Source organism: Osmerus mordax, chromosome 17, assembly GCF_038355195.1.
Source record: "Osmerus mordax isolate fOsmMor3 chromosome 17, fOsmMor3.pri, whole genome shotgun sequence".
Classification (NCBI taxonomy): Eukaryota; Metazoa; Chordata; class Actinopteri; order Osmeriformes; family Osmeridae; genus Osmerus; species Osmerus mordax.
Genome location: NC_090066.1, coordinates 11874503 through 12451218, shown reverse-complemented (window position 1 = coordinate 12451218; position 576716 = coordinate 11874503). Strand labels below are relative to the sequence as shown.

General features: G+C 42.3%; 9 protein-coding genes across 13 annotated transcripts; 4 read left to right on the top strand and 5 right to left on the bottom strand.

Annotated features, from left to right (window-relative positions):
* Window positions 1–83663: 83663 nt before the first annotated feature.
* chst11 (carbohydrate (chondroitin 4) sulfotransferase 11) lies at window positions 83664–162224 on the top strand. Of its 2 annotated transcripts, none has more exons than XM_067255047.1 (4): window positions 83664–83810; window positions 155217–155302; window positions 161226–161455; window positions 161600–162224. In XM_067255047.1, the coding sequence occupies exons 1-4, from the start codon at window positions 83708–83710 to the stop codon at window positions 162222–162224; spliced, it is 1044 nt and encodes a 347-aa protein (XP_067111148.1). In that variant the 5' UTR covers window positions 83664–83707. The 2 variants fall into 2 exon arrangements, with proteins under 2 accessions (XP_067111148.1, XP_067111147.1); XM_067255046.1 differs by having other exon boundaries at window positions 83664–83825.
* A 19011-nt stretch (window positions 162225–181235) lies between these two features.
* On the bottom strand, window positions 181236–214637 carry slc41a2b (solute carrier family 41 member 2b). Of its 3 annotated transcripts, none has more exons than XM_067254109.1 (12): window positions 214522–214632; window positions 213896–213948; window positions 213142–213744; window positions 212773–212880; window positions 206263–206334; window positions 205312–205456; window positions 205015–205161; window positions 198942–199089; window positions 198555–198634; window positions 190500–190631; window positions 190146–190294; window positions 181236–182237 (listed from the first exon to the last, which is right to left on the bottom strand). In XM_067254109.1, exons 3-12 carry the CDS (start codon window positions 213676–213678, stop codon window positions 182052–182054), a joined length of 1704 nt encoding a protein of 567 aa, XP_067110210.1. In that variant the 5' UTR covers window positions 213679–213744; window positions 213896–213948; window positions 214522–214632; the 3' UTR covers window positions 181236–182051. The 3 variants fall into 3 exon arrangements, with proteins under 3 accessions (XP_067110210.1, XP_067110211.1, XP_067110209.1); XM_067254110.1 differs by having other exon boundaries at window positions 213896–213928; window positions 214522–214616; XM_067254108.1 differs by lacking the exon at window positions 213896–213948 and having other exon boundaries at window positions 214522–214637.
* LOC136959891 (E3 ubiquitin-protein ligase TRIM21-like) lies at window positions 184773–186896 on the bottom strand. The gene has a single exon (XM_067254112.1). The coding sequence runs from the start codon at window positions 186894–186896 to the stop codon at window positions 185334–185336; it is 1563 nt and encodes a 520-aa protein (XP_067110213.1). The 3' UTR covers window positions 184773–185333.
* A 32871-nt stretch (window positions 214638–247508) lies between the features above and the next one.
* nopchap1 (NOP protein chaperone 1) lies at window positions 247509–249285 on the top strand. The gene is made up of 4 exons (XM_067254107.1): window positions 247509–247643; window positions 247832–247909; window positions 248066–248199; window positions 248413–249285. The coding sequence occupies exons 1-4, from the start codon at window positions 247544–247546 to the stop codon at window positions 248587–248589; spliced, it is 489 nt and encodes a 162-aa protein (XP_067110208.1). The 5' UTR covers window positions 247509–247543; the 3' UTR covers window positions 248590–249285.
* Window positions 249286–249885: 600 nt separating this feature from the next.
* On the bottom strand, window positions 249886–293776 carry aldh1l2 (aldehyde dehydrogenase 1 family, member L2). Its single transcript, XM_067254106.1, has 23 exons — window positions 293668–293776; window positions 292491–292635; window positions 291112–291346; window positions 290243–290408; window positions 289817–289918; window positions 287553–287642; window positions 285503–285637; window positions 285106–285231; window positions 266080–266171; window positions 264939–265086; window positions 264645–264764; window positions 264406–264533; window positions 263811–263961; window positions 263653–263723; window positions 263403–263508; window positions 252925–253012; window positions 252705–252798; window positions 252491–252590; window positions 252265–252363; window positions 251906–252071; window positions 251348–251453; window positions 250849–251048; window positions 249886–250754 (listed from the first exon to the last, which is right to left on the bottom strand). Exons 1-23 carry the CDS (start codon window positions 293713–293715, stop codon window positions 250699–250701), a joined length of 2772 nt encoding a protein of 923 aa, XP_067110207.1. The 5' UTR covers window positions 293716–293776; the 3' UTR covers window positions 249886–250698.
* Window positions 293777–295339: 1563 nt separating this feature from the next.
* On the bottom strand, window positions 295340–314143 carry samm50l (sorting and assembly machinery component 50 homolog, like). Its single transcript, XM_067254744.1, has 15 exons — window positions 313984–314143; window positions 313583–313696; window positions 313385–313486; window positions 313194–313281; window positions 312983–313089; window positions 312748–312878; window positions 307186–307273; window positions 306946–307074; window positions 306763–306834; window positions 306588–306674; window positions 297033–297103; window positions 296754–296821; window positions 296515–296661; window positions 296254–296395; window positions 295340–296105 (listed from the first exon to the last, which is right to left on the bottom strand). Exons 1-15 carry the CDS (start codon window positions 314002–314004, stop codon window positions 296060–296062), a joined length of 1413 nt encoding a protein of 470 aa, XP_067110845.1. The 5' UTR covers window positions 314005–314143; the 3' UTR covers window positions 295340–296059.
* Window positions 314144–314907: 764 nt separating this feature from the next.
* On the top strand, window positions 314908–460693 carry scube1 (signal peptide, CUB domain, EGF-like 1). 2 transcript variants are annotated; one of them, XM_067254643.1, is made up of 23 exons: window positions 314908–314995; window positions 316866–316988; window positions 351903–352028; window positions 366735–366869; window positions 418472–418597; window positions 420292–420408; window positions 425973–426062; window positions 439294–439410; window positions 449334–449456; window positions 450839–450955; window positions 451301–451423; window positions 451546–451665; window positions 452984–453082; window positions 453803–453919; window positions 454077–454235; window positions 454421–454624; window positions 454902–455063; window positions 455565–455732; window positions 455809–455970; window positions 456322–456519; window positions 456835–456987; window positions 457404–457483; window positions 457593–460693. In XM_067254643.1, exons 1-23 carry the CDS (start codon window positions 314908–314910, stop codon window positions 457743–457745), a joined length of 3060 nt encoding a protein of 1019 aa, XP_067110744.1. In that variant the 3' UTR covers window positions 457746–460693. The 2 variants fall into 2 exon arrangements, with proteins under 2 accessions (XP_067110744.1, XP_067110745.1); XM_067254644.1 differs by lacking the exon at window positions 425973–426062.
* Window positions 460694–465009: 4316 nt separating this feature from the next.
* On the top strand, window positions 465010–510526 carry mpped1 (metallophosphoesterase domain containing 1). The gene is made up of 6 exons (XM_067254649.1): window positions 465010–465182; window positions 465945–466126; window positions 487545–487770; window positions 505680–505795; window positions 507352–507465; window positions 510408–510526. Exons 1-6 carry the CDS (start codon window positions 465010–465012, stop codon window positions 510524–510526), a joined length of 930 nt encoding a protein of 309 aa, XP_067110750.1.
* A 42180-nt stretch (window positions 510527–552706) lies between these two features.
* LOC136960523 (piggyBac transposable element-derived protein 4-like) lies at window positions 552707–558586 on the bottom strand. The gene is given in 7 exon segments (XM_067255034.1): window positions 552707–553109; window positions 553189–553454; window positions 553607–553705; window positions 556968–557085; window positions 557087–557214; window positions 557314–558049; window positions 558051–558586. Coding segments are annotated over 7 exon segments (2286 nt in total).
* Window positions 558587–576716: the final 18130 nt, after the last annotated feature.

Genomic DNA, 576716 nt, shown 5'->3' with positions numbered 1-576716 from the left:
GGACAAAAGGATATTACGAGGCTATTTTTTATCTTTTGCAGATATCAGCATAAAGGATATGGAATAATCAAACAAACGATTAAATGGCTCGTAATAACATTTATGTTATATGGTTATTCCGTTATTCCAAAATAAAACAACGGATACCACGCATTTCCCCATCATCTGGTTCTGACTTCCGAAATGGACAAATCGATATTACGAGCCTATTTTTTTTCTTTTGCAGATATCAGCATAAAGGATATGGAATAATCAAAACAACGATTAATGGCTCGTTATACCATTTGTGTTATATGGTTATTTCATTATTCCCAAAAAAAACGAAACAACCAAAAACAAGCCGTTATACTTAAATGTGTGTTCGACTTACTAAAGTGACAAAACGATATTACGGCCCTATTTTGCGTTTGTCAACACGGGTTGCAAAATAGAAAAACCAATGGCCACAAGGTACACGGACCCAGTTACCACTCAATGAAGCCTGTTTGAGACAACAACTCTATCGGTGTTTTGGATGGTCCGTGTACCTTGTGGCCATTGGTTTTTCTATTTTGCAACCCGTGTTGACAAACGCAAAATAGGGCCGTAATATCGTTTTGTCACTTTAGTAAGTCGAACACACATTTAAGTATAACGGCTTGTTTTTGGTTGTTTCGTTTTTTTTGGGAATAATGAAATAACCATATAACACAAATGGTATAACGAGCCATTAATCGTTGTTTTGATTATTCCATATCCTTTATGCTGATATCTGCAAAAGAAAAAAAATAGGCTCGTAATATCGATTTGTCCATTTCGGAAGTCAGAACCAGATGATGGGGAAATGCGTGGTATCCGTTGTTTTATTTTGGAATAACGGAATAACCATATAACATAAATGTTATTACGAGCCATTTACTCGTTTGTTTGATTATTCCATATCCTTTATGCTGATATCTGCAAAAGATAAAAAATAGCCTCGTAATATCCTTTTGTCCATTTTGGATGTCAGAACCAGATTATGGGGAAAGGCTTGGTTTCCGTTGTTTTGTTTCATTTTGGAATTACGGAATATCCATAAAACACAAACGGTATAACGAGCCATTTACTCATTTGTTTGATCGGCCGTATTATGCATACTGGCACAAGTGAAAAAGAGAGAGAGGGGGAAAAATGTGAAACTATTGGGGGTGTTATTACTTGCGAACACCAGAGGACAGCAACGACTAGCTTTAAAAAAAATGTTCCTGTGATCTGCAGGCCTGCAATCTTGACGACATGGCAGCAGGTTCTTTAGTACATTTAGTCATTTAGCAGACGCTAGTAGAAGACACACACCAAACTGAAGGCACATGTTGACCGCGTTTGGTAGTTGCTACTTAGTTAATAAATCTTTGATGAACCCAAGTTTCTTTAATATATATTAAGTTTCTTTAATATATATTAGAAACATTACAAGACGGGGCTCCAGTGTGTGTTCAAACAAGGCCAAAAGTGCCAGACGGTATCAATCACACCCGTGCAAGTAACACTCCACGCCCCAACCCTCCCTCCCCCCACCTAAATGACGCTTTCAGCTCTGTTGTACGTCTTAATGAAGTGCATTGAGGCAATCATAGTAAGAAAGTTGAGTTCATGTGGGCTACCTTTGCAGTTTACATAGAAACACAACTGACAGATGCACTGTTGTGGATACTTTTTTCAAAGTTCTGATCATATTCCAAATTCAACTTCTTCAAAGTCCAAAAACAGCACGGAGCAGCAACGAGAGGGTTCCCAGGAAAATCTGATTTCCCTTTTGTCTGTGCTTCACCTTTTATATCCAACAAATTACACCCCTGAACTTTTAAAACAGATCTATTGGCCTACTACAATTGTAAATATCCTATGACTTCTGCTGCAATTGGGCCTTGATGCAATGCCATCGAATAGTTTCTGCTGTTTCTGCCACGTTTTTGGGGACTAACCAGGGACCAAACCAGTAACTTGTGCCCAGTTCCTCTATTCTGCCCTACTACATGTGTTTTCCAACACCAGTTGCAATCAACCCTGGGTTATAGCCCTTCACCATTGCATGGTGCCATTCATTCTTCACAGGTCACACCCATCAAGTCAAAGTGAAAAGTAACTGGTCCAACTCCATGTCCAAGCCCATGGTATCTGTGGAGGAATACAGTCATCACACTTGTCAAACCCTCCCCACACAAGTCCAATGACTTAATAACTTTCGTGTAGGCCCATACTATAGCAGTTTGCAGACATACAACACAGATGAGACTCAGGAGAGTGAATTAGAGATAATGGTAATGGGAGGGTGTTGCACTTTTCTGCTTCTCTTTTCTCCACTCACTTCTTTACCTTCTCACGCTTTCCAATTGTTTAAACAAGTCTCTATATTCTATTCTCTCTGTATCCTGCACAAAAGATGACTGTGTACTGTATATAAAACATTCAGGCAAAGAAATCCACGTATCTCCACACTCAGATCCTGTCACCCTTCCCCAGTCCGCTGCTGTTTTCAACTAGCCTAAATACTACAACAGCATAATACAATTGCTGAAATTCAGTTATGGCTTGTGATTTTGGAAAGCCACCCCAGGATTTCAGTGGCCCCATCTGGCCACTCCTATAAAACATTTCTGTGGGTGCCACTGCTTTTGCCTGTTAATGCCTGCACTGCAGTGAAGAAAACTATATGACAACAATAATGTTTAATGTAACTGGCCCCTCTAACAGAACCTCTGGCCCCAATGTAACTGCTGCCCCCCTCCCCTAAAGCTAGTATACTAACTTTAAGCACAGAAGTGTAGGCTGATATACAAATCGTCACAAGCAGAACAGAAATTTTCTTTCAAAGGACATTTTTAAATTGTGTGTCACAGGGTATGAATGCATTGATGTAGGCTAAAACGTGTTGTACATTGATGGATGTAAGGACAACAATTGTATTGTCCCTACAATGGCCTTTTACAAAATTGAATAGATTTAAATGTAATGTTTTGGGTCAAGTTAACTCTACATTTAATCCAAACTGAATAAAAGTTACATGAGAAAATAATATTATGTTTTTTTATAAATAAAAATGGAAGATTTGCTCAATGATTGCCTCGATGCACTTCATTAAAGTTCTTCATTAAGCTGTTTTGGGATTTTTAAGAAGTTGAATTTGGATATAGAATATGATCAGAACAGAAAAGTATCCACAACAGTGTCAGTTGTGTGTCTATGTAAACTGCAAAGGTATCCCACATGACCTCAACTTTCTTACTATGATTGCCTCAATGCACTTCATTAAGACGTACAACAGAACTGAAAGCGTAATTTAGGTGGGGGGAGGGAGGGTTGGGGCGTGGAGTGTTACTTGCACGGGTGTGATTGATACCGTCTGGCACTTTTGGCCTTGCTTGAACACACACTGGAGCCCCGTCTTGTAATGTTTCTAATATATATTAAAGAAACTTAATATATATTAAAGAAACTTGGGTTCATCAAAGATTTATTAACTAAGTAGCAACTAGCAAACGCGGTCAACATGTGCCTTCAGTTTGGTGTGTGTGTCTTCTACTAAAGAACCTGCTGCCATGTCGTCAAGATTGTAGGCCTGCAGATCACAGGAATTGTTTTTTAAAAGCTAGTCGTTGCTGCCCTCTGGTGTTCGCAAGTAATAACACCCTCAATAGTTTCACATTTCTCCCCTCTCTCTCTTTTTCACTTGTGCCAGTATGCATAATACGGCCGATCAAACAAATGAGTAAATGGCTCGTTATACCGTTTGTGTTATATGGATATTCCGTAATTCCAAATGAAACAAAACAACGGAAACCAAGCCTTTCCCCATAATCTGGTTCTGACATTCAAAATGGACAAAACGATATTACGAGGCTATTTTTCATATTTTGCAGATACCAGCATAAAGGATATGGAATAATCAAACAAACGAGTAAATGGCTCGTAATACCATTTGTGTTATATGGTTATTCCGTTATTCCAAAATAAAACAAATCAACCAAAAACAAGCCGTTATACTTAAATGTGTGTTCGACTTACTAAAGTGACAAAACGATATTACGGCCCTATTTTGCGTTTGTCAACACGGGTTGCAAAATAGAAAAAACCAATGGCCACAAGGCACACGGACCTTCAACAGAGACGCGTTGAAATCGACCGGAATTCTCCTTTAACGTCCCTGCTCATTTTACATACAGTTTAACAACAAAACAAGGGAGGAAACCTGAGGGAACCTAACTTTGTTTTCATGTTGGTTTTGAGCGGTATGCATTTTTTTTGAAGTATCCCAGTCCAGCACCAAGTTTGTGTTACTTGTGATTTCCTAAACTTCCACTCTTGTCATCTAGGCTTCAGAGGACCCTGATGCATACTTGAGCAAGCGACCCCTGTCTTGTCCAGTTATACTCGTCTGTGAGGAGAACTGCATGATCGCCATTGGAAACACACCAGTGACCACCTTTGACAGGAAGAAGTTGGATGAAGGCCTGCTCTACCTCTTGGGGTATTACTATTGCCTGCACCTCACTTATCCAAAGTTCATTTCCACCATGCTCTCAGTATTGCAAACTGAGGTTCTCCAGGACTCCCTGCATGAACAAGTTTCATGTATCCCATTAGACCACTCTAGCGCCACCAATGGGTCAAAGTTGGACTTGTGTTTATACACTCAACTTTTGAACCGTATGACTGAGGTACCATTGGATTCCCTGGATCAAGACGAGTTCAATGCACCCTATGACGTCACTTTCCGGTTATATAGATTTTACGCCATTTCCGGTTTTATCAAAAACCTTTGAAAGCCTACTCCTCCTACAATTTCTTTCCAATCTTCCCCAGAATGGTTCTGTCAACCATCATGGTCAGAGCAACCCTCACTCAGGTATTACTTTTCTATTTGATTTTCAAAACCGTTTGTCCGGTGCAGCCAATGAAAATCGGCAACAAAGCAACCAAACAGAACGTTTGGTCAAATCTCAGCAAATCTTTGAGATATCAACACCAAAATTGGTATGTCACGTGGAAGACACTACAACATGTTACCATGTGCAAAGGTAACTTCATACCTCTAAAAATGATTGATATAAAGCTAATCGAATTTATCGCTAACGCTAAAATAATGCTTTACACATCCGCCGGCCAAAAACTGATACTCTGATCCAATCACAAGTTCATATGAAGACTCTTGAGAATTTTTAGTATACAAATCTGAGAAAAAGTTGACTGTAAGATGAAAAGTCGATTTTTTGTGAATATTTGAAACATGCATGCTTGGCTAATTGCTAACGAAATTTCCAATGAAATGTCTCCCCTGCTCTTCAGCGCGCACGTGCTCCACATTCTCACACACTCAGCCTTTCCCTTGACACACGCGCGGACTTGGCGAGACGCATACACAACATTTCAGGCAATTGTGGGCTGACCAAGCCCCCACTCATTCCTTGGCTTGAAGTGAAGGCCCTTGTGGATCTTGATGGTAATGCATTTTAGAAAAAGTTCTCAAAACCTATTGTTATTGTTAGTTTTATTATTAGGATTCCTCCGTAAGGAGGAAACCTATTGTTATTGTTAGTTTTATTAGGATTCCTCTGTAAGGAGGAAACCTATTGTTATTGTTAGTTTTATTAGGATTCCTCCGTAAGGAGGAAACCTATTGTTATTGTTAGTTTTATTATTAGGATTCCTCCGTAAGGAGGAAACCTATTGTTATTGTTAGTTTTATTATTAGGATTCCTCCGTAAGGAGGAAAAATATTGTTATTGTTAGTTTTATTATTATTATTATTATTCTAGTTCCATGGGAGTCAATGGCAGCCCCTAGAACCCTTGGATAACTTTTTGTTAAATTTGGCATACTCATTAAGGACAGTTCCTTCTATACCTACACCAAGTTTCATGTATCCCATTAGACCACTCTAGCGCCACCAATGGGTCAAAGTTGGACTTGTGTTTATACACGCAACTTTTGAACCATATGACTGAGGTACCATTGGATTCCCTGGATCAAGACGAGTCATGACGTCACTTTCCGGTTATATAGATTTTCCGCCATTTCCGGTTTTATCAAAAACCTTTGAAAGCCTACTCCTCCTACAATTTCTTTCCAATCTTCCCCAGAATGGTTCTGTCAACCATCATGGTCAGAGCAACCCTCACTCAGGTATTACTTTTCTATTTGATTTTCAAAACCGTTTGTCCGGTACAGCCAATGAAAATCGGCAACAAAGCAACCAAACAGGACGTTTGGTCAAATCTCAGCAAATCTTTGAGATATCAACACCAAAATTGGTATGTCACGTGGAAGACACTACAACATGTTACCATGTGCAAAGGCAACTTCATACCTCTAAAAATGATTGATATAAAGCAAATCGAATTTATCGCTAACGCTAAAATAATGCTTTACACATCCGCCAGACAGAGTGTAATGTCTCCCTCTGCTCCTCAGCGCGCGTGCTCCACATTCTCACACACTCAGCCTTTCCCTTGACACACGCGCAAGCTTGGTGAGACACACACACAACATTTCAGGAAATTGTGGGCTGACCAAGCCCCCACTCACCCTCAGCGTGCGCTCCAAATTCTCACACACACATACTGGCCCTTGACACATGCACAACCTTAGGGAGACACACATTTACGGGTTTCTGTAAAGGATGGGCTGATTAAGCACCTGCCTTCATTTCGTGGCCTAGTAGCCATTATGGACTAGTAGCCATTCAGTGGGTAATTTTTTCTGTAGCTTAGTTCAAAGTTAGCAACTTTATCAGGCAATCTCTCAACTACCTAAACTCTCCAACCGACCAGAACTCGTGTATCATCTTGTTAGCTAATCAAATTGTTCGTAACAGGATCAGCTGATCGGAAAAACAACCTAAGTGACAATGTGTCAAGAAGCTAGCCTACAAGTTTCCGGCTCCGAAATAACAGTAATACAAGGCTTTGAAATAACAGTAAGGTGGTTGCTGAGCTTTAATTAAATATTGTCAAACCCTGTCAAAAGTAACACATAACATTTGAGTTAGAGGTAGTTTTTAAACATCTGATGGTATAATGTGTTCAAGTTGGAGAGTGTAAGCTGTCTTGTTTCTTCCGCTTGTTGAGTGTACTGTAGACTGAGCTGGCTGGAGATGGGAGACTGAGCTGGCTGGAGATAGTAGACTGATCTGACTGGGGATGGTAGACTGATTTGGGATGGGAGATTTAGCTGACTAGTCCCTGAAGCTACTGAAGTGGTACTTTGCCTCTGAAGCAACCCGATCCCTACCACAGATGTACAGTCAGAGGTTTTCATCCATTTGCCTCTCAGCAGCAACTAGCAACTTGCCAGCTATGTGTGTATCACACGCTATACATTTTTACTTAGTCTCTTTCTGCTAAATGTTCGTTTGGTGTATGTTTCCCCTTTGCATATAATGCAGTTTAATGGAATGGCTAGCTCACTGTGATATACCAACTCTGGTAAGGCTTGAATTGTAGTTGCTGATTCCTCAGGTATAGGTTCCTTTAGGGCTTGTACCTCTTTGTATTACAAGACAAAAAATAAGGAAAGAGAGTAGTTCTTTTAGATCAGATCATTTCTTGAATTATATATTTACTTATTATTAATAATATTCACATAAAATGCACTTCCAATGAACGGAACATGTTGAGTTGTGTGGTCGACTAGAGGGGCAGGGTAATGTGTATACAATTTGTTTAATCAAGACTACTTTCTCTCTCCTGCCACAGGCCTTCTTTGTCCTGCCCGTCCACTGCCCTGCCCGTCCTGTCTGTGCCCTTATTAAGCATACAATGTATGTAAACTGATTTTCTAATAAAATGTATGGTGCACATAGATTGTAACAGCAAAACGGATTCTGTAGTAAGTTATTTGTATACACTGACCCCACTGTACATTTTGCCATAACAAATACTGAATTTCATACACAACTTCTGTTTGGAAAAACCTTCTCCAGAGCTGCATTATCTATTATCTTGCATGCTCTAGATATTTTGTTTATGTGGGTTAAGGTAGCACTGTGTTTAAATTGAATCTTTCCACTGCTTTTTCTGCAAGAATGCTTTCCTTGCTATCAAGATGTTGCCATTGCAATGCACTCTGAACAAATTTGGACCAACTGGCTTCAGTAAATGGGTAAATTACATATTTTGGTTTGCTACCTACATGCATACAGCATTCCATGATTGTTACATGGATCTATGTGGCCTTGAATACACAGCTAGCAATGAAAATAATTATGCTAATAAGGTTCGTTTTCCAAATTTTCAAGTGTACAGAGATGTCAATATGTAGCTTACTGATAAGTATCACTGATGTGGTATACCTACTGTAGGCTGATTATAATTACGTATATAATTTATTCATGTAATTATTATAAGTTTAAGCGACACACAAAGTACGACACACACTTAAAACAATACTGTACCTACTGTACATTTATTTGAACGATGTTCTGCACATTTCATTATCACTCAACTGTTGTTCTGATGACTAATCGCAGCAGAATAATATAGTTTAACAAATATGCTCGTTCAAGTGTAATGTTGCAATGCTTCTTTACAGAATACCTGAATTACCCAATTGTTTGACTTGTTTTTATGCATTTGAAGGTCAGTCACCCACTGACAGTATTACCGGCTCACCAAAATGCCCATCGGGGTACACGATTGGTGGATATTATGAAGGTGTCATGTATATGAGCTCTGATTGGATGCGGACCGTAGTTGTCCGGAAAAATTGCCTGTGTCAATAAAAATAAACAAATTGTTCCTTGAAAAATATACAAGAACTGGACATGCAAACAAATTTTAAAAGGGCGGAAGAAAGATTTTAAAGCGATACAGAAAAATCCAGCTCCTTCATCGCCAGGGATCGTTCAAATGCACAATTTTGAGCTTCAACCCTTCACCTCCCAGACAAGAAGACCGTTTTATTTCATTGTTGAAGACGTGAAGACAACGACTCACTTCAACTGCAGCCCTTAAAAATTTGCCTTGTTACGCTATTTGACCGTGAGTAACCAGAGCTTACATATAACGACAGTAGCATACAAAACATGTATGTTAGCGTTTTTGTTTGTATGATAACTTGAAGACTATTTGATACTGTTATAAGGCGTGTGTTCTACAACATATTAGCTCATTTTAGCTAGGCTAGCTGACCTAAGGATTTCTCTTTTTACAGTATGTATTGCAGGCTTGCAAGCTATAATTTTTTTTACATGATTTGTGATGTTACGCTGTGGGACCCACATTCGAACGATTACATATATGTGACGCTACTCATTAACGGGTTACGTTCTACAGTACGTTTGTAACTTGTTTGATAAGATAGCTGTAGTGATAGCCGTAGCCTTGTGGTAATTGCTTTGAGAAACAGCAATGTGTCTACGTACCCCTTAATGCTATCAAAAAGGTCAAGGACTTGTACTAATGTAGCTAACACTTGATCTATATTTATAAATGTGTTTTTATAGTCTAGAATCTGCTTCTTTATGTTTACAGACTTAAATTCGAATGTACACTCGCTCTGGATAAGAGCGTCTGCTAAATGACTAAATGTACACAGTAGAAATATAATATAGGGAAATATTAGATGTGTAAAGTAAAAAAAAAAAAAAGGTTGGTGTTTTGAATCTTAACCATCTTAATGTTCTTAAAGGTCTATACTAGAACTGTTGAGGATGAAGATATAATAATGTAAGATTAGAAATAGTTGAGCAGTAGTGTGGTATGTGACATTTTATTGTTTTGATGCATTCTCTGTGTTTTTTAGATGCCACGTTCCAGGAAACGATCTACAGCAGCGAAGAAGAGATGGGCTGCTCCAGAGGACCAAGGGTCCACTTTTGAGGTTAGAAAAATGAATGTGAATGAGTGAATGAGGATTCTTGACAACATAACTGTTACAGACCCATGTTTTTAATTTTTGTAATTCAGTCTGTTTGTAGAGTTGTGGTTGTGTGTTTTCTTTTGTATTCTCCCCTCTTCCTTCCTATTTGCTGCATGCAGGTATGGTGTAGTCGGTGTTTGTTGACAGTTGACTATTCGTCTCCCTACCTCAAGACCGGCAATCAGCTGCTTATTTCCAATCAGCGGTCTAGTCGTCCACAGAAATTATTGGACTGGTTTGCTGTTTGAGATAGTTGTTTGTTTAGAGAAATCATTGTAAATGGTGTTAAGGTTTTGTTAGAATTGTTTGCTTCATTGTGCAGTCCCTTACTACACCAGTTATATTGTTCATGTTGATATATGGTATCATGTTTTATGTGTTTTTTCTTTTTTTCTTTTCACTCACACATGGCGCTTTGGATTTGGTAAGTGGTCTTCATAGGCATACAGTCCATCATGCACAGGGCAGGAAACCTCTGTTAAGACTAGGTTAAAACACTAGACAAGGAACGAGTGCACAAGTTTTTACTCTAGGGTAATTAATGTGTTTACTCGATTGGATACTTTATTGGTATTTGCTTTTCTTTAGCATTGTTAATCATTCCATTGTTTTTCTCTTGTGACAATTGTGTAATAAACATAACTTTTAGGTACAAAATTAACAATTAATGTTTCACACATTGCCATTCCCTGTGTGTTAGGCAAAGAGGGACATAAGTTACTGACTAATGTTTGCATTAAGGGTCAGGGTTAAAGATGTATTTTCTGAAGTGAACTGTAGTAGTAGTAGTAGCAGTAGCAGTAGCAGTAGCAGTAGTAGATCATTTAACAGTGAGCAGACACCTCATGTGATTTCCTTAACGCTTGTTTTTGTGAATGTTTAAATGCTAATTGATAGTGAAACTATTTTAATGTTGATGGCTATATACACTGTCTGAATCATTTATTAATAAATATGTCACTCATTTCATATGTCATGCTAATCAATTAAATTGTCCTTTAATGATATACTTGGAGGACTGTGTTCCTGTATTGACAAAATACAGACCATGACATTACATTGCCTTCCAAATGTTTTCCTGTTTTGTATTGTATAAAATGTAATTGTCTTAGGTTGCTGTCACTTATTTATGCACTACCATGTGTTTGAAAAGTTTTTACTTTTTTTCTGCCCCATATTAAATAGCCATGTATTTTTGATGCCCAATATAAAAATGTGCATGTTACTGCTAATAGCAGTAATGTACACTTGAGAAACATACCAATATAGCTTTATGAAGACTAATCCTGCAGATGTGTAGTTATTGTTCTTTAATATTGTTTTTCAGATGCGAAGGGAGAGCAGGCGGAAAGGTGATGCTGTTGCAGCATTACAGTCTGATTTTTCTCTATCCACTGATCCCCCTTCTACCCCTTGTGATATCCCATCTCCTTCTTCATCCCCCACCCCAAGCTTCACCTACTCTGATTTTCCTCCTCTTCCGACGTCTCAGTCATCTGTCTTTAGGCCCTGTGATTCTCTTTCACAGTCTGTGCCTCTTTCGAGATGTGAGACAGAGACCTCACATTCTCATTCACAGGCCAGTGATACCCAAACTGTTCCTCTTAAATCTGCAAGGTGTGCTCCACTACCACATTGTTCTGATGGTGACTCTCACCATGTAATAAACTTTGAACAGAATACTGAACAAATCTTTGAACTAAACTCTGACAAAAAGTCTGAAATAACCTTTGACAACAGAAAGTCTGATCTGAAGCCTGACAACAGAAAGTCTGAACTAAACTTTGAGAATCTTGAACCAATACCTTCTGCTGTGTTACTGAACACCATGTATCCAAACTGTAATAACAGATATGTACAAGGATCTTTTCATCAAGGACATGTGATGTTTGGAGAAAATGCAGGTGTACAATGTTTGCCAGTTTAACAGCAATTTTGATGAATGAATGAAAAGATGTGTGCACGTGGCAAAGTAGTGACGTTGATAATATTCTTGTGAATGGAAACAAGCTTTACACATTAGTGCAGAACTGCAATCAGGCAAACCATACTCATCTTTTGGTAAGTGATTTGCCAATGTCTCATGTGCTGCATCATGTTGATTTTACAATTAATCTTGGACAAGCATTCTGTGGCATAGTAGGACTCCATGACTATGATCCACAGTTGGCAGATATGTCACTAAGCCTTTATGAAGCACTGCAGAGAGTATTACTAGGAGATGACAGCTGTTTTTTGACAATGAATAAAAGTACTTGTGCCATTATTAAACACCCCAGTGGTTATGCAGTGTTTGATTCCCACTCACGCAGCTATGATGGCCTTGTTCATCCAACAGGAAAAAGTGTTGTGTTTCTATCAAACTTTTGAAGATATATACAGTCAGCACATTAACAGGCTTGCAAGATCAATGAATGCCTTTGGAAAACCTTTTGAGGTAACTGGAATCAGCGTAACAATGAGATGTGAAGACGGACCCAACGTCAACACTAAACCAAACAGGTCTAGTAGACGGAAACGCAAAGTCAATGCCTTGAAACCACAAGTAACAACAGAGGTATTTGTTGATGTGAATATTCATGTTCCCGAGAGCACTTTTGAAACACAGTGTGGTCATTCATTGCCATCACAAAATGAGAATGAGTTGTGTGAAAACAAAAGGCCTATCAATGCTACTAGTGATGAAATACTAAATAATAAAACAAAAAGTATTGATCTAACTGTAGACAAATACAATGAGTGTATTGATAACACACTGAATGTTATAGACTGTAGGGCTAGTGCAACAACAGAAACAGAAAATATGTGTACAGACAGAATAAAAAAATGTGACGAATGACACAACTTTGGACGATGTTGATGAACTGTGTAAAAATACTGATGATGTTGTAGTTGGTGATGTGACACTGCCAACGTGGACGTTTTCTCCCTTAACATTTATGCATCAAACTGCGTTATGTTCACAGTTAGATTTGCAGAATGTAAATGATAACCATGATTCAACCATAATTCAACAATGCACAGTATTACATTGTCCATGCGAATCAAAAGCTATCAGAAAAGATGGAAACTGCTTGTTCCGGTCACTGGCTATGGCAATTTGCGGCAATGAAAGCCCTCACATGAAAATACGAAAAAATGTGGTAAGACACTTAATGAAAAATGAGGAAACATTTCAAAGGTTTCTGAGAACTGAATACACCTCTGTAGAACACTACATAAAGTCTTCACGAATGATGTATGCAAACACATGGGGCACTGAATTGGAAATTATAAGTGCAGCAGATTTGTTCCGTACTGACATTTACACATTTAATTCTGATCGTTGGAACATCTACAGAAGTCTTTCAAGAACAAGTGACGATGCCATATATTTGAACCATGTCAATGGAAATCATTATGAATTGGTAACTTGTGTAACAGATACACATTGTGAAGGTGCATGCGCATCATTGTGCCAAGCAAAAGAAGCAATGCCAAAGTGTAATGTAAATTTGAGGAAAAGGTTATCAACAACTGGTAAAATACAACCAAGTCAAGATAAAGCTGCCATTAAGAAGCAAAAATATCAGAATAATATTCAATTCCGGCAATATTGCAAAATGTTGCAACAAAAAGTATATGCGACGGATGATCAATAGAGAAAAACTAAATTGCAGTCCAGCCAAGATCAGTACAGAACAGATGAAGACTTTCAAACTAAAGTTAAAGAATACAGTAAAAGGAAATACAAATGTGATGAAGACTTTCAAACTAAAGTTAAAGAATACAGTCAAAGGAAATACAAATGTGATGAAGACTTTCAAACTAAAGTTAAAGAATACAGTCAAAGGAAGTACAAGTGTGATGCAGATTTTAAAACGAAAGTTAAAACATTTTGCAAGAATAAATACAAATGTGATGCAGACTTTCAAAGCAGTGTAAAAACACAAGGCATGCAAACATATATTTATAAGAAAAATCAGACATATTCCATGGATTTTGTCATCGAATCTTTTAGAAAAAATGTCATAACAGGCCCTCAATTTGTTTGCTCAGTTTGTCATCGCCAGCTTTTTCGAAAGCAATTCATTGAATGTAAACATGATACGTACACAACCAGTCCAACTGTTGTTGCTTTGGCTAAAAAGTGCATTACAAAAACATATTTACAGACATGTAATGAAGAATGTGATGATAACTGCACTGCTCATATTCAATCATCTAAGTTGTGGATATGTCACACATGTCACCGGAAAATATGTGCTGGTAGAATGCCTGAACAAAGTGTACCCAATAATTTGCATTTGGAAGCCATTCCTTCTCAGCTACAGTGCTTAAATTCTCTTGAGCAACACTTAATAGCGAAACATATTCCTTTTATGAAACTTTTGGCATTACCAAAAGGTGGACAAAATGGTTGTGATGGACCTGTCGTGTGTGTTCCATCTAATGTCAATCAAGTAACAAACATGCTTCCAAGAAATGATGTAAATGATTTAATGTTACGAATTAAACTGAAACGCAAATTAACATACAAGGGGCATTATGAATATAAACATGTACATACAAACCATGTCTATAATGCCTTAGAGTACTTAAAGTTAAATAACAAATGGTATCATGACATTAGCATCAATAAATAATGGGTTAACCCTCTGGACAAAATAGACGATGTGCAAGTCAGTGATCATCAACAAAATGTCATCAGTGACACACTCCAAAATGCGGAAAATACTGATCATACACATATGGAAATTTGCAATAATAATAACACAACATCTCAAGTTGACACAACTGTTGGAGATGTAAATAAAAACAGTGAAATATGTATTACTGCTGTGCCAAAAGACATGGTTAGTGAACCAATGCAAACAACAAGCGTTGCTAATGAAAGAAAAAAGAACACAACGGAAAATGATTCAGAAAGTGATGCTCCTGAAGAAGAGTTGACATACACTGAACAAACACATGGAATGTTTCTAGACACATGTTTACAACCAGTAGATATTGCTCAAGAAGTGTTGGATCAACATTTTGACTCTGTGTTATCAGTTGCCCCTGCTGAGAATAATCATCCCATTAAACTGTTAGAAGATGCTACAAATGAAGGAAAATGTTTTCCTATGTTATATCCAACGGGAGCTCCTACTTTTCATGACCCTCGCAAAGAAAAATTAACCCTGGCAAAATATTTAAACACGCGTCTACTAAATGCTGATGGCAGATTTGCTAAAAACACAGACTTTATATTCTATGCGCAGTACATATCAGAGGTGCAACAAGTTTTGTCAAATGTATCAATTGCCATGCGCAAAGGTTTAGGCACTGAATTGCCATACAAAGAGCAACCCAATTTTCTAACTGATGCAGAATCTTTAAAACGAGTGTTAAAAAATGACGAAGGTTACAAGTTCTTACGACCTATACGTGGAACACCCCCCTTTTGGCAATCTGCACAAAAAGATCTGTTTGCTATGATACGCCAACTCGGAATCCCCACATGGTTTTGTTCATTTTCCTCAGCTGACATGCGCTGGCCTGAAATGATAACAACACTCAGTCATGAACAAAATAAAAATGTGCCTACAGATGAACTGACTTGGTCAGAGAAATGTGCCTTGTTGAAACAAAACCCAGTTACAGCTGCAAGAATGTTTGACCACAGATGGCACAGTTTCTTGAAAAATGTGATCATGTCTCCAGCTGCTCCTATTGGAAAAATATTGGACTACTTTTACCGTGTAGAATTTCAAAACAGAGGCTCCCCTCATTGTCATTGCTTGTTCTGGGTGGAATCAGCCCCTCAAATTGACAAAGACCCTGATGATAAGGTTGTAGACTTTATTGACAAATATGTATCTTGTGAACTGCCATCATCCGACGATGAAGAAATGTGTGAGATTGTCAACACAGTGCAAAAGCATAGCACTAAGCACTCAAAAACCTGTAGGAAGAAAACTGAATGTCGGTTTAACTTCCCACGACCCCCATCTTGTCGAACATTTATTGATCGTATTGTCAAACCTGCACAAAATCAATGCAATACAGAACAATCACATCAACCAATGACTGAAGAAGATGAATTGAGAAAACTGATGACACCAGACATGGCTGAAAAGATTTTGAAAATGGTTAGAACAACTTTACTAAATAGTGACCAAACATTTGAATCGACAGAGGAACTCTTTGAAAGCATCGGAATTTCACAATTGCTTTTTGAAATTGCAAATTCACAACTAACCAATAAAACCAACGTTGTTTTAAAAAGAAAGCCCGGTGACATTTGGATTAACCAATTTAACAAAGACCTGTTACGAGCTTGGAATGCCAATATGGATATTCAGTACATTGTGGATGCATATTCTTGTGTAGTGTACATTATTTCTTATATATCCAAAGCAGAGAGAGAGAAATGGAATTGTTACTAGATTGTGCACAAAAAGAAGGAAATAAAGGCAATCTGGATGCCAAAGCTGCATTCAAATCACTTGGCAGTGTTTACCTAATAGAGAAGTGTCTGCACAAGAAGCAGTATATAGACTGACTGGAATGCATTTAAAGGAATGCTCACGCAAAATCACTTTCATACCAACAGGAGAACACCCTATGCGCATGAGTTTACCTTTGAGTGTATTGCAAGACAGAAAACTAAATGACAACAATGAACAAAACACTATATGGATGACAAGTGTAATAGAGAGGTATAAACATAGACCACAATCACCACCGTTCCAATATATGTGCCTTGTCACGTTTTGCTCAGAATATCGAGTCTTGAGTCAAAGTGAAGTCCCAGCTAATCCAAGCGAATCTGTCATTCAACTTCAGGACAAATATGGTTACATTAAAAAAAGGTTGCGCACAGAACCAGCTGTTATTAGATATGCAAGACTGTCACTCACAAAAGATCCAGAAAAATACCATCATAGCCAGCTCCAATTGTTTTTGCCCCACTATGAAGACTGTCAATTGAAACCACATCCTTTTGTATCATTCGAAGAGTTTTACAATGTTGGAATTGTACGTGATTTCAGTGATAACATAGACACAGTTAAAGAAATTATTGAGAATAATCGGTCTTTGTATGAACAAAATTCTGACAAACTAGATGATGCTCAACTTGTCATGGAACAACAGGGTGATTTGGATGATGCATGGGCACATATTTGTCCGCAATCTGAAATGGAACGGCTTCAGTGTTTACAATCACAGGACATAATTCATGATGAAAATGATTTACAGCCCATTTCTGAAAATATTCCAGACTTGACAGAAACTGTGCCTATGACGGGTAACATAGAAGTTAGAAAAACATTTATTACTAAAGAAGCAGCATGGGACATAATGAGATCTTTAAATGATGAGCAAGCGCGCATATTTTACAAACTACGTCAGTGGAGTTTAGAAACAGTATGGGGACAAAAACCACAACCAATACACCTTTTTGTCACTGGTGGAGCAGGTACAGGAAAAAGCCATTTGATAAAAGCCATACATTATGAGTTGTCACGAATTCTAGTGCAAGTATGTACAAACCCTGATGACACTACAGTGCTATTAACAGCTCCTACAGGCGTTGCCGCATATAACATTAATGCTGCTACAATACACAATACTTTTTGTATTGGCACAGATGTGTGATTACCTTACCAGCCGTTAGGTGAGGAAAAGATCAACTCTTTACGAGCAAAACTTTCCAATTTGCAATTACTGATCATCGATGAAATATCAATGGTAGACACCAGACTGTTTGCATACATTCACGGAAGACTAAGACAAATAAAACAGTGCGGAGATCATTCTTTGTTTGGAAAAGTTAGCATTGTTGTGGTTGGAGATTTTTACCAGTTACCACCTGTTAAAGGGAAACCTCTGTACAGTGATATGCCATGACTAAACATTTGGAACGATCACTTTGAAATTGCAAATTTGACACAAGTTGTGAGACAAAAAGATTCTACTTTTGCTGAGCTGCTGAATCGCATACGTGTCCATGAAAAATCAACTCCTATGTTGCCTGCAGACGTTGAGATATTGAAACAATGCGAAACAGGAGAAGTCTTGAATGTATTGCACATTTTTGCAACAAATAAACAGGTTTGCTATTATAACTCTGAAATGCTCAATTCAATTTGCCCAAATGCTATAACTATTGAAGCACAAGACTTTGAGCGAAATCCAAAAACAGGACGTATGGAAAGAAAGAATGGCCACCACAGCAAAGTTTTTAATACCTGTCTTAAGCCAAGTGTCAATGTGGGAATACAAGCTCGCATCATGCTGACTAAAAACATTGATGTTTTAGATGGACTTGTTAATGGTGCTTTCGGGACAGTTTTCCAAATCGTGTTTGATACAGACAAATACTTTCCCTCTTTAATACATGTTGAATTTGATGATGGCAAAATTGGACAACTGCAAAGAGCTAAAATAACTACACCAAATAATACTCATCGAAACATCACAATCATTAAACCCGTAGAAGACAGAGTCTCAAACAATGGTGGAATACAGTGGCAGTACCCATTACAATTAGCCTGGGCTTGTACCTTACACAAAGTTCAAGGTTTAACAGTTAACAGTGCAGTGGTAAACTTGAAAAAAATATTTTCACCAGGACAAGCTTATGTCGCTTTAAGTCGTGTCTCTTCTCTGTCAGGCTTAGTAATTGAAGACTTGAAAGAGTCAAAGATTTATTGCAACAGTAATATCAAAGATGTTCTTGCAACAATGCCAACATTCATCTCCAAAAACTCACCTTCAACCACTCCATTATTCACAATTGCTTTTCATAACATTCAAAGTCTCAATGCACACTTTAAAAACATGCAAGCAAACAACAGTATTTTGAAATCACAATGCATTTGTGTTGCTGAAACATGGCTTCAACCAAATTTTCCAACTGAAAATTTACTTTTACCTAACTTCACGTTCTACAACAACACACGTTTCAATTGTTACAGTCCAATAAACAGTTTCACCAAGACTTTAAAACTTCAGGCAAATGGTGGTGTTGGAATATATTGTCAAACAGATCAGAACATTGAAGTCAACACACCATGTAATACTAATCTAGAATCATTAGTCTTCCACGTTCCACAATTTCAATTAATTGCTGCAGTTGTATACAGGCCCCAAACATACCAAGTTGATTTATTTAAAGAAAATGTATTATATCTTATTGCCGAAATAGACACTTTCTCAGGAGCGAAAATTGTTTTGGGGGATTTTAATGAAAATCTTCTTACTTCTAAAACAATACAAACAGTTTTCGAACAACATCATTACATTCAATTAGTTGACTTTTCGACCACTGATGCTAACACAATAATAGATCATGTATACACAAAATATGTCCAATTTCAAATATCGCTTGAATTGTTGTCAACATATTACAGTCATCATAATGCTATACTAATTCACATAAGGTAACTACACATTATCTGCTAAACAATGCATGTTAAAACAAAAGTCATAGCTTAAGTAAAGCAACGTAGTACACACATTAACTAATATATTTTCAAACACACTATTTGTACAGCAGGTGACACATCAATTATATAATGTTTAATAATGAATTTCCATATTTTGTCTGTTAACCCATGAAAAAACACTACGAGGACTTATATGACATTAACATCTAAACATTTAACAGGTAACTTATGCTTTGCAAATTTGTGCTTTGTATTTTATGAGCTTTATGTATTGTACAATGTTATGACAGTTTTTGTATGAAATTACTAGATGTTAAAGTGCTGTAACAACATTTTTTGTACTGTGTTGATATTTAAATATCATTCTGTAATTATCTCTCCCAGCCTTCTGGCAACACACCCGCCCCCCCCCCCCCCACACACACACACACACACACACAATGCTGTGCAATACTTTTCTCATCAGCACACTAATCCTTGTGCTTTAAAATGTTGGACTACATTCAACCACCCAACATCTGAAAACTCAAGTACCACATCAGGTAATGTAAATGACACATTTAATATGTTTTTACTGTAATAAAGCTTACGTTGTACACATCACACTCATTCAATTTTTGTTTTGCAGCAATCACCTCAAACCTTCAAACCATGTGGACCTATCACTGCTTCCATCATTCATCAATCTTGGTTTGGCAAGACTAAAAACAACTGCAATTACAAGGTAGGTATTTACAATTACACAATTATTCTCTCTGGGGCAGAAATGTATTTTCTTTCTACATTGTTGCACTGCATTAAAACATATATTTACGTATCACTAAAGGAGCCTTGTCCAGATACCAAACACAGCATTGAAATCTTCTTGCAGAATCCTTATGCTTTGAAATGGTGGATTTCATTCAACCAGCCAACTACTGAAAATTCTCCCACCACCACTACTACATCAGGTAACATTTATTACAAATATCCCATGCTTTTATTGTAATAAAGGTCACATTGTAAACATGATTCTCTTAAAATCTTAATGTTTTTCAGCTACCCACTTCAAGCACTTAAACCTTGTACACATCACACTTATCCAATTTTCATTTCTTGTTTTTCAGCAAGCACCTCAAACCTTCAAACCATGTAGACCTATCACTGCTTCCATCATTCATTAACCTTGGTTTGGCAAGACTAAACAAACTTCAATTACAAGGTAGGTACTTACAGTTACACAATTATTCTCTCTGGGGCAACAATGTCTTTTCTTTCTACATTTTTTCACTGCATTAAAACATACATTTACATATCACTAAAGGAGCCTTGTCCAGATATCAAACACAGCATTGAGATCTTCTCACTGAATACCCTGAGAAACTATTAGTACTATGCTGACAACTAAGATGCCTCCTGGACCCTGGTTGATATTACCCTACTCATTCCTACCTTGTGGTAAATATATCCATTGTTACTTTTGCTTAGTATTTCACAATCCATACACTGTACATGTAGTTACAACATAATAACACCTAGTAATCCCATACACAAAATATTGTACAACATGTACAACATATTTATTTCAACACACACATAATCAAATATGTGCTTAAAATAATTCACCTCTACACTGTTTACTGTCAATAAAATACTTGTACACATGCTATATCACAGTGCATCTTTAAATGTTACATTTTTTGAATCTGTTGTTTATATACGTATTTGTCTATTTTGTCTCCACACAGGCTAACCACAATGATCAAACATGTGCAGCATAGTAACTCACTGAAGACTCTGGACCACTGGATACAACATCAACAACTGGATGGACAGATATCAAAGAAGTGTGTGGCTGCCTGGCATTTCACAAGGATGTTGATAAACCATGTGTTTTAATACCACCCTACAAAACAACCTTCTAATCCATTGAAGTCCAAAGGTCACTTTTACACTTGTCCACCCTCAATTGCTTTAGACTCAACTCATGAGAATTGTATTGCACTCAATATTGTAAATTACACCAATGCAACATACATCACATTTTATTTTATATTGTGTCAGTAAAAAATATGAACAAAAACAACAAAAACACATTTCACAAATCTAACACTGCAAAAACTTTTCACAATCATTTCACAATTTTTCCCAGTTTTGTTCTTTTTTACATTTCATTATAATACATATATTAAATCTGCAGACACTGTACAATCATTTCAGTTATTTCAGTTTTATTCTTTTTACATTTCTTTATAATACATGTGTTACTTGCATTTGTATATACAAATTGTTACTTTACCTATATACACAAAAAGCTACTTTACAAAAAATGCCATATGTAATGTTTTTCATCTTTTAACATTGATACAAGTTTTCCACACAATATTTATTTGTTAATGTATCACATTTGTACCTTTACCAAATAAAATGCCTTTATTCTTACACAACTGCCTCTTTTACCCCACTTCAAAAGCAAATTCAATCACTGGACATGAAGCAAGGGGAAGCAGTTCACTCTGCATCACAGAAAGCTTTTTCCTTTATCTCCAACAGACTTTCAAAGGATTTTCCAACAAAACTAAAACCTAAAACACAGTCTAAACAATTTCTTTGTGTAGTTGTTCTCTTTTTACTTATCAGTGACATATAGATTTGCAAAGTTTATCTAACTTATTTAACTGTAATTTTAACAACTGATATTTCTGTATATTTTATATCAAAATGTGTTTTATTTATGAAGATTGCATAGATTTCAAATCATACATTTGTTGCTGCTCATTTACAATTCAAAACACAAAAAGTGAAGTGTAAATAGAAACGGTTGTCTTCTCAATTCCCCTGCAAGAGGAAATAATGATAAGCTATAGCAGCCTCAGTTGAAAAGTTGGATCAAACGAACATATTGGGCAATCCGGTGTAAAACGGTCCTAACCTGTATGACTTGTCACCTTAAGTTTTTCCCCTTCTAATGATATTTTCAAGCATTTAGCCTACTAATATTGCAGTAATTAACCCCCTTTGAAACAAGCTATAGTAACAATATTGTCACCGGCAGAATTATGGAATAGCGATTCCAACAGTACATCTGCTAACTGAAAATATGCCCCCCAAAACGTTAATAAGCTTGGCATTTATTTATGGGGAAATGGTTAATTCAAAAAAGGTTTGCTGGAAGCGATCATTGTCAGTAACAATGCCAAATGCGACCATTTGGTCTCAATCTAGAGCCCTGCGTGGAGAAGTTGACCCCAGTAAATTGTGCTACGACCAAGCTAGCCTAACTGCTGTTGCTAGCCAAACTTCACTGAGCAACACTTGTGCCAGCTGCCGCATTATTGGATACCAGTGGAAAGAAAATGGACGTTTCCTTATGTAGTTTCAGTTTGGTAACTACTTATTTACTCTGTTTTCTCTTTCTCTTTTTGTGCTCCGCTCGGGGAGTTCCATTTAACAAATTGGTTTTTGCATTCACTTCACTTTTCTGTCTCATATTAACCAAAGCCATCTTTTTCTATGGCTCTGAAATTAACCAACTGATAGGACGTGCTTTGCTGCACAGTTGCTGCAATCGATGGAATAGTCCACAGTAGTATGGAGTGGGAGGGGAAGCCTGCGTTGAAACACATAGAAAAAACGCTCTGTTGGTATTTTTTTGATACTTTAGGGGGAAGTTATGACTTTTAAACGATTTGTATTAGTATTATTATAGTTTTTTATTGATCATGTACTATTTTCTTTCAAAAAATCCCTGGCAGCTGGGACCCTCAGGCGGTTGCCTACTTTGCCTAATGGGTAAGTCCGCTCCTGGACCTAAAGAGTGTCCAAAATAAAGCTTATGATGATGATGTTACTGTATATTGTGTTATTGTTGGAAGGCTGCTTCAGCATTGCAAGTATTGTTCTTTGAATCTTTATTCAAGCATCTTCTTCTTCTTCTATTTCTTCGAAGACACCTTTCAGCGCCTTCAAATCTTCAGCTATTAAAACCGTTCAGCTATCAAATAATTCAGCAGTTTCAAGCCATGGGTGCTATGACTTTTCAGCTTTGTACCTCTTATGCTTGAATTAATATAAATCAATATTCATTTTATTTTTAACATGGGTTTCCAATGGAGTTTTCTTTCAAATACTCTCAAACTTCTTTAAACTTCTTCAACTTCCAAATCCTTCTTCTTCCTCAATCTTTCAGCTAGAGCCACCATTTAAACTTTAAAATGTTGACAAAACCCTAAACTATTTTTAAATAATTAAGATTTTTGATATCTATTCAACTTTTTTCAATATCACTGATTATGTTTCATGAGTTTTTCAAGCCGTTTCTGAGATTTACATGGGTGTTTACGTGAAACCCTAGAGTGCAGACTGAAACGCTTAGAGTGGAGGGCAGCTTCGGGTGTCGTTGAAAAAATATTTCTAGTTTGCCAGCATTGCCACAATTTTCGCTCTTAATGCTTCATTTTTGGATCAATAGATAGCTAATTTTGTGCTGGTCGTAGACAGTTGTCTGTTGAATCCAACAGACGTACACATTTGTTCAGAGCCCCACGAAAGCGAGACAAAGTCCAACTCTCGCCCCATAGAGACCAATGCAAATCTGGTGACAAAATCGTCAGAGAAAGCAAAAAGAACAAGATTTTGACACTGCCGATAGAGTCGTAATTCTGACCGCACAGAAATATAAAGGACATCTCTGGTTTCGGAAGAATCTTGGGTCTCGGAAAATATCCTTATTTTTTGGATTGGACGTATAGTTTTGCGTCTAGGTCAACTTGTTTGAGGTGTGGATGTTAGGTAAATTTTCGTTTTTCTCTCTGCCTAGCTCGTTAGCCATTAAAGAATATATTGTGCTTATTAAAGTTATGCATTGTGCTTATTAAAGTTATGAACTTAGAAGTGTGCTCAGGCTTAAACATTGGGTCTCACACTGGGTGTGGGAAGCAGGCTGTTCTTTGTGTCTCTATCTTTTCATTTTCAGAAACAACCTTGAATCTGGGTGGAGATGGCACCTGAGCAGGTGGGACGCGGAGGCAAGAACAACTCCCTGATGCACGAGAGAACAAGCTCAACCCTCTTTTCATCTTTCTGTTTTAATTGCACTGTATAAATATATGCTGGGGAGGGACAGATAGCCAGTTGGACTTCGTGAACCAGCCCAAACTCTGTTGCGGGTAGGGAAACGTAGACAACCCCAGAGCTCTGTACTTGTTGATTTCCAACTGCTGCATTAAAGCTGATATTATGGGACCTCTGCGACTCCAGACCACTCTTTCTAGAACACAGATTTGCGTCATTGAATACTATCATTACATATTGGAATAGACACATAGATTTAGAATCCTTCAACTGGTGACCCCGACGCTGAAAAGAGGGAGTCCAGAGGGTTCCGGCCCGACCCACGGATCAGGGGAGAGACCCATACACCGGTGCGAGGAGACAGACGTAATCGTCAGAGGCCTCAACATAAAAAAAGGTAAGCAGACACCTGTTAATTCAAAGTACTGCTATTCGGAACTGAGAACCAAATTTAGACGATTACTATGTTTCATCGTACCTAGTCAAACCAACAGTGGTGGGAAATCAACCGTTTTTGTGTTTTGTCCTTGTCCAAGGGGAGGTTAGAGTCCTCTCCAGGGGTTAGAGTCCCTAAATTCGTTGTCTTGTCCAAGGGGAGGTTAGAGTCCTCTCCAGGGGTTAGAGTCCCTAAATTCGTTGTCCTTGTCCAAGAGGAGGTTAGAGTCCTCTCCAGGGGTTAGAGTCCCTAAACTCGTTGTCTTGTCCAAGGGGAGGTTAGAGTCCTCTCCAGGGGTTAGAGTCCCTAAATTCGTTGTCTGGTCCAAGGGGAGGTTAGAGTCCTCTCCAGGGGTTAGAGTCCCTAAATTCGTTGTCCTTGTCCAAGGGGAGGTTAGAGTCCTCTCCAGGGGTTAGAGTCCCTAAACTCGTTGTCTTGTCCAAGGGGAGGTTAGAGTCCTCTCCAGGGGTTAGAGTCCCTAAACTCGTTGTCTTGTCCAAGGGGAGGTTAGAGTCCTCTCCAGGGGTTAGAGTCCCTAAACTCGTTGTCCTTGTCCAAGGGGAGGTTAGAGTCCTCTCCAGGGGTTAGAGTCCCTAAATTCGTTGTCTTGTCCAAGGGGAGGTTAGAGTCCTCTCCAGGGGTTAGAGTCCCTAAATTCGTTGTCCTTGTCCAAGGGGAGGTTAGAGTCCTCTCCAGGGGTTAGAGTCCCTAAACTCGTTGTCTTGTCCAAGGGGACGTTAGAGTCCTCTCCAGGGGTTAGAGTCCCTAAATTCGTTGTCTTGTCCAAGGGGAGGTTAGAGTCCTCTCCAGGGGTTAGAGTCCCTAAATTCGTTGTCCTTTTCCAAGGGGAGGTTAGAGTCCTCTCCAGGGGTTAGAGTCCCTAAACTCGTTGTCTTGTCCAAGGGGAGGTTAGAGTCCTCTCCAGGGGTTAGAGTCCCTAAACTCATTGTCCTTGTCCAAGGGGAGGTTAGAGTCCTCTCCAGGGGTTAGAGTCCCTAAATTCGTTGTCTTGTCCAAGGGGAGGTTAAAGTCCTCTCCAGGGGTTAGAGTCCCTAAATATGTTGTCCTTGTCCAAGGGGAGGTTAGAGTCCTCTCCAGGGGTTAGAGTCCCTAAATTCGTTGTCTTGTCCAAGGGGAGGTTAGAGTCCTCTCCAGGGGTTAGAGTCCCTAAATTCGTTGTCCTTTTCCAAGGGGAGGTTAGAGTCCTCTCCAGGGGTTAGAGTCCCTAAACTTGTTGTCCTTGTCCAAGGGGAGGTTAGAGTCCTCTCCAGGGGTTAGAGTCCCTAAAATCGTTGTCTTGTCCAAGGGGAGGTTAGAGTCCTCTCCAGGGGTTAGAGTCCCTAAACTCGTTGTCCTTGTCCAAGGGGAGGTTAGAGTCCTCTCCAGGGGTTAGAGTCCCTAAATTTGTTGTCTTGTCCAAGGGGAGGTTAGAGTCCTCTCCAAGGGTTAGAATCCCTGAACACTGTCTATTTGTGTGGAGTCAGATTGAGTTTAATAAAAATTGAGAGGAGTGTGGTGTGTTTTTTCCTTTGACCAAGAAGTTAAAGAAATCCCGAGGAGAGTTGGAGAAAGGTGGGGGCTAAAAGAGTCAGTTACGTTGAGATCTTACAAAGGTTATCCCAGAGGGTATACCCCTGGTTTATAAATAAGTTCTAATACAATTGGAAGAGTTATACTAGAGCAAAATTAAGTGAATAGACGGTAAACGCTAAACAGCTGTGTTGGTCAAAGAATGGTTTGAGGAAATGTATGTGAAAAATTATGAGGAAGCAATTGGAAAGTTACATAAAGGATTGGTTGAGAGAGGATCATGGAAGGTTATGAAATAAAACAAGAACGTTTTGTGGATGTGAAGAGATGATTGGTTTAAACACTGATGTTTTGAAGAGGAAACTATGAATATACTTTGAAGGTATATGGGATAACATTTTAAGTCAAAATAGTAAAATCTAGGGTTTTTAAGAGTTTTGATAAAGGTATTAGATATAATTTGGTTAAAAATGAGAAAGAGAAAATAACTAAATGTACTTTTATTTGGAGTTTAATTGTAATTTGGTTTTAAGTTTTATTTGAGAGTTTTATCAGAGCCTGGCATACTGTTTGGGATAAACAGTTAGGCTGTGATAATGTTGTATTATGAAGAGGGTTATTATAACATTCAGTTCTGAAATAATTTGGGAAGACTCATCAAGTCTGATAAATTGTGGTTATGATGGTTTGAGCTAATTGGCTCGTTTTGAACTGCAGCAAAACGAGCTATGAAGTTCTACCTATCTGACCTTTATAGAAAATATAGTTGGGAAAAATGTTTGGTTAATAGCTACATTAAGAACATGATTTGGTTTATATTTCATTTAAGAAGCATACAGATTCTGGTTTGGCATAATGAAAATTGCTTTGATCATATCTTTGATAAAAAGAGCTGTGATTTGTTAAAATAGAGAATCTAAAACAATATTGGTCTTAAACTTAACTGTTTTAAAAGACAGAAAAGGTTTTTTGGAGTGAAAGAAATTAGACTAACAGTTGATTTTCTAAAGAAGGGAACAAAGAAACAGATTGTCATTTCTAGGCATGACTAATAGGAGTTGACGATCAAATGATGATGTATGGTCTTATTAGATGCTGTTACATGTGTTTGCTCAACAATAAGAAAACTGAAGGGTCAATACTGCCTGGTAATTATAGATACAGTATGTTTACTATGTGAATTGAAGTCTTTCCCAGTCCTATACCAGATGCATAACACCATTTGAATTGATTTATTGGAGATCATATGTAATACCACAACTTAAACCTTTCACATAGCATGATGAAGAGGCGAATCAAATGGTTAACCAATTTTATAAAAAATGCTAACTGGAAAAGAGATGTCTTCTGCTAAATTCTGTTCCAGGTGAAGCAGTAAACCAAAGAGTGGAGGAGTCAAACGAGGAGATTGGGTATTGATTAAAGTTATCAATGAAAGGAGGGATCTTATGAAAACTTTAAAATATCCTGTCTACTTTCAGGTTTTTCTATTTGTTTCGAATTTATTTTATTTTATTACAATTCTAAAAGCTTGGCTAAAGTTGTATGTATGTGGTGAAGGGGGCCTGTGAGCATGTCCAGGTCTGCCGTGGATACATGGATGTCCACTCTGGAGTGACGGTGGGTTTTCCCCTATAACATCATTAGGGTTTTCCCACTGTGTCCAGTGTGTCCACACCACTTGGCCATAACGCTGCATAGTCTCATCATTATTGTTGATTTGTATGCCAACATTGTGTAATCAGTAATGGGATATTTTTTAATTTGTGTTTGTTGTCACACCCTAGAAGGGTGTGAAAGGAGGGATTTATTTGAACTTTAAAAATATCCACTTTAAATCCTCAAATGGGTTCTTGATTTCAATATCTGTGTTTAATCATTGGTGTTCGACTGTTCGCATCTCATTTGACTCAGTTACTGCTTGATCATGGGAGATAAGGTGATGCTGGGACTGTAACTCTTTTCTGCTTTAGGACGAGTCAGACCGGCGGGTCTGACTACCTAACCCCTGTTCTAAGGCCCCATTCCCCTGGAGACCCTGTCCCCCCCCCCCTTCTCACTGGATGATCTACCCCTTCCCCTTGGAGACCCTGCCCCTATGCCCCATCAGACCTAGGAGTGGTCTGCCCCCCCCCTTCCCCTTGAAGACCCTGCCCCACCTGCCCCAATACATCATCCGATGTTCGGAGAAGCCTGTTGTACATTTATGGACAGGACCATTCAAGGTCATCGAGAGAACCTTGCACGCCCTAAGGGTGCTGGGGAAAGGAAGTACGTGGTACCACTGGAGCATGTGTTGTGCTGCTCCAGAATCCAGTTGTACGTTGCAGGAGTTGGTGGAGAAGGGCCAGTGAACCTTTTGCTATTGCTACGAATATGAGAGTCCGGAAAAGAGGGTTACGACTAGGCCAAGAGTGATACTGCTTGACCACACTAGAATAGTACTGGACTAAGAAGGTTTCCGCTATTTTACTTAAGAGTGTGCTATATCAATATCAACATGACTGTTGCTGTATCCCATGTATCAGGTCCCTGTGTAACAGGATCATTGTCTCGGCTGAGGATAAGCCGACGAAGGGGTTCCAAATGCCGTTGCTGGGGCTGGCTGACCAGGACGAGGAGACGGTAGTTGGTCCGGGCTATGTTGATTGATCTCTGGTGTTTTCAGAGATCAAAAGAGGGATTAAAGAATATATTGTGCTTATTAAAGTTATGCATTGTGCTTATTAAAGTTATGAACTTAGAAGTGTGCTCAGGCTTAAACATTGGGTCTCACACTGGGTGTGGGAAGCAGGCTGTTCTTTGTGTCTCTATCTTTTCATTTTCAGAAACAACCTTGAATCTGGGTGGAGATGGCACCCGAGCAGGTGGAACGCGGAGGCAAGAACAACTCCCTGATGCACGAGAGAACAAGCTCAACCCTCTTTTCATCTTTCTGTTTTAATTGCACTGTATAAATATATGCTGGGGAGGGACAGATAGCCAGTTGGACTTCGTGAACCAGCCCAAACTCTGTTGCGGGTAGGGAAACGTAGACAACCCCAGAGCTCTGTACTTGTTGATTTCCAACTGCTGCATTAAAGCTGATATTATGGGACCTCTGCGACTCCAGACCACTCTTTCTAGAACACAGATTTGTGTCATTGAATACTATCATTACATATTGGAATAGACACATAGAGATTTAGAATCCTTCACCATCACAGCTGCGCCATCACCGTGGCAACCAAACAAACACGCACCAGGAAAGCAAAAGGAACACGTTTTCGAAACTGCAGATAGAGTTGTATTTCTGACTGCACAGACATATAAAGAATATCTCTGGTTTAGGCAGAGTCTTGGGTCTCGGAAAATATCCTTATGTTTTGAATTGGACGTATAGTTTTGCGTATAGGTTAACTTGTTTGAGGTGTGGATTCTAGCTACATTAGTTATTCTCTCTGCCCAGCTCGTTAGCGATCACAGCTGCTCCATCGCTCTGGCAACCAAACAAACACGCACCAGGAAAGCAGAAGGAACACGTTTTTGAAACTGCAGGTAGAGTCGTATTTCTGACTGCACAGACATATAAAGAATATCTCTGGTTTCGGCAGAGTCTTGGGTCTCGGAAAATATCCTTATTTTTGGGATTGGACGTACAGTTTTGCGTCTAGGTTAACTTGTTTGAGGTGTGGATTCTAGCTACATTTCTGTTATTCTCTGCCCTCAGCGCTTTAGCAATCATAGCTACACCATCACCGTGGCAACGACAGACACGCACCACTCAGTCTCTCACACAGGTGATTGGTGCGTTTACTTGACCATGAGAAACCCGATTACTAGCAATTGTCGGTTTATGCCAATAATACCATTACTCCGTTTACATGTGTAATTGGGTGTGCTTTGCCTTCGGCAAGGGCACAACCTTTGTTCTCTCACATATATATTATTATTTTTTTATTTCTTTTTGCCCCCCTACAACTCAGTCAATATTTGGCCTACATAGACAACGTAGGTGTCAAAAGTTTCGTCTTGGTAGCGATTGAGTTGCTTCTATTGGAATTTAAGTTCCGTTGCATGGTTTAGGCTTAAGTTAAGTTTTTGTGGCGAAAAGTGAAGCTAACGGTGGCTAATTTGCTAGCCACAGTCACTGACGTTACTAAAGTCACTGCCTCACTAACTTCACGAAAACACGCGTGACTACCTTTGGCAGAACATTTGTTTCGCATCTGTTAACTTGGGGGATAGCTAGGCTAACTATAGCTTTACTGCAAGGCAGCTGCAGAAATGCCACAAGAGGCCAGGGTGATAACTATTTACTCAATTTACTTTGTGATATGACACACAATTGTGATGTGTAATGTACAATATAAGCTGATATTATTAAGGAAGTACATCTACTTTTGGAAACAGTAGTCTACTATTTCACTGAAGTATTAGCATCATGACATTAGCCTGTGTTGCCCGGGCAACACATACTACAGTGGTCTATGATGTAGCGTTATCTGTTTTCAATCGTTAAAATAAACATTCCTCAGATATACATTTTCGTGGTAAAATTTATTCTGACATTAGAAAACGATTTGTTGGTGAAATTACCATTACCTGTGATTTCAAACCAGTGTAGCTCACTGCAACGCTGTAGCTTACGCGAGACACACTACAAATACATCTACACTACACAGCTGTTTAGGAAGTCAAACGGCGACAGAACATGTTCGGCACTCCCCTTACTTAAATCAAAAGTCTATCTAACTACTAACCTGAACTTCATTGCCACAGCCTAAACGTTGTCAATCTGTTCATGAAAATAATTAATTTCATCTTAAACCGTACAACGGAACGTTAAATCCAATTCAACCAACGCAATCGCTACCAAGACAAACACAGCAGTAGTCTAGTACCATCTGCTAACTGACAATATGCCCCCCAAAACGTAAATAAGCTTGACATTTATTTAGTGGAAAATCGCTCATTCATAAAAAGCTCACTGGTAGCGATCATTGTCAGTAACAACGCAAAATGCGATATAGCCCTGTGTGGAGAAGCTGCCCCGGTAAATTGTACAATTTACGATTTTGCGATTTTCCACTAAATAAATGTCAAGCTTATTTACGTTTTGGGGGGCATATTTTCAGTTAGCAGATGGTACTGTTTGAATCGCGATTCCATCTTCTACTACCGGGTAACGTCGTAGAATAATCTTCAAAGGGGGTTCTTTATTAATGAATGAATGCAATGAGTAGGCTAAATGCCTGAAAATATCATGAGAAGGGAAAAACTTAAAATGACGTTTAAGTCATAGAGATTAGGTCAATTTTTACACCGGTCTGCCAAATTTATTCGTTTTGATTCAACGATGAGGCTGCCTCTTGCAGGGCAAATGAGAAGACATCTATTCCATTCTACACTTCACTCGTATTTTCAGTTGTAAATGAGCAGCAAAAAAAAATGCTTTTAAATCTATGTAATCTTTATAAATAATAAGTATGCATTTTTATATAAAATATACAAAAATATCAGTTGTAAAAATGTCATTCAAAAATGGACCCCTGTGCAACCGGCACAAGCAAGCACACCCTACAATTTCCCCAGAAATTGTACCCTCTCTAGTTAGTTATGCGATTACTCAATAAACGCGTCTACATGATTCTTTTTATTAATCGTTGTATGCTCCACGGACAAAACTTGCACCATCATCCTTCTGCAACAAAGTGTCGCCGTGTCTTCCTGTATCGGCCCTACTACTGTATGTTTCATTCAAACAACACATTGAATCCTACTAAGAAAGCCGAGTAAACGCACTCAATGCACACATCTGCTACTGCTATTACTATCCCAACTATAATTTCAGCTGTTAAGACTATAATATTCTTTTTATGACTAGCTAGCCTAGGCCTACTTCTTCTTCTGTTTAACAGTTCAGCTTTCAGCTTCTCCCGCATTGTATTTCAGCTCTTAGCATTGTTAGATGATGCAGTTCAATTTCCACACTGCCTCTTTTGTGTGACTCACACATTTTTGACATTCATTTCACCTTGCGGGTATTTTCTCATTGCTGTATTTTCTGCAATTCAATTCAATTCTGGATTGTCTTGCTTTAATTTACAGTCTCACAAAGCAAATAATGTCTCTAGACAGCCTAAAATAAACACTACAGCTAAATTATTGCCATTGAAAGCCACCATCTCCAGAAAATGTTTATGTCTGTGCAATGCACCAATATTGCATTTTTGTCAATGTTTGATTTATGATTTACATTTAGTTATTTAGCAGACGCTCTTATCCAGAGCGACTTACAGTAAGTACAGGGACATTCCCCTGAGGCAAGTAAGGTGAAGTGCCTTGCCCAAGGACACAACGTCAGTTGGCATGAACGGGAATCGAACTGGCAACCTTCGGATTACTAGTCCAACTCCCTCACCGCTCAGTCACCTGACTCCCTTCATTTCATAATAACAATAATTATTTCTATAATATAAATGAGGCATTGCAGTACATTAGCTATATGGCAACATTAAAGGTGTGTTTGAGGAAAGCAGAGGATGTTTAAAAACAGATTCCCTATGTATGAATATGGATGTATAAGAAACAAAAGACAAGGATACCTGTAATTGCTATCGTCATCTTTAAAAAATATATGACATTGTAACAAGGCACAAACAAAAACCTTTCTCATCAAATTATTCTTTAGTAATTTTTCAGTTATCTCACCCAGTGAAAAACAATATTACACAGCATGACCAATGATTACAGCTACATTCCAACATGAAACATAGGTCTGAAATTGAAAAACATTAAATACAATTGAAAAAATTGTATAAAGAAAGTAAAACCCACACATTTAAACTACAGTATCATTTGTTACCTAATTTGTATTTAGTGTTTTTTGAGTTTTGTCAATCCGTGCAAACAATATTGAGCAGCATAACCAATGTTTTCAAATACATTCCAACATGAAACATATAAATTAAAAGGTTATAAGGCACAAATTAAACAACAGTATCATTAGTTGGCATATTATTGTGTAGTCGTCTCTCAGTTAGCCCACCTAGAAAAATGTTGCTGAGAAACATTGCTGTGAAATGCAGAATACAACATGCTGCATGATTTGTAAACATATAATGACAAAGGTCAGCATTTGAAATCTTGAAAATGTGACAAAAACTCAAACTAAAAAAAAAAAGTTAACATTAATTTACACATATTTATATATGGAAAAGAATGACATTGTTTAAACAAGTTTCCTTTCAAGGCTTTTAGTTTTGTTCAAAGAAGACATTTTGGTGTATAATCACAGTTTTCAGAAACCCTTCTACTTTTCACTTAAAGATCTTAAAGATTCCAACTGTCAGCACTATTTGGTGAGGGCATCATAGGAGAACCCATCGCCTGGTGTAGTTCACATACTTGTTGTGTTGTCTCCTTTTCTGCCTCAGTACTGGTACTTGGCTTTGGCTCATCGTCACAAAAGAATACAGCAATGGCACGTTTGCCTCGAGCTGTAATATCAATTTTGTCATGCTGCATGATGTTCTGCACAATGTGGTCACGTTGATTTAAAACATGGTTGTCAATTTGTACTAAGGAGCGAATCAATTTGTCGTCTAAGATGAATTCAACATGGTTTTTTTCTTCATCTTCCAAAATAATTGTCCCCCTCATCAAACTGGTCAATTTAGTGTTCTTGCAGTATTTACTGCACTTCTCACACCTTGTCATTAAGGTGGCAGTGTTGACATCAAGAAGAGCATGGCGCTGTGGACACAAGTAAGTGGATGCCACTTCCACCTGTACAATTTCTCCAACTGTATGTGTTGCGTAATTTTTTACCGCTGGTGATGCTTCCCCTGCATCTTCAACAATGTTGAAAGTGCTTTGTGGTCTGGTTGTCAGCAGGACTTTGCTATTGAAAAAACGGACAGACACATCTGTAAAAGTGTACCATTTGTCTATAACCAGCACATCATTTCCGCACACAGTGAGCATGATGGAGGCAGTCTTGTCAGACACAGCATACACTGTCTTGTCCATCACTTTGTGGGTCCTAGTCGTAATTTTCTCCTTTTCTCTCTGCTCCAAGACTTTAACCAGCACATTTACCTGCACACACAGGAAACATTTTAACAACATGTTATTTAAATCAACACACTGTAAAACACCTATGTAATCCAGATTACTGCAAGGTTTCATGTGAAATCTGTATAGGACATTAGTAGTGCCATTTAGAAAAAGTAAAATGGCAAGTTCCTTGGAATTATGTGCTATCATATGACACTGAAACAGATGCATAATTAAGATCTATAATAAAAGGATAGAACTCTTATGTTTTTAACATGGTAAATCATTCAAATGTACTCACTATTTGATGCTCCCTGGGATCAGAAAGGATGTCACTTATTGATCTGGTCTGCTGATCCTTTGGAGCCAACTCATCGAAACAGAAGCCCAAGTTCCGCACACATGTCAGCTGGGCTCGCTCATTTATCAAAATGTCATCCTCTCCTTGATTTTGCCGTGATGGAGTCAGCGTTATGTTTCCCACTTTGACTTGGCTCCTTCAAAGAAAAAGAGAAATAAGTTGAAAGTGTGAGTACAATAAAACAAACATGTTCAGCAACACCATACTTAGTCCAAAAATCAGTGTAATAGTTCATTTGGAATTGCATTTAGCAATACTAAAGTACTTGCCTGTCTTTTTCAGCACACACAAACCAATTGTGTTTCTGTGGGGTGAAGATGACCATTTTAGTGTTTTTGGTCGCTTCCTGAAGTACAGCAGTGAAGTATTTATTGTACTTTCCTTGTTTCACGTCAGAAACCAGGTGATAAACCCTTCTGCTTCGATTTTCATTTGCTTAGGTGACGTCATGATTGAATCTACAGACAAATTACACACAATTTGTTACAAATTGTATTGAAACTGATTAAGACATTGCAACAGGTAACATTCAAGACATTTGTGGATATGTATGTGTAAAAACGCAAAAGGCTATCTCAGTCAGCAGTTGAAAAATCTATGCCGTTGAACCAAAAACACAAACATACATGCCCGCAGAACTTATAGTTTTCGACACACATTTCAAAATTGAGATAGGTTAAAACACACGAAACTGAAGACAATGTCTCAATAATATGCCAACCGATCATCGCAATTTGACTAAATAATAACTACGGCTACATGTGTCCAACGTATTATATCACTTTATCAGCTTTAAAAACAGCATTTGCGGTACAATGGTTGCAAAAGAAATGGTCACTTAAGCTTAAGATCTTCTTTGTAAATTTGATTTCAAACTTACATCTTTAAACTGTACAAATAATGAATAAATGCCTTTCCCAAGTGGAGCTCTGTGTCTTCAAACGCTGCCTATGTATTTTGACCATATTAGCTCTAGCTATAATTTAAAAAACAAGCTTGAAAAGTCCATTATTAGCCGTAAAAGTAAACATTGACACAGTTGAACACATGCTTCAGGGCAAACCGAAGTGATACAGTTTTTTCCACCAAGAAAAAAAATGCATGTAGTAGCGGCCAGTTTTAGTACATTGGCTAATTAGTGGGGTCAAAAAAGAAAACGAATAGGCTAGTCCTTTTTAAAGCGTAGGCTAATCTACGTTTTTTTCAAGCTTATTGTAGCCTATGTTATAAACTGCAGCTACTCAAAAGTAGGCTATAACTAACTTGCACATTTTTATAGTGTTACCGTTAATTCAAACAATTGTTTAACTTTTAGTATAACTGCGGAAAATACACAAACACATTAAGATACACTTGAAAATCTACCTTTGAAAGTTCTTTGATGACCAGTAGTTTCTCTTGCAGTCGTGTCAATGAAATAACTATAACCTACTATACAAACGTGCACAGGTAAAGCCCAATTTATACTTAGGTCGCAGACACTTTTAACCGTCGCTTAGAAGTGTCGCCTACCAGGAGGAATTTCTACTGGCGCGGATGTCGTCACATAGTGAAAAATTAAAATGGTCAGTTTCTCCGATTGATCACCTAGGCTACAAAGCGTTAACAATGTAACCATAGCTATGAATGTAACGGTAAAATGATTCTGTTTACGTCACGCGAACCTTGAGCACAGGCGACTGTTTTCCGAAGTATAAATGCAGCAGCCTGAGCGACACTTTTTTTTTCTTCGTCGGCGACCATTTCAAAAGTGTCCGCGACCGAAGTATAAATTAAGCTTAAGGGCCATTGTTGCCCTGGCAACGCTTTCTTTGCCCTGATTGGCTGATCTGCCCTTCTGGAGAAAGAGTCCATAAACCTTTTTTGTTTGTTTTGTAGCTAGTTGCATCAATACGATAATCTAATAATTTGTCAAGTTAAATACAATTAAATTGCGATATCATCCAGTTCTGGAATAATTTATTTTGCAACTATAACGTCAGCGTTGCCCTGTGAATAATAAACCTACCTACGCTACCTTGCCTTGTATTGATGTTGCCTTTTAACCAAAGCTAAGTAGCTAATACCCTATGTAGAAGCAGCAAACTAACTCTAGCTGTACGTTATGTCCAGTCTCTTAAAATTATTGTGCACTCATTGAGATTGAGAAAGAATTGATGGACTTACAATGTAATATAACTGTCCTGTACAAAATAACGGTATAATTCCGTAAATAATAGGCCTATAGGAGTAAAACATGGGGGGGGGGGCCGTGTTTGAGCCCCTCCAACTGTCTTGCACGTCTCTGATAATTGCCTACATGCAGTGTGCCCTCACACCTCAACAAATAACCATTTCAAAGAAACAAAGGAATGGCGCCATGAAAACAAGTTACTTTGCATAACTTTTACCTGCAATTAAGAAGACAACGACAGGAAATGAAAAAAAGACACAGAAAGGGAATATATAAAAATTGACAATGATATAACTGTATTGTACCATATAGGCTACCTGAAATAATATTGTAAATACATTTAGGATAAAAAATGTTGAGCGCTTTTTTGGACTTGTATAAGAAAGAAAGTGACTGTGGAAGGGGGGGGCGCTTTTCCCATTGGTGAACAATAGCACCTCCAGTGTACCCTCACACCTCGATAAATAACCATTTCAAAGAAAACAAAAGAAAGGCGACAAGAAAACAAGTATCCACTTTGCATTCATGATTGGTAACCTTTCTGTCTAGCAAAGCTTAGCGTCGGCTCCAGATCGGCATTGACGGACAATGCTGTACCATTTTTGAGGGGAACATTTCCATAGTAGCTATATAAAAAAAAACGTGTGGGACCCAAATGCCCCCACCATCTGATTCATCCAGGAACCAAACCTCAAAACACCGCGGTGCAACAGTCTGCTATGAATAGCCTAGTTTTTACAAACTTTTTTCATTCATTTTCTATGGCTAGTCTTAACCTTATCGAATAGTACCATTCGTGGCCACTGTGAAGATTTCGGATGCGCTGTTTTGGCATTTTCTTATGCAATTGAGAGAACCATGGGGAATATAACCTAAATAATCGTTGCCGTTTTGGAACTGGCCCAGTGTCGGTCCGGATGTGAACCACATCCGTAAAACGGATTCGCGCCGGTATTGGCCCATTGTGCCGTTGGACACCGGCCCGAGTCCGTTTTACGGATCTGGCCCACACTTTATGGAGGCTCTGGGCCGGATCTGGTCCAGATGATTTTTGCTATCTGGGAAGCGTCTTTTTTATACACGTCTCTGCTATCAAGTAAAAATGTGCAGATCTGGATAGATCTTAAGCCCACTACCTAAATTATATAGGCTATAACATTTTACGAATTCATCACTGTGAAAACACAAAATTAAGCAAACTATGGCTTTTTTTTTCTTTCTTGTTTAATGTGTATAGTGTTCTGCTATTAAAACGATGTAAATGCAGACATTTACATTGAAAGTATGTACATGGAAGTGTTTTAAAGCTCTGCTAGACAAAAAGGTTACCAATCATGAATGCAAAGTAAATACTTGTTTTCAGGTCGCCTTTGTTTTCTTTGAAATGGTTATTTGTTGAAGTGTGCGGACACACTGCATGTAGGTAATTATCAAGCAACATGACCTCCCACCCCGCAGTCACTTTCTTTTTCATACAAGCTCCAAATAGCGATCAACATTTTTACTCCTATATTTATTTCAGTATTATAGGTACCACAGTTACTAAAATAACCTACTTCACAAAGTCATGTAAAAGTGGAAGTGTTTTCCCTAGGTCAACAGTGCACTGACGTAAAAATACAACAATGTTATGTACCTGGAGGCAGAGGGCAACGGTGATGTTAAAGTGGCAAAATAAATTATTCCAGAACTACATGATATTGCGATTACATTTTATTTAATTTAACTAATAATGGGCTTATAGTATTAATGCAGCCACAAAACAAACAACACAAGTTGATAGGCTCTTTCTTTCTCCATCAGCCAATCAGGGCAAACAAGCTGTTGCAAGGGCAACAATGACCATTACCTATGCACGTTTGTACAGTATCGTAATTTAATTCACACGACTGCAAGGGAAACTACAGGTCATCCAAGAACTTTAAGAGGTAGATTTTCAATTGTATCATCATCTAATATGGTTCTGTATTTTCCGATGTTATACTAAAGGTTAACCAATTGTTTTAATCAACGATAAACGTCAAAATGTACAAGCTAGCTATCATTTTGAGTAATAGCTTCTAGACGTAGCTATAGGTTAGCTTCAATTTAGCACAATACATTTGAAACAACGTAGATTACGCTTTTAAAAAGACGGTACTTTTATTCTATCTGGACCCCGCTAATATGCTTGTTTACTAAAACTATTCCGCTACTATATGCATTGTGTAACTCGGTGCAAAACACTATAACACTTCTGTTTTGCCCTGAACATGTCTTAAGCTGCAGTTTCAATGTTTACTTTTACGGCTAATGGACTGAAACTTGTTGTTAACTTATAGCTAATATGGTCAAAATACATAGGCAGTGTTTAAAGACAAAGAGCTCAACTTGGGAAATACATTTATTAATTTTTCGTACAGGTTAAAGATGTAGTTGCAATGTCAAATCAGTTTCAAATTTTAAACAAACTGTGTGTAATCTGTCGATAGATTCAATCATGACGTCACCTAATAAAAAGCACATAGAACAGAATATATATATATATATATATATTCACCAGGTTTCTGAGGTGAAACAAGGAACGTTTAAGACATACTTCACTGCTGTACTTCAGGAAGCCACCAAAACACAAAAATGGTCATCTTCACCCCACATAAACACAATTGGTTTGTGTGTGCTGAAAAAGATAGGCAAGTACTTTACTAATGTTAAATACAATTTCAAAGTATGCTGTTATTTAACATGTTTGTTTCATTGTACTCACACTTGTTTGTTTCAACTTCTTTCTCTTTTTCTTTGAAGGAACCCAGTCAAAGTTGGAGACATAATGCTGACCCCATCACGCCAAAATCAAGGACAGAATGATATTTTCATCAATGAGAAATCCCAGCTGACATGTGTGCAAAACTTGGCCTTTTGTTTCGATGTGTTGCTTACAAACAACCAGCAGACCAGGGGGGTGTTCCATTAACGTCGCTAACGCAAGTCGCGCTTACACGAATAAGTCTCACTTGGGTAAACGTCAACTTAGACTTAAGCCTCAAGCCGTTCCACTAACGTTCCGTTCCACTAACAATCAACGCTAACACAAACCAGACTTGCGTAATCTCAAACTGTGGACGCGCACGTAGTATTTAAGCAGCCCAGAACAGGCGATCGTCTAAAAGAAGAGAAATGGCGAAAAGAACGGCAAAGACAGTCCAAGCTGATGTTTTTTCCGTTGCGGAGCAGACATTTTTAATGCAACTGTATCAAGATTATCGAGACGTCATTGTCAAAAAGGGCAATACGGCTATTATTAATAAAGCAAGGGAGGTGGCTTGGCAAACCATTGCTGACCGACTAAATGCGTAAGTTGTAGGATTGTTTTATTCTAATTATTGTGGTGTGTAGACAAATTAATGCATTTACAGTTTTTAGCCAATTTTGATTAGGTGTTTAGACAGTAAGCCTAATTATTGGGCTATTCTCAACAGCAGCCACCTGAACACTCAAAAAAGGACTAGGCAGCAAGTCAAAACTAAATATAAGAACATTTTCCAGAGTGGTAAGTATAAGTAGCCTAGTAAATTAAAATGTTAGTGTAAAGTGTTCTGTAAAATTGCACACTTTATAGCCACTAAAAAGATGGGTGACACCATTGCCACTGGTGGGGGACCACCTCCAGAGAGCCTCACACCTGCGGAGGAGCTGGCCTTAACCCTTGTGTTATCTTCGGGTCATTCTGACCCATCAGTCATTGTGACCCACCGTCGTATTGCGACAACTTTACCGTATACAAAAACAAAGTGAAGCATTTTCTTTTAATCATCGGGCTGTCTCAGACCCCCACATTGCGAAGGTTAAAAGAAAATGCTATTTATTTGTTTTTGTATTGGGTAAAATTGGGTAAACACAACGATGGTTCGTTGTGAACCTTTGGGTCATGTGACACGAAGGCAGCACAAGGGTTAAGCCTCAACCGGGGGCGCCCTCTAGTAGAGGGAATAGAGGGTGGGACCTCTTCCGACGTCCTGCCCCAAGGTGTTCGGGAGATGTATGTTAAAGGTATTTTGACTGCTATACCTTTTCTCAAAAGGTATCAGTCTCTATGGTAAAATTAACAGGCCTATCTTTCAGTGACTGGAGATGAAATATCCCTTTTGGATCCCACTGAAGGGGCCCAAGGCCATTACATTGATCCCGTAAGTGGTCCTTTTATAAAGGCTGTGCATGATTAAATTATTATTTGCCTTTTTAACTGCTGTGCTCTATTTGCAGGGAGCAGATACTAGCATGTGTATGGCCCCTGATGAAGAGACCATTTCTGCCATGACAGAAATGCCCGAGGTAAGACCAAATAATGTTATTGGATGTCTGTTTTAAATTATGTTTAAATTATGTTTAACCATACACCTTGCTGCAGGAAATGGCAAGAACATCAGCAAGGAGGGAAGTAGGTAACTATTAATATTGCTATTGACTACATAATCGGCTACTCTGACAATCTTCTTTTTCACAGGATGTCCGGGCAATATACAAGAGGCATTTGCTTCTTGACGTTGAGAGCAAAAAAATCGACATGGACTACAGAAGATTAAAAATAGGGTGGGTAGGGTGTCAGCAGGTATGGCATACAGGCATAATCTCTGTCCCCAAGCAGAAGTCCATTAAACTCTCCTACAGAATGGAAGTGTTTTAATATACAAAATTGTTAAGGTGAAGTACATTATGTAAGCCCTATAGTAACAGCATGCTCTTGCCTTGTGCAAACCTCTGTGAAAGAGATGATGCTCGAAATATTCGGGAATCATGGACAGAGCCGGGCCATTTTGCCTCAATATTGGAGATCAGGCAACTTGCATTGCAGATCATCTGACAAGATAAGTGTGTTCAATTATGGGGCACTGCTTTAAAGAACGTTAATTTGAAATCGCTAGGCATGCCGATAGAAATATATAATTAGCTCTATTGTAGAAGGGCACATTTCATCCAATCTAATTAATAATTTTCCCCCCTCAAGTGTATGGACAGCTGTCCTCGGCTGGTACATACCTGTACATTTAGGCTATGGAAAGATTTGCGATTGACATAGTCTGCCTCCACAGGTCCAGATGGGGCTTGGATTCGCACATGGGTGCAGTCTATTGCCCCTATGACATTAGGGAAGCCTGAAGGAGAGGAGTCAATTAATGCTTGTCAACCTGCAGACTTCTTGAAAAATAATAGTGTCACATACCTGCAATTGAATAAAAAGTCTCTTTGACTCGTTGTAGCTCACGATGACCAGGAAAACAGACGTAGATATTCAGGTACCGCTTTAGAGCAAGGTATACCGTTCTTATTTCCCGGCATACCGTTGCCTTTGCAAGACCTTCTGCGTCCCCAACACTGTACAAGAATGTCCCACAAGCAAAGAAACGCAGAGCTATGCAGACGGACTGTACAGTGGTCAAAGCCTGGCTGCGGTGGGTTTTTTTCTTTATGTGCGGCTCCAGCAGACTACATAGGTAAACTATGATGGGCCTGCTGAACCGATACCTCTCCCAAAGATAATCGTCAGGGAAGCACAGCGAATTGTTTCTGTCTCTGAAGACCCGTGGGGCTGGTTGGGTTAACGCTCTTTGGATGATCTGTGCACCTTCGTCCACAGGGTTGTCGATGAATGGACACGCCATGATGGGTTATATTAATAAATTATCCTTTGACGCACTGCTTTTATAGTTTAGGCCTATGTCAATTATCCAATGACTTTTGAAAACGATTTAAGTGACATAATTTCAAAGTGGTTTATTTCGATCAGCCTAATAATTTATCATTATTTATTAAAAGATGAGAGAAACACAGCAATTAGCCTAATTCATACTGGGTCATTGTGAGAAAAAAAGGTTTACACTTATGTTTCCGAACACGGACGGAACAAAAATACTCGGAAGGCTGAAATTCCCTTGGCGGAACTATCTTTTGAGATTCTGTTTCCGCCTGTTTGAAATTATTTGCAACACATTTTAGTTTAGCTTGACTTTTAGCCTGACACGGATCAGGCTAGTTCCGAAGTATAAGTTACCTTGGTTACGTAGCTAGAACTAAAATAAGCCACCTTAATGGAACGGAACTCTCGCTAAAGTAAGTGAGACTTGGTGAGATAAGTCTAGCTTTTCCTTAATCGACGTTGATGGAACACCCCCCAGATCAATAACTGACATTGTTTATGATCCCAGAAAACATCGAATAGTGAGTCACTTTGAATGATTTACCATGTAAAAAAATAAGAGTGCTATCCTAATATTATACATATTAATAATGCATCTGTTTCAGTGTCATATAATAGCAAATAATGCCAAGGAACTTGCCATTTTACTTTTTGTAATAGCACTATTAATGTGCTATACAGATTTCACATGAAACCTTGCAGTAATCTGGATGTATATAGGTGTTTTACAGTGTGTTGATTTAATAACATGTTGTTTAAATGTTTCCTGTGTGTGCAGGTATATGTACTGGTAAAAGTCTTGGAGCAGAGAGAAAAGGAGAAAATCACGACTAGGACCCACAAAGTGATGGACAACACAGTGTATGCTGTGTCTGACAAGACTGCCTCCATCATGCTCACTGTGTGGGGAAATGATGTGCTGGTTATAGACAAATGGTACACTTTTACAGATGTGTCTGTCCGTTTTTTCAATTGCAAAGTCCTGCTGACAACCACACCACAAAGCACTTTCAACATTGCTGAAGATTCAGGAGCAGCATCACCAGCAGAACGAAACAAAAAACCTTAAAATGCTACATGTTCAAGCAATGTCATTGTTTTCCATTATCAATATGTCTACATTACTGTTTACTTTGTCGTTCTTTAATATTGAGTTTTGTGACATTTACACTTTACATGCTGACCTTTGTCATTATATGTTTCAGAATCATGCCGCATGTTGTATTGTGCACTTCACAGCAATGTTTCTTGTTAAAATTGTTATATATAACATATTACATTTTTCAAGGTGGCCTGAGAGACCACTACATAATGATATGCTAACCCATGATACTGTTTTCTAATTTGTGCCTATAACCTTTTATAACTTTGTATACAAATGTGCTATATGTTTCATGTTTAATTCATGTTTCATGTTGCAATGTAGCTGAAAACATTGGTTAACCTCCTCAATATTATTTTTCATTTGGTGACGTACCTCAAAAAACACAAAATACAAATTAGGTAACAAATGATACTATAGTTGAAATTTGTGGGTTAACTTTGTTTATACTATTTCTTAAATTTTACCCAATGTTTTCAATTACAAACCTATGTTTCATGTTAGAATGTAGCTGTAATCATTGGTCATGTTGTGTAATATAGTTTTTCACTCAGTGAGATAACTGAATGATTACTAAAGAATAATTTGTTGAGTTTTTGTTTGTGCCTTGTTATAATCGCAGTTACAGGTATCCTTGTCTTTTTTTCTTGCCTTTTGTTTTCTTATACATAATCCATACATTATACATATTCATACATAGTGAATCTGTTTTTAAACATCCTCTGCTTTACTTAAACACACTTTTACTGTTGCCATATAGCTAATGTCTATATGCCTCCTTAAAATTATAGAACAAATTATTGTTCTGATGAAATCATACATTGACAAAAGTGCATATTAGTGCATTGCACAGACATATACAATTTTCCAGAGACGATAGCTTTCAATTGCAATAATTTAGCTGTAGTGTTTATCTCAGGCTGTCAAGACACATATATTTTGCTTTGTGAGACAGTAAGTTAAAGCAAAACAATCCAGTTACTTGTCAGTGACAAAAGTATTTTCTTTGTTAATGTCTTGAGTTCTTGACTCTATCAATGAAAAATTGCTTAATAGGGAGTCAGGTGGCTGAGCGGTGGGGGAGTCGGGCTAGTAATCCGAAGGTTGCCAGTTCGATTCCCGGTCATGCCAACTGACGTTGTGTCCTTGGGCAAGACACTTCACCCTACTTGCCTCGGGGGAATGTCCCTGTACTTAATGTAAGTCGCTCTGGATAAGAGCGTCTGCTAAATGACTAAATGTAAATGTTAATACTTGAAGTGGGGACCAGGTTCATTTGACTGCAATAAAGGATACAAAAAATACATTGTAATTGCACTTTAAATTGAAATTCACGTTACAGTAATATTGACAGTCCCAATATATATACTATACTATATATACTAAACTAGTATGATACATTCCAGGAAATTGTGGGCTGACCAAGCACTCATTACTTGGCTTGAAACAAAGGCCCTTGTGGATCTTTATGGTATTGCATTTAAACTAGTTTCTCCCATTGGTATGTCTGCAGCATGGATTTTTCTATACATTGACAATTTGTGAAGAATATACATTTTTCAATGGTTCGCAATGTTTTGGAGGAATCCGCCATTGCTGCTTGCAGCTATATTTATTATTATTATTAGTGTGTTTGCTGCAAGCAAAAACACTATTGTTATTCTGCATACTTATTATTTTTTTGTGTGTTTGCTGCAAGCAAAAACACTATTGTTATTCTGCATACTTATTATTATTGTAAGAATGCTGTTAAGCACTATTGTTTTCCTGTTTCTCTTTATTATTATTGGGTGTGCTTTGCCTTCGGCAAGGGCACAACCTTTGTTCTCTCACATATATATTATTATTATTTTTATTATTTTTATTATTCTTTTTGCCCCCCTAAAACTCAGTCAATATTTGGCCTACATAGACAAAGTAGGTGTCAAAGTTTCGTCTTGGTAGCGATTGAGTTGCTTCTATTGGAATTTACGTTCCGTTTCATGGTTTAGGCTGAAGTTAAGTTTTTGTGGCGAAAAGTGAAGCTAACGGTGGCTAATTTGCTAGCCACAGTCACTGACGTTACTAACGTCACTGCGTCACTAACGTCACGAAAACACGCGTGACTACCTTGGGCAGAACATTCGTTTCGCATCTGTTAACTTGGGGGATAGCTAGGCTAACTATAGCTTTACTGCAAGGCAGCTGCAGAAACGCCACAAGAAAAGAGGCCAGGGTGATAACTATTTACTCATTTTACTTTGTGATATGACACACAATTGTGATGTGTAATGTACAATATAAGCTGATATTATTAAGGAAGTACATCTACTTTCGGAAACGGTAGTCTACTATTTCACTGAAGTATTAGCATCATGACATTAGCCTGTGTTGCCCGGGCAACACATACTACAGTGGTCTATGATGTAGCGTTATCTGTTTTCAATCGTTAAAATAAACATTCCTCACATATACATTTTCGTTGTAGGATTTATTCTGACATTAGAAAACGATTTGTTGGTGAAATTACCATTACCTGTCGTTTCAAACCAGTGTAGCTCACTGCAACGCTGTAGCTTACGCGAGACACACTACAAAAACATCTACACTACACATCTGTTTAGGAAGTCAAACAGCGACAGAACATGTTCGGCACTCTCCTTACTTAAATCAAAAGTCTATCTAACTACTAACCTGAACTTCATTGCCACAGCCTAAACGTTGTCAATCTGTTCATGAAAATAATTAATTTCAGCCTAAACCGTACAACGGAACGTTAAATACAATTCAACCAACGCAATCGCTACCAAGACGAACACAGCAGTAGTCTAGTACTGTACCGTAGTAGTACAATTTACCGGGGCAGCTTCTCCACACAGGGCTATATCTCATTTTGCGTTGTTACTGACAATGGTCGCTACCAGTGAGCTTTTTATGAATGAGCGATTTTCCACTAAATAAATGTGAAGCTTATTTACGTTTTGGGGGGCATATTTTCAGTTAGCAGATGGTACTGTTTGAATCGCGATTCTATCTTCTACTGCCGGTAACTTCGTAGAATAATCTTCAAAGGGGGTTCTTTATTCATGAATGAATGCAATATGAGTAGGCTAAATGCTTGAAAATATCAAGAGAAAGGAAAAATTTAAAAGGACGTTTAAGTCATAGAGATTAGGTCAATTTTAACACCGGTCTGCCAAATTTATTCGTTTTGATTCAACGATGAGACTGCGTCTTGCAGGGGAAATGAGAAGATATCTATTTCATTCTACACTTCACTCGTATTTTCAGTTGTAAATGAGCAGCAAAAAAAATATGCTTTTAAATCTATGTAATCTTTATAAATAATAAGTATGCATTTTTAGATAACATATACAGAAATATCAGTTGTAAAAATGTCATTCAAAAACGGACCCCTGTGCAACCGACGCAAGCAAGCACACCCTACAATTTCCCCAGAAATTGTACCCTCTCTAGTTGTGAGAATGCTGTTAAGCATTCTCACTATTGTTTTCCTGTTTCTCTTTATTATTATTATTATTATATCAACTTCTTAGTTCTTCCGCCGTTTTTTGGCCTTTAACTAGTTCTGCATACTTTCACCGATTCCTACAATTTTGGTATCAAAACGTTCAGCTCCTTCAGGAGATGTTGGCTATGACTATTGGTATTTCTCACTTTTATACTTTTTAAGACATTAAGGTTTTTGTGCAAATTATTCTCCCATTAAAAGTAATGGTAAATCCTTTCAAATCATTAAAAAGCTTCCTCCTTTTTCAAACGTAACTACTTCAGCATACTTTCAGCTAGAGACACCATTCAACCTTTAAAATGTTCACAAGACATTCAGCTATTCCCAAATGATTCAGCTTTTTCAAATATTCAGCCAATTTTGAATTATGACAGTTTGAAATACATTAAAATGTTTGCTCCTTCTTGATTTTTATGAATGAGCAGCCAGCAGAGTGGCACACTGCTGGCTGCTCTTTTTCTGATATTCAACTAAATTGTCAAACAAATTCCTCTAACGTTCATATAGTTTAACGTACAGAAACAAGTTATACCTTAAAATGTAGGAAGAATTGTCCTCTTTCAGCCAATGTAACTACTAAAGAGCTCACATTTACAGATTTTCAGCTATGGGCCTTGAAGCGAGAGCAGCCTTTCAAATTCTCTCACTAACTTCAATGGAGAGGTGGGTAAAATCCGTCAGAGAAAGCAGGAAGGAAGACGATTTCGAAACTGCCGGTAGAGACATATTTCTGACCGCACATACATATAAAGGACATCTCTAGTTTCGGCAGAGTCTTGGGTCTCGGAAAATATCCTCATTTTATTGATTGGACGTGTAGTTTTGCGTCTAGGTCAACTTGTTTGAGGTGTGGATGCTAGGTAAATGTTCGTTTTTCTCTCTGCCTAGCTCGTTAGCGATCACAGCTGCTCCATCGCCGTGGCAACCAAACAAACACGCACCAGGAAAGCAAAAGGAACACGTTTTTGAAACTGCAGGTAGAGTCGTATTTCTGACTGCACAGACATATAAAGAATATCTCTGGTTTCGGCAGAGTCTTGGGTCTCAGAAAATATCCTTATATTTTGGATTGGACGTACAGTTTTGCGTCTAGGTTATCTTGTTTGAGGTGTGGATTCTAGCTACATTTCTCTTATTCTCTGCCCTCAGCGCGTTAGCAATCATAGCTGCACCATCACCAACGACAGACACGCACCACTCAGTCTCTCACACAGGTGATTGGTACGTTTACTTGACCATGAGAAACCCGATTACTAGCAATTGTCGGTTTATACCAATAATACGATTACTCCTTTACATGTGTAATTAGTTATGCGATTACTCAATAAACGCGTCTACATGATTCTTTTTTATTAATCGTTGTATGCTCCACGGCCAAAACTTGCACCATCATCCTTCTGCAACAAAGTGTCGCCGTGTCTTCCTGTATCGGCTCTACTGCTGTATGTTCATCCACACATTGAATCCTACTAAGAAAGCCGAGTAAACACACTCAATGGTAGGCTAAATCTGCTACTGCTATTACTATCCCAACTATAATTTCATCTGTTAAAACGATAATATTCTTGTTACGACTAGCTAGCCTACTTCGTCTGTTTAACAGTTGAGCTTTCAGCTTCTCCCACATTGTAGGCTATTTTAGCTCTTAGCTTTGTTAAGATGATGCAGTTCAGATTCCACACTGCCTCTTGTGTGACTCACACATTTTTGAAATTAATTTCAGCTTTCAGCTTGCGGGTATTTTCTCATTTATCACTTTTATACTTTTTTAAATATTAAGGTTTTTGTGCAAATTATTCTGCCTTTAAAAGTAATGATACATCCTTTCAAATCATTGTTGGAATGCTGCTCCAGCCCCTTTCAAAAATACCTTTCGGTTGCTTTGAAGCTTCAGCTTATAACTTTCTACTAAAGTTTCACAATTTTCCGCTTTTTAGCATGGTCAGCTATCCCCATTCAGGTTTTCAGCATTCTCACTGCTGTTTCGCAGGAACAGCCGTTTCTAGTTGTGAGAATGCTGTTAAGCATTCTCACTATTGTTTTCCTGTTTCTCTTTATTATTGTGAGAATGCTGTTAAGCATCTTTTCCTGTTTCTCTTTATTATTATTATTATATCAACTTCTTAGTTCTTCCGCCGTTTTTTGGCCTTTAACTAGTTCTGCATACTTTCTCCGATTCCTACAATTTTTGTATCAAAACGTTCAGCTCCTTCAGGAGATGTTGGCTATGACTTTTGGTATTTCTCACTTTTATACTTTTTAAGACATTAAGGTTTTTGTGCAAATTATTCTCCCATTAAAAGTAATGGCAAATCCTTTCAAATCATTAAAAAGCTTCCTCCTCTTTCAAACGTAAATACTTCAGCATACTTTCAGCTAGAGACACCATTCAACCTTTAAAATGTTCACAAGACATTCAGCTATTCTCAAATGATTCAGCTTTTTCAAATATTAAGCCAATTTTGAATTATGACAGTTTGAAATACATTAAAATGTTTGCTCCTTCTTGATTTGTATGAATGAGCAGCCAGCAGAGTGGCACACTCTGCTGGCTGCTCTTTTTCTGATATTCAACTAAATTGTCAAACAAATTCCTCTAACGTTCATATAGTTTAACTTACAGAAACAAGTTATACCTTACAATGTAGGAAAAATTGTCCTCTTTTAGGCTATGTAACTACTAAAGAGCTCACATTTACAGATTTTCAGCTATGAGCCTTGAAGCGAGAGCAGCCTTTCAAATTCTCTCACTAACTTCAATGGAGAGGTGGGTAAAATCAGTCAGAGAAAGCAAGAAGGAACAAGATTTGTATAAGAGTCGTATTTCTGACCGCACAGACATATAAAGGACATCTCTAGTTTCGGCAGAGTCTTGGGTCTCGGAAAATATCCTTATTTTTTGGATTGGACGTATAGTTTTGGCTCTAGGTTAACTTGTTTGAGGTGTGGATTCTAGGTACATTTCTGTTACTCTCTCTTCCCAGCTCACAGCTGCGCCATCACCGTGGCAACAAAACAGACACGCACCAGGAAAGCAGAAGGATGCCCATGGTTCCCGCCTTAATATCTTTGCCGTCCAATCACCGATTTTATTTCTGAAAACTGCTATATATTCATGACAATTCAAGCTCAAAGCACATATAAATGTATCATCAGCAACGGTAGCCATTGTTTTCCGAGGCGGAGCCAGAGAGAATACCATGGGAGATTCCCTACAGTGTTAGATTGAAATCGGAGACGATATTATGAGTAAAGACAAGTTTCTTAATATGTGTTGTCAATATTGTCAATTAAAAGTCTTAACTTTTTACGTACGAAGAATGTGTTTGTGGGAGTGACGTGAGTTATTTCAGGAAATAATTACGTGTCTGGCTTGGCCGTTTGTAACAGGCAGCTATGACAGAAGTAGCACTGTTTAGCCTCGATTTTAGCAGATTTCTGTGAAACTTGGAAAAACAACATGAACTAGCTAGATTATGTAAACTTTAAGATAAATGTACATGCCTTGTTTGGCCAATACGGTCGATTTTGGAAGAACGTTTTTTAGTTATTTAGAGTATCCAGCCATAGCGCTAGCTACTTTTGGGGGAGAGGAATTCCAGTTTCCCCCACGTTTCCATTAATCACTAGAATGGTCATAACTTTTTAGCAAAATATGATATTTCTAATCTGTCTTCTGTTCTACATTGCCCACAGATTTGTGGATATTCCATCTACTCAAAGTATTCCTCCATCTTGTAATTAAAGTGGTTAAAAATTAAGTTGTCTGATGAGGTATGGTGGATGGAGAAGATTTTTGGCTTTAGAACAATGGCTGCCTGAAATCACCTTGATAAAGGATGATTTGGCTTAAGTAATAATATATTTATTCACACCGTAAAAAAAAACCTAGTTCTCTAATATGAACAGAGCAGGGCTATTGTGACACATACGTGCTTGTAAAATGAGTAATTTACATCTTGTAATGTGAAATTGTATTTCTCAATAAAAATGTTGGCATGATCCCAGCTAACAAGGGACGTCCTGGGGACGTTCCTATTTGGTCCCCTACAGGTTATACCGTGACGTTATCCTTAGGACGTCCTTAGGACCTAAGGATCCTAAGGATCATCATTCAAATGAAAGGGTCGTTATCCAGCTCTGCAGAAGCCTGCTTATGACCATTCATTTGAATCAGGTGTGTTGGAGCAGGGAAACATCTATAACAGGCAGGGTGCCCTGAGGACCAGGGTTGGGAACCACTGCCATAGATGGTTTGTTGTCAAGTGAATGTCCTTATGTAAAATATAATCCAATAAAAAAGTAATGTAGTATCACTGAAACTAAACATCTGCGCTGGATTCAGCCTATCCAAGCACCAGCTGCGTCTCTCGAAATGTTCCATACTAGCCTATTCCAGGACATCTCTCGCGGACCTGCCTGGTTACTTGGTTGGGTCCCTGTCAACGCTCGTGAACCGTGTTGTTGAGTGAAGACGTCGTTGAGAGAGACAGCAAAACTTTTTGATCCCGCATCCTTCCTTTTATATAATACCATTTGATAATCAATTTGTGTAAATATATCTAACTTAAGTTTTAGTGTTAATAGTATAGTTCTTTGTTATTGGGTTTTTAATAGTGTTTTTGTGTAGTTAGCTAGTTAGTTTAGACTGTAATTTAGCGCACTTTTGTGAAGGTGGGAAGGACAGACACCCGAAGGACAGAATTTGAGGTAAATATATTTTAATACAAACTTTAACTCTACTGTACCTGTATGTATGTAGAGCTATTTGTATGTTTATCCAACGTGAAATAGCTAGGGATATCGAAAATTAATGTATATTAATTTCTGGCCAGTACTGGTACTACAGTAGCTCCAACTGTGAAGGCGAAGTCGGCTAAATTGAGACGTCGTATCGTCTTAATTTGTATACAATAACAATGTTATCGATAGCACTAAATAGGAATGCCACACACTAGTCGTGTCGCCCCTTTAAGGATACAGAAAATACAAAACAGCTGAATTGGCTACTTTTGGACAGGTGAAGGCTACTGCTCTAGTCTAGCTCTACAGAAGCTACTTTTTGACAACTAGAGCTCAATGATATGCTACATCTGCTACTGCAATTACTATCCCAACTATAATTTCAGCTGTTAAAACGATAATATTCTTGTTACGACTAGCTAGCCTACTTCTTCTTCTGTTTAACAGTTCAGCTTTCAGCTTCTCCCGCATTGTAGGCTATTTGAGCTCTTAGCTTTGTTAGATGATGCAGTTCAGCTTCCACACTGCCTCTTTTGTGTGACTCACACATTTTTGAAATTCATTTCAGCTTTCAGCTTGCGGGTATTTTCTCATTTCTCACTTTTATACTTTTTAAAATATTAAGGTTTTTGTGCAAATTATTCTCCCTTTAAAAGAAATGGTAAATCCTTTCAAATCATTGTTGGAAAGCTGCTCCAGCCCCTTTCAAAAATACCTTTCGGTTGCTTTGAAGCTTCAGCTTATAACTTTCTACAAAATTTTCATAATTTTCCGCTTTTTTAGCATGGTCAGCTATCCCCATTCATGTTTTCAGCATTCTCACTGCTGTTTCGCAGGAACAGCCTTTTCTAGTTATTATTATATCAACTTCTTAGTTCTTCCACCGTTTTTTGGCCTTTAACTAGTTCTGCATACTTCCACCGATTCCTACAATTTTTGTATCAAAACATTCAGCTCCTTCAGGAGATGTTGGCTATGACTTTTGGTATTTCTCACTTTTATACTTTTTAAGGCATTAAGGTTTTTGTGCAAATTATTCTCTCATTAAAAGTAATGGCAAATCCTTTCAAATAATTAAAAAGCTTCCTCCTCTTTCAAACGTAACTACTTCAGCATACTTTCAGCTAGAGACACCATTCAACCTTTAAAATGTTCACAAGACATTCAGCTATTCCCAAATGATTCAGCTTTTTCAAATATTCAGCCAATTTTGAATTATGACAGTTTGAAATACATTAAAATGTTTGCTCCTTCTTGATTTTTATGAATGAGAAGCAAGCAGAGTGGCACACTGCTGGCTGCTCTTTTTCTGATATTCAACTAAATTGTCAAACAAATTCCTCTAACGTTCATATAGTTTAACTTACAGAAACAAGTTATACCTTAAAATGTAGGAAGAATTGTCCTCTTTCAGCCAATGTAACTACTAAAGAGCTCACATTGACAGATTTTCAGCTATGGGCCTTGAAGCGAGAGCAGCCTTTCAAATTCTCTCACTAACTTCAATGGAGAGGTGGGTAAAATCCGTCAGAGAAAGCAGGAAGGAAGACGATTTCGAAACTGCCGGTAGAGACATATTTCTGACCGCACATACATATAAAGGACATCTCTAGTTTCGGCAGAGTCTTGGGTCTCGGAAAATATCCTCATTTTATTGATTGGACGTGTAGTTTTGCGTCTAGGTCAACTTGTTTGAGGTGTGGATGCTAGGTAAATGTTCGTTTTTCTCTCTGCCTAGCTCGTTAGCGATCACAGCTGCTCCATCGCCGTGGCAACCAAACAAACACGCACCAGGAAAGCAAAAGGAACACGTTTTTGAAACTGCAGGTAGAGTCGTATTTCTGACTGCACAGACATATAAAGAATATCTCTGGTTTCGGCAGAGTCTTGGGTCTCGGAAAATATCCTTATATTTTGGATTGGACGTACAGTTTTGCGTCTAGGTTATCTTGTTTGAGGTGTGGATTCTAGCTACATTTCTCTTATTCTCTGCCCTCAGAGCGTTAGCAATCATAGCTGCACCATCACCGTAACGACAGACACGCACCACTCACTCTCTCACACAGGTGATTGGTACGTTTACTTGACCATGAGAAACCCGATTACTAGCAATTGTCGGTTTATACCAATAATACGATTACTCCCTTTACATGTGTTATTAGTTATGCGATTACTCAATAAACGCGTCTACATGATTCTTTTTTATTAATCGTTGTATGCTCCACGGCCAAAACTTGCACCATCATCCTTCTGCAACAAAGTGTCGCCGTGTCATCCTGTATCGGCTCTACTGCTGTAGTTTCATTCCATCAACACATTGAATCCTACTAAGAAAGCCGAGTAAACACACTCAATGGTAGGCTACATCTGCTACTGCTATTACTATCCCAACTATAATTTCAGCTGTTAAAACGTAATATTCTTGTTACGACTAGCTAGCCTACTTCTTCTGTTTAACAGTTCAGCTTTCAGCTTCTCCCGCATTGTAGGCTATTTTAGCTGTTAGCATTGTTAGATGATGCAGTTCAGATTCCACACTGCCTCTTTTGTGTGACTCACACATTTTTTAAATTAATTTCAGCTTGCGGGTATTTTCTCATTTATCACTTTTATACTTTTTTAAATATTAAGGTTTTTGTGCAAATTATTCTCCCTTTAAAAGTAATGGTAAATCCTTTCAAATCATTGTTGGAATGCTGCTCCAGCCCCTTTCAAAAATACCTTTCGGTTGCTTTGAAGCTTCAGCTTATAACTTTCTACAAAATGTTCATAATTTTCCGCTTTTTTAGCATGGTCAGCTATCCCCATTCATGTTTTCAGCATTCTCACTGCTGTTTCGCAGGAACAGCCGTTTCTAGTTTTTTTCAATTTTTTCAATTTTCCTCCCACTTTTTTCCGTGGCCTACTCCTTTCACACCGTTTAAGCTAGAAACACCGTTCAAACTTCATTTGATAAAGTCTGAACTGCTCTAGTGTGCTATTACTTTTCTCATTGATAACATTAAAGTTTAAAGTGCTAAAAAAATGAATGGGTTTCAATGGTTCAGAATGTTCAAGTCAAATTCAATTGTGACGTCATGCACTGACAGAACTGTTTCTCACCGCGTCAATTTTTGACACTTTAACAGTTTCCTGCCTGAATATGCAGACTTTTTCAAATAATATACCTGAACTGTTTATACCATTTTAAAGACAAGATTTAGGGCTTTCTAATGATGTAAATATTTATATGATCATGTTAGGCAAATCATCCTTTATCAAGACGATTTCACGGAGCCATTCTGACAAAAGTCTTCTCCGTCTGCATTACTTTTTTAGAAAACCTACTTTTTAACCACTTTCACTACAAGATAGAGGATACATTGAGCTTATGAAATGTGCGTACTTTTGTCGTGAATTCAGAACAGCAGACAGATTTAAGATAGACTATTTTGTTTAAAAGTTATGACCACTGAAGTGATGAGTGGGATAACGCAATTCCAAGCTAGCGCGATGGCTCTCCATAACTAAAAACGGTTCTACTTTTTTCCACAATCGACCTAATTGGCCAAACAAGGTATGTACATTGAATTTAAAGTGTACATAATCTAGCTAGATTATTTTTCTTTAAGAAAGTTTCACAGAAATCTGCACAAATCGAGGCTCAACACTGTCATAGCCGACTGTCACGAACAGTTAAACCGGGGTCACAAAAGGTTTACTGCAGCTGGCATTACTACGAACAAAAGCTTCGTAACTGAAAAGTTTTTACTTTTAGTTGACGATATTGAACACAGACGTTAAGAAACTTGTCTTTACTCTAAATATCTTCTCCGTTTTCAATTTGAAGCAGTACATCTAACACATTAGGAATTCTCCCACGACATCCGCTCGCTCTGCTTTGACAAATATGTTTTCTCAGTCCACCATACATTAGACGAGCTAATTTTCGAGCACTTTCAATACAAGATACAGGCCATGTTAGAGTTGATATATAAACATAAATTGTGTGGGCAATGGAGAACAGCAGACAGATTTGAAATATGATCTTTTGTTTTAAAGTTATGGCCATTCTAGTGACGAGTGCTTACAACGCTAGCTACGACTGTCATCATACAGTACTAGCTGCCATGGAACGGCGAAACTGGCTACGTCTATCGTTCGTTACCTAAAAACAAATGCTTCGTAACAGTATTTACTTTTTATCGGCGATATTGACAACAGAGGTTAAGGAACTTGTCTTTAATCAAAAGATCGTCTCTGTTTTCAATTTGAAGCAGTATCTACCTTACTGTAGGAAATCTCCCATTGCATCCTCTCTCTAGCTTCTTCGGCTAAAGATGGACGACAATGACGATGCATGCATTATTCACGCCTACGGTGTTAACACAGTCTAAAAATACCACTTTGACACACTTGCAAGAAATGATCCGCTGGCTAGATGTAGCATGATCTTATTTACCACCCACAATAGTTCTGCTTTTTTTGCAGCAGCATTCTGAGTTAGAGTAGCAAGCTTTTCCAGTTGCACAACAAAGTCACATAATTTGACGAGATTGAATTTAAAAAACTTACCAGGGACAACGACAACATCAGCAACCCTGCACTATGGATTATTATTTTGATGTCATCTTTAAATTAAGTGTCTGAACAGGACTGGTTGTGCAGGCACACATGATTAGTTTCTCCTTCATCTTGAACCTAAAACCTAAATTCTAGGTTAGAAATGTTGACAATGACCAACAGTTGCTACGTTACAAGAAACAAGGAACCAATCCGATTGGCCAACGCTCTTCACTGTTCCAATGTTCAAACTTTTTTCTGTTTCTACATCTTTCAATTATTAATACTTTTCAGAATGGGTTTTATTCGCCAAGAAACATCACACAGACAAGGAATTTACTGTGGCAGGAAGGTGCACAAATTAAACATATAAGAATCTTAAATAAGAAGTGTACAAGTCTAACTAATACTAAGGTTTAAAAATGTAAAAGGTTTAGAATTAAATAAAATGGCTCTAACATAACGCTTTAACATTTATGAAATTAAATAAGATACCCTTTCCATCACTCTTTTTTCTCCTTTTTCAACCGTGAGAAAATATTGCACTGCATAACAATGACAGATATACTTTTAACACTGTCTCACCATTTTGGTTTCAAAGCAACACTTTTTTTCACCTTCATACTGCTGACATACTTTTGTCTGCTATGATATTGATAACTGTTATGCAATATACTCTTCATCACTATATTTGCTAATTTTTCTAACTTCAAACTTTGTTCTGTTTCTCAATTTTTCATTCTTTAATACTTTTAACTAGTGGTGGGCCGTTATCGGCGTTAACGCGCTGCGTTAACGTGAGACTCTTTCGGGCGATAAAAAAATATCGCCATTAATCTATTCTCAAAGTTGGGTTGGGAGCTGGGTCTGTACTACGCAAGCTATAATGACTTTCACCTTGATATTTTAGCGCGGATGTATACCTAGCCGAATTGCACTGTAGAGGGCGAGAACGAGTCTTTGAACCTGTGTGTATGCCTTGTGTATGAAATTATCACATCAAATGTAACGTGCTAACATGGATGCAGCTATGAAGCCGCCTGGTTTGCTTCAGGGAAAATGTATTTTTAAGAAGCTTCCCAATGGAAACCTCGACAAGACTAAGGTTGTTTGCACCTTGTGCTATGCGGAATTAGTTTACTGTAGGAGTTCTTCCAGTCTCAAATACCACCTAAACGCAAAGCTTCCCTTAGCTAATGCGGAAGATGCCGGGCCAAGCACTGATGTAGCGCAGGGGAAGAGTCGTCGTCAAACTACTGTTTGAGTGCAACCGAGGCAAGCCCGTCAGCACAGCTCTATCAGCCAAGCTAATTAATCTAATAAACAGTTAATAAACACAAGTACATCTTATTGAACATAATTTATTTTCATCACCAATTATATAGAACAGCTTTCTCAAGCAGTTTGTGATGCATTTTGGAAACAGGAGATGAGCCCCTGGTCTAATGCGCCACCTGGCTTGAGAAACCCGTTCTCAAAGACTTACTTTTAGTCATTATTTGGGTAGCACACATATTCTGAATGCCTTCGGTGGAATTCAAATGAGCCATTTTAATCTAGATTAACGCCAAGATTACAGTGAGATTAATCTAGATTTAAAAAAAAATCTATGCCCACCACTACTTTTAACGATTAAAAATGTATGAAAGTCAATAAGATACTCTTTTCATCACTGTTTTTTCTCCATTTTCAACAGTAAGAAAATATCGCAATGCATAACAATGACAGATATACTTTGAACACTTTTTATCACCATTTTCTTTTTAAAGCACATACCTCTTCAAAAAATTTTGTAAAACCTTCTTCACTATTCAAGCCATCGAAACAATCGTTTCAACTGCTTTCAGCAAACACACACATTTTCTTCAGGAAATGTACCTTTCTAGTTATTATTCTAGTTCCATGGGAGTCAATGGCAGCCCCTTGGATAACGTTTTGTTAAATTTGGCACACTCATTAAGGACAGTTCCTTCTATACCTACACCAAGTTTCATGTATCCCATTAGACCACTCTAGCGCCACCAATGGGTCAAAGTTGGACTTGTGTTTACACACGCAACTTTTGAACCGTATGACTGATTTTCAAAAATGAGGAACTATTGGATTCCCTGGATCAAGACGAGTTCAACGCACCCTATGACGTCACTTTCCGGTTATATAGATTTTCCGACATTTCCGGTTTTATCAAAAACCTTTGAAAGCCTACTCCTCCTACAATTTTTTTCCAATCTTCCCCAGAATTGTCAACCATCATGGTCAGAGCAACCCTCACTCAGGTATTACTTTTCTATTTGATTTTCAAAACCGTTTGTCCGGTACAGCCAATCAAAACACAACAAAGCAACAAAGCAAACAGGGCGTTTGGTCAAATCTCAGCAGATATCAACACCAAACTTGGTATGTCACGTGGAAGACACTACAACATGTTACCATGTGCAAAGGCAACTTCATACCTCTAAAAATGATTGATATATAAAGCAAATCGTATTTATCGCTAACGCTAAAATAATGCTTTACACATCCGCCGGCCAAAAACTGATACTCTGATCCAATCACAAGTTCATATGAAGACTCTTGAGAATGTTTAGTATACAAATCTGAGAAAAAGTTGACTGTAAGATGGAAAGTCGATTTTTAGTGAATATTTGAAACCTGCATGCTTGGCTAATTGCTCCCCGCGTGTGCTCCAAATTCTCACACTCAGGCTCAGCCTTCCCTTGACACACACATGCTTTCTTGAAAATGTGTGCTGACCAAGCCCCCACCCTCGTTTTTTAGCCCCTGTTTCATTTCGCTTCCAATCGCAGCTCGCCGTTACGAATATAAATTCTTTTTCGGCGGCCATTGTTGTTTTCAACTGGAATCGGGTGATAGCCGTGTTGGAGGCAGCCACTTTCGGTAAATCCTATTTTTACACATTTTAAGCTAGAATTAATGATTGGGTTTGTGAAAGTACACTACTCATGAATTATGGTGAACGTTTTAGCACTTTTATACCTTTTAGATCGTGATTCTGAAGTGACGGAAAACCGAACTCGAAAAGTAGCTACTGTAGCTCTAGCTTTTTTCCTCTGTGTTTTTAATTAGTGAGTCATTTTGCATCTCGGCGAATTGTTCATCAAAAAGGTCGAGGAGAGCAGCCTTTTGGAGAAAAAGAAATCCCCCATGGACCTGTCGGCTCATAATTTTGATTTGGGGCGTGAAAGTCTTTGTAATAAGCCTATGCGGCAGGGAGACCGCATAGGCGCTTAGGCGGCAGCCATTCCTTGGGCGCGTCATGTTCATAAGTTCAACCTTTTTACAGTTACGTCTAAACGAAAAAGGTCGAGGAGGGAAGCCTTTAGGAGATGTGGGAATTGTGCTTTTAGCCAGATGCTCCGATTATTTTTGTGATTTGTGGACTTGCAATTGGAGTTATACTGCGTCCCGAGGGTACATTGTTTTGACGTTAGCCTCAGAGTCAGGATCGGCTCGCCCACTGGCAGTGTGTAAACAATTTTGTATTTCACTCAATTCTACTCCAAAAACGTCAGGGAGGACTGATTTTTGTAGACAAGGGTCTGCTAAAGATAGCCAGTATATCTGATTTTTCAAGGCGAGCCTGTTTCATTCGTCATATGCCCTGAGAAAGCGACCTACGTTAGCCAGGCTAGTTTTGCCAATTTCAGTAAGTCAGGCTATTTAAAGGTCTCTGACAGTCAGAATCACTGTTTACAGGCAAAGGTCGAGCTGGGGCCCGTTCTCCGTACGTCGCTTATTACATCCGAGATCAAATGACACATCCAAGATGACATCATCTTGCTTATCATGATCTGGCTAATTCGGTTCTTCGAACACACTTGTTGTTTATGATTAGTATAGCTGGATTGAGTTATACGTTGGTCTAAAAGGGGGTATGTATCGATAGTAGAAACCTTGATCAGCAACTCTGCTATTGGCTGCTCACATAAGTCTATTGGTGCTCACTGTGGCCAAAATGAGCACCCTGTTTTTTCCGCAACAGAGCCAACAGAGCAACAGCTTGCTCGAAGGTTACTCCGAATTTAAAGATTTTATCAGAACGTCAGGGAACACCTCAAAGTCTGCAAAATCCAAGAAAGAGGGCTGGCAAAAGTAGCAGACCAAATTAAATGTAGAGGAGTGACCACGCGTTTTATCGCTTATTACAGTAAGCTAGGCCTGTGTTTTTTTCATACTTTCATATTTTCATTTATCATCTTTAATGTCATATGATGTGGTTTCAACAAATGTATTATGTAAATGACACCCTCACAAAAAAAGATAGGCTATCCTCTCAAAAAGTATAGGCTAGCATATTGTATCGTGCTGTGCTTAAGGAGCCTATCTATCACGCAATGAGCAATTCATTCGGTTTCATGTTAAATTATGCTAATTATTCTTGCACCTTCTGCAACAGGTTCCTGTAGTAAAAACGGACAAGAGCTTCAAAGAACCGAACAATCCAAGATAATGAGAAATCGTCAACAATCAAATCCAGCTAACTGAGTTAGCGACGTACGGAGAACTGGCCCCTGGTCTTTTGTCAGATGTGTATATATTGACCAGTTTAGAGGTAAATACTCTTGCCAGAGCCTGGAATCGAACCCGTGTTTTGAGTGACTTTGCATGGGACATTTGACAACCTCAAGAAAAGGCTCTTGTCTTCATTTGCAATGCACCTAGACCATAAGAGGCAATGCTGGGGCCACTTGTAATGTTAGAAAGGCCAGTTACATTAAACATTATTGCTGTCATATACCATGTTCCTTTGATTAAACGCTGCAGCGTTTATTACACAATGATCATTTGTGGTGCAGCGTTTATTCGAGGGTGACGTTTATTCAAGGGCAACGTTTAATTAGTAAGAGAGATTCAGTGAATTGTAGCTGCAGTGCGGCCATAGACAAACACAGAATAGACAAGGAGGTCAAACAAAAGCCCAGTGTAAAATGTATGCCGCGCGTGTGTCTACTTTGTGTACAAATCTGACGCAGCATGCCGAAACATTCTTACACTTTAGCTTTTAAACAGAAAGCTGTGCAGAAAGCACTCACCACCAGCAACAGATCTGTAGCACGCAAACTTGGTGTTGATGAAATGCACATTCAGGAATGGTTAAGTCAGCTACCTCGCTATATTGTACACAATATGTTTAACTATATCTATAGGCCTGAATGCAATTGTCGCAATTGCATTACAATAATGTATAAAAAAAAATCAAGTAATGTCTTAATTTTGAATTATATAATTGTATTCAGTATTATTACGTGACTTTATTTTGAAGGCCTTTTGGGACGCTCATGAGTGAGAGAGTCGACAACCTGACAACCTAACAGCAAGCGAAGCACAGACAATTTAATGCTCTGATAAAAGTTTCAAGTTTATTATCATAAACTCATAAACATCATTTATAAGTAATGAAATTCTTTGTGCTCAATGTCCGTTCAACTTAGATAATAACACCAATATGGTGGTCCAGCTCAGGTCCTCGCTGAAGTTGATACCAAAAAATCTGAAACTTTTGACTCCACAGCTGTGCCATCGATGTGAATGGGTGCATGTTCTCCCTGCAGCCGCCTGTAGTCCACTATCAACTCCTTGGTTTTTGCTACATTAAGCAACAGGCTGTTATGCTGACACCAGGATGTCATTGTTGCCACCTCTGCTCTGTAGGCAGACTGATCACCATTCTTGATGCAGCCGATAATGGTGGTGTCATCAGCAAACTTAATGATGGTGTTGGAGCTGTTAGTGGCTGCACAATCATAGGTGAACAGAGAGTACAACAGTGGGCTTAACACACAACCCTGTGGGGCACCAGTGCTGAGTGTTAGACTGGTTGAGGTGATGTTACCTAGCCGTACTGCCTGTGGCCTGTCTGTCAGGAAGTTCAATATCCAGCTGCACATGGAAGGACTGATGTTCAGGTCCTGTAGTTTCATGATGAGCCTGGATGGTACTTTGGTGTTGAAGGCGGAGCTGAAGTCGATGAAGAGCATCCGCACATATATGTTGTTCTGATCCAGGTGAAAGAGAGCAGTGTTCAAGGCTAAAGCTACAGCATCATCTGTAGACCTGTTCGGCCTATATGCAAACTGGAGTAGGTCTAACGCAGGTGACAGGCAGTACGTATGTGTACACTACAGCATCCAGCAAACAAAGTATGTTGTTTTGTGTCTGTATTTTACTTTGGTGAACGTTATTTACATGCTGCACATGTCATTGTACATTCATATTAAGCTAATGTGGTCTTTATTTTCTCATTACAGTGTGAGTTTAGTTTTAACGTTGGATTTGGAGAAGAAGCTTCAAATAAACCTGCAAGTAAGACACTTGTGCCTGCCAGTGCTTCATGGGAATTATAGTACACTACACTTGTGAATTACTTGTGTAATAAATACTGTGTTTTAATTTAAACCAATTAAATAACCGTTTTCTGATTTTTGGGGGGAGGCGTTTAATCGAGGGTGCCATTTATTACATAATGTTCATTTTTGGTGCAGCGTTTATTCCAGGGCAACGTATAATCAAATAAAAACTGTAGTTTTCTTACCAGCATTGCAAACACTAACAGGCAAAAGCAGTGGTGCCCAGATATGTTTCATAGGACTGGCAAAAAAGAGAAGCACAAAGGTACAACATCCTCCCACTACCATTATCTCAAATTCACTCTCCTGAGTTTCCTCTATGTATATCCGTAACTGCTATAGTATGGGCCTATATGAAAGTTTCAAAGAAAAAGTGTAATAATGCAGAATACAGGAAATGGGAACAGTGTGCTGGTGTGGAAATTCCCCACAAACTGCAGAATGGCCAGAAAATATTAGATTTTACATTAGATTGTATCAAGGCCCAATTGCAAAAGAGGTCCAAAGGATATTTACAATTGTAGTAGGCCATTAATATGTTCAGGGGTGTAATTTGTTGGATAAGAAGCCCCACCCCCAACTCCAGAGTTGATGTTATCATTACATATAGATAGACATTAGCTCTACCGTGGTCCAGTTGCCCGCATGACTCTTGTCAGTTATCAAAGCCCATTACATGTTTTTTTAATTTTCGAAACCGTTTGCCCGGTACAGACAATCAAAATGTGCCGTTAAGCCAGCAAACAGGAAGTTGGGTCGTATCTCAGCAAATCTTTGATGGATTCACACCAAACTTGCTGCGTGTACTCTTTGCTCTCTTCTGAGGATGTCTAAAATGTTTTCTGGGTCATTTGACTGCTTGGCCACCTCATTGCTGCTTGCAGCTATATTTGGATTTGGTCAGATTTGGTATCCCATTGGTAAGTCTGCAGCATGGATTTTTCTATACAGTGACAATTTGTGAAGAATATACATTTTTCAATGGTTCGCAATGTTTTGGAGGAATCCGCCATTGCTGCTTGCAGCTATATTTATTATTCTAGTTCCATGGGAGTCAATGGCAGCCACTAGAACCCTTGGATAACTTTTTGTGAAATTTGGCACACTCATTAAGGAAAGTTCCTTTTATACCTACACCAAGTTTCATGTATCCCATTAGACCACTCTAGCGCCACCATTGGGTCAAAGTTGGACTTGTGTTTACACACGCAACTTTTGAACCGTATGACTGATTTTCAAAAATGAGGTACCATTGGATTCCCTGGATCAAGACGAGTTCAACACACCGTATGACGTCAATTTCCGGTTATATAGATTTTCCGCCATTTCCGGTTTTATCAAAAACCTTTGAAAGCCTACTCCAATTTTTTTCCAATCTTCCCCACAATTGGCATACATCATGGTCAGAGCAACCCTCACTCAGGTATTACTTTTCTATTTGATTTTCAAAACCGTTTGTCCGGTACAGCCAATCAAAATCGGCAACAAAGCAACCAAACAGGAATTTGGATCAAATCTCAGCACATCTTTGAGATGTCAACACCAAACCTTGGTATGATGACTCGGAACCCTCTTCTGAGAATGTCCACACAATTTGGTGTCATGTGATCACTGGGCGTGGCCGCAGCAAGCAAAAATGTGTTTTGGCCAATAACTATTGATTTGTTTGCCTTTATTAAGTGATTCCTTTGTCTCATGATATCTTGGGACATCCCGTGTGTGACTCAATAATTTGTGATAATAGCCGAATTGATGCGGCCGCCATTTTGAATTAATTGAAAAACCTTTATTTCTCTACTCCTCCTACACATGTTGTCCAATCTTCACCAAATTCAGCAGAGATTATCTTCAGACCAAGCCTCACAAAGCCCATTACATGTTGTTTTAATTTTCGAAACCGTTTGCCCGGTACAGACAATCAAAATGTGCAGTTTTGCCAGCAAACAGGAAGTTGGGTCGTATCTCAGCAAATCTTTGATGGATTCACACCAAACTTGCTGCGTGTACTCGTTGCTCTCTTCTGAGGATGTCTAAAATGTTTTCTGGGTCATTTGACTGCTTGGCCACCTCATTGCTGCTTGCAGCTATATTTGGATTTGGTCAGATTTGGTATCCCATTGGTAAGTCTGCAGCATGGATTTTTCTTTACAGTGACAATTTGTGAAGAATATACATTTTTCAATGGTTCGCAATGTTTTGGAGGAATCCGCCATTGCTGCTTGCAGCTATATTTATTTTAATTCTTGTACCATTGGAGTCAATGGCAGCCCCTAGAACCATATCGTAACTTTTTGTAAAATTTGGCACACATTAAGGACAGTCCCTTCTTTATTCACACCAAGTTTCATGTATCCCATTAGACCACTCTAGCGCCACCAATGGGTCAAAGTTGGACTTGTGTTTACACACGCAACTTTTTAACCTTACGCCCAAGCTGTTTTTTTACATGCATTTTTAATTTATCTTTGCTATTTGGGCTTATTGGAACCTAATTAGAATAAAAACTAAGTATCATCTTTTGATATGATGTACTTTTCGAGAAAAATGATGTCCACATATGTGGATTCATGGTCCGAATTTCCATTAAACACAATAAAGTCACCTTTGTGTAATAGAATGAAAAACTCTTTATTTCTGCTTTGAACACAGCAGTTTTTTCCTGACTTTTTTAATGTATTAATAACACATACACACATATTTCAACATGTTTTGACTATCAGAGTAAAAACAACATGGAAACATTGCATTTTTGTCCATTTTGGACAGTTAAAAATAGTGTTTGGTACATTTGATATGCTGCAAAACAGTTGCAGGATGACATTGTATGTCTGTAACAAAATATAAAACATTCAAAGCATTTTAAATAGTCACTCTTGCATTAGGCTACTAATGTGTTTCGAACATCATAGTGAAAAAAAGAAAAAAACATAGTAGGTGAGTAGCTCATGTGACATTTTGCATTGGTAATGTAAAAAAGGAAACATGTTAAAGGCTGCGATAACTGAGCACTGAAGGACCAGGCCTTCTTACAGAGGCTAGATGAGCAATCAGGTCGATTCAGAGACAAGCAGCCTCGCAGAATCCGATCCAGAAAAGGCCTCACCTTCCAGAATTTGTCCGACATTCTCAGGTCTTCTAGCACATCTTGATCAATAACCACTTTTATTGCTCCCCTCAGTTTGAAGAATCTGGCACGTGTGAATTTGTCAGTGATGGCAGTGATTTTCAAGGCTTTGGACCAGTACATCCTAATGGTTAGGTATCGGATGCAGGACATCAAAATACAGGCACCAAAAAAGTGGTAAACCTCATCTACTGTCATGTTAAGTGGCTCCCCACTCTTAGACAGTGACATAATATTAGAGCATTCTGCAATCGTCATCATCAAATCTCTATCTATGTACTGATCAAAATAGTCTAGTGGGGTCCAGCCACGTCTGTCTAGATCAGTTTCGTCCTGATGCTGATACTCTGCCAGGTTTGGCATCAATGGAGTAGCCTTCCAGCGTAGTCCACGTCCTGCACAACCAGAATCAGAATAAAAATAGTATTTATTGTAGGAAGTTACATTTTTACCCATGTAAGCAATTGAGGTGTATTGGTGCATAAAATACTTGAATCTGTGTGGAAGTTTATATGAAATTTGAAGATTTACCCTCAAGGTGTGAAGGCCAGAAATAATAACAATTACCTTGTTCAGAGTCTCCCTTTTTCTTTTTTTTGTTTGGCTTGGTCTTGGTGTTGGCTCTTCCAAGTCATCTTCTGAGCTATCAGCCTCAATCTCTTGACTTTGACGGCGACGTCTGAGAGTGCGGGATGAACCTGTGCCTGTCTCTGTCCCTGAACCTGTCAACAAGTTTTGTAAATAAGCATTTTGCTTCCAATCCTTCACATAGCCCTAAGGTCCTAACTGCATAAAATAAACAAATATCTACTGGGTCTTGGCTAACCATTATCTGCACTATGGAGATGTTTGCGTCCTCTGCTGTGGTCAGTGGGCTCAGGCATGGGGTCCTCATCATCACTACTGTCCTCACTGCTGCTTTCCTCCTGTGGTGATGGTTGGTAATTGCCATCCAGGATGGGATCATCGTTGTCAGACACGTCCAAATCTGAGTTGTCTCCATCAATTGACCCAAGTAGCTCCAATGCTCTTTGCAAAGAAAAACGCTCTGGAAATAAAAACATGATAAAATCAAATACAAATTAATTTAATTTATGTATGTAGGTTTGCATTATTTAATTGTTATTTATTCCAATGGGATAATATGCAAGCTAATTTACATGTGCACATTTTTACTAGCATATTACATTTTTACTAACATTTTCAACCCAACTAATTTAAGTATGTATGTATTTAGTGATTTAATTGATATTTATTTCATTGGGACCATGTACAGCTTTTTAGCTGCATCAGAGCTAGCTTTTTCCCATTTTACGTGTGTGCATATTAGCTTAGTTTCGAGGAGCATCAGTCCATAAGTACACTTACGTGTACTTCATGTTTAGCGACCTACAAAGTTGCTAGTTTTACACTTTGTTTTTCAAATTTGCATGTCATGACAAATATACAAGGCTTTTATAAATATCTAAATCAGAATAAGCCATGAAATATGACAGAACTTCTTACCTGGTCGACGTTTGTGTATGGAGCTAGCACTTGAATCTTCCCTTGTGTTCGCCGCCATTTTGAATTTTGACCGTAGTGTGTTATAAACTTCTGACACCACCAGATGGCAGTGTAAGTACCCCCATATGTGTCCATAACACCACCAATTCAGCAGTGAACACTATTGTGGACATAAGAGCTAAAAAGTGCTGTCCACGTATGTGTCCACTAAGCCTTAAGAGGGTATGGCCGATTTTCAAAAATGAGGTACCATTGGATTCCCTGGATCAAGACGAGTTCAACACACCATATGGCGTCAATTTCCGGTTATATAGCTTTTCTGCCATTTCCGGTCTTATCAAAAACCTTTGAAAGCCTACTCCTACAATTTTTGTCATATCTTCTTCACAATTACCAGAGATTATCTTCAGACCAAGCCTCACAAAAGTTATCCCATGGCGTTTTGATTTTCTAAACCGTTTGTACGGCACAGCCAATCAAAATCTGCAAAAAAGCAACCAAACAGGAAGTTGGGTCAAATCTCAGCAAATCTTTGAGATATCAACACCAAACTTGGTATGTCACAAGGAAGACACTACAACATGTTACCATGTGCAAAGGCTATTTCATATCTCAAAAAATGGTTGATATAAAGCAAATCGAATTTATCGCTAACGCTAAAATAATGCTTTACACATCCGCCGGTCAAAAACTGATACTTTGATTCGATCACAAGTTCATATGAAGACTCTTGAGAATGTTTAGTACACAAATTTGAAGAAAAGTTGACTGTAACATGAAAAGTCGATTTGTGGTGAATATTTGAAACATGCATGCTTGGCTAATTGGTAACGAAAATTCCAATGTAATGTCTCCCTCTGCTCCTCAGCGCGCGCGCTCCACATTCTCACACACTCAGCCTTTTCCTTGACACACGCGCAAGCTTGGCGAGACGCACACACAACATGTCAAGAAATTGTGGGCTGACCAAGCCCCCACTCATTCTTTGGCTTGAAACAAAGGCCCTTGTGGATCTTGATGGTATTGCATTTCAGATTTGGTATCCCATTGGTAAGTCTGCAACATGGATTTTTCTATACAGTGACAATTTGTGAAGAATATACATTTTTCAATGGTTCGCAATGTTAGGAGTAATCCGCCATTGCTGCTTGCAGCTATATTTATTCTTGTAATTTATCTCATGAACTCACAAGTAAAAAGTTTTGAAATTAGGTATATTGATACACCATGCCACAACTACCGCCCAAACACAGACTGGCCCACATCAGATCATAGGGGGCGCCACAGGCCACGCCCACATGTCCACTTTTCAGAGTGATGGCATTTCCACCCCATTGCTCCAATTCATCTGAAACTTGAAGTACATGCCTCATTTTTCATGAGGAACAAAAAAGCCTCAAGGACCCATAAGGTCCACCATGATGGATTTTCCTGTACAGTGATAATTTGGGAAAACCTTAAATCGATCTCCTCTTACTAAAAAGTTCAAATTGACCAGACATTTTGTACAGATATGTATCATTGACGTATTTAAAAACATTACTTAAGACATTGAATCCAATACAAAATGGCTGAAAGGGGTGTATTTATGTAAATGTCCACATTGCCTCAATATGTTTGTGTCACTAAATCAAATGTCATTTTGAATAATTGTTTTTCAAACCTAATAGGCTTTAAGGTGACACCCCCCCCTGAAGCACCCTGCAAAGTTTCACCTTGATATGTGAAAATATGACTGAATTACAGCTGTTTGAGCTTGGACCAAATCTGACAATGCTTGCCATTGGAGAAACGTCTTGTTTTATTATCCAGTTGCTGAACATGGCAAAGTCCAGATCTGGGTACGGCTCAATTGGATGAGATGTTGTGCTGGTAAACAAAGAGTTTTAGGTTCAAAACCAGTCAAAGGCAATTATTCCGGTCAATCCTCCAGTTGTAAAACATAGCAATTTATTTGAGCCCATTACAACACTCCGATCATCTTTTTAGCGAGACTGTGTAAACCACTGCAAAACAAGCCAGGGGCACCACAGTAGCTAGCTACTTGTAGTCTACGCATGGTAGTGTCAGATTCACAACCGAGTTAGCTGTAATGAAGTATATTGATTGTTCAGGTGGATCCCTTGCCTGTTGCGCAAATTAATTACAGTAACCTAAGCCAAGACAAATCGCCACTGATGCTAGGCATGATTTGAAATTCCCTTCCATGACAAGTTATGGCACCCCAAACAACCTTTTTAAATCACTACGAGTAACTTTTCTTTACAGCAGCAACCCAGTCATCTGGTTGTCACGTTTTTATGTCTAAACTACAGTTGTTTGAACTTTAACCAAATCTGACAATGCTTGCCATTGGAGAAATGTCTGATATAATTTTCTGATACTGTCAGAAATATTAATCTATCAAGCATTGCACAGTCAGTTGGTGAACGAAGTTAAGAACGCTTAATTGCTTGCGGCCGGCCCACAAGGAGATAAAAACATCACATGCCATTGTGCTACAAAGTTTGTCTGGTTCACAAGTCTTCAGGTAAGACCCTTTATTAGTGAGAAGTCTCCTCCCCTGCATATCAACTGTCAATATGATCGATCCCAGAGACAGAGTGCGCGTGCACGTGGAAACTTAGAGTTCTCCGACCCTAGGCTTGACCATATTTTTCACTCAACACAGATAAGGTTTATTGCACCTCTAGTATGATAATGGTCAACCTAGGTCAGTTTGTTTACGTAAGCCTAGTGTCATCTATAGGTCATGTGGGGAGAGGGCTCTCTATTGACAAGGGATGCTAAACACCAGTATTTTCAGAACATAACCTTACATTCTAAATTTCTCCGACAGCTCCCCCCTGAATATACTGAAACATACAGGTGATAACATGAAACCATGGTTAATAAAAAGTAGGTAGACATAGGTAAAATAAATAAAGTCATCCAGTCAAATGGCAAGAATGCATTCAGACATAATGGGTTTCACCCCATAGGGTTTTCCCGTTATCACTTAATCTAGTGGTCATTCGACGTCTATGCACCTCATGGCAGACCCGGACTTCATCTCAGATCTCCTTAACCACACAAAATCAAATATAAACAAAGATTGCAACAAGGAAGTCAATACAGAAATGATCAGGATACGAACATGCCTACTTCTTGTCTACATGGTCATGGTCATCTCTAAAACCATCAAACATTCAGTAAACTGTCAGTCAGGTTTTTCTAGACAGTACAGTGATAGTTGAACCCAGGCCCTGATGTCAAAGCTCCTCTCCAAGTCAGATGATAAGCATTTCTCTTCCAGGTCAGGGATTCATAAACCTCAGTTAATCAAACAAAAACCTGTTTAACCCTTAAGTCACCCCAGATTTTGTCTCCAGCTGTACTCCCCTGCAACTTATCTCCATTTTATAGATGGCAAAAGAAGCTCACCCTTCCCCGAAGGTGATCTCCTACAGAGCGGTTAGGACCTTAGGTCAACAGACATTTCTCTCCAGCCTGTTGCTAACTCTTTTACAACCTCTGCATGATAAGACACATCACTTTGGCACAAATCCTGAAATCTCATTACATGTTCTCAATTTCTGTTTCTTCTCAAATTAATATCAACTTTCAGTAATACAAACAGGTTTCTCAAAAACAAAACATTAAGCTTTAATGAAACTCCCAAATAATACATCACCTCTTCCGACCGTCTATAACTGTTCTCAAAACATTCAAACTTCTGCCCTGGAACATAACAAATCAACTGGAACATCTTTACGTAACTGGTAGAATGTATCATGATAGGAGTGTTTGTACCTACATTTTATTCCATGGAAAACGTTGTTTACTTTTATCAAGATTAAAGCTTCACTTCTGAATCTATTTACCATTTGCATTGTTACCAATGAAACAGTTAGGGCCCGCCCGCGGGACCGAAACACTGCCCCCTACTCCCCCTGTTACTACGCACTAAATGTTAATAAATATATTTTTTAGACTACTACACATGTTATACATCATTGGAAAGCTACGATTCTTGTGCTTGTAGATATGTAAACCATTTCAAGATCGAGTCACAACAACAAGTTTAGTCAACGTCTTTGTCCAGTCACCACTTTGGTGTTGTTTACAAAGCCAAACGTCTCTACTTACCCTCAAAGGTTCTGTGTCGTCCAGGGGGGTATTCGTCGTAGCTCGCTAAGCAGTTTAGCGAGCTAATTTTCAGGCTAAGATAAAAAACGCCCCTCTTTTTGGTTCGTGGAAGCAACTTTCGATAAATCACCATAGTAACATATCAATTAGCACTAACCTGCTCCAGAGCAGGCTAACGTAAGTGTAGCTGGATAAGCTTGCCACACCCCCGGAAAATAACATGGCAGCTCCCTTTTTGAGAGACCCAGTTGACCAAGGAGCTATATTTTAGTTCGATTAGCTTTCCATACCAATAGAGTTCTTCGCGATTGCCAAGATCGTTTATTTCACACGGATGAGTTCTTGTTTGAGCGATATCGATTCAGCTGACAAGAACTCATTTATTTGCAAGACCTTCTACATTGCCGTACATTGCAAATATCACACGCCGCAGCAAGCTTTATGCTTTATTATGAGCTTATGCTGCTGTATGTGAATATGTAACGCTATGTTTTACGAAATGTCTTGTCTTATCTGTTGTGCCTGTGCTTTTTATATGTTTCACTGTGGGAGAGTGGGAAACGTCATATCGATTCCTTTTTATGTCTTGACGTGAAGAAATTGACAATAAAGCTACTTGAAACTTTAACTGTTCTTCAGACTGCATAGCCTTGAGGTTTTTTGCGTCAGGTAGGCTATAGGCTAAATTTTTATACAGTATAGGCGATGCAGAAAACATTGGTAAAGCCGCAGCATGCGTTGCTGTAAGAAAAGTGTACTTGGCGCTTAACCAGATGATGAATCAATTCATCATATTCCCTGGCCATCTCCCAGTCAATTAAATCAAAGAGGGATTTACACATAGGCCTAAATGCACATATATAGTAGGCCTACATGATATAAGCGCAGTATATCCTCATAATTGTCTATGAATTCGTATCAATTAGATACTCTTTGGCCTTGTTTTTATCTAGCCTACTTATTCTGAAAGAGTTGAGATCATTATTTTCGCTAGCAAGATCTCATTCGATTATTAGTTTCCATTAAGCCTATACCAGCAGGCACATTTAAAGAAATGTGATCTGATTGATTGGGGTAATGAGGCACTTAAAATGAACGTATACATTTCCCCAAAACTTTCGCATTTAGCTTATTGGCAATTTTTTGCCAAGCTGCTTGTCTTGCTCTGGCAGCGGTGGCGGTGTTTGACTTAGCCATGATAATATATGCTTATTGTCTTATAGTGACTCATTATAATAGTTTTGCTCGGATGGCGAGAATAGCCTATCACCGCTCTCTCTTTCGTATTTTCCGCCATCATACCGTTAGAAAATCACGGTTTTGGTGATCGACCTTTCCTGCCTTTTGAAGTAGGACGTGCACGTGCAATTTCCCTGATAAGTTTAGCCTGATTGAAATTAACCACATGATTTGGATGCGGATCAGCCGTTGACGAACCGATATTTGCTATTCTCACTCATCTCGCTAATGTTAACGGGCTAAAGGGACAATTGATTAACTTAGCTTCAACCCTTACGACGAACGGGGCCCAGGTATGCAAACAACACATCAAAACTTGATCTGCGTACATTCCCAAGGGTTCAAAGTATCTAACCATGTAAAGTAATTCGTCCAAATACAATGTTTTACGTTCATGAATATCCATTATCCTTTGTTTCATTATGCAAGTTAGCCGACGGAAGAAACAACTTGTTCACATAAAAGTGTTCTTTTCTCCGGTTAGCAACGGAGTATTTACGATATGAAGGCATCAAAATGTCCGTTGAACCCTCCCCTTTTGATTGACACCTTGTTTGACCCAATAGGAGCTTCCATGCCCCGTTGACAGCCCTCTAAAGCCAACTAGGTCTGTGCGTCCTGCCCCGCCCCCGCCCCCCCCCCCCCCTGTGTCTGTGGAGCCGTCAAAATAAAAGTTGATTGCGCAATATGGTTGACAGAATCAGTTTTCTTTGTGCGCCAATCCTGGGAATCAGATAAAGCACTCCAATGTGTTCATGCTTCAATTTTTGTGTTTCAGTAATACTAATTAGGGATTTAGCTATTATATATGATAGTTCTAAGTACCACCTTTCATTAGAGATAACAATTATGACAAATAATACCTTTTATCCTGAGTATTTGACCTTGGTTACAAAGGGTCATTTTGGAGTCTCCAAAAGGCCCTTTTAGAAAATGAATGGATGTACTCTTATAAAAACATGTGTCAAATATGAATATATTGTGGTATTATGTTTGACTTTTGATTTGAATTGGTTAAGGCTTCAACCTGTGGTCCGATTTAGTCTTCCAGCTAATACCTACCACCTCTAGGCCTCTCCAGGCCTCTGTTTTCAAAACAAAATCTAGGCGGAAATATAAATTTTCACTTTCCTTGTGTTCAAGCTTCTATTACTCAACACTAGTAGGACTGACAGGGGTCCTGACAACAGGGGACATAACTTCAGAGTGTCAGCTTTCAAAAGAGATCATTTACATGCATGTACTCCAAATGGTTCAAGAACAGCTTCCAATTTACTTTGGGTATGCTGTTTAGGCGTTTTTAGGCAAATTTAACTGGATTTTGTTAAATCATTACATCCGTAGTTATAGCACCATTTAGTCCATACGTATTTCAACATACAAAATGAAACGTCATTCCCAAGACAATTCCCATTATTATCACAGTCCAATTTGCTGAAACGGATGCAATGATTATGTATGCATGGTGATCTTCTCATAAAAAATGTAGTCTAGTTGATTAAAACGGCAACCTCAACGCACTGTACTATAGGCACAGCGCGGAGTTTTCCTTGATTTGACGCAGAACACGCTTGCAATCTTGCAAGCGTGCAAATCTTTTTAGCCTATTTAGTCTACACCCTATGTCTCTTTCTTGGCCGTTCGGTTTCTTCACTGAGTTTGAGACGGGCCTTTCAATAAAAGAAAGACTCCGCTTTGTAGTCAGACTTGTGCCTCAAGAGACGGTGTTCGTAACTAATCTGACCCTTTATCTATGTCCCTTACTTTCTTACAGTGTGACAAGCGTCTGATAATGTCCCAAAGTATCTATTCAAAAAGGCTAATATCTTTCACGTCTTACCTGTGCACTGGCGCCAGCGTGTTGCCTTGGCGGAGCGGACGCCATGCCAACTGCCGAGTTTTGAATCTGAAAACAATAAATGTGAAACTGTGAAAATCTAAAAGTGAAAAATGAAAATTAATAATTTATTCAAAATAATTCCAGACTTTAATCAAAATTTTATTCAACTTGAAAAAAATATTGGTAAACGTATTTTTTCTTTGAATTCATGGTTTTATTTTTCACGTTTTTGACCAAAACTTACATTTTCAATGTCAAGTTTTAGTTTTTCAACATAAAAAAAAGAAACAACACAAAAAAAAATGTTTCTTTGTTCCCTCCTTTAGAAAATCAACTGTCTCATTTCTTTCACTCCAAAAAAACTTTTCTTTCTTTTAAAACAGTTAAGGTTAAGACCTATATTGTGTCTGATTCTCTATTTTACCAAATCACACCTCTTTTTGTCAAAGATATGATGAAAACCATTGTTTTTATCCCAAACCAGAATTTAATCTGTATGATTCTAAAATGAAATATAGATCACATAATGTTCTTAATGTAACTATTAACCAAACATTTTATGACTATATTTTCTATAAAGTTCAGATAGGTAGAACTTCATAACTTGCTTTGGTTGCAGTCCAAAACAAGCTAATTAGCACAAACCATCATAACCACAATTTATCAGACTTAATGATAAACAGTAAATTCCGTGTTTGTATAACATACATGGCGAATAAACCGAATTCTGATTCGGATTATTGAGTCTTCACAAATTATTTCAGAACAAAGGTTATAATAACCCTCTTTATACACTAATACCATCATTAAAACAACCCTCATCACAGAGTAACTGTTTATCCCAAACAGTATGCCAGGCTCTGATAAAACATCCAAATAAAACTTAAAATCTAATTGCAATCAAAATCCAAATAAAAATACATTTTTGTTATTTTCTCTTTCTCATTTCATAACCAAATTGCATCTAATACCTTTATCAAAACTCTTAAAAACCCTAAATTGTACTATTTTGACTTAAAATGTTAGCCCATATACCTTCAAAGTATATGCATAGTTCCTTTTTCAAAACATCAGTGTTTAAACCAATCATCTCTTCACATCCACAAAACGTTCTCTTGCTTCATTCCATAAACTTTCCATGATCCACTCTAAACCAATCTTTTATGTAACTTTCTAATCACTTCCTCAATCTTTCACGTACATTTCCTTAAAGCAAAATAAAATAACATTTGTGAAAAACACAGCTTCAAAATAACCCAATTGGAAAAGTGCCATCAATTGATTCCATGTCAATGGATATTTGATGTGCACGTGGTTATTAAAATCAGATGTAGATAGTAATAAAGTTACAATTTCAAATGAAATCAAACCCTTAAACAAAACACATTCCCTTTCTGTTCTGAACACAAAAACTTCCCATAAGTTCCCAAGGTTGCAAATATCGAATGAATCTCTTGATTTCAAAATTAGCATTTTACTAATTATCTGACCCACATTTTAATTTGTTTAAACTATCGTTATCATAACTTTGTTTCATGAAATCCGTGTTCGGACAGTTAAAACTGCTCCCAGACCTACGTCACTCATAATTCGTAACCACGTCAACCAAACATTGCCCTTAAGACAAAAGAAAATATAACTCAAAATGCTCCCTTTTTCTTTTTAAACCTGTAAGTTCACAATTTACCAAGTGTAACATAAGCCCGTAAACCACATTTTACACCCTTTAACTTCTCAGAAGTCTTATCAAAGCATCTAATACAGAATACTCCTTATATTATTAATATTCCTATATTATTCGCCAGCCATTACGCCCTCAGCATGTGTAATGCACGGACAATTCTTCAAATCTCCAATTTGCGGACCAAAAACCCAAAATGAAAATATTTAATTTGAATAATTTGTAGTTTGTATGATTTAGCCTACTGTAACAAATTTGCGGACCAAAAACCCAAAATGAAAATATTTAATTTGAATAATTTGTAGTTTGTATGATTTAGCCTACTGTAACACTCTTCTCACTTTCTCAATTACTCTTAGTTTTTACTCAATGAATCAAGTAAAATAAACCATGTCTATCAGCGCGCATTTCAAACTCGAATCAAACAAACAGCCTCTCAGCGTGTTGGGTCCGTGTACCTTGTGGCCATTGGTTTTTCTATTTTGCAACCCGTGTTGACAAACGCAAAATAGGACCGTAATATCGTTTTGTCACTTTAGTAAGTCGAACACACATTTAAGTATAACGGCTTGTTTTTGGTTGTTTTGTTTTATTTTGGAATAACGGAATAACCATATAACACAAATGGTATTACGAGCCATTTACTCGTTTGTTTGATTATTCCATATCCTTTATGCTGGTATCTGCAAAAAATGAAAAATAGCCTCGTACTATCGTTTTGTCCATTTTGGTTGTCAGAACCAGATTATGGGGAAAGGCTTGGTTTCCGTTGTTTTGTTTCATTTTGGAATTACGGAATATCCATATAACACAAACGGTATAACGAGCCATTTACTCATTTGTTTGATCGGCCGTATTATGCATACTGGCACAAGTGAAAAAGAGAGAGAGGGCGAGAAATGTGAAACTATTGGGGGTGTTATTACTTGCGAACACCAGAGGGCAGCAACGACCAGCTTTTAAAATGTTCCTGTGATCTGCAGGCCTACAATCTTGACGACATGGCAGCAGGTTCTTTAGTAGAAGACACACACACCAAACTGAAGGCACATGTTGACCGCGTTTGCTAGTTGCTACTTAGTTAATAAATCTTTGATGAACCCAAGTTTCTTTAATATATATTAAGTTTCTTTAATATATATTAGAAACATTACAAGACGGGGCTCCAGTGTGTGTTCAAACAAGGCCAAAAGTGCCAGACGGTATCAATCACACCCGTGCAAGTAACACTCCACGCCCCAACCCTCCCTCCCCCCACCTAAATTACGCTTTCAGTTCTGTTGTATGTCTTAATGAAGTGCATTGAGGCAATCATAGTAAGAAAGTTGAGGTCATGTGGGCTACCTTTGCAGTTTACATAGACACACAACTGACAGAGGCACTGTTGTGGATACTTTTTTCAAAGTTCTGATCATATTCCAAATTCAACTTCTTCAAAGTCCAAAAACAGTACGGAGCAGCAACGAGAGGGTTCCCAGGAAAATCTGATTTCCCTTTTGTCTGTGTGTGTCAAGTGTGATGACTGTATTCCTCCACAGATACCATGGGCTTGGACATGGAGTTGGACCAGTTACTTTTCACTTTGACTTGATGGGTGTGACCTGTGAAGAATGAATGGCACCATGCAATGGTGAAGGGCTATAACCCAGGGTTGATTGCAACTGGTGCTGGAAAACACATGTAGTAGGCCAGAATAGAGGAACTGGGCACAAGTTACTGGTTTGGTCCCTGGTTAGTCCCCAAAAACGTGGCAGAAACAGCAGAAACTATTCGATGGCATTGCATCAAGGCCCAATTGGAGCAGAAGTCGTAGGATATTTACAATTGTAGTAGGCCAATAGATCTGTTTTAAAAGTTCAGGGGTGTAATTTGTTGGATATAAAAGGTGAAGCACAGACAAAAGGGAAATCAGATTTTCCTGGGAACCCTCTCGTTGCTGCTCCGTGCTGTTTTTGGACTTTGAAGAAGTTGAATTTGGAATATGATCAGAACTTTGAAAAAAGTATCCACAACAGTGCCTCCGTCAGTTGTGTGTCTATGTAAACTGCAAAGGTAGCCCACATGACCTCAACTTTCTTATTATGATTGCCTCAATGCACTTCATTAAGACGTACAACGAACTGAACGCTTAATTTAGGTGGGGGGAGGGAGGGTTGGGGCGTGGAGTGTTACTTGCACGGGTGTGATTGATACCATCTGGCACTTTTGGCCTTGTTTGAACACACACTGGAGCCCCGTCTTGTAGTGTTTCTAATATATATTAAAGAAACTTAATATATATTAAAGAAACTTGGGTTCATCAAAGATTTATTAACTAAGTAGCAACTAGCAAACGCGGTCAACATGTGCCTTCAGTTTGGTGTGTGTGTCTTCTACTAAATAACCTGCTGCCATGTCGTCAAGATTGTAGGCCTGCAGATCACAGGAATTTTTTTTTAAAAGCTAGTCGTTGCTGCCCTCTGGTGTTCGCAAGTAATAACACCCCCAATAGTTTCACATTTCTCCCCCTCTCTCTCTTTTTCACTTGTGCCAGTATGCATAATACGGCCGATCGAACAAATGAGTAAATGGCTCGTTATACCGTTTGTGTTATATGGATATTCCGTAATTCCAAAATGAAACAAAACAACGGAAACCAAGCCTTTCCCCATAATCTGGTTCTGACATCCAAAATGGACAAAACGATATTACGAGGCTATTTTTCATTTTTTGTAGATACCAGCATAAAGGATATGGAATAATCAAACAAACGAGTAAATGGCTCGTAATACCATTTGTGTTATATGGGTATTCCGTTATTCCAAAATAAAACAAAACAACCAAAAACAAGCCGTTATACTTAAATGTGTGTTCGACTTACTAAAGTGACAAAACGATATTACGGCCCTATTTTGCGTTTGTCAACACGGGTTGCAAAATAGAAAAACCAATGGCCACAAGGTACACGGACCGTGTTGGAACTCAAGACAAACAGCAAAGCGCTCTGGGAAAAACCTTTTTTCTCTTTTTTCCTTTGATCAACACAGCTGGTTGGTGTTTACCTTCTATTCACTAGCGCTAAAGTATAACTTTTCCAATCCAATTAGAACCAATTTATAAACCAGGGGTTTAATTTCTGCATTTTTATTTAATACCGTCACACATCACAGATTTGCCGCTTATAAATACAAGTTCTGGTCGGAAAGGCTTCACCTCCCTGTTTGACTAGGAATTATAACAAATGTGGATCACGCATTTGTTAACCACCAAACTTCGAATTCATCCAAACGAACGCATAATTATGCAGAATTATACCCTCTTGGATCACCTTTGTAAGATCTCAACGTAACGTGACTCTATTTTAGCCCCTACCTTTCTCCATCTCTCCTCGGATTTTCTGTAACTCATATAAAATGTACTCAAACAACCAAAAACCTTGTTAGTAAATGTATCAGAATGCTCATCACGTAACATCTTTCAAAAGTAAACAAATTAGTATGTCAAATTCAATTCAAATTCGTCTATTCCTCAAAATTTGCGTCTTTACGGGGAGTCAGGTGGCTGAGCGGTTTGGGAGTCGGGCTAGTAATCCGAAGGTTGCCAGTTCGATTCCCGGTCATGCAAACTGACGTTGGGCAAGGCACTTCACCCTACTTGCCTCGGGGGAATGTCCCTGTACTTACTGTAAGTCGCTCTGGATAAGAGCGTCTGCTAAATGACTAAATGTAAATGTAATGTCTTTCTCAATTTCCGTCTGCGCATGTGTCATGCAGTTAGCTATCCTGGATCTCAAATGTCAAGCTGCAATTCCTTTACAAGCCTGTACCCGCCACCATCGCTGTTGAGTCTGTCTGTAAGTTTGTTAGCTACAATGTCGTTTCCATAGTTGCAAATCTAACTTCCTGGACTCATCTTTGTCTCAGGACAGAGCGGAATGCACTTCCTCCTCGTTTTCACCATTAGCTATTAGCTAACAAAGTCACAGCCTGGAGCTTTTCCTCTCAGATCCCAAAGCTATCCTAGCAACTTGTAAAAGACTGTCATGTCATCCTTCTGATTTCTTTCTAGGGACAATTCTACCTTCTTACAACATGTAAAACAATTACACAAATGGTTATATATACACTCAATAGAACCGCTATTTTAACAATTATACAATTAGTCCTCATCGACTAATTTAGTACTATCTTTTATGTGCGCACGGCAGGGGCGTGTGTAGAACATTTTGAACAGGGTGACCAGGCAGGGGCACAGCCTCAGGAGCAGGGTGGCCATCAACCACATATCGAAACACTGCGTGTTATATCTCAATAAGCTAAGCATTTTCTATTAACATTTTCCTCCTGTGTGTAGTTGTTAGTAAATGGTCACATCCTTAATCTAAATTGAGCATCCCACATATGGGATTTCCCCATTGCAAATTATGATTTATTCTAATGTATTTATAATGATTTTCAACAGTCTAGAAATTAGTCCACAGTTTATTCTACGGATTCCGTAAATTCTACCAGTCATACACGTCAAAAACATTCTAACTGCAAACTTGAAATGACAGATTTATTATTTGTAGGCCTACTCATACATTTAGAACCATTTATTCAGTAATTGTACTATTATTTATGGATTCCTTGATGAGCAGACACTGCATCAGGCACTGTTAAGGGCTCATTGCTGCCTGTGTCAGAGTCATTTCATTCAGGAGAGACCTGGGATGAGTGAAAGATGTTTATTACAGACTAATAAATGTACTATGGTGTTTGGAGCTTGAACCCCACAGGGAATTATATATATAGATCAACAGGCGCCTGCCCAACGCCCGAAGAAGAATCCCCCACGGAGTCCAGACACTGGTGGCGGTGGCGGCAGCCGACGACCAATCGAGCCGAAGACAGAGACAGGAACGGGGTGGCGACGGGGTGGTGGAGGGTCGCGCACTTGATAGCATGGACAAACTACACATGGAGAGAATCATATTTAAAGGCACGGATCATGTGACGCCATTAATTGATAGCGGGAGCGCTAATCGACCTGAACCCAAGTGACCGCCCGACCAGGGAACGGGGGAAGGTAGGGCGTTCTTAGCGGGGGGAGTGAGTAGTGTTCACTACGATTATGCCCGAGTGCAGGGATCGGTCTTGCCTGACTGAATTTCTTTGTTCTTCATAAAGTTCACATTGTTCAATAATATTATGTTCACCTCACGTCAGCCGTATGTAGAATTCCAAAGATTTTTCTTTTGTATTGTATGTGGAAGTAGGCCAGACATTATTGGAATAATCTGGTGTATTTTTGAGATTTTTTGACACAATTTTGAAAAAGTTAAGATTTGTGAGGATTAAGCTATTTTCAGAGATTAGTGATTTTCTATAATTTTGTTTGAAACTTAATTGAAAAAGTAAAGGCTGAGGACACCAGAAATTGTTAGAATACTCTGGTGTCCGTTTGAGGTTTTATATTCATAAAAATATTATAAGTCATCATTTTTCAAAATTGTATGGGTAGTTTTTACCCGGTCCCTAACGCGACGCTGCAAAGTAGAGTCTTCCGAATGTGAGACGAATGTCAAATGTCGAATATGAAACTAACTTCACCTCGGTCATCTTATTACTAAAGTAAGCCAGGATCATGATTTCCACTTAATATAGTAAGCTTGGCAGAATAACAATACAATGCATTGCGTTACTTATGTTAACTACACTACAAACAAATTATCATGTGAAACACTTACAGACAAACGGCATTGGTATTTAACATCTTATAAATAAAAGTCTCACATATCGTGAATGCTTGCTAGCTAGCATGCTATTTAGCAAAGCAAGCTACAGTCTGCAGAGACTTTACATCAGGCTATTTTTGGAATACAATACACCGAAAGTAAAGGGGCTGCATGGTGTTGAATAACGTCATACACATTTCTAGCTCATGTTTAGTTTCTGAATGTTTATATCCTTACGAATATCTCCCAGCACACATATGGAAAAATCAACGTTAGTATCATCAGTGTCTTCTCTCATCCTTCTCCAGTGTAGTTGTTGAACATGCCGCTCAGCCTGAACTCCCACCCCTCATATTTTAGTGTGTTTTTGAGTGTCCAGGGGTGGCCAGTGGACACGCCCCTGCCAGGACCTCAAGTGGGAACTGAACATTAGCTCCCCCATCAAGAAAACACAACAGAGGCTGTACTTCCTATGGCAGCTGAAGAAATTAAACCTGCCAAAGACAACCGCAGTCATCCGCAGTGCTGAGAAAGTGATCGGCTGCAATCTGCCTACCCTCGAGGACCTGCACACCTCGAGGACTCTGGGGCGAGTGAGGAAGATTGTGGCCGTCTCCTCCCACCCTGGACACACTCTGTTCCAGCTACTCCCCTCCGGCAGAAGGCTGCGGTCCATCAGGACCAAAACTTGGTCTGGCCTCTTCAACAAGGCCAAGGACTCGGAGGATATTACACTTTATTTATATTCATATTTATAAGTCCATAAGTTTATAAGTCCATCCACCACCTATTTGCACAAGGGGAGTCAGGTGGCTGAGCGGTTAGGGAATCGGGCTAGTAATCACAAGGTCGCTGGTTCGATTCCTGGCCGTGCCAAATGACGTTATGTCCTTGGGCAAGGCACTTCACCGTACTTGCCTCGGGGGAATGTCTCTGTACTTACTGTAAGTCGCTCTGGATAAGAGCGTCTGCTAAATGACTAAATGTAAGTCATTTTGCACTATGCTGCCCGATTTCATATATTTTGTAACTTTTTATATTTTATATATTACATTGTTTAGCTCTTTAGGATATTGTTTAGCTCTTAGTATTAGACTTTAAATTGTATTCATTCTACATTTTCTACTTAAAAAAAATTAAGATCTGTATGTTTATTGTTTGCATCTTCCTGCCACAGTAAATTCTTTGTTTGTGTTAACTTACATGGCAATAAAAACCTATTCTGATTCTGATGCAGCCTAAAATAATGCAATTCGACTATTGTGTGTAGCAACAATGAAACTAAATTTAAAACTGAAATAAAACTACAAGTCATCTATTATAAATCAAATCTATAAAAGCAAAATGTGAAAACTTTAACGTTATATTTGAGGGAATTCCCATGGTAGTCTTCCCCCCAAAATGGGGACATCAGCAGCATAGATACACGTTTTGGGTGCGCTCATTCTGCCCGGTGAGAGGGGGCAGAGCAGAGAAATGGGATCCTCCCCCTATAGTTCAGCAAGTGAAGTGGAATAGTACGTTCCAGACCGAATACATTGAGCTCGTTGAGCGGACAATTGCAGCGAGTATCCCCATCAGTACCACCGCTGCACGTCAAGCCCCGGCGCTTCGACCACACTGGCCTCTTCACAAAACAAACGGCATCATCCGTAGTCTCGTTAGCCATGAAACAGAACCTGCTCGAACTCATGAGGATGAGCAGAATATGCCGGATGGTCCTTGCCACTTGTTTGGGATCTTTTATTCTGGTCATCTTTTATTTCCAAAGTATGTTCCAGCCAGGTAGGTCCGATGTATGAAATCTTCTAGCGCTGTGCCCTCGTGTGTTGTTATGACACGTTGACATCGATTTATTTGCTGTTTATTAATGCAGATCAGAACCTAATCAATAATGAATAATTAACCTATCGTGTGGTCGAAATGGTTAAATATGTGCCAATGTGTGTTGAATTGACGATAACCCTATTGTAGGTGAGACACGTTCACACAGTTAAGCCATTGATTGTTTAGTTTAACCATTTGGGCAGTATTTTGGGAAAAGCACTCTGCTCTGTGTTTGGTGTCACTATAGCGGTTTAAATGTTTTCGCGTACCGAATATGACAAGCGGCTGTGGAAGTCGGGGCGTTCTCCCTTTCCCCCCTCTCCCTGTGGATGCTTTTTGTCTACAATCGGCGGCAGGAATGGACTGTGCCACGGCTCAGTGCGAGAGGTCTGGCTATACAGTGGACGCTCTGTACGTCTGAATCAAAGAGCCCTCGGTTTAGACACGCGATATTTCACTGTACAAACATCAATTTCCCAATATTGCCTTACAACAGGTTTACTGTAACACAAAATCATCTCTGCGCAGCTGTGTAGAGCTTAGAAATTATTCCAGTGACCTACTGGTTCATTAGTAGCTCAATGTCCAGATCAAAGAGCATGTAGGCTAAATAAAATAACCAGTTCAGCAATACAGAGGCCTAATGTAGGCTTATGTATGAAGAGAAACTGAAAAAAACACGCATTGTGTTGATCATATTGTCTAGAAGTCTGTCGAATTTCCCATTTTCGTTGTGTCAGTCACTGTCGTTGAACCCACTAGAGCAATGGAATGTATCATGCTCGGTGACTGGTCCGGGAGAGACAGTTTTTTTTTGGAAAAGCGGTTGAGTCTGACCTAGGTTGCATCAGATTGAGCGGATTTGCTTTGAGAATGTGAAAGGTGTAGGATTTTGCTAAATACAAAACATTGGCGTAGCCTATAGAGGTAGGGTCTGTTCCGGTGGTGTGGCGTCTGCGTGCAGTATCCTACGTTTGAATTTTTTTGCCGATGTTCAAATAAAAAGACCAGTCCACTGCACAAGCTCTTACAAAGTTAGGAAACACCCCTGTTGATATTTTATTGCACTTCGGTGTTTGTGTTCATGTATATTTAGTGTAGTTTTTTTTCTCACTTTTTCTTTCTTCTCCCTCCTGGTCGCAATCTCTCTCTCTCACCCCCTCACACACACACACACTTGCTCTCTCTTAAACACACGCAGTCCCATTACGCTGGGTTTGACATACACACTCAGTTATGGTCTTCCAGAGCACACACTCTTCATTCTCCATAGCCTCAGATACGGTTGAGGGAACAAACTCTTCAGTTGGTGTTTGTTAGTTGGGTTCTCCCTCTTCTTAGCTTCCATATGCTGTGCGTAGACGTCAAATGGAAGCTATTCAAGTCAAATAGGGAAGTGGTTTGCGGTTTTGGCAGATCAGGGTGTGCAACATTTGTGCTGTTGTGTTGTGTTGGTGTTTAGGTTTGTGCACAGGCCTCTCTTGGGGTGGTGATGGAGGTGGTGGGGGGTGGGGGAGGGGGCTTGCCCTGTTAACTCTTATTCTACTTGTCTGAGAACGATCCCACAGCCCAAGTTAAAGTTTAAAGGTTTTGTGCCAGTACTGTCTGCTTGGATCTGTCAGACTGGCTGCTCATTGCAAGGCCTTTAATGGAGGAATTTTGCTCTGGGATTACAGCAACAGTTAATATGTCAGGGTAAAGGTACAAGGTACAATACGTTTTGTCCCTTATAAACATGGTGTGTTAGCTAATGAGGCCCTCTGAGAGTTGGTTAGCAACAGATAGTTCAGTTTTTGGAGCTGCCCGCTACTTTCCATCCAATTATGTTCCAGCAATGCTTTTTCAGCCAATTGTGTTCAGCGAGGCGGGCCTTCCTCCTGGGCTTATTTTGTGAACCTACTCTCAATAAAACTTGAGCTGGAGGAAAGCAGGGAAGTTCAGACAAGAAGTGGGGGTGCCGTTTCTTAAATTTCAATTTGTTTTAGAACGTTATCTATTGCAGCTTTAATATTGTTTGTCTGAGAGATGCCTGGAGGGCTTAAGGAGATGGTGAGTGAATATGTGTGTGTGTGTGTGTGTGTGTGTGTGTGTGTATGCTCTTGCTGTGACTATTTTCAGCCAACCTCTTTTCACCTAGTCAGAAGACTGACCTATTTGTGCGCTCTGCCTTCAAAGTCACACACTCACATTTCACCTTCCTACAATGAACTTCTGCCCCCCATTCAGCTGACTGTGGCTGGTGACAGGCCCAACAGACCAGCCTACTGTGGAATACTATGAAATTATGTTGAGAAATATTACCACAATGATGGACGTCAGAGAAGAAAGGTAGAAGAAGGGGCTACGGTGAAACAGAGATTCACAGGTCTCAGGAAAAATTAGATGGCCAAGCATGGAATTTCTTTGAGAAGCTCGAAATTCCTCATGACTGCTAGTGTAAGTGCTATGTCAGAAAGAACTGATGCTCACTTAAAAGGGAACTGCTGAGTCACTGACTGTCAGCACCTCTTCTTGAACAAGAATGTCTACTTTGAGCGAGGAAAATACTTAGTTTCTTCTTTGTGTTTGGAGATGTTTGGGGGATGTTTTGATGTGGGACTTTTGAGTTTTTACCTCTTTCCTGCTCGTCTCTGTTCTCAAAACCACCCTTCTTTGTGTTTATCATCATTAAAAAAACAAATTAAACAGGCTTTCTAAACAAAAGATGACCTTAAGAGATTGAATGAGAACTGTTCCGTTTTCTCGCACTCGCCTCTCCCCTCTCAATTTCTCTCTCTGTCTTTTGCTTAACACTCCCCACTTTCCCAGCCCCATTGTCCCAATTCTCTTGTCACCATGTGATAGTGTGTGTGTGTGTGTGCTTCTGTGTGTTATGGGAACGTGTGTATCCCGGAAGTCCTATTTCGTATGATGTTACGGTTGATTGTTTTCCTCCACAGCTTGACTTACAAACCCAGGGGGGATGGGCTTCAAAAACACAAACACACACTTGTTCTATGCCACCATGTGTGTTTTAAATATGTGTATTTCTTACATATGTAGAATCCCTCTCCATTAGGCTCAGTTTTGAGTGTAGGGTTGGGTATCGGTTGGATTTTTACAATTCCGATGCCGAACCGGTAAACAATTTCGATTCCTAAATGATTCCTATTCCGATTCTTGAAAAACTTAAAAATGACATCAAAGAAAGGCTCTTTGATAGTTTTTTTTTAAATTGCATTTTTTGGGGAAATTGAAACAATATATTCACGTTTTAAAGTAGCCTACTTAAATATATAATAAGTAAACCTAAGTCACCTAACACACAACTACAATAATTTAACACACTGTAAAATAAAACATTGTAAAAAAAACAAAAAAACAGGAACAATCTGGCAGCTGGGACGCCAGATTAAACCCATCAGATTAAACCCATTAAATTACATGAATCAACCGTAAAAGAATTTTAATTTTCCTGTACCAAATTTACGATATACAGTTAGGTCCATAAATATTTGGACATTGACACAATTTTCATCATTTTGGCTCTGTATACCACCACAATGGATTTGAAATGAAACAATCAAGATGTGCTTTAAGTGCAGACTTTCAGCTTTAATTTCAGGGTATTTACATCCAAATCAGGTGAACGGTGTAGGAATTACAACACATTTGATATGTGGCCCCCCCCTTTTTAAGGGACCAAAAGTAATTGGACAATTGGCTGCTCAGCTGTTCCATGGCCAGGTGTATGTTATTCCCTCATGGGAGTTCGTTATTTCATTGACAAGGAGCAGATAAAAGGTCTAGAGTTCATTTCAAGTATGGTATTTGTGTTTGGAATCTGTTGCTGTCAACTCTCAATATGAAGTCCAAAGAGCTGTCACCATCAGTGAAGCAAGCCATCGTTAGGCTGTAAAATCAAAACAAACCTATCAGAGAGATAGCAAAAACATTAGGTGTGGCCAAATCAACTGTTTGGTACATTCTTAAAAAGAAAGACCCGGAAGACAACGGAAAACAACTGTGGTGGATGACAGTTGGCCAGATCAAGAACACTCTCCAGGAGGAAGACTTCACCAGAGTAAATACAGAGGGTTCACCACAAGATGTAAACCATTGGTGAGTCTCAAAAACAGGAAGACCAGATTAGAGTTTGCCAAAAAACATCTAAAAGAGCCTGTACAGTTCTGGAACAACATCCTATGGACAGATGAGACCAAGATCAACTTGTACCAGAATGATGGGAAGAGAAGAGTATGGAGAAGGGAAGGAACTGCTCATGATCCAAAGCATACCACCTCATCAGTGAAGCATGGTGGAGGTAGTGTTATGGCGTGGGCATGTATGGCTGCCAATGGAACTGGTTCCCTTGTATTTATCGATGATGTGACTGCTGACAAAAGCAGTAGGATGAATTCTGAAGTGTTTCGGGCAATATTATCTGCTCAGATTCAGCCAAATGCTTCAGAACTCATAGGACGGCGCTTCACAGTGCAGATGGACAATGACCCGAAGCATACTGCAAAAGCAACCAAAGAGTTTTTTAAGGCAAAGAAGTGGAATGTTCTGCAATGGCCAAGTCAATCACCTGACCTAAATCCAATTGAGCATGCATTTCACTTGCTAAAGACAAAACTAAAGGGAAAATGCCCCAAGAACAAGCAGGAACTGAAGACAGTTGCAGTAGAGGCCTGGCAGAGCATCACCAGGGACGAAACCCAGTGTCTGGTGATGTCTATGGGTTCCAGACTTCAGGCTGTCATTGACTGCAAAGGATTTGCAACCAAGTATTAAAAGTGACAATTAGATTTATGATTATGTTAGTTTGTCCAATTATTTTTGGTCCCTTAAAAAGGGGGGGCACATATAAAATGTGTTGTAATTCCTACACCGTTCACCTGATTTGGATGTAAATACCCTGAAATTAAAGCTGAAAGTCTGCACTTAAAGCACATCTTGATTGTGTCATTTCAAATCCATTGTGGTGGTATACAGAGCCAAAATGATAAAAATTGTGTCAATGTCCAAATATTTATGGACCTAACTGTATCTGTGATTACATTACAGGCTGTTCTTTGCTGGTAAATATGACTTTTGTTAATTGAACTTCTCTGTAAAGAAACTGCATATCTAATTTTAAATGTGTACTATTATCCTGAATAAACCAAATTTGCGGGGGAAAAACTATTTGTAATTGTACAAACATATGTACGTTGTGTATGTTCACATTATAAACCCATGTTGCGACACGTTTTTTTTTTACTTCAATGTAAAAATACAGCATTTTCAATAAATACAAATATTCAATAAAGCCAAAACAAGATATCATCAAACTAAGCTTAAACCTTTAACTCTGTAGCTTCTCAGCTTGCCGCGGGGCATTCTGGGTAACAGGAGTGTTGCCGCTACACAACTATCTAATCAACTTTCCTTCTTCCTACTCTGGAGTCTTTACATTTATTCATTTAGCAGACACTTTTATCCAAAGCAACTTCCAAGAGAGAGAGTTACTAAAACTGCATTGGTTAATGATCATAAACAACGAGATTGCCCCAAAAAGGCCTTTGCAGGCTATTGTAGTCTTTGATATTGACTGGTACATGCTGGGATTGCATGACGTCAACTACCCGAGCTCAGTTCACAATTCAAGGTTCCTATGTCTAAATCAAAGAAGTTATTAAGAAGTTAGTTGTCCGTGGGATGAAAGTAAATATCTGCAAAATAACTGTTAAAATAGCTTGTTTTGATAAAGTGAAATGATCTGTTTTAACAGAACATTTTGGTGAAAAAAACGAAATCTTAGTGTGTTTTTAAGTAACGATATTTTGCAGTAATTTTTATGTAAATATATGAAATTACATTTTGCCATTGTCTTTCTATCTGTATTTCCTGACATTCAGAAATACAGAAAAAGTACCCATGCGTGTACAATATTTTGAAGTTTAAAGGTGACATGACATGAAAACTTCACTTTAGGAGGTTATTTAACTGTAATATGATTTCCCCTAGCCTGCCTTTGGTCCCTCAGTGGCTAGAATTTTCGATAGGTGTAAACCAAGCCCTGGGTGTTCTTCTCCGCCTTTGAGAAAATGAAGGCTCAATTGCTCTGTTTGAAAATCTCCTCCTTGTGACGTCACAAGGTGTTTTTATCCTTGAGATTACATTTGCTCAGTTTGGATGTACAAAGGAAAACAAAAATCTTTTTACAGTTCCTTCATCCGAGCCTCTGAAGACCCAGTGTCTTAATTTTATTTTCTCTGGAAATGCGCCTACACAACTTCTGTTGTAGGCGCATTTGTTTTGTATGTCTGCGCCAAACACTTCAGCCACTACTGTTTCCTCAACTTGAGCTATTACAAAACTGGCATTGCTGAAATTAAATTCTGGATCAGTACTAACTCTCCTTCGTCCAGCTACTAAGCTCGGATAAGTAACTGATATAACTAATGCTATATCATTTTGTAGCTTTACTGTATATGGTTACCTAGCTTGCTACCCTTAGAATGTGGCTGTAACATTAGCTCTGCAGCTAACAGCTGAGTTATTGTCGCTAATGGAAAGGTAGATAGCATCAAGTATGTGTGTGAATACACATGTTGTAACGTGAGTGTTTTACACTTCTTTGTTATTTGGATAACACCGCTGTTGGTGTTATGGCGCGCGCAATATCCGCCTTTCCCCTCATTGAAATGACTGAGTGTGTACCTCTGCAAACCAGGGTTATCAGATGAGAATGGCCAAATTTGAGGCATCTTGCAGCAACGGGGCTACAGCCATTGCGATACATCCATTGTAAACATTAGCGCATGGTGCCGCCCCTCCGCTCCTCATTAGCATTTAAAGCTACAGACACCAAAACAGCGCGTTCTGAGGAAAGCTCCTTGTGGGACGGCTAGTAGTGGCTGTAATTCTGCACCAAGGCTGAATTTCGGGAAAGAGACTTCTGATACAGTATTAGGGGACCACTAAGGCCTATATAAAAGAATCCAAAAACAGCATGTCATGTCACCTTTAACTCCTTTATTAAGCAGTTACAGTGTGGCCACATATTCTGACACATGTGCTGCTCCATTAAATATTTAGTTATTTCTTTACAGTACAATATGATTATTTAAAGTTTTAAATGTAGGTCTAGTGCAGGGGTATACAATTAGAAACCCAAAAGGTCCACTCACCAAATTTCCATTCAGTCCAGGGTCCGGAACAGTGATGGTTTATTTTTCTGGCCCTAGGCTTACCTCAGAGTTCTGGGGGTAATTTTGTTCAAAGTGTCTATGCCTTGTGTCATAGTGACGTTTCACATTACCACTTTTGACAAGGGCAACCGTCTCATTGCAGATTAAACACATCGGTTTTGTGCTCCCCACCGGCAGCACAAATGCATACTTGAAATTTGCGATTTTCTGAATCCACTTTTCACTTTTTGTTGGGTTTAGAGCACGGCATGATTTTTGCTCAGGAAGAAACAGCAGAAAATTGATTAGCCTGCGTGGTTGCGAATGACACACACAACCTGCGTGACCCACAGAGGTCGCGGCCAACATTGAGTGAGTTGTCATGGTAATTACAATTATTACAGCTCCTGAACCGGACCTTTGGATTGGACACGGAAGATGGAAACCACATCTAGTAGGAACAAAATATAAGCTAGGCTATAGCGCGAAATCAAGAACCAATGAAAACTCGCTTGGATCATGACTAAATTAGAATGTTGATTTTGGCTTCAGTCCAAATTGTATTGCGTCTAGGTCCGGATCCAGACCGCGGTCCGCCTAATGAGAACCCCCGGTCTCGTGTAAGTTTTAGGTAGGTTATTACAAATCTACTACTAGCAAAGCAAGTGTAATATGTTTACTAGCGATCACGTACAGTAATTGGTTATATGCTTTTACGTCCGTTTTGGTGAGCCCAGTGGGAAAATCTGGCATTTTAAAAGTAGCCTACATTTACGGTAGCTAGCTAACGGTAGACTACAAAGAAAGTGTGATATTTTTACGTCCGTTTCGGAGCGACAGAGGGAAAATATTTCAGTCAACACATTAAGTGGAACTGAAATGAGGAACCGAAATTTGCGTTCTAATCCGGCCCGAATCCTACCGGTTGCATAGGAACCGGTTCCATAATGGAACCGGGTTTCGGTACCCACCCTATTTAAGTGGCCTTGTGTTTAAATTAACTTTTGTCCAGGCGGCAGCCTAGGGCAACATCAAAGGGGGCCTAATCGTCTAATGATAGCCATCTGCTTGATGGTCTGGACTCTATTAGTTGGGAGGCCTGGCTTTGACACCGGTGGCACTGACACATGGTGGCGCGCATGCATACACACATACGACATCCAGTTACAGCCATTGAGTCAGTAACAACTGTTGAAATTCCATCAAAGGAGGACAATAAACACAGACTTGTTTCTGTTAGTCACAATAAACAGATAAAGTCTTCTACTCTAGAAACAGAAAGTGAGCCTACTCCCCCCACCCTCCAGCCCAGCCCAGCCAATTTCCTGTGCCTCTCTGATGTCCTCTCATGGGCCTCGTCTGGTTAAGCCTTACTGCCTCAGGAGACAAAACAAATACATATACACACACTTACCTATGGTATTACACATGGTGGTAAAAATTTATCTTTTCTCTGATGGCTAGCGGTTCTCTTCAGAAAACCCCAGAAATGCCAGAGTTTAAAGAGATGGTTTCTGTCTTCTAATGAACCGAGACACATTCTCTCTCTGGTCCTGGTGTCTGACCCAACTTCATGGCCCTTAGTGTATGAAGTTATAGCAGAAGACAACTGGGACTTGATTTGAGATGTTCAGGTGTTTGTGTTGCTGATTTATGTTTTTGATTCCTTAGACAGCTGTTTTAAAAAGCATGTGAGTAATGGGAGCACATGTCCTGACACAAACACACACTGTAGATGTAATTGGGTGAGAGGTGGTGGAAGTTTGTGTGTGTCTCAGTACAGACTGCCCAGATAAAGGGATGCCAGATGTTCTGATGGAAAGGTGGCGGCGAGAGAAGGGTGTGGGATGGGTTCTGTCTGTCTGACCTAACCAATCATTACCTCCTCGTTTTCCTCTCTGATAGAGGTGGGAATGGAGGCAGGAACGTTAATGAAGGAAAATGTCAGCCCTAAGCGGTGTTTTCAACCCGTTCACATCTGCTCACTACAGGCTCGTAAAAACGCATTGCAGCTCAATCAAATCTCAGTCAGATCTCTGACTGAAAACATTTACTGTCTTGGCTGTGTTTAATGGTGGTTTGTGTTGCAAATTTACTCTTGTGGCAACACTACTTGACAGTTGTGTATGACCATAGATCATACTGTAACTTGGTTTGCAGGTATTCAATTGGAATAGGATCTCAATTGTATTGTTACAAATTAAGCTGCATGTTTGCAAGAGACTCACTATCTGTTCTAATGACACTCACTCATTCCTTTAAAAGGAAGAGGTATGTCTAGAAGAAGAATTGTTGCCACCTTTTCTGACTTCCATCTCACATCTGGCTGGTTTGTGGTTGTCTGTCAACATGTGTGTATTTGTCTGTGTCTGTTCCGTGTGTCTGTGAGTGTTTGTGGTTAACGTCTGTGTGTGTCAGTGGGGGTGTTTTGTATTTTGCCAGATTTTTCAGGCAGAGCAGTGAGTAGGTTGTCTCCGCACGTGCACGTGTGCAGACACACACCCCTCTCCAGATAGGAATGTTATCACTCGGCTGAAGCCAATAAATATTGATTTTATATTCTTGTCCCCAGAGCGGTGAGCTGGTCGCTAGAGCAGGAGCACTGGACAATGATGACTATTGAATGATAGTTTTAATGAAGTGGAGGAAGGCGTTTAGACTTGACCAGTGTTGGGGAGTAACGGGATACTTGTACCGGCATTGTATTCAGAACACAAATTATGAGTAACTGTTTTCCGTTACAGTTACAATTTAAATAGTTGGTATTTAGAATACAGTTACATTGTTGAAATCAATGGATTACATTACGATACTTATCTTATCTGAGTTTATTCATTCTCGAAATAAATTAAGGAAACTCCATGCATTTCCCAGAACTTCTATCTGGTGGTTTCTACAATGTAAGAACACAACTACATCTATTGCTTCCATGTCATTGCCTCTCGTTCTTTCCTTCTGCAATGCTATTGGCTAAGCCAATGCATAGCCACCACATGCACGGGGGATGCAAACTCACGTACCATGGTTGGCCAAAGCATGCCTCTCATCCACTCTCAAGTAGTTATTCAGAGACACGTACGAGAGTTCTCCTTACGAGCATGTTCAGGAGACGCACGTAAGAAATAACGATGGTTCGTTATTTTGCTCGTAGAGAACCCTTGTAACAACTAAGATCCATTGTTATCGGGAAACACAGTTTTTAGTAAGTAGGATTTGATGGCCGCATTCCTACAATTATAAAATGCAATTCAATGTGGAAGTCATCCAAGTCATCCAAGTATTCAGAATACTGTAACACTCACCCCAGTGCTGCAGCGTTGAATAAGGAGGCGATGACTGGCTTGCAACTTCTGTGCATTTATTTAGGGAACACAGCTCAACTCCGGTCACTGTTGGGTGGAACGGTAAACTGAATTCACGGTTTGGTTCATACCGCGGTTCAGACATCACGGTTCGGTACGAGTTCGGTATAACGGAGGGAAAAGCAAAACAAACCAGATTCCTCTATGAGTGAATACGGCGCATTGAAGATGACATGTAAATTCCGATTGCATCAGTAATTGTTTTGGCCCTATTTGTATGTGTATCTAATGGCTGGTTAAGCACTGTAAGGGGTGATGGCATTGGATATTTTTTGTCATTTAGCACACGCCAGATGCGTTATATGCGTTAGCATGTTAGATGTATTTCCCCTCACATACCCCACAATCAGTGATGTGCGGTGATGTCAGTAAGAGGCCAGGCACTTGAATGGGAAAATGTGTCCAAACTTTTGACTGGTACTGTACATGTTGAAGAATACAGGATCGAAGTGCGCAAGTGAGTTTTTTTTCTTGTTGTCCGCAGTGAACGGCCAGTAAAAGCACTGCTTATTCAAAAAAAGAATTTATTTGATTATGCGTAACTGCTACATTCGTCATCGTAACGTCTAAACAATTAGAATAACACACATATTGCATATATAAATCACAAGAATAAACAGTAAAAATACAAGTTTATTGAATAAAATGATTTAATAAAAAATTTACGTTTTAATTTTGGCAGGGTAGGCAGTGCCTACCTTGCCTACCCAGACTGCACGTCACTGCCCACAACTGCTGAACAACGCAGACACACAGTGCTTGTCTTATCCACCACTCTATTGCCTGTCCTACTGTAACTGAATGGGAAACCGAAGTTTTCCCAAACTTGCAATCTTAAAAAGGCCGACGGGTCCTCAATCTCTCGTGGGTCGCCACCACTCGCCCGTGCTGCTAGCTAGCCTATCTCTGACTCACGGCGGCGCCAAACAGAGCTTCAGAGCTACAGATTAGATGTCCCTAAAGAACACGAGTATCTAACAGTAGTTCCCGTTACATTAATTAATTTGCACGCATTTTTATTTATTTTTATACCGTGTATTCTCCGTGTAATTTCATGCACCGAACCGTGACGCCAGTACCGTACGGTTCGGTACGAATACATGTACCGTTCCACCCCTACTCGACTCTCTTTGGCTACTGGGAAAACATGTAAAACCTGCCTCTAGTAGGGCAGGCCTTCCACTATCTGTCTCTCACTCTTTCACAGTAGCCTTCATTAATTCCATTGTTTATTTCTATCTTTCTTTTTTTTCCTTATTCTCAGGAGAATGATCTTGACTCTCATTCAGTCTCGCCCTCCATGTTTTTCTTCTCCCTCTTGCTGGGATATTTGTTGAGCGTCTGTGTGCCTGGTTGTTCTGCCAGCGTCGCTGGCTCGGCGCTGCGTAGAGCTGGGTACTATCGCAAGTCTGTGAGCCCTGACTGTGGAGTTTTAGGGCAGATGCCCAGATGCCGCCCTGGATGGGAATTTTGGATCCCTCTGATCCCTCAGCGTACGGGTGTTGGACGGTGCACCCCGACGCAAATGTCTGAGGAACAAATAAACGCCTCCTGACTGAGAAAAAGGGTGTGAAGGGTACACAGATACACAGTACAGCTCAGATACACAGGGTGTAAACGCACACAGACACGCACACAGTCCAACCTTGTCTCATGACTGTTGTGTCTGTATTATGTCTGGACAGGTCACCTCAGGCCATGTGAGAGAGAGAGGAGACGGAGAAAGAGAGGAGGAGAGAGAGAGAAGGGAGAGAGATAAGATAACATAAAGGGAGAAGAGAGAGCAGAGAGGAGAGACAGAAGGGAAAGAGCAAAGAGAGAGGAAGGAGAAGGGAGAGAGAGAAGAGACAGAGAGGGAGAGAGAGCAAAGAGAAAAAGGAAAGAAAAGGTCGAGAGAGCAAAGAGAGAGAGGTGAGAAGAGAGAGAGAAGATGACAGGAAGGAGATTTGCTTGGTCAAGGACAACGTTAAGATATTCTTTCCCCTCCTCTGTCCCTCATGTCATCCCTCCGTCAATGTTTGAGATGTAGAGTATCAATGAGACCAGCTGTTAGCAAGCAGAAGAGCAAGGAGAGCCCTTGTCACCTTCTGTCGGCCTACAGAAGACATACCATCATTCTTGTGCGCATTCTCGTGTGTGTGTACGTGTGATGTTGATCTTTCCGTTACTGTCGGGTTCGATGAGTCCCCAAAGTTTCTGATTATAAGATATTTATGAGCATGGCTTGCTGGATCCAGGGGGGTGCAGGGGTGGGCTAGCTTTTATATTTTCGGTAAATATAAAAATATGAGTTCAACGTAATGTTTATGTTACATAAAGATAAAAAAAACTATTTTGCGCTCAAATTAATGCCAAAATGATTTGTTCGTCGCTGTGTGCGCTCGCATCAAGTGTGGAGGTCCCTATCTAGCATCACATTTAACCTAGACTACGTCCTAGGTTTGGGATAAGCCCCAAATGTTTACAACATCTGGCTCCATGCTTGATTAACACTTGGATCGTTAAGCAGTCTCAAATACGGTATCAATATAAAAAATAATAATGTCCCTTTCCGTAATCATGATACCCCCCAGAAATGTTCACTGCACCCCCAGTCAAAGCAGGCTGCATCCGGACCTGTTTTTGAGGAGTGTGTATCAGCTACCTGCAGACGGAGGGAGCGGGGGAAGTAAGTGGAAGAGAGGAGAGGGAGAGAAAACAAGTATCAAGGATGATGGATGGCCGAGGGTAGATGAGATGGTGATGGAAGTGAGGTGATGGAAGAGAAAGACAACACCTCCCACCGCAAGCATGCTGAACAGGCAGGGGTCCGTCCGTTCCTGTGGAAACAAAGGAAGGGTAGTAGGGGACAGTGATGTGGGGTGGGGGCATCTGGTAAGTACTTGTAGTCATATGCCATCAACACCATTCAAAAGCAATCGGAGTCTCTCACTCTCTCTCTGAATCGGTGACAGGGCGGAGAAAGCATCCCACCAGAGGGAAGTACACATAACTCTCATTCTGGGGCCAGTGTGTATCAATTTCCAACAAATCCCCTTCCAGTGTCACGGTCACAGATGCCATGGATCAAGGTGTGTGACATTAGAAATTCTTTAAAATCCTCTTCGTCTTTCTTCATGACCTCTTCTGAAGTTTCTTTCAGGGTTGACTGAAACACATAGTTAGGTCCATAAATATTTGGACATTGACACAATTTTCATCATTTTGGCTCTGTATACCACCACAATGGATTTGAAATGAAACAATCAAGATGTGCTTTAAGTGCAGACTTTCAGCTTTAATTTCAGGGTATTTACATCCAAATCAGGTGATCGGTGTAGGAATTACAACACATTTGATACGTATGTGGCCCCCCCCTTTTTAAGGGACCAAAAGTAATTGGACAATTGGCTGCTCAGCTGTTCCATGGCCAGGTGTATGTTATTCCCTCATAAAGGGAGTTTGTTATTTCATTGACAAGGAGCAGATAAAAGGTCTAGAGTTCATTTCAAGTATGGTATTTGTGTTTGGAATCTGTTGCTGTCAACTCTCAAGATGAAGTCCAAAGAGCTGTCACCATCAGTGAAGCAAGCCATCGTTACTGAAAAATCAAAACAAACCTATCAGAGAGATAGCAAAAACATTAGGTGTGGCCAAATCAACTGTTTGGTACATTCTTAAAAAGAAAGAACGCACTGGTGAGCTCAGCAACACCAAAAGACCCGGAAGACCACGGAAAACAACTGTGGTGGATGACAGAAGAATTCTTTCCCTGGTGAAGAAAAACCCCTTCACAACAGTTGGCCAGATCAAGAATACTCTCCAGGAGGTAGGCGTATCTGTGTCAAAGTCATCGTAAAGTCTAAACAATTAGAATAACACACATATTGCATATATAAATCACAAGTTATGGCGTGGGCATGTATGGCTGCCAATGTAACTGGTTCCCTTGTATTTATCGATGATGTGACTGCTGACAAAAGCAGTAGGATGAATTCTGAAGTGTTTCGGGCAATATTATCTGCTCAGATTCAGCCAAATGCTTCAGAACTCATAGGACGGCGCTTCACAGTGCAGATGGACAATGACCCGAAGCATACTGCGAAAGCAACCAAATAGTTTTTTAAGGCAAAGAAGTGGAATGTTCTGCAATGGCCAAGTCAATCACCTGACCTAAATCCAATTGAGCATGCATTTCACTTGCTAAAGACAAAACTGAAGGGAAAATGCCCCAAGAACAAGCAGGAACTGAAGACAGTTGCAGTAGAGGCCTGGCAGAGCATCACCAGGGACGAAACCCAGCGTCTGGTGATGTCTATGGGTTCCAGACTTCAGGCTGTCATTGACTGCAAAGGATTTGCAACCAAGTATTAAAAGTGACAATTAGATTTATGATTATGTTAGTTTGTCCAATTATTTTTGGTCCCTTAAAAAGGGGGGGGCCACATATAAAATGTGTTGTAATTCCTACACCGTTCACCTGATTTGGATGTAAATACCCTGAAATTAAAGCTGAAAGTCTGCACTTAAAGCACATCTTGATTGTTTCATTTCAAATCCATTGTGGTGGTATACAGAGCCGAAATGATGAAAATTGTGTCAATGTCCAAATATTTATGGACCTAACTGTATACACACACAGGGGGCTATAATTTACCCTTCTGTCTATTTTAGAACAACACAGTCTTTGGATGCACGCTATAATTTTGTGGTGCATGAGTTGTAGCACTGCAAGATATAGCATAATCAGAGGTATTTGAGCTGGCACAAAGGATGAAAATGCTGACCATAACAATACAAACAACCCCCTTGTTTGTGTCCCTCAAATGGTACAATCCAGATGTCAAGTTTAGGTCCTGGGATTTTCTGTGCTTGCATTTGAATGATGTCTTTTTAAGATAGTGTGTGTATATATAGACATATTCTAATTATATTCATGAGTCTTTGGGCTCGACATAAGTAAAACATAGGGAGTCAGTTGGCTGAGCGGTGAGGGAGTCGGGCTAGTAATCCGAAGGTTGCCAGTTCGATTCCCGGTCATGCCAACTGACGTTGTGTTCTTGGGCAAGGCACTTCACCCTACTTGCCTCGGGGGAATGTCCCTGTACTTACTGTAAGTCGCTCTGGATAAGAGCGTCTGCTAAATGTAAATGTAGCATCAACCCCATTCATACCTAATGGAGTTGTCCACAATGCTTCACTAGACTTCTTTGCATATTTGACAACCGGCCACTGTTTGGTCAATGGAGCAACTTTTGTCTCAGTTGAAATGTGGATGTGCCTGCCATGTGTTGTAATGTGTGTGTGTTTGTCGTGACCTGACGTTCTGGTGTTTTGGTTTGTTCGTTGAACCCCCTGTCTGCCCAGATGGAATGTAAGTTCCAAAGCATCAGGGGTAGTTTTCTGAGACAATTGCCAATCAGCAGGAATCTCATAAACACAGCATCATTATTGTGTGTTTCTCTTCTTTGTGTGTGTGTCAGAGACCAGGGTTTTTCCTGCATAGAGAATATTTTGGCGCGCCCCAAGCCGTTTTCCCGAGCACCAATGACAAATCCCGAGCGCCAAAGGCAAAAAAAAGTCTGCGATGAAAAAAAGAAGAAAAAAAATGTGTCTTTGGCAACGGTTGATTACGTTTTAGGTGCGGACAGGAAACAGGAGATGAAAACAATGACCCAACTGAATCCCGAAGACTTCCTGTTTAGACCAGGACAGGACCATGTGCCATTCTGTCATAGATGTATGTGTGCTGACTGGTTACGCATCCTCTCTGTGTGCCTGCACATTGCTTGGATTTTTGTATGTGAAGTACGGGCAGCTGAACATTATGGCTCAGACATGCTGGATATGGTCAAGCTAGGCTCTGGGTCAGAATAACTGCTGTGTTTTTTTAGCACTGACCTTGTGTTGATATGGGCTTGTCGGGATTCTTGGCAAACATTGCAAAGAGCACAGACGAAATAGAAGAAAAATGGTGACAGTGACGGAGAGAGGAAGGTCTGGGATGGTAAATTTAAGAATTCAAAGAGGAATTGAAAATGTAACAAAGAGGTGTAGGATTTAGTTGCTCAATTGCACACATTTTGGTGATAATTTGTTTAAATGTAAACAGAGAATGTAAGTAAGGCAGCAGACGCTCTATTGAGGCAGGCAGCATAAGAAACTAAAGGGAGTCAGATGGGTGAGCGGTTAGGGAATCGGTCTATTAATCAGAAGGTTGCTGGGTCGATTACCGGCCGCGCAAAATTATGTTGTGTCCTTGGGCTAGGCACTTCACCCTACTTACCTCGGGGGAATGTCCCTGTACTTACTGTAAGTAGCTCTGGATAAGAGTGTCTGCTAAATTACTACATGTAATGGACCAGTGAATGACTAGGCATTCTAATGTGACCAGTTTCTGACTAAGACAGCACATTTTGAATTGTACACATTTATTAACCAAAACAATATTAAAGTGTGTTGATAATCTCTTTGAAAGATACACACGTAGGCCTGCACACTGTCTATACAATTTAATGTGGCCCCAAGTAAAGTAAGAGGGTGGATAAGAGTGTGTGCTGACTGTAACCTAGCAGAAGTTGATGCTGTCAGAATCAACTTTATTCGCCAAGTAAGTTTGCACAAACAAGTAATTTACTATGGCAGGAAGGTGCATACGGTAAACATATAAGAGCTTTATGAAATGTATAAAATATAAAATGTTGAATATGAATATGAAATTTAGAAAATATAAAATTTAGAAAATGTACAACAATATCTAAATCATTCAAACCACTACTATACAATGTCTCTGGGCACCCATCTTCCCTTGTTCTGATGAAGGCTTTTATAATTACAGCTCATGCAATACCCAACATGTTCACGCATCAAAAAACAGTGCATAATTGGAGGAGCAACATAGCCAAAACATTATACTAACGTTATTCTAACGTCAGACATCCCAAGTCTCCCGGAAGGTCCGGGAGTCTCCCGCATTTCAATAGCGGGCTCCCTGACGGCCGCAAATTCTGTACAATCTCCCGGAAATCAGGGATTTTGTATTTCGAGCGAGCGAGAGACTGTCTAATGGTAATTTCTGGTAGAGATAGGTGCATATCGCGCGTCCTGATTGCGTCTGGGGGGGGGGGGTCATTTACCTCCCGGAAATGAGTCTCTGCAGGTTGGGATGTCTGTAACGTTATCCTATCATTTGTCTCTGTCTCGTTTGTTTTTTCGTGCCTAACCTGCATTTAAGTGTAAATCATCTCTGATTGAGCTAGACCGGTCATACACAAATCTGAGAAAAGCACGCCCTTACTAGTTAGCCTACTAGTTAACCATGCTGCCATGGTTTAGAGCTGGCTAGCCAGAACAACCAAACCCTATTATGTTAACCATGTTATTGTCATCGTTAGCAAGATTAGCGTCAATGCTCTCTTACTTGTCAATTAGCCTTTACTCACAGTTCACCCAACAATGATCCCTATATCGTTGTCTAGTGCTAACTGTACAACATGTGCCAGTATCAAAATCAATGCTATTTCAACATCATGCCTGTTGTATTGGACATGGAGCTTTCCCTTAGTTCCACCCGTTCAATTCCGGGTAGAACAAGTGAGGGGATATGGTGGGATAGCATTGACAATGACAGTTAACTACTGTAGAGGTGTTATAGACCCACACTAGACTCAGGGGTAGTTTACATGTTTGGCTAGAACTAGAAGGCTTGGGAGCTTATACAGTACAGCAGGACTGACATTGTAAATGTGCTTTGCAGACCTGCATTGACGACAGTTTAGTGTGAATCCCCCCAACCCCTGTCTAAATTCCTACCCTAACGGTTTCTTTTTTTTTTATTCTTTATTTATCTCTCCTAACATTTTCATCACATCTTTTTTCAACACGTGGCTTCATCTTTTATTAGGTTCCATGTCTGCACTGTTTCTCTTTCCCCTTTCTCTCTTTGCTCTCATTGTCTTTCCATATTTCCCCTTCTCCAGGGTGTGGCACACACAAATAGGGTTTTTTATTGGCTGTGTTGTGCCCCAGAGATGTGTGCTCTGAGCTGGGTGAGAGGCTAGCTCGATCCCCACGGAACCACAGCTGGCTCCTGGAGCTATATATAGACACTGTAACACAGACAGGCAGGACTAGTTTCCAGACTCAAAAACGGAGAAGTCAAAAGTAAGACAGGAGAGTGTGAAAGGCGATAACTTAAGGGAGAGAGGAAAGCAAGTCAACAGCCTATAAAGAGCAGAGAGAATAATTTTCTCCAAGTCCATATGTCAGTGTGAACACTGTTGAAATTACATTCAAGTGACATTGATCTTCAACAAGTTCCCAACAAGGGCATTTATTTTGTTGAAGCTCAAAGTAAAGGCAGAGCCTGGAGCTTTACCGCCTGTTATACACATACACAAATAATATTCTGCTGAGTTATTTTGTCTTGCCCCTCTGCACGTCACTTTCCTCCCACCTGCAAAAGCCTCATTGTATCACGCACAAGCAGCACTCACACAGTAATGTTGTTCCAGTTATTGTGTTTGCATGTTCAGCCTCTAATGGTGATGTTAACCGAAGGGAACGTTGATCCAACATCATTCACACCTTCACCTTAGGGTTTGCTCGGACTTGTCAGTCTATCAAGGAGACCATAGTTATGATTATGTTATGCATAGTTTTGGGGGGTCAGATGGCTCAGGTGGTTAGGGAATCGGGCTATTAATCTGAAGGTTGCCGGTTTGATTCCCGGCCGTGCAAATTACGTTGTGTTCTTGGGCAAGGAACTTCACCCTACTTGCCTCGGGAGAATGTCACTGTACTTACTGTAAGTCGCTCTGGATAAGAGCGTCTGCTAAAATGACTAAATGTAAATGTAGCATCAACCCCATTCATACCTAATGGAGTTGTCCACAATGCTTCACTAGACTTCTTTGCATATTTGACAACCGGCCACTGTTTGGTCAATGGAGCAACTTTTGTCTCAGTTGAAATGTGGATGTGCCTGCCATGTGTTGTAATGTGTGTGTGCTTGTCGTGACCTGACGTTCTGGTGTTTTGGTTTGTTCGTTGAACCCCCTGTCTGCCCAGATGGAATGTAAGTTCCAAAGCATCAGGGGTAGTTTTCTGAGACAATTGCCAATCAGCAGGAGTCTCATAAACACAGCATCATTATTGTGTGTTTCTCTTCTTTGTGTGTGTGTGTGTGTGTGTCAGAGACCAGGGTTTTTCCTGCATAGAGAATATTTTGGCGCGCCCCAAGACGTTTTCCCGAGCACCAATGACAAATCCCGAGCGTCAAAGGCAAAAAAATGTCTGCGATGAAGAAAAGAAGAAAAAAAACGCGTGCAAGGCATGTCAGCGAATGTTCTCAATAGTATGTTTCAAGTAGGCTACAGCCGAACCCTCATTCTGTTTTGATCAATAGTAATCGAGTTGATAAGCGTGTCTTCTTGTCTGATCAATACGCAACTTTGAGGTGCGCGAATGGACAGAGCGGCCAGTAAACTGTCGTTCCGCTGCAAGGGCCAGACCCGACGTGCACAAATACACCTGTACAAATGCAAATTAAATTTCCACTCAAAATGCTGACAAAGGTTTGATTCACGATTTCCAATGCAGCCTCCATTGGTATTCTTAACCTGGAATGATAATATATAGTGCAGTGTTTCCTCTGTGGCTAAATTTCTGCTGCCACGGTATCAGAAATAGGGCTGTACAAAATTTTAGGCCGTCTATCAGCAGTGACTGTTAGAGTGCATGTCGGAGAATTGCACGGACACGTTCGTCCTTGAGAACTGTAAGTCGTATAACTTATGTTGTCAGTTCATTTAAGCCTGTTATTGTATAAGTCTATACTTCTTGCAAATTTAAATCAAGTTAACTGGTGATTTTCGTTGTTTGTAGTCTTCCCCTGCTAGCTAAATTGTCTGTTGATTCGATAGCGATCGCTGCCCTACTCAGGTTTTATTTTAGGTGCATTATTATGCTTAAGTAGTTTTAATTAAAAAAATTGTTAATAAATAATTGTTATTATTTGCTACAGAATGCTTAGCCTATCACAATCAAATGAAGCAGGCAGTGTACATGCTTAAGAGTGGCCTACCTTAATCGATAGGCTAGACTACTGACCATTTACAATAAGTTGTTACGTCAATTATGCAGAAAAAAAAAAAAAAAAAAAAGAATATATATATACATATACAGTTAGGTCCATAAGTATTTGGACATTGACACAATTTTCATCATTTTGGCTCTGTATACCACCACAATGGATTTGAAATGAAACAATCAAGATGTGCTTTAAGTGCAGACTTTCAGCTTTAATTTCAGGGTATTTACATCCAAATCAGGTGAACGGTGTAGGAATTACAATACATTTTATATGTGGCCCCCCCCTTTTAGGGACCAAAAGTAATTGGACAATTGGCTGCTCAGCTGTTCCATGGCCAGGTGTATGTTATTCCCTCATAAACGGAGTTTGTTATTTCATTGACAAGGAGCAGATAAAAGGTCTAGAGTTCATTTCAAGTATGGTATTTGTGTTTGGAATCTGTTGCTGTCAACTCTCAAGATTAAGTCCAAAGAGCTGTCACCATCAGTGAAGCAAGCCATCGTTAGGCTGAAAAATCAAAACAAACCTATCAGAGAGATAGCAAAAACATTAGGTGTGGCCAAATCAACTGTTTGGTACATTCTTAAAAAGAAAGAACGCACTGGTGAGCTCAGCAACACCAAAAGACCCGGAAGACCACGGAAAACAACTGTGGTGGATGACAGAAGAATTCTTTCCCTGGTGAAGAAAAACCCCTTCACAACAGTTGGCCAGATCAAGAACACTCTCCAGGAGGAAGGCGTATCTGTGTCAAAGTCAACAATTAAGAGAAGACTTCACCAGAGTAAATACAGAGGGTTCACCACAAGATGTAAACCATTGGTGAGTCTCAAAACAGGAAGACTAGATTAGAGTTTGCCAAAAAACATCTAAAAGAGCCTGTACAGTTCTGGAACAACATCCTATGGACAGATGAGACCATGATCAACTTGTACCAGAATGATGGGAAGAGAAGAGTATGGAGAAGGGAAGGAACTGCTCATGATCCAAAGCATACCACCTCATCAGTGAAGCATGGTGGAGGTAGTGTTATGGCGTGGGCATGTATGGCTGCCAATGTAACTGGTTCCCTTGTATTTATCGATGATGTGACTGCTGACAAAAGCAGTAGGATGAATTCTGAAGTGTTTCGAGCAATATTATCTGCTCAGATTCAGCCAAATGCTTCAGAACTCATAGGACGGCGCTTCACAGTGCAGATGGACAATGACCCGAAGCATACTGCGAAAGCAACCAAAGAGTTTTTTAAGGCAAAGAACTGGAATGTTCTGCAATGGCCAAGTCAATCACCTGACCTAAATCCAATTGAGCATGCATTTCACTTGCTAAAGACAAAACTGAAGGGAAAATGCCCCAAGAACAAGCAGGAACTGAAGACAGTTGCAGTAGAGGCCTGGCAGAGCATCACCAGGGACGAAACCCAGCGTCTGGTGATGTCTATGGGTTCCAGACTTCAGGCTGTCATTGACTGCAAAGGATTTGCAACCAAGTATTAAAAGTGACAATTAGATTTATGATTATGTTAGTTTGTCCAATTATTTTTGGTCCCTTAAAAAGGGGGGTCCACATATAAAATGTGTTGTAATTCCTACACCGTTCACCTGATTTGGATGTAAATACCCTGAAATTAAAGCTGAAAGTCTGCACTTAAAGCACATCTTGATTGTTTCATTTCAAATCCATTGTGGTGGTATACAGAGCCAAAATGATGAAAATTGTGTCAATGTCCAAATACTTATGGACCTAACTGTATATATATATTTATTTATTTTTAGGCACCGAAGACTCATTTTGACCCAGGAAAAACCCTGGAGACCCCCCACGCCTTACAAAGTTCTAATCTCACAATTAAAGAAAGACAGGCAAGATTTTAGTTTTTTTACACCACACCACTTTTTTCTCACATGAGTCACATTTATTTATTTTGCACATTTCAAAACACCTCCTCCAGAGATACCAATCGCATGCTGGGGACAATGTCTGGGGACAATGTCTGAAGTGATGGACTATGGAGAGGTCTCCTCTCTGGAGGACCAAGACTGTCCATGGAGAAACACCTGAAGAGCCTGGTGAGAACATCCATGACCAGGAGGAGATGGACAAAGATCTCTGAACTACCTTAATCACATCCCTACAAATCAGGGCTGGACTGGGACAAAAAATCCTTCAAGAAGGGTCTCAAGACTTATCTGTTGATCTTACACTTAAATAATTAATTAATTCTTAGAGTTATTATTTGTATATTTATAGTATAAAAACATATATACATATTTATATTTGATATTGTATTGTTATTATTACTATTTTGCTTAATATTGGCTTAGCAACTTTTAAAACAGTTTACTGTTAATTTAAATTATTGTGAGATTCATATTTTGTGGCTTTGGACAAAAGTGTCTGCTAAATACAATACAGAAACACACACACAGCCTCCCTCCCTTCCTGAGTCCCTGTTAATTTGCCTACTCCTTACCACGTTGTGAAGTACTCTTTCTTCCATCTTTTCCTCACTCGCTCCCATGGCCCTGTTATGGTCACTCTCCTGCTCCTCTGCTTCCTCCCTGACCCTCTCAGTATGTTTCTGCCTCTCTGAGCCAGCTACCTCTACTCCTTCCTCTACAGGTGCTGATGTTGAAGCAGCTAAAGCCCCCCCAAACATGTTCGAACTTTTTGCACATTTTGTGGCATTCCTGGATTTGATTGGGTCAGGCCAGTGGCAATAAAGAAAATTAACCAATGGGACGCTGTCAATTCTCTATAGGCCGGTCCGACCAAAACAATATTTACCAATGGGCCGCTGTCAGTTCTTTATGGGCCGGCCTGACCAAAAAATAAAAAATAAAGCCTATAGCCTACATCATATCGGCGATTCGGCCCAAAAATGCGTCGGCCCAGCGGGCAAATGCCTGGTATGCCAGATGGCCAGTCCAGCCCTGCTACAAACCAATGCTTGCCTCTGTGTCGACACAGTTTTTTGTATGCCTTTAATAGAAGCTCAATAAATATATTTTAAATTCTTGAATATATTGTTTATATCCCGATAAGTGACCGGAGGATGTGAACATGGCATGGGCAGCAGGAACAGACAGGTCGGATGCGTATAATAATGAATCATCTGTATATAAAGACAGTTTGTGTACTTCCACTCTACCCAATCAAATGCTTTCTCTGCATCTAGGGATGTCATTGCCTCAGAGGCTTAGAGTGACAAAGAGATTATATGTAATATTATTTCATCATAAAAAGATTTAAGTATAAGTCTCTGTTTTTAATCAATCCTGTTTGGTCAGGCAAAATGATTGATGGGAGGACTGTTTCCAGACTTGTTGCCAGACGTTTGGCTAGGATTTTATAATCGTCATTGAACAGGCTGATTGGGAAAAAAATAATATAATGTCTAACAGAGGGTAGAGCAAGTTGAGTCACGTGGGACTGCTATTGGAGATGGTTGCCTAGAACTTGTCTTCCGATTGAACTTCTCCTATTTTCATGTACATTCGATAATTAAAGCCTATATTTTAAGATACAACAACGTGTAAAGTGTGTGCGAGTGTCTATTCCGCACCTTCTCCCTCCCCTCATGGCGAATACGTCGAAGAGTAGAACAGCTAAGCAAGGAATAAACTATGCTAGCATGGCTAGTGGCGCTACTTCCAACAAGACAGGGTCGATTCAGCAATGTTCCTAGTCTGGCAACGGATGCTATAGCCGGACTTCGGGCTACTTTGGAGAAAACAATGCATGAGATGGCTCAGGTTAGGGGTATATTTAAAGAGCTACAAGAGGATGTTTCCCAAGTTAAATAGTTGGTTTTGGACAAATTTTGTTTCAAGAGTACATTTTTCTCTTGTGTGACTCCCAACACGACTACTATTAATTATAAAATCATAATAGAAGTACATTACATTTAGCAGGCGCTCTTATCCAGAGCGACTTACAGTAAGTACAGGGACATTCCCCCTGAGGCAAGTAGGGTGAAGTGCTTTGCCCAAGGACACAATGTCATTTTGCACGGCCGGGAATCAAACTGGCAACCTTCAGATTACTAGCCCGATCCCTAACCGCTCAGCCACCTGACTCCCTGAGGTAACATCCGTACCTTAAACTGTCGCCAAAAAACAAACATGTTGGCCCGATGCTTGGCAAGCCTTACCAAATTTGGTCCTTTTGGAAATCTAATTGGGGAACCCTGCTCTAAAGTAACCTGTGTAGTGCACTTTCAGTTCATGAAGTATACTTCCTAAAGTACCTCAAAGTATACTTTGGAATACTTTCAAGTGCACTTTCAATTAATGGAAGTACTTAAAGAATTAACTTAATAAATGTCCATTTACTATGATTTACTAATATATTTAAATGTTTAGGAGCCCCTCAAACGCCACCAATCTTGCACCACTTGACGAGAACGGGGGCCCTCGCCAAGTGACACTGCAGATTATCAACTGAAAGAAGCTAATTACTGCGCATGCACTCACGTTGTAATAATCCAGCTCTTTTTATCAAACGTAACAGTCATTTAACTCATGGTTACAATGGTAAACCAGCACAACAATGACAATTACCACATAACAAAACACTGCATTCAACACTATTTACCGCCTTGCATCATGGGAATTGACAAGCCAATGAGCCAGGCTATCTTAATTTCTTCACGTCGTTATTTCGTTCTTCAGTCAGTTTGACAGTATAACCTTCACATGCATAATGCAACCCTTCTGTCTGCTTCTTTCTCAAGTAGCTTTTTCATTGTTCCCTTTATTACTCCAATTGATAATTATTAGTATAGTATAAGAGTATAGGGCTTCAAAATGTTTTGGCAGTAATTAAGGTTACAGCTTCAGTAACAAAAAAGATTCAATGTGCAATGCATTAATAGATTTTACTAGACATGAATAATTAGAATATACAAGATGGATCTAAAAAATGTAACTTGTAATGTACTTTTTAAAGTATTTTGACGTTTGATGTTTTTGCTGTATAATAAAAGAAAACGTTCATCCTACTCCAGAAGAAATGTATAGGGAGTCAGGTGGCTGAGCGGTTAGGGAATCGGGCTAGTAATCTGAAGGTTGCCAGTTCGATTCCTGGCCGTGAAAAATGACGTTGTGTCCTTGGGCAAGGCACTTCACCCTACTTGCCTCGGGGGAATGTCCCTGTACTTACTGTAAGTCGCTCTGGATGAGAGTCTGCTAAATGACTAAATGTAAATGTACACAATTTTCTGTTTCTAAGCATACTTCTTAAAAGTATATCAAAAGTGAGCTAAAAGTGTACTATCCATTTTTTAAGTATACTGTTGCCACAGTTACTTTGAAAAAGTTATCTGATTACTCCTTTAAAAAGTAATTTAGTTACTTTACAGATTACTTGATTTTAAAAGTAACTAAATTAGATTACAAGTTACTTTGTCAGTTACATTCAGCAGCTGCCGACAACACCCCCGCCGCCTCAACATAAAAATGACAAGCGGTTTTTCCAACACTCACTTTATTAGAAGTGCATTTTTAACAGTAACACAACAACAATGAATGTTTACAACATATCTTGATATTTCCATCTTTAGCTGACAAATACTCAAATAGTGATTGTATTTCCAACTCGAAAATGCGCATCTCTCTCTCTCCTCCTCCATTGTTGTTTGTGTCGCTGCGTGGTACTTCAATTGTCTTCAAACATCTCCACTGTAACTTAGCCAATGAGAGGCAAGACACAAGTGTAATGTTGATGTAGAGCCTTTTAACGACTCCTACACTTGGCCAATGAGGTGGGACCAGGGGAGAACTTGCCCTGGACGCGTGTTCTGCTTGCCAATAAACCAATGTCCACAATTTCTCTGCATTCTGCTGTTTACCCATTTATTGTCTTGACGGCAGCACCAGTAATACAGTCCATTTCATTAGATCTGGTTTGGTAAAAAGCTGTATGCATTTCCCCTAGCCACACACCTGTGTATCCCTGGCTGTTAATTACCTATATACCTTCCAAAAGGCAATGCTCCACCCAGTGCTCAAACATAAAACTACAGATTAATCAGCATCACAAATGTGGTGTGTACCCAAAACAAAACAAGGTGCGAAATGGCTCCAACACACCGGCCCCTAATTGTTAATGGCAGGAGGGCACAAACAATTCAATACAGATTTACATAATGGAGCCAAAGACAAAGAAATAAAAAGAAAACATAAATTAACACCTCACAAGTCAGAGATCACGCTGGCAGTATCCGTGCACCACAAGTTATATTGCAGCCTCCTGAAGAAGACATAGTTTGGTCACTGGCCTGTCCACAACGTTGGTTTTAGTTTGTACTTGCGCAGAACGCACCAGTCCCTTCTTGTCTGGATATGTCTGCAGAACTCTTCCAAGTAACCAGGAACTGCGCGGCGCTGCAGGATCTGCAATAAGCACAATGTCTCCAGACATAAGACTTCGCCTCTCCTTACTCCACCTTTGCCGCTCCTGTAGCAAAGGCAAGTATTCTCTTAGCCAGCGCTTCCAAAAAAGGTCAGATATGTACTGTACTTGTCTCCACCTCCTTTTAACGTAGAGATCTGTCTTTTCAAACACTCCAGGAGGCAACACTGGTTTCCTTTTCATCGTAAGCAGATGGTTGGGCGTGAGAGCCTCCAGATCATTGGGGTCCCCAGATAACTTGGTGATGGGGCGATCGTTTAGGATGGCCTCGACTTCACAAAGAACCGTATGGAATCCTTCATCATTCAGGGTCTGTTGACGTAAAACTGATGTCAGAATCCGTTGAACCATCCTTATGATGCGTTCCCACACACCTCCATGATGAGAAGCTGCCGGTGGGTTGAAGCTCCATTTTATCCCTTCTTGTAAGATCAACCCCCACATTGGTGAATGGGGGAAGATCCGGAATGATCCTCTCTTTGGGCAGGTCGGACATTTTCTGTTCACCCAACTTCCCTCTATGGCGCCTACAGAAGCCACAGTTGGACAGGATTTTTCTTGTTCCTGCATTAGCACTGGTAATCCAGTATTTGCACCGTAATCTGGAGAGCACATGGTTTCTTCCACCATGGCCCACCTGTTCGTGAATGCTTTTTAGTAGTAAGGAGGACACATGTTGGTCTTTGGATAGGATGACTGGATGTTTTGTCTCCTCAGGCATGGCAGCCCTACTCAATCTCCCTCCAACTCTAAGCAATCCACCCTCCAAAGTGGGGTCCAGTTTGTAGATTGTACTCTCCTTTTTCACTCCACATTTGCCAGATAATAATGCAGCAAACTCCTCTGAAAATCTTTCCTGTTGAGCAAAGCTAATGATAGATATTTCTGCTTCCTCAAGATCCTCTGGAGTCAAACTCGATCCTTGAAACGTGGTTTTAAGGTGTTGCATTTCCTGTTCTACCATGTTGTCATTGATGTTTGCATCCCTTTGGCTCAGTAGTTTCCTTTTTTGGCTCATTTCCTGTAGAGCCTTCCTGATTTTCAGGATCCACGCAACTGACCTCTTCAACCTTCCCCAATCAGAAAAGTAGATGATCAGCTGCCTAGTAGCATTTGGTGTGTCCTCAACAGTCACTGCATTAGCTGTGAGCTCCCTTTTTACCTCTGCATCATCCACAGGTATCTCGGAATCCAAGATGCTTACTGGCCACGCTTCCTCCGTTTGCCACAGAAAGTCAGGGCCTTCCATCCATCTTCGGTTTGTCAAAAAAGGATCTATTGTTAACCCCCTTGAAGCTTCGTCTGCAGGATTCTGGGTGGTATGAACGTACCTCCACTGAGAGACATCAGTTGATCTGTGGATCGTAGATATCCTGTTCACCACAAAGGTTTGAAATCTCCTGTTCTCATTCCTGATATACTTCAGAACTGAAGTACTATCGGTCCAAAAACATGATTTGCCAAGAGGAAGCTGTAATTCCGCTTTAAGCATCGTGTCCACACGAACGGCGAGAACAGCTGCAGTGAGTTCCAAGCGAGGAATCGTCACTTGTTTTAACGGTGCCACTCTGGCCTTTCCTATTATGAAAGAGACATGGAAACGGTTATGGTTGTTCTGCATTCTGAGATATGTCACAGTACCATATCCACTTTCACTGGCATCGGAAAAGTGATGTAATTGACTACGAGTGAGTTGTCCAAAACCTGATGGCTTGAGGCATCTATCCACCTGAAATGCAGTCACCTTGTCCAGGTCTCGTAACCATTTGATACATTGCTGTTGGAGAGCCTGGGGAATCTGGTCATCCCATCCATTGCTCTTTCTACACAGATCCTGTAGTATGAGCTTAGCCGGAAGTGTGAGTGGTGCAAGAAATCCTAAAGGATCATAAACTGAGCTGACTACCGACAAAATCCCACGCCTAGTATGGGGCTGTTCCTTGAGAGACATATTGAACTTGAAAGTGTCTGTTTCAACACACCAATGAAGGCCAAGGGCTCTCTCAACTGGCAATTGGTCTCTGTCCAAATCCAACTCGTGCAGAATCTTTGATCTCTGCTTTTCAGGAATGGATAGCAATACACCACGATAGTTGCTAACCCATTTTGTTAAACGGAAGCCTCCCCTTTGACAAACATCTGTCAGATCCTGAACCATTTTCACAGCCTCCTCCTCAGACGGCAAGCTTTTAAGACAGTCGTCCATGTAAAAGTTGAAGCTGACTGTTAAGAGAATGACCTCTGAACTCGGCTCCACAGTCAAACACAACACGAAGATTTCCTTTCTTTGGATGGTACACTCCATGGTGTGGAATGTACCATACTTTTCCTTCAGAACCTTCCAACTGACATTCAGGCACACGTTCAGCATACCCCTCTCTGATGACATCACTGAGAAAGTTGGTGTATTCCTGATGGTACTCCTCATTTCTTTCAAACCTCCTCTTCAATCCAAGAATGCGCTGCTTGGCAACACACCGATTGTTTGCCAGAGAGACATTTTCTTTCTTAAAGGGAAGTTTCAAGCTGTAATGTCCATTGTGAAGCTTAACCGAATCATTCATGAATTCCATGAACTTTACATCATCTCTCGACATCTCCTCTTTGTCTCCTGCTGTAGGTTCATTAAAATCATGGTTGTGGTAATTATTCAGTAACTCATCCAGCCTTGTTATGGAGATCCTGTTAACAGTAGCAATGTGGCCATTCTCACACCGCTCAACACTGCATCCTTGTATGGGGCCATTAATAACCCACCCCAATAGGGTCCTAACGGCGTAGGGTCCATTTCCATGGCTGTTTAAAACTTCCCAGGGTTCAAGCATTTTGGAGGCATTGGTGCCTATCAACAACTCCACACCTGCTTGGATGCGAGGAATATCAACACCATCCAAGTATGGCCAGTTAGCCAGTTCCTCTTCTTTGATGATGTTGTCTGTTCCTACAGGCATCCTCTTCTGGGTGTAGACCTCTGGTAGGTCGTAGAACTGTTTTCCAGTAAGACTTGCAATCTCCAAACCAGTCAACCTGTAACTGGAAACTGATGAACTTGAGCCCATGGTTCGTAGACTGATTTGAGTTTTCCTTCCATTCATGTTCAACTTCGTCATCAGGTTTTCTGAGCAAAATGTGGCTGTACTACCTGGGTCAAGAAATGCATATGTTTGTATGACTTTGTCTCCTTTGCTGGATTTTACCTTAACTGGTAGGATGGATAAAATTCCTTCACTAATCCCGGCCCCTGTATGACCACTTGTTTGCAAAGAGAGCAGTGCGCTGTTCACTGACGTTTCCTTGGGTTGTTTAGGATCTGTGTTGCTGGCTCTCATCTGATGGTTGATATGAAGGACGCTGGGATGGTTTTCGCTGCACATATTGCAAGTCAAGCGCTTATCGCAATCCCTGCTCATATGCCCAATGCAGAGGCAACCGAAGCAAACTCCCTTTTCCTTTAAGAAGTTTATCTTGTCCCTATGCGTTCTCTCCTTCAATCGTGGACACCGCTCCAATGGGTGACCTTGAGAGCAACATACACACTTATTGGTGTTCTTTGCAGATGAACCACCTTGACACTGAACCTGATTGTATTTTGTGGATTGTTCAGATGGAAATGCTTCAACAGTAGTAACAGTGGTTGCATAACTGTTTCCTTTAAACCTTGGCTTTGACTGTGCCGTCGTCCTGTTCACAGTTTTGTTCACTGTAACAAGCTGTGTGTTCTGGATGTCCCCAAAGATCGGGTCAGACACTATCTTGACTTCATGCTCAATGAATGCGACAAGATCCACGAATCTTGCCCTGCGCTCAAATTTATCCAGTATTTCACAAGCAGAACCTCTCCATTTTTCCTTTAGCTCGTACGGAAGCTTTAGCATAATTGCTCTCATATTTGCCGGCATGTCCAATTCTCTCATGTAGAGCACATCCTCCATTGCGTTACAACATTCTCGTAAAAACAGTGCATACGCTTGAAGAGACTTGACGTCCTCCTGTTTTACACCTGGCCAGCTGAGGACTTTCTCCATGTATGCTGCGGTGATCTTTTGTTAATTGCCAAAGTGTTCTTGTAGCAGATGTTTATCCATAGTATAACCCCTGTCTGGAGCCATATACTGACAGCTGCGAACCAGCTCTTTTGGATGTCCTCTTGTGTATTTATCCAGGAAATACAAACAATCCCCTTTGTTGCTGGCATTTCTCTCCACACAGTGCTCGAATGCTCTTATAAAGGTTTTGTACTCCAGAGGATTTCCATCAAACAAGGGTATTTCTCTTGGTGGTAGTAAATGAGCAGCTTGTTGTTGTACAAGCAACGTTGATATTTCATTTAGCCTTTGCAGTAAGTCGTACAGCGCTGAGGAAACATCCTTTCTTTGCAGCTGTGGTCCAGACTTACTGACACTGGGATTTGTTAATTGCACATGAGGGTCCAAACGAGGTTCACGTAATAGGTTTCCATGTTTTGCTGTTCCATGATAAACATCCTGACTGCGGTTCTGTGTTGCACTCCAATATGCACGTTGTTGCATGAGTGTAGGGGTTTGCTTATCCAGAAGGGTAGGGTTATATTCCTCCGCTTGTGTATTTGGGGTGGCGAACGTTCTCTTTAACCTTGCTCCCTTGTCATGAACTTGGAAAGTGGTGGAAGGGTCCTTTAACCTTGCTCCCTTTTCAAAGTAAGAGACCATCCCATTTGACTGCGTGTTTGAGCGAGCTTGGTGACTGGAGGCGGATAACACCGCTAATTTAGCAGCACAAGCGGCCATCTCCGTACGGAGCTCCAGCCTTTCCTTTCTCCTATTTAGCTCCTCTGTTTGCACTTCCAGAGTGTGCCTCTCCTTTAAGGCTGTGGCGCGAGCTTCGAGTGCAGCGCTTTCTGCTTTAGCTTGAATGCGCGCAGATGCAGTAGAAGATGAACTGCCTTTTGAGCTGGCGCGACTTTTATGGCAAGATGGTTGTACAGAAACATTCGTTCCAACATTAGAAATGCTGTCATCGGGTTTCACTTCCCACTCCTCCACACCTTCAGCAGATTGTGGAATACCTGCATTTGCCAACCACTCATTCACGTTTTCCATGAACTCATTAACACTCAGCATCTTTGCTTTGAACCATATATCATGTTTTTCCTTTTCTACAGGGGGTAAGAGTTGTAATAGAGACCTATGCGTTTCCTTTGCTTCATTGCACAGAGTTGTGTACTCGTCAAAAGTACAAAGCACCTCCGTCTCGCATTCCCTGTCCTGCATCAACTGTTTAATTGTTATTTGTAGAACAGATGCTTTGTTTAGTTTGGACTTTCTTGTTTTTTGTAGCGTTTCTAGTTTATTCCACAATGCCTTTTGTGTTAGTTTAACGGGACGTTTTCTAGCAGATTGTGTTTCCATTCCACCGCTGGCTGCGCCCTCACTGAGCTGCGCCCTCACTGAGCTGCGCGTCAGCCGTGGTGAACTCGTCAGCATTGCTGCACTCATTTTGTACCTCTGTTTCGAAATCCATAATCAACCAACACAATAGAAAACACTTTGAAACAAAAAATGCAATTCACAGATACTCCCACAGTTATGTAAATACCAGTTCGAACCAATGCATTGGATTTTCAGTCTTCGTTGAAATGGCCATAGGCCTAGTTTGTATCGCTGCGCATACCTCCGGTCCGGTTGCACAGCAAACTGTCCCAATGGTGATCCGAAGTTACCGTTCGGTTCCTTTCCTTGCTGCACGACTACAAGCTGTTGTGATTGTCCAACGACCCACCTCGAGGCCCAAAAATCCCCGATGGCGTTTCTCAATCCCTCGATCTGTTGTTACTTTGTCTCGTGAACGGCAATCCTGGCGAGCTCCTTAAGCCAAGCTTTTCACTTAAATGTAGAGCCTTTTAACGACTCCTACACCTGGCCAATGAGGTGGGACCAGGGGAGAACTTGCCCATGACGCGTGTTCTGCGTGCCAATAAACAAATGTCCACAATTTCTCTGCATTCTGCTGTTTACCCATTTATTGTCTTGACGGCAGCACCAGTAATACAGTCCATTTCATTAGATCTGGTTTGGTTTCGTTCCATTCATTTTTCTTTTGTATTGGATCAATTGACACAGACCTGACACGGTGAAAAGCTGTATGCATTTCCCCTAGCCACACACCTGTGTATCCCTGGCTGTTAATTACTTATATACCTTCCAAAAGGCAATGCTCCACCCAGTGCTCAAACATAAAACTACAGATTAATCAGCACCACAAACGTGGTGTGTACCCAAAACAAAACAAGGTGCGTAATGGCTCCAACAGTTGATTTATAGACAAGAGTTTCTTTTGAAATTTTGACCTAAGAACGCACTTGGAAAAACAACTCAAGTCGTAGGCCTACTTGGGAAAAAAAACAAAACATAAAAAACGCCCCGAGTACAGTAAATCTGAGATCATTTGCGAACCATTACTTTTACAAAAAACATGGACTTAGTTGAGGTTCGTTGCATTTGTTCATGTAATATTTATTAATCTTATTTGTCACATATAATCAAATCAAGATGGCACCGAAGCAAAAGGGCTTGAGGAAAGTGGCGACTCAGAGTCACTGGGAGGGAATGGTAGGTCAATGTATTTACACGTGACGTGTCCCTCATGCTGAAAACGTGACTTAATTGTCACATAGGCTACATGAATTCACTCCCAGAGACGCAAGAAGAAATCAAATATATATTTTACTATTAATGACAAAATAGTAACGCACAGTGACTTGGACAAGTAACTTTAATCTGATTACTGGTTTGGAAATAGTAACGGAAATAGTAATGGTCAGATTAGAGTAACGCGTAATTAACTATAAGCAGTGATGCCTGTAACGCGTATTAGTATACTTTCATATACTTCTTTTTTGTAAGGGATAACAAACGGGGAAATATAGATGCAAGCAGCAATGAGGTGGCCAAGCAGTCAAATTACCCAGAAAACATTTTAGACATCCTCAGAACAGGGTTCCGAGTGCATGCAGCAAGTTTGTTTTGAATCCATCAAAGATTTGCTGAGATACGACACAACTTCCTGTTTGGTGGCTTAGCTGCACATTTTGATTGGCGGTACTGGGCAAACGGTTTCGAAATTCTGAAAACCATGTGATAACTTTTGTGAAGCTTGGTCTGAAGATAATCTCTGCCAAATTTGGTGAAGATTGGATACACTTTGTAAGAGGAGTAGAGAAGAAACCTTTTTTCAGTATTTCAAAATGGCGGCCGCATCAATTCGGCTGTTATCACAATTTATCATGTGTCACACACGGGCTGTCCCGAGATATCATGAGACAAAGGAATTACTTAATCAAGGAAAACAAATCAACAGCTATTGGCCAAAACACATTTTTGCTTCCCGTGGCCACTCCAAGTGGTCACATGAACAAATTGTTTGGACATCCTCAGAAGAGGTTTCCGAGTTGAGATACCAAGTTTGGTGTTGATATCTCAAAGAGTTGCTGAGATATGAGCCAACTTCCTGTTTGGTTGCTTTGTTGATGATTTTGATTGGCTGTACCGGAAACAAACGGGTTTTGAAAATCAAAAATCCTTTGAAATTTTGAGTGAGGGATGCTCTGACGATGATGTGTGCCAATTCTGGGGAAGATTGGGAAAAAATTTAAGGAGGCATAGCAAAGAAAACGTTTTTTTTTTTATGGCAGAAAATATATATAATCAGAAATTGACGTCATAGGGTGTGTTGAACTCTTGATCCAGGGAATCCAACGGTACCTCATTTATGAAAATCGGTCACACGGTTCAAAAGTTACGCGTGGCGCTAAAGTGCTCAAATGGGAGACATGAAACTTGGTGAAAATAAAGAGGGTACTGTTCTTAATGAGTGGGCCAAATTTTCACACAGTTTTAGGGCTTGCCATAGACTCCAATGGGAGAAGGAGATGTGTAATAATAATAAGAAAAGGTAAAAACAGTTAAGTGGCTGCTTGGCCACCAATAATCATACAGCTTGCACCCGTCACCCGTGGATGTATTGTCTAAGGGATAATGTATAGAACGCCGGTTCTTCAGAGCGTAGCTACACCCCTCCGCTTCGCGTCGGGGTGCTGTTCGCCCTGTCGGGGCTTATTTTCGATAATGACCGGCGTTCTATACATTATCCCGCTTATTACACGGCTACTTGCCGAAAAAAAACTTTATTTGTTACAATTCGTAGTGTTGATCAGCAGAGAAATAGTTCGCCAAAGACATTGAACTTCATAGACGTTGAACATTCTTTAGGCTTCAAATCAGCTGACGTCGCTAAGCAACGGAGTACGCTGGGGTTGTAAAATTACCGGACTACTTGCGGAGTGCGACGAAAGATGTGAATCTGAGGCCAAAAGGCCACTTCCCTTGACAGCGGTCAATTATACATAGCAACAGTCAATTATCGAAAAATAATTGACCATAGAACGTTGGGAAGCCCCATTCAAGTGAATGGAGCATTCTACAGAATTAAGAACATCTGTGTAATAAAATGTATTAATGTTGTCACAGCCTCTGATGGGTCACAGCGTTCGGTGCACCACGTTTAGAATCAGAATCAGGTTTATTCGCCATGTATGTTATACAAACACGGAATTTACTGTGGCAGGGAGGTGCAAAACACTAAACATATACAGATCTTAAATTAAGTAAAAGTACAAAAGTTTAACTATTTCTAAGAACTAAACAATCTAAGAATACAACAATTTAAATATAAAATATATATAAAAATAAGAATAGAATGAGCAGCATGAATGGTCAACATAGTGCAATCGGATACTGAGATAAAGTGGCTTATGCATACTGAATTGCCATTAGATGTACTTATAATAGTTAAATAAGTGAATGAATGTCAATGGGAGTCCTTGGCCTTGTTGAAGAGTCCAGTAGCAGATGGAAAGAAACTGTTCTTATGGCGTGAGGTTTTGGTCCTGATGGACCGCAGCCTTCTGCCAGAGGGGAGTAGCTGGAACAGGGAGTGACCAGGGTCTGCACGCCTCAGGGTCCTCGAGGTGTGCAGGTCCTCGAGGGTAGGCAGATTGCAGCCGATCACCTTCTCAGCAGTGCGGATGATACGCTGCAGTCTGCTCTTGTCCTTGGCAGTGGCAGTGGCAGCAGCGTACCAGATGGTGATGGAAGAGGTGAGGATGGACTCAATGATGGCTGTGTAGAAGTGCACCATCATTGTCTTTGGCAGGTTGAATTTCTTCAGCTGCCGTAGGAAGTACATCCTCTGTTGTGCTTTTTTGGTGAGAGAGCTGATGTTCAGTTCCCACTTGAGGTCCTGGGAGAGGATGGTGCCCAGGAAGCGGAAGGACTCCACAGTGTTGACTGGGGAGTCGCACAGGGTGATGGAGGTGAGTGGGGCTGTATTCTTCCTGAAGTCCACAACCATCTCCACTGTTTTAAGAGCATTGAGCTCTAAGTTGTTCTGGCTACACCAGGTCACCAGGTTGTCAGCTTCCCACCTATAGTCAGACTTATCCCCGTCAGAGATGAGCCCAATGAAGGTGGTGTCGTCCGCAAACTTCAGAAGTTTGACAGACGGATGACTGGAGGTGCAGCTGTTGGTGTACAGGGAGAAGAGCAGAGGGGAAAGGACGCAGCCCTGAGGAGATCCGGTGCTGATGGACCGGGAGTCAGAGACTTGTGTTCCCAGCTTAACGCAATGCTTTCTGTCAGACAGGAAGTCTGTGATCCATCTGCAGGTGGAGTCAGGCACGTTCAGCTGGGAGAGCTTGACCTGAAGCAGGGCAGGGATGATGGTGTTGAAGGCAGAGCTGAAGTCCACAAACAGGATCCTGGCATAGGATGCTGGGGAGTCCAGGTGCTGTAGGGTGAAGTGGAGAGCCATGTTAACGGCGTCATCCACAGATCTGTTGGCTCTGTAGGCAAACTGCAGTGGGTCCAGGAAAGGGTCTGTGATGGCTTTGAGGTGTGCCAGCACAAGGCGCTCAAAAGACTTCATTACCACAGAGGTCAGGGCGACAGGTCTGTAGTCATTGAGTCCTGTTGGCCTTGGCTTTTTGGGCACAGGGATGATGGTGGAGGACTTGAGACAGGCTGGCACATGGCATGTCTCCAGGGAGGTGTTAAAGATGTAAGTGAACACCGGAGTCAGCTGGCGCAGTGCTTGAGGGTGGCAGGAGAGACAGAGTCCGGCCCAGCTGCTTTGCGGGGGTTCTGCCTCTTGAAAAGTCTGTTAACTTCACCCTCCTGAATGGAGAGAGTTGTCACTGTAGAGGGGGTGAGGGAGGAGGCCTCGTGGGTGGGAAGGGGTAGTTCAGGACAGTCCAATTGTCTTTCAAATCTACAGTAGAACTCATTCAGGTCGTTGGCCAGGTGGGAGTCGTTAGTGGAGTGGGGGGCTCTGGGCTTGTAGTTGGTAATCTGCCTGAGCCCTCTCCAGACAGAAGCAGAGTCGTTAGCAGAGAACTGACGCTTCAGTCTCTCTGAGTACAGTCGTTTAGCCTCTCTCACCGCCTTGCTAAACCTGTTCTTCGACTCCTTGAATCTGTCTCTATCCCCACTCCAAAATGCTTCCTCCTTCTCTGACCTCAACCTTCTGAGCTCTGCTGAGAACCAGGGCTTTTCGTTGTTGAAGTTCACCCTGGTGCGTGTTGGAATACAGCAGTCCTCACAGAAACTGATGTATGATGTCACAGCCTCTGTGAGTTCATCCAGACTATTGGTAGCAGTCGTGAACATATCCCAGTCAGTACAGTCCAAGCACGCCCGCAGATCCTCCATAGCCTCACTGGTCCACTATTTTGACGTCCTCACCACAGGTTTACAGAGCTTTAATTTCTGCCTGTATGCAGGAATCAGATGGACCATGATATGGTCAGAGTGACCCAGTGCTGCACGAGGGACGGCGTAGTAGGCTCTACTGACTGTAGTGTAGCAGTGATCCAGAGTGTTCTCTTCTCTGGTTGGGCATTTGATGAATTGTCTGTATTTAGGGAGTTCGTGGCTGAGATTACCTTTGTTGAAGTCGCCGAGTACGATAACAAGGGAATCCGGGTTTGCTCGCTCGGATTCCCTTGTTATCGTACTCGGCGACTTTACTAGATTTGCCTGCAAACTCCTCAGAGTTGCCGCTTGTAGCCTACTTTGTTAAGTTTCTCATGTAGACCAGTCACCAGCGCATAGTCCTCGAATTCATCCCTGAAGTTGTCCCAATTAGTATTCCAGTCCCCTGTGAGAACCATGGGATTTGGTGGCAGAATGTTCGCTGCCATAGCAATGGAATAGGAGATTTTCTTTCTTTCAGCCATCGACGTAGGTAGTGATGCTAGCTAGCCAGCTAACAACGATTTTATCAGTGAAACAGCGTGTGTTCGCATATGGAACGTAACTGCGCCCATACTATACTTACGTACAAAAATAACAAACGTGTGGCATTCGAGCCACTTCTGATACCATGTTTCGGTATGATGTTTTAGATGAATGAATAAAGACAGACACCAATGTCAAGTTCAATAGCCGTGTTCAAGCATTGTACAAATCCCTACCCACGGAGTCCGGGGAACAGTCCGGCTAGTCGATTACCTATCAACTAGTGATGTGTCGTTCGTGAACGATTCGTTCATTTTGAACAAATCCTTACAAGGACTCGGGAGTAACGAGTCCTCTCAAAGAGTGATTCGTTCATTTTCTCGTGGCCGCGTATCGGGACTGTTGCATAGGCCAAGTAAACAGAAATTATTCGTTCATTTCTCTACTCGGTCTTCGGGTACGAGTCTTTGGATAATTTTTCACGTGACCTGCATAGGCTCTGTACTGGTAGGTAGAGGAAACAAACGATTTGTTCATTTCCCGACTCGGTCTTTCTACGAGTCTTTGGATCATTTTGCACGTGACCTGCATAGGCTCTGTACTGGTAGCTAGAGGAAACAAACAATTTGTTTATTTCCCAACTCTGTCTTTCTACGAGTCTTTGGATCCTTTTTTCACGTGACCCGCATTTTACTTTTAAGCAGAGGAAACAGTTTCCTCATTCCCTTTCGCGTGGCCGCTGTTTTAGTAAGACGTGAAGGGATTCCAAAATCGTCCGGTATTTTGCCTCGTCGGATAGGCCTAGGTTTCTCTGGGTCTTTCACAAACTAGTTATTACGCCCTTACAAGTTTTGTGAAGGGTATCTCCCTTACGTTCCACCGTCTTGCGTGAGCTCTGACTGTAGAGAGAACTGTCATTGGTCGACCACCTTCTCAGTGTTGCCAGATGCACAATAATTATCCTCCAAATACGATCATTTTGAGCCTTTGGTACAATACTTCGCCATTTCCAATCTGGTAACACTGAGCACCTTGCCGCCTTTGTTATCATTATTGCTTAATATATTGAGGACCGAAAGTGTCTTAATTTTCTTATATTAATACTTCCTGCGGCCTGCTCTTGTAGACTCTATTTTTGTCAGAGTACACGTTATTACAAACTTACATTTCTCAGATATGATCTGAATTGATGAAAGGTCTCTTCAGACAGCTGGCCAAACAGAGATACAAACAAATGTGCAATATTATAAATATATACAGAGTCAAGATCAATAGGGAGTCCTACATGCTTGGCTTCCAAAAGCTCCCCCATTGTGGGGACTGTTGAGTGTTGGAAGTGGAGGGTACTACTAGACATGGGTATTCAATTAGGCTACCTACGACTCAGTGTCTAATAAGCCACACTGAGACTGACAGAAGAGGAAGGGAAGAGGTTTGTGTTTGAGCTCTGTGGTAATACAAATATTTGTTGGGACACCAGAGGCCTGTTCCATAAAGAGAGTTTACCGAATAAGCCAGACTTATGTCAGTTAGTCAGACTCATTTCTAGTTCATTCGGTTCCATAAAGCTTACTCAACGTAGTTCAAACTCGGTTACTATGGCAACTTAGGCTGCGAAACTAGTCTGGTCCGGGGCAGGCTAACTGTCAGGCTTAGCGTGACTTGGTGCTTAACCAGACCTTCCTGTAACACTGACCCAACGGGAAAACGATGATTTATTCTAATTTTCTTATTCTCATCAGTTCAATATGTTCAACATTGATAGAAAATCAACTTAAATAGCCTACATAGGCTACAACATTTAGCCTAATGCATTAAACGATTGTGCTTATGCACCAAATGGCAGTGCAGAGTTCCCACCCTTTTTCTCTGGGAGGGGTGCTGGAAAGCGCTCCTCCCGGATCTGAGGCCGAATGTCTTGGACACTCGGGTGAGGAGAGGGGCAGAGCTGTCAACTGATCACCACCTGGTGGTGAGTTGGCTACGATGGTGGGGGAAGACGCCGGTCAGGCCTGGCAGGCCCAAACGTAATGTGAGGGTCTGCTGGGAACAGCTGGCAGAATCCCCTGTCAGAAGGAGCTTCAACTCCCACCTCCAGGAGAGCTTCGATCATGTCTCGGGGGAGGCCGGGGACATTGAGTCCGAATGGGTCATGTTCCGGGCCTCCATTGTTGAGGTGGCTGACCGGAGCTGCGGACGCAAGGCGGTCGGTGCATGTCGCGGCGGCAACCCTCGGACCCGGTGGTGGTGTTTTGTTGTTGGACTTCTGTGCTAGACACGGCTTGTCCATAACGAACACCATGTTCAAGCATAAGGGTGTCCATATGTGCACTTGGCACCAGGACACCCGAGGTCTCAGTTCGATGATAGACTTTGTAGTCGTGTCGTCGGATCTGAGGCCGAATGTCTTGGACACTCGGGTGAGGAGGGGGGCGGAGCTGTCAACTGATCACCACCTGGTGGTGAGTTGGCTACGATGGTGGGGGAAGACGCCGGTCAGGCCTGGCAGGCCCAAACGTAATGTGAGGGTCTGCTGGGAACGGCTGGCAGAATCCCCTGTCAGAAGGAGCTTCAACTCCCACCTCCGGGAGAGCTTCGATCATGTCTCGGGGGAGGCCGGGGACATTGAGTCCGAATGGGTCATGTTCCGGGCCTCCATTGTTGACGTGGCTGACCGGAGCTGCGGACGCAAGGCGGTCGGTGCATGTCGCGGCGGCAACCCTCGGACCCGGTGGTGGACGCCGGAGGTGAGGGAAGCCGTCAAGCTGAAGAAGGAGGCCTATCGGACTTTGTTGGCTGGTAGGACTCCAGAGGCAGCTGATGTGTACCGGCAGGCCAAGCGGAATGCGGCTTTGGCGGTCGCGGAGGCAAAAACCCGGGCGTGGGAGGAGTTCGGCGAGGCCATGGAGAATGACTTCCGAACGGCTTCGAAAAGGTTCTGGACCACCATCCGGCGACTCAGGAGGGGGAAGCAGTGCACTGTCAACGCTGTATATGGTGGGGATGGTGCGCTGCTGACCTCGATGGGGGACGTCCTGGATCGGTGGAAGGAATACTTTGAAGACCTCCTTAATCCCACCAACACGCGTTCCGACGTGGAGGCAGAGTCTGGGGACATTGGGGGGGGCCCTTCTATCTCTGGGGCTGAGGTCGCCGAGGTGGTTGAAAAGCTCCACGGTGGCAAGGCCCCTGGGGTGGATGAGGTCCGCCCGGAGTTCCTTAAGGCTCTGGATGTTGTAGGGCTGTCTTGGTTGACACGACTCGCAACATCGCATGGACATCGGGGACAGTGCCTCTGGACTGGAAGACCGAGGTGGTGGTTCCCCTCTTTAAAAAGGGGGACCGGAGGGTGTGCTCCAACTTTAGGGGGATCACACTCCTCAGCCTCCCTGGGAAAGTCTATTCAGAGATGCTGGAGAGGAGGGTCCATCGGATTGTCGAACCTCGGATTCAGGAGGAGCAATGTGGTTTTCGTCCTGGCCGTGGAACTGTGGACCAGCTCTATACCCTCGGCAGGGTTCTGGAGGGTGCATGGGAGTTCGCCCAACCAGTCTACACAGGTTTTGTGGATTTGGAAAAGGCGTTCGACCGTGTCCCTCGGGGGCTCATGTGGGGGGTGCTCCGGGAGTACGGGGTACCGGACTTGCTTAGGTTGCTGCACCCGCGACCCGACCCCCGGACAAGCGGAAGATGATGGATGGATGATGGATGGATGGCATGAAACGATGATGAACAATGATTTGATACACGCCACGTTAAACGTAGCCTATGGCTAGCCTAGTTTGTGATTTCAAATGTTTAGGCATCCGGCATAGGCCTATCTCAATCTAAATTATGCGAGTATAATTATCGCTATATAGTTGTTAACAGTAGTCTACAATTGCAAAACAAACCTAAATCCATAGGCTACATCTATATCCTCCATTTTCCCGACACAACCATGTTAAAAAGTTAGGCTACTGGGTAATGTATTGATTAATAGTAGGCTATTTATTTTAAACAATGTCAAACAAGTAAATTTACATGTGTTTAGAGGGTGTCTGTTTTTTAATCAACGAAGTAACTAAAGGTCTAAAAAAGGACCTCGACCTACGTAGCCTATCGTTCACGTCAATCATGGCGTGTCGTTTCATTTTGATGAAGCGGTGGATGAGGAAGCTGTCATAGTAGGCTACAAGGCTTAAAGGGAACGTTCTTTCTGGAAGAAGTCACGTGGCCGTGTGCATTGCTTTTGCCGTGGTGGATTGTATGATCCATGTTTTACCTCTCGGGCTGCTTAAGAATAGGGTGCACGCGCAATTAACTTGACTACTTGAATTAGTAGGACTGCATGAGCGGAAATTGGCCTTTATGGTACCGCTTTAGCCCCACTTGACTTGTTAAGCTAATTCAAGTCTGGTTTGGGACTTTAAGTCCAACTTATTTGAGCGGCCTTTATGGAACAGGCCCCTGATGTAACTTTCACTGAGTCATGTCAGGGACAGTTTTGTGTCATCACAGTGTTGATGTCTGGTTGCCACGAGAACAAATCCACCCATCAACGTGAAACCCATCATTAGCTCCAGTAATGTTTGCAGTATGTTCGAAACAGTGCAGCAAGGATCCTGAAAAGAGTGCGGAAATACGACCACATCACACATCACACTCCATTCACTCCATTGGCTTCCCGTTTGTGCCAGGATAGAATTCAAGGTCCCCCTTCTCACCTATCAGTGCATCCATGGCAATGCTCCCCCCTACCTGAAAGAACTATTAACCCCTACAACCACAGCACGATCCCTCCGCTCAAATAATTCAAACCGCCTCCATCTCCCCAGTACTAAACTCAGCACCATGGGTGACCGGGCTTTCTGTTCCGCCGCCCCCCGGATCTGGAACGCCCCCTCCCCGACCATCTGAGGGCACCTCAAACCACTGAGAATTTAAAAAAAAGGACTAAAAACATTTCTTTTTACAGATCTTATGAGTTTTAATTATCTAATTGTATTTTATATTGATGTTTTACCTTGTTTTATAATCTTAACTGTAGCACCTTGAGATCTGTTCTCAGATGAAAGGTGCGTTAGAAATAAAATTTATTATTATTGGGTGTGCTCAAGCCTTCGGCGAGAGCACAACCTTTGTTCTCTCACATATATATTATTGGGTGTGCTCAAGCCTTCGGCGAGAGCACAACCTTTGTTCTCTCACATATTTATTTATTTATTATTTATTTTCGCCCCCCTAAGGATCAGTCAATATTTGGACTACATACACAACGGCGGTGTCAAAAGGTTCGTCTTGGTAGCGATTGCGTTGGTTGAATTTTTATTTACGTTCCGTTGCATGGTTTAAGTAGAAATTGCGTTTTTGTGGTGAAAAGTGAAGCTAACGGTGGCTAATTTGCTAGCCACAGTCACTGACGTTACTAACGTCACGAAAACACGCGTGACTACCTGTAGCAGAACATTCGTTTCACATCTGTTAACTTGGGGGATAGCTAGGCTAACTATAGCTTTACTGCAAGGCAGCTACAGGAACGCCACAAGCAAAGAGGCCAGGGTGATAACTATTTACTCATTTTACTTTGTGATGTGAAACACAATTATGAAATGTAATGTACAATATTAGCTAATATTATTAAGGAAGTAGGCCCACATCTACTTTTGGAAACGGTAGTCTACTATTTCACTGAAGCATTAGCATCATGACATTAGCCTCTGTTGCCCGGGCAACATATACTACAGTGGTCTATGATGCATCTGTTTTCAATCTTTAAAATAAACATTCCTCACAAATACATTTTCGTTGTAGGATTTATTATGACATTACATTACAAGTAAACGATTTGTGGGTGAAATTATCATTACCTGTGGTTTCAAACCAGTGTTGCTCACTGCAATGCTGTAGCCTACGCGAGACACTACAAAAACATCTACACAGCTGTAGGAAGTCAAACGGCGACAGAACATGTTCGGCACTCCCCTTACTTAATCAAAAGTCTATCTAACTACTAACCTGAACTTCATTGCCACAGCCTAAACGTTGCCAATCTGTTCATGAAAATAATTAATTTCAGCCTAAACCGTACAACGGAACGTTAAATCCAATTCAACCCACGCAATCGCTACCAAGACGAACACAGCCGTAGTCTACTAGTACTGTACCGTAGTAGTACAATTTACCGGGGCAGCTTCTCCACACAGGGCTATATCGCATTTTGCGTTGTTACTGACAATGATCGCTACCAGTGAGCTTTTTATGAATGAGTGATTTTCCTCTAAATAAACGTCAAGCTTATTTACGTTTTGGGGGGCATATTTTCAGTTAGCAGATGGGACTGTCTGAATCGCGATTCCATCTTCTACTGCCGGGTAACGTCGTAGAATAATCTTCAAAGGGGGTTCTTTATTAATGAATGAATGCAATGAGTAGGCTACATGCCTGAAAATATCACGAGAAGGGAAAAACTTAAAATGACGTTTAAGTCATAGAGATTAGGTCCATTTTTACACCGGTCTGCCAAATTTATTCGTTTTGATTCAACGATGAGGCTGCCTCTTGCAGGGGAAATGAGAAGACATCTATTTCATTCTACACTTCACTCGTATTTTCAGTTGTAACTGAGCAGCAAAAAAAAATGCCGTTAAATCTATTTAATCTTTATAAATAATAAGTATGCATTTTCATATAAAATATACATAAATCAGTTGTAAAAATTTCATTCAAAAACGGACCCCTGTGCAACCAACGCAAGCAAGCACACCCTACAATTTCCCCAGAAATTGTACCCTCTCTAGTTATTATTATTATTATTTTTATTTTGCCCCCCTAAAACTCAGTCAATATTTGGCCTACATAGACAACGTAGGTGTCAAAAGTAGCGATTGAGTTGCTTCTATTGGAATTTACGTTCCGTTGCATGGTTTAAGCTTAAGTTAAGTTTTTGTGGCGAAAAGTGAAGCTAACGGTGGCTAATTTGCTAGCCACAGTCACTGACGTTACTAACGTCACTGCGTCACGAAAACACGCGTGACTACCTTTGCCAGAACATTCGTTTAGCATCTGTTAACTTGGGGGATAGCTAGGCTAACTATAGCTTTACTGCAAGGCAGCTGCAGAAACGCCACAAGAAAAGAGGCCAGGGTGATAACTATTTACTCATTTTACTTTGTGATATGACACACAATTGTGATGTGTAATGTACAATATAAGCTGATATTATTAAGGAAGTACATCTACTTTCGGTAACAGTAGTCTACTATTTCACTGAAGTATTAGCCTGTGTTGCCCGGGCAACACATACTACAGTGGTCTATGATGTAGCGTTATCTGTTTTCAATCGTTAAAATAAACATTCCTCACATATACATTTTCGTTGTAGGATTTATTCTGACATTAGAAAACGATTTGTTGGTGAAATTACCATTACCTGTGGTTTCAAACCAGTGTAGCTCACTGCAACGCTGTAGCTTACGCGAGACACACTACTGTACAAAAACATCTACACTAAACAGCTGTTTAGGAAGTCAAACGGCGACAGAACATGTTCGGTACTCCCCTTACTTAAATCAAAAGTCTATCTAACTACTAGCCTGAACTTCATTGCCACAGCCTAAACGTTGTCAATCTGTTCATGAAAATAATTAATTTCAGCTTAAACCGTACAACGGAACGTTAAATCCAATTCAACCAAGGCAATCGCTACCAAGACTAACACAGCAGTAGTCTAGTACTGTACCGTAGTAGTACAATTTACCGGGGAAGCTTCTCCACACAGGGCTATATCGCATTTTGCGTTGTTACTGACAATGATCGCTACCACTGAGCTTTTTATGAATGAGCGATTTTCCACTAAATAAATGTCAAGCTTATTTACGTTTTGGGGGGCATATTTTCAGTTAGCAGATGGTACTGTTTGAATCGCGATTCCATCTTCTACTGCCGGGTAACGTCGTAGAATAATCTTCAAAGGGGGTTCTTTATTAATGAATGAATGCAATGAGTAGGCTAAATGCCTGAAAATATCATGAGAAGGGAAAAACTTAAAATGACGTTTAAGTCATAGAGATTAGGTCAATTTTTACACCGGTCTGCCCAATTTATTCGTTTTGTTTCAACGATGAGGCTGCCTCTTGCAGGGGAAATGAGAAGACATCTATTTCATTCTACACTTCACTCGTATTTTCAGTTGTAAATGAGCAGCAAAAAAAAAATGCTTTTAAATCTATGTCATCTTTATAAATAATAAGTATGCATTTTTACATAAAATATACAGAAATATAAGTTGTAAAAATGTCATTCAAAAACGGGCCCCTGTGCAACCGACGCAAGCAAGCACACCCTACAATTTCCCCAGAAATTGTACCCTCTCTAGTTATTAATGTTCTCTTTTTTCTTCTCTCACTTCACTCTCTCTTTCATACACTCCTTCTCTCTTCCACTTTTTTTGTCTCTTATCTCCATTTCTTTCTGTCTCTTGCTCTCTCTCTCTTTCCCTTTCGCTGTCTTTCTCCTTCCTGCTCAATCTGACTCTCTCTTTCTGTACTGATTCGACAAGCAACCTTTTGAATAGGTTCAATGTTTTTCTGTTTACTTTGAAGGTGTGTATGTGTCTGTGTGTGTTTCCTTGTTTGACAGTAACTTCCTGTAGTGTTTTATTCTGCCTGTTGATTAATGATAGTTGTATTTGTGAGAGAGACAGAGAGAAAGAAAGCCTGAATGTGTTTGTTGGCGCTTACTTTAGCAATGGTCCAAAAGACTCAAACAGCATTTTATGCAGCAATCAAACAGGAACAGAGATTTGAGCTCCTCCCCAAGCATTCAGTATCTTGAATCTGATAGACCTCACCAGGGCTGTGTGAGAATGACCCGACCCTGCCAGACTATGCCATGCCTGGATTATATGATTGTGAAGACATACGTTTGTGTGTGTGTGCACTGTGCAAGTGTTTCCTTTAGGATTTGTTTTAGCAGTGGGGGCAGGTCTGTCCGTGAGCAAGGGCGTTCAGCAAACGCTATCGAATCAACAGCCATGTGCAATTTTGCTAGCAGGTGAAGAATACAAACAACGAAAATCACCAGTTAACTTAATTTAAATTTGCAAGAACTATAGACTAATAACAGGCTTAAATGAACTGACAACATAAGTTATACGACCAGACGCGGCCTTACCTATGTTTCATCCGTTTCAATTGAAACGGGGAGGGCGGGGCCCCGCCCAACAGACCAGCAAAAATCCCATTCATTTTCTCAGTAGGATATTGATTGTCAGCCATAATGTCTAAACCATCCAAGGTAGACTGACCATGAGCTACGAGGTTGTTAAACGAAAGTTTCTGCTCCTATAAAAGCCACAAGTCCGTATGAAATCAACCTTATTATTTGCGATCTTGCGATCTTGCGATCTTGGTAACTCGTGGTTACCATGGCGACGTTTCCCGCCCCCGTGACCAAGGTTAAAATGTTAGTTGGAGCAGGAAAAGAAATGAAACGTACATATGCCAATGGTGCTAAAAAACTAAAGATATCAGACAACAAAAGAAAAGCTTTATTCAGTCTACCAAAAGTGACCTCTTTCTTTGGTCCAGCATCTGTAGAGCTAACCCTACCAGCGACAGCAGCGGTGCGCCCGGTGAGCTGCATCGTTTTATTTATGATAAGTTCGGTTCAGTGTGAGGCTCTTTTTCTTCTTTGCTTTTGTTAACCCTTGTGCTGCCTTCGGGTCACATGACCCAAAGGTTCATAACGAACCATCGTTGTGTTTACCCAATTTTCCCCAATAGAAAAACAAGTACAATTATTTTCTTTTAACCTTTGCAATGTGGGGGTTCTGAGACAGCCCAACAGTTAAAAGAAAATGCTTCACTTTGTTTTTGTATGCAGTAAATTTGTCCCAATACGACGGTGGGTCACTTGACACCTTTCAGCGCCTTCAAATCTTCAGCTATTAAAACCGTTCAGCTATCAAAGAATTCTGCAGTTTCAGGCTATGACTGCTATGACTTTTCAGCTTTCTACCTCTTATGCTTGAATTAATATAAATCAATATTCATAATATTTTTAACATTGTTTTCCAATTGAGGTTTTTTTTCAGTTTTTCAAACTTCTTAAAACTTCTTCAACTTCCAAATCCTTCTTTTTCCTCAATCTTTCAGCTTGAGCCACCATTTAAACTTTAAAATATTGAGAAAACCCTAAGCTATTTTTTTTTTTAATTCAGCTTTTTGATATCTATTCAACTTTTTTCAATATCACTGATTATGTTTCATGAGTTTTTGAAAACGTTTCTGAGATTTACATGGGTGTGTATGTGAGAGCTTAGAGTGCAGACCGAAACGCTTACAGTGAAGAGGAGCTTCGGATGTCGCTGAAAAAATATTTCTAGTTTGCCAGCATTGCCACAATTTTCGCTCTTCATGCTTCGTTTTTGGATCAATAGATAGCTAATTGTGTGCTGGTCGTAGACAGTTGTCTGTGGAATCAAACAGACTAACAGATTTGTTCCCACAAGACCGAGACAAAGTCCAATTCTTTCCCCATAGAGACCAATGCAAATCTGGTGACAAATTCGTCAGAGAAAGCAGAAGGTACAAGATTTTGAAACTGCCGGTAGAGTCGTATTTATGACCGCACAGACATATAAAGGACATCTCTGGTTTCGGAAAATATCCGTATTTTTTGGATTGGACGTATAGTTTTGCGTCTAGGTTAACTTGTTTGAGGTGTGGATTCTAGCTATATTTGTATTATTCTCTCTGCCCTCAGCGCGTTAGCAATCATAGCTGCACCATCACCGTGGCAACCAAACAGACACGCGCCACTCAGTCTCTTACACAGGTGATTGGTATTAGCTGATTAGTGGAGTCACAAGACAGCTATTCAGTCAACTCGTCTCATTAAAAGACTACACAACTACTACCACTACTAGTGCTGCTATTACTACTGCACCTGCTGCTATATCTTATGCCACTACTACAACTACTAATTATCTTTTACTACTATTGCTATTGGGACTGTTTTGTTCTACTACGCCACTGATACTACTGTATCTGCTACAGCTATTACTATCCCAACTATAATTTCAGCTACTAAAACGAATATTCTACTTCTTCTACTACTTCTACAGTTTAACAGTTCAGCTTTCAGCTTCTCCCGCATTGTATTTCAGCTCTTAACATTGTTAGATGATGCAGTTCAGCTTCCACACTGCCTCTTTTGTGTGACTCACACATTTTTGAAATTCATTTCAGCTTGCGGGTATTTTCTCATTTCTGTATTTTCAGCAATTAAAAAATAATAATTTCAGCTTTCAGCATTCCAACGCATTTTCTGCAGGAAATGCACTTTCTAGTTCAACTTCTTCATCTTATTCTATTTCTTCCATGACACCTTTCAGCTCCTTCAAATCTTCAGCTATTAAAACCGTTCAGATATTTAAAAATTCAGCAGTTTCAGGCTATGACTGCTATGACTTTTCAGCTTTGTACCTCTCATGTTTGAATTAATATAAATCAATATTCATAATATTTTTAACATGGTTTTCCAATTGAGTTTTTTTTTTTTTATCCTCTCAATCCTCTTAAACTTCTTCAACTATCAAATCCTTCTTCTTCCTCAATTCTTCCTCAACTGCGCTAATCAATTAAGCAGTGAAGTTTCCGTGCGTGAAAGGGCGAGGCTTATTCAAATGTAAAACGCTGTAGGTGGGCCCCTGCTGCCGAGTAGCAGTGTTGCATTAGCCTACTACCTGAATTGCAACAAAATCCTTATTTTCTCAGATAAAGTCAAATAATATACACATTTGATTTCATAGACCACACACACCCTGTCTGCACTAATAGATAATTACAAAATGTAATTTTATTCAGTGCACGTCAAGACACATTTGAGCTACCGTAACTAGGCCAGCTTCAGTCAGTGAAATTAAGCAAAATGAAGCGCACGTAGCCTATCCTAGCGGAGTTCAAAAATGAAAAAAGATAAAATAATCAAAAACTCAACAGGAAAGTTTGCAGAATCTCACTAGTTTCTTTAAGAGTAACAGTGCAAAGGAATCATCCGACGACGAGGAAGTAAGAAATGTTTGTCCTCCTCGTCATGCCACCACCTCTTGTTGCAGCAGCATCGTTATCACCGACCTACCGGATAACGTTAAAGTGACTAGCTCCGGTGACGTGCGGTGATGTCAGTAAGAGGCTAGGCACTATATAAGCCCAATTACCAAATTTATTGTTTAGGCTAATACGTCAAAACAGTAAACGTTACGCACAAGCGCAAACAGTCTGACTCGTTGAAAAAGCAGGCAGGGCATTACAGCCGCTGACTGTTAGCACAGCCACATAACCATGATATATAACGTAGATGATTACTTGCATAACATTTTTACGTGTCAAGTCACAGCAGAGTCAGAGAATGTATAATATCCTTAAACAGGCTCTGGCAGAGTTGTGCTTTTTGCCGTAGCCTACATGTTGAAGAATACAGGATCAAAGTGCGCATGCGAGTTTTCGATTGTTAGCAATGAATGGACAGTAAAAGCACTGCTTATTCTACAAATTTTTTTGTAGCCTATTTGATTATGCATAACTGCCTACATTTGTCATCGTAACGTCTAAAGAATTGGAATAACACATATTGCATATATAAATCACAAGAATAAACAGTAGCCTACAACAGTGTTGTGCATGAACGCGTTCATTGAACACGTTCATTTTTGAGAACAATGAACTGAACGCAACTTAATGACAAATAATGAATTTGAACAGTGAACAGGTTCAAATTATTTGATGTCTAGCTAAAACGTTATGGAATGTTTTCCTTCTTCTGAAGAGAGACGCTGTCTAAATCGAATGCTTGCACCATGTCGTTACACAGTGCCCGTAAAATTTTCGCTATGTAGCCTAACCTAAACCAACTAACTCGACTTCGCACTACGTTACCCATGATTCATCGCACACACGTAGACCAAACAAGCAACGTATTCCAAGACAACAGCTCTCCGTCTCATAAAAATTGCAAGTGAAAGCAGAGACGCAGACTCAGTGCCTACATCTGATCTGATGCACCTCATTATTTTTTTGCGGGATTTTTACACACAGTAAACACACACCTTAAAACTATGAAATGAACTGAACTATGAACTAGTTCAGAATGAACGTGAACAATTCATATTTACTTGTATGAACTGAACTTTGAACTAGTTCATGAGAAGTATGAACGTGCACAACACTGCAGTACAAATACAAGTTAATTAAATACAATTATTTAATAAACATTTTTATGTTAGAATTTTGGCAGGGCCAACTGCCTACCCAGACTGACTAGCTCAGAGGAAGCAGCTCCATCTGCCGCAGAACTTGCCGAGGCTTCACCCGAAGAGGCCCCTAAACTGAGCTTTGATTGGGGCCACAAAATTTACAAACCCCCTCTGTGTTTTATATGGGTAGGGCCCCACATTAGTTATTGAAACGGGCATCCAGATGCTTAAGGCCGCCGCTGTATACGACTTACAGTTCTCAAGGACGCACAGTGGTGCGTGTGCCCGCTCGCGGTGTGAAGCACGTGTCCGTGCTATTCTCCGACATGCACAATCACTGCTGATGGACGGCCTTTTGTACAGCCCTATTTCTGATACCGTGTATCAGTATATTTACCCCCCTTCACTTAAACGAGTGAAACGTATGAGCCATCTTACATTGCAAACTGTGTGGACAATACCATTGTCTTCTTCTTTGTGTGACAATGTCGAGAATGAGACAACGAGAGAAAGATTGAGCTGGTGAACTGTGTTTAACTGCATGTGTGCGTGCATCCGTGTGTGTCTTCATTCCAGTGCATTTATGATGAACCTTACTTGCGTGCAGACTGTCTCCCTGGGGCTGTCTGTCTGTTTACGACAGATCCCTCCCTCTCCCTGTCTCTCTCTCTGTTCCTCGTTCTCTTCTCTCTCTCCTGCTCTCTATCTCTTTCTCTCTGAAATTGTACTAATCAGAAGAATGGTTAAGTACTCAGGTGCAGGGTTAAGGTCTTTTGTTGTCAAGTCTCCCCTCTGTACACACGCATACACACACTCTGCAGGGGTAATGAGTCATTATACATACACTGCAGGGGTTAGTGAAAGGGCAGCTTTATCAGCAGTGTGTGTTGATATTTTTAAGTGTGTATGTGCGTGCGTGTGTCTCAGGGGGTGTCACAGATAAGTTCAGCGGGTTCATACCCACTGCTGCAACTTGCTGTCTTGTATCCAGACAGAAAGACACCGCCCATTCCCTCTCTCTCTCCTTCCCTCTGTTTTTTCCATCATCCTCTCCTCATCAACCTCTCCATATCTCTTTGTTGTTCCATCACTTTAACTTTTTCAAAATTGCTAGTTTATTCCCTTGGTGTGGAAAACAGACATTTGTCTCTTCTTATGACTGAGTGTCTGACTGAGCTTGACCGCTAACAACCTCATGATTTACTGCATTTGTCTCTCTGTTTGACTCAGGGACCAAGAAATCAGTTACAGAGTGTGTTGAGGGCTGCAGGTACTGTTTCTACTTTCTGTTACCCATAAGTCTGTGTGTTCCAATGGGTACACAGTGGAACAATCTCCTGTTACTGACTTTGTCAGCATCTAAACATGAGCAAAGATTGTGTGTGTGCTTGGTCATTTCCACTACATAATTTTGGTCATTTCCACTGTATCTTGACTCACTGTCTGCATCACCCATCGCCAAGGATTTCCGCAATGATGTGTTGCTTGGCAACAAACTACAAAATTAGATCTCCCAGGCACTATAGCATATGGTGGTTGAGATAGTGTAGGAGGTTAAACGACCATTTCTGAACCATCTGTGGTCATGTTCCTCATGGCAGGGTCAGGATGGGGATTCCATTCCTTTTTAGTGCTCTGGGAGTCAGAGAGAGCCAGGGCTATGGAGTCAGACAGATAGCCAGCTATGAAATGACTCAAGGGCCTTGGAGTGTGTGGATGTAGGTAATGTGTGGATGTAGGGGTGAGGGGAGAGAGAGGAAAAGAGAGAGGGAAAGAGAAGGGAGCATTCTCTTGCACCGGTGTCACCTTGCTTCCCTGCTTTGTAATATGAGTTGTTTACACAGGGGATAGTGGCTGGGTTTGGATGATTCAGATAGAGGCTCTCACATATCTATTATTCTACTTCTCTCTCCAATCCTCCTCCTCAAAGCCTCTTGTCCTCTTCTACCTCTCCATCGCCAACTGTTTTGGTTGGTAAGAACACACACACACATGCACACAATCTCAGCCTGAGGGCTGCCACAATTAAAACCGTTTTTATGTTTTCAACATGTTCATAATGATCATTCAATAATTATTAGACCCACAGCTAAATGAGGAGGAAACAAGCAGGCAATAACATCAACAGCTTTGATTTGGTTCAGCTGTGCTCTCCCCCTGGACACAAACGCACACAGGCACACGATCTTTCTAGCACTTGACAGGCTACCAAGGTATTTTTTAATAAAGTTGCACAAACAGGCTTAATTGTCTGTCTGGTCTCCTGTTTGATTACTGTTCAATTGAAAAATAATTAATCTTCAGCACTTCAGATCAGAACAAGACATATATCTCACACGCGCACACACACTCAGGAGCAGCAAGTTCAGAGTTCAGTTAGCAAAAAGACTAAATTAAACTTTTACAGAGTGCGTGTGTGTCTGACATGATGGGAAGGGGATTTTTGGCCGCTCACTGTGTGAAGGTAAGATTAGTGAAATAATCCCTTGGTATCCCATAAGCCTTTACTGATAGACTGCTGCAGATGTTGTGATTACATCCCAACTGAGCGTGTGTGCAGAAGGAACCTCTATTTATAGTGAAGAGCAAGGTATAATCAAGTGCACAGAGAATAGAACACCCCAAAAAAATATACTTCCCATCCACTGAGCATTACATATATAGCAGTATGTATTGTCAAGTTTAGCAGTGACATGCCATGCTTTTGAGTATATTTGTACGTGTGGCTCGATGTTTACAGTCATATTTCATGCTGGATTTGCGAAGTTCCATTTCTTGAATGCTAAACTAACAGAATCTGACTGGGGTGAGCATGTGGACTTGTAGTGGTGTTAAGATTTCTCTGTAAATTGAACGCAAAGGGAAGTGTAATCTGATGCGCCGTTCTCTTTGTATTGCCCAGCTCGTCTGTTACCCCTCACAGACAGAGTCCCCTGTGCTCATAAAGAGAAACAAATCAAATGCACGCCTCTGCAACCTCTGTCTTTTGAGCAGTGAAAAACAATGTTTCTTATATACTAGTATTATAATTAGAGACGTTTTCAAAAGTTAAAACATCCGTTTGTATACCTCCTGGGGGGTGTTCAATCAACGTCGCTAACGCAAGTCGCGCTTACACAAATAAGTCTCACTTGGGTAAACGTCAATTTAGACTTAAGCCTCAAGCCGTTCCACTAATGTTCCGTTCCACTAACAGGCAACGCTAATTCAAGCTAGACTTCAATAAGCTTAGACTGTGCAGCCCAGACCAGGCGATCGTCGAAAAGAGGAGTTATGTCGCAAAAAGCAAAGCGTAAACCAGCAGAGTGGTGTTATTTTCAGCAGCGTAAATTGATTTGAGTTTTTTTCTAGTTGTCCCCATAAAGGGCAATGTTACTGCAATTTACACGGCAAGGGAGATTTTTGTCAAACCATTACGACCGTTAAAATGCATAAATTGTAGGCCTACTAAATCTACTTAACATAACTTTATGCAGTTAGGCCTACTGATAATTAGTGTAATTTGATGAGCTGTCTGAAACCGTTCTGACAGTAGCCTATCAATATTCTCAACAGGAGATTGAGAATAATAGCCCCAAAAAGAACGTGGCAGCAATTGAAAATTGTAGGATAACATTCAAAACACTGAAGAAAGCCATGGTTAATTGCACTTGATGTGGGCTAATAATGTTTTTGTCTTAACATCTTGAACAAAATTAATAAATTACTTCAAAATAACTTTGCCACACACATTTATTAACTGATAGGCTAAATGCACACACACACTCAGGAGCAGCAAGTTCAGAGTTCAGTTAGCAAAAAGACTAAATTAAACTTTTACAGAGTGCGTGTGTGTCTGACACGATGGGAAGGGGATTTCTGGGCTAATAATGTTTTTGTCTTAACATCTTGAACAAAATTAATAAATTACTTCAAAATAACTTTGCCACACACATTTATTAACTGATAGGCTAAATGCTGAGCTTTAAGATAAAAGGGAAAGATAACCATGACTAAAATGGGGATTCACTGAAATAAGTATAATTGCACAGATCCAGCAGGAGGTCAGAAGGTGACCCAAACTGTAGCACACTTTGCTTGGCAGAACAGTCATTTAAAATTGCTCAGCATGACTAAGAATATATAATTATTGGTAACACTTTATAATAAGTCAACGCTTTTTGGCATTTACAAAGTGTTACCTAATAGTTAGTTAATCCTTTATAAAACATTTTGAAACATTAACAATACATTATTAAATAGTTAATAAGATTATTATTAAACACTATGTTGATCATTAATAAACACTGTTAAAAAATATGTATTTTATTCATAATACAATTCATAAGGTGTTTGATAACTGCATTATCATACTCTATAGACAGATTGTTAATATAGTTGCAAACCAGTAGTTTAAAAGGTGTTAATGGTACATGAGCTGGTATAGAAAGCATTAGCAAATGGTGAACAAACCATTTACATTACCTTTATAAAGCATGAGTAAATAACTAACAACATATTTACTTATGTCTTTAATTAATGTATGCCAAGTCGAATACAGGAGGTACACTATGCTTTGCAAATATCTTAACAACTATTTTATAAAGACTTACTAATGATGCAACTTCTGATTAGTAATGCAAGTTATTAAGCATTTACTAACTGTTAGTTAAGGCTTTTGCGTGACCTAATCTAAAGTGTGAACTATCTATGCCTTATTACGCATTTATAGAAAGACTATAGGCCTATAGATGTTGTGTTTTTGTTTTTTAGAAGAAATAGCTGTTAATTTATTTACCTGGGTAATAAAATAGTATTTTATTTCCATTAAGAAGCAATACAGTAGAATTGGTATAAAAGTTGGTTACCCAAAGCTGTATTTTATTTTCAAAAAATGGCTGTAATAAACTGCAAATGTTTAGCTACTCCTCGACAGGTCTGCAAACGCCTTTGAAAGCAGAGATTTGTTAAAACGTTTGTTAACCGAGACCTTAGGTGCGCGGCTGATACATATTCTTATTGCCCTCCGCTGATGTCATCTTCAAAATGAGCGAGATCCAGATGACAATGAAGACATCAACAGCGACGAGGAAATTCTTCACTTTCTAAAAGAGCAGAAAAGTGTGAACACAGAGAGATAAACGACAAGCGCTAGGCAGATTGCTAGGTTTGGTTGCTTAGATTTCAGATTGGTTGCTACAGTAGGTGCTAATACCTGAAACACACCGTGAGAAGACTTGAGTAGAGCTGAACAAAACGACATGTTTTAAATGAAAAGAGTTAAAAATGTATATATTAAACAACTTACTAACCTCGACCGTTCGGTCATGCCGGGAAATATCAAACTGAGGTTTTAACGTACCAACCGCTGTCACTCTCGGTTAGTAGAGCTAATTAGTTAGTAAGACACATGCCTGTCATTACTTCAATAAAATAGTAATCTTGTGTATCACATTGTGTTGTGTCTGTTTCCTTTTGAGAAACGTATGTTCAGCCTTGTGAATGTGAGGTTCGAGAATGGACAAGAATACCTTAATAAATAACTTATAAATGTTTAATAAGGCATAGATAGTTCACACTTTAGATTAGGTCACGCAAAAGCCTTAACTAACAGTTAGTAAATGCTTTATAACTTGCATTACTAATCAGAAGTTGCATCATTAGTAAGTCTTTATAAAATAGTTGTTAAGATATCTGCTAAGTATTAGTGTACATAATGTATTCGACTTGGCGTACATTAATTAAAGACATAAATAAATATGTTGTTAGTTATTTACTCATGCTTTGTAAAGGTAATGTAAATGGTTTGTTCACCATTTGCTAATGCTTTCTATACCAGCTCATGTACCACTAACACCTTTTAAACTACTGGTTTGCAACTATATTAACAAGCTGTCTATAAAGTATGATAATGCAGTTATCAAACACCCTATGAATTGTATTATGAATAAAATCCATAATATTTAAGTGTTTATTAATGATCAACATAGTGTTTAATAATAAGATTATTAACTATTTAATAATGTATTGTTAATGTTTCAAAATGTTTTATAAAGAATTAACTAACTATTAGTTAACACTTTGTAAATGCCAAAAAGCGTTGACTTATTATAAAGTGTTACCTAATTATTATATTACACGTGCATATTTAATCCGAATCCAATTATTACTATTCTGGCTGACAGTGTATGGACAGCTATAATCTGAGCACCTTCATCCGCAGGATTGTCAAAGAACGGATACACCATAATTGATTGTAACTTGTCTAGACGCTCTGCTTAGTTTCAAAGGCCTTATTTTATGTCAATTAACCAATGGCTTTTGAAAACAGTTAAAGTGATATTATTTTTTTACTTGTTTATTAAATTAATACATTCTTTGGAAATGAAGTAAACACGTAAATTCATTCATGTCTGCACTTCAAAAAGTCTGCACTTATGTTTCCGAACAAAGTGCTTTTCGCGCAGGAATTACTCGACGGAACTGGTTTTTGAAATTCTGTTTATGCCTGTTTGAAATTATTTGCAACACATCTTAGTTTAGCCAGAGCCCGTCTGTTTGGCCAAAGAGTATAGAAGAACTCAATATAAGTTCCGAAGTATAAAGGCCGATTTATACTACTCTGTTTTCACGGACACAGGGAATGCCCTCTCCGAGACCCTCGGAGCTAGCTAGCATCGCAGTGCAGCGCCACATACTCTTCTGGCGGTGAATTGTTTTCAGCACCCACAGCCTTCGGAGTACTATAAATTCAACGAATCCGTCCGACTCCGTCCGTCTGTCCGTAATGGAGTCGGAGTAGTATAATTCGGCCTTAAGCGGGACTTCGATGTTGATGGAACACCCCCCTGAAAATTTGCAGAGGTAAACAACCGTTTTTTACGGTTCCTTGGAGATGTAGCGATTGACCTTAACAACGTGGCACCTGCTCGGCAACAAAGTATATAGCTATAGCCTAAACAACCAAATATGTTTTTTGCACAGGCCGGCAAACCAATCGCTTCCCGTTTTAAAGGTCCCATGACATGAAAACTTCACTTTAAGAGGTTATTTAACATTAATATGAGTTCCCCTAGCCTGCCTTTGGTCCCCCAGTGGCTAGAAATTTTGATATGTGTAAACCAAGCCCTGGGTATTCTTCTCCACCTTTGAGAAAATGAAAGCTGAAGCTTTCGGGTTTGAAAATCCTTTCCTTATGTCGTCATAAGGAGGAAGGTTACCTCCCCTTTCTCTGCTTTGCCCGCACAGAGAATTTGGCCCACCAATGAGAAAATGAGCTACGACTGTGCGAGCGCGATATTGTTTTTTCCTCGAGACATCATGGCTTGCAAACGACCGAAGCATGGCAATTAGCCCCGCCTCTTTCTTCCTCATAGCATTTAAAGCTACAGCCACAGAAACGGCACGTCCTGAGGAAAGCTCATTGTGGGACTGCTCGTATTGGCTGTAATTCTGCACGGCTGAATTTCGGGAAAGAGACTTCTGATACAGTATTAGCAGGGATGTAGTGGGGGCTAAACGCACGTAAACGCCGTTTACACACCCCCCGAAATTGGGAAATAGTGTTTATCCACCTCTAAATAGCGTTTATGTACGTTTACGAACATTTAAGTTCCCTGCGCCTCGTATTCTGCCATTGGCATAATCCGAAATAAATTTGGTGTAACACCAAAAACTTCATATTTCATATTGTTGAACATACACTGTAGTCTGAATCATTTAATCTGCGCTGTATATGGTCTGTGACCCTCCATTCAATGCGTTGCGGCTGCGGCGGCAACACCAATCAGGATCCACAAAGTATGTAAACACCTACACGTTGTGGATTAGCCTACCTATTCGTAATGGATATATTACCATTAGTCTGGGTACAGCACATAGAACCTACATTGCTACATCATGGGTGTCCAGTGTGATTTACTACATGTGTGAAAACAATTTGACATTTGTGGAACGTGTTTTTTAAATTTGCGGAATGTGTTTCACATTTGTGGAATGTGTTTCACATTTGCGGAACCAGTTTTACATTTGTGGATCGTGTATTACATTTGTGGATCGTCATACGCATTCGCAATACTTTTGGCCCCGTTTTGACTCTAGCGTCAAATCGGGGCCAAAAGTCACGTGCGTCAAATCGGTGACAAAAGTCACATGATCTAAGTTCAGCTTTTTAATGCCCTATTTGCAAAGCTTTATGGCACCAATTTTACGCAATCCCCTTGAAAATGTCTTGCAAATATGTAGTTAGAAAAAAACTCAAAGGCAAATCAAAATGTGATTGTTTGTGGACAGTTAATCACATTTGTGGATCTTGATTTACATTTGTGTAAAGCAATTTACATTTGCGGAACATGTTTTACATTAGCGAAACCCGTTTTACATTTTCGGAACACGTTTTTGCATTTGTAGAACACGTTTTACATTTGTGGATTGTCCTATACGCATTTGCAATACTTTTGGCCCCGTTTTGAGCCCATAGTTATGGGCAACAACGACTCACCCTGTAAGAAATCGAAAGGACATAAGTACTCGTTCATTCAACTTTCGACCTATAATCCATGTTGAACATGCAAAAACTACAATCAAATCTGAGATTTCTCAACGACAATCAGGCGAAAGAGCCAAATGTAGCCATTTAGCTCCATAGACTCCCATTCATTTTGCACTGGACCGCTAGCCTCATTATTTTCAGTAACAAACTTACAAAGATTTTGCCAAAATTATTTTACAATTGGACAATGCCAGAATAAATGCACAACCGTTTCTTCACATTCATTACAAAAACTGCAAACAACATCAATGTCTTTCTTAATATAGCTTTATACTGGATAACATTTATGGATAAGTTTAAATGCAATTTCCTTCACTTTATTTGTGACTAAATATAAATTAGGTAAAAGCCAGACATTCTTCCAAACAATATCATTGACAAAACGATTCCAGTAAGGAATAACATAAGACACCGTAGTTTACATTTACATTTATTCATTTAGCAGACGCTTTTATCCAAAGCGACTTCCAAGAGAGAGCTTTACAAAGTGCATAGGTCACTGATCATAACAACAAGATAGCCAAAAAACATTGCGAGTAGCCAAAACATGAAGCACACATTGTGAACAACCAAAGTAAGTGCCAAAGGGAAGAACCATAAGAGCATGTAGTTAAACAAGTTACAATTAAACAACATGAACCGCTATAAGTGCAAGTGTACCTGTGGAAAAAAGCAAGCAACAGTAATAAAAACAATATATCCCAGCGAGAACAAAAATTTAAAACAATTCCCACTAACCACAAGAGCAACAAGTCTCTAAGCAAGAGTCATTGTGATCCTTCAGGAAACTGACATTGGGTCAAGCGAACCATTCCTAAGTACCGTTGTACTCCCGGAACAAGTGTGTCTTGAGCCTTTTCTTGAAGGTGGAGAGACAGTCAGTGTCTCTGATGGATGTGGGGAGTTGGTTCCACCACTGGGGGGCCAGACAGGAGAAGAGCTTGTGTTGGGACCGGGCGGTCTTGAGCGGTGGGATCACCAGGCGGTTGTCTGAAGAAGACCGTAGGTGACGGGTGGGGGTGTAATGCTGCAGGAGAGACTTGATGTAGACGGGTGCAGTCCCGTTCACTGCTCGGAAGGTCAATACCAGGGTCTTGAATCTGATACGTTATCTAATATGTTATATTATCTGATAGTTATATCTCTCTGAAACAAAGATCGAATAGATCTATTACTATTTCTACCAATATTGGAGAAATATTGATGATTGATAATCTTATGGGAATTTTGTCAATGTCATAGTGTTACGTACGATGTTAAAGGTAACAATGTTTGACTTTCAGTACTGTACCAGCTGAGAGTGTCAACGGTGTAGCCAGGCACAAACAATGCAGCGGGGTCATACGGGTTAGGTACTTTTATTAATACAGCTGTTAAATGTTTTTTAATGACAGGAGAAAAATTGGAATGACTTCTCTTATGTTGGTCTTTGGTAACTACAATACCCAAATACACAACTTAATTTTTAATTGGAATATTGTAAAGAGAAGAGGAAGTGCACTCCTTAATAGACATAAGTTCACACGTATTAACATTCAAATGTAGACCAGATGCCTCTGAAAATTCTTTAATTGCATTTATAGCGACAGTAATTTGAAACTGATTCTTCAGAAATAGTGTGGTATCGTCTGCCAGCTGCGTCAATAGTAATTTGTTGCCAAATAGAGAGATACCTTTCACAGCACTAGCTTTAATATGGTCAGCCAACAACTGAGCCACTAAAAGGAAGAGATAGGGGGAGGTAAGGCATCCCTGCCTTATACCTCTAGACACCTCGAATCTAGGGGATGTGCCACCCGTTAACTTAATAGAACTATTACTATGCATATGCAAAGTTTTAATAGCCGTAGAAAAGTAATTACCAAATCCAAACTTTCTCAAAGAATGCCAAATGAACTGATGCTCCACAGTATCGAAGGCCTTGTAAAAATCCCAAAACAAAATAAAGCCATTATCATCAATCTTATCAGAATAATCCAAAATGTCCAAAACTAGCCTAATGTTATTTGTAATATGTCTTTTTGCCATGAAACCAGATTGCGTTTCATCAATAATAGACGCCAACCCCATCTTGAGTCTTTTAGCCAAAAGTAATTCTAGAATTTTATAGTCATTGTTAAAGCAAGCAAATCGGTCGCCAATTGTCTATTAGTAGTTTGTCTTTGTTGGGCTTGGGTATTAAAACAGTCACCCCTTGAGTCATAGTAGTTGGGAGGCAATTTTTCTTTAAGCATTCTGTAAAGACCTCCAATAAAAACAAATTACAAAATGACAAAAAAATGCCACTGCGGGGATAATGTCCCAAAGTATCTATTCAAAAAGGCTAATATCTTTCACATGTCTTAACTGTGCGCTGGCGCCAGCCTGTTGCCTTGGCGGAGCGGACGCCATGCCAACAGCCGAGTCTTCTGCCTCTTTGTTAGGCTGTCACTCATAATTACCGCCTCTGAGTTGAAGCCACGCCCCCTACGCAAAATCGGGGCCAAAAGTCTGAAACTGAAAAAAAAAAAAAAGTTTAGAATCTGAAAACATGAAATGTGACACTATGTGAAAATATGAAAGTGAAAATTGAAAATTAATAACTTATTCAAAATTAATTAATTAATATTAATTAAATTCGACCAAAACTTAAATTTTCAATGTCAAGCTTTAGTTTTTTGACTAAAGATTATTTTTTTTTTACATATGTGGTGGGGGAGGGGGGGGGGCTCTCAGGCTTATTCTGCCGGGGTGCCTCATGTGTTTCCGTTACGGGCATGACCTCTTGCCTTCTGGTTATACAAGTCATCTAGTTTAGCTTGTAGCTTAACTAACTCAGCTTTTTCATCGTCTAATAAAATATTTGGGCTTTTATTTGACAAACAGGTAATCCTTGTTATTACCTGTAATTCTTCAGATCTTTGAGATTTGGACTTCATAGAGCCATATTTCCTACAAAAAATTTCCACCTCAAATTTAAATAGCTCCCAATTACTACTCAATCGTTTTTCTTCTGTTCTAACATAATTATCTTGTAATAGTGAGCAATTGAGTTTCCAGTACATTGACTGAGCAGTACCACTTTTTAAATCGGATAGCTTTATACAAAAACATATCGCCTTGTGATCAACAAGTCGTCTTGAGCCTTTTTTCAATAAAAGGCTCAAGACGCACTTGTTCCGGGAGTACAACGGCACTTAGGAATGCTTGGCTGGACCTGATGTTAGTTTCCTCCAGGATCACAATGACTCGTATTGAGAGACGTGTTGCTCTTGTTGGTTAGTTGTAACGGTTTCAAATTCTTGTACTCGCTGTGAAATATTTTACTGTTGATTGTTTTTTCTACAGGTACACTCTTGCACTCTTGTGGGGAGTTTCATGTTCAATTGTAACTTGTTTAACTGCATGCTCTTATGGTTCTTCCCTTTGGCACTTATTTGGTTTTCCACAATGTATGCTTCATGTTTGGGGCTATCTCGTTGTTATGATCAGTGACCTATGCTCTTTTGTAAAGCTCTCTCTTGGAAATCGCTTTGGAAAAAAGCGTCTGCTAAATGCATAAATGTAAATGATCTGTAAGAGGAGTTGGGCATATATCCCCTTAATAAATCCTGTTAAATTTGCCTGAAAACGCCTAAACAGCATACCCAAAGTCAATTGAAAGCTGTTCTTGAACCATTTGGAGTACATGCATGTAAATGTTCTCTTTTGAAAGCTGACACTCTGAAGTGATTTCCCCTGTTGTCAGGACCCCTGTCAGTCCTACTAGTGTTGAGTAATAGCAGCTTGAACACAAGGAAAGTGAAAGTTTCTATTTCCACCTAGATTTTGTTTTGAAAACAGAGGCCTGAAGAGGCCTAGAGGTGGTAGGTATTAGCTGGAAAACTAAATTGGACCACAGGTTGAAGCCGTACCCAATTCAAATCAAAAGTCAAACATAATACCACAATATATTCATATTTGACACATGTTTTTATAAGAGTACATCCAGGCGTTTTCTAAAAGGGCCTTTTGGAGACTCCAAAATGACCCTTTGTAACCAAGGTCAAATACTTAGGATAAAAAGGTATTATTTTTCATAATTGTTATCTCTAATGAAAGGTGGTACTTAGAACTATCATTTACAATAGCCAAATCCCTAATTAGTATTACTGAAACACAAAAACTGAAGCATGAACACATTGGAGTGCTTTATCTGATTCCCAGGATTGGCACACAAAGAACACTGATTCTGTCAACCATATTGCGCAATCAACTTTTTTTTTGAAGGCTCCACAGAGACATACAAATGAGGTATTAGCATTTTCAGCTAGCTCTCAGCTACAAGGCTAACGAGCTAATTTCAGAGTTTCAAGTTTTATTTATTTTTATACCGTGTATTCTCCGTGTAATTTCATGCACCGAACCAAGACGCCCGTACCGTACGGTTCGGTACGAATACATGTACCGTTCCACCCCTATAGTTTATGTCTATAGCATAATTTTGGAACCATTTACGAAACCTCTACCTCCCACGAAGTAGGCTGCTTTTCCATCTTCATGAGCCTTCTTTATCGCGGGCCACAGCTTTTGTCTATTCTCTCTGTCCTCCTTAGTCAAGTCCTCTGTGAACCGCAGTCCCTTGCTCTGCAGGAAGTTGTTATTCTTTGCAGCCTTCCAAATTGCATCCCTGTGTCTCCGGGAGATAAATCTGATAATGATACCCTGAGGCTTCGGGTCATCTTGTCGCTGTTTCCCTACACGATGTGCAACTTCAATGGCATAAGGAAGCTTCACCCTTTCCTCTGGTAGCACCTTTTGGCAGATATTGATCACCTCTGCCCGTACATTTTCCTTTTCCACTTCGGATACACCATAGAGCCTTAAATTCCACCGACAACCATAACGCTCCAATTCCGACACTCGGTTCACATATTTCGTCGTAGTCTCCTCACATCTCTCCACACTTTTTTCGATGGTGATAAACTTCTCATTCAGGTCCTTTATTTGACACAGATGGATTCAACCATTTTCTCAATTTTATCACTCCTGGAGTTGATGAGGTTAACCATGGTGCGAACGGCGTCGTCTGAGAGCACTGACCGATCCAACATGAGAGATGGTCGGTTTTTTAGCAATGGGTGGCTTACGTGGCGTCACCGGCAATGGAGGGAAATCTTCGCTAACCCCTTGCACGTTACACTCCATCCCATCGACATAGTCATGATCGCTAGCAGGTGTGCAACTTTTCGTTTCAATGCTAGGTGCACTCTGTCTTTTCTGTACCGGCTTAGGCATCTTTGCAAATGCAAAACCAACTAAACAATAAACTTTTGTCGAAATTGTAAAAAAAGTATACTTCTACACTTTTTTAACAGCTAAACTTTAGTTCCATACTATAAACAACAGTGCATACAATAAAAGTTAAGTGAGAGCTTGGAAAAAGTTGACTTGTCACGCCGCCATCTTGGCCCGCCTCGACAGGCTCTCCTTTAGACAGGCGCTGGGGCCTCATGTATAAACGTTGCGTACGCACAAAAAGCTTGCGTACGCTGGTTTTCACGCACACGGTGTGATGTATAATAATTAACTTGACGTGAGAATGTGCGCACCATCACAGAAACTTTTGAGCAGACGTCAGAATGTGCGGACCGTCCGCAAAGTCTTGTCTGGCTCTGTAACATGGCGAATTCTAACTGAAAAGGGCCGAAACTCAACAAACATTACAAAATAAAGTTTCCACTACAGTGTCTGTCATACGTAGGGCCCAGTGGCAATTTCTTTAAGACTGCAAGGGAAGCTCAGCTTCCCCTAACATTTCAAAAAATTCATGGTCAAATTTACTATTGTGTTAACATTTTAAATGTGTTAGAACACGTTCATATCGAAGACGAGTTCGTTCAGGATCAGCTACATATATTAGCAGGTCGACTGACTGATTTCCTTCTCATACATTCCCGTAGCGTCACAGTGCATTTCCCTGTTGAAGCTCAGCTTCCATGGACTTCAATGGGGCTGCGTTGAACAGTTTTTTTCAGTTCTTCGAAACTATACGGTCATTGGATAAATGCTGCGATTATGTCCCGCCCTGGACGCTCAGCGTCTCTGGGGTGAATGGAGGAGTGGGCTGGCCTGGATGCTGGGCTTCCGCGTGATGATAGGAGGGTCTGTCGAAAGACTGCATCTCCTTTTGATTGACAGCGATGTTGTACTATAAAAAGTCGCCGAAGCTATTCAAGCTCAGTGCCATCGCAGATTTTGAAACTGTAGTTGAAAGACAAATTGCTGCAACCTATTTCTTGGTATTTGCTTGGCGAAATTGCTAGCCAATTTTCATCATACATTTCATACAATTATACATCACATTCCTTGTTTCAGTTTAACCTAATTCCCACATTTCCTTCGGGTTTAACCCTTGTGTTATCTTCGGGTCATTCTGACCCATCAGTCATTGTGACCCACCGTCGTATTGCGACAACTTTACCGCCTACAAAAACAAAGTGAAGCATTTTCTTTTAACCGTTGGGCTGTCTCAGACCCCCCACATTGCGAAGGTTAAAAGAAAATTATTTTTATTTGTTTTTGTATTGGGTAAAATTGAGTAAACACAACGATGGTTCGTTATGAACCTTTGGGTCATGTGACCCGAAAGCAGCACAAGGGTTAAATATGCTTCCGTTCGATTGTTCGTTCATTCATTCATTCATACAGTAGGCTAGGCTAGTGTTGTAGGGGTGAACTAGCCAGTGAACTGAAAATGTATATGATGTAGGCCGAAAATTAGCTTCCCCTGTTTGAAAGACCAGCAGCCGCCACTGGTAGGGCCTAACAACGTTAGTTATTCATAAAACATAAAGGCTACATAAGGTAATAAAAGTTCAATCATTGATGTGGATGAATCACATCAAAATGCCAAAACCCAAACGGGAAATGTTATCAACTGTTTAATCCGCCACCACTTAATAACGTTTGTTAAACTTGAGGGCGTCAAAGGAACGATCCATGACGCACGGATCCACCTCCCAAGGATGAAACGCAGTGCAGGTGGGCTAAATCACTCACGTGTAATGCTCAATTGATCCCGTGGATTATGTGTAAATAAGTGAACAAGGTGTGGGAAATAAGGTGTAGCCTATAAAAGGTGTAAAAGATGATGATGGCCTACTTGATGTGCAATGGCTGCTCTGACACTGCTAGAAGATATTGCAAATAGGAGAATCCGAAGAGAGCGTGTATTCAGAGACCAAACTGATTTGCTGGCCCACGATGATGACTGGCTTATGAGTCGATTCAGGTTGCCAAGGGCTATTCTGTTGGAATTCTGTGCTGAGCTTGGGCCGGCTTTAGAACGTGAGACAGCAAGGAACCACGCGTTACCTGTCCCCTTGCAAGTTCTCACCACACATGGCTTCCTCGCAACAGGGGCTTTCCAGAGAGAGCTGGCTGATTGGTCCGGAATTTCACAACCATCCCTGAGCCGCGCCATGCCAGCTGTATGACCGGTTTTATACATGTGAATATTTCTGTGCGTAAGTATTTTTCTTCTTTTTTTTACATTTGTTTATTGAAACACATCATATCAAATAGCATAGATCTTTTACAATTAGCTGTGTGATCATATTTTTTATTTTTTGGAACAGACATGTAAAAAAATTAAAGCTCTTTGGTTGCTTTCGCAGTATGCTTCGGGTCATTGTCCATCTGCACTGTGAAGCGCCGTCCTATGAGTTCTGAAGCATTTGGCTGAATCTGAGCAGATAATATTGCCCGAAACACTTCAGAATTCATCCTACTGCTTTTGTCAGCAGTCACATCATCGATAAATACAAGGGAACCGGTTACATTGGCAGCCATACATGCTCACGCCATAACACTACCTCCACCATGCTTCACTGATGAGGTGGTATGCTTTGGATCATGAGCAGTTCCTTCCCTTCTCCATACTCTTCTCTTCCCATCATTCTGGTACAAGTTGATCTTGGTCTCATCTGTCCATAGGATGTTGTTCCAGAACTGTACAGGCTCTTTTAGATGTTTTTTGGCAAACTCTAATATGGTCTTCCTGTTTTTGAGACTCACCAATGGTTTACATCTTGTGGTGAACCCTCTGTATTTACTCTGGTGAAGTCTTCTCTTAATTGTTGACTTTGACACAGATACGCCTACCTCCTGGAGAGTGTTCTTGATCTGGCCAACTGTTGTGAAGGGGTTTTTCTTCACCAGGGAAAGAATTCTTCTGTCATCCACCACAGTTGTTTTCCGTGGTCTTCCGGGTCTTTTGGTGTTGCTGAGCTCACCAGTGCGTTCTTTCTTTTTAAGAATGTACCAAACAGTTGATTTGGCCACACCTAATGTTTTTGCTATCTCTCTGATAGGTTTGTTTTGATTTTTCAGCCTAACGATGGCTTGCTTCACTGATGGTGACAGCGCTTTGGACTTCATATTGAGAGTTGACAGCAACAGATTCCAAACACAAATACCATACTTGAAATGAACTCTAGACCTTTTATCTGCTCCTTGTCAATGAAATAACAAACTCCCTTTATGAGGGAATAACATACACCTGGCCATGGAACAGCTGAGCAGCCAATTGTCCAATTACTTTTGGTCCCTTAAAAAGGGGGGGGCCACATATAAAATGTATTGTAATTCCTACACCGTTCACCTGATTTGGATGTAAATGCACTGAAATTAAAGCTGAAAGTCTGCACTTAAAGCACATCTTGATTGTTTCATTTCAAATCCATTGTGGTGGTATACAGAGCCAAAATGATAAATTGTGTCAATGTCCAAATACTTATGGACCTAACTGTATATGGTAAATTATAATGTGTTATTGGGTAAATACCACTGCTACTAAGTAGGTAAAGACGGCCAAGCTCCAGCAGAATTACGAACAAAATACTCTACTATTACCCTGCAGTTACCTAAGGTTTATGTCGGTAACAGTCCACGTCTAATGAGAATATAAGATAGTACTGCACAATAAAATACCTTTTTAGATACATTTATCGATGATGGCCTCATTTACTTGGCTGGTATACCTACCTCCGCGGGAAAAGTTTTCCTCTACTGTCATGGTAAATCTTCTTGGATACTGGGTATGTTCTTGCGCAGGTTTGGACTATTTACTCAGTAAGTAATCTGAAACTGGACTGTAAAAAGAAGCCGTGTTTGTTTCCGTGGTATTACCAGGCTCTTACCATACCCTTTGTAAGCAAATACCACTTTGTCAACGTTACCCTTAGTATGAACTTGTACTATACGTTCCAAGGCGATACCAGGTAAAACATGGCGATTTAGATTTAGTCATTTAGCAGACGCTCTTATCCAGAGCGACTTACAGTAAGTACAGGGACATTCTCCCCGAGGCAAGTAGGGTGAAGTGCCTTGCCCAAGGACACAACGTCATTTTGCACAGCCGGGAATCGAACTGGCAACCTTCAGATTACTAGCCCGCTTCCCTAACCGCTCAGCCACCTGACTCCTTACTCAGCCACCTGACTCCCTACGGCTATTTACTCAGTAAGTAATCTGAAACTGGACTGTAAAAGGAAACCGTGTTTGTTTCCATGGTGTTACCAGGCTCTTACCATACCCTTTGTAAGCGAATACCTACGGTGGCCGACATGTGCAAACGCGCTGCAAATTAAGAAAACACATGCAAATAGACAAAACACAAGCAAATTAAGAAAACAATTTCATGAATTTGACAACACATGCGCAGCATTCAGTAAAAGCGCTGCAAATACACACAACACTACCAAATACATAAACGCGTTGCAAAAACGAAAGCACGCAAACCAAAAACGCTGCATCCAGTTTTCACAACGGAAGTTGACCAGGCCTCTAGGGCGAGAGCTAAGTGGAACATTTTGATTTTCGGCCCCACGGAGCGAGAGAGAGAGACGAGAAGTTTGTTTTGGAAATGGGACCAATTCGATAATTCGTATTTTCAAATTATCGAAAATAACCTTTTTATGTCACCTCTTTACTTCGATGTTGGTCCAAACTTCTCATATGCTCTCTCTCTTTCGCTCCGTGGGGTAACATCGTTAGCAACAGGCCTTCTGGCGCTTGAAGATAACACAATTTTGAGCCAGTAGGGACACCAAAAAGGAAGAGTAATTCAACCCAGACATCAGGAATAAATCCTTATTAATACTGACGTGTGTATGTGGTGAGTTAAGGACTGTGATATTAAGGACCTGCTTTGTGTGTGTTCATGTGTGTTTGAATGCTGTCTGTTGTGCGACTCCCCAGTCAACACTGTGGAGTCCTTCCACTTCCTGGGCACCATCCTCTCCCAGGACCTCAAGTGGGAACTGAACATCAGCTCCCTCACCAAGAAAGCACAACAGAGGATGTACTTTCTATGGCAGCTGAAGAAATTCAACCTGCCAAAGACAATGATGGTGCACTACTACACAGCCATCATTGAGTCCATCCTCACCTCTTCCATCACCATCTGGTACGCTGCTGCCACTGCCAAGGACAAGAGCAGGCTACAGCATATCATCCGCACTGCTGAGAAGGTGATCGGCTGCAATCTGCCTACCCTCGAGGACCTGCACACCTCGAGGACCCTGAGGCGAGCGAGGAAGATTGTGGCCGAACCCTCCCACCCTGGCCACTCCCTGTTCCAGCTACTCCCCTCGGGCAGAAGGCTGCGGTCCATCAGGACCAAAACTTCACACCATAAGAACAGTTTCTTTCCATCTGCTACTGGCCTCTTCAACAAGGCCAAGGACTCCCATTGACATTCATTCATTATTTAACCCAGTATCTGATTGCAATATGTTGACCACTCATGTTGCTCATTCTTATTCTTATATATATTTTATTTTATATTTAAATTGTTTTATTCTTAGGTTGTTTAGTTCTTAGGAATAGTTAAACTTCTGTACCTTTACTTAATTTAAGATCTGTATATGTTTAGTGTTTTGCACCTCCCTGCCACAGTAAATTCCGCGTTTGTATAACATACATGGCGAATAAACCAAATTCTGATTCTGATTCTAATTATACTCTTGCGAGCACCCAACTAAGCTGTGATTCACCCACAAACAGGAAACACTGCTCTGTACAGGAAGAGACACAGGAAGTGATTTGTTTCATTTGTGTCCTCACCCTCTGCGGTTCTTCAATTCTTGCTTCTAAAATTGCATCTGTTTGGTCGTTTCATAACTTAAGTTTCATCAAAATCATCATTACGCATAACATTGATTTCTCCTAACTTGTTCCACTTGGACGGGGGTTTAAATGGTTACATTGTAATTGGCTGATAGTCTATGTTGCTGCACTCTGATTGGTCCTTATTAACACTTGTGTGTTTGTTGTCTGTTGCAGTTTTGCGGAGGAACCCATTTGCAGCAGACATGTGCTGTAGGAAAGGTTCCCGCGACGCCTTACAAGACCTCTACAACCCCTCACAGGTAAGACTTCCATTCTCTCTCTTCCTCCCCCTCTCTCTCTAGTCTGGAGAACAATGGTGAAGGCTCTGTTGTATGAGGTGCAGTACCTGGGCTCGGCCAGGAACCTGTTTGTAGTGGACCTGAACCTAGTGAGGTCCACTAGGTGCTACAACCTTTCCACAGGGGAGTGTTCGGTGTTGGGAACGAATGTTTTGATGGAGCCACCAGGAGTCATCACGACCAAGGCAGCACCAGGGGCCAAATGTATCAAACTCTGTGTAAATTCATCCGTAAAAGTATGCATACGGATAAAACAGGAAAACTCTGTACAAGTTTTTCTCAGATTTATGAACACTGCGTACGCGACCGATATCACACGTTTGTCTTCATAGATTCCACTTAACTTGTGATTGTGCACACGTGAACAAGCTTGTTGTGCACACCCTGTCAACTCCCATATTTGACCTTACATGGTTGTTGAAACACCCATATTTTGTCAGGTTTATCAATAAACTCCTCAATTAACCCATTGTGAACAATGAATGGTTCTTGTGCCCTTATCGTAAAGTGTGCAGTCGATAGCAGTGTTTACATTTGGGGAAACACTTTAATGATGGCCTGTTCAACCGCAGTATAAGGGAATCTAATGTACGTTGGGGACAGGCTGATCATGTCATCCCACACCTCGGGCATCACACGACTGAGGGTGGATTGGCTTATCCCCGACGTGTCTGCCAGCTCCCACTGAAATAGCCCAAATTCACACGTTTTCTTTCTGGCTAAATAGGCTAAAGCGAGATTATTGGCATCATTTTTAGATAACCTATAGAATTCACTTCCATTGTAGATCAAGTAAAACTGTCATTTGTTATACATGCACTTTCTCTCAGCTTTTCGGTCAAGCTGTGTTCACATCTAAAAACATGACGTACGCATGGGTTTTAAAGTGCGCAGAAAGTACGCAGATTCTCACGCCACGTGTTTTTTCATCAGTCTGAAACTATGTGTAGAAACACTTGTTAACATGTTTCTGCGTCCATTTTCATGCGTACGCGCCTTCGTATCTTTGGCCCCAGGGCTTTCAGACATTCTGATGCAGGTTAACCTCCATTAAGCTGAGGCATCTTACTGAGATGGTGGGACCCTCCTTAACAAACGCTGTTTAGAGATTGGGGGTGATCTCCTCGGGAGCCGTTAAAGAAGGGCAGAAAAATGTCACTTCAACTGTAGTTTCATTAGTGGGCAGATATTGCTGGGACAAAGACCATGTTTTCAGCAGTCAAGAGGGACTTTTAACAATTCACGAGTGCAATAACACACCATCAATTGAACGTTTAGGATGTTTATTAGAATGATGGGGCTGGTAGCAAGACGAGCCCGGTAGATAAAGAGGCTGGTAACAGAGCCGAGGCTGATGTGGAGGAGGCTGGTAACAGAGCCGAGGCTGATATCCAGGGTACGATTAACATGTGAATAAAGATGTGACTGAAGTGGGGGAGAGCGGTTAATTTGTTACCAGGTGTGACGTCACAAGAGGCTGGGTCCTGGAGGGGTGCTACATTCCCCGGAGGTGGCTGCAGCCCTGAGCAGCTGTGGCTCCCTCTGCTGGGGGAGCCGGGAGCTCCATCCCTCCCTAAAAACGGGGCATTCCCGCACACCTGAAACTGATCAGACCCTGATGACCTAAAGTGTTGGGTTAAAGAGGGAGAGCCACAGTTAGGATAATATCAGCTTTAATGCAGCAGTTGGAAATCAACAAGTACAGAGCTCTGGGGTTGTCTACGTTTTTCCTACCCGCAACAGAGTTTGGGTTGGTTCACGAAGTCCAACTGGCTATCTGTCCCTGCCCCAGCATATATTATACAGTGCAGTAAAACAAAAACACAGAGGGTTGAGCTTGTTCTCCTGTGCAGTTGTTCTTGCAGACGCGTCCCACCTGCTCGGGTGCCGTCTCCACCCGGTTTCAAGCTTGTTTCTGAAAATGAGAGTAAGAGATAGAGACACAAAATACAGCCTATTTCCCACACTCTGTGGTCGAGACTGTCTGGATTGTTCCTCTTTCTCCGCCCGCACCCATGACTCCCCCCGCCCTGTGTGAGACAAATTGTTTAAGCCTGAGCACACTTCTAAGTTCATAAGACAGAACTTTAATAAGCACAATGCATAACTTTAATAAGCACAATATATTCTTTACCTGTGGTTTCAAACCAGTGTAGCTCACTGCAACGCTGTAGCCTACGTGAGACACACCAGTAGCTACTGTAGCTAACAAAAACATCTCCACAGCTGTCTAGCAAGTCAAACGGCGACAGAACATGTTCGGCACTCCCCTTACTTAAATCAAAAGTATTTCAAAAGGTGAAACTATCTGACTACTAACCTGAACTTCATTGCCACAGCCTAAACGTTGTCAATCTGTTCATGAAAATAATTAATTTCAGCCTAAACCGTACAACGGAACGTTATCGATTTCAACCAACGCAATCGCTACCAAGACGAACAGTAGTCTGGTACTGTACTGTAGTCAAGGCCGGACTTACCATTGGGCTTGACTGGGCTCCAGCCCATGGGCCCCGCCCTTTAGGGGGCCCCGCCCGTTTACATTTAAGCGCAGTGGAGGACTGAGCTAAGAAAGCTAAGTTATTCTAGCAAGATTCATAGGCAATAACATTGTGTACGGTTGACAAACAGTAAATATAATTTGACAATTTGTTGGACAAGAAGAGCAGCTAGCTAAACAGCCATGTCATTGTCCCCAAATCAATATGAAGATTTTCACGAACAAGATATCGGACAAATACTACTAGTACTAAGCTACAGTACGGCCGCAGCCTGTGTACTGGAGCGAGTTGAATAGCAAATGGATGTGAGATGATCGTATCAAAGTTGACATATTCTCCAAACGGTAATTATAATTTGACCGTATGTTTAACAACAATACTAGCCAGCTATCCAGCCATGTCATTGTTCCCAAATCAAATCAAGATTTTTACGAACAAAATAATCGGCATGTCGTGTTGGCCGCAGCCTGTCTGAATTGACTAGCGAGGTGAATAGCGAATGGGATGTGAGATTAGCGGTTACGTGACACTGACACAGTAAATTCAGAAAGGTAACATTTTCCAAATAGGTTAAAAGAAATATTGAAGTCACTCATTGTTGTAATTACACGTTAGCTTGTTAAAGTCTTTCAAAATTGTAAACGGAGGCTTTGACTGCGTCCCTGTTGTTATGGTTAGCTAGTTATTTCAGACACTTTGTACAGGCTCATACCAAAGAGTGTAGTTCTTTGCTCATACTATGTAGCCAGCGCAATCATTTAGAATGGTGAAAAGACAGTTTTGCTGGATCTACTTAGTAGGTGTACATTATCATCTGATAATGGATACCCCTGCAGCCAATCAGAATCGAGTATTCACCCAGACATTCACCAGATATAATGACTTAAAATATTTGTAATTGAATCGTTCATTCAGGAGATTCGTTCAAAAATGCTGATTCGTCCATGAAACAAATGAAGTATTTGAGTGAGCAATTGAATCATTCATTCAAACCACGTTTTTTTAAATAATTCAGATTATTTTAACATTTGATAAATAATGTTATTTTGTTTAGTTGTTTGTTAAGAATTGTGATCTCTATTGTATTCTCAATTTATCCAGAACATACATAGCTTGTGTATGTATCATTTTGTTCTATTTAAAGTTATGTATAGAAGGTAGGGCCCGAAAATGACTCAAGCCCAGGGGCCCCCACCCCCCCTAAATCCTGCCCTGACTGTAGTACTAGTACTAGTCTACTAGTAGTACAATTTACCGGGGCAGTGTCTCCACACAGGGCTATATTGCATTTTGCGTTGTTACTGACAATGATCGCTACCAGTGAGCTTTTTATGAATGAGCGATTTTCCCCTAAATAAATGTCAAGCTTATTTACGTTTTTGGGGGCATATTGTCAGTTGGCAGATGGTACTGTTTGAGATAGCTACTGCCGGTAACGTTGTTGTTAGAATAAGCTTCGAAGGGGGTTCTTTATTAATGAATGAATGCAATGAGTCGGCGGTCTGCCAAATGTATTAGTTTTGATTGAACTGAGGCTGCTATAGCCGATTACCATTCCCTCTTGCAGGGGAAATGAGAAGACAACTATTTCATTCTACACTTCACTCTTAGTATTTTGAGTAGTAAATGAGCAGCAAAAAAATTATGCTTTTAAATCTATGTAATCTTTATAAATAATAAGTAGACTATGCATTTTTATATAAAATACACAGAAATATCAGTTGTAAAAATTTCATTAAAAAACGGACCCCTCTGCAACCGACGCAAGCAAGCACACCCTACAATTTCCCCAGAAATTGTACCCTCTCTAGTTACAGTTGCTACAGTAGTGGAGAGAGTGGGGCTGAGATGGTGATGGGTTGTAAGCAGGTGGCTGTGGTTGTACGGAGGCTCAGTCGGACCAGGACCGGGGTCTACTCGCAACAAACCGCCTTAGCACCTTTGTACGGATCTGGGGGTGGGAGAGAGCAGTGTGCTACATGGACGGAAAGAGCTCATCTTTGTGGAAGTTATGACGCAAGTCTTTTGGTTTGTTTTCTCTTTTTTTTCTTTTTTTTTGTGTATTTGGTGTTGCTTTTGTTTTCTTTGGGTTATGGCCGTGGGTATGTTTTGTACATTTTTGTGGTAATCTCCAGCCAACGCTACCCTTATGTGACCCCTAAAAGCATTTTAAAACATACAACTCTCTTTCCCACTTTCTCTCCATCTCTCCCAATCCGCCCTCCTTTCTCTTTTTACCCCTGTTTTCCCTGCTGTTTTTCCTGCCTGACAGGAAAGCATTTGCAGGCGGTGACTGTTTTTAGCACTGTCCTCTGTTTCCCTTGAACTATGTGTATGTGTGTGTGAATGCATGTGTAGATGTCTGTGTATGTGTGCCTCCGGCTAAGTTTAGCTCTGATCTCAAACCCCTACTCCCCAATCCCCACCATCCCACCTGAACCTTGATCCATATCTGTTTCTATGGTGACCTATGTCATGACTGCGTCACATGATGGTCTACCGCCCATGGAGAACTGACCTCCACATTCTGTTGCCGATGGCAGTTCGTATGTTTTAGAACAACTCGTCGAAACAGCCCCTGGCATGACAACGAGGAGGTCAAACAACTTACCTGTACAATCTAACCTTGCAATGATATCAACATTGTAGTACTGTTTATGATGTTGGTGTGGCATTATTTGGTGTGTTCTCTAGCACTGTCATAATCTAGTCTTCGTGGAGAAATTCTGTGTAATAGTCACTTACCCAAAACGGCAGCTAAGACATAGAGTAAAGAGAGATTGGATGAAAGTGCCAGTGATGGATTGTGTAGTTTCTTCTTCTCTCAGTTTCATTGGATGTCATCAGTCTTTCTTTCTTTCGTTTTGTTTTTAGTTTTCTTTCTTTTATCTGTCTGTTTCTCTCCCTCTCTTTCCCTGGTTGAGGTTTTGTGTTTTTGGTGTGGCGTTAGAGGTGTTAGATGTCCAACTTTGACTCCTTTACCCGGCCATCTACGCCCTGGATGGTGTGTGTAGTCTAGTAACTTCAGTCTAGCATGCTCTCTCTCTCTGTCAATGGCCTTGACTGCCTGGGTCCGGTTCTGGGTCTGGTTCTGGTTGTGGTTCTCGAGAGGAGACAGTCTGATCCCAGAAGGTTCGGACAGCCTTGTCTAGTACCTCTGGACAGTTTACGAGATTTGGGAATGAGAAATATTGTTTATATTTTGGATGGATATGGGCCATACTTGTTATCCTTCCTCTTCTCACTCTTTCACCTACTTTATCTTTCCCTACCTCCTCTCTCTCTCTCTCTCTCTCTCTCTCTCTCTCTCTCTCTCTCTCTCTCTCTCTCTCTCTCTCTCTCTCTCTCTCTCTCCTCTCCTCTCCTCTCCTCTCCTCCTCCAGTCAGAGCTCTCTGGCAGCGCTGTCCTCCACCAGGCCAGGAGAGACCAGGTGGTGGAGTCGTGCCGGGCCCACAGCGCGTCCAGCCGAAAGCGGCGGGTCCTGACGCCCGGAGACCTGAAGCACCTGGTGGTAGATGAGGAGCACGAGCTCATCTACTGCTACGTACCCAAGGTGGCCTGCACCAACTGGAAGCGTGTCATGATGGTACTGACGGGCCACGGGAAATACAGGTCGGTGGGGGGTGAAGACTTTCTGACGTGGGGGGGGGGGTTGAAAGAGGGGTTGTAGAATGATTGGTAAAGGTTAGTTCTAGTAGTCTTAACGATATGACTGGGATGTACGTTGATCCTCTATTTCGTGTCTATCTGTGCCAGCGACCCCATGGAGATCCCATCCAATGAAGCCCACGTCCCCTCCAACCTGAAGACTCTAAACCAGTACAGCATCGCGGAGATCAACCACCGCCTCAAGACCTACCTCAAGTTCCTCTTTGTCCGCGAGCCCTTTGAGAGGCTCGTCTCGGCATACCGTAACAAGTTCACCCTCAAGTACAACTCCTCCTTTCACCGACGCTTTGGCACTCGCATCGTCCGCCGCTACCGCAAGAACGCCACGCAGGAGGCGCTGGCCAACGGCGCCGACGTCAAGTTCCGTGAGTTTGCCGATTACCTGGTGGACCCGGCGACGCAGCGCGACGGCCCGCTGAATGAGCACTGGCAGACGGTGTACCAACTGTGCCACCCATGCCACGTCCACTACGACCTGGTGGGCAAGTATGAAACTCTGGAGGAGGATGCCAACTACGTGCTGCGTCTGGCGGGCGCCAGTGATTCGGTGCGCTTCCCGTCGTACGCCAAGTCCACCCGCACCACGGATGCCATGACGGCGCAGTTCTTCGGCAACGTGAGCTCCTTGCAGCAGAGACAGCTGTACCAGCTCTACAAGATGGACTTCCTCATGTTCAACTACTCCACGCCCAGCTACCTCCGTCTTGACTAGTGGAGGGGGGCCACTTACGGGACCGGGGACTCTGAGGAGGGTCCTTTGCTGAGTGGCAAAATCCGTAGAACCTCGAGAGAATGGGGAGAGGGCCAAGTTTTATCACGGAAAAAACTTGATTTGAAAACTACCGACTACTCTCTGTCTCTATTTGAGACAGAGAGTAGGTGGTGATGTCAGCTTGTTTGTGAGGAAGTGTCCACTCTGCTCTAACATGGGATTGAGAGGGGGGGGGGTTTAGTAAGGTGATCCGATGGTGTGTGAGTGTTAGGAGGAAGGAGGACAGAAAGGAGGTGAGCAGGGCTCCCCTGGAGAACAGGCACTTTGTGTTCTATATGTAAATGAGCTCCTGGACCAGTTCGGCGGCTTTGGATTCCACACAGCTAATGGTGACCTTGCACGCGCCCTGACCCCAAAGCATCATGGGAACTTGTTTATTTAATCCCAACCGATGGAGAAACTCTTGTCAAATTGTAAAAATAATAATAATAATTTAAACAAAAACTAAATGCTCATACACCTCCCTTTTCTCTGCTGTTGACATGCCATGCCCTCAGTCTCGATGATGGAGTCCTGCATTTCAGTAATCAGCTGGCTGGCTGCCATTTTGACTACCTTACCCACACACACACCCAATAGCTGGCTATTGACTTAGCTCCATCCAACCGTCAAATGAGAGTGCTTGTGAAACAATCTTGGGCCAAGAGTTGTAACAGTAGTATGGCTACAGCACTGGTCTTCATACTGTGGTTTGGGAAGAAAACCTGAACTAGAACTCCTAAAACCTGAGGGCCTTCTCTGCAGCCCTGACACAGAACATTCTATACTTTGCACCATAGGAAGTAGAAAGATATGTATGTGCCCTTGTGATGGAGGGTTACCTCCCATTTTCTAAGAGAGAAGCAGAGGAGAGATACCCAGTGTGCTTTAGAAAGGGTTAACGGAAGGAAGATGGGCGATATTCTTATAACCTTGCCTGCTCTTGTAAACCAACCAGTTTACACGCCTATAGCCACGCTCCCATACACTCTCATTCTCTGACGACTAAACACATTTATTTTTTAATGTTTGGTTAAGAATCTTTTTTGTTATTGTTGGTGTTTTCCTGTTTTGTTTTTGTTGCCTTTTGAAATGTTGCTGCAAGCAGCAATACAAAAATATTATTTAAATTGATTTTTTTGATTCTTTTAAGAGATGAACTGTTATTACAAGTTTTGTTGTAATAGTCTGTTTGTTGTTATTGTCTTTCCACATTTCTCTGGGAAACTCACTAGATTTCTATTGATTCAGAATTCATGAAGGGCGTACAATTGCGTCAGGTCCAAGCCTTTGTTATTCTGTGCGTGAATAGATGGGCTATCTCATGGGATTTTATGCTTTATTATCCCATTCCCTGCAGTCAAACCTGGTGCCAAAAAGGTTGGAACACTGACATGGATGACAGAGTCAGCTAAACTCATATCAGTGTCATTCAAACAGTGAGAATAGAGGTCTGCTAAGATAGCGAGGGTCTGACTATACATATCAACAATACAGACAACCACAACTGCAACTGAATACAAGTGATAATGGTCTATATTCACCTGCCAAAGTCAGTCATACTAGCGGGTTGAAACTGCCATTGTTAGGTCTTGTCTAGAGGTCATTTTTACACAATGTGACTAGGTAGCTGAAATAGATGAGAATTTTAACTTTAACTGAGACAGAAAAGCAGGCAGTCAGGGAGAGCAGTCATGATACTTTTTTTTACACGTATGTCATTTATTTCTAATTCTGACTAAAGACAGATATGTTTTACAGGGTAATGTCTGTTACTGTCTGGGTCTACACGGGCACAGTTAAGGAGTGATTATGTCAGTTATACAAATAATTAATTTTTTCGTTTGGACAGGCTTGTAGAACTGCTGCTGTACAGTATGGTAGCAATTTGTGTTGCTTTTGATATATAACAGCCGTGCGTGTGTGTGTGTGTGTTGAGGTATAATGAGCAACTGGTTTGGAGGAACATGGTCTGTAGCCCAACTCCACATCTGGATGTGATGATGGAGAGGGCCACTGGTTTGGCCTACATCCACAACCCCCATCCACTTAGAACAACAATATATCCTTTTTCAGCTCTCCTACATCCTTTATTGTACAAATGCTCAAATGCCAACAGACACACACACAAACACACAGCTGGTACATAAACACTCCTGCTGACGTTGTTGCCATGTAGCATCTTAGTCAGCATCTGAACTGTATTTCAGGGGGGGTTGTGCTATATCAGATCCTGTATGTAGTCTCTCAAAGAGTCACACAAAAACATAATGAACAGTTTACACAAAGGCTGATGCTCCAAACAAGCTCAAACATAGGCCTCTATCTCACTTGCCCTCTCTGTTCTCTCTCTCAATATCTGTCCCTCTTCTCTTCACGTTCCCTCTCTCTCTCTCCTGCCCTCCTTCTCTTCTCTCCTGCCCTCCTAATCTTCTCTCTTTCTCTCTCTGGCCATCCTTCTCTTCTTTCTCTTCAGTCCCACCTATCTCCTCGAGATGCCGTACATGGTTGTTTTTTTTGGTCAGGGTCCCTACCTTCACAGCAGGAAAAGGGCAGGTGCCTCAGACAAAGTTGGTGAAAATCCTAAAAGGGAAACCCGAATGGGCCCACTGTCATCCCGGAAAGATTGAGTACTTTTTAAGTCCCAGTTGTTACCCTTGTTGTTACCTATAAGTGGGTGTTTATTCTGAGGCAAACATTTGTATTTATGTTACTTACTTTACAACGTTGCTAAATGCAGATTGACAAGAAGTAACTTACAGCTACATATATTTATAAAACAAGTCCACAAAATGTTGCATCTCTCAAGATGGGAAAATGGACAGATACTGCCAGGCAACTGGATTTATCATTTCAATCAATTGTCATTATTACTTATTGTTCTGTTTCATGTGTTATTGTTCTTAAAACAACTTTTAAGCAGCAAGCTTGTAATGCATCTACGAATATTCAAATATCAAGCCTCAGCCACAGTGAAATCCCTGTCAGTTCTGATGTCAAGCTCACAGAAGAACAAAGCCTGGAATGCTTGTTCATTGTTTGGTTCTAAATTATTTTGTAGTTGTTTTTCTTTCCTTAGGTGTCACATCTTTCTGCACATTCCACTGTCTATATCTGATCACATATACATGGCAGCATACCACACGCACGTTTACTGGCATAAACTATTAGTCAATTTTCATGAAATTGACGAGTTGAAGCTTTAATTGTTCGACCCATTCTTCAAACTTCAGTCCGGTCAGTTCAATGAATAGGTCTGTTCTAACCAATGTACATGGTTGCCTAACCTCCGCTAAAGTCATTTTCTTCAACATGTCAGAACCAAGTTACACAACGAGTGCCTTCTCAGCCATCTTCAGTTTTTAGAGCACTTTATTTATCCCATTGGTCGAACTACAAGGGCATATGAAGATGGAAACACACACACGTATGTCACACGACTGGTCACCACCCCTGGATGTCGAGTTGATGGGGGGGCGGGGGGTGTTGTTTACAGATCTGCTGTGTTCAGATCTTCCCTTCAAATTCTTAGTGCTTTTTTTGTTGTACGCCTTTCCAAACCACAGTCCCTGAACCATCAGTGGGCTGCTTCCAGTGTTGTCATCAGTTGCCGGATGGTGTGTGTATCTGTTTGGGTACTGTATGTGTGTTCATGTATTTTTAAGCGCTTATTTAAAAAAGAATTCTGCTCTCTCAATGTGTGTATGTGTGTGTGAACAGTACTGTAAGCATTTGCATTCAATATGTGTGCATGTGTGTTCCTTGGGAGAGACATTGCACCTACTCTGCCTTAGAGAGTACTGTAACTATATGAACATTGACAGTCTCTTTCCAACAGGCTTCTTGTACTGTATTTATTTATTTATGCATTTCAACAACTACCCATAATACTCTTCTGGCTATCACTACGGCAACACACCTGGACTCACTCTCTCCATATCTATTATCCTCATGGGGATGTCTCCTCATCTTCAGGACTGCTCACCAACATGATTAATAATATACGGACCGTGAGGGGTTTTGGCCAGTGTGGTTCATCAGTTATTCTGATTTCACAATAAAATTCTGCAGAAACAAACTTAAAATGCCTTTGACTAATGGTTTCCCTCATGTCATTACTATGCCACATATGCACACTGGCACACATGGCACACACACAAACCATAAAAAAATCTCACAGCACTCCCACCTGCATTGTCATTTCACAGCTTACGTTGGCATGGTGATCCACTTTTTGCTTACCCATGGGCACCTTGTGCCACCTGGTGATTACAACACATGCCACCTGTTGTACACAAAGCATGCTAGAATATTCCAAACCTTCAACCTTTGTTACCTTGGTTACCACTAGGACAGATGCACAAGGTAGAAGTAGTGTTTTTGTATAGGGCGATAATATAATAGGGTCTCGTCCAGCAAGGCTGCCTGTTATAGGTTTGTAGGGTCCATGTGCTGTGTGGGGGAAGGGGTTCTCCTTCTCTGTCAGTATCCTCCTTCTGGGCTGCAGTTCCTTTCAAGCGGGCAGCCTTGAGGGAGTAGCCTGTAGGGAGTGGCCCGTAGGTCTATAAACAACCACAGCGGCGGAAGGTTACCATCTCTCTCTGGCCGACCACAGACCAGTCTCTCATTAATACAAACTCAACAGGATATAACTCACTGAGGTGAAATGATCTACCGGCCTCGGAATTTGTTTTTTGCAAGTGAATGAAATCAATTACAAATGAAGGTTGACTCTTACCTACTCTACCATGATTATTGTAAACCAGAGATAGAAAGCAAAAGGGGAGGAGTCAGATGGCTGAGCGGTGAGGGAATCGGGCTAGTAATCCGAAGGTTGCCAGTTCGATTCCCGGTCATGCCAACTGACGTTGTGTCATTGGGCAAGGCACTTCACCCTACTTGCCTCGGGGGAATGTCCCTGTACTTACTGTAAGTCGCTCTGGATAAGAGCGTCTGCTAAATGACTAAATGTAAAAGGTGAGGAAGGAGGAGTAGGACAAGCCAGAGGTGAGGAGAAGGTCTCAGGAGATCAAGAATCCACCGAACAATGCTTCACAATTCCTTTTATACCCAATAACAACCAATCACACCACAATCTTGAACCTTATCAACATATGATGAGCAATGCTACAGTAAGTTACACAATGAGGTGTGAGAGCCATCAAGTTGAGACTCCGTAACTCCAGATTTTACCATATGAGAGGTGGGGGCAGGTTGACACTTAGCTTTAGAAGATCAGCCTTTATTCTTCTACCATAAGTACACCATATTTTGGTGAAATACAAATCCAGCAAATAGAAATATAACTATTAGTATTTATATTGGCTATTGTTCCTACAATTAACATCACCTGCTGTGACCATGCACCCTCCTGTAACTGGTGTTCCAGCAAATCTATTTCAAGATTAACTTTTATTCTTCTGCCCTAAGTAGGCCTACACCATCTCTTGGTCAGTTTTTGGGACTTTCTTCATGAAATGCAGTTTGTACAACTATTTTACTTGTAACTGGGAATACATGATTACATTAAATTCCACAGTTCCACATGCAGAATTCACCTGCCATTAAATGAACATCTCACTGTATACATCATCCATGCTCTGTTCAACAGGATCAGAATGTGCAAAATGTTTTTCTATTCATTATTCTCATAATGTGTGTGACTGACAATTCCACACAAGCCTGTAAATAAAAGTACATGGGGTACTGTCATTTGCAGGATTTTTGTAGCCTTTGACTGCATTCCCCATTAGTAAATAATGCTTTGAAGACATTTTTATTTTGTCTGAAATTTGGTTTAGTTTGTCTGAATCTTTTTTTTATTACTACTGCAACTCGCTGCTCGCCGGTCTCCCAGCATGCGCAACCCGCCCTCTCCAGAGGATTCAGAACACAGCGGCCCGTCTGGTCTTCAATCAACCCAGACGCTCCCATGTTACCCCGCTCCTCATGTCCCTCCACTGGCTTCCCATCACGGCCCGTATCATATTCAAGACTCTGGTACTGACCTTCCGAGTGGTGAACGGGACTGCACCCGACTACATCAAGTCTCTCCTCCAGCCTTACACCCCCCCCCCCGCCACCTACGGACTTCTTCTGACAACCGTCTGGTGGTCCCACCGCTCAAGAGCGCCCGGTCCCAACACAAGCTCTTCTCCTGTCTGGCCCCCCAATGGTGGAATCAACTCCCCACCTCCATCAGGGACATTTTGGCTGCTCGCAATGTTTGGGGCTATCTCGTTGTTATGATCAGTGACCTATGCTCTTTACTTTTCTTTGGATAAAAGTGTCTGCTAAGTGCATAAATGTCAAATGTAATGTAAATGTATTATCTGTGATCGATGTATCGGATCGTCGAGGGGAGATGATGCACATGCACGAAAGTTTAAGTTATGTCTCCAATGTGTCCAAACTGACTGGTACTGTATATCTAAATGTCTTACTGTATGTGTGTGTGTCTCTTAGTTGTTTTTGTGGTGTGTATAATGGTTTTATAACTGCTGGGTCAAAAATGACCCTAAGACAACTTTGTACCCTAGTGGTGTGCAGCTTTCATGGAAATATGAACACATTTTTTACTCTAGGAAAACTCATCAATTTTCAAGTTGAAAAAAAAACATTGAGGGGGTTTTCTCTGCTGATGAGTTGCGGGGTCATTTTTGACCCCGAAAACAACACAAGGGTTAAAGCAAAGAGACAGAACACGATTTTTTGTCATTATTAGTAAATAAATGCATACATTGTCAATATAGCACACCTAAATGTGTATGTAAATGTGTTTGGAATTATTTGGTGAATATGTTATTGTAAATATAACATTATTATGTTCTTAAAGATCCTGTAAAGTGGACCTGAAAACTAGTTTTAAGTTCGCCACACCACAGAATAATGTGTTATTAACTACCCATCCAAATTCGAATGAAAAAATAACACCAACAAGTATGTTAAATTAGGCTTTGAAATCATGAAAAAATCTGCAGTCTTCTCTGCTTGAGACTGGGGGGGCGTGTTGCCTGAAGGAGCTGAAGCTCCGCCCCTTGCTGCCTCCTACGACTCAGATAATGGACGCTACATCAAGCCGAACAAAACAGTATAGAATTATAACTTATTTGTTCACTGAGTGAAACATACAGATGCATATAAATGAAATGTTCCCCTGAGCTGTAACCAGTGTTCTAAATTAACTTTTTTGATCACCAGCCAATTTGGCTGGTAACTTTCTAAAGTTACCAGCCAATCAGAATTTCCACTAGCCAAATTCTTTCCGGTGAAAATAAGAACAATGAGTTTCACTGAATGCACTTGATAATTTCATACTCCTGTTAAATTTGCCTGAAAACGCCTAAACAGCATACCCAAATTGAAAGCTGTTCTTGAACCATTTGGAGTACATGCATGTAAATTATCTCTTTTGAAAGCTGACACTCTGAAGTTATTTCCCCTGTTGTCAGGACCCCTGTCAGCCCTACTGGTGTTGAGTAATAGAAGCTTGAACACAAGGAAAGTGAAAGTTTCTATTTCCGCCTAGATTTTGTTTTGAAAACAGAGGCCTGAAGAGGCCTAGAGGTGGTAGGTATTAGCTGGAAGGCTAAATTGGACCACAGGTTGAAGCCTTATCCAATTCAAATCAAAAGTCCACAAAAGTCCATGACACCACAATATATTCATATTTGACACATGTTTTTATAAGAGTACATCCAGGCGTTTTCTAAAAGGGCCTTTTGGAGACTCCAAAATGACCCTTTGTAACCAAGGTCAAAAACTTAGGATAAAAAGGTATTATTTTTCATAATTGTTATCTCTAATGAAAGGTGGTACTTAGAACTATCATATATAATAGCTAAATCCCTAATTAGTATTACTGAAACACAAAAACTAAAGCATGAACACATTGGAGTGCTTTATCTGATTCCCAGGATTGGCGCACAAAGAATACTGATTCTGTCAACCATATTGCGCAATCGACTTTTATTTTGAAGGCTCCACAGACACATACAAATGAGGTATTAGCATTTTCAGCTAGCTGTCAGCTACAAGGCTAACGAGCTAATTTCAGAGCCCGTCGAAGCCAGTTCTAGAAATTATTTGAGAACGAGTGTGTGTGTGTGTGTGTGGGGGGGGGGGGGGGGGGGGGGGGCAGGACGCACAGACCTAGTTGGCTTTAGAGGGCTGTCAACGGGGCATGGAAGCTCCTATTGGGTCAAGGTGTCAATCAAAAGGGGAGGGTTCAACTGACATTCTGATGCCTTCATATCGTAAATACTCTGTTGCTAACCGGAGAAAAGAACACTTATGTGAACAAATTGTTTCTTCCGTCGGCTAACTTGCATAATGAAACAAAGGATAATGGCTATTCATGAACGTAAAACATTGTATTTGGACGAATTACTTTACATGGTTAGATACTTTGAACCCTTGGGAATGTACGCAGATCAGGTTTTGATGTGTTGTTTGCATACCTGGACGACACGGAACCTTTGAGGGTAAGTAGAGACGTTTGGCTTTGTAAACAACACCAAAGTGGTGACTGGACAAAGACGTTGACTAAACTTATTGTTGTGACTAGATCTTGAAATGGTTTACATATCTACAAGCACAAAAATCGTTGCTTTCCAATGATGTATAACATGTGTAGTAGTCTAAAACATTTATTTATTAACATTTAGTGCGTAGTAACTGGGGGAGGAGGCCCGAAACACAGTGTTTCGGGCCCGCGGGCGAGCCTGGTCTAAAAACAGGTTTATTAACATTGTTGGCATGAAAAACACAGAAAATGAAGTAAAATGAAGCATGAAGCAAGGGTATGTGAAATCACCAACACGTGACTAAGTAAGGACACTATTTATTGTAAATGGCTAAAACGTCCATTCGCGTCATGATGAGATTGACTCCTGCCCATGCATTTACAGTAACGTTTTGTCCTAAGCAGGCATTAATTAAACTGACCTAATATACTCTTTATTAAGAACAGTGTATTTACATTACACTAGACTGTGTCAGTAAGCAACATAATTTTTCTTATGCGTAGACAACATGCGGCAATCCTTACAAAACATGACAACATTTTCATTGTCAAACACAAGCCATTCCCGACCCGTCAGCCATTTGGCATTACATTTTCTTTTCTTCGTTTCTCTAGTGCTATCAATATCCTCATCCCCTGCCTCGTTCATCTTCTCGCCCCCAGAAGTTTGTCCTAACCACCGCAGCATTAAGTTAACTTTTTACTTTACTACTCTAGCTAGCTCTTATTACCTCCTATGATCCGCTATGCTTCGTTTGACTTCTTCCTTGTGTTTTCTGGTGGACGCTCCGTTCGTTTCCACGGTTTCTCGCGCTGGTTTCACTTCAACTGCGCGCAGCCAATGGGCGTATAAAACGTTATCACGTAGCATTACTGCACAGTGTTCATGGGAAGCTTAGGAAGTACTGCCAGGGGGATAAATGACCGAGAACCATGCCGAGAACAGAGCCTTATGTATCATTCATCTAATGCCTCATGTATCACCGGCCAAACTGGCTAGTGAATTTTTATTAACACCCGCCAAAATGAATTTTAACCCGCATTTGGCGGGTGTTAATTTAGAACCCTGGCTGTAACAGTAAAAATAGACACCAGAGACTGCAGACAGTGAGCTCTCCAACTAAGCTACTTCTAACACATTAGCTACCATTTCACCAAAATACCATCATTGTACACAGAGTAGCTGTGACACCAAACATAATAGGAGGGTTACATAAACATGCCCTTACACGCTAAATGTCTGTTATTACATGCTATATTAATATAACTTTTAGGGAGGAACACTTTTAGTTATGACTTTAAACTACTTTGTCACGAAATATAGCCTAGTTGTAGCAAATAGCAAATGTTCGTCTTTGAAACTACCTACAGATTTGAAAATTCCGTTGGCTAATTACAGGGCCTAACCTAAATAATGAAAATAAATAATAACTGAACTTGTAACAGTTTTGTTGCAAAGCACACTATTATGGTGAAATGTTATCTCGTGTTTGTTGAGTTAAAACCGAAATATTGTTGTTGCATAGCAAGCATCATAGCAAAAAGGCTAACAAACGTAAGAGTTAGCCTATACCCATTTTTTTTCAATTCGCCATTTCACACAATAAAAAAAAACAAAAATGTTCAGGAACTTTAGGCATATATTTATAATATTATGAATTGTCCGTTCCATTTGGGAGACCCAGTAGGATGAGCTATCTGTCCCTCTCCCCTTTTTTCACACAGCTTCTGTGCACGGCACCTTCTCAGCAAGCAGGTGTGCATGCAGCTGCCTGAAGGGGGCGCCAATTTGCCAATTCCCCACACAGTGAAATGATAGAAAAGAGAAAACCGCTTCGCGGCACAGATATTTTTTATTTATTTATTTTATGCTCGTGCGCCCCCCACGTGACATGAAAAAATGCCGCCCCGGGCAGCTGCCCGGTCCGCCCGTGCCTAAAACCGCCCCTGTTCTCCCGTCAAGTTTGTTTTTTATAAATCACAACCTTTGCGTGGAAAGTGGCGTACACACATTTTCAGCCCCGTTTTGTGCGTACGCAAGCTTTATAAATGAGACCCCTGGTCTTACTAAAACAGCGGCCACACAAAAGGGAATGAGGAAACTGTTTCCTCTACTAAAAAATACAATGCGGGACACGTGAAAAAAGGATCCAAAGACTCGTAGAAAGACCGAGTCGGAAAATGAACGAATCGTTTGTTTCCTCTAGCTACTAGTACAGAGCCTATGCAGGTCACGTGAAAAATTATCCAAAGACTCGTAGAAAGACCGAGTCGGGAAATGAACGAATCGTTCGTTTCCTCTAGCTACCACTACAGAGCTATGCAGGTCACGTGAAAAATGATCCAAAGACTCGTACCCGAAGACCGAGTCTGGAAATGAACGAATCATTTCTGTTTACTTGGACGAGCCTATGCAACAGTCCCGATGCGCGGCCACGAGAAAATGAACAAATCACTCTTTGAGAGGACTCGTTACTCCCGAGTCCTTGTAAGGATTCGTTAAAAATGAAAGAATCGTTCACGAACGACACATCACTAATAGACACGTTCTGGCACGCAAGTTGGAGCTTAGATTATGATTGAAAAATACCACCCCCCAAAATTCCCAACCATTGGACTTTGTTGAGAATGCGATTTCGAGTGTAAGTGCCATCTCGGATTTTTGATTTAGGTTGTGAAAGTCTTTGTAATTTGAGCGAGTGCGGGTCGCCCGTGAGACCGCCTAGTCTTTTAGGCGGCAGCCATGCTAGAAAGCGTCATAGTATTTTCGTAATTTTATAGTTCAATTTTACACGGAAAAACAGAAAGAGGGAAATGTTATGACGATATGACTATTGTGAAGACAGCCAGGTGGTGAGATTTTAATGTAGATTGCTGTAAAAACATTGCTACGTGAGAGCCCCGTCAGCCTCCATGGACGATTGCGGCAGCATTTGTCGATCTGCGTCTGATGAGTATTTTCTTAATTTCGTACCAGGATCAATTCTACATCAAAAGGGAGAGCAGTGTTTTAAAGATATGGCGATTTCGAAGCCAGCCAGCGGGTCAGCATAGTTTTGTGATTTGTGTAAAACTTGGAATTTGAGTGAGACCGCGTCTTGTTTTGACGTTAGCCTCAGAGTCAGACTCCGCTCGCCCACTGGCAGTGTGTAGTACTAGGCTACTGTCTTCAATGTCCCAGCTATGGCTAAACTTAATGATGTCAAAAGAAACGTTCTCATTTCCGGCGCTTTCAAACAATCAGTGAAGTGTGGCTAGCAACAGCAGCTAGCTTGCCTCTAGCAAACTTCTTTTGAATTAGCCATGTCCCCCTAAATTAATGTCCAAATTATTAACGTTTTGGGGGGCATATTTTCAGTTAGCAGACGGTACTGTTTGAATCACAATTCCATATGAAATACTGCCAGTGACAACGTTGTTACAGTAGCTTGTTTCAAAGGGGGTTTGCTTGTTTCAAAGGGTGTTCTTAATGAGTTATGCAATGATTAGGCTAAATGATTGAAAATATCACTAGAAGGGAAAACGGACCCACCGGCCACCGACGCAAGCAAGCACACCCAACAATTTCCCCAGAAATTGTACCCTCTCTAGTTGGGTCACAATATCTTTTCAGTTCACAATAGTCATATCGTCATAACATTTCCCTCTTTCTGTTTTTCTGTGTAAAATTTAACTATAAAATTACGAAAATACTATGACGCTTTCTAGCATGGCTGCCGCCTAAAAGACTAGGCGGTCTCACGGGCGACCTTTGTACACTCACATATATATTTATTGTAGTTTCTCTTTATTGTGAGAATGCTGTCACTATTGTTTTGCTGTTTCTCTTTCAACTAAGAAGTTGAAAAACAATAGTGAGAATGCAATAGTGAGAATGCATTCTCACTATTGTTTTTCAACTTCTTAGTTCTTCCGCTGGTTTTTTGTCCTTTAACTAGTCCTGCATACTTTCACCGATTCCTACAATTTTTGTATCAAAACGTTCAGCTCCTTCAGGAGATGTGTGCCATGACTTTTCGCATTTCTCACTTTTATACTTTTTAATACAGTCTGTAAAAATACCACTATGACACACTTGCAAGAAATGATCCGCTGGTTAGATGTAGCATGATCTTATTATTTAAGTATAAAAAACTCACCAGGGACAACGACAACATTGGCAACCCTGCACTATGAATTATTATTTTGATGTCATCTTAAATTAAGTGTCTGAACAGGACTGGGTGTGCAGGCACTAGGGATGGGCGTGGTTAATCGAATATCCGGATATCCTAAAGTGAGTTAGTATTCGAATACTTTTTTCGAATACTTATGACCATAGTTTAATTAAAAAACGTTTTTTTATGAAAAACCGTTGCGTCGTGGTGTGAATTCTAATAGTTGTGACGTTAGAAATGATGAAAACCATCAAAAAAGGTATGCTACGTGACCCTGCGTTGTGCTGCGGGTGTCCTTTCATTTCATTTGGCGCTACAAGAAGCTTAGTTTCCTGGCTAAGCAGTAGGTACCTCGCCGCAACCTCAGTTCCTGCAGAATCGTTTCTACGCCGGCCTGCTCGTATATTGAGTCCGTATTCGCCTCTCCCCTGTTTTATATGCTAATTTTCCTGAATAAAAATGCATATGGCTAATGCAGTTTATTTTTTTACCAGTAGCCACCTAGAGCTAGCATAATCGGCTATTTATGTTTACATTGTGTGGTGGAGCACTGTATTTTAGGAGTCAGGTGGCTGAGCGGTGAGGGAGTCGGACTAGTAATCCGAAGGTTGCCAGTTCGATTCCCGGTCATGCCAACTGACGTTGTGTCCTTGGGCAAGGCACTTCACCCTACTTGCCTCGGGGGAATGTCCCTGTACTTACTGTAAGTCGCTCTGGATAAGAGCGTCTGCTAAATGACTAAATGTAAATGTATCCTAGGATTCCGGTTCCAAGTTAATATGCAATATTTCTCCATGTGTGTCTTTCGTTTTTATCGAGGATAGCCTACCCAATGTGTTTAATTTCGTCCAATGTATTTTTTTAAACTTTTTATTACACATAATAGCTCAGCGCTATTCCGCCAATTTAAGAGCCTATACGTCTGAAGACGCAGCGTTTTTTCAAGTTCATTGTCTTTTCGTCAAGTTGATAAATTGATCTTTCATTTGTTTTCTTTATTCAATCCTTATTTAATCTAAAAGCTTAACAGTCCCAATTATTGCCAGAATGTTTGGTGGTTCATGTGTTTACTGTATGCTTTGCGTCATGTCAGGCTAATTACATAACGGAACCGCATTAATAAAAATAGATTATCCGGATATTCGAAAATAATTTCGGATACTATTCAAATAGTGAAATCAGTTAAAATCTCCATCCCTAGCAGGCACACATGATTTCTCCTCCGTCTTGAACATTTCTAACCTAGATTCTAGGTTAGAAATGTTGCCAGTCTGTTGCCAATGACCAACGGTTGCTACGTTTTTCCAGCAAGTTCAAGTCATTCCAGTGTTGTCCTTTTACCTTCAAATTCGTTCAACCCAGACTTCAGCAACTGGTTTTCTGCTAAATGTTCACATTTTCCTGCAGCTCATCTTTCAGAATTTTTGCCCTTATTGTTTAGCATTTTTTTTCTTCTTTTCTTCTCTTTTCTTCTGTTTTCTGCCTTTATCTTGCTCCAGGTCCTTTCAAAAATACCTTTCACAGCAGTACCTTCCAACTGCCAGTACTTTTGCATTTTTCTTCTCTTTTCTGTACTTTTCTGCCTTCATCTTGCTGCAGGTGTTTTCTAACATACAATTCAGGCCTTTTGAAACTCCAGCAAAAAAAATTCTGCTAAATTTTCAAATTCTTCAGAATTATTTATCTTTTTGCATTTTTCTTCTCTTTTCTGTAGTTTTATACCTTCGTCCAGCTCCAGCCCCTTTCAAAATACTTTTCAGGCGCTTCAGCTTATAACTTTCTACTAAATTTTCACAATTTTCCGCCTTTTTAGCATGGTCAGCTGTCCCCATTCAGGTTTTCAGCATTCTCACTGCTGTTTCGCAGGCACAGCCGTTTCTAGTTATTGTTTATTTTCGCCCCCCTAAGGATCAGTCAATATTTGGACTACATACACAACGGCGGTGTCAAAAGGTTCGTCTTGGTAGCGATTGCGTTGATTGTATTTTTATTTACGTTCCGTTGGATGGTTTAAGTTCAAATTACGTTTTTGTGACGAAAAGTGAAGCTAACGGTGGCTAACTTGCTAGCCACAGTCACTGACGTTACTAACGTCACTACGTCACTAACGTCACGAAAACACGCGTGACTACCTGTAGCAGAACATTCGTTTCGCATCTGTTAACTTGGGGAGTCCGGCTTATTTACGTTTTTGGGGGGCATATTTTCAGTTAGCAGATGTACTGTTTGAATCGCTATTCCATCTTCTACTGCCGGTAACGTCGTAGAATAATCTTCAAAGGGGGTTCTTTATTAATGAATGAATGCCATGAGTAGGCTTTATGCCTGAAAATATCACGAGAAGGGAAAAACTTAAAAGGACGTTTAAGTCATAGAGATTAGGTCAATTTTTACACCGGTCTGCCAAATGTATTCGTTTTGATTCAACGATGAGGCTGCCTCTTGCAAGGGAAATGAGAAGACATCTATTTCATTCTACACTTCACTCGTATTTTGAGTTGTAAATGAGCAGCAAAAAAAATGCTTTTAAATCTATGTAATCTTTATAAATAATAAGTATGCATTTTTATATAAAATATAGCCTACAGAAATCAGTTGTAAAAATTTCATTAAAAAACGGACCCCTGTGCAACCGACGCAAGCAAGCACACCCTACAATTTCCCCAGAAATTGTACCCTCTCTAGTTATTATTACACATCTTCTTCTGCCATGGGATTCTAAGGCAGCCCATAGCACCGTATTGTCAGAAGTTGTGAAACTTGGCACACTCTTTGGGACCAGTCCCCTCATCAATTTCACAAAGTTTCATGTCTCCCATTCCAACCATCTAGCGCCACCAATGGGTCAAAGTTGAAGGTGTGTTTACACACGTTACTTTTGAACCATATGCCTCATTTTCCAAAATGAGGTATTGTTGTATTCCCTGGATCAAGACGAGTCCAACGTCCTATGACGTCCTATGACGTCCTATGAGTCCTATGACGTCATACCCAGTTATATCCCCGCCATTTTGAATGTTAAGGAAAAGCGTTTTTTTGCTACTTCACCTACAATTCTTGTTGAATCTTCTTCAAAATTGCCACAGATGATATTCAGACCAAGCCTCACAAAAGTTATCCCCTTGAGCTTTGATTTTCGCAACCGTTTGTTAGTTACAGCCAATCAAATTGATGTGGCTAAATTGATGTGGCCGCCATTTTGAATATAACGTTTTTTCGCTACCTCTCCTATAAGGTTTGTCCAAGCCTCACAAAAGACATCACATGTTTTTTTGATTATCTAAACCTTTTGACTGGAACAGCAAAGTTGTCAACCAAGCCACCATAAAAGAAGTGAGGTCATATCTCAGCACCTCTTTACTGTATTGACAACAAATTTGGTATAAGGACTAGGGACCCTGTTCTAAAGAGATCCAAAATAGGTCATGCCATTTCACCTCTAGGTGGCGCTGCAATAAGCAAAAATGTGGCACCATTTATCTTCAGATCAAGCCTCACAAACCTTTTCACATTCCGGTAAAGCTGATCAAAGTCGGCGATGAAGATCATATCTCAGGAAATATTCGCTGAATTGACAACAAACTTGGTACAGGTGCTCGGGACCCTGTTTCAAAGAGGTCCAAAAAAAGGCTGTGTCATCTAACCTCTAGGGGGCGATCCCGTGTCTGACACATTAAATTGTGATACCAGATGAATTGATGTGGCCACCATTTTGAATGAATGAATAAAACGTTTTTGTCGAATACCAACAGAGATGGCAAAAGTACTCACTTCTCATACTCAAGTAGAAGTACAGATACTTGTGTTAAATAATACTCTGGTAAAAGTTGAAGTACCGATTTAACTTATTTACTCAAGTAAAAGTAACAAAGTACAGGCTTGGAAATGTACTTAAAGTATAGAAGTAAAAGTAGCCTCGCAAATGACAATCATTTTTTATGCAAAGCTACCTGGACCACACAAATGTTACTATAGTGCAAGCTGAGAAACTTCCGTGGACATGGAAAAAAAGTCTTGTTATATGCCATTGCCTACATTTTAAATGGATGTCTGCCAATAGGCCTAAAACATCACATATATGATTATTGTGACAGAGACTGGGCCTCCAGGTTAATAAGATTCTGACTGAGTAGCAAGATATGAATTCAATTGTGATTCTGTGAGAATTCACAGATCCAGTTTCTCTTTTTAATCTTCTCCTTAACATTTAAAGGAAATTACATGTATGTGTGTGTGCTCAAATATGGCTTCTGGAAAGAAAATAAAAGGATAAAATATGAATTACTCAACAGATATTAATTAAGAAGTTCCCCATACTTTAAGAGTTACAACTAACAACCGTAGTGTATAAGAAATGAACTGACATCTAGTAAATCTTTGAACATAGTGCTAATAATAATAAATGTAATGTCAGTTTCACAATTTTTACAATTGAAGTGCTATAAAAGTTGGAGAAATTACAAATTCAATGTGCATTGTATTAAAGAAATCTTTATTGACATGCAAATAGACAATAGACATCCAGCAAAATAAAAATGGCAAGTGATGTATGCCCTCAAATCTGTAGATGTCAGCACCGGTTGCAGCACGGTGTTCTTGAAAGCTAGCAGTTCGTGATGTTTCGGTTGGCACAATTTGCAGCACATTCGCCAGGAGTCATTCTTAATGCCTACTATATCAAACATCTCTTTCAGATAAGGCCAAGGATGATGAAGGGGAATGTCTTGCTGCTCCTCTGCCGAATCTCTGGGATCATCTCCGTTTTCTTCATTTTCAATCATGTCGCCGTCCATACTACTATGCTATTAGCTACCGCTATCAAGCTGCAATGATTTGTTGGAGTGAATGCTGCCGAATCTGTCGAATCATTTTGTAGTGGTGCGTCAAGTGCAACGTTCCCATCCAATTAGATTGAATTGGATATTTATGACGCAAAAATAATAACGGTAGCCTAACTCCACTGTAATTATTTGAAACTTAAGTAACGAGCCAATTTAGTAAAATGTAAGGAGTAAAAAGTACCGATATTCGTGTTAAAATGTAAGGAGTAAAAGTAAAAAGTCAGCACAAAAATAAATAGTAAAGTAAAATTATCTGAGAAATATACTTGAGTACAGTAACAAAGTATTTGTACTTCGTTACTTCCCATCTCTGAATACCAAATATTCACCTAATTTGGCACAGATTATTTTCAGACCACAATCACCTTGACATGTCAAAATAGAACTGAATTTCAGCTGTTTAAACTTGGGACAAATCTGACAACCGCTTGCCACAGGAAAAATTCCTATATTTTTACGCAGTCACTGAAATCTGTTTCCAGCACTGAGAATAGCTCACTAGGATAAATTGGTGTCCTGGCAACATCAACGTCAGAGGTTCAAATCCAGCCAAAGCTGACAAGCTTGTCATGTCTCTGATTCTCTGTTTACCGAGACTACAAGCCACTGCAAAGGAAGCCAGGTACACCGCAGTGACTAGATGTCGAAAGTTTCTTCTGGTTTATCTGACCTGCTCGGCCACCACATTGCTGCTTGCAGCTATATTTTCAAATGTGGTTCTTAATGAATGAATGTAATACGAGTGTGCTAAATGCTTGAAAATATCACTACTGTAGAAGGGAAAAACTTAAGGTAACGTTTAAGTCATATAGGTTAGGTTCATTCTACATAACATTTAGTCATTTAGCAGACGCCCGTATCCAGAGCGACTTACAGAAAGTACAGGGAAATGCTACACTTCACTTTTTGTATTTTGAATTGTACATGAGAAGCAACAAATGTAGGCTATGCTTTTAAATCTATAGCATCTTCATAAATAATAAGTAGGCATTTTTATATAAAATATACAGAAATATCAGTTGTAAAAATTAGTTAATAAACGGACCCATCTGCAACCGATGCAAGCAAGCACACCCTACAATTTCCCCAGAAATTGTACCCTCTCTAGTTCCAATTGTGATCTGAGAAATATAGGTACCAAAACCACTGAGAAGAACTGTCACCAGCTGCATCCCAGGCACTGCACTATATCTATAATTCCAGAAATCTGTGTGTGCGCGCCACCAATATTATTGCGGGCACTATGCACTATCAATAGTTCAAGGAATCTGTATTTGTGTATTTCACTGACATCTTAATCACCGACTGCATCACGGGCACTGTGCAATAGTGATGATAATTCCCGAAGAAGACTAGGGAAGGACAGTTGGAAACGTTTTCTCAAGTGGAATGTCAAATGTCAAGTCAAATTTGGCCATCTTTTACTTAACAGATTAGGAATATAAAAACCAAAGCAATATTTTGTTTATTTGAAGATAATGTTTTGAGAAGAAAAAACAAGAAATCCCGAGATGGAATAAACCCCTTGTCGACCTGTGAATCTCAAGAGGCACATTTCATTGGAATCATGTCAGAGAGCGTCACTACACCTAAATACAAGTAAACAGCATGTAAACATACATTGTCAAAATGACATGATGGTGGGTCCATCTTTCTACTGTGTTTGACTGGACCCAATCAGCGAGACAGAAGAGACAGAGGTTAAAACATCCATCGTATACTTTCTTTTAAATTGCTTTCCTCCATGATTTAAAAATCGAGAATGTGCGATTATACTGTATCATGCAAAACTAGGTGCAGACAGAGAAACAATGAATGTTACTTTTGACTTTTGTCTATTTTGTCACCCTCTGTTGCCCCTTCCCCTGCCTATCAATTAACTTCTGAGTAGAAACACGAATGATGGTGCTAAATATACATACATACATATGGATGAAACAAAATCTCATGAGTAAGAGGATGTCTTTCCAACAGTGTTACCGGTGTCTGTACAAAAGCCAGTTGGAGAAAAACAAGTAAATTCCCCCCCATCTGTAGCACCTCATTGTCTTTCAAAAGCCCCTTGATAAGCACTGCTCACTCTGTTCAATAGGAGCAAAGGAATGTTCCAAGCCACATGGCGTACCGCCTCCTCCCAGTCACACAAAAGGGAAGGGAAAAGAGGAAAAGAGAGGTTGGGCTGTAGTCAGAGAGGGGGGGGGGGGGGGTTGGTATAGGCACAGGCATGACCCTTCACCCCTCTTCATCAGGCGTTGGGGAAGAGGGTTCAGTCGCCCACGTCGCTATCCTGATCGCCGATGACCCATAAGAAGTGGAAGCTGAGGGCCAGGAGAGCAGTGCCCAGCAGGTCTCCCAGGGCGGTAAGGTAGGGGATGGAGAAGCTGTCTGGGTCTTTCCCACTGCGCCACATTGAGTACACCATCCAGTCTGCTATGCAGAGCAACAGGAACACCTGAGGAACACACACAGAACAGAAAACTCAACAGAGGAACCGTCTTAACTGATGATCCTGACTTACACAGAAAGAGCATGGGATAGAAGTTATTCTTAAACACTGCACGTGTGTTAAACTACGGTGGCCCTGATGTGCAAATCACAACAGCAAATAGAAAAACGCAACAGCAAATCATAAAACACAACGGCAAATAGGAAAACACAACAGCAAATATGAAAACACTTCAACAAATCATAAAACACAACGGCATTAACTTCTACCGGAAAAGGTAGGGCCTATCTACATTTACATTGCATTTACATTTAGTAATTTAGCAGACGCTCTTATCCAGAGCGACTTACAGTAAGTACAGGGACATTCCCCCCGAGGCAAATAAGGTGAAGTGCCTTGCTCAAAGTCACATCATTTAGCACAGTCAGGAATCAAACCGGCAACCTTCTGATTAATAGCCTGATTCCCTAACCGCTCAGCCATCTGAACCCCATATCTAGCAGAGAACGGACCCTTCTGATTAGACAGACGGACTGTCTGTCTTTTAACAGGAAGCAGAGGTGAAAACACAGAAAAGCGCATATTTTGAAAACATGAGTACTTTTGCTGAAGTAATTGCCACATAGTCTGATAGCCGAATAGTTGTTCTGGTCCACGCAGCTCTGTAAGGATGGCATGTCTCACCTCATCCAGTTGTGAATAGTTTTTCCTTCTGTACAATCCTGCTTCTCTCAAACTTCACTTCAAAGTGGGTATACTCATCCTGATGATGTGATTGGTTTACAACATATCAGCTATCACGTCGTATGTATGCCCTGCATCAAAATATTAATAAAAAATGATTCACACCTTCACAAAATCCAAAAGTCCAACCCAAAATCCACACATTTAACACCCTATACAAAATTCACACCCCATTCAAGTCCTATCTGCCAGAAACTGAAGAATAGAAATGAGTTCCCTTGTCCTGAGACCTGCTTTCTTCTTACCTGCCTGTTTCTACATCTGTTTGTCCACCTCACCTGTTGCTTCAGAACGCAGCGGCCCGTCTGGTCTTCAATCTACCCAGATGCTCCCATGTTACCCCGCTCCTCATCTCCCTCCACTGGCTTCCCATCACATCCCGTATCAGATTCAAGAATCTGTCAACCGTCTGGTGGTCCCACCGCTCAAGAGCGCCCGGTCCCAACACAAGCTCTTCTCCTGTCTGGCCCCCCAATGGTGGAATCAACTCCCCACCTCCATCAGGGACACTGACTGTCTCCCCACCTTCAAGAAAAGGCCCAAGACGCACTTGTTCCGGGAGTACAACGGCACTTAGGAATGCTTGGCTGGACCTGATGTTAGTTTCCTCCAGGATCACAATAACTCTTATTGAGAGACTTGTTTCTCTTGTTGTTTAGTTGGAAAGGTTGTAAATTCTTGTACTCACTGTGAAATATTTCACTGTTGATTGTTTTTCTACAGGTACACTCTTGCACTTTTTGAATTTCATGTTGTTTAATTGTAACTTGTTTAACTGCATGCTCTTATGGTTCTTCCCTTTGGCACTTATTTGGTTTTTCACAATGTGTGCTTCATGTTTTGGCTGCTCGCAATGTTTGGGGCTATCTCGTTGTTATGATCAGTGACCTATGCACTTTTGTAAAGGATAAAAGCATCTGCTAAATACATAAATGTAAATGTTCAGCTGGCTCTCTAACAGCAGCATGTTGGATGCTGTCCTCTCCTACTCTTTCTTCAATGCCTAATGAATCTCTTTCTCTCCCTGACCATGTCTTTCTGCTTGAGAGATACTAGAGACAAGACAGAATGTAAATGACAAAGCAGGTGGTGTACTACAGAAAGATACTTCAAGTTTGCTGCTTCATTGTCCAATGAAATAACAGGCTTTTTCTGACCCCACTTCGGTTAGCCTTAGCTCAGAGAGAGAGAGAGAGAGGGGGTGACATTGACAGCTATACCATGAACACATGCATTCTACTGATAATCAGCTCAGAGGGCAACAGGAGGATTGAGTCAGACGTCCCTTTCCGCCTGAGAAGGGTTGCAAAAGGATCGCCTGACCGTGAGGACCGTTGATTGTGTCACAGCTGAAAGGACCAAGTATCTCCTTGGACTTCAGGGTTCTAAGATTCTAAGCGCAAACTGGAGACACATTCAGTACAGAGTTCCTTGAGCTCAGGACAACAAAGTCTTTATTGATCGTCAATGTCCTGACAAAGGTTTTTGAATTGGATATAAAACCCAACACACACTACCACAATTCCTGCCCGTAGAACATCTCTACAGATACACGGGCTTTTGAGGGCATGGGTACATGAGTTTGTGTGTGTGTGTGTGTGTGTGTGTGTTCCTGCATACCTGAGAGAAGGCAAGGGCTGGGCTACAGAGATCCCACCCTCTGTAAACAGCACGGTAGGAACTTTTCTACTCCTCACAAGAGACAGTCTGAACAGGCACTCTGGACTCACTTAAAGTCTGCTGTGCACATACCAGCATGCACACATGCACACAGATAAAGAGCTACAAACAGATGGGTCTTGTGCACTAGTTTAATCCATCAGTTTTCAATTTCGATCTCACAAATACTGGGGTATACACCATTGACACACAACAAATCTAAATAAGAATGTTAAGATGATGACATCATGTTAGCAGCATCCTAATCTTTAGGTCTGGTTTCTGGTTAAAAACACAGACAAAAATGCCAGTTAGCAAACAACGGTAAAAACTTTGACATGGATTTCCAAATAATTGCTAAAATGAAGCTTTAAGCAAGATTTCTTGGGTGGCACTCAAACATTGCTTTAAGTAACATACTTTGCATTGTATTGCACAGAGCCATTAACCACTATGTGGAATCTGGGTTAGTTTCTCCAAGAAAAAGCACAGGTCTACTATTTCACGTATAAGATAAACAAAAATCAAGAGTAAACAACCTAGTTGTTCACAGTTTACTGACTTCAGCTCAGTCCCCAACTATGTACTAACACAACTTTGTTTACATGGTGACAAAAGCTCACAATTAACACAAGCAGACAAAATGTGCCAGGTCTCGTTAGGAGACAAGAACATTGTACTGTATAGAAGATGTTGTGACTAACTCTTTTGTACAGGGGTGATGATCAAAGGAGCTGAGTTGGTACCTTCGTCATTAAGACAAGGACTCAGATACGGGTACAGCTTCTCAGTGAAGGTGCAGCCAGTGTAAGAGTAGATGTGAAACGTTGCCTCCACATCATAAAAGGAGACCTGACCATCCTCATAATCCACAAACACTCCCACCTTCTGGGGCTTCTGTTTCAGGGAGAGTAGGACAGGGGTGTCTGTGAGAGCCATGTACTCACTTCCATTTCTTAGCCATATTGTCCAGTGTCCTTTCTCAGGGCTTACTGTTACCTCCCCCTTCCTGTTGATGGACTCTCTGGCCACTCCCAGATCCCACTCAGTCTTCCCCTCAACCTGCACCTCATAGTAGAACCTACCTGAGGACAAGCCCTGCTTTCCCAGGACTAAGACAACAGGATCAAACCTCTCTGGGTTGTCAGGGAGATCCTTCCTGACATATCCATGCTTGACTCTTTTCCCATCGTCAGACAGACGGAGTCTTGGATGGGCTGTGTCTGGGTCCAGAGTTACATCAACAGCATACTGACGGGTCCTCCTTAGTTCAGCTTCACACAACTTCTTCAAAACATCTACCAATGTATCCTCAATCTGACACACTGCTCTCCTTGCTGTCCCAATACTCAGATCACTGTGGACACTGATATCAGACCAGTCCTTGGTGTGTGGAGGGGTGCTCAGGGATGGGAAGCTCTGGAGCAGGTGGAGGTGGTCCTCAGTGTGTGAGAGCTGCTCCAGCTCAGTGCTTCTCCTTTTCAGCTCAGTGATCTCTTGCTCCAGATCTTTAATGAACCCTTCAGCCCGTTTCTCTGCTGCTTTCTGCTTCTCCTCAATCACCTCAATGAGCTCAGCCTGGCTTTTCTCAATGGAGCGCACCAGAGCAGTGAAGGCCTGAATGCTGTCTGATATCTCTCTCTCTGCATCGCTCTTGCTGATCTCTATTGAGAGTTGAATCTCCTGAACCTTCTCAAGTCTCTCCTGGATCATGTGCTGCACACCTCCGTTTTCTATTCCCAGTTGAACCTTTGTCTCTTTATATTCCTCCTGAAGTGGAATTGTATAATGGGCTTCATGGTCTGTTTTTATGCACATGACACAAACACATGTCTGGTCTCTCTTACAGAACATCTCTAAGGGTCTGTGATGCTTCTTACACATCTTCTGTACAACCTGTGTATTCCCAGGGCTGACCATCTTGTCAACAGGGTTAATCAGTTTTTCTTTCTTATCGGTCAGTTTCACCAAAGGGTTCATCCATTTTGTTTGGTTCTTGCTTGTGAGTTTATGTTCAATGGACCCTTCTCCGGGTTTGGCAATGAATTCAAACTCCTGTTTGTCCAGCTTTTTAAAATCAGGTTCTCCATAGAATTGCTCCATGCAAAATGGACACTGACACATATTATCGCATTGACAGTACATAGCGATACAGGCCTTGCAGAAGTTGTGTCCACATGTAATAGAGACAGATTCAGTGAAGACATCCAGACAGATAGAACACTTGAACTGCTCTTCAGACAGCAGACTTCTGGAAGACATACTGAGACAGACCAAAATGTGGACCTAGGAAGCAGTGAGAGGAAGCAGAATGGAATGGTAGTCTTCAAGTACGGAAACATTATGAACACACAAAGGTGGGCTTTGAAACCAAACCAGGTGAAAAGATAACACCTTTAAATGAATGTACGAGGTGGCTAAAATAGTAAGTTTGTTAAAGTTTACTACAATTGTTCTCCTTACCTGAGTGTGTGTGTGTGTCTTTGAGTTGCTTCTACTCTTCAATGACCCACAAAGATATAGGACAGTAGCCTAAATTAAAGTTGTCCATCAACTTAGGTTTCACTCACTTTGGCTCTGTGACGCTGCCTTGACCCTGCTTTGGCAATACTGCAGATGGGTCATGTTACTGAACTTGAAAGAGGTCATCTCCAAACATAGAGTAACCAAATGCTCATTCTCTCCCTCTCATACCAACCAAATACCACATGTTCCCAACTGCCAAGGCACAAGAAGCTGCGAAAGCAGCCATTTACTTCTGGAGCCTTTGCTAACGTGTAATAAGTCCACCTAATTGCCATGAAAACAGTTCAACAAACAGCAGTCAAGACTCCTTCAGTCTTCAGTGATAAACCACAAAGCTGTATGTACCCACAAGTGCTTGAATGTCCTAACCTTAGAGGTTCAAGTTCAGTCCGAATGCTTTACATTTTTAGACACAGAGAGGGCAAGTTTGTATTGCTATTCTTGTGGGAACAATTCAGTCCCTTGTTGTTTTCCCTAACCTTAACCAAACCCTCCTTACTGAATTTATTTTCTTGCATATTACAAAAGTTAGTGTTGAAGAACCCACTCAATATAATAATACTGTTTGAAATAATGTTTGGATCACAAAATACTAATTTGTTCTTGTTTTCTAAGCTTTCAGTTGAGTTGTGGGAGCATTATGCGTGATGTGATTTGTTTTCAGTTTTTTCCATAGCCTACTTATAGCGTGGGGATACTAGCTGTAAGGTTTCATATGTAGGCTGTGTTTGTCTGTACAATGTACGATCCCATCCCACCTCCTAATCAAGAAGTGAATTGGCAGATTTTGTCTTAAGTCATGTACCCTTAAATATAACATTTCAAAAGCAGTTGTGTCAACTTTCAAGCATGCCTTCTGCGTGTTTGGCGTACATTTTTGTCATACGTTTGTTTTAGCCTACATCCTTTCGGAGCTTTCATTTTCTCAAATGGAGCTTTCATTTTCTCAAAGGCGGAGAAGAATACCCAGGGCTTGGTTCACACCTATCAACATTTCTAGCCACTGGGGGACCAAAGGCAGGCTAGGGGAACTCATATTAATGTTAAATAACCTCCTAAAGTGACATTTGTGTCATGGGACCTTTAATAACACTAACTAATAATGCTAAATTCTACTGTTTTAAAAGTATTCTCCTTAGGACAGAACTCTAAAGAAACCAAAAGATTAATTAGTATACTTGCTACCAGCAAGGCACACTACTGTTAACTCACATATTATTAGTGTGTCTATTATCTCACATTTAAATATGACTATTATAGCCACCGCTACACCTCCCCCCAGCTTTTGCAGTAGCCTACGTAGAGAAGAAAGGTGTCAAAATATGCGTCTCATTCAAAATTTCTTTGCTATTGTTTTATGGATAGTTCTGCTGCAGTTTGTAAAATATTCAATTTATAAATTCAAAATATTCGTAGCCGCTTCTGTGTTTACGCGACGCCTACTGTAATCCTGTCAACACCAGAAGCTCGACTTCTCTTCTGGCATCTCCAGTTTTAAAGTTTAGATGTCAGATGGCTGAGCGGTTAGATAATTGGGCTATTAATCAGACGGTTGCCGGTTCGATTCTTGCCTTGTAAAATGACGTTGTGTCCTTGGGCAAGGCACGTCACCCTACTTGCCTCGGGGAGAACGTCCCTATACTTACTGTAAGTCGCTCTGGATAAGAGCGTCTACTAAATGTTATATGTAGAATACAACAATTAAGTCTTTGTGAACATATTAGTTAGCTATCAAGCTGTGTGTGTGTTAAGGAACATAGGAGTTAATCAGCTAGCTGTGTGTGATCTGGTAGTAAGACTTAGCTAGTTGTAGGAGGATCAGTTGTGTTGTCCTCAGTTTTTACAGGTTGAGGAAAACCGCTGAAAAAATTATAAAAAATACATCTCAAACGTATCATCGTTATCATGGACATTTTTTAGGGCTGTCGAAGTTAACGCGATAAATAACGTGTGAACGCAATCTCACTTTAACGCAATAAAAAAAAAAGTGCCGTTAGCGCAGGTTTCTTTTTGACCCTGGGAATCACCTGTCACATGACTTCGACAATGATGGAGCGCTTTTAGATGGGAAGTTCCATTTCAAAAAGTTGCCAGACAGCCCATCCATCCATCATCTGCCGCTTTTCCGGGGGTCGGGTCGCGGGGGCAGCAACCTAAGCAGGGAGGCCCAGACTTCCCTCTCCCCGGCCACTTCCACCAGCTCTTCCTGGGGGACCCCGAGGCATTCCCAGGCCAGCCGAGAGACATAGTCCCTCCAGCGTGTCCTGGGTCTTCCCCGGGGCCTCTTCCCAGTGGGACGTGCCCAAAACACAGGGAGGCGTACAGGAGGCATCCTTATCAGATGCCCGAGCCACCTCAACTGGCCTCTTTCGACGCGGAGGAGCAGCGGTTCTACTCTGAGCCCCTCCCGGATGACCGAGCTTCTCACCCCATCTCTAAGGCCCGGACACCCTGCGGAGAAAACTATTTTCGTCCGCTTGTATTGCCAGACTGCCAGGTTGACAAAACTGTGACAAAAGGCTGTGTGTACTGATTGTCAGGCTGAGTTTAGTTATCACCGGAGTACTTCCAGCCTGAAATATCACATGCAAGCAAAGCACACAGCTAGCAGCAGCAGCAACAGGGTACAGCAGCAGCGTTCGCTCCGGTAATATACGGCAGACAACACTCGACAATGTTAAATTTCAGATTACATTTCCTAAATATATAACAATGTTTATGTTCAATATTGTACAGCCTATGTGTGAGTGAATAAAACTCCCTCACAATTTACTCTTGTTATCCTCCAGTTATTTGAAGTTAAGTACACCCTTTTAATGTTATTTCACAAAGAAATCTTTTATTAGGGTAAAATTTGATTTATCGCGATTAAATATTTTAATCACTTGAAAGCCCTAAAAAATGTATACATTGTTTTATCGCCCCAGCCCTACCTAAAAGAAGAGTTAAACAAGTCCACGCACGTACACACACACACACACACACCTGTAAGAGGGCAGCAGCAAGGTAGACGGTCATGAAGATCGGGGTCAGGGTGGTGTGTCCACTCTTCATCAGGTGGATGGTGTAAAGAAAGATCAGATGACCCGGGACCACCAACAGGAGGAGCACCTGAGCTGAACGATGGTTGGCACCTGAGGAAAGTGGATTGTAAACTTGGGCAGAAGACAGCACAGAAGCTGACAACAGCAACAAGCGAGGCTAAACGCTGTCCAACCACACACTTGCTGCTCTGACACAAACCCCCAAATGACCCTATCCAATGAGATTCTGTACTAAGGACATTGTGTGTCGTTATTAGGACATCTAAAATGACGATGGGTATGGCTGGTGCCCTACCTGTACCACAGAAGGTGCGGCAGGGATAGTAGCAGCCCTTGGCCTCTTCAGGGACCTCCCCAGGGGCACTGTGGAAGTGGAGGTGAGTGGAAATCCTGCTGGACTGGATGGCCACTAGGTTCCCCCCGATACCTGGAAAGCAAACAAAACGCATAGGGCTTAAGGTTGTATGCTGATTAGCATATTCATGGCTGTGGTAAAAGCAGGGTGACAAAACATTGTGCAATGCAATGTCATTTGGTCTTGTGGATCTGGCCTACCCAAAGTAGTCCAAGATGGCTTCACATGACAAGTTCCTAGAGAGTCCAGTAACTGGAATGGAATGTAGTCTGGGAGCTTTCAGACTGTTTGTATTTTGTTTTTTACTCATCACCCTGTTCTGCACTGCCATTTTAGAAATGAGACAAGCCTAATCAGAGATTCTTACTACATTAGAGGGAATAGAAAAAGAGGGGGTGGGGGTTAAGTGGCAGAGTGAAGGAGGGGGGGAGAGAAAGATAAAAAAAGAATGAGAGAGAGAGAAGTTTTATGCTCAGCTACCCGTCTAAAGCAGACAAAAGTGGATATTTTTACAGAGGCACCGACAATTTTCGAAAACAATACCTGACCAGCCATGCTAGCAGACAGCACCTGGTTTGCGTGACAGCTAAGCGGATGGTTGACAATCCATCTTCGAGGCCGTTGACCATGCTGGTCAGTTGTCACGAATTTAAATGTAGATGCCCATCGTGTTATTGCACGACTTATAACAACGGCATATCACGTAATTAAGACGGACTAGCCGTTCGTCTCGTTCCCCCAGGCTATTGAACTGCAGCAGAAGAATGGTGTCTACTTGGGTACCTAGTATCATACTGATGAAATGCTATGGAAGCTTTTATATATTAGCATTGAGGGACCAGTTTCAGCCAGCCAGAATTGTGCAGAGATAGCTGTCAGCAGGGAAGAGAGCACGTCATGTTTGAGGTTAAAAGTCAATTGTTTTGTTGACTATTACCTTTTAATTTTTTATCACTAGAAATGTGATTTCATTTGAGTTCCTTTTATATCCAGGATGCGTTTAATACATGGTTAAACATGTTAACAGAATAACACAACTTATAAGTCTTTGGTTTTGTTGTAACAATGATAAATTACAACTTTTGGAGGGGGGGCCAGTAAAAACTGTCTTGGGGCCAGTAAGTTTCAAACCCACTGGCCCGATGGGGCCAGTGCCAAAAAATGTTAATGTTGAGCCCTGGTTGGGTATCGAAATTCGGTGCCATTTAATACCGACCGAAACATGTCGGTCCTACCGAGTATCAATTTATTCCCAAAAAAACGGTGCTGAATTTCGATACTTTAAAACGAAACAAACGCTTTCCTAACCTGTCAATCACTCACAGCGTTGTCGGGTTAGTTACCTAGGCGACTTGACTGACAAATCAGCATGAAGCTATTTGGGCTTGTGAGACTCGTGCAACCCAGTCTCATCCCAACTCGTCAATTATTGACGCTTCAGCAGACCCCTTTGGCGTCACTATACTGATGCCTAGGGTTGAACATTGTCTCCCACGTTAATGTTTGGCTTTTCCTGTAGAAAATTCTGAAATATGGCGTTGTATTTTAACGAATTAGGTCTCCAATAGTTTTTTATACAGATTTTTACGAAACATCACCAAAATAAGTTGGGTGATTTCGTTAAAATCCGTCCGATGTGCTCTACATATGGTTCTTTTGTTATATCCAAGAAAATTGACAAACGTTATTTATGGACATAAAAGTTATTTATGGACATAAAAGTTATTTATGGACATAAAAGTTAGTTATAAAATGTAAAATAAACCGATCTAAAAACGTATGAGTTAAATTTCTTATGAAAAAATCCGTCGGAGGAATATAATTTTATTTTAATCATACTTTTAAGCGCATGGACGCAAGCATTATTTATCAAATGCACTGACAGCAAAACCTGTAAGTTAGCCTATATTATTGTAATTTTATTATTACACACAAGTCGCTGAAAGGTTTCGCGCTCAACTCTCAAGATCAGGCTGGAAATACTTGTTAACCAAACCTAAAAAACGTCACCAGAAGCTGTTGCATCCTGAACTTGGGTCAAAGATGTTTAATTATTAGGTAACACCGTGTTCAAAAGAAGCCCAAAATGACAACAGGAATTTCAAGTTGGAATTTAGCCACTATGTACACAAAATTAAATGTTATGAATTTGACCTTCTCACGTCTCTTTGAAATGTATGCACTACACAAGGTCCAGTCCAGCAGGGTGAAAATTTAAATGTTGTCATCAGAATTTGTTTTTATTGCCATGTAAGTTTTCACAAACACGGAATTTACTGTGGCAGGAAGGTGCATACAAATAAACATATACGGATCTTAATTTAAAATTAGTTGAATTTATGAATAAAATAAGTCTAATACTAAGGAGCTAAACAATAACCGAAGAGCTAAACAGTACTGTAAGATATAAAATAGATAACAATAAAAATAAATAAATAATAATAATAATAAATAAAATAAAAATATAGCTGCAATGGGCAGCAATTGCAGGTTCCTCCTCATTATTGCAAACTTTTGCTAAATTGACATGATACAGACATGTATTTCAGACATGTACACAACATTTCAAGACAATTGAAACAATGGATGATTTTTAGTCATTTTTTGAAATTCTTCACAACTTGTCACTGTAGAGAAAAATCCATGCTGCCGACATTATGGGTTCTTGAGAATGTTTTGTTCCCCATTAGCAATAAGGCATGCATATCAACTTTCAGACATCTTGGCCTGATGGGGTCAAAACACCACCCTTTTGAAACTTTGAAGCATGTTCTGTAAGGCACCTGTGCTCTGGTCAGGCCCACCATGCAGAGATCTATTCTTCTATTCTAAAGCTTTGACTCTGGATTGGAAATTACATCCAGGGTTTCCTGCAGAAAATGTGTTAGTTAAGGTGATAGGGTGGGGTTTGCCGTCAAACCGGGGTGAGAGTGGCGTTGGTCACGGTTTGGAATGAAAGGGGGAAAACAGGACAGAGAAACACGGCGGATAACGCTCGCCTTAACTACGTTTTGACGACGTAGTTAAGGCAGCAGGCGTGTGTTGCTAAGGCGACCGCCTTAGCTGCAAAGTGCTGCGGGAAACCCTGACTCACACCTGAGTTCATGGTTGCCAGGTCCGGACCAGTGAGTGCTCAAAACCAGCCCAAAATGCCTGAAAACTAGCCCAATATTTTTGGGTGTACAACAGAGGATTTACCACATTTATCCAATAGACGCCTCCATAGTTAAAATGTAAAAATGACTGGTGGATTAATATTTTCTATTCTCATTGGTTCGTTACAACAAATTATTTAATCATGCCGCTTCCTATCCCCACCAAACAGAGACAAAGAGCAACAATTACTTTATGAAAGTGAGGAGACATTCCTAAAGGAAGTGTGTGTAGGTTAAGAACTCTTACTGCTTGCGCTCCCCAAACACTTTCCCCATCTGTGCTTTTCCCCTCTCTCCCAGCACAGGTCACCCCAAGGCAGAACTGCGGCGGCCGCATGAAGTTTAAAAGTAGCCCAAAAACCTGCCACACGCTGTATATATGGTGTACAAAACAGACTGTTTGAGTTAAAGAACTTTCTGAATGAATTAAATGTCTGTTTTATGTCAAATCCAACTATAAATGTATAAGACAGTTCCAATCAAATCAAATAATAATAATTAAAAAAAGAAACTAGAGGTTTAAATGGCTACCTTTTCCTAAACTGACATGCACCAACTCAGAGCACTGAGTTTCAACATCCATTTACCCCAGCTTGGCCCCCCATGGTCTAGAACCTCCCCTAGCTGCATTGCAAATCAAGACGTGGGCCTTATGAAACCAGAAAAATTGTATGTGGACAAAGCTGCCCTCCATAATTGCATTCACTCTTATTTCCATAGCTATTGTGGTCTCAAACTAGCATAACTACACTCCTATCCTGTGTCCTATATACTATATAATGATCCAAGATGGCTCCGATGAGGGCAGCCTCGGTCATTAGGTGCGCTCTGTTTTGTCTTGTTTTGTCTGTGAATTCAGTGTTCTGCCAAGATTTTTCCGGGGTTCTCTAACAAGAGAAGTACTTGCAAACATCAGGACTACAACTCCTGTGGATTTGTTTCCCACTTTTCTGCTTCCAGCTGCAGAATTAATGGGAATTATAGTCAAAGCCACCCTCGGCTTTGTCTTAGCAGCGAAGCTTCGTAGGAGAGGTAAACGGGCCGGTGCTCTGGTGCGACTTCGTCGGCGCGGGGCACGCAAAGCGTTACCGGGGATATTTCTCTCCAACGTGCGTTCGCTAAGCAACAAACTGGACGAACTTTTAGACTTTCATACATCTTCCATTTTGTGCTTTACGGAGACATGGCTGAGTTAACTGATCCCAGACTCTGCGCTACAGCTAGCCGGTATTAAACTGCTGAGAGCGGATCGTGACTCTGCTTTCTGGCAAAACGAAAGGCGGTGGTATTTGTTTTTACATTAACAGAGGCTGGTGTGAAGATGTGACAGTTATTCTGCAGCACTGTTCTCCTGATCTGGAATCATTTTTTATTAAAGATCCCATGACATGCTGTTTTTGGATGCTTTTATATAGGCCTTAGTGGTCCCCTAATACTGTATCTGAAGTCTCTTTCCCGAAATTCAGCCTTGGTGCAGAATTACAGGCACTACGAGCAGTCCCACAATGAGCTTTCCTCAGGACGCGCTGTGTTTTCATGTCATGGGACCTTTAACTGTAAACCTTTTTACTCGCCACGTGAGTTTGCGTCATTCATTCTGGTCGGCGTCTACATGCCTCCGCCGGTTAGTGTCAACGAGGCTCAACGTGTGCTCGCCAGCCAGATATTGAGTGTGGAGCATGCAAATCCGGATTCCTTGGTTATTGTGCTAGGCGACTTTAACAAAGGCAATCTCACTCAAGAACTCCCCAAATACAGACAATTCATCAAATGCCCTACCAGAGAAGGGAACACTTTGGATCACTGCTACTCTACAATCAGCAAAGCATACCATGCGGTCCCCCGAGCAGAAGTGGGTCACTCAGACCATGCCATGGTCCTCCTGATTCCTGCATACAGGCAGAAGCTAAAGCGCTGTAAGCCTGCTGTGAGGACATCGAAACAGTGGACCAGTGAGGCTATGGAGGATCTGCGGGCACGCTTGGACTGCACTGACTGGGATATGTTCATGACTGCCTCCAATAGTCTGGATGAGCTCACGGAGGCTGTGACATCATACATCAGCTTCTGCGAGGACTGCTGTATACCAACACGCACCAAGGTGAGCTACAACAACGACAAACCCTGGTTTACAGCTACACTCAGAAGGCTGAGGCTGGACAAAGAGGCCGTGTTTAGGAGTGGGGACAGGGACAGATTCAAGGAGTCGAAGAACAGGTTTAGCAAGGCGGTAAGGGAGGCTAAACGACTGTACTCTTAGAGACTCAGTGTTTCCTCTATGTTGATTTAGAAATGTGCGTCCTCGAGAACTGTAAGTCGTATAACTTACGTTGTCAGTTCATTTAAGGCTGTTATTGTATTAGTCTATAGTTCTTGCAAATTTAAATTAAGTTAACTGGTGATTTTCGTTGTTTGTATTCTTCCCCTGCTAGCTAAATTGCACGTCTGTTGATTCGATAGCGATTGCTGCCCTTGCTCACGTTTGTATTTTAGGTTCGGACAGACCTGCCCCCACTGCAAAAATAAATCCTAGAGGAAACACTGGAGACTAAAACACCAATTCTCTGCAAACAACTCTGCTTCTGTCTGGAGAGGGCTCAGGGAGATTAACAACTTCAAGCCCAGAGCCCCACACTCCACTAACGACTCTCGCCTGGCTAACGACCTGAACGAGTTCTACTGTCGTTTTGATAGACAATTGGACTGCCCTGATCTATCCCCCCCCCTATCAACTCAGTGACGACACTCTCCATTCAGGAGGGTGAAGTTAAAACACTTTTCAAGAGGCAGAACCCACGCAAAGCAGCTGGGCCGGACGCTGTCTGTCCTGCCACCCTAAAGCACTGTGCAGACCAGCTGTCTCCGGTGTTCACCTACATCTTTAGCACCTCCCTTGAGACATGCCATGTGCCAGCCTGTCTCAAGTCCTCCACCATCATCCCTGTGCCCAATAAGCCAAGGCCAACATGACATAATGACTACAGACCCGTCGCACTGACATCTGTGGTAATGAAGTCTTTCGAGCGCCTGGTGCTGGCACACCTAAAATCCATCACAGACCCTCTACTGGACCACTGTATCAAACATTTTCAAACGATACCCAACCCTAAACTAGTCTCTCGGCAGTTCTGCAGTCAGTTCATGTGTTTTGTGGGAGTGGCTTTAAAGGGAGGGGGTGGGATATTATGGTTTGAATCATTTGGAATAGAAGCTAAAATAGCTAGCTTTGCAAAACTTGCCTACACCAGCTTTGATACATTTTGATAATATAGATTTTTTTCAACACAATTGGAACTGTACTTAAAGTACAGATTTTGTAGATTCATATACTTAATGACAACTTAAATATATGTATGTTTGTTTGTAAATATGCTTTGTAAATATACTATTTTTTTCACTTGGATAGCCTCTACTCGTTCTCATGAAATACACACACACACACAAGCATTCATTATTTTACCCACAGCAGTCAGTGACTAAGAGTAGTCTAGACTCGGTTTTGCTCATGACTAAAGTACACTCAGTGCTTCCAGGTGGGCAGAATATATGAGTCTACAGCAGCCAGAGAGACAGAAGGAAAGGAGAGGCTTTGAGAAGAGACAGTGACATGAGAGCAGAGGGGTGAACATGAAGAGACAGGATTTAGGTTCAAATTAAGGAAGCATCATACTATGGAATACAATTTTAGGCAGGACTTAGAATTAGCAACCATGTTGAACTAACTTCTATGTGTTGACTCTGAACTTGGTCAGTCCAGTAAAAGTTATGTAGGCTGTATAATTGTCACTGTTTGGGGTGCACTTTTGCCTCCTCCCTCCATGCTAGTCATCCTGATTAGGTGGTGAAAAATGAGGACAGACATCTCTCCTAGCCCTCAGGGCCATGTCCACTTAATCCAATCTCTGTCCTCTCTGTCTCTCCCCTGACATTTAACACCTCCCTGCTCTGGGCCCTATGGCTAGGTATGTGGTGGAGCCAAGACAGACATACTGGAACAAATAAATCAACAACACCTTCCCCTTCATCCCCTCATTTTACCTCCAAAGCTCCCCCTTACCCAACAGGCCCTCTCTCCTGCATCTTCAGAAGAGGAGATGGTTGGTTACACCTCAGTAGATCTGTGGGTATATTTGCATCCGGGTGTTTGGGGGAGGGGGGATGCATCAATGTAGGTCACTAGGTCTGAGCAGGTTATGGGGCACAGCTACGGGGGTAAAGAGAGGCTACAACAGAACAACTTCCCCCCCACCCCCTTTCATCTGGGTAGCTCTGCCCAGACGACGTGTCTGCCTGCCTCCCCTAATCTCCTCTCTTCTTCGGCACGAGGCCTTCCTTCACCATGTGTCGTGTCTTCTTACTCAGCTCTCGTCTCCCCTCATCCATACTTTATGCTTTGTTTTGCCTGTGCTGGAAAGGAGTCAGTTCCATCTCCAGAACTAAGAGGAGGCTGTCTCGTCATCTCCTCCTCCTCACTATAAACCAAGACTCTGTCCAAGCACTGGCGAAAGCTCAGTTTCTTAGCTAATCATCACACACACCACACACACACCCTAAATCCCACAGCTGTTCCCACAGGCGTTTGCAGCTAAAACACCCATTAGAGACAGAGTTGTATCCCTTGTTGTTACAGCTCTAAAAGCTTATCTACAGTTGTCAGGACACCAGCGTGCTTGCAGATAAATCGATTTGTGTGTTAGGCTTCCTTCACTGTGCCCGCCTAAGTCATTCTCATCAGTGTCACCATCTCCTCTGCGCTGGCTCATTGGTTTCAGATTCGTTGTCATCAAGTAACTGTGATATTGGCCGTCGTCAGGCCAACAGAGCATATTTGATGACTTACCGTTTATGACAGGTGTGTACACCACAATCCCCGCCAAGTTTGGGTCTGACACGGTTTTGTCCAGGATGAGCCCTCCGATACTGCCAAAACACACAACACACAGTCTGGTTTGACACTGCTATCGCTTGAAAGGCAGTGGTTGATTATACGTGTGTGTGCATTGACGCATGTCTGTATGTAGATTCATGTGCATGTAGGTTTTAGTTCAGGCTCAGACTGGGGAATATTAAGTGTGTGTATGTTTGTGTGTCTGCGTAGGTACTCCAATTGCTTGTTCAGTCATACAGAGAGACAAGCATTATATTATAAGTCACATATACATACAGAAAATCCCTGCTGTTTCTTCTGCAGTGTGGCACATTTGCACACAATCTGTACAACACACACCTGCTGATGACCATAGCCGTTATGACGGGCTCCCAGCCGGAGTAGAGCAGCGTTCGGCTGGCCGGGTGTTTGGAGGAAATGACCATCCACACTGGGGTCAGAGACAGGAAGAAGGCACAGACCAGGGATGACACGTATGGGTACGAATCTGGAGAAATGGATGAAGGGGGAGAGAAAATATAAAATAAGACTTTGACATTGTAACCAGGAAATATTTCATTTAGGCAGCCAGCAATGTAGATGTACAAAATAATGTCCTCTCAAAAATTATTTAAAAAAATAACTTTAAAAAAAAGCACCCCCACTTCCTCTTCACCTGGACTCAGCTATTTCTACGACATGTTAAGGTGCCTGTACCTCTAAGGTGCGGGCTGCACACAACATCACACTCAAGCTAATTTTCAATGATCCTGCGCATTGTTGAAAACTAGGGGGGAAATCAGGAAAAATTATTCAATGAAAAAGCTAGTAGTATGAGCCAGGTTCGAGAATAGAACCAAAATTATTGGGGGAGATAGTTTTGTAAATGTTGACTGGAGTATAGAATAAAAACGACCGGAAAAGCCGGAAGTCTAACAAGAAATGCAATACCACCTACATCCACCGGGGTCGTTGCTTCAAGCCGAGGGGCGAGGGCTTCGATAGGATAGCTAGCAGCACTAAGGACAAGTATGGCGAGTGGTGGCGACCCGTGAGAGATAGAGGACCCGCCGGCATTTTTAAGATTGCAAGTTTAGGAAAACTTCGGCACTGCCTACCCTGCCAAAATTCAAACGTAAACATTTGGCGTTACGATGACGAATGTACCAGTTACGCATAATCAAATACAAAAAAGAACTAGAGAGGGTACAGTTTCTGGGGAAATTGTAGGGTGTGCTTGCTTGCGTCGGTTGCACAGGGGTCCGTTTTTGAATGACATTTTTACAACTGATATTTCTGTATATTTTATATAAAAATGCATACTTATTATTTATAAAGATTACATAGATTTAAAAGCATTTTTTTTGCTGCTCATTTACAACTGAAAATACGAGTGAAGTGTAGAATGAAATAGATGTCTTCTCATTTCCCCTGCAAGAGGCAGCCTCATCGTTGAATCAAAACGAATACATTTGGCAGACCGGTGTAAAAATTGACCTAATCTCTATGACTTAAACGTCCTTTTAAGTTTTCCCTTATCGTGATATTTTCAGGCATTTAGCCTAGCTACTCATATTGCATTCATTCATGAACCCCTTTGAAGATTATTCTATGACGTTACCGGCAGTAGAAGATGGAATCGCGATTCAAACAGTACCATCTGCCAACTGAAAATATGCCCCCATTATTTAGTGGAAAATCGCTCATTCATTAAAAAGCTCACTGGTAGCGATCATTGTCAGTAACTACAATGCGATATAGCCCTGTGTGGAGAAGCTGCCCCGGTAAATTGTACTACTACAGTACAGTACTAGACTACTGCTGTGTTCGTCTTGGCGATTGCGTTGGTTGAATTGGATTTAACGTTCCGTTGTACGGTTTAGGCTGAAATGAATTATCATGAACAGATTGACAACGTTTAGGCTGTGGCAATGAAGTTCAGGTTAGTAGTCAGATAGTTTCACCTATTGAAAGACTTTTGATTTAAGTAAGGGGAGTGCCGAACATGTTCTGTCGCCGTTTGACTTCCTAAACAGCTGTGTAGATGTTTTTGTAGTGTGTCTCACGTAGGCTACAGCGTTGCAGTGAGCAACACTGGTTTGAAACCACAGGTAATGATAATTTCACCAACAAATCGTTTACTTGTAATGTAATGTCATAATAAATCCTACAACGAAAATGTATTTGTGAGGAATGTTTATTTTAACAATTGAAAACAGATGCATCACAGACCACTGTAGTATGTGTTGCCCGGTCAGTAGAGGCTAATCTGCAGCTGCCTTGCAGTAAAGCTATAGTTAGCCTAGCTATCCCCCAAGTTAACAGATGTGAAACGAATGTTCTGCTACAGCCGAGTGCACCAGCTGGGCATACGCCTGTGTGTAACGCTACCTCCGACGTAGAACTGAAAGTTACGACTAATTTAAAGTTACGACTAGTGCACCAGTTAGACTTAAGCCCTTTATGTGCTGCACCTGGGTGTACATTTTACGCCTAGTGGGGAGCAGGCTTAAGTTGGAAAATCGGACTAATATCCATGGTAATTATAATGTACAACAGTTTGATCGCACATGCAGCGCGTCTTGTTTATAGGCAACATATGGAAAGGACATTAAGGCGAGAAAAAGTTGTCCGTGATCGCACAAATCCACTGTTAATTTTATTGGTGATCGATTTCCAAGCTGATTGTTTCTGTTTGTTTGTGTTGATATTATTACATTTCCCCGCTTCTATTCTGAGTAAACAACTCAAAGTTTTCTAATTTCTCTATCAGTAAAATGTATTTTCCTTTTCTTTCTTTTTTAAATCCATGGCTTGTTTTGAAGGGAGATAGGCTAGCTAAGTGCGCTTTGGATAGGCTCTTAAATGTGTTGCTTGGCAACGATCAACGCTTTCGCATTTTCACAAGGACGCGCATCTTAAAACCAGCTTGGTGCACTTGGTGTAAATTCAAATCACAAAGTGGGACGTAGACAAGACCGACGTAGGAGTTAAGACCAACTTTTTTACGCCCAGCTGGTGCACTCGGCTCCAGGTAGTGACGCGTGTTTTTGTGACGTTAGTGACGTAGTGACGTTAGTAACGTCAGTGACTGTGGCTAGCAAATTAGCCACCGTTAGCTTCACTTTTCGCCACAAAAACGTAACTTGAGCCTAAACCATGCAACGGAACGTAAATCCCAATAGAAGCAACTCAATCGCTACCAAGACGAAACTTTTGACACCTACGTTGTCTATGTAGGCCAAATATTGACTGAGTTTTAGGGGGGCAAAAAGAATACTAATAATATATATGTGAGAGAACAAAGGTTGTGCCCTTGCCGAAGGCAAAGCACACCCAACTAGAGAGGGTACAATTTCTGGGGAAATTGTAGGGTGTGTTTGCTTGCGTCGGTTGCACAGGGCTCCGTTTTTGAATGACATTTTTACAACTGATATCTCTGTATATTTTATATAAAAATGAATATTATTATTTATAAAGATTACATAGATTTAAAAGCATTTTTTTTTTGCTGCTCATTTACAACTGAAAATACGAGTGAAGTGTAGAATGAAATAGATGTCTTCTCATTTCCCCTGCAAGAGGCAGCCTCAACGTTGAATCAAAACGAATAAATTTGGCAGACCGGTGTAAAAATTGACCTAATCTCTTGACTTAAACGTCATCTTAAGTTTTTCCCTTCTCATGATATTTTCAGGCATTTAGCCTACTCATTGCATTCATTCATTAATAAAGAACCCCCTTTGAAGATTATTCTACGACGTTACCCGGCAGTAGAAGATGGAATCGCGATTCAAACAGTACCATCTGCTAACTGAAAATATGCCCCCCAAAACGTAAATAAGCTTGATATTTATTTAGTGGAAAATCGCTCATTCATAAAAAGCTCACTGGTAGCGATCATTGTCAGTAACAACGCAAAATGCGATATAGCCCTGTGTGGAGAAGATGCCCCGGTAAATTGTACTACTACGGTAAAGTACTAGACTACTGTTCGTCTTGGTAGCGATTGCGTTGGTTGAATTGGATTTAACGTTCCGTTGTACGGTTTAAGCTGAAATTAATTATTTTCATGAACAGATTGACAACGTTTAGGCTGTGGCAATGAAGTTCAGGTTAGTAGTTAGATAGACTTTTGATTTAAGTTAGGGGAGTGCCGAACATGTTCTGTCGCCGTTTGACTTCCTAAACAGCTGTGTAGTGTAGATGTTTTTGTAGTGTCTCGCGTAAGCTACAGCGTTGCAGTGAGCTACACTGGTTTGAAACCACAGGTAATGGTAATTTCACCAACAAATCGTTTACTAATGTCAGAATAAATTACATTTACATTTAGTCATTTAGCAGACGCTCTTATCCAGAGCGACATTCTCCCCGAGGCAAGTAGGGTGAAGTGCCTTGCCCAAGGACACAACGTCATTTGGCATGGACGGTAATCGAACCAACAACCTTCTGATTAATAGCCCGACTCCCTAACCGCTCAGCCATCTGACCCCCAATAAATCCTACAACGAAAATGTATATGTGAGGAATGTTTATTTTAACGATTGAAAACAGATAACGCTACATCATAGACCACTGTAGTATGTGTTGCCCGGGCAACACAGGCTAATGTCATGATGCTAATACTTCAGTGAAATAGTAGACTACTGTTTCCGAAAGTAGATGTACTTCCTTAATAATATCAGCTTATACTGTACATTACACATCACAATTGTGTGTCATATCACAAAGTAAAATGAGTAAATAGTTGTCACCCTGGCCTCTTTGCTTGTGGCGTTTCTGCAGCTGCCTTGCAGTAAAGCTATAGTTAGCCTAGCTATCCCCCAAGTTAACAGATGCGAAACGAATGTTCTGCCAAAGGTAGTCACGCGTGTTTTCGTGACGTTAGTGACGTAGTGACGTTAGTAACGTCAGTGACTGTGGCTAGCAAATTAGACACCGTTAGCTTCACTTTTCGCCACAAAAACTTAACTTGAGCCTAAACCATGCAACGGAACGTAAATTCCAATAGAAGCAACTCAATCGCTACCAAGACGAAACTTGTCTATGTAGGCCAAATATTGACTGAGTTTTAGGGGGGCAAAAAGAAATTTAAAAAAATAAAATAATAATAATATATATGTGAGAGAACAAAGGTTGTGCCCTTGCCGAAGGCAAAGCACACCCAATAAGCAGTGCTTTTACTGTCCGTTCACTGCGGACGACAAGCGGAAAATCTCACTAGCGCACTTTGATCCTGTATTCTTCAACATGTACAGTACCAGTGAAAAGTTTGGACACATTTTCCCATTCAAGTGCCTAGCCTCTTACTGACATCACCGCACGTCACTGGTTGTGGGGTATGTGAGTGGAAATACAACATGCTAACGCATATAACGCATCTGGCGTGTGTTAGCAAAAAATATCCGACGCCATCACCCAGGTGTGCCAATCACTGGAACGAGACTAAAAAAAACTGTTTAACTTCTCCTCCCTACAGTGCTTAACCAGCCATTAGATACACATACAAATAGGGCCAAACAAATTACTGACGCAATCGGAATTTACATGTCATCTTCAATGCGCAGTATTCACTCGTAGAGGAACCTGGTTTGTTTTGCTTTTCCCTCCGTTGTACCGAACTCGTACCGAACCGTGATGTCTGAACCGCGGTATGAACCGAACCGTGACTTCAGTGTACCGTTCCACCCCTATTGAATACCCCTGGTAAAACCAAGGCTTCAGTTTGAGGTTTTGTCGTAATGTTCTAAACGCCGCTGTCGCCTTCCTCACCACGACTAACTTTAAAAAAGAGAATGTTAGACAATGTTAACTGTGGCTTTGAGATCACTCCCCAGGTATCTGTGTTGACCATCAGGCTGTGATTAGTTTAGCTGTGAGTAAACTGGACATTATCGCCATTTAGACTCGACTGTGTGGACAGGGCATGGACTGGACAACAACGACACTTGTCCCCAGGCAGCTGGAAATGCCAGGCTTTGACAGTGTAGTGGCCGGTCAGCACAATATGAAACCGCTCTATTAGATGAGCTCACAGCTCTACCGTGCCAGTTCATTTGAGCTGAGAATGTTTTTGGGGCCTGAGCTTATTTCACAAAAATGGACCATCAACATTGGTTGGCTAAATTGTTTTGTCTGTATGCTTAAACTAGCAGGATTGGGTAGGGTGTGAATTAAATCAATACCGAGGTGTTTGTGTGGGAAACAAAAAGAGGGGGGGAAGACAAAGAAAAGCCAATATTCACCGACATCGTTGAAGAGAATAATTGGACAACACTGACCTCTAGTGGCAACAAACTGTATCCCTAACTCCAAGATACAAAAAGCACCTACCAGTAATCTCAGTGCAAAATATTCTCAGGTATCAACTACACAATCTCTGAACTGCATCTGTGATGCCATATCGTATCTCCACATATGAACGGTAATCTACCCAGGCAGTTATAGAGGCCCTGGCTGATCCAGGCTAGGATAGCCAGCGTGATGAGGTCACCAAAGCTGGCGGCGATGGGCGTGGCCACGTTGTCGGGGTTGATGCCAGTCTTCTTGGAGCCGACGATCACACCCACCATGATGAAACCTGCAGGGCCGCAGCAGGGAGGAGTTAGGAAGAATGAGGCAAATCACATGTTTTTGACCCTTCAACACACACTGTGGGATTTCAACAAGGGTAGTCCAGTAAGTGTGTGTGTTTTGATAGTTCCAGCAGTGTGTGCGTATGTTTTCCTACCCTGCAGCAGGGAGGCTATAAAGGCCGTGGCCACACTGCTTGAACATAGCAGCACAGCATGGCTCATCTGAAACTTTCCCTCGGGGATCCAACCCAGCACCACGGCTGCTACCGCTGCAAGAAATCCCACCACCGTAGCCTGCACCTGGAGAAGAGAAGGGGGTAGACAGTTACACACACAGAGACAGAGAGAGAGACAGAGAGGGAGACAGAGAGAGAGATTGAAAATGAATGTAAAGCATTGCAACGCTGTAGTGGACACACACTATAGAGAGAAAGAGAAAAACAGAGAGAAAGAATGAGAAAGAGACAAAAAGGTGGAGGGGGGTCAAGGGAGTTACAACAATAAACCTGTCGTCCTGTTTTTTTTATGTAATGTTACATAACACGTTATCTACTTGGTCGGGCCATTTCCCATCCAAGGCTTCGCAGTCTTTGTTATGACACTGTTCCTGTCCCTGAGTACAAGGACATCCAGATGCATTTGTTACAATGCACATGGAAATCTGATCGTAGTACAAGCAACCTTTCACAGGTCTGCTGTGCTCTCTCTCTAAACTGTATGTTAGCCAAGTCTTTTGTTGTGTTTTATTGGATATTTATAGTTGTATGTTGTATATGTAGAGTTGCATGTTGTATAGTTTTTCAAATGTATAGTCTTTTTATTCCACTGAACAAAAATGAGAATGAGGACCTCTGTCCAGGAACAGATATTTACATATGGCTCACTGTTTGCACTCACAGTGTGGGTTGAAAATGGAGGTAGACCTTGGCAAGATAGTTGTTTTTTATATTCACGGTTCACAAGGACCTATCGTAGATACCTGATTTTGGCTAAACATTCTGCAGATTTTCTTACAGAAGAACATTGCGTATTTTATTACATGAACAACATGCAACACACAGAAAATAGGTAATCTGTCTGTGTGTGTGTGTTTGAGTGGTGACTACCTGCTTCAGAGCCAGGTTTCCTATTATCAGATTCCACTTCTCTATTGGAGAGTCCATTTTTCCCACGTTCACCTGAGTGAGAACAGAACACAATCAGAACAAATAAGTTATTATTTATATATATATATATGTTAATATAAATGTATAATTTATTATATGTTACAAATTACCTTCCCAAAATAAAATTCTACCCGCTTCCTCAGGAAATCCACTATAAATTATAAAAGAAGAAGAACTATAAAGGAACCTAAAAAGTCACAGGAAGTACATGATATAGTTGCATTCTTCAGCAAGGGGCCGTTTCTAGTTTTTAAAATAGTTTTGGAAGGGGGAAAGCAACACAAGTTCCTTTGTGTGGACACAAGAACAATAACGTGAATCTATCTGCCAGGGGTGGAGAGGACTGTGGAACAGAGCGGAAATTCTGTTCCAAGAACACTATCAAGCAGCCAACTCCATATCATTTGAATAATGGGGAGAAAGAGAGCGAGCGAGAGACAGAAAGAAAGGAGAGACAAAGGGACAGAGATTTAAATAGACAAATAAAGAGGATTCAATTTCTGGGGAAATTGTGGGGTGTGGTAAACTGATATGTATGTATATTTTAAATAAGTATGCATACTTATTATTTATGAAGATGGCATAGATTATAAAGCAAACATTTGTTGCTGCTCATTTACACTTCAAGATACTAAGAGTGAAGTGTAAATGAAACAGGGTTCTGTTTTCATTTCCCTTAATGCAAGAGGGAATGGTGATAGGCTATGTTGCAGCCTCACATAGCTGAAACAGTTGCATCAAAACAAAGAAATTGGGCAATCCTGTGTAAAAATTGTCCTAACCTATATCTAACATGTTCTCACTGGCAGTATCTTAGCTGGAATCGTTATTCAAACAGTACTCTCTGCAGACTGAAAAAAAGCCCCCAAAAACGTAAATAGCCTGAAATATATTTCTGGAAAACTGGCTACTATAACAAGTTTAAGTGATCATTATAGTAACAACATCACTGTCTGAAGACTTGGGGGCCACGTGATGTGACCGGCTATCAGCGCTGTAAGTAGGGGAAAACCGTTTCGCGCTTATCCATTCCAATCTTTTGGATATTGAATGGCATTGATTGCTCTCCAGGACTTATGATCATCATTTGATACCCCTCTCGTGGTTAATTAATTTAATAATCTATCAGTCCCACCACAATAATACAAAAATTCAGGGTGTTATCACAGCCTGGAAACATAGCTAGCTACATGTTATCACCCTGGCCTCTGCCTGTGGCATTTCTTCAGCCATCTTGCCGTTTTAGGTAGCAAGCTATCTCACAGAAGTTAACAATCAAATAATGTTCTACTATAGGTAATCGTGTGTGGGCAGGGTTGGGGAGTAACGGATTACAAGTAATCGGATTACTGTAATCTGATGACAAAATAATTGTAACTGTAATCCGTTACGTTACTGGCAAAAAAATAATAATCGGATTACAGATAATTTGAAAAATATTGATGATTACTTTACAATACTTTTACATTTGGGAGTAAAAGTTTTCTCTATGAAGTTTCACATTTGCTTCTGTGTCTGTCACACCAACACACTGCATTTTTTGCCTGGCGTTTCAATGATCAATTTGTGTTCAAAGAAGAAAAAGGCAAAAACATAAGTTAAATGCAAGCTATGTTTGCCTAGGGTGATTCTGCTGTCTGCGTCAAAAGATTCAACTTCAAACTTGAAGAAACATTTGGAGGTAATGCTATGGCTAATGATAATTGGCAGCGAGTAGCTATTAGGGGTGGAACGGTACATGTATTTGTACCGAACCGTACGGTACGGGCGTCACGGTTCGGTGCATGAAATTACACGGAGAATGCACGGTATAAAAATAAATAAAACGTACGTCGTGGGAGTCAGGTGGCTGAGCGGTGAGGGAGTCGGGCTAGTAATCTGAAGGTTGCCAGTTCGATTCCCGGACAAATGACGTTGTGTCCTTGGGCAAGGCACTTAACCCTACTTGCCTCGGGGAGAATGTCCCTGTACTTACTGTAAGTCGCTCTGGATAAGAGCGTCTGCTAAATGTAAATGTGCGTGCAAATTAATGAATGTAATGCAGAACTACTGTTAGATACTCGTGTTCTTTGGGGACATCTAATCTGAAGCTCTGATTGGCGCCGCCGTGAGTCAGAGATAGGCTAGCTAGCAGCACTAAGGATGAGTATGGCGAGTGGTGGCGACCCACGAGAGATAGAGGACCCGCCGGCCTTTTTAAGATTGCAAGTTTGGGAAAATTGTGTCAGCGTTGTTCAGCAGTTGTGGGCAGTGACGTGCAGTCTGGGTAGGCAAGGTAGGCACTGACTACCCTGCCAAAATTCAAACGTAAACATTTTTAATAAATCATTTTATTTAATAAACTTGTATTTTTACTGTTTATTCTTGTGATTTATATATGCAATATGTGTGTTATTCCAATTGTTTAGACGTTACTATCACGAATGTAGCAGTTACGCATAATCAAATACAAAAAAAAAAGTAGAATAAGCAGTGCTTTTACTGTCCGTTCACTGCGGACGACAAGCGAAAAACTCACTTGCGCACTTCGATCCTGTATTCTTCAACATGTACAGTACCAGTCAAAAGTTTGGACACATTTTCCCATTCAAGTGCCTAGCCTCTTACTGACGTCACTGGTTGTGGGTATGTGAGTGGAAATACATCTAACGTGCTAATGCATATAACGCATCTGGCGCGTGCTAAATGACAAAAAAATATCCAACGCCATCACCCAGGTGTGCCAATCACTGGAACGAGACAAAAAAATATATATTTCTCCCTACAGTGCTTAACCAGCCATTAGATACACATACAAATAGGGCCAAAAAATATACATACGTAGCCTTAAAATCAAACTTTTCCCGAACCCCGTGGGGAGGAGGGCCACAATATCATGGCCACCAACAAATCTCAACAAGATTGTTCTTGCTCCGGCAAGAACAATCTAACTTCCGGATATTCGGTTGCCACAACAGACCGAATGGCTTCGCTCGCACCTTTCTGCGCCAGCCATTACTGAACTAAAACTCAAACTAGGGCACAACATCAACGTCATCGTTCTCAGCCACTCCCTCTGTTCGCTGATTGGACCGCCAAAAATGTTTCTGGCAAAAACCGACTAATATACAGAAAGCAGACCTAGTACAGAAGCTTTTGATACACTACCACTGGCGATCAGTCCACCTAGTGTAATGCCTTTATTGACATAAATTGGGGTGACCTTTCTATTTATTTGAGTGCTGCTGTATGTCCTGCTACAACAGTTTCTAGGGTGCAACAGAATTTGTTTTTTAATTGAGTCTTATTCCAGGTTATGTAAACAAACTTCAACTGGTTATGAACTAGGTTTTGAAAGTAATCCAAAAGTAATGGAAAGTAATCAGATTACATTACTGAGTCTGGGTAATCCAAAAGTTATGTTACTGATTACAATCGTGGATGGGTAACTAGTAACTGTAACGGATTACATTTAAAAAGTAACATACCCAACCCTGCGTGTGGGTTTGTGACGTTAGTGGTATTTGTGACTGTGGCTAGCTAGTTAGTCACCGCACGGATACAAGCAACGCAATCAGGACCAAGACGAACATTTTGACACCAACATGTGTCGTGTTGTAGTGTGTAGTGCCAAAGGGCACTGAGGTTTGAGTTATGGTGGGGAAAATAATAATAATAATAATAATAATAATAAAGAATATATATGAGAGCGAATACTGGTTATACTCTCAAGTGGAGAGTAAACGGAAGACCGTTCGTTTGAGTTCCGTTGAGCAGATAGCTCCGCAGTCGTAACTTCACAACATTTCATACAATTCTGAAGCAGCAGCGGTAACTAGAGAGGATACAATTTCTGGGGAAATTGTAGGGTGTGCTTGCTTGCGTCGGTTGCACAGGGGTCTGTATATTTTATATAAAAATGCATCGGGCCTACTTATTATTTATAAAGATTACATAGATTTAAAAGCATCTTTTTTTTGCTGCTCATTTACAACTCAAAATACGAGTGAAGTGTAGAATGAAATATGATGTCTTCTCATTTCCCCTGCAAGAGGCAGCTGACAGGCTGAATCAAAACGAATACATTTGGCAGACCGGTGTACAAATGGACCTAATCTCTATGATTTAAACGTCATTTTAAGTTTTTCTCTTCTCATGATATTTTCTGGCATTTAGCCTACTCATATTGCATTCATTCATGAATAAACAACCCCTTTGAAGATTATTCTACGACGTTACCCGGCAGTAGAAGATGGAATCGCAATTCAAACGGTACCATCTGCTAACTGAAAATATGCCCCCCAAAACGTAAATAAGCTTGACATTTATTTAGTGGAAAATTGCTCATTCATAAAAAGCTCACTGGTAGCGATCATTGTCAGTAACAACGCAAAATGCGATATAGCCCTGTGTTGAGAAGCTGCCCCGGTAAATTGTACTACTACGGTACAGTACTAGGCTACTGCTGTGTTCGTCTTGGTAGCGATTGCGTTGGTTGAATTGGATTTAACGTTCCGTTGTACGGTTTAGGCTGAAATTAATTATTTTCATGAACAGATTGACAACGTTTAGGCTGTGGCAATGAAGTTCAGGTTAGTAGTTAGATAGACTTTTGATTTAAGTAAGGGGAGTGCCGAACATTTTCTGTCGCCGTTTGACTTCCTAAACAGCTGTGTACTGTAGCTAGATGTTTTTGTAGTGTGTCTTGCGTAAGCTACAGCGTTGCAGTGAGCTACACTGGTTTGAAACCACAGGTAATGGTAATTTCACCAACAAATCGTTTTCTAATGTCATAATAAATCCTACAACGAAAATGTATATGTGAGGAATGTTTATTTTAACGATTGAAAACAGATAACGCTACATCATAGACCACTGTAGTATGTGTTGCCCGGGCAACACAGGCTAATGTCATGATGCTAATACTTCAGTGAAATAGTAGACTACTGTTTCCGAAAGTGGATGTACTTCCTTAATAATATCAGCTTATATTGTACATTACACATCACAATTGTGTGTCATATCACAAAGTAAAATGAGTAAATAGTTATCACCCTGGCCTCTTCTCTTGTGGCGTTTCTGCAGCTGCCTTGCAGTAAAGCTATAGTTAGCTTAGCTATCCCCCAAGTTAACAGATGCTAAACGAATGTTCTGGCAAAGGTAGTCACGCGTGTTTTTTGTGACGTTAGTGACGCAGTGACGTTAGTAACGTCAGTGACTGTGGCTAGCAAATTAGCCACCGTTAGCTTCACTTTTCGCCACAAAAACTTAACTTACGCTTAAACCATGCAACGGAACGTAAATTCCAATAGAAGCAACTCAATCGCTACCAAGACGAAACTTTTGACACCTACGTTGTCTATGTAGGCCAAATATTGACTGAGTTTTAGGGGGGCAAAAAGAAATAAAAATAATAATATATATGTGAGAGAACAAAGGTTGTGCTCTCGCCGAAGGCTTGAGCACACCCAATGATTAATATAGCGGAAACACTGGGGCGCATAACTTTTATCATGAACCCTATACTAACAATGGAGCCAGCAAATGTTATCGGTTAATACATTTTTAACCGGTTAAATTCTTAACTGCAATTAATCGTTTCATGATTAATCATGAACATCCCTAGTTTATAGTATATGTGTGTGGGCCTATGGTGAGGGTGACGAGACCTTTTCAAAGTACATCACAATGACATGAGCTTGCTTTTCTTCTGGCAATATAATTCGTGACTCTGCAAGGTGGCGAGTCGCACCAGTCACGCTGAAAACACGATGGACCAAATCAACTCTCGTCTGCCCACACAGGATTATTTCCTCTCTACCCCCTCTGACGTTCTTTCGTTGGGTTCTCAAGCGCTGTCTCTCGTCTCTTTGCTCTCTCAGGTTGAGCTGAGGTGCCAGATCCACCATGTGCCCACCTGCTTGGTTCCTTTCCAGCCCCACCTCCCTCAGTCCAGGGAACAAGGGGTGGCGGACAGTGTAGGAGAACGGAAAATTACCTCAGCACATTTCTCTCACAATTCCTATTCCGCAGGCTCTGTGTTCTGACGATGAAAGGCACTGCCGCACCAAGTGGTTGGCACTACATATGACTGCAGACAAACTGGTTCCAGATAGCATTTAAGGGATTCCTTACTCCTTAACATAGTGTACCAAGCACGAGGCAAAGGCCGTCATTTAAGATAAACATTTATTTATAAATAGTATAGCCTCATTCCCCTGAGGCTATACTCTACCAAGGCTACTCAGCTTTCCATTGTCATTTGACCTGAGCGATAAAATAATGCAGTGTGTGAGCCTAAGGAGGGGAATAACAAGACCTGGCAAGACAAGAGCAGGGATGATGACAAGTTTTAGCTTTTGAGGTTAGGTTTTAGTTGACGCAGGGGACAGCAACTGTCCTTAATAACAATGTAGAGTCAAGAGATTGTCAAGGGAATTGAGTGTGTGTGTGTGTGTGCATTCCTCTCACCGCTGTGGAGAGTCGGGAAGCAAGGGTCATCTCCAAGTTGCCTTTCAGGCCAAGCAGGGCTGGAACCAGGATGAAGATCTCTGTGATGTACCTGAAAGCCTCCCAGTGCTAATGGACAGAAAGGAAGGAGGGGAACGGGTGAGAAAAAAAGAGAAAAGGAGACAGAGAAAGGGAGAAAAAGAGAGCACGAACTCCACATCAATGAGCCTATTTTCCTAAAGTCTCTGCAGCATTGCCCTTTATCAACAGACAGGTGTTGTTAGCCTGCCTACAATGGAACCATTGCTAGTCAGAATGATAACGCAACATATTTATTTTATTCTAAAAAGTACAGGTATGCTGGAATGAATGTACAGAGTTACATCTCACCTGAACAATGTCTAGCACCATGCCTGCTGACACGGTGCCAAACCCTGCCAGCAGGAAGGGTAATAGTATCTGCAAAGCCATGGCAAGGGGAGACTCCTTGGGCATATTCCGGGTAGCGGACCCCTGGCCTTCCTCCTCTTCCTCCTCCTCCTCCTCTTCATCCGCCTCTTCCCCTGACAGTCGTCCCTCTGGAAGCATGGGCTCTGTCTCAGCGTAGCGGCCATCGCCACAGTCCGACAGGCTGATGGAGCAGCGCGCGGCCCGGTCGGGATGGCGTCGGACCTCCAGGTGGGGGGGTTCTGCTCGATAGCCATTTTGGTTGGGGCCCTCGGGCTTGGGCCCCAGGTCTGCCAGGGCCAGACGTTCCTCCTGGAGCTTGGTGTATCCTGTGGGAACCATGGTCTGGAACAGTGAGGTGATTCGCCCGGCGGGCTTTAGAGACACGCCACTCCACCCTCCGCCTGCTCCGCTCATACGCACGGCCAGGCTAGGGCCCAGAGAGTCGGCTATAGCACCCCCCAGTGTGTGGATGTTCATGCTGGACACTATGACACCTCATCTCCCCTCATCAGGGCTGTGTAAGAGGGCGATGGCTGAGCTACACTGGGTAGACAGACAGACATTTAAAAGTTAGCCTGACGATTTGGTCGAATGTTTTAGAGGTCAGCTGGGGTGCAGAAATAATGAGCAAAACAAAAGGCTGCTTTCTCCTGTTCATTAAAACACACACAAGACTTTCAGCCATGGTACTTACATTTCTGTGTGTTAGCTTTGCTTATGCCATAAACTGGGGATAGGGAAGTATGACTACATGGTGAATAGACAGTTTCAGGTTAGATGCATTGTTAGGAGGACGTAATGTAAGCTTGGGATGCTAATAATAATAATAATAATAATGATTGCCAACTTGCTCCATACGGTTCGGTAAAAGATTGGTCTTCTGACACAGTTTAAGCATAACATTAAAAAAGGGAAATTGTTTGAGACGGAAGACTGTTTACAACAAAATAAAACGAAGGGATTCGAATTAATCTGTTTTCTTGATCGTTTATCATATCAACTTTTTTAAACTAGTAAACCAACAACAAGAATCATTAAATAGTGTAAAATTGTTATTCTATCATTAGCAAGAGCCATTAAAGTGACCAATCGAATCGTTATATATACACATTTAGATATGTCTATATATAAACACAAGATTAACTACATATGTAGTTAGTTATAGTCTAGAACTTTAGCTAGCCTTGCTAAAACAGATAATCTCTTACTTAGCTAGGCTAGCTGGATTGCTAGCTGGCTAGCTACGTAAGGATAGCTAGCTAGCCCTACCACGTAGAATTGAACCACCAGTTTTCATATTGGAATTTAAAAATGTTTTACCCAGACGTTCAGCAAAGGACGTAACGGACAATGTTTCTTGGATCGGGCGATTTCATAGCAGGTTTTAGATGTTTCCAGGATGCAGTTCTCCCTTGACACTGACAGCCAGACTCGGAATCGCAAAAAGTGCCACACAAACTATGATAGGCTAATTTATGTTCATGAAGAGCGCAGGCGTAGAACAGATCACACCTTTGTTCTGGTTATGTGTACAGTATGGCAGCTGTACAGTACTTTCTGTTCTCGGGCAGTGGGCCAACTATTGGTCCTGAATTCATATATAACCTCAATATGAGGTTATATAGCCTCCAGTGTGTCGCATATCTGAGCCAAATCAACATGGATTTCCAACATCGATCAAGCCCAAACAATCAAAATGGAAATCAATTAGGCAGGCCTACTTGTTTATTACCATAGCCTATATTGTCTGTTGATATAGCCTAATGCAGCTGAATACTGGGGGCCAACTCAACGTGTAGCAAACATAGTGGATTTTATATAGGCTGCCTGAACTGTGGCCTGTTCCATAAAGCAAGTTTACCGAATAAGCCAGCCTTATGTCAGTTAGTCGGACTAATTTCTCGTTCATTCGGTTCCATAAAGCCAGCTCAACGTAGTTCGAACTCAGTTACTATGACAATTTATGCTTCGAAACTAGCCTGGTCCGGGGCAGGCTAACTGTCAGGCTTATAGTGATGTGTCGTTCGTGAACGATTCGTTCATTTTGAACGAATCCTTACAAGGACTTACAAGGACTCGAGAGTAACGAGTCCTCTCAAAGAGTGATTCGTTCATTTTCTCGTGGCTGCGCATCGGGACTGTTGCATAGGCTCGTCCAAGTAAACAGAAATGATTCGTTCATTTCCCGACTCGGTCTTCGGGTACGAGTATTTGGATCATTTTTCACGTGACCTGCATAGGCTCTGTAGTGGTAGCTAGAGGAAACGAATGATTCGTTCATTTCCCGACTCGGTCTTTCTACGAGTCTTTGGATCATTTTTAACGTGACCTGCATAGGCTCTGTAGTGGTAGCTAGAGGAAACGAACGATTCGTTCATTTCCCGACTCGGTCTTTCTACGAGTCTTTGGATCATTTTTCACGTGACCTGCATAGGCTCTGTACTGGAGGAAACGAATGATTTGTTCATTTCCCGACTCGGTCATTCTAAGAGTCTTTGGATCCTTTTTTCACGTGACCCGCATTGTATTTTTTAGTAGAGGAAACAGTTTCCTCATTCCCTTTCGTGTGGCCGCTGTTTTAGTAAGACGTGAATGATATTCGCTCCAGTCATCATACTGACTGGTTTTGTTATTTTCACTTGACATTTACACTTACAGTTTAGTGCAGTGTAATTGTTTGCCGTGATAATTAAATGCTAGTGTGTTAATAAATGACCAAATCATACAAACTGTCATGATACATTATTTTAATGCCCCCCCCCCCCCCCCCCCCCCCGTTGAAATGAACGAATGACTCGAAAAAAGATTCGTTCATTTTACTGAACGAGATTCAAAGTACCGAATCAGTAAAATGATCAGAACTTCCCATCACTACAGGCTTAGCCCGTATTGTTGCTTAACCAGACGTTCCTGTATGGAAGGCCGTATGTGCCAAAACGTGTAAGTTAACGTTTGTGTACAGACGTTAAAAACGGCCGTGTACAGTTTGGACCATCTATGTTTCCATGCTTTTGGTTGGCATCAACCCACCCCTTTTTGCCATTGGGACCTTGGGAGAGCAACTTGTGCGGTTTGTTCTGTATCACACTCCAGTCCAGTAGGTGGCGGTAAGGCACCTATACCTTGTTTGCTAACTGCCATTAAAGATCCTGTAAAGTGGAATTGAAAACGAGTTTTAAGTTCACCACACCACAGAAGAATGTGTTATTAACTACCCATCCAAATTCGAATGAAAAAAAAGACAAGTATGCCAGTTCGATTCCCGGCCGTGTCAATTGACGTTGTGACCTTGGGCAAGGCACTTCACCCTACTTGCTTCGGGGGGAATGTCCCTGTACTTACTGTAAGTCGCTCTGGATAAGAGTGTCTGCTAAATGACTAAATGTAAATGTAAGTATGTTAAATTAGGCTTTGAAATCAGGGGGGGGGTAGGGTTGGCTACGCCCCCGCAGATTTCTGCCGCGCCCCCCCAGCTGCTTCTGACTTCTGCCCAAAAGGTTACATGTTGAAGCTATGAAAAAGTCTGTTAGTGCTATCAGTAATATGCTTTATTTTTTTTTAAGATTCCCCAGTGATTGTCTGGTTGATAATGGGCAACATAGGTTAGAGCTCCGCCTCCACGTTTACTGATAACAGTGAAATCAACCTCGAATCTCTTGCCACTCGTTCTCGAAGTTTGTATATCGGTCTTTTGTGGAAGGCTTTTGACGAATAGTAAAGTGTAGCATTGGTGTTTAATGTTAAACCCTGGAATTTCATACTTCTGTTTCAGTTTTAATTAGTGCTGTCAAACTATGAAAATATTTACTCGCGATTAATCGCATTAATGTCATAGTATCGCAAATTTGTATCTATTCTGAATGTCCCTTGATTTCTTTTTGTCCCATTATTTTTTCTAATTTTAATGCTCTTATCAACATGGAAAAGTGGATCAGATTGCTTGGTGCAAATGTTTTTTTTTATTGAAAACAACATTGCAATCGCCTGGCTTTGACGAGGGGGCGGAGAATTCGCATCAGCTGTGTGCTTGGCCATCAAGTGGTATTTCAGACTGGACGTGCTGCGATGATAGTAGTGATGGGTCGTTCGCGAACGATCTGGCTCTAAGAGCCGGCTCTTGAAGGTGAACGTCGGGAGCTGGCTCGCATATCTGAAGAGCCGACTCTATTTTTAATAGATTAATACAGCCTATAAAAACTAAATGATTATGAAATAATGAATTTGAATTGTATTTAAAATAATTTACTAATTCAAAGAACAACAAAAAAATACTTGTAGGCTTAAAGGCGCACACGATCATCCTCACATCCTGTCAATCCTGCATGAGGGAGGGCCGAGCCAACTCACACGCAGTCAGAGAGTAGTCAAAACTTGGAGGAGAGCCATGACAAATCAATGCATTTTTAAAGATATGTGGTTACGGTCGAGTATGATTTCATTTCATAATTTAATTCAAATCACCCATCATAGTCAAATTCATAGTTAAAACATGTATTTTTTAAAGAGCCGTTCGGGAGCCAAAAGAGACGGCTCTTTTTGGTGAGTTGAGCCATACGAGCCAGCTCACGAAAAAGAGCCGGAATGCCCATCACTAGATGATAGCTCAGTTCACAACGACAAAGCACAGCGCAGTTCACAACAACAAAACACACAGATCACTTTGGTCTTGTCAATGGAACCATATGGCAACTTTTTAAAAGTAAACTTTCCATTCAGAATCTTATTGGCATCCATTTCGGCGTCTCGCGCTCGCCATCCACTCAAAACGTAACGTTAGCCTACTACTCTTTAGCTGGCTCACAAGCCCAAACAAGTGTGTGCGGCGTGCCTGTTGTTTTGTTTCCGGTCTAGCTAGATCCGGTGTGGTGTTGTAGTTTTTCTAACGTCAGTAGTTGTTGCAACCAACAGCATGTGAAAAAAACTACAAAGTTTGCTAGGCCAAAACGAACGTTAATCTCGCGATAAAAAAATGGACGCCGTTAAAATGGGTTTGCGTTAACGCCGTTAATAACGCGTTAAACTGACAGCACTAGTTTTAATCTTTTTTAATAGAAGATACACGGGTTAGTAAGACGTTAACAGTACAGTAGTCTTTTAGCTTGGTTAGCCATCGATTGTTCTTTAAACTCATACTGCAGAGCAAGCAGAGCGTGCTGGTCCTAGTGGAAGCACTTCCCAGTCTCTAGATAGGCCTACCAACGTTACCGCTGCTGTGGGTGAAGGCGTGCATGGTTTGAATGAGAGCACTCCAATTCAGCCTGTTCTACAAACGTACCCCATGCGCATTTTCAGCCAAGGTCTTAGGGCATCGCTCTCGAACTTGGTTAGAGTACTCAGCCAAGCTAGATGCATGTTTCTACTTCCCCTGTCGACAATTTGGAGCCAGAAATGATAAAGACATCACCTTCAGTAGACAAGGTTTTACCAATTGGAAAACAGCTATGTTTATTTAACATAAAGCTCTCAAAACTATTTTGCTCTCAAATGAATGCCCAAAAATGTTGTGCTCGCATTAACTGTGGAGGTCCTTATCCAGCATCACATCAAACCCAGGATACGTCATAAGTTTGGGCTAAGCCCCGAATGTTTATAATGTCTGGCTCCGCGCTTCATTAACACTTGGATCGTTAAGCAGACTCAAAAATTGTAACATAATGGTAATATAAAAAAAGAATACGATCCCTTTCCGTAATCATTATACCCCCCAGAAATGTTCACTACCCCCATAGTCAAAGCAGGCTGCATCCGGCCCTGTTTCGTGAGAAAATCAGCAGTCTTCTCTGCTTGAGACTGGGGGGGGGCGTGTCGCCTGAAGGAGCCGAACAAAATAGTATAGAATTAGTGTGTTGCCATTAAGGCAAAATGTTGAAAGGACTTTTAATTTGACAAGCTGTCTCGGGAGTTTTGGGGTTAAAAACTGACATTTTCCTGTTGAGTGGAAAGTAAACACAAATGTATGCACGTCACGATTGTTAGCACTAGAGTACAAATTCATTGTTGTTAATAAGTTAATAAGTTATTAATAAGTTAATGTTAAAATACTGTCATGTAAGTACAAATTCATTGTTGTTAATAAGTTAATGTTAAAATACTGTTTAAAAAGGAAAGACTACACATAGTTACGTCTTATTTACACATATTTACAGTTGTATTCCATTACGAGATTTATGCTAAAACAGTCAAACTTTATTCCTTTGTTACAGTTTTTACTCTGTCATGTAAGATGATATTGGAAACCAGTAAACAGCAAGTAAATGCTCACTACGACTTGTCATTTTGCATCAGTTAGCTAGATGTATAGCTACAGTTGCTACACTGCAGTGAGGACATCACAGTAAAAAGACAGAGAAGTTAGTGTTGAACTTCGTGGCAAGATGGACACAAAAAGTGCTAAGGCTTCTGTAGCGAGTGGAAGAAGTTCTCGTTCAGCTACATCATCAAACAGTGCGCTAATCCACGCACGTGCAAAAACAGCAGCTGCTAAAGTACACGCTACATATTAGTGATGGGACGTTCGCGAACGATCCGGCTCTAAGAGCCGGCTCTTGAAGGTGAACGTCGGGAGCTGGCTCACATATCTGAAGAGCCGACTCTATTTTTAATAGATTAATACAGCCTATAAAAACTAAATGATTATGAAATAATGAATTTTAATTGTATTTAAAATAATTGACTAATTCAAAGAACAACAAAAAAATACTTGTAGGCTTAAAGGCGCACACGATCATCCTCACATTCTGTTCCTGTCAATCCTGCATGAGGGAGGGCCGAGCCAACTCACACACAGAGCCATGACAAATCAATGCATTTTTAAAGATATGTGGTTACGGTCGAGTATGATTTAATTTCATAATTTAATTCAAATTGTTTTCACACCCATCATAGTCAAATTCATAGTTAAAACATGTATTTTTTAAAGAGCCGTTCGGGAGCCAAAAGAGCCGGCTCTTTTTGGTGAGCTGAGCCATACGAGCCGGCTCACGAAAAAGAGCCGGAATGCCCATCAGTACTACATATGCAGGACAAGAAGCTAAAGCTAAAATAGACAAAGCAGCTAAAGAAGCTGAATCACAGTTGGAGAGAGTAAGAAGAGAGACTGAGCTTGAGACACTCGCCATGTGCCGTGAAGCAGCAGCTGCTGACGCCGAAGTAGCCGTTTGGGAATCAGCTCACACAATGGAGAGATGTATTCTGTTGGATGAAACGGGCCCATCAGAAGAAGATAAACTAGAGCAAACAAGCAAATGCGTCCAAGCTCATTTTGACCCAAATAGCTCCCCAGAGCGAGCAGCTACGAAGGCTAGCACTCAGACATTTCAGCCTGCTACAGCTGCCACTAACTGTTTCAGTCCAAACAACCCCTTTTCTTCATACCGGCAGGTTCCTGTTTCTTCACAGGGACCACCACAGGCTAACAACACTGGTAATGTGGACTTAGCAGTAGATGGCCCAGACTATGCTTATGTTCCACCAGCAGTCAAACTGTCAGACATATTTGACATAAAGGATGCTCAGGTCAATTTAAAAAAGATTCACAGTGACTTGAATGTTTCTGCTCCGCACTTCTTCCCTCAGCTGAAAACTGAACAAAGTGTGCGCACAACTGAACGTCTCGCACAATATTTAGCTCGACGTGACCTGGTGAGTGCAAGCTTGTATGAGTTTGATGATCAACCTGAAAATTATCGTGCTTGGCAGTCTTCATATAAAAATGCTACCCAAGGCCTGTGTCTCACTGCTACCGAGGAGCTGGACTTAATGACTCGATGGCTTGGCAAAGAATCCAGCAACCAAGTGAAACGCTTACGTTCAGTGCACATAGCAAGTCCAGACATATCACTCAGGAAAGCCTGGGAACATCTTCAGGAATGTTACGCAGCGCCAGAGGTAGTTGAAAAGGCCCTCTTCACTCGACTCAACAAATTTCCTAGGCTTTCGGCGAAAGAAAATCTGAAGCTAAGGGAGCTAGCATATCTGCTGATGGAAGTGCAGTGTGCTAAGGAAGACGGCTACCTTCCAGGTTTGTCCTACTTGGATACTGCACCTATAGTAGCCAAGCTGCCTTATGGACTTCAGGAAAAATGGATCTCTGCTGGTTCAAGGTATAAAGAAGGAAATGGAGGACGGTTTCCACCATTTGAGTTCTTTACTAGGTTCATGTGCTATGAGGCAAAGAAAAGGAATGATCCCAGCTTTGCCTTTTTAAATGCTAGAGAACCTCCTTTGAAGGCTGAAAGTTCCCATTTTAAAAGCACCAAGAACCCCATTGCAGTTCATAAGACCAATGTCTCCCCAGCAGAGTCAAGCACTTCCAGTGATCCTAGTGGAGTTTAGTGGATAAATGCAAAGCGTTTAGAGCCAAAGATCTTTAAGACAGGAAAGACTTTCTAAAAGAGAGAGGATTCTGCTTTAAGTGCTGCGGCTCAAAAAGTCATGTGGCGAAGGACTGCACTGCATCAGTGAAATGTTCTGAGTGTGACAGCACAAGACATGTCTCAGCTATGCATCCGGGCCCTGCACCACAAAACACGGCTCCTGCACCCTCGTCACAGAATGGTGGGGAGGGAGAAGAGGACGACGACAGCACGGATGTCGTCAGCTCAAATTGCACTGAAGTATGTGGTGCAGGACAAGTGGGGCGGTCATGTTCCAAGATATGCTTAGGAAAGGTGTATCACAAGCAGGAGCGGCGCCAGAGAATTTTTAATGCAGGTGCTTAGGGGGTGCTAGATCATTGACAGGGGGAGCTGCGCAATTCTATATATTATATATAAATACTATCAGGTCCGCCTGGGCCGGAGTGGGACCCATTTTCAGCCCGGCAGTGTAATGGCCAAAGCCAGCCCATCCCCCATCAGGGGCCGAGCCATACGTTGAACAATCGGGGCTTAACCCGAACCTAGAACCTAGTCAAGGTTCTGAAGCGAGGTGCATTGCGCGCGAGCGCAATTTTTTGCATTAATTTCTGTGCAAAATAGTTTTTTGAGCTTTCTGTAGAGATTTTCAAACAGAGCAATTGAGCCTTCATTTTCTCAAAGGCGGAGAAGAACACCCAGGGCTTGGTTTACACCTATCTATAAATTCTAGCCACTGCGCATTGCGCGCGAGCGCAATTTTTTGCATTAATTTCTGTACAAAATAGTTTTTTGAGCTTTCTGTAGGCTAATATAAATATTTCGTTGGACTCAAATTGTAACATTTTCTGGAAATTACAACCCAAATTTGTACCTGAAAGATTCAGGACTTTTGAGAAAACATATTTTTCCCACCCTTGCAGGAACCTAGATTTATGAAGTGACAGATCTTTCTTTTTTTACCTGTCTTTTTCAGTTCCTCCTGGCATCTTTCCCCCATCCATTTTATTATTTTTGCATCATTTACATTTAGTCATTTAGCAGACGCTCTTATCCAGAGCGACTTACAGTAAGTACAGGGACATTCCCCCGAGGCAAGTAGGATGAAGTGCTTTGCCCAAGGACACAACGTCATTTGACACAGCCGGGAATCGAACCAGCGACCTTCTGATTACAAGCCCGACTCCCTCACTGCTCAGCCACCTGACTCCCAGCATCAGCTTAATCTTGCTAACTCCACAACAATAAATGATTGTTTAGGCTTGTCTCCGCTTATTTAGATTAAAACCTAGTGTAGCCTATTAGCTTACTTATCAGTCACAGTAACTTAACACATGGTTTTATTCGGTGTGTGAAAAAAACTAAGAGAAAGCAGGCGATCTGCTGGGCCAATTTATGAGCGGGCAGAGCGGCCCACCGTGAATTAATTCTCCCGATTCTCCCGATGGCCACTCCGGGCCTGAATACTATTAATAAATTAGCAATATTTTTGGGGGTGCTATTGGGGTGCTTTGGTCTTTCTTGGGGGTGCTGAAGCACCTGCTAGCCCCTCCCTAGCGCCGCCCATGATCACAAGAGTTGTCCAGATAAAGCCATCAAGGCATACATCGTTTTAGATGACCAAAGCAACCGGTCATTGGCGAGATCCAGTTTTTTTGACCTGTTCAACATTAAGGGGGAGTCATATCCTTACCTACTGAGAACATGTTCCGGCACAGTAGAAACGTTTGGCAGAAGGGCTGAAGATTTTATGGTCGAAGCACTCAATGGGAAGATTACAATCCATCTCCCCCCGCTTATTGAATGTAACGACTTACCTGACAACCGGGCTGAAATTCCCACGCCAATCGCCGCTCTTCATCAACCTCACCTCGTCAAAGTAGCAGAACACATCCCAGAGTTGGACCCCACTGCTGAAATCCTCCTGCTGCTTGGTAGAGACATAATTAGAGCGCACAAGGTAAGGGAGCAAATAAACGGCCCTCTTAACGCCCCCTTTGCTCAACGCCTTGACCTAGGATGTGTGTTGGTTGGAGAGGTATACCTAGGGAATGCACACAAACCAAATGTCAGCACTTACAGAACAACAGTGTTTGATTGTCGTCGGCCTTCGCTCCTGCAACCGTGCACAAGCTTTTTGCATGTCAGAGAAGAGCATCATGGCAAAGAGTCTAAGAACAGTGTCTTAGGGCCCAGCAGGGCTAGAGAATCTCGGCTGGGTCAAAACACATTTGACCGCACCGAACAAGACAACAAGCTAGCACCTTCAGTTGAAGATGAGATCTTCTTGAGAATAATGGACAAAGAAGTCTACAGAAATGATTTACACAGTTGGGTCGCTCCGTTACCGTTCAGGCAACCTAGACAACGGTTGCCTAACAACCGTGATCAAGCACTTAAACGGTTTAAATCACTTCACCGCAACCTGAGGAGGAGGCCAGAGATAGAACATCAATATGTGGCATTCATGGGTAAACTGCTGGAAAATGACCATGCTGAGGTGGCGCCAGGACTAACGGAAGCCGAAGAGTGCTGGTACTACTTACCAAGCTTTGCAGTATTTCACCCACAAAAACCTGGCCAAATCAGAGTGGTGTTTGATTCAAGTGCCCAACACTCCGGAATCTCCTTGAACGATGTGCTCTTGACTGGTCCTGATCTTAACAACTCCCTTCTGGGAGTACTCCTGCGGTTCCGAAAGGAAAAGGTTGCTGTCATGGCAGATATACAGCAGATGTTTTACTGCTTCCTCGTAGAGGAAAAGCACAGGAACTATCTCAGATTTTTATGGTTCAAGGACAATGATGTGATGAATGAAGTCATAAACTACAGAATGAAGGTCCATGCTTTTGGGAATAGCCCATCTCCAGCAGTGGCTATCTACGGGCTTAGAAGAGCCATCAGAGAGGGTGTGCGAAGACACGGAGTAGACACCGTCACCTTTGTCGAGCGCCACTTTTACGTTGATGACGGTCTTTGTTCTGTCCCAACTGACGCTGAAGCCATTGACCTGCTGCGTAGGACTCAAGCTTCACTTGCTGGCTCCAACCTCAGGCTACACAAGTTTGCATCGAACAGTCAGGCTGTCTTGGCGGCCTTCCCAAATGAGGACTGTGTGGCAGCTGGGAAAGATGTAGATCTCAGTGGAGATGAGTCGTTAACTCAACGCAGCTTAGGCCTCCTGTGGGAGATAGCAAGGGACACATTCACCTTCTCTGCATCAACTGACATTAAGCCGTTCACCCGCCGTGGAGTTCTCTCCATGGTGAATAGTGTTTTTGACCCCTTGGGTTTTTTGGTTCCGGTCACAATCCAAGGAAGAGCCCTCCTCAGAGAGCTGAATTCTGAGACATCAGAGTGGGACACCCCATTACCTGAAGATAAATTAGGCAAGTGGGAGGCTTGGCGAAACTCCCTTCAATAGTTGAAGCATTTACATATACCAAGGATGTACACAGGAATCTCTCTAATCAAGGCCGAACGAGTAGAACTCTGTGTGTTCTGTGATGCTTCTACCAAGGCCATTGGTGCTGTAGCCTATTTGAAGACCATCCAAGAAGACAGTGTTGACATTGGATTTGTCATGGGGAAGTCTAAACTCGCTCCTCAATCTGAGCCAACCATACCGAGACTCGAGCTATGTGCAGCAGTTTTGGCTGTGGAAATGGCTGAACTGATTCAAGATGAACTAGACTTGAAGCTAGATTCCATTAAGTTCTACACGGATAGCAAAGTGGTCCTTGGATACATTAACAACCAATCCAGACGGTTTTATGTATATGTCCACAATCGAGTCCAGCGTATTCGCCAGACCACTAATCCTGAACAATGGCACTACGTACGCACAGATGGCATGTGAAATGCCTCTCTCTCCGGATGAGCTTTACCAAGCAAGAGAAGTCATCATCGGAGCTGTGCAGAGGAAAGCATTTGAGAAAGGGTTTGAAGCTTTAGAAAGAGACAAGCCAGCTCCTCTAAACAGCTGCCTACGTCGTCTCAACCCTATCTTGCGGAATGACCTCATCTGCCTCGGAGGCCGCCTGAAAAACGCAGACGTGGAGATTGAGCAAAAGAACCCTGTTATTCTCCCAAAAGAAAACCATGTGTCCTTGCTGCTCATCAGACACCACCATGCTCAAGTAAAACATCAGGGTCGCCATCTAACTGAAGGCGCCGTGAGAGCTGCAGGACTCTGGATCCTGGGAGGTAAAAGGCTCATAAACTCAACTCTTCACAAATGCGTGACTTGTCGCAGACTCGGATGCAGGAGCAACAAATGGCAGATCTGCCACCAGAGCGTCTCAAGGCCTGCCCTCCCTTCACGTATGTGGGGTTGGATGTCTTCGGACCATGGCACATCACTACCAGACGTACAAGAGGGGCGCAGTCTGAGAGCAAGCGGTGGGCCATATTGTTCTGTTGTATGAGCTCTAGGGCATTTCACATCGAGGTGATTGCCTCAATGGACGCTTCAAGCTGCATTAACGCCTCGAGGTGCTTCTTTGCCATAAGAGGACCAGCCAAACAACTAAGGTCAGATTGTGGTACAAATTTCATTGGGGCCTGCAGAGATCTCAGGATGGGCGCAGACCAACCAGACACCACTGTGCAGAGGTACTTACACCAACAAGGATGTTCCTGGGTGTTTAACCCACCACATGCTTCGCATATGGGTGGTTCATGGGAACGCCTCATCGGAGTAGCCCAAAGGATCCTGGATTCAATGCTTCTTGAACATGGCACTCACCTGACCCACAAAGTCTTGTGCACATTAATGGCAGAAGTGGCAGCAATTATGAATGGAAGACCATTAGTTCCGGTTTCAAATGACCCAGAGGACCCATTCATTCTCACAGCATCGATGCTATTAACTCAGAAAGCCGGCGTCCCGCCTCCTCCAGGAGACTTTACGGACAGAAACCTCCTCACCAAGCAGTGGAGACAAGTACAAGCCTTGTCCAACATGTTCTGGAGCCGTTGGAGACAAGTGTACTTGTCAACTTTGCACAGCCGGAAGAAATGGACTAAGTCCCACCAAAATCTGCAAGAAGGAGACGTTGTCCTTCTTAACGACAACCAAGCTCTCCGCAACAACTGGCCTTTGGCTGTAATCACGAAAGCTATTCCTGGAGAAGATGGGAAAGTCCGTAAGGTGGAATTGAAGACCACAGATCAGGGACATTCAAAAAACTACCTTAGACCAGTGACAGAACTTGTTTTGCTTCTGAGGAAAGAGTGATGTGTATAAATTTAGTTAATTCATAATTTGTTTGTATAATGACCTCACAGAGGACAGGCGGGGAGTGTGTTGCCATTAAGGCAAAATGTTGAAAGGACTTTTAATTTGACAAGCTGTCTCGGGAGTTTTGGGGTTAGAAACGGACATTTTCCTGTTGAGTGGAAAGTAAACACAAATGTATGCACGTCACGATTGTTAGCACTAGAGGCAATGTCATAAGTACAAATTCATTGTTGTTAATAAGTTAATGTTAAAATACTGTTTAAAAAGGAAAGACTACACATAGTTACGTCTTATTTACACAAATTTACAGTTGTATTCCATTACGAGATTTATGCTAAAACAGTTAAACTTTATTCCTTTGTTACAGTTTTTACTCTGTCATGTAAGATGATATTGGAAACCAGTAAGCAGCAAGTAAACGCTCACTACGACTTCTCATTTTGCATCAGTTAGCTAGATGTATAGCTACAGTTGCTATACTGCAGTGAGGACATCACACTTAGAATTAATTTGTTCAATGAGTGAAACATACAGATGCATATAAATGAAACTTGTTTCCTGAGCTGTAACACAGGAGTAAAAATGGACACCAGAGACAGTGAAGTCTCCAACTACTTCTAGCACATTAGCTACCATTTCACCAAAATACCATCATACACCGAGTAGACTAATATCAAGATAGCGGTTTGCACTAACTCATATAGGCCGTAAGGTGAACCATGTTATCGTTTCAACCCGCTCCACAGTCTGGCATCTACACAATCTTTAGCTCATAAAAAAGAACGAGTCCTGTTAAACTACCAAAAAAAAAATTGTCGCTGAAATTCAAGTCGATTGTCGATGCGTCTATGTTTTATGCAGAACTAGTTTCTTCACAGCGTAATAGGATTTTGGTGGCACGGTTCGACACGTGATCCTTCTACATCAATAAGGTAGCTGCTTTTTGTCAACATGGATGGATATGGTTGTCAAATAGAGGATGGGACCTTGCACGTTACAGTGTTTCCTCTATGTTTATGGCCCGCCACGACTAAATTTCTGCCGCCATGGTATCAGAAATAGGGTTGTACAAAATTTTTGGACATATGTGATTGTTAGAGTGCATGTCGGAGAATAGCATGGATACGTGCTTAAAACCGCAGTTGAGATTGTGCGTCTTTGAGAAGTCGCATAGCTAACTTGTCAGTTAATTTAAGCCTGTTATTGTATTAGTCTATATTCTTGCTAATTTAAATTAAGTTAACTGGTGATCTTCGTTGTTTGTATTATTCCCCTGCTAGCTAAATTGCACATGTCTGTTGATTCGATAGCGATTGCTGCCTTTGCTTACGTTTGTATTTTCGGTGCATTACTATGCAGAAGTAGTTTTAATTAATAAATAGTGGGTTTATTGTTATTATTTGCTACAGAATGCTTAACCTATCAAGCTCAAATGAAGCAGACAGTGTACATGCTTTCGAGTACCTTAATCGATAGGCTAGGCTACTGACCAACGTCAATTATTAATACGTCAATTAATAATTGGCAGCATTTATGCCATTTAGAACATACTTTATGAGTGGAATGTCTCTAAGTAGCCTATCCTTATTGCTTTAGGGGAAATAGTACGAAAATATGTGCAATATTACATTAGTTATTAAACTAGGCTATTACATTAACCTGGGGGGGGGGGGGGGGGGACGACAGACAGACTTATGTCGTTGTTGTAACATTCATTCATTCATTCTTCCACAAATGAAAACACTGATCAACCATAAAAACAATTGAAATGAAAAGTATGAAATATGATATATAAAACTGTACAAAACAGAATAAGGAATAACAGATTAAGGACACTCAGTCCTCACTGTCAGTGTCAGGACAGTTATCTTCCAGTTCCTCAGTTTCTTTTGTGTTGGCACAATTTACATTTAGTCATTTAGCAGACGCTCTTATCCAGAGCGACTTACAGTAAGTACAGGGACATTCCCCCCGAGGCAAGTAGGGTGAAGTGCCTTGCCCGAGGATACAACGTCAGTTTGCATGACCGGGAATCGGACTGGCAACCTTCGGATTACTAGCCCGATTCCCTCACCGCTCAGCCACCTGACTCCCTTACACAATTACAACAACGACATAACTCTGTGCAACACAGTCCTGCAGAAAAACATGAACATCTGCCTGTCTCACACGCACTTTTGCAGCCGCAGTGTATCACATGCAAAACACTGTCAGGGGCCGAATTTCTGTTACGTGCAAGGTCCCATCCTCTATTTGCCAAACATATCCATCCATGTTGACAAAAAGCAGCTACCTTATTGATGTAGAACGATCACGTGTCGAACCGTGCCACCAAAATCCTATTACGCTCTGAAGAAACTTTCAGCCTTCGGAGTACTATAAATTCAATCAATCCGTCCGACTCCGTCCGTCTGTCCGTAACGGAGTTGGAGAAGTATAATTCGGCCTTTATGATTGATTATTAGGGCTGTCCCCACTCAGTCGACTAGTCGATTTTCTGGTCGATATGCTCTTGGTCGACTAAGATTTTTTTAGTCAAGCTGCCAGTGTGAGAGTGTGAGATCTGATTCCCGCTTGTGTCATCATTGCTGAATTAACTAAATGTTCTACAGAAATTGTAGATTATAATATTTAAGACAAATAAAGCAACTCTAAAAATGTATAATTTAAAAGAAGGTGTTACTGTTTTCCCTTTCGTTAATCTGCGTTTGTTTTGTTTTGGTATTTTGCACACGGCACTACACAATTGGCTGCCGAACTACAAACTCTGCCATAGCCTACTTTGTCGGTGTTATTAGTCAAAATGGCAAATAAATCTGCGGTATGACAGCATTTCATTAAAGTACATTCACATTTACAAAGTACCGGGTGACTCGAAAAACGTTGAATGCAAACTCTGCCAACAACGGTTAATTTTTCATAGTTCGACGTCGAATATGATGTAGCCTACCACCTGAAAAACGTAAGTTGACCTAGCCCTACTTCGCTCATGATAACGCGCTGGGTTGAAAAATGAATATGCCTATTATAAGAATCATATCCAAATCGAATGACATTATCTTCTCCGGCCAAGACAACACAATCTTTCTCTGTTGCACCATTCCCCACTCAGCTTCTACGTAAGTTCGCATGCTGCAAGTTCAGGCAGTGATAAGTGCGCTCTGATGATTTGCATGTGAAACAAACAATATTTCTAATTTGTAGTACATTGTAAGAGATATTACATAATAACCAATCAGGCATTTGGTATTATATCGCCATTCGGTAACAACAGGACTGGTGACACAAGACTTATTATTAGTAATTAGTTTATTTTATAGCGGTTGAATCTGGAATGTCCAGCGGCTACATTGAGTCAGATCGGAAAAATGTTTGTACATTTATGTTTGTCTAGTTATCAATCTCCCTTCTTATGTATGTATTTCATATTATCTCTTAAAACAGTGAGGGAAAACATTACACAAAAGGGTTTGATGAAAAACATTGTGACATTTATAGAAAAAAAAAACGTTTCAAATTTCGATTAGTGGAGTCTTGGTCGACCAAAGAAAATCTTAGTCGGGGACAGCCCTAGAACCTATGAACTCTTAAATAAAAATCTATAATGGTATATTTTACAAATACTATTTATCTACTTTCATAATGAATTTATCAAATGTATTAAACCCAGGTGTAAAATGCAAGTAAAAACCCACCATCCAAAAGAGCAATCGTGGTCATCTTTTGGCAAGCATTTTTCAAGTTATGTTTGGCCAAAAAAATATGCTTCACTGCTTGGACCCCTAAAAAGTTGGGATGCTGTATAAAATGTACATGATTTTATCTCATAAACCCATATGATTTTCATAATAGGACATAGAAAACATACAATGTTTAAACTGATGAAATGTACAATTTTAAGGTCATCGTAAATAAGGACAATTTAGAATTTGATGTAGCATCCCCTCTTCTTTTAATAACAGTCTGTTTATGTCTGGGAACTGAGGAGACCAGTTGCTCGAGTTGTGGGAGAGGAATGTTGTCCCTGTTGTGTCTAATACAGGATTCTTGCTGCTCAACAGTCCTGGGTCTTCTTTGTCATATTTTCATAGTTTCATGTTCCACCAAATGTTTTTAACTGGTGAAAGGTCTGGACTGCAGGCAGGTTCAGCACTCTGAGTATTCTACTATGAAGTTGTAACAGATGCAGTATGTGGTTTAGCATTGTCTTGCTGAAATATGCAAGGCCTTCCCCGAAAAATCTGTTGTCTTTTCCATCCAGGATGGAAGATGGATGGATGGAATCTCACAGGAGTCAGGTGGCTGAGCGGTGAGGGAATCGGGCCTGTAATAAGGTTGCCAGTTTGATTCCTGGCTGTGCCAAATGACGTTGTGTCCTTGAGCAAGGCACTTCACCCTACTTGCCTCGGGGGGAATGTCCCTGTACTTACTGTAAGTCGCTCTGGATAAGAGCGTCTGCTAAATGTAAATTTCAATTTGTCTGACCACAGAACAGTTTTCCACTTTGCCTCAGTCCATTTTAAAGGTGACATGACATGAAAACTTCACTTTAGGAGGTTATTTAACATTAATATGAGTTCCCCTAGGCTGCCTTTGGTCCCCCAGTGGCTAGAATTTTCGATAGGTGTAAACCAATAACCAATCGTGTAAACCAATAACCAATCGCTCTGGATAAGAGCGTCTGCTAAATGACTAAATGTAAACCAAGCCCTGGGTGTTCTTCTCCGCCTTTGAGAAAATGAAGGCTCAATTGCTCTGTTTGAAAATCTCCTCTTTGTGACGTCACAAGGAGGGAGGTTACCTCCCCTCTCTCTGCTTTGGCCGCCCAGAGAATCTGGCCCGCCCATAAGAAACGAAGCATTACATTTGCTCAGTTTGGATGTACAACGGAAAACAAAAATCTTTTTACAGTTCATTCATCCGAGCCTCTGAGGACCCAGTGTCTTCATTTTATTTTCTCTGGAAATGCGCCTACAACAGAAGTTGTGTAGGTGCATTTACAGAAAAAATTAAATTTGTTTTGTATGTCTGCGCCAAACACTTCAGCCACGACTGTTTCTTCAATTTGAGCTAATACAAAACTGGCCTTGCTGAAATTAAATTCTGGATCAGTACTAACTCTCTTTCGTCCAGCTACTAACTCGGACAAGTAAGTTAACTAACGCTATATCATTTTGTAGCTTTACTGTATATGGTTACCAGTACCGCCGCTCCCATTACGCGCACTACGCGCTGTGCGTAGGGCACCAAGTCCTGAGGGGGCACCAACAAATTGCCGATATTATATCAGTATATAAATATTAGGCACCTTTTAGGCATGTATATCACAAAACAGGCAGAACAAGAGATATATTTAATTGCTCAAAAAAAGTTACGATGGTGCCCCCCCCCAAAACAAATACACACTCAACTTCCCAAGCTCGCCGTGGGTGCCCTTTCCTATCTCAGTGGCCTGACGAACTTTGACAGTAGGGTCAACTTTTCGAAAATGGCCTCAAAAAGACAACAGGAGTCAGGGGCAGAAATAAGAAAGAGAAAGAAACTGCGAAATGATGCCCGTGCATCACTTTCAGGTAAGTCCATGTTTAATCATTGTTAAATACGGGAAATGTGCTGCTAATTTAATGGTTAGCCTGTACACCTCGAACTAGCTGACGTTATTGCTAATGTTAGCACACTCAAATATGTTAGGTGCAAGCTAAATTCAGATTTTACTGTTAAACATTATCTATGCAAAAATACATCACCTTCACTAGACAAGGTTTTACCAATTGAAAAACGGCTGTTTATTTTACATGAAGCTCAAAAAACTATTTTGCGCTCAAATAAAGGCCAAAACTTTTCGCTCGCGCGTGTTGCGCGTCGCATTACGTTGGGAACTCCTAGCATCACATCAAACACAGAATGTGGATGCATTGGCAGGGCAGCTGTGGTGGCGTATACGGGGGCCGGTTCTGGTGGGCCGGTCTGGATCAAAGTCCAGGGCCTATTTTTACTCCCAGTCCGTCCCTGCCAAGCCCTGATCAACCACCCTCAACCAGATGTTTAGGGACAGATACACGTCAGAGAACCACCACCTCTGAATAGGTGTTACATTGTGATGCTGCTGTTGTGTTAGGCTATTGGTATTGAGTTATATATTTGGTAATAAAAAGTTAAACTGGCAAAAACTATCAGGTTTTTCTTTTGGGGGGGGGGGGGGGGGGCATCATAAAGGAATTATGCTTAGGGCACCAAAATGGCTAGCAGCGGCACTGATGGTTACCTAGCTTGCTACCCTTAGAATGTGGCTGTAACATTAGCTCTGCAGCTAACAGCTGAGTTACTGTCGCTAATGGAAAGGTAGATATCATCAAGTATGTGTGTGAATACACATGCTGTAATGTCAGTGTTCTACACTTCTTTGTTATTTGGATAAACGTTCTGCTATTGGTGTTATGGCGCGCGCGATATCCGCCTTTCCCCTCATTGAAATGACTGAATGTGTACCTCTGCAAACCAGGGTTATCAGATGAAAATGGGCAAATTCGACGCATCTTGCAGCCATTGCGATACATCTATTGTAAACATTAGCGCATGGTGCCGCCCCTCCGCTCCTCATTAGCATTTAAAGCTACAGACACCAAAACAGCGCGTTCTGAGGAAAGCTCCTTGTGGGATTGCTAGTAGTGGCTGTAATTCTGCACCAAGGCTGAGACTTCTGATACAGTATTAGGGGACCACTAAGGCCTATATAAAAGCATCCAAAAACGTCACCTGTGTGTCATTTAAAGGTGTCATGTCACCTTTAAATGAGCTTCAGCCCAGAGAAGATGGAAGTGGGTAAAGGCGTAAAGTGTGCCTCATTATATATTCCGCGGGATTTACAAACACTGCCAGTAAGAGTGCGCCTCTATTCTGCGGGGAAATTCTCCGCCTCTTAAAAGCAGGTCTTAACCAGGAGCGCATTTTCCTGTGTGTACAAATGTACACACAGGAAACCTTATTCAATGGCAGCAGTGATCCGAGCAAGGCGAAGACATAGGCCAATTTTTTTCAGAGGGTGTGGATGTTCTTCATGTTCGTATGGGAGTCAGTTGGCTGAGCAGTGAGGGAGTCGGGCTAGTAATCCGAAGGTTGCCAGTTCGAATCCCGGTCATGCCAACTGACGTTGTGTCCTTGGGAAAGGCACTTCACCCTACTTGCCTCGGGGGAATGTCCCTGTACTTACTGTAAGTCGCTCTGGATAAGAGCGTCTGCTAAATGACTAAATGTAATGTATGCTTCATGCTTTGGTTACCCGCAATGTTTTTGGGCTATCTCGTTGTTTATGATCATTGACCTATGCACTTTTGTAAAGCTCTCTCTTGGAAGTCGCTTTGGATAAATGCGTCTGCTAAATGGATACATGAAAATATTCTGCCCTGTAATATGTTCAGGTTTGCTGTTACTTCATGCACATCACTACATTTAAGCTTGCGCTTTCTTTTTCCCGTAGGAAAACCCATGTGTAGCCGGGTGGTGAATTAGTTGTAGCACCCCCGTCATTTTAGTTTCTGGGTGAATGCATGTGTATGTAAATGACAAAAAAATGACTAAAATGTATGTATATATATTTTGTTGTGGACCTGAGGGGTACATTTTGGGTTATTTGTTTCGGCCACTGGGTGGCGGTGGCGCGAACCAGGTGTTGACGCGCTGCATCTTGGTCGTTTTTTCTTTTTCTTTTCGTCCGAACATGAAAGCAGCACCTTTGGAAACTGCCGGAGTAAACCGTGTAAACATCTAGGTAAATGTTGTAATACTGTTTAAAACATGTATGTTAAAAGGTTTGAATTATACCTGTTCATCTTTTACTGGATGATGTTTTGTGTTTATTATATATTTTTGGATAGATGTCTATGGATTCGTATGTGGCGGCTAACGCCAGTGTTTCCGTGACTGTATATTTATATTGTTTTGTTTTCTTTGTCAGTGTTCCTAAGTCCACTGCCGTATTGTTTTGTATTATTTTGTTTTAAATCATTTCTTGGGGTGTGCTTTCTGCGAAAGTAACAGTTAATAAACGAACCCGGGAAAAGTAATTGTGTCCTGTGTCGGTCTCAGTTCGGCAGGCTACACATGATAGAAATATGCGAGCCCATTGTTCTTTTAGAGGCGCGCAAATTACGCTTGAGGGCGGAGTATGCGCTGATTGCCTGATGGGTGTCAGGTTTGATAAATACTACGCAAAATGAGGAAGCATAGCGGGTGCCATTGTTAGTAAATGAGGCCCTCTGAATCTTTTGATCATATCATGGACTGTAGATAATGAGATATTCCAAGTCGTATTCAACGTTTGATATATTTTCTATATTCTATTGTGAATAACAAATGGGTTTAATATTGACTGACAGTTGTCAGTCAATATTAGTAGTACGGTGGCCCACGGGTGCACAACACAACAACATTAGCGAAGCAAACAAAGTTGAAAACACAACAACATTAACACACAACGACATTAACAAAAACGAAACAATTATAAAAATGCTGCATTGAAAAAAACAATCAATTACTTACAACACCACAACATTAAGTGACAACACAACAGCTTTGGTTCACACCACAACATCAGCTGAGAACACAACAGCATGAGCCCAAAACACAACAGGGGCTGGAAAACTGATGATAATATTCAGCTTGGCTACAGTGGCCCCCCTCACCCCATACTCCCGCAGCACCTCCCACAGTATCTCCCGGGGAACCCGGTCATACGCCTTCTCCAGATCCACAAAACACATGTAGACCTTAGGCCCATCTACATATAGACCACATATAGATGGGCATACTCACAGGTCCCCTCCAGGATCCTTGCGAGAGTGAAGATCTGATCCGTTGTTCCACGACCAGAACGGAACCCGCATTGTTCCTGTTCAATCCGAGGTTCGACAATCGTCCGAACCCTCCTCTCCAGCACTTTAGACTAAACTTGACCAGGGAGGCTGAGAAGTGTGATACCCCTGTAGTTAGCACACACTCTCTGCCACTCCTTAGGTGCTGTCCCAGACTTCCAAGCAATGTTGAAGAGGCATTTAATCCACGTAACCCCCCCCCCCCCCATATAAAGCTTTTAGCATTTCTGGTCGGATCCCATCAATCCCCGGGGCTTTGCCACTGTGGAGTTGGTTGACTACCTCAATGACCTCCCCCAGGGAAATCAAATCTGATCCCACATCAGCCTCCGGCTCTGCCTCCATCATACAGGACATGGTGGGATTTAGGAGCTCTTCAAAGTGTTCTTTCCACCGCCCAACAACCTCCTCAGTTGAGGTCAACAGCATCCCATCTTCGCTGTACACAGCTTGGATGGTTCCCCGCTTCCTCCCTCCTGAGGTGGCGGACGGTTTTCCAGAAGCACCTTGGTGCGGACCGAAAGTCCTTCATGTCTTCTCCGAACTTCTCCCACACCCTGCTTTGCCTCTCTCACAGCAGAAGCAACTGCCTCCGGAGACCTCCGGGACAACATATCCCTGAAGGCCTCTTTCTTCAGTCAACCGGCTTCCCTGATCACCAGTGTCCACCACGGTGTTTGAGGGTTACCACCCCTTGAGGCCATAGCTCTCCACTCTTAAGCAATGGAGGTTCTGAACTTTGCCCACTCCGGTTCAATGCCCCCAACCTCCCTAGGGATGCCTGAGAAATTCCGCTGGAGGTGTGAGTTGAAGATCTCGCAGACAGGGGCCTCCTCCAAACACAAGCCCAAGCACAACTAGCTTGGGCTTACCAGGTCAGTCCAGAGTCTTCCCCCACCCCCTGAACCAACTCACCACCAGATGGTGATCGGTTAACAGCTCAGCCCCTCTCGTCACCCGAGTGTCCAAAACATATGGCCTCAGATCCCGCCTCCCTCCCATCTCGTGCTTCTGAGTGGGAGACCTTCCCAGCCCAGGCAGTAGTCTGCCTAGCACCCACTCCGTCAAGGTGAATTGTCCCACATGGTGACATTACCTGTGCCGTCCCCGGCAAGATGAAGCACGCCCTAGGCAGCTGCCCATGTGCCCCCTAGCTAGGTCCGCTCCTGAATGATGATTTATTTCAGGTACAAACGTTTTGCCAATCTCAATGTCACCTCTCTCCAGTTGCTAAAGCATTCTGTGGGAAGATGACAGTAAATTAATGATCCACGCCAGAGGTGGCACCACAGGTCCAAAAGTGGTGGGGCAAAATTTGGGAACCATCTGCACTGACTTGTTTTTTAATACAGTCTATGCTCGATAGCGTTAGCAGTAATGAGTTGTTGAGAGGGGTGGTCGATGCTCTGCCTCTGGGCCCGGGTTGGCTGTAGCTAGGAGATCACTGTGACTGACAGGTGCATTCACTTGTTGCAGTCAGCGTTTTAAGTAGTGCTTTATAGTCAACAGAGTAAACAGGCTGAAATTTTGAACAGTTTTTTTTCTGTCACAAACGTTTTTTTTCTTTTTGTTTTTTATTCGATTCGTATTTCTTCGATTCAACGCCGCAGCGTTTATTACACAATGCCATAGACAAACAAAAGATAGACAAGGAGGTCAAACACAAAGCCTAGTGTAAAATTGGAGCCGCATGTGTTTGTAGAAATCTGAAGCAGCATGCCGAAACAGTCTTACACTTTAGCTTTCAAACAAAAAGCTTTTCAACCAATGTCATCATTTAGAATTACATCATTGCATTTAGTGACTTTATTTGGTAAGAGTAAAGTGACTTTATTTTGAAGTCTCCACGCAAGGCCGTTTGGGACGTTCGTGTGTTACGCCTACTGGGAGATCTGGGCCACGACGCTCCCTCTCTCCTGAATATTAGGGATGCGTAACGACACACACCTGTTTACACGTTTGTCCTCGGCTGTAGCCAATTAAGTTTATGTATTTAAGTAGTGAGTTTGTGTTTGTCATTTGTCGGTTATTGTCACGTTTTATGTTCAGAGTGCATGTTAGACTTCTCTTGAGAGCTCTGCTGGATGCGAGCATTATTTTTTGTTGTTCTGTACGACGAATAAGCTACCTAAGTTGGGTGCTGTTTTGTTTGCCGATGGACATTCCATTAAACTACAACCTCCTGCATCATACATCTCCAGTTTTTTTGGTTCGACTCAACTACACTGTGACAGAATAACCGACCCACAAAGAAGAAGGAATGGAAACCGAGGAAGAGAATTGGAAAGGAACCATGACTGAGAATCGGATTCTCTTGGAACGCCATCATCAGCAGTTAACGGACCTTACATACAACCCTGGACGAGGTTGTGGGTCGTCTCCGACGTTTGGACACATCACCTCCAGGATTTAAATCCACAGAAGTAGGCCACACTGAGATACCATCGTCAGAGAGAGGTGTCCCTTCTAGGTTACAGTTGTCCTTACCGGAGAGATACGACGGTCATCCCGAGAAATGCCGAGGTTTTTTACTCCAGTGCCAACTGTATTTCGCACATCGGACTGGCGACATCACGGGACGTGAGAAAGTAGCGGCTATCGTTTCTGTACTGGCTGGCAGAGCATTGGAGTGGGCTGCGTTGTGGGAGAGATCAGTAACTGAGGTGTACTCCTATGAGGATTTCCGAGACCTATTTCGAGACATTTTTGACCATCCCGCTCAGGGTAAGCAGACAGGAGAGAAGCTACTGTGGATCAAACAGGGAGCCAGATCAGCGGCAGAATATGCTCTAGAGTTCAGAACCTTGGCTTCAGTCAGTGGATGGAACAACGAAGCCCTGGTTACCCTGTTTCGGAACGGTCTCAGAGAGGACCTGCAAACCGAACTGGCCTTCCGAGATGAGGAGGCCTCCCTGGACCAGCTCAAACACATGGCAATCCGGTTAGACGGTCTGATAAGGACGTGTAAAAGGAGCATGCAGGACTCCAGTGTCTCTCTACCGACTGCTTCAGTCCATGAGGAAGCAATGGAGATGGGAACAACGCGCCTTCACCCGGCGGAACGTCAGCAACGCCTGCGTCTAAACCTTTGTCTGTACTGCGAGGAGGAGGGTCATCGGGCAGCTGGGTGTCCACATGCCCAAGCGAGTACCTGAGGAAGAAGATGAGCTCTTCCTACGCCGGCTCAGGTAGGAGTCACTAGTACCAGTTGTTCTTTGCCTAAGCTTGTCATGTTGGTGGACTTGGTGTTCTGTGATTAACCAGAGGTGCTCCCAGTACCTGGGCTAATCGATTCAGGAGCGGCTGGTAATTTTTTCGATGAACTATCGATCGAGAGGCTGCATGTACCCACCGTTGCATTAGAGACTCCCATACCTGTACAGGCGATAGACGGTCGTCCTATAGGAAAGGGTTCAATCACGCACAGGACGTTCCCAATTAAGATCCAGATTGGAACTAATCACAGGGAGACAAGGAGTTTTTATGTCTTACAGGCTCCAGCATATGCAGTGGTACTGGGAGTGCCATGGCTGACCACACACAATCCGGACATTTCATGGAGAGAAAGGAGCATTGTAGGATGGTCGCCTATCTGCCAGGAGAGGTATTCAGTTCTTACCATGGGTTCTACGACAATAGAGAGTCCTGAGGGGGCAGGTTCAACTCTCCTGCCAGTACCAGCTGAGTGTCATGATCTGGGAGAGGTATTTTCTAAGGAAAAAGCCACAAGGCTTCCCCCACATCGGTCCTGGGATTGTGCCATTGATTTGAAACCAGGTGCTGCTTTGCCCAGGAGCCACGTCTATCCATTGTCGTATGCGGAGACAGAGGCCATGGAAGTATACATACAGGAGGCCTTGAAACAAGGGTTCATTCAGCAGTCAATATCACCCGCCTCTTCGAGTTTCTTCTTTGTGAAGAAGGATGGGGTACTCCGTCCTTGCATCAACTACCGAGCTCTGAACCAGATAACCACCAAATACAGGTACCCTCTGCCTCTTATACACACCACAGTGGAGATGTTTACTGGTGCTCAATATTTCACTTAGCTAGACCTACGAAGTGCCTACAACCTAGTGCGCATAAGAGAGGGAAACGAATGGAAGACCGCTTTCAGCACCACCTCCGGTCATTATGAATACCTAGTCATGCCTTACATTCTAACCAACGCTCCTTCTGGGTTTCAATCTTTCATAAACGAGATATTCAGAGACATGCTGAATCGGTGTGTGCTTTTTTATATTGACGACATCTGGATTTTTTCTTTGTCGTACGCCCAGCATGTGCAGCAGGTCAGAGAAGTCCTACGACGGTTACTCAAACATCGACTCTACGCTAAGGCGGAGAAATGCCATTTCCATCAGCGTACTGTGTCCTTTCTGGGATATCAAATCTCCACGAGTGGAATCGAAATGCTTACCGAGAAGGTAGAGGCAGTGAAGTCCTGGACAACCCCCGCCTCCATAAAAGCCCTGCAACGGTTCCTAGAGTTTGCAAACTACTACAGGCGTTTTATCAGGGGTTTCAGCACCATAGCAGCTCCCCTCACCACACTTCTCCGCGGAGTCCGTAAACGGCTTGATTGGACGGAGGCAGCGGAGAAGGCGTTTGGCAGGTTGAAGGACAGGTTTACCACGGCACCAATCCTGAAGCATCCAGACCCTGACTTACCTTTCAGAGTGGAGGTGGATGCATTGGAGGTGGGAATCGGTGCAGTTCTCTCGCAGCGTCAGGGAGACCCACCCAGACTCCATCCCTGTGCCTTTTTCCCTTTTTTTTTTTTCAAAGAAGCTAACTCCGGCTGAAAGGAATTGCCATGTGGGAGACCGGGAATTACTGGCGGTCAAAGAGTCTTTGGAGACCTGGCGACATTGGCTAGAGGGATCTAAACACCCTTGGTTCTCACCAATCACAGAAACCTGGAATATCTAACCACCGCAAGACGACTCAACCCAAGACAGGCCAGATGGGCTATGTTTTTTGTGCGATTCGGTTTTGTCTTACAGACCAGGCACAAAGAATATGAAAGCGGATGCTCTCTCGCGTTTGTATGAGGCCGAGGATGAGCCCATGGAGGAGGCATCCGTAATTTCCACAAACCGTGTTTACATTTACATTACATTTACATTTATTCATTTAGCAGACGCTTTTATCCAAAGCGACTTCCAAGAGAGAGCTTTACAAAGTGCATAGGTCACTGATCATAACAACAAGATAGCCAAAAAACATTGCGAGTAGCCAAAACATGAAGCACACATTGTGAACAACCAAAGTAAGTGCCAAAGGGAAGAACCATAAGAGCATGTAGTTAAACAAGTCACAACCAAACAACATGAACAGCTATAAGTGCAAGTGTACCTGTGGGAAAAAGCAAGCAACAGTAATAAAACAATATATCACAGTGAGAACCAAAAATTTAAATCAGTTACCACTAACCACAAGAGCAACAAGTCTCTAAGCAAGAGTCATTGTGATCCTTGAGGAAACTAACATCGGGTCAAGCGAACCGTTCCTAAGTACCGTTGTACTCCCGGAACAAGTGCGTCTTGAGCCTTTTCTTGAAGGTGGAGAGACAGTCAGTGTCTCTGATGGAGGTGGGGAGTTGATTCCACCACTGGGGGGCCAGACAGGAGAAGAGCTTGTGTTGGGACCGGGCGGTCTTGAGCGGTGGGACCACCAGGCGGTTGTCTGAAGAAGACCGTAGGTGGCGGGTGGGGGTGTAAGGCTGCAGGAGAGACTTGATGTAGACGGGTGCAGTCCCGTTCACTGCTCGGAAGGTCAATACCAGGGTCTTGAATCTGATACGGGCCATGATAGGTAGCCAGTGGAGAGAGATGAGGAGCGGGGTAACATGGGAGCGTCTGGGTAGATTGTAGACCAGGCGGGCCGCCGCGTTCTGAATCCTCTGAAGAGGGCGGGTTGCACATGCTGGGAGACCAGCGAGCAGAGAGTTGCAATAGTCCAACTTGGAGAGGACGAGTGCTTGGACTAGCAGCTGGGTGGAGTGCTCAGACAGGTATCTCCTGATCTTCCGGATGTTGTAGAGGGTGAATCTACACGACCGGGAGACCGCAGCAATGTGGGCCGTGAGGGAGAGCTCGTCGTCCATGGTAACCCCAAGGTTCCTGGCAGAGGATGAAGGGGTCACCGTCGCAGATCCCAGGGTGATTGAGAGATCGTGGGAGATGGAGGGTTTAGCCGGGATGATGAGAAGTTCTGTTTTGGCGAGGTTCAGCTGGAGGTGGTGCTCGGTCATCCAGGCGGAGATGTCTGTGAGGCAGGCCTCAATCCTAGCTGAGATCCCCGGATCGGTCGGGGGGAACGACAGGTACAGCTGCGTGTCGTCAGCGTAGCAGTGGTAGGAGAAGCCATGGGAGGTGATGATTGGTCCAAGTGAGGTGGTGTACAGAGAGAAGAGGAGGGGTCCAAGGACGGAGCCCTGTGGGACACCAGTGGAGAGCTGGCGAGGGCCCGACAGTTTGCCTCCCCAGGAAACCTGGTAGGATCTTCCCGACAGGTAGGATGAGATCCACTGGAGTGCAGTGCCAGTGATGCCCATCTCAGAAAGTCTAGTTTAGTTTAGTCCCCAATCATGTGGAACATGGATGAGGACATTCGTCAGAACCTGGTGAGCGAACCTTCTCCTCCCTCTTGTCCTGCTGGATTGCTATATGTTCCTTCAGGGATAAGGGACCGACTACTGGCCTGGGCGCATACTACACCTATGTCCGGATACTCCGGATTCGCAGGAACGTTACATGCTCTTCAACCGAAGTACTGGTGGCAGACAATGGCGCAGGACGTTCGTAGGTATGTGTCCTCCTGTTCAATCTGCGCACAAAGCAAGAGTCCTCACCATCTGCCATACGGTAAGCTACACCCTTTGCCCGTGCCGCAATGACCCTGGACACACATAGGAATAGACTTTGTTACGGACTTACCGCTCTCACATGGCTGTACCACCATAATGGTCATAGTTGACCGTAAGGCTTTTAAATTCCTGCCTCTACCTGGGTTGCCCACAGCCTTTCAAACTGCGGAGACGTTGTTCACAAACGTGTTCCGGAATTATGGGATACCCGAGGACATAGTTTCTAACCGAGGCACCCAGTTCACATCACCCAGTTCACATCACGAGTATGGCAGGCATTCATGGAGAGGTTGGGGGTTTCTGTGAGTCTGACCTCTGGTTACCATCCTCAGTCGAACGGACAGACGGAGAGAACGAATCAGGAGTTGGGACGATTCCTGATAAGCTACTGCATGGACTGGCCAGGAGAGTGGGCAGACGTCATCCCCTGGGCAGAGTAGGCCCAGAATTCCTTACATCATGCCTCTACGGCAGGGGTCACTAATTGGCGGGCCGCGGTCCGGGTCCGGACCCAGGCGGTTCCCTATCCGGACCCGGACCTATAACCGATATATTATTATGGAATTAATTCATTTTGACGGAACGTTTAATAGTGACAGATGTTACTGTTCAAAAGACTCAGAATTTCAGATTGACCAAGAAACAGATAACTTGCTGACAGTAATGAGAAGAGTGATACTGAGATCTAGATTTCAGTAAACAGGCCAGGTTGGGTTTGAGGGCACTGGTTGAGATGCGTAAAACGTCACGTAAGTGGGAATCACTTAGTCTTGACCTCAATCGGTTCTTGTTTAAGTTCATGACAGAGAATGTCTGCTCACACAAATATGAGGAGCCGAATAAGCTCAGCATTTTCTTTGCAAATGTTCGCATTTCTGAAAACCTGCCTTTATCCAGCTGCCGGTAAAAGTCAACAAGAGAAAGCTGCTGGTGTCTGCCGCGCCACTCGTCATCGCACTGCAGTTCAATGAGCTCCAGCTGCAGCTGTGGCGAAGCATCATCAGGGTCCACGGCAGGGCTGGACTGGGACAAAAAATCGGCCCTGGCATTTTTGGCCCAGGCGGACCACACCCACCATGACTGGTCAGACACATTCCCTGCAGACAGTCTTTCAAATATGGGTGCATTCTATAATATGAGTTGCCTAGTGTTCTGCGTTCATGTGATAGTTTTTGAACCTTCAAGGAGGGTCTCAAGACTTATCTGTCGATCTTACGCTTAAATAATTAATTAATTCTTAGAGTTATGATTTGTATACGGTATAAAAAAATATCTACATATTGATATTTGATATTGTATTGTGATTATTACTATTTTGCTTAATATTGTCTTAGCAACTTTTAAAACTGTTACTGTTAATTTAAATTAATGTAAGATTCATATTTTGTGGCTTTGGACAAAAGTGTCTGCTAAATACAATACAGAAACACACACACAGCCTCCCTCCCTTCATGAGTCTGATGAAGAAAGTGTTTTGTCCGTCTCTTCATAAACGAAGTGACTAAATTCAGTTGAGTTCTGGATTTTAATACGTATTTATCAATCTGCAGATTGGGAGAGAAAACCAGACCTCTGACAATAAATGACAACACAACACCAGGCTTAGGTCTCAATCACGTCTCTCTCAGCTCCGAAAGCCGGAGGACCATCTTTTATAGGGCACAAGAATGTAAACATAGATTGTGACAGTCAGGCAGTAATGACGTTTCAACAGTCTCAGAGAAAGAGATTCACTGCTCCCAACACATGACAACTCTCAGACTAGAGAGTTCATAGTTGGAGCTCTCCTTGTAGTCATGACAAGGAACGTTTAGCCAGTACTTTCTCCTGACCCCGAACATCTATTAACCCTGACACATAGACACAATATACTCTTATTAATAGCAAGTTTACATGAGAACGTACTAACTAGTATCCAATGACTAGTTCTATTGATTAGTGAATAATGTAAGCACACAGGAAATCCCAATTTCTTCCACAAGTCCCTGTTAATTTGCCTACTCCTTACCACGTCGTCAACTACTCTTTCTTCCATCTTTTCCTCACTCACTCCCATGGCCCTGTCATGGTCACTCTCCTCCTCCTCGGCTTCTTCCCTGACTGTCAATAGCCTATGTTTCGGCCTCTCTGAGACAGCCACCTCTCCTCCTTCCTCTACAGGTAATGCTGATGTTGAAGCAGCTAAAGCCCCCCCCAAACATGTTCGAATTTTTGGACATTTTGTGGCATTCACCTGTAGATTTTTTATCTTTTTCTCCCTTAACTTTGCTGCGCCTCCCTTGCGCTTTGGTGGTTGTTTCTCCATTTTAGCGATGCTAAACTTCAACGATGCTAAACCAGCATACGCATTAGCCAACAGCTCATGTGGCCTGCGGGAGGCGATATTATGATTCAGGGGAAGGGGGTTCCTGGATTTGATTGGGTCAGGCCAGTGTCAATAAAGAAAATTAACCAATGGGCTGCTGTCAGTTCTCTATGGGCCGGCCCGACCCAAACAATTTTTTACCAATGGGCCGCTGTCAGTTCTTTATGGGCCGGCCTGAAAAAAGTAAAAATAGTATATCGGCGATTCGGCCCAAAAATGCTTCGGCCCACCGGGCAAATGCCCGGTATGCCAGATGGCCAGTCCAGCCCTGGTCCATGGAGAGGGGAGAAGAGAAAAGCAACATGTCCCCTTCAATAGCTACAAAATCCCGAAAGCTTGTGTCAAATTCCACAGAAAGAGATGTGATAGCTGTTGCTCTCCATTTGCGCACCAATGTTGTCCTGTGGAAAACTGTCAATGACTGTCAATGAAAGCTGGGAAATGTGCGGTGCAGGGTTCTGTTTGTGACAAGTGTCTTCGGAAAAGTTGCAGCTTGGTCCCAAAGGCCTTCATGTGTGTATATAGCTGGCTCACCACTGCGTCTCGTCCTTGAAGATTAACATTCAGTGCGTTCAGATGCTTTGTTATGTCAACCAAAAAAGCCAAATCTGCCAGCCATACAGGATCTGACAGTTCTTGTATTGGTTGCCCCTTTTCATTAAAAACTTTTCAAATTTCCCCTCTGAGAGAGAAAAGTTGCTGCAATGCTGACCCCCAACTGAGCCACTTCACATCGGTGTGATATATTTTGTCTCTGTATTCAGCCTGGATATTAAGCAAGAACTGCTGAAACTGTCGGTGGTATCGAGCTTTAGAGCAAATACAATTGATTGCCTTTAGCACCGGTTTCATAACATTATCATATTTGAGATGTTTTGCACAGAGAGCCTGCTGGTGAATTATACAGTGGAGTTTAATAGCGTTACCTCCTTCTTCGCTGACTTTATTGCAGGTAAGTGTGTACAATCCTCTTTGTTCACCAGTCATGGCAGGCGCACCATTGGTAATAATCCCACAAACTTTACTCCATGGTAGTGTCATATCATCAACAGCTGCACAAAGAGCAACAAATAAGTCCGTTCCTCTTGTTTGGCCTTTAAGGCTTTGGAGGTCAAGCAGCTCCTCTGTTAGGTTCATGTCGTCATCAACTCCTCTTTAAAAAAAATCAGTAGCTGTGCAGTGTCAGATGCATCTGTGCTTTCATCGCAGGCTAATGAAAAATAATCTAAAGTCACTCCCCTGTCCCCCTATATAAATATCTGACGATATGTCCTCAATTCTCCGTGCCACAGTGTTACGAGACAGGCAAACATTAATAATTCTTGCTTCTTCTCGAGGCAAATGTTCTGTTCCATTTTCATGGCACAGTCTTTGATAAATGTACCCTCTGTAAAAGGTTTGCCATGTTTAGCTATTAACATGGCCACTTCGTAGCTTGCTTTGGTGATGTTTTCATTTGATTCACATGTCCGCGTGAAGAATCGCTGTTGTGATGTCAGAGCAGCTTGGAGTTGCTTCACTTTTTCAGCACTGTCACTTTCTGTTAGCTTGTCGTATGCGTTAGCATGTTTTGTCTGGTAGTGTCTCTTTACATTGAATTCCTTAAACACAGCAACCTTCTCTTGACAAATTAGGCTAACACAATTGCCTTGATTTTCAGTGACGAAATATTCAGATTCCCATCTCTCCTGAAAGCGGCGGCCCTCACTGTCAACTTTCCTCTTTTTGCTTGCAGTTGCCATTGTAGAAATGACCAGAGAAGGGTTCGCAGGAAAGGTGGCACAGCAGATAGTGGTGTTGCCACCATGCGGTAAAAGGAGGAATTGCATTTTAAAGTTTTATGATTCATTTATCAGTGCTAGCTGGCCATAAATAATACATTATCAGACCGAAGCTGCGGGCCGTATGAAATCTGTCCGGCCCGCGGGCCGGACTTTGGACACCCCTGCCTTATGCCTACAGCATGCAGCCAACAATGTAGCCTATGTTGTTTTGTGTCTGTATTTTACTTTGGTGAACATTATTTACATGCTGCGCATGTCATTGTATGTTCATGTTAAGCTAATGTGATCTTTATTTTCTCGTTATACTGTGGGTTTAGTTTTCACGGTGGATTTGGAGAAGAAGATTCAAATAAACCTGTAGCAAGAAAGCCACTTGAGTCTGCCAGTGAGTGTAAAAAATACATTGTTTTAATTTAATTACATAACCATTTTTTTGGTTGCGGCGTTTAATCGAGGCGGCGTTTATTACACAATGATCATTTTTGGTGAGGCGTTTATTTGAGGGCAGCGTTTATTTGAGGTCGGCGTTTAATCAAAGAAATACGGTACATTAAATGCACTCCATACTCCACTGAGTCAAAAGTGGTGGGCCCCACTACTTTACTTTACTTTTAAAAGTAGTGGGGCAAATGCATGCTCGCCACACGTGTGCCGGCGGCTCTGATCCACACAATATCATCAATCAAGATATTAATGATTGTTAATTTATTCGACCTTCACGCGTAAATCTCACACATTTTTTTTTTTGTTACAGTTTCAAGCCGAACGCACTGTAGCCTATTGACCTTTCACCCGGATACATTGGTGAATAAAACAACCGGAAACATCCGGAATCAACAAAGCATCAGAAAGACGCATGTCGCAGCGAAATAATCCTACAACGACAAAAATGGAATTGGATTTTAATATTAAGAAATCTGAATCACAAGATTTGCTCTCTTTTGCCAACGGCAGAGGTTCGAAACGTGTCTTTCCTTCAAGATGTCTTTGTAAATGCTCTTATTTACCCTGCCGCAACTAGTTAGCTAGCTAGCTAGTCTTTCAGCGTATCAATGGAAGACATGGTGTATTGATGTGTTCAAGGCAGGTTATCTTATTTATGTTAACGGGATCTTCGCTTACCGTACCTTTTATCTCTGAACAGGTCTCCACGACAAGCTTCTTCTCAAATCTTCAAAGATTGGCACCACTTTGCAGACCGAGAGGATCCCAAGAAGTAGCGGTGAGTTTGCTCCTCTTTACTTAATTGTGTTCCAATGCATGTATTCTCTATCTACACTCATAGCTATGTACATTTGTGATCTATTGACTGTACTTTGAAAATTATATAATGACAATTTTCGGGGGTGTTTTTAGTTAATAACGATTGTGTTTTCAGTGCTGGATAGGCTTGAGAGCTTCCTGCCGCAAATGGCCCAGGCCAATAATAAGTTGAAACGGGCGATGGAGCAGTGTCCTCCTGGCCACTTTGACATAGAGAGTGTGGAGGAGAGCGAGAAGATCATAGAAATGGTGAGTCCAGAGTGGTTACCATACAAATATGCTACGTGAAATACCTTTTGTACTAGAAGGTTGAGTAGCAAGTCAAGCTTCTATGTCTGAACTCCCATCTAGTTACCATTCAGTATAAACTAGTAGATCATCAGAATTCGGTTTATTCGCCATCATTTTGTCACTCCAAATTGTTCTCTTCTCTCCCCTCTACTAATTATTTTTCTCTTTCAGGATGTAGCAGTGGTAGAGCTGAGTGGTTCGGATAATGATTCTGAGGATTCCTCACAGACCGGCGAATCAGATTCTGATGAGGTGAGTGAGTTGACTGAAGAAAGCCTTAAACTGCCCAGCAACAGCCAGAGGAACAGAAAAGTCAACATCCAAGTGCTGGAGAATCTGGAGAATTAGGTCTTTATGGCCATTTGGGAACTTTAACTTTAACGTTGATCAACTGTTGGGAGATCAGTTCACTCAGTCAACTCCTGGTATATGAGCTGGTTACGACTAACTGGACCTGCAGTTGAGATCATATTGATGGATCCTACATTGCAGACCTTATTTTGGAGTTATAATGGAAACACCAAAGAGACTTGCTGGATTTGGATTGCAATTATAGTGGGAACACAAACATCAGAATGTTCCATGAGGACATACCTTTTTTTTTTTATGAGACAAATATAATTTAAGCAAAAACTAAAGTTATTATAGTATTTTAGAATGAATTGTGTTGGTGATTGTGATAGGACCTAAAAGCATCTATGATCATGTATGTTGCCCCTCAGTTAATCTTGTGAGACTGCTGAACCTAGGATGTATTTGATTATTTTAGGGGATACAGAATTGAGCTGTACTGTATGTTTCAAAACGACAGGATATTTTGTAATAAAAAGTTGCATAGATAATGGGGCAAAGCCATTTAAGGAATCCAGATTTTCTTTTTTATCAATCACCTGTGCCTTGTGAAAATGGATGAAAGCCTTTAGCATCATCTGCATTACATTGTGGGTTTTGTAAATTCATGAGTAACTTGATGATGCTTGATCTCTCAACTCCAGTTTTGTTGAATATTGTTGTACTTCATTATAAAATTATTAGAATCCTGAATTGTTTATTTATGTGTGCTTGGTATGGTAGTCTAGGATTAAATGATTGAAGATGAACAAACATGGAGGTGTAGGCTGGGAAATATCCTGTCCCCACCTTCATCTGACAGTTGCTGGACGGAGTCTTTGCTTGATGATCCTCCCACCTCATTATGTGACTTACTGTTGCATTGGTAGTCATATGTTGATAAGCAAGGTTCCATATGTGGTCTGATTATTCTTACATATAATAGCTGGGTATAAAAGGTAATATGGAGCATTGTTCTGGGTTGTGTGTACAGTCATTTCTCCGCTTGTACTTGCTCTCTGATTTACAATCAGGGTACAGCAGGTAAGATTGAAACCTTCATTTTGTAACATGTTCGCCTTGTAATTGACTTCATTCATTTGCAAAGTATACATTTAATTTCTTTACTTTGACCATTCCTGCTCTGATCTAACCTATTGAGTCAAATAACTGCACTTCCAGTGTATTTGGTTAATAATGTCCAGTTTACCCCTCTTCCATTAGAGGAGGGGTAAAAGGACGGGCATCATTTTTTTGTAGTTTGGCAAATACAACAACCCGTGCAGAGGTCATCACCAAGGAAACAAGAGCAACTTTGAAAGAGACGATAATTTATTCACCAATGCTCATTTCAAAGTGAACACTGACAGATAGGTGCTGAGTGTGTGGAACAAGAGTCTCCCTTTTTTGTACAGATTCGCCAAGTGCTTAACAAACAATGGCACAGATGATCGAAACATAGGATTTCATAGGATTTCTCTGTTAGTTTCTTTTTAATATATTACAAAACGTAAAACCCCATAAAACTAGGTTGGTGTGCTTTAAAACAAATGGTCTGATAGTATGACTGAATACAATGTCAAAATATATAACAGTTCATTTCCTCTTCTGTAATAAAATATTTACAAATAAACGAAATTTTGAAAAAGATTTGCAAATGTATTCAGCAAAATAACGGTACCAGCAGCTTTGATGAAGCGCCAAAACCCAGTTAGCCTGTGTGAGCTACAATGAAAAGATGTAACTACAACGGCAAAAAAATGCTGCAAGTTTTAGGCTTGGTTTGCCTCAAGTGCTCTGTAAAAACAACTCGAGAAATTAAACCTTGAAAACGTTAAGGAGCTGATCTTTTAGAATTCACCGTGGTTCCCATCACGGACACTAAAATCTGCCTCTGGGTTTCATACGGTATGCAGTTTCTGTTTTGTAAGTCAAGGAAAACCTTGTGTGTCTGTAATGTGAGTTCCCATGCATAATTTTAGAAACTGTAGGCACGTACAGTACCGGAGGGCTGTGACAACTCTCCCCTGCCTCACATCTGTTGTTGTGAGCAAAAGCTGTAGCTGTGCTTAGTATTGGGTGGCCTGGTCAGTTGAGGGTTGGTTTGTTAGGAAGGGTGGTGCTGGCTCAGTACTCCACAGTCACTGCTTTGGTCCTAAGGTATTCCAGAAGAGCATCCTCTCCTATGGGGACAAGGAAGAGAAAAGACAATGAGAGTCAACCCTTTCATACCTCTCCTGTTCTGTACTTATCCCACTCTGTCGGCCCCAAACTCACCGAGGTCTTTGCCAAAGCCTGACTGTTTGAAACCGCCGAACGGCGCGGCCACGTCGGTCTTGTTGTACGTGTTGACGAACACAGTCCCTGCCTCTAGCTTCTCACTCACATACATGGCCTTGCTGATGTCACGTGTGAACACGCCGGACGCAAGGCCAAACTCTGTGTCGTTGGCCCTCCGAAGCACGCCGTCCACATCCCTGTGGTTGGGAGGGTCGGGAAGGGTTACAACGGTGGGTGGAAGAGTGTGGTGGGGTTTAGAAAGGGGCATATGCATGCTTGTCAAAGTCTTAATGATACTATAACACCCTTGCAGTAGCATCTGTTAGGTGAGAATGCTAGTTGAACAAGAGTTAGTCTAATGACAGTCTCTTGTCTTGTCACAAATGAACTGCCTTACTACTACATCTATTAGAGGATGCAAAGAGAGAAGGAAGGAGTGAATTTCTCTCTTCATAGTTTTCAAAAAAGGGCTTTCACATGTAGACAAACCACATACCCTTCTTTGAACTTGGACACCACCATGATGGGACCGAAGGACTCCTCTTTGGCGATGAACATGTGGTCCTCAACGTCTGTAAACACCGTGGGCTCCATGAAGAACCCTGGAGCAACCACGATGGGAAAACGACTCTAACATCAGCTGACACTGCACATTCTTGTGGATTTAAGTCATAATAACCCCCACAGTGCTGCACAATGTCTTCAATAACAGCACACTAGGATGTCAAATTGTAGCAAATAGTGTGCTTGTAGGGGTTAGCATAAGGTGACTGGTTTTGTTGTCTGACTAGAGCATTGGAAGAGAGAAATTAAGTATTTTTTCTTGAAGGTCTTTACATGTTAGAGATAATACAGTCTGTGGGCTGGCTGAGGGTTCTCTCCATCATACAACTTGAATCTGGAACATTCCAGACACGGTGACCCAGCACAGACAAAGCTAATGTGGTCCTGTATTTCTGCCACACAGATGTCACTTGCGTCTGCTTATATTTCTTCATGTGTCTATACTGTAAAATCTCTATTGACTGTTTTAGACTCTCCCCCTCCTGAGTACCTGGTCTGTCTACTTGGTGACCCCCGCACACCAGTGTGGCACCCTCTTTCAGGCCCACTTCACAGTACTCCACCAGCTTGTCCATGTGGGCCTTGTGGTTCTGGGGCCCATGGTCCGTAGAGCGGTCCAGAGGATCCCCGATCTTCATCTTCTTGATCTCCTCCACCTGGCAGGGGAAAGAGAAGGAGAGGGAATGATGCGGCGAGGAGAGAGAAAGAAAGAGAAAAAAGTGGCAGCCCAGAGGAAGAGTGTTAAGCAGAGGAGAAAGTAGAGGGGTGAGGAGGAGGAGTAGATTAGCAGCTATAGGCATATTGGGCAAGGAGTTAGACGATTCTGAAATGTTTTGAAGAATGACATACCACTCTACTGATGTACTTGTCATGAATGGACTCCTCCACAAACAGGCGACCAGCTGCGATGCAGTTCTCCCCTTTATTGAAAAAAACAGAGCTCATACCCTGAAGAGAGGGAGGGGTTAGGAGGGCAAAGATAAAAAAGGCGGGAAAAAACATGGTAAAATGAAGAGAGAAAACAGACGTGATTTATCATCCCCAATTTTTTGTGTCCCGCGTCTGAATCTCTCACCATGCGTACGGCCTTGTCCATATCACAGTCGGCAAAGATGATAAGTGGAGACTTTCCCCCAAGTTCCAGAGACACCTTCTTCAAGTTACTTACAGCGCAGCTGCAACAGGAAGTGACACGCATCAGGTGGGGAATCAGACTGACGGACATGTCACATTAACCAATCCGACACAGGTGCACCCCCAGCCAACCTGGCCCCTCTTCTGCATTGTACCTCTTCATGATCTGTTTGCCGATGGGCGTGGAACCTGTAAAGCCTAGTTTACGGATGTCAGGGTGATCTGAGAGACGTTGGCCCACCAACCCCCCTGGAAGAGACAATGGAGAAAGACAAGGAGAGGAAAGAAAGAAGAATGGAATATCTATCTCATGTATACTCCCACAGAGCATAGACAGCTTCAGTCCTTTCCAACACATTTCATCCATGCTGTTACCTGATCCGGGAACTATGTTGATGACACCTTTGGGAATACAGGCCTTCACTGTCAGCTCAGCGAACTTCAACGCAGTCAAGGGAGTCACCTGCCAGACAGGATGAGATACTTTTATTTTATGTTTGAGGAGATACAAGTTGGAAGCAAATAATTAATATGGATCTTGTTGTTTTTTCAATAATTTCTTATTTTTAAGAAACATTTATTGATACGTTGAGAATGGTCTTCTCTGCAGAAACTGTACATCTGAGTGTGATGATAATCTTGTTCTTAGATATAAAATCCTTTGTTTTGGACTTGTTTTTAGTATAAAGGCTTATCTAGTGACAAGTTGTTCACTATTGAGTGAAACAACATTTTAAGATTTTAAGAAATATTGTCTGCACTGGCACCCAAATATACTTATTTTAAGCATAAACAAGCTCATTACTAATATTTCTGCACTTAGATTTGGATTTTTGCAGTGTTATCAGTATAATGTGATTGACTAATTTCAAAATACACCAATGGTGTATTTTGAATTGTGCTATCATCAAACTGCCTGAATGAGATCATCCTGGTCCAAACTGTGAAAGATTCAACTGTGCTGAATATTGTGTTGAATACCACCCACGGTCTAATGCAGTCAAATTTGTTGTGTTTTAGTTTTGCCTCGGGTTTTAGCTAATAATTTTCACACATCTGACAAGTTTTCACTGATCTATATGCAAATTACACTCACAAAAATACTTCTACACCAGCCTAAAATAAATGTTATTGGGTGTGCTTTGCCTTCGGCAAGGGCACAACCTTTGTTCTCTCACATATATATTATATATATTTTTAAGCATATTTCTTCCACGACACCTTTCAGCGCCTTCAAATCTTCAGCTATTAAAACCGTTCAGCTATCAAAAAATTTAGCAGTTTCAGGCTATGACTGCTATATCTTTTCAGCCAAGGGGGTCTCTGTAGCTCTCCGTCGCTCTCCGAAATTACGACGGATAGTTAGAAAATTCAGGAGGTGCACGTCGAGCTCTCCGAGGGCTGACGGAGAACTCGTAGAGGGCGTTCCACGGAGACGAGGGCGTTCCCATGTGTCCGTTTTTCGAAAAATGCAGAAGCATATATCGGCCTTTAGCGATCACAGCTGCGCCATCACCGTGGCAACCAAACAGACACGCACCAGGAAAACAGAAGGAATACGTTTTTGAAACTGCCGGTAGAGTCGTATTTCTGACCGCACAGACGTATAAAGGATATCTATGGTTTCGGCAGAGTCTTGGGTCTCGGAAAATATTATTTTGGGGATTGGACGTATAGTTTTGCGTCTAGGTTAACTTGTTTAAGTGGTAAGGTGTGGATTCTAGGTACATTTCTGTTATTCTCTCGCCCTCAGCGCGTTAGCAATCATAGCTGCACTATCACCGTGGCAACCACACAGACACGCCACTCAGTCTCTTACACAAGTGATTGGTATTAGCTGATTAGTGGAGTCATAAAACAGAGCTATTCTGTCAACTCGTCTCATTAAAAGACTACGAGCACTATAATTTCAGCTACTAAAACGAATATTCTACTTCTACTACTTCTACAGTTTAACAGTTCAGCTTTCAGCTTCTCCCGCATTGTATTTCAGCTTTTAGCATTGTTAGATGATGCAGTTCAGTTGGCACACTGCTTCTTTTGTGTGCCTCACACATTTTTGAAATTCATTTCAGCTTGAGGGTATTTTCTCATTTCTGTATTTTCAGCAATTTAAAAAGAATAATTTCAGCTTTCAACATTCCAACGCATTTTCTGCAGGAAATGCACTTTCTAGTTATTATTAGGATTCCTCCGTTAGGAGGAAACCTACTGTTATTGTTAGTTTTATTATTATTTTGGATTCATCCGTAAGGAGGAAACCTATTGTTATTGTTAGTTTTATTAGGATTTGTCCGTAAGGAGGAAACCTTTTGTTATTGTTAGTTTTATTATTATTCTAGTTCCATGGGAGTCAACGGCAGCCCCTAGAACCCTTCGATAACCTTTTGTGAAATTTGGCACAATCATTAAGGACAGTTCCTTCTATACCTACACCAAGTTTCATGTATCCCATTAGACCACTCTTGCGCCACCAATGGGTCAAAGTTTGACTTGTATGTACACACGCAACTTTTGAACCGTATGACTTCAAAAATGAGGTACCATTGGATTCCCTGGATCAAGGGGAGTTCAACGCACCTTATGACGTCAATTTCTGGTTATATAGATTTTCCGCCATTTCCGGTTTTATCAAAAACCTTTGAAAGCCTACTCCTCCTACAATCCTTTTCCAATCTTCTCCATAATTGGCAACCATCATCGTCAGAGCAACACTCACAGAAGTTATCAAAAGGTTTTTGATTTTCAAAACCGTTTGTCCGGTACAGCCAATCAAAATTGGCAACAAAGCAACCAAACAGGAAGTTGGGTCAAATCTCAGCAAATCTTTAAGATATCAACACCAAACGTGGTATGTCATGTGGAAGACACTACAACATGTTACCATGTGCAAAGGCATCTTCATATCTCCAAAAATGATTAATATAAAGCAAATCAAATTTATCGCTGACGCTAAAATAATGCTTTACACATCCGCCGGCCAAAAACTGATACTCTGATTCAATCACAAGTTCATATGAAGACTCTTGAGAATGTTTAGTACACAAATCTGAGAAAAAGTTGACTGTAAGATGAAAAGTCGATTTTTTGTGAATATTTGAAACATGCATGCTTGGCTAATTGCTAGGGAAATTTCCAATGAAATGTCTCCCCTGCTCTTCAGCGCGCACGCTCCACATTCTCACACACTCAGCCTTTCCCTTGACACACACGCAAGCTTGGCGAGACGCATAGACAACATTTCAGGCAATTGTGGGCTGACCAAGCCCCCACTCATTCCTTGGCTTTAAGTGAAGGCCCTTGTGGATCTTGATGGTAATGCATTTTAGAAAAAGTTCTCCAAATCCTGAAACTGATAGTATAGGCCATGAGTAACTACCACACCACAAATGACCCAGCATTACCCATAGGTGGCGCTACGGCCACACCCCAATTGTCAATTTTCAAAGTGATGGCATTTCCACCCCATCAGTCTAAAATGTCGGAAACTATACATGCCTTATTTATAATGGGAAACTATACAGTGGTTACCCATACAGTCCACCATGTACGGTGAACATTTTGAAAACGTACAAATATCTTCTTATGAACCATGACTCCAATTGACTAAAAATGTGGTTTGGTGTGTAGGCCACATGTAGTTATGCTTGTTTGCGACAACAATAGCTATGGGAATAAGAGTGAGTACAATAAGGAGGATGTGAAACTCAATGCTCTGAGTTGGTGCATGTCAGTCTAGGCAGAGGTAGCCTTTTAACCCGATAAGGAGTAGCGTCACACATATGTGATCGTTCGAAAGCGGGCCCCACAGAGTACCGTCACACGTGTGATTCGGAACATTCCAACCGACTATTTTCCGATAGACAAAAACTATATGAAAAACGCTATAGTATGGCTTCAAAATTTACAATTAGGAGGCTAACAAGTAACACTAGCAGGTAGTAGCATTGCTACGAGTATTATGCTAGATTGCTAGGTAACGGAAGCTAACTAAAACTAGCTAGTTTCCGTTTTGGAAAAATAACTCACTCTGGTGGAAGCGTCGGTAATATTTAGAACTCACTCCTTAAAAGGTTAAACCTCTACAACCATGCCCCAATTTGCCTATATTCAAAGTGATGCCATTTGCATCCCATTTGTCCCAAAATTCTGAACTTCATTAGATATGCCTTATTTCTCATGAGGAACAAAAAAGCCTCAAGAACCTATAACGGCCGCCATATTGGATTTTTCGGTATAATAAAAGTTTCTTTGCTACTCCTCATTCAATTCTGGTCCAAACTTCCCCAGAATTGGCCCACATCATCGTCAGAGCAACCCTCACTCATGTATTCAACAGATTTTTGATTTTCACAACCGTTTGTCTGGTACAGCTCCTCAGCGCGCGCACGCTCCACATTCTCACACACTCAGCCTTTCCCTTGACACACGCGCAAGCTTGGCGAGACACAAACACAACATTACTGGAGAGTGTGGGCTGACCAAGCCCCCACTCATTGCTTGGTCTTTAGCAAAGGCCCATGTGGATCTTGATGGTATTGCATTTCCGATTTTGTATGCAATGATAAAAAGTTCTCAAAACCCTAAAACATTGATAGTATAGGCCAAGAGTAACTACCACACCACAAATGGCCCAATATCACCCATAGTTGACGCTACAGGCCACGCCCTGATGCACAAAGATACAAGGCTTTCTCTCACAGTCTTGTGCTTGTTGCTATGATACACAGGACTCACAGTGAATTGATGACCAATTAAAATTGCGCGTTTTCCCATAGTGATGATCATAGACATAGACACTAAAAGAAGCAATGCATTTTTCTCTCACGCTGAAGGCCGATATATGCTTCTGCGTTTTTCGAAAAACAGACACATGGGAACGCCCTCGTCTCCGTGGAACGCCCTCTACGAACTCTCCGTCAGCCCTCGGACACCTTGACGTGCACCTCCTGAATTTTCTAACTGTCCGTTGTAATTTCGGAGAGCTACGGAGAACCCCTTGGCTGTGATTGGTCAGTATTAAGAACCGCTTGCGTCAGGGGCGGGGGCAGGGTGATAAACAGGACGAACAGAATCCTTTGACCGCCATTGCTGTAAGTTTTTAGAATTCATATTTCAGCTAAACAGTACATGTAAATCAGCATCTGAATTAAAATGTGACGAGAAATGGGCAGTGTAGTTGCTGAAAATGTGCGTATTTTATTGATGAAACGGCTAATTTGTAAATTTGCTCCGACTTCTCGATAACCTAGGTAAATAAACACTTGACGACGACTTACAAAAAACCGTTGCGCCACCTACTCTTCAGGCGGTGAATTGTTTTCAGCACCCACAGCCTACGGAGAACCATAAACAAAGTATATCCGTCCGTATCCGTGCGTATCCGTGCGCTCGCCCTTCCGTAAATGGAGACGCAGAAGCATATTTCGGCCTTGAGCTAAAATGTCGGAAACAACTAGAAAAGGTCATTGTGTTGTTCTCACATACTTTCCTAATTTCTACTTTGGATACTCAGACTTTTGTTAGATCTTCAGTTTTTGGAAGTAAGAATGCCGTTTTGTCAGGACTAGAATGCCGATTGTCGTTGTCAGGACTAGTGTTTTATCGATATTTTTGTACTCTTTTAGAACTTGGAAATATTGAGATCTAGTAAATCAGTATAACATACACATCTGTAGACATGAAGTGGCAGCTTCAGCCATTTGTAGCTATTAACATTTTGGCGGCTGCAGCAGTCATTTAGGTTTTGGCTGAGCTGGCTAGCCAGCCAATAACTTCATAAGCCAGCCATTATTCTCAAAACAAATGGCTTCGGGGTCTAGCTCACCAAGCCCCCTCCCTTCACTTCTTGGCTTGAAATAAAAGCCCTTGTGGATCTTGATGGTATTGCATTTCAGATTTGGTATCCCATTGGTAAGTCTACAGCATGGATTTTTCTATACAGTGACAATTTGTGAAGAATATACATTTTTCAATGGTTGGCAATGTTAGGAGGAATCCGCCATTGCTGCTTGCTATATTTATTATTATTATTCTTTTTGCCCCCCTAAAACTCAATTTGTTTATGTAGGCCAATATTTGGCCTACATAAACAACCTAGGTGTCAAAAGGTTCATCTTGGTAGCGATTGAGTTGCTTCTATTGGGATTTACGTTGCGTTGCACGGTTTAAGTAGCAATTAAGTTTTTGTGGCGAAAAGTGAAGCTAACGGTGGCTAACTTGCTAGCCACAGTCAATGACGCTACTTACGTCACGAAAACTCGCGTGACTACCTCTAGCAGAACATTAGTTTAGCAGCTCGTTAACTTCTGGGAGATAACTAAGCTAACTGCTTTACTGCAAGGCAGCTGCAGAAACGCCACAAGCAAAGAGGCCAGGGTGATAACTATTTACAAATTTTACTTTGTGATATGACACACAATTGTAATGTGTAATGTACAATATAAGCTGATAATATTAAGGAAGTAGATCTACTTTCGGAAACAGTAGTCTACAATTTCACTGAAGTATTCCCTTACAAAAAAGAAGTATACTTCAAGTTTATTTTGTAAGTATACTTAGTATAAAAAGTATACTATTATCATGGTACTTAAGAGTATACTAGCAGTGTACTTATTTCTATACTATTTTTGTACTAAGTAAACTGAATTGGCCCACTGTTTAGGTCATTTAGTACACTTTGAAGTACACTTATAGTGTATTTCGGGTTTACTTTTGAATACTCTAAAGTAACCTGTGTAGTGCACTTTCAGTTCATGAAGTATACTTCCTAAAGTACCTCAAAGTATACTTTGCAATACTTTCAAGTGCACTTTCAATTAATGTAAGCACGTCAAGTAGTGATGTGTCGTTCGTGAACGATTCGTTCATTTTGAGCAAATCCTTACAAGGAGGAGGGAGTAACGAGTCCTCTCAAAGAGTGATTCGTTCATTTTCTCGTGGCCGCGCATCGGGACTGTTGCATAGGCTCGTCCAAGTAAACTATATATATAATAATTCGTTCATTTCCCAACTCGGTCTTCGGGTACGAGTCTTTGGATCATTTTTCACGTGACCTGCATAGGCTCTGTAGTGGTAGCTCGAGGAAACGCTAGAGGGAACGATTCGTTCATTTCCCGACTCGGTCTTTCTACGAGTCTTTGGATCATTTTTCACGTGACCTGCATAGGCTCTGTAGTGGTAACTAGAGGAAATGAACGATTCGTTCATTTCCCGACTCGGTCTTTCTACGAGTCTTTGGATCATTTTTCACGTGACCTGCATAGGCTCTGTAGTGGTAGCTAGAGGAAACGAACGATTCGTTCATTTCCCGACTCGGTCTTTCTACGAGTCTTTGGATCATTTTTCACGTGACCCGCATTGTATTTTTTAGTAGAGGAAACAGTTTCCTCATTCCCTTTCGCGTGGCCGCTGTTTTAGTAAAATGTGAATGATATTCGCTCAAGTCATCATACTGACTGGTTTTGTTATTTTCACTTTACACTTACAGTTTAGTGCAGTGTAATTGTTTGCCATGATAATTAAATGCTAGTGTGATAATAAATGACCAAATCATACAAACTGTCATGATACATTATTTTAATGCAGGAATTTCTTTTAAAATAGTATCTGCTTGTGCACATGTCATGCACTAACCTACATGAGAATATGATACGAAACGAATGACTCGAAAAAAGATTCTTTCATTTTACTGAACGAGATTCAAAGAACCAAATCAGTAAAATGATCCGAACTTCCCATAACTAACATCAAGAAGTAAACTTTATATATGTCAATTTACTCTGATTTACTAATATATTTAAATGTTTGCCCTTCACACGTCGCTGATCTTGCGTCACTTGGCGATAACGGGGACCTATGCCAAGTGACACCGGAGATCCTTAGCTGAAAGAAGCTAATTGTTGTGTATACACATGTAGAAATAATCCAGCTCTTCTTATGAAACGTAACACACATTTAACTCATGGTTACAATGGTAAACCGGCACAACAATGACAATTACCACGCAACAAAACACTACATTCTAAGCAGACACATTAAAAAAACTAAATTCATGAAGTTACATTTGTATTTCGAACAAACGGCAAACTTATCTGCAAATTTTTACATTATTTACCGCCTTGCATCATGGGAATTGACCAGCCAATGAGCAATGCTATATTCATTTTTTCAAGTCCTTATTTCGTTCTTCAGTCAGTTTGACAGTATAACCTTCAAATGCACAATGCAACCCTTTTATCTGCTTCTTTCTCAAGTAGCTTTTTCGTTTTTTCCATTAATACTAATTGATAATTATTAGTATAAGAGTATAGGGCTTCAAAATGTTTTGGCAGTAATTAAGGTTACAGCTTCAGTACGAAAGAAAATTCAATGTGCAATGCATAATAGATTTTCCTAGACATCAATAATTTGAATGAGATGGATCTAAAGAATTTAACCTGTAATGTAGGCCTACTTAATTATTTTGACTGTTTTTGCTGTATAATAATAGAAAACGTACATCTTACTCCAGAAGAAATGTATACAATTTTCTGTTTCGAAGCATACTTCTTAAAAGTATATCAAAAGTGAACTATTTTCAAAGCATACTTAAAAGTACATCAAAAGTTCACTATTATCTAAGTATACTTCTTAAAAGTATATCAAAAGTGAACTATTTTCAAAGCATACTTAAAAGTATATCAAAAGTGAACTATTTTCTAAGTATACTCCTTAAAAGTATATCAAAAGTGAACTAAAAGTGTACTATCCATATTTTAGTATACTTATAGTATACTTTAATATACTTCTTTTTTGTAAGGGTTAACATCATGACATTAGCCTCTGTTGCCCGGGAAACACATACTACAGTGGTCTATGATGCATACTTCCATACTGCATACTTCCAGCCTAAACCGTACAACGGAACGTTAAATCCAATTCAACCAACGCAATCGGTACCAAGACGAACACAGCAGTAGTCTAGTACTGTACCGTAGTAGTACAATTTACCGGGGCAGCTTCTCCACACAGGGCTATATCGCATTTTGCGTTGTTACTGACAATGATCGCTACCAGTGAGCTTTTTATGAATGAGCGATTTTCCACTAAATAAATGTCAAGCTTATTTACGTTTTGGGGGGCATATTTTCAGTTAGTAGATGGTACTGTTTGAATCACGATTCCATCTTCTACTGCCGGTAACGTCGTAGAATAATCTTCAAAGTGGGTTCTTTATTAATGAATGAAGGCAATGAGTAGGCTAAATGCCTGAAAATATCACGATAAGGGAAAAACTTAAAAGGATGCTTAAGTCATAGAGATTAGGTCAATTTTTACACTGGTCTGCCAAATTTATTCATTTTGATTGAACGATGAGGCTGCCCCTCTGCCTTGCAGGGGAAATGAGAAGACATCTATTTCATTCTACACTTCACTCGTATTTTCAGTTGTAAATGAGCGGCAAAAAAATATGCTTTTAAATCTATGTAATCTTTATAAATAATAAGTATGCATTTTTATTAGTGGTGGGCCGTTATCGGCGTTAACACGCGTTAACGCGCTGCGACTCATCGGCGATAAAAGAAATATCGCCGTTAATCTATTCTCAAAGTTGGGTTGGGAGCTGGGTCTATATTACGCAAGCTATGATGACTTTCACCTTGATATTTTAGCGCGGATGTATACCTAGCCGAATTCCACTGTAGGGGGCGAGAACGAGTCTTCGAACCTGTGTATGTCTTGTGTATGAAATTATCACATCAAACGTGACGTGCTAACATGGATGCAGCTTTGAAGCCGCCTGATTTGCTTCAGGGAAAATGTATTTTTAAGAAGCTTCCCAATGGAAACATCGACAAGACTAAGGTTGTTTGCACCTTGTGCTATGCGGAATAAGTTTACTGTAGGAGTTCTTACAGTCTCAAATACCACCTAAACGCAAAGCATCCCTTAGCTAATGCGGGAGATGCCGGGCCAAGCACTGATGTAGCGCAGGGGAAGAGTCGTCGTCAAACTACGATGTTTGGGTGCAACCGAGGCAAGCCCGTCAGCACAGCTCTATCAGCCAAGCTAACTAATCTAATAAACAGTTAATAAACACAAGTACATCTTATTGAACATAATTTATTTTCATCACCAATTATCATAGTAGAACAGCTTTCTCAAGCAGTTTGTGATGCATTTTGGAAACAGGAGATGAGCTCCTGGTCTAATGCGCCACCTGGCTTGAGAAACCCGTTCTCAAAGACTTACTTTTAGTCATTATTATAGACTTAAATTTTTTTTAAGTCTATAATTAAAAATTAATCTATGCCCACCACTAATTTTTATATAAAATATACAGCAATATCAGTTGTAAAAATGTCATTCAAAAACGGACCCCTGTGCAACCGACGCAAGCAAGCACACCCTACAATTTCCCCAGAAATTGTACCCTCTCTAGTTGCTGTAGCTGCCTATTAGCCATGCATCCTAAAACCTAGATGGTGACTTGTTGGATTGTTGTCTTATATATACAGGGACCTCTTTAGATACTCCTCTGGGTTAACACCAGGGAAGGCATCTGATGAGCATGTAACCGAGATTGGTGAAACCTCAATCACGCCCACCCCCACCATCAAACTGACATCTTTTTGGAGGCGTAGCTGGCTGATGCGGTATTTATGAAATGGGGTTGTTGCGTGAGTGAGTCATAGAACCTGAGATTGAGCCTCGCTGTGGGATAGTGTGGGAGGTAGCGATGCTGACGAGCTACATAACACCTATAACACTCATTCAGGTGCCTCAGCTATGTGCTACAGCAGATAGGCTATTTTAACACGATTTAATTTGCAGAACGTGATCCAGACTCATGTAGGTGTGTGTGTGCTCACCTGCGCAGGTTTTAGCACCAGTGTGTTTCCAGCTGCGAGGCAGGCAGCACTCTTCCATGCCAACATCATGAGCGGGTAGTTCCAGGGGATGACGATGGCACACACCCTGGCGCGGAATAAATGCACTCCCACATAAATGCTACTATTGCCGATACAGTAATACTATTGCCAATACTGTCATCACCTGTGACCTGTAACCCCCACAACAGGGGGTTGTGGGGGTTACCAAACGTGAACTTTGACCTCTTACCCCAATGGCTCTTTCTTGGTGAAGGTCAAGTTTCGGTTTGGCCTGGCCTGGTTGATTGGTATCGTCTTGCCCTGGAACAGGATGTGACATATAATAAGACTACAACACACAAAAAGTCCCTGTAAAGTACGAGTGGAGCCTATCAACAGATGCCTCACCTGGATCTTGTCACACCAGCCGGCGAAGTAGCGGAAGGTCTGGATAGACATACCCACATGGGTCTTGAGGGCCAGGGTGTACACGGCCCCAGAGTCCATGGACTCAATGGTGGCCAACTCCTCCTGGTGTTCCTCCATAAGATCAGCCAGTCTTGGAGAGAGAGAGGGGAGGGGAGAGAGGAGAGTGTTAGAGAGAATGAGTGTGTGTGAAAAAGAGAAGAGAGAGAGAGGAGGGAGAGAGACAGAGATAGAGAGAGGGGCATAGAGAGAGAGTGGGGGGAGTGAGAGAGAGCGATAGAGAGATGGGCAGAGAGATAGAGAGAGGGACATATAGAGAGAGGGCCATAGAGTGTAAGAGAGAGAGAGAGCGAGGGGCATAGAGAGAAAGAGGGGGGAGAGAGTGACAGAGATAGAGAGAAGGCCATAGAGAGAGAGAGAAAGAGGGTGGGGGGAGAAAGAGACAGAGAGGGGGCATAGAGAGAGGGGAGGAGAGAGACAAAGATAGAGAGAGAGAAAGGGGGGGGGTTTGAGAAAGAGCGTAAATGTAATCTTTAAAAAAGTTGACGTCCATAGTGATGCACAGATGTGGGCTCACTTGTAGAGCAGCGTTCCTCTGTCCCTGGGGTTCATCCTGCCCCATGGGCCTGTCTCAAAGGCCTCCTTGGCAGCTGCCACTGCCCGGTCCACATCTCCCACTGAAGCATATGCCACTTTGCAGATCACCTTGGAGAACCGAGTGAACATTGACGGTCGCATTGTATCATCGTGTTAGCTTGCTTGCGTGTTATATGTGAGTATCCATGATGTGTGTATGTGTGTAAAATTCAGACTCACAGAGCCATCAGAAGGGTTGATGGTGTCGCAGGTCTTGCCGTTCTCTGCGTCCTCAAACTTCCCGTCGATGAAGCACTGATACGGCATCTTCACCGTCATGTTGTTGATCTCTTTAGTGGCCTAGTAGCCAAGCCGGAGGGCGAAAACAAATTTAAAACAATGCACGCATTGATCAACAAAGCCTTCCTGTAACATATAAGTGCTTTTTCCCCCAGAAGTATTTAAGTTCCCGACGTGAGAAAGTCCGAATGACCGCAATACGTATGAACCAAACGGCACCACCGGTTCACTCACGTAACTGACGACCAGCTCCTCCTCCTGGTCTTCTCCTCTCAGTCTCCGCACAAACATCTGGACGAAGTCCCCGAAGGTGGTGGCCATGTACACGTCCTCGTTCTGCAGCTGCACGCCTGAGCACTTCTGCTTGATCTCCTCAACCAGCCTGGTAAGGCGGAGAGAGAAGGGGAGGGGGGGAGAAGGGAGAAAGAGAGAGGGGGGGGAGAGAGGAGGGGGGTTCACTCAGGGAGGGTCACAAAGGTTGGGGGGTTATACCGTACGTATATATATATATATACACATACACACACACACATTTGTGTATATATATATATATTTTTTGGCTTTATAATAAACAACACAGCTTTATAATAAACATCCACAAAATTAGACTTGTTCTAGAATATAGAAATAGGTTTGAGACGTGTTGTCTTATACTACAATATCCTGCTCCATAATATTCAAATCTCACTCAAACATACTTCAGATACTTAAGCAACCACAGATTGGCCTTAATATTGAACAATACTGTTTCTATTTTGTTGACCCCAGCCAGCTGCTCAGACACACAAGTCTGTTCACATTTCCAGACAACAGGGCAACTCGCTTCTTTTGCGAGTGTTGTCTGCCATATATTACCTGAGCGAACGCTGCTGCTGCTACCGCTGTAGCTGCTAACGCTGCTGCTGCTAGCTGTGTGCTTTGCTTGCATGTGATAGTTTAGGCTGGAAGTACTCCAGTGATAACTCAACCTGACAATCAGTACACACAGCCTTGGTTTTGTCAACCAAGCCATCTGGCAACTTTTGAAATGGAACTTCCCATCATTCAGATACCGTCGGCAGTCGAAGTCATGTGACAACAGGTGATTCCCAGGGTCAAAAAGAAACCTGCGTTAACGGCACTATTTTTTTTTAATCGTGTTAAAGTGAGATTACGTTAACGCGTTATTATCGCGTTAACTTCGACAGCCCTAATATATATATATGCTCATAAGGTAAACAGCTATGGGGTGGACAAGATAATCAAGAACCAGGCAAAGTCCCTCTGGGTTGGGTGGACGGTTAAAGATGGGATAGGGTCAAAGGTCGCTCAAGAGCGTTAGCAGGTTAACCCCCGGTTAGTGAGGGTTGATGGCAACAAGAACGTGAGCTTTCACCTGACCACGTCCATGGAGGCGGCCCCGGACTTGAAGAAGTCTGTGGCCTCCTCGATAACAGCCACGTTACTCAGGATTCCTTTCCAGATGCTCTGAGGGAACAACACAGTCAGACAGACAGTCAGACAGACACCAAAAGCTTCACTGTTTCCAAGGCTTCTCAAACTTATTCTGTGAGGCGGATAGTGGAAAAACACTACAACTTCCACCCCCTTCCATTATAATCCAATGTTTTTCCATTTTCAAAGCAATATATTTGTTTCTTTGTGTCAGATCCCGATCACCAAGGATTTGTCCGAATATAGTTGGAGAGAGACAAAGGGTGACACCCTGTTTCCACAACATTCTGCAGCCTACCCATCTCTCTAATAATGCCAGGAATCAACGGAGTGCAATAATAAAAAATATAATTAATTCGCCTCCAGTTTGGCTTGCTCTCTTCGCTACCCAGCCCCTTCACTCTGATTGGTCCTCTGGTCTGCAATGAGTTTCCTACAAATATCTTGAGAACCGGGCACTCTGTAAAGTTAATATTTTGCAGGTGTCCTTTTTATAATCCAATGGAGTGCAGTACCGCAATTGAACTAATGCGATTAACAAAGGCATTTGCAATGAAATTAAGCTAAACTTAATAAGGAAAATAGGGAAATTCTGTTTAGTTATTTAGAAGCAAATTCGCTTTTACAACCGATATTCAGCTGCTTTCAAATGGGCTGGCCAGCTAACAGAACGAAAATATGAAGTGGATATACTTTCAGTATAGATCTGTGTTTACTGATATCAAAACTGCCTGCACATTGCAAATGTACAAGCGCAGTATGGTGAATTAGGCCTATCACATCTTGGAAGTCCAGGGCTCGACAATAACGATGGCCCGATGGGGCAGTAAAAAGTTACGTCTGGACAGTTAAACTAGCAACTCACTGGCCCGATCGGGCCACTGCAAATTATTGATTGAAAAAAAAATTCGCATTGTAAAAGTTAACATCCTTCATATGTTTTGCTATCTGCTAAATGCATAAATAACTTTGCAGCTCGTGGGGCGCACAGTTGGCAAATCAAGAGTTCAGTAGTGAGTGACGACTGGTTGTCAAATTGTAATTCTCTAATCTCGATACATTTTTTAACAACTGGCGCGAGACTGGCGAGAGACAATAAAGTGAAGATGACAGCAAAGTAGAGCTACGAGCTCAAACGGAAGCAACTTTTTTTATGGAACGAAGATGCACTGTGTAGTCTGTCGTATGTTTCCGTCTTAAGCAGACAAAAGTGGGTATTTTTACAGAGGCACCGACAATTTTCGAAAACAATACCTGACCAGCCATGCTTGCAGGCAGCACATGGTTTGCGTGACAGCTAAGCGGATGGTTGACAATCCATCTTCGAGGCCGTTGACCATGCTGGTCAGGAATTTAAATGTAGATGCCCATCGTGTTATTGCACGACTTATAACAACTGCATATCACGTAATTAAGACGGGCCAGCCGTTCATCTCGTTCCCCCAGGCTATTGAACTGCAGCAGAAGAATGGTGTTTACTTGGGTACTTAGTATCATACAGATGAAATGCTATGGAAGCTTTTATATATTAGCATTGATGGACCAGAGGTTTCAGTTTCAGCCAGACAGAGTTGTGCAGAGATGGCTGTCAGCAGGGAAGAGAGCACGTTATGTTTGAGGTTGAAAGTCAATTGTTTTGCTTTACCTTTTAATTTTTTATCACTAGAAATGTGATTTCATTTTTGTTCTTTTTATATCCAGGATGTGTTTGATAAATGGTTAAACATGTTAACAGAATAACACAACTTATAAGTCTTTGGTTTTGTTGTAACAATGATAAACTAGAGAGGGTACAATTTCTGGGGAAATTGTAGGGTGTGCTTGCTTGCGTCGGTTGTACAGGGATTTTAATGCAATTTTTACAACTGATATTCCTGTATATTTTATATAAAAATGCATAGGGCTACTTATTATGCATAAATATTACATAGATTTAAAAGCATCTTTTTTTTGCTGCTCATTTACAACTCAAAATACGAGTGAAGTGTAGAATGAAATATGATGTCTTCTCATTTCCCCTGCAAGAGGCAGCCTCATAGCTGAATCAAAACGAATACATTTGGCAGACCGGTGTAAAAATGGACGAATCTCTATGACTTAAACGTCCTTTTAAGTTTTCCCTTCTCGTGATATTTTCAGGCATTTAGCCTACTCATATTGCATTCATTCATTAATAAAGAACCCCCTTTGAAGATTATTCTACGACGTTACCGGCAGAAGATAGAATCGCGATTCAAACAGTACCATCTGCTAACTGAAAATATGCCCCCAAAAACGTAAATAAGCTTGACATTTATTTAGTGGAAAATCGCTCATTCATAAAAAGCTCACTGGTAGCGATCATTGTCAGTAACAACGCAAAATGCGATATAGCCCTGTGTGGAGAAGCTGCCCCGGTAAATTCTACTACTACAGTACAGTACTAGACTACTGCTGTGTTCGTCTTGGTAGCGATTGCGTTGGTTGAATTCGATTAAACGTTCCGTTGTACGGTTTAGGCTGAAATTAATTATTTTCATGAACAGATTGACAAAGTTTAGGCTGTGGCAATGAAGTTCAGGTTAGTAGTCAGATAGTTTCCCTATTGAAAGACTTTTGATTAAGCGGAGTGCCGAACATGTTCTGTCGCCGTTTGACTTAAACAGCTGAGGAGTTTTTGTTAGCTACTCACACTAGTGTCTCGGGTAGGCTACAGCGTTGCAGTGAGCTACACTGGTTTGAAACCACAGGTAATGGTAATTTCACCAACAAATCGTTTACTAATGTCAGAATAAATCATACAACGAAAATGTATATGTGAGGAATGTTTATTTTAACGATTGAAAACAGATACATCATAGACCACTGTAGTATGTGTTGCCCGGGCAACACAGGCTAATGTCATGATGCTAATACTTCAGTGAAATAGTAGACTACTGTTTCCGAAAGTAGATGTACTTCCTTAATAATATCAGCTTATATTGTACATTACACATCACAATTGTGTGTCATATCACAAAGTAAAATGAGTAAATAGTTATCACCCTGACCTCTTTTCTTGTGGTGTTTCTGCAGCTGCCTTGCAGTAAAGCTATAGTCAGCCTAGCTATCCCCCAAGTTAACAGATGCGAAACGAATGTTCTGCCAAAGGTAGTCACGCGTGTTTTCGTGACGTTAGTGACGCAGTGACGTTAGTAACGTCAGTGACTGTGGCTAGCAAATTAGCCACCGTTAACTTCACTTTTCGCCACAAAAACTTAACTTAAGCCTAAACCATGCAACGGAACGTAAATTCCAATAGAAGCAACTCAATCGCTACCAAGATGAAACGTTTGACACCTACGTTGTCTATGTAGGCCAAATATTGACTGAGTTTTAGGGGGGCAAAAAGAAATAAAAATAATAAAAATAATAAAAGTATATATGTGAGAGAACAAAGGTTGTGCTCTCGCCGAAGGCTTGAGCACAAAAATGTTAATGTTGAGCCCTGGAAGTCTCTCAGTCAGGTTTCAGAAAATATCACAACTGCTCTCACCAAAATAATTAGCGACCTCTAAACTCTGATGCAAATAAAGTCTCTATCCTTATCCTGTTAGATCTCAGTGCAGCACTTGATACCATTGATCACGACATCCTAATCAATACACTGGAAAAGCTTATTGGGTTCACAGATAGTGTATTGAACTGGATGAAATCATATATCAGAGGAAGAAAGTTTTATGTTAGTTTAGGAGACCATATATCTAAGAAACATGAGAACTGCTACAGGGTTGCTCAAGGGAGCTGCTTAGGTCCATTACTTTTTTCTCTTTATTTGTTACCACTCGGCGACATAACTATAACCTAGATATCCGCTGAACCCATCGATGTAACAGCCATAAATTCCATTAGCAACTGCATGTTGGCAATAAACAAATGGTTGAATGATAACTTTCTTAAATTAAATGAAGACAAAACTGAAGTCCTACTATGTGGCCCCAAATCCAAAAGAGAGATGCTAACTAAGAATTTAGGAAGTTTAAACCCCTTGCTTAAACCAGAGGTGACAAGTCTTGGTGTAATCCTGGACTCAGATTAACTCTCACTAGGGCTGTCCCCACTCAATCGACTAGTCCATTTTCTGGTCGATATGCTCTTGGTCGACTAAGGTGTTTTTAGTCGAGCTGCCGTATGGCAGTGTGAGATCTGATTCCCGCTTGTGTCATCATTTCTGAATTAACGAAATGTTCTACATCTAGATTATATTATTTAAGACAAATAAAGCAACTCTACAAATATATAATTTAAAAGAAAAGGTCTTACTGTTTACCCTTTCGTTAATTTGCGCTTTGTTTTGTTTTGGTATTTCGCACACGGCACAAGCACAATTGCCTGCCGAACTACAAACTCTGCCATAGCCTACTTTGTCCGTGTTATTAGTCAAAATGGCAAAGAAATCTGTATTATGGCAGCATTTCATTAAAGTACATTTACATTTACAAAGTACCGGGTGACTCGAAAAACGTTGAATGCAAACTCTGCCAACAACAGTTTATTTTTCATAGTTCGATGTCGAATATGATGTAGCCTACCACCTGAAAAACGTAAGTTGACCTAGCCCTACTTCGCTCATGCTAACGCGCTGGGTTGAAAAATGAATATGCCTATTATAAGAATCACATCCAAATCGAATGACATTATCTTCTCCGGCCAAGACAACAAAATCTTTCTCTGTTGCACCGTTCCCCACTCAGCTTCTACGTAAGTTTGCATGTTGCAAGTTCAGCCAGTGATAAGCGCGCTCTGATGATTTGCCTGTTAAACAAACAATATTTTTTAATTTGTAGTACATTGTAAGTGATATTACATAATAACCAATCAGACATTTTGTATTATATTGGCATTCGGTAACAACAGGACTGGTGACACAAGACTTATTATTAGTAATTAGCTTATTTTATAGCGGCTGAATCTGGAATGTCCAGCAGCTACATTGAGTCAGATTGGGAAAATGTTTGTCTAGTTATCAATCTCCCTTCTTACGTATGTATTTCTTTCATATTATCTCTTAAAACAGTGAGGGGAAAAAAATCACACAAAAGGGTTTGATGAAAAACATTGACATTTATGGAGAAAAAAAAACGTTTCAAATTTCGATTAGTCGATTTTCAAAAGTATTTAGTCGAGTCTTAGTCGACCAAAGAAAATCTTAGTCGGGGACAGCCTTAACTCTCACATTAATAAAGTTACCACAACAGCTTTCTTTCACCTCAGGAATATAGCGAAGGTATGACCATTCATAAACTAAAATGATGCAGAAAAGTTAATTCATGCTTTTATATCCAGCCGGCTGGACTACTGTAACGCACTTTGCACTGGTCTTCCCAAGAAAAACCACTGAAAGACTACAGCTCATTCAAAACTCTGCAGCTAGATTATTTACCAAAACTAAAAGTAGAGAACACGTTAGTTCTGTCCTAGATATTTGACACTGGCTCCCTGTTACCTTCAGAATTGACTTTAAGGTCCTTTTCCTCACATACAAAGCTTTAAACGGACAAGGACCTAGCTACATTGCTAACTCTCATTAACTACACACCAGCTAGAACACTGCGATCATCAAATGCAGGCCTATTAGAGGTCACCAGAAGCAGTCATAAGAAGATTGGTGATGCGGCCTTTGTCAATTACGCCCTAAAACTATGGAAGACATTACCCATAAATATTAGGGAAGCAAACACGCTACACATTTTCAAAAGAAAGCTTAAAACCTTTCTTTTTACCAAAGCATTTCACAAATTTGATCTCAGAAGGGTTTTACTACTTTTATTAGTTATATTATTGGGGGGGGGGGGATTCCCGCAAAGATTGTGGCTTGTGTTTTGACTTGTACTACTGCTTTTATTGATTGTGTTACATTTTATTGGGTGTGCTTTGCTTTCGGCAAGGGCACAACCTTTGTTCTCTCACATATATATTATTATTATTATTATTCTTTTTACCCCCCTAAAACTCAGTAAATATTTGGCCTACATAGACAACCTAGGTGTCAAAAGTTTCTTCTTGGTAGCGATTGAGTTGCTTCTATTGGGATTTACGTTCCGTTGCACGGTTTAAGTAGAAATTAAGTTTTTGTGGCGAAAAGTGAAGCTAACGGTGGCTAACTTGCTAGCCACAGTCAATGACGCTACTTACGTCACTAACGTCACGAAAACTCACGTGACTACCTCTAGCAGAACATTAGCAGAGCCTGTTTAGGAAGAGCCTGGCCACTCCCTATTAAGCCCCATTGTACCGAATTTTGTTGCAGTTCCACCAGAGTTCCCCTGGGAGTGATCACGGTCGGGTGCAGAATGAATGGGAGTCTATGGAGCTAAACGGCTAAATTTGTCTCTTTCACCTGATTGTCGTTGAAAAATCTCAGATTTGATTGTAGTTTTTGCATGTTCAACATGGATTACAGGTCGAAAGTTGAATGAACGAGTACTTATGTCCTTTCGATTTCTTACAGGGAAAGTCGTTGTTGCCCATAACACGCTAGCATTCTGCTAACGAATGCTGATTGGTTAGTGACTGCGACTGACTGCGACCAGAGATCCCGCTTGATGGCATCCGAAGCAGAACGTCAGAGCATTAGCAACATTAGCAACAACATTAGCAAACCAAAACTCTTTCTAGCATGTGTATTGACAGGGAGAGCCTAACCTGTCAGCTGTGTTGTCGATGCCTCGAGAGAAAAGTGGAAGTAACCAGAGCTTGCCGTCAAGCAGTATCTCAGGCCGTACAATGTGTATGACGTCAATTACATTTTAAAAGGCTTTTTAGAACAGAAAGGCGACTTAAAAAAAAAAAAAAGTGCCTCCCCTTTCGAATTCAGAATTCAAATTACTAGACAAAAAATTATATCCTGAGAAAAGTGGATTTTGAGGGGTATAGCTCCATAGACCTCCATTCATTCTGCACTCGACCGTTAGCGCCCTCATATGGAACTAGAGTGGAACTGCAACCAGTTCAGAACCCGGAAGTTTCCCGAGAGTGGCAGTTCTCTCCATAGATATATATAAAGGGTAGATGTCTCGTCCGCGTTGCTGGACAACGGAGTCGAACGTCCGCACATGGCGGCCATCTTGCTACAGTCAACTCGCTCACCCATAACATTGTGTTGTTGCTACATGTACTTTTTAAATGACCATAACTTGCTCAATTTTCAACCGATTTTGAAACGGTTTGGAAAAAAAATAACAATTATTCATAAGTATGCAGTGGACACTACCTGAATGTAGGCTACTAATCACATATTTGGGGTTGTTTCGAGGCAATAGCCGTGTTTTCCACGACATCACAGCTCCTTCTGGCACCACATATTAAAAATTCATACTAAGAACGTCGCTGCTAACCCAGACAATACGATCAAAATAGCCTACGCTAACCCTTTGAAACACAACATGTGTCTATTCGTTTCCTATGCGATTTCGTGTATGGCTGAGTGTTTCTTCGCTGTATCTTTTGAAATAAATTCATTTCATACTTGTATATGTAGCGAGCACTACATTACAGCCATTCGCCACGATAAAATAAATGAAAGCTAAGAAAATAAAAGATTCGAGTGGGATACGATCCCACGAGTAAAAACACATCCATCATTTATGTCCTTTGCATTACACCGCGAGCTATTGAAGTAGATAGGAGTTTCAGTTATTCGGTCACAAATTGATTAACTACGAAGGACTTCAGGCAACATTTTGTTTTGGTTTCTTCTGAAACAACTTGTTACCGTTGACACTACCCGAATGTAGGCTACTAAACACGTATTTGAGCATCCAGGTAACTTTGTGAGGTTTCTATGATAGGCCTACATTTATTTGTATTTTGTTTCTAACAAACACACAACACATGTATTTCCATCATATTTCATTTATTATGTGAAGCACTACACATGCAGTGTTCGCATTTAAGCTGATATTGTCAGCGACGATCTTACTTTGCAATATGTGGTGTCATTACGGGGCTGTGATATCTTGGTAAATATGGCTATTGCCTCAAGACAACCCCAAATATGTGTTTAGTAGCCTACATTCGGGTAGCATCTACGGTAGTTATTTCAGAAGAACCAAAACAACATGTTGCCTGAAGGCCAACATATACCTAGTTAATAAATCCGTGACTGAATTACCGAAATTCCCATGTGCTTCAGTAGTTCACGGTGTAATGCAATGGACTACAATGATGGATGTGTTTTTGCTCGTGGGATTGAATCCCACTCGAATATTTTATTTTTCTTAACTTCCATTTATTATGGTGTGAATGGCTGTAATGTAGTGCTCACTACATTTGTTCAGAATATAAAATTATGAAATTTACATTTAGTCATTTAGCAGACGCTCTTATCCAGAGCGACTTACAGTAAGTACAGGGACATTCCCCCGAGGCAAGTAGGGTGAAGTGTCTTGCCCAAGGACACAGTGTCAGTTGGCATGACCGGGAATCGAACTGGCAACCTTCGGATTATTAGCCCGATTTCCTCACCGCTCAGCCACCTGACTCCTGATGAAATGAATTGATATCAGAAGATATAGCGAAGAAACACTCAGCCATACACGAAATCGCATAGGAAACGAATAGACCCATGTTGTGTTTCAAAGGGTTACGCGTAGGCTATTTTGATTGTGTTTCCTGGGTTAGCAGTGACGTTCTTAGTATGAATTTTTAATATGTGGTGTCAGAAGGAGCTGTGATGTCGTAGAAAATATGGCTACAGCCTCGAAACAACCCCAAATACGTGATTAGTAACCTACATTCGGGTAGTGTCTATGGGAAGCAGTTGTTTTAGAAGAAGCCACAACAAGATGTTTCCTGAAGGCCAACGTAATTAATAAATACGTAACTATTTAGATGATCTTTTATGAGCTAGAATAGCTTGCAATGTAAAGCAATGGGCTTTGGTGTAATACGTGTTTTTGCTCTAGTGCGATTGAATCCCACTTCATGCGAGCCTGCAAATGTTTTATTTTGTCTCCATTTATTTTGTCGTGAATGGATGTAATGTAGTGCGCACGTAGCCTATACTTTCATACTTTCATATTCGCCGCAGCAAATATGCGATCCGACTTGAAAATCGCCAGTAATGTTTGTGAATTTGTGACGAATCAGGTGATAGAGGAAGACTGATATGTTAACGCACAGCTTGAGAACCAGTTAGTGTGGAAACCAGTTGGGCGACAACACCGGTAACGTCGTAGAATAATCTTCAAAGGGGGTTCTTTATTAATGAATGAATGCAATGAGTAGGTTAAATGCCTAATATCACGATAAGGGAAAAACTTAAAAGGACGTTTAAGTCATAGAGATTAGGTCAATTTTTACACCGGTCTGCCAAATTTATAGACCAATTATCACCCTACGTCACACCACTGTCAAGCATGCTCAACTGCGCATGTCGGCTGCAAAACAAAAGACGAACTTCTCCCAGGTATAATACACTTGGAGTGTCGATCAGGTCATCATATATCTCTGGCCACTGTATTTCAGAGCTTGAAATTAACTTTTTGAGGCACGTACATTTACGTTTCATTTGTCCATGCACAAAAGTCACTTGACCCCCGATACCTTTAAATAGCCTGACCAAGTGATAGGGCAAAACTAGCCCGGCTAACGGAGGTCACTTTCTCAGGCAAATGACGAATGAAACGGGCTCGGTTAAAGAAATCCGAGATGCTGGCTATCTTCAGCAGGCTCGTATCTACAAAAAGGCAGTCCTCCCTGACGTTTTTACATTTAGTCATTTAGTCATTTAGCAGACACCCTTATCCAGAGCGACTTACAGTAAGTACAGGGACATTCCCCCTGAGGCAAGTAGGGTGAAGTGCCTTGCCCAAGGACACAACGTCATTTTGCACAGCCGGGAATCGAACTGGCAACCTTCTGATTACTGGCCCAATTCCCTCACCGCTCAGCCACCTGACTCTCCTACAGTATTCTACAGTTTTTACTGTAGAATGGAGTGAACGGGCAAAACTAGGCTGGCTCAGGCAAAACTAGCCTGGCTAACGAAGGTCGCTTTCTCAGGCAAATGAATGAAACAGGCTTGGTTAAAGAAATCCGAGATGCTGGCTATCTTCAGCAGGCTTGCAGAGCTGCCGACTCTCACGGTTTCGCCGTGTGACACGCGCATTTCAACCATTTCTCACGCTCTCACGCCACACATTGTATATCTCACGCTGAAAAGGCAACGCCAAACAAGTAGCCAAGCTAACGTTGTAAACAGTAACGGACGAGGCGCAGGTTAACGGAGTGAAGCATCATTGACGTGCAAACAGCAGTGTAAACTCGCCTGGGGGGGGGGGGGAGTGAAGCTTGCCTAAGTGGGGGGGGGGGGGGGGGGGGTGAAGCTTGCGATAGCTCGTAAAACTGTCAAATTATGAACTTTGTGACATGACGTGCAGACATGGCTGCCGCATAAGACTATGCGGTCTACCGGGCAACATTCTCACTCAAATTTCAAGACTTTCGTAACCCAAATCAAAATTCTGATGTGACAAACAATGGGAAATCGCTTTTTCTCTTAAAGGCTGTCCTCCTCGACCTTTTTGGTCTTTTTAAATCGAACTATTTGTATAATCTGTGTACTTCTCTAGCCATTATAAAGGCCATCCTTTCCCGGGGCCCGTTCTCCGTACGTCGCTTATTACATCCGAGATCAAATGACACATCCAAGATGACATCATCTTGCTTATCATGATCTGGCTAATTCGGTTTTTTGAACACACTTCTTGTTTATGATTAGTATAGCTGGATTGAGTTATACGTTGGTCTAAAAGGGGGTATGTATCGATAGTAGAAACCTTGATCAGCAACGCTGCTATTGGCTGCTCACATAAGTCTATGGCTGCTCACTGTGGCCAAAATGAGCGCCCTGTTTTTTCCGGAGAGGGCTTACATAGCACTTCTTTGCTTTTGCATCATTTCTCTTGATGGTTTCCAGGTCAGGCCACACTGGCCGCAGGTTCTCTTTCAGGACTGGAAGTGTTGTGCGGATCTCACGACCCATCAACAGCCTGGCAGGGCTCTCTCTTGTTGGTTCTGTTGGAGTTGAACGGTAACTCAAAAGTGCCAGGTGGGGGTCATCCTGTTTCAAGATCCATTTTGCCGTATTTACAGCACGTTCGGCCATGTCGTTGGATTGTGGAAAATGAGGACTTGAAGTCACATGTTGGAAATCATACTCTGCTGCAAAGCATCTGAACTGTTCAGCTGTGAATTGTGGTCCGTTATCGGTCATTAAATCTTCTGGTGTTCCGTAACGTACGAAGATGCTTTTCAGTTTTTGTATGACTGTTTCTGAGTTTGTCTTTGGCAGTTCCAAGATCTCGAGCCATCTTGAAAAGTAGTCAATTACGATTAGGTACTGACGACCCTTACAGTGCGTGTCCACTGCAGCGACGCGAATCTCTTGCCATCGCTCGCCTTCCCACAGTTCACCACGCTCGGGGGCGTTTCAAACAGATTAATGTAAAATGTAGTTCTCTAAAGTCACTGTTGTAGTTGTCATGGACAAGTGTGCAGACTTGGGTTTACGTACTCGCAACATCGATCAAAATACAACTTGTATACAAAATACAAAACTGTTTAATAAACATAAACGTTGACGTGTAAAAAAACGTTTTATTATATTACTCAAAGTCTGCTAATCTGTCGATACGATAGGGAGTTCCAGCCGGGCTAGCTAGCTACTGTAGTTACCACAGAACGAAGTTACGTAATGTGACTAGACTGAATTTGAAAGTACAAGCACCAACAACTTCGGCAACCTTGCGCCATGCATCGTTTTTTATTAACATTTCTGTACTAATACAGCTATGTATCGTACAGGACTGGGTAAGCAGCCACACAAACGATTAGTTTCTCCTCCACCTTGAAACCTAGAAAGCTAGAAATGTTCACCATGGTTGCTACGTTACGAGAAACAAGAAAACACTCCGATTGGCCATCGCTAGCGAAAATCGCTCCTCATTTGCATAAAGTTGAGAAAATCTCAACTCGGTCGCGTCGCGTCGCTACCCACAATGGACCACGCAAGCGATTCGCCTGGCTCCATTGAAAATGAATGGAAAACATGTTGTCGCTCGCATCGCTGCAGTGGACACGCACTGTTATGCTCACACAAGTCAGCAGCTAGCTTCTGCCAAGGTAGGTCTGGCAGTGGTGTCGTGAGCAGCGGTTCTTTGTTCTGGCTTGGTCTGTGGATACAGCAGTGTTTACATGACAACACAAGCTGTTTCACGTCACTGGCTATGCCTGGCCACCACACAGCACCTCTGTAACGTTCTCTGCACTTGGTAAGGCCTAGATGGCCCTGGTGTATCTTCTGGAGTACTTCGTCTCTCATGCTTTCAGGGATCACAATCTGTTTACCACGGCGCAGCAGTCCATTGGCTTCACTAAGTGAGCCACGCTCTTTGAAGTAGGCACTTGCATGTAACGCTACACTCTTAAGATGTTCCGGCCACCCCTTGTGGATGTACCTGAGGACACACTGGAGTTCGCCGTCTGTCCTGGTCTCGTCTTTTATCTGATTGATGACAGGCTTTCTCACCCTAAGGTCATCCTCAACTGAGTCGACGTATGCTCGCACCTCTGCTTCCAGGTCACCTGGTGGAGTGTCTGCCACAGGTTGTCTGGACAGGGCATCTGCTACTACTAGTTGTTTTCCAGGAACATATTCGGAAACTGGATTAAACTTCATTAACCTGATGAGTAGGCGCTGACAACGTAAAGGTGTGGTGTCAAGGTCTTTTGAATTGATTAGGGTTACTTAAGGCTTGTGGTCTGTAAGCAACTTGTATTTCTCAAGGCCGCACAGGTACTGATAGAAACGTTCTGATGCCCACACTCCTGTTCGATCTGAGCGTACCTCTTTTCAGCATCAGTCAGGGTGCGTGAACAGAAGGCCACTGGCTACAGTCTTCCATCATGGCTCTGCATGAGGACTCCACCAAGCCCATAGCTGCTGGCATCAGCACTGACGACCGTCGGCTTTGCTGGGTTAAAGAACTCTAGGACCGGGGCTGACGAGATTAACTGCTTCACTTCTGTGAATGCTTGTTTTTGTTGCGGTCCCCAGCACCAGTCACGCTCAGACTTGAGCAGCTCGTTGAGCGGTTGGAGTACGGTGGACAGGTTCGACAAATATCGTCCGATGTAGTTCACCATCCCCAGCAGCCGTCTCAATTCACTGATGTTTTGGGGCGGATCCATTGCCACAATGGCCTTGACCCTCTCTGGGCTCGGGGCAATGCCGTATTTGGTCACCACTTGCCCTAGGAAGTCCAATTCTGGCTTGTTGAACCGACATTTCTCCTTAGACCTGAGGCCTGTATGGTCTCCATGACCCGCTTGAGTCTCTGGTCGTGAATTTCTTGCGTTTCACCAAACACCAAAATGTCATCCATGTAGACAACTGCCCCGTCGTGTCCCTGCAGTAGCTCAGACATCTTTCGTTGGAAGATTTCGGGCGCTGAAGTGATGCCAAAGGGTAACCTTTTAAAGCAGTATCTGCCAAGTGGTGTGATAAAGGTGGTCAGACGTGCACTGTCTTCTTTTAGAGGGATTTGCCAAAATCCACTCTCGGAATCCAGGCTGGAGAACACTGTACTCTTGGCTAACTTGGGAAGTATATCGTCAAACGTAGGTAAGATGAACTTCTCTCGTTTCACATTCTCATTGAGTCTTTTTAAGTCTACACAGATTCTTATTTTTCCATTCTTTTTAATCACTGGCACCATAGGAGCACACCATTCAGTTGGTTCAGTTATTTTCTCTATTATGCCCATTGACTCCATTCTTTTCAGTTCCTCCTTTACTTTGGAGAGTAAGGGAATAGGAACTCGTCTTGGCACGGCTATACTGTACGGCTGTACATCATCTTTTAAGGTGATTTTCAGCGGATCCCCTTTGAGTGTGCCCACACCACTGAATGAGCTGACTTCATCCAAGCGCTTAATTAAGCCGCGCCGGAGTCAATCTTGAACGAGACTGGTGTGTGTGCTACAGTCAGAGTAGTGCGCCACGGTGGCTCATCCTCAGCTAACAATGAATTCATCATGCTTTGCTCCCGTTGCACTGAACCTAAGAACATGCATTCTTCCACATTAGCCTCAGTTATTTCATGTACAGATGCTTTTGAGTGGCACACGGCAGCGTAGTGTCCTACTTTGTTACACTTTAGACACTTTTTCCCTTTTGCAGGACATTCTTCGCCATCGTCATGATTACGGCCACATCTTGTGCATGTTCCTTTTCTATTCTTTATAAATGTCTTTCCTGAGTAGCCAGTTCTTTTGTATTCTTTCTTTCTAACTGACTTTATGTTGTCCACGTGCTGTGCATGTTTCTCTCCTTCAGTGTTCTGAGATTTTATTAACTCGCAGTGTCTCGCCATTTCAATTGCTGTGCGCAATGTGAGATCACTTTTCATTTGAAGTTTTTGTGACACTTGTTTATCACGAATTCCAATCACTATGCGATCACGCATCTGTTCATCTTTCTGTGCTCCAAAATCACAGTTTTCAGCTAACTCATAAAGCTGCCTGACGAATGCTTCCACGCTTTCCCCGGGAAGTTGGACTCGTGAATGGAACTTGGCACGTTCATAGATAACGTTGCGCTTCGGGATAAAATGTTCATCAAACTTGGCCATTACTACGTTGTATTTGTCGCTATCACCTACTGCTGTGAACGTGAATGACTTGAATATGTGCTCAGCCTCTGCTCACATTAAATATATCAAGGCATTTACCTGTACTACTTCGTCATCCTCCGCGAGCAATGATGCAATTCGGTATCTGGCAAACCTTTGCTTCCAGTCCGGCCACGCGTCGGGCTTGTGAAAGTCGAACTGCTCGGGCGGGGAAAACTTGGCCAAAGCCATGGCGATGCACACTTCAGTACCAACAAAACCACGTCTTCACACACTTTTCTTCTGACACCATGTGGCGTTCGTCACCGGGACGAATAACAGGACTCAATAGTCACTGTGTTTCAACAATGAATGGCTCTTTATTCAGCACATGTGTAGCATCTCTTATTCAAAATGGTGCCGGCGCGTACATGCGCATATCGTTTATATAGTGAACGTAACAATATCACGCATGACATCACATGACACTAGTGAACCTGTGCTCTCTGGCAAAACGAAAGGCGGTGGTATTTGTTTTTACATTAACAGTGGCTGGTTTGAAGATGTGACAGTGATTCTGCAGCACTGTTCTCCTGATCTGGAATCATTTTTTATTAACTGTAGATCTTTTTACTCGCCACGAGAGTTTGCATCATTCATTCTGGTTGGCGTCTACATGCTTCCGCAGGCTAGCGTCAACGAGGCTCAACGTGTGCTCGTCAGCCAGATACTGAGTGTGGAGCATGAAAATCCGGATTCCTTGGTTATTGTGCTAGGCGACTTTAACAAAGGCAATCTCACTCAAGAACTCCCAAAATATAGACAATTCATCAAATGCCCTACCAGAGAAGGAAACACCTTGGATCACTGCTACTCTACAATCAGCAAAGCATACCATGCGGTCCCCCGAGCAGCACCAGTGAAGCTATGGAGGATCTGCGGGCGTGCTTGGACTGCACTGACTGGGACATGTTCACGACTGCTACCAATAGTCTGGATGAGCTCACAGAGGCTGTGACATCATACATCAGCTTCTGTGAGGACTGCTGTATACCAACACGCACCAGGGTAAGCTACAACAACGACAAACCCTGGTTTACAGCTAAACTCAGAAGGTTTAGGTCAGAGAAAGAGGCCGCGTTTAGGAGTGGGGACAAAGACAGTTTCAAGGAGTCGAAGAACAGGTTTAGCAAGGCGGTGAGGGAGGCTAAACGACTGTACTCAGAGAGACTAAAACACCAATTCTCTGCAAACGACTCTGCTTCTGTCTGGAGAGGGCTTAGGCAGATTACCAACTACAAGCCCAGAGCCCCCCACTCCACTAACGACTCCCGCCTGGCCAACGACCTGAATGAGTTCTACTGCAGATTTGAAAGACAATTGGACAGTCCTGAACTACCCCTTCCCACCCAGGAGGCCTCCCACCTACCCCCCTCTACAGTGACGACTCTCTCCATTCAGGAGGGTGAAGTTAACAGACTTTTCAAGAGGCAGAATCCCCGCAAAGCAGCTGGGCCGGACTCTGTCTCTCCAGCCACCCTCAAGCACTGCGCTGACCAGCTGTCTCCGGTGTTTACCTACATCTTTAACACCTCCCTTGAGACATGCCATGTGCCAGCCTGTCTCAAGTCCTCCACCATCATCCCTGTGTCCAAAAAGCCAAGGCCAACAGGACATAATGACTACAGACCCGTCGCCCTGACCTCTGTGGTAATGAAGTCTTTCGAGCGCCTGGTGCTGGCACACCTTAAATCCATCACTGACCCTCTACTGGACCCCCTGCAGTTTTCCTACAGAGCCAACAGGTCTGTGGACGATGCAGTTAACATGGCCCTCCACTTCACCCTACAGCACCTGGAATCCCCAGCATCCTATGCCAGGATCCTGTTTGTGGACTTCAGCTCTGCCTTCAATACCATCATCCCCGCCCTGCTTCAGGACAAGCTCTCCCAGCTGAACGTGCCTGATTCCACCTGCAGGTGGATCACAGACTTCCTGTCTGACAGGAAGCAGTGCGTTAAGCTGGGAACACCAGTCTCTGACTCCCGATCCATCAGCACCGGATCACCTCAGGGCTGCGTCCTTTCTCCTCTGCTCTTCTCCCTGTACACCAACAGTTGCACCTCCAGTCATCCGTCCGTCAAAGTCCTGAAGTTTGCGGACGACAACACCCTTATTGGGCTCATCTCTGGTGGAGACGAGTCTGATTATAGGTGGGAAGCAGCCAACCTGGTGCAGCCAGAACAACTTAGAGCTCAATGCTCTTAAGACAGTGGAGATGGTTGTGGACTTCAGGAGGAACACAGCCCCACTCACCCCCATCACCCTGTGTGACTCCCCAGTCAACACTGTGGAGTCCTTCCGCTTCCTGGGCACTATCCTCTCCCAGGACCTCAAGTGGGAACTGAACATCAGCTCCCTCATCAAGAAAGCACAACAGAGGATGTACTTCCTTCGGCAGCTGAAGAAGTTCAACCTGCCAAAGACAATGATGGTGCACTTCTACTCAGCCATCATTGAGTCCATCCTCACCTCCTCCATCACCGTCTGGTACGCTGCTGCCACTGCCAAGGACAAGAGCAGACTGCAGCGTATCATCCGCACTGCTGAGAAGGTGATTGGCTGCAATCTGCCTACCCTCGAGGACCTGCACACCTCGAGGACCCTGAGGCGAGCGAGGAAGATTGTGGCCGACTTCTCCCACCCTGGACACTCCCTGTTTCAGTCACTCCCCTCCGGCAGAAGGCTGCGGTCCATCAGGACCAATACCTCACGCCACAAAAACAGTTTCTTCCCTTCCGCTGTTGGCCTCTTCAACAAGGCCAAGGGACCACACTGACTCTAATGACTTCCTGCTTAAAGCACACTGCTTTTTGCACTGCATTACAAAATTGTATCTTGTACATTTGTATTTTTTGTAATATTTGTATTTTTGTATTTTTATATTGTAATTTACGGCAACTTATATTTTATTTTATTGTATATTTAATTCTATTCTAATCCCACTTAGTACTGCTAGTTTATGTACCCTTAGTATAGATAGTCCACATATTTAAATTTCAGGTCCCTATATGTTTATTGTATGCACCTTCCTGCCAAAGCAAATTCCTTGTCTGTGCAAACTTTCATGGCGAATAAATCCCATTCTGATAGGCCTGTTTTGTTTTGTTTTCCATACTTTCATATTTTCATTTATCATCTTTAATGTCATATGTGGTTTCAACAAATGTATTATGTAAATGACACCCTCACAAAAAAAGATAGACTATCCTCTCAAAAAGTATAGGCTAGCATACTGTATCGCGCTGTGCTTAAGGAGCCTATCTATCACGCAATGAGCAATTAATTCGGTTTCATGTTAAATTCTGCTAATTATTCTTGCATCTTCTGCAACAGGTTCCTGTAGTAAAAATGGACAAGACATGTCTGTGACAGACTTCCTGTATCACCTCTGCTTGTAAAGCCTCAATCTAATCGTGTTTACATAAAATAAGCCTGCTCCCGAGCAGGTTTAAGCTTACGGACCTGTTGCTATGACAGCAAGTCCAGGATGAGCTTCGAAGAACCGAACAATCCAAGATAATGACAAATCGTCAACAATCAAATCCAGCTAACTGAGTTAGCGACGTACGGAGAACTGGCCCCTGGTTTTCTGCAGCCACATTGCGCACGCATCCCGAATGTTTACAAACAAATAATTGGTGTATTCGTTTTGATTCAACGATGAGGCTGCCTCTTGCAGGGGAAATGAGAAGACACCTATTTCATTCTACACTTCACTCGTATTTTCAGTTGTAAATGAGCAGCAAAAAAAAATGCTTTTAAATCTATGTAATCTTTATAAATAATAAGTATGCATTTTTATATAAAATATACAGAAATATCAGTAAAAATGTCATTCAAAAACGGACCCCTGTGCAACCGAAGCAAGCAAGCACACCCTACAATTTCCCCAGAAATTGTACCCTCTCTAGTTTATATCGAGATACCGCTAAGACTGCGGTTTGTTTGTATTGGATTCCCGCAAAGACTGCGGTTTGTATTATTTATATGGTGAAACCGCAAAGACTGTGGCTTGATATACCGCAAAGACTGTGGCTTGTTTATATTGGGAAACCACAAAGACTGTGGCATGAGATACGGCAAAGACTGTGGCTCGAGATACCGCCAAGACTGCGGCTTGTGTGTTTTGGATTCCCGCAAAGACTGCGGCTTGTATTTCTTTGAGTTCCATTTTTATTTATATTGGGAAACCACAAAGACTGTGGCTCAAGATGCCGCAAAGACTGTGGCTCGAGATACCGCAGAGACTGCGGCTTATGTGTTCTACTGTACCCTGATCTCCTCTGCCATCTTCTTCTCATTGTCGGTCAGATCCACGCTTGTGCTCTCCCCAGAGGAGAAGTACTTGGAGGCTGGGATCATCTTCCCATCCTCAAACTGGAGGCTCTTCACCAGGATCTGTGGAGGATGAGAGAAAGAGAGAGTTAAAGAGAGAGTTAAAGAGATAATTAGAGTTAAAGAGAGAAAGAGAGTTAAATAGAGAGTTACAGAGAGAGAGGTAGAGTTAAAGAGATAATTAAAGAGAGAGTTAAAGAAAGATAGACAGTTAAAGAGAGAGAGGGATAAGGACAGCCAAAAGTGAGAAGTAATAGAGAAAACAAATGTACGGGTTCGAAACTGTCCCAGAGAAAGGAAACCAGTTTGTGCTGTCCGCGCATGCCAGACTTACTGCTTTGCCGTCAGATCCGAACACAACCAGTCCGTTCTTGGTGACCAGACCAGCCTGGACGGCACCCTCCATGTCCAGGGGCTGGCCCAACGGTATTGACCCGGCCAACATGGATGACCCATAAAGGGTCACTTTCTGAGAACAGACAACCACAGAGCACAAGTTAGACTGACATGTAATAGGGTGCCACAGAACAGTCTTAATAATAATAATAATACATTCGTGACACGGTCCAGTCAAAAAGGGGATGTTGTGGTATCCCTTATTGTCCACTAGAAGCTTTTTCATTTTCTGACATATTACAAAAGTTAGTGTTGAAGAAGCCACTCAATATAATAAACAACATGTTTAGGATCACTAAATACTCATAATTAGTTCTTGTTTACCTAAGCTTCCAGTTGAATTGTGGACACGTCATGCGTGATGTGAGTTGATTTGCATCATCCGTATGTAGGCCGTGTTTGTCTGTACAAAGTACGATCCCATCCCCCCTCCTAATAAAGTAGTGAATCGGCAGATTTGATCTTGAGTCAAGTAACCTTAAATATAATGTTTCACAATTATTATTTATGTCAACTTTCAAGCGTTCCTTATGCGTGTTCGCCGTACATTTTTGTCATACATTTGTTTTACCCTACATCCACCGACTAAATAGAATGAGTAGGCTAATCTCGGCATTGCATTGTACACAGGATTATTTTTTCTTTGTTTGACCTGGTAAAGGAAATGAATAGGCTACATCTTTAAGGCTGTTTTCAGAAGATGTGATTTGCACCAACACTTAACACATAACTTGAACCATAATCGGGCCAGGTACAGTGCAATATAGTCAGTGCAAAAATACTTGGTGATAAAACACACATATCTAGCATTGAGTGTGAATATTGTTTTCTTTTTCTTCACTGCACTCAGAGCTCAATGCTTCTAATGATTAAAGGGGTCATAGAATGCAAAACCGAGTTTACCTTGTCATAGTTGAATAACAGTTCGGTGGGTAAAATGGACATACAGTGAACCTCAAAGTCCATTGACACCTCTTTCCTATGCAAATCTCACTATTTGAAACTGCCGCTGTAAAATGGTCAGTTTCCAAAAAGGTGGCTCCACCTTTTTTTGGCTCTGGTCTTCCCAAAGAACCAAACACTTGACGGGCATGGCTGATGTTTGTCTATGAGAAGATCCCTGTGAAGCTCGACACTCAATTATTCATTTGCTCGAACCATTTCACCAAAGATAGTTTTGAAAACCTTGGAAAATTTAAAGCAGGATTTGCTAAGCCGCTGTTGCTGAAAAGAGGTGCTGTTCCGACCGTATGCTCATCACAACCGCAAGCTGTAAGTAATGATTTTGTCGCTAACAGTTATTAGCAATGCTAACATCTCCTGTATCTAGCATAGGTAGAATGTGTGATGATTTCGTTTTTTGGCAATGGGGCTAACGTTATTTCATTTTCCTGACTGTTTCATTCGAATAAATAACCTGTGTTGTCATGTAAATCTACAATTCACAATGCATGTTTGGCTATGTTGCGTCTTCATGTTCCGGTTCAAGCTTCGCTCATTGTAAATCAACCAATCAGTGCACAGCTCATCTATATATTCATGAGCATACCATAAAAGGCGTGAAAATGTCTCGAATCTTTGAAGCCGATTATGTGGGCTAGAGCTTTCCAGGTTAACCAACATTCAGATACGTGTATCTTCAACTATTTTCAGATTTCAATGTGTGACACATAATTTGAAGCTTCCAATCTGCACTTTCACAATCTGTAAAAAACTGAGAAATTACCCTTTTTACTGGACCGTGTCACATTTAATTTGGGTGACGCCTTTCAAAATACTCAAGAACATCTTACAAACAGTGGAGGTTAAAAAGAATTCTATAATCAAGGTACAGATCAAACAAATACACTGGGAAGGATATGTAAGATCAAAGGTTATAGGCAGTACAGAACAGATGTATTTTGAGGAGTGTTGCTAATGAGGTGGCTGTGTTGGCTTGTTGTATGTGCTGTGTGTGTGTGCGCGTGTGTGTCAGGGACCAAGCACACCTGACCATCAATGACCGTCCACGCCCCGGGAACTTTGTCATGGCCACGAATCCAATTGTGGATGACTTCTGCTGGCTGAGATAGGTTGACCTGGGGAAGAGGAAGGTTCTAAACTGGTTTAACATTTTCTTTCATAGACTAGAAAGCAGACAAGAGTCAAACAGCTGGCTGACGGCTGGCAAGTTGCATGGAAAACACATGGACAGGGGCAACCTTAAAAATAACCCTGCACCGTCTCCCCAAGAATGTTGTGTAACATCACAGCCAGTATCTGGTGACTGCAACGCCTCTTTGCCCGACTCCTAACTTGCACACACCTGACTCCCCCCTCCTCTGGCACCCCCACCCCGCACTCAGTCTCTAGAAACGGGACTCTTCAGGACTGTAAAATTAATTACACTTCTCGGATAGTATATCATAAATAAATAAAATGTAATTATATAACAGTTCTCAGAATTTATGTTAAATGAATAAATATATAAAATGAATAAGCATCGCAATAAGCAAAGCAATTTCTGTTTTATTTGGGAAAACAAAAATAATTGCTGGTTGTGGTACAGTTAGGTCCATAAGTATTTGGACATTGACACAATTTTTATCATTTTGGCTCTGTATACCACCACAATGGATTCGAAATGAAACAATCAAGATGTGCTTTAAGTGCAGACTTTCAGCTTTAATTTCAGGGTATTTACATCCAAATCAGGTGAACGGTGTAGGAATTACAATACATTTTATATGTGGCCCCCCCCTTTTTAAGGGACCAAAAGTAATTGGACAATTGGCTGCTCAGCTGTTCCATGGCCATGTGTATGTTATTCCCTCATAAAGGGAGTTCGTTATTTCATTGACAAGGAGCAGATAAAAGGTCTAGAGTTCATTTCAAGTATGGTATTTGTGTTTGGAATCTGTTGCTGTCAACTCTCAATATGAAGTCCAAAGAGCTGTCACCATCAGTGAAGCAAGCCATTGTTAGGCTGAAAAATCAAAACAAACCTATCAGAGAGATAGCAAAAACATTAGGTGTGGCCAAATCAACTGTTTGGTATATTCTTAAAAAGAAAGAACGCACTGGTGAGCTCAGCAACACCAAAAGACCCGGAAGACCACGGAAAACAACTGTGGTGGATGACAGAAGAATTCTTTCCCTGGTGCAGAAAAACCCCTTCACAACAGTTGGCCAGATCAAGAACACTCTCCAGGAGGTAGGCGTATCTGTGTCAAAGTCAACAATTAAGAGAAGACTTCACCAGAGTAAATACAGAGGGTTCACCACAAGATGTAAACCATTGGTGAGTCTCAAAAACAGGAAGACCATATTAGAGTTTGCCAAAAAACATCTAAAAGAGCCTGTACAGTTCTGGAACAACATCCTATGGACAGATGAGACCAAGATCAACTTGTACCAGAATGATGGGAAGAGAAGAGTATGGAGAAGGGAAGGAACTGCTCATGATCCAAAGCATACCACCTCATCAGTGAAGCATGGTGGAGGTAGTGTTATGGCGTGGGCATGTATGGCTGCCAATGTAACTGGTTCCCTTGTATTTATCGATGATGTGACTGCTGACAAAAGCAGTAGGATGAATTCTGAAGTGTTTCGGGCAATATTATCTGCTCAGATTCAGCCAAATGCTTCAGAACTCATAGGACGGCGCTTCACAGTGCAGATGGACAATGACCCGAAACATACTGCGAAAGCAACCAAAGAGTTTTTTAAGGCAAAGAAGTGGAATGTTCTGCAATGGCCAAGTCAATCACCTGACCTAAATCCAATTGAGCATGCATTTCACTTGCTAAAGACAAAACTGAAGGGAAAATGCCCCAAGAACAAGCAGGAACTGAAGACAGTTGCAGTAGAGGCCTGGCAGAGCATCACCAGGGACGAAACCCAGCGTCTGGTGATGTCTATGGGTTCCAGACTTCAGGCTGTCATTGACTGCAAAGGATTTGCAACCAAGTATTAAAAGTGACAATTAGATTGATGATTATGTTAGTTTGACCAATTATTTTTGGTCCCTTAAAAAGGGGGGGTCCACATATAAAATGTGTTGTAATTCCTACACCGTTCACCTGATTTGGATGTAAATACCCTGAAATTAAAGCTGAAAGTCTGCACATAAAGCACATCTTGATTGTTTCATTTCAAATCCATTGTGGTGGTATACAGAGCCAAAATGATGAAAATTGTGTCAATGTCCAAATACTTATGGACCTATGTGTATGTGTGGCCCCTGTGTGTGTGTGTGTGTGTGTGCTCTCACTTTGGAGTTGGATTTCTTCTGGATTCCCTCGTAGCTAGCTCCTTCCTCAGACTGGGGGATACGAGAAGCTTTCCCGTCAGCGATGAGCTGGACGGACTCGACCTATATACACACACACACCGTTGAACAGTCACGGTTTCAAAAAGTGTTCAACAATGATGTGGGCTGCATCTTTCACTAAGACATGAGAGAGAGAACAAGACACCAACAGAAAGAGAGAGACAAAAAGAGTAACCAGAGAAAGCATTAAACAATCAGATTATGGACAGACAGAAAGAGACTGGATGAGATGGATGGATACAATGGATGGATGGATAGATGGATAAGATGGACCGAAGGATGGATGGATCTGTTTCTTCCCTGGTGGACCTGTAATAGTGAGAAACTGAACTATGTGTGCGGGGTTGTGTGTGTTGTAGTGTTCACCATGGTCTTAATGCCCTCTGGAAAGAGGAAGCGGTTGTAGAGGGTGTCCACGGTGTCGTTGGGCTCCACCACACAATCCCTCTGGAGCAGTATGGGCCCTGTGTCCAGACCGTCATCCGCCCAGAAGATGGAGAAGCCGGCTTTTTTATCACCATGGATCAGGGTCCTGGGTAGAACACACACAGAACTGGTTCAGACACAACATCAGCCACAGAGAGGATACAATTAAAACATATATATTGATATTTTATATGAATATTGTTGAATTTATTTTTGGTTTTAAACTTTTCCTTTACCTAGGAGATACAACAACAGAAACAACTCTGGAGGGCTCTGCTATTGTTCCTTCGTATGTATGTAGTTTAGTCTTTTATTGGTCATTTGCACAGATCACTTAAGGCAGTGATTCTCAATCTTTGTCCTCAGGGACCCCTTGTCCTGCATGTTTTAAATGTTTCCCTTTTCCAACACACTTGGTTAAAGTGAATAGGTCGTTATGGGGCTCACAAGAAGCCTGGTAGAGACCATTCAGAATCACGTGTGTTGGAGAGGACCCCCCTTATTTCAATTTGCAGATGAGTAAAGTAGCTGTAGTTACAATACTTAGAGAAAAAACATCCAATACACAGACACATGTAACACTGACAGAAAACACAGGGATTTACATTATAGGTTTGGAAGGAACTGACCAGTTAGTACTAAATTCCAGTGTACAAAGAACCAGTTCAGACTCATGCCAATCCAGTTAGCTTCTATGTACACATGTTTATCCCAGAAGCAAACACATGCACGCATCCTGTACGCACATGTGCTAAGATAGTCTGGACTCAATCATATTCTGTGTAGTGTCTACCTTCTCCCCCTCTCACCAGTTGATGGCGGAGGCGCCGCGGTGCAGCGGCAGAATGGAGGGGTGATAGATGATGGAGCCGTGGGTGGGGTGGTCAATGACGTTCATGGGGATGAACTGCGAGCAGAAGGGCATGACGTTGAGCTCGGCCCCCACCGCCTTGTAGGCCTCCACCACCTCGGTGATGGGCTTGCCCTTGATGCGCCACCGCGGGAACTTGAAGACCGGAGTCCCGTCCTTCTCGGCTGCCACCGCTGAAGGGGGGGAACCCAATCCATTAGATAACGTCCTACAGGATTTTTTTTACAAGCGTGTACTGTCTTTGCGGTAGTAATGTGTGTGCAATATGTGTATCTGTGACAAAACTGGTGTGCGTGTTTTGGGGAAGAGGTGAGGGGCCTGCTCTCCCAGTCCCTGGACAGTGGGTAGTGTCACACGACCCATGAGGGTCACATAACACCCACACATGGGCCCCACCTGCTCTTCACAAATTAACACAAACACACTCACACACAGAAGGGATGGGGCATAGCCAGCCTGTCTGTCTGTGTGGGTGTGTGTGTGCAGGCCTCTTAGTTGCAGTAAAGAATGGTAGACCAGACCTAGTAGGCCATGCTTTATGGGTAGGCCTCTGTTTTCTGACAGGTCATAAGTGTAAACCTCTTCGCTAGCCTTGCTGCTATTTAGGCCAAGCAAAGATATATGGTTTTTAACAGTCATTTCATGTTGTGTTATTCCCAAACTACTAAAATACTGTTTTGTTATGACTTTGTACATATGACTTTGTCATAATTCACATGTATGAAAAAAAATCCACATGCTTCCCAAAGGCCAACCAGTTTAGGTCCAGAATTCTCTCTCTCTACCCAACAATGGGCCCACTATCCCCCCCTAACATAGTTAAGGAGACTAACAATCCAAAAAGGCCTTCTTTTGGCAGTTGGCCCAGAGTCAACATGCATCTACGGTACCTCATCCCCTCACCCCCCATCCCCAAGCACAACCCCACGACCCAGGGGGACCCCTCCACTCCTCAGGCACAGCAATGCTGCCATTACGGCTCACTGGAGGAGGTGACTGGGAGTAATAATGTACACAGACTCAGCCAACTCAGAGCGTAAGAGAGAGGGAGAGAAAGGGAGAGAGACAGAGGAGACCGAAACTGAAAGACAGAGAGAAAGGGTTCGAAAAAGACAGTGCCTGCCTGCACTGATAATAGACAGGTGTTGTGGTTGTTCAAAGTAATCACAGGACCTTCCTTGATAAAGGTTCCAAAGCTGGAGGGAGGGTAGACTCATTGTCACTAGACACAGACATCCAGAGAAAGAGGGTCACATAAGAGAGAGTGACACAGAGAGAGACAACGGATTGGTAGACAAATCTCCACGTGTGACTCACCCAGGGGGTCTGCCTTGCCATCCTTGTCCGGCACGGTAAACACACCTACCACTTTGTGACCCTGTTTCCGAAGGTTGGTATACACTTCCTGACCAAACAGGCTCTGGCCAATGAGGGCGAGTTTCAGCTTATTTTGGTAATAATGCTGTAATAGAATAGAGAAATTATGGAATAACATTACTAGAAACAATTAGCTTTGGTTTATGTTAGACATATTGTGCTTAATAGCAAATTAGAAATGTGATTGAATTGATTAACATATCACAACTGCTATTCTTCTAACCACCTACTGTTTATTTACAGACATTATGTGTTATGAAACTTTCATGCGACTCTTTCCAGTCGGACGCCAGTTTGTTATCGTTAAGCAACTACCACACTCCCTGGCAAGAACAAGGGGGCCTCCTGAAGTTTACAAAGAGGCCATTGGCTGCGGAAAGTACTGCCCACCTCCACCGACAATGAATTAAGTGTTACAGAAGACTGTCTCTTCTCCCAGTTGAAATGTACGGTAGAGTATATTCACGACGGCTTGTTCGCAAATAGCCTAAATGCGAAGATTAACATAATATGGTGTTTCCTTGAGACAATTATCTTTAGTGAACGAGTGGTGCTTTAAACTAATGATTTTACAGCACTAATTTTTGTGATCAAACGCCCATGATGAAAATCCTTGTAGCAGTTTGGTTACTTTGTAACAAATGCTAGTTGTTGCTGTGTTGATCATGTCTCTTACAGATGCTCGTTAACCGATGGACCAGTTAGTCACTAGCTAGGTTGCCAGAAGCCGGTGACGATCATGCTGCCTGTCCTATGCTGATGCAACTCTCCCTGAGCATGTACAGTACAGCCTACAAATTCGTGCAGCGAAAAGCAGCGTGCGTAATGTAACGTGGCAACATGCAAGGCAGACATGGGTCTTTGAATAATGGCTATGATACTTAATCGTATTAATATCAAATATTATCCTCGGAAGCATTTTTCTTAAATGACCAGCCTAGTTTTAAAACCAAAAAGATTCACGTTGACGGTTCAATGCTTTGCAGTCATTATATAGTGAGTCATCTGCAGTATGCATACGCCACTCACTAATAATAGTGACACGAAATTATGATTCTTCGGTAGAAATAGTACCAGCCTGGAACGGAGGGATGCAGAAAATGCAATTACTACTCACGGAGGTGGTGGAGAATTGTCTTATGATCCTGTTCGCCGTCCACAACATGATGGTGGTGTTTTACAATTTTAAATAATATAAAATATGTTAAATGTGAAGGGGGCACTTGTTCTCTAGGCTACACACCTGCCTCGCTGCATGTGTGACAGCGACTGTGAATAACCTGTGCTAGCCAAAGCCAGCTTATACCCGTGTGAGCTAGCCAAGAATGTGCGAGCCGATTCGAGTATTGTACGTGCGCGCTCCCAGTTCTACTTCCACCAAGACACGCTTGAAATTAGTGCGTTTTACATATCCTGACGCTATGTAAAACGTGGCTTATACCCACTGTATTCTAATTTGAACGTAATTGTTTGTTTGGGAGACAGAATAGTTGTTAAGCTGTTTTAGTTGCGATCGTGACATGTGTTCTCAGGAGTAGAATGCGCGTTACCGATGTCCCGCTCTTCATTAGCATACGAAATACATTATCTAAATGTGATACTTTGTTTACCAAAACCATTATGTGCACGTCAATATCAATGATACTGTTGGTGTCATTGATCATATCCAGTGAAATCGATTTGTTATCATACAAGTAGTTCAATGTTGACAATCACCTGCCCACGCGTGAGACGCCTGCATGGAAGAATGGACAGATCACAAGTGTGATAAGTGCTGAAAGACACCTGTATAGCTTTGCCCATATCTGCAATGCCATTATGTAAATAATTGTGTTGACCTCTGAGTCTTTGGAACTATATGTGAAACCTTGTGTAGGGCAGTTCTGTCTAGATAGTTGCCTACTCAACTCCATCACTACTGTTCTGATGTTCAGTGGTTCCCCTTAATTACTGTATGGATTAGGCCACTGTTTTGACATTGTTAATTACAGCTGAGATGTAATTAACAATGTGTAAATGGACTACATCATGTCTGTATGATATCAAAAGCTTAGATACATTTAGCATTCACATGGTCTGTCCCAAATCTACAAAATTGAAATCTTAGGACAATGTCCAATTTTTGTTTAACTCGAGTCTTGTTCGGCATCAAGCAAACCAAAAGTTGTCGTTATTCTGTGCACTTTCTGCCAATTGCCAAGTGTACACCTGCTGTGTCTCCCACAGTGAATAGGCCCCAATCCAAATACAGGTCTGCCCTTACCCACGTTGAACTGCCCCAAACAGGTTTTCCCAGATCAAAGGCTACATGGACATTTCTGACTAGAGACCACAATACTGAAAACGGAAGAAAATAAATGCATTAAAATATTGGCAAACAATTCATCTGTATTTACCATGGCAGTGAAAGCAATGAGTTTCCCATAGGTGCACAGCAACAATTGACCTGTATTTCCTATGGCAGTGAAATCAATGATTTTCCCATAGTTGCAAAGCAAACAAAACACTTCAATTAGTGTTAATAAATTAACCAGTTAGGTATTCATCAAATAAACAAATAAAATGCTTAATAGAGTTAGGGAATAACAAAACAAACTATATGTATGAATATATGGTAATGTCAAGTAGTATCTGCTGCACTTACTATATGTGCTATTTGTACATAATTTGGGATTAAAAAAAAGATGCAAAATGAATAAATGTAGATGTAACTGAATATATTGTGCTTTGGAAGTTCTGGCTTCATCTGACTGGGCATGCATGTATAGAGGAAACACAAGTGACAAAAGTAAGGGAACCTCCGTGATTTATTAATGTGTATATCGGAATAGCGTAGACAATGTTAAAAAGAGGACTAACAATAAGAGCACTGGTGGTGGGTCACACTTGGGATCTCCACCTCTGATTCACAGGCTGCTGTGAAACAGGAAGGCTACTCTCCATTCCTTTTTCTTCTTTACTAAAAAAAAACAAGAAACAAAAAAACATCTGTACCATATCTGTGTTGACGGTGTCCGTTCACATTATTAGAATTCGACTGTTCTATGGTCAACAGAAAAGTGTTGGTCACAGCATATTAATTTCCTTTAAGTCTTTGCATAAGCATTTGCGACCATAGCTTATTTTAAAGGAAACTCATCTGGCGTTCAGAGAGGGGTTTAATAGGGTTCAATCTAGAACAAAAACAAAAATCACACGTCTACAGATAGGCAACTCGCCTGAAAGGAGATACAACATCATAGAGATAAATAAAATACTGTATCTCTACGTCCAAATCTCTTTCACTGGCTAGAAATTTAACTGGTTGGTGCTAGCACGGCAAACTTTGTGGGTGATATAGGTGGTTAGTGTAAAAAATGATAAAAAGAAACGTTGGAGGAGTACTACTAGACTAATGCATTCTTTCAGGATCCTACTTTTAGTTTTACACTCTACAACAGATATCAAGTGCCAACAGCTTTCCCTTTGCCATCATGCTCTTTTCTGTAAGGGGGTTGGGGGGAGCAACATCACAGGAAACGAATTCCGGCTCCAAACTGGACACCGTCGCATATCCTGTAAGGAGAGCAAAAGGGAAACAGGAAGCGAGAAGATTGAGAATGAGGTGGTGACAAATTATTTTTCAATTGTCCTTCCTACTCTCCCCTCATCAACAAACCAGGTACAGGCTTTTTCGGTATCTTTGTATGTACTTTGTGCGTACCTGTCACCACTCTGTACCCCCATGGGAACACAGTAATTGAGCTCCAGCCTAGCAATATTCCCCAGACGTAGCACAATTCCCGCTCCGTATGACCAGCGGATACACTCTGCCAGCTTTTGCAGATGGGCGCGGGGACCCTCACCTGGACATGGGTACAGGTCAGTAACAGTATCTGGTTTGACCCCAGCAGTTGCACACGTAAAAAAATATACATGTGTATGTTCACACATTGAATGTATGTATTGACTTAACATCACTTACCGTAGTTGAGATTGCAAAGGTTGCCGGCATTGAGGAAGAAGTGGGTTCGGAAGAGGTCACCAAATCCCCCCCGGCCTGGCCGGAAGGGCAACGGTGTGTACAGGTGGAGTCCCCCAGCCCAGTAGGCCTCCCCCCCCAGGTAGTCACCTGGAACACAAGTTATTGGACCATTTGAAGTAGACTTTTTTTCTGGTCCGGGGCAGACAGGGATTGGTGTGCAGCGAGCATTTAACCCTTACCCTCGCTCTGTGGACCAATGCTGTACATCCCGAAGCCTCGCACACTAGTGGGACCACCAAGATAGAACCTGGGCAAAAAGCAGACGCTCAACTCAGGGTGAATATAAATCAGGCCACATATGTGTTAGCGCCTTTAGTATAAGAAAGGTGCATTACAAATCAAATGTATTATTATTATTTGCACATCAGAACAAGTCAATATTTTCATTTAAGAGCATCGCCTAGTGATTGCAACCAAGGTGAGGTAATAATGATGTTTATAGTCAGACTAGGTTATACCTGTCAGCGATGGAGGATGGCTTTCCTCCAATTGGGTAGAGCATGCCACCCCACAGAGAAGCAGAGAGGACCTAAAAGAGATCATCATATGTATGAACGACATGTCTGACAACCATACTACACATCTAAAAAGGGAGGACACGTTTATTTTCATCTTAAGAAAAACACACAATACATGAAACTGCGATTCAACGATTGTAAAAGACAGCTTCCCCCACAGGCATTGGATTAAACCTACCTCAGTTAGCTAAATGTATTCTGCTGGAAAAAACACCTTGTTTATTGTTTAAAGGGGTCATTGACTGGGTTTTTGGGGTATTTCACACTGTTCCTTAAGGTCTCCGAATAGGGTATGTAACATTGGTTGGGCTGAAAATAGCCCGGGTGCTGTTCTATGCCCCCTGGTACTTCCTGTAAGATTATCCCAGGAAAAAACGCTATGTTTTCTCCTTTTATGGTATGCTCATGAATATATAGATGAGCTGCGCGCTGATTGGTTGGTTTTCAACGAGTGAAGCTGCGGAGCAAAAACGCAACATGGCCAACAGCACACTGAAACATCGAAGGTGGAGACTTGAAATAAAAACGTGCAAATAAATCTATTGTGTCTACACAACACTGTTTTCAACATATTTACTAGATATCATTTGAAATGATACATTAGTTGTATCCACTTTTGTTGTTGAAGCAAACGGGATCGACTTAGGTGGGTAATGTTACAGTTTAGCAACCAAACTATATCGCGATTCAACTCAGCTTCAGCTAGATATCTTGCTGAAAAATTAAATGAAAAATAACCTGACAGATCTGAACAAACATTGTAGATGAATTGTAGATTTACATGACAACACAGGTTATTTATTCAAATGAAACACAGTCAGGAACATGAAATAACGCATTAGCCCCATTGCCAATAAACTAGGCTAAATCATCACACATTCTACCTATGCTCTTGCGTTAAGCTAAACTAAACTAGTTGACATGCCTACAGTCTAGGTGTTTTCGCTATCTAGCTGTTCTTGCATTCCTTGCAAATCAGCGTTAATAAAAAGCAGATGGGCTAGAGTCTAGCTAACATTGACTCGACGGGCATGGCTGATGTTTGTTTATACCGTAGCGTAGAAGATCCTTGTGCAGTTCGACCCTCAATTCGACCCGCAAAACACATTTGCTCAAACCATTTCACCAAGGACAATGTAAAGCAGGATTTGCTATGAAGCTGTTGCTGAAAAGAGGTGCGTTCCGACCTTATGTTCATGTGAAAGAAATGTTGGGCCTATGTACAATGAATGTGTTTTAGGAGAAGTTTACAGTTGGTTAAGAAGCTTGATACAATGAATGTTGATTCAACTCCATTTGGTAGAGATGCCATTTGCAGTTTTATGACACCTAACTAGGAGACGTGAAGTCTAAGAGACGGGAAGTCTGGGTGACCTGAGAGAGTTCTTGTCACCTGGGGGGAAGAGACAGTTGGTCTGAAGACAATGTGGATTCAACTGTATTGTTCTAAGGATTTAACCAATGACAGAAGAGATTTGATATAGCTGCATGTCTGTAGGATGGACCAATGACTTTTGAGAACTGTCGTATCTATAAAATGGTCTGTTGAAGAATGTTCTGGGGGTTCAGGGCCATCAGCTGGGTAGTGCTGGAGGGCTGGATTCTCCCGGTTCCATTCTAGAATGCTAGATGGAGCTGTATGGAATTGTCTTTGTGTTATTGTCTTATGTTTGTGTGTCGATGATGTTATGTTGATAACGTTATGTTTAAATCTACGTCAAATAAACATTAACTCTGTACTTCAGCTTAAATGATTGATTCTCTCAAAAACTTCCACGACAGTTCATCACAACCGCAAGCTGTAGTATGATTTTGTCGGTAACAGTTATTAGCAATGCTAACGTATCCTGTATGTAGCACCTGCCTTTCTCCAGTTCTTTCAAATAGATAATCTAGACAGGCGTTAGCAATAGGCTCGACTGCTATTCGTTTTCTGGCTATTTTTTTCGGAAACTTCCCTTCTAATGCCAACTACAGCTAGTCTAGCTAGAGTCATTTGCTAGGTAAGGTATGTTGATGTGTTTTGAAACGCATATAGCATTCTACCTATGCTAGATACAGGAGATGTTAGCATTGCTAATAGGCTAACTGTTAGCTACAAAATCATACTTACAGCTTGCGTTTGTGATGAGCATACGATTGGAACAGCACCTCTTTTCAGCAACAGTGGCTTAGCAAATCCTTCTTTAAATTGTCCAAGGTTTTCATTCAAAACTGTCTTTGGTGAAATGGTTCAAGAAAATGAATAAATGTGTCGAACTTCACAGGGATCTTTTCATAGATAAAAAATCAGCCATGCCCGTTGAGTGACTGATTCCTTTGGAAGATTATGAAAAGTGTCAGCATTCCCAGTACAGCCTGGAACACTGCATTTACGATGGTCCATTTTCAATATACTTTAAAAACTTTCAAACTTTCTCCTTTGTTGTTCGCGTGGAAGTACACAGAGCAGCGCGCAGCTAAACTAGTGTCTGAAATCCTGGGCCAGAACACCAGAGGGCTGGTCTGTATGTAAATGTTGGGGCGTGACAAAGGTGATGCGGAATGTGACGTCACAAATTCCGCTTTTTTGAAACCGATCGTTTTACAGCTGCAGTTTCAAGTTGTGAGATTTAGATAGGAAAGAGGTGTCAATGGACTTTGAGGTTCACTGTATGTCCCTTTTACCTACCTATCGGTTTCGCAATCAATGACCCCTTTAAATAATTGCATGAATCGCATTTACGGCGGATTTGAAAGGGTCTGTCAATGGATTAAGAATCAAATCAAATAAGTACTGTAAATGTTGTAGGTACTGTATGTAGGGTTGCCACCCGTCCCGTATAATACGGGACCGTCCCGTATTGAACGGGACCGTCCCGTATTTAACAATACAATTTACCGTCCCGTACTGAGTCAATACGGGACGCAATATGTCCCGTATTTTCGTGCTAAACCTACTCTCATGCTTACGTTACGTTTTCACATGCTCCTACATGAAAAATATAATAAAACCAAAAGTTTCACGAGACATGGTAAAAATGACGTTGAGTGACAGTGACTGCCTGTCATTCTGATACGTCTGTCTCGTGAAACTCTTGAATATCAGAATGACAGGCAGTCAGTCAAGCAACGTCATTGTTACCATGGTTACGCAGACTCGGACGCGGGGCTTTTAAAAATGTCGGCTAATAACCCTACCTTCGGCCCATGTCCGCCTGTCAAACGAAAGAGGCTTTCAAAATATAGAACTGAATGGCAGACGGAGAACGAGTGGGTGAGTCCCATCATGGGAAACGAATTCAAGGCAAACTGTAAAGTTTGCCACAGGATATTTTCTGTCGCCCATGGTGGCCTGTCAGACCTGAAACAGCACTCAGAAGGGGACTATCACGTCAGGGCAGCGCAAGGACAGAGGATGCAGAGTGGAATTGCTCAATTTATGATACCTCAGACTTCCCCAGAGATAGATACGGTAAGTTGTGGGCAAATGTGTGTACTGTTACACATTACATTAGTTAGTCATCATGTAATAACATTAGTTAAATTCTATTTAATTTGTAAAGCTAGCATACAAATGACAAGATTACTTTAGTATACTGGCCTAGCTAGCAGAGGGCACCTCGACCTAAAGTTGTTCATATTTGAAGGATGGTGAGTCAACACTTGACAAAAATAATTTATTAAATCACAACTGAAGAAAGTACAGCAACATAACAACTAAAAACATGTTGTGTGGAGAAGGGCCTCCCAGATGTCTGTGACCAGCACTCTCTTAAAGTGTATGGGACACACAGAGCCAGATCACAGTAACACCCTCCTCACCTCTACCCACAATTCTAATTCTAGCAGACAGAGAGAGGAGTCACAAACAGTTATTATTAGCCATTTATTAAAACTGGCTGTATACTTAAGTCTTAGAATAAAGCCTATATTGTTACGGCAATAGCCATACATCTCTGAATATTATGAGCATACATTTTCTTGTACATTCACTTTTTAATACTGTCAACTTTGAGGATTTTAAGGTATAGGATGGCCTAATTTCCAGTCTGTGCCTAAATATGATCATATATAAGTACAAACAATTATTTAAAAATATATATTTTATATTTAATTGTTTCTTTCATACTTCCTTCCTCCCAGGTAACAGCTGCAGAGCTGACTCAGGTTTACCACACTGTAAAGCACAACCTGAGCTACAATAGTAGCGATTGTGCACAGAAGCTCACCTCAAAGATTTTGCCAGACTCAAAAGGTTGCCAAAAAAATCTCCTGTGGGAGAACCAAGGCAGAGTCATTAGTAAAGGATGTGCTGGCACCAAAGGCAGTGGAAGACGTAGTCAGGATGTTGAAGAAGGATGAAACACCTCTACCTTTCTCCATCCAGACAGATGCCTCCAACAAAGGCAACAGAAAGATGTTCCCAGTGGCAGTCCAATTCTTCACACCAGAATGTGGTGTGGTGAATAAGATGATCGACTTTGTCGAAAATCCAGATGAATGTTGGCTTGAAAATAGAGCAAGTTTCTGCTTTCAGCGCAGACAACGCAAATGTGAACTTTGGGGTCCACAACTCTGTCTATACAATGTTGAAACAACAAAATAACCACTTACTTCAGGGTAACTGCCATGCACACATTGTCCACAATACGCTCAAGCATGCTCTTGACAACCTAAGTGTAGATGTAGAAAATGTGGTTCTTAAAGTTTACAGCTTCTTCTCCATATCTGCAAAAAGAAGAGAGGCTTTAAAGGAGTTTAGTGAGTTCTGTGACCTTGAGTTCAGAGAAGTCCTGCGGCATGTCACTACCAGATGGCTGTCCCTCAACCCTGCCATCTCACGACTCCTGCAAAGCTGGTCGGCATTGAAGTCCTTCTTCATAAGCCTTGGAGATGAGTGCCCCAAACAAATCAGGACTTTGTTGAAGCTCACCACTGAGTCCGGAGTACAGGAGAATGATGGCGATGTTGTGGAGGTATATCTCCTCTTCTGCAACAACATTCTCTCTCTCTTTGAAGAGGTTGTCAAGAAGCTTGAGACCAGTGCTACTACATGTGTAGAGCTGTATCCAATCATGCATTCATTCAATGCCAAACTAAGGCAGAGGTGGGATGACCAGTTCTACGGTTACCTCACAAAAACAAAGCTGCAACTTCTCTCTCCAGTTGATGCAGGCAAGGCAAGGGAGGAGTTCACTGCATTCATCAACACTGCCCTCAGCTACATCGAGAAATGGTTTGACTTCTCTGACAGCAATTGGCTTCACTGTCTTCTACCCCTCTCTCTCCATGGCAAGCTCACCTTCAATGACCTGGAGAAGATCTGTGAGAAGCTTCACCTCATGGCCAGAGTGAACATGGACGACCTCTATGATGAGTGCACCACACTGAACATCGTTGTGGAGAAGTTCCTTGAGGGGGATCAATGGAACAATAAATGTTTGGTAGGCAAGTGGATGGCTGGATTTCAGGCAGCTGATCTCCCAAATATGCTCAACATAGTCTCATATGTTCTGAGCATACCAGCCTCCACAGGGTTTGTGGAGAGAATATTCTCCAAGATGAACAGCAAGTGGAGTGACGCACGGAACCGGTGCTCGGTGGATCTCATGAAGTGTGAGCTACTCGTCTCAGTGAACTTCGACCTGTCCTGCAACAAATTCCACACAGTGGTTTTAAAGGACAAGGCATTGCTTCAGGCAGCAAGGAGCAACAACAAGTACACGTGGAAAAAAAGGTAGAGAGGGTGGGGGATAGGGTAGGTTATGGTTAGAACTAGTATTTACACCAACATAATGATACAGTAATGCTGGGGGTAGAACGGGAATGATTTACACAAGTTCGAGTGTTATTGGTTAATTGGGGGAGATGTCTAGCCTGGTTTGGGAATAGGTGGAAAGATTGAAAGGGGCGGGACCAAGGGATAGGAAAGGGAGGGTTAAACTATGCGGGCTTTTGAACCTTACGAGTAGGCAAACAGTTGGGTTTGGTTCTGAACGGGTCTCACCAACCTGGTTATTTGTTTTGGCGGACATCTCAACCCCGGGGTAGCTGTCGTGTCCGCACAAGGAAATATATCTGGGCTCTTGAGCTATCAAACTGACAATGTGATCCCTGCCTCTTTTGTCCTGAGTTCTGTCTGTTTCCCCCGCACGCTACAATACTTATATACTGATATGTAATATACAAAATTCTTGTGTTTCTGTACAAAAAACTAAACATACTTGCACGATTACAACTTGGCATTATTATATCAAGCCATATTTAACGCGACCTGTAAACGTCCAGTGCAGTTACAAACCCAGTATGATGAATTAGATAACTAGCTAACCATTAATTCCAAACAGTATGCAACACAGTATTTTTAAAACTCAATGTGGCATATAGCTACTAAGAACACTTAATACATAACATTTAACTTACTGATTGGATGCATGCAAACATTTAACTAAACGGACACATTTGAATACGGTAAACCAAAATAAGAAGTCCCATGTGTAGCACGGTTGATGATGATTGTAATGACTTGGTATTCTAATAACTGCCTCGATCTCTTAAAGGAGCCCTGCTCTTTTAACAATTGTTCTGATCGGCTTGACAGCAAAAAATATTCTGAACTTAATGCATTTATCTTCACAACTAATTGTATTGTTAATTTAATTTCACAAATAAATTAAATATCCATCATAGTGGTCTTTGGTGGTCTACCAGGTCATTTGCTATTTCTGAGTTTATCAATGGTTTCTTGCTTCTTCCAAACTAAATAGTTAATTTTGACAGACCAAACATATTGCACATGTCCAGTATCTGATGTTTTAATCCTTAAAGCCCCCACAAAAAATAAAAAAAATACTTTACTGTGATTCATATTTTGTTCAAGAGTAGACTTCCAGTATAGGATTCAGTATAGGATTGTGAAAGAAAACTCTTCAAACTGCACAGATGCCAGTTTAGTTATGTTTAGTCATAACTAAACTGGGGGTCAGATGGCTGAGCGGTTAGGGCGTTGGGCTATTAATCAGAAGGTCGTTGGTTCGATTCCAGACCGTGCACATTGACGTTGTGTCCTTAGGCAAAGCACTTCACCCTACTTACTCGGGGAGAATGTCCCTGTACTTACTGTAAGTTGCTCTGGATAAGAGTGTCTGCTAAATGTAAATGTAGTCAAGATCAAACATTTTAAGGCACATAAATGTAAGAAAAACAACATTTTCCATTTAGGGCATCTTAAATACAATAGATGCATCTCTGCATTAATTTTATGTTTAGAGTGGCAGAGGAATTTAAGTTGATGCATAAAAACCACAATTTGGTTAAGAAAACAATCACCAGAATGCAGGAAATTAAGCATTTAACACCCAAAATCTCCTGGGGGACAACCCCCGCTTAAATATTTCCCCCCGACATTGGCCACTGCCAAGGTGTCCCTTATTTGACCACATTGGAGGTGGCAACCCTAACTGTATGTAACTTTACTGCAACTGTAATGATTTAATAATAATAATTGTAAATAGGTCTTCTACATTTTGTTGCTAAGTAACCATGTATTTCAGAATGTTTGGTGAAATTGTTCCTATGGTGAATTTTGTTGTTGTTGCAAACACCAGTCTTTGTGAAATCAATAAGAACATTTTCAATTCAAATACTGGACTAACCACTGGTTAATCTTGGATTTTGGAAATCCAGCATCAGTTGAACCTGACAATGTTTACCATTGACACCATTGGAAGCTTTCAGCCAGCCATCTTCACCATAGGTATAGATGAAGGTGAGGTTGATTTAGATGTGGTTTCCCCACTCATGACTCTGGACACATTTTACAGGTTTGCTGTGGATTCCAGCCAGCGCTGGAATGAAACCCAGGGACTTATGGGGGAATACTATGGCAAACTGGTGGAGGAGAGGAACGAGCTGAAGGTAAATATTTGTGAGAAGGAGATGCTGCTGGCTGAGCTGCAGGGCAGAAAGGTGCACTTGGACAGCCTCAGAGACCAGCTGGAGAAAATAGTCAGGGGAGTAGACAGGAAGGTTGTCCAAACGTTGGACGTAGAGTTCAGGCAGACCAAACTGCTGCAGAAGAAGCAGGCTCACAGAAGGCTCCAGGAGAACCTCCTAGAGAACATTCAGCAAAAGAATCGGAAAATGGAAGTGGAGGTGCGAAGGGCATGGAGGTATAACATCTAGCCCAGCTAAGGAGCTGGTGGAAGAGCTTTTAGTGGAGGGTCTGAAGCTTTACAGCAGAGCCAGGGCTTGTTCTGGAAGGCAGATCACACGCCGCACTACCTGGCTGGGCGAGTTTCAGCATGGGTATTAAACGTAAATTACATTGTATGTTACCTTGATCTATTATTATCTTATTCTGTTATCATGTCAGTGCTGGTACTTCTTGATCTACAGTCAAATTTTCTATCACTGAGCTATACCCATCCACCTGATGATAGCTGTTATGTTTTGAGTTTGTTGCTGTTATGTTTTGAGTTTGTTGCTGGTGCGGGTGGCGTGGTGACGTCATTGCCCGCAAGTGTTTCACGTCTTGTTACATTGTTTCATTTTTCAGTTGCCGCAGCTTCGAGGTTATAATTGTTCATGCCTACGTAGCTTGTGGTTCATCAATAATTTTTGGCCCCTTTGATAGCATCTTTGGTAAGATAGTGGTTTTGAAATGTTGAGGTTTCACCCAAAACAAATATCTGATCTAAAAGTTGTTCTTATGTCCCGTATCTATATATGTTTAATATTAGCAAAGCTCTCTGTGTCCGTTTGACACGGTTGTCAAGGTTACCAAAGTAAACTTTATTTCTTTAGGTAAAACTGAGCTTTTGTCATGTTTTTTAAATGTACAAACTTTCATAACTCATAATAAGAAAATGTATACAGCATGCTTTCTGTAATATCTTCATTTTGTTCAGAAACAATACTTAGACTCAGGCTCACCTAGACTAGTTAGTATGTAGCTAATATCAGCATTCTACTCCGTGCTGTAGTCCACCCAGTTTCATGATTTCTTTGTTTTATAAGCCAATCTGTTCATTAACATGCTTCTATATTTATTCTGTAACATGTCATTGATACATTGTTATACTCTCCAATTTTACTTTCTTACACTTTCAATAAACCAACGATGTTGGAGGAACACGTCTCCAGTGGATTGTTTGTGGGAAGAGTTTAGCTGCCTGTCAAACTATAGTCAGCACAGTATAGGGAGGACAGAACAATAGCCATGAGCAAACTTGAACTTGAGGTTGATAGTGACGTTTGTGCAGTCGAGTGTTACTCAGTTGGGTGCTGCTCTTTGGTAGTGAGTGATAGGAGGGAGGAGTAGAGCTCGACCAAACTAACTGTCTCACGGTAGCTAATGGGGGGCTGTTCTTAGAGCCTACTTGGCCAGCATTTCCTCCAGACACACTCCCACTGTGGGGCTTTTCTCGTTGCAAAAGGCATTCTATAAATGTAATGTATTAACATGACTATTAAAACCAACAACATCAGGGTGATAGAGCTCTGGTCTCTTACCGAGTCCCACACCAGCCTCCTGTTCAGCTGTAGCTCAAAGTCCTCCTTCAAAAAACTAGCGTCTCCACCTGTGAAGCCAGCCAGCTCCTACAGGGACCAGAACAGACACGGACACTTCAGCTGCCTTTTTTTTTGTCACCAGACAGATGCATATGCCTCTGACAAACACACGTACCTGGTTGATCCTGAGTAAGGCTCCTTTCTTGGGGAAGATGGCAGAGTTCCTGGTGTCGATGGACATGGTGTGCTGCAAGGACAAATTATATTCAGATGAGTCAAAACAGAGGTCCTCTCACCACATGGAGTCGGGGTTACGAGTTATCAGAGAGGGTAGAGAGCCAAAAGGAGGTGGAGGTACCGAGAGGGCAGACTTGAGGGAGTGTCCGCTCTCCTCTCTCACGGCGAATGAGGCACTGCGAGCCAGACAGCCCAGCTCCCTCCACACGCCTTCCCACTTCAGAGTGTGGTTGGTCCTCCACAAGGGGAACTACACCAGAACCAGGGGGAGAGAGAAAGTCTAAACAGAAAAAACGTAAAAGGCTCCCAAACAATACACAAGGAGTCATATACACACATGTAAATCTGTGAGACGGCTTACATTGAGCTCTGTAGAAAAACCTCTGTCGGTCTCCTTCAGGGAGCTCCATGGAAACTGGCCAGTGACTTTGTACAGGTTGAGGGTGAGGCTGAAAGACAAGGACAATGGCTCTCAACAGTAACCACTAGTAACAGCACTGTAAACTGTTAATTCTGGAAAAATGTAAGGTTTGAATGCCATACAGCAAAGACATTAGTTTGAAAGGTGACACTAGAAAGGACACCAGATTTAGTGCATATCAATAACTAAAGACAGGATTTATACAAATGAGTACTCTTTATTCCGGCACCTGAGCGCATAGTGAGGCGTCCATCACCAGATAGCTAAACACTCTTAACCTTTTAAGAATCCTGTTAAATTTGCCTGAAAACGCCTAAACAGCATACCCAAAGTAAATTGGAAGCTGTTCTTGAACCATTTGGAGTACATGCATGTAAATGATCTCTTTTGAAAGCTGACACTCTGAAGTTATGTCCCCTGTTGTCAGGACCCCTGTCAGTCCTACTAGTGTTGAGTAATAGAAGCTTGAACACAAGGAAAGTGAAAATTTCTATTTCCGCCTAGATTTTGCTAATACCTACCACCTCTAGGCCTGAAGAGGCCTAGAGGTGGTAGGTATTAGCTGGAAGACTAAATTGGACCACAGGTTGAAGCCTTACCCAATTCAAATCAAAAGTCAAACATAATACCACAATATATTCATATTTGACACATGTTTTTATAAGAGTACATCCATTCATTTTCTAAAAGGGCCTTTTGGAGACTCCAAAATGACCCTTTGTAACCAAGGTCAAATACTCAGGATAAAAGGTATTATTTTTCATAATTGTTATCTCTAATGAAAGGTGGTACTTAGAACTATCATATATAATAGCTAAATCCCTAATTAGTATTACTGAAACACAAAAATTGAAGCATGAACACATTGGAGTGCTTTATCTGATTCCCAGGATTGGCGCACAAAGAAAACTGGTTGCGCAATTACCATATTGCGCAATCGACTTATTTTGACGGCTCCACAGACACATACAAATGAGGTATTGGCATTTTCAGCTAGCTTTCAGCTACAAGGCTAACGAGCTCATTTCAGAGCCAGTCGAAGCCAGTTCGAGAAATTTGTTTAGAAAGAGTGTGGGGGGGGGGGGGGCGGGGGGGGGGGCAGGACGCACAGACCTAATTGGCTTTAGAGGGCTGTCAACGGGGCATGGAAGCTCCTATTGGGTCAAACAAGGTGTCAATCAAAAGGGGAGGGTTCAACGGACATTTTGATGCCTTCATATCGTAAATACTCCGTTGCTAACCGGAGAAAAGAACACTTTTATGTGAACAAGTTGTTTCTTCCGTCGGCTAACTTGCATAATGAAACAAAGGATAATGGCTATTCATGAACGTAAAACATTGTATTTGGACGAATTACTTTACATGGTTAGATACTTTGAACCCTTGGGAATGTACGCAGATCAAGTTTTGATGTGTTGTTTGCATACCTGGACGACACAGAACCTTTGAGGGTAAGTAGAGACGTTTGGCTTTGTAAACAACACCAAAGTGGTGACTGGACAAAGACGTTGACTAAACTTGTTGTTGTGACTCGATCTTGAAATGGTTTACATATCTACAAGCACAAGAATCGTAGCTTTCCAATGATGTATAACATGTGTAGCGTCTAAAAAATATATTTGTTAGAATTTAGTGCGTCGTAACTGAGGAAGGGGGGGGCAGCATTTTTGTAACGCGGGCGAAACAGGAACATAAACAGGTTTTAATAGACCGGAGTAGCGCTAGGTAGCTCCAATGATGAAGAAGCGTAAAGTCCGTTATGAACGTGAACTTGTACGTCCATTTATGTGTTATCTTCGGGTCATTCTGACCCATCAGTAATTGTGTCCCACCGTCGTATTGCGACAACTTTACCGCATACAAAAACAAAGTGAAGCATTTTCTTTTAATCGTTGGGCTGTCTCAGACCCCCCACATTGCAAAGGTTAAAAGAAAATAATTTTTATTTGTTTTTGTATTGGATAAAATTGGGTAAACACAACGATGGTTCGTTATGAACCTTTGGGTCATGTGACCCGAAGGCAGCACGAGGGTTAAAGTACAGCGTTTCCTTAAATCATTTCCAAGAGTGTGAAAAAACAAAGCTTTAAGGCTTACACAGGCAGATCGAGCCAGATAAAAAGAAAAGAACATTAGGTTACCTAGCTTGCTTTACCGAGAGATGGTTACTAATGGTTACCAACAACAATTACCCCCTTTCCACCAAAGTGAACCGGGAGCTAGTTCGGAGCTGGTGCTAGAGCCAGTTCGGAGCTGGTTCAAGAACGGAGCCTACTAAGAACCGGTTTGCTTTTCCATGGGCTAAAGAGCCACCACAGAGCCACGTCATTACGTCACTGTATACTTCTCATCTTTCCTAGCAACGCTAGCGCGGCGGCGCCAAACACAAAGCATAGCCCGTCTAAAGGCTGTTTATTAATCCGAAGAACGTGTTTTCTTGGCTATTGCGCAATACCCTGGACTCGCAGCAGTATGACAACACCGGCATTATCAGCGCAACATTTTATAAACTTTTGCTGTATAGTGCTTGTGTATTACATTTGTGTTAAATATAGGCTCAATAGCTCATAACATTTGTGTTTGTCATTTCACTCATTTGATAGGATTATGATAAAACGCAGCAACTGTGTCTGCACTGCGATGCTAGCTAGGTTATCGAAAAGTCAGAGCAAATTTACAAATTAGCAGTTTCATCAATAAAATAAGCACATTTTCAGAAACTATGACTAAATGTAAATGTAACTACACTGCCCAATTCTCGTTACATTTTAATTCAGATTCTGATTTACAAGTACCGTTTAGCTGAAATATGAATTGTAAAAACTTAGAGCAATGGCGGTCAAAGGATTCTGTTTGTCTTGTTGGTCACGGTAACCCCTGACGCAAGCGGTTCTTTCTTGGTTCACAATCTAGCCCAGCTCCGAAGTGGTGCTTTTTGCGAACCACTTACGAACCTCTTTTCCGGTTCTCAGTCTGTCGAAAGAGAAAGAACTGGTTCGCGATTAAGCACCAGCTCCGAACCGTCCCCCAAAATGCGTTGGTGGAAAAAGGGTAAATGAGACTTTAAGCAGCCAATGGTAACACAAACATTCAAATACACAAGAAAGGGCGAATGGGCTGAATACCACTTATTGCCCTGCGAGAACACTCAAACAGAATGAACGCATGTAACATTACACCATTCATTTGTCACATGATGTCACTGTAGCTTTGCGCCGCCATCTTACCAACTTACAGGGGGTGTGTCTATTACCGAACACTTTACGAAGTACACTGCAATACAGTGCACTGCAATACAGTGCACTTACATCTGTAGTGCACTCTGTCGCTGATTAGTGCTGTCTCAAATGGAACACTTACGTTAACCACTTGGCAGAAGTGACCCCCCCCGAATCTAAGGTGGAAGTGACAGACTCAAATCTGCTCGCGAGTCATTTCGTCCGCCATTATTTTAGAAATGAAATGCTGCCGAAAGGGCTCTTCCGCTATGTAGCCAATATGGCGCCCGTTTAGGGCGAGTAGTGTCCATCGTTCTACACTGCATTTTTTGACCATTTTTGACCAGGGTACTTTCAGTGCCCTGAATTCTGCTGGTTCTGTCAGTGTAAGCGCCCTAAGCACTGAAAGTCAGTGCTCGAAGTGCACGGTAGTAGACACAGCCTCGGTCTCAGTCATGCCTGCAATATGTCGTGCAGTGTCGTGCGTTGGCTGCAACAACAGATGAAAGAGGAACCCCGGACTGGTATTTCATTCTATACCAAAAGACTAAAGGCTAATTCTCCTACTATTGTTATAATGGATAGCATAATAATAGTTGGAGTCGTAGATCTTCTGTAAACCTTCTGTAGGCCTCGTTTCCCTTCCCTTCATGTTCTTCCAATGAGTATAAACACATCTCAGGTCTCGACACATCTCATCCGCTTGTCCAGGACAAGTGGATTTTTTTGTAGCCCAAGTGGAAGAGAAATGTACTTGACCCACTGGACAAGTTATACCTCAAACATAATAAAATGCCATGTTACTTAACGTTATGTGCAGTGCCACTCATTACGTCTATTTAACCAATTTTAAAGTTGCTAGCTTTTTTCCTCTGTGTTTCGGTGAAGTTGATAATTTCATCTTGGTGAATTCTGCACCAAAAATGTTGAGGAGGACATTTAGTCATTTAGCAGACAGCCTCTTAAAGGACAGCCTATAAGAGAGAACAAGATTCCCCATTGATCTGTCGCATCAGAATTTTTATTTGGGTCACGAAAGTCTTGAAATTTGAGTGAGAATGCGTGGCCCGAATAGTAGGCGGCAGCCATGTCTTGGTCACCCATTACACTGTTTTGACGTTAGCCTCAGACTCGGGCGCTCATTGGCAGTGTTCACAATGTTGTATTTTACTCCATTATACACCAAAAACGTCAGCGAGGACTGCTTTTTGTAGACACAAGCCTGCCGAAGATAGCCAGAATCTTGGATTTCTTTAACCAAGCCTGTTTCATTCATCATTTGCCTGAGAAAGCGACCTCCGTTAGCCAGGCTAGTTTTACCCGTTTCACTAGGTCAGGCTATTTTAAAGGTCTCAGACATGTGACTTTTGTGCATGGAATGTAAGTGCCTCAAAAAGTTAATGTCAAGCCCTGCATTTGACATTAAAGAACATTGTCCAGATTAATGACAGCTAGCTACTAAGATGAGTGGTAGCTAGCTGTTAGCCACTTAGCTAACAACTCACTACCTAGTCAGAGTAAACTACCACCAAAATCATACGTTTAAAAAATAATAATACTTAAATTTACCATGATTAAATAGTCCTTGGTGGCCAGGTGCATATTGATAAGCATCCGTACTCTTGAAAGCCTTCAAGCTATCCCCACTGTTTGGGGAGGGGTTATGCACAAGATAAATGTTTATAGCTCTGTCATGGAAAGCCAATTGGGGCAAGCCTGGGGCAGATAATAAGGGACAAAAGAAAACTAGGGGTAACAAATAAGGATCAGAGCCTAAAATTGAAATTTTCTTGAGATATCTCTGTCTCTCTCATTCAAATGGGCAGTGTGGGCGGCCATACATGGTGAGATCGGTCGTGAATATGGCGGCGTTCTATTTGGAAGTGACGTAGGTGGCACCTATGAATATAGGTATGTATATCCTAAGTATGACAACTAAAAAAAAAAACAGAAGGAAGATAGTTGTAAAAAGTTTTAAATCGCTTGTGCTTTTGTTCAAAAATAAATATCATACTGTCAGCATCCAGAGTTAAGGAGATTTTCTTTTTATGTACATACATCTTTATAAGGGTTACCTCCATTCCACAAGGCATAAGTAAAGTTGGTCATGTGGCTCCTATTTTAAAAATAAATTGCCAGGCTTCCCTTGCCCACACATTGACTCATCCCTGTAGCCTATCTATGATTGAACTCGTATGGACAGACTGTGTGTGATTGTCTTTGTCCGCTTGCATTATGTCTGGAATACCTGATAGGGCTAATCAAGTGAAAGGGGTTTTCATACTTGCGTTCAAAGTTGCCCGGCTGGGGTTTGAAGTAGGACAGTCCGTAGGAAGTTTCCTTGGTACCATAGGAGAACTGGAAGGTGAGCTTCTCTGCACGGCCAAATACATTAGGCAGCTTCAGACCGAGAACCTGGGACACAGAGAGAGACCGTGCACACATGTTCAAGCAGTTTGAGAATTGATATATTGGACAGCATATCTGTCACGTGTGTGTGTCTGTGTATGTTCTCTCACCATGCTTCCCTCGTTGTTGCCGACCATGGTGTTGTAGCTGCCTGTCAATCTCTTCATCTCCGTCACTTCGAACGTCACATCTAGGCCGTTGGGCAATGCATCTTTACCTAAAAAGATTTAAGATTTGTATACAACTCTGATGATCCCTTTGCTCATCCAGCACTCTGCTTTAATTCTTGAGTGCAGCCATGTTAAAGCATAAGCACCCTACCTTCTGACGTGTCAATAAGCACTTCCACCTCCTTAAAGATTCCCAGTCGCAGAAGTTTCTGCCTGGCAATATGAGACTTCTTCATAACCTGTCAGAAGATAACAACATACAGCAGTTTAGATTAACTCAGACAGTTTCAGTGTTGTCATTACAGCTCTGGCATGGCTGATGAGGAAAAACGGAACACTTACGTCAATTAGGTTTTTTGCATTAAAGACCTCAGAGATCTCATAACCCAGGAGATCTTCTTTAGTTCTCCCCAGACCCTCAATATTGACATTCTGGACCACAACCTGAAATGAGTAGAGGGGTGGTCAGCCTTATTACCATCAACTACTACTGACTTTCACACACTAACATGTGAAATGTCCTACTCTGAGCCCACTCACATCTTTGTTTTCGAGGACCTCTTGTTTCGTCTCCTGCTCTGGTTCAGGTGCTTCCATCATATCATCCGGGTTGACGCCCAAGTCACGCCCGTGCATTGGAAGCGGATCTAAACTCTGTAGAAACAAAACAAATGGACACACTTGACAGTGTCGCACGGCAGGGAACCATATTTTGCACAGAAATGTCCGCTAGAGACATGTGCAAAATATGGTTAAAGCACATGTTGATATATATATAAAACATGTGCTTTTTTATCCACACTGCAGTTCCGTCGCCGTTCTGTCAGTGCTTAGTTCGTACAAAATGCTATATAGTCTTACACGATGATTGCACATTGACTGCTCGGGGAGGTCATGCAGTATGTAACCAAGACGTCGTTGTTGTGTCAAATAGATCTTACCCTAGCGTGGACCGTCCCCATCTTGACGCTATGGTCGTCAAATATGTTCCCTTTGACCTAAGCGATCTTTCCAGATAAATAAGACAATGAAAGAAATGAATAACGATGGCTAACATTTACAGGACCAAGCCCCCTTCAAGGGAGACGCCATGACACTCTACGTTCCTTTCCCGTCTTCAGCGGTTGGTCTGAAAGAAGTTTGTCATCGTAAAGGGCGGGACAATCACTCACGACATTAACTAATCTTCACCAACAGAGAGCAGCATCGCCATATTTAAACACCCACAGTTGGCACTCAGTTCATTTTTGAAAATAATCCAAATTTAGATCATGTCTCATGGAAGATTTATGAATAATACTTCAAAAAAGGAACAGCAAGCCTAATATTGTCTATGTATTGTCAGTAGCTGAACATTTCGGTAAAGTTGAACCCTTTAAGCAACTGCGAACCTACCATGTCATTCATCAATGAGTATACCATTCACTTCACTCTGAAAGTCAAAAGACAAACGTATATTCGTTTCTCTGTTCTCTATTCTAGTCATGTCAAATTGATTAGGCTGTTTAATCAACCGTTTTTCTTTCTTTCTTTTTTTTTTTTTTACCTCAAAACTGTCTCTAGCGGAGGAAACAATATCACCAGCTCCAAACAACTATGGGACTGGTAAAAGTGCGGTTGGGCCATAGGGTTGCGCTCATCTCACATGGAGATCGACAGTAACAATCCGCCTCTCTCTCTCTCGCTCTCTCGCTCTCTCGCTCTAAATTACACCTCAAATCCCCTCCTCAAATATGTGCAAGCCAATCAGCAGGCGAAGACAGGCTCCGTTGGTCCTGCTATTCTCTCCAGCGGCCAGTACCAAAACGGATCTCTTATCAAAGAAACACACAACCCAAAAAACTGCATTCTATCACTGTTTTACCATGGGAAGTTCTGTTTTTTCCTGGGACATCTGCTTGTTTATCCTCCTCATAAACACTTGTGAGATGATGGGGAATGTTGGACCCGCAGGTAAGCATTAGGCTACTGGCTTACATTTTACAATGTATAAAACAGTATTAATATAACATTTTCATACAGCTGTTCTCGTAACTATTCGCGGCATCTGAAATTGTTAAAATTATGTTACGGGATCATCTTGTCAGTTTTCAATATAATGCGCTTGTGAAACCAATAAACTTTTAATAGGCAACAATCGTTCCAAAATGATGAAAAATACTGGTGGGTGACAATTGAAAGGGTTGTGCTAACATAATATATGGTAATGACTTGCACAGCAGCAACGCGGAGTCTACCCACTTAAGTGTCAATTAAGTTGTAGACTAACAGATGTGTTATAAATGTAAGCTTGATCATAATTAACATACCTTAACATTTGTTTCTAGAAACAGAATTCTCGAGATATAAATCTAAATTATTTTTCAGGGTAAATAAAGTTTAAGCTTAATTGCACACAGCCAAGTAGGCCTACCCTATATTTCAAAGTGCTTGTGTTGCTGCACTGGGTGAAACAACATTTTGTTAGAATCTGTAAAAAACTCTGTCTCTGGCGTCTGAAATCAAAATTCCATTGCTACCAAATAAGCCAAGTATTATAGAGACTGAGCCCATTCATGTGTCAAAGTACACGACGAGGCTAGTCTTTCTACTCCTCCCCTCACACAAATCCCCATTTGAACCGACCAGAGCATCTTCTCCGGATTTGCCTGCTTGGAGGTGTTCTAGTATGCATGCTGGGAGAACTTGGCCGACGGATGGCCTTCATGGTCTCTTGAGATTGAGACGTCATTTTCGAGCCCCATATCGACGACCATTTAGCGGACAGAGCAATGCATTGCCTCCCTCCCATCAGGAATGGGTTAATAAGACAGACATTAAAGCATGAGGACTGGGCTTCGTAAATAAAGTGTAGGTTTTGAATTAGCTACACATCAGACATTGCACTTGACTCCCAGATATTCATTGCATGTTTAGTTTCATACTTAAAATATAATTCTTTGTCGACAACCTATGTCCTGTCCTGTACTAAAGCTGCAACTGGACTGGAGTTCTGTCAGTACAACTTTTCCACAATCCCACTTTGTCGTTCCATGCAATCTTTGCATGGGGGCAAATAAAAACAGACACCCACTTGATAGACACATTTTTATTATAATAGCATTTTATTGTTTATTTTTTGCATTTTGTTGAACTGGGCAAAGAGCCAGGTGTGAGGCCTTATTACCCCTGAGTAGAGAGCAGAGATGACTGAACTAGTCTATTTATATGCAGCTAAGGGGCAGCAGGTTCTGTTGTATGGTCATCTCAAAACATTAGGAGACCAAAGCAGCAATACTCTTCACAGAGATATGCAACAGTGCAGTCATAGAAGAAGATAGAGAGAAAAGGATTGGATACACACATACCCATCCCTCATCCCTCTTTCAGTTTGTCTTTAATCTCAGTCTTTTATCTGTACCTCTTTCGCTTCATTTCTCTTTCAACCCCCCCCCCCCCCCCCCCAACCATGTGTGTGTGTGTCTGTGTGTGAATGAGATGTAATTAGTTGGCCCAGGATCTTGCCCCAGATGTGACAGGCCTCTCTAACAATGAACTGATCAACACACACACACACACACACACATTCTCTCTTTCTCTCTCTCTCTATACATACACTCACACCCTCGCTCACTAGTCTATACTCTCAGTCACATACACTACCACACCCTATCTTTGTCTCTCTCTCCCTCTCTCTTTACACACATAAACACACACATACACAAATCCTGTCTCTTTTGTCCCTCTCTTTGGAATCCTTTTTTCCTGTTTGTTAGAAATGTATGTGTATGAATTTGAACCGTGCACTTCAAAGTTGACCGGCCTCATCCACTGTTGTGTGCAGATGCGGACGAGTGTTCCGAGGACACGGATGACTGCCACATCGACGCCTTGTGCCAGAACACCCCCAAGTCCTTCAAGTGCATCTGCAAGCCAGGATACAAGGGAGACGGCAAGAAGTGCAATGGTGAGTTGTCCTACACACACACGTGCACAAACGCTCATGCCCCTCCAAATTCCCATACGATGCACAGAAACGCCCACTCACCCTCCAACATGCTCATTGTGATAGTAGATTATAAAGCTGTTGTGCAGCACCACCCCCTGCCCTCATGCCTCTCCTAATTAACTAGGAGGAAGTGGACTCTGGGAAGACATGAGGGTGAGAGGGGGCAGCACCTGGCTGTGCAATTGCACCTCGGCTCGCTTCTGCCTCAAAGCACATCAGCGTAGCCCAAGCTGAAAAAGTGTGCACGCACGCACTCTCGCAGACGCATGCACACACACCACATAGAATGCCTGATTTCCCATGTCCATGCTAAAGCTAACGACTCCTATTTTGAGGTGAAAGCTAGACAACCAGAAGAAGACTTTGATGTTTGCAAGAGTATTGGTCGATCTATGTGCAGGTTTATGTGTTGTTCTGTGTTGGTGTTGCATTTTGGGTCTGCATCCTTTCAAGTACCATCTGTTTGACTAAGTATTTGTGGGCACGTCAGTGAGTTAATCCGGTGGATATCCGACACTTTCCCTGTTTGCTCAGCTGCGGACCGGTCCCCCCCTACCTTACACACACCAACACACACGCACAGACACACACGTGTATGCATGCACATACACACACACACACACAGAGACTGAGGCCCTCATGTACGTATATTTGCAAACGTAACGTTATCAGCGTCATGGCCAACCCGCAGAAAGCACACGCTGATACTTCAGTTTACGTCATATTTACCAAACCTGCAGTTCATCGGGTAATCAGCGGCTTTCTCCGCCCACTATACCGTAAATTGCGAGCATTTAAACGCGCAATTGAATGGGCCTCCTTCTCTCTTTCTATCACGGATCAGCCACCAAAGTCAAAACAGTGAAAACAAAGATTTAGTGATAACGAAATTGATGAGCTTGTTCATGAAGTAACAGCGGATTTAAATATTATACAAAGCCGGAATTCCACACCGACACAAAAAAATCTTGACCGAAATTACAAAGTCCTAATGATTTTGTGTTCTATCATCCGAAAAAGTGGGGAGTCAGGTGGCTGAGCGGTTAGGGAATCGGGCTAGTAATCAGAAGGTTGCCGGCTGTGCCGGGAATCGAATTGAATGACGTTGTGTCCTTGGGCAAGGCACTTCACCCTACTTGCCTCGGGGGAATGTCCCTGTACTTACTGTAAGTCGCTCTGGATAAGAGCGTCTGTTTAATGACTAAATGTAAATGTAAAAGTGTGATCCTTGTGGCAAAAATATTTTCAGCTCGTCTCCTTGGCCTATGCCTTCGTCTTGCTCAGATTACTGCTGCCATTTCACCAGGAGGCATATGCGAGGAAACCCGCAACCTTGTTTTACACCCGCTTTTAAGAGGCGCAGAATTTTCACCGTAAAATAGAGGCGCGCTTTCACAGGCGGTTTTTGTACATTACGCGGAATACATAATTAGGCGCACTTTACGATTTATATTTACATTTAGTCATTTAGCAGACGCTCTTATCCAGAGCGACTTACAGTAAGTACAGGGACATTCCCCTGAGGCAAGTAGGGTGAAGTGCCTTGCCCAAGGACACAACGTCAGTTGGCATGACCGGGAATCGAACTGGCAACCTTCGGATTACTAGCCCGACTCCCTCACCGCTCAGCCAACTGACTCCCTATTCTTATATCTCGCACCCTCCCATCTCTTTATGGGAAACTCCCACTTTCCCCTTGACCCTCCCGTGAATGCATATGCATGACACGGAAAAGCGCAATTTGCCATTTTCAGTTCCCGCGATAGGCAGTCAGCGCTTTTACCTCAGTGCGGCATGTTTGTACATACCTCGCCATGCTTTTACGCGCACGTTGCGAAACAAATACGCCTGAAGTGGGCGCAAAAGCGTTAGTACATGAGGCCCAGAGAGTATAGAGAGACAATGTGTCTGGGGGTCCTTCATCTGAGCAACTCACACAGTAATATAGCTGCAAGCAGCAATGAGGGGCCAAGCAGATAAATGACGAAAAAACCTTTTAGACATCCACGGAACAGGGTTCCGAATACAATTAGCAAGTTTGGTGTGAATCCATCAAAGATTTGCTGATATACGACCCAACTTCCTGTTTGGCGGCACTGCTGCCAATTCTGATGGCTGTACCGGACAAATGGTTTCGAAAATCTAAAAACCGTGTGATAAAATTTGTGAGGGTCGGCCTGTAGATGACCCTTGCAAATCTTTGTTTATTGCAGCACCCCCTAGAGGTTAAATACACAGACTTTTTTGGACGTCTTTAGAACAGGGTCCCGAGTCCATATACCAAGGATGGGGTCAATGCAGCAAAGATCTGATGAGAAATTACCGTGCTTCCTTTTTGGAGGCTTCGTTGCCGACTTTGATTTGGCTGTGCCGTACAAACGGTTTCGAAAATCAAAAAACCATGTGATAACTTTTGTAAGGCTTAATCTCACAAAAAATTACATTTTATTCATGAATTTAAAATGGCAGTCGCAACAATTCGGCTGGTATCGCAAGTTGACATGTGTCACTGATTGGATCACCCAAGATATATAGGCGTTAGTGGTCCCCTAATACTGTATCTGAAGTCTCTTTCCCGAAATTCAGCCTTGGTGCAGAATTACAGCCACTACGAGCAGTCCCACAATGAGCTTTCCTTAGAACATGCCATTTCTGTGTCTGTAGCTTTAAATGCTATGAGGAGAGTGGCGGGGCGAACTGCCATGCTTCGGTCGTTTGCAATCCATGATGTCTCTCGAGGAAAAAACAATATCACGCTTGAAAGTCGTAGCCCATTTTCTCATTGGCGGGCCAAATTCTCTGGGCGGGCAAAGCAGAGAAAGGGGAGGTAACCTTTCCCCTTATGACAACATAAGGGGAAAATTCCAGATCGGACCATTTGAGCTTTCATTTTCTGGCCGCTCTGGCCGCTCTGTCCATTCGCGCACCTCACAGTTGCGTATTGATCAGACAAGAAGACACGCTTATCAACTCGATTACTATTGATCAAAACAGAACGAGGGTTCGGCTGTAGCCTACTTGAAACATACTATTGAGAACATATTCGCTGACATGCATTGCACGCGTGATGAACGCGACTTTTTTTTGCCTTTGGCGCTCGGGATTTGTCATTGGCGCTCGGGAAAACGGCTTTGGCGCCATTTTTGGGAAAACTTTCTCTATGCAGGAAAAACCCTGGCTATCTCAGATGGAATCGCGATTCAAACAGTACCATCTGCTAACTGAAAATATTCCCCCAAAAATGTAAATGAGCTTGAGATTTATTGAGTGGAAAATCGCTCATTCATAAAAAGCTCACTGGTAGCGATCATTGTTAGTAACAATGCAAAATGCGATATAGCCCTGTGTGGAGAAGCTGCCCGGTAAATTCTACTACTACGGTACAGTACTAGACTACTGCTGTGTTCGTCTTGATAGCGATTGCGTTGGTTGAATTGGATTTAACGTTCTGTTGTACGGTTTAGGCTGGAAGTAAGGGGAGTGCCGAACATGTTCTGTCGCCGTTTGACTTCCTAAACAGCTGTGTAGATGTTTTTGTAGTGTCTCGCGTAGGCTCCAGCGTTGCAGTGAGATACACTGGTTTAAAACCACAGGTAATGATAATTTCACCCACAAATCCTTTACTTGTAATCTAATGTCATAATAAATCCTACAACGAAAATGTATTTGTGAGGAATGTTTATTTTAACGATTGAAAACAGATTCATCATAGACCGCTGTAGTATGTGTTGCCCGGGCAACAGAGGCTAATGTCATGATGCTAATGCTTCAGTGTAATAGTAGACTACTGTACTGTTTCCGAAAGTAGATGTACTTCCTTAATAATATCAGCTTATATTGTACATTACACATCACAAATGAGCAAATAGTTATCACCCAGGCCTCTTTGCTTGTGGCGTTTCTGCAGCTGCCTTGAAGTAAAGCAGTTAGCCTAGCTATCTCCAAGAAGTTAACGAGCTGCTAATGTTCTGCTAAAGATAGTCACGCGAGTTTTCGTGACGTTAGTGACGTTAGTAGCGTCAGTGACTGTGGCTAGCAAGTTAGCCACCGTTAGCTTCACCTTTCGCCACAAAAAATTCTACTTAAACCTGTGCAACGGAACGTAAATAAAAATACAAGCAACTCAATCGCTACCAAGACTAAACTTTTGACACCTAGGTTGTCACCCTAGTCCAAATATTGACTGAGGCTTAGGGGTGAAAAAAGAAATAATAATATATATGTGAGAGAACAAAGGTTGTGCCCTTGCCGAAGGCAAAGCACACCCAAGTAGAGAGGGTACAATTTCTGGGGAAATTGTAGGGTGTGCTTGCTTGCTTTGGTTTGCAGATGTCTGTTTATTATGAAACAAGCTGAACCCCCTTTGAAACAAGCTTTAACATTGTTGTCACCGGCAGTATTTTTCAGATGGAATCGCGATTCAAACAGTATCATCTGCTAACTGAATCATTTGAATTCCGCCGAAGGCATTCAGAATATGTGTGCTACCCAAATAATGACTAAAAGTAAGCCTTTGAGAACGGGTTTCTCAAGCCAGGTGGCGCATTAGACCAGCAGCTCATCTCCTGTTTCCAAAATGCATCACAAACTGCTTGAGAAAGCTTTTCTACTATGATAATTGGAGATGAAAATAAATTATGTTCAATAAGATGTACTTGTGTTTATTAACTGTTTATTAGATTAGTTAGCTTGGCTGATAGAGCTGTGCTGACCGGCTTGCCTCGATTGCACTGAAACATCGTAGTTTGACGACGATTCTTCCCCTGCGCTACATCGGTGCTTGGCCCGGCATCTCCCGCATTAGCTAAGGGATGCTTTGCGTTTAGGTGGTATTTGAGACTGGAAAAACTCCTACAGTAAACTAATTCCACATAGCACAAGGTGCAAACAACCTTAGTCTTGTCGAGGTTTCCATTGGGAAGCTTCTTAAAAATAAATTTTCCCTGAAGCAAACCAAGCGGCTTCATAGCTGCATCCATGTTAGCACGTCACGTTTGATGTGATAATTTTATACACAAGGCATACACACAGGTTCGAAGACTCGTTCTTGCCCCCTACAGTGCAATTCGGCTAGGTATACATCCGCGCTAAAATATCAAGGTGAAAGTCATCATAGCTTGCGTAGTATAGACCCAGCTCCCAACCCAACTTTGAGAATAGATTAACGGCGATATTTTTTTTATCGCCGATAAGAGTCGCAGCGCGTTAACGCGCGTTAACGCCGATAACGGCCCACCACTAGTTTTAATTAAATACTTGCTTTCCGTGTCACTGTCTGTCTTTAATTTAGCTTATTTTCTTCATTTTTTAAATCAGTGGCGGTGATTAAAACTGTTGGGCACTCACTGACACTGGAGATTTAGCTGGCTGTGCTCAGGATAGCCAAAAAACACAAAGAAATATGAGAACATTATTGAGACATTTTTATACAACGAATGCCATAATATGTAGCATGTTGAAAGTGTTCATGTAGTCTTGGCTCTTCCTCTTGTTGTGTTTGGTGGAGACTTAAAATCGACACTGGCTGACCCTGAATGGGGTAGCCCTTGCAAGTGATCCCCAAAAACCCTGTAAAAAGTAATACACAACATCCGAGTTGGACTGTTTTTAAAAATCTAATGCTATAATGTGTTCCAGGTAGAGGGTGTAAGCTGTCTTGTGTCTACCTCTTGTTGAGTGTACTGTAGAGTGAGCTGGCTGGTGAAGGGATCCTGAGCTGACTGGAGATAGTAGACTGAGCTGGATGGTGAAGGGACCTTGATCTGACTGGAGATAGTAGACTGAGCTGGCTGGTGAACATTTAGTCATTTAGCAGACGCTTTTATCCAGAGGGACTAAGTGACTGGTGATGGGACCCTGAGCTGACTGAAGATAATAGACTGAGCTGGCTGAAGATGGGAGACTGAGCTGCGTCAACATAATCAAAACGAGCGATAGGTCTCGGTCTGCTCTAAAAGTTATTTCCTGACCTTTAACCTTCGTCATTGTCTTTCTTGCTCTGTCCTTAAACATCTAAAGATTATGTTTTTTAATCTCTTCACTCTATAGCCTTTATTGTACAAACTCTACAAAGGCATTGTCTCCTCTCTCTTCAGCCTCAAAAAGGTCACTGACAACAGCATCTGAAGCTAGTTTTCATGATGTTATGTGACTTTCTCCTTCCAATGTCTGGTCAAATGGGTTGATCATACATTTTGTTGACATGATGTTTTAAATATCCTTTTTATCTTTTCATGATTCATGCAGTTCACTGTGTTGGAGTGATGTGGTGCATCTATGCACTGCATCTTTGTTTAGGGAGAATCCAATCAGTCCAACTTTAGTTTTGGAGTCTCTGTTGGCTGTTTGCTCTATGACTTGATCACAGGCAGTGTTTGAAAAACCTTACTCCTGTTGTCTCTGAGCAACAAAATCCCCAGATTGTACCTGTAGGTATATGCAAAATGTGTGTCCTCTAGACTGTTCATCTCCAGCCAGTAAGAAGAAAGGCATCTTGCATAGTTTACCTTATCGTATGAAAAAAAAAACATGGGAGCAGACACTCGGACGACTAGAGGGGCATGGTATTCCACATCAGATTATAGGTCTTCTTTGTCCTGCCCATCATCTCCTCTGCCCTGCCCGTCCTGTCTGTGCTTTCAATAAGCATGCAATATATGTAAACTCATTTTAAAATGTGGTGCACTTAGATTGTAACAGCAAATTGATTTTGCAGTACGTTTTTTTGTATACAATGATCCCACTGTACATCTTGCCATACAAAATACAGAATTTCATACACGCCTTCTGTTTGGAAAACCTTCTCCAGAGCTGCATTTTCACTCCTCTTACGTGCTTTAGCTATATTTGTTGTGTTGGTGAAGTTACTGTAACACCCTTGTGAAATCCTGCATTACCTAGCATATGGTTCTGAGGTGCTGAATTTAAGTTGAATCTTGCCCTTGCTGTCAACTAGCTTCAGTAAATGGGTAGATTAAATGTTTTGGTTTGAATACACTGCCCGCAATACAATTAATTGTGCACATGCGTGTATTATTCTAGGTTCGTTTTCCAACTTGCTAAGTGTGCAGAGATGTCAATATGTATTGATGAGTGTTACTGATGTGGTATACCTACTCTTGGCTAATTATAATTATGTATGTCATTGATTCATGTCATTATTATGTGTTTAGGCGACACACACTTAAAACAATACTGTACATTTATTTGAACAATGTTCTGCACATTTCATGATCACTTAACTGTTAATTTGCTCTGATGACTAATAGCAGCGCAATAATATAACAAATATGCTTGTTTAAGTGGAATGTTTCTTTAGAGAATACCTGAATTAGCCATTTGTTTGACTTTTTCCATACATTTGAAGCCCAGTCACCCACTGACAATATACCGGCTCACCAAAATACACATGTGAATGTTTACTTCCTACTTTACGCGCCTTGAATATCGGGGTATACGATTGGTGGATTTTATGAAGGTGTCATGTATATGAGCTGTTATTGGATGCGGACCATAGTTGTCCGGAAAACATGCCTGTGTCGATAAAGAAACTAAATGTATGTTCCTTGAAAAATGTGCAAGAACTGGACATGCCAACACATTTTTTAAGGGTTGTAGAAAAGTTTTAAAGCGATACAGAAAAATCCAGCTCCTCCATCGCCAGGGATCGTTCAAATGCACGATTTTGAGCTTCGGCCCACCACCTAAAGCTATTGTAACAACGTTGTCACCGGCAGTAGGGATGGGCGATACCAATCATTTTCTTTTCGATCTGATACCAAGTACTTTCAAGACCAGTATCGTCGATATCAATACCGATACTTCTATGAAATATTTGATACTCAAATATTTGAGTAATTTTATAATGCATTCTGAAAGCCATCGTTATTAATATTAAATCAACCGCAATAGACATTACGTGTCTGTGTTTCCTCCTCTGCTCGTGTCACCTGTACTTCGTTGTGCTCTTTAGGGTGTTTAACTTTTAGATGCTTGTCATGTTTGTGGTATTGCCACAATGGTGTATTGTTCTTTGACAAATGTCACATAAAGCTTCATCGTTGTTAACTGGAGTGAAATAACTCCAGATTATGCTTCTTTTTCTTTCAGTCATGACCGCAGCAATGCACTCGAATCTGCGCTGAGTGTGCTTTCACTGAGTGAGAGAGCGTGGCGCGCTACCGCTGATGAACTCATGATAAGCACAGACACAGCGGACGAAAAAATAGTTCCCATTGACTTTCTTATTTAAGTAAATTTCTATACTATACGGCCTACAACTATTAGAAAAATATTCTAAAATCACTTGCTTAAAAGAAATCCCAGGTAGGATCGATATTTCAAATAGAAAATCGATCATTTTGATACAATGCCAGTATCGAAAATAGCGATACTTTAGGATTGATCTGCCCATCCCTAACCGGCAGTATTTCAGATAGAATCGCGATTAAAACAGTACCATCTGCTAACTGAAAATATGCCCCATAAAACGTAAATAAGCTTGACATTTATTTAGGGGGAAATGGCTAATTTAAAAGAAGTTTGCTACGAGCAAGCTAGCTGCTGTTGCTAGCCAAACTTCACTGTTTGAACTGTTGTGGCATTGAAGACAGCGACGCACCACACAAGCTTGAGTTTAAATACATTATTTAATGTGACATTACTTACTGTACATGCAAGTCTTGATTTGCTTATAGGGGTGATTGATTGCAAAACCGATTTTACCTTGTCATAGTTGAAAAATGACAGTTTGGTCTGTAAAATAGACATACAGTGAACCTCAAAGTCCATTGAAACCTCTTTCCTATCAAAATTTCACTTCTCACTACTATTTTGAAACTGCATCTTGCAAACGCTAGCTTTTGAAACAGTGCAACTTGTTGGAAGTTGCAGCATCAACTTTGTCACACCCCAAAATTTACATTTACCCGCCCTCTGGTTTTCTGGTCCAGGAACATAAACTGAGGTCGCGTAGATCTCCGACACTTTTTTAGCTAGCTGCGCGCTGCTCTGTACTTCCACAGGAATTACAAATAAGAAAGTTCATAAGTTTTCAAGATATTGAAAATGGAGTGCCGTAAATGCAGTGTTCCAGGCTGTACCAGGAATCCTGACACTTTTCACCATCTTCCCAAAGAACAAGACACTAGACAGGCATGGCTGATGTTTATCTATGGGAATATCCCTATTTATTAACGCTGATTTGCAAGGAATGCAAGAACAGCTAGATAGCGAAAACACCTAGACTGTAGGCATGTAAACTAGTTTAGCTTGCTAACGCAAGAGCATAGGTAGAATGTGTGATGATTTAGCCTAGTTTATTGTCAATGGGGCTAACGTTATTTCATGTTCCTGACTGTGTTTCATTCAAATAATTAACCTGTGTTGTTATGTAAATCTACAATTCAAGATGCATGTTTGTCCAGATCTTTTTTCAGCAAGATAGCTAGAGTTAACTGAAGCTGAGTTGAATCACGATAGTTTGTTTGCTAAGCTGTAGTGTTAACGTATACCCACCTAAGGCGAATCTGTTTGCTTCGACAACAGAAGTGGAAACAACTAACGTAATCATTTCAAATGATATCTAGTCAATCTGTTGAAAACAGTGTTGTGTATACACAATAGATTTATTTGTTAGTTTTTATTTCAAGTCTCCACCTTTGTTGTTTCAGTGAGTGCTGTTGGCCGTGTTGCGTCTTTGCTCAGCAGCTTCACTCGTTGTATACCAACCAATCAGCGCGCAGCTCATCTATATATTCATGAGCATACCATAAAAGGAGACAACCTAGCGTTTTTTCCCGGGAAAATTTCACTGGATGTATCAGGGGGCATAGAACAGCACCCGGGCCATTTTCAGCCCAACCAATGTTACATACCCTATTCGGAGACCTTAAGGAACAGTGTGAAATACCCCTAAAACCCAGTCAATCACCACTTTAAATGTAAATGTATGATGCTGCTACACCACGGCACGATACTCGCTGTGCAACAGCACATCTATAGAGCTCCGGACGTCACGTGACTTTACTGTTTACGTCACCATTTTGGCAGGAAAGTAGTGGCTAAAATGAACGTCGCCAGCACGGATTTCAACCTGTCCGAGTTCACTGCGCACTTTAATTCAAAAGACATAGGCAGCTATGAAGCAAAACTTTTTTATTTTTACGATCTTTACGAGTGAAACAGAAGGCTTCCCCGACCTTCTGTATCCAGATATTTACAACTCTCTATCAACTCTCATTAGTCCTAATCTGGAGAGTCTTTTAAAGCCTACAAAAAGCCTGAAGGGATATAAATGGACGCAATCAGCTGGATTGGTGATGAATATTCAGCTTTGAAGTCTACCGGCTACAAATTGCTATGTGTATCTAATGTTAATGCAGTCAGTTTTATAACTTATAGTTAACGTATAGCTAGCGTTAGCAACGTTCGTCAACGGCTAGCTACTAACATTGGCTAACGTACATTATATCAGTGCACTTTTCATCACAAAAATACCATTACATATTTATTACAGATAAGTCATTCCAAGAGACTGAATGATCCTCAGTTGAAGCCATGGGTAGTTGTCAGGAATTATGGGGTTCTCCACTTTCCTGCCAAAATGGCGATGACCGGTGCATGATGGGATTGCGTGACGTTAACTCCCGGAGCTCTATGCACGTTGTATCCATGCGTCGTTGCTAACGTGTGCTGACATTGTGACGTTAGCGCTGAGTTCCCTTTGTTGACACAAGGCACTTTTTGCCACAAAAACTTAATTTCAGCCTAAACCGTGCAACGGAACGTAAATAAAAATACAAGCAACTCAATCGCTACCAAGATGAACCTTTTGACACTGACGTTGTCTATGTAGTCCAAATATTGACGGATCCTTAGGCGTGGGAAAAAACAAATATATATATATATATATGTGATAGAACAATGGTTGGGCTCGCCGAAGGCTTGAGCACACCAAATAATAAGAAAAGGTACAAACACTTAAGGTGGCTTCGCAGCTTCGCTGCTCGGCCCCCAAAAATGACCCAGAGTTATTTCTACAGTTGCCTGGATACTTCAGGTTTGCTGAGACACACCTGAAAGAAAGTTAGGCAAAGAAGACATCATATTGGGGAGTTCCGGTCATCGTGAACATGGAGTAGACGCATTTACTTCACGCTCCCACCTACTTTATAAATGTAGTGAATTTTGCCCCTTTTTTCCTACCCTACGAATATTCATTTACAACTATTAACCCCTAATAATCGATCCTGTGAGAAGATGGCCACGAAAAACTGCAGAAGTACAAGAAAGGACGACACTACTGCCAAGGATAACGTGGCAGCTGGCCATTCTGATATGGACGCCATTGCCGCCATGTTAGAAGAACATAGAGCGGCCCTTTCGACTGAATTCAGATCCGCTTTCTCAACCCTCGAGTCAAACCTTAATACGATGCAATCCAAAGTAGATGGCCATGACAGTCGTTTGCTATCCCTTGAGGCTAATGCCAATGCGGTCAGCGATAGAATTAGGGAATTGGAAACTAACTGCTCAGCCCTAGCCAACGACAATGCTAAGCTACAGGCAAAGGTGATGGATTTGGAGGGACGTAGCAGAAGGAATAACATACGTATCATTGGCCTACCAGAGTCAGTCAAGGGCTCACGTACCACCGAATTGTTTGCTGGACTACTGGTGGAGGTGTTGGGTGAAAATGTCCTTCCTTCAACACCAGATTTAGACCATGCTCATCGTGCCCTCACCGCAAGGCCAATATCGGAGGATAAACCTCAATCAGTTGTTATTTGCTTCCACAAGTTCCAAGTTCGCGATCGGGTGATACGTGAAGCCCGCAAAATGAGAGGTAAACTCCAGTATCGTGGCGATCCAATTCACATTTTTGAAGATTACAGTCCGGATGTTTTGAATCAGCGAGCTGAATACCGAGATGTCATGAAGGCCCTCTACAACCAGGATAACCTCACAACAGATCCAGTCGAGATAAACAAGGCCTTTGCATCGTTTTATGAGGACCTGTACCAGTCTAAAGTCAAATCCACGGATCCACAGATAATGAATCACTTTTTAGAGAATAGCCAGCTCCCTTCACTAGACGAAACAGCAGCTAAGGCAATGGATGCCGTTATAACGTTAGAGGAGATCCTAACAGCTATTTCTCAATTCCCTAACAACAAAGCCCCTGGCCCAGATGGGTTCACCATTGAATTTTTTAAAAGATACTCACCTAGTCTCACCCCATTGCTTTTATGCATGTTCTCCCATGCTAAGGAAACTTCAATACTACCCCCCACACTTTACAATGCAAACATTACTTTGATCCTCAAAAAAGACAGGGATCCGTTGGACATGTCATCTTATCGTCCAATATCTCTTCTCCAGATGGAGACAAAAATACTCAGCAAGGTGTTGGCCAATAGAATGTCTAAATACTAGTGGTGGGCCGTTATCGGCGTTAACGTGCTGCGACTCTTATCGGCAATAAAAAAAATATCGCCGTTAATCTATTCTCAAAGTTGGGTTGGGAGCTGGGTCTATACTACGCAAGCTATGATGACTTTCACCTTGAAATTTTCGCGCGGATGTATACCTAGCCGAATTGCACTGTAGGGGGCGAGAACGAGTCTTCGAACCTGTGTGTATGCCTTGTGTATGAAATTATCACATCAAACGTGACGTGCTAACATGGATGCAGCTATGAAGCCGCCTGGTTCGCTTCAGGGAAAATTTATTTTTAAGAAGCTTCCCAATGGAAACGTCGACAATACTAAGGTTGTTTGCACCTTGTGCTATGCGGAATTAGTTTACTGTAGGAGTTCTTACAGTCTCAAATACCACCTAAACGCAAAGCATCCCTTAGCTAATGCGGAAGATGCCGGGCCAAGTACTGATGTAGCGCAGGGGAAGAGTCGTCGTCAAACTACAATGTTTGAGCGCAACCGAGGCAAGCCCGTCAGCACAGCTCTATCAGCCAAACTAACTAATCTAATAAACAGTTAATAAACACAAGTACATCTTATTGAACATAATTTATTTTCATCACCAATTATCATAGTAGAACAGCTTTCTCAAGCAGTTTGTGATGCATTTTGGAAACAGGAGATGAGCTCCTGGTCTAATGCGCCACCTGGCTTGAGAAACCCGTTTTCAAAGACTTACTTTTAGTCATTATTTGGGTATCACACATATTCTGAATGCCTTCGGTGGAATTCAAATGAGCCATTTTAATCTAGATTAATCTAGATTAACGCCAAGATTACAGTGAGATTAATCTAGATTTTAAAAATGATCTATGCCCACCACTACTAAATACATAGCCGGCTTAATACACCTGGACCAGACTGTCTTTGTCCCGGGTAGACATATATATTTCAACCTATGACGTCTTTTCAACATCATTTACCAGAAACAAAATGATGAGTCTGTGGTTATTGCATTGGATGTCGAGAAAGCTTTTGATTATATTGAATGGAGGTACATGTTGACTGCCCCCAAATACTTTGGCACAGAGTTTATTAAATGGATTGAGATCATCTATGCTCACCCTCAAGCTTCCATCCTCTCTAACGGTGACATCTCACAACCATTCCATCTCCACAGGGGTGTTCGTCAGGGATGCTCTTGTTCACCCTATCTATTTAATCTAGCCATTGAGGCTCTGGTGAGTCAAATTAGGTTGAACAAGGACATTGCTCCAAATAAAATTCACAATATAGAGAATAAGAAATCTCTATTTGCAGATGACATCACTCTATTTATGTCACACCCCAAATCATCCATTCCACCTTTATTACAGCCAATTGATACTTTTAGCAGTTTTTCTGGCTATAAGATCAACTGGGAAAAAAGCGAACTGATGCCCATATCAGACAAAGTAGACCTAAACTCTCTACGCACCACTCCTTTTAAAATTACAAGAGACCAATTCAGAACTTTGGGTATCATTGCAACAAGGGAGCATGGGAAGCTCCTCAGCAGCAATTGGGATTCTAAAATACAACAGTTAAATCAGAATATCCAATTTTGGAACACTCTGCCCATTTCTATGGTGGGTCGTATTAATGCCATAAAAATGGTTGTCCTCCCTAGATTTGTATACATTTTCCAAAATGTCTTCATCCCCCTTTATTATTTTAAAAAGCTGGACACTATCATATCTGCCTTTATATGGAACAATAAAAAAGCCTGAATTTCCAAAAAACACCTAGAAATGAGTAGGGCAGAAGGAGGTTTTGGGTTGCCAAACTTTAAGCTATACTATTGGGCCGCTACTCTAAATGCGCTACTATACTGGAGAAATTTTATGCCAACAGCCAGTAGTCAAGAGGGTGTTCCCTCATGGCTTCAGATAGAAGTATCCTCATGTGGTGCCACCTCCTTCCCAGCACTTCTTAACAACCCAGCGAAAACAAAAACACCTCCCTATATAAATAACCCTGTTATCCTTCACTCCTTAAGAATCTGGAAACAAATTCAATCTTTTCTTGATTTACCCAAAGTCTACATAGACAGTCCAATTTGTCACAACCATGCTTTCACACCTGCTTTGATGGATCCAGCCTTCTCTAGATGGAAGGCCAAAAATATTGTCTTTGTAAGGGATCTGTACTCTGAAGGTAACTTAATGTCATTTCATCACCTACAACAGACATACGATTTACCGTCTGCACACTTCTTCAGGTTCCTCCAGATTAGGAATTACATCAAGACTCATATGAGCATATGCCCAAACACAACACACTAGACAGTCTTCAACGCCTTACACCAGGAAGCAGAGGCACAGTCCTTTTTATATGATATGCTAAGGGCCCATGAAGTGGTGCCCACTGACAAGCTGAGAAAATATTGGGGGCAGGAACTTGACATGGAAATTTCAATGACTGTTTGGGAGGGAAATACGGATAGAATTCACAGCAGCTCTATCAACTCCAGGCATTCCCTAATTCAATTTAAGGTGGTCCACAGACTCCATTTCTCGAAAGCCAGGCTCCATGACATATACCCCAACATTTCTCCTTTCTGCGATAAATGTAAACTACAAACTGGTACTCTTAGGCCGTGTTCACACTTGACTTCTTTTTTTAGAAAAAAGCGCTGCCTTCAGCGCCTTTTGAGCGCCTTTTGAGCGCCTTGTGCCTTTTCAGAAAAGCGCTGGGTGACGTCAAGCGCCTTTCTGACGAGAATTTTTGTAACCTCAACGGGAATCATACATTCTAGCGATACATTATTATCCGTTATTTTCCGTTGGTTACTTATCGACAGCTAGCTACTATGGCCAATAAAATGCAATTACTTGCTTTAGCTTTGGCGTTTGAGGAGCCATAGCCTGGTAACTAAGGTAGAAGGTTACTAGGGAAGGTACACACGTACCCTACTCTCTTCGTCCTGATTGGTCAGCTGTCAAAAAGGCGCTTGACGTCACCCAGCGCTTTTCTGAAAAGTTGAGAAAATTGAACTCAAAAAGGCGTCGGGCTCAGCGCTTTTTTAGAAGTTTTTAAAAGGCGGCCGCTTTTTTAAAAAGGCGTCCGCCTTTTTCCTTTTCCCATAGGGTTGCATGTAAAAAGGTGCTGAAGGCATCGCTTTTTTCTAAAAAAAAGAAGTCAAATGTGAACACGGCCTTACACATCAGTTTTGGTTTTGTTCCAAGATAACTTCCTTCTGGTCTCTTATATTTGACTACATTTCAAAGGCCTTCCATAAAACCATTACACCTGACCCTCTCCTTGCCATGTTTGGTTCAGTGGAGTACGATCCCAACATTACAAGCTGTGAAGGGCAAGCCATTTCCCTATGTACTCTGTTGGCCAGACGCCTCATTTTGCAACAGTGGAAATCAGAATCTGGCCCCCTATTCCAACAGTGGCTTAAGGAGTTGGGCAATGTATTGCACATGGAAAGACTCCGCTATACGATCACCAACACAGGGGTTTTCCTGAATAGAGAAAATGTTGGCGCGCGCCAAAGCCGTTTTCCCGAGAGCCAATGACAAATCCCGAGCGCCAAAGGCAAAAAAAGTCTGCGATGAAGAAAAGAAAAAAAGCTGTGTTCATCACGCGTGCAATGCATGTCAGCGAATATGTTCTCAATAGTATGTTTCAAGTAGGCTACAGTCGAACCTTCGTTCTGTTTTGATCAATAGTAATCGAGTTGATAAGTGTGTCTTCTTGTCTGATCAATACGCAACTGTGAGGTGCGCAAATGGACAGAGTGGCCACTAAACTGTCGTTCCGTTGCGAGGGCCAGCCCGACGTGCACGAAGACACCTGTACATATGCAAATGCAATTTTCACTCAAAATGCTGACAAAAGCTTGATTTACGATTTCCAAAGCAGCCTCCATTGGTATTCTTAACCTGGAATGATAATATATAGTGCAATGTTTCCTCTAAATTTCTGCCGCCACGGTATCAGAAATCAGAAACAAATTTAGGCCGTCTATCAGCAGTGATTGTTAGAGTGCATGTCGGAGAATTGCACGGACATGCGCTTCACACCGCAGTTGAGATCGCGTGTGTGCGTCCTTGAGAACTGTAAGTCGTATAACTGATGTTGTCAGTTCATTTAAGCCTGTTATTGTATAAGTCTATAGTTCTTGCAAATTTAAATCAAGTTAAGTGGCGATTTTCGTTGTTTGTATTCTTCCCCTGCTTGCTAAATTGCACATGTCTGTTGATTCAATAGCGATTGCTGCCCTTGCTCAGGTTTGTATTTTAGGTGCATTATTATGCTGAAGTAGTTTTAATTAATAAAAAGTGGGTTTATTGTTATTATTTGCTACAGAATGCTTAGCCTAGCAATATCAAATGAAGCAGGCTGTGTACATGCTTCAGAGTGGCCTACCTTAATCGATAGACTAGGCTACTGACCATTTACAATAAGTTGTTACGTCAATTATTAATTGGCAGCATGTATGGCATTTAGAACATACTTAATGAGTGTAAGGTGTCTTCAAGTAGCTTAACTTTATTGCTTTAGGGGAAATAGGACGAAAATATGTGCAATATTACATTAGCTATTTGACTATTACATTAACCTGTTCCGAAATATAGGTTTAGTTTCGGCGGGGGTGGGGTGGTCGGTGGGGGCAAAACACCTGGGAATAAATACATTGATTAGAAAAAAGAAGAAAAAAAGCATATATATATACGTATATATATATATTTTTTTGGAGCACCGAAGACCCATTTTGACCCAGGAAAAACGTGGCAACCTCTGCTGGACAAATGAGTAGCTGCCAGCGAGAAAAAACAGGCCCAATGAGCAACTTCTAACACTTGAGTCCATGACTTTTCTGTTCTTTTCCTGAACTAGTCTTGTGCATAATCTTATCTGTCAAGATTCAATTTTCCTCCATGTGCTGGCCTTTAGTTATTTCCTTACTTTGTATTATTTGAATTATTATTATTTTTATTTCAACGGTTGTGTTTTCTTGTAATTGTTTTCTTTCTTTTCTTTCTTTATTTTATTCCTTTGAGGGTTGTGGGTTAGAGGGGGGCTGATGGGAGGTTGGGGACTGTTGGCTTTTGTCGTTTATGTTGTTGTAAAATCTCAGAAAATGTGAAGTATACTGCTCTAACCTTATTTCTATTCTGTGTAATCCCAATGTACCCTTCACTCAATAAATATAAAATACATCAGATTCATTTTTTCCCCCCGCCTAGTCCAGAAAGCACCATATGAGTAGAGCCCTGTACGACTGGCCTGTTCCGGCTTCCATCTTGTCTAAAGAGCCCTATCTTTTACAGAGTTATTGGACCTCCATCTAATTCGATTAGGATGCCTATGAAATGGAACCTAGGCTGCAGGAAACCAAGGAGGAGCTCATAATTTGCTAGACAGGTCTTTAAAGAGATGAGTTAGAGCTGATGCTTTGCATTGGCCTGTCTTCACTCCAAACACAAGTCAGTGTTGGCATGGAGCGGACAGGCCTTATCCAGGATAATAAGCCTTACATGTCCTCAGAGAGGAAATGGCAGAAGATGGAGTCCCCCCTGGAATGAAACAACTGGCTAAATTGGAGAGCAGTGGACCTGTCTGTCTCCTTTTTATTAAATTGTCTTACGAGCCAAAAGTTTGACTGGCTTTCCATCATGATTATGTGTCTCTCTCTCTCTCAGTTCAGTTAAGTTCAAAGGGCTTTATTGGCATGAAAACAACAATTGTTCATATTGCCAAAGCAACGGTAGAATTACAGAAATATTCAACAATGTAAATCATGGCCTTATAAATACTTATATTTCATACACTTACATACAGAGAGACACACACTGCAGTTAAACATATACATACGTGTAACTACACCACGCAGGTGTACAACTTGTATCCATGTTATTGGTGGCGAAGCCGCGAAGCCACTTAAGTGTTTCTACCTTTTCTTATTATTGCGTGTGCTTTGCCTTCGGCAAGGGCACAACCTTTGTTCTCTCACATATATATATTTTTTATTATTTTTTATTTTATTTATTTTTGCCCCCCTAAAACTCAGTCAATATTTGGCCTACATAGACAACCTAGGTGTCAAAAGTTTCGTCTTGGTAGCGATTGAGTTGCTTCTATTGGGATTTACGTTCCGTTGCATGGTTTAGGCTCAAGTTAAGTTTTTGTGGCGAAAAGTGAAGCTAACGGTGGCTAATTTGCTAGCCACAGTCACTGACGTTACTAACGTCACTACGTCACTAAAGTCACGAAAACACGCGTGACTACCTTTGGCAGAACATTCGTTTCGCATCTGTTAACTTGGGGGATAGCTAGGCTAACTAAAGCTTTACTGCAAGGCAGCTGCAGAAACGCCACAAGCAAAGAGGCCAGGGTGATAACTATTTACTCATTTTACTTTGTTATATGACACACAATTGTGATGTGTAATGTACAATATAAGCTGATATTATTAAGGAAGTACATCTACTTTCGGAAACAGTAGTCTACTATTTCACTGAAGTATTAGCATCACGACATTAGCCTCTGTTGCCCGGGCAACACATACTACAGTGGTCTATGATGCATCTGTTTTCAATCGTTAAAATAAACATTCCTCACAAATAAATTTTTGTTGTAGGATTTATTCTGACATTAGATTACAAGTAAACGATTTGTGGGTGAAATTATCATTACCTGTGGTTTCAAACTAGTGTATCTCACTGCAACGTTGTAGCCTACGCGAGACACTACAAAAACATCTACACAGCTGTTTAGGAAGTCAAACGGCGACAGAACATGTTCGGCACTCCCCTTACTTAAATCAAAAGTCTACTACTAACCTGAACTTCATTGCCACAGCCTAAACTTTGTCAATCTGTTCATGAAAATAATTAATTTCAGCCTAAACCGTACAACGGAACGTTAAATCAAATTCAACCAACGCAATCGCTACCAAGACGAACACAGCAGTAGTCTAGTACTGTACCGTAGTAGTACAATTTACCGGGGCTTCTCCACACAGGGCTATATCGCATTTTGCGTTGTTACTGACAATGATCGCTACCAGTGAGCTTTTTATGAATGAGCGATTTTCCACTAAATAAATGTCAAGCTTATTTACGTTTTGGGGGCCATATTTTCAGGTAGCAGATGGTACTGTTTGAATCGCGATTCCATCTTCTACTGCCGGTAACGTCGTAGAATAATCTTCAAAGGGGGTTCTTTATTAATGAATGAATGCAATGAGTAGGCTAAATGCCTGAAAATATCACGAGAAAGGAAAAACATAAAAGGACGTTTAAGTCAGAGATTAGGTCAATTTTTACACCGGTCTGCCAAATGTATTCGTTTTGATTAAACGATGAGGCTGCCTCTTGCAGGGGAAATGAGAAGACATCATATTTCATTTTACACTTCACTCGTATTTTGAATTGTAAATGAGCAGCAAAAAAAAGATGCTTTTAAATCTATGTAATCTTTATAAATAATAAGTAGGCCCTATGCATTTTTATATAAAATATACAGACCCCTGTGCAACCGACGCAAGCAAGCACACCCTACAATTTCCCCAGAAATTGTACCCTCTCTAGTTATTATTGGTATAATAAAAAAATACAAAATTTGGCACACTCATTAAGGACAGTTCCTTCTATACCTACACCAAGTTTCATGTATCCCATTAGACCGCTCTAGCGCCACCAATGGGTCAAAGTTGGACTTTTGTTTACACACGCAACTTTTGAACCGTATGACTTCAAAAATGAGGTACCATTGGATTCCCTGGATCAAGACAAGTTCATATGACGTCAATTTCCGGTTATATAGATTTTCCGCTATTTCCGGTTGTATCAAAAACCTTTGAAAGCCTACTCCTACTACAATTTTTGTCATATCTTCTTCAAAATGACCAGAGATGATCTTCAGACCAAGCCTCACAAAAGTTATCCCATGGCGTTTTGATTTTCTAAACCGTTTGTCCGGCACAGCCAATCAAAATCAGCAAAAAAGCAACCAAACAGGGTCAAATCTCAGCAGATCTTTGAGATATCAACACGTAACTTGGTATGTCACAAGGAAGACACTACAACATGTTACCATGTGCAAAGGCTATTTCATATTTCCAAAAATGGTTGATATAAAGCAAATCGAATTTATCGCTAACGCTAAAATAATGCTTTACACATCCACCGGTCAAAAACTGATACTTTGATTCAATCACAAGTTCATATGAAAACTCTTGAGAATGTTTAGTACACAAATCTGAGGAAAAGTTGACTGTAACATGAAAAGTCGATTTGTGGTGAATATTTGAAACATGCATGCTTGGCTAATTGCTAACGAAATTTCCAATGAAATGTCTCCCCTGCTCTTCAGCGCGCGCGTGCTCCACATTCTCACACACTCAGCCTTTCCCTTGACACGCGCGGGCTTGGCGAGACGCATACACAACATTTCAGGCAATTGTGGGCTGACCAAGCCCCCACTCATTCCTTGGCTTGAAGAGAAGGCCCTTGTGGATCTTGATGGTAATGCATTTTAGAAAAAGTTCTCAAAATCCTGAAACATTGATAGTATAGGCCAGGAGTAACTACCACACCACAAATGACGCACCATTATCCATAGGTGGCGCTACGGCCAAGCCCCAATTGTCCATTTACAAAGTGATGCCATTCGCATTCCATTTGTCCCAAAATTCTGAAATTCATTAGATATGCCTTATTTCTCATGAGGAACAAAAAAGCCTCAATAACCTATAACGGCCACCATATTGGATTTTTTTGTACAATAAAGATTTAGGAAACACGTTTTTTCACTACTTCTCCTACGATTTTTGTCCAATCTTCCCCAGAATTGGCAGGTATCATCGTCAGAGCAACCCTCACTGAATTTTTGAATTTCAAAACCGTTTGTCCGGTACAGCCAATCAAAATCGTCAACAAAGCAACCAAACAGGAAGTTGGATCAAATCTCAGCAAGTCTTTGAAATATCAACACCAAACTTGGGAGGATGATTCGGAACCCTCTTCTGAGGATGTCCAATCAATTTGGTGTCATGTGATCGTGTCATGTGATCGGAGTGGCCGCAGGAACCAAAAATGTGTTTTGGCCAATAACTGTTGATTTGTTTGCCTTTAGTTCATGAAAACTTTTGAGAATGTTTAGTACACAAATCTCAGAAAAGGTTGACTGTAAGATGAAAAGTTGAATTTTGGTGAATATTTGAAAAATGCATGCTTGGCTAATTGTTAAGGAAATTTCCAATGAAATGTCTCCCCTGCTCCTCAGCGCCCACGCTCCACATTCTCACACACTCAGCCTTTCCCTTGACACACGCGCAAGCTTACCATAAATTTCCGATTTTGTATGCAATGGTAAAAAGTTCTCAAAATCCTGAAACATTGATAGTATAAGCCAAGAGTAACTACCACACCACAAATGGCCTAATATCACCCATAAGTGACGCTACAGGCCACGCCCTGATACACAAGGCTTTCTGGAATGGGTAGGCTCACCAAGCCTCCTCCCTTCACTCCTTGGCTTGAAATAAAAGTCCTTGTGGATCTTGATGGTATTGCATTTCAGATTTGGTATCCCATTGGTAAGTCTGCAGCATGGATTTTTACAGTGACAATTTGTAAAGAATATACATTTTTCAATGGTTTGCAATGTTTGGAGGAATCCGCCATTGCTGCTTGCAGTTATATTTATTATTATTACACATCTTCTCCCATTGGAGTCTATGGCAGCCCCTAGAACCATATGGTAAAAAGTTGTGAAATTTGGCACACTCATTTAGCACAGTCCCCTCTTTATATTCACCAAGTTTCATGTCTCCCATTGGAGCACTCTAGCGCCACCAACTGGTCAAAGTTGGACATGTGTTCACATGTAACTTTTGAACCGCATGACCGATTTTCAAAAATGAAGTACCATTCGATTCCCTGGATCGAGACGAGTTCAACACACCCTATGACGTCAATTTCCGGTTCTATAGATTTTCCGCCATTTCCGGTTTTATCAAAAAGCTTTGAAAGCCTACTCCTCCTACAATTTTTAGCCAATCTTCCCTAGAATGGGCACACATCATCTTCAGAGCAACCCTCACTGTAGTTATCAAAAGGTTTTTGATTTTCAAAACCGTATGTCTGGTACAGCCAATCAAAATTGGCAACAAAGCAACCAAACAGGAAGTTTGGTCATATCTCAGCAAATCCTTGAGAAATCAACACCAAACTTGGTAGGATGACTCGGAACCCTCTTCTGAGGATGTCCAATCAATTTGGTGTCATGTGATCGTGTTATGTGATCTGCGTGGCCGCAGGAACCAAAAATGTGTTTTGGCCAATAACTGTTGATTTGTTTGCCTTTATTAAGTGATTCCTTTGTCTCATGATATCTTGGGACATCCCGTGTGTGACACATGATCATTTGTGATAACAGCCGGATTGATGCGGCCGCCATTTTGAATGACAGAAAAAACACGTTTTCTGCACTCCTCCTACAAATGTTGTCCAATCTTCACCACATTCGGCAGATATTATCTTCAGACCAAGCCTCACAAAGCCCATTACAAATGTTTTTGATTTTCGAAACCGTTTGCCCGTTACAGCCAATCAAAATGTGCAGTTAAGCCTTCAAACAGGAAGTTGGGTCGTATCTCAGCAAATCTTTGATGGATTCACACCAAACTTGGTATAGGGACTCGGAACCCTGTTCTAATGATGTCTAAAATGTTTTCTGGGTCATATGACTTCTTGGCCACCTCATTGCTGCTTGCAGCTATATTTATTATTCAAGTTGGTATATTATTAATGTTGCCAAATATTCGGTAGAAATAAATACATAAATAAGTAAATAGATACACACACACATATACAGTTAGGTCCATAAGTATTTGGACATTGACACAATTTTCATCATTTTGGCTCTGTATACCACCACAATCAGAATCAGAATGGGTTTTTATTCGCCATGAAAGTTTGCACAGACAAGGAATTTACTTTGGTAGGAGAGCCTACCTAGGCAGCCAATTTCGGCGCCAACTAGAAAGTTACAGCATAACATGAGGAGAGAGGAGGAGAGAAAAAGGCAACACCCAGACAATGCTCCTAGAGGAGTACAGTGTGGGAACAGACAAAAACCTCAGCACATAAGCACAACAACATTTACAAAAACATGATACTTGCAACGGGGAGTGGGGGGGGGGGGGTAGACAAGCAGCATCTGGACCTGCAGCCATGGTAGGCGCTGGACACAGATCCGCCAGCCACCCTGGGGAAACAAGCAGGCGAAGGCGTTGGATGGGGGTGGGGGTGGGGGTGGTGATATCTGTAGTAGGTGAAAGTTAATGTGTGAGTAGGTCTGGGTTGGCGCCCTCGACCTAGGCCACAATCAGTCCGATTCTCCCTATGCAGATTGTGTTGGCCAGGAGACATCCTTGGTCATGACCCGGGAAGAGACCAAACCACAGATGTCGGTGGGGGGGGGAAGGGAGGAGCAAGATAGTCTCGCTTCAGCGCTCTCCAGGGGAGTTGTTTTCCAGCGACGACCTTGGCCAGGGCTTGTGCTGGTTACGGGGCCGAAAGAGGATAAGATTGGGGTAGTTGTTTTGACGAGTGGCCGCAACTCAATTTTCGCGTCCACCCTTCAGGAAGGTCTCCAAGTCCTCCATCTTCCTTTGCAGAGCCGCAAACTTATCCCTGTTGTAATCAATGCTGTGTTGTAAGTTCACAGACTGAGCTCCAACAACTCTGCCCACCGCATCAATCATATCGGGCAGCCTAACGGGGCTTTTGACGGCTGCAGCCGTTTCCTTGATTTTACGATATACAAAGCCAGCGCCTATTCCAAACAGCAGAAAGCCTGTAATCATGGTTCCGAATATGAAGATGTCTTCAACGTCCTCCACGGAAAGCGCCGCTAGACACACGACACGCCAATTCTCCCACGCGTCCATTGTGTAGCCAGCTGCGAACGTCCCGTCCGGACAGTTGGGTTCCCCCGAACCCGAGCTTCTCTTCGAGAAGATGGTGTCAATAGCATTGAGAGACCAGCTAATTAATTCCATGCTTCTAGTTTCGGAGAGTGATGATGAGAGAGTATCTTGAGACAAGACAAGACACAAGACACAGCCAAGCAGGGAAGGTCAGGGAGGGGAGGAGAGAAAAATGCGACTGCCTTTGTCAAGAGCCAATGGATTTGAAATGAAACAATCAAGATGTGCTTTAAGTGCAGACCTTCAGCTTTAATTTCAGGGTATTTACATCCAAATCAGGTGAATGGTGTAGGAATTACAACACATTTTATATGTGGCCCCCCCCTTTTTAAGGGACCAAACATAATTGGACAAACTAACATAATCATAAATCTAATTGTCACTTTTAATACTTGGTTGCAAATCCTTTGCAGTCAATGACAGCCTGAAGTCTGGAACCCATAGACATCACCAGACGCTGGGTTTCGTCCCTGGTGATGCTCTGCCAGGCCTCTACTGCAACTGTCTTCAGTTCCTGCTTGTTCTTGGGGCATTTTCCCTTCAGTTTTGTCTTTAGCAAGTGAAATGCATGCTCAATTGGATTTAGGTCAGGTGATTGACTTGGCCATTGCAGAACATTCCACTTCTTTGCCTTAAAAAACTCTTTGGTTGCTTTCGCAGTATGCTTCGGGTCATTGTCCATCTGCACTGTGAAGCGCCGTCCTATGAGTTCTGAAGCATTTGGCTGAATCTGAGCAGATAATATTGCCCGAAAAACTTCAGAATTCATCCTACTGCTTTTGTCAGCAGTCACATCATCGATAAATACAAGGGAACCAGTTACATTGGCAGCCATACATGCCCACGCCATAACACTACCTCCACCATGCTTCACTGATGAGGTGGTATGCTTTGGATCATGAGCAGTTCCTTCCCTTCTCCATACTCTTCTCTTCCCATCATTCTGGTACAAGTTGATCTTGGTCTCATCTGTCCATAGGATGTTGTTCCAGAACTGTACAGGCTCTTTTAGATGTTTTTTGGCAAACTCTAATATGGTCTTCCTGTTTTTGAGACTCACCAATGGTTTACATCTTGTGGTGAACCCTCTGTATTTACTCTGGTGAAGTCTTCTCTTAATTGTTGACTTTGACACAGATACGCCTACCTCCTGGAGAGTGTTCTTGATCTGGCCAACTGTTGTGAAGGGGTTTTTCTTCACCAGGGAAAGAATTCTTCTGTCATCCACCACAGTTGTTTTCCGTGGTCTTCCGGGTCTTTTGGTGTTGCTGAGCTCACCAGTGCGTTCTTTCTTTTTAAGAATGTACCAAACAGTTTGGTACATTCTAATGTTTTGGCCACACCTAATGTTTTTGCTATCTCTCTGATAGGTTTGTTTTGATTTTTCAGCCTAACGATGGCTTGCTTGACTGATGGTGACAGCTCTTTGGACTTCATCTTGAGAGTTGACAGCAACAGATTCCAAACACAAATACCATACTTGACATGAACTCTAGACCTTTTATCTGCTCCTTGTCAATGAAATAACGAACTCCCTTTATGAGGGAATAACATACACCTGGCCATGGAACAGCTGAGCAGCCAATTGTCCAATTACTTTTGGTCCCTTAAAAAGGGGGGGGCCACATATAAAATGTATTGTAATTCCTACACCGTTCACCTGATTTGGATGTAAATACCCTGATATTAAAGCTGAAAGTCTGCACTTAAAGCACATCTTGATTGTTTCATTTCAAATCCATTGTGGTGGTATACAGAGCCAAAATGATGAAAATTGTGTCAATGTCCAAATACTTATGGACCTAACTGTATATATATATATATATATATATATATATATATATATATATATATATTAGTGGTGGGCATAGATTTTTTTTTTTTAATCTAGATTACTCTCACTGTAATCTTGGCGTTAATCAAAATGGCTCATTTGAATTCCGCAGAAGGCATTCAGAATATGTGTGCTACCCAAATAATGACTAAAAGTAAGTCTTTGAGAACGGGTTTCTCAAGCCAGGTGGCGCATTAGACCAGGAGCTCATCTCCTGTTTCCAAAATGCATCACAAACTGCTTGAGAAAGCTGTTCTACTATGATAATTGGTGATGAAAATAAATTATGTTCAATAAGATGTACTTGTGTTTATTAACTGTTTATTGGATTAGTTAGCTTGGCTGATAGAGCTGTGCTGACGGGCTTGCCTCGGTTGCACTCAAACATCGTAGTTTGACGACGACTCTTCCCCTGCGCTACATCAGTGCTTGGCCCGGCATCTTCCGCATTAGCTAAGGGATGCTTTGCGTTTAGGTGGTATTTGAGACTGTAAGAACTCCTACAGTAAACTAATTCCGCATAGCACAAGGTGCAAACAACCTTAGTCTTGTCAATGTTTCCATTGGGAAGCTTCTTAAAAATACATTTTCCCTGAAGCGAACCAGGCGGCTTCATAGCTGCATCCATGTTAGCACGTCACGTTTGATGTGATAATTTCATACACAAGGCATACACACAGGTTCGAAGACTCATTCTCGCCCCCTACAGTGCAATTCGGTTGGTATACATCAGCGCTAAAATATCAAGGTGAAAGTCATCATAGCTTGCGTAGTATAGACCCAGCTCCCAACCCAACTTTGAGAATAGATTAACGGCGATATTTCTTTTATCGCCGATAAGAGTCGCAGCGCGTTAACGCCGATAACGGCCCACCACTAATATATATATATACGCATACACACGTGTACATACACCCACACGTATATATACACACGTATATACCAGTGGCAATTTCTTTAAGACTGCAAGGGAAGCTCAGCTTCCCCTAACATTTCAAAAAATTAATGGTCAAATATTTACTATTGTGTTAACATTTTAAATGCGTTGGAACACGTTCATATCGAAGACGAGTTCGTTCAGAATCAGCTACATATTAGTAGGTCGACTGACTGATTTCCTTCTCATACATTCCCGTAGCGCCACAGTGCATTTCCCTGTTGAAGCTCATGGACTTCAATGGGGCTGCTTTGAACTGTTTTTTTCAGTGCTTCGAAACTATACGATCATTGGATAAATGCTGCGATTATGTTCCGCCCTGGACGCTCAGCGTATCTGGAGGTGAATGGAGGAGTGGGCTGGCCCGGACGCTGGGCTTCCGCGTGATGATTGGAGGGTCTGTCGAAAGACTGCATCTCCTTTTGATTGACATTGATTTTGTACTATAAAAAGTCACCGAAGCTATTCAAGCTCAGTTTCCCCTAACATTTCAATATATCAATGGTCAAATATTTACGATTATGTTAACATTTTAAATGCGTTAGAACACGTTCATATCGAAGACGAGTTTGTTCAGAGTCAGCAACATATATTAGCAGATCGACTGACTGATTTCCTTCTCATACATTCCCGTTGCGCCACAGTGCATTTCCCTGTGGAAGCTCAGCTTCCATGGACTTCAATGGGGCTGCTTTGAACTGTTTTTTTCAGTGCTTCGAAACTATACGGTCATTGGATAAATGCTGCGATTATGTCCCGCCCTGGATGCTCAGCGTCTCTGGGGGTGAATGGAGGAGTGGGCTGGCTTGGACGCTGGGCTTCCGTGTGATGATTGGAGGGTCTGTCGAAAGACTGCATCTCCTTTTGATTGACATTGATTTTGTACTATAAAAAGTCACCGAAGCTATTCAAGCTCAGTTTCCCCTAACATTTCAATATATCAATGGTCAAATATTTACGATTATGTTAACATTTTAAATGCGTTAGAACACGTTCATATCGAAGACGAGTTTGTTCAGAATCAGCAACATATATCAGCAGATCGACTGACTGATTTCCTTCTCATACATTCCCGTTGCGCCACAGTGCATTTCCCTGTGGAAGCTCAGCTTCCATGGACTTCAATGGGGCTGCTTTGAACTGTTTTTTTCAGTGCTTCGAAACTATACGGTCATTGGATAAATGCTGCGATTATGTCCCGCCCTGGATGCTCAGCGTCTCTGGGGGTGAATGGAGGAGTGGGCTGGCCTGGACGCTGGGCTTCCGCGTGATGATTGGAGGGTCTGTCAAAAGACTGCATCTCCTTTTGATTGACATTGATTTTGTACTATAAAAAGTCACCGAAGCTATTCAAGCTCAGTTTCCCCTAACATTTCAATATATCAATGGTCAAATATTTACGATTATGTTAACATTTTAAATGCGTTAGAACACGTTCATATCGAAGACGAGTTTGTTCAGAATCAGCAACATATATTAGCAGGTCGACTGACTGATTTCCTTCTAATACATTCCCGTTGCGCCACAGTGCATTTCCCTGTGGAAGCTCAGCTTCCATGGACTTCAATGGGGCTGCTTTGAACAGTTTTTTTCAGTGCTTCGAAACTATACGGTCATTGGATAAATGCTGCGATTATGTCCCGCCCTGGATGCTCAGCGTCTCTGGGGGTGAATGGAGGAGTGGGTTGGCTTGGACGCTGGGCTTCCGCGTGATGATTGGAGGGTCTGCATCTCCTTTTGATTGACAGCGATGTTGTGCTATAAAAATTCACAGAAGCTATTCAAGCTCAGTCCCATCAAGGATTTTGCAACTGGTTGAAAGACAAACTGCGACCACCTGTTTTTTTGTATTTGTTTGGCGAAATTGCTAGCCAATTTTTATTATACATTTCATATATAGTTTCATATACATTTCACACATAGTTTAACTTAATTCCCACATTCCCTTCAAGTTTAATATTGTTAATATTGTTTCGTTAGATCGTTCCTTCACTTATTCATACAGTAGACTAGGCTAGGCTAGTGTCGAAGGGGTGAACTAGCCAGTGAAATAGCAAAATAAATGGAAAATGTATATGATGTAGGCCGAAAATGAGCTTCCCCCATTTGAAAGACCAGCAGCCGCCACTGGTATATACCTATACATATGTAGTGCCCCCTAGCATGTCTTCTACTTGTTTGGAGTGCGCTCCCCGAATTCTTCTTTTAGTGAGAAATCTCTCTCTCTTTAATTAATTAGTGACCTAGTATTAAGCTTTATAGATTCCTTTTTAACTTTTATTTATTACTATTTTCCCAACAAGAACATACACATTAAAGATCCTGTAAAGTGGAATTAAAAAACGAGTTTCAAGAAAATATGTACCGTTCTAAATTATTAAATGTATCATATTGTTTCTTACACAATAACCTTTTTAACTGTTAAACATATCTTTTGAAATATAACATTTTAAACATATTTAACATTATAAATCGTACAATTTCAAATAAAATAAACAAATGACAATACAATGATTGTGGAAATACCCCAAAATCCCACAGGGCTACACATACATACACACATACACCAGGTTATGTAATGATAATAATAATAGTAATAATCAAATAATAAATTTGAAAATTTGAAAAATGTAAACAAAATATGAAAACAAAAATGAAAACACGTTGGGAGTCAAGTGGCTGAGCGGTTAGGGAAGCGGGCTAGTAATCAGAAGGTTGCCAGTTCGATTCCCGGCTGTGCCAAATGACGTTGTGTCCTTGGGCAAGGCACTTCACCCTACTTGCCTCGGGGAGAATGTCCTTGTACTTACTGTAAGTCGCTCTGGATAAGAGCGTCTGCTAAATGACTAAATGTAAATGTAATGTAAATGTTATGTTATGTACACGTATATTATACATTGTTCTCATTGTGGCTGTCTCTAAGGCCATGACAGGCTGATACATACTTTGCTGCTAAAATACAGCAGTTAGGTTTCTCTCTCTCTCTCTCTCTCTCTCTCTCTCTCTCTCTCTCTCTCTCTCTCTCTGATGCTTTTGTGTGTCATTGTTCTTTCTATTTAAACTCCTAGTGACAGTGTCAGAGAGAAGACTCTCTAAGACAGATGGTAGATGGGATTCAACCCCTGTGATTAGATAGGAGCTGTGTAATTGGAGGGCTGTGTTTTCCATCAGGGGCCATTAGCCCCGGTGCCGTAGAGAGGGTCATTAGTAGACACTGCAGCACCCCATCCACCCGCCTCCCCTTACTGGAAGCAACACAGCCTTCATCAGGATCTCACTCTTTCTCTCAAAGTATCTCAATCTATCTTTCCTGCTATTGTGTTTGCCCTCTTTTGCAGCTGGTGACTAATACTAGTAACTAGTCCAGCCATCTCAGTCTTGCACTCTCATTTGCTGTCTTTCTCTTGTACCTGGTCTCTTTCTCCCCCTCTTTCTGTGTTCCTTCATTCTCTAATGTTCTCTCTCTATGCTACCAAGCTTATGGGTACAACAGATCATTCAACTCTATTGAAAAGAGATTTTATTGAATTAGGGCTAATCGGATACCATGTTTCAAATGCAACCAATGGCTTGTAGAAAATTGTTTCCTGTTGGTTTTAGAGTGCTTCCGTCAGGTTTAGGATGGAGCTAACCCTAACCCTGACCAACCCAGAGAAGACCTCTGCACTCTCTGACTGAAATCTGATCTGGGGTTTATGAACACTGCCCTCTCTCTGTAGATTTTTCCACAAGCTCAATATTGCTGTCTCCTTATGGAAAAATACTATTCTACCAGTATACACTCCTAGAGCACTATTCTGGTCACCCAGAAAAGCTTACTTGAACTGCTTCACAGAAAAAAAGAGGGGTGTAGCAGGAGAGAGGGAGAGAGTGAGGGGAGGAACAAGAGAAGTGAGGTGAGTAGAGTGAGGGAAAGAGAGCGATGAGGTTGAAGAAAAGATAGGATGGGAGAGAAAAAGGATACATGAAGTCTCCGGAGAGGGGGAGATGGATAGATGGAGAGCAAGGTATAGCTGGCTAGGGGTGAGGAGGGGCAGTGAGGGAGAGGTGGTGACTGACGATTACTAAGCCATTGTGTCTGTGACTCCGTCACGGCTGATGAGCTCACCTAGTGCCACATACGCACTCACGCGCGCATTCACATACACACACTCACAATCACGCACACACACATCATCAGCGACTCCTCCAGTCATACCAGAGCAGGTCAGAGTCTTTACTGTTGAAGGCTCATGGCTTTTTATAGCTGTAGCTCTTCATACAGGTTTGGAAATCACACATACACACACACTTTTACAGACTGCAGTTTTATACTGCTGTATCTTAGACATACATCACATGTGCTATATGACAGCCACTCTCACGGACACATGACACACATGTGAAAGTATAGGACACACATGTACACACACACTCTCAACCGGCTTCCTGATATATACCGACTTGGTTTAAACACACATTAAAAAAGTAAAGTAACTAAATTTGTTGGCCTTCTCAAGGCAGCCCATAAATACCTGTGGACGTCTCGATGTGGACGTAGGGGGGCATACTCCTATTTCTGTTCTGAGGTGAATTGTATTAAGCCAGATTAACTCACTGTGACTCCACTACAGGTTCAGAAAATAATATTTCGATTATTTCAGTTTTTTTGCTTGGACATTTGACCTCTTGAGCAAATACGGTTGTTATTTTCAGCCATGAAAAAAAAGGGGGGGGGGGAGTATAGAGGTAGAAAGAAGTGATCCGTAAAACTCAATTGATACAGTCCCTCTTTGCTGAAGGGAAGGTAAAAGGTAAAAGAGAGTGTGCCCCGGTACCTCACCGGATAAAAGTAGCATAGTCTGTAGGCTGAAGCCTAACTAAAGCAACCTGGGGTCGGATCTGGTCTTGGCCCTTTGCTGCATGTCTTCCCTCTCTTTCTCTCTCTCTCCCTGAATTTTCTATCACACTTAACTTAAATACTGTCCAAAAAAGCATGAACAATGCCAATAATTTGTTTTACAAAGAAAGTATAATAGGCAGAACAGTGTGAGAAAATCTCAGCTTTCAAAAACTGTCTACTAGTGACATTTTGTGTCATACTTTGTGCCCTCCCCCCTCCACAAACGTACACACACACACACACCTTTTCGGGGCAACAGGGCCATCATCGAAGGTGCCTAATTCACTTGATGAGATGTTGGGCAATTAGAAAACGTGCATGTTTGAGCCAAAGAGGTTTGGAGGGGGTCAGGCGAGGGAGTGACTTGCTGTCAGATGTCAACAACAGCTCCGGGGCAGGAAGTGGCACCGTTGGAGGCTAACTTGGCTTGGCTCACTCTTTCCCTCCCTCCCCCTCTCTCTCACCAGCAGACTGCCAGACTCAGGGCAGGTGTTAGGGCTTAGGGTATTTCCTACTTCTAGGCTAACTGAACCTACTGCTGTTCTCTCTCTAGTTCTGTCTTTCATTCTCTCCTCACACCTCTAGGCTTCCAAGGCCAGTTTGGGGGTGCTCAAAACAGCACAGATGCCAACTCCACACTGTCCCGGTCAGCGGGGTGCATAGAAGACTTCTAAACAGTCAAATTACAGCCCCCCCCCCCTCTAACTGGCCACTGGGATGAAGCTGGGATGGCTGGGAGGAGTTTATGTACATAGGGTTTCCTGATATCCTGAAGTGCAAAGAGAAAGACAGACAGAGGACTCAAAGTATCCGTTATTTTGTGTGGGACAGAAAACACACAAATAGTGGATTCAAATGCGGTGTAGTATGGTACGCCAGAGTAATTGGCTCTCTATAAACACTCCAGGGCTCCTCTGAGGAAGGAATGTGGCGTTTATTTAGCTTTTGTGCCAATGGTTTTTAACTGACTGGAACATCTCAGACAATGTTTTGGTTGAGAGTTTTATAGTTCTTTCTTCAATCTCAACGGTATTATTTTCTTATGCTCATCCAGAAGGCCAGAATGTGACCAAGATCATGGCTACAAGAATTGCAATGAGCTGGAAGATGGTGTCTCGCGGGTGAAGGAACAGGAGACAGACTATGGAATATGGTGTGTGTATGTGTGTGCATTTGGGTGTGTGAGCGTGTATGCTGCAGCATGTCCATGTCTGTGCTGTGTTCACAGGATACGGGGCCTAAGACTCCTGCTAAGAGCTGCGTCTGGCAGAGCTATTGCCCCGACACTGTGTGCCGGCAGGCAGGCAGACAGCAGATAGGAAGAGACAGACAGACGGTCAGATAGGAAGAGACAGACGGAAGACAGACGGAAGATGGAAAAAAAGAAAGAAGGAAAGAAAGATGGATAGATGGAAAGAAAGAAAGAAAGAAAGAAGGAAAGAAAAGAAAGAAGGAAAGAGAAAGAAAGAAGGAAAGAAAGAAAGAAAGAAGGAAAGAAGAAAGAAGGAAAGAAGGAAAGAAGGAAAGAAGGAAATAAGGAAAGAAGGAAAGAAAGAAGGAAGAAAGAAAGAAGGAAAGAAAGAAAGAAGGAAGAAAGAAAGAAGGAAAGAAAGAAGGAAAGAAAGAAGGAAAGAAAGAAGGAAAGAAAGAAGGAAAGAGAAAGAAATAGAAGGTAGGCAGAGGGGCAGATATATAGATATAGTAATCTGAATGTTGCCAGTTCGATTCCCGGCCGTGCCAAATGACGTTGTGTCCTTGGGCAAGGCACTTCACCCTACTTTCCTCGGGGGGGAATGTCCCTGTACTTACTGTAAGTCACTCTGGATAAGAGCGTCTGCTAAATGACTAAATGTAAATGTAAGTTAGAAAAGACAGGAGAGAGGGGGGGAGACAGACCGAGAGAGACTTCGACAATGACAAAAGAACAGAGAGAAAGGCAGAGGAGGAAGCAGGGTACACTGAGGAGAGATGGAGACAGAAACAGACTTGACACTTGATAAGGTTCACTTCATACTCCAGTCAGGCAGATACCCAGGCTCAGTCTGGTCTGGCCCTTGTGTGAGCCAGATGATGACTCCTGGGATGAGAGAAAACAGATACCTGCCGTCAGCCTAATCCATGGCCGGGATTGGACGAGAGGTAGATAGAGAAGGAGAGGAGGATGTGGGCCTGGGGTCTGCAGGAGCTCCTGCCGTTCACACGGGGGGGGACTGTTTATTTAGGCAGAGCCGCATGGCAACCACTTGCGAGTGGCTCCTGTGAAAGAAGCCCCCTCCCACACACACACACACACACTTCAACCTTCCACCCACCACCTTCAACCTCCTACCCGTAACCCCCGCTTACTCAGCACAAGGGGGGAGGGGGCAGGGGGGAGTGGACGTGGGGGGGGGACATGAATAAACACTAGCTGGCACCCGCTCTGAAGTTGTGTCCCCACCCCTCCACACACACACACACACACACACACTTGCAAGTACGCCAGAGTGCCCCATCCACTCAATAATCACGTACATCCATGTCTTGACTCAACCATTAACCGCCATCTGTGTCTAACTTTCCCGCAAGTCCATTTCCAGCATGGCAGTCTGTATGTTTTTACCCTCCACCACCACCACCACCACTTACACACACCTACCCCCTCCCATACAATCCCCACACTTTTCACAATCCCTCTTGCTCTTTATGTTTTGTGTTTAATGTTTTTTCTCTTTCTCCTTCCTTCCTTCCCTCTCTCTCTCTCTCTGTCTCTTCCTCCCTTTATCCCTTTCCCATCTATATCTCTCGTTCTCACTCTCTTTCTCGCAGACATGGACGAGTGTGACAATGACTACAACGGCGGATGTGTCCATGAGTGCATCAACATCCCGGGGAACTACAGGTGCACATGCTATGATGGCTTCATGTTGGCCCACGATGGGCACAACTGTCTGGGTAAGGCTGCCCCCTCCTACACACAATCTGGAATACTATGGAGTTACACTTCACATTCAGTTTTCACTGCTATGTGACTAGACATATGCAGTACGATGCAAAAGTGTAGGTACCTAAGATTTAAATCAATACTGTCTTACATGAAAAAAATTGTCTTCTGTATTTATGCGGCTGGATGAAAGTGGAATGTTGAGGCATTTTTTGTTTTGTCTTTCACATTCATTATTTCTTAAAGCATACGATTTTTGAACAGTACTGTGTTTATACCGCTAACCTTTAATACTATGTAGTTACATCACAATATATATACCTCCATTGTTGTTACTGTTTCTGATACTGCTATGTAGTTATGTAGCAGTAATGAAGTGTTATGTTAATGTACACTTGTACAAAACTTGTACTTGTACAAGTGTAAAGGGCTGCTAAAAGGCCTTGGTGGTAAAACGGCGCAGGCATGATTAGTAGTATTAGTATTAGTACTTACATTTACATTTATTCATTTAGCAGACGCTTTTATCCAAAGCGACTTCCAAGAGAGAGCTTTACAAAGTGCATAGGTCACTGATCATAACAACAAGATAGCCAAAAAACATCGCGAGTAGCCAAAACATGAAGCACACATTGTGAACAACCAAAGTAAGTGCCAAAGGGAAGAACCATAAGAGCATGTAGTTAAACAAGTCACAACCAAACAACATGAACAGCTATAAGTGCAAGTGTACCTGTGGGAAAAAGCAAGCAACAGTAATAAAACAATATATCACAGCGAGAACCAAAAATTTAAATCAGTTACCACTAACCACAAGAGCAACAAGTCTCTAAGCAAGAGTCATTGTGATCCTTGAGGAAACTAACATCGGGTCAAGCGAACCGTTCCTAAGTACCGTTGTACTCCCGGAACAAGTGCGTCTTGAGCCTTTTCTTGAAGGTGGAGAGACAGTCAGTGTCTCTGATGGAGGTGGGGAGTTGATTCCACCACTGGGGGGCCAGACAGGAGAAGAGCTTGTGTTGGGACCGGGCGGTCTTGAGCGGTGGGACCACCAGGCGGTTGTCTGAAGAAGACCGTAGGTGGCGGGTGGGGGTGTAAGGCTGCAGGAGAGACTTGATGTAGACGGGTGCAGTCCCGTTCACTGCTCGGAAGGTCAATACCAGGGTCTTGAATCTGATACGGGCCATGATAGGTAGCCAGTGGAGAGAGATGAGGAGCGGGGTAACATGGGAGCGTCTGGGTAGATTGTAGACCAGGCGGGCCGCCGCGTTCTGAATCCTCTGAAGAGGGCGGGTTGCACATGCTGGGAGACCAGCGAGCAGAGAGTTGCAATAGTCCAACTTGGAGAGGACGAGTGCTTGGACTAGCAGCTGGGTGGAGTGCTCAGACAGGTATCTCCTGATCTTCCGGATGTTGTAGAGGGTGAATCTACACGACCGGGAGACCGCAGCAATGTGGGCCGTGAGGGAGAGCTCGTCGTCCATGGTAACCCCAAGGTTCCTGGCAGAGGATGAAGGGGTCACCGTCGCAGATCCCAGGGTGATTGAGAGATCGTGGGAGATGGAGGGTTTAGCCGGGATGATGAGAAGTTCTGTTTTGGCGAGGTTCAGCTGGAGGTGGTGCTCGGTCATCCAGGCGGAGATGTCTGTGAGGCAGGCCTCAATCCTAGCTGAGATCCCCGGATCGGTCGGGGGGAACGACAGGTACAGCTGCGTGTCGTCAGCGTAGCAGTGGTAGGAGAAGCCATGGGAGGTGATGATTGGTCCAAGTGAGGTGGTGTACAGAGAGAAGAGGAGGGGTCCAAGGACGGAGCCCTGTGGGACACCAGCGGAGAGCTGGCGAGGGCCCGACAGTTTGCCTCCCCAGGAAACCTGGTAGGATCTTCCCGACAGGTAGGATGAGATCCACTGGAGTGCAGTGCCAGTGATGCCCATCTCAGAAAGTCTGGCGAGCAGGATCTGGTGGTTAACCGTATCAAACGCTGCAGAAAGGTCCAGCAGAATACTTATTGGATATATTTTTTTTAAGGGGGTCATCATAACCATTCACGGCGGCTGTGGCTCAGGGGGTAGAGAGGGTTGTCTGTTAATCGCAAGGTTGGCGGTTTGATCCCCGACTCCTCCTAGGTCATGTGCTGAAGTATCCTTGAGCAAGACTCTGAACCCCAAGTTGCTCCCGATGGGCAGGCCGGCGCCTTGCATGGTAGTTCACTGCCGTCGGTATGTGTGAGTGTGAGTATGAATGGGTGAATGAGAGGCAAACATTGTAAAGTGCTTTGAGTGCCGCTAAGGTAGAAAAGCGCTATATTAATGCAGTCCATTTACCATTTAACCATTCACGACACCTTCATGAAAGCAGACATAACAGCACATCATTTCAATTGAATCAAGAATGGTTATGATTAGAAAGGCAGGGAAGTTATTGTTAGACAGCATTTTTAAAGCTCAAGACCAAACAAGAAACGCTATTATACATGTCTACAACAACTTTCCACAGCTACAGGGGATTTATGAATGGCATGTTTATGATATTCTGCCACGCCACAGCAAAGTTTGTGTGTGTGTTTGTGCAAAATTTGGGCACAGTACCATGACAAATCTTTTTAACAGATTTTTGATTACCAGTTTAAAAACAACATGTATTATGGTGATGGCTTTTATTTTATTGCACAAAATTATTTTAAATCTAGACTGAATGGAAGTACCTGTAGGTAGTTACAATGAATTATACTTTTACACAAATAAAGGGAAGTAATGAGGAGTTATGGATGGTCACAAAGACCAGACTTTTTGTAAAGTGTTACATAAGGTTGTTATGAACGTTGTAAAACATATAGTAGCAGAATTGACACAGCAAATCAAGCGTTATCAAATGGTTATAATTTTTTTTACCTTTGCCCTTTATAAATAAATTAATGTAACCCAGGCCTGAGACATGAAAGAGGATGTCCTCTTCTGTTAGGTTTTGGTTTCTGTATGTCGGTACTGTGTAGAGTAGAGTCAAGTCGAGCTAGTAATCATTATGCCAAGGGGACAATTAGCTTTTCATCCAGGAGTAAAGAAACAACAAATATCAAATAGGCAAACATACTCAACTACACAATAAAATACAGCAGTAACAAATGCTGCAACAATAACTACCCAGCCACATGACAATCAGGGAATCACAAATAAGGAAGAGGGCTTCCCCAAAGATGGTCGAAAACAAAAAGATCAGTAAAACCAGAAAATACTGCTGTTAAAGAAGTTATGATCTTCAAAACAGTTAAATAAAACATTTATTCTTCAAATATACAGACAACAGAACAAACAATGCAACTACTGCTGTTGGTTGCTTTTGATGAAGCTTGGGGTGTGTAGCGGTCTATATCTCTTCCTCTCACTGTCTCTCTCTCTCTCACATTCTCTGTGTGTCTTTCTCTTTCTTTGCGTGTGTCTCTCAGTATGGCATGCATGCATTCTCGGGGGTCTGTTCTCTCCTGAGAGTGTCTCTGTCATCGTTTGGAGTTTTTCTATTATTTTGACTTTTCTTTATCCCTCATTTCATTCTCCACATTATGCAAGGGTGGGGAGTAGGGAGAGGTTCGACCGGGGTTGAAGAGTACATTCCCTGTGATATGTCCCACAGATAGCTTGGCTGGGTGTCTAAGATTGACAGATCCAGTCCATTTAGCCTCAGTGTTCTGTTATTGACTTAGCGTCAACCAGACAAATGTTTTTCTGCTCTCAGCTCTCTCTCTCCCTATCTCCCTCCCTCTCTCTCCCGCTCTCTCTTTCTCACGCAGTTCTGCTTGGATGTATTTAAACATTTCATCTCCCCCATCCCCCCATCCCCACCTCATCCACCCTCCCCCCTGGTCGCTGAGTGACACGTGCACAAATCATAATATGTCATTTGGATACCCTCGCCTTACAACCCAAACATCTTTGATGAGACATGTTTTGGCATCTGTAAGTATTATGTCTGATTTTGTAAGAGCTATTGGAAACATTTTGTGGAGGGAATGGGGGGGGACATGTCTTTAGGAAGGAGTTTGTGGGAAGGTTGTTCAGGTTGTTCTCTGGAACTGCTTATGTGATATCGAGTGTGGGCGCTATGCAACTGAGAGGACGAGACGGACAACAGATGCATTAACTTACTGTATATCCCTACAAACATCGACACACACACTATACATACATGTACATTTTATTATTTATTTTCAAGTCTTATCTTATTTGCCCCATGTCTCCAAATATCTGATGAGCCTTTTCTGCTCCGTTCTTGCCCTGTTTTCCCCTGGTGGCCTATGTGTGGACAGGGCTCAGCTCCATGGAAGTTGCAAGGCTCGATAAAAAATATAGTATAAAAGCACTTTAAGACTTTAGGTCTCATGTTTCAGCATCTATGGACTTTGGTAAAGACAATTGGGCCCTTTACATTAAGGTAACATTACCTACCATGTAACTACATAAAGATAACTGAAAAATATTACGTTCATAGGAATTGCAATGTAATCTAATGTAATTAAGTGTTAGCGGAATAGGTCTATACAAAAGTTTAAGAAGGCACAGTATAGGGAAGGGTGTAAGGGTTAAGTGGATGTTGTACAGAGGCAGTTAAAGGTTTTTACCATATCAAGATAAATGTTAACATCTTCTGACCCCTGGAAACCTCACCCAAACCAAGTCTCACCTGTATACAAATGTGTACCTCTTGAACTATAAGTAATGAACTATAAGTAATGAACTCTATAGCAGTTCTTATGTATATTCGTATCTACAATGTTGTAACTATAGGTATTGCTTTGATTACATAGTAGATCATTTTAATGTTAACCTCATTAGATATTTGTGTTGCCAGCATTTGTGATGTAAAAGGGGCTTTGCTAATAAAATTAGCAAAGCATGGTTTGGAAGCACGAGTGTGAAATGAAACACTTTGGATTGGACATTTATAATGCACAATTATTATTATTTATTTTTTTAAAAGGTAATACCCACTATTACTGTCAATCCTCTTTTCCTCGGTCATCATTTTCTCTCCCTTTGCTGCTGTCTCTTTCACTCTCTCCTTTTCTTTCTCTCTCTCTCTCATTTTCTCTCTCCTGCTCTCTGTCACCCCTCTGTTTCTCTCCCTTTGCTCTATGTTGGTTATCTTGGCCATGTATTCTGCCAGAGGTGATGGACCTGCTCTCTATTTGACATCTTTATTGAGGAATGCAGGCAGGCAGGCGTAAGCCGCACGTTAGACGCAGGTAAATTAGCTACTTCAGACCAACCCATTTTAGATTTGCGTCGGGCGCAAGAGTCATTTATCCCCCCGGTATAATCGCAACAGCACCCGAGTTCCGCCCACAAAGTGACATGCGTTTCGAGTTTGATACTTGCGTTTCAGATTGTTTGTTTAAATAAGGCCCGTAGACTAGAAGGCCCATCTTTTTCTTCCCTCGACCCATTACCTCTGCCAAAGCAGTCAGTCTGCCATTCTCACCCATGCATGGGTTGAATTAGCTAGGATTAGTTCAGTTAAGACACTCACATGATTGATTTCACCATTTATTCATATACATGAAAATAGGTTTGACTTTGGATGTACATGGGGAAGTGCTCCCTGCCTTTGCTGTAGCATGCATGACAATGAAGCAGGGAGCAACGAGTGAAATCCCCCAACAGGGAGCACTGACAGACACACATGGGGGAGAAGGGGATGGTGGAGGGCGGCAGCAACGCAGAACACTAAGGTAATCAAGGGGCGTGTGTACGTGCATGTGTGCGACTTATAGTGCCGCCTATCGGAGCTAAATCTATGGGCGGACACGGTGATGGGTGATATGCCCGAGTATCATGCCTGAATTAGGCTTCGCGGATTTCAGTCAAGACACTCACGTGATTGATTTCACCATTTATTCATATACATGAAAATAGGTTTGACTTTAGCGGATTGGATTAACATGGGGCGCTCCCTGCCTTCGCTGCAGCATGCATGACAATGAAGCAGAGAGCGCTCCACCAGTCTATACTATGTGTAGAGCGGAGCGTCGCTCCTCCTGAGCCACAGGAGGACCACATGACCTCCCACTATTTACTAGTGGTGAAAAACAAGGTGTTTTCTGGATGCCCGGGTCATGCTAGCATTAACGATGACTAAGGCTATGTGTGCATATCCATCATGTTGCATACCATCTGATGTGTGGTCAATGGAGCCGTTCCACGCACGTCCAGACCCAGTGACAAGACATGCGCTCACAACCAAGCCCCATACACCAACCATCTCCCCAGTACCCTTCTCATCCGACGGTGGGCAGATAGCTACCTCCTAGAGCAGCGTTGACCCTCTAGCGGCCGATCGTCATTGAGCCCAGGATGTTCACAAAGGCAGCACAAAGTACGCTGGAACACGGAGATATGTTATCTAGTGGGAAGGAAAGCAAAAGTGTCAGCAGCATGCTGTTCTCTGGACTCTATACGGGTATCTCCTGAGATACCTCCATGAAATATTACTGGTGCATGCAGCAACGGAGAACTCACTAAGACATTCTAGCATTATGATGATCTGGCAGCCTTCTCATCCATACAGGGCAGATTTATGCTACATCTAGAGACCTGCCCTCTAGCGCCTGTCGGCAACCCAAAGGATGTACGCGAATGCGCCTGTGTGTGCGCAGCCATGGGATGCTGCACAGGATGTGAAAACCAATGTGTCAGCAGAGCATCCACTGTTCCCTGTAAGTCCAGGGCATCTTAACGGATGTCTCCATGTAGACACTGTGGATTCTGATGGCTAACTTAGCGCATCAGAGCACACCTGAGGAGATGGCTACATGGAGATCCGAAGAGACATTCTAGCATTAGCAATGTATGAAGCTAGCCTGGTCCTAACCAGACTCTCGTACATTTCATTTGTACAGAGAGTCTGGGATCGCTCCATTGACAAGCGTTGACTTCCTTGTAGGCGGGTACTCTGTTGAAGTTTAAAACTATTGGATCTGCCCAGAGCCACTCTGGATCTGCCATAAACAATTGCTAGCGTTCGCCTTCACCACTACTGTAACGGAGCTAGCTGCCGTAGCTGGAAAATCAAACTTTTCCAGAACCCTGTGGGGAGGAGGGCCACAACATCATGGCCACCAACAAAACTCAGCAAAACTTGTTCTTGCTCCGGCTTTAGCTTATGGATATTCGGCAGCGTTGCCACAACGGACCGAATGGCTTCGCTCGCATCTTTCTCCGCCGCCATTACGGAACTACAACACAAACTAGCACACAACATCAACGTTATCGTTCTCAGCCACTCCCTCTGTTCGCAGATTGGACCGGTAGAAAGTTAACCTGAGACTTCTGAATTATGTACCTCATGCCCAGACGAAGTACAGAAGCAAAATCAAAATTGAGCGGAAGTACGTAGAAGGGCAGAGCCAGGCTAGTATGAAGCCACCCAGCCACAGGATTCTTATGGACTACATTGGTCCCCGTAGGTCTCAGACCCGCTCAGCTTGAGCACTTGCTCAGCTTGAGCACTATGTCTGGAGTAGAGATAGTCACTGAGCGTTATATAATGCAAGCCTCTATATTGTGTATCAGCTGTGCAAACATTGTCTCCGTTCTCAAGCACTCATTAGTTTCTGCGCTTCCACAATGTCCAGTGTGGACGTGGACAACTTCGCAGAAGCAAAGGTGGCCACCCTGATCCGGAAGGGATATGCCGTATGCAGGTCCGGGGACAGGCCACAGCGCTCGCACAGGATTTGGAGGCGCTGCGTGAGCCACAATCTGGTCATGGCCTTGCAGCTGCATCACTGGCAAACAGGGGCTTTTAAGGTGTTGCCTGGGGGCGGCATAGCAGGTACCGGCACATAGAGGAGATTTGACAGAAGGTACAGTTAGTTTGGCCGATCACAATGGGGGCAACTTTACATGTTACATCAGTTTTGCTGTGCTTCAGTACAACGGTGAAAATCCCACTTCCCATTATTAAATCGGATATGGTGAGATTGCAAGACGGATCGAAAGTAGCGCGTCTAGGAGTGGGCACAAGTTTGTGCAGTACAGGGAGAGTGATGGGCTGCTGCTTCCGTAGACCGCTCATGAGAAGACGGATAGACGGGGATCCATACACCGAACGCGGAACTGGACACCTGCCACCAATGCGTTGGACGACGGTTGCAGCTTGCAGTACTTGAAAAGGTGCACCATAAATGTGCACAGCACGGACATGTTTACAGGCAGAGGGTTCACAGAGAACGCACCACAGTATGAAGAATATTGAAGCCAGGCAGAGTTGTAGGATTTTTATGTGGGAGAGCACACAACCAACCTCATGTAGTGACAGGCGGAAAATACATGATACTGCAGCACCGTGATGGAACCACCCGACCCTAATCTAGCACGGCCTAATGAAACATCATGTCAGGCCATCTAGCGATGCGTGACAGCGCAGCGCATGGAACTCCTGCGATTTGAAACAAGACAGGGAATCAGTGCATTGGTCGGCTAGCCCTGGAACGTAGCTGCGCGCAATATGAAATTGCCTAGGATGCACGTCCAGGAGAGGCGTCTGACGAGTCGGTTGATAAAAGGCACCGAATACTCCCCTTATTGATTGTGTGGACCGCTGCCTCGTTATCATAGAACATGGTGATCTGTTTCCTACACCATAAATGCCCCCACAACGACAAGAAAACACAATCGGATACAATTCGTGGAGCGCACTGGAATAGCGCTCTGGTGGTAGGGACAGGATGCCCACGGGCCACGCAGCACAGAACCACTCTCAACCGTGGTAACCCCCAAACCCAACCGAGGGGGCCGCATCCGTGCACGCCCCTGAGAAATAATAGGCATTGCGAAAGTTAGATGGCCTAGCAGAGAAAGCACTCGCGTTTGCTCATGGACACGGCACTACAGGCCCCCATTACGGAGGGAACGCACTTGAGCTTCTCCGCGGTCAACGACGCCTGCATTATTGTGCAGTCCAGCTGGATGCCTAGGAACTCAAGCGAGGTCAGCGGGCCTACAGTTCTCGTCAGATAACGGGACACCTAGCTTGTCGACTGTGTAATGCAACATGGAAATGCAACACAAAAGAACACAAAAAATCCACCAATAAACATCGCTCAACAGGTGCAGAACGAAAGGCAAGGCAGCTCGTTCAACAAAATCTAACACAGCGCTTCCGACAGCATGTCGAAGATGCGTGGGCTGCTGCGGCAGCCGAATGTCAACCGAACAGAAAAGTACAGTTTACCACGCACAAAGTCTCCAAACGTTCACAGGGGTTGACGCCAGTTACTCACTTGCCCTTCGGGGTCGGGTGGGCCCGATGAGGGCACACAGCTCATGTAGATGAGCGTCCCCGCAGTAACTGCAAGCATGCAGTATTTTCAATTAGCATAGCGGCATACATTCTTTGAAATTAATACACTGCATTGGGCAAACAGCGGACTCATCAAATCGAGGTCCCTCACTGACCAGTCCAGCTGCAAATTCCATTTCTGGAGGTACAGGGCGGCCAACGCAGAATGGCAACATAGACAGGCTTAGCCTACATGGCAAGCGGCGTCATGTGTTCTGTGATGAGGTTGACCATGCAAAGTGAAGTGATGAGGTTCGTATAAAACTTATAGTTATAAAACTTTGTAAACTCAGAGAATCTCTGACTTTTTTCTCGCAAATGTAATCGTTTTTTTCTCGTAAATTTTTGACTTTATAAACTCTGAGAATCTCCAACTTTTTTTCTGACGCTGGGGCGAGCGCAAAAGATTGTGGCCAACTCCTCCCACCTCCTCCCTCTCGGCCTCATGTACGTACATTTGCAAACGTAGCGTTATTAGCGCCATGGCCAACCCGCAGATTGTGCACGCTGTGATACTTCAGTTTACGTGGTATTTACGAAACCTGCAGGTCATCGGGTAATCAGCGGCTTTCTCCGCCCACTATACCGTATATTGCAGGCATTTAAACGCGCAATTGAATGGGCCTCCTTCTCTTTTTCTATCATGGATCAGCCACCAAAGTCAAAACAGCGATGACTGTTTGAAATGATCCTGATGCCAACATTTGTAATATAGCGAGGAGTTTAACAACTGCTGGAATGGAATGTGAACGCTGAGTCGGAAATTCGATAATCTTTGATTCCTTCTAATAACTGTAATATTACAGTTATGGCTGCTTAATCTGTAACGCGTAATGATTTTGTGTTCAATTAACTCAAAAAGTGTGATCCTTGTGGCAAAAATCCTTTGGCCTATGTCTTCGTCTTGCTCGGGTTACGGCTGCCATTTCACCAGATCCTGGTTTACGCCTGCTTTTAACAGGTGGAGAATTTTCACCGCAAAATAGAGGTGCGCTTTCACAGGCGTGAACGTTATCAGCGTCATGGCCAACCCGCAGAAAGCACACGCTGATACTTCAGTTTACATCGTATTTACCAAACCTGCAGTTCATCGAGTAATCAGCGGCTTTCTCCGCCCACTATACCGTAAATTGCGAGCATTTAAACGCGCAATTGAATGGGCCTCCTTCTCTCTTTCTATCATGGATCAGCCACCAAAGTCAAAACAGTGAAAACAAAGATTTAATGATAACGAAATTGATGAGCTTGTTCATGAAGTAACAGCGGATTTAAATATTATACAAGGCCGGAATTCCACACCGACACAAAAAAATTCCATCTGGACCGAAATTACAAAGTCGTAATGATTTTGTGTTCTATCATCTGAAAAAGTGTGATCCTTGTGGCAAAAATATTTTCAGATCGTCTCCTTGGCCTATGCCTTCGTCTTGCTCAGATTACTGCTGCCATTTCACCAGGAGGCATATGCGAGGAAACCCGCAACCTTGGTTTACACCCGCTTTTAAGAGGCGCAGAATTTTCACCGCAAAATAGAGGCGCGCTTTCACAGGCGGTTTTTATACATACCGCGGAATACATAATTAGGCGCACTTTATGCATCCCCTCCCATCTCTTTATGGGAAACTCCCACTTTCCCCTTGACCCTCCCGTGAATGCATATGCATGACACGGAAAAGTGCAATTTGCCATTTTCAGTTCCCGCGACAGGCAGTCTGCGCTTTTACCTCAGTGCGGCATGTTTGTACATACCTCGCCATGCTTTCACGCCCAAATTGCGAAACAAATACGCCTGAAGTGGGCGCAAAAGCGTTAGTACATGAGGCCCTCTATTTCAACCACTCCCCTTTGGCAGAAGGCTGTGGTCCATCAGGACCAAAACCTCACGCCACAATAACAGTTTCTTTCCATCTGCCACTGGCCTCTTCAACAAGGCCAAGGGCACACACAGACCTCAGACTTTAAACCATTGTCATATATTGCACCCATGCCATTTTTTGCACCTGTGTCATATTTGCACTAAGCACCCGATTTGTATTTTTATATTGTACATTATAGCTATTTTATACTTTATATGAATTTTATTTTCGTACCTGTCCCCTTAGTATTAGTTAGTATTAGTTAATTAGATTTTGAACCACTTGTATAGTATAGTTAGACTTGTTTAGACTTCCACCACTTATTTAATATTTACTCCTATATGTTGAATGGATGCACCTTCCTGCCAAAGTAAATTCCTTGTCTGTGCAAACTTTCATGGCGATTAAAACCCTTTCTGATTCTGAAAAATGAACATTTGTGTTCCAGAACATAAAAAATATATAAAGTCTCTTTTTTCAGTTTTGTTCCTAGCAAAATATAAATTGTTTCCGGTTTTCTTTTCATTCTTTTAATTGTTAAAGGCAGTGGTTAGAATTAATGTGAGGGTGAGAATTGCATTAAGAGTTGAGTTAGGAATAGTTTTAGGATCAGAGTTTGGGTTCAGGTTAAGTTTTAAGGTTAAGTTTAAGATATGTAGAGACACTGGGAGAAACAAGATGTGTTTAAGAGAGTTGTGTTTGTATGGTTGCCTTCTTGTTTGAGTCAAGTCCTAGCCTAGCACCAAAAGGAGAGAGTGAGAGGCCAATTAGAGGAAAACTTAGCCTATGGAGAATGGTGGTATGATGATGCAATGATGTAAGATAACAGACAAGTTGTGGGGGTTCATTGTAGGGTGATCTGAAAATGTGCCGGAGCACAGCTGGCTAGCTGGCTAGAACATCTGTACTCTGCCCTAAGGTCTTGCTATAGGCTCTGTAGAGAAAAAGAGACAGAGAGAAATATTTACAGGGAGTGAGAGACCGAGAGACGGAGAAAGAAAGTGAGAGAGTTACCAAGAGAGAAAAAGAGGAGAGGTCAGGTCAGGTCCAGCAGGCTTGTAATATCTAATATCTAGTACATGAATGTGCAGTATCTCTTGTCTTCAGTAAACCGTTGTCTTCCAACATGGCACCTTTTGTAGCATGGGGCATATGGGGAGATGTACAGAACAGTTTCATGTCAATGATTGATAAGCAGGCAAACATAGGCAGGCATTCTCTGTGTATGACTGATCACGGCAAAAAGGAAAAAAGGCAAAGGCATAGACAAAACATACGGCACTCTATGCACCACAGAGTTGACCCCCCTCCCCGTAAGTTTACATGACAGTAAAATCTTCAGGTACTCCCCGGAGCAGCGTTAACAAGACCCGTTCTCCATGGGGAATTAACAAGCCTATCACCAAATTCTAAGGGGAGGAGGGTGGGGGGGTGGGGGAGAGAGAGATAGAGGATGTCTATTCCAGGCAAATATAGGTATGGTTAGGGGTTATGTACAGTATGTATTAGTGTGTAAGCCACCCAGACAGGCATTGTAGACCATGTGTTAACCACACCCACCATTGTATGCTTTTACCACAGAGCACTAGTAAGATCACAGGCTAAATGCCTGTCAATGCCTGCCAATTGCTCATAACACACACACAAGTTGCAAAAACCCAGACATTCTTTTTTCAGATTACACTGGTCCTGAGGAAGTATTTTAATAAAAAGGGCTGAAAAGTGTTCTAGAATGTCTGGGTTCTTGCAACTTGTGTGTGTGTTATGAGCAATTGAGACAGAAAGACAGACAGATGGAGGGATGGACAGACAGAGGGGTCCCCCTGAAATCACACAGACCTGGTGACATCTGAGGCAGACTGAGCAACAGAAAGAGAAAGCAGGAAGTAGACAGAAAAAGAAAGAGATGGAGAGCAAGGGAAAGAGGGGACAAATGTCTGACCAGGGACCACTCCTACTTTCTTTGCAGACTTGTGATTAGACTCTTCTAATCACAAGGGGAAACTCTTACTTTGATGCTCTTTCATTTGTCTGTGGTTTTGATGGATAGAGAAAATTACTGCATAAGTTTAATAAACTGGTGCCAGCTATTATTTACATTTAGTCATTTTAGCAGACGCTCTTATCCAGAGCGATTATAAACTGGGTTATACCTCAGTCAGTTGTTGCTACATGATTGGTTGAGGATTGTAGAGATGGATAATAGATAGATAGATTTCTTTGAAAGGATAAAAATGACAGACATGCAGGCAGGCAGACAGACATGCTGACAGACAGGCATGCAGGGAGGCAGGCTGACGGAGACAAACAGGTTGACAGACAGACAGGTGTTGGGAGCCCTGTGCCCGATCCCGCTTATGACCCCAACAAACCGGGCTTGCCTGCGTCACCTTACGGAACAAGCACAGACTAAACAAAACACACATGCTGTCCACCCAAAAATGAAACGGTTAACTCACACACATACACACACACACACGTGTATGTCTATCCCTCTCTCTCCACAGTAGCAGCCAAGTCCTGTTTGATCCCTGTTAAAGTCAGTGGAGGGTGTTATACGTTTCCAGTTGACTTCCCTGCCCTCAGAAGGCTCTGCCAATGATTTAGCGAGCTCCCAACAACACAACAGGGTCCTATAAACACTCAGGCACACACATAAACGCGTTTCACACATTTGTAGACAATTGTGTAGGAAAGCAGTGTACTGTATGTACTGTACAGATTTGAACTGAACCAGGCCAATGCACCCTGTTAAAAAACCTTGTCTACCCCTTGTTTTGTAGGTGTTGTGGACATTTTAAGTTTACCTATTTAATTTAGACAAAGATGGAACCAGGAGACAAAGGAGTGTTTCATTCACAATCTGTGAATGAATCTGTCTTTATTACACTTGCAATTGGAGAGACTGGCTAGCTCCTACAATAAATCTCTGAAGGACAGTTCAGTGACTTGCTGTTATAGGGAAGTTTATGCGCTCACAACAGAAGTCGCGTGCAGTTAGAACACATCGTACAAGAGGTAAAACGTGTATGTATGTGTGTGTTTTTTTACCTTACATGTGTGTGTTTTTTACCTTGCTGCCGAAAATGTCTCTGTGTCTGGACTCACTCTCTCTTCCCTTTCTCTCTACCTATTCCTCCCTCCTTTTCTCACTCTCAATATAAATGTATACTTCAATGTTGCTTTAAGGCATGCCAAAGATATTTAAATTTCTAAAACGGCAAATGAATAGAAAATAATACTAATTAAACTAGACAGCCTTACTTCAGTTGAAAGGTAAATAGGGGAAAAACAGAAATACTTATGGGTATTAGTTTTTGTCTCTTTTGTGAGTTAAAAATGGTAATTGTATGGTAGGGTTTTTTTTGAGGGATGATAAATCAGTTATTTTGAATTGTACGTTTCCCTTATGTGATCATAGATTGGACATTGAAACCTCTATCTCTGTCTCTCATCCCACTTTCTCCTTCTCTCTCTCTTCCTCTTCCCCCCCCCCTCTCTCTCTCTCTCTCTCCCTCTCTCTCTCAGATGTGGATGAGTGTCTGGACAACAATGGGGGATGCCAACAGGTTTGTGTCAACACCATGGGAAGCTACGAGTGCCTCTGCAAGGATGGCTTCTTCCTCAGTGACAACCAACACACCTGCATCCACCGCTCAGATGGTCAGTCCCAACTAGGGATGCGTATTGATAAGATTTTAACGATTCCGACTCCTTATCAATTCCTGCTTATCGATTCGATTCCTTATCGATTCTCTTATCGATTCCCCCTTCTCACAGCCAACTAGGTCTGTGCGTCCTGCACCCCCCACACACACACACACTCGTTCTAAACGAATTTCTCAAACTGGCTTTGACTGGCTCTGAAATGAGCTAATACCTACCACCTCTAGGCCTCTTCAGGCCTCTGTTTTCAAAACAAAATCTAGTCGGGAGATAGAAACTTTCAGTTTCCTTGTGTTCAAGCTTCTATTACTCAACACCAGTAGGACTTACAGGGGTCCTAACATCAGGGGAAATAACTTCAGTGTCACCTTTCAGAAGAGACCATTTACATGCATGTACTCCAAATGGTTCAACAACAGCTTTCAATGTACTTTGGGTATGTTGTTTAGGCGTTTTCAGGCACATTTAACAGGACTATTAAAAGGTTAAACAATTAAAATGTTAAATTTAATAATGGATTAAAAATCGATATGCTCAGTTTAATAATGCAACACGCGAACGTTTGCTGATAACACACGCCGCCCCGATAACGTGAAATGATCAATAAGATCAATACTAATGGGAGACGAATGCCGGAGCTAAAATGTATGCTTCAAACGACGGGACAGAAGATAACTAGATCGACTACACACAATAAAGGCAAATTGCTTCACACAGTAACAAGTGGTTGTGATCACTTTTGAGCAGTTTAGCTCTACCTTAGATAGTTAGAGATGAAGCGCGAACATTAGCTGCGCTGCTGCATGCATCGAATACATGACGTTCCAGTAACTTCATTCCATGCTGTGTGTTCAAATGCTTCTTCATATTTGTAGTATTTCCTCCCTTCGACGAAATAGACTTTTTACACACGTTACAAGTGGCGTTGTTGTAATTTTGTCGTTTGAAATGCAACCAAACTTTAGAACGCTTCTTCCTAGTTGCCATGTTTGCTGCAGTCTGTCTGAATAAACTATAAAAGTTTGCGCATGCGCAACGGCACAGAGAATCGTTAACAGAATCGCTAAGGAATTTTGCTAACGATTCCAAGGAATCGATTCACTGGGAACCGGTTCTAAACAAGAACCGATTCTCGATACCCATCCCTAGTCCCAACTCACACACACACACACACACACAGGGTCGAGGAGAGCTACGGTCCAGTAGGGCTGTAAGTTTATATGAAAGATAGATTGTGTGTGAGTGTGAGGAGTCTGTCTGTGTTTCCCTGGACTTCTCTCTAATAAGTCACAGATGACAAGGCACCCTCACTCTTGTGACACAGCCCATGACATCACCGCTGGGCTGAGGTCAGAGGTGGTGGGTGGGATCAAGGCCGGTTGTGCCTCCCATTTTGTGCCGCAGGGAGGTCAGACACCGGACAAACAGGCGGTCAAGCGTGGGCGTGCCGCAGTGTCTAAGAGCGCTCGACAGCGTCTAACCGCAAGCCCCCATCCTTAACCTTGACAACGTTCCAGCCGCCTTGGGTCATTCTGTCTGTCAAAGATAATTGATGGGATCGACCCGGAGTGGCAAGGGGGGAGGCTGTCGTAACGCTGTCAGAATGCCACTGAGGAGGTGACCGGAGAGGGAGGGGGGTGCGGGGAGATCTCTCCTCCTCACACAGGAATCAGGCCACATTCCTCAAAGCAGTTCAACAAACAGACAAGGCCGTCCAGCCAACACTCAGACGTCGACAGCAAAGTCATTTTGAACTTCATAATTTCTCAATTTTGTGATGTCACTGTCAGATAGTCATGGAATGTGTTGAGAAGGTTTGGGTGGGAGGAGATGAGGAGAGGAGCAACACATCTTCTCTTTCTCTGTCGTTCACTCTCTTTCTCTCTCTCTGTCCCTCTCTGTCACTTTTTCGTTTCTCTCCGTCTCACTCTTCACCTCTCTTCTCTCGCTCACAGAGAGATTTTTCATAGCTTAAGGTCCTCTACTGACGAGGGTCTGAAAGGAAAGAGGCAAAAGAGATGCAGAAATAGAAATTGTCCATGTTTGCTCTCTGGAAACCCATAAACATGAACACGAATATCTGCCTTCAGAATGCTCTCTCTCCTTCCATCTTTTGGTGCCTGTTATATTTTTTTGCACATCAAAGCAGGCGCTTGGTAAACACATGTAATTCCTGGCCCTGTCAATGATGCTCTGGGTCAACAGGCTATAAAGCAACCTGTGGTTACTCTTCCAATCCAGCCTTGACCGATCCACCCAATCAGCCCCAAGCCCCTAACCCCCAGAACCTGCCCCAGACCCACCCTGCCCCTGTGCTCCTCAATTGGATGCTTGTCTGCCCCCCCTCCACACACACACACCCTTGGACGAGAATAGCAGCAGCGTCAAGGTGTCCCAGCAGAGTTTCTACGTTTGTTTATTTTCTCTCTCACACACCGTCTTGCTCTCTCTTTCTCTGCCTTTCACTCTCTCTTTCAATTTATGTATGTCTCTCTTTCTCTGCCTTTCTCTCTGTATCCCTATCTCTGTTCCTCCATTTTGGTTGTTAGAGTTAAGGAATGGTCTGTATTTACCCTAATCTCAGCTACCAGGCATGGTCAACAAAATAGAATACAGAAGGTCAGAAATATCATCTCAGTTACTTAAAAACAGTGCAAAAGCTGAATGTACAGTTTCTAGCTAGTGTGTAAGACTCTCTCACACACTCACAATGTGTAAGACTCACACACACACACATGCTGACATGAAACATACTCACAAAGAAGCTGTGATTTGCACACAGTCCTGCAGTACTTACACACACTACACTTTACCACTCATACACACACACACACCACACCCATAAACACTGAGTGGCCAGCTCCTTCCTGTCTAATATGGGTTCTGTGGAGGCGTCTTCTAACCCTAAATGAACCTCGGAACTCACTTGTCACCTTCGCTCACTACTTGCCCCTATTCCGGTAGTTGACCAACTCTCCTCCAGTACACTGTCTGTGTTTCGTAAATTAGTGTGTGTGTTTATGGTGGAAGATGCGGGGGGGGGGGGGGGGGGGGGGGCGGGGGGGTAGTGTATTGCATGCCGCACCATGACCATGTGAATGCATACAAATCGCTGGCACCTTTATTTGCCACTGACAAACTGACACGTAAGTGCCTGCTCTGCATGTCATGCACTCAGTTTCCGAAGCATCACGGCCGAGGCGAAAACATGGGTATTTTTTTGTTGTTATTCGCCCGTGAAATAAGCGCAGCTAGTTCAGGCAGGGCAATCGGGCAGCGCACGTCATCCGCTCATTACCACACCTGTGTTAGCCAACACAAGCCCATTGGGCCACGCCCGATAAGAAGACATTAAAAGGCCGAGCGGATACGCACACACACGCACACACTCACAACGGTTGTTGTATGATCAGTGCTGCTGCCGCGCTCCACCATCCCCTTCTACCCCATGCTGTCTGTATGTTCTATCCATCAGGGGGATTATATCTCTATTGCTCCGTGCCTCATATGTCATGTATGTATGTGTTGCATCGAGGACTGCTTCCCTTAAATCATCCACTCCGCCAAAGTCAAACCTACATGTCCATGTCATGTAACAATAAATGCTCAAATCTCATACGTGATTGTCTTTACTGAACTTACATTTACGTTTCGGCATGGCTGCAGATGTCATGTGCTGTTGTAAACAATGCAACAAGTGGAGGCGGAAATGTGCTCAGTGTTGCCAGATTGGAAATGGTATCGTACCAAAGGCACAAAATAATCATATTTGGAGGATAATTATCGTGCATCTGGCAACACTGAGAAGGTGGTCGACCAATGACAGTTCTCTCTACAGTCAGAGCTCGTGCAAGAAGGTGGAACGTAAGGGACATACCCTTTCCAAAACTTGTAAGGGCGTAACTAGTTTGTGAAAGACCCAGAGAAACACAAATATCCGACAAGGCAAAATCCTGGACGATTTTGGAATCCCTGCCGGACGGTTTTAGGTCTCGAAAAGAGGACATGTCCGGGTAAAAGAGGACATCTGGTCACCCTATCATTATTAGGATTCGTCCGTAAGGAGGAAACCTATTGTTATTGTTAGTTTTATTATTAGGATTCCTCCGTAAGGAGGAAATTATGTAAGAGTGTATGTAAGAATGTATTATTATGTAAGAGACACTTATTATAATGTAGAGTGAAGTGCTGCCTTTCTAAGGAACTTTTTTCAAAAAGAGGAGAGAAGACCAAAATAGTTTACTCAGAACATATAGCCGGCATTTATGAAACAACAACTATCAAACAGTATGACCTTGTTTCTCTTTTCTTTCTTAATGTCTTTTTTTCTAGTTGTGAAAATTTGTGTTCCCTTAGTTTAAACCTTTTTCCATATAAGATGAGAAAAAAATAAAATAAAATGACATCAGAGCTCTGATGAAATAACCCCAAAATAATAAACCAAAGTGCCTCTACCCAGGGAGCATGTTTTTGTTTTTTTAGTGTGGTGAGATCTCGCTCTTATCTGTACGATGCAATGAAGACATGGTGAGTAGAAGCAGTTTGTGTTGCAGGCAAGATGACCATCCACGCCCTCTGCTCTTCTGCCTTACGTGTCCAATGGCGAAGTAGTCCAATGGAACCTTCTCTCAAATCATGCACCTAGGAACAAAAAAACCCTGCATAGCAGGGCGATATTCAATTACTCTCTCAATAACTTTACCAAATCTGGGAATATAACTCTTATATATAATAATATATTGAATCTTTGCATTCACTACATACATGAAACTCACTAGCATAGCATGTAGTAACATAGCTTCAACATAGCATGGAATAGCACTTCAAATCATTAAACTCACGTTCAACTCTGATTGTTTTTTGTTTTAAACTTATGTAGTACACATATCATCAATAAATGTTCACACAATGCATTAAACAACTGAATTAACAGCAGAATAGAAAAATAGAGATAACTTCATGTGCTTGACTCACTAAACACATCTACCATGCTATGTCTGCTAGTAACACAATGACAAACACGTGTAAAACACTCATCAGAGAAAAGAATACAAGTAAACTCCTTGTCGTAATTTCGACCCTTTGCTCTGCTATTCCTTCCTTAGAAGTAGGTTTGGTGGGAAAAAACCCTTTTAACTTGCTGTGAAATATTATCTTTAACTTTTAACTCAGTGTGGAAAATCTAAGTATGGCTTCAGCTCACGATCGTTCTGCTGTTCACAGTTTTCTTCTTCTCTCTAAGAATCAGTGTAGCAGTTTCCTCTCTATGCAGCGCCACCACTGCCACTGCCACCTACTGGACAAATATGGTGTGCAAAGAAAACATAACTACAAGGAGGCTATTTTCGAGTGGGTTAGATCTTCCCCTCAATCTGCATGCATCCTTGCATGTTGCACATTACACTATTTCAGATGCTAAGGGTGTTAAGTGACATATGTAAGGTACAGTGTCAATGGAAAGGGTTTGGGAGAAAGCTTGGTCTAACCCAGTTAAAATGGAGTGCACAACTGTGACTAATGGCTTCCCTAAACGACGACATAGACAGGGGAGTCTTGAATCTGTTTAACGACAGTGTATATGATTTCACTCCATTGATCAGTGGTTTTATGCTTCCCTCTGATGCCAACATTTCGCACAAGGCCTCTGTCTCCTGCTACCAGTGTGAACTCTCTTACTTTGCTGTCAAACCTCTGTTTGTTCTGTAAAGCATTCTTCAGACTTCAGTGTTCAGTGGCCAGTCGATAACTTTCAGTTAGACTCCGTCAGCTTCTTGACGAATTCGAGTGGGATAGTTTACTGCTTCCCTTAGAGCTCAGCCCAAAAGCTATGTCGACTGGGAGTCTTAGCTGGCGACCGAACATCAGCTGATAAGGGGAATAGCCAGTAGTATATTTGTTTGTACAATTACATGCATGGACAAGGGGCTGCACATAATCCCTCCACCTCACTTTGTCTCCCTCTTCAAGTGTACCCCGCATCTCAAGAAGTGTTCTGTTAAACCGCTCCACGGGATTTCCACGTGGGTGGTAAGGTGTTGTGATCTTTTTAATGCCAAGTAGCCTACATAGGTCTTTGATCAGGGCTGATTCAAAGTCGTGACCTTGGTCGCTGTGCAACCACTCTGGAAATCTGTAATGAATGAAAAAGTTGTTCCAGAGAGCTTTCGCCACTTTTGCTGACTTTTGATCAGCTTGGCAGGCGTCAGTACATACGTCAGTGGGTTGTTGTTTGTCACAACAGTGAATTTCACGCTGTAAAGATAATCAAAAAAACCTCTCTGTGACAGCCCACTTTAAAGAGAGATATTCAAGCTTGTGTGCAGAGTATCTTCATTCACAGCGTTTGAGTCCTCTGCTCGCATAGGCTACTACTCTCAATTTGCCTTCCTGCTCTTGATAGAAGGCCGCACCAAGGCCATGGGCCCTATTTTAACGATCTGAAATGCAAGTATCAAAACGCAAAGCGCAATTAACTTTGTGGGCAGGACTCCGGCGCTGTTGCTATTATACCGGAGGGATAAATGACTTTGCGCCTGGCGAATATCTAAAATGGGTTGGTCTGAAGTAGCTACATTACTAATGGGTGTGGTTTGGGCGTAACGTGCAATACACCAATTCAGAGCATCATCTCACATTCCCTTTAAGAGCAGGCGCTTGTTCCATGGCGGATTGCTATTATAACAGCGGATTTGCCAGGCGCACGCCGGAGCGGTTCACAGCCGAGGAGACCGACGTTCTCATCAGGGCCGTAAAAGATAGAGAAGTGACATTGTATGGGAAAGGCAGAGCAGTTTTCTCATTGCACTAAGTTGCCCACTCATGCTGCTCATTCGAATTCTTAGTCTTATTTTTATATATATTAAATTTTTTTAATTGTTATATTTTAAAATTGTTTAGTTCTTAGAACTAGTTTAACCATTGTATTTTTTTTAACTTCTTTTAAGACCCGTATATGTTTATTGTTTGCACCTTCCTGCCACAGTAAATTTCGTGTTTGTGTAACATACATGGCGAATAAACCGAATTCTGATTCTGATTGGGATGGGAGAAGAAACCCACCAAAATTAGCTTCGGTTAAACAGGCGTGGGAGGAAATTGCCACAATTGTTACAAATCAAGTTCACATGCATAGAGATGTCTCATGAAAATCTTTTAAATCATTGACATGAAAAAAATGCAATGTAACGTAGCTTCACAGGAAGAAGACCCTGGACTCGCCAGCAGTGCGAGTCCAGGGTCTGAAATCTGAAAAACACTCCATTGACTTTAGACCACGTTTTTCCTGGTCTGTGGCGGAATTGTTTTTCTGAAACTGCAGAATAGCGCCAGGGAACATTTGTGCCGGAACACGCCTCCTTTTTTGGTGAACCGCCCCCGGGAGCGCAAGGTCAGTCCCTAATTTACCGACGTGCGTCTGTGGAGGGAAAAGTCCGCTTTGCGTCAAGTGCAAACTAGGAATGATACTTGCGTCGTTGACAAAGTCAATTGCGCTGGGTGCAAGATAGGGCCCCATGATTGCTTGCGTCTATGTACAACGTAAGGCTTCTTCGGGTCGGCAAACCCAAGAATCTGAGCTGTTGTGAACTTTTGAATGAGCGTCTTGAATGCGTCTTTGCAGGCTGATGTCCATTTCTCATCAAACGGTCTTCTGAAATCTACACTTGAGAGATGTGTTGAGCTGCTATGTGAGGAGGCTAACTTCCTTTTTGGTGACAGATAGCCAGCTTGTTTCCCCTAAATGGCGTTGCATGCAATTTTGCTTTGCAGCTCTCCTGTCTTCCTCTGTTCTAACTTAGCAGGAAGTCATAGAAATCGGGCGGGTTTTCTGTTTTAAGCCCTAATTGCAGTGCCATATCTAGGACTGATCCCAGCATCCATGCAGCTGTTTATTGGCGTCTGCTTTGGCAATGCCACCCCTCTTTATAGCTGTATTGATCAGGCCCTGTAATCGCTGCAGGTATTCTGAGGCTCTCTCTCCTGTGTTTTGGCGAAGATTTCTTCCCCATCCTCAACTAACCCATATGCTGAGTCAAGACGTTTCACATAACTACGTGGAGCTGCATCTGGGACTAGCTGCCTGATTAAATCAGAGGCTGGTGGAAGCAGGCTTCCTAGAATTTTACGTCACTGCATGTCAACTTGGGTTTTGTCCTGAATCATAAGCTCGACATGTAGAGACCATGTCTGAAAGTTAGCTTCATTTGGGGGTTTAGAAAGTTTGCCTGAAAAGGGACAAAGTTGCTTAGATCCCTGGTTTGAGGCATCGAAGTTGTCATTTTTAATAACATGCTCTACAATGATCCTCTGAACGTCAGGTGGATTGAATATGTCATTGTCTGAGGCTCCTTTGTGGATTTTATCTGACTGTGTTACAGTTGTCTGTTTTCGTGGTGACTGTAGGGGAAGAATGTTGGGTTGGGTAAAATTTAATGTGTGCTTTACGGACTGTCATCAGAATCTGGCTCACTATCAGAGTTTGAGCTGTTACTTAAAGATCCTGTAAAGTAAATTCCATGATATGCTTCTCAGTACATTATATACGCGTGAAATGAGTTCCTGAAAGCATGCTGTGACAAGGGGGCCTTGTTAGCCATGGGCCTGGCAGCCCGTTTGCCTCGTTACAGGAGCAAAGCCTCAACGAGGCACACATGTTCCTCATCTACCTCACGCCTGGTGAGTACAAAAGGGGACAAACAGGGGCAATATGGGGGTTGACATGGTTTTGTGCTACACAGACTCGCCGTAGGAGAAACGAGACCAACCACATGAGCCAGGAGGGCTGAAGGAAGAGACCCTGGGAGAACAAGAAACACGCCGACGTAACTCAGTTTTTGTTGATGTTTTTTTGTTTTGTACCAAAAGGTGCTATTAAAACCCTTTGGCGTACCTTCTCTCTTGGAGTCTGTCTCCGTGCTTCACAAGTGGTGGAGAATGCGGGCAGGAACGAGCCCCAATGAAGCACACCAGATCTCTCCCGAAGAAGGTTCCGGAAGGGACGGGTCTATTCCAGACCCCAACAACACAACAGCGGTCCTCACTCACCTGCTACAGGTGACTGTAGAGCAGCAGCGTGCCACAACCCACCTGACGGCCAGGCTTGGCCAGATAACAGAGGAGCTGATCCACATGCGTGTCGCGGAGGGCGTGGTCCGACAGGCTGCATCACGGCATCTGACAAAGATGACTCGGACCGATGATCCTGAAGCCTATCTCCACACCTTTGAGGTGATCGCCCGGCGTGAAGGCTGGGACCCGGACGAGTGGGGTGGCATCCTAGCGCCCTTCCTCATGGGGGAAGCTCAACGGACCTACCAGGCGTTATCCCCAGAGGACGCCCTCCGGTACCCGCGGCTGAAGGCAGAAATCCTGAACCGTCTGGGCCTTTCCCCATTGATGGCAGCGCAGCAGTACCATGCCTGGAGTCAGACCCCCGGCCTCCCTGTCCGACAGCGAATCGATGACCTCCACAGGATCACACAACGTTGGCTGCAGCCCGATCACCTCAACCCCGGCGAAATCACAGAACGGGTCACCGTAGAGCGTTTTCTGAGGAACTTGGGGCCCGACGAACGCCGCATGGCCAGCATACACACCCCATCCAATCTACAGGAGCTGGCGGTGGCCGTCGAAAAGGCGGAGGTTTTCCGGACCATTCCAGGCGCCCGGAAAAGGGACTGGGAAGCTGTGCCTTTCCTCCCCAACCACAAGGGGCCCCCTCCGGTCAATCAGAGAGGAGATTGGCCCCATCCAGGGCCGGCCCCAACCTCCCGGGCACTCACTACCCGGGACGAGTCAATGCCCACAGACCCGGGCTTGAACACCAACCGATCCAGGGAAAAACCATGGCAGGTTGGGTGTGCAGTACACGGCTCGGCAGGGCCCAAAGCACCAACCCGGCCGGTAAAGGTGGGAGGAAGGACCATAGAGGCCCTGCTGGATACAGGGAGCTCTATATCCCTGGTGCACCCCTCTGTGCTGAACCCGCAATACCACACCGAAGGCACTCTTCCCGTCGCGTGTGTACATGGAGACATCCATCACGTCCCTGCCACAACGCTGAAGATCCAGGGGACTGGGGCACAGGTCCGAGACCTAACAGTAGGCGTCGTCCCAGGCCTTCCAGTACCCCTCCTCCTGGGGCGCGACTGGCCAGACCTGGGGACCCTGTCGCCTGCCAAAGTGAGGCCACGGAGGAAGAAGGGGGCGCCGCCTCACCAACCCTACCAGAGAGTGTTAACGAGCCCTCCTCTTCCTGCCTGCTTGGGTCAAGAGGAGACCGAAGCCGACGCAGAAGGTGAGCCTCCAGACGTCTCTCACCCCTTGTCTGTGTTCTCGCTTCCAGGCGGTGGGGGCTCCCTGATGAGGGAACAGCGGGAAGACCATAACCTGAAACACTGTTGGGGACAGGTCCAGGTGGTCGAGGGGGACCGACAGGGAGGTGGCCGGCTACCAGATACCTACTTCCTGGTACGGAATGGCCTCCTTTACCAGAACACGATACGCAGGGGTGAGCCAGTGGATCTGCTGGTCTTACCCAGGACCAAAGTTCTGGCGGTCCTCAGGATGGCTCATGGCCACCCTCTGGGTGGACACCTGGGAGGGGCTAACACCCTGGAGAAAATCTGTGACCGCTTCGTTTGGCCTGGCATGAGAGGGGATGTCGAAAGGCACTGTAGACAATGCCCAGTTTGTCAGCGCACTGCACCTCGGCGACCGCCTCCAGCACCATTGGTACCGCTCCCCATCATAGACGTTCCGTTTCAGCGGATCGGGTTGGATATCGTGGGGCCCCTCCCTCCGTCATCCCGGGGCCACGAATACGTCCTAGTCATGGTTGACTACGCCACCCGGTGGCCAGAAGCAGTCCCGCTACGGAAGGCCACATCCCAGGCCATCGCAAAATAAATCTTTCTCCTCGCCAGTCGGGTGGGTGTTCCCAAGGAGATCCTGACAGACCAGGGCTCCCCTTTTGTCTCCCGACTGATGAAGGACCTGTGTGGGATGCTGAGGTTCCAACATCTCCGAACCTCTGTTTACCACCCCCAGACCGACGGCCTTGTGGAGAGGTTCAACCAAACCTTGAAACGACTGCTCCGACGAGTAGTGGACGAAGATGGGAGGGACTGGGATCTCATGCTCCCATACGTCCTCTTTGCCGTCCGGGAGGTTCCCCAGGCTTCCACCGGGTTCTCCCCGTTCGAACTAGTGTACGGCCGATGACCACGTGGCCTCCTGGACTTGACGAGGGAGACCTGGGAACAACAGCCTTCCCCCTTTCTCACCACCATTGACCATGTGAGAGCCATGGAAGACCGGGTGCAGAGAGTGCTCCCTCTTGTGAGGGAACATATGGAACAGGCCCAGATGGCCCAGAGGAGAGCGTACAACAGACAGGCCCACCTACGCGTCTTTGCTCCAGGGGATAAGGTGATGGTGATGAAGGAATGGGAAGGCAAGGGAGACCCCGTCCTGTCTGCTGCCGTCACTTCCCCACAGCTCCTTGTACCTCTCGGTGACGACTTGTCCCCAAGCCAGCACCAAGACCTTCGAGAGCTAATCAGCCAACACCACGACGTGTTCTCGGAAAGCCCGGGCCACACCACACTCATCCAACACCACATCAACACGACCCCCGGGGTAACCGTTCAGCTACGGCCGTATCACGTACCAGAGGCCCGGCGGAAAGCAGTTGAAGAAGAGGTGGTCCGTATGAGAAACCTGGGCATCATTGAGGAGTCCCGCAGCCCTTGGTCCAGCCCAGTTGTAATGGTGCCCAAGCCGGATGGATCCTGGCTGTTCTGCAACGACTACCTCAGGCTGAATGAGGTTTCCGCCTTTGACCACTACCCCATGCCCCGGGTTGATGAACTGATAGACAGGCTGGGCTCAGCCCGTTTCCTCAGTAGCCTGGATCTCACAAAGGGCTACTGGCAGGTTCCCCTGGCCCCGGAGGCCAGAGAGAAGACGGCATTCAGTACCCAAAGCGGCCACTGGCAGTACAGGGTCCTGCCTTTCGGCCTCCATGGGGCACCAGCCACGTTCCAACGACTCATGGATGAAGTCTTGCGACCCCATGGGGGCTATGCTGCAGCCTATTTGGATGATGGCGTTGTCTACTCCGTATCATGGGAGGATCACCTGGTCCACCTCCGGAAGGTCTTAGGGGCCCTACGACAGGCGGAGCTGACGGCCAACCCTAAGAAGTGCTGCTTGGGCCTGACGGAGGGGCGCTACCTGGGCTTCTACCGGGAGTACCCGGGTTCTCCGCAGAAGCCGCCCCTCTCTCTGACCTTACCAAGAAGACCATGCCAGAGCAGGTCGAGTGGACGACGGACACGGAGCAAGCGTTCCAAAGGTTAAAGAGGGCCTTGACGACTGAACCAGTACTGCGTAACCCGGACTTCTCGAAGCCTTTCGTTGTCCAGACCGACGCATCGGATACTGGCCTTGGTGCGGTCTTGTCACAGGAGTTTGAGGGAGAGGAACACCCTGTTCTGTTCATCAGTAAAGAGCTGACTCCTGCAGAGAGGAAGTACGCAGTGGTAGAACGAGAGGCCCTTGCCATCAAGTGGGCGGTCCAGGAACTCCGTTATTATCTACTGGGTCGCCACTTCACTTTGATCACGGATCATGCCCCATTGCAGTGGATGGCAAGGGCCAAAGACACCAACGCTCGCATCACCAGGTGGTTTCTCTCCCTCCAGGACTTCTCGTACGATGTCCGTCACCGGTCCGGGGCCGAACACGGCAATGCCGAACATGGCGTCTCCCGCCTCCACTCTCTCTGGGCCTCGTTCCTCTCTCCTGCTGGGCCCGGCTTTGCTCCTAGGGGGGGGGGGGTATGTGACAAGGGGGCCTTGTCAGCCATGGGCCTGGCAGCCCGTTGGCCTCGTTACAGGAGCAAAGCCTCAACGAGGCACACCTGTTCCTCATCTACCTCACGCCTGGTGAGTACAAAAGGGGACAAAGGGGGGCAATATGGGGGTTGACATGGTTTTGTGCTACACAGACTCGCCGTAGGAGAAACGAGACCAACCACATGAGCCAGGAGGGCTGAAGGAAGAGACCCTGGGAGAACAAGAAACACGCCGACGTAACTCAGTTTTTGTTAATGTTTTTTGGTTTTGTACCAAAAGGTGCTATTAAAACCCTTTGGCGTACCTTCTCTCTTGGAGTCTGTCTCCGTGCTTCACAATGCGCGAAAACGTTGTCGCACTGAAATGTGGAGTTGGACCGTAGAACAGTTTCTCTTCCGTTTTCAGCTCAGGTTTTGTAAGGCGGAGACAAAAAATGACCGATCTATGTCACTTTGACCAATCTACGTCAGATCACAGCATGGCTCCTCCTCTCACCCGGTGAAACGGTATAAAAGCCTGGAGCTCATTTGCATAAGAGGTCCTCCAACTCCACTTCAGTTACGACTCCTGCTGTATTGTTATTGTAGCCTACATCAGCTAGCTAGCTTCAGGATGTCTCCCTCCACCCGCAACTGCATCTTACCTCGATGCAAGAACTTCAGCTGCGCTGCAAGGCTATTTAATTTCCATAGTGATGAGGAAAGGAAAAATAGGTGGATTGATTTTGTGAAGAGCCTCGCTGATGGAAAGCTTCGCATCAACTCCAACAGCCGCCTCTACAGTGACCATTTCACGGTGGATAGATTTAACATGGACAAGAGACGGACGGGGTTCACGGACACACGGCTTCTCTTGCAGCGCGGAGCCGTACCGAGCATCGCCCTCCCGGCCGTTCCTCCTCCGGTTGAACCTGGACCATCCACCGCCGCCAGCAGTTCATCACTCAGTTCTGTGTGCTTGTTATAATTATACTAGATAACTTTTCCAGAAGTAACTCTGCTATGAGTTACTGCAAACCGCTAACTTGATATTACTCGGTGTAGAATGATGGTATTTTGGTGAAATGGTAGCTATGTGCTAGAAGTAGCCTAGTTGGAGAGCTCACTGTCTGCTGTCTCCATTTTTACTCGTGTTACAAGCTTCATTTATATGCATCTGTATGTTTCACTCATTGAACAAATACATGATCTGGGTTGTAGGTACTTGAGACAGGCGGCGCCTTCCAGCGAGGGGGCAGAGCATCAGCTCCTTCAGGCGACACGCCCCCCCAGTCTCAAGCAGAGAAGACTGCTGATTTTCTCACGATTTCAAAGCCTAATTTAACATACTTGTCTGTTTTTTTTCATTCGAATTTGGATGGGTAGTTAACAACACATTCTTCTGTGGTGTGATGAACTTAAAACTCGTTTTCAATTCCACTTTACAGGATCTTTAATGTGTATGTTCTTGTTGGGAAAATAGTAATAAATAAAAGTTAAAAAGGAATCTATAAAGCTTAATACTAGGTCACTAATTAATTAAAGAGAGAGAGAGAGATCTCTCACTAAAAGAAGAATTCGGGGAGCGCACTCCAAACAAGTAGAAGACATGCTAGGGGGCACTACATATGTATAGGTATATACCAATGGTGGCTGCTGGTCTTTCAAATGGGGGAAGCTCATTTTCGGCCTACATCATATACATTTTCCATTTATTTTGCTAACGCATGCGTGCGCGAAACTTTAGTTTATTCAGACAGACGTTCGCGTGTCCCATTATTAAACTGATCATATCGATTTTTAATACATTATTAAACTTAGCATTTTAATTGTTTAACGGCACAGAGAATCGTTAACAGAATCGTTAATTTTGCTAACGATTCCAAGGAATCGATTCACCGGGAACCGGTTCTCGATACCCATCCCTACCTATGACTGATTCTTCACACTCAAACTCAACTAGAGCTTTAACTCCATTCTCTTGGCCTGTCTGCCTTACCATAAGAACTTTGTTCACAGGCCCAAAAGCTGAACAGAATTCAGTTATCTGTTCATCAGTATTAGTTGAGGTAATACCCTATACGTACACAGCCATTTTAAAATTCGCACCATACTCTTGTTCAATATCCATGTCTGCATAGGATTTGACACAATTTACAAAAGCAAACTGAAAAATGTTAGATGTTAATTTTAACTGGCAATGTAAACAAATACTATTTTAATCTAATTTCTTCTCTTGGCCACTCGCTCGCCAAATTATGTAAGGTGCACTTATTATAATGTAGAGTGAAGGGCTGCCTTTCTAAGGAACTTTTCAAAAAGAGGAGAGAGAAGACCAACATACTTCACTCAGAACATATAGCCAGCATTTATTAAACATCAACTATAAAATAGTATGACTTTATTTATCTTTTCTTTCGTAATGTCTTTTTTCTAGTTGGGAAAATCTGTTTCTCTTAGTTTCAACCTTTTCCCACATAAATTGAGAGAAAAAACGGAAAATAAAATGACCTCAGAGCTCTGATGAAATAACCCCAAAAGAATAATCTTGTGCATCTACCCGGGTAGTATCTTTTAGTTTTTTTAGTGTGGTGAGATCTCGCGCTTATCTGTACGATGCAATGAAGAAATGGTGAGTAGAAGCGTTCGTGTTGCAGGCAAGATGACCATCCACGCCCTCTGGTCTTCTGCCGAACGTTTCCAATGGTGAACTCGTCCAATGGAACCTTCTCTCAAATCATGCACCCAGGAAAAAAAACAACCCGCATAGCAGGGCAATATTCAATTACTCTCTCAATAACTTTACCAGATCTTGGAATATACTTCTTCAATCTTTGCATTCACTACATACATGAAACTCATGTACTAGCATTTGGCAGTCTCCAAAGACTGCCAAATGCTAAAAAACTTTGCACCATACGGTTCTATGGGCTGCCATAGACTCCCAGTATAATAGTAATAATAATAAATATAGCTGCAAGCAGCAATAAAAGGGGCCAAGCAGCATTCAATATGGAAATTCAGTAGCTAAAGAAGCAAAGCAAAACTTTTCATAAAATATTCGCTTTTTTTTTAATCGCATTATACTTGTTGGCAACACGGTGGCACTACCCTGAAACAGTTTGATTACCTTCATGGCATTGTGAAAAAGACGTATACCGAGTTTTGTAATGATAAGCCAATGCATTCAGTAAATATATTATTTTAGGACAACATTCAAAATGGCCGAAGCCCAAAATGGCCGACGTGGGAAAGTGTTATATTTTTACGACTTGGTACAAAGAATCAGAAAAGTCCAATCTTGTGATTTTGGGTCAAACTGTTCAGAAGTTATGATGCAAAAAATCTGATGCGCTGGCTAGATGTAGCAACGTTATATCTACAAAGCACAATAAATCGGACCCTTCTTGAATATAAATCCCCTTACAAAAAAAGAAGTATACTTCAAGTTTATTTTGTAAGTATACTTAGTATAAAAAGTATACTATTATCATGGTACTTAAGAGTATACTAGCAGTTCCTTTTTGACAGCTTCATTGCCATATTTGATTTGCTGTAACTGACAAACAATTTGAAGACTCAAAAATCCATTCTTTTTTTTACTTTTGCGAGGCTTGGTCTGAAGATCATGTGTGCAAATTTTGGGGATAATACGGACACAATTTGTGACCTGTGAAACATTTCTAAGGTTTTTGATAAAACCAGAAATAAGCGGAAAATCCAAATAACAAAAGTTACGTATAAACCTCCAACTTTTCCCCATTGGTGGCGCTCTAGTGCTTGAGACACTGGAATGACACTTGGTTTGCTGCTTGGCCCCTAATAATAATAATAAAACTAACAAAAACAATGTTTCCTAGCAGCTGTGCTGCTTGGCCCCTAATAAATATAGCTGCAGGCAGCAATGCCGGGTTCCTCCTCAACATTGCAAACTTTTGCAAAATTGACATGATACAGACATGTATTTCAAGACAATTGGAGCAATGGCTGATTGAAGTCATTTTTTGAAATTCTTCACAAATTGTCACTGTAGAGAAAAAATCCATGCTGCCGACATTATGGGTTCTTGAAACTTTTTTGTTCCCCATGAGCAATAAGGCATGCGTACCAACTTTCAGACATCTTGGCTAGGCATCTAGGCAAGGCATTCAGGCATCTAGGGTCAAAATCCCACCCTTTTGAAAGTGACAACTTTGAAGCGTGTTCTGTAAGGCCACCTGTGCTCTGGTCAGGCCCATCATGCAGAGATCCATTCTTTAAAAGCTTTGACTACAACAGTAACTTTATGAAAGTGAGGATACACTTTACCAAAGGAAGTGTGTGTAGGTTATGTACTACTACTGCATGCTCTGTCCACACACTTTCCCCATCCATGCTGTTTCCCTCTTTCCCAGGTCACGCCAAGGCATAAATGCAGCGGCCGCATGAAGTTTAGAAGTAGCCCAAAAAACATACCACACGCGGCGACACTGTTTTCAAAGTTCCCCAGGACTGGTTAGAAAACCACGGATACCAGTAAATTGACATGCACCAACTCAGAGCAACGAGTTTCAACAACCATTTGCACATTTCCTCTATTTTGTTTACTCTACTCTTAATGCAAGACTGTTTAAGTTATTGTCAGAAATTCTCTGTCACCAACTGTCTATGGAGGAACCCTCCCTCACCAAATTGCTTTGGTCATGCTTTCTTAAAAGTCTAGTCCTTAGTTTAATTGTGCCAAAGAAGAAGATAAAATGACCAAGCTGTGTTTGGTTGGTTCAACTTTATAGTTCTGAAGAAGAAGACCTTCTGTTTCTTTTAACAGTAGAATAAGCTGTGACCAAACTACCCAAAGAATGGCTACTAGTCCAAAATGGCTACTAGTCCAATGAGCGAAGGTGGGTGCTTGGTCAGCCCACCCTTTACAGAAACCCTTAAATGTGTGTGGGTCTCCCTAAGCTCGCGCGTGTGTCAGGGGCCAATGTGTGTGAGAATTTAGAGCGTGCTTTTTAGAGGCTTTTATTGCTCATGAGGCTTTTTTGTTCCTCATGAGCAATAAGGCATATATACAAAATTTCAGAATTTTGGGGAAAATGGGATGCAAATGGAATCACTTTGAAAATTGTCAAACTGTAGCGCCACCTTCTGGTAGTTACTAATGCTCTGTGGTTTCAACATGCCAAATTTCTCAACTTTTTACGCTACTGGTCTAGGGGCTGCCATTGACTCCCATGGAATCAGCATTATAATAATACCACCAATAACAATAGGGTTCTCCTACCGGAGGAACCCTAATAATAATAAGTATAGCTGCAAGCAGCGATGGGGCTTCCTCCACAAAATGGCAAAATATTATAAAAATGAGAGTTGGACAACAATATAGCTAAATTACTTAATGTTTGACCAACAACAGGCTGAATGCAGATTTAAACTCAAGAGCATGAGGTTGCAAGTCAGCCTCTGATACACATCAACTGTTGAGAGTTTATGAATAGCCATACTGTCTTGTACATTTCCTATAAAAACGGGACAACAGAGTTGCTGCTGTAAAGAATAGCTTACTCGTAGTTAAAAAAAAGGTTGTTTGGGGTGCCATAACTTTTCATGGAAGGGAATTTCAAATCATGCCTAGCATTAGAATCAGAATCAGAATGGGATTTATTCGCCATGAAAGTTTGCACAGACAAGGAATTTGCTTTGGCAGGAAGGTGCATACAATAAACATATAAATAGGGACCTAAAATTTAAATATGTGGACTATCTATACTAAGGGTACATAAACTAGCAGTACTAAGTGGGATTAGAATTGAATTAAATATACAATAAAATAAAATATAAGTTGCCGTAAATTACAATATAAAAATACAAATATTACAAAAAATACAAATGTACAAGATACAATTTTGTAATGCAGTGCAAAAAGCAGTGTGTTTTAAGCAGGAAGTCATTAGAGTCAGTGTGGTCCCTTGGCCTTGTTGAAGAGGCCAACAGCGGAAGGGAAGAAACTGTTTTTGTGGCGTGAGGTATTGGTCCTGATGGACCGCAGCCTTCTGCCGGAGGGGAGTGACTGAAACAGGGAGTGTCCAGGGTGGGAGGAGTCGGCCACAATCTTCCTCCCTCGCCTCAGGGTCCTCGAGGTGTGCAGGTCCTCGAGGGTAGGCAGATTGCAGCCAATCACCTTCTCAGCATTGCGGATGATACGCTGCAGCCTGCTCTTGTCCTTGGCAGTGGCAGCAGCGTACCAGACGGTGATGGAGGAGGTGAGGATGGACTCAATGATGGCTGAGTAGAAGTGCACCATCATTGTCTTTGGCAGGTTGAACTTCTTCAGCTGCCGAAGGAAGTACATCCTCTGTTGTGCTTTCTTGATGAGAGAGCTGATGTTCAGTTCCCACTTGAGGTCCTGGGAGAGGAAAGTGCCCAGGAAGCGGAAGGACTCCACAGTGTTGACTGGGGAGTCACACAGGGTGATGGGGGTGAGTGGGGCTGTGTTCTTCCTGAAGTCCACAACCATCTCCACTGTCTTAAGAGCATTGAGCTCTAAGTTGTTCTGGCTGCACCAGGTTGGCCGCTTCCCACCTATAATCAGACTCGTCTCCACCAGAGATGAGCCCAATAAGGGTGGTGTCGTCCGCAAACTTCAGGAGTTTGACGGACGAATGACTGGAGGTGCAACTGTTGGTGTACAGGGAGAAGAGCAGAGGAGAAAGGACGCAGCCCTGAGGTGATCCGGTGCTGATGGACCGGGAGTCAGAGACTTGTGTTCCCAGCTTAACGCACTGCTTCCTGTCAGACAGGAAGTCTGTGATCCACCTGCAGGTGGAATCAGGCACGTTCAGCTGGGAGAGCTTGTCCTGAAGCAGGGCGGGGATGATGGTATTGAAGGCAGAGCTGAAGTCCACAAACAGGATCCTGGCATAGGATGCTGGAGAGTTCAGGTGCTGTAGGGTGAAGTGGAGGGCCATGTTAACTGCATCGTCCACAGACCTGTTGGCTCTGTAGGCAAACTGCAGGGGGTCCAGTAGAGGGTCAGTGATGGATTTAAGGTGTGCCAGCACCAGGCGCTCGAAAGACTTCATTACCACAGAGGTCAGGGCGACGGGTCTGTAGTCATTATGTCCTGTTGGCCTTGGCTTTTTGGGCACAGGGATGATGGTGGAGGACTTGAGACAGGCTGGCACATGGCATGTCCCAAGGGAGGTGTTAAAGATGTAGGTAAACACCGGAGACAGCTGGTCAGCGCAGTGCTTGAGGGTGGCTGGAGAGACAGAGTCCGGCCCAGCTGCTTTGCGGGGATTCTGCCTCTTGAAAAGTCTGTTAACTTCACCCTCCTGAATGGAGAGAGTCGTCACTGTAGAGGGGGGAGGTGGGAGGCCTCCTGGGTGGTAAGGGGTAGTTCAGGACTGTCCAATTGTCTTTCAAATCTGAAGTAGAACTCATTCAGGTCGTTGGCCAGGCGGGAGTCGTTAGTGGAGTGGGGGGCTCTGGGCTTGTAGTTGGTAATCTGCCTGAGCCCTCTCCAGACAGAAGCAGAGTCGTTTGCAGAGAATTGGTGTTTTAGTCTCTCTGAGTACAGTCGTTTAGCCTCCCTCACCGCCTTGCTAAACCTGTTCTTCGACTCCTTGAAACTGTCTTTGTCCCCACTCCTAAACGCGGCCTCTTTCTCTGACCTCAACCTTCTGAGTTTAACTGTAAACCAGGGTTTGTCGTTGTTGTAGCTTACCCTGGTGCGTGTTGGTATACAGCAGTCCTCACAGAAGCTGATGTATGATGTCACAGCCTCTGTGAGCTCATCCAGACTATTGGTAGCAGTCGTGAACATGTCCCAGTCAGTGCAGTCCAAGCACGCCCGCAGATCCTCCATAGCTTCACTGGTCCACTGTTTTGATGTCCTCACAGCAGGCTTACAGCGCTTTAGCTTCTGCCTGTATACAGGAATCAAGTGGACCATGGCGTGGTCAGAGTGACCCAGTGCTGCTCGGGGGACCGCATGGTATGCTTTGCTGATTGTAGAGTAGCAGTGATCCAAGGTGTTTCCTTCTCTGGTAGGGCATTTGATGAATTGTCTATATTTTGGGAGTTCTTGAGTGAGATTGCCTTTGTTAAAGTCACCTAGCACAATAACCAAGGAATCCGGATTTTCATGCTCCACACTCAGTATCTGGCTGGCGAGCACACGTTGAGCCTCATTGACGCTAGCCTGCGGAGGCATGTAGACGCCAACCAGAATGAATGCAAACTCTCGTGGCGAGTAAAAAGATCTACAGTTAATAAAAAATGATTCCAGATCAGTAGAACAGTGCTGCGGAATCACTGTCACATCTTCACACCAGCCACTGTTAATGTAAAAACAAATACCACAGCCTTTTGTTTTGCCAGAGAGCACAGGGTCACGATCCGCTCTCAGCAGTTTTAAACCTGCTAGCTGTAGCGCAGAGTCTGGGATCAGTTCACTCTGCGTGCCCCACGCCGACGGAGTCGCACCAGAGCACCGGCTCGTTTGCCTCTCCTACGACGCTTCGCTGCTAGGATAAAGCCGAGGGTGGCTTTGACTATAATTCCTACTAATTCTGCCGCTGGAAGCAGAAAAGTGGGAAACAAATCCACAGGAGTTGTAGTCCTGATGTTTAGAAGTACTTCTCTTGTTAGAGAACCCCGGAAATCTTGGCAGAACACTGAATTAACAGACAAAACGAGATAAAAAAGAGCGCACCTAACAACCGAGGCAGCCATCATCGGCGCCATCAGAATAATACTCATTAGTGGTGATTTGTCCTGGCTTAGGTTACTGAAATGAATTTGCGCAAAAGGAAAGGGATCCACCTAAACAATCAATATACTTCATTAGAGCTAACTCGGTTGTGAATCTGACACTACCATGCATAGACTACAAGTAGCTAGCTACTGTGGTGAACCTGGCTTGTTTTGCAGTGGTTTACACAGTCTCGGTAACAGGTGATCGGAGTGTTGTGATGTGCTGAAATAAACACGCATTGCTATGTTTTACAACCGGAGGACTAGAAACCGTTCTGTCAGAACAGGAAAAAAAACTATGCCTCTGACTGGTTTTGAACCTACAACCCTTCACTTACCAGCACAACATCTCAGCCTATTAACCCTCGTGCTGCCTTCGGGTTGCATGACCCAAAGGTTCATAACGAACCATCGTTGTGTTTACCCAATTTTACCCAATACAAAAACAAATAAAAATAATTTTATTTTAACCATTCCAATGTGGGGGGTCTGAGACAGCCAGACAGTTAAAAGAAAATGCTTCACTTTGTTTTTGTATGAGGTAAATTTGTCGCAATACGAAGGTGGGTCACAATGACTGATGGGTCAGAATGACCCGAAGATAACACAAGGGTTAAGCCATTCACAGACCTGGACTTTACCAAGTTCAGTAACTGGATAATAAAATAAGACGTTTCTCCTAAGGCAAGCATTGTCAGATTTGGTCCTTAAACTTTAACGTTAAACTTTGCAGGGTACTTCACGGGGTCACCTTAAAGCCTATTAGGTTTGAAAAACCATCATTCAAAATGACAATGATGATTTGATTTAGTGACACAAACATATTGAGGCAATGTGGACAGTTACATAAATACACCCCTTTCAGCCATTTTGTATTTGATTCAACTGTCTTAAATAATTTTTTTAAATACATCAATGATACATATCTGTAAAAAATTTCAAGTCAATTTGAGCTTTTGTTTAAGAGGAGATCGATTTTGAAGGTTTTCCCAAATTATCACTGTACAGGAAAATCCATTAAGGCGGACCTTATGGGTCCTTGAGGCTTTTTTGTTCCTCATGACAAATGAGGCATGTACACCAAGTTTCAGAAGAATTGGAGCAATATCGTGGAAATGCCATCCCTTTGAAAATTGGACTTTTGGACGTTGCCTGTGGCGCCCCCTATGGTCCGATGTGGCCCATATTTGGTGTGGGGGTACCCACTTGGATGTAGTATCAATGTGCCAAATTAGAAAATGTATGATCAGGGACTTTTTGAGATATTGTGGCGCAAGGATAAGAAAAATAAGAATAAGAAATATAGCTGCAAGCAGCGATGCGGGTTCCTCCGCAAAATGGCAAAATATTATAAACATGTACATTGTCGAAGATCGATAGTTGGACAACAAGAGAGCAAAACTACTTCATGTTTGGCCAACAACAGGCTGAATGGGGATTTGAACTCATGAGCATAAGGTTACAAGGCTGTCTCTCTATCCTCTCTGCTACACACCAACTGTTGAGGTTGTATGAATAGAAATGGAAGAGTATTAGCTTTGGTCAGCTTTGGGACAAAAGTTAAGAAACGGTTGACATTTCAAGGCGAAATTGCATGAAATTGTGCATGGTATTTCAGAATGATGTCATCCTGTTTAGCTAAACAGATAATCAAAATTATGACAGGCCAAAAGACTATGGCTGGATTTCAACCTACGACTTTTTACTTTACAGGTCACCATCCCAGCCCATTGAGCTATTCTCAGTGTTGAATATTGTCATGTTCAGTTACTGTATAAAAAAGTAAGCTGTTTCTCCTGTGGTAAGCGTTGTTCGATTCAGCCAAAGTTGAAACTGCTCTAATTCAATCATATTTTGACATACCAAGGTGAAATTGTTTATGGTACTTCAGAGTAATGTCATCTTGAACCCTATTAGGTTGGAAAAACCATCAGTCAAAATTATATTTGACTTATTGACACAAAGATATTGAGGCAATGTGGACATTTACATAAGTACACCTCTTTCAGCCATTTTGTATTTGATTCAACTGTCTTAAGTAGGGTTTTTAAATACATCAATGATACATACAGTTAGGTCCATAAGTATTTGGACATTGACACAATTTTCAGCATTTTGGCTCTGTATACCACCACAATGGATTTGAAATGAAACAATCAAGATGTGCTTTAAGTGCAGACTTTCAGCTTTAATTTCAGGGTATTTACATCCAAATCAGGTGAACGGTGTAGGAATTACAACACATTTTATATGTGCCCCCCCCCTTTTTAAGGGACCAAAAATAATTGGACAAACTAACATAATCATAAATCTAATTGTCACTTTTAATACTTGGTTGCAAATCCTTTGCAGTCAATGACAGCCTGAAGTCTGGAACCCATAGACATCACCAGACGCTGGGTTTCGTCCCTGGTGATGCTCTGCCAGGCCTCTACTGCAACTGTCTTCAGTTCCTGCTTGTTCTTGGGGCATTTTCCCTTCAGTTTTGTCTTTAGCAAGTGAAATGCATGCTCAATTGGATTTAGGTCAGGTGATTGACTTGGCCATTGCAGAACATTCCACTTCTTTGCCTTAAAAAACTCTTTGGTTGCTTTCGCAGTATGCTTCGGGTCATTGTCCATCTGCACTGTGAAGCGCCGTCCTATGAGTTCTGAAGAATTTGGCTGAATCTGAGCAGATAATATTGCCCGAAACACTTCAGAATTCATCCTACTGCTTTTGTCAGCAGTCACATCATCGATAAATACAAGGGAACCAGTTCCATTGGCAGCCATACATGCCCACGCCATAACACTACCTCCACCATGCTTCACTGATGAGGTGGTATGCTTTGGATCATGAGCAGTTCCTTCCCTTCTCCATACTCTTCTCTTCCCATCATTCTGGTACAAGTTGATCTTGGTCTCATCTGTCCATAGGATGTTGTTCCAGAACTGTACAGGCTCTTTTGGATGTTTTTTGGCAAACTCTAATCTGGTCTTCCTGTTTTTGAGACTCACCAATGGTTTACTTCTTGTGGTGAACCCTCTGTATTTACTCTGGTGAAGTCTTCTCTTAATTGTTGACTTTGACACAGATACGCCTACCTCCTGGAGAGTGTTCTTGATCTGGCCAACTGTTGTCAAGGGGTTTTTCTTCACCAGGGAAAGAATTCTTCTGTCATCCACCACAGTTGTTTTCCGTGGTCTTCCGGGTCTTTTGGTGTTGCTGAGCTCACCAGTGCGTTCTTTCTTTTTAAGAATGTACCAAACAGTTGATTTGGCCACACCTAATGTTTTTGCTATCTCTCTGATAGGTTTGTTTTGATTTTACAGCCTAACGATGGCTTGCTTCACTGATGGTGACAGCTCTTTGGACTTCATATTGGGAGTTGACAGCAACAGATTCCAAACACAAATACCATACTTGAAATGAACTCTAGACCTTTTATCTGCTCCTTGTCAATGAAATAACGAACTCCCTTTATGAGAGAATAACATACACCTGGCCATGGAACAGCTGAGCAGCCAATTGTCCAATTACTTTTGGTCCCTTAAAAAGGGGGGGGCCACATATAAAATGTATTGTAATTCCTACACCGTTCACCTGATTTGGATGTAAATACCCTGAAATTAAAGCTGAAAGTCTGCACTTAAAGCACATCTTGATTGTTTCATTTCAAATCCATTGTGGTGGTATACAGAGCCAAAATGATGAAAATTGTGTCAATGTCCAAATACTTATGGACCTAACTGTATCTGCACACAATTTCAAATCAATTTGATCTTTTGTTTAAGAGGAGATTGATTTTGAAGGTTTTTGAAAAATGTCGCTGTACAGGAAAATCCATCATGGCGGACCTTATGGGTCCTTGAGGCTTTTTTTTTCCCCATGAGAAATAAGGCAAGTATACCAATTTTTTGGCATTTGAGTAATGGGGCGCTGGGGAAATCACATAGACTTTGGGCGTGGCTTATAGCGCCACCTATGGATGTACATGGGCCACTAGCCATCTGGGAGTAGTGAGTGACCTGTTGTATCATTGGGCCAAATTTGAAAAAATCGGGTTGAGGACTTTGAGCTATTGAGCCATTTAGCGGAGAAGAGGAAAAATAATAATAAGAATACTAACAAAAACAATAGGTTTCTTCCTACCGGAGGAACCCTAATAAGAATACGGCCCGCCAACGCATTTGGACCGGCCCTCTGAACAATTCCAGAGACTTTTTTGTAATTTTTTTAGTTTACACTGAATAATATGCATAAGTAAGTAAATGTTTTGATTTCAATAGCAATGAATATGAAAAAAGGTAATTACGATAGTAATAATGCTCTTTTAATAGGCTATATATCCCCTTATCTTGTTCAAAAATGATGTACTAGTTTCTATCTTTTAATTTGTGGTATATTCTTAAGCCTACTTATTTCTAGACTGGAACCAATTTATTTTAAGATATCTTGTCGAGTAAAGTTATCTGTCCATGCAGCAAGATAATTTCAGTAGTATTAAGTCATTTTCTCTTCAAATTTAGTGTTAATTTCTTGTATTTTAGCCGACCTTTTTTGCAGTGTATGTACGGATGTACGGTGCATAACAAAATAATAAACTAATCTAGCATAATGAATACATTTAAAATCATAATAAAATCTCCACAATAATACTGGTAGTCACTCCACACCATTTTCAGGCCATGAACAAACACTTTGTCCTCATGACTTCACCTCAGTCGAGGTGTTTACAGATGTTCCCTTGTGCTTTTTTAGTTTTAAATATATATTTTTTGCCTTTAGGCAAAGGCTTTATTGGACAGAGAGAGTTAGAGAGATGAAAACAGGAAATGTAAGAAATGGCCTTAGCCGGAATCTAATGCAGGCCACTGTGTGTGGTTCTCAGCCCGTATGGTACCTAGTGAGCTACCGGGGTGCCCCCTCTCGCTCTTTTTATGTAATGGCAGATCCCCCCCACTCTGAAGACAACTTGACACAATGGATTTAGTTAACAATCAGATAGCCATTTTTTTCACAAAATCATTGCTGGGTGTTCATAGAGGAAAAGTGGGGTGGCAATGGTTCTTGAAGCAGGCAGCCTTTAGAGTAAGGACTTTGAGCTTCTCCAACAAAAGTTGTGAGACCCCAGGCCATGTCCTGCACCTCCACTGGTCTAGAGCAGTGGTTCTCAACCCTGGTCCTCAGGGACCCCCTGTCCTGCATGTTTTAGCTCCAACTTTGCTCCAACACACCTGATTCAAATGCATGTTCGTTACCAGGCTTCTACAGAGCTAGATAACGAGTCATTTATTTGAATCGGGTGTGTTGGAGCAGGGAAACATCTAAAACAGGCAGGACAGGGGGTCCCGAGGACCAGGATTGAGAACCACTGGTCTAGAGGACGTGTGAAGTGAACCAAAACGTTGTGTGTTTTGGAGCAATGGATGTCCCCACGTTGTGAAAAGAATATGCTTGTATATTCTTCTCTCAAACCAAGTCTAAGATCCCTGGAAATTTGGGGCGGGTAGTAAATTGGACATTTGAACCAGAGCTCATGTCGACAGAATACCCGGATGGAGTACGAGAGTTCCAGACTGTCAACAAGACAGTCCCAAGAACTCAGAAAGTTCCCCACAGGCCTGCTGTTTTATTTATTTTATTTTTTCGAGCTTCGGGTTCTTGTTATCATTTATGAACCATGCGTGCCACGTGTATGTGTATGGCACAATGGTCTGTATCATTGGCATACAAAAAACTTGTAATTCTTTGATGGTAATGGATTTTCTGCGGGTGTAGGCTGATGTGTGTATGTGTGGGTCAGTGTCTGTGATGGTGAATTTGTGTTCAGCAGTGTGTGTGAGCCGGGTGAGAAAATCGAAGCTCTGTGTGATTTATGGGGCAGATGAAATGGCCTGTCCACAGCTCCAGAGAGGGCTATATATATTGGCTGGGATTACCAGGGGTGGAGTGGAGACTCAGAAGGGCTTAAATACAAGAGAGACCATCACACTCGTCCCCCGTCCCCTTTACTCATTTGCACAGACAATTTATGATGTTTGTTTCAAATATGGATCATTTATTCGCTTTTCCGTTTTCTCCTTCAATCACGCGTTTGTTCGCCCTTTTGGTTGTTCATTCATTCTTTCTTGCAATGCATTCATAAAGTAATTCATATTTAAAATCAACAGACAAAAGGTAAATTTTGGCAACACTTGACACTTACATTGTTCTGTAACACCACTGTTGTGACTTTTTGTATGGCAATGTAATTACATGGTGGTTAATGTTATCTTGAGTTATAGTGTTGGCCAATTAAAATATTCTTTGTTTGTTTGATCTTTTAGAACTTTTAGAACTGCCCCTCAACTGCCGTTGAGGGGCAGTTCTATGGGCGTATGTGAAGCTCTCTGTGACATGCTTGCGTGTAAAAAGGGCTATACAAATAAATTTGATTTGATCTTTTAGTTATTATTTCATTAATTTATGCATTATTTTATTCTTTTAATCATACATTCATGCACTTCAATCATGCAGAATTTGCTCCACAGATAGAGGCATTGTTTTCCTTCTAAAATTATTTTATTCACTCACGCATTCCTTCACTCACCTTCACAGTTCCACAAGCAGAATTTGACTGTACAAGGTGACCTCTCTGTCTTGCCTCCATAAAGTCCAATAATCTGAAAACCAGTATGAGGATGAAGTGAGGTTGGAGGTAGGGTCAAACACAGTCGGGTGGACCAATGGAAGTTGTGCGTGTTTATTTGGAGTTCAGTGACGAGAGGAAGCAGACAGAGAGAGGCTCTCGTCATGCACTCATACACACACACTGACTCACAGTCTTTATGAACAAGGAATTCTCCCTTTAAACAAACAGGACATTTGAGGTGAAGAGAGCTCTTCAATTACAGGTTTGAGGGCACTGTTGAACTACTTTCTACCTGACTATTCTGTAAACTGTATAAACCTCACCTACACCTAAACACGCTTTGAAGGGCCAAAATCACATAGGGGCATGTGGCACTGTGTATTGTCATGAAATGTGTAAATTACATTACTGAGTCAACAGAAGTGTGCATGCTTCACTGTTTTTAAGTTCACTCAGACAAGGTGTTTGCCATTTATGGTCATATCACATAAATGCTGTGAGAGTAAGCACAAAGAATAATCTGGGGAGATTGGGAAGGAGTGGTGTTTTGTATTAACCAACCCCATCCCACAACCAACAGCAAACATCCTGGGGACCTCATGGGAGGCTGGTGTGTGAGAGACAAGGAAAGAACGATGGGTAAATTGCAGGGAAGCTGGGATGAGGTTAGGGATGTGGAATGAGGCTAGGTGTTGTAGAGAGGCAAGGATTTTCAAGAACATTGTGTGTGTGTGTACCAGCAGGCTTACTCATTGTGTACCACTCTAGTTAGCACGCAGGGCTGGTGGCGGGCTGCCATTTTTTAGTTAAGGGGGGAGGCCTCTGAGACCACACTCCCAAAACGTCTAGAGCTTTTTTGTGTGTTTCAATGAGCCATTGACAGTGAAGTGTCTTTTATCCTTTGACGGAGGATGGAAGGAAGGGAAAAAAGAAACTTTTTCAGGCTTGCAGGTTTTCCTCCTCTGCTGCTTGGGTTTTGTATAGCTGCAGACCTGTGACTGAGCCTCATGAAAACAAGGACTGTCTGTCCAGGCGCCTCTCAGTGTGTCCACACACACACGGATGGACATAAGAGCACGGCTGAGGCGCTGAAAGTGACTGGGCACGGGGCTAGTGCTCTCTCACCACAGAGCTTGTCCTCCATTTTAAAAATACTTTGTTTAAATATTATTACAGTTTGTGCTAAGGTTTCAAAAGCTTGAATGATTTGGCTAGGAGTTACTCCTCCCTCTCTCGCTCTTTCATTCTCGCTGTCTCTTTTTCTACCCTTCTCAGGGATAAATACGAGTTGTTATATTTCTCAGAGGACGACCCATTTTTCTCTTCTGCCACCATATTTTCTACAGGTTCTTTCCTGTATTTTGTCTGTAGTTTGTCTTTGATGAGTGGAAACATTAATATGTTGGTGAGTGTACGATCAAACTACGTACCAGAGTTGGTAGCATCAGCTCTGTGAAGGACTAGCTACCACTGGATACACACACACACACTATACAAACACAATACACATACCTTCACACAGTATACACAATGTACAGAACACACACGCAAAAACTATCACATTTGAATCACGATTCAGCTCTGTGAAGGACTGGCTACTACTGGATTTACATACTGGACACACACACTATACAAACACAATACACATACCTTCACACAGTATACACAATGTACAGAACACACACGCAAAATCGATTCACATTTGAATCGCGGTTCAGCTCTGTGAAGGACTGGCTACCACTGGATTTACATACTGGACACACACACACACACACACTATACACATACCTTCACACAGTATACACAATGTACAGAACACACGCAAAATCAATTCACATTTGAATCGCGATTCAGTCTTATAGCAATTCACATCGATTCACAAATGTAAAAAAGTATTTTTTTATTATTATTATTATTGATTAAAATGTGTTTTTGGATTAAAAATCGTGAATCGATTTTTAATCAAATCGTGACCCCAAGAATCTATTCGAATCGTGAGGTACCAAAAGACTCCCACCCCTACAAAATAGTGTTTCAAATTCAGTATTTCATTCACTTAGTTCCCATTTAGGCACTTATGATAGGATTTTGGTTTATATTTAGGGTATAGGGAATAGGAAATAGGGGGTCAGATTCAAACACTGATTGCATTTTTTCAGCTCTGCAAAATCCGAGGCAGTGTAGCTTACATTACTGAAGGATTCAGCCGTTTGTCAAAAGTTGAGAAAAACTATCCTGTTGTGTGCTCTTACGGATGGGTGAAACCAATCAGCGCACATGTTTAGAAACTCCAGGGGTCAAATGTATCAAACTCTGTGTAAATTAATGCGTAAAAGTATGCATACGGAGAAAACAGCAAAGCTCTTTACTCAACGTTTTTTTCTCAGATTTACGAACACTGCGACCGATACCACAAGTTTGTCTTCATAGACTCCACTTAACTTGCGCAGAAGTGTCTCACCATGCTCCTACTCCGAGGCTCGTGCACGCTTGCAACTAGCTGTACATGTCATGCTTTGCGACAACCAGTCACGAGCGTGTGAGCTAAGGCATTGCAGTAGAGTCAGAAAACTGGCAGAATGGAGTACAAGTCCTATCAAGAAGCAGATACATCATGCAAAAATACGAAAATCAATGCTATCTGTACTGTATAGTATTCCTTTCACTTGGTTTTTAGAAATATAAGCCTATTCTAGATGGAACTCACCAAATACGTTTTTTTTTTTGCTTCGTGTTTTGAGTTTGATTGCCAATGCATTGTATCGGATTAAATATACTGTGAACTTGAATACCTGAGGCCTGTTCCGTAAAGGCAGCTCAAAAAGTCAGATTCAAGAATTCAAGATAATTGCTTGTGCACCCTATTCTTAAGCAGTTGTGTTACAAGTTTCGCTCTGGTTAAAATGGTTAAAGGTTTTAGCCAGAGCTAAACTTGTAACACAATGCTTATGCTAACCAACATTATACAGACCCTCCAGGAATTTGCGATGGTGCGATCGCACCAATTCACACGAATTCATCGATTCCCCGTGAAATCAGCTCAACGTTGCAATTTTAACCAATCACAGCAATTTTCGCGCAACTTTGACCAATTATCGTCGTCTCCCACAACTCTCTCCAGTAGGGGTTAAATCCTGTGTTGCGCCTAAACGTGTTCATTGAACGAAAGTTCATGAACTTGTTGATCATTTTGGTGAACGTGAACTGAACGTACAGTATTACTGCCTGATGAACGATACTGTGAACGCGTTCATTCTAGTGTCTGTGAACTCTTTAATTTCGTTCAATAAGGTGCCAGATTTCTAGAGACTTCCAGGCGAAAAACACACCGTTAACAGTCCTGTATCCAGGGTTGCCCAACCAGTCAATTGCTGCGTGTGCTTTCTTCTACTGTCTATGCCTGGCAAGCGTGAGAGCGCCGAGTTGCGTAGAGGCCAAGAGCGGTATTGCAGACAGACAGAGATTTCAATCTTTTTTGTTAAAAAAGGGAGATTCCTCCCTTCAATGCATGCGAATGTAAATCCTGGTTGGATAAGGATTAAAAATGGGATATGATGAAAATTGGCATGTTGGTAAGTTTATTTAGGGGACCATTTCTCAATGGTTTTATTCTTTGATGAATGTTTGTTAATTACTTAATTTTCAACCAATAACTCAATTAAAATTACAAAGAGGGAAATTCGCAACTTTTTATCGCAACTTTCACTCCATCCATCCATCCATCATCTTCCGCTTGTCCGGGGGTCGGGTCGTGGGGGCAGCAACCTAAGCAGGGAGGCCCAGACTTTCCTCTCCCCGGCCACTTCCACCAGCTCTTCCTGGGGGACCCCGAGGCGTTCCCAGGCCAGCCGAGAGACACAGTCCCTCCAGCGTGTCCTGGGTCTTCCCCGGGGCCTCTTCCCAGTGGGACATGCTTAGAACACCTCACCAGGGAGGCGTCCAGGAGGCATCCTTATCAGATGCCCGAGCCACCTCAAATGGCCCCTCTCGACGCGGAGGAGCAGAGGGAGAGCTCTCTTAGGGAGAGCCCGGACACCCTGCGGAGAAAACTCATTTTGGCCGCTTGTATTCGCAATCTCGTTCTTTCGGTCACTACCCACAGTTTGTGACCATAGGTGAGGGTAGGAACGTAGATCGACTGGTAAATAGAGAGCTTCGCCTTTCGACTCAGCTCCTTCTTCACCACGACGGACCGATGCAGAGCCTGCATCACTGCGGACGCCGCACCGATCCGCCTGTCGATCTCGCGCTCCATCCTTCCCTCACTCGTGAACAAGACCCCGAGATACTTGAACTCCTCCGCTTGGGACAAGATCCTTTTTAAAGTTCCTCTTTTTAAAGAGGGGAACTTTCAGGTACACATCAGCTGCCTCTGGAGTCCTACCGGCCAACAAAGTCCGATAGGCCTCCTTCTTCAGCTTGACGGCTTCCCTGACCTCCGGCGTCCACCACCGGGTCCGAGGGTTAACGCCGCGACATGCACCGACCGCCTTGCGTCCGCAGCTCCGGTCAGCCGCCTCAACTATGGAGGGCCGGAACATGGCCCATTCGGACTCAATGTCCCCGGCCTCCCCCGAGACATGATCGAAGCTCTCCCGGAGGTGGGAGTTGAAGCTCCTTCTGACAGGGGATTCTGCCAGCCGTTCCCAGCAGACCCTCACATTACGTTTGGGCCTGCCAGGCCTGACCGGCGTCTTCCCCCACCATCGTAGCCAACTCACCACCAGGTGGTGATCAGTTGACAGCTCCGCCCCTCTCCTCACCCGAGTGTCCAAGACATTCGGCATCAGATCCGACGACACGACTACAAAGTCTATCATCGAACTGAGACCTCGGGTGTCCTGGTGCCAAGTGCACATATGGACACCCTTATGCTTGAACATGGTGTTCGTTATGGACAAGCCGTGTCTAGCACAGAAATCCAACAACAAAACACCGCTCGGGTTTGGATTGGGGGGGGCGTTCCTCCCAATCACGCCCCTCCAGGTCTCACTGTCATTGCCCACATGAGCATTGAAGTCCCCCAGGAGGACGAGGGAATCTCCGGGAGGAGCGCTTTCCAGCACCCCTCCCAGAGACTCCAAAAAGGGTGGGTACTCTGCACTGCCATTTGGTGCATAAGCACAAACAACAGTGAGGACCCGTCCCCCCACCCGAAGGCGGAGGGAGGCTACCCTCTCGTCCACCGAGGTGAACCCCAACATACAGGCGCCGAACCGAGGGGAAACAAGTATTCCCACCCCGGCTCGACGCCTCTCACCGAGGGCAACTCCAGAGTGGAAGAGAGTCCAGCCCCTCTCAAGGAGACTGGTTCCGGAGCCGATGCTGTGCGTCGAGGCGAGGCCGATTATATCTAGCCGGAACTTCTCTACCTCGCGCACCAACTCCGGCTCCTTTCCCGCCAGCGAGGTGACGTTCCACGTCCCTAGAGCTAGCTTCTGCAGCCGAGGATCGGACCGCCAAGGCCCCCGCCTTCGGCCACCGCCCGTCTCGCACTGCACCCGACCACCATGACCCCTCCTGCGGTTGGTGAGCCCACTGGAAGGGGGTCCCACGTTGTCTCTTCGGGCTGTGCCCGACCGGGCCCCATGGGAAAAGGCCCAGCCACCAGACGCTCGCCATCGAGCCCCACCCCCGGGCCTGGCTCCAGGGGGGGCCCCCGGTGACCCGCTTCCGGGCAGGGGCAACTGAGAACCATTGTTCGTTTTCTTCATGTTTTTTGAGCCACGCTTTGTCTGATCCTTCGCCTGGAACCTGTTTGCCTTGGGTGACCCTACCAGGGGCATAAAGCCCCCGACAACATAGCTTCCAGGATCATTAGGACACGCAAACCCCTCCACCGCGGTAAGGTGGTGACTCAAGGAGGGGCAACTTTCACTTGCTCCCACAATTTCATCGCAACAAACACCTAAAAAACACAGCAACTTTTTGGAAAAGCTCCCGCAAAATCAGGAATTTTTGCCCGCAACTATCACAAAAAAGGCCCGCGAAATCCTGGGGGGACTGATTATACCAATGAGCTATGCGCCAAAGCCATGTCTCCATGAGATATGGAAAAATAAATCAAAGCTAGCGCCTACTATGAGCAGGCTCTTTAGAAGTTTGACCCTTATATAACATTCTGAACTGACCTACAACATTTCACAACTAAACCTTGTATTACATTTTAATAAAGAGCGAACATCAATCTTGTACGTGCATTGTGATATTCATGCTAGCGGTCAAAAGTCTGCAACTGCCGTTTCCCAATATCGATGGTTCCAGGCTCTAAAATATCAGTCTCTAATAATAATATTTTTGTTATTATTACTTAGTTTGAGCACTTTATTTTCTTTAATGTTTCTTTATAATCGTTTTCTCTTTTTCCTTTCACAACATTTAACATACATCAAGATCTTCGAAGGAAATCTTTCGTTTCACACCCAGGGTTTTCCCCCGCTCTTTTCTAAGGGCGACCCTCAATACCTGTCATTTAATTGGCCTAAACCACCGAACCATCTCAATCTGATAAGTTAACTCCACAGTCAGTTTAGACGAACATACGTTTAAAATTAACCCATTAGTTACCCTGCGTTACACTTACTGTTAGGCAATTAAGGCAAAAAAAAAACGTTACTGAATATGAAATGGAGATATTAATTAGTGAAATAGGACGAGCATCTGGTGGCCTGGCTAGAAGTTATTTGAACGTTGATGGAGTAAAACAGTTTTCGATTTACAACAAATGAATGCATTAACCCAGGGTTCCTCTATCGTAACATAAATCCCTTACAAAAAAGAAGTATACTTCAAGTTTATTTTGTAAGTATACTTAGTATAAAAAGTATACTATTATCATGGTACTTAAGAGTATACTAGCAGTGTACTAGCAGTGTACTTATTTATATACTATTTTTGTACTAAGTAAACTGAATTGGCCCACTTTTTAGGTCATTTAGTACACTTTAAAGTACACTTATAGTGTATTTGAGGTTTACTTTTGAATACTGTAAAGTAACCTGTGTAGTGCACTTTCAGTTCATGAAGTATACTTCCAAAAGTACCTCAAAGTATACTTTGCAATACTTTCAAGTGCACTTTCAATTAATGTAAGTACGTCAAGAAGTAAACTTAATAAATGTAAATTTACTCTGATTTACTAATATATTTAAATGTTTAGGGGCCCTTCACACGCCGCTGATCTTGCGTCACCAAGTAACACCGCAGATCCATAGCTGAAAGAAGCTAATTATTGTGTATACACTAAAGCTGAAAGAATCCAGCTTGGCTCCTCTTATGAAACGTAACACTCATTTAACTCATGGTTACAATGGTAAACCGGCACAACAATGACAACTAGAGAGGGTACAATTTCTGTGGAAATTGTAGGGTGTGCTCGCTTGCGTCGGTTTCAGGTGTGTCCGTCCCCTTAAGTTTTTCCCCATCTAGTGATATTTTCAAGCATTTAGCCTAGTCAAGAACCCCCTTTGAAACAAGCGAACCCCCTTTGAAACAAGCTACTGTAACAACGTTGTGACCGGCAGTATTTCAGATGGAATTGCGATTCAAACAGTACCATCTGCTAACTGAAAATATGCCCCCAAAAACGTAAATAAGCTTTACATCTATTTAGGGAGAAATGGCTAATTCAAAAGAAGTTTGATACGAGCAAGCTAGTTGCGGTGGCTAGCCAAACTACACTGAGTGAGGGGATTGTTTTTAAGCGCCGGAAATGAGAATGTTTCTTTTGACATAAAGTTTAGGCTGTGGCACTGAAGCCAGCAACGCACCACACAAGCTTGAGTTTAAATACATTCTTTAATGTGACATTACTTACTGTACATGCAAGTCTTGATTTGCTTAAATGTACATGTATGATGCTGCTAGTACACCACGGCACGATACGATACTCGCTGTGCAACAGCACATTTATGCACGTTGTAGCCATGCGTCGTTGCTAACGTAACAATGTTGTCACCGGCAGTATTTCAGATGGAATCGCTATTCAAACAGTACCATCTGCAAACTGAAAATATGCCCCCAACAACGTAAATAATCTTGACATCTATTTAGGGAGAAATTGCTAATTCAAAAGAAGTTTGCTACGAGCAAGCTAGTTGCGGTGGCTAGCCAAACTTCATTGAGTGAGGGGATTGTTTGAAAGCGTCGGAAATGATAATGTTTGTTTTGACATCAAGTTTAGGCTGTGGCACTGAAGCCAGCGACGCACCACACAAGCTTGAGTTTAAACTTTACATACATTCTTTAATGTGACATTACTTACTGTACATACAAGTCTTGATTTGCTTAGATGTACATGTATGATGCTGCTAGTAGTAGCAAAGAGTCAATATAAGTTCTTTGGTAGTAGTACACCACGGCACGATAGATACTCGCTGTGCAACAGCACATCAATCCATGCGTCGTTGCTAACGTGTGCTGACGTGGTGACGTAGATAGCACTGAGTACCCTTCGTCGACTAAAGGCACTTTTTTGCCGTGCAACGGAACGTAAATAAAAATACAAGCAACGCAATCGAGACCAAGACAAATATTTTGACACAGGCGTTGTCTATGTAGTCCAAATATTGACTGATCCTTAGGGGGGCGAAAATAAACAATAACTAGAGAGGGTACAATTTCTGGGGAAATTGTAGGGTGTGCTTGCTTGCGTCGGTTGCAGGTGGGTCCGTCCTCTAAGTTTTTCCATTCTAGTGATATTTTCAAGCATTTAGCCCACTCATATTGCATATTTCATTAAGAACACCCTTTGAAACAGCTGCGAACCCCCTTTGAAACAAGCTACTGTAACAACGTTGTCACTGGCAGTGTGAAATCGCGATTCAAACAGTACCGTCTGCTAACTGAAAATATGCCCCCCAAAACGTAAACAAGTTTGACATTAATGTAAGGGGAAATGGCTAATTCAAAATAAGTTTGCTAGAGGCAAGCTAGCTGCTGTTGCTCCACATTTCACTGATTGTTTGAAAGCACCGGAAATGAGAATGTTTCTTTTGACATAAAGTTTAGCTGTGGCTTTGAAGACAGTACGACACACTGCCATGGGCGAGCCGAGTCTGACTGAGTCTAATGTCAAAACAAGCTGCGGTATCACTCAAATTCCAAGTTTTACACAAATCACAAAAATATGCTGACCCGCTGGCTATCTTCGCAATCGCCATATCTTTAAAACACTGCCCTCCTTCTGATTTTTGATGTAGAATTGACCCTGGTACGAAATTAAGAAAATACTCATCAGAGATCGACAACAGCTGACGCAATCGTCAACGGAGGCTGACGGAGCTCTCACGTAGCAAACCAAAGTTTTTACAGCAACCTACATTAGAATCTCACCACCTGGCTGTCTTCACAATAGTCATATCGTCATTACATTGCCCTCCTTCAGTTTTTTTGGGTGTAGAATTGACCGAACTATAAAATTACGAAAATAGTAAACTACTATGACGCTTGCATGGCTGCCGCCTAGGCAGTCTCACGGGCGAAGCGCACTCGCTCAAATTACAAAGACTTTCACGACCTAAATAAAAAATCCGAGAAGGCAGTTCCACTCGAAATTGCTTTCTCAACAAAACCCAATGGTTGGTAATTATGGTGGTTGGCATTTTTCACTCATAATCCAAGCTCCAATTTGCGTGCTAGAACGTCTCTATCACGTTGTATCCATGCGTCGTTACTAACGTGTGCTGACGTTATTCCCATTACCGATTACACAATGTTGACATACAAATCAACAATAATGATGAGACTATGCAGCATTATGGCCAAGTGGTGTGGACACACTGGACACAGTGGGAAAACCCTAATGATGTTATAGGGGAAAACCCACCATCCATGTATCCACGGCAGACCTGGACATGCTCACAGGCCCCCTTCACCACATACATACTTTAGCCAAGCTTTTAGAATTGTAATAAAATAAAATAAATTCGAAACAAATAGAAAAACCAGAAATAAGACAGGATATTTTAAAGTTTTCATAAGATCCCTCCTTTCATTGATAACTTTAATCAATACCCAATCTCCTCGTTTGACTCCTCCACTCTTTGGTTTACTGCTTCACCTGGAACAGAATTTAGCAGAAGACATCTCTTTTCTAGTTAGCATTTTTATAAAATTGGTTAACCATTTGATTTGCCTCTTCATCATGCTATGTGAAAGGTTTAAGTTGTGGTATTACATATGATCTCCAATAAATCAATTCAAATGGTGTTATGCATCTGGTATAGGACTGGGAAAGACTTCAATTCACATAGTAAACATACTGTATCTATAATTACCAGGCAGTATTTTCCCTTCAGTTTTCTTATTGTTGAGCAAACACACGTAACAGCATCTAATAATACATCATCATTTGATATTCAACTCCTATTAGTCATGCCTAGAAATGACAATCTGTTTCTTTGTTCCCTTCTTTAGAAAATCAACTGTTAGTCTAATTTCTTTCACTCCAAAAAACCTTTTCTGTCTTTTAAAACAGTTAAGTTTAAGACCAATATTGTTTTAGATTCTATATTTTACCAAATCACAGCTCTTTTTATCAAAGATATGATCAAAGCAATTTTCGTTATGCCAAACCAGAATACGTATGCTTCTTAAATGAAATATAAACCAAATCATGTTCTTAATGTAGCTATTAACCAAACATTTTTCCCAACTATATTTTCTATAAAGGTCAGATAGGTAGAACTTCATAACTCGTTTTGCTGCAGTTCAAAACGATCCAATTAGCTCAAACCATCATAACCACAATTTATCAGACTTGATGAGTCTTCCCAAATTATTTCAGAACTGAATGTTATAATAACCCTCTTCATAATACATTATCACTGGCATACTGTTTATCCCAAACAGTATGCCAGGCTCTGATAAAACTCTCAAATAAAACTTAAAACCAAATTATAATTAAACTCCAAATAAAAGTACATTTAGTTATTTTCTCTTTCTCATTTTTAACCAAATTACATCTAATACCTTTATCAAAACTCTTAAAAACCCTAGATTTTACTATTTTGACTTAAAATGTTATCCCATATACCTTCAAAGTATATTCATAGTTTCCTCTTCAAAACATCAGTGTTTAAACATCATCTCTTCACATCCACAAAACGTTCTTGTTTTATTTCATAACCTTCCATGATCCTCTCTAAACCAATCCTTTATGTAACTTTCCAATTGCTTCCTCATAATTTTTCACATACATTTCCTCAAACCATTCTTTGACCAACACAGCTGTTTAGCGTTTACCGTCTATTCACTTAATTTTGCTCTAGTATAACTCTTCCAATTGTATTAGAACCAATTTATAGACCAGGGGTATACCCTCTGGGATCACCTTTGTAAGATCTCAACGTAACGGACTCTTTTAGCCCCCACCTTTCTCCATCTCTCCTCGGGATTTCTTTAACTTCTTGGTCAAAGGAAAAAACACACCACATTCCTCTCTATTTTTTATTAAACTCAATCTGACTCCACACAAATAGACAGTGTTCAGGGATTCTAACCCTTGGAGAGGACTCTAACCTCCCTCTGGACAAAGACAACGTGTTCAGGGACTCTAACCCTTGGAGACGACTCTAACCTCCCCTTGGACAAAGACAACGAGTTCAGGGACTCTAACCCTTGGAGAGGACTCTAACCTCCCCTTGGACAAAGACAATGTGTAAACACGGTTGATTTCCCATCACTGTTGGTTTGATTAGGTACGATGAAACATAGTAATCGTCAAAATTTGGTTCTCAGTTCCGAATAGCAGTACTTTGAATTAACAGGTGTCTGCTTACCTTTTTTTTAATGTTGAGGCGCCTCTGACGATTACGTCTGCCTCCTCGTACCGGTGTATGGGTCTTTCTCCCGATCTGTCGGTCGGGCCGGAACCCTCTGGACTCCCTCTTTTCAGCGTTGGGGTCACCATTTGAAGGATTCATATATCTATGTGTCTATTCCAATATGTAATGATAGTATTCAATGACACAAATCTGTGTTCTAGAAAGAGTGGTCTGGAGTCGCAGAGGTCCCATAATATCAGCTTTAATGCAGCAGTTGGAAATCAACAAGTACAGAGCTCTGGGGTTGTCTACGTTTCCCTATCCGCAACAGAGTTTGGGCTGGTTCACGAAGTCCAACTGGCTATCTTTCCCCGCCCCAGCATATCATATACAATGCAATTGAAAACACAAGTATCAAAAAAGGGTTGAGCTTGTTCTGTCGTGCGTCAGGGAGTTGTTCTTGCCTACGCGTCCCACCTGCTCGGGTGCCGTCTCCACCCGGTTTCAAGGTTGTTTCTGAAAATGAAGAGATAGAGACACAAAGAACAGCCTGCTTCCCACACCCAGTGTGAGACCCAATGTTTAAGCCTGAGCACACTTCTAAGTTCATAACTTTAATAAGCACAATGCATAACTTTAATAAGCACAATATATTCTTTAAGTTCAGGTTAGTAGTCAGATAGTTTCACCTATTGAAAGACTTCTGATTTAAGTAAGGGGAGTGCCGAACATGTTCTGTCGCCGTTTGACTTCCCAAACAGTTGTGTAGATGTTTTTGTAGTGTGTCCCGCGTAGGCTACAGCGTTGCAGTGAGCAACACTGGTTTGAAACCGCACAGGTAATGATAATTTCACCAACAAATCGTTTACATGTAATGTCATAATAAATCTTACAACGAAAATGTATTTGTGAGGAATGTTTATTTTAACGATTGAAAACAGATGCATCATAGACCACTGTAGTATGTGTTGCCCGGGCAACAGAGGCTAATATCATGATGCTAATGCTTCAGTGAAATAGTAGACTACCGTTTCCTAAAGTAGATGTGGGCCTACTTCCTTAATAATATCAGCTAAATACAAATACAAGCAACTCAACCGCTACTAAGACGAAACTTTTGACACCTAGGTTGTCTATGTAGTCCAAATATTGACTGAGACTTAGGGGGGCAAAAATAAATAATAACTAGAAAAGGCTGTTCCTGCGAAACAGCAGTGAGAATGCTGAAAACCTGAATGGGGATAGCTGACCATGCAAAAAAATCTGAAAATTGGGAACATTTTGTAGAAAGTTATAAGCTGCAGCTTCAAAGCGCCTGAAAGGTATTTTTGAAAGGGGCTGGAGCTGGACGAAGGCATAAAACTACAGAAAAGAGAAGAAAAATGCAAAAAGAAAAATAATTCAGAAGAATTTTTAGCGGAACATTTCTTGCAAGTGTGTCAAAGTGGTATTTGTACAGACTGTATTAACACCGTAGGTGTGAATAATGCATGCATCGTCATCGTCGTCCATCTGACTTTAGCTGAAGCGAAGCTAGAGAGAGGATGCAATGGGAGATTTCCTACAGTAAGCTAGATACTGCTTCAAATTGAAAACGGAGATGATCTTTTGATTTAAAGACAAGTTCCTTAACCTGTGTTGTCAATATCGCCAATAAAAAGTAAATACTCTTCAGTTACGAAGCATTTGTTCGTAGGATTAACGCCAACTGCAGCAAACACTTACTACGCGATCCCGGTTTGGCTGTTTGTGACGGTCAGCTATGACAGTATTGAGCCTCGATTTTTGCAGATTTCTGCGAAACTTGCTCAAATAAAAACAATCTACCTAGATTATGTACACTTTAAGCTCAATGTACATACCTTGTTTGGCCAATCTGGTCGATTGTGGAAAAAAAGTAGAACCGTTTTTAATTATGGAGAGCCATCGCGCTAACTCGATTATAAGAGAGAATAACAGAAATGTAGCTAGAATCCACACCTCCAACAAGTTAACCTAGACGCAAAACTGTACGTCCAATCCAAAAAATAGGATAAGGAGGAAAGGATATTTTCCGAGAACCAAGACTCTGCCGAAACCAGAGATGTCCTTTAAATGTCTGTGTGGTCAGACATACGACTCTATCGGCAGTTTCAAAATCTTGTTCCTTCTGCTTTCTCTGACGAATTTTACCCACCTCTCCATTGAAGTTAGTGAGAGAATTTGAAAGGCTGCTCTCGCTTCAAGGCTCATAGCTGACAATCTGTAAATGTGAGCTCTTTAGTAGTTACATTGGCTGAAAGAGGACAATTGTCTCTACATTTTAAGGTATAACATGTTTCTGTAAGTTAAACTATATGAAAGTTAGAGGAATTTGTTTGACAATTTAATTGACTATCAAGAAAACAACAGCCAGCAAGCTGCTCATTCATAATTCAAAATTGGCTGAATATTTGAAAAAGCTGAATCATTTGGGAATAGCTGAATGTCTTGTGAACATTTTAAAGGTTGAATGGTGTCTCTAGCTGAAAGTATTTTGAAGTAGTCAAGTTTGAAAGAGGAGGAAGCTTTTTTAATGATTTGAAAGGATTTACCATTACAAAGGCAAAGCACACCCAATAAATAATAAATATATATGTGAGAGAACAAAGGTTGTGTCCTTGCCGAAGGCAAAGCACACCCAATTACCACGCAACAAAACACTACATTCTAAGCAGACACATAAAAAAAACGAAATTCACGAAGTTACATTTGTATTTCGAACAAACGGCAAACATATCGGCAAATTTTTACATTATTTACCGCCTTGCATCATGGGAATTGACCAGCCAATGAGCCACGCTATCTTCATTTTTTCACGTCCTTATTTCATTTTTCAGTCAGTTTGACAGTATAACCTTCAAATGCACAATGCAACCCTTCTGTCTGCTTCTTTCTCAAGTAGCTTTTTCGTTTTTTCCATTAATACTCCAATTGATAATTATTAGTATAAGAGTATAGGGCTTCAAAATGTTTTTGCAGTACTTAAGGTTACAGCTTCAGTACGAAAAAATATTCAATGTGCAATGCATAATAGATTTTCCTAGACATGAATAATTAGAATGAGATGGAATCTAAAGAATTTAACCTGTAATCTCATTCTAATTATTGAATAATTAGAATGAGATGGAATCTAAAGAATTTAACCTGTAATGTACTTAAGAATTATTGTGACTGTTTTTGCTGTATAATAATAGAAAACGTACATCCTACTCCAGAAGAAATGTATACAATTTTATGTTTCGAAGCATACTTCTTAAAAGTATATCAAAAGTGAACTATTTTCAAAGCATACTTAAAAGTACATCAAAAGTGAACTATTATCTAAGTATACTTTTTAAAAGTATATCAAAAGTGAACTATTTTCAAAGCATACTTAAAAGTATATCAAAAGTGAACTAAAAGTGTGCTATCCATATTTTAGTATACTTATAGTATACTTTAATATACTTCTTTTTTGTAAGGGATGGGTGCAGTCAATAGCACTGATTAGGTAAATTTGGGAAACCAATATACATTGGGGACAGGCGGATCCCACACCTCGGGCTTCACACGAATGAGGGTGGATTTTCTTATCCCTGACCTGTCTGCCACCTCCCAGTTGCAGAAAATCTTTACAGCCTATTTGCTTGACTTTTGTTGGGCATTCCAACACAGAGCCCAAGTCACTCAGTACAGAGATCCAAAAGAATGGCTCTCGGATATCTATAACGATTTATCAACCAGTCATCATTGTGAGCCAATAAATCAGCACGATCCCTGAACTCCCGCTCGTGCGCAGAGGTACGCAGATTCTCACGCCATGTGCTTTTTCATAAATCTGAAACTCTTTGTAGAAACACCCATACACGTTTCTACACCGATTTTCATGCGTACGCGCCTTCATACATTTGGCCCCCGGACAGTAGCCTATTGGTAAGTCGCACAAACATTTGTGCAGACAGGTCTGTAAAACATACCCTGCTGTGGTAAGTACATGGAGTTAGAGACCAGGAAAGAAAGAATGTTTGTGTGCAACGGTAACAGTATGTGTGTGTGTGTGCATGTGTGTTTGTGTACGTCCTCTAGTCTTTGAGGAAGAGATTTGGAAATGTTATCGAATAAGGGGAGTCCTCAGTTTAAATGACTTCAGTGCAGAAAATTTAAGAAAAGCTCATTGAAATGCATATGGCTTTGTACCTATATCATTGTGGTTCACCATGCAGAAAGAAAGAAGGAAAGAGAGAAACTTTCACTAACTGTCTCTGGAGGAGGGGATCCCACTGAATAGCTCCTCCCAAGGTTTCTTCAATTTCTTCTCCTCTAGTGAGTTTTTCCTTGTCTTCCTTGAGGGTTAAGGTTGGTTGAGGGGCAGTTCTATGGGCATATGTGAAGCCCTCTGTGACATTGCTTGTAAAAAGGGCAATACAAATACATTTTTATTTTATTTGAGAAAGGATAACAGATTTTAATTAAAGTGGCACTTACAATGGCAAGGATTTGGAGAGAGGAATCAAAGTTTTGGGAATGTGTGTGTGTGTGTGGGTGTCTGTTTGCAGAAACCCCAAGAACATGAACTAAAACCCTGTTGCTCACACAGTCGCAATCCTTTCTAAGTCATGCCTTGCCTCTCTCCAAACAAGGTGTCACGTCTAAAACCAGTCAACCCACAAATTTCCTACCCTGCCACTTTTCCAAAAGCCACTCAGAAAGGCATATACATCTCTGACCGCCAAAGTACAACATTCATTTGATAGCTTAGTTTCTGTATTAAGCTAACATCCATACTATCCTTCCCGTAGCAGGAGTCAGCTATCAAAGGTCCCTGGAAAGGTTCTTTGAAGAGAAAATCATGCTCGGATGTAGTAGCTGCATAAGTGGTTGGTGCAGAGTCTTTGAACATCCTTCCCCTCTGATATTGAGTTTGAAGCTTTAAGGGGGGGAGGGGGGGGGGTTATTTAACAGTCCTTTTAAGTGGAAGCTTTATGGGTGGCTGTACACTTGCCATACACTAAGGGGCAGAGTACAAACACTGGTGGGACCTACACGTACACATACTGTACACACACTCAAACCCACCCAAGCTCACACACATGCACGATGTGAGATAGTATAAGCTCAGACACATTCACATGAGACCCTTTGGTTTCCCTTATACTACCCAAGCTCACGCACGATGTGAAATAGTATAAGCTCAGACACATTCACGAGATCGTTTTGTTTCCCTCTTATACTACATTTGACGGAAATAATCAAAAGATTCAACCATATCCCCTGTCAAATTATAGGTGTGTATGTGTGTGTTTTGAAGTTTATAGGAAAAGTGGAGTAGACCCCACAAACTAAACTTTTCTGTGTCTCTCATACTTGTCAGGTCTAGGGTTAAACAGTGCAGTGCAAGGAGAGACAGGCTGTAATAACAGGGCAATGCTATGATTGGACCTGGTCTCTGAGATGGGATAGGGGGCCACATTCTGAGCTGGGTCCAAGGGCTCGGGCCCTGGGACCTGGGCTAGGGATTTTAGGACTGGGGGCTTAGTATTTGATGTGTGGGCTAAGGGATTCCAGGGCTGGGGCCCTTGAGATGGGTTTGGCCCTGGTGCTAGGCCCTGGAGCTGAGGCCCTAGAGTAAGTTTTCCAGGGACTGAGGCAGAGGTCTGGGCTGGGCCTGGGTTGATCCAAGATCTGGCTGGCTTATCTGGACCCACTGCTCTAACAGCAGAGTGATTCAGTAGCATATGCACCGCCTGACCTCTCCAGTCTAAACAATGAGCACAGGGAACTGGAATGGAAAGTCTGTCTCAACTCTCCACCTCACCTTTTAACCGGGAGCAGCATTTTTTATTTTTTTTATTCTCTCCATCGTACTGTGATATAGCCTCGGTATTCGTGGTGTAATCTGTTCTCTTCTCATTCCATGGACTTCTTTCCTTTATTTCTGTGTTTCTCTTTTAAATCCAATTGTATTTGACCTCCAGCCTACCACCCCCCCCCCCCCCCCCCCCCCCACACACACACACACACACACACCTGTCATTGGTGTCCTGGCCTAGCCGGAGCCATCACTCAACATTGGATACAGTGCGAAGCAGAAGCCGGACAATGCCCGGTGTCTGGCCCAATAAGTGAACATGTCAGTTGGCGGCCGCCACTCCTCGCCTGCCCGTCATCATCACATCGGCATCACCAGGCTACCAGGCCCCCTACTTTGTTTGCTGTTACAGGCGGCAGTGTGACGAGTGCCCCCCCTCCACTTTCCCCCATTTCTCCTGAGTTTATTTTACTTCTCCCAGGTTAAAATTGAGTACGGATGGAGTTATGAACATTGCTTTTCTTGTGAATTTAGCCTTATAAACCGGCCCAGCGTATATCTTTCCACTCTTATCTTTTTTCGTTCTTTGAGTTTGGGTTGCGGTGCCTGCGGATTTGCTGGGTAAAAATTTGCTGGGTACAAATTTGAATGGTAGTCTAAACCCTGTCAGTGATGTTTGAAGTACCATTTTTAATTTCCAGGATTTTTTCATGGTAAACTAGGTTAATCTTCATTGCCTAGAATCAAGACACCCCCTCCTGATGAAAATATCATGGCTACATCCTGAATGACATACAACAAACATTTGTGATGTTTATGTGTAACCAAAGATCAGATAAAGCATCTCTACCCAACCATCCAGTCCGTACAATTGGTTTGTAAAAAAAAAAAGAAAGTCTTCAGCTAAAACTATTTCACGGAAAAGCCAGGTTCGAGAACAGAAAAATATATATTGGGGAACAGCGTTTTGGATATTTAGACTAGAGTTATTCGAGTTATTAGGGTCAGGGTTATGGATATAGCAAGCCGAAAACGGGCATACGTCAAGAACAATATTATTGGTTAAATACCTGGTTAAATAAAGGTTAAATAAAATAAATTTAAAAAATTATGTCAATCTGATACAGAAAGTACAAAAGTATTTTGCTGCATTGATGCAACAAGAACAGACTCTAACCCCCTATTCACACTGGACACGTCTGCGGTGTGTTACGGCTGCGACGCGGGTGTGGGAGCTGGACAACAAGAGAGCAAAACTACTTCATGTTTGGCCAACAACAATAGGCTGAACGGGGATTTGAACTCATGAACATAAGGTTAGAAATCAGTTTCTCTACCCTCTCTGCTACACACCAACTGTTGAGATGATATGAATAGAAAGGGTAGAGTATTAGCTTCTTATAGGATATTGAAACTCTTCTTGAGTTGATCTCTTTCCAGACTCTCAGTCAATGCACAACTAACAATAGTCATGTGGGCAACTGGGCTAGGGCAGTGCTCATATTCAGCTCCTTGCGAGAATAGCCTGTGACAGTACAGCAGCCGACATTCTGGTCCCATTAAACTACACAACATGCACAAATCAGGGTGACCAACAAGATTATATTAACTAACAAACAATAACATTACAAACATCTAACTGAACGAACAAGTCTTTGCGTTTTTTGACATGCCGCACTGCATGCTGGGTACCCAAGGGTGCTGACGCTGATTATCTAGCTGTGCTCCAACTGCGTGATATGAGTATTAGTTTTTAGTCAGCTTTGGGACAAAGGTTAAGAAACGGTTGACATTTCAAGGTGAAATTGCATGAAATTGTGCATGGTATTTCAGAATGATGTCATCCTGTTGAACTAAACAGATAATAAAAATTATGACAGGCCAAAAGACTATGGCTGGATTCCAACCTACGACCTTATAGTTTACAGGTCACCATCCCAGCCCATTGAGCTGTTCTCAGTGTTGAATATTGTCATGTTCAGTTACTGTATAAAAAAGTAAGCTGTTTCTCCTGTGGTAAGCGTTGTTAGATTCAGCCTAAGTTGAAACTGCTTGTACATTTCCTATAAAAACGGGACAACGGGATGACTGGGTTGCTGCTGTAAAGAATACCTTTCTCATCGTTTTTTTAAACAGGTTGTTTGGAGTGCCATAACTTGTCATGGAAGGGAATTTTAAATCATGCCTAGCATCAGTGGGAATGTGTCCTGGCTTGGGTTACTGAAATGAATTTGTGCAACAGGCAAGGGATCCACCTGAATAATCAATTTACTTCATTAGAGATAACCATTAGAGTTATCTCTACCATGCATAGACTATAAGTATCTACCTACTGTGGTGAACCTGGCTTGTTTTGCAGTGGTTTACACAGTCTCGCTAAACAGATGATCGGAGTGTTGTGATGGGCTCAAATAAACACGCATTGCTATGTTTTTACAACCGGAGGATTGATCGGAAGACTAGAAACCATTTTGTCGGAATAAAAAATTAAAAACTATGCCTCTGACTGGTTTTTAATCTACAACCCTTTGCTTACCAGCACAACATCTCAGCCAATTGAGCCATTCCCAGACATGGATTACACAAAACTGGATAATCAAAACAGCTGTTTCTCCAATGGCGAGCATTGTCAGATTTGGTCGAAGTTCAAACAGCTGTAATTCAGTCATATTTCGACATGTCAAGGTGAAACTTTGCATGGTACTTCAGGGTCATGTCACCTTAAAGCCTATTAAGTTTGAACCATCCTTCAAAAATATATTTGATTTTGTGACAAACATATTGAGGCAATGTGTACATTTACATAAATACACCCCTTTCAGCCATTTTGTATTTGATTCAATTGTCTTAAGTAACATTTTTAAATACGTCAATGATACATATCTGTACAAAATCTCAAGTCAATTAGAGCTTTGGTTCAAGAGAGGAATTTTTAAGGTTTTCCAAAATTATCACTGTACAGGAAAATCCATCATGGCGGACCTTATGGGTCCTTGAGGCTTTTTTGTTCCTCATGAAAAATGAGGCATGCACACCAAGATTCAGAAGAATTGGAACAATGGGGTGGGAATTCCATCACTTTGAAAATTGGACTTTTGGGCGTGGCCTGTGGCGCCCCCTATGGTCTGATGTGGCCCATATTTGGTGTGGGGGTACCCACTTGGATGTAGTATCAATGTGCCAAATTAGAAAATTTATGACTAGGGACTTTTTGAGATATTGAGGCGCAAGGAGAAGAAAAATAATAATAAGAATAATAAGAATACCAACAATAACAATAGGTTCCCTCCTACCGGAGGAACCCTAATAAAACTAACGAATACAATAGGTTCCCTCCTACCGGAGGAACCCTAATAAAGTAGCTAGCTTGTGCTACTTGTCTTGAATACCTAGGTCTGTTGTAGAGGGATCCTATTGGTGATGTGTCGTTTGTGAACGATCTACAGAATTTCAGATTCTACTGCAATGCCTTAGCTTACACGCTCGCCTACGCTCGTTGTTGCCAAGTATGACGTGTACAGCTGGTTGCGAGCGTGCACAAGCCTCAGAGCTATGAGCATGGCGAGCCACTGTACTGCACAAGACCGGATGAGTCAGAAATTAAAAGATGCCACAGTCTGTTTATCACTCTCGCTTGCCTCACTGCGCCACTGAGCACTTTCCATAGAAATGAACTGGGGCGCCATCTTTAAAGAGATCTTTTGCTTGTTCTCGTTATATAAGTCTATGCTTGCCTCACTGCACCACTGAGACTTTCCATGGAAATGAACGGGGGCGCCATCTTTAAACAGCTCCTTTGGTCTAGTAATATAATATATATATTTAAACTGAGGAGCTGGGGTCTGGGATCGCACAGACAAGTCACAGTCACAAGCTACTAGTTAGCAACACTTAACATGCACATTTTTACTTTTGACTCACTTCATATGAAAGAAATATCAGCTAGGCCTATAAACACCCTCATGAACTTTAAATCAATTAAATAACCAGAACATTATTAGCTCCACCTTACTTCATCAATCAGCTCTTAATGCAGACTGAAGGGGGAAACTCTGCTAAGCATTAAAGGCATCATCAAAATGCGCAAAAAATATTTTTTTACTAATAAATTTATATCTCCCACAAACCTTTTCACAAGTGTTTTGAACAAACCAGAAATTATGAAATAAACAAGGATTTATAGTAAAATACATATATGTGCTACGCAAGGATCAACCTAGACTTCACATTTGAACTGTGACAGTTGTTAGAATCCCACTCATCAAGATTACCATAGCATGGTTAGAAAATTACTTCACCGCTTTAGGTCGGTGGAGGATCATTTTGAATTATGTGAAATAAAATAAAAAGTTCCTCAGCTACCTTAACGTGGTGGAGGAGTTTGAGTGGCTCAGTGATTCTTGGAGCTATTTTGTCCTGGGCATTAGCCACTGGTAGGGTCTCCCAAGACAAACAGGTCTTGGGGGAGAGCCCAGACTAAGAGCGGTTTAAAAAACCCTGATGGATAGCAGCCGGACTTCAGCTACCTCGCCTGGACAAGGGAAACCGGGGCACCCTCCCGGAGCCAGACCCAGGAGGGGAGCTCGCCGGTGAGCATCTGGTGGCCGGGCCTTTGCCTATGGGGCCTGGTCGGGCTCAGCCCGAAGAAATAACATGGACCCACCACCCGCAGGGACAAGCAACAGGGTCGGGTGCTATGTAGACCGGGCAGGGGGCCTGGGCGACCCGATTTCCCGGCAGCATAGACTAGCTCTAGGGACTTGGAACTTCACCTCGCTAGCGGGGAAAGAGCCATAACTGGTGCGGGAGGTGGAGCGGTACCAGCTAGATGTAGTTGGGCTCACCTCCATGCACAGTAATGGCTCTGGAACCAAGCTCCTGGAAAAGGGTTGTTTGTCCTTTTCTGGAGTTGCCCAGTGTGAGAGGCGGCAGGCGGGAATGGGGATACTCACACTACTCAGCCTCCCGGGGAAAGCTTATGCCAGGGTGCTGGAAAGGAGGCTCCGACCGCTTGTCGAACCTCAGATTCAAGACGAACAGTGCAGTTTCAGTCCCGGTCGTGGAACAGTGGACCATCTCTTTACCCTTGCAAGACTACTGGAGGGGTTCTGGAATTTTGCACAACCAGTCTACATGTGCTTTGTGTACTTGGAGAAGGCATTCGACCGGGTCCCTCAGTGGTTTATGTGGGGGGTGCTGCGGGAGTATGGGGTGCCGGACTCGTTTCAACGGGCTATCCAGTCTCTGTACGCCTGGAGTTAGGGCTGGGCGATATATATTTAAAAAAAAAATCTCGATATTGTCAACAATTTTACGATATTGGAAATATATCTCGATATGTTTGCATTTAAATAATAAAAAAAACATGATTTTCTTTTGCCTCCTTTAGAAAACAACAAAACAATTTAGATAGAACAGCTATTGTTAAAAGTACAAAATGTGTAGTGCAAATTTATGCAGTTGCCATAACATGGTACTTGCAACTTGACAAAATGGACCTCACATGGAACAATTCATGCAGAGGTCCTTATGTGACAGGACAAAACGAGAGTGCCTGTGCGAGTGCAATTTTCAGTGTCTGTGTGTGTACTGGCCTTTGGCAATAAAACAATTGGTCTGCTATGTGCAGGTATTGTAGGGGGTTTGACCAAGGGCTCCCTCAAACTCTGTCTTGTTTGACTTTAACACTGACCTATGACCCTATCCTACCTCCCATACACTCCCACCCCCTCTCTTCTCAGTTATCTCGGTAATGCTCAGCTGATGATTTGAAGGTACTATTATGTAGGTACGTATGTGCTCTCTCTCTATCTAACACTCTTTCTCTGTGCTCCTCAGATGGGATGAACTGCATGAACAAGGATCACGGCTGCGCCCACATCTGCAGAGAGACCCCCAAGGGGGGTGTGGCATGCGAGTGCAGGCCTGGCTTTGAGCTGGCCAAAAACCTCAGAGACTGTACACGTATGTACCCTTCCCAGAGAACCCCACACTAAGCACACACTCCCCAGTTTGATTTATATTATTGAGTATTGGACAAAAGTACCAGTCTGGTCCTCTCCTCCAGAGCCAAGGTCAGAATCCTTGGCTTTGGAGTGTTCCCTGGTCTGGAAGGGAAGGTGCTGGGTTATAGTTACTCTGGGAGAGGTCCCCAGGGCCTCCTAAAACACATATCATGTGGCCTGTTGAGACAGCTAGAGGCTAGGACGAGAGACAAAGCCAGGGTAAACTAACAACTGTTGTAGGCTTTAGAGACAAATATAAAGGAGTATCTATTTTCACAACAAAAATTAAGGAGTATCAGTTAGGCTTGGTCCATGTAAACACTTTAGTCTTTTTTAGTTTTGTGGTTTCATGGTTGCTCCATGAGAGATTTTTGTCCAAGTCTTCAACCTAAAATGCATTTGATGTGCAATTTTCCAACCCAAAGCACTTGTTTATTCTTTTTTTATCATGAGCAGAAACCTTTTTTCATACTTTAAGGATGTTTTAAAACAATTGTATTAATCTTATTCATTCCTCACCCTGAATGCCTCAAGCCATGGAATTTCAATCAGTGCAGGGTTCCAGAGGGGGAAATAAAACTGCTTTATTAGTTGCACTTTTATTTGGCAAACACATTTTGTCCTGCTTAGAGTGTACCCTTGTCAAATCCTTAAAGCTGTTAAATGTGTCCCTCTATGGATTGAAAGGATTTGGTAGCTACTACATCACCCAAGAAGTTCATTTATGGTAAATGTTTGCTAGCAAAGTGTTTACAGGGGTGGGGTTGGGGGAAAAGGGGTTTGAGATGGGTTGGGGAGTTGGGGGGGAAAGGGTATGGGTTGAGGTGCAGCTGTATACACACCATGAAGAGACTCTAGCTATAGCTGCTTGGTGGCTAGCAAACTGGCTAGTAAAAGGGCTAACGAACGAGCTAGTAAATAGGCCAGCGGTGGAAGGGCCATGTGATTTTATAATCTACCGTCTTGTTTAAAGAGGAACAGGACCAGCTCTGTCCGTCTCCAGATGAAACACACACCTCTCCAGACTCCCTTCGCCTCCTCCGTCGCTTTCTCTCTCTTCTCAGGACATGCTCATAAAAGTCAAAGAATGGCACGTTAACAGATTTTGGTTGTCCTGATTAAACTCCCGTAGACAGACTGCATAGGAGCTTCACCACTCTCTCCCACCGCCCCTCTCACTTTTGCTCTCTCTCTCAAATCTCTCCTTTCTACTTACCTCTCTCTCCGTCTATCTCCGTTTCTGCTCTCTTTTTCTCTTCCTCACTCCTTCACTCTGTCCCTCTTTCCCTCCCTCTGTCCCAGGGCCAGCTCAGTCTGGTGAAGCCATTTAACCAGATGTTGTCATGTGTAGAAACAAAGTAAGCCCAGTGCAAGCCTAGTTCCAGTCAGCATGGCCTGCTGGCTACTTTATTACCCCACATTAGGGATGCCCCCTAGAGGCATCCTCTGTTATATTTGGGGGTGGGGGCTGACACTTAATATCTGAGGTAGTGGCAGACAGTGAATTCATTTCTGCTTAGCCATCTGAAAACAGCATTCCAAGTGATTTGTGTATTTGAGGCCTAGCATGTGGGTGTGTATGTGGGCGGTGTGTGTGTGTTGAGGGGTGGTCATGTATAGTAACCCTCCCTCGTTGTCCTCATATGTTTCCAGTGACGTGCAACTATGGAAACGGGGGGTGTCAGCACACGTGTGATGAAACAGATGTGGGTCCGGTATGTGGCTGTCATCAGAAGTACGCCCTGCACTCAGACAGCAAGACCTGCATTGGTGAGTGACAACTAAACACTCATACACACACTGCTTTCCTGGTTAGGTTGAATGCCCCCGATGTATATGATATTCTTCATATTCACATTATACTCTTTGGATTCACATCAATGAATGTACTGGGATTCACATGAAGGCGCGCTCACATGCACAAGGATTACAAACTTTTGGACTGGAGCTATTGCTAAACTTCCAGTACAGTCGTTAATTTGACCCTTTAACAGTACCATCAAGAGACGAGGCAAACAGGCAGACAATTGTAGAGCTTTCTGTTTGTGTCTGTGTATGTGTGAGAGGAAAAGAGACAGGAACCGTGACAGAGTTGTTCTTCTCCTCCAGCAGTCTTTCTCTCCCCTGCCCTGGCCCCAGATTATTTAAACACAACAAAGAAGGGAGAGAGATATAGATAGAGATGGAAAGTAATTGAGCTGCTGACACACACAGAACAAGAGAGTGCAAGAGAAACCATTAGAGAGAATTAAATGGAGTGTGAACAGACAAGAATAAACCATTCCATTATTATCAAAACAATGTGCATTGTTTCTTGACACACATAGCAATACACATTTTTGCTAGATCGTTCACTCAGTACAGATATTATGAGACAAAAATGACTAGGTATAAACACTGAATGAAGTAGTTCTTGCAATGACATGTCAATATATATTGTGTCATTATTTAATATAATTATTATAATAAAAAAAACATAACTCTCTGTCTCTGTCACACACACTCCAATACTCCAATAAGTGTCAGAGTACTTTTTGGAGTGGTGGCGTGTTATGGCCCAGGGATGAGGTTCCGTATTATGTGAGAGCATTAGTGAGATCCGTAAGGTGGTGGAAAAATTAACAAGATGTTGATGATATGGCCGTTGTCGGGCCCAAAGTCTACGCAGCCTTTTGCCAAATGGGAAACTTTAACACACGCCTTTCAATAGAGCTGTAATGTCCTCAGGCGACCTTATTATAATTTTTTGGTTGTTAAATTACCTATTCAAGGTAAGTAAAGTTTTACGTGATTGTTATTTTTTTTCAACCTTGCACCACTCCCACATTGCGCTTGAATCTCTTCTAAACTCAACTTATATTTTTTGGGCAGGGGGGGGGAATCGGGCAGGACCCAGTTCTATTTCCACAATGTTCTACACCAAGAAGTTCTGTGTATATGTGCATCGGTGTTTGTGTATCCCTTTAAATTGAAAGTGAATTACAGACTGCAAAGATCTGCAACCCCATGCCGACAAGTTTATTATCACACTGGGAAGCAAATTGGAAGCCAAACGATGGCAGACAAATATGCAGTTATCATCAGCATGTGAATTTTTTATCCTTTTTTTCATTTATTTATTTTTCTATATGTTTCAGCTTGCCATCCATCATTTTGTCATCCAAGAATGTTCCAGATAGTTCCAGTTTTTGCGAGGAGAGAAGGATGACTCCCAGCTAGAGGTCAGTTAGTCAGTAATTCAGTCAGTCTACCAGTCAGCCAATTCATCTGCCAGTCTATCAACCAGTTATTTAGCCAGACAGTTGGTCAACAAACAGGCAGTCAACCAGCCAGTCAGTCTGGCCATTAGGTTACCTGTCCAATTGACAGCCTGGTCAGATATTCTCATGCAAGTGAAAGCCACTGACAGGCAGAAGGGACAGACGTTACAGATGAATCATCATGTGCACACAAGCCAACGAGGTGGCCACCGGCACAGTCAAAAGGAACACCAGCGTGCTAACGTGCTACATGCTCACAGTCAGGCTAAGGTCGCACACAGCACAAGTGTGCTACTCCAATAACACTCAGTCTATCTAATCTAGCTCTGAAGTTGTACTTGCGGTGGTGCATTTTTGTAACCACAAAAGGGTCTTTCAAAGTCTGTAAGAACTGGAATTATATATATTTTTGTTACACACTTCTTTTGAATGAATTACAGGTACACACACTTTCTGTGATACACTTGTTTTTTCATTCCCATGTGCTGTCCTTCCTGCTGTGCTGGAACACTGGAGACCTCTCTCATCTCCATCTCGTATCAATAGAAAATAGTAATGTCACAATCATCAGCAGACATTTTCTCTAACAGGTCTGCCTTCAGTTGTGCTCCTAACTCTTTCCCTTCCAGCCAATCCAGAAAATGAGAACAAACTCGATGACTAAGAAGAGGACAGCTCCATGTAGAGTGAAAGCAAACGTGAACCCTCCTCTCCTCTCTATCCCCTTCTGTCTCGTCACTCTCTCCTTCCCTCCCTCTCTCTTTCTCTGGTAGTGAGAGAGAAGGCCTATGTTTATCCAAGTCTCCTAAATGTTATCCCAACCATCTTTGACTGGCTAATCCTTCTCTCCCCCCCCCCCCCCTCTTCTTCCTTCTCCATTCCTCCTCCTGCTTTCTGGTGATAGTTACTGATTGCCTGTCTTGTCTTGAGCATCCATGTTCAAAATTGTGTTCATAAACAAAAGTTTAAGAGTTATTTGAGGTGCATAAGTAGTTGTATGTGAGGGAAAGAGAAAAGGGAGAAATGTTCACGATGAGTCAGTGTGGGGGTTGGGCGGGCTGAGGGCGCAGGGTAGGAACAGACATCTCAATTGCAGCCTGATCTGACATAGAGCTCCCAACAACCTCCCCTACTCCACCACCTCCTCCACTTCCTTCTCTTCCCTTTCTTCCTTACCGAAAAGAAAAACCGATACTGCCACAGAAAAAAAAATCTGTTTTTGTGCAACCCCTCCAGACCACAAAAAAACAAGAACAATCAACATCTTGAAACCACACAGACCTGGCCGTCACCTCTCACCCCCGCACAAGCACCAAATTCCTCACTAGCATCTGATCCACCTCAACAATCCATCCCTTTCTCCATAACTGCCCAGCCCAGAGACAACCGATGTGTAGCCCAGGCCCTTCCCATGAATATTCAATAAAAGTCGATTGCCTGTGTCGTGGCCCCCTCCCCACCCCTGAAGCATGCCTTTTTCTTTAATGTATCTGCTGTTCATCCTCATCAAATCTTTGTCGCTAATCAAAAGTCCTCTGTCTGTCCATCTGCATGGCTGAGTCTGCTCTGTTTATTTATTTTTTTGCTTTTTCATTGTTACAGTTTTGAATTTATACCCGTGAATTCAAGTCTACATTAATTGCAACCTCTGTCTTTCTGCTCTATATAGTGTTGTTGACACATATTAGTAATAGTGTTTTATAGATCAACTTCCTTACCCCATACTTTCCATATGTAAGTTGCCCTACAGTCCTTTATGGTCCTGGAGACCCCCCCCTTCCTGACCTAGTCTTACTCAACCTCCCCCCCGTAGACATGCACTTAATCTATCTCCTCTCTCCTGCTCTCTCTCCCTCTCTCTATCTCTAGAAAACACTTAAGTATATTCAGTTCCTTCTATTCTAGATTGCAGACAGACTCGGGCTCAAGCACACATGCAGATGAAGAATCACACACACAAACAGACACACACAACCCCTAACCGTTAGCCAAGGATCATGAAGCCTCTTTTTGTCCGTGAGGGTACTTCAGTAAGTCCTCTGCTTTGTCCACCAATCCTCAACAAACAAACTGCCTCAGAGAGAGGTGGGTGGGGTTCAGGCGGGAGACGGGTTGGGGGGTAGAGGGGTGGTTGAAATGGGCCAAACAAGGGTGATGGAAGAAATTTAATTACTACCCCCAACCCCCTTCCCGCTCCATACGAGGACTCTGTACATCAAACACGATTGTAGGCCCCATTGTACTGAGTGGCAGTGCCCTACCCCTGCTCCCCCCATTCATAGAAGTATGCTCATTCAGAGCTTACTCACCCCCCTCCCCTGTCTTTCCCAGTGAAAGACACCCTATCTTCCCAGATATCCAGGGCCCGTCCCGAGCACACCCGTCGCGCCTGTCCTCCTACCGCTCCTCCCTCCTTACCCCCCTCTTCTCACACTCTGACCCTGCTACTGCTGCCCAACAGCTGTGAATCTGCATGCCACTCTAACTGTGCCCCCCCCCCGACCTTCTCCAAACCTTCCCCCCGCGCGCCTTCAGCTTGGGAACGTGTTTTCCAGTGTTGACTGTTACAGACAGTTGATGTGTTCCATAGACAAACAGGCAACCAGCACTGCCCCCAGAATACCTCCTCTATTCTGCATGCCCTCTCAATCGCCACCCCAACCCCCCACCCATTCCTCCCATTGTGGCCAATGATGGGAGACAGGTTTTCCCTTCTCTTTTTCTCTTTCTGTTGTCCTCCTGTCTTCTTTTAATATCTTTATCCCACCTTGTCCTTCAGTCTTCTAATCTGGTGACTTGGACAGCCTCGTCCTTCCTCTCTCCTAGTTTTGCTTTCCCCTCATTGTCACCCCCCCTGCTTCTCTTCACCTTTCTGTTATCATCCTCATCCACTCTCTCTCTCTCTCTTGTCCTACCCCCCCCCACCCCATCCACATCCCACCCAACTGCCACCACACCCCTCCAACCTACCCCTTCTTTCCCCTGTACCTTAATACCAACACACCCCTACCCCCTTTACACCACACCCCCACCACAAACTTCTACTCTACATCCTCCACACCACACCCTACCCCCACCACACCCCTCTGCCCTACACCCTCTACACCACACCCTACCCCCACCCCACTCCTCCATTCTAACCCCTTCACACTACACTACTCTGACCACACCCCTCCACACTAACCCTACCACACACCTCCACCCTACCACCTTCACACCCCTCCACCCTACCCCGACCCCCACCACACACATTCACGATACCCCCTTCACACCCCACTCTACTCCATCCTACCCACTTTACATTCCTGCACCCTCCACCCACCAAACCCTTCACCCCATTTACCCCTCACATACCTCCACCCTACCCCCTCCACACCCATTCACAGTACCTCTTGCACACCCCACCCTGTCCCCTCCACCCAACCCCTCTTCACATTCCTCCATCCTACACCCATTCACCCTACCTCTTTCACACTCCACCCTACCTCTTCCACATACATCCCTACTCACATCACACCCCTCCACCCAACCCCCTTCCACATTTCTGCAGCTTGTCTTGAACTGTTTTTGCTCATCTTCTGTCCTCCTCCTATTACTCTTTCTCCCCTGTACTGTACTCTTGTGCTGTTGTGAGGGAATCATTGCTGACACTGTGGGGCCGTTTGGTATGGAAGACAGAAACAGCACCGGTGGCAACAAACAACAAACTTCTAAACTCCCCACTCCCCACCACGACTAATTATTATAATTGTGTATTGAATTATTTCGTTTTTTAATACCCCCCCCTGACCTCCACCAAACACAATCCTCATCCTCCCACAGCTAAAGACTGACACTGATTTTTAATAACAACTTTTGCTTTGGGGTTCAGGGTTTTTCAATTTGTTTTTTTGGGTTGGGGAGATTAACACTAACAGGGATTTTGATGCTTCTTCATGGCTTCTTGCTTCTTGGCTTTGGTTTTTACTCATACGCCAAGAGGTGTGGGCAGGGGCCTGAGGCCGGGCGATTGGACATTGGGCTTCTCATTAACCTTACTGCTCACTGTTTGTCCCCTTGTCACTTGTGTTTTAGAGAGAGATGAGGCTGCAATTGAGAGCTCTGAGTTCAATGCCACTTCAGTAGCTGATGTGGACAAGCGGGTGAAACGGCGGCTACTTATGGGTAACTCTTTTCTTCCTCTTTCTATGTGTTGCCATGGCGCTTGTGCTTGTATCCCACTTTCCTCTCTTTTTTATGTAGTTTTATTTTGTCTTTTTAAATGTACACGTTTTTTTTGTAAAAATTTTTTTTATGATTGATCCATTTGATTTAATATTTCTTACCAACATGGTCAACCCCTAAGCTTATCGTTTTTATATAGGCTAAAATATAGTGAAAATACAAACTGAAACACTGATTGCTATACTCCTTCCAGCTCTCTGTCCCTTTACCTAAAGTATGTCTCGTGCTCTAGGTTTCTACTAAGAACTAACAGTTGTTTTCCCGGTTAGATAAGGCTTCAAAGATAGGACAGACACTCCTTAAATAGCCTACATTTAAAATAGGGGACAAGGTCAAGGTACTTAAATTACTTGAAGACGCAAATTACTATTTGGTGTAAACATTTATTGTGCACGTCCACTCATATAGACTACCGTATTTTTCGGAAATAAAGCCACGGCTTGTACCCGATTTCACAGTTTTTTTGTGGTTGTACGGATTATATTTTGAAGTGGCTTAGCAAACTAACGTTAGCTAGCATCGCTAACGACATTGGCGAATTAAACTTCGGTAGGTTATCTCAGGATTTGCAAGCTAGCTAATTTCTGGACATGCTGTCAACAACGGAAGTGTGTTACACACTGCTGTAAGATAGGGTGACCAGATTTGAGTTTGTGAAAAGAGGACACTTCATTGTGGCGGGCGGGTAGTAGTGTATTGCATTCCGCAATTGCAATTGCATCGACGAGGCAAAATCCCGGACGATTTTGGAATCCCTGCCGGACGTATTTTTTAGGTCTCGAAAAGAGGACATGTCCGGGTAAAAGAGGACATGTCTGGGAAAAGAGGACATGTCCGGGTAAAAGAGGACATGTCCGGGTAAAAGAGGACATGTCCGGGTAAAAGAGGACATGTCCGGGTAAAAGAGGACGTCTGGTCACCCTACTGTAAGATCGCCTTTACTTGTGCATTGCTTGGCAACTTGGTATCATTGTTCCCGTATCAAGTGCGGCATATATTCCAGTGCGGTTTATACTCCGATTTACAAACACAAAGCTCCCATTCTGGTGGGGTTTGGTTTATAGAAAATGCGGCTTAATTTCCGAAAAATAGGTAATTCTGATCTATCCAAAATGTTTCAATGTACTCAGAGAAATTACAACATGACATTGATGTAAATGCAGCTGGTACATCTTAAGCATTTGTTTGTAATTCTGACAATGCTTATAAACTTTCAAAGAAAGCTTCAACCAAAAGGTTTTCGTTGAATCAATAGTGATCTGAATAGAATAGCTAAATGTTGAACATGCAGTCATTCCATGAGGTATCCCGTATGGCTTACCCTACTTCCCTTCAATTCAAACCCAACCTTTCTTTAAATTTGTCTCCAGGTTTACCCTACAAGAGGAAGAAATCCATATCTGTTCTATATTTTGCTGTGATTAGGGCAATTGTTCAAGGGGACAACCAGTATTTGTTGTCCAGACTTACATAGTGAAGTATTTTATGGGCCCTTGTTCAATAAAATCTCCAGTCAGGAGGACGCAGTGTCAAGTAAAAAGCATGCCTATGTTATTAGAAAAAACTGTATTTTGAGTATTTTTTTTGTTGCTGCCTTGTGGAGAATCTTGACCATTCTCAAATCTTGCTCAGTCTCAAATCTTCCTTTAACAGTTTTTGATGGAATAGGGACCCAAGTCTTTCCATCCTGTTTTCCTCCCTCTTTCGTTGTCTCTCATTTGTGTGTCCTTGCCTGACCTCAACTGTGTCTCCCTGGAGTCTATCAGTGAGAAACACATATCATCATAATAACATCTCATCAAAACTGCTGTATGCTATGCAGGAGGAGAAGCATTTTTTGGCTCCAGTTACCTGAAGAGTTAAGTCTAATTTACAAAGACCCTTCCATCAACAGACAGCAAGTCATTTGAACAGGTCAAAGAATTAAACCATTACTCTTTTTTTAAACACTTGCTGTGCACTATGTCTCTGAGTAATCACTAACCAGACTAACCACTAAAATCATACTAAAACTGGTAACAACCCAACCCCCCTAATTCCAGACTAAAACCATCCGCACTCCCCTTTTAAAGCTTGGGAGCCTAAAGCAGCCCTGTTCTGCTGGGTCTCATCCACCGCTCCTCTTCTTTTTATTCCATTTGTTTACTTTGCAGTTAACAGGCTCAGTTATATACCAATTATCCCCCTACGTCACACAACTGTCAAGCATGCTCAACTGCGCATGTCGGATGCAAAAGACGAACTTCTCCCGGGTATAATACACTTGGAGTGTCAATCAGGTCATCATATAGTATCTCTGGCCACTGGATTTCTGGACAAGTACATTTACGTTTCATTAGTCCATGCACAAAAGTTACTTACCGATACCTTTAAATAGCCTGACCAAGTGATCGGGCAAAACTAGCATGGCTAACGGAGGTCACTTTCTCAGGCAAATGACGAATGAAACAGACTCGGTTAAAGAAATCCGAGATGCTGCCCTTACAAAAAAAGGCTATTAAAGTATACTATAAGTGTACTAAAAAATGGATAGTACACTTTTAGTTCACTTTTGATATACTTTTAAGAAGTATACTTAGAAAATAGTTAACTTTTGATATACTTATAAGAAGGGAGTCAGGTGGATGAGCGGTTAGGGAATCGGGCTAGTAATCAGAAAGTCGCCGGTTCGATTCCCGGCCGTGTCAAATGACGTTGTGTCATTCAATGGGCAAGGCACTTCACCCTACTTGCCTCGGGAGAATGTCCCTGTACTTACTGTAAGTCGCTCTGGATAAGAGCGTCTGCTAAATGACTAAATGTAATGTAAGTATACTTAGAAACAAGAAAAATTATACATTTCTTCTGGAGTAGGATGTAGACTACGTTTTCTTTTATTATACAGCAAAAACTGTCTAAATACTTTTAAAGTAAATTACAGGTTACATTTTTTTAGATCCAATCTTGTATATTCTAATTATTCATGTCTAGGAAAATATATTATGCATTGGACATTGAATCTTTTTTTTTACTGAAGCTGTAACCTTAATTACGGCCAAAACATTTTGAAGCCCTATACTCTTATACGATACTAATAATTATCCACAATGTGTTACAATTTGCTGATACATTTGCAGTTTTTCGAAATACAAATGTAACTTCATGAATTTAGTTGTTTTATTGTTTCTGCTTAGAATGTAGTGTTTTGTTGCGTGGTAATTGTCATTGTTGTGCTGGTTTACCATTGTAACCATGAGTTAAATGACTGTTACGTTTGATAAGAAGAGCTGTATTAAAGCAACATGAGACCCTACGCAGGAATTAGCTTCTTTCAGCTAATAATAAGTGTCACTTTGCGAGGGCCCCCGTTCTCGTCAAGTGATGCAAGATCGGTGGTGTTGGAGGGCCCCCTAAACATATAAATATTATAGTGAATCATAGTAAATGGACATTTATTAAGTTTACTTCTTGAAGTACTTACATTAATTGAAAGTATTCCAAAGTATATTTTGAAGTACTTTAGGAAGTATACTTCATAAAATAAAAGTGCACTACACAGGCTACTTTACAGTATTCAAAAGTAAACTTCAAATACACTATAAGTGTACTTTAAAGTGTACTAAATGACCTAAAAGGTGGGCCAATTCAGTTTACTTTGTACAAAAATAGTATATAAATAAGTACACTACTAGTATACTTTAGGTACCATGATAATAGTATACTTTTTATACTTAAGTATACTTACAAATTAAACTTGAAGTATACTTCTTTTTTGTAAGGGCATTGCTATCTTCAGCAGGCTCGTATCTACAAAAGGCAGTCCTCCCTGACGTTTTTAGTGTAGAATGGAGAGAACGGGCAAAACTAGTCTGGCTCGGGCAAAACTAGCCTGGCTAACGGAGGTCGCTTTCTCAGGTAAATGGGAGTCAGGTGGCTGAGCGGTGAGGGAATCGGGCTAGTAATCCGAAGGTTGCCAGTTCGATTCCCGGTCATGCCAACTGACGTTGTGTCCTTGGGCAAGGCACTTCACCCTACTTGCCTCGGGGGAATGTCCCTGTACTTACTGTAAGTCGCTCTGGATAAGAGCGTCTGCTAAATGACTAAATGTAAATGATGAATGAAACAGGCTTGGTTAAAGAAATCCGAGATGCTGGCTATCTTCAGCAGGCTTGCATCTACAAAAGGCAGAAACTGCCTTGCAAAAACTACAATCAAATCTGAGATTACTCAACGACAATCAGGCGAAAGAGACAAATTTAGCCGTCTAGCTCCATATACTACATATAGAATTCTGGTTGAACTGCAACCAAATTCGGTACCATTCGGGCTTAATAGTGAGTGGACAGGCTCTCTGTAGACGGGCTCTGGTTATAGCTACAGACTCCAGGGCTGCCAACTCTCACGCATTGGCCGTGAGACACACGCATTTAAACCATTTCACACGCTCTCACGCCACACCTTCTATATCTCACGCTGAAAAGGCAACGCCAACCATGTAGCTCTGCTACAATGTTGTAAACAGTAACAGACGAGGCAACATAGACGCGCTAACAGCCCTGAAAAGGGGCTGGGGGGGAATTGTGGTTTGCAGGAAAATTGTGGTTGGCCCCCCAAAATACCAAATCTCACACAAGGTTTTTGGAAAAGTTGGCAGCCCTGAGACTCTGTGACAGGCTCAGTGACAGATTCGGAAACAGGCTCAGTAACAGTAACATGCATTTTCCGTAACAGTAATAGGCTCAATAACAGGCTCAGTAATAGGCTAAGTAACACTCAGTAACATGCTCAGTAACAGGCTCAGTAAGAACCTCAGTACCAGACTCAGTAACAAGCTAAGTAACAGGCTCAGGTACAGACTCAGGTACAGTAACAGGCTTGTTATATACTCAGTTCTTAATCCATATTAATCTATGTATGTATATTACAAGATCCAGCCAGTCTCTCAGTCAACTAGTGTACACTTTTTTACAACTGTATGTACAACTTCAAACGTTTTTCATTTCCGACACATTCAAACAATCCCCTCAGTGAAATTTGGATAGCAACAGCAGCTAGGCTAGCTTGCTCGTAGCACAATTTACCAAGGTCAGCTTGTCCACTTCTTTTGAATGAACCATTTCCCCCTAGATAAATGTCAAGCTTATTATGTTTTTGGGGGAATATTTTCAGTTAGCAGATGGTACTGTTTGAATCGCGATTCCATCTAGTCTAAATACTGCCGGTGACCACGTTAGAATAGCTTGTTTCAAAGGGGGTTCAGCTTATTTCAAAGGGGTTCCTAATGAATGAATGCAATGAGTAGGTTAGTTTTAAATGCTTGAAAATATCACTAGAAGGGAAAAACTTAAGGTGACATTTAAGTCATATAGGTTAGGTTCATTCTACATTTAGTCATTTAGCAGACGCCCTTATCCAGAGCAACTACTATAGTAAGTACAGGGACATTCTAGACATTTGTATTTTGAATTGTACATGAGCAGCAACAAATGTAGGCTATGCTTTTAAATCTATGCAATCTTTATAAATAATAAGTAGTCATTTTTATATAAAATATACAGAAATATCAGTTGTAAAAATTCCAGTTCACAAACGGACCCATCTGCAACCAACGCAAGCAAGCACACCCTACAATTTCCCCAGAAATTGTACCCTCTCTAGTTTATGAATGTTATCCCATTGAGGGAAAACAACTATTTTGCAAGGGAATCTTCTGTACACTTTTTACTACAGTGATGTATAGTACGGGACTGTATTTGTGTGTGTGTGTGTGTGTGTGTGTTTGGCAAGTCCTCTCCTTACAGGTGCTGATCTCACCCCAACATGTGTCCACTTTTGGCCAGTGAAGCTGAAGGGGGGGGGGGGGGGGGGGATATTGTAGGTAATAAATGTAATCCTCCTCCTTTCTCAACCTGTTATCAGTTCCCATTATTTTGTCTTTGATCTCATTTTCCATAATTGAATTACTTCCATCTCTTTCTCTCTCTCTTTCTTCGACCCTGCCTGACCCAGACTCTGTTCCTCTCAGACAAGGTTCCCATGATGCTTCTCATCTCACACACTTACCTCCATGTTTGCTGCTGTGTACGTTCCCATCGCACATGTCTGTGTTATACAGTGTACCATGATGTGTGTGGGTGTTTAATCCACTCCCTTTGAATGCAAACCTTGGCAGATGTCAGAGTACCGTGTCTGTGTATGTCTATCTTTCTGTAGGTGTGTGTTTGTGTGTCTATCCTTCTGCATGTATGTGTTTGTGTGTGTCAGTCTTTCTGTATATGTGTGTGTGTCCATCTTTCTGTATGCCGTATGTGTGTGTATGTATTTGTATGACCGTGTTGTGGCTCACGTCACTCAGGCCTCAGGGTAGGGTGGTTGTCCTGCAGCAGTCTTCTGCCATGGCCGGAGCAGCAGCCTTGTGTTATATTTGACACTGCACTCCATGCTTCTGTGAGACACACACGTGTACACACCACGCAGAAGGATAGACACACAGCATTTGTTGTCTCCACGCTTCTGCTGCAGTTCACTCTGAAGGCACAGCCCATTGGACAGCACCAGACCCAGGCTGATTAAGATAGCTCAGGTGGCAATTAAATCTATCATCAAAAAAATGAAAATACAATAGGAAAAGACAAAAGGAGTGGTTAATATAGAAGGTTAATATTGTTATTATTGATTGATGTTCAGTCAATAGAAATGAAGGTATTGAGGGCTGAGTCCCAGCTTAAAAAAAGCCACCATGTGCAGGACATATTGGGGCAAGGTGTGAAAGGTAAAGGTGGCAAAGTACCTACCTTGCCTGAGGAGTCCAAATAAACCTGTCACCCAGGGAAAGATGTGGCCGACGGGAGAGAGTGAAGGTCTGTATGTGTGTCCGTTTGTGTGCGTCAGAGCAGATTGCGTGATCTCCAGCTGGGGCCTTGCCTGACAGCTAATGTAGGTACCGCAAAGAGAAGGAGATCTTGTTAGCTGCCGAAAGACTATTGTGCCCCGCTTACTCAGATAACAGACTGCACTGAGCTTGATAGGACTTGGCATAAATCAACTTAATAAAGCACACATTTCCCCCTTCTCATCAGACACTAATCAATAGAACATGTGTATTCTGCTCATTGGGAGTGTGTATATGCTGCGCCAGATTTAGGGTTGGAGGAGTGTGAGCAGATGTGTGTGTGTGTGGGGAGCAGAAGTCACGTCCAGAATAGTAAAACAAGGACAATTTGATATTGTGGGGACATTGTTATGGTCCTCACAAGTTTAAGTGCTACTTTGAGGGGTTTTAAGGGGGTTGGGGTTAGAATTACATTAAGGGTTGGGGTTAGGAGTTAGGGATAGTTTTAGGTTGAGGAGCTATGGTTAGGGTTGAAGTTAGGATTTTAGGTTAAGGTTTAGGAAAAACTGGATTTTGGAATAGGACTGAATAGTAAGTCCCACGAGAATAGTAATACAAACTGTGTATGTTTGTAAATCCCTCGTTTATCTGTCTCTCTATAATATCTCTATTCTTCTTCCTAACTGTCAGATCCACGGTGAAGTCTTAGAGGAAATAATGGGTGTATTTTGTGCATGTGATGAATGTTCTTGAGTGTGTGCATATGTGTGCTGGAAAGACACATAAGATATTTTTAGGGAGAAGAGGGGGTGCTGTAGTTAGAGAGCAACTAAAACGACGAGTCAACTCATTATTGTACACAAATGTATTTTTCCTAAAACACTACTCTCTTCCAGGAAATTCTGTGTTGAATTTGGTCTGGTCTAGTTTCAGAAGACGGAGTGAAAACCTAGTTATGTTACACTATACTGGGCCAAATTATGGTTGTGCGTTAGGTCAGTAATTGCTTTCTTGCTGAATTTTATACCACAGTGGTCCATAGTCAATGGTTTGGGATGTCAATTATTCCTTAGGAGACAGAGGGCCTTATGTACGTACATTCGCAAACATAGCGTTATTAGCGCCATGGCCAATCCGCAGATTGCGCGCGCTGTGATACTTCAGTTTACGTTGTATTTACGAAACTTTCAGGTCATCGGGTAATCAGCGCCTATCTCCGCCCACTATACCGTACGTTGCGAGCATTTAAACGTGCAATTGAATGGGCCTCCTTCTCTCTTTCTATTATGGATCAGCCACCAAAGTCAAAACAGTGATGACTGTTTGAAGTGATCCTGATGCCAATATTTATAATGTAGCGAGGAGTTGAACAACTGCTGGAATGGAATGTGAACGCTGAGATTCAATGTAATCTTAGATTTTTTCCAAGTAACTGTAACATTGCATGGCTGTTTAATCTGTAACGCGTAATGATTTCGTGTTCACTCAACTCAAAAAGTGTGATCCTTGTGGCAAAAATCCTATCATGTTACTTAAAGTATACTAGCAGTGTACTTATTTATATACTATTTTTGTACTTACTTATATACAATTGTTGTACTAAGTAAACTGAATTGGCCCACTTTTTAGGTCAGTTAGTACACTTTAAAGTACACTTATAGTGTATTTCAAGGTTTACTTTTGAATACTGTAAAGTAGCCTGTGTAGTTCACTTTCAGTTCATCAAGTATACTTCCTAAAGTACTTCAAAGTATACTTTGGAATACTCTAAAGTAACCTGTGTAGTGCACTTTCAGTTCATTAAGTATACTTCCTAAAGAGCCTCAAAGTATACTTTGGGAGTCAGGTGGCTGAGCGGTGAGGGAGTCGGGCTAGTAATCCGAAGGTCGCCAGTTCGATTCCCGGTCATGCCAACTGATGTTGTGTCCTTGGGCAAGGCACTTCACCCTGCTTGCCTCGGGGGAATGTCCCTGTACTTACTGTAAGTCGCTCTGGATAAGAGCGTCTGCTAAATGACTAAATGTAAATGTAAATACTTTGCAATACTTTTAAGTGCACTTTCAAGTACTTCAAGAAGTAAACTTAATAAATTAAATTATTCCTTACTTATATATTATAATGCTTAGGAGCCCCTCAAATTATAAGTCACTTAGCAAGAACTAGGGCCCTTGCATAGTTACGCTGTAGTTTCTTAGCTGAAAGAAGCTGTTTACTGCGCAAACGTTAACATTTATAGAATCCAGCTCTTCTTATGAAACGTAACAGTAATTTAACTCATGGTTACAATGGTAAACCACCATAACAATGAACATGCAACAAAACACTACATTCTAAGCAGACACATTTAAAAAACGAAATTCATGAAGTTCCATTTGTATTTCGAACAAACGGCAAACTTATCAACAAATTTAACACTATTTACGACCTTGCATCATGGGAATTGACCAGCCAATGAGCCACGCTATCTTTTTCACGTCGTTATTTCGTTCTTCAGTCAGTTTGACAGTATAACCTTCAAATGCATAATGCAACCCTTCTGTCTGCTTCTTTAGTAGCTTTTTCTTTTTTTCCATTAATACTCCAATTGATAATTATTAGTATAAGATTATAGGGCTTCAGAATGTTTGGCAGTTTTTCGTGCAGGCCCGCCCGCAGGCCCGAAACACTGCCCCCTCCTCCCCCAGTTACTACGCACTAAATGTTAATAAATAAATGTTTTAGACTACTACACATGTTATACATCATTGGAAAGCTACGATTCTTGTGCTTGTAGATACGTAAACCATTTCAAGATTGAGTGACAACAACAAGTTTAGTCAACGTCTTTGTCCAGTCACCACTTTGTAAACAACACCAAAGCCAAACGTCTCTACTTACCCTCAAAGGTTCCGTGTCGTCCAGGTATGCAAACAACACATCAAAACTTGATCTGCGTACATTCCCAAGGGTTAAAAGTATCTAACCATGTAAAGTAATTCGTCCAAATACAATGTTTTAAATTCATGAATAGCCATTATCCTTTGTTTCATTATGCAAGTTAGCCGACGGAAGAAACAACTTGTTCACATAAAAGTGTTATTTTCTCCGGTTAGCAACGGAGTATTTACGATATGAAGGCATCAAAATGTCCGTTGAACCCTCCCCTTTCGATTGACACCTGTTTGACCCAATAGGAGCTTCGTTGCCCCGTTGACAGCCCTCTAAAGCCAACTAGGTCTGTGCGTCCTGCCCCCATGCTTCAGTTTTTGTGTTTCAGTAATACTAATTAGGGATTTAGCTATTGTATATGATAGTTCTAAGTACCACCTTTCATTAGAGATAACAATTATGAAAAATAATACCTTTTTATCCTAAGTATTTGACCTTGGTTACAAAGGGTCATTTTGGAGTCTCCAAAACGCCTGGGTGTGCTCTTATAAAAACGTGTCAAATATGAATATATTGTGGTATTATGTTGTGTGTGATTTGAATTGGGTAAGGCTTCAACCTGTGGTCCAATTTAGTCTTCCAGCTAATACCTACCACCTCTAGGCCTCTTCAGGCCTCTGTTTTCACAACAAAATCTAGGCGGAAATAGAAACTTTCACTTTCCTTGTGTTCAAGCTTCTATTACTCAACACTAGTAGGACTGACAGGGGTCCTGACAATAGGGGAAATGACTTCAGAGCGTCAGCTTTCAAAAGAGACCATTTACATGCATGTACTCCAAATGGTTCAAGAACAGCTTTCAATTTACTTTGGGTATGCTGTTTAGGCGTTTTCAGGCAAATTTAACAGGATTTTGAAAAGTTAAGGTTACAGCTTCAGTACCAAAAAAGATTCAATGTGCAATGCATAATAGATTTTCATAGACATGAATAATTAGAATGAGATGGATCTAAAAAATTTAACCTGTAATGTACTTTAAAATTATTTTGACTGTTTTTGCTGTATAATAATAGGAAACGTACATCCTACTCCAGAAGAAATGTATGCCATTTTCTGTTTCTAAGCATACTTCTTAAAAGTATATCAAAAGTGAACTATTTTCAAAGCATACTTAAAAGTACATCAAAAGTGAACTATTTTCTAAGTATACTTCTTACAAAAGTGAACTATTTTCAAAGCAGACTTAAAAGTATATCAAAAGTGAACTATTTTCTAAGCATACTTCTTAAAAGTATATCAAAAGTGAACTATTTTCTAAGCATACTTCTTAAAAGTATATCAAAAGTGAACTATTTTCTAAGCATACTTCTTAAAAGTATATCAAAAGTGAACTAAAAGTGTAATATTCATATTTTAGTATACTTATAGTATACTTTAATATACTTCTTTTTTGTAAGGGATCCCCTCCCATATTTTTATGGGAAACTCCCACTTTCCCCTTGACCCTCACGTGAATGCATATGCATGACACGGAAAAAGCGCAATTTGCCATTTTCAGTTCCCGCGACAGGCAGTCTGCGCTTTTATCTCAGTGCGGCATGTTTGTAAATACCTTGCCATGCTTTTACGGGCAAATTGCGAAACAAATACACCTGAAGTGGGTGCAATAGCGTTAGTACATGAGGCCCAGAGTGAGGGTTTACCCACGGACACACACACATCAAAGAAGTGGTAGAAGGGATGAAGAGACATAAATATGTGGGTGGAGCTGTAGGGGGCAAAGGAGGGGTCTGCTGTGAAGAGGTGTGTGTGTGTATGGGGTGGGGGTAGTCGGGAGGTATGTCCACATCAATCAGTGTGTGTATGTGTCACGTTGGCATGTCTGGGTTCTTGTGCTTGTGCCTGGCCTAGGGGGCTAGAGCGTGGAGGAGCGGGGCGCAAGGCAGGACTGTACTCACACATGTCTAATGATAGGGCCCTCCAGGATCTCTATAAATCACTGTGATCCATTACCCCAGCTCTCATACACACACACACACTTTCCAAAGCACATACATATTATACACAGACACACATATACACACATCGTGTACACGCGTTGTTGAAGCACAGTGAAAAGTAGGCAGCAGTCCATTGTCTTACCCTACAGCACTTCATCAGATAAGTTCCCTGGAAGATGGATACCTCTCCTCTCCTTCCAAACTAAATGGCTAAATGGTCCAAGACTGCATTCTCTAAACAGCAATATGTTCTAGGAGGTAGTGGAGCCGGACATGTCAAGTAGGTCTGTAGGTTCTAATCCCCCTTCCCCACTTACCTCACTGCCGCGCTGAACCCCTCTGCAGAGGTGCCAGGAAGTAATATTACTTCCTGGTATTATTCTCAGGTTAGTTCACCTGTTTATATCTAAATGAGGCCATTTGTTTTTGACATCCAAACCCTTTTTGAAAGTATTTTTGTTGTTGTTGTTGCATGTTCTGCTTTGTTTATGTTCTTAATGACAGTTAGAGACAGGAAAGACAGGGAGACTGGGATGTCATATAGGAAATAGCCCAGGCTAGAATCGAACCTATGTGGTACACGCTCTACCCAGGGAGACACCAGACCCCCCCCCCCCCCCCCCAATCCTCACTTGACGTAAACTTAAGGTTAAATTGAACCTTATATGGATATAGTGTTATGTGTCAGGTTTCGCCACACTCAGCACTACTTGCAGTCTATTGGAGATCTTGGAACCAGGCTTTACTATGACAACAGTAGGCTGCGCAGGTGAGATTCAGTCACCGTTTGGATGTGTTTGCTCATGGATTAGTTTGGGCGATTTTCACAAGTCTGTGCAAACCTTATCAGTGCCACGTGCAAGAAAGATTTTATAAGGGGGGAGAAAAAAAAACACAGTTGCTGTTTCAAGTTTTCTCTTTACTTACGCTAACCTTTCCATTATTGACCAAATGTTTTCTTGCCGTGTTTTGGAAACTGGGCTACATTTGCTGCAAAATATATTGATCAAATCAGCCTCATTTGTTTATGTGTTTCATTTTTTTTACATAAATGTTGTCTACTGTGCATAGTCTTATTAGTTATGCTCAAAGAATCCTCTATGTTTATGATGTTTGTAATTTACTGTAAACTGTATCTGAACTCTCTTTTTATAAACAATCTGTCACTGTACAAGGTCACTAGCCAGAATTTCATGAGGCTTCTCATAGTGATTTGAAAATTCTTCATACACACATACATCCTCCTTGTGTGTGTGTGTGTGTTTTGTATTCCCTCTATGCATGTAGCCCTCTCTCAACCCAACTTGTCTCCCCTGTCTTTTGTCTCTTTCTTGGTTCAGGCAGTACACACTGCTCCTTAGATTTGCATCACGTTAGTGGGTTAGCATCAATGTGTTAACGGGCCTCCCCTCCCCATCCTACCTCATCCCGCCCCTTCCCCTCTTTTTCTGTTCATCACTCGCTCTCCCTCTCCTGCCATCCCTTTACCTAGAAACCTGTGCGGTGAACAACGGCGGCTGCGACCGGACGTGTAAGGATACCGCCACAGGGGTGCGCTGTAGCTGCCCTGTCGGATTCACCCTGCAACCCGACGGCAAGACCTGCAAAGGTCAGTGACAGTGTGTTTATGTTTGGTTGGGTCAGTGTGTTTCATTTGACGCGTCGTGCTGTTTGACAAAGCTGTCGTTGCAGGGTACAATATTGGAGCTTAGACAGGTGAAAGGACAGCACTGGATGGTGAACTGTTTGGGTTGTGATATATAGAGCTATTGTAGGGTCACACGGTCAGGGGCTAGTGCTCGTTGACAGAGGCATTTAACGGAGGCGGTCCGTTATCAGAGGCCGGAATGAGAGCCTTCTGAAAGATTGGAAGCCAAGACAAACACCATGGCCCGTCTCACTTCCTCTGGCATGGGGAATGAGTGGTCTGTAGCAGTTGTTGTTGTTGCCCTACCTTTCCGTTTGCAGCGTTCTTACTGGTGACGTCCGAGACTGTGGCTGTGCTGCCACCCCTGTAAACAGATGAGATTTGTCTGTGGCTTTGCTGTAAACCAACTCACGTGGCACTGAATCTCTCTGACCCCAGGATCTTGCCAGTTGAAAGCTGGGCAGGGTACACAAGCAAATCTATCAGAAAAAATCATTTGGATCTCAATTGGCTGAAGTGTCCACCTTTGCCCTTTGTATAGTTGCTGAGGTCAAGGTAGATAACTCAGCCTGTTGAAATACACCTGCCGTTGGATCTGTATGACAATGGGAAACTGAATCAGATTGCGTAGGCTAGAGAGTTACTCATTTAGATCTTCTCAATCAAATTAGAAGGGCTTCTTGTTTATCTCTGAAGGTTTCAGTTTTCATTTGAACCCATCTTCTCCCTTGGCTCCAACCCCATCTCCTGAAGATTGAGAGAGGGATGAAAGTGACCACCAAGGTCAACCTCACGTCACAGACATGTTCAAGTAAGAACTACACATTATCATGGTAACAAGGTATGGGTCACGCGAACATTGAAACTGAAACTGTATGTCTGGGTCAAGTTCTGTGAGTGCAATTCTATCATTGTGCGTTGTTTTGTATGTACCCATGCACTCATTGTTGTGTGTGTGTATGTGTGTGTGAGTGTGTGAATCTGGCGTCACAGTTGGAGAATGTGACATGTGGGTGTGTGAAATACTGTCTATGCCCAGCATGCAGATGGGGCATTGGCAAACTTTGAGCTGTTTGAACAGTGAGGCCCACGCTGGTGCTCTGTCTCTCACTCACACAAATACATGTGTGTATGCTTGCACATAAATGCAAGCATACACACACACACACACTGAGATAGTGCTACACGTTAGAGAAACACATCACATAGTCTCACACAGTATGTTCTGTATCTTACCAGACTGTGTCTATGAGTATAACAGAGTAGTAGCAATATACCAGAGTAGAACATTTGCTTTTCCATTGCAGCTTGAAGGATTTCCACCCTGTCTGTCTGTCTGTCTGTATGTTGATTTGTGGCCCATCTGACAGCCCGACATTTATGATGCAAAATAATGAAAAAATCTTTGTGAAGGGGGCGGAGGTGGGGAGAGGGTAGAGTTGAATGGAGAAGATGGATAGGGCCACAGTCCGGTTGTGTCCCGCCCAGATAATTTAGCTAAGCAAAGCCCCTGGGCTCCATAAATCCCACCTGATGGGCCTGATGTAGGCCGAGGGACATCTATCACTCTCCATAACCTGGGTACCTTGGCAGGAAAACATACTGCCATTTGCTACTGGTAGGCATGCACGCGCTCACAAAGACACACAGAGCACGCATTCCTTTTTACATTTATGCATACACACAGGTATGCACACACACTCACATATACTGTACACACAAACACTGTACACACTGTAACTCCATTTCGTAGCTATTGAGACATGGCTGATTGTGTTGTATAGACTATCGTATCATAGATTTTTAGTGTTTAGTGGTTTTCTGAAAGTAGTTGTTAGTTGTTAGTGGGGGAGGAAAGCGCTTCACTGTGAGGTGGTCTAATTTCCTTCTCCTGTGTGAGTGCATGTGTACGTGCGTGTGTGTTCAGCGGGGCGCCAGGTCCACATGGACATGCTCTGTCTGGCCCCTCTAACATAATCATTTCAAAATAAACTATTTAGGACATGTTTAAATCCCCCGTGTCTGATAAACGCTCTTTCATCTGCCCTGACAGACAAGGCAGCTCTCCCTCTCTCCAATGACAGATGCACTGATGCAGGAGGTGTTTCACCACAATGCTCTCGTGCGGGTGGAGAGAGAGAGGGGGGGGGAGTGTTTGTGAACCGTTTCCAGATGTTTGATTAGAAGGTGCTTGTTGGGGGGTGGATGAGTTATGGACGTGTGTTTTAACGTCTATGTCGTTCGTATGTCTGAGATGGTTAACAATGGCGCAAGCAATATGTGTGAGTTTGTGCAGTGTTTGCCTGTGTCCGCATGTGTGTGGTCGGTGCAGTGAGACAGAGCTGCTCAGCTGCACATTGCTTGTATGGGCACCTTAGACACGTCCTCACTGGCCTGCATTCCTCTCCCTGCGCACACAAACACACACGTAAAAACACACTAACAAACTCATAATCCAATCAAACGACCATGAAAACTATAATACTTATTTAATAGGCTGCTATGACTTTGTCATGGAGTCCTCTTCCCAAAACACACACTGTAATCTCTTCAGAAAACCATGCGAATGCCATGGCAGTCTCTTCACATGACTCAGCATCTGGGCATCCCCTTGGAAAAAATGAATAAATAATATAAAGAGAGTTGATGCTCTAGGCTGAAACGCAACGGTTAGCGTCCTTGTTATGATCCGACAATAGAGCCCTTAGAGACAAAGCTAACAGAGGCGCGGGAGGATAACCCTCGAGTACATACACGCTGGGCTCGGACATGACGTCTGGACACATTAGCCAGTAAACCCAGAGGGGGACCTTCGCGAAACATAGTGAACTAGACCTCCACCTCCTCCTTGCACTCCCCCGGTTATTTGGAAAAGTTCATGTTTCAGTCAGTGCATTCCACTTAATTGCTTTTTTTTACTGTAAATATTTTGTAAAACTACACACCTTTTTTTCCTGTATGGCTGTTTTTTTCTCTCTCTGCCTCCCCAAGCGAGGGAGCGAGCCGTATAGCCCTGAGGTGAGCTTTACGCGGGCGAGGGAAGGCTTCCAAATTCCTCTAACCGAGTGATTCTTATCCCCCGGTAAACTGCGTTTGTGTGACAATAGGAGGTTTATTTTCTCAAATTCTTTCCTACTCACTTTCTCTGTCTTTTTCTCTTGAATACTCTCTTTACCTCTCCCTTTTTTTCTTTAGCATCCACTCTCTCTCTGTCTCTCTGTTGGAACAATGGTGCACTAGGCAACCCCAGGATTTGACTTCATACACCCAGAAGTCATAGGTCATGGGTCAAGATGCACTCCGATATTCTCAATAATACTTGATTGTTTAGAACACCGCTAAATAAACAATTACCAATACTAAATACATGCTCAACAGTGTTGTGTTGACCTAAGGCTGATGTTAATTGATACCTGAACCCTAAATCTTTGAGAGTCTTTACTACTTGAGTTCAACACAGTGCTCAGCTTACACAGAGATACATTTTTGAACACCAGTTCCAACATCTTCCCAACAACCACGCAGACCGACAGACTAGCTGACTGACAGACATGTATTTATCAACAGAGACAGACAGCAGGCAAATAAAAAAGGTGATGGCAAGCAGACTGACAAACCGCTAGGTTGACAGGCAGACAAACTGTCAGTCAGGCAGGCACACTGACAGGCTGGGAGTCAGACAGTCAGGCAAATAAGTACACAGATAGAAGGACAGACCGTTGGGCTAACAGTAAGTCAGGCGGCCAGACAGACAGGTGGGCAGGAAAGCAGGCATGCAAACAAGCAGACAGGCAGCAGTAATACCATGCAATGGCCAGGCAAAGGCATAGGAAATTCAGCCTTAGGATGGGGTTATTGATCGCAGCGAGAGCAGACTATTGATCAGGCACTGTTACATGTCTGTCAGGGATTGTGTGTGTTTGTTTGTGTGTGTAGGGCTGTCTTGGTTGACACGACTCTGCAACATCGCATGGACATCAGGGACAGTGCCTCTGGACTGGCAGACCGGGGTGGTGGTTCCCCTCTTTAAAAAGGGGGACCGGAGGGTGTGCTCCAACTTTAGGGGGATCACACTCCTCAGCCTCCCTGGGAAAGTCTATTCAGGGGTTCTGGAGAGGAGGGTCCGTCGGATTTTCGAACCTTGGATTCAGGAGGAGCAATGTGGTTTTCGTCCTGGCCGTGGAACTGTGGACCAGCTCTATACCCTCGGCAGGGTTCTGGAGGGTGCATGGGAGTTTGCCCAACCAGTCTACGCATGTTTTGTGGATTTGGAAAAGGCGTTCGACCGTGTCCCTCGGGGCTCATGTGGGGGGTGCTCCGGGAGTACGGGGTACCGGACTCCCTGATCGGGGCTGTTCGGTCCCTGTACGACCGGTGCCAGAGTTTGGTCCGCATTGCCGGTAGTAAGTAAAACTTATTCCCGGTGAGGGTTGGACTCCGCCAGGGCTGCCCTTTGTCACCGATTCTGTTCATAACTTATATGGACAGAATTTCTAGGCGCAGCCAGGGCGTTGAGGGGGTCCGGTTCGGTGACCTCAGGATCGGGTCGCTGCTTTTTGCAGATGATGTGGTCCTGTTGGCTTCATCGGGCCGTGACCTTCAGCTCTCACTGGAGCGGTTCGCAACCGAATGCGAAGCGGCTGGGATGGGAATCAGCACCTCCAAATCTGAGGCCATGGTTATCGACCGGAAAAGGGTGGAGTGCAATCTCCGGGTCGGGGAGGAGATCTTGAGTTCAAGTATCTCGGGGTCTTGTTCACGAGTGAGGGAAGGATGGAGCGTGAGATCGACAGGCGGATCGGTGCGGCGTCCGCAGTGATGCGGAGGCGAAGCTCTCTATTTTCCAGTCGATCTACGTTCCTACCCTCACCTATGGTCGTGAACTGTGGGTAGTGACCGAAAGAACGAGATTGCGAATACAAGTGGCCGAAATGAGTTTTCTCCGCAGGGTGTCCGGGCTCTCCCTTAGAGATAGGGTGAGAAGCTCGGTCATCCGGGAGGGGCTCAGAGTAGAACCGCTGCTCCTCCGCGTCGAGAGGGGCCAGTTGAGGTGGCTCGGGCATCTGATAAGGATGCCTCCTGGACGCCTCCCTGGTGAGGTGTTCTGGGCACGTCCCACTGGGAAGAGGCCCCGGGGAATACCCAGGACACGCTGGAGGGACTATGTCTCTCGGCTGGCCTGGGAACGCCTCGGGGTCCCCCAGGAAGAGCTGGTGGAAGTGGCCGGGGAGAGGGAAGTCTGGGCCTCCCTGCTTAGGTTGCTGCCCCCGCCACCCGACCCCCGGATAAGCGGAAGATGATGGGATGGATGTTTGTGTGTGTAACAGACAGACAGACAGGACAAACGAGAAAGCATACTAAAGGAGAGAGAGAAACTGTACAGGGAATTGGATAACTGTCCTGACCACTGCCCAAATCAGAATCAGAATCAGCTTTATTTGACAAGTAAGTTTGCACAAACAATGAATTTACTATGGCAGGAAGGTGCATATGGTAAACATATAAGAGTTTTAAATATGAAATGTTTAAATGTTCACTGTATGCACCTGCCCACCAAAGTAAATTCCTTGTTTGTGACCACTTACTTGGCGATTAAACACAATTCTGATTCTGAATGTAGAACAAGTTAGGGATAATGCTCCGCAGAAGCAACCATCCTCCGCTGCGCGTCGGACGGTTCACGCCTCCGCATCGTCCATTATCAGGTGATATTGGACACCTCGAAGGGCATTATCCCGCTTATACCATGGTCACTTGCCAACGATTTTTTTTCCCAAATCTAAATGAATGTTTTCATGCGTTTTGCAAAAGAAAATCTAACGTTTTTTAACGTTAGCCAACTGTGATATTTCTAGTCCGCTCAACTCATAGAACCAACACCGGCTTTCCTTTGGATGAGCTATTAGCCCGAAAGCTAACGTTATTGCTAGCAAGATTAAAAGGCAATAACATTGTGTACGGTTGACAAACAGTAAATATAATTTTACAGTATGTTTGACAAGAAGATTTGCTAGCTAACCAGCCATGTCACTGTCCCAAAATCAATATCAAGATTTTCACGAACAAGGTATCGGCCATATACTAGTACTAGGCTACAGTACGGCCGCAGCCTGTGGAGCGAGTTGAATCGAAAATGGATGTGAGATGACCGCATCAAAATTGACATATTCTCCAAACAGTAATTATAATTTTACAGTATGTTTAACAACAAGACTAGCCAGCTATCGAGCCATGTCATTGTCCCCAAATAAAATCTAGATTTTTAAGAAGAAAATAATCGGCCATGTGTAGAGTTGCTGCTACTGTCGTGTTGGCTGCAGCCTGTCTGCACTAACTAGATTGACTAGCGAGGTGAATAGTGAATGGGATGTGAGATGAGCGGTTACGTGACACTGACACACTACATTCAGAAAAGTAACATTTTCAAATAGGTTAAAATAAATATTCAAGTCACTCGTTGTAAATACAAGTTAGCTTGTTTAAGTCTTTCAAAATTGTAAATGGAGGCTTTGACTCCGTCCCCGTTGTTATGGTTACTTATTTCAGACACTTTCTACAGGCTCATATACTATGTAGCCAGCGGAATAATTTAGAACGGTGAAAAGACAGTTTTGCTGCAATTACGCAGTAGGTGTCCGTTATCACCCGATAATGGACACCCCTGCAGCCAATAAGAATCGAGTATTCACCCAGACCATGGTATAACAGGATCTAAATAATTCTAACCACTAATTTACAATGTAAAAAATGTAATGTAAGATATAAAGAAGAGTGCAATGTGATTGGTGCATTGTGCAATGTGCAATGTGTATCCATGAAGTGGATACAACCCCTCCATCCCTCTTTAGCTGAGTCTCTTGGCCTGTTCCCTGAACAAGCCCTCTTTCTTTTGACCTCTTTTGCCTGTTTTTCATTTGTTGTCAGGCTAAAAAACATTCCTTACTAACACTCAACACTTCTCCTCCTCCTTCCCTCTCTTAGTCTTGTCTGCCTCTATCATTTAAACACACACACACAGACAGTGCTTTATCATTTCAAGATGTGTGGACATTTTAAAGTATTTATTTAAGCTCAAAGCTTGTTTAAGGGCTATTAAAGCTAATTATATAGAGGGTTATTAGGCACAGGCATCCCCAGTGGCCATTAAACTTGGTGTGATGTGGTGACTGTGCCAGTGGTCACAGCTGCCAGACTCTTTCTCTCTCTATCTCTGTCTCTCTTCCTCCCCCATTTCTCTCTCCTTCTCACCCGCTTCCTCTCTTTCTCTCTCTGTCTGTCTGTCTCTCTCTCTCTCTCTACCTCTCTCTAAGTTTTCTTTCCGTCTCTGCTGGCAGGCATGTCATTTCTAACATACTGGATAATATGTCTTGGATACTGTGGGGAATTACTTGTGTGTCTTTGTATGTGTGAGAGAGTGTGTGTGCAGACAAAGATTCATGTGCGTGTGTGAACCTGGCGGTAGTGTCAGGGACATCCATCCTCTCCTGAAAGATAAAAGATCAGTGCTCTAACCAGAACTGAAAAGACAGAAGTGACTGATCCGACGTCCCTTAGGGGGAGAACAGAGCCACAGAGTGACTGTAGAGAAAGTGAGACAGAGAGAGATATAGACAGAGGCAGAAAGGGAGGGCAAAGTAGGGCAAACATTTTTTACAAAGAGTAAGAGAACCTACGTGACAGAGAAAGTTAAACCTGAAATGATGTAATAGGTTCAAGGAGTTCCAGTCTTCACCTATCCTCTTCCATCCCCCTTACAAATCCATTCTGCACTATGCTCTGATAGGAGGAAATCCCTTTTAACCCATCCAGATGGAGACCAAACCCCCCTGAGAGCCTCTGACAAGGCAGGAGATGCAGAAGGAGGACATATTTACTACTGTACCTCTCCCAGTAAAACTGTAAGGAGAGACAGGCCAAGTCATTGCTTTGTTTTCACTAAATAATACCTCCCAGCATTGATGCAGGAGAGAGAGCGAGAGAGGGTGTGAGAGAGAGGGTGGTAGAGAGAGAGGGAGGATGGCAGAGGGAGAAAGAAGGAACCCAATAGGGACAACCCTAGTTTGAAACTGGAAAAACAAAGCACTGTCAAGATGTCTCCTCCTCTTGTTTAATGTCATGCCATCTTCGTTTTCTGCTCTCAACTAATCTCACTTGGCTTGGATGGAGGATTGGACTGGCTGACTCACTTTAGCCGAGGTTAGAAGCAAGCTGTTCAGTCTCTGACTGTCCTCCCTTCTTCTCCCCATCTCTCCCCTCACTTATTTTGTTTTTCCTCCACCTCTTCCTTTCTTGTCTGTCCTCTTCACTTTCCCTATGTCTTCCCTGTATGTGTCCTGCCATTTACTCACACCCCCCACTTCCGTTCACCTCTTCTTAATTTTTTTCATCCTTTCACTCACAACCCTTCTTTCCTTTTCTTAGGGTTAGGCTTATATCTCTCTTTGACCCCAACACCTCCCCCCCACTCTCTCCTTTCCTCTTCTCATCTCTCCTATCCTCTTTTATCCTCTTCCTCCTCCTCTCCTCTTCTATTTGTTCTCATCTCCTCTCCCTCACCCTTCCTCCCTCTCCTAAAGTCTAGGCGGTCTCATGCCTGATTTACTTCCAAGTTCAAAGGCTTAGACTCTAATCCCCAGCCATTTTCATCACTTAGAGCACAAATCAAAAAGGGTTTAGTCTGTGTAATCTGCCATGCTATTGTCCTCTTCCTCCTTCCCTCCCTCTGTTCTCATACTCCCTTTCTCCTTTCCCTCTTTGGTATGATCCCACTTCCCTTCCGGTTACCATTTCTCCTGTTGCTCCCCTGCTCCTCTGGGGCAGTGGTGTGGGTTCAGCTGAGGGTACTCGGGGTGAGAGAGGGTGCTAGCGTGAAGGCTAGGTTTGGCATTGGCATCACCGCCCACATCAGCCCTGGGGGGAATCCCGCTCACTATTTATTGCTGATGGGCTTCTATGTGGACACCTGGAGTTAGAGCTCAGGTATCATCTGCTCTGGATCTCCCGGGGCTGGGGCGGTCCAGACAGATTTGGCACTGTCTCTCTCCCTCTCTCTCTCTCTTTGTCTCTCTCTCTTTGTCTCTCTCTCTCTCTGTCTCTCTCCCTCCTCTCTCCAGATGCTTCTCTGGCTGAGTCCCTGAGTGGTGTACCTTCCCTCAGGTACATGTACTGTAGCTACGCTAAGCTCCCTTGGTCCCAGGAAGAAAAGGGTGTGTCACAAGTTTAGACAGTGATAACCCCCGCAGAATAAGCCCGTTACCGTAGCAGACAACTGCATGCTCACACCAGAGTAATGTTCTCAGCGGCATATCAAAGAAGGGGAGGGAAGATAAAAACACACATGTAAGAGGGAGCACAGAATGACACAGATGGTAGGATATTCATTCAAAATCCAATCAGACTGGAGATTGAATGGAAGCAGTCTAGTCCAATGCAGTATAGTATAGTGCAGTACAGTACAGCACAGTATTGTGTAGTATAATATAGTATAGTTTAATACAGTACAGTATTAGTACAGTACAGCACAGTATCGTGTAGTATAATATAGTATAGTATAATACAGTACAGAACAGTACAGTATAGTGCAGTGCAGTTTAATAAGTTACATTCCAGGACATATCTGTGCTTTGTTAGCATGCATTGTGACAATATATGTGTTAATGAGGTTGACCGTGCTCTGCAACATATTGGTACCGTGGTCCAAACCTGTATGGAAGCACCATCTACACACAAACCCACATCTACGGGCTTGTGCATCTGTGTGTGCTCACGTCAACCAACAGAAAATAGATGTAACTCTAATGCTGTATTTCTGCCCTTCATCTTCTTTCTCCCCTTTCCCTGTCTCTTCCTCTCTACCTCCCTCACCACCCTCTCCATCCATCCAGACATAGACGAGTGCCAGGAGAACAACGGAGGCTGTGACCACTTCTGCCGAAACACAGTGGGGTCATTCGAGTGCAGCTGCCAGAAGGGTCACAAACTGCTCACTGACGAGCGCACCTGCCAAGGTCAGTGTGACTAGCTTCCATTTCCTATGATATGTATTTTGGGCCTTTTTCTTGGTTTTATCAGACAGAGACAGTTGAGATTGACAGGAAATGTAGACATGTAGAAACAGCCCAAGCCGGATTCGAACCCTAGTCGCTAGAGTCAGGGCCACAGCCCGTACAGCACACGTCCTACCTGGTAAGCAAAGTTTCCATTTCGAGTAACTGTGTCGCCTGATTTTGCTTTTCCTGTCTGAGACAGGAAATTAATGTGATCAATGGTTTTGTGTGGAGGGAACCTGGAAATGATCCTCTGTACAAGATAGGGGCAGGAGAGTACACAAATGATCAGTTGAACTGAACAATTTTGCCTCTGGAGTTATGTTGTTGCTGAACTCAAAACAACACACAGCTATTAGAGGGAGAGCAAGAAAGAGAAGGGGGGATGTAATATAGAGAGGAAGTGTGTGTGCTTGTTGTGCATGTGTATGTGTGCAAGTGCGTTTTGTATATCTTCCCATTTGCTTGTGTCGGTCGGCATGCTTTGATGGTTAATATGTCAGTATTGAGTGTTTTATGGTATTGTTCGGTTCACCTTTTCTCTCTCAAGATAGACAAAGACACACACACATATATACATATACACACACACACCACAATGTGAGGGAAGACAGATCAGCTAAATCCTCTTCATGACAATATATACAAAATGACAAATTATAACACAGGGTATTTTGAACCGTGCATTAAGCTCCTTTGGCCAGGGAAGTGCCCTTTTGATACAGCGCAGGGGAGGATGAAGAAAAAGAAGCAAGCCCATGCATCTCTGTAAGAACCCAGCCATTTGGCATTGATGCAGACACACCGTCTAATTCACTCCATGCCACATTGAATCTGACCGGCTGAGTCAGAATACCTGAGTAAACTGTGTGTGTTTAGCGACTCAAGAGCCATGGAGACCTACTGTATATCAATAAATGTGTCTGATCTTAGCTTTCCCAAAGATACACTGTTGTTTTTTCTATCCTGAACTCCCAAAGTGACTTTTACCATAATTGCATCAGCTTATTATATAAGTGGTGTGTGTGTGTGTTTGTGTGATTCTTTTGGAAAGGGTGGGTGAAATCCCCCTAAATACATACACACACGATGTATCCGGCCAATGTTTAGACTCAAACCCACTCGTTCAGGATGATTGTGCAGGGTGCTATTCCAAACATGGTCGAAAAGCCTTCATTTTCCTAGAGCTCCCACCTCAGCTCTCTGTCTCACTGGGTTTGGGTTCTGTTGTGTGTCTGGGCCCAAGTGGTTCATGTGTGTGGAGGAGGGATATTAAAGCAGTGTTTCAATATGTGTGTGTCTGTGTGTGTGTGTGTGTGCGTGTGTGTGTGGTCCTTGTACAGATATTGATGAGTGCTCCTTTGAAAGGACCTGTGACCACACGTGCATCAACTACCCGGGCAGTTTTGAGTGTGTTTGTCAAAAAGGATTCACCCTCTATGGATTTACACACTGTGGAGGTAAGTATCCGGTACACACTCCCAATCACAACCACTCACTCACTCCTTCACTCACTCACTCACTCACTCACTCACTCACACTCCTTCAGTCACTCCCTCAGTCATTCCCTCAGTCACTCAGGCACTCAATCAGTCACTCACTCACTCACTCACTTTGTGTGTGTTTGTTCACGTAGGCGCAAGTGTGTGTGTCACACACCTAAAATTATAAGGCATTGATTTTGACATGTGAGCGTTTTGTACATTTTGCACAACAATTTACATGATACTTACTCCTGCACACACACGTACACACACACACACATTTGTGTGCCTCTGACTTTCCTGTCTTTTTGTGTGTCCCAGACATAGACGAGTGCAGTATTAACAACGGGAGCTGTGAGCACAGCTGTGTGAACACACTGGGAAGCTATGAGTGTGTGTGTCCGCCCGGACAGAAACTCCACTGGAACAAGAAGGACTGTGTCGGTAAGAACCAGCGTGTTTGTGCACGTGTGTGACCGTGTATGTTAGCGTGATTGTGTACGTGTGCGTCTGTATAGCAGTGGATTGGTGGTTGTCATGGTGATGTGACTCTCTGTGCTCTTCAGAGGCGGTGAAGTGTATGCCCAATGGGAAGCCGGTTCCACGCGCCCAGCTCAGCTGTACCAAGAGCGGGGGTGTTGAGGTGTGCTCGCTTTCCTGCCCCTCCAACGCCCTCTTTCTCGCAGGTAAGAACACAATCACATGAGCACGCACACGCAAACACCCAACAACTTTAACCACGTTGACCTAGATGTTGCCTTGTCCTTCAAACATTTTCTAATCTCCTCTCTCAAATCTACTGGACCTTCCTAAAACCAAACACAAAAAAAAAACCTCAACCAGCCATTGAGTATTGTCTTGTGTTTCTAATAATGTTTCAACTGCATGTACTACCCCCGCCTGTTATCTTTTCTATGGTTTGGTTCTGTCTGGTAACCCTTCCTTCTCACAGCACACAGCATTCGGACAGCAGTCATGCACCTTTTATTAAAGAGAATGTGCTGCCCTCTAGTGGTGTGAGACCATCCTCACTTCCTCTGTCACACACTCTCCCTTCTCACAGTGAATAGAGCTCCATATGCCTGCCTGTCTCTATCTTGCCGGCCGAAAACGACCTCATGTGGCATCACAGCAAAATGAATGAATGTTTAACCTGCTGAGAGAGCTTCATAAACCCGTTGGCTGTCAATACAGGCTGTCCGACTGCGATAGTGCTTAGTGCTGGCTCCCAGTCAGATCAACTATAACATTCTTTAATCCTGCCATATTTCCATTGCCCGGCCTCAGATTGCTGCCGGGCCCTGTTTGGCTTGGCCGACCGAGTGTGAGGATGATGGATAGCCCTCCAGTAGAAAGTTAACTATTTGTTTATTTTTCTTTCTTACTGGAGAATACAAGGTAGAGAGAAATATGGAGAAAGAGTGTTTAAATTCCTGTAGTTGCACGCAGTACTGCTTCCCAATTAAATCCTCCACCTTTTATGAGTTTTGAAGTCTTCATCCCTTATTTCTGCCTTGCTGTGTGTGCTTGTGTACTTGGGTGTCTTTGTGTGTGTGAGTGTGTCTGTGTGTGCTCTTAACCGTAGAAGTAACCGTAGATCTATCACTCAACTCTTTCTCTCCCTACATCTGGAAGTGTGTTTACAAATGTGTGTCTGTGTATGTGTGTGTGTGTGATTGTGCATGAGTATATAGTGTGTTTTGGTAAATGGCACATTTCTTACAGTCAACTTTCTGCTGGGAATCTGTAGCACTTAAAAAGAGAATTTGAGGTAATAGAAAACGAATAGAAGTGTTAATACTCCGTACTCTCCTAGTACCCTCGCCACAGGAAACACACATACTTCCATCAGACAGTGAAGCACATACACACACACACACATTTTCTAAATTTCTGTCCCTAGTCCATTGAAATTTGATGAGTAGGAAACAGCTATTTCCTTATCATCAATAACATTTTTACCCTTTCGGTCCTAAAATGTGAGCGTGCATGTGTGACTCCTAGACTCTGAGAACAGCTACACGCTGAGCTGTGGGGTGCCCGTTCAACCTGGGAAAGCACCACAGAAGAGGAATGTCACAACCACCCTACTAACCTGTGCAGGTACCGGCACATTGCATGTTGCAACACACACTGAGCTAGGTCAGTTACTCTAAAAGAGGCCACTTCATCCCCAGTCCACCGGGCTGTGGATTCCTCCTTTTCATCGTTCCCTCCATCCTTATCTTCTCTCCCATAGCTGCTTAGTTACTTTGGGGCTCTTATCTCCATCAGCACTTTGTGGATGTTGGACAGGGATTAGGTAAAAAATCTCAGCCAGAGGAATGTGTGTGTGGGGGGATATGTGCATGTGGTTGTGTGCGCCTGTGACATACAAGTCACCTCAGACAGCCCCTCATCAAACAGACTACAGTACACCTCCTGCCCTAACAACCCTGATGATGATGATGCTGATGAGGATGATGGTTATGTTGGTGCTCTAGCCCCAGCCCAACTGTCTCTCCCCCTCTTTAGCAGAAGAAGCTAAATGGACACAGACACGGACGGGCACACATACACACATATAGTACAGACCTTCAGCCCTTGTCTTTGCTGTGTTCACCACCTCTCCGCAGGTCCCTCCTAACTACCTGTAGCCTCAGACAGACAGACAGACAGACCGGCATGCTCACAAACAGTCAGACAGACAGACAGACACGCACACATTATGCAAATTTATTTTAAACACTGAAGGTTATTGGACAGCTAATAATATCAAGATACTGTGGTGGTTGTTGACTTGTTGTAGTCAAAGTTGTTTTTTCTTGTATGTTGATGCTGAAGACATCCTGGCTCCCCCCATCAAACAAAAGGCTCGCTTCAAGATCAAAGATGCCAAGTGTCACTTGAGGCCCCGCAACAAGGAGAAACACAGAGATGCCACCAAGCAGAGTCTGCAAGGTACACAAAAACACACACAAAAAAGTCCACATGGACCCACGCAACCACACAAGTGTCAACACTATAAAACAAATGTAAATGATATGCTTTCAAAGGGATGAACATCAATAAGGAATTGAGTCAGCGGCTTTATTCTTCCTTTCTCCCGCCCTCACAGGCGGCCAGTTCCCATGCACCGACAACTGCCAGGTGACGTTTGTCAACCTCAAGTGCGATTCATCCAAGAAGCGACGGCGCGGACGCAAATCACCCTCAAAAGAGGTGTCCCACATCACAGCCGAGTTTGAGATGGAGATGAAAGAGGAGGAGGCCTCAGGTATGTGGGCGCACATGTTTGTTTTCTGTGCACACAAAGAGAAAGAAAAGAAGAGAGTTTGTGTGCATGCATGTATGATCGAAACATTGTGTCGGTTTTAAATGAACTCATAACACGATGAAGCCTGTCAGATTTAATCCCAACCCCGCCCCCCCCCCCCCCCCTCCCCAACACGCCGATCACAGACTCCTGCGACATAGATTGCGTGCGGGAGAGAACAAAACAGCGTCTGCAGAGTGCCATGCGGACCCTGAGAAAGTCCATCAACAAGCAGCAGTTTTACATCCAGTTCTCCGGTACTGAGTACGAGGTGGCCCAGAAACCCGCCAGGCTGCCCGAAAGGGCAGAGGGCTGCAGCACTGGACAGGTTTTAAGAGATGGAAAATGTGGTGAGCAAGGCATCCCGGCAAATATCGTCCTTACACAAGGCCTCCTGGTACTTGAAATCTTGTTACAAGGCATCCTGGGATGTTAAGACTTTTACATTTATTCATTTTACATTTATTCATTTAGCAGACGCTTTTTTTATTAATGAACATTTTATTAACAGCGTTTGTTGCTTACATGTAAGCAGATGTGCATTGAATATTTTGTTTTTCAGTGAGCTACTGTACCATGTTTGTGGTTTGGTACATTGGTGTGTGTGTGGGTGTGTGTGTGTGTCAGTGAGCTGTGGCATGGGAACGTTTTACAGCGGAGATCAGGAGCAGTGTGTGCAGTGTTCCCCAGGTACCTACCAGGACACGGAGGGCCAGTTGTCCTGTGAGCCCTGCCCCAGCACCGAGGGTCAGGGCATCACTGGGGCAAAGAATGTTTCCCAGTGTGGAGGTTAGTGAGTGTGTGTATCTGTGGTCATGTCTGTGTCATATGCAAGTCAGCAATGGGTGTAGAGGGTGTGGAGGTAATTGGGATTTCCTCTGTACCTATGTTAATCAACAGAACTTTTACTAATCAATAGAACTAATCACTGGATACTAATAAGTATATTCTTATGTGAATTTGATTTGCTTAGTTTGCTTGATAGTAGATTGTGTCTATTTGTCAGGTTGAATAGATGTTCGGGATCAGGAGAATCAACCTAACAAATAGACACAATGTACTCTTATCAATAGCAAACTCACATAAGACCATACTTACTAGTATCTAATGACTAGTTTATTGATTATTGATATCAACTGGCACTCTGAAATTTCTCTCACTACAAGATGGCACCAAATACCTGCAATTTACAGTTACCAAACCATTAATGGACGTTACTTATATCATGACAAATAAATGATGGATCTAATGTTATGGTGCCAATAGCCTTTTCTCCTTCCCATCTCCCAGGTCAGTGCCCAGCGGGTCAATATTCATCTGACGGTTTCCGTCCATGCCAGCCGTGCCTTCTGGGCACCTTTCAGCCAGAGCCTGGTCGCGTACTCTGTTTTCCCTGCGGAGGAGGCCTCATGACCAAGTACGAGGGCTCCATCGCTTTCAAGGACTGTGAGGCCAAAGGTAGGGCTGACAGTGCGTTGTATGTGTGTGTGTGTATGTGTGTGGGCGTGACCATCTTTCTTGCATCTCCCTTCAGTTCACTGTGCCCCCGGGCACCACTACAACTCCAGCACCCATCGCTGCATCCGCTGCCCGGCGGGAACTTACCAGTCTGAGTTCGGACAGAACTATTGCATCACCTGCCCTGGCAACACCACCACAGACTTTGATGGTGCCACCAATGTGTCCCACTGCAAGAGTAAGACCCCCATGAAAGAGCCCCCCCTCTGCTCTATCAGAGCAGTGTAACATCACATTGTCATGGGCTGCATTATTTTGCACTGGGCGGATTGAAAAGTGGTAACGAGGCACATTGATGCGACATACAGTAAACATTTTTAGAAATCTATAAAAGATCAATAAAAGAGAAGGTAGATATTGATTTCATCCACTGAACAGATAAAAAAAAAGCTAATGATCATCATATTGTGATACGGAGATATTACATTTATAACGTGAGTGTTAGCACTTTACTTCGATCTACGCTTCGGATGTCTAACCCTTGATTCTGGTGTGCAGCCCCCACTCACCTAATTTGTCTCTGTCTTAGACCAGGTGTGCGGGGGGGAGCTTGGTGACTACACAGGATACATTGAGTCCCCCAACTACCCTGGGGACTACCCCTCCAATGTGGACTGCATCTGGACCATTAACCCCCCCCACAAGAGACGCATCCTAATCGTGGTGCCAGAGATATTCCTCCCCATGGAGGACGAGTGTGGTGATGTGCTGGTGATGAGGAAGAGTGGTATGTGTGCCCCCCCACCCCACACACACGTACACACATACAGACACTAACGACAATATGCCTCCAACACAGCAATACTGACAGACACCCCTTGTTCAGAATTTCCTGGATTATGGTGATTACAGGTAACAAAAACGGAAACTAGCCTTTTGGCTATAATTGGGTGCATTTACATTTTAATGTACACTGTCCCTCTTGATAAAATAAATTGAATTAAATTGATTCTGCAGTCATACCTTTATTAACCCTAACCTACAGCTTAACACCAAAGGGTGACTACCTCCTATACCCTCCCACTCTTCTCCTTCCTTCCAGCTCTTCCCACCTCCATCACCACCTATGAGACGTGCCAGACGTACGAGAGGCCCATCGCCTTCACCTCACGCTCCCGCAAGCTGTGGATTCAGTTCAAGTCCAACGAGATTAACAGCGGGAAGGGCTTCCAGGTCCCCTACGTCACCTACGATGGTCAGCATTTTCTCTTTCATCAGCACTCACATTTACATTTAGCAGACGCTCTTATCCAGAGCTACTTACAGTAAGTACAGGGACATTCCCCCGAGGTAGGGTGTAGGATGTAAGTAGGGTGAAGTGCATTGCCTAAGGACACAACGTCATTATTGCACGGCCGGGGAATTGAACCAGCAACATTCTGATTACTAGCCCGATTCCCTAACCGCTTAGCCACCTGACTCCCCTTTCTTGAGACTGCTCATACATACTGGGGATAGTTTACCAAAGTACAGCATCCAAATGTTTTTGAGAGCTGAGATATTCCTTTCTCTGTCTTTGTTGATGTGGGTAAAAGTGTATGACAAATTGTGTCCCCCCTGTGTGACCACCTTGTATGTGTTTGTGTGTGTCAACGCTGTGTTGCGTTACAGAGGACTACCAGCAACTGATAGAAGACATTGTGCGAGACGGGCGCCTCTACGCCTCAGAGAACCACCAGGAGATCCTGAAAGTAAGTGGCCTTTCCCTGACTGGGATCTGCTTTCTTTACCACTTCCTGTATCTTACCCCACCATGTCTTGACGTCAGCCCCCACCCCCTTCTCATGTGCCTCTCTGAAGGATAAGAAGCTGATAAAGGCCCTGTTCGATGTGCTGGCCCACCCCCAGAACTACTTCAGGTACACAGCGCAGGAGTCCAAAGAGATGTTTCCTCGTTCCTTCATCAAACTTCTCCGCTCCAAAGTCACCAGGTTCCTCCGGCCGTACAAATAGACTGGGACTCCCCCGTCTCTCACCTCTTTACCCTGTAACTCCTAAATGACTCTTTTCCATACACCCCAACCTTTGACTTCAGCCCTTGTACCTCTATTTCTGCCCCTCAGTCCTCCTTTGCAAAGAGTGCCCCCCCTGCACAATACTAAACACCCTAATGTTTGCCCAACTTTCCTAACACCTTTTGTTTCTACCATCCTCGTTTTTATTCTAACAGTACACACCAGTTTTTTTTGTAGTTGTTATTTTGAGATATTTATATGTGTTAGAACTTGCAGAAGCCCACATCATGGATGTCTGATATATGTGCATTTACCGTACATACAGTACAGGCACTTAAGCCACAAGTGGAATGTGTGTTTGGGTGTGTATGCACCTATGTATGTTTTTATTTGTTTAAACATGTGCAAGTGCATACAAGTGTTCAAAACAATTATTCACAAGCAAGTACATGGATGCATCATACAGATAGATAGATATACTGTATTGTAAAAGATATGTATATATATTTCTATACATATCTTGTATACTCGTGCTTTTATACTCAGTATACTCGCAAGAGTTGGAACTGAAAGAATTGGTGCACTTAAAAGTTATTTTAAACAAAGGAAATTGGGTTGAGTTTCAGACCATTCCACATAAACTAATGCTTCATCCTGAAGCGCACGGATACAAATTAAATTTAGTCGAAAAAGAATTATAAGGCTGTATTGCAGATCTTAAAAACAAGATATATAAAATAAAACTACCTGCAAGCAACAGGCGTTACTAGAGAGAAATGTATGTAATGTAACTAATATTTGGAACTTTAATTGCACTTGAATTGTATATTGTAAACTGTAGAGAAAAGAAATCTAAGTTACATTTTCTTTTGTTCTGTGTTGTATAGAAATGTAACATGTTATTTGTGGAGAAGAAAACACAAATCTGTCCAAATGTCAGTCATTCATGACTCCTTGGTAAACTTTAGTACACACATGCACATGTATAATTTAAAGGGTAATGACACACAGTGGCTCCCTTCCCAAGCCCTGCCTCATTCCTTTAAGACTCTTTTGACTTGCTGCCAGAGAGAAGGGGCATACAATGAAAGGCTTCTTGTATGATGGCACTAAGCACACAAAACCCAAATACCTGCCTTTAACAATGAAGCCCCTTTCTTGACCGGCTCTCCTTCACACATTGCTTCCTGTCACTGATAAGGAAGGAGATGTACAGTACATTTCTGTATCAATATAACCCAACCTTACAAGCATCATTCACCTCCATACTATCGTTTTTAAAACCAATCAGTTCAAAATATCATATTGAAGATTAATGCCATTTCTACACAATGGGATGGAAGCAGAGATGTATTGTGTGACTGGATTGTAGAATATGAGGTGAATTAGTGAATGTAGTGACGGAGGTACAGTCACATGGGATTAGCTCTGTACGATAGAGCCAGCTAACTATTATAAGAGTGTGTGTATATACATAACATTTGCAGCTGCTATGGGTAGCCAGTAAACGCTTACTAATAAAGAAGAAAATAAAAATAAACTGTCCACGTAAATTGCCCCGACAGTCAGTGTTGGTACCTATTATCAGCTTATCACAAACATATTACAGTGTTATAACCCGGTTATAAAAACATCAACTCTTTGTGCTGGGCACAAGGATAGTAATAAATATATCTGGCTCGTATTCTCTAACCCAGAGGTCATATACAAGGGCCTCTGTCGTAGTATGTAATTGAGGAACAAAATGATGCAAAGTAGTGTCTGATCCCTGAAATGACCTAGTGATCCATCTCTTGTTCCAACTCGCATTGTCGTGTCATTCTCATAAGAACTCGGTTGTCACTGACCTACATTCATAACATTGTTTTTAGTTCAGTAAGAAACATTGTCTCCTGGCCGAGGTATGAGTGTTTGTCCCAGTCCACTCGAAATGGCTGCCACTGAGGTAGAGATGACTGTCTGCCTCCATTGCCGGTAATCAAGAGTTTTCTGATGATAATCTGTATGAAATGCTCAAAACATTTGAGATAGACTTTTCCTGCGAATGTATTCTTTTGCGTATGGGAGATTGAGGAATGTGTGTTTGTGAGTGTGTATGGGTGCCTGTTTATGTGTCATGTCTGTTTGTGTGAGGGTGTGAGAGACAAAAAAAAATATTGTATGTATGTACTTTAGTCCATTTTATAGAGGAATAATTTTAACTTTTGTGTTAGTCAGTTGTACCCAAAGAACAAAACTGTATCACAGTGTTGTGCCATTGTGGTGTTGGTCCATGAAAATTGAGTAAAGAACCAATTTAAATAAAACAGTAGCAGAAATTAATACACAATGCTTCTCAATCTTTCTGTTTTCTCTTTGTTCTGACCTTCCTCACATTATCTCAAAAATATGGAATTTGATGTTCAAATTATTATTTTAATTCCACAGATTGTTGGAAAAATTGAAGATGTAACCTTTTTATTCTGTATAAAATGATACTGTGTTCAGAATTCCTTGTGTGCAAAGAGGCCTACCCCCAAATCTGAACTCAAACTCGTAAACATACAAGACTCTTATCTTGGGGCTGAGGACTAAGAAGAGGGGGGTTTGTTCGTTTGTTTTAAAGAGATACTGTTTGACAAGGGTTACATGGAGACGCGAGGTCTGGTCACTATTTGCTTGACACCTATGTGGAGGAGCTTTTACAACATCAGGACCGGAGATTCTGCTGTTGTGTTTTAATCAGGGTTGATGTCGTAAACATGCACTCACACGCACACACTCAAACACGCACGCGCTAGGTCTATGCAAGGGAGCCAATGAAGGAAGAGCCATGAGAAATTTGCATGCCTTTGTTTTAATCAATGACTGTCAAGAGCGGTTCTGTTTAAATAGGTAGCTAGCACAACATGCTAGCGGACAAACTTTGTAGCACAATGGCGTGTGATGTTTTTGTCTCCTTGCTGGCTGGCCACAAGCAATAAAGCTTTCTTAACTTGTTCACCGACTGACTGTGCAATGCTTGATAGATTAATATTTATGACACAGATACATTCTGTCTCTAGAAGTTTTGCTACAGGACTTTGGGCCTGAATGGCTGGCAGTGATGACAAGTGTAATTTACCCCTTTCCAGAACAGACCAGTTTATAGTAATTGGAAGTTATTCATAACATGTGGTCTAGCAAATTATAAAATGAGTTATTCGACATATCACAAATCTTTTCATTTTGCTCAGTCGTTAGTGTACACAATATTCCATGGCTGCAGGGGTAGTTAGAAGCAACCAAGCTGAAATACGGCTCTGTGAAATTTAGCTGACAGTGCTAATATTGTCCTTATCTTTGAGTCTGGCAATCTGCATAGTAAATCTGAGAGCCCCATTAGAAATAACATCACCCATTTTAGATGACATAACCAAGATGTCCACCCCATTTTAGCTTATTTGGACTTCCCTATTCTACATATAGCATGCTTACATTTGAAGAACAATATGCTGGGTGATGTAAATGTTATAAGGGTTCAAATTATGCATACTTTGATGTGCTATAAATGGTAGGAGAGAAGCCTGGTTAGCATTTTATGCACCAGCTCATGTGATGGATCTGACAGGAACATCCACAGTTTCCTTCCTGAACTTTATAGGACTTCATATCAACCCTTTGGATCTCCAGGCAAATGAGACTGGTAGATGAATAGATAAGACTCAGAGCCCCCATTCCCCTTATCTTCATGCCTCCTCCTCCTTCTGCTCTACAGAATATATATTAGGGGGGACACATCCCCCCCCCCAATATTCAAATCTGGTCATATTCATAACTAAACGTAAAGGGCCCCTTAAACTCCCCAGCAGATTTAGTCACCCCCAATGTTGACTACATGGCTATGGCCTTGCCTACTCGTGACAATGAATACAGAGACTGATTACACAGTTTGGAAATGTTTACAATTACAACCGTGGGTAGATTCAATTCAATATAAGGGACTTTGATGGCAAGATGTAACCAACAGATGGCGTATTTGCACATCTACAGTAAAGGCCACTACTGCTTAAAGAACTAGCTCTTACCCAGTTTTTACATTGCTCTAACTGGCACAAAGCAAAGTAAATTATATTAAGGGTTGTTTCTGACATTCTGGTTGTTTCTACATTGTTTCTCCATTCTAAAAATCTAAGTATTTTAAAAATGTTGTTCAGAGAAGCATTTCAAGGTATCATACTTTTCAAACACTGACGGTTCAGAATCTACAGTACTGCAGTAAGTCTGTGGGATTTGAGGTCAGCAGCAAAAAGGATAATAATAAAACAATGAAACTCAAATTCAAGGGTCAAATATCCTAGATCCTTATTAGCATATGCATCATAACATAAAAAGGTAAATTAAATAGTGGCATGCATTGATTACACTATTGTCTGGATATTAGATCTGCTGATGTGGAAATTGTCACTTTGATGTTTTCCACACCTTGTTCTCCACACTGTTACTAAAATTAAAACATATATTTCTTAGACCTCCCCTTCTGCTCTTCCTTATTGTACTGTTCATCCGGAGAGATCTACAGTCGGGTGAAAGCCTTGAGCAGACCACATCAGAGAGAAAAAGAGAGAACTGGAAAGACCCAAAGCCCGAGCAAAAGAGGAGGGGGGGAAGCCAGCAAAAAAAAAAAAAACACGCGGTGCACGTTCAAACGGACCAGCGCGACTCACGAGCTCCTTATTCCACCCTTTCACCTACAAAACCACCTCCTCCATAACGCACCGACCCAACACACCGGGAGACCACCGTAACCCAAGTAGGTTTATTATTGTGTAATTGTCTTTTTGTCTGTTTATTGGGTGATTGATAAAGCTATGTTTTTAATTGGCGTGGTGCATTTTAAATGCCAGTTCAGTCATCCAATTCCGGCATGTTGTATCCTATTTCAGGCTTTATCGCCTCAGTAAATTATTATAGCCGTTGAAGTATTACTAGGTATAGGCCACCTAAATCTAATTTGTATTTTAATTGTATAAAAGCTATTATATATTATTTACTTATTTATTTTATTACTTTTGTTTGCGTGTCGATGTTTAAGAGGCGACAGAGTAGGCTGCTACCTTTATCTTCTAATAGATGGATTCATATTTAACATAAATAATGAACTTCGGTGGCCGTTATTTCCCAAAACCAACTCTGTGGCCGTCTGCATTGTAAACTATCGGTATATAAAAAATAACGTAGGTTATCATGAAATGCTCAGACGGAAAACGGAATGCAAACTACAAAAGTTTCTGGATGTAGTAATGGGCCTATTTATACACCAACACGTTCCCGGTGAGAAACGATATGCAATGCTTTCTGCCAATTGGACTATTCGCTAATCCTAAAGCTAGGGTATATGAAAGTAATCTTGTTTAGGCCTGAAATCAAAGTCATCCCTTTTATTTCACCCAAATTACTTTCCATTGCGAAAAACTTTTAAATATTGATTTATATAACTATAATAGACTTTTATTATAATATATTGTATATTATATTATGTAATTATTTTGCAGGCTATTTATTCAATATTATTAAAAAACATCCCTTTTAACAATATGCATTACCATTAAGTAAATTATTACCCAAATCTATATTTAAGCCTAATGTACAACTACATATAATGTCCTCTTTCAGCCTATGTCCAACCTAGAGAATATGAATGAAGTACAAATGCAAATGTAACTGGCACAATCATTAACGTGTCCACTGCGTGCCTACGCACAGAGTGTATCAATCAGCCCTTCTCCCATCCATTTGTTAAACCTTCCTTCCTCCCACAAGTCATATATTCTACTATATCATCTCCTGCTCAGGAAGGCTTTTTCAGTTGGCCTGTCATTGTTCCAAAATGTTTGTTCTCTGTTTACTGTCACAGATACAAGGAGACAAACCCATTAGTCTTACCATTTTTCTGACACACATACACTCTTTGAGTATGTATGTTACTGGAACGTGACGTTTGTGTGTGTGATAATGGGAATGAGATGGCGCACTGACTTCACACCAGTTCAGCAGGGCTCTATCACCAATATCCATCCCTGAAATCTGCACACTCCACCTCCCTCCTTCCTTCTCCTACCACTCTCCAATCATCTAACCATTTCCACCTCCTTCTGAGAGGTAGGTAGAACATCCTCTTTATATCTTTCTTTCTTTCTTTTTTTCTCTTTATTTCTAATTCATCAATCTCTCTGCATCTCTCTGTCATCCTTTCACTTTCTCTCCTTCTCTGGTTTTCTTTTTTTGCATAATTGACTTTGGCTGTTTATCAATCCAAATTTTTCTCCATTCTTGTGTTCTTGCGAACTCGTTTTACGTCATATTTCATTGCCAAGTACGGTTCCAATCCAAAGAGCACAAGTCACCAAGAACGCCAAAAATACCCGGAAGTGTTCTTGATCTGCCCATTTTATCAAAAATACCCGGAAGTGTTCTTGATCTGCCCATTTTATCGAGGATGCATCGGATGGTGACTTGGCCAGTGAGAGCGCATATGATTTCCCAGAAGTCATTGCAAGATGTCAGGAGAGGCTGACAAACTTCATAACTTCAAGTTTTTTACTATTCATATTTCAGCTAAATGGTACGTGAAAATCAGCATCTGAATGTGATGAAAAATGGGCAGTGTAGTCGCTGAAAATGTTCTTATTTTATTGATGAAACGGCTAATTTGTAAATTTGCTCTGACTTTTCGATAAGCTAGCTAGCGAGTCCAGGGTATTGCGCAATGGCCAAGAAAACCCGCATCTCAATTCATTCTCCGTCCTTGCGGTCTTGCAAGACTGTTCTCGCAAGGATGCTTGCAAGAACTCTCTTCTCAAGAACGCAAGTATGTTCTTAGCGTTCTTCGAATTGATAAACAGCCTTTGTTTCATTCACTGTCTGCTCTGTGCAGGTGTGTGTCAGTGGTGGAGGAAGGGGCATGCCTATTATGCTGCAGCCTAACATAGAGTGTCTGAAGACAGAGTGCCCAGTAAGGTCCCCCACCTCACCTTAACCCTCCCCAGGGAGTGGAAGCCCCAGATGTGCCCCTTGACTCATTTTAACCCAGGTCAGCCCGCTGTTCCCCTGATTTCACCTGTACTGCCTGGTGTCCAGACCAATCCACAGCACCAGTCTGCTTCTGCCTGACTAACTACAGGTGACAAACCCATCCTCCTGTATCCCAGACCGCCCTGCAGCAAGTCTTTTCCAATAACCAAATTCAAGGCTGAGTCCAAGCTCCAGCCTCGAGTGTGTGTGTGCATCACGGCCCCGGTGTCATGGCCTTCACCCTGTCTGAGATCATGGCGGCGAGACGACAGCAGCAGTCCCAGGCCCAGAGGTCTGGCAGCAGGACAGCCGTAGAGGTGGATGAATACAGCACAAACCCCACCCAGGCTTTCACATTCTACAACATCAACCAGGGACGCTTCCAACCCCCACACGTGCACATGTGAGTGGAGACGCGCATGCATGTATCGCATGCAGCTCTCTGTCCTTTATTTTACATCTTTCTCTCTTTCCTCTGGCTCTCTCACTTTCACTCTTTTTCTTTATTTAACTTTTTTCAAACTCCTTCACTCTGTCTTTATTTCTCTCTCCCACTTATCCACAAACAAAAAAACATCTAGCACCTTGAGTTCCTTCCTACACCAGCACAGTCTCCTATTTCCCCTTCTCCTCTGTTTTTCCCATTTTCCTCTGTTCCTCCAGGTATGCTCCCCTCCCCCATGCTGTCTCTCACTGTGTAGGCATATAACTAAGGCGATGTATTGGGGAAGGCTGGGCTGGTCGGGTAGCATACCTGGAGGAGAGCTTTCTAAAGTGGGCCACTGTTATTCACCAGGTCCACTTTTCCTCTGGAGACCCCACAGAGCTCCATACAGTCACAAGAACTCCCATAGGAGAACACACTTCTTCTCTGTTTCTTCCCTGTTCCTCTCCATCACATTGCTGCTGTGCCTTTATTGTGGTCTCACGCATATTTTTCTCTCTCTTTGATAGAGAATTATTTTCCTTTCTATGCAAATTGTAAGGTGGTGCAGAATGTAGACATTCAAACGTGTTAGTTATATTCCTAGTCTATTTTCACACTGTCTACCCTGTTAGAAGTTGAACAGATGAGCTCCTTTTAAAACCTTTATGTAACCAGAGCTGGTTATCAAGGTAAGTATGTTTTAGAAAATATCTGATATCTTCTCTTTCCATCACCCAGGGTTGATCCGTTGGCCCACGACACTCCCAAGCCGCCAGGTTACACGCGCTTTGTGTGCATCTCTGACACACACTCACGCACGGATGCCATCCAGATGCCCTACGGAGATGTGTTCATCCATGCTGGAGACTTCACTGAGTTGGGCCTCCCTTCCGAGGTCAAGAAGTTCAACGACTGGCTGGGTGAGACAGAAACTAACAGTTCTACGATAGAAAACATCACACTGAACACCCTACATGTCCATTTCAACCCCAAGATCCATGTATGTTGTTAGCCAGCATGTATTTCCTTGGAAATACATTTGTGAATTGTCCAGACAAAAACCCAGGTATGACGCTGTGCTGTGTCTGTTTTAAAAGCGCTGTCTAAACTGACAGTAGCCAGAAGAAACATTTCCCTGAGACTCTGGGCAGCAGGAAGGGACCGTGATAGGAACCAGTCTTCTGGGCCCTTCAGTATGAAATGAAGACAGTGCTACATTATTTATACTGCACATCTCTTTATAGTATTAGCATGGATAGTATGAATTATGTATTTAATAAGGAATTAAACTATAATCACTTAGTAGTAGATTTAATAAACTTGGTTTCAGGTTATATGGTCTTGTTGTCTTAATTTGGTGTTGCTTGCCTCTGGCAATGGCAAGGCACAACCTCTCATATTATTATTTATTAATATTAATTTTCCCACCCTAACTCGTCCCTCAATTTTTGAACTACATAGACAGTCGGTGTCAAAATGTTAGTCTTGGTCACGATCGCGTTGTTTGTATCCACGTGAAGGTTCCACTTGACGGTTTAGGTATAATTTAATTTTTTGTGGTGAAAAGTGAAGCTAACGGTGGCTAACTAGCTAGCCACAGTCACAAACGTCACTACATTTACATTTAGTCATTTAGCAGACGCTCTTATCCAGAGCGATTTACAGTAAGTACAGGGACATACCCCCCCGAGGCAAGTAGGGTGAAGTGCCTTGCCCAAGGACACAACGTCTTTTGGCACAGCCGGGAATCGAACTGGCAACCTTCTGATTACTAGCCCGCTTCCCTAACCGCTCAGCCACCTGACTCGCCACTAATGTCACAACGCCACACACCCATGCGCTTGTTAAATCTGGGAGATACCTAAAACTGCCAGCAAGACAGCTGCAGAAACACCACAGGCAAGGCCAGGGTGATAACTGGCTCTTTTAACATTGTGATAAAAAACACAATTGTGAAATGTAATCTACAATACGATGTATGCTGATATTATTAGGAGCATACATTAACCTTTGGAAACAGTAGTCTGCTATTTCACTGAAGCGTTAGTATCATGACATTAACTTCTGTTGGACGACACATACGACAGCAGTCTGTGATCCGTATTCTATCATTAAAATAATAAACATGCCTCACAAATAAATGTTTTTTTAGGATTTATTATGACATTAGATTGGAAGAAAATGATTTGTTTGTGAAATTATCATTATTAAGAGTGGAACGGTACATGTATCGTACCGAACCGTACGGTACAGGCATCACGGTTCGGTGCATGAAATTACACAGAGAATACACGGTATAAAAATAAAACTTGCGTGCAAATTAATTAATGTAATGCGGAACTACTGTTAGATACTCGTTTTCTTTAGGGACATCTAATCTGTAGCTCTGATTGGCGCCGCTGTGAGTCAGAGATAGGCTAGCTAGCAGCACTAATAACGAGTGGTGGCGACCCATGAGAGAAAGAGGACCCGCCGGCCTTTTTAAGATTGCAAGTTTGGGAAAACTTCGGTTTCCCATTCAGTTACAGTAGTACAGGCGAGAGAGTGGTGGATAAGACAAGCACTGTGTGTCGGCGTTGTTCAGCAGTTGTGGGCAGTGACGTGCAGTCTGGGTAGGCAAGGTAGGCACTGCCTACCCTGCCAAAATTCAAACGTAAACATTTTTATTAAATCATTTTATTTAATAAACTTGTATTTGTATTTTTACTGTTTATTCTTGTGATTTATATATGCAATATGTGTGTTATTCCAATTGTTTAGACGTTAGGTTGACGAATGTACCAGGTAGGCCGACGCATAATCAAATACAAAAAAATTGTAGAATAAGCAGTGCTTTTACTGTCCATTCACAACGGATGACAAGCGAAAAACTCACTTGCGCACTTCGATCCTGTATTCTTTAACATGTACAGCACCAGTCAAAAGTTTGGACACATTTTCCCATTCAAGTTCCTAGCCTCTTACTGACATCACCGCACGTCACTGGTTGTGGGCTATGTGAGTGGAAATACAACATGCTAACGCATATAACGCATCTGGCGTTATATGCCAAAAATCACTGACGCATTCACTCGTACAGGAACCTGGTTTGTTTTGCTTTTCCCTCCGTTGTACCGAACTCGTACCGAACCGTGATGTCTGAACCGCGGTATGAATCGAACCGTGACTTCAGTGTACCGTTCCACCCCTAATTATTATATACCTCTAGTTTTAAACCAGTGTAGCTCACTGTAACGCTGTACGTGACACTGGTAAGAAAAGTCACTAACGTAACTAACATCAGAACGTCACAAAAATGCATGCTTACCTGTAGTAGAGCATTAAAGGCCATATAGCAGGTTTATTTTTCCAACGAATTTGCGCTATTTGCTTGTTGGTAATAAACATTTAAACTGTTATCCATTGTATTTGATGTTGTTGGGTGTCACAAAACGGAATATAATACGAAAAAGTAGCACCTTTTTGCAATGATTCTTCTTTCCCCCACAATGCATTGCATGATGTCACGTTGGGGAGACGACCGACCAAAGCCCGCTTAGAGACCATTGAAATCGATTAGAAATAAACACTAGGCTAGTACCAGAGAATGTCTAATATGGTCTCTGCTAGTACCATCAAAACATAGGACATCTAATCGGAAATGTGTTTACAACGTCGGGGATAATATTTAATTAGGGATGATCTTGGGGGGATTTCTAGATGGGACTGGCAAGTTAGCCCATAGCTAGCCCATAGCTAGCATGATGTCTTCTTTCTAGATCTAGATAAGTTTACCGGTAGTACTAGTCTACTTATCTGAACTACAGCTAACGACATGATTGTCCGGGACAAGTGGATTTTTTTGTAGGGCAGAGAAATGTACCTGCCCCACTGGACAAGTTTAAACTCAAAAAAAATAAAATGCCATGTTACAGTACTTGCACTGGCCAGCTTGCAAATACTAGGGAGAGCCTACCTTAGTTTGCTAGCTGTATATAACATTTCACTGTGTCTTGCAGCTGTTTGATTGACTGAAATTATTATGAAATGTTATGTTCTCCTACCCATTTGCGTACTTTTGCAAGTCACAGTATTTCCAAGCCCTGATAGTGTAACTGAGAAGACGCAGTAATTCCTCTTTCAAGTAATAAGCCCCCGTTCAAGTGTTGAGCATTAAATTAGCTGCACGGTCTGTACAGATATTGGGACAAAGCTACAGTACAGTACATAACAGAAAGTGTTTCATTCTGCAGAAATTGTGTAAATGTTTAATGTAACAAATATTTTTTTTGTATAACACCTCAATTGTTATCATTTGTATAAAATTACAGCTCATCACGTTGGTCAAAGGCACAATCTTTATATGGCTGCGGGCCATCATACACATTAGTGGTTTTTGCCACCTCTTCTTCATCCAAGTCAGTCGCCATAGTTCTAATACTAGGCTGAGGCTTCTCTCCTCCACGAGTCCCCAACGTGACGTCATCGCCGATTTGCGCTAATATGCTAATGCTAACACCAAAAACGACAAAAACTCGTCTTTAACACCATTTGGAGACACCATTTGGAGATATTTTAAATTATATACATATCTTGAGTGCTTCATGTACCCATTAATCAACAGTAGTGTTTAACCTGCCATATGGCCTTTATCTTCTGGGAGATAGCTAGCTGCCTAAAATGGCAAGACAACTGCAGAAACGCCACAGGCAAAGGCCAGGGTGATAACATGTAACTAGCTATGTTTCCAGGCTGTGTTATCTACACCCTGTATTTTTGTACGACCTTCGACTGGTTAGCTCCTGCGATTCCCATACAGCGGTAGTCTAGCAGTTAGCTAGCTCAGCTGTACAATTTACTGGTCTGAATCTAGGAGCAAAATGGAGCACAGCTGACTTACATTTACATTTATTCATTTAGCAGACGCTTTTATCCAAAGCGACTTCCAAGAGAGAGCTTTAGAAGGTGCATAGCAGTGGCGATTTCTTTAAGACTGCAAGGGAAGCTCAGCGTCCCCTAAAATAAATAAAAATTAATGGTCAAATATTTACTATGCTTTAGGCTAACATTTTAAATGCGTTAGAACACGTTCATATCAAAGACGAGTTCTTTCAGAATCAGCTACATATATTAGCAGGTCGACTGACTGATTTCCTTCTCATACATTCCGGTAGCGTCACAGTGCATTTCCCTGTTGAAGCTCAGCTTCCATGGACTTCAATGGGGCTGCTTTTAACAGTTTTTTTCAGTGCTTCGAAACTATACGGTCATTGGATGAATGCTGAGATTATGTCCCGCCTCGGACGCTCAGCGTCTCTGGGGGTGAATGGAGGAGTGATGATTGGAGGGTCTGTCAAAAGACTACATCTCCTTTTGATTGACAGTAATGTTGTACTACAAAAAGTCACCGAAGCTGCAGCAACCTATTTCTTGGTATTTGCTTGGCGAAATTGCTAACCAATTTTCATCATACATTTCATACAATTATACACCACGTTCCTTGTTTCAGTTTAACCTAATTTCCACATTTCCTCCTTGATTAATATTATTTTGTTAGATCGTTCGTTCATTCAGAAGGCTAGGCTAGTGTCGTAGTGGTGAACTAGCCAGTGAATAGCCAAATAAATAAAACATTTTTAGGATGTAGGCCGAAAATGAGCTTCCCCTCTTTGAAAGATCAGCAGCCGCCACTGGTGCATAGGTCACTGATAATAACAAGATAGCCTCAAAAAAATTGCGGGTAGCCAAAACTTGAAGCACATATTGTGAACAACCAAAACAAGTGCCAAAGGGAAGAACCATAAGAGCATGTAGTTAAACAAGTTACAATTAAACGACATGAATCGCTGTAAGTGCAAGTGTACCTGTAGAAAAGCAAGCAAGCTACAGTAAAAAATATTTCACAGCGAGTACAACTATTTAAATCAGTTACCACTAACCAACAAGAGCAGCAAGACTCATTGTAATCCTTGAGGAAACTAACATGGGGTCCAGCAAACCATTCCTAAGTACTGTTGTACTCCTGGAACAAGTGCGTCTTGAGCCTTTTCTTCAAGGTGGGGAGACAGTCAGTGTCTCTCTGATGGAGGTGGGGAGTTGGTTCCACCACTGGAGGGCCAGACAGGAGAAGAGCTTGTGTTGGGACCGGGCGCTCTTGAGCGGTGGGACCACCAGGCGATTGTCTGAAGAAGACCGTAGGTGGCGGGTGGGGGTTTAAGGCTGCAGAAGAGACTTGATGTACTCGGGTGCAGTCCCGTTCACTGCTCGGAAGGTCAGTACCAGGGTCTTGAATCTGATGCGGGCCGTGATGGGTAGCCAGTGGAGGGAGATGAGGAGCGGGGTAACATGGGAGTGTCTGGGTAGATTATAGACCAGGCGGGCCGTTGCGTTCTGAATCCTATGGAGAGGGCGGGTTGCGTATGCTGGGAGACCGGCGAGCAGCGAGTTGGGGACTTTTCCAGGCAGGGCTCTAGACTGCGACCAATTGGTGTGACCAAGCCGTACTATTTTGCGTTGTTACTGGCAATGATCGCTTCCAGTAAACTTGGTATATTAGCCATTTTTCCCAAAATAAATTTCAAGCTTATATACGTTTTTGGGGGCAGCTGAGATACTGCCGGTGACAACATTGTTAGAATCAGCTTGATTCAAAGGGGGTTCTTTATTAGTGAATGAATGCAATATGAGTAAATGCTTAAAAATATCACTAGGAGGGAAAAAGTTAAGGGACGTTTAAGTCATATAGACTAGGAAAAATTTTACACAGGATTGCCCAATTTCTTCGTTTTGATGCAACTGTTTCAACTCTGTGAGGCTGCCATTAAGCCTATCACCATTCCCTCTTGCACTAAGGGAAAGTAGAAGAGAACCGTTTCAATTTACACTTCACTCTTAGAATTGTAAGTGTAAATGAGCAGCAACAAATGTATGCTTTTTAATCCATGCAATCTTCATAAATAATAATTACGCATATTAATTTAAAATATACAGAAATATCAGTTGTAAAATTTAAGTACACCCATGAAAATTCTCCAAATGTTTGGATGTTTGATATTAGTTAAAATAATAGGTTTGGAGGTGAAGGGGGGGTTGGACAAGCCTGGCTTTCTGTCCAATCTGTCTCTTCCCCTTTTCTCTTTTTCCTGCAGTTCTGTTTTCTCTCCCTTTCAAGCTCTCTCACATAAATATTTATAAACGAGATTCTTCTCCAGTTCATTCTCTTCATCTCTTTCTGTATCTCGCTGCCTCTCGCCCTCCACCATCTCCTTCTAAACAGACACACACACTCACGTAGCCAGCTCATTCCGAGGATGAATTTATCTCCCGCTGCTCTGTGGGTGCATAGTAGCTTTACAAAGAGATCAGGCTCAGTTTTAGGCCTGCATGAACCTCTCTGCAGTTCACTCCACCAGGTGAACACATTCAAACTATTTTTCCTCCCTGTCTTTCTTTGTATTCACTATAACTCTATATAGTATACTGTGTCCTGATTAAAAAAATAAACATTTATCTGTTCTGTTTTGTTTCCTTCCCTGGAACTCTTTCACTCTCTTTCTTTGTCATTGTTTGGAAGTACAGGGATCCCCCTCTCCACTCCTCTCCTACCCTTGTCCTCTACTTGCTTCTTTTTTCTTACTGGCATTGTGGCAGCTCCCTCTGTTTCTACTCCCAGCCCTCATTTTTAGCAGAAAGGTGGTTCCGGGGCTCCTGGCAGAAAGATTTCTTAGTAGTGGTGAAGACTGCAGGAGAGGAGGAGAGGAAAGGGGAGAGGATATTGGAAGAGAGGAGAAAAAAGGAGAAGAGGCAAAAGGAGAGGAAATGAGAGGAGGCAAAAAGAGAGGAGCAATGGATGACAGGAAAGTTAGTGTGCCGTTTATTTATGTTGGAACATATACAGTTCAAAAGGCCTTGAAAGCTGATCAAAGAGGCCATCAGTTGGACTGAAGGGGATTTGGCAGTCTCTATACCTTAAATTATATAGCAATTAGTCCTAGTTATTCCATTCTTCCTTTCCTCTCCAAACTTCTCTCCACCCATCTTCAAACTTTCCTGTCATCCATTGCCCCTCTCTTTTTGCCTCCTCTCATTTCCTCTCCTTTTGTCTCACAAACAGGCTCGTGAGACTGCTCACCAAAAGAACGAAGGGGAAGTAGCCTCAACCTCAACTTTCCTAGATTTTTAGCTATGGTACTAATGCTGAGGGATCGCTGATATTGCTGTCTGTCTTACAAGAACGTATCTATGCGTGGTTGCTAACGTGTGAAGACGTTGTGACGTTAGGCTAGCACTGACTTCCCTTTGTGCATACAAGGCACTTTTTGCCACAAAAACTGTATATTTTATATAAAAATGCATACTTATTATTTATAAAGATTACATAGATTTAAAAGCATATTTTTTTTGCTGCTCATTTACAACTCAAAATACGAGTGAAGTGTAGAATGAAATAGATGTCTTCTCATTTCCCCTGCAAGAGGCAGCCTCATAGTTGAATCAAAACGAATAAATTTGGCAGACCGGTGTTAAAATTGACCTAATCTCTATGACTTGAACGTCCTTTTTCCCTTCTCGTGATATTTTCAGGCATTTAGACTAGGCCTACTCATTGCATTCATTCATTAATAAAGAACCCCCTTCGGAGATTATTATACGACGTTACCGGCAGTATAAAATGGAATCGCGATTCAAACAGTAGCCTACCATCTGCTAACTGAAAATATGCCGCCAAAAACGTAAATAAGATTGACATTTATTTAGTGGAAAATCGCTCATTCATAAAAAGCTCACTGGTAGCGATCATTGTCAGTAACAACGTAAAATGTGATATAGCCCTGTGTGGAGAAGCTTCCCCGGTAAATTGTAATACTACAGTACAGTACTAGACTACTGCTGTGTTCATCTTGGTAGCGATTGTGTTGGTTGAATTGGATTTAACGTTCCGTTGTACGGTTCAGGATGAAATTCATTATTTTCATGAACAGATTGACAAATTTGTGGCAATGAAGTTCAGGTTAGTAGTCAGATAGACTTTTGATTTAAGTAAGGGGAGTGCCGAACATGTTCTGTCACCGTTTGACTTCCTAAACCCTTGTGCTGCCTTCGGGTCACATGACCCAAAGGTTCATAACGAACCATTGTTGTGTTTACCCAATTTTACCCAATACAAAAACAAATAAAAATAATTTTCTTTTAACCATTGCAATGTGGGGGGTCTGAGACAGCCCGACAGTTAAAAGAAAATGCTTCACTTTGTTTTTGTAGGAGGTAAATTTGTCGCAATACGACGGTGGGTCACAATGACTGATGGGTCAGAATGACCCCAAGATAACACAAGGGTAAACAGCTGTGTAGATGTTTTTGTAGGGTCTCACGTAGGCTACAGCGTTGCAGGGAGCTACACTGGTTTGAAACCACAGGTAATGATAATTTCACCAACAAATCGTTTACTTGTAATGTCATAATAAATCCTACAACGAAAATGTATTTGTGAGGAATGTTTATTTTAACGATTGAAAACATATGCATCATAGACCACTGTAGTTTGTGTTGCCTGGGCAACAGAGGCTAATGCCATGATGCTAATACTTCAGTGAAATAGTAGACTACTGTTTCCCGAAAATAGATGTACTTCCTTAATAATATCAGCTTATATTGTACTTTACACATCACAATTGTGTGTCATATCACAAAGTAAAATGAGTAAATAGTTATCACCCTGGCCTCTTTGCTTGTGGCGTTTCTGCAGCTGCCTTGCAGTAAAGCAGTTAGCCTAGCTATCTCCCAGAAGTTAACGAGCTGCTAAACTAATGTTCTGCTAGAGGTAGTCACGCGAGTTTTCGTGACGTTAGTCACTGTGGCTAGAAAGATGACCCTTTGCAGGTGTGCCATGGTGTTTTGCTGAACCATCTAGGTTATTTTGGCAAATGTATTTAAAGCTTTGAGAATTTCCTCTTTTTTCTCGAGACATGAGCCAAAGCAATCGAGAAGGAACTTTTCATTTTGGGGGCACTGACTATTTATATGAGAAAATGATTTGGTTTTGAAGCATGAGTTAACTGTTTTGGGTGAGATATAGGCCGTAAGGTGAACCCTGTTATCGTTTCAACCCACTCCACAGTCTGGCATCTACACAATCTTTAGCTCATAAAAAAGAACGAGTCCTGCTAAGCTACCAAAAAAAAGTTTGTTGCTGAAATTCCAGTCGATTGTCGATGCGTCTATGTTTTATGCAGAACTATTTTCTTCAGAGCGTAATAGGATTTTGGTGGTGCGGTTCGACACGTGATCCTTCTACACCAATAAGGTAGCTGCTTTTTGTCAACATGGATGGATATGGTTGTCAAATAGAGGATGGGACCTTGCACGTTAGTGTTTCCTATGTTTATTTTGCCGTGGCGGCACGACTACATTTCTGCCGCCATGGTATCAGAAATAGGGCTGTACAAAATGTTAGGACGTCTATGTGATTGTTAGAGTGCATGTCGGAGAATAGGATACGCGCTTCACACCGCAGTTGAGATTGTGCGTCTTTGAGAAGTCGTATAGCTAACTTGTCAGTTAATTTAAGCCTGTTATTGTATTAGTCTATATTCTTGCTAATTTAAATTAAGTTAACTGGTGATCTGTATTATTCCCCTGCTAGCTAAATTGCACATGTCTGTTGATTCGATAGCGATTGCTGCCTTTGCTTACATTTGTATTTTCGGTGCATTACTATGCAGAAGTAGTTTTAATTAATAAATAGTGGGTTTATTGTTATTAATTGCTACAGAATGCTTAGCCTATCAAGCTCAAATGAAGCAGACAGTGTACATGCTTTCGAGTACCTTAATCGATAGGCTACTGACCAACGTCAATTATTAATACGTCAATTAACAATTGGCAGCATTTATGCCATTTAGAACATACTTTATGAGTGGAAGGTCTCTAAGTAGCCTAACCTTATTGCTTTAGGGGAAATAGTACGAAAATATGTGAAATATTACATTAGTTATTAAACTAGGCTATTACATTAACCTGGGGGGGGGGGAGACAGACTTATGTCATTGTTGTTCATTCATTCATTCTTCCACAAATGAAAACACTGATCAACCATAAAAACAATCGTAATGAAAAATATGAAATATGATATATAAAACTGCACAAAACAGAATAAGGAATAACAGATTAAGGACACTCAGTCCTCACTGTCAGTGTCAGGACAGTTATCTCCCAGTTCCTCAGTTTCTTTTGTGTTGGCACAATTACAGCAACGACATAAGTCTGTACAACACAGTCCTGCAGAAAAACATGAACATCTGCCTGTCTCACATGCACTTTTGCAGCCGCAGTGTATCACATGCAAAACACTGTCAGGGGCCGAATTTCTGTTACGTGCAAGGTCCCATCCACTATTTGCCAAACATATCCATCCATGTTGACAAAAAGCAGCTACCTTATTGGTGTAGAACGATCACGTGTCGAACCGTGCCACCAAAATCCTATTGCGCTCTGAAGAAACTAGTTCTGCATAAAACATAGACGCAACGATAATCGACTGGAATTTCTGCGATGAACTTTTTTTTGGTAGCTTAGCACAAATCGTTCTTTTTTATGAGCTAAAGATTGTGTAGATGCTAGACTGTGGAGCGGGAATCGTTAGCTAAAAGACGTTTCGTGGTTCACCTTGCAGCCTAATATGACCTTTTGAAGGTGATCTATGTATTTGTGCCGAACCATATTGGCTATTTTGTCAAATGCACTTAGAGCTTTGAGAATGTAATTTCTGTTTCAAGAATTGAGCCAAAGCAATGGAGAAAAACTCTAACAAGTTCTGCCTATTAGCAAGCTATTTTTTACTAATGTTTTGTTAGCGATTGAATGGTAATGCAAGCTAGCTAAAACAATGTTAGTTAGCTAGGCTAAACTGGTTTTCATAGCAACAGAAATCAACAAATCATATCAGTCGAACTTTATTCAGAAAGGGGGGGATGGCTCGTGTAGGGTACAGTAAAAGTGAAATGGATCGCGTCTTTCTGCCTTGAAGCTGCGTGCGCATCATCATCAAGACCCCATCTATATGTAAAGATAACATCCAAGCTAACAATTTCGCCAAATCTGACTGCAGCTTTGTATGCCATATGTACTGTGTTGTGGTTGTTTGAGTTAAACAACTTTCTAAATGAATTACATGTCTGTTAAATGTCAAATCCAACTATAAATGTATAAAAGAGAATTTCAATCAAATCTAAATTATTTTTAAACTTAGAGGTTTACATTTACATTTAGTGATTTAGCAGACGCTCTTAACCAGAGCGACTTACAGTAAGTACAGGAACATTCTCCCCGAGGCAAGTAGGGTGAAGTGCCTTGCCCAAGGACACAACGTCATTTGGCACAGCCAAGAATCGAACCAGCATGCACCAACTCGGAGCACTGAGTTTCAACATCCATTTACACATTTTGTCTCTATTTTTTACTCTACTCTTAAGGCATGACTATGTTTAATTTAATGTCTGCACCTCTCTGTCACCAACTGTCTCTGGAGTGGGGGTTTCACAGGGTGTCTGCTGGTATAAACACATTAAATTTAAGAGTTTTTAAGACCTTTTAATACCACTTCCAAATGAAATTAAAGACCAAACTTATGATGGAAATACAGTTCAAAAGTGGAAATATACAGTAATCTTTCCAAGTAAACACTGATGTCTGTTCAATATGAACAGTATGGTAAAATGACAATAATCGGTTGAGTTTAAGAACACTGACTTAATGTGTGTAATGCGAAAGGATAACACAAAAATGTAATTGCTGTCCTAAATTATATGTATTATTACACTACGGTGGAAATGGTGGAGCAGAAACTAGCAATTCCATGAATCCCATAGAAACAAAGGCAAATGTGTAAGATGTACTGATGTGGAGCACAAATCATCCTAGAAGCAGTAATTCTATTGAGTGTTCTTTATTCAGATGAATAATCATTGGATTCAGGTCAAAAGTATATCACTTGAACTGGTTTCATCACTTAAGACACTCAAAGTCAGCAGCTTGGCATGCTGGGACATGGAAAGGATTGATATTGTTACTTTCATCAAGGTAGAAAATGTTGGTTTGTCCTTTTTCATCAATGTCCTCAAAAAAGCAATCTGCAGAGCCAGTAGACACAGTAGTCTGTGGGGTGACTGTCTGTCTCTGGAGCGCGTTCAGTCAGGGCAGGCAGGCAGGGCAGGCCAGCTGGATGAAGCGGTCATGGGGTCAGGGCTGAAGAGAAGCTGTCCAGCTAGAGAGGGGGAAGTCCAGCAAGGGGTCTGTGTTGCGGGTGACTGTCTGTCTCTGGAGGGCTGGCTGGCAGGCAGGGGCAGGCAGGGCCTGCAGGCCGGCAGGGCAGGCCAGTTGGATGAAGCTGTCTTGTGGTCAGAGCTGAAGAGAAGCTGTCCAGCTAAAGAGGGGTAGTCCAGCAAGGAGTCTGTGTTGCTCTCAGCATCCTCTGTTGCACTCTGTTGAGCAGGCCTATGCATTACCCTCCAGACCTGTCAAAGTGAAGAAAGGGTCCATGGCCTCCAACACGGCTATCAGGCGACTCCAGTTGAAAACAACAATGGCCGCCAAAATTTTTTTTATATTCGTAATGGCGAGCTGCGATTGGAAGCAAAATGAAACAGGAGCTAAAAAGCGAGGGTGGGGGCTTGGTCAGCACACAATTTTCAGAAAGCATGTGTGTGTGTGTCGCCATACTCGCACGTGTGTCAAGTAGGGTGACCACCTGTCCCGCTTTGCGCTGTATCGCACAGCATTTTCGATATGCAACGTGCGGGGCAAGGGGTGATAATGCTGTGCGACACAACGCAAAGCGCGACAGGTGGTCACCCTAGTGTCAAGGGGCAGGATGAGTCTGAGAATTTGGAGCACGTGCGCTATGGAGCAATTAAATTGAATTCAATCATATATTGACATATCAAGGTGAAATTGCGTATGGTACTTCAGAATGATGTCATCTTGAAGGCACCAAGGTTTGAAAAACCATCAATCAAAATTATATTTGATTTATTAACACAAAGATATTGTGGCACTGTGGACATTTACCTAAATACACTTTTTTCAGCCATTTTGTATTGCATTCCTTATTCAATTTGACCCTATAGAAATACATGTGTTCTACAAATCTGTAACACTTTTCAAGTCGATTGGATCTATGGTTCATGAGGAGAAGGGTTTTGAAGGTTGTACCAAATTTGGACAGTACAGCAAAATCTATCATGGCGGACCTTATGGGTTCTTGAGGCTTTGGGTTCCAATGACAAAAAAGGCATGTATACCAATTTTCAGGCATTTTGGAATAATGGGGCGCTGGGGAAATCACATAGACTTTGGGCGTGGCTTACAGCGCCACCTATGGGCGTACATGGGCCATTAGCGTTCTGGGAGTAGTGAGTGACCTGTTGTATCATTGGGCCAAATTTGAAAAAATCGGGTCAAGGACTTTTTGAGCTATTGGGACATTTAGCGGAGAAATATAATAATAAGAATACTAACAAAAACAATAGGTTTCCTCCTACCGGAGGAACCCTAAATATGAGAGAGAACAATGGTTGTGCTCGCCGAAGGCTTGAAATGTTTGGTCGGTGGTGTGCCGCAAGATTTTTCCAATGTAAAAAATGTGCCGTGGCTCAAAAAAGGTTGAAAAACACTGCACTAACACACACTTCTCCATTTAACCACACGCTCTACATTCACTCATCTACTTCCTTTTAGCCATACGGAATGAAATACATTGCGCATTTAATATCCATTCATTCACAAAATACTGCATCACATATTCGTAAACCGTATGACCATCTACGGTTTGTGTGTGGCTGTTCTTTGCAATATGGAAGAGTAGGCAATACCCATGTTTGTGTGTGTCCTTTCACTGCCATTTCTTTGTATTGTTGTGTTTGTGTTATTGTGTGTGTGATGTTTTCTGTGTGTTTATGTGTGTATGGAGGAGCACAAATAGAAAACAGACTGCTGTGTGCGCACCTCACTGTTTAAACATGGATGTCATTGTGTTCCTGGGTCATAGTCAGTTCAGAAGAAAGCAACTTCAGTTATTTAAGCTCTTTTGCCCTCTCTTTCTTTCTTTCGTTCTTTCTTTCTTTCTCCTTCTCCCTACACATCCTCTCTACTCTCCACTTGCTCCCTTTCTCCTCTCCTTCTATGTTCCACATCTCTCTCTACTTCCACCATATGTGCTCTCTTTCTCTCTCACTCTCTCTAGGTCCAGTGTCTAGGGTTTATGTCTTTATTTAGCTCCTATTCCTCGCTCCTTTGCTCTTGAATAATAGATGACTGACGCCTATAATGCTATTGCCGTGTTGGCACTTTCTGTGTTTGTGTGTGTGTCATTCTCAATAGTCATTCTCACTAGGAGGCAGGGTGGTGAATATCTGCCTGCCTTGCATCCCTGTCAGGTGTTTTACAGTACCAACATCCCCAACAGACCCTTAAGCCCCCCCCCAACACCCACCCCCACCCTGTTAGCTCTGTAACAGTATGGACATTAAAGTTTCATGAGTGCTGTCTTTTCCCACACTGTTCTCTCACACTCTATCCCCATCTCTGTCTACCACTTTCTCTTTCTTTTTTTTTTCCTTCCATCCCTCTCCTCACTCTTCTATCTCTTTCTTACTGTTGCTGCGTCTTTATATAGAAAAGGGCATTGCTCTAGGATATTACGTAACAAGATCTCAACATTAGAAGCAGAACAGAATTTGAAACAAACATACTATATTTGATCAAACCAGTTCCCATCTGTAGGTTTCCATCTCCACACAGTAGGTTTGTGCACCTTCAGAATGTGCCTCCTGCTTGTTTCTAAAAGTCTTCACTTTAAAACAGTTTCTGTTAACTTTGCAAAAAATATTTTGCAATGTGCAGATTCACTGTGGATCTTAACCCTTGTGCTGCCTTTGGGTCACAATGACTCAAAGGTTCACAACGACCTATTGTTGTGCTGCGACAACTTTACCCAATACAAAACAAATAAAAAGCATTTTCTTTTAACCTTCGCGCTGTGGGGGGTGTGACACAGCCCGACGGTTAAAAGAAAATGCTTCATTTTATTTTTGTATGAGGTAAAGTTGTCGCAACACGTTGGGGGGTCACAATGACTGAAGAGTCACAATGACCCGAAGATAATACAAGGGTTAACAAAGAGTACACATTGGAGAGAAAATAAAATAGTCTGATGTTGTTCTTTCTTTCTCTTTCAGACTATTTTCTTTCTTTCTCCTTGTCTTTCTCCCTTCGAAGTGTATCGTTTCCTCCCTGTTTCTTGGTCAGTCTATGCAGTACCGCTCATTCACTGTTCTGATGGTCTATCCCTGTGTCTGTTCCAGCACTCTAATCCCGATCCAAGATGGCGCCGATGATGGCTGCCTCGGTTGCTAGGTGCGCTCTGTTTTGTCTTGTTTTGTCTGTTAATTCAGTGTTCTGCCAAGATTTCCGGGGTTCTCTAACAAGAGAAGTACTTCTAAACATCAGGACTACAACTCCTGTGGATTTGTTTCCCACTTTTCTGCTTCCAGCGGCAGATTTAGTGGGAATTCTAGCCAGTGCCGCGCTAGGCTTTGCTAATGCATTGAAACGCCTTAGAAGGGGAAAGTGAGCGGGAGCGTTAGATCGGCTTCGCAGATGTGGAATCCGAACAGTGCTTCCAAGTTTTTTCCTCTCCAACGTACGTTCACTGTGCAATAAAATGGACGAACTTCAGCTACTGATGGTGAAAAACAGAGACTTTCTTTCATCTTCGGTTTTGTGCTTCACGGAGACATGGCTGTGCGATTTGATCCCGGACAGTGCATTACATCTGGCAGGCTCGTGAGACCTGACCGGGACATTGCACTCTCCGGCAAAACCAAAGGCGGTGGTATTTGTTTCTACATCAACAGTGGCTGGTGTGTAGATGTGACATTGATTCTGCAACATTGTTCTTCGGATCTGGAATCATTTTTTATAAACTGTAAACCTTTTTACTCGCCACGAGAATTTGCGTCACTCATTTTGGTCGGTGTTTACATGGCACCGGGTCCACAGGTTAAAGAGGCCCAACGCATGCTCGCCGAACAGATTCTGAGTGTGGAGCGAGCAAACCCGGATTCCCTTGTTATCGTACTCGACGACTTTAACAAAGGTAATCTCAGCCACGAACTCCCTAAATGCAGACAATTCATCAAATGCCCAACCAGAGAAGAGAACACTCTGGATCACTGCTACACTACAGTCAGTAGAGCCTACCATGCCGTCCCTCGTGCAGCACTGGGTCACTCTAACCATACCATGGTCCATCTGATTCCTGCATACAGGCAGAAATTAAAGCTCTGTAAACCTGTTGTGAGGACATCAAAACAGTGGACGAGTGAGGCTATGGAGGATCTGCGGGCGTGCTTGGACTGTACTGACTGGGATATGTTCACGACTGCTACCAATAGTCTGGATGAACTCACAGAGGCTGTGACATCATACATCAGCTTCTGTGAGGACTGCTGTATTCCAACACGCACCAGGGTGAACTTCAATAACGACAAGCCCTGGTTCTCAGCAGAGCTCAGAAGGTTGAGGTCAGAGAAGGAGGAAGCATTTCGGAGTGGGGATAGAGACAGATTCAAGGAGTCGAAGAACAGGTTTAGCAAGGCGGTGAGAGAGGCTAAACGACTGTACTCAGAGAGACTGAAGCATCAGTTCTCTGCTAACGACTCTGCTTCTGTCTGGAGAGGGCTCAGGCAGATCACCAACTACAAGCCCAGAGCCCCCCACTCCACTAACGACTCCCGCCTGGCCAACGACCTGAATGAGTTCTACTGTAGATTTGAAAGACAATTGGACTGTCCTGATCTACCCCTTCCCACCCACGGGGCCTCCTCCCTCACCCCCTCTACAGTGACAACTCTCTCCATTCAGGAGGGTGAAGTTAACAGACTTTTCAAGAGGCAGAACCCCCGCAAAGCAGCTGGGCCGGACTCTGTCTCTCCTGCCACCCTCAAGCACTGCGCTGACCAGCTGTCTCCGGTGTTCACCTACATCTTTAACACCTCTCTGGAGACATGCCATGTGCCAGCCTGTCTCAAGTCCTCCACCATCATCCCTGTGCCCAAAAAGCCAAGGCCAACAGGACTCAATGACTACAGACCCGTCGCCCTGACCTCTGTGGTAATGAAGTCTTTTGAGTGCCTTGTGCTGGCACACCTCAAAGCCATCACAGACCCTTTCCTGGACCCACTGCAGTTTGCCTACAGAGCCAACAGATCTGTGGATGACGCCGTTAACATGGCCCTCCACTTCACCCTACAGCACCTGGACTCCCCAGCATCCTATGCCAGGATCCTGTTTGTGGACTTCAGCTCTGCCTTCAACACCATCATCCCTGCCATGCTTCAGGACAAGCTCTCCCAGCTGAACGTGCCCGTCTCCACCTGCAGGTGGATCACAGACTTCCTGTCTGACAGGAAGCAGTGCGTTAAGCTGGGAACACAAGTCTCTGACTCCCGGTCCATCAGCACCGGATCTCCTCAGGGCTGCGTCCTTTCCCCTCTGCTCTTCTCCCTGTACACCAACAGCTGCACCTCCAGTCATCCGTCTGTCAAACTTCTGAAGTTTGCGGACGACACCACCCTCATTGGGCTCATCGCTGACGGGGATGAGTCTGACTATAGGTGGGAAGCTGACAACCTGGTGACCTGGTGTAGCCAGAACAACTTGGAGCTCAATGCTCTTAAGACAGTGGAGATGGTTGTGGACTTCAGGAAGAATACAGCCCATCTCACCCCCATCACCCTGTGCGACTCCCCAGTCAACACTGTGGAGTCCTTCCGCTTCCTGGGCACCATCCTCTCCCAGGACCTCAAGTGGGAACTGAACATCAGCTCCCTCACCAAAAAAGCACAACAGAGGATGTACTTCCTACGGCAGCTGAAGAAATTCAACCTACCAAAGACAATGATGGTGCACTTCTACACAGCCATCATTGAGTCCATCCTCACCTCTTCCATCACCGTCTGGTACGCTGCTGCCACTGCCAAGGACAAGAGCAGACTGCAGCGTATCATCCGCACTGCTGAGAAGGTGATCGGCTGCAATCTGTCTACCCTCGAGGACCTGCACACCTCGAGGACCCTGAGGCGTGCGAGGAAGATTGTGGCCGACCCCTCCCACCCTGGTCACTCCCTGTTCCAGCTACTCCCCTTTGGCAGAAGGCTGCGGTCCATCAGGACCAAAACCTCACGCCATAAGAACAGTTTATTTCCATCTGCTACTGGCCTCTTCAACAAGGCCAAGGACTCCCATTGACATTCATTCACTTATTTAACTATTATAAGTCCATCTAATGGCAATTCAGTATGCATAAGCCACTTTATCTCAGTATCGGATTGCACTATGTTGACCATTCACGCTGCTCATTATTCTTATTTTTATATATATTTTATTTCATATTTAAATTGTTGTATTCTTAGATTGTTTAGTTCTTAGAAATAGTTAAACTTTTGTACCTTTACTTAATTTAAGATCTGTATATGTTTAGTGTTTTGCACCTCCCTGCCACAGTAAATTCCGTGTTTGTATAACATACATGGCGAATAAACCGAATTCTGATTCTAACTTGTCCTCGATGTGGCTTGAAAACATGGCCCCTGCCTTCAGACACGTGAGCTAGTGCGATACGAGAAGCATGTCATTATGCTGTTAGTTGATATGCTGCATACATGTGATAAGCCTGGATATGGAAGCGGAAAGCGGAGAAGAAGAGAAACAGTAGAGACCACCTACAAAGCAGGAGACAATGCTGTATTTCTGACTTTGTGATAGAGAGTAGTGAGTTTGTGTGGCTTTGTTTAAATCCCCACAAGGATATCAAAAAACATAAAAACCAAAACACTTTAGTGGGCACATTTTCTTTTTCCCCACAACTTCAAGTTGTCTTCTCAACTGCAAAATGCCGTTCACACACACACACAAAGGTCTGTAATCCCCCTCAACATGCCACAAATTTGGAAATAACTGGTATTTTCCTCCTCAAAGAGTAGGGACCACCCATTGGAACTCTGGAACAATGGTAGCATGAGTGCCGGAAGCTTCCCTTGGAGCACTAAACACACACACAGTTGACTTGCAGTTTTGTAAGGATGAGAAGGATTTTTGGTTGATAGTGAGGTCCAATGGAGAAAGCTCAATCCTGTGTATTTGGTCAAGCACAGGCCCCCCCCTACACTGCAGATCAGTGGACCCCAGCACAGACACGCACACACACACACACACCGGAAGGGACTAGGCAAGGGATAATGGGGATGAAGACAGATGGAGAAAGAGACTGAGTCAGTTTCTATTGGGAATAATGAATATTGCTGAAAACTATGACATGCTTCAACACTGCGTGAGACGGATGCGTGTTGGCATGTGTGCGCAGTGGATTGCTTGTGTGCAATGTTTTTGTTTGCGTGTATGTATGCATGCCTTTTCTTTATTTGATTGATTCTTTTGAACACAGAAAACAGAGGACCTTCGGCTTTGTGTGGGTGACTTTCAGGAAAATTAAAACAATTTGTTGCTTGAAAGCAGGTTTTGAAATCAAAGACAAAAGCAGGAAAGAAAGATGGGTGCGTCGAACAGCAGACAACACACAGACGGACGAGCATTTGGAATAGCCCCCCTCTCTTTATTTCTCCCCTACCTTCTACCTCTTTCCTTATCCCTTCACAAAAGCAGCGTATCCGCATCTCTCTTTACGATGCAGTGATTGATTTTGTCTATCGGCTGCCTGCTTTGGCGGATGTAAGAACGACGGAGAGGGACACTGCGTTGTGGAACGGTGATTTGAACCGTAATGCATTGATCTGGGGAACCAGCATCCATAAAAGAATAGACAGCCACAAGCTAGTATGACTAAAACACGATAGAATCAGCCGCGCTTCACATTTTTATGAGGTTACAGGCCATTTCTCTGTGAGGAAACTCCAAAAATTCATCCATGAAATTGAAATGTAATTCCCCTAAGTGAAAAGCGGGTGTTTTGGGGGGCTAGGGGGTGTGTACAGCTGGCTGAGTTACAATTGCACATCAAACTTCGCGAGCAGAAAACACAGACGCTGCAAAATGTTTGAGGTGGCTGTGGATGGTCTTTATTTGTCGCACAAATTATGCTTGCTTGTCACTCCTACACACCTTTTTCTCTCGCTACCTGTCTCTCCATCCATATCCTTTTCTCTCTCCCTCTTTTTCCGTCTCTCTCTTCTTTTCTCTTACGCTACACTACACCACACCACACCAAGAGGGGCTCCATGCCCCGGACCAGGTATTCTCAATCATTGCAGCTCTTTATGGTCACCTCCGTCTGCCAGTTTAATTCAAATCACTGTCTGCTTGTTATTCCTCATTTCACACCCCAATAAATTGGGCTTCCCAACACCCCCCCCCCCACACACACACACACACACACACCAACACTCTTCCTGCCCCTCCACCCTTCTTGCCACTCTGTTCAGTGTGACTGGTCGTGATTGGCTGTTATGACAGAGCCGTCTCTGGGCTGTCAACTTCTTCTAAAGCTGAGTTTAATTACTCCTTTTTAGCAGTGTGACACACTCACACACTCAAGCACAGTCCCCAAAACACACCGATAGATATATTTAAATATGCACACATTCGCACACATGCTCACACACACAGGTCCACTGCAGTAATTGTCAAAAAAGGAACAGTGATTGAACTTTTCGTTGAGCAGTCCGGCTGACAAACAGGGATGCACAGACAAAGCACAATCCCCCTCTCCCACCCCCCTCCAGTTGTTTGTCGGCATTCTCACTCTATGGTCCTCATGAATGCTATGAAAACGTTCGGGAATATGTAGATTTTGGGAAAGCCGGCCATAAGTGTTTGACAGGTGCTGATCGATGGACTGTACCCAACTGTGCCCATCTCTGAATAACCAATTAAACCCATTGAGATGGAAGGAGAGATAGACATAGAGTGAGGAGGTATTAGGTTATACAAAACACAGAAACATGTCCTATGATGAAACGTTGGGGTATGGTACTGGTTTGTGTTCTCAGTAATGGATTTGTGAGTTTGTCTGGGTTTAAACTATAAAGTATATAAACAATTGTTGCTGCACTTCCTTGACAGATGCACAACAATTTGACTTTATGAAAAAACACATTAATGGGAGAGTAAAAACAGTGAGAGAGGTGGAGTATAGCTGTGCAGATGGACAGATGCATGCAGGGATGAATAGAAAAAGACAAAAGACATCAGGCTTCTCATTTGAAACAACACCGTTTGTTGCATCGGCCCTTCTCCCATCCTTCGTTTTCTCTCACATTCTCTCTCTCTCTGTCTCTCTCTGCCCAGGCACCCTGCCCTACGATATAAAAATTGTGATTGCGGGGAACCACGAGTTGACCTTTGACCAGGAGTTCATGGCCGACCTCATCAAGCAGGACTTCTACTACTTCCCTTCTGCCTCCAAGCTCAAGCCGGAGAACTATGAGAATGTCCAGTCGCTGCTCACCAACTGCATCTACCTGCAGGATTCCGAGGTCACCGTTCGGGGTTTCCGTATCTACGGCTCTCCCTGGTGAGTGCATCTGGTACTGCAGCCCGAGAGCTCACCTCTTGCTCCATTGCATGCCTTTCTTTATTGCTCTATTTTATCACTCCATTTCTCCTCTTTCTTCCCCATTGAAACCAAGGCTGTTTGTATGAATCCGTAGCATGAGTGTATGTGTGTGTGTCTGAGAGTGTGAACTCTACTCCACTTCAAAGTGGTCTACTGATGTTTTGGCTGAGGGGTCCTGGGGTGATCAGTGGGTGTAGATATGGAGTGGTGTGTGTGTGGCCCCCTGTGTAGAGTAATTGGTTTGCTGTGACATTGGATCCCCTGAGTGATTGTCTGGGCTGCTATGGAGCAATGAAGAGATGTGCCTTGTATGCTGGTATAGGACAATAAAGAAGGACAGGAGGGACAAGAAAGAGGGAGAGACAGGGAGGGAAGGACATGGAGGTAGAGAGAGGAACAGTGAGAGAGGAGGGAGAGTCAAAGGGAGAGGGTATGGTGTTCATTGCCTTAATTCAGTATCACCGGCTGGCCTTGGCTGGTGCTCTAGGGCAGCTATGGGAGGCAGATGAAATGGTGTGTGTGTTCATGCAAGCGCCCGAGGGTCTGTTCCTCCAGCGCAGAGGGGCTCCAGCTGGAGGCGCCGTGTGTTCCCCCCTCTGCACTGTCTGCTCTCTCCATCTCCTCCCCTCCCTCCATCAGTCTGTCTGTCCATTGCAACGACGCTCCACATGTCGCTGGCTCCAGCGTCGGAGGCGAGCGCCGAAATATCCTCCCCACTCTCTAATCTCCGGCAGAAGCGGTGGGACGGCGGGCGCTCCAATCCCGTCTCCATGGTGATGCCAGACTGGCCTGTCGCCTCAGGGCAGGGAGAGAGAGACACAGTGTCATCCTCTGCTGACGAGAGACTATCCCGTGCTCCAGCCCACCTCTCCTCTTCTCCTAGTTTCTGTCGTTCTCTGCCCCTTTTCTTGTGTCCCCTCTCATCATCTCTTCATTCATACTTTTTTGCTATGCATTTACCATGTCTCACTCACTCCCTATTTCATTTTCTCTGATTCCATGTCCCTCTCTCTCTCTATCAGATCCTTCCTTGTGTCCTCCTGTCAACCGGAGCTGTCTCCGACTAGCTCTGTCTCCAACTCATTTCTCTCCTCCTCTCTATTCCCTCCATCTGTCTTCACCAACATTTCCCTGTCGTCCCGGAATCACTCACTTTCTCCTCTTTCCCTCCACCCTTCTCTATCTCTCTCTTCACGGGGGTCTAGTGACATGTTGCTCACAGCATGGTTCTTTCCTGTCTGTCCTACGCTTCAGTCAGACATGCAGTCACAAACACACACACACATAAACAGACTGGCCCCAACCACAGACCCTAAACATCCCTACCTCAACCAAAATTTTATCCTAGCATAGATTCCTTGTCACTTGTAAAAGATTAGTAATTTTTTTCATTCCAAAATTTAAAGGACAGCAGGGGAGGGCTGTTTGTGTTTGCGTCTTGTGTGTCTTTTTCTGACGATAATGCAAGTTTACAAGTAATTTGTCATGGGCGTATCGCACAGCCAGCATGAGTCTCAGAGCAAAAGGAGCTAACAGGAGCATGGGAGGCATGGGAATTAACCAAAGTGGTCCTCTTTTCAGAAAGCTCAAAGCCCGAACGAGAAAGAGAATCCAACACACACATAAAGAGGGGGAGCAAACAGTGAATGATAGAGCATAACAATGTAAGTATAGGGGAAGGAGGACAGTATAGAAAGTAAGGAGTTAGGAGGATCGTGCTGTGGTCTTATGTTCATCTAATTGATAGGGCATAGGTGGCAGCCTTAATCACTGTGTGTGTCTACACGGGAGTGGGTGAGGTCCTGACTGTCATGTTTTATTTTACACCGGGGAACGTCCATTTTGCTTTTGCGCATGTATTACATTTTTCCTTTGTTTGTGTGTGTGTTGTGTGCTCCTCTGTACACGATGTGTGACTCAATGATTTGAGCAATTAACATCAACAACAGTCAATTGAGTACAGTTCAACGATTGGGTGAAATTATTTTCCATGGTACCATTCAGTGATTGTCTTATTCTTTTATCCAGTATATCTAACATTTCTAGTCCTTGAAGACACCATTGAGATGCAGAACATCGTGTGTATTCTGATCTGTGCACACCCCATCCTTACATTATTTATTTGACTTGTATCTTTCCGTAATTTTTTTCCCTTCTTTTTAACTCAGCAGGAAGGTTTAGGCCATGGTATGAGAGAAGTAAAAGGTAAGAGCGGGAGATTAAGTGATGTGGAAGGAGAGAGGGTAACCCTTCCTTTTACAGTCCCTTAAGTACTAGGTATTTACATAGAAAGTAAAGGGTATGTTATGTGTTTTATTGGGTATTACCGATTGGTACCAAGGTGGTAAATACCTAGATAATCCGAAGTATTTACCCATTAACTAAATACTAACGTGCTGGTCATTACTGGGTATGTTTTCTGTATTATTGGGTATTACCGATTGGTACCAAGGTGCTAAATACCTAGATAATTCGAAGTATTTACCCATTAACTAAATACTAACGTGCTGGTCATTACTGGGTATGTTTTCTGTATTATTGGGTATTACCGATTGGTACCAAGGTGGTAAATACCTAGATAATTCGAAGTATTTACCCATTAACTAAATACTAACGTGCTGGTTATTACTGGGTAATTTTCACTGGTCCTAATTAGGTAAAGACAGAAGACAAAAGACAAAAAAGATATATATGGTAAATTATAATGTGTTGTTGGGTAAATACCACTGCTACTAAGTAGGTAAAGACGGCCAAGCTCCAGCAGAATTACGAACAAAATACTCTACTATTACCCTGCAGTCACCTAAGGTTTATGTCGGTAACAGTCCACGTCTAATGAGAAGGTAAGATAGTACTTTACAATAAAATACCTTTTCAGATACATTTATCGATGATGGCCTCATTTACTTGGCTGGTACCTACCTCCGTGGGAAGAGTTTTCCTCTACTGTCATGGTAAATCTTCTTGGATACTGGGTATGTTCTTGCGCATGTTTGGACTATTTACTCAGTAAGTAATCTGAAACTGGACTGTAAAAGGAAGCCGTGTTTGTTTCCATGGTGTTACCAGGCTCTTACCATACCCTTTGTAAGCGAATACCACTTTGTCAACGTTACCCTTAGTATGAATTTGGACTATACGTTCCAAGGCGATACCAGGTAAAACATGGCTATTTACTCAGTAAGCAATCTGAAACTGGACTGTAAAAGGAAGCCGTGTTTGTTTCCACGGTGTTACCAGGCTCTTACCATACCCTTTGTAAGCGAATACCTACGGTGGCCGACATGTGCAAACGCGCTGCAAATTAAGAAAACACATGCAAATAGACAAAACACAAGCAAATTAAGAAAACAATTTCATGAATTTGACAACACATGCGCAGCATTCAGCAAACGCGCTGCAAATACACACAACACAAACAAATACATAAACGCGTTGCAAAAACGAAAGCACGCAAATCAAAAACGCTGCAAATACATAAACGCATTGCAAAAACGAAAGCACGCAAACCAAAAACGCTGCATCCACATAAACGCATTGCAAAAACGAAAGCACGCAAACCAAAAACGCTGCAAATACATAAACGCCTTGCAAAAACGAAAGCACGCAAACAAAAAACGCTGCATCCAGTTTTCACAATGGAAGTTGACCAGGCCTCTAGGCGCAGCGCTAAGTGAAACATCTTGATTTTCGACCCCACGGAGCAAAAGAGAGAGAGCATATGAGAAGTTTGGACCAGCATCGAAGTAAAGAGGCGACATAAAAAGGTTATTTTCATTTTGAAATGCGGCCCTCCTCTTTTACAGTTTTTCAAAAGAGCAACTTCGATTTTGGTCCCATTTTCAAAAGAAACTTCTCATATGTCTCTCTCTCTCGCTCCGTGGGGCCGAAAATCAAGCTGTTCCATTTAGCGCTCCCCCTAGAGGCCTGGACAACTTCTGTAGTTAAAACTGGATGCAGCTTTTTTGGTTTGCGTGCTTTCATTTTTGCTTTCGTTTTTGCAACGCGTTTATGTATTTGCAGCGTTTTTGGTTTGCGTGCTTTCGTTTTTGCAACACGTTTATGTATTTGGTTGTGTTGTGTGTATTTGCAGCGCGTTTGCTGAATGCTGCGCATGTGTTGTCAAATTCATGAAATTGATTTTTTAATTTGCTTGTGTTTTGTCTATTTGCATGTTTTCTTAATTTGCAGCGCGTTTGCACATGTCGGCCACCGTAGGTATTCGCTTACAAAGGGTATGGTAAGAGCCTGGTAACACCATGGAAACAAACACGGCTTCCTTTTACAGTCCAGTTTCAGATTACTTATGGTGCGTGTCCACTGCAGCGACGCGAATCGCTTGCCATCGCTTGCCTTCCCACAGTTCACCACGCTCGGGGGCGTTTCAAACAGATTAATGTAAAATGTAGTTCTCTAAAGTCACTGTTGTAGTTGTCATGGCCAATTGTGCAGACTTGGGTTTACATACTCGCAACATCGATCAAAATACAACTTGTATACAAAATACATAACTGTTTAATAGACATAAACGTTGACATGTGTAAAAAACGTTTTATTATATTACTCAAAGTCTGCTAATCTGTCGATACGATAGGGAGTTCCAGGCGGGCTAGCTAGCTACTGTAGTTACCACAGAACGAAGTTACGTAATGTGACTAGACTGAATTTGAAAGTACAAGCACCAACAACTTCGGCAACCTTGCGCCATGCATCGTTTTTTTATTAACATCTCTGTACGAATACAGAGATGTTAATACAGCTGCTTACCCGGTGTCTTACAACACCGGGTAAGCAGCTACACAAGCAATTATTTTCTCCTCCATTCTGAAACTGAGAGCTAGAAATGTTTACCATGGTTGCTACGTTACGAGAAACAGGAAAACAATCCGATTGGCCATCGCTAGCGAAAATCGCTCCTCATTTGCATCAAGTTGAGAAAATCTCAGCTCGAATCGCTTGAATCGCGTCGCTACCCACAATGCACCACGCAAGTGATTCGCCTGGCTCCATTGAAAATGAATGGAAAACATCGCGTCGCTCGCATCGCGTCGCTGCAGTGGACAATTACCGTTACTGAGTAAATAGCCATGTTTTACCTGGTATCGCCTTGGAACGTATAGTACAAGTTCATACTAAGGGTAACGTTGACAAAGTGGTATTTGCTTTCAAAGGGTATGGTAAGAGCCTGTAACACCATGGAAACAAACACGGCTTCCTTTTACAGTCCAGTTTCAGATTACTTACTGAGTAAATAGTCCAAACATGCGCAAGAACATACCCAGTATCCAAGAAGATTTACCATGACAGTAGAGGAAAACTCTTCCCGCGGAGGTAGGTATACCAGCCAAGTAAATGAGGTCATCATCGATAAATGTATCTGAAAAGGTATTTTATTGTAAAGTACTATCTTACCTTCTCATTAGACGTGAACTGTTACCGACATAAACCTTAGGTAACTGCAGGGTAATAGTAGAGTATTTTGTTCGTAATTCTGCTGGAGCTTGGCCGTCTTTACCTACTTAGTAGCAGTGGTATTTACCCAATAACACATTATAATTTACCATATATATCTTTTTTGTCTTTTGTCTTCTGTCTTTACCTAATTAGGACCAGTGAAAATTACCCAGTAATAACCAGCACGTTAGTATTTAGTTAATGGGTAAATACTTCGAATTATCTAGGTATTTACCACCTTGGTACCAATCGGTAATACCCAATAATACAGAAAACATACCCAGTAATGACCAGCACGTTAGTATTTAGTTAATGGGTAAATACTTCGAATTATCTAGGTATTTACCACCTTGGTACCAATCGGTAATACCCAATAAAACACATAACATACCCTTTACTTTCTATGTAAATACCTAGTACTTAAGGGACTGTAAAAGGAAGGGTTACCGGCATAATGACTGCCTCGGAGGACACTGGCAGGAGAGACAAGTGTCAAACACACACATAAATGACAAAATATAGGTTGTTAGTTGATGTTTTACTTTGGGCATGGTGTTTAGGGAAGTGTGTGTATGTGTGTGCATGCTTGTGCACGTGCCAGCGGGTGCGTAATAGACCCTTTTTTCATTTAGAAAATGAAAATACAAGAAATATCGTGCTCCCCACTGCTCCACATGGAATAATTATGAACGAAGATGCAAAAGACTCCTTAATTAGATTTTTTAATTATTGAAGATTCACTTCTTTTTCTGTAGTGGCCCAATTAAGAAACCTCATCAAAAACTAAAGAGATGGAGAGACCTTCTTCCGCCTCTTCTTCTTGACAGAAAGGGAGTACTTGCTTCTTGTATGATGACTCGTCCTTTGTGATGAAGGGATGGATGGATGGATGGGTGGAGGGAGGGAGGCAAGGGGGATCTCTCTGTTTTTAATTAAAGGGGAGTTTTAATGGAGAGACAGAGGGATGGTTTGGGAGAGGACGAGAAAGAGACAGACTGTGCTAATGATCGTGAAGATATGATGAAGATAGTTTGACCTTCATCTTTCTCATACTACCTTTGCTTTGGAGCGTGTCTTCAAATTTTGCTAGTTAGTCCTGATTGAAAGCAATACATCATTACTTAAATTAACAATTTAAGTAAATGGAAATAGGAAGCCTCAGTTCCTGAAGAAGAATATAGAAAGGGTTATTTTGCTCTCTTTTGGGAGCTAGCTACTGTAGAGTTACTACTAGTGGTGGGTAGTGCTTTTCTTATGAGGCCGAACTTTTGAGTTATTGCTTACTTAACATCAGATTTGCTAAAAGACTCAGTAAGCCTTTGGGTCCTGTCCTCCTCCTCTCCCCTTCTCCCCTCTCCTTTCCTTTTATTTCCACCCACCAATTTCCCCAGTGCCAGCCTACTCCCTGAGGATGAAAAGGAAGTAGCCTGTGAACACATGAGCATTAATAAACGAGGAGTTGGAAAGGAAGGGGGGGGGGGGGGGGGCCTAGTTTAGCATTTGTCACTCTTCTCGTCCGATCCCTTTCTTCTTTTGTCTTTACCCTCCATTCCATGGCTCCCTCTTTCCCTCCCTCTTTATCTCTCATTCTTAAGTGCTGCCAGTCCCTGGCCCTGTAGGTGAGTAAACACCCAGTAATGGTGCAGCGATTAGAAGGGAGCGAGCGAGGGAGGAGGAAAAAGAACGTTTACTGTGTCGTTTCCCTGGAGGGATTTCTCTTTAAATTACCTGTTAAATGGCCTCCAGAGGCATGACTTTAAGTATGTGTGTGTGTGTGTGTGTGTGTGTGTGTGTGTGTGTGTGTGTGTGCGGTTTGGAGGGATGGCCTGCCTTTTTCTGGGTAATGGCCCCAGGGCATGTGGCTTTGCATTAAAACTGAATTAGACTGTCCATATGTCCTCTTATTTGCCCCCTTTCTCCACATCTCTATTTCTCAGCCAGATCAGTCAACGAGTGGTCACAATCACTGTTGACCACATTTAGACCACACTGACTTCTCATACCAGATTGGAAAGGCTGTGATGCTCATCCAACAAGGAGCAGGAGTGACAGTTCTCTCTTCCCCTGTATCATCACACATTGTACTATGACAAGCAAGCCAACCACATACTTCCAACGGGGGTCGGTTTCTCCATCAAGTTATACACAGCACAACCCACCAGAAATGTGCAGATTTGTGCTGTTCTGGAGAAGTTTGTGTGTGCGGGTGTTTGTAGGTGTTTATGTGTGTTGGGTTGGGGATGGAAGGGGAGGGGAAGACTGGAGAACTTGTCTTCGTCTTTTCTTCTTTCCCTTTCTTTTTTTTTCCTCTGTCTCTCCACTGGAAAACTTTGAAATAATTTGTGTCTCGTGGGTTTTTACACATTCTAATTTCCAACTAAATGGGACATCTGTTTGAGAAAAGGAAGATTGCCATGGTTGCCAAGGCAACTATCACTTGGAAGGCGGGGAGAAAAAGAAGTCCAACAGCTTTTATGGACGGAATTAGACTTTAGTGGATGTAGTAACGCACATAATCCCTGCAAGACAAAAAGAACCAAGACGTGCTTTTCTTTATTTCTCTCTCTCTTCCCTTTTACTTAAGCTATCCTCCCTGATCTATTTTCTTCCTTATCTTCCTTCCCACTCTCTCTCCCTGCAGAATCATCAGAAATAAAGCTAGATGCATCACTGTGAGATCTGCCACCAATTAGATAGGAGGAGAAGTTCCCTCTGCTGTTTGAGCCCCCCCACCTCACCAACTCATCCTCCGTGGTAATTGGTCATTATTCAGAACAGGAAAAGGGACAAATGTGCCTCCCCAGGGCCTCTAAGTGCTAGTTAAATGGGAATTCATTATGTGTGCGCTAACAGTGCTGAGTGAACAGTGCGGGACAGTGCTGCCTACCCCGCCAATAGAAAATGTCACCAGCGCCTGTCTAGACACAACCAGGCAGAGAGGAGGATTGGGGAACACTTGTTGTCTACAAGTGAGCCTAGTGAGACCCCATGGGAGATAATGGTGGTGTTGAGACACACACAGGAGATGACAGTCAGGGCACGTCTACCGTATGTCAAAGTCACAGGTCATTCTCCTTCTCTCACTCCCACCTTTTGGAGAACACACCACTCGTTAGGCACCTCCATATGACACAGCTCTAACACACCTGCTCCATGGTGACACACACAAACATAAACATACAGGACTGTCGGCTTTCCTCCACCTGCTCTGACAAGGGAGGCTTAGGGGATGTCAAAACCTGGTGTGCCACACAAGCAAAAACACACACACACATCCATAGAGAGGCTCACTCACTCAACCTCCTCTGTTTGTTTTTATGCCAATCTGCATGCCAGCCTACCTCCCTGCTGGCACTATGTCTGTCAGCCAGTCTCTCTCATCTCTCCTCCTCTCTCACACCTCTCCCTCTTCTCCTACAAAAGAAAAGCTCGGTGGAAGACATCTTCCTTTACATTCTGTTGTAGCAGCGTCGTCGCCACAATGTGTTCAATGTGCCTGAGGGAGAGAGTGCAAGCCCACTCTGGTGGGAGCTCATTATCGTTGGGTATGAAGTTGTCTGTCAAGACCCAGAAGATCTGTCACCCCCCCCACACACACACACACAACACCCGAGTCTCCCACTGAACATTCTGGGAGGGGTGTGTGGGGAGGGGTAAGAGTGTGGGATAAGATGGCGGTGGGTTGAAGGGGGCGGGGTGTTGGGAGTTCTGTCAAGCATCGGTTCTCCTGGAGAATGCACCTCGGTGTTGTGGTGGTGTATCGATGCATCATGGAGCACTGGTGCACCTTGAGATGTCGAAAATATCTAAGGTCCTAATCAGGCCTCGAAATTTCCTTTTTTCTTGGTAGCACTGGTAATCCCAACTTTAAAAAGTTAGGAGCACCAGCAAAATTTTTAGGAGCACCCACCCAAAATGTTCATGATGTCTTTTCAGCTCTTCATATTTAGAGCACAAGTTAGCTCCCTGGCACATGACAATGGAGCGCAGTGACAAGGAGTGATTGACCGCTATTTTTAACTAAAATCTGCATTAAAGTTGAGAACGTAAAGTTTAACTGGTTATGTAACGTTGGATAGAACAGTATACTGGTCACTGTATCAGCTCACAGCAGGCACATCCTGTGCAGTAGGTAAATTATCAAGCGTTTTGTAAAGAAATTAAAACAGGTTGCACCATTACGATTATTTGATTACATCACAAATGCTCCCAAATATGTTTTGAGGTCGCACAGATACAATTTCAAGAGCATATGCAACCAAAATGCTCGCAATTTCAAGCCCTGCTAATCCTCCTAACCCCCCTAGCATTCTCTCAAATAGGTTGTAGGCTACTAGATTTAAACTGTACTGGATATTCATTCTTCTGACTTTCTTTAATGTGTTGTATTGACACAAAAAAATTCTCATGTATGACATCAAGCATAAGGTGTCTATTATGCAGTAGGCCTAAAAGAAAGATTGGATATCATCACAGCTACCAGAGGTCTGGGCTGTCTTTGTGTTCTTTTGTGTGGTTGATAACTGTCCTCAAAGCAATCAAAATAGAGTAAGGGGGGAAAGATGTGGCTTGGAGAGGAAAAGCAAAAAAGGGTGGAGATGAGTTTGTCTTGTCTGACACCAAACTTGATTACGGAGCATCATCTCTGGGCAAGAAAGAGAGAAAAAGCAAAAGAGAGTGACGGAGGAGAGTGGAACAAGAGGCATTCGTCTATTTGTCTGTCACAAACCTTCCATGCCAGAGTCCCTCTCTTCATTCTTTCTCTTATTCCGCTATTGCTCTTCTCTGTTTCTGTCTCTGATGTTAGTCTCTCACATTTCTTTCTTTGTCTTTGCATTTCTCTTTTCTTCCCGCTCCTTTACGAGGCACAAAACTCTGCTTGTGTTTTATTCAAGATAGAAAACAACAGACTTCAGGGACACTGAGACCGGCCAGGTGTGTATGTGTGTGATTAACACAGGGCGTATGGCATGATGTATTTCAGTAAAGCAAAACAAAGTATCCTGGGAAGGGAATGTGTTTGAAGGAGCGAGGGATGAGGAGGTAGAGAGAGAGAGGGACGGACAGGTGGATCAATGTGAGAAGGATGACACACACAGGTGGTTGCGTGTGTGCATGCATGAGTGTGGATCTTTGTGCATGTTTGTGTCCATTGACTTATTTTAGGGGCAGGTGCCAGCTCGGTTTGATGAGAGACTTCAGATTACATTCAGATATATTCAGCTGTAAAATATGTGCAGGGTAATAAATGCAACATTTGAGTGTTGTTCATTAATGTGTGCGTGTTTCAGTCAACATGACTACGTGTCGGGTGTGATTCTGTGAATACCAAAGGAGCACAGCTGTGGGGAGACTGTCTGCTACTGAGAAGAGGAACTCGTGTTTCTTTTGACTCTACACAAGGAGCACCCTCTGTACCCTCTCCCACTGTGTGTTAATGTCCTGGTTCCTCTCACTGTTTTAGTGATGAGTCTTGCTGTGTGTGTGTGTGTTTGTGCGTGTGTGTGTATCGGATGGGCAGATGTCCTTGCACTCTGTCACACAGATGGGCTCTGTGATGCCACACTTGCCTTGTCCAGCGCTTGCAAGATGGATGGACACACCCAACTGAGTCTACTGCTGTATAGGTTTGGTGTATATTTGTGTGTGTGTGTGCAAGATAAAACATGGCGAGGTATGTACAAACATGCTGCATTGAGGTAAATGCGCAGACTGCCTGTCGCGGGAACTGAAAATCGCAAATTGCGCTTTTCCGTGTAATGCATATGCATTCACAGGAGGGTCAAGGGGAAAGTGGGAGTTTCCCATAAAGAGATGGGAGGGGATGAGTAAAGTGCGCCTAATTATGTATTCCGCAGTATGTACAAAAAACGCCTGTGAAAGTGCGCCTCTTAAAAGCAGGTTTAAACCTGGATGCAGGTGGGTTCCCTCGCTTATGCCTCCTGGTGAAATGACAGCAGTAATCCGAGCAAGACGAAGACATAGGCCGAGGAGACGATCTGAAAGGATTTTTGCCACATGGATCAGACTTTTTCAGTTGAGTGAACACAAAATCATTACGTGTTACAGATTAAGCAGCGATGCAATATTACAGTTACTGGAATTTTCGCGGTTTTGAATTTGGTGGCTGATCCATGATAGAAAGAGAGAAGGAGGCCCATTCAATTGCGTGTTTAAATGCTCGCAATTTACAGTATAGTGGGCGGAGAAAGGCGCTGATTACCCGATGGACTGCAGGTTTCGTAAATACAACGTAAACTGAAGTATTACAGCGTGCGCAATCTGCAGGTTGGACATGGCGCTAATAACGCTACGTTTGCAAATGTACATACATGAGGCCCTGTGTGTATAAGCCTGGGGCAGGCTCCGGCTGGTACACCCAGTGAGTGTGTTGTGTGGATCATAGCACCCTGCTAGTCAGTCACCTAATCCCACACCCACCCAGTGCTTTGAAGATCCCCCACTGTGCTCACCACTCGCCTGCAATTAAACCATTACAGAGCCATACTAACACACACACACATACTCTGTCTCTCTCTCTCACACACACACACACGCACACACACACACAAAGGCAGCAGAAGAGGTGGGAGGAGAGTGGCAATGTTGCCTGATTTCCCAGAGGTTAACAAAGTGTTGCCCAAATGGGTTCAATGGTGCATGGTTTATGTGCCTGAGTATGTCTGCTTCCCTGTGTGTCTGTATGTATATGTGTGTGTCTGTGTTAATGTCTGTGTGTGCCTGCGTGCGTGTGTGTGTGTGTATGCCAATGTTCCTCGATCCCCTTCTCCACCTGCTGGGTGTTACATAAGTCACGCTGTGGGCCAACATGGTCTCAATCTGCCTCTCTGCATAGAAAGGTGGGGGTGACAGGGAGACACAGAGAGGTAGGGGTGACAGAGAGACACAAAGGGTTGGGGTGACAGAGAGACACAGAGAGGTGGGGGCTATTAGAGATACACAGAGAGGTGGGGGTGACAGGGAGACACAAAGAGGTGGGTTGACAGGGAGACACAGACAGGTGGGGGTGACAGAGAGACACAGAGAGGTTGGGGTGACAGAGAGACACAAAAAGGTGGGGGTGACAGAGAAACACAGAGAGGTGGAGGTGACAGAGAGATACAGAAAGGTGGGGGTGACAGAGAGACACAGAGAGGTGGGCGTGACAGTGAAAGACAGAGAGAGGTGGGGGTGACAGTGAGGACAGAGAGGTGGGAGTGACAGAGAGACACAGAAAAACACAGAGAGGTGGAGGTGACAGAGAGATACAGAAAGACACAAAGAGGTGGGGGTGACAGTGAAAGACAGAGAGGTGGGAGTGACAGAGAGACAAAGAGAAACACAGAGAGGTGGAGGTGACAGAGAGATACAGAAAGGTGGGGGTGACAGAGAGACACAAAGAGTTGGGGTGACAGAGAGACACAGAGAGGTGGGGGTGACAGAGATACACAGAGAGGTGGGGGTGACAGAGAGACACAAAGAGGTGGGGGTGACAGATAAACAAAGAGAGGTGTAGGTGACAGAGATGTGAATTTATAGGAAATAAAAAGGAAAGACAGATGAAGGTGGTGTACACACATGTACATAAACACACACATGCTGACAGTGAGAGGGCTGCTTGAGGCTGGGCTCTGTCACAACTCTAATCCTCGGAGTTGGATATACTCTGCCTTCCAGCTTCTCTCTCCCTGCTATCTCCCCCATCCCTCTTCACTTCTCTCTCTCTTCTTCCTCCCTTACAATCTCTCTCTCTCTCTCTCTCTCTCTGTCCCCTGTCTTGTTTTCTTTACCTTCATCTCTCTCTATCCTCTCTTTCTTTTCCCTGTCCCTCATCTCTCTGTTTCCCTTTGCCTCCCCCACCCCCTTCCCTCTCGGATGTCCTGCTGTGAGGATCAGTCTTGCTGGGCTGACTGGCTCGTGTGTGTGGTAGTCTGTGATTAAACATCAAAGTCCACACATGGATCATTGTGTGCGGCAGGGAGAATAGAATGGCGGGGTGCAGAGAAAAGTTTGAAGTCCGAATTAATCATTGAAAACAGAGAGAAACGTATTTTTCTGTAACATACAAAACACAGCGCTCTTTTCCCACTTGGCGCCTCGCCACTTTAAGTGGGCGGACCAAGTTAATCTCTGACATGCTCGTTCTGTACCACCATGGGTTGTGCGTGTGCGTAAATGTCAGTGTCTATTAAGTTATAATATAACTGTCACATTTTCATATTATAATCCAATTGTGTGGCTGTAGAAACTGAATTACGCATTCTAGAGAGTCTATACAGTAGGGTGGTTCACGTACCTCACAACTCCTTTGAAAACTGTCTTCCAAAATTCCAGAAACAGACTACCCAGGGCTGACCTGTTTCACCTGGCCTTGGGGGCCAATGATGGAGAACGGAGTGCGAAGTTCCTTGATGACACCCTCGCCCCTTTTAATTGAATTGAGTTGTTAACAAGGTTATAGTGGCAAAAGGTAGTGATGGGGAGGGGGAAGGAGGAGTAGCTGGGCACATGCACACTGGTCCATTCCGAGCACTAACTGATTGGTGCTCCTTTACCTATGTTTTTCTTAAGGTTGTTAGACAACAGTAGTTTTTAATCAACTCTGTCTGAGTGAAACGTGTCTGTGCAGCATTCACTTTGGCATGAGCTTTCAATGGACCACACGCTCACACACATTCATACACTTTCTATCTCTCTGTTTCTCTCAGTACTAAACTAGACATCAGAGTGCCTTAATTTAGAAATACTCGCAGACCACTTTTTTATCCACACTGTGGGGCCACCCTTTCTCTTTTCCATATCCCAATTCCTCTTTTCTTTGTTTCAAGTTTACTCAAACACACACTTTATCACCCAGTTAGTGTCACAAAATCACTGTGTGTGTACAGTCGTGGCTAAAAGTATTGGCAGTAACACATTTTGTGTTTTGCAAAGTTTCATGGTTCAGTATTTGTGGATACATTTTTCATGTGTTCTCTATGGAATACTAATATTGAAAACAAAACAGTAGCACACATTTCATAGTTTTTAAAAGCTTTTATTGTCAAAAACATTAAATATATGCAAATAATATTTTACATTAATCAATCTGCTCTTAAAATCCAATCAGAATGATAGAGTGATTTCACCTAACTAGAACTAGTTCGCACTTTCCCATGTGCTGATGATATGACAGTGAAATTATGTTAGCAGTCATTTTATGCCAGGGCCCAAAAACTGTGAAATGTGGGTTTTTGTGATACATTTATTTTTCCATCTGAACACTCTGCACAATAATTGAGTAACAATGTGAATCAACACCACTGAATCAGCAAATTTAGCTTTTGCTGAACACAAAATGTATGTCACTGCCAATACTTTTGTCCTCGACTGTAAATATTTAATTTACATAAACATAAAATGTAATGTAAGTTTTATATGTATACGTTTTATATATTACGTGTATATTTACGTTTCATATTTAATACAAACTTAATGTAAAATCAAAAAATATTTAGATTTTTTTTCATATGCTTTTGCTATGCATGTGGATCCGCCCAGTGATTGAGTGGTGTAATACAAACATCTGTTTCCTGCTTTCGAAAAGAACACAACAATCAACACATCAAGCCTTGGACATTATCTAAATCTTTAATATGCATGGAACGTTCTCTTCCCTACCTTAATGAAAATCACTTGCATTATTCTAATCCCTTCACTGACAAAAGTCTTATTTAGAGAGCAGAGATATTATCCTCAGTATTACATCCAGTTAGTCTTGGGTTTACCTAGCAAACAGGAGATGGGATTCCTGGAAGTTACAGTGATTCAACTTTGAGAGATTATCTTTAGTTTTAATTAGTATGTGATCAGAATAATACATAAAAAATACAGACATGGAAGGTTTTATCCAATCACGATATAGATGTTGATGCTGATAATCAAAAGCTGATGCAAGCAGAAATGCATGCATACTATTGGGTATACTATTATACCCATATACAGGACGTGTATACTCTATATAGGTATATACTTGTATATATTTATATATATATATATAGGTATATAAATTTATTCATTTAGCAGATGCTTTTATCCAAAGCGACTTCCAAGAGAGAGCTTTACAAAAGTCCATAGGTCACTGATCATAACAACGAGCCCCAAAACATTGCGAGTAGCCAAACATGAAGCATACATTGTGAAAAGCAAATAAGTGCCAATGGGAAGAACCATAAGAGCATGTAGTTAAACAAGTTACAAATTAAACAACATGAACCTCAAAAGTGGAAGAGTGTACCTGTTGAAGAAGCAAGCAACACTAATATAATATAATTCACAGCGAGTACAAGAGGTTAAGTCAGTTACAGCTAACCAACAAGAGCAACAAGTCCCTCAGTAAGAGTCATTTTGTTCCTGGAGGAAGCTAACATCAGGTCCAGCAAATCATTCCTAAGTACCGTTGTACTTCCAGAACAAGTGCGTCTTAAGCCTTTTCTTGAAGGTGGGGAGACAGTCAGTGTCTCTGATGGAGGTGGGGAGGTGATTTCACCATTGGGGGGCAACATATATACACCTAATATATATGTATGTGTATTATAATACATGTTTGTGTATTATAATATATAATATTTGAATCTCATTGAGATTCAAATATTAGGTGGGAATTGAAAGCATCAATGGAGATTTGCAGTTCATCTCATTTTAATTGAGAGATCCATGTTAAGGTGGACATGAATATTTCAGATGGCCTATTAATATTATTATGCCCATTTAAGTTTTAACTTTAAAATTCACAGTGTAAGTGATTGATATCGCATTCATGGGAAACTTTGGACGTTTCATAACAACTCTTTAGACTTGTGTCCCGACATGATGGAATTCTTATCAAATAGAATTCTGCTGAAATGGCCATTTCCCATAATCCATCACCCTTTCTCCTTGACTTGCTAAATCTGCAAACACAAGGGGTGACCAAAACAGTAGATGTATCCTTTATCTGCATGACAGAACAACACACGTAAACCAAATGAAGTGTAAGTCTGTGTGTAGGTGCTGGCGTACATTTGATTTACCACCTGTATCTCTTGAGTCATGCCCTGTATTTCTTTCTATCGCCCCTTAAGTCTTGGACAATAACAGCCCAAACAGAAACATAGACCCCCTCTCCCTCTCTCTCTCTCTCTCTCTCTCTCTCTCTCTCTCTCTCTCTCTCTCTCTCTCTCTCTCTCTCTCTCTCTCTCTCTCTCTCTCTCTCTCTCTCTCTCTCTCTCTCAGACACACACACAGACACACAAAGACAGGAAATTATTCAAAAAGCCTCCATCTGACATTCCACTGAGCTCTAAAGTGTGGAATGACGATAAAGTTGGCGTTTCAAACGACTGCGCACGGCAAATTAAAAAAAGCCGGCGGCTCGTGGACTTCTGCGGGTGCGTGTGGCAAGGCTCGTGGCAGCGGGAGGGGTAGATGGATCTCAGTACAGATTGTTAGTGACATGTTAATTTCTCCACCGTCAGTCAGACCAGAGGCATCGCCATCAAGGGGAAGTAAGGAACACATGCCCCAGCCGTTAAGTCCCTCTCTCCTTCATCTCTTCTCCCACCCACCCCCCCACCCCTCATAGCACTGTGAAGCTGCCTGCATGATCAAGACCACGTTCACTTTTTAACGCTTCTTTACTTTAGCTCTCCTTCTTGTGCGTCTCTAAAGCTCTGTTTGATTACATCTTGCCACCTTGTGCTAAACAACTGCAGTTTGGGAACCTCAAAACATAGCTTCTTGCCCTTAAAGGTGTGCGTTTATCTTTGAAAGGGGCCGAGCTGTGTCTGTGTTTGGGGAACATGACAGGTTGGGTCAGGGGTTGTGAGATACCATTGACTCTAGACCTTATTCCCTTAACACCTGTGGCCAAGTGGAACCGCAACCTTTCTATCCTCCTTTACTAGGAACATCATTGATTTGGTGACAAAAGAATTGGCACAAGCTGGAGGGAGGAGAACTCATCGAATCCACATTGCTCAAAGCCTTAGAAGCAAGAAATTATGGTTTGATTTGTACTATCCTTCCTCCTCTTCAATGCAACGACTGGAAATGTGCAATGCTACACAGTGTATACAATCATTGTTTAACCAAATTAGTGATATTACACAATTATGGAGGTAATGAAGGTTGTGGTTCCACAGGGCTACAGAACAAGGGGGTTAACAAATGCAATGATATTTTAGGAAAAATGTGTCTATCTCTGCCTATAGTTAGATGCTAAACCTTCTGAATGTACAGTGGGTTCTAATAAGGAGCCAAGTGTCAAGCTAGACACAATCATTCATTCTACGATCCCTATTGTACCCCTTTCTCTCACTGTATCTCTTTTTCTCAATTTCTTTGTCTCACTCAATCTTTATCTGTCTCTCTCTCTCTCTCTCTCTCTGAGGCAGGCAGCCGTGGTACTTTGGCTGGGGCTTCAACCTGCCCAGAGGTCAGGCTCTTTTAGACAAGTGGAACCAGATCCCTGACTCCACCGACATCCTGGTCACACACTGCCCTCCACTGGGTGAGTCACTCACTGCAGCCGTCACTGTTCACTCACTCTCTGTCTCGCTCTTTCCTTTTCTCTCTCTGTCTGTCTCTCTCGCACACACAAACACAGATTTTTTATTTATTTTATGTATGAGTGTATCAGACCATTGCTTCACAATGTTGCATTGTGAATGCGATGCATGTTATAAATACATTTCTACTTGTACATACACATCCAGATCATACACATGAACACATGCATAGACACACCAAATGCATATACACACACCACACCCTGACACACACACGCACTTTCACACCTCATCTCCTGCTGCAGCTGGGATGCTCAGGCGAGTGTGTGTGATTGAAGATCTGAGGCTGCGTCTCGCCTCTAAACACAGAGACCTATTTTCCCTTCAGTTTAGCCAAGTGTCTCTAGCTATCTCTTCGTAAGCCACCAGCATATGGACTGGCTACAGCAGGCTACTAATGCATGCATGAGAGAGGCAGAGAGAAGGGGGTGGGTGGAGTGAGGGGGGGGGGGGGTGAGGAGGAGAAGTATGGAGAAAGAAAGCGAGATAGTACAAGAGACAAAGGGAGTGATAAACAGTTGGGAGTGAAAGGAGTATATGTGATAGAGTCCAGGAGAAAAACTGGAATGCAGTCTGAAAGCAGAGAGTAAAGTAAAGAGAAGAGAACGAGAGGAAAGAATCGTGAAAGAGTGAAGGATAGAGATACATCTTTCTCACAGTGTCTTCATGGACTGCAATGAAGTGATGGATTTAAGGCAGAGCAGAATAAATATATCCCCTTCATACAGTTCAAGGCACAAAGTGACACGGCATGGACAGGAAGTAGACCCACTGGCATCAACATGGTGCAGATTATACCACCTCGCCCATAACTAAACAAAAGCATTGGAAAGCTAGGAATAGCTGAAACAATTGTGTTGTTATTTGATAGTCACAGAAATGTTATAAATCTTCAAGAAATGTAGGGGGCTCTTTGCACTTGTATTCCACCTAAAAACACTACAGTGTAAGACTAATGCCTATGAAACAGACACATTGTTGACGATGGAGAGATTAACACACTGTCCTTGTTTCTGTGATGTGGGGGGGTTGTACATTTACATTTAGTCACTTAGCAAACGCTCTTATCCAGAGCGACTTACAGTAAGTACAGAGACATTCCCCCCGAGGCAAGTAGGGTGAAGTGCCTTGCCCAAGGACACAACGTCATTTGGCACAGCCGGGAATCGAACCGGTCACCTTCAGATTACGAACCCGACTCCCTAACCGCTCAGCCACCTGACTCCCAAAGTCAGCCACCTGACTCCCTTGTATTGATTCAGTACTCCCATCCCTCCCAATAAATCACTCTCCCTCTTTCTCATCCACAACACACACTGTACTGGAGTGGTGTGTCGGGTGTGTGTGTTGGGTGCGTTTGTACTTCATCTCTATTCTCCACTTCACTGCTGGAGTGGAAATGGAAGAGCTTTAGAGCAGTTTTTACGATCTACCTGTAAATTTGCAGCATGTGTGGTTTGGTGCTGAATGTCTGATCGGTGTATGTGTGTGTGTGTAGGCTTTCTAGACTGGGTTCCTAAGAAGATGCAGCGTGTGGGCTGTATGGAGCTGCTCAACACTGTCCAGAGAAGAGTACAGCCCAAGCTCCACGTGTTTGGACACATTCATGAAGGTAGATCAAACTCACACAGTTGTCCTGTATAGTAGTTCAATCAGGAGAGACCTGGGATGAGTAAAGTGATGTTTATTTATAGAACAATAAATGTACTACAAGTGTTTGGAGCTTAGACCCCATGGAAAATTAAATGATCAAAGGGCGTCTGCCCCGTATCTGAAGAGGAATCCCCCACGGAGTCCAGACACTGGTGGTGGTGGCGGCAGCCGACGACCCAGCCAGAGGAGCCGGAACGAAGTCACCGGGTGGCGACCGGGAGGTAGAGGGTCGCGCACTTTGGTAGCATTGACAAATTAAACAGCGAGAAACACGTATTTAAAAGGCACGGCATCATTATGATAGGCTGGCAAGCGGGGAAAGTTCTGTCACCGCTAATCGATTGCCTACGAAAACCCAGATGACAGCCCGACATGAGAAAGAGGGAAAGGAGAGAACATTCATAGCGGAGGGAGTGAATAATGAAGCATTATCGTGTGAGCCCGAGTGCAGGGTTCGGTCTTGCCTGACTGAACGTGCGTTATCATTTGTGTGATTTCATCCAAGTGAGGGAAAGGGAGCTAAGTTGTCAGACCCTCTACTTGGGATAAGGGCGGCTTTTTGTGGGGTTAGCAGGTCAGGCAGGTTCCCTGGAGCACCAGGACCCTGTAGGAGCGGACCAGATTAGAAACTAGATCATATTCACTCAGGAAAACCCAGCCTGCTTTAATCTTGCTTTTGAATGTGATTTGCAATTAATTTGGATTCATTGGAAATTTAGTGCATCTGAAAAGTATTCACAGCGATTCCCTTTTTCCTAATTTTATGTTACAGCCTTTTGTTTTGGGCATTTTTCCCATTTCTTCTTTGCAGGACCTCTCAAACGCCATCAGGTTGAATGGGGAGTGTCGGTGCACAGCCATTTTCAGATCTCTCCAGAGATGTTCAATTGGGTTCAAAAGTCTGGCCTCTGGCTGGGCCACTCAAGGACATTCATTCTGAGTTGTCTGGAAGCCACTCCTTTTTTATCTTGGCTGTGTGCTTAGTGTTGTTGTCCTGTTGGAAGCGGAACCTTCGCCCCAGTCTGAGATCCAGAGGAAGAGTCCATTGCTGCACTCATCTTTCCCTTGATCCTGACTAGTCTCCAAGTTCCTGCCGCTAAAAAACATCCACACAGCATGATGCTGCAACCTCCATGCTTCTCTGTTACTGTAGGGATGGTATTGGCTAGGTGATGAGCGGTGCACGTTTTACTCCAGACATGACGCTTGGCATTCAGGCCAAATAGTTAAATCTTTGTTTCATCAGACCAAAGAATTTTGTTTCTCATGGTCTGAGAGTACTTCAGGTGCCTTTTGGAAAACTCCAGGCGGGCTGTCATGTGCCTTTTACTGAGGAGTGGCTTCCGTCTGGCCACTCTACCATACAGGCCTGATTGGTGGAGTGCTGCAGAGATGGTTGTCCTTCTGGAAGTTTCTCCTCTGTTCGCAGAGCAACGCTGGAGCTCTGTCAGAGTGACTATCAGGTTCTTGGTCACCTCCCTGAATAAGGCCCTTCTATCCCGATCGCTCAGTTTGGCCGGGCAGCCAACTCTAGGAAGTCCTGCTGGTTCCAAACTCCAAACTTCCAAACTGATGGAGGCCACTGTGTTCATTGGGACCTTCAATGCTGCACAAATAATTTGGTATCCTTCCCCAGATTTGTGCTTTGATACAATCCTGTCTTGGAGGTCTACAGACAATTCCTTGGACTTACATTTACATGTATTCATTTAGCAGACACTTTTAACCAAAGCGACTTCCAAGAGAGAGCTTTACAAAAGTGCATAGGTCACTGATCATAACAACAAGATAGCCACAAACATTGCGGGTAGCCAAAACATGAAGCACACATTGTGAAAAACCAATTAAGTGCCAAAGGCCATAACCACAAGAGCATGTAGATAAACAAGTTACAATTAAACAACATGAACCTCAAAAGTGCAAGAGTGTACCTGTAGAAAAAGCAAGCAACAATAATATATTTCACAGCGAGTACAAGAATTTTTATTCAGTTACAACTAACCAACAAGAGCAACAAGTCTCTCAATAACAGTCATTTGTGATCCTGGAGGAAACTAACATCAGGTCCAGAAAATAATTCCCAATTACCGTTGTACTCCCGGAACTTGAGCCTTTTCTTGAAGGTGGGGAGACAGTCAGTGTCTCTGATGGAGGTAGGGAGTTGATTCCACCATTGGGAGGACTTCATGGCATGAACTATCATTTTGATGCAGCTAATTTGTGAGGAATCTTAGAATAAGATATTGCACATTTAACAAGATGTATGATAGATGAAACAACATACCTTATTTTCCGGACTATAAGTCACACTTTTTTTCATAGTTTGGCTGGTCCTGCGACTTATATTCAGGTGCGACTTATATATCAAAATATATATAATTTAACATGTATTTAAATGTTAATTCATACTGACTGACCTGAACCAACAAGTTCAACGGATTCAGTGATGTGGAATAAGATCGGGAGCTTGGTGAACTAGCTTACCGGTAACTTGCTTATTGGACTCGCTAGCTTGTTATGTTAATTTAGCCTATTCAGCCTCCCAGGTATGTTCTTTATGCTATTGTGTAGCTGAATAACTGTTAATGTGTTACGTTAACGTACCGAACACCTATTCAGCCTGTTGTTCTGTGTGCTATTGTGTAGTTGAATAACTTGCCTTTCCAGATTAAATGTCTGTTCTTGGTCTTGGATTTTGTGAAATACATTTCTAAATAAATGTGACTTATAGTCCAGTGCGACTTATACATGTTTTTTTCCTCTTCATGACGCATTTTTTGACTGATGCGACATATACTCCGGAGCGACTTATAGTCCGAAAAATACGGTACATATTGTAGATCAATACAATTAGATAAAAATGTGTGCAAAACATTTATCATTCCTTCTATTTCTCTACAGGTTATGGCATGATGACTGACGGCACCACCAGCTATATCAATGCCTCAGCCTGCACTGTCAACTTCCAGCCCATGAACCCGCCCATCATCTTTGATCTGCCCAACCCAAGGACCACATGACTGGAGAAGGCCCGCCTCCAGAACCACACTTCCAATCAGGAGACAGCAGGTGGACACAGATGAGGGGATGCGGGCAGGATTTCAGTACTGTATATATTTCACAATGGCCAAGTACACACAATGTGTGTGTGCGTGTCTGTTTGTGTGTGTGTGGCACCACTGGCACATGTACAGTATTGAGGAATGGCCATGGCCAATGCCAATCCTTCTTTGGCATCTATCCTTTTTTATTTTCCATGTGCTATCATTTTCACATCTTTTTCCCCACAATGGATCAGACCCACAGACAAACAGACAGAAAGACAGTTCTGAAGAGGCCTCAGCTGTAAGCCTGTCTCCCGCTCTGCTCTCCTACTGCACTGACAATCGAACTGGGTACCCAGTCAGCCAGCCAGCCAGGCCAACTCTTCCTCCCCCTGTTAGAAGTGGTTGCGGCCCCCCTACTGTGCAATGCTGGTAGATCTGTAGAGTTTGGTCTTACCATATGTCTAGTGGAGATCTTATTGTATTTGGTGTATTTGGATGACTCAACCTCTCACCATTCACTCCTACTTTCCACACTGACTATCAAGGGTTAACGGATGCCCAAAGGTTTTAATGGTTACATCCACCCCCAGAGCGAGTCAATGACAGGGAAGTAAACTAATGCTAAGATGAATTACTAACAAATGTCTATCTCAATCTCTTTTACTCTCTTTATACCACAAAACTCTCTTGTACAATTTTGGCTTTCTGTCTGTTTCTGTCATTCTGAGGCTTGAGGTTCGGTATGTGTGTGTTTAATTGTGAATGCATATTTGTGTGTAAGTGAGATCAAAGTATCTGTGTGAGGGCAGCAGGAGGTCTCTAACATGGTCTGTGTGTGAGTGTCAAACGTGTTGACACTGCTCCCATGGGCCTCAGAAATCTCAGTAAGCCTCTTAATCAGGGGAGGAGAGAAATACAGTCTCTCTCTTCCCCTCTTCACCTAATTTTCCTCTCCTCTTTTCTTCCCCTCTGCTCTATTACTCTCTCAAAGTATCCTCTGGTTTCCTCCTTCAGCTTACTTTCTTCCCCTCCATCCATCCGGCACTGTAAATAATTCAGCTTAGCCTTCCTCTGACTCTGGACAAAATCATCTCAAGGTCATGGTGGAATGTTGGGATGAGTAGTCGAGAATTAGGTCCAACGTATCAGATACACAAAAGTGCTGCTTCCCACTCTCTTACTCCTGCCCTGTGGTACTTTACCTGAGAAAAGATGGATTATCAGAAGAAACTTTCACCAATCTTTGGGATGTGGGCCAAGTCATGGACTGTAATGGGGTAACAATACTTCATCTTAAATGGTAAATAAAAAAGGTAAATGTATTTCAAAGTTTACATGTAGTGTTGCCATGCTTAAAAAAATAGTTCATTGCAAAAAAAAAAGGCTGTGTAAATTTTTTGTTGTTATTTTTAGGTTTTATGTGTTTCTCAGTACTGTAAATGTGTATATTACCTGCACTCTGACACAGTTCATCCCCACAAAACACTTATACACTTGAACCCTGGTGGGTTCAAATAGTTATCTGAGTTCAATTGGTGTCTTTTGCAAGCACTTCTGAACATGAGACCTGAAACCTCTGTTTGACTCAAAGAGGGGTTAGCATAGCATCACAAGTCTACATCCCTCTTTGATTTATGTAGTCATGGATTACAGTAACACACCCACCTCCCATCCACCGGCTACAGTTGACTCCCATCTCAATCGTATTCACTGGTAGTCTAGGAAGTCCCCCACCCATGTATTGCTGATCATTAGAGGACTCACAGGAAATCTTTGTCAGTAGAAAGCATAGACTGAACCACTCCTCTTATTCTGCATATCACAACATAATACGCAGTGTTGCTTTACTATATGTCTGCATGTGGAGGTGATGTTAATATGCTTTCTGTTTCTCTACAGTGTTTCCCCTAGGTTTACAGCTTTGGGGGAGGGGGGGCGGCGGCGGTGGGTGGTTGGCAGTGACCATGTAGAGACAGAAATGACATGCCGTCGTGTGTAGTGGAAAAATTCTAGTGGCACTGTATAGATTTGAATAGTCAAGAGATGGCGGTTTCAATAAATGTATTTAGCTTGTACAAATTAAGAATTAACAAAGTACTTTGTGATCAGTCATAACGAAGGAGGTGCTAGCCACAGATCGTTCGCAAGAGTGATGAAAAACAACCCTAAAACCCTGCCTTATATAAACTTTAGATCAAATGGTTCTTCTGATGGTCAATCCATCAATGTAGCAAACTCTGTGATTGGTCAGCACTGCTCAGTGACAGTTTGACTCCATACCAAGTGTCCCACAGTTCTTTGATGTGGCATCTCTCCCCAAACCAGTAGATAGTAAAGCCACAGGAGTTCACCAGTCAAATGGTCAACTGTCCTTTGTGTGGACATCTTCAAACAAGTATTTAATTAACCCCACCCATGCAACAGGAAGGGTCAGAGCAGCTTGATCAGTTCATCTATCTTAAACTGCTCCCTCAGATCACAATAACAATACAATTCATCCTCCCCAGGTGTCATAAACTGCAAATGGCATCTCTACCAAATGGAGTTGATTCAACATTCATTGTATCAAGCTTCTTAACCAACTTTAAACTTCTCTTAAAACACTGTATTGTAAATTTCCACCACACGTGTAAATAAGATAAATAGCATAAGGCCATCTAGTTTGTTTAATAAAAGAGCAAGCTATAGACCTGTTGTATAGGAAAGGTAACCTTAAATGACTTATTTTGTGATCTGGCGCTATATATAAAAAAATATATAGGCCCCCTATATATATAAAAAAAAAAAGATTTATTTGTAATTATTATTAACTTGACCTTCCAGAGGGTGCCGTTGGAGGGGCGGGGCACCCCCCTAATATAATGGTAGGGGAAACACTGCTCTAACAGAAAGCATCCACACAAGAGAGGAGGGTAATAATTACTGTATTTAAAAGTAATGTGTTCTTGATAAAGGGACATGTCTGTATGGTTGCATGTAAGTGTGTTTGTGTATGTGTGCGTGACAGAGCATGTGGGAAAGTGTTAAGCCCTAAGGACGAAAAAGGAAATGTATTTGTTGATGAAATAGGCAAAAGGAGAGAGTGTCTTTCGTTACTGAGTGCAAAATGTCTTTGTTAGTCTGTTCTGATTTTTTTCTTCTGAGATTATAATGTTTTACAAAGTATGCCTCAATAGCTGTGGTTTGTTATCTTTGAGAACTCTTCTGTTCCCCTGTTGTCTTCTGTATTCTTGGTTCTTGTCTCAGGGCATGCCATTAATAACTACCTGCTACTCTGAAGACAATTGACTTTGTACATTGCAACTATTGTTTTGGGGGATTTATCTATGGGACTTTTCCATTCTATGATGTGTACCATTTTCTAATCTATGAAACAGAAATGACAAAATGAAAGACAGCTGTAAAGTTTTAAATACCTTTCTCAAAACTTAATTATTTTGGTTTTCTGAGAGTTTATTCCCACAAATTGAATTAAACCTTATCTGTGACCAGTTGGATTATGTCTTGTTATTCTGAGATCTTTCCTTCTTTCTGTTTTCTCTTCTCTTTGTTCTCGGTTAAAAGGGTAAAAAAAAAAAACATTTTACAAAACTGTGTGAGGAAACTTTTTTCTACAATTCTCTTTTGTAACAATCAGACCTGTTCCTGGTATCAATTATATGATCCTGAAAAAAAGTTTATAGACTCTTTTGGTGTCTGCAGGTCTTCCACACCTCTGCACATTCTAATGAAAAGCCGTGTTCAAATAATTACATTAGCAATCCTGGGGGAGACAAGGTAATTTATTTGCGGACGACTTTTTCTTTGCCATTGATACAGTAGCTTTCTGTCTCCACATATCCCTCTTTCTCCATCTGTAGTTCTCTCCATCTCTCTGTCCTATCGCAATTGCTTCGTTACATTTTTCTTGCTCGCCATCTTTTTATGGATAATGATTTTTCTCTGTCTTTCCCTCCAACCTCCTTCCCTGGGCTTTGTCTTGTAGTGATATTGTCCACCTAGAGAATGAGTGACAAATGTCCTTTCTTTTTCTTTGTCATCCGTTTCTTTCCACATCAGCCCCGAACAAAGACTGTCCAGCATGTCTCATGTAAACAATTCCAAAGCACTTTATTTGGTTGGCTACAGAGAACAATCACTGTCAAAATGGCCACACAACAGAAAGAAAGAGAGTGACAAATACATATCAGAGTAATTATATCTCAGAATAATTATAGTCCTTGAAGTCATTTACTATAATTGTGTCTGTTTTTTGGAGACTAGGAGTAAGTACCCTGAGTATGGATTCATCTTCAATAAACATACTACTATCAATAAACATTCAAAAAACAAATACTGTAAGAAACCACGGGTCCTCTTATAGAGGTTGCGGTATGGGTACAAGAAGGCTTGCAGGAGGTCATTGTATAATATCCTCCCTGTGGTATTGTTGTCAAAGCCGGAGGTGAGGTGAAAGACTTCTTCTTCAGTCAGGTTCACACTGAATTGTCTCAGCACCTGCATGTAATTAGAATGATTAGAATTAACTGTTGCGTATGAGTTTTTGCAGATGTTTGATCATGATAGCCTACCTTCCTGAAGTCCTGAATGGATATTTTGCCACTGCAGTTGCGGTCCAAGATGAGAAAGTTCTGTCTGATGGCTTTCCAGGAAAGCTGAACCGGATCATATATCCTCAACAAAGCCTCCACGCCCTGTCTACTAAGTATTCCCTCACTTATCTGTACCATAGAGAAACCACAGCAGAACCACAACACAAGGAGACAGGAAAGAGACAGCATGAGGGCCAGTAGGAAAACGAACTTCCTTTTTTTGCTATTTGTATTTAAGTTTAGACATGGCTTTGGTCGATACAGTGATATGTTCTGTGAAATTGTGTTTATGGACAATCTCAGCTCATAACTACCATGCAGGAGGTCTCTTGACTATTACGCAGATGGCTGCTTTGGTTATCAGACAATGCAGGTTATTGTAATCCAAAGCTCAATTGGAAGGTGGTAGCTCACAGGTTGCCAAATAAGCCCTCACCCACACACTCAAGTGCTGCTTGAGACTTTGTTTACCCAGTGGGGGTTCTAAGAGAACCTGCCGACCAACGTGTCATTGTTCAAAGCTTTTTACGCACCCCGCTCGTGCCAGAAAACACACTGCGATTCACCAAAACTCGCAGAAAATCAGTTGTCAATGAGGCAATGGGACAGCAGAGAGTCTAAGGATGGAGGTCCCTGCTGAGTTTAGAGAATCTGGCAACCCACCACGGCCCCAGAGCTGAACAGTTCCCTATCCTCCAGTGTTAACCCATTGACTGTGAGAACGCAGCAGAACAGCCACCAATAGACCAGAACGAGACACAGAAAGGGAAAGAGAAAAGTGGAGTGAAAGCTTTTCTAAAATGTTGTTTTAAACAATGGTTGTGACACATTTTCTCTTGAACCACTTGAGGAATTCAAAATAATTACATTTTAATTGTTGTACCGGCGTTGTGGGAGGTGGTAGTTTAGGCCACTCGAAAGCATGCTTGACAATTGTTGGCTTGAGTATGAGGAGGAAATAACACCACACTGACACTGACAGTTGTGATCTGTTTTGTAACAAGCCTATTTGGACTGGGGAGCTCGATTTTAATTAAAGTGATTTTTTTTTATTGGAACGAATATCACTCTTATTATGGTGCATGGACTACATTGGAAGAACGTGAAAGAATAAGCTGCATTAACATTAAGCTCACTATTACTGAGATATTGGACACAGCATATTGGACTGGGAAAACCACTACAGTACCTTTGAGCAATGAAGGACACTGCATGTTGTCTTTGGGAACTGAGGCACCAATGATGTTCAAGTTCAAGTCTTTTATTGTCAGATGCACAGAACAACACAGGGTCAGACATGGCACTGAAATTCTTAGGACAAGACAACGCAAAGCAACCTGGCATAACATAACATATAAGAACACAGAACATAGATTACATCTATGATAAGCTAAAATATAGTAACCTCCTGATATATAAGATATACAATATTCAATACAGTATACTAAACCTCTAAATACTAGTGCTGTCAGTTAAACGCGTTATTAACGGCGTTAATGCAAACCCATTTTAATGGCGTAAATTCTTTTATCGCAAGATTAACGTTCTTTATAGCCTAGCAAACCTTGTAGTTTTTTTCACATGCTGTTGCAACAACTACCATATTTCTTCGAATAAATGCTGCGGCGTTTATTAAATAACGTTCATTTTTGGTGCAGCGTTTATACGAGGGCAGTGTTTAATTAGTAAGGGTGATCTCGTGAATTGTAGCTGCAGTGCAGCCATAGACAACTTCGTTGCTGGCATTGTGACAAATGAATCATGCTGCTAAAAACGCAGGTTTCATTTACTACCTCTATCCTCCTTGTCTATTCTTTGTTTGTCTATGAGTGCGACAACTCCCTTTCTCATTGGCTATCAATTAGGTGTGCGTTGGTAGTACAACTGTCTCAAATACATTGTGTAGAAATCTGAAGCAGCATGCCTAAATGTTCATACACGTTAGCTTTCGAACAGAAAGTTATGTAGGCCCTACATGTGTAATAAATACTGGGGTTGAATTTAACCAATTAAATAACCGTTTTCAGATTTTTTTGGTGCGGCGTTTATTCAAGGGCGGCGTTTATTCGAAGAAATACGATACTGACGTTAGAAAAACTACAACACCACACCGGATCTAGCTAGACCGGAAACAAAACAACAGGCACGCCGCACACACTTGTTTGGGCTTGCGAGCCAGCTAAAGAGTAGTAGGCTAACGTTACGTTTTGAGTGGATGGCGAGCGCGAGACGCCGAAATGGATGCCAATAAGATTCTAAATGGAAAGTTTACTTTTAAAAAGTTGCCAAATGGTTCCATTGACAAGACCAAAGTGATCTGTGTGTTTTGTCGTTGTAAACTGAGCTATCATCGCAGCATGTCCAGTCTGAAATACCACTTGATGGCCAAGCACACAGTTGATGCGAATTCTCCGCCCCCTCGTTAAAGCCAGGCGATTGCAATGTTGTTCTCAATTAAAAAATAATAATTTGCACTAAGCAATCCGATCCACTGTTCCATGTTGATAAGAGCATTAAAATGAGAAAAAATTATGGGATAAAAAAAAATAATTTAGAATAGATAAAAATGTGCGATTAATCGCGAGTTAACTATGACAAATGCCATTAATCACGATTAAATATTTTAATCGTTTGACAGCACTATTAAATACACATACTAACCTATACTAACCTTATAAACCTATACTAACCTAAGACAAGTGAAGTACAATAGCGCAATATTGCTGATAGTGCAACCAGTAGCTGAAAGTGACAGTGTTTAAAGTGACTAGTGAGAAGTGTATCAGTGTCCATATCAATGTCCATTAAGAAGCCTGATGGCCCTTGGAAAGAAACTGTTGTCCAGTCTGCATGTGCGAGACTGAGTGCTTCGGTATCACCTGCCTGAAGGCAACGAGGTAAAGAGACTGAAGGATGGGTGGTAACAGTCTCTTAGAATCCTGCCAGCTTTCTTGAGGCATCGTGTGTGGTAGGTGTCCTGTAGGGCTGCGAGCTTCCTGCCGATGATGAACTCAGCAGACCGGACCACACTACGTAGGGCTTTGCGGCCCCTGTCTGTGCAGCTCCCATACCACACTGTGATGCAACCAGTCAGTATGCTCTCTATAGTGCATCTGTAAAAGTAAGTGAGGATGACTGAGTCCATGCCAAACTTCTTAAGTCTCCTCAAGAAGAAGAGGCGTTGCCGGGCCGCTTTGACCACATTGTCTGTGTGAGCAGACCAGGTGTGATCATTGCTGATCGAAGAATCTGAAGCAGCTGACCTTCTCCACTTTGGATCCGTTGATGTTGTAGACCTGTGTGAAGTTGGCCCCCCACCCAACGCAAAACATCGTCAAAATAGTCTCAATCATTTGTGCTCCGTTTGTGCTCCGTTTGTGCTGGTTTGTGCCGTTAAAATTTTCGTTTGTGCTGCTATAATTTTTTAGATATTAAAGAATGTTTTATAGGTCATCCTGAGGTCACTCAGCCCCCCCACATATTCCGAATGAACTCAAAATAGTCTCAATCGTGTGTGCTTTGTTTGTGCTGGTTTGTGCCGTAAAAATGTTCGTCTGCAGCGGTATTTTTTATATTAGACATTTAATTATGGCCGATGACGTCACCAGCCCCCCCCCCCCCCCCACTTGCTCCAAACTGATTGTAAATAGTCTCAATCGTTTCTGCTACGTTTGTGCTGGTTTGTGCTGTCAAAAGAAATATTTGTGCTATTCCAATTTTAAAGATATTACCGTTTTATTTTTCACACATGACGTCACTCAGCCCCCCGTCAACGTCCAAATCTCATGAAAATAGTCTCAATTGTTTGTGCTACGTTTGTGCTGGTTTGTGCTGTTCAAATAATTGATTGTTCTAGGCCTACTTGTTACTGTAAGATAGCCAATGCTACCTGCCTATGTGTCTGTGTGAAGTCAGCATAACTTCTGTATGAAGTCAGCTGCCCCTGCAGTGCTTTTCAGTTAGGGGCCTTAATCATTTCCAACATGATCCTGGGCTGGGCATGAAAACCAAAGGGTTATATGTATTGGGAAATGTGATAAGAGAAGTGAAGAGGCAATTTCTCACGTTGACAACACAACTGCGTGTGCCATTTCTTAATCAACCAACAAAGTGCAAAAATAGCATAAAATCTGATTCCTTAAATGTAGAAAATAGCATCCCTTGTTGAACATGAAACGGAACATGGAATGTTTTTACAACTCTTTTGTGTAGAACACAACATGTTGCACGTTCTGTTTTTCCGGTGCTGTGGAAACCCCCTTGGACAGGTCATCATACCGCTCCCATGCCGAGAACGTCCTCCTGCAGTATGCCACATAATGTCCCATAGCTTCCCTGTAAGGCCCTGGAATAAAAGAACAATGCCCCTCAGGAGGAACTGCTCATTTCCAATGGTGATGTGCATAGGAAAATCTTGGAGTCTGTAGGTGCGCTCTGCAGCGATTTCGACTGAAGGATTCATATATCTATGTGTCTATTCCAATATGTAATGATAGTATTCAATGACACGAATCTGTGTTCTAGAAAGAGTGGTCTGGAGTCGCAGAGGTCCCATAATATCAGCTTTAAAGCAGCAGTTGGAAATCAACAAGTACAGAGCTCTGGGGTTGTCTACGTTTCCCTACCCGCAACAGAGTTTGGGCTGGTTCACGAAGTCCAACTGGCTATCTTTCCCTCCCCAGCATATAATATACAGTGCAATTTAAACAGAAAGATGAAAAGAGGGTTGAGCTTGTTCTCTCGTGCATCAGGGAGTTGTTCTTGCCTCCGCGTCCCACCTGCTCGGGTGCCATCTCCACCCAGATTCAAGGTTGTTTCTGAAAATGAAAAGATAGAGACACAAAGAACAGCCTGCTTCCCACACTCAGTGTGAGACCCAATGTTTAAGCCTGAGCACACTTCTAAGTTCATAACTTTAATAAGCACAATGCATAACTTTAATAAGCAAAATATATTCTTTACGACCCACAGTGCTGCTCCTGTGGAGTAACTATGGTTGACTTCACCAATGCACGACGACTCCGGCATGGAAGGGTCCACTGCTATTGATGGCTCAGTTGCTTTTGTTTTTTTAAGAGGTCTTAGGCACATTGAGGGTTGCAGTTGGACTCCCTCCACAAGTGCATCCTGGAGACCTTGGATGCCCTCTCTTTCTAAAATGCCCCCATCAACAGGTGCTAGGGGAACTGGCCTCCTGAATGGCAAACCCCTACTGCAGTCTGAATATGAGCACTGGATCTCTGTCACTAGACTAGGAGCATGGCTCATCAACTTTGTGATAATGTAAGCAATGTTACACTCTGAATCGACCTGCTTTGCCCCTGACCTCAGTACTTTGTAGCTGAAAATGTTCAGGAGAATTTTTGCCCTCTGTCTGTAGGCATCATGGTCGATTCCCTTTGTCACAATGCTTGTCACTATGTTGAATATTTCAGTGTTTTCCTGGTGACTCTGGATGTATATTCTGAAATTTTCACTGTCACAGAATGCACAGCAGAGACACTGACAGAACGAGTCCAATGCGCATGTGTTGCTAAGACTGACCTGTGCCTTGTGCCTAAGGACCTTAGGTCGGGCTGAGGTGTGAAGGCCTTGACAAGAGCCCCTAGCAATGCCAGTGAGAAATCCGACACAGCCTCTTTTGGAATTGGTGCCCCTTGATCTATGCCACTCACTTAGCCAGTTTGCAATGCTGTCAATGTTGTGCTTTTCAGACAGCATCTGTACTACAGGTGTGTGTACACCAGTGTGAGCAGACAGGACTCCTTGATACAAGAATATGTGGCCAGATTTATCTGTTGGTCTGCTCAGTCGTCTTACCACAGAACCAGTATTGGCAATATTGACAACAGAGGTTAAGGAACTTGTCTTTAATCAAAAGATGGTCTCCGTTTTCAATTTGAAGCAGTAGATATGGCTTACTGTAGAAAGTCTCCCATTGCATCCTCTCTCTAGCCTAGCTTCGGCTACAGATGGACGACAATCACGATGCATGCATTATTCACGCCTACGGTGTTAATACAGTCTGTAAAAATACCACTTTGACACACTTGCAAGATGATCCGCTGGTTAAATGTAGCATGATCTTATTTACTACCCACAATAGTTCAACTTTTTTTGCAGCAGCATTTTAATCAGTTAGCTCCAGGTCCTCTCTAAAATACATTTCAGACCTTTTGAAACCTGAGCAAATGACTTTCTACTAAATTTTCAAATTCTTCTGAATTATTTCTCTTTTCGCATTGTTCTTCTCAATTCTGTAGTTTTATGCCTTCGTCCAGCTCCTGCCCCATTCAAAAATACCTTTCGGGCGCTTTGAAGCTTCAGCTTATAACTTTCTACTAAATGTTCACTATTTTCAGCTTTTTTAGCATGGTCAGCTATCCCCATTCAGGTTTTCAGCATTCTCACTGCTGTTTCGCAGGAACAACCTTTTCTTCTTCTTATTCTATTTCTTCCGTGGCACGTTTCAGCGCCTTCAAATCTTCAGCTATTAAAACCGTTCAGCTATCAAAAAATTCAGCAGTTTCAGGCCATTCCTGCTACTACTTTTCAGCTTTGTACCTCTTATGCTTGAATTAATATAAATCAATATTCATAATATTTTTAACATGGGTTTCCAATGGAGTTTTCTTTCAAATCCTCTCAAACTTCTTTAAACTTCTTCAACTTCCAAATCCTTCTTCTTCCTCAATCTTTCAGCTAGAGACACCATTTAAACTTTAAAATGTTGACAAAACCCTAAACTATTTTTAAATAATTCAGCTTTTTGATATCTATTCAACTTTTTTCAATATCACTGATTATGTTTCATGACCTTTTCAAGCCGTTTCTGAGATTTACATGGGTGTGTACGTGAAACCCTAGAGTGCAGACTGAAACGCTTAGAGTGGAGGGCAGCTTCGGATGTCGTTGAAAAAATATTTCTAGTTTGCCAGCATTGCCACAATTTTCGCTCTTCATGCTTCGTTTTTGGATCAATAGATAGCTAATTTTGTGCTGGTCGTAGACAGTTGTCTGTTGAATCCAACAGACGTACACATTTGTTCAGAGCCCCACGAAAGCGAGACAAAGTCCAACTCTCGCCCCATAGAGACCAATGCAAATCTGGTGACAAAATCGTCAGAGAAAGCAAAAAGAACAATTTTGAAACTGCCGGTAGAGTCGTATTTCTGACCGCACAGAAATATAAAGGACATCTCTGGTTTCGGCAGAGTCTTGGGTAAAGAATATATTGTGCTTATTAAAGTTATGCATTGTGCTTATTAAAGTTATGAACTTAGAAGTGTGCCCAGGCTTAAACATTGGGTCTCACACTGAGTGTGGGAAGCAGGCTGTTCTTTGTTTCTCTATCTTTTCAGTTTCAGAAACAACCTTGGATCTGGGTGGAGATGGCACCCGAGCAGGTGGGACGCGGAGGCAAGAACAACTCCCTGATGCACGAGAGAACAAGCTCAACCCTCTTTTCATCTTTTATTTTAATTGCACTGTATATTATATGCTGGGGCAGGGAAAGATAGCCAGTTGGACTTCGTGAACCAGCCCAAACTCTGTTGCGGGTAGGGAAACGTAGACAACCCCAGAGCTCTGTACTTGTTGATTTCCAACTGCTGCATTAAAGCTGAGATTATCGGACCTCTGTGACTCCAGACCACTCTTTCTAGAACACAGATTTGTGTCATAGAATACCATCATTACATATTGGAATAGACACAAAGATTATGAATCCTTCAAATGGTGACCCCGACGCTGAAAAGAGGGAGTCCAGAGGGTTCCGGCCCGACCGACGGATCGGGGGAGAGACCCATACACCGGTGCGAGGAGACAGACGTAATCGTCAGAGGCCTCAACATAAAAAAAGGTAAGCAGACACCTGTTAATTCAAAGTACTGCTATTCGGAACTGAGAACCAAATTTAGACGATTACTATGTTTCAACGTACCTAGTCAAACCAACAGTGGTGGGAAATCAACCGTTTTTGTGTTTTGTCCTTGTCCAAGGGGAGGTTAGAGTCCTCTCCAGGGGTTAGAGTCCCTAAACTCGTGGTCTTGTCCAAGGGGAGGTTAGAGTCCTCTCCAGGGGTTAGAGTCCCTAAACTCGTTGTCTTGTCCAAGGGGAGGTTAGAGTCCTCTCCAGGGGTTAGAGTCCCTAAACTCGTTGTCCTTGTCCAAGGGGAGGTTAGAGTCCTCTCCAGGGGTTAGAGTCCCTAAATTCGTTGTCTTGTCCAAGGGGAGGTTAGAGTCCTCTCCAGGGGTTAGAGTCCCTAAACTCGTTGTCCTTGTCCAAGGGGAGGTTAGAGTCCTCTCCAGGGGTTAGAGTCCCTAAACTCGTTGTCCTTGTCCAAGGGGAGGTTAGAGTCCTCTCCAGGGGTTAGAGTCCCTAAACTCGTTGTCCTTGTCCAAGGGGAGGTTAGAGTCCTCTCCAGGGGTTAGAGTCCCTAAACTCGTTGTCCTTGTCCAAGGGGAGGTTAGAGTCCTCTCCAGGGGTTAGAGTCCCTAAATTCGTTGTCTTGTCCAAGGGGAGGTTAGAGTCCTCTCCAGGGGTTAGAGTCCCTAAATTCGTTGTCTTGTCCAAGGGGAGGTTAGAGTCCTCTCCAGGGGTTAGAGTCCCTAAATTCGTTGTCTTGTCCAAGGGGAGGTTAGAGTCCTCTCCAGGGGTTAGAGTCCCTAAATTCGTTGTCTTGTCCAAGGGGAGGTTAGAGTCCTCTCCAGGGGTTAGAGTCCCTAAATTCGTTGTCTTGTCCAAGGGGAGGTTAGAGTCCTCTCCAGGGGTTAGAGTCCCTAAACTCGTTGTCCTTGTCCAAGGGGAGGTTAGAGTCCTCTCCAGGGGTTAGAGTCCCTAAATTCGTTGTCTTGTCCAAGGGGAGGTTAGAGTCCTCTCCAGGGGTTAGAGTCCCTAAATTCGTTGTCTTGTCCAAGGGGAGGTTAGAGTCCTCTCCAGGGGTTAGAGTCCCTAAATTCGTTGTCTTGTCCAAGGGGAGGTTAGAGTCCTCTCCAGGGGTTAGAGTCCCTAAACTCGTTGTCCTTGTCCAAGGGGAGGTTAGAGTCCTCTCCAGGGGTTAGAGTCCCTAAATTCGTTGTCTTGTCCAAGGGGAGGTTAGAGTCCTCTCCAGGGGTTAGAGTCCCTAAACTCGTTGTCTTGTCCAAGGGGAGGTTAGAGTCCTCTCCAGGGGTTAGAGTCCCTAAATTCGTTGTCTTGTCCAAGGGGAGGTTAGAGTCCTCTCCAGGGATTAGAGTCCCTAAACTCGTTGTCTTTGTCCAAGGGGAGGTTAGAGTCCTCTCCAAGGGTTAGAGTCCCTGAACTCGTTGTCTTGTCCAAGGGGAGGTTAGAGTCCTCTCCAGGGGTTAGAGTCCCTAAATTCGTTGTCTTGTCCAAGGGGAGGTTAGAGTCCTCTCCAGGGGTTAGAGTCCCTAAATTAGTTGTCTTGTCCAAGGGGAGGTTAGAGTCCTCTCCAGGGGTTAGAGTCCCTAAACTCGTTGTCTTGTCCAAGGGGAGGTTAGAGTCCTCTCCAAGGGGTTAGAGTCCCTAAATTCGTTGTCCTTGTCCAAGGGGAGGTTAGAGTCCTCTCCAGGGGTTAGAGTCCCTAAACTCGTTGTCCTTGTCCAAGGGGAGGTTAGAGTCCTCTCCAGGGGTTAGAGTCCCTAAACTCGTTGTCTTGTCCAAGGGGAGGTTAGAGTCCTCTCCAGGGGTTAGAGTCCCTAAATTCGTTGTCCTTGTCCAAGGGGAGGTTAGAGTCCTCTCCAGGGGTTAGAGTCCCTAAATTCGTTGTCTTGTCCAAGGGGAGGTTAGAGTCCTCTCCAGGGGTTAGAGTCCCTAAACTCGTTGTCCTTGTCCAAGGGGAGGTTAGAGTCCTCTCCAGGGGTTAGAGTCCCTAAATTCGTTGTCTTGTCCAAGGGGAGGTTAGAGTCCTCTCCAGGGGTTAGAGTCCCTAAATTCGTTGTCTTGTCCAAGGGGAGGTTAGAGTCCTCTCCAGGGGTTAGAGTCCCTAAATTCGTTGTCTTGTCCAAGGGGAGGTTAGAGTCCTCTCCAGGGGTTAGAGTCCCTAAACTCGTTGTCCTTGTCCAAGGGGAGGTTAGAGTCCTCTCCAGGGGTTAGAGTCCCTAAATTCGTTGTCTTGTCCAAGGGGAGGTTAGAGTCCTCTCCAGGGGTTAGAGTCCCTAAACTCGTTGTCTTGTCCAAGGGGAGGTTAGAGTCCTCTCCAGGGGTTAGAGTCCCTAAATTAGTTGTCTTGTCCAAGGGGAGGTTAGAGTCCTCTCCAGGGGTTAGAGTCCCTAAACTCGTTGTCTTTGTCCAAGGGGAGGTTAGAGTCCTCTCCAAGGGTTAGAGTCCCTGAACTCGTTGTCTTTGTCCAGAGGGAGGTTAGAGTCCTCTCCAGGGGTTAGAGTCCCTAAACTCTTTTTAAGAGTTTTGATAAAGGTATTAGATGTAATTTGGTTAAAAATGAGAAAGAGAAAATAACTCAATGTACTTTTATTTGGAGTTTAATTATAATTTGGTTTTAAGTTTTATTTGAGAGTTTTATCAGAGCCTGGCATACTGTTTGGGATAAACAGTTAGGCTGTGATAATGTTGTATTATGAAGAGGGTTATTATAACATACAATTCTGAAATAATTTGGGAAGACTCATCAAGTCTGATAAATTGTGGTTATGATGGTTTGAGCTAATTGGCTCATTTTGAACTGCAGCAAAACGAGTTATGAAGTTCTACCTATCTGACCTTTATAGAAAATATAGTTGGGAAAAATGTTTGGTTAATAGCTACATTAAGAACATGATTTGGTTTATATTTCATTTAAGAAGCATACGGATTCTGGTTTGGCATAATGAAAATTGCTTTGATCATATCTTTGATAAAAAGAGCTGTGATTTGGTAAAATAGAGAATCTAAAACAATATTGGTCTTAAACTTAACTGTTTTAAAAGACAGAAAAGGTTTTTTGGAGTGAAAGAAATTAGACTAACAGTTGATTTTCTAAAGAAGGGAACAAAGAAACAGATTGTCATTTCTAGGCATGACTAATAGGAGTTGACTATCAAATGATGATGTATGGTCTTACTAGATGCTGTTACATGTGTTTGCTCAACAATAAGAAAACTGAAGGGTCAATACTGCCTGGTAATTATAGATATGTTTACATTGGATTGAAATCTTTCCCAGTCCTGTACCAGATGCATTAACAACATTTGAATTGAATTATAGAAGATCATAATTACACAACTTAAACCTAATGCTAACTAGAAAAGAGATGTATTCTGCTAAATTCTGTTCCAGGTGAAGCAGTATACCAAAGAGTGGAGGAGTCAAACGAGGAGATTGGGTATTGATTAAAGTTATCAATGAAAGGAGGGATCTTATGAAATCTTTAAAATATCCTGTCTAATTTCTGGTTTTTCTATTTGTTTCGAATTTATTTAATTTTATTACAATTCTAAAAGCTTGGCTGAAGTTGTATGTATGTGGTGAAGGGGGCCTGTGAGCATGTCCAGGTCTGCCGTGGATACATGGATGTCGAATGTCCACTCTGTGGAGTGACGGTGGGTTTTCCCCTATAACATCATTAGGGTTTTCCCACTGTGTCCAGTGTGTCCTCACCACTTGGCCATAACGCTGCATAGTCTCATCATTATTGTTGATTTGTATGCCAACATTGTGTAATCAGTAATGGGATATTTTTAAATTTGTGTTTGTTGTCACACCCTAAAAGGGTGTGAAAGGAGGGATTTATTTGAACTTTAAAAATATCCACTTTAAATCCTTAAATGGGTTCTTGATTTCAATATCTGTGTTTAATCATTGGTGTTCGACTGTTCGCATCTCATTTGACTCAGTTACTGCTTGATCATGGGAGATAAGGTGATGCTGGGACTGTAACTCTTTTCTGCTTCAGGACGAGTCAGACCGGCGGGTCTGACTACCTAACCCCTGTTCTAAGGCCCCATTCCCCTGGAGACCATGTCCCCCCTTTCTCACTGGATGATATACCCCTTCCCCTTGAAGACCCTGTCCCACCTGCCCCAATATATCATCAGATGTTCTGGGAAGCCTGTTGTACATTTATGGACAGGACCATTCAAGGTCATCGAGAGAACCTTGCACGCCCTAAGGGTGCTGGGGAAAGGAAGTACGTGGTACCACTGGAGCATGTGTTGTGCTGCTCCAGAATCCAGTTGTACGTTGCAGGAGTTGGTGGAGAAGGGCCAGTGAACCTTTTGCTATTGCTACGAATGTGAGAGTCCGGAAAAGAGGGTTACGACTAGGTCAAGAGTGATACTGCTTGACCACACTAGAATTGTACTGGACTAAGAAGGTTTCCTCTATTTTACTTAAGAGTGTGCTATATCAATATCAACATGACTGTTGCTGTATCCCATGTATCAGGTCCCTGTGTAACAGGATCATTGTCTCGGCTGAGGAGAACCCGACGAAGGGGTTCCAAATGCCGTTGCTGGGGCTGGCTGACCAGGACGAGGAGACGGTAGTTGGTCCGGGCTATGTTGATTGATCTCTGGTGTTTTCAGAGATCAAAAGAGGGATTAAAGAATATATTGTGCTTATTAAAGTTATGCATTGTGTTTATTAAAGTTATGAACTTAGAAGTGTGCCCAGGCTTAAACATTGGGTCTCACACTGAGTGTGGGAAGCAGGCTGTTCTTTGTTTCTCTATCTTTTCAGTTTCAGAAACAACCTTGGATCTGGGTGGAGATGGCACCCGAGCAGGTGGGACGCGGAGGCAAGAACAACTCCCTGATGCACGAGAGAACAAGCTCAACCCTCTTTTCATCTTTTATTTTAATTGCACTGTATATTATATGCTGGGGCAGGGAAAGATAGCCAGTTGGACTTCGTGAACCAGCCCAAACTCTGTTGCGGGTAGGGAAACGTAGACAACCCCAGAGCTCTGTACTTGTTGATTTCCAACTGCTGCATTAAAGCTGAGATTATCGGACCTCTGTGACTCCAGACCACTCTTTCTAGAACACAGATTTGTGTCATAGAATACCATCATTACATATTGGAATAGACACAAAGATTATGAATCCTTCAAATGGTGACCCCGACGCTGAAAAGAGGGAGTCCAGAGGGTTCCGGCCCGACCGACGGATCGGGGGAGAGACCCATACACCGGTGCGAGGAGACAGACGTAATCGTCAGAGGCCTCAACATAAAAAAAGGTAAGCAGACACCTGTTAATTCAAAGTACTGCTATTCGGAACTGAGAACCAAATTTAGACGATTACTATGTTTCAACGTACCTAGTCAAACCAACAGTGGTGGGAAATCAACCGTTTTTGTGTTTTGTCCTTGTCCAAGGGGAGGTTAGAGTCCTCTCCAGGGGTTAGAGTCCCTAAACTCGTGGTCTTGTCCAAGGGGAGGTTAGAGTCCTCTCCAGGGGTTAGAGTCCCTAAACTCGTTGTCTTGTCCAAGGGGAGGTTAGAGTCCTCTCCAGGGGTTAGAGTCCCTAAACTCGTTGTCCTTGTCCAAGGGGAGGTTAGAGTCCTCTCCAGGGGTTAGAGTCCCTAAATTCGTTGTCTTGTCCAAGGGGAGGTTAGAGTCCTCTCCAGGGGTTAGAGTCCCTAAACTCGTTGTCCTTGTCCAAGGGGAGGTTAGAGTCCTCTCCAGGGGTTAGAGTCCCTAAACTCGTTGTCTTGTCCAAGGGGAGGTTAGAGTCCTCTCCAGGGGTTAGAGTCCCTAAACTCGTTGTCCTTGTCCAAGGGGAGGTTAGAGTCCTCTCCAGGGGTTAGAGTCCCTAAATTCGTTGTCTTGTCCAAGGGGAGGTTAGAGTCCTCTCCAGGGGTTAGAGTCCCTAAACTCGTTGTCCTTGTCCAAGGGGAGGTTAGAGTCCTCTCCAGGGGTTAGAGTCCCTAAACTCGTTGTCCTTGTCCAAGGGGAGGTTAGAGTCCTCTCCAGGGGTTAGAGTCCCTAAACTCGTTGTCCTTGTCCAAGGGGAGGTTAGAGTCCTCTCCAGGGGTTAGAGTCCCTAAACTCGTTGTCCTTGTCCAAGGGGAGGTTAGAGTCCTCTCCAGGGGTTAGAATCCCTAAATTCGTTGTCTTGTCCAAGGGGAGGTTAGAGTCCTCTCCAGGGGTTAGAGTCCCTAAATTCGTTGTCTTGTCCAAGGGGAGGTTAGAGTCCTCTCCAGGGGTTAGAGTCCCTAAATTAGTTGTCTTGTCCAAGGGGAGGTTAGAGTCCTCTCCAGGGGTTAGAGTCCCTAAATTCGTTGTCTTGTCCAAGGGGAGGTTAGAGTCCTCTCCAGGGGTTAGAGTCCCTAAATTCGTTGTCTTGTCCAAGGGGAGGTTAGAGTCCTCTCCAGGGGTTAGAGTCCCTAAACTCGTTGTCCTTGTCCAAGGGGAGGTTAGAGTCCTCTCCAGGGGTTAGAGTCCCTAAATTCGTTGTCTTGTCCAAGGGGAGGTTAGAGTCCTCTCCAGGGGTTAGAGTCCCTAAATTCGTTGTCTTGTCCAAGGGGAGGTTAGAGTCCTCTCCAGGGGTTAGAGTCCCTAAATTCGTTGTCTTGTCCAAGGGGAGGTTAGAGTCCTCTCCAGGGGTTAGAGTCCCTAAACTCGTTGTCCTTGTCCAAGGGGAGGTTAGAGTCCTCTCCAGGGGTTAGAGTCCCTAAATTCGTTGTCTTGTCCAAGGGGAGGTTAGAGTCCTCTCCAGGGGTTAGAGTCCCTAAACTCGTTGTCTTGTCCAAGGGGAGGTTAGAGTCCTCTCCAGGGGTTAGAGTCCCTAAATTCGTTGTCTTGTCCAAGGGGAGGTTAGAGTCCTCTCCAGGGATTAGAGTCCCTAAACTCGTTGTCTTTGTCCAAGGGGAGGTTAGAGTCCTCTCCAAGGGTTAGAGTCCCTGAACTCGTTGTCTTGTCCAAGGGGAGGTTAGAGTCCTCTCCAGGGGTTAGAGTCCCTAAACTCGTTGTCCTTGTCCAAGGGGAGGTTAGAGTCCTCTCCAGGGGTTAGAGTCCCTAAATTCGTTGTCTTGTCCAAGGGGAGGTTAGAGTCCTCTCCAGGGGTTAGAGTCCCTAAATTCGTTGTCTTGTCCAAGGGGAGGTTAGAGTCCTCTCCAGGGGTTAGAGTCCCTAAATTAGTTGTCTTGTCCAAGGGGAGGTTAGAGTCCTCTCCAGGGGTTAGAGTCCCTAAATTCGTTGTCTTGTCCAAGGGGAGGTTAGAGTCCTCTCCAGGGGTTAGAGTCCCTAAATTCGTTGTCTTGTCCAAGGGGAGGTTAGAGTCCTCTCCAGGGGTTAGAGTCCCTAAACTCGTTGTCCTTGTCCAAGGGGAGGTTAGAGTCCTCTCCAGGGGTTAGAGTCCCTAAATTCGTTGTCTTGTCCAAGGGGAGGTTAGAGTCCTCTCCAGGGGTTAGAGTCCCTAAATTCGTTGTCTTGTCCAAGGGGAGGTTAGAGTCCTCTCCAGGGGTTAGAGTCCCTAAATTCGTTGTCTTGTCCAAGGGGAGGTTAGAGTCCTCTCCAGGGGTTAGAGTCCCTAAACTCGTTGTCCTTGTCCAAGGGGAGGTTAGAGTCCTCTCCAGGGGTTAGAGTCCCTAAATTCGTTGTCTTGTCCAAGGGGAGGTTAGAGTCCTCTCCAGGGGTTAGAGTCCCTAAATTCGTTGTCTTGTCCAAGGGGAGGTTAGAGTCCTCTCCAGGGGTTAGAGTCCCTAAACTCGTTGTCCTTGTCCAAGGGGAGGTTAGAGTCCTCTCCAGGGGTTAGAGTCCCTAAACTCGTTGTCTTGTCCAAGGGGAGGTTAGAGTCCTCTCCAGGGGTTAGAGTCCCTAAATTCGTTGTCTTGTCCAAGGGGAGGTTAGAGTCCTCTCCAGGGATTAGAGTCCCTAAACTCGTTGTCTTTGTCCAAGGGGAGGTTAGAGTCCTCTCCAAGGGTTAGAGTCCCTGAACTCGTTGTCTTGTCCAAGGGGAGGTTAGAGTCCTCTCCAGGGGTTAGAGTCCCTAAATTCGTTGTCTTGTCCAAGGGGAGGTTAGAGTCCTCTCCAGGGGTTAGAGTCCCTAAACTCGTTGTCTTGTCCAAGGGGAGGTTAGAGTCCTCTCCAGGGGTTAGAGTCCCTAAATTCGTTGTCTTGTCCAAGGGGAGGTTAGAGTCCTCTCCAGGGATTAGAGTCCCTAAACTCGTTGTCTTTGTCCAAGGGGAGGTTAGAGTCCTCTCCAAGGGTTAGAGTCCCTGAACTCGTTGTCTTGTCCAAGGGGAGGTTAGAGTCCTCTCCAGGGGTTAGAGTCCCTAAATTCGTTGTCTTGTCCAAGGGGAGGTTAGAGTCCTCTCCAGGGGTTAGAGTCCCTAAATTAGTTGTCTTGTCCAAGGGGAGGTTAGAGTCCTCTCCAGGGGTTAGAGTCCCTAAACTCGTTGTCTTGTCCAAGGGGAGGTTAGAGTCCTCTCCAAGGGGTTAGAGTCCCTAAATTCGTTGTCCTTGTCCAAGGGGAGGTTAGAGTCCTCTCCAGGGGTTAGAGTCCCTAAACTCGTTGTCCTTGTCCAAGGGGAGGTTAGAGTCCTCTCCAGGGGTTAGAGTCCCTAAACTCGTTGTCTTGTCCAAGGGGAGGTTAGAGTCCTCTCCAGGGGTTAGAGTCCCTAAATTCGTTGTCCTTGTCCAAGGGGAGGTTAGAGTCCTCTCCAGGGGTTAGAGTCCCTAAATTCGTTGTCTTGTCCAAGGGGAGGTTAGAGTCCTCTCCAGGGGTTAGAGTCCCTAAACTCGTTGTCCTTGTCCAAGGGGAGGTTAGAGTCCTCTCCAGGGGTTAGAGTCCCTAAATTCGTTGTCTTGTCCAAGGGGAGGTTAGAGTCCTCTCCAGGGGTTAGAGTCCCTAAATTCGTTGTCTTGTCCAAGGGGAGGTTAGAGTCCTCTCCAGGGGTTAGAGTCCCTAAATTCGTTGTCTTGTCCAAGGGGAGGTTAGAGTCCTCTCCAGGGGTTAGAGTCCCTAAACTCGTTGTCCTTGTCCAAGGGGAGGTTAGAGTCCTCTCCAGGGGTTAGAGTCCCTAAATTCGTTGTCTTGTCCAAGGGGAGGTTAGAGTCCTCTCCAGGGGTTAGAGTCCCTAAACTCGTTGTCTTGTCCAAGGGGAGGTTAGAGTCCTCTCCAGGGGTTAGAGTCCCTAAATTAGTTGTCTTGTCCAAGGGGAGGTTAGAGTCCTCTCCAGGGGTTAGAGTCCCTAAACTCGTTGTCTTTGTCCAAGGGGAGGTTAGAGTCCTCTCCAAGGGTTAGAGTCCCTGAACTCGTTGTCTTTGTCCAGAGGGAGGTTAGAGTCCTCTCCAGGGGTTAGAGTCCCTAAACTCTTTTTAAGAGTTTTGATAAAGGTATTAGATGTAATTTGGTTAAAAATGAGAAAGAGAAAATAACTCAATGTACTTTTATTTGGAGTTTAATTATAATTTGGTTTTAAGTTTTATTTGAGAGTTTTATCAGAGCCTGGCATACTGTTTGGGATAAACAGTTAGGCTGTGATAATGTTGTATTATGAAGAGGGTTATTATAACATACAATTCTGAAATAATTTGGGAAGACTCATCAAGTCTGATAAATTGTGGTTATGATGGTTTGAGCTAATTGGCTCATTTTGAACTGCAGCAAAACGAGTTATGAAGTTCTACCTATCTGACCTTTATAGAAAATATAGTTGGGAAAAATGTTTGGTTAATAGCTACATTAAGAACATGATTTGGTTTATATTTCATTTAAGAAGCATACGGATTCTGGTTTGGCATAATGAAAATTGCTTTGATCATATCTTTGATAAAAAGAGCTGTGATTTGGTAAAATAGAGAATCTAAAACAATATTGGTCTTAAACTTAACTGTTTTAAAAGACAGAAAAGGTTTTTTGGAGTGAAAGAAATTAGACTAACAGTTGATTTTCTAAAGAAGGGAACAAAGAAACAGATTGTCATTTCTAGGCATGACTAATAGGAGTTGACTATCAAATGATGATGTATGGTCTTACTAGATGCTGTTACATGTGTTTGCTCAACAATAAGAAAACTGAAGGGTCAATACTGCCTGGTAATTATAGATATGTTTACATTGGATTGAAATCTTTCCCAGTCCTGTACCAGATGCATTAACAACATTTGAATTGAATTATAGAAGATCATAATTACACAACTTAAACCTAATGCTAACTAGAAAAGAGATGTATTCTGCTAAATTCTGTTCCAGGTGAAGCAGTATACCAAAGAGTGGAGGAGTCAAACGAGGAGATTGGGTATTGATTAAAGTTATCAATGAAAGGAGGGATCTTATGAAATCTTTAAAATATCCTGTCTAATTTCTGGTTTTTCTATTTGTTTCGAATTTATTTAATTTTATTACAATTCTAAAAGCTTGGCTGAAGTTGTATGTATGTGGTGAAGGGGGCCTGTGAGCATGTCCAGGTCTGCCGTGGATACATGGATGTCGAATGTCCACTCTGTGGAGTGACGGTGGGTTTTCCCCTATAACATCATTAGGGTTTTCCCACTGTGTCCAGTGTGTCCTCACCACTTGGCCATAACGCTGCATAGTCTCATCATTATTGTTGATTTGTATGCCAACATTGTGTAATCAGTAATGGGATATTTTTAAATTTGTGTTTGTTGTCACACCCTAAAAGGGTGTGAAAGGAGGGATTTATTTGAACTTTAAAAATATCCACTTTAAATCCTTAAATGGGTTCTTGATTTCAATATCTGTGTTTAATCATTGGTGTTCGACTGTTCGCATCTCATTTGACTCAGTTACTGCTTGATCATGGGAGATAAGGTGATGCTGGGACTGTAACTCTTTTCTGCTTCAGGACGAGTCAGACCGGCGGGTCTGACTACCTAACCCCTGTTCTAAGGCCCCATTCCCCTGGAGACCATGTCCCCCCTTTCTCACTGGATGATATACCCCTTCCCCTTGAAGACCCTGTCCCACCTGCCCCAATATATCATCAGATGTTCTGGGAAGCCTGTTGTACATTTATGGACAGGACCATTCAAGGTCATCGAGAGAACCTTGCACGCCCTAAGGGTGCTGGGGAAAGGAAGTACGTGGTACCACTGGAGCATGTGTTGTGCTGCTCCAGAATCCAGTTGTACGTTGCAGGAGTTGGTGGAGAAGGGCCAGTGAACCTTTTGCTATTGCTACGAATGTGAGAGTCCGGAAAAGAGGGTTACGACTAGGTCAAGAGTGATACTGCTTGACCACACTAGAATTGTACTGGACTAAGAAGGTTTCCTCTATTTTACTTAAGAGTGTGCTATATCAATATCAACATGACTGTTGCTGTATCCCATGTATCAGGTCCCTGTGTAACAGGATCATTGTCTCGGCTGAGGAGAACCCGACGAAGGGGTTCCAAATGCCGTTGCTGGGGCTGGCTGACCAGGACGAGGAGACGGTAGTTGGTCCGGGCTATGTTGATTGATCTCTGGTGTTTTCAGAGATCAAAAGAGGGATTAAAGAATATATTGTGCTTATTAAAGTTATGCATTGTGTTTATTAAAGTTATGAACTTAGAAGTGTGCCCAGGCTTAAACATTGGGTCTCACACTGAGTGTGGGAAGCAGGCTGTTCTTTGTTTCTCTATCTTTTCAGTTTCAGAAACAACCTTGGATCTGGGTGGAGATGGCACCCGAGCAGGTGGGACGCGGAGGCAAGAACAACTCCCTGATGCACGAGAGAACAAGCTCAACCCTCTTTTCATCTTTTATTTTAATTGCACTGTATATTATATGCTGGGGCAGGGAAAGATAGCCAGTTGGACTTCGTGAACCAGCCCAAACTCTGTTGCGGGTAGGGAAACGTAGACAACCCCAGAGCTCTGTACTTGTTGATTTCCAACTGCTGCATTAAAGCTGAGATTATCGGACCTCTGTGACTCCAGACCACTCTTTCTAGAACACAGATTTGTGTCATAGAATACCATCATTACATATTGGAATAGACACAAAGATTATGAATCCTTCAAATGGTGACCCCGACGCTGAAAAGAGGGAGTCCAGAGGGTTCCGGCCCGACCGACGGATCGGGGGAGAGACCCATACACCGGTGCGAGGAGACAGACGTAATCGTCAGAGGCCTCAACATAAAAAAAGGTAAGCAGACACCTGTTAATTCAAAGTACTGCTATTCGGAACTGAGAACCAAATTTAGACGATTACTATGTTTCAACGTACCTAGTCAAACCAACAGTGGTGGGAAATCAACCGTTTTTGTGTTTTGTCCTTGTCCAAGGGGAGGTTAGAGTCCTCTCCAGGGGTTAGAGTCCCTAAACTCGTGGTCTTGTCCAAGGGGAGGTTAGAGTCCTCTCCAGGGGTTAGAGTCCCTAAACTCGTTGTCTTGTCCAAGGGGAGGTTAGAGTCCTCTCCAGGGGTTAGAGTCCCTAAACTCGTTGTCCTTGTCCAAGGGGAGGTTAGAGTCCTCTCCAGGGGTTAGAGTCCCTAAATTCGTTGTCTTGTCCAAGGGGAGGTTAGAGTCCTCTCCAGGGGTTAGAGTCCCTAAACTCGTTGTCCTTGTCCAAGGGGAGGTTAGAGTCCTCTCCAGGGGTTAGAGTCCCTAAACTCGTTGTCTTGTCCAAGGGGAGGTTAGAGTCCTCTCCAGGGGTTAGAGTCCCTAAACTCGTTGTCCTTGTCCAAGGGGAGGTTAGAGTCCTCTCCAGGGGTTAGAGTCCCTAAATTCGTTGTCTTGTCCAAGGGGAGGTTAGAGTCCTCTCCAGGGGTTAGAGTCCCTAAACTCGTTGTCCTTGTCCAAGGGGAGGTTAGAGTCCTCTCCAGGGGTTAGAGTCCCTAAACTCGTTGTCCTTGTCCAAGGGGAGGTTAGAGTCCTCTCCAGGGGTTAGAGTCCCTAAACTCGTTGTCCTTGTCCAAGGGGAGGTTAGAGTCCTCTCCAGGGGTTAGAGTCCCTAAACTCGTTGTCCTTGTCCAAGGGGAGGTTAGAGTCCTCTCCAGGGGTTAGAATCCCTAAATTCGTTGTCTTGTCCAAGGGGAGGTTAGAGTCCTCTCCAGGGGTTAGAGTCCCTAAATTCGTTGTCTTGTCCAAGGGGAGGTTAGAGTCCTCTCCAGGGGTTAGAGTCCCTAAATTAGTTGTCTTGTCCAAGGGGAGGTTAGAGTCCTCTCCAGGGGTTAGAGTCCCTAAATTCGTTGTCTTGTCCAAGGGGAGGTTAGAGTCCTCTCCAGGGGTTAGAGTCCCTAAATTCGTTGTCTTGTCCAAGGGGAGGTTAGAGTCCTCTCCAGGGGTTAGAGTCCCTAAACTCGTTGTCCTTGTCCAAGGGGAGGTTAGAGTCCTCTCCAGGGGTTAGAGTCCCTAAATTCGTTGTCTTGTCCAAGGGGAGGTTAGAGTCCTCTCCAGGGGTTAGAGTCCCTAAATTCGTTGTCTTGTCCAAGGGGAGGTTAGAGTCCTCTCCAGGGGTTAGAGTCCCTAAATTCGTTGTCTTGTCCAAGGGGAGGTTAGAGTCCTCTCCAGGGGTTAGAGTCCCTAAACTCGTTGTCCTTGTCCAAGGGGAGGTTAGAGTCCTCTCCAGGGGTTAGAGTCCCTAAATTCGTTGTCTTGTCCAAGGGGAGGTTAGAGTCCTCTCCAGGGGTTAGAGTCCCTAAACTCGTTGTCTTGTCCAAGGGGAGGTTAGAGTCCTCTCCAGGGGTTAGAGTCCCTAAATTCGTTGTCTTGTCCAAGGGGAGGTTAGAGTCCTCTCCAGGGATTAGAGTCCCTAAACTCGTTGTCTTTGTCCAAGGGGAGGTTAGAGTCCTCTCCAAGGGTTAGAGTCCCTGAACTCGTTGTCTTGTCCAAGGGGAGGTTAGAGTCCTCTCCAGGGGTTAGAGTCCCTAAACTCGTTGTCCTTGTCCAAGGGGAGGTTAGAGTCCTCTCCAGGGGTTAGAGTCCCTAAATTCGTTGTCTTGTCCAAGGGGAGGTTAGAGTCCTCTCCAGGGGTTAGAGTCCCTAAATTCGTTGTCTTGTCCAAGGGGAGGTTAGAGTCCTCTCCAGGGGTTAGAGTCCCTAAATTAGTTGTCTTGTCCAAGGGGAGGTTAGAGTCCTCTCCAGGGGTTAGAGTCCCTAAATTCGTTGTCTTGTCCAAGGGGAGGTTAGAGTCCTCTCCAGGGGTTAGAGTCCCTAAATTCGTTGTCTTGTCCAAGGGGAGGTTAGAGTCCTCTCCAGGGGTTAGAGTCCCTAAACTCGTTGTCCTTGTCCAAGGGGAGGTTAGAGTCCTCTCCAGGGGTTAGAGTCCCTAAATTCGTTGTCTTGTCCAAGGGGAGGTTAGAGTCCTCTCCAGGGGTTAGAGTCCCTAAATTCGTTGTCTTGTCCAAGGGGAGGTTAGAGTCCTCTCCAGGGGTTAGAGTCCCTAAATTCGTTGTCTTGTCCAAGGGGAGGTTAGAGTCCTCTCCAGGGGTTAGAGTCCCTAAACTCGTTGTCCTTGTCCAAGGGGAGGTTAGAGTCCTCTCCAGGGGTTAGAGTCCCTAAATTCGTTGTCTTGTCCAAGGGGAGGTTAGAGTCCTCTCCAGGGGTTAGAGTCCCTAAATTCGTTGTCTTGTCCAAGGGGAGGTTAGAGTCCTCTCCAGGGGTTAGAGTCCCTAAACTCGTTGTCCTTGTCCAAGGGGAGGTTAGAGTCCTCTCCAGGGGTTAGAGTCCCTAAACTCGTTGTCTTGTCCAAGGGGAGGTTAGAGTCCTCTCCAGGGGTTAGAGTCCCTAAATTCGTTGTCTTGTCCAAGGGGAGGTTAGAGTCCTCTCCAGGGATTAGAGTCCCTAAACTCGTTGTCTTTGTCCAAGGGGAGGTTAGAGTCCTCTCCAAGGGTTAGAGTCCCTGAACTCGTTGTCTTGTCCAAGGGGAGGTTAGAGTCCTCTCCAGGGGTTAGAGTCCCTAAATTCGTTGTCTTGTCCAAGGGGAGGTTAGAGTCCTCTCCAGGGGTTAGAGTCCCTAAATTAGTTGTCTTGTCCAAGGGGAGGTTAGAGTCCTCTCCAGGGGTTAGAGTCCCTAAACTCGTTGTCTTGTCCAAGGGGAGGTTAGAGTCCTCTCCAAGGGGTTAGAGTCCCTAAATTCGTTGTCCTTGTCCAAGGGGAGGTTAGAGTCCTCTCCAGGGGTTAGAGTCCCTAAACTCGTTGTCCTTGTCCAAGGGGAGGTTAGAGTCCTCTCCAGGGGTTAGAGTCCCTAAACTCGTTGTCTTGTCCAAGGGGAGGTTAGAGTCCTCTCCAGGGGTTAGAGTCCCTAAATTCGTTGTCCTTGTCCAAGGGGAGGTTAGAGTCCTCTCCAGGGGTTAGAGTCCCTAAATTCGTTGTCTTGTCCAAGGGGAGGTTAGAGTCCTCTCCAGGGGTTAGAGTCCCTAAACTCGTTGTCCTTGTCCAAGGGGAGGTTAGAGTCCTCTCCAGGGGTTAGAGTCCCTAAATTCGTTGTCTTGTCCAAGGGGAGGTTAGAGTCCTCTCCAGGGGTTAGAGTCCCTAAATTCGTTGTCTTGTCCAAGGGGAGGTTAGAGTCCTCTCCAGGGGTTAGAGTCCCTAAATTCGTTGTCTTGTCCAAGGGGAGGTTAGAGTCCTCTCCAGGGGTTAGAGTCCCTAAACTCGTTGTCCTTGTCCAAGGGGAGGTTAGAGTCCTCTCCAGGGGTTAGAGTCCCTAAATTCGTTGTCTTGTCCAAGGGGAGGTTAGAGTCCTCTCCAGGGGTTAGAGTCCCTAAACTCGTTGTCTTGTCCAAGGGGAGGTTAGAGTCCTCTCCAGGGGTTAGAGTCCCTAAATTAGTTGTCTTGTCCAAGGGGAGGTTAGAGTCCTCTCCAGGGGTTAGAGTCCCTAAACTCGTTGTCTTTGTCCAAGGGGAGGTTAGAGTCCTCTCCAAGGGTTAGAGTCCCTGAACTCGTTGTCTTTGTCCAGAGGGAGGTTAGAGTCCTCTCCAGGGGTTAGAGTCCCTAAACTCTTTTTAAGAGTTTTGATAAAGGTATTAGATGTAATTTGGTTAAAAATGAGAAAGAGAAAATAACTCAATGTACTTTTATTTGGAGTTTAATTATAATTTGGTTTTAAGTTTTATTTGAGAGTTTTATCAGAGCCTGGCATACTGTTTGGGATAAACAGTTAGGCTGTGATAATGTTGTATTATGAAGAGGGTTATTATAACATACAATTCTGAAATAATTTGGGAAGACTCATCAAGTCTGATAAATTGTGGTTATGATGGTTTGAGCTAATTGGCTCATTTTGAACTGCAGCAAAACGAGTTATGAAGTTCTACCTATCTGACCTTTATAGAAAATATAGTTGGGAAAAATGTTTGGTTAATAGCTACATTAAGAACATGATTTGGTTTATATTTCATTTAAGAAGCATACGGATTCTGGTTTGGCATAATGAAAATTGCTTTGATCATATCTTTGATAAAAAGAGCTGTGATTTGGTAAAATAGAGAATCTAAAACAATATTGGTCTTAAACTTAACTGTTTTAAAAGACAGAAAAGGTTTTTTGGAGTGAAAGAAATTAGACTAACAGTTGATTTTCTAAAGAAGGGAACAAAGAAACAGATTGTCATTTCTAGGCATGACTAATAGGAGTTGACTATCAAATGATGATGTATGGTCTTACTAGATGCTGTTACATGTGTTTGCTCAACAATAAGAAAACTGAAGGGTCAATACTGCCTGGTAATTATAGATATGTTTACATTGGATTGAAATCTTTCCCAGTCCTGTACCAGATGCATTAACAACATTTGAATTGAATTATAGAAGATCATAATTACACAACTTAAACCTAATGCTAACTAGAAAAGAGATGTATTCTGCTAAATTCTGTTCCAGGTGAAGCAGTATACCAAAGAGTGGAGGAGTCAAACGAGGAGATTGGGTATTGATTAAAGTTATCAATGAAAGGAGGGATCTTATGAAATCTTTAAAATATCCTGTCTAATTTCTGGTTTTTCTATTTGTTTCGAATTTATTTAATTTTATTACAATTCTAAAAGCTTGGCTGAAGTTGTATGTATGTGGTGAAGGGGGCCTGTGAGCATGTCCAGGTCTGCCGTGGATACATGGATGTCGAATGTCCACTCTGTGGAGTGACGGTGGGTTTTCCCCTATAACATCATTAGGGTTTTCCCACTGTGTCCAGTGTGTCCTCACCACTTGGCCATAACGCTGCATAGTCTCATCATTATTGTTGATTTGTATGCCAACATTGTGTAATCAGTAATGGGATATTTTTAAATTTGTGTTTGTTGTCACACCCTAAAAGGGTGTGAAAGGAGGGATTTATTTGAACTTTAAAAATATCCACTTTAAATCCTTAAATGGGTTCTTGATTTCAATATCTGTGTTTAATCATTGGTGTTCGACTGTTCGCATCTCATTTGACTCAGTTACTGCTTGATCATGGGAGATAAGGTGATGCTGGGACTGTAACTCTTTTCTGCTTCAGGACGAGTCAGACCGGCGGGTCTGACTACCTAACCCCTGTTCTAAGGCCCCATTCCCCTGGAGACCATGTCCCCCCTTTCTCACTGGATGATATACCCCTTCCCCTTGAAGACCCTGTCCCACCTGCCCCAATATATCATCAGATGTTCTGGGAAGCCTGTTGTACATTTATGGACAGGACCATTCAAGGTCATCGAGAGAACCTTGCACGCCCTAAGGGTGCTGGGGAAAGGAAGTACGTGGTACCACTGGAGCATGTGTTGTGCTGCTCCAGAATCCAGTTGTACGTTGCAGGAGTTGGTGGAGAAGGGCCAGTGAACCTTTTGCTATTGCTACGAATGTGAGAGTCCGGAAAAGAGGGTTACGACTAGGTCAAGAGTGATACTGCTTGACCACACTAGAATTGTACTGGACTAAGAAGGTTTCCGCTATTTTACTTAAGAGTGTGCTATATCAATATCAACATGACTGTTGCTGTATCCCATGTATCAGGTCCCTGTGTAACAGGATCATTGTCTCGGCTGAGGAGAACCCGACGAAGGGGTTCCAAATGCCGTTGCTGGGGCTGGCTGACCAGGACGAGGAGACGGTAGTTGGTCCGGGCTATGTTGATTGATCTCTGGTGTTTTCAGAGATCAAAAGAGGGATTAAAGAATATATTGTGCTTATTAAAGTTATGCATTGTGTTTATTAAAGTTATGAACTTAGAAGTGTGCCCAGGCTTAAACATTGGGTCTCACACTGAGTGTGGGAAGCAGGCTGTTCTTTGTTTCTCTATCTTTTCAGTTTCAGAAACAACCTTGGATCTGGGTGGAGATGGCACCCGAGCAGGTGGGACGCGGAGGCAAGAACAACTCCCTGATGCACGAGAGAACAAGCTCAACCCTCTTTTCATCTTTTATTTTAATTGCACTGTATATTATATGCTGGGGCAGGGAAAGATAGCCAGTTGGACTTCGTGAACCAGCCCAAACTCTGTTGCGGGTAGGGAAACGTAGACAACCCCAGAGCTCTGTACTTGTTGATTTCCAACTGCTGCATTAAAGCTGATATTATCGGACCTCTGTGACTCCAGACCACTCTTTCTAGAACACAGATTTGTGTCATAGAATACCATCATTACATATTGGAATAGACACAAAGATTATGAATCCTTCATGGGTCTCGGAAAATATACTTATTTTTTGTATTGGACGTATAGTTTTGCGTCTAGGTCAACTTGTTTGAGGTGTGGATGCTAGGTAAATGTTCGTTTTTCTCTCTGCCTAGCTCGTTAGCCATCACAGCTGCGCCATCACCGTGGCAACCAAACAAACACGCACCAGGAAAGCAAAAGGAACACGTTTTCGAAACTGCAGGTAGAGTCTTATTTCTGACCGCACAGAAATATAAAGGACATCTCTGGTTTCGGCAGAGTCTTGGGTCTCGGAAAATATCCTTATTTTTTGTATTGGACGTATAGTTTTGCGTCTAGGTCAACTTGTTTGAGGTGTGGATGCTAGGTAAATGTTCGTTTTTCTCTCTGCCTAGCTCGTTAGCCATCACAGCTGCGCCATCACCGTGGCAACCAAACAAACACGCACCAGGAAAGCAAAAGGAACACGTTTTCGAAACTGCAGGTAGAGTCGTATTTCTGACTGCACAGACATATACATAATATCTATGGTTTAGGCAGAGTCTTGGGTCTCGGAAAATATCCTTATTTTTTGGATTGGACGTATAGTTTTGCGTCTAGGTTAACTTGTTTGAGGTGTGGATTCTAGCTACATCAGTTATTCTCTCTGCCCAGCTCGTTAGCGATCACAGCTGCGCCATCGCCCTGGCAACCAAACAAACACGCACCAGGAAAGCAGAAGGAACACGTTTTTGAAACTGCAGGTAGAGTCGTATTTCTGACTGCACAGACATATAAACAATATCTCTGGTTTCGGCAGAGTCTTGGGTCTCGGAAAATATCCTTATTTTTGGGATTGGACCTACAGTTTTGCGTCTAGGTTAACTTGTTTGAGGTGTGGATTCTAGCTACATTTCTGTTTTTCTCTGCCCTCAGCGCGTTAGCAATCATAGCTACACCATCACCGTGGCAACGACAGACACGCACCACTCAGTCTCTCACACAGGTGATTGGTGCGTTTACTTGACCATGAGAAACCCGATTACTAGCAATTGTCGGTTTATGCCAATAATACGATTACTCCGTTTACATGTGTAATTAGTTATGCGATTACTCAATAAACGCGTCTACATGATTTTTTTTATTAATCGTTGTATGCTCCACGGACAAAACTTGCACCATCATCCTTCTGCAACAAAGTGTCGCCGTGTCTTCCTGTATCGGCCCTACTACTGTATGTTTCATTCAATCAACACATTGAATCCTACTAAGAAAGCCGAGTAAACACACTCAATGATAGGCTACAGATATTACTACCCCAACTATAATTGGGTGTGCTTTGCCTTCGGCAAGGGCACAACCTTTGTTCTCTAACATTTATATTATTATTATTATTTTTTATTTTATTTTTTGCCCCCCTAAAACTCAGTCAATATTTGGCCTACATAGACAACGTAGGTGTCAAAAGTTCCGTCTTGGTAGCGATTGAGTTGCTTCTATTGGAATTTACGTTCCGTTGCATGGTTTAGGCTTAAGTTAAGTTTTTGTGGCGAAAAGTGAAGCTAACGGTGGCTAATTTGCTAGCCACAGTCACTGACGTTACTAACGTCACTGCGTCACTAACGTCACGAAAACACGCGTGACTACCTTTGGCAGAACATTCGTTTCGCATCTGTTAACTTGGGGGATAGCTAGGCTAACTATAGCTTTACTGCAAGGCAGCTGCAGAAATGCCACAAGAAAAGAGGCCAGGGTGATAACTATTTACTCATTTTACTTTGTGATATGACACACAATTGTGATGTGTAATGTACAATATAAGCTGATATTATTAAGGAAGTACATCTACTTTCGGAAACAGTAGTGTACTATTTCACTGAAGTATTAGCATCATGACATTAGCCTGTGTTGCCCGGGCAACAAATACTACAGTGGTCTATGATGTATCTGTTCAATCGTTAAAATAAACATTCCTCACATATACATTTTCGTTGTAGGATTTATTCTGACATTAGTAAACGATTTGTTGGTGAAATTACCATTACCTGCGGTTTCAAACCAGTGTAGCTCACTGCAAAGCTGTAGCTTACGCGAGACACTACAAAAACATCTACAGTACACAGCTGTTTAGGAAGTCAAACGGCGACAGAACATGTTCGGCACTCCCCTTACTTAAATCAAAAGTCTATCTAACTACTAACCTGAACTTCATTGCCACAGCCTAAACGTTGTCAATCTGTTCATGAAAATAATTAATTTCAGCCTAAACCGTACAACGGAACGTTAAATCCAATTCAACCAACGCAATCGCTACCAAGACGAACACAGCAGTAGTCTAGTACTGTACCGTAGTAGTACAATTTACCGGGGCAGCTTCTCCACACAGGGTATCGCATTTTGCGTTGTTACTGACAATGATCGCTACCAGTGAGCTTTTATGAATGAGCGATTTTCCACTAAATAAATGTCAAGCTTATTTACGTTTTTGGGGGCATTTTTCAGTTAGCAGATGGTAATGTTTGAATCGCGATTCCATCTTCTACTGCCGGTAACGTCGTAGAATAATCTTCAAAGGGGGTTCCTTATTAATGAATGAATGCAATATGAGTAGGCTAAATGCCTGAAAATATCACGAGAAGGGAAAACTTAAAAGGACGTTTAAATCATAGAGATTAGTCTGACAAATGTATTCGTTGATTCAGCTATGAGGCTGCCTCTTGCAGGGGAAATGAGAAGACGTCATATTTCATTCTACACTTAACTCGTATTTTGAGTTGTAAATGAGCAGCAAAAAAAAGATGCTTTTAAATCTATGTAATCTTTATAAATAATAAGTAGGCCCTATGCATTTTTATATAAAATATACAGAAATATTAGTTGTAAAAATGTCATTCAAAAACGGACCCCTGTGCAACCGACGCAAGCAAGCACACCCTACAATTTCCCAAGAAATTGTACCCTCTCTAGTTTCAGCTGTTAAAACTATAATATTCTTGTTATGACTAGCTAGCCTACTTCTTCTGTTTAACAGTTCAGCTTTCAGCTGCTCCCGCATTGTAGGCTATTTAAGCTCTTAGCTTTGTTAGATGATGCAGTTCAGCTTCCACACTCCCTCTTTTGTGTGAATCACACATTTTTTTAATTAATTTCAGCTTTCAGCTTGCGGGTATTTTCTCATTTCTGTATTTTCAGCCATTTAAAAAAAATAATTACAGATTTCAGCATTCCAACGCATTTTCAGCAGGAAATGCCTTTTCTAGTTATTGGTGTGTTTTCTGCAAGCAAAAACACTATTATTATTCTGCATACTTATATATATATATTTTTTTTTTCCTCCCACTTTTTTTCCGTCGCCTACTCCTTTCACACCGTTTAAGCTAGAAACACCGTTCAAACTTCATTTGATAAAGTCTGAACTGCTCTAGTGTGCTATTACTTTTCTCATTGATAACTTTTAAAGTTTTTAAGGTATTAAAGTTTAAAGTGCTAAAAAAAATGAATGGGTTTCAATGGTTCAGAATGTTCAAGTCAAATTCAATTGTGACGTCATGCACTGACAGAACTGTTTCTCACCGCGTCAATTTTTGACACTGTTTAACACTTTCCTGCCTGAATATGCAGACTTTTTCAAATAATATACCTGAACTGTTTATACCATTTTGAAGACAAGATTTAGGGCTTTCTAATGATGTAAATATTTATATGATCATGTTAGGCAAATCATCCTTTATCAAGACGATTTCACTGAGCCATTCTGACAAAAATCTCTCTGACAAAAATCTTCAACTTACTACGACTCTTATCCATTAATTTATACTGATAAGAGTGTGCTAACCGAATAATCTTTAAATGTTGCATTAAAGGTACATGCCCATGGATATTTTTAACTATTTACCAAATGACTCGTCATTGAAATCATCAGCATTCCAGTTTTGTTCTTATTCGCTGACGTTCTTTGTGTGATAGACAGACGAAAATGTCCAATGATACTAGACACAGAAATGGCTATATTTGATTGGCTTATATGGTTTTGGGAGCATTGTTCCCGCCTTCTTCTACGGAGACACAAAACTTTTTTTTACAAGTACACAAATCTTTTTCTTCTACGGAGACACAAAACTTTTTTTTACAAGTACACGAATCGTTTTCTTCTACGGAGACACAAAACTTTTTTTTACAAGTACACAAATCTTTTTTGCAAGTTACAAATCTTTTATGCAAGTACACAAATCTTGCCTTCTTCTACGGAGACACAACTTTTTTTTGCAAGTACACAAATCTTTTTTGCAAGTTACAAATCTTTTATGCAAGTACAGTAATCTTGCCTTCTTCTACGGACACACAAAACTTTTTTTTGCAAGTACACAAATCATTTTCTACAGAGACACAAATCTTTTTTGCAAGTTAAAAATCGTTTTTACAGAGCTCGCTCTCCTGGCACTAATTTCACGCCATACTTTGACACACTTGCAAGAAATGATCCGCTGGCTAGATGTAGCATGATCTTATTTACCACCCACAATAGTTCATCTTTTTTTGCAGCAGCATTCTGAGTTAGAGTAGCTAGCTTTTCCAGTTGCACAACAAAGTCACATAATGTGACGAGATTGAATTAAAAAAAACTCACCAGGGACATCGACAACATCGGCAACCCTGCACTATGGATTATTATTTTGATGTCATCTTTAAATTAAGTGTCTGAACAGGACTGGTTGTGCAGGCACACATGATTAGTTTCTCCTTCATCTTGAACCTAAAACCTAGATTCTAGGTTAGAAATGTTGACAATGACCAACAGTTGCTACGTTACAAGAAACAAGGAACCAATCCGATTGGCCAACGCTCTTCACTGTTTCACTGTTCAAACTTTTTTCTGTTTCTACATTCAATTTCAATACTTTAAATTATTAATACTTTTCAGAATGGGTTTTATTCGCCAAAAAACATCACACAGACAAGGAATTTACTGTGGCAGGAAGGTGCACATATTAAACATATAAGAATCTTAAATAAGAAGTGTACAAGTCTAACTAATACTAAGGGTTTAAAAATGTAAAAGGTTTAGAATGAAATAAAATATAAAATGGCTCTAACATAACGCTTTAACATTTATGAAATTAAATAAGATACCTTTTCATCACTCTTTTTTCTCCTTTTTCAACCGTGAGAAAATATTGCAATGCATAACAATGACAGATATACTTTTAACACTGTCTCACCATTTTGGTTTCAAAGCAACACTTTTTTTCACCTTCATACAGCTGACATACTTTTGTCTGCTATGATATTGATAACTGTTATGCAATATAATATATATGAGTAGGCTAAATGTCTGAAAATATCACGAGAAGGGAAAACTTAAAAGGACGTTTAAGTCATAGAGATTAGGTCATTTTTTACACCGGTCTGCCAAATTTATTCGTTTTGATTCAGCTATGAGGCTGCCTCTTGCAGGGGAAATGAGAAGACATCATATTTCATTCTACGCTTCACTCGTATTTTGAGTTGTAAATGAGCAGCAAAAAAAGATGCTTTTAAATCAATGTAATCTTTATAAATATTCAAAAACGGACCCCTGTGCAACCGACGCAAGCAAGCACACCCTACAATTTCCCCAGAAATTGTACCCTCTCTAGTTTCAGTTGGACTTGGAATTTTCACTCCACGAAGGTGGCGCACTACCGATGAGTCCCCACACTTTACCACACTTTTTGGGACTGTTACCAAAAAATGTGTGGTTAAGCGTCACCTCTTGTGCTTTTATACTCTTTGGGTGATCTCTGAGGTAACTGTTACGTTTCGCTCATTACAACAACAATCTTATTTCTGATAAAACTTTAGTGTATTTGTTTTAATTATAATGTCGTAATGTTAAAATATCAGAAACGGCAACATCCGAACAGCAGTTTTTGTTGTGTGCGGAGGTGCTCTGTGTTGGGGATAATTAACTCTGGGGTTAGTTTTCACCAATTCCCAAAGGATGAGTCAGTCAGGGCGATATGGATCCGAAACATTAGGCGTGATCATTTCGTCATAAGGAGACACACCACTGTCTGCAGTCGGCATTTTATGCCAGAAAATATAATTGAAGGGGGCCGACTCCGTTTGAAACCCGGGGCGATTCCGGTGTTGTTCGCCTGTAACAACTTCAGCCTGCCGGTCGCTAGGCCAAGCGTGTGGCAGCGAACACAGCGGCAAGGGGAAGATGAGGATGAGGAGCTGATCGATGCCAGCGTGTCTTTGAGGTGTCATGACTGATAGCAGACCAGAACCTTCAGCTCTTGATCTGGCCTGCGAGAAAATTGACGCACAGCAGCAGGCCATCGTAGAGCTACAGAAGCGACTGCAGGAGCGACTGCAGGAGTTGTCGTTGAGGCAGTCCTTTGGACTAGAAAGGTTCAAGAGCTCCGATGAGGACATCAGGTTTTATACAAGGTAGGACAAAAGTTATCAATTTACTTCAGTTCTAAGTCAATTATGTTACACTTCTTTATTATTAGGCTGCCAATTTCAAAACAAAGCCAGAAATGACTTGTAGACTAGTTAAAACATTACATCATGTTTTATGAGTGACAAGACAGTCCTAGCCCAGACCTAAAGCAATAGAGAATGGATGTTTTCAATAACGACATGACCTACAAGATTTTTTGGGGCACAATTAGCTTCAGCACATTGTGTTTGGTCATACTGGTGGTGAGTTAGATGATGATCAGATTCCATTTAGTGACCGATTTATGCAGAAAAACAAATGACTAAATGTAAATAATATCAAGGGGTTCACAAACTTCCAAGTAGGACTGTATAACGCTTATCAAAGAAGATGCTAAATCTGAAGCACAAATGTAATGCATGTGACATCATGCACTACTTCATGGGAGACATTTTGAAAGTTGATTGCTATTGTGCTGCTCATGCTGTATAGTTACAATCCAAAATGGTCTTACAATGCAATTTGATCTTTTTCATAGATTTGCCAGCTACCGCCATTTTCATGCGTTTTGGCGGCAGATTGAACCTGCCACTAGGAGAATTGTCCGTGTTGGACAGTCATTGACAACCACAGATCCTGATACGACCGCTGACCTACCACGTAGACCAGTATGCATCTTACTGTCTGTGTTGTAAATAAATAAAAAGACATGAATTTGAACATTACATTTTAGTATTTTCAGATGTAGTGCAATGCTGTTACAAACACTTTTGTCTTGTACAATGTACAACTAATAAATTACTACTTGTCTACCAACAGAGCCATTGTCTACCGCTGGTTGATGAGTTGTTCCTCTTTCTGGTCTATCTGTCTCTGGGTCTGAAGGAGAAGGATCTAGCAGACCGCTTCAACGTACATCAGTCAACTGTTAGTAGAACAATTAGAACCTGGGCTAATTTTTTGTACACAGTTTTGGGTGCTGTGGGCATTTGGATGTCCCCTGATGCAGTCCGTGCCATGATGCCTAGTGTGTTCGAAAGGTACTCTGACACACAGGTGATAGTAGACTGCACTGAACTAAAATGTCAAATCCCTTCCTCACTGCTTTTGCAGAGTGAGATGTACTCCCAGTACAAATCTCACACCACAGTAAAGGGAATGATTGGTGTATCCCCACGCGGTGGGTTCTGTTAGTGATAAAGAACTGTTTAAGCAGTCTGGAATCATCCCTTTACTAGATAAAGACATGGCTGTAATGGTTGACAAAGGCTTTACAGTTGATGATTTAGTACCGGGTAAAGTACACAGACCACCTTTTCTGGGAAAGAACTCTCAGCTGTCTTGTGAAGAGGTTTTAGCTACTCAGAACATTGCGCGGTTGAGAATACACGTGGAGAGAGTGATAAGGTGCATTAAAGAGAATAAGTTGTTTGATTCCATCATCCCTCTGACTATAGCTGGTAGTATCAACCAGCTTTTTGCAGTAGCCTGCCTTCTATCGAATTACCAGAACAAGCCACTGGTTAAGGCTTGGGCCAAATAGATGATCTAAGCTGCCTATTGTAAACCAAACAATTGTAGCTATTGTAAATACATTTGTACATGAAGCACAATTGACCAATATTTGTAGAAAATGTTTTTATTCTGTCAAATGTTGTGCCCAGTACCTAACGTCTGTTCAAAGTCAGGTACTTGGGCATATAAATATTGAAAAAATAACTGTCTGCCTTCTTTCGAACAACTTTTGTGACCTCTGGGTCAACGACTATACGTTGGACTAGCATGTCTTCTTGGGCACAAATGACAAAGTCACACCATGCCATTCCTGTCAGCATAAGTTGCCCCTGCACCTGCCAGTAGTACATGTGGCTTTCTTTTAACAGCAGTGTTCCTTCTTGCATGTTAAGATACTTGCTGGTAACGTTGGGGCACTTGATCTCAACTAGGCCAAAAGGTTGCTGCGCAAATGTGAGTTGAATGGTCGCAATACAGTTATTATAGTGCAAAGTATTGTAATTAGCAAATGAATTTCATTGCAAGGTATGGTAACAGTTAACTTATGGACAGTTATGTGTGTGTGCACCTCTTTTCATCTCGGCTGTCTGTCTCATTCCTTTGAGGATGCGTTCAGCCAGAGACTGCTGGGCCATCTCCCCTGACAAAGCACACCTCTCTGAAGTGAGAGGTTATTCGAGGCCTGCGTAGCTGATTCCACTCTGAATTTCCAGCCTGCTCTTTGGTTGCCAGCTCAATCTTTTTTGCCATTTCAAATGTGACATTCAAACTTTTCAGGTGGAAGTGTTGTTCCTCGGTTAGCTCATGCCCCCAGGCTGTCGGGGCAAGCCGGTAGTCATCTATGGGAAGCTGTGGAAAAGGTGGAGCATCCATATGGATATTTATTACCTTAGTAGGTAGTATGGGCTGCTGGTAAGAAAGCAAGCTTCCCTTTTGGGCTAAGCCAAGCGATGTCTCCACCAGTGTTTTCTCATCACTGGCCATTGTTGCTATGAGGGGCCTTTCTTCGATCTCAAAGTCTTTGTAAGGGTCCTCGATACATAGCAGCCCAATATTACATGGGTTCCCATTCACACCCTTGTAGAGTGTACTTCTGTGAGACAAAGTGATACAGTTAATATCCTACTGTGACAAGGTTACAATTATAAAAGTAAAATACGTTGTATGCATGGTCTGCTGGCTTCAATAACTGCAATGTGTGGAAAAAGAGAGTTAATTTACAAAGCTAAAGTCCATTAAGTCAGTCTAGTGTCATTGAGTCGTTTGCACTGAATACAGTCTTCATTTGAGATGAGGATGGCCTGAAGGTAGGAACCATTTTTCACTCAGTGCTGGTTTTTAGAAAAGTTTCTACCCTCATGGCATCCAAATACAGTGAAATTGTTACCAATCATAACATGCTGTGCCACAGCTAATGATTACGTATATGATCTCAGTGACTGCAGTACAGGACCTCACCTGATTCCTCCTTCCATGCACCTGTTAAGCCTGGGTCTTAATCATGCTGTTTATGGGCCCGGGTTTCTGTCTGACCTAAAGGGGCACACACTCATAGGGGGCACACACTCAGAAACAATTACAACGTCCTAATTCAGGCTAATTCGATACAAATTAAATCATTACTAATAAGAGTCACACAAACTGGAATGTCAACTCAAATACTCAAAAGGACTCAATTGGCTCCTACAATCACAATACTTTCTTTTAGCAATTTACAATTGTTATTTGCTGCATACACAGCCTAACTCTTACATACATATACAGTACATTTGCCTCAACCCTTACTGCAGTTCTGGGCTTGTGCCATTGTTGTTCTGTTTCTGTGCAGGCATGAATAGGGGGGACAACCTGGATATTGAGCTCCGAGTAATGGGCTGTCTGAAAGAGCAGTGCACCAGCTTTGCATGAACACTGACTGGAGGTCATGACGACAGGTTCTGAATCACGTAGCACTATCTGTGTAGAATACACAAAGATACAATTAGACAAACATTGATACTGATGTGTTTTTGAAGTGAATTTTCCTACTATTCAGATACTGCAGAATTAAGAATTGGTCTAGTAAAGTTGCTGGGGTAAGTTTGTTGACAAGGGGTTTCCTACAAGTCTATTACAATATGAGGTGAGGTATACCATTCCAAATATGTTGCAATAGAAATATTTACTGTCAATCAACTTTGCCCCAATTACCTTACTTCTCCACTAACAGGTAGACCAGAGCCATTTATCAAGTGGCTCAGAAGAATTGTGTTTACACTACTCTCAAGCTGTGTGGTTTTTCATTCTTCTGCATGGACCGGTGACAAGCTGCTCGGACACTGATAGAACCTGTCTTTGTTTGAAACTGGTGGACAAGAAGATACAGCATTCATCCATTCAGTACTTTTATCATTATTCTAACAATGTTTTAGAAATCTGAAACACCTGCCAGAACAGCAGTCTACATTAACGTTAGACCTACATTCGACACATTAGACCTACAGTCAGCAGTGGCGGCTGGTGCATTTATTTCCAGGGGGGGCTATATTGTGCTCCAAGATCCTAGCCTTGCTCGGGGGGTCCGGCGGCATGCCCCCCCCCCCGAAAAAAAAAAAATGCTATCTCAACACCAGAAAGCAGTATTTTGGTGCATTCCTAAATGTATTTACTAATTTGTAAATTATAGTGCTGAAATTGCACATACAGGACTAATACACAATGTAACAGTTTTAAATAAAGTGAAAAGGGCTTTATTCTGTATAATTCTGTTGTGAAACACAACAATGTAAGTGTCTAGATAATTGTGAATGAAATCCGACCACACAAAACCCTGAGACAATAAACCTATGAACTTGAAATTATGAACACAGTAAGGCATAATAGAAAACAATTTTAGGAATTAAATATATACAAATTTAAATGTTATGTAAACTGACTCAGACCCATATGACAGCCACCTTGTGGCTTAACTTTTGTACAGAAATTTTGCCCTTCTCTCATTGACAGATGCAAATTTCTCAATGACTCTGTGGTTAAAGTTGGGGATGTTTTTGATGAGTTTCTTCTCCATAGAGAGCATGGCCAAGGCATTGAGACGATCCTGTGACATTGTGTTCCTGAGGAAGGTCTTTATTCTCTTCAGTGTTGAGAAGCACCTCTCCGATTCAGCTGTAGTCATGGGAGTTGTGATGAGGATCTTCAGCAGAGCCAGTTCTTGAACTCATCAGTGCTGTAGATCAGTGACAGTTCTGTTTTCAGCTTGCTCTTGTTCAGCAGTGGGTAGGCCTCCATGGTGGTGTTCAGTGCTGCCTCAGGGAACTGTTTGTTGTACTGCTGGAATTTGTCTCCCTGCAGCAGTGTAGCACTGATCAGGTGTTTGGTGAACGCAAACCGCTGTTTTGCATGGCCCAAGATGGTGTCACAAACCTCTGTAGCTAACCTCTGAAGTTCACCTGGGCCCAGTGTGCGACATTTCTTGGCCAGCTGCTGCTCAGATACACTCAGGGTAGGGATGGAATTTCTGATTGTTTGTATGTTGTCTGTGAACTGCTGCATGATTCCCTGGACAAAGACTGACTCTATGGTCCGTTTCTGAAGCTGACTGTAGAGAATGAGGCATGATGGAATGGAAGAGCTTCAGGAAGAAGCTAAAACTATCATCCTCCAGTAGCCTCACAAACCCTCCAGCTTCTCGCATAGTGGTAGGATCAAACTCGCCAGAGTCCCTGATAGCTTCAAAACACTCGAGGAGATCATCTTTGTGCTCAAACACAGTGTTCACAATACGGCTGTGGAAGTTCCATCTTACTGTGCTTGCTCTCGGGAGTTTGTGTGCCACCACTCTATCAAGCACGCTGGTTCTCTTTGGAGATCTTGAAAAAAAGGTGGAAAATCCAGCCAGGTCAGAGAAGAACTGACTAACTCCATAAATGTGAGATGTCACCTGCTGCATGATGAGGTTGAGTTGGTGAGCATAGCAGTGGACATAATGTGCATTTACATACACATCTTGCACCTTCTTCTGCACACCACCTGTGGCTCCTCTCATCACACTTGCATTTAGTTATTTAGCAGACGCTCTTATCCAGAGCGACTTACAGTAACTTGCACCATCATAAGCTTGCTCTTCTTGTCATCAGGGAGAATGGAGCTCAACCTATCCAGATGGGCTGTGGCAATGGAATCAGCTGTGGCTCTCTGGAGAGGTATAAACTCAAAAAACCTCTCTTGCACATCATGGGCTTTGTCAATGTAATGGATCACAAGCAGCAGTTGACACTGAGTGGAAATGTCCGTAGTTTTATCAGCCTGGATGGAGAGAAAGTCAGCACTCCTGATTTCTTCGATGATTTCTTCTCTCAAAACTGACAACATACAGTCAAGTTCATTCTGTACGGTCTTCGATGTTACCTTAAACACAGTAGCAGTCTGCAGATGCTCTTGCAGAACTACATCTAGTGATGCTACTAAATCTACCAATCCTCTAAAAACACCAGGATTTTCTGAGCTTTCACTCTCATCATGGCCACGCAGGGCTATTTCAAAGGCACCACAGAACTTTACACAGTATTATTTTAGACAAGACGTGCCTGTTTTTGTCAACTTCTCATTGTGCTTACGGATCCCTATTCTGTAGCCTTCATCAAGTTGAGCAGATATGTTTATTTTCCCAAACATGGCTAGTCTCATTGCATTTTCCATGTGGACCCTTGTTTGCTCATGTTTTTTTTTACTTTTTTCTGAAATGTGTTTCAAATCCCTCAATCCTGTCTGGATCCATGCTGGGTCTGATCCTGTCTTTTGAAAAAGGAGGCAGGGAAAACAAAATAAAGCATTTATCTCTCCACAACCAGTTAGCCAACTCGTCTTGCTATAGCAGGTCCTTGAAAACGACCTAGTGTATTGTCTTCCCCTGTCATTCGACTGTTGCTGAATTAATATGTCAGGCCGATCAGGTCCAAGCTCCTTTACTTTGAGCTTCTCTTGAAGATTTCTTTTTTCAAAGGGCGTATTTTTTAGCGACTTGACTGAATTGCAAGTTTCCATGTTAGCTAGCTAGCTTTATAACGTTACAGCTAGACCGGTAGCTACAAATTCAGTTCTGAGAGAACACCATGACAACGTAAACTAGAAAGGTACATTTCCTGAAGAAAATGTGTGTTTGCTGAAAGCAGTCGAAACGATTGTTTTGATGGCTTGAATAGTGAAGAAGGTTTTACAAAATGTTTAAAAGAGGTATGTGCTTTAATTTTTTATAGTATATCTGTCATTGTTATGCATTGCGATAGTTTTTACAGATGAAAAATGATGCAAAAACAACTGTAAAAAAAATTGTTTATAGCTTAAAAACAGTGCGAAAGTATGTAAACAGTATTGTGAGAAAACGTTCTGAGTTTTTTTTATTACATCACAATAGAAAATGATTTCCCAGCCTTTCATATTTTAAAACTGAGTAGTGATAACAGTCAAAACAAGACTCTTATCAATTTGTGTTTTTAGCTTAAGTGTGTTGACACGATTTTGCTTTGAATAGTGATGAAGGTAAAAAAAGGTTAAGAATATATTTTTCAACACAATGAGAATGCAGTAGGAAAGTGACATTGTTTTGCATTGTGGTATTTTCAAACTGTTCCTTTACTTAAATTGTGTAGTGAGGGGCGTTTTGCTCGCTGCTCGTTCATTCGGCATGCTACTTGAAGTATAAATGGGTTTGTAAACAGCTGGTCAGCTTGAACAGGTTGATGTTTGAACGGAGTTTATTGCGTAAAAATGTTGGGTGCAGGAGGGATACGTTTGTGCAAAATAAACCTATAAATTGTTTAAGCATTTTTGGGCACATATCGTAAAAATCAATGTCATAGCACACAAGAGCATATCATACTTATCACAAGCTGTGTCCAGAAGACTGATATTTAAATGCATAATCATTTTTTTTTTTTCATTATATCTCTGTAGATATAATGAAAAAAACAATAGTTTTTCGTTGTATTTCATTGTTTCTGCAAGTTTAGTTATTGGTTGATATCATAGACTGTACGGGAGATATCTACAATCCATTGTTTCGGTAGCTGGAAAGATGTGATTTGATTGCTTTGGCCTTGCGAGGTGTAGGGAGGGACGTTTGCTCGCTGCTCGTTCATTCGGCTTGGTACTGGAAGGCGTGCCTGTCACGTCCGCTTCATTTAGTGCCCTAAATTACAGGTAAGAGCAGGTTACTGCACATTAAATACCTATTACATGCAAAAACAACGAGTTTAACGTGTGTGTTCATGTTTTAGATGTTATATGACAGGCTGATATTAACATTTATATGTCCTTTCAGTTAATGAATTTAGTTGAATAAAAAAAACGTTGGCTGGGCTGCTGCAGCATGCTAGCTAGCTTAGGTCATGCAGACAGCGTGATAGAGGCATGGCAATAGCAAATTGCTACTTAAGGAGTAACGTTAGGGTTCAACATTGTACTAAGTTTTTCAGTCTCAAAGGACTAGGGGTGTAACAATACATCGCGGTGCAAAAAAAAAGCATTGCCGATTTGTTTTATTTATATTACATCCGTTTTATCCTATTGATTGAGCTACCAACACGCTACCTCTTGCACCTTCGTCACATGTGCACACAGCATGTCCACTTGTCGAGCGACTGTAAAACCGAAATGCTGCCAGACGTCGGACTTGTGGACAGGGCATCTTCTATTTCAGTTTCAGACAAACGTATTGTCTCATTTAACCCTCCTGTTGTGTTTCTTGTCACTACTTTTGTGTTCCCGGTCAAAAGTGACCGCCTCATTATAGCTGACTATAATTTCATAATAATACATATAATATCAACTAATGTTGTGTTAGATCTTTTAAGCAACTTAAGTTCTTGTGAATATTACAAGTTTTAAACTTCTGTTTGCCCTTTATGGCCTCTAGTCCTCATTGACATAAGCAAATGCATCTCGTTTTTGAGTGAAAGAAGCATTATATATGGATTATTTTGAATATAACAAATATCCAGATGACAAATATTGTTCTATTTATGACAGACTACTTTGTATAATGGTTTTACAAGGACATTGGTTTTGAAACAAAAAAGTTTTTTCACATTGTGACTAAAAATGACATCTGTTGTGTTCTGGCATGGATTTATTAGTCAACAAAGAATATAGGCTCAAAACTATACATGAAAACGTTACCATATTACAAAATGAATATGTGAAAATATACAAGAAAAAAATAGATTGTTACAAAAACGTTAAAATGCGCAATCTGTCATTCAAAATGGGTACATTTGGTGTGTCCTCACTAACACTTTGGACAAAATGTGCTGGTTTTTGCATGCGCTTTGCAAAGATATGCACTGCATTTGTAGCACATAATGCTTGTTTTAACATCTCTCTGTGCACACAGTTTGCATCTCTTCCTTTTGTCTTTGCTTGCTCTGGCAGACGTAAAGCTTTCTTCTTGCCCTTGTACATCTCTCACCAATCCAGCAGAGCATGGGGTTCGAGGAAGGTGTTGGCGCCGTTGAATGAGTGGTTCCACCATGGCTTTGCCCAACTGTTCAAGGAATAGTCTCCTTTTGAAGAATTTCCCGTTTCCAGCCTGGATTCACCGCCATCCACACCACAAAGGCATTGTACGCCGACACATCTAGGATGTTGAAGAATACCACCAAGGGCCAATGTGCCGTCATCCTCTTGCAGGAGTATGTGCCTGTAACCTGCAAAAGTGCAACAATCGGTAAATAAAATATTAATTACATACAAGTTATAATGTTCTGGTAATAGAAATAAAAGTTGAAAGATAAAACGTAACATACCTTATCAAGGTTGTCAACTCCCCCTTTGTTCCTGTTGTAATCCAGGACAACATTGGGCTTCTTGTCTTCCCTGGCACTCACAGTGGCATCCCTGTGCAGAGTGCTCATCAACAGCACATTTTTCTTTTTTGGGGGGCAGTAGAACACTAGAGCGTGTGTATCGGTGAAGGCAAATTTGGAGGAAAAACGATCCCTGTCCTTGGTAGTGAGTAGGGCAGGAGGCAACTCAGGCTTGTTCTTTCTGACTGTCCCCACCATGGTCAATCTTTTTTGGAGCAGCTCCTGACCAAGAGCATATGAGGTGAAGAAGTTGTCACATGTTATGTTGTGCCCCCGGAGACCTGCAGTCATTTCCAGGACCACCCGTTTTCCTTGGTTTCTTTCAGGAACACCGTCAGCAGGTTTTCCGGTGTACACCTGCATGTTCCAGGCATAACTTGTTCTGGCATCACATGCTGCCCATATTTTGATTCCATATTTAGATGGTTTGTCTGGCATGTACTGTTTGAATGGGCAGCGTCCCCTAAAAGCGACCAGACGCTCATCCACTGTGATATCTGGACTTGGGTTATAGATGAGTGGCAGGCGCTCCACCCACTTGTCCCAAACCTCCCTGATAGCCGCCAGCTTGTCATGTTGACGGCGGCCGGGTCTTGTATCACGGTTGTCGAAACGAATCACCCGTGACAAGACGTGGAATGTCTGGAGTGACATAGTGGCACGAAAAATTGCCCGACCAGACTCCATCCCATAAACTGGAGGTAGATTCGTTTCTTGATCTGTACACACCAGACAAAATCAAGAGACCCATGTATGCTTGGATGTCGGTCCGGTCTACCTCCTTCCAGTTGTCCTCGTAAACACGTCTACCCTCCAAGTTAGTCATGTTTATGATGATAGTTTCAATGGACTCTGTGAACAGTTCCAAGCAGGATTTGATGTCATCAACCCGGGAGATGGCATATCTGGTTGGCCCTGGGGTCATCCTGATGACATTTTCTGTCGACAGTCGACCTCTCCTCTCAGGTGGTGATGAACCCCAGGACAAACTCCCATTCTTGGACAAGAATGTCTCAACAACCTCAGCAGGGACCTGTTCCTCATCACTAGATTCTTCGGTTGTCTCTTCATCTGGATTATATTCTGTGTTGTCTTCATCTTCTGACACTTCCTCCTCTAAAGCATCATCAGCTTCCTGGCCTCTCTCCTCCTCACCAGTGCCAGTGTCAAAGATGTGATCAATAGCCTCACATACAGAATACCGTTTGGCCATCGTGCTGCCATAGAATGAATTATGAGCAAGGCCTCAAGAATGCTTTATATACCACGGCTGCGAGATGTTCAAAATATGATTGAAAGAATGTTGGAATGTTCGCGAACATTCCAACAGGTTTGGTTCCCGTGGGGGAAAGATTCTATTGGGGAAAGGTTCCCGTGGGTGAAAGATTCTATTTGGGAAAGGTTCCCGTGGGTAAAAGATTCTATTTGGGCAAGGTTCCCGTGGGGGTTGCCATGGAAGCCAAGAAGGGAAGTAATGTGTGTGTATGTATGTGTGTGCATGTGTACTCAAACACAGGTGCATGTTGGGGGCTGGGAGGGTAAGTGTGTCCATCTGTTGAATGGGTGTGTGCTAGAAACAAAATTTTATACACAAATTTGAGTCTTACCCATTCATTTGAATGACCGGTCATTTTTGACCGGGAACACCACAGGTGTACGAAAGTTAAATAAAACACCCAGATTTTTATGAAATTCAAAAAGTTTTTTTTTGGCTGTTTAGATACCCTGTGTGGACAAAGTCATGGAATCTCATGGCAATCAGAATAAATTAACTACATTTTTTGAGAGAGAGAACATGTAAATCGGTCACTTTTGACGGGAACACAACAGGAGAGTTAAGACGGTACCACAACGACAAAGTCTTGCAGTGGGTGCAACTACAACCTGCTTTAAGAAGTTCCGTCTTCTAATTTCATGGAAAACATCAGTTGTTCAGTGACACAAATGGATCCACATTGTTACTTAACATCCATAAGTTAAAATAAAATACTGAAATATTGCACATTCTTGAAGTTGTTAAATTATAATTATTTTATTCAACATATCTGGATACATATTGTATTGTGAACCCAGTATTGTGATACGTATTGAATCATCCTAGTAAGGACCCAAAAAATAGTCGCTGAGAGTCACTGTATATTCAAAGAAAAATTTATTGTTACCCCATATCCTCTATAATGCTTGCCATTACAGTTCGGATAAGGGCACAAAGGATGTGATGGACATCCCGTCCAGAGTGACTTGGACAGTGTAGTGTAGTTAAAAAAAACTGTGTCTCTCTATTTATAGAAAGTGGTTCTTTCCCCCTGATGCTGTATATGCCATACTGTCTAATGATGTAAGTATTCCCTACTGATATCTTCCCCATGTTTTCCTCCATTAGGTTGAATTTGGATACAGTGAACCCATCAGATACTACACAGGTCAGGTTAGACTTCAATGACTTTGCAGCCACCTCGTCTTCGTCCCATTCCATGACTTTGGTCCACTCTTTGGTAGCCACAACAGTCACCGTTATCGGTGGAGGTCGGCTGTAGGGCCCTGCATATGCTTTGTCAACAAGTACGCTTCTTAAGGTCACTGCGTCCATGCTAGGGGAAAAACAATGAGAAAAGATTGTTCAGAATCTATAGTTTTGCTAATCCCATTTTCTCTGCATCCCTTCTGTTTTCCAGGTGATCCCTATGAAGTCGCTCTGGATAAGAGCGTCTGCTAAATGACTAAATGATCCAGAAGGCCTAGTTATTTTCCTTTTCAATGGCATGTCGTTCCTAATTGTGTTCCCTGTTACAATAGTTTATTAGGTATATTATAGTAGTGTAGTTAGTTGTATCAGTTTTTTTCTAAGTCTGTTTATTAAATCGTTCAGTAGTATTCTTATGTAGTAGTTTTTTTCAGTATTACTGTGTTTCTTTTCTTTATTGCAATTAAAATTACAATAGTATAATAAATTGAAAAATGTTAGTGAGTAAATTCAGCGAGTTAGGTAGCTAGTGAAAGTAAAAAATATCAGCCAACACTCAGTTAGAATATCACATTTACTTAAGTCTCAATCTCATTTACCAAAATGTTTGCATTGCTTGGCAACAGTCGCAATGCCTAGGCCAGGGGTGTCAAACAATCTTTGCTAAATTTGTGCCCCCTGAGCAGAGATTTTAAAGTGTAAAAAAAGGCATTCATGACACATTGGTGTCATGTTCAGCGAATAGACTTACCTTGATCAATGTGAAGATGTTGTTTCTGTAGAAGTCTGTAAGTAAACAACACGATACTACCATTAGTCAATTTGAGTTATCTGGTGTCCTACCAATCCAACTGTTCAGTCCTTAACATTTAGTGCCTGCCTCTGTCACACTACAGAAATATAAAAATATCAGAAATTATAACTGCTCTATTTATCCACAGAATACTATAAATTATCCAGTTACTAGTCCAAATAGGATTAGAAATAGTATTACAGGATACGGGGAGGTGATACTCCCCGTATCCTGTTCTCGCCTCCCACGCTGGTAGGCTACCGGTACTTTAAATAACCCTACTTAAAATTGCACAAGACAAACACAGTTATGAGTGTACTTAACTCAACACTTGGAGAGACCCTCCCCCGGGGTCTGAGTTTGTGATGCCGTCTGCTTTCCCAGGAAGAACGTCCGCTGGACTTCGTAGTAAGATCCTCAGTTCGATCGGTATAGGTCAGTTTTTTGATCCCCTCGTTAACTATCTTCGTTGCCGGCAGTCCTTTTGTCCGATTGCGAACGCTCACCCACTCCGTTCAATAGAGTGCACAACTAAGATCATGCCTATCATGAAGTCAATGAAACATAGCAACCTATGTTTCATTGACTTCCATTGATTTTAAAACATGACCATTTCAAAATATAGAAAGATGGGGGGGTTAAAGCTGTAAACAGCTGGTCAATAGAACACATTGATGTTTGAATGGAGTAGGTAGCTTAAGCATGTAGTGAGCAGCAAGGAAGTAGCCTACATTTGTGACATTTAAACCTATTAATGTTTTAAGTGCTTTGTGCTGCCATATTGCATAAATAACAACAGTTAGTTTTATCAATATCATAGCAGACAACAGTATGTCAGCAGTATGAAGGTGAAAAAAGTGTTGCTTTGAAACCAGAATGGTGAGACAGTGTTAAAGGTATATCTGTCATTGTCATGCATTGCAATATTTTCTTACGGTTGACAAAGGAGAAAAAAGAGTGAAATGAAAAGGGTATCTTTAATTTCATAAATGTTAGTGTTATGTTAGAGCTCAATGCTCTTAAGACAGTCACCCCCATTAACCTGTGCAACCCCAGTCAACACTGTGGAGTCCTTCCGCGATTGGGAACTGAACATCAGCTCCCTCACCAAGAAAGCACAACAGAGGATGTATTTCCTACGGCAGCTGAAGAAATTCAACCTGCCAAAGACAATGATGGTGCACTTCTACTTCCACTTCTGTTTCACGTTTCTTGGTGAATAAAACCCATTCTGATTCTGAAAAGTATTAATTGAAAGATGTAAAAACAGAAATACAGTGGAACAGTTCTATCCAGCCGGACCATTCAAATATGGGTCGAAAAAGACCCATAAGACCCGCCTTAATATCTTTGCCGTCCAATCACCGATTTTATTTCTGAAAACTGCCAGATACTCATGACAAGTTAAGCTCAAAGTACATATCATTGGTTAAGGGGTTACTGGGAGGGGAAAAAAAATGTATCGTCTGCAACGGCAGCCATTGTTTTTCGAGGCGGAGCCAGAGCGGAGACCATGGGAGATTGCCTACAGTGTTAGATTTACAGCTTCGAATTGAAATCTGAGACGATATTCTGAGTAAAGACAAGTTTATTAATATGTGTTGTCAATATTGTCAATTAAAAGTCTAAACTTTTTACTTACGAAGAATTTGTTTGTGGGAGTGATGCGAGTTTTTTCCAGAAAAAAACTCGCGTTCTGCCGTGTCCGGCAGGACAGGCAGTAATGACGTTAGTAGCACTGTTTAGCCTCGATTTGAGCAGATTTCTAAAAAACTTTAAAAAACAACATTAACTAGCTAGATTATATACACTGTAAGCGAAATGTACATTCCTTGTTTGGCCAATTCGGTCGATTGTGGAAGAAACTCCAACGTTTTTTAGTTATCGAGAGGAGTATCCAGCCATAGCGCTAGCTACTTTTGGGGCAGAGAAATGTAGGTTTCCCCCATGTTTCCACGTGTTTCCATGTAGTCACTAGAATGGTCATAACTTTTAATCAAAATATGATATTTCTAATCTGTCTTCTGTTCCACATTGCCCACAGATGTGTGGATATTCCACCTGCTCAAAGTTTTCCTCCATCTTGTAATTAAAGTGGTTAAAAATGAAGTTGTCTGATGAGGTATGGTGGATGGAGAAGTTTTTGTAAAAAATGGCTGCCTGAAATCACCTTGATAAAATATGATTTGCCTTAAGTAATCATATATTTATTCACATCATAAAAATCCCCTAGTTCTGTTCTTCAATATGGTGTCAACAGTTAAGGTGTATGATTTAATATGAAAATTCATAAAATTTGCATATTAATATGAATATCATATTTCAACAGCATATGGAATGTTTGGAATGTTGGCTTAGGCAGCAAAAGGATATAGTGATGAAGAGCGTGGCCAATCGGATTGGTTTCTTGTAACGTAGCAACGGTTGTCATTGTCAGCAAACCTAGAATCTAGGTTTCAGTATCAAGATGGAGGAGAAGTTAATCATGTGTGCCTGCACACCCAGTCCTGTTCAGAAACTGAACTTGAAGATGTCATAAATATAATACAAAAAAAAACTTTTAAATTCAATCTCGTCACATTACGTGACTTTGTTGTGCAACTGCAAAAGCTACTCTAACCCTGATCAAAATGCTGCTGCAAAAAGGCTGAACTATTGTGGGTAGTAGATAAGATCATGTTACATCTAGCCAGCGGATCATGTATGTCAAAGTGGTATTTGTACAGAACACCGTACTGTAGGCGTTAATAATGCATGCATGGTCATCATCGTCGTCCATCTTTGGCCGAAGCGAAGCTAGAGAGGATTCAATGGGAGATTTCCTACAGTAAGCTAGATCTACTGCTTCAAATTGAAAACGGAGACAATATTTTGATTACAGACAAGTTCCTTAACCTCTGTTGTCAATAACGCCGATAAAAAGTAAATACTGTTAGGAAGCATTTGTTTGTAGGTAACGAACGATAGACGTAACTAGCTAGCTATGTGAATTTTTTTCGCCGTTCTATGGCAGCTATGATGACAGCGTTGTAAGCACTCGTCACTAGAATGGCCATAACTTTAAAACAAAAGATCATATTTCAAATTTGTCTGCTGTTCTACATTGCCCACACAATTATGTATATATATATCAACTCAAACATGGCCTGTATCTTGTATTAAAAGTGCTCGAAAATTAGCTTGTCTAATGTATGGTGGACTGAGAAAACATATTTGTCAAAGCGGAGCGAGCGGATGTCGTGGGAGAATTCCTACTGTGTTAGATTTACTGCTTCAAATTGAAAACGGAGAAGAAATTTAGAGTAAAGACAAGTTTCTTAACGTCTGTGTTCAATATCGTCAACTAAAAGTAAAAACTTTTCAGTTACGAAGCTTTTGTTCGTAGTAACGCCAGCTGCAGTAAACCTTTCGTGACCCCGGTTTGGCTGTTCGTGACAGTCGGATATGACAGTGTTGAGCCTCAATTTTTGCAGATTTCTGTGAAACTTTCTTAAAGAAAAATAATCTAGTTAGATTATGTACACTTTAAGTTCAATGTACATACCTTGTTTGGCCAATTAGGTCGATTGTGGAAAAAAGTAAGGTATCCTCTATCTTGTTGTGAAAGTGGTTAAAAATTAGGTTTTCTAAAAAAGTAATGCAGACAGAGAAGATTTGTCAGAATGGCTCCGTGAAATCGTCTTGACAAAGGATGATTTGCCTAACATGATCATTTAAAATCTCGCCAAAACAGAACTTCTCATCATCCCGGCTAAACCCTCCATCTCTCACGATCTCTCAATCACCCTGGGATCTGCGACGGTGACCCCTTCATCCTCTGCCAGGAACCTTGGGGTTACCATGGACGACGAGCTCTCCCTCACGGCCCACATTGCTGCGGTCTCCCGGTCGTGTAGATTCACCCTCTACAACATCCGGAAGATCAGGAGATACCTGTCTGAGCACTCCACCCAGCTGCTAGTCCGAGCACTCGTCCTCTCCAAGTTGGACTATTGCAACTCGCTGCTCGCTGGTCTCCCAGCATGTGCAACCCGCCCTCTTCAGAGGATTCAGAACGCGGCGGCCCGCCTGGTCTACAATCTACCCAGACGCTCCCATGTTACCCCGCTCCTCATCTCTCTCCACTGGCTACCTATCATGGCCAGTATCAGATTCAAGACCCTGGTATTGACCTTCCGAGCAGTGAACGGGACTGCACCCGTCTACATCAGGTCTCTCCTGCAGCCTTACACCCCCACCCGTCACCTACGGTCTTCTTCAGACAACCGCCTGGTGGTCCCACCGCTCAAGACCGCCCGGTCCCAACACAAGCTCTTCTCCTGTCTGGCCCCCCAGTGGTGGAATCAACTCCCCACCTCCATCAGAGACACTGACTGTCTCTCCACCTTCAAGAAAAGGCTCAAGACGCACTTGTTCCGGGAGTACAACGGTACTTAGGAACGGTTCGCTTGACCCGATGTTAGTTTCCTCAAGGATCACAATGACTCTTGCTTAGAGACTTGTTGCTCTTGTGGTTAGTGGTAACTGACTTAAATTTTTGTACTCGCTGTGATATATTGTTTTTATTATTGTTGCTTGCTTTTTCCACAGGTACACTAGCGGTTCATGTCGTTTAATTGTAACTTGTTTAACTACATGCTCTTATGGTTCTTCCCTTTGGCACTTATTTTGGTTGGTCACAATGTGTGCTTCATGTTTTTGCTACTCGCAATGTTTTGTGGCTATCTTGTTGTTATGATCAGTGACCTATGCACTTTGTAAAGCTCTCTCTTGGAAGTCGCTTTGGATGAAAGCGTCTGCTAAATGAATAAATGTAAATGTAAATATAAATATTTACATCATTAGAAAGCCCTAAATCTTGTCTTCAAAATGGTATAAACAGTTTAGGTATATTATTTGAAAAAGTCTGCATATTCAGGCAGGAAAGTGTTAAACAGTGTCAAAAATTGAGAAACAGTTCTGTCAGTGCATGACGTCACAATTGAATTTGACTTGAACATTCTGAACCATTGAAACCCATTCATTTTTTTTAGCACTTTAAACTTTAATACCTTGAAAACTTTAACAGTTATCAATGAGAAAAGTAATAGCACACTAGAGCAGTTCAGACTTTATCAAATGAAGTTTGAACGGTGTTTCTAGCTTAAACGGTGTGAAAGGAGTAGGCGACGGAAAAAAGTGGGAGGAAAATAAGAAAAAACTAGAAACGGCTGTTCCTGCGAAACAGCAGTGAGAATGCTGAAAACCTGAATGGGGATAGCTGACCATGCTAAAAAAGCGGAAAATTTTGTAGAAAGTTATAAGCTGAAGCTTGAAAGCAACCGAAAGGTATTTTTGAAAGGGGCTGGAGCAGCATTCCAACAATGATTTGAAAGGATTTACCATTACTTTTAAAGGGAGAATAATTTGCACAAAAACCTTAATATTTAAAAAAGTATAAAAGTGATAAATGAGAAAATACCCGCAAGTTGAAAGCTGAAATTAATTTTAAAAATGTGTGAGTCACACAAAAGAGGCAGTGTGGAATCTGAACTGCATCATCTAACAACGCTAACAGCTAAAATAGCCTACAATGCGGGAGAAGCTGAAAGCTGAACTGTTAAACAGAAGAAGTAGGCTAGCTAGTCGTAACAAGAATATTATCGTTTTAACAGCTGAAATTATAGTTGGGATAGTAATAGCAGTAGCAGATGTAGCCTACCATTGAGTGCGTTTACTCGGCTTTCTTAGTAGGATTCAATGTGTTGATGGAATGAAACATACAGCAGTAGAGCCGATACAGGAAGACACGGCGACACTGTTGCAGAAGGATGATGGTGCAAGTTTTGTCCGTGGAGCATACAACGATTAATAAAAAAGAATCATGTAGACGCGTTTATTGAGTAATCGCATAACTAATTACACATGTAAACGGAGTAATCGTATAATTGGCATAAACCGACAATTGCTAGTAATCGGGTTTCTCATGGTCAAGTAAACGCACCAATCACCTGTGTGAGAGACTGAGTGGTGCGTGTCTGTCGTTGCCACAGTGATGGTGCAGCTATGATTGCTAACGCGCTGAGGGCAGAGAATAACAGAAATGTATCTAGAATCCACACCTCAAACAAGTTAACCTAGACGCAAAACTGTACGTCCAATACAAAAAATAATGATATTTTCCGTGACCCAAGACTGCCGAAACCAGAGATATCCTTTATATGTCTGTGCGGTCAGAAATACAACTCTTGGCAGTTTCGAAAACGTGTACCCAATTCTGCTTTCATGGTGCGTGTCTGTTTGGTTGCCACGGTGATGGCGCAGCTGTGATGGCTAACGAGCTACGCAGAGAGAAAAACGAACATTTACCTAGCATCCACACCGCAAAACTACTCGTCCAATCAATAAAATGAGGATATTTTCCGAGACCCAAGACTCTGCCGAAACTAGAGATGTCCTTTATTTGCCTGTGCGGTCAGAAATATGTCTCTACCGGCAGTTTCGAAATCGTCTTCCTTCTTGCTTTCTCTGACGAATTTTACCCACCTCTCCATTGAAGTTAGTGAGAGAATTTGAAAGGCTGCTCTCGCTTCAAGGCTCATAGCTGAAAATATGTAAATGTGAGCTCTTTAGTAGTTACATTGGCTGAAAGAGGACAATTTTTCCTACATTTTAAGGTATAACTTGTTTCTGTAAGTTAAACTATATGAACGTTAGAGGAATTTGTTTGACAATTTAGTTGAATATCATAAAAAAATCAAGAAGGAGCAAACATTTTAATGTATTTCAAACTGTCATAATTCAATCATTTGGGAATAGCTGAATGTCTTGTGAACATTTTAAAGGTTGAATGGTGTCTCTAGCTGAAAGTATGCTGAAGTAGTTACGTTTGAAAGAGGAGGAAGGTTTTTAATGATTTGAAAGGATTTACCATTACTTTTAATGGGAGAATAATTTGCACAAAAACCTTAATGTCTTAAAAAGTATAAAAGTGAGAAATACCAAAAGTCATAGCCAACATCTCCTGAAGGAGCTGAACGTTTTGATACAAAAATTGTAGGAATCGGTGAAAGTATGCAGAACTAGTTAAAGGCCAAAAAACGGCGGAAGAACTAAGAAGTTGATATAATAATAATAATAAAGAGAAACAGGAAAACAATAGTGAGAATGCTGTTAAGCATTCTCACAAAAAAAAAAAACTAGAAAGGTACATTTCCTGAAGAAAATGTGTGTTTGAAACAATTGTTTTGATGGCTTGAATAGTGAAGAAGGTTTTACAAAAAAATTAAAAGAGGTATGTGCTTTAAAAACAAAATGGTGAGAAAAAGTGTTAAAAGTATATCTGTCATTGTTATGCATTGCAATATTTTCTTACTATTGAAAATGGAGAAAAAACTGTGATGAAAAGAGTATCTTATTGACTTTCATACATTTTTAATCGTTAAAAGTAGTGGTGGGCATAGATAAAACATTTTAATCTAGATTAATATCACTGTAATCTTGGCGTTAATCTAGATTAAAATGGCTCATTTGAATTCCACCGAAGGCATTCAGACTATGTGTGCTACCCAAATAATGACTAAAAGTAAGTCTTTGAGAACGGGTTTCTCAAGCCAGGTGGCGCATTAGACCAGGGGCTCATCTCCTGTTTCCAAAATGCATCACAAACTTCTTGAGAAAGCTGTTCTATATAATTGGTGATGAAAATAAATTATGTTCAATAAGATGTACTTGTGTTTATTAGATTAGTTATCTTGGCTGATAGAGCTGTGCTGACTGGCTTGCCAACAGTAGTTTGAGACGACTCTTCCCCTGCGCTACATCAGTGCTTGGCCCAGCATCTTCCGCATTAGCTAAGGGAAGCTTTGCGTTTAGGTGGTATTTGAGACTGGAAGAACTCCTACAGTAAACTAATTCCGCATAGCACAAGGTGCAAACAACCTTAGTCTTGTCGAGGTTTCCATTGGGAAGCTTCTTAAAAATACATTTTCCCTGAAGCAAACCAGGCGGCTTCATAGCTGCATCCATGTTAGCACGTTACGTTTGATGTGATAATTTCATACACAAGGCATACACACAGGTTCAAAGACTCGTTCTCGCCCTCTAACAGTGCAATTCGGCAAGGTATACATCCGCGCTAAAATATCAAGGTGAAAGTCATTATAGCTTGCGTAGTACAGACCCAGCTCCCAACCCAACTTTGAGAATAGATTAACGGCGATATTATTTTATCGCCCGATAAGAGTCTCAGGTTAACGCAGTGCGTTAACGCCGATAACGGCCCACCACTAGTTAAAAGTATTAAAGAATGAAAGATTGAGAAACAGAAAAAAGTTTGAAGTTAGAAAAATGAGCAAATATAGTGATGAAGAGTATATTGCATAACAGTTATCAATATCATAGCAGACAAAAGTATGTCAGCAGTATGAAGGTGAAAAAAAGTGTTGCTTTGAAACCAAAATGGTGAGACAGTGTTAAAAGTATATCTGTCATCGTTATGCATTGCAATATTTTCTCACGGTTGAAAAAGGAGAAAAAAGAGTGATGAAAAGGGTATCTTATTTAATTTCATAAATGTTAAAGCCTTATGTTAGAGCCATTTTATTTAATTCTAAACATTTTACATTTTTAAACCTTAGTATTAGTTCGACTTGTACACTTCTTATTTAAGATTCTTATATGTTTAATGTGTGCACCTTCCTGCCACAGTCAATTCCTTGTCTGTGTGATGTTTCTTGGCAAATAAAACCCATTCTGAAAAGTATTAATAATTGAAAGAGAAAAAAGTTTGAACAGTGGAACAGTGAAGAGCGTTGGCCAATCGGATTGGTTCCTTGTTTCTTGTAACGTAGCAACTGTTGGTCAGTGTCAACATTTCTAACCTAGAATCTAGGTTTTAGGTTCAAGATGAAGGAGAAAATAATCATGTGTGCCTGCACAACCAGTCCTGTTCAGACACTTAATTTAAAGATGACCCTGGTGAGTTTTTTTTTAAATTCAATCTCGTCACATTATGTGACTTTGTGCAACTGGAAAAGCTAGCTACTCTAACTCAGAATGCTGCTGCAAAAAAAGAACTATTGTGGGTGGTAAATAAGATCATGCTACATCTAGCCAGCGGATCATTTCTTGCAAGTGTGTCAAAGTGGTATTTTTACAGACTGTATTAACACTTTCCTGCCTGAATATGCAGACTTTTTCAAATAATATATCTGAACTGTTTATACCATTTTAAAGACAAGATTTAGGGATTTCTAATGATGTAAATATTTATATGATCATGTAAGGCAAATCATCCTTTATCAAGACGATTTCAAGGAGCCATTCTGACAAAAGTCTTCTCCGTCTGCATTACTTTTTTAGAAAACCTACTTTTTAACCACTTTCACTACAAGATAAAGGATAAGTTAGAGCGTATGAAATGTGCGTACTTTTGTCGTGAATTCAGAACAGCAGACAGATTTAAGATAGACTATTTTGTTTAAAAGGTATGACCACTGAAGTGATGAGTGGGATAACGCAATTCCAAGCTAGCGCGATGGCTCTCCATAACTAAAAACGGTTCTACTTTTTTCCACAATCGACCTAATTGGCCAAACAAGGTATGTACATTGAACTTAAAGTATACATAATCTAGCTAGATTATTTTTCTTTAAGAAAGTTTCACAGAAATCTGCACAAATCGAGGCTCAACACTGTCATATCCGACTCAGCCAGTCACGAACAGCCAAACCGGGGTCACGAAAGGTTTACTGCAGCTGGCTTTACTACGAACAAAAGCTTCGTAACTGAAAAGTTTGTACTTTTAGTTGACGATATTGAACTCAGACGTTAGGAAACTTGTCTTTACTCTAAATATCTTCTCCGTTTTCAATTTGAAGCAGTACATCGAACAGTAGGAATTCTCTCACGACACCTGCTCGCTCTGCTTTGACAAATATGTTTTCTCAGTCCACCATACATTAGACAAGCTAATTTTCGAGCACTTTCAATACAAGATACAGGCCATGTTAGAGTTGATATGCATAATAAGTATGCAGAATAACAATAGTGTTTTTGCTTGCAGCAAACACACTAATAAATAACTTCTTAAATGTGTTGAGTGATGTGATTGGATGTGACAGACATAACGGGCCCTATCACAATGTATTTGACAGGCCCTCTAGTAAATTAGCAGTTTGAGGCGCAGGTGTTCTGCGCCCCGGCGAGGTCCTATCTCTTGCATTGAGAGGAGCGAACTATGTACAATTTATAACCGATTCACTTGCGCCCAGCCGGAAATACGTAGCCTATCAGCTAACTTCAGACAACATTTTTTTTTTCTTCCACATTTTATTGCAGATTCAACATTCTATTAGCTATATAATATAGACTTTACTCATTACACATATTTTTCTTTCTTTTTAAGTCTTATTAAATTAAGTTTCAGGTCGGAATGTGATGCAGCAGTGGTGGGGCGGCGCCCTAGCGCCCTCTATGAGCCGGCCGCTGCTGACATTCAGATAGATTACCTAACGGTTGACCAGCATAAACACATAGGACATCGTAGTAATTATACTTTTGGTACTAAGGCTAAACTACTGATAGCATACAAGTCTAAACTGATAGTTAGCTAGCATAACACTATCGCTATATCCGGTGCCATTAGCAAAAGCTACATATATAACATACCTTTATAATTATGAATAAATGAGGAGGCGTAAAACTTAAATCCCTTGTCTAACAGAGTACTCGGGGCTCTGGACGTCCGTTTGGCAATACGGTGTACACAGGGTTCGACATAAGCAATGGCCCGGGGCCAGTAAAAAGTAACGTTGGGACAGTTAAACTAGCAACTCACTGGCCTGATCGGGCCACTGCAAATTAGTGATTGAAAAAAAAGATTTTCATCGTAAAAGTTAACATCCTTCATATGTTTTGCTATCTGCTAAATGCATAAATAACTTTGCAGCTCGTGGGGCGCACATTTGGCAAATCAAGAGTTGAGTAGTGAGTGAGGAGTGGTTGTCAAATTGTAATTCTCTAATCTCGATATATTTTTTAACAACTGGCGTGAGACAAAAGTGAAGATGGCAGCAAAGTAGAGCTACGAGCTCAAACGGAAGCAACTTTTTGTATGGAACTAAGATGCACTGTGTCGTCTGTCGTATGTTCCCGTCTAAAGCAGACAAAAGTGGATCTTTTTACACAGGCACCGACAATTTTCGAAAACAATCCCTGACCAGCCATGCTAGCAGAGAGCACCTGGTTTGCGTGACAGTTAAGTGGACGGTTGACAATCCATCTACCAGGCCGTTGAGCATGCTGGTCAGGGATTTAAATGCAGATGCCCATCGTGTTATTGCACGACTTATAACAACGGCATATCACGTAAAGACGGGCCAGCCATTCGCCTCGTTCCCCCGGGCTATTGAACTTCATACTGATGAAATGTAATGGAAGCTTTTATAAATTAGCATTGAGGGACTAGAGGTTTCAGTTTCAGCCATACAGTCGTGCAGAGATGGCTGTCAGCAGGGAAGAGAGCACGTCATGTTAGAGGTTAAAAGTTTGTTTTGCTGACTATTACCTTATTATTTTTTATCACTAGAAATGTGATTTCATTTTTGTTCTTTTTATATCCAGGATGTGTTTAATAAATAGTTAAACATGTTAACAGAATAATATAACTTATAAGTCTTTGGTTTTGTTGTAACAATGATAAATTACAACTTTTGGAGGGGGCCCAGTAAAAATGAGCCCTCTCCAGACAGAAGCAGAGTCGTTTGCAGAGAAAGTACGTTTACAGAAGTAAAGTCGTTTAGCCTCCCTCACTGCCTTGCTAAACCTGTTTGTAACAAAGTTGTTAACTATACTAAATGGGACGAATAGGCCAATTGATCAGAAGAAATTAGATGCGAACAAGAGATAGCAGTAGTACTGAGTTGCAACAAGTATTATTATTTTTTACTTGCAGACAAAGCAACGGTCTCACATGCATTAATAGAACAATCTTTCACAGATATTAATACAATCAATTATTTTCTGGGTGCACCCTTTGACTCTAATACCATCCGTAATTACAAATTGGATCACACAGAAACATAAAAAACAATATTCGTAAATGTTGGTTCCAGCTAAATTCGGTTACACCAAAGAAAATAAATCACCACCAATGGTGATTTTGGAATCAGTCTGTTACCAGTCCGATATGAAAGAAGGGAATAGTTCGTCCTCAAATTGAAGGTTCCAAGTCTTCCAGCTTTATCCTCGTGGGTTGGCTCGCCATCCAATTCAACGTATCCCAACAAAAAACCTGACCTGGATGTGTAGCTAGGTCAGAGTATACAAATCAATTTACATTTTGCTATTAATTTTGTCTTCCTTCAAACAAAATAACAAATCACATTAACCTTTAACCATTTTAGCCAGAACGGAACTTGCACAATGCCTATGCTAACCAACATTATATCGACAATGAGCTATGCGCCAAAGCCATGTTTCCATGAGATATGAAAAATAAAAAATAAAAGCTAGCGCCTACTTTGAGCAGGCTCTTTAGAAGTTTGACCCTTATATAACAGTCTGAACTGACCTACCACATTTAACAACTAAACCTTGTAAAAAATTTAATAAAGAATAAACATCAAACTTGTGCGTGCATTGTGATATTCATGCTAGCATCGTAGTTCAACGAGTGAAGCTTACCAAGACGGTCAAAAATGTTCAACTGGCGTTTCCAAATACCGATGGTTCTAAAAGATCAATCTCTAATAATAATATTTTTGTTATTATTACTTTACTAGTTTTAGCACTTTGATTTTCTTTATAATCGTTCTCTTTTTCCTTACATCAAGCTCTTCCAACGAAATCTCTGGTTTTTCTCCTATGGTTTTTCCCCGCTCTTTTCTAAAGCCGACCCTCAATATCTAGATGTCATTTAATTGGCCCAAACCACCGAACCATCTTAATCTGATAGGTTATCTCCACAGTCAGTTAAGACTAAATCCGTTTAACATTAACCCATTAGTTACCCTGCGTTACACACTCCCCCCTTGAAGTCATGCACGTCCCTGTGCATGTTGGAAGTGGTTGAACTGTCACTGCTCCTGGTAAGTCATTTGAAAAAGTATCAGTGTACTCCAAAGAATTTATAAGGGTCACACTCAGTCCGTGGAACAAAGACTGTACAACAGAGATCAATGGATTCCCATATCGGGAATATGCAAGTCGATCAGGCTGCATTCTCTGCCGAGTAGACCGTCTGACAGAGGCTTCAGAAGTATCCACTGTTTGGTTTGTAGCAACCTCTTCTATAGCATCCTGAAGTCCAGCAGAAGTGTCTTCTCCACTCTCTCTGTCTTCCAGGGAAGTAGTAGAGTTGTCTTCATCAGGAGTAGCAATTACATTAGGTGGGTCACTCTCCTGGGAAACAACAATAGGCAATTCAACATCCAGAGTGTCATCAAGCAAGTCATCACATGGAACTCCTAAGTTGTTGGCATCGTTGGGGAGAACGAACACGGCGGGATCAATCATAGAATCATCCATTGCTTTGCCCGGACTGGAAATGCCATGAACAGTAGAGAACTCTACAGGTTCAGCAACAGATGGATATTCCAACCAACAGGTGGGGTCTTCATCTTCGCCATCCGATTGAGATTCCTCATCAAAGGCCCTTACACCTGGATTCAAACGTGTCTTGGGTCTGGAGGCAGGTTTTGCCAAGACCGGTTGTGAAACTTCTGGAATAGGCAAAAACCCACAGGGAAGCAAGAGGTCTCTATGCAGAGTACGAAGAGGACCATCCTTAGTGTCACAACGGACAGTGTATACGGGGAGATCAGGTGTTTTCTTCACAACCACATAGCTGTCAGGTTCCCATTTATCAGCTAACTTATGCTTCCCGCGAAGGCGAACATTTCTAACCAACACCCGGTCTCCAACCTCCAGCCTAGAAGCAGTAACATGCTTGTCGAATCGGGCTTTATTTCTTACAGCACTCTTTAGTGCTTGGCGTGTCGCTATCTGGTAACTCTGCTCCAATTGTGACCTCAGATCCCGGACATATTGAGAATGAGATCTCTGAACATTGTTATTGACGGGCAAGTTGAAAGCTAAGTCAACAGGCAACCTGGGTTGACGTCCGAACATTAACTCGTATGGGCTAAATCCTGTGACTTCATTTCTTGTGCAATTATAAGCATGTACCAATGGCTTTACAAAGTCCTTCCAATGAGTTTTGTCTTGTTCCTTCAATGTGCCAAGCATATCGAGCAGGGTCCTGTTGAAACATTCGACTGGATTTCCCCTTGGGTGGTATGGGGTGGTTCTTGTCTTCTGAATACCTGAAACGTCACAGAGTTCTTTGATGGTGCGGGACTCAAAGTCTGGTCCCTGATCACTATGCAGACGTTCCGGGAACCCATAGTGCACAATGAAATTGACCCACAAACACTTTGCAACAGTTCTTGCTTTTTGATTTGCTGTCGGGATTGCTACAGCGTATTTAGTGAAGTGATCGGGGATTACCAAAACATCTTTTGTGTTGCTTCGATCTGGTTCTATTGACAAGAAATCCATGCAGACCAGCTGCAAGGGTCTAGTTACTTGTATATTGACCAAGGGTGCCGCCTTTTCAGGTAATGTCTTTCTATGTACACAACGGTCACAAGTCTTAACCTTCTGTTCTACTGCAGCTGCCATTTGTGGCCAGTAGAACCTGGACCGTACCAGATCAAGGGTTCTCTCGATACCCATATGTCCCATACTGTCATGTAACTCTCTTAACACCATAGATCGAAGCACTTCAGGCAGCACTAACTGGTAAACAGTCAAGTCTTTATCTTGGCGTCTCCTGTAAAGGACTTGATTTTTCAACTCCAGACGATTCCATTCCCGCAATAGAAAGGAAAGTTCAGGAAGCTCCTGTCGTACTGTCGGTGGAGGCTTTTCTCCCAACTCCATGTGGGCTATTACTTCTTTGAGGACAGGATCATATCTTTGTTCGTTTGCCAGGTCTGCTTCTGTCAGTTGGGGTAGGATTGGTACCCCACCATGCTCACCTTCCTGTCCGTAACTATCAGGCACTGCATCTGGGTATAGTGCGAGTGATTCAACCAAGGTGATACTGCCGTCCACCGTCTGATGAACAAGGTGTCTCTCACAAATAGCTTTGACTACATCATCACAGATAGACTGAGGGCTCCCTAAATCCGCTAAATGATACTGGGTGAATTATCGTAGTTCAACGAGTGAAGCTTACCAATACGGTCAAAAATGTTCAACTGGCGTTTCCAAATACCGATGGTTCTAAAAGATCAATCTCTAATAATAATATTTTTGTTATTATTACTTTACTAGTTTTAGCACTTTGATTTTCTTTATAATCGTTCTCTTTTTCCTTACATCAAGCTATTCCAACGAAATCTCTGGTTTTTCTCCTATGGTTTTTCCCCGCTCTTTTCTAAAGCCGACCCTCAATATCTAGATGTCATTTAATTGGCCCAAACCACCGAACCATCTTAATCTGATAGGTTATCTCCACAGTCAGTTAAGACTAAATCCGTTTAACATTAACCCATTAGTTACCCTGCGTTACATGTTCTTCGACTCCTTGAAACTGTCTCTGTTCCCACTCCTAAACGCGGCCTCTTTCTCTGACCTCAACCTTCTGAGTTTAGCTGTAAACCAGGGTTTGTCGTTGTTGTAGCTCACCCTGGTGCGTGTTGGTATACAGCAGTCCTCACAGAAGATGATGTATGATGTCACAGCCTCTGTGAGCTCATCCAGACTATTGGTAGCAGTCGTGAACATGTCCCAGTCAGTGCAGTCCAAGCACGCCCGCAGATCCTCCATAGCTTCACTGGTCCACTGTTTCGATGTCCTCACAGCAGGCTTACAGCGCTTTAGCTTCTGCCTGTATGCAGGAATCAGGTGTACCATGGCGTGGTCAGAGTGACCCATTGCTGCTCGGGGGACTGCATGTTATGTTAAAGTCTGTTTTTCCACACCAGTAGCTGAAGTTCATCCAGTTTGTTGCTCAGTGAACGCACGTTGGAGAGAAATATCCCCGGTAACGCTGTGCGTGCCCCACGCCGACGGAGTCGCACCAGTGCACCGGCTTGT

What these genes read in the sequence shown, in the direction of transcription:
- chst11 (XM_067255046.1), top strand. Translation starts at nt 83,708, where the DNA reads ATGAAACAGAACCTGCTCGAACTCATGAGGATGAGCAGAATATGCCGG. An exon ending in ACCTCTACAACCCCTCACAG is followed by an intron (nt 155,303 to 161,225) that starts GTAAGACTTCCA and finishes CTCCTCCTCCAG; the next exon opens with TCAGAGCTCTCTGGCAGCGC. An exon ending in ACGGGCCACGGGAAATACAG is followed by an intron (nt 161,456 to 161,599) that starts GTCGGTGGGGGG and finishes TATCTGTGCCAG; the next exon opens with CGACCCCATGGAGATCCCAT.
- LOC136959891 (XM_067254112.1), bottom strand. Translation starts at nt 186,896, where the DNA reads ATGTCTTCCAGAAGTCTGCTGTCTGAAGAGCAGTTCAAGTGTTCTATC.
- slc41a2b (XM_067254108.1), bottom strand. Translation starts at nt 213,678, where the DNA reads ATGAACATCCACACACTGGGGGGTGCTATAGCCGACTCTCTGGGCCCT. An exon ending in TGGTGCTAGACATTGTTCAG is followed by an intron (nt 212,881 to 213,141) that starts GTGAGATGTAAC and finishes TCTGTCCATTAG; the next exon opens with CACTGGGAGGCTTTCAGGTA. An exon ending in ACGGCTATGGTCATCAGCAG is followed by an intron (nt 198,635 to 198,941) that starts GTGTGTGTTGTA and finishes GTGTTTTGGCAG; the next exon opens with TATCGGAGGGCTCATCCTGG.
- nopchap1 (XM_067254107.1), top strand. Translation starts at nt 247,544, where the DNA reads ATGTCGCAGCGAAATAATCCTACAACGACAAAAATGGAATTGGATTTT. An exon ending in CTCTTTTGCCAACGGCAGAG is followed by an intron (nt 247,644 to 247,831) that starts GTTCGAAACGTG and finishes ATCTCTGAACAG; the next exon opens with GTCTCCACGACAAGCTTCTT. An exon ending in GCGAGAAGATCATAGAAATG is followed by an intron (nt 248,200 to 248,412) that starts GTGAGTCCAGAG and finishes TTTCTCTTTCAG; the next exon opens with GATGTAGCAGTGGTAGAGCT.
- aldh1l2 (XM_067254106.1), bottom strand. Translation starts at nt 293,715, where the DNA reads ATGTTGTGGACGGCGAACAGGATCATAAGACAATTCTCCACCACCTCC. An exon ending in CAACATAGTTCCCGGATCAG is followed by an intron (nt 252,799 to 252,924) that starts GTAACAGCATGG and finishes TGTCTCTTCCAG; the next exon opens with GGGGGTTGGTGGGCCAACGT. An exon ending in GGCAAACAGATCATGAAGAG is followed by an intron (nt 252,591 to 252,704) that starts GTACAATGCAGA and finishes TTCCTGTTGCAG; the next exon opens with CTGCGCTGTAAGTAACTTGA.
- samm50l (XM_067254744.1), bottom strand. Translation starts at nt 314,004, where the DNA reads ATGGGGACGGTCCACGCTAGG. An exon ending in CCTTACTCAGGATCAACCAG is followed by an intron (nt 306,675 to 306,762) that starts GTACGTGTGTTT and finishes TGGTCCCTGTAG; the next exon opens with GAGCTGGCTGGCTTCACAGG. An exon ending in CATTGGTCCACAGAGCGAGG is followed by an intron (nt 296,662 to 296,753) that starts GTAAGGGTTAAA and finishes CTTGTGTTCCAG; the next exon opens with GTGACTACCTGGGGGGGGAG.
- scube1 (XM_067254643.1), top strand. Translation starts at nt 314,908, where the DNA reads ATGGGAAGTTCTGTTTTTTCCTGGGACATCTGCTTGTTTATCCTCCTC. An exon ending in CGACGGCAAGACCTGCAAAG is followed by an intron (nt 439,411 to 449,333) that starts GTCAGTGACAGT and finishes CCATCCATCCAG; the next exon opens with ACATAGACGAGTGCCAGGAG. An exon ending in GAACAAGAAGGACTGTGTCG is followed by an intron (nt 451,424 to 451,545) that starts GTAAGAACCAGC and finishes TGTGCTCTTCAG; the next exon opens with AGGCGGTGAAGTGTATGCCC.
- mpped1 (XM_067254649.1), top strand. Translation starts at nt 465,010, where the DNA reads ATGGCCTTCACCCTGTCTGAGATCATGGCGGCGAGACGACAGCAGCAG. An exon ending in CAACCCCCACACGTGCACAT is followed by an intron (nt 465,183 to 465,944) that starts GTGAGTGGAGAC and finishes TCCATCACCCAG; the next exon opens with GGTTGATCCGTTGGCCCACG. An exon ending in CGTATCTACGGCTCTCCCTG is followed by an intron (nt 487,771 to 505,679) that starts GTGAGTGCATCT and finishes TCTCTGAGGCAG; the next exon opens with GCAGCCGTGGTACTTTGGCT.